The sequence below is a fragment of the Felis catus genome, chromosome A1, assembly GCF_018350175.1.
Source record: "Felis catus isolate Fca126 chromosome A1, F.catus_Fca126_mat1.0, whole genome shotgun sequence".
In the NCBI taxonomy this organism is placed as follows: domain Eukaryota; kingdom Metazoa; phylum Chordata; class Mammalia; order Carnivora; family Felidae; genus Felis; species Felis catus.
The window spans coordinates 150,870,071-151,357,657 of NC_058368.1; the positions used below are offsets into that span (position 1 = coordinate 150,870,071).

A 487,587-nucleotide genomic window follows, 5' to 3' on the forward strand; every position below is an offset into this window, starting at 1 on the left:
ATGGTGAAATAAAGTGGTCCAGTTTCATTCTTCTGCATGTAGCTGTCTAGTTTTCTCAACACCATTTGTTGAAGAGACTGCTTTTTTCTCATTGCATATTCTTGCCTCTTTTGTTGAAGATTAATTTATCTTATAATTGTGGTTTGTTTCCAGTTTTTCTTTTTCTTTTTTTTTATTTTTTTTTTAATGTTTATTTATTTTTGAGACAGAGAGAGACAGAGCATGAATGGGGGAGGGTCAGAGAGAGGGAGACACAGAATCTGAAACAGGTTCCAGGCTGTGAGCTTTCAGCACAGAGCCCAACTCGGGGCTCAAACTCACGGACTGCAAGATCATGACCTGAGCCAAAGTCGGCCGCTTAACCAGCTAGGCCACCCAGGCACCCCTGTTTCTGGTTTTTCTATCCTGTTTTATTGATCCATGTGTCTATTTTTGTGCCAGTACCATAATGTTTTGATTACTACAGCCTTGTAGTATAACTTGAAATCTCGAATTGTGATGCCTCCAACTTTATTTTTCTTTAAAAAAAAATTTTTTTAATGTTTTATTTATTTTGAGACAGAGAGAGACAGAGCGTGAGCAGGGGAGAGGCAGAGAGAGAGCGAGACACACAATCCGAAGCAGACTCCAGGCTCTGAGCTGTCAGCACAGAGCCCGATGTGGGGCTCAAACCCACAAACCACAAGATCATGACCTGAGCAGAAGTTGGACGCTTAACTGACTGAGCCACCCAGGCGCCCCAACTTTATTTTTCGTTATCAAGATTGTTTTGACTCTTCAGGGTTTTTGTCATTCCATACAAATTTTAGGATTTTTTTTTTTTTTTTTTAGTTCTAGGAAAAATGCTGCTGGTATTTTGATAGGAATTGCATTAAATCTGTAGGTTGCTTTGAGTAATACTACCATTTTAACAATATTTGTTAAATATTTTAACAATATTTGTTCTTCCAATCCATGGGCATGGAATATCTTTCTATGTGTTTGTGTCATCTTCAATTTCTTTCATCAAGGTGTTTTATTATTTTCTGTGCAATTGTAAATGGGATTGCTTTCTTAATTTCGTTTTTTTTGCATCATTATTAGTGAATAGAAATGCAACAGATTTCTGTACACTAATTTTGTATCCTGGACTTTATTAAATTCATTTATCAGTTCTAGTAGTTTTTGGTGAAATCTTTAGGGTTCTCAATATATCATATGTCATCTGAAAGTAGTGAAAGTTTTACTTCTTCCTTACTAACTTGGATGCCTTTTATTCCTTTTTTCATTCTGATTGCTGTGGCTAGGACTGCCAGTACTATGTTGAATAAAAGTGGTGAGAGAGGACACTCTTGTCTTGTTCCTGATCTTAGGGGGAAAGCTCTGTTTTTCACCATTGAGTATGATATTAGCTGTGGCTTTTTCATATACGGCCTTTATTATGTTGAAGTATGTTCCCTTTAAACCCACTTTGTTGAGGGTTTTTATCATGAATGGATGTTGTATTTTGTCAAATAATTTTTCTACATCTATAGAAATGATCACATGCCTTTCTCTTATTGATGTGATGTATTACATTCATTGATTTCCAAATATTGAGACATACTTGCATCCCAAGAATAAATCCCACTTGACCATGGTAAATGATTTTTTAAATTTTATTTGAGAGAGAGAGAGCAAACATGAGCAGGAGAGAGGGGAAGAGGGAGGAAGGGAGAGAATCTTAAGCAGGCTCCACACTCAGCATGAAGCCCAAAGGAGGTCTGATCCCATAACCCTGGGACCATGACCTGAAATGAAATCATGAGTCAGATGCTTAACTGACTGAGTCATCCAGGTATTCCTAATCGTGGCGAATAATTTTTTTAAATGTATTGTTGGGTTTGGTTTGCTAGTATTTTGTTGAGGATTTTTGTATCTATGTTCATCAGAGATATTGTTCTGTAGTTCTCTTTTTTTCTTTATCTGGTTTTGATATCAGGGTAATGCAGGCCTTATAGAATGAATTTCCAAATTTTTCTTCCTTTTCTATTTTTTGGAATAGTTTGAGAATAGGTACTAACTTATCTTTAAATTTTTGGTAGAATTCACCCGTGAAGCATCTGAGCCTGGACTTTGGTTTGTTGGGAGTTTGGGGATTATTAATCCAATTTCATTGGTGGTCATTGGTCTGTTCAAATTTTTCTATTTCTTCCTGATTCAAATTTGGGAGGTTGTATGTTTTTAGGAATTTATCCATTTCTTCTAGATTGTCCAATTTTCTGGCATATAATTTTCAAAATATTCTCTTATAATCCTTTGTGTTTCTGTAGTGTCAGTTGTTATTTCTCTTTCTGGTTTTGTTTGAGTCCTCTCTCTCTCTTTTTTTTTTTTTTTTTTTTTTTTGAGTCTGTCTAAAGGTTTATCAATTTTGTTGATCTTTTCAAATAACCAACTCCTCGTTTCATTAATCTGTTCTATTGGTTTTTTAGGGGTGTTAAATTCTCCTATTATTTATTACTATTGATTACTTCCTTTATGTTTGTTATTTATTAACTGCTTTAAGTATTTGGATGCTCCCATCATGGCTGCATAAATATTTACAATTGTTATTGTTGGATTGTTCCCTTTATGACTATATAGTGTCCTTCTTTGTCTCTTGCTACAGTCTTTGTTTTAAAGTCTATTTTGGGGGCGCCTGGGTGGCTCAGTGGTTAAGCGTCCGACTTCGGCTCAGGTCATGATCTCGCGGCCCATGAGTTCGAGCCCGCGTCAGGGTCTGTGCTGACAGCTCAGAGCCTGGAGCCTGTTTCAGATTCTGTGTCTTCCTCTCTCTCTGGCCCTCCCCCATTCATGCTCTGTCTCTCTGTCTCAAAAATAAATAAACGTTAAAAAATTTGTAAAAAAAAAAGTCTATTTTGTCCAATATAAGTTTTGCTACTCTGGCTTTTTTTTTCACATCCATTTGCATGATAAATGCTTCTCCACTCCTTCACTTTCAATCTGCATATGTCTTTAGGTGTGAAATAAGTCTCTTGTAGGCAGCATATAGATGGGTCTTGTTTTCTATCCATTCTATCACCCTATGTCTTTTGATTGGAGAGTTTGGTCCATTTACCTTCAAAGTAATCATTGATAGGTATGCATTTATTGTCATTTTGTTACTTGTTTTATGGTTGTTTTTGTAGTTTTCCTCCATTCCTTTCTTCTTTTGCTCTCTTCTCTCAAGATTAGTTGACTTTCTTTAGTTACATACATGGATTTCTTTCTCTTTAATTTTGCATATGTATTACTGGTTTTTGATTTCTGGTGACTATTCAGTTTGCATATAACATCTTCTGCATATAGCAGTCTATATTAAGTTGATGGTTGCTTAAGATTGAACCCATTCTTTATTCCTCTCCTCTCCATGTTTTAGGAATATGGTACCATACTTTATATCCTTTTATTTTGTGAATCTGATTTTTACAGATGTACTTGTTTTTACCGATTTTGTGCTTCCTACTTTCCTTACTCTTGCTTATGGTCTTTCCTTTCCACTCAAAGAATCCCCTTTAACTTTTCTTGTAAGGCTGATTTAGTGGTCATGAATTCCTTTAACTTATGTTTGTCTGGAAACTCATTATCCGTCCTTCTATTCTGAATGATAGCCTTGTTGGATAGAGTATTGGCTGCAGATTTTTTCCTTTCAGCATTTTGAATATATCATGCCACTCTCCTCTGGCCTGCGAAGTTTCTGCTAAAAAATCTGCTGATTCCCTTGTATGTAATTTCTTTCTTTTCTCTTGCTGTTGTAAAATTCCTCTCATCACTTTTTCCCATCTTAATTACTGTGTTTTAGTGTGGGCCTCTTTGGGTTGATTTTGTAGGAGGATCTCTGTGCTTCCTGATCTGGATTTGTGATTCTTTCCCCAGATTAGGGAAGATTTTAGCTAGTATTTCTTCAAATAAGTTTTCTGGCCCCCTTTCTCTCTCCTTTTCTTCTGAGATCCCTCTAATGAGAATATTATGCTTCATGGTGGCATTGAGTTCCCTAAGTCTATTCTCATTTTGCATAATTATTTTTTCACTCATCTGCTCAGCCTGATTACTCTCCATTACTCTGTCCTCTAGCTCACTGATTCATTCTTCTGTTTCATCTTATCTACTATTTATTCCATCTAGTGTATTTTTAATTTCACGTATTGTGTTCTTCATCTCTGATTGGTTCTCTTTTATCTCATTGTTAAGGGTCTCACTGATGTCTTTCACCCTTTTCTCAAGTCCAGTAAATATCTTTATAATCATTACTTTAAATTCTCTATCAGGCATATTATGTATCTCCATTTCACTTAGATCTCTTGCTGCAATTTTGTTCTTTTCTTTCTTTTGGGACATATTCCTCTGCTTCCTCATTTTGTCTAACTCTCTGTGTCTGTCTGTGTGTGTTAGGAAAGACAGATATATCTGCACTTGAAAGTAATGTCCTTATGAAGAAGAGGCCCTGTAGTGTCCTGCTGTGCAGTGTCTCCTGTTCATCAGAATCTGGCACTTGGTGTCTCCAATGTGTGATATATGCACCCTGCTCTTGTGGCTGAGCCACTTTTTTTCCTTTAGACCAGTCATTTGCAATGGCTCTTTGCTTGTGGTGGGCAATATTTGGTTCCAGTGGTGTCAGTGGGCCAATCTGGGCCACGTTGGGCTTGAGTTGAATCAGAACAGGCATTTGCCAGAATGCAGTAGCACCAAACCGCAGTGTACTTTTCCTGTGTTATCCCCTGAGAAGTTTTCACTGGTGGGCAGGACCTGCTGTCAGACTAGTGTCTGCTTCCAGCCCACTGCTGGGGCCTCCATCTGACTGGTGTGTAGTTATCTTTCCTTCTTTGGGGGCAGGAATCACTTTGAAGTGGTGCTGGTCACTATAGCAGCTGCTTGCACACTGCCAGGCCTGTGACACTGCCCTGTATGTACTCTAGCCAAAGGTGTATTGGAGATAGTGGATCTACAAAGCCCAGCATGGGGGCAGTAGGGTGGGGCAGCAGTGCTAGCTAGCTTTGAGTACAGCTGGTCCTCTGCAGGAGGGGTTCTGCAGCCCCCTGGACTGAGGCAGGCTGTTGGGAGGGGTGGATTGGTGGAAGCACAGTGTGAAAAGGCAGGGCAGCAGTGCTAGGAAGTTAGGTATTGGGTCCCGTAGGTGCCCATATGTTTGCCCTAGGGAGTGTGGGAGGGAAATGGCACCTGCCAGTCCCTTTGTTCCTGGAGGTCTCCAGCAACTTCTGTCCCCCTCCAGGACTTGCTCTGAGATTAGTAAATAACCCTCCCTCCTGTATGCTCCAGCTGGCTTTCAAAGTCTGATTCTGTGCTGTATCTCTGATGGGCTATTTGTTGTACTGTCTCTTTAAGTATGGGGATTCAGTTTTCTCTTGCCCTTGTGGTTCTTCCAGAGCCTAGCCTGCCAATTGTTTTTTTTTTTTTTTTTTTTTTTTTTTAATTCCAGGTTTTAAGTACTGCTGGTTGTTAAGAATCTGTGAAATTCAGGCCCTCTGGTTTTCAAAACCATTCCTCTTCCTTCTTCTAAAAATTAATTCCATCATATTCAATGCCCATTGTTAAACCTTTTAACTTAACTTTTAACTCTAAAAAAGGTACTTATTTAATCTACTTAATTATATTTTTAAGTTGTATTGCAACTTTTAAGCTATCCTATTCTAAATTTCTTTTATGTGCTTATAAACTAGTTCTTAGGCAAATGAAATATTTTTTGCATGTCTTATATCTCAGTTTGTGTCCTTGTATGTTTTATAAATGGATAGAATTTTTTGTGTGCATTCATTCACCTATCTACCATATACACCTTACCTCAGGCCCAATTTCCTTGACTTGAGGCTGTTAACTATAAACAACAGCTCCAGTCCAACAACTGGGTCACTAGAGAGCTAGGGAATGAGAAGGGGGTGTCATTTATTCCCATCTCATTCTCAATATAATGCCTTGCTTACCTGATGGACAGCTTATTAGAAACAGTAATACCTCCAAAGTTTTATTTTGTCTTTAGAGATAATAAATTGTGCTTTTACTTAACTTGTAAAATTTTCATGACTAATGGGTATGCTTTTCTATCTGCCTGTAATATTTTGAGTCATTAGTTAAAAGTTATATAAACAAACTATTATGGTATGAAAAAGTTTGGACGTATAGAGGTGAGGTCTATTTAGAATACTAAAGATCAACCTTTTCTTTTCCTTTAGTCTATCTCCATCTTCATGAGGAGATAGTAATTCTGATAGCCCTCCAATCCACATACCCCCACCACCAGCAAAGGACCTGTGTACTGGAGGGCAATCACAGCACTTGGGAAAAATTTTGCTCAACTATTTACTAATTCTACCATTACCTGGAGCAAATTGCCTAACACTTTTTTTTTTTAACTTTGACAAGTGTTATTTTATTATTTAATTTCTATTTTAGTTAGTTAATATACAGTGCAATTTTGGTTTCAGGAATAGAATTCACTGATTCATCACTCACATACAACACCCAGTGATCATCACAAGTGCCTTCCTTAATACCCATCTAGCCCCTCTCCCACCCACCTCCCTCCATCAAACCTCAGTTTGTTCTTTGTTGTTAAGAGTCTCGCGTGGTTTGCTTCTCTTCCTTTTCTTTTTCTACCTCTTGCCATATGTTCATCTGTTTTGTTTCTTAAATTCCACATATGAGTGAAATCATATGGTATTTGTCTATCTCTGACTGAGTCATTTCACTTAGCATAATACATTCTAGCTTGTTGCAAAATGGCAAGGTTTCATTACTGTTGATGGCTGAGTAATAGTCCATTGTGTGTGTGTGTGTGTGTGTGTGTGTGTGTGTGTGTATACCACATCTTTATCCATTCATCAGTTGATGGACATTGGGCTCTCTCCATATTTGGCTATTGTTTGACAATGCTGCTATAAATATTGGGCACCATGTACCCCTTCAAATTTGTATTTTTGTATCCTTTGGGAAAATACCTAATACTGCAATTGCTGGATTGGAAGGAAGTTCTATTTGCAATTTTTTGAGGAACCTCCATACTGTTTTCCAGAGTGGCTGGACAAGTTTGCATTCCCAAACAGATGCAAGAGGGTTCCCCTTTCTCTGCATCCTCATCAACACCTGTTGTTTCTTGTGTTGATTTTAGCCATTCTGACAGTTGTGAGGTGGTATCTCATCATGGTTTTAATTTGTATTTCCCTGATGATGAGTGATTTTGAGCATCTTTTCACGTGTCTGTTTGCCATCTAGATATCTTCTTTGGAAAAATGTCTATTCATGTCTTCTGCCCATTTCTTAACTAGGTTGCTTTTTTGGGGAGTGGTACTCAGTTTGGTAAGTTCTTTATAGATTTTGGCTACTCTTTATTAGATTTGTCATTTGCAAATATCTTCTCCCTTTCCATAGGCTGCCTTTTAGTTTTGTTGATTGTTTCTTTCACTATGCAGAAGCTTTTTATCTTGATGAAGTCCCAATAGTTCATGTTTGCTTTTTTTCCCTTGTCTTCAGCTATGTGTCTGGTAAGAAGTTGCTGTGGCCACAGTCAAAGAGGTTGCTGCCTGTGTTCTCTTCTAGGATTTTGATGGCTTCCTGTCTCAGCCCTCAACAAGTGCAAAAAGACTGAGATCATACCATGCATTTTTTTTTTATCACAACACTACAAAACTTGAAGTTAACCACAAGAAAAATTTGGACAGCCTTCAAATACGTGGAAGTTAAAGAACATCTTACTAAAGAATGAATGGGTTAATCAGGAAATTAAAGAAAAAATTTTTAAAAATACATGGAAGCAATGAAAATGAAAACATGACAGTCCAAACCCTTTGGGCTGCAGCAAAGGCAGTCCTAAGAGGAAACATATATTGCAATTCAGGTCTATCTCAAGAAGCAAGAAAGTTTCCAAATATGCAAACTGCCTAACTTTTAACCTCAGCTTCTTCATGTGATAAATGATTTCTCTCTTAGTGTTATTTTGAAGGTTAAATAAGATAATAACCATAGAGAGCCTTAATGCTATGTTTCCATACAAACTGATCTGAAATCTCATATTAAAGGCAGTGTAACAAGTTACCATCAAGATCTTTTAAAATAATAATCAGAAGTTAAATTCAATGCTTAAAACAACCAGAACAAAACACCTAGTGTGTGTTTAGAATCTATACTCACATGTCTACTACTTAATTTCCATTAAGTTGAACTTTTTCCCACCCTTTTTGCTTCTTTTCCTCCAAATCCTAGAAAAAGTGTTTACAAATTGTCACTACCTATTGCTGGGTAATGAAATAAAGGTAGTGGGTTCTAACTAGCATTTTTAAATGAAATAAATACAACAGGACAGACGTGAAACAGGCAAAACACATCACATTTCTTAGGAAGACCTGTGTAAATTTCAGTAAATGGGTCATGACATAAAATGTATTTCTTAATACATATGTATTATATTAAGAAATACATGTTATGTATGTATATGTAAGTATATATGTATATTTGTATGTATATATGTATATATTTGTATGTATATGTGTATATATATATATATATATGTATATGTATACCTATATATATGTTATCTTAGAAAGAGAGAGAGAGAGAATCTTAAGCAAGTTCCATGCTCAGCACAGAGCCCAATGTGGGGCTCAATCCCATGACCCTGGGATTGTGACCTGAGCTGAAATCAAGAGTCAGATGCTTAACCAACTGAGCCACACAGGCTCCCTGCTTACTGTATGTTTTTCAAAAGTCTGTAAAATACTACTCTACAACAAGCCCAAATGAAATCTGAACACATTTCCTACTATCAAATACATCTCACTTTATTTCATCACGTCTTTAATTGAGAATAAAATATAAAACGTTTTAGTCATCTAGCAAGCTAAGTTTTTTGTTAGTAACTCTTCAATATCATTATTCTTTAGAATTTTTCTTGCACAACTGGTATCTCAAGTAAAGCAAGTGTACGTGATATAGCAGAAGTTGTCTGCAGTACACTTCAAGTTACTGCTGCTTACAGAAAGTTCAGTGGTGCTACACAGACAGTGCCATGGCACTGAGCAAATGGTGGATCCAGTTAGATTTACACTCCTCAAAGGAGGGACTGCTCTCATTTAGGTGGCTTTAAAATATCTACATCCCACCAGAGGAGAGAAAACAACTGTCACAAAGACCAGAGGAACAGAGACTCTGTGTGTAGCAAAGGGAGTCCTGAGGCAATAAAACCTTTCTGGTGGTGCCTGCCCATCTGGGACAGGGCACCAACCCAGGGGCCACACATTGGGCCAGCAGAGCAACAATGCCCTGAAAGACATGTAACTAGAGACAGATCACAGAATCATTATATAACCTTTATAGATCATTTACATTATCGTTCACAATCAATCATACATTCTCCTTCTAGGATTTAGTCATTTTCAAGGAATCAAAAATGCCATTTTTGTAATGAATCTCCCTGTACACGGGGAATGGCTCATCCTACATGGATTAAAGCAGAATTCTGACACCCAATGTGGACTGAGATTAGCAACTCCCTTTCAAATCCTGTCTCAATGAGGCTAATGCCCATGTGGCTGTGCTACCCATTGAGCACACATACAAAGGTGCCACCAGACAAGAAGCCTTTCTGGCTCATCATTGCACCACACGATGCCATGAAGGAAGTCACAGGCTATAACAAATTTCATACCCTATTACTTGCATTTTCTGCACAAGGATTTCACTCGGTGACATCACTAGATACCAGTGAACTTGAAATTTGTGTGACATTTTTGCAGGTGTTGCTTTTCACCAAAAACGTTATTTTACATAGTTTTGCCACAGTGCAGTGCTTTAGGTCTAGAACTAAACCTCAGGAAATCTAATGAGGTTGAAAAGAAAAGTGAAAGTGAACGGCCACTGCTCTAACAAAGGCTCGTCTTCCCTCAGGCTGTAAAGAGTCAGTAACTGAGTTCAGTAACTGAAAATTAAATTAGAGGAAAATGCCACCTCTGCAGCTACTGCTACCTTTAGCATTAACAGTAATATAGAATGGGGCGGGAGTGGGGGTTCTGCTGAATAGAGTCATCAGGAAACTTTCAGAGCCTCAAAATGGTATGGAAATCTGCTCTTACACCATGTTACAGGCTTCCATTGGATTATGTTTTGCTGTCTCTCTATCCTCCTTTTCCCTCATACCCATATCCTTGTGATCTATTTCCTCTTCTCTTCTTTCTGATCATTTTTTGCTGTTACTCAGTCTTAATTTCCACCTTCCCCTCTCCCCTACTTCCTCATTTATTTTCTCAACAATTTGGTTGTTTTCCCTCCCCTCCCATATTTACGTCTAAACAAGAATAATTTAACCAACAAGGTTCTTGTGATTTGCCCTGTTCAGAATCTGAGAGAAAACAGCTAAGGAATCTTCAGTGCTGGGAAGGCATAAGGCTTTTGACTTTATCTGGTAATATCAAATGAACAGGAACCACTTTCTCGGGATGGTATTATCAGGTTAAGTGATAAGGGTAAGCAGGAAGAACTCATGAGCTGTGGCCCATATTTTTTTAAAAGGCAACGGCAGGGGTAAAGAAAGGAAAACAAATTAGGCCTTATCAGGATCCTTCCCATTCTTCAAATAAACATCTCTAAAAAACAATCAAGCAAGGTTGTCAATTTGGCCAAAAATCAGCGATACTTTAGTGTAATAAGATCGCACAGCCACTCCTTTACTTCCAAACAAATTACTAAAGAACCTAACTATATTATATAGCAATAGAGAAATAAAGGCTATTTTATCATAATTTGATTATGCTACAAAGCACTGTGCATAGCAATTCATGGATCTAATTTTAGTTGTAATAATCTCTTGCCCTGTTATGTAAATGGGAAAAGACTTTCTACAGGCTTCAGATGGAGATAAGCTTCGGATCGAAAGCATGCAAAAGCCATGGTTCAATTACTCTAAAGTGATCTGCATCATATGTTACAGTACATCTTTCTGCCTTTGCACAAAAGCTAGTATCTGCTGCAAATTAACCACCCTTTTCTAAATGCCTACAGATGCCCTCTGAGAGTTTACAGATTCAAATTAAACCCAAGTCCCACAACTACAAAATAATAGGGGGCATTTAAAATTTTCTCAAAATACTTCCTCCTTTCGTGACTTCCCCCCATTTTTACCCTTACTTTTCAAGAAAAGACATGTTCAACTTTACAGCAAGTACACCTCAGGTCTCACTTCCAGTTCTGTGGGCCCATCCAGTCTGCAAAAAGATTAATCCCCAGAACTGTTCCATTCCACTTACATCTCTGCCGGCCATAGAGATTCAAGTTCTGGCCCCTGAGCAAACCTGACTCTAACTCAACTTTGCACCCTGGAATGCAAGAATCTTAAAAGAAAGAGGGAGAACACTGCACCCATCCTTATTCCTCAGGGCTCTTCATCTGCTCTTTAAAATGCAATTTATGGGGCGCCTGGGTGGCACAGTTGGTTAAGCGTCCAACTTCAGCCAGGTCACGATCTCGCGGTCCGTGAGTTCGAGCCCCGTGTCGGGCTCTGGGCTGATGGCTCAGAGCCTGGAGCCTGTTTCCGATTCTGTGTCTCCCTCTCTCTCTGCCCCTCCCCCATTCATGCTCTGTCTCTCTCTGTCCCAAAAATAAATAAAAACATTGAAAAAAAAATTTTTTTAAATGCAATTTATAATAATCCAAAATTTAGCTACCCTCAGGAGAGTCAGGGTCTTAGAGACAGCTGGAACCTCCCATGAAACTAGCAGGTTTCTCCCTTCACTGGCCCTTTTCTTTCCTCTCCCTGTGGTGTCACTTTATTGGCTCTTACTGCAGACTTTCTTGCACACTATGGAAGACATGGTGTGGACCACTATCAACCCTTCTCTCACGGCTTTACCACGTGGGAAGGCATGGCGATGCAGGCATAATATCCTGAGGGAGGACCCTCCTCTTCCTGCTCAAGTCAGATGCTCTCTTCCCATGGGTCCTCCCTCAACCATGGTGGGGAAAGTTGTTTTGCAATTAGTGGTCCTCACTAAGACTGATCCAAGTGGGATTACAACGTTATTTCCACTCTGCATGAACAGTGGCTTTCTCGGTTTTCATAAAGCCTGAAAGAGAAGAAAAACAATGAAGAGTTAAATATCAGTGTTTGATGCCTATTCAGTTATAAACTTACTGTTATTTCCAAAATTATCACTTTGTTCCAGTATTCCATACCTTTTGTTGTTACAGGGGAAAAAAATATTTGTGTCTGTATAAATATATGTATATATACATAACCTTTTCAATAGTGACTTTCATTGTTCAAGAGATTAAATATTTCTAGAGAGTGGCCAGCCTGGGACATAATGCCTACTGTTGATTAAATTGGAACTGTTATATCTAAGCAATACATGAGAGAATACAGAATACCTATTGCATAGGTTTTGTATTATTTTTTGAATTTGTAGATCTGTTACTTCTTTAAGATCTCTCTGCACCCAGATTTCCCTACCCATTTCACTCCCACCTCAAAATGTGTAATAATGGACAATACCAAACCTTTGCTAAATTCTCTGTATTTTTTCTTTCATTTCTTGATATATTAGAATTAATCACAAAATTGAAATCTAAAACATGGAATATGTGGAGATGCTTGGTAAACTGTAAGGTAACATGCAAAAATAAGGTAAAAATATGGTACTGTACCAACCCAGAGAAAGCAGAGAAACAAAAGCAGCATATGTTTTTATATACATTTTATATTTGGTATAATTATAAATATATAAATGCATACATATATACATATTTGTACAGATACATGTGTGTGTGTGTGTGTGTGTGTGTGTACTTATTACAGGGAATTCCAGACTAAGCAATCTCTGCAAGGTTGTCTCTACATCAAATGCTAGAGCCCAAAGTACACAGGCAGGCAGGAATGAAGATTACAAAGAGGCTCAAACCCAACAGGTATAGACTAAAACATCTATTCTTGCTGCCTCTGACCTTGGTGACAAGGGTATTGTGCAGAATCAGGGGCCTTAACCATGGAGCTAAACATATGCTGACTCAGAAGTCAGAGAAACTGAAGGAAGATCACAGGAAAGGGAAGGCATTTGTAGGCCAGCTGCTGCTTCATTCCAACCAAGTAAATGTGTAACCATCTTACAGGTTTCCTTCCTATCTGCTACCTGGAGCCTCTGCACGTCAAGGATGGCGTAGCCCCTCTTTAAACTTGCACCAGATTAGGGGCGCCTGGGTGGCGCAGTCGGTTAAGCGTCCGACTTCAGCCAGGTCACAATCTCGCGGTCCGTGAGTTCGAGCCCCGCGTCAGGCTCTGGGCTGATGGCTCAGAGCCTGGAGCCTGTTTCTGATTCTGTGTCTCCCTCTCTCTCTGCCCCTCCCCTGTTCATGCTCTGCCTCTCTCTGTCCCAAAAATAAATAAACGTTGAAAAAAAATTAAAAAAATAAATAAACTTGCACCAGATTAAGTCAGTACCACCCAGGGTATTCTCCCTTTTGATTAACTCAAAATCAACTGACTTGGGGCTTTAATTACATCTGGAAACTCCTTCAACACACACCAAAATTAGTATTTGGCAGAATACCTGCAAGAAGATGTGTACATGCTACAAAATGGCTGCTGCCTTTCTTGCGCTCTCCAAGTCATGTGAAACAATCTTCCTCGAAGCCCTCATGAACCAGAAGCAAACTCAAAAGGGGAATTCTGAGAAGGGAGTTCAACCAAGACGACACATCACATAGCCATTCCATGATCAATAAAAATAATCTCTATTCTAGAAGACAAATATAAGCAGCCTACTATACAAAGGCCAAAGATGACACAGGAAGTCATTCTCTGTTCTTGATTTTCCCTCCTGCCCACCACTGGACCCAACCTCATGCACCCATTCTTCCTGATAAGCGGCACATTTCCGTGGTTACTTGGTCCCAGGTGGAATGAGTACACAGGGAGAGGCCTTGCTCTTCCTCTCCCTGCTCCCAGCCTAGCCTGACCACTACCTCATTAGAAATGCAGTCCCCCAGTTATGACCTAGTTGTGAACATAAAATATCACCACGTCACTACATTTTGCTTTCATTTTAGACAAGGTATGCTTTTTATTCCTCCTTTAGAAGTCAGCCTACATTCTTGCAGCACCTTTCTCACCTTAGGTATGGCTTTGAGGAACAGGTTAAATGTGTATTTTTAAACACATTCTCTTCCAGCGTTTCTTTCTTCACTCTTCTGAACCGTTAGGAGTATACAGGTCACAGCACAGTAAGGATGGCGCTATTTGAGTAGTTTGTTTTCAGTGCAGTCACAAAATAAATTCCTTAACTAGACTTTTGAGTATATCTTGGTAATTCATGGTTACTAGTGGAAGAAACTTTTGACACTCTAGGTTCCTTGGATCTTGACTAAAATGAAGTTTGATTTATTGTCCATTATCTCTCTAGTACTGAAGGTCATTCTCACAAACTATAGCTTCAAGCCTTTGTCAAATAGCTCCCAAACCTGTACCTGAGGAGACAACAGAGGCTTCATTCAGTACCTCCACATCGTCAACCCTCTTGCCAGACCCACTGTTATGCTGCTTCTCCTTTCCGTAATAAACTCCCATTCTGTCCACAGTGGCAAAGCCTCTGCCATACAGCCTTGTCCCAATATCCCGCGTCTCCCTCCTGCTGCTCCAATTCCCTGCTTGGTTCTCTGCTTTAATCCTGGCACCTCCAAAACTAGTAGTTGGATGCATTCCTCACACTAGGTCTCCCAAGGGTTGTCCACAACCTCTGAGTGCCAGTAGCTGTGAATGGGTGTCCACTACTTATGGCTGGATCTCCTGGAAGAAGCCTTCATTCTGATGGATCAGCCTTCATCAGGCTGATGGCCTGAATCCCTTTGCTTTGCCACAAGGAGTCATCAAATAGCCCTTGTCCTCTCCCTTCCCCAATACCCTATTCCAGTCACCTGCTGACATATACATTTCTTGCCTCCTTATGGGTCAGCCTCATACTGACTGCCCCTAACTGGCCCAAATGCCTCTGAATAACTACTGCCAGCACTTCTCTTGTGAGTTTAGCCTAAGGCCATTTAGGTTCTCACTCCTACACCCTACCAGGCAGGTCCATTTTATCACGGATCAAACCATTGTGGTTGGTAATTATGAACGTGTGATTTTTTTTTTCACAGAGATGCAAAAGTCATGCAAAAGCCAAAGTATATCAAGAACAAATTTCACAAATCATAATGTTTTTGTGTTGACAAAATAATTAGACACAGAGTTCAAGAAAGCCTCAATAAAGAAATTATTGGTGTTGGTTAGAATAAAGTTTACAGTTAGTACAGAAAGGCCTTTCTTTCTTTCTTTCTTTCTTTCTTTCTTTCTTTCTTTCTTTCTTTCTCTCTCTCTCTCTCTCTCTCTTTCTTTCTTTCTTTCTTTCTTTCTTTCTCTTTCTTTCTTTCTTTCTTTCTTTCTTTCTTTCTTTCTTTCTTTCTTTCTCATTAAGAAACACACAGTTTTGAGCCAGGAAGTGTGCTAAACATAGGGGATACAAGATGAATTTGTGCATCTATAATATACATGGTATTTATATATCTATAATATACTGGTCCTTTGAGTTTTTACATTGTAGAGATTGAGACAAATGAAAAATAATTATAGCTCACAATGAGAGCCTACAGAAATGAAAGTGCTTGACTTTGTCCAGAAATGTTGAAGACACTTTTTTTATAAGACAGATTTTTTTTTAATTTTTAAATGTTTACTTATTTATTTTTGAGGGAGAGAGAGAGAGAGAGAAGGAGAGAGTACAAGCTGGGGAAGGGCAGAGAGGGAGAGAGGGGGGGAGAGAATCCCATGCAGGCTCTGCGCTGTCAGTATAGGGCCCAATGTGGGGCTCAGACTCACAAATTGAATCTTGAGACCATGACCTGAGCCGAAATCAGGTCAGATACTTAACCAACTTAGTCACCCAGGTGCCCCAGGAAAGGCATTTAAAGGAAATGAAGTTGAGTTGACTCTTTGAAGAACGATTAGGATGAATTCTGCAGACAGATAAGGAAAGAAAAGGGCTTTCCAGGTAAATGGAATAGAATGGTGGAGACATAAATGTGATACATTTAGGGAACTGCAGGGAATTCTATGTTGCTGGCATCTAGGACTGGTCTTATCCCCAAGATTTTTTATGGCTGAGGCTATAGAGCCCGCATCACAGCTCAACTTTACCCTCTACCCAATCCTAATTCCTTTCTTTTCCTTCCATAGAAATTGATATGAAGCAGAATCTGCATCCCAGAATCCAATCTGTAGCAGAGGATGAGTCAAGTGTATAGAAGCAATTAAACTTAGAGGTCAATTAGACATGGAGCTGAGGGAAATGAAGGAATCTCAGAGAACAAGAGTTCAAGTTGGTGCTAGGTGGAATACGGTAAAGCCAACTCACGTGGATTACATCCAAATATGATAAGCAATGGGTTCTGCTCAAAGATCTTTTGAGACAGTTCTGTAAAAATTATTCATTATACATTTGGCTAGCAGGGCATATGTGAGAACAGGGCTAGAGAGAAAAACAGTAGTGTACATAAAACACAAGTAGTAGCTATAGGTGCAGATGATGAGAAGAATATGTAGAATAAGGTAAGAAAATGAAGGGAGACAGATTTCTAAACAAGTCTTAAATTTCAGCTGTGATCTCAATTCCCAAGTAACTATGTAATGATGGCTGTTCACCTTTTTCTTGATGATAGTCTTTTCTTATTTGATGTGACCATCTTTACTAGAATGTAAATTCGTTAAAGAAAGGAACTGATTTTGTTCATCTTGTTAGCCCAAAATAGCTTAAATGAAATGGGGGCTAATATTGAATGGATATGGTACAAATATCAAAATGGAGCAAGACCCAACTGGAAGTTGGAGTCTTCAATGCTCTCTGGGCTGAAGTTGGGGTGCTTTGAAGAGTTCCAGGCCTGCGCAACAGCCATTTCACTGCTTAACCTGTTTTAGCATTTCTTTTATCAAAATATCAGGTAACGGTAGAATTTTGTGTCAAATTTCTGCTTAATGTCCAATGACTGCCTTTATTTTGTGCTGACTCTTTAGAAAGTCTTCTTTTCATTTTGTATGTGTCTTCCAGTTCAAAGTCATCAGCATACAGTAATCCCAAATGACTCTCTCAACAACTTTTAAGGATTCTCACAGTCAGAAGAACCTCTCAGAGGATCAGAAGCACAGCTAATACCAGCTTACAGATTCCTTATTACATCCTTACACATGAATAAAACAAGCTAGACCTATTATATAGCTGTTTTCTCTCCATTAGTGACTGGGAACTGATCTAAAAAAAAAAAATACATAAGCCCAACACTCTACCTTATGTAACATCCGCCTGGCAGCTGAATTAGTCAAGTTATAGCAACTATACCACACTCTTGCCTAAAACACCCTTGTAATTTCCAGGACTACACACTAGGCAAAATTAGAATGTAGTCATTCCACAGTATCCCTGACAAGTACTGGGCCAGAGCAATTCAATGTCTAGACTAGTTGTTTCAGTCAGGAGATTAACTGGCTTATCTCAACCCCAAGGGCAACCTTTGGCTCACATCCAGGAAGTCGGCAGTTTTCAGGTTAGCCCCTGACTGATCAAGCCATCAGCTGCTTGCCTAATCCCAGCATCATAGAACTACAGAACGAGACTTTTTTTCCACACAATTTGGGGTCTGAGCTGGTTATTTCTTTAAGGTTTAGTATGTCATCTTAAGAATTTTTTCCCCAACTAAATACTGTCTGGGAATTTCGTAAAAATGGTGTGCTCTCTGGTGATACCAAAATAATTCTTTACTTAGAAAGAAAATTAGACACATGTAAGGTTAAAATGTTATAATTAATATAAATGTTAATAATATTAACAATACTATTGTGCTAGTACTAATTTTATATTAAAATAATTGATATAAATATTAATAGACAATAATTTATATATAATATCTTCTGGAAATTACCTTAGGAACACTGCTTACAAAAAAATTAATGGATTCTAAAAAAACAAAATACACTCCTATATCTTTATTATTGGCAGTGATTATTAAAATACTGTGATTATTAAAAATACTGAGCCCTCTCAGTTTGGGGGACCAGTATGAGGCAGTGGGATGAGGGTGAAAAGTAGAGTTTAAATTCAGACTCACTTGCGGGCTCCTGAGTGGCTCAATTGGTTAAGCATATGACTCTTGATTTCTGCTCAGGTCAGGATCTCATGGTTTGTGAGATGGAGCCCCACTTTGGGTTCTGCACCGATAGCCAGAGTCTGCTTGAGATTCTCTCTCTGCTCCTCTCCCCGGTTCCTAAGCTGCTCGCTCGCTCTCTCTCTCTCTCTCTCTCTCTCTCTCTCTCAATAAACAAACAAACAAATTTAAAAAAATTCAGACTCAGTTGAACTTGAGCAAACCACTGATCCATCCTCTTCTGGGCTTTAGTTTTCTCCTTAAGAAAGGTGATAGAGTCAATGGGGGTTGTCCCAGAGATGAGCCCTGAGCTCCTGCCCTCCAGTTTTAAAACATTCTATTGTCTTAGGGGAGTGGGAGCAGAACACCGCCTAGGGCAGAGGGAGCTAAAGAGTGTGTCAGAGAAAATGTGAGTAAAGGAAGACTAAGATGGACACACTTGATAATGTTATTGTTGTGGGTGTTAAAAATCAAAATTTCCAGAAAAAAATTAAAATTCTTTCTTTTACTTCTTTACTCTTATTTCCATTGTGCCAAACATCTGCATGTTTGTAAACATCAAGAGACTCTTTTTAAACATGCATTTAACTTGAGTGTTTGTGTTCTCTAAACAAGCTATTAAATCAAAAGATCAGTGCTGAATAAAACTGTTACTATGATTATTAATTACAGTTAATATGTTTGACCCCTTACTGTTTATGAGGTATTGTGCTAACAGCTTATTTACTTTGTTTAATACATTAGTTCATTAAAGTTAACTGTGTGATAGATATTATTTATATCCCTATTTTGTAGGAAGAAAAAAGAATCTGGAATTTAGAGAGTCTAAACAGCTTACCTAAAATCACTAAGTAGCAAATGTGAAATTGTATCCCAAGTCTGTCCAGCTCCAAAATATAGGATTTTAACCATGGTATTTAACATTACTGATATTCAATATTACTAAATTCAAAAATTTATGAAATTATATACAATGGTTCTTTTTTAAAACAGAATGAAACCTATAAAACACTCATCAAATTATAATGCTACTTTATGGGACCTTTATTGAGACTAGGTAAGGGGCTTTATGGACTCAAAAACTGGAAACTGACTACAGCAATTAGTTGTACAGAATAAAAGCCAGGCTTGAAAGTCCTTCTTTGCATTGAATTTCAAATGTTCCACTTTGAATGAAACAGATGTTGAACTTTAGATTAGTTCAATCTGCATTAGATTTATCCTGTGCACACAGTAAGATAGTACTAACATGGGCACTTACGCTACTTTCTCTTTAGGGACACCTTTCCCCAGACCAGCTTCATCTGCAATTTAAAAGAGGTCTTTTCAAAGAAACAGAGGATTTTACTTAAAAGCACGAGAATTAGTCTAGTGGGTCTGAACCATGGTCCATCCAATACTCTGTCTCTTCTAGGAGCATAAAGGAGCATGTCATGTGATAGTGGTCTTCTATCATGTGAAACTCAAAAGGTTAGGGATACACCCGGAGACTTCTTGATATTTTTCTGATATCCATGAATTTAGATTAACCTTTCTTGAAGCCTATATTTTAGGTTTTCATGCTATAAAATTTCCATGTACATACTACTTTTGAGTAAACTAACATAGGAAACATCTTGGATCTGTGGATTGCAGATTCTCTAACATGAGTTCAACTGACTCACATTGTCCAGTGAAGTCTTGTCAAATCTACCCCAGGTTCTTCATAGATTCAGGTGTTTACTGAACTCCTATTCTCTGTTAAAAGGGAAGTTAGCAAGTGGTAGGCATTAAAGACAGATGAACACCAAACTGAGACTTTCTTCTTGACATAAGAAGGATAAAGTAGGAATGTAAAAAGGATTAGCTTTGGAAGTCAGCAGCTAATGGAAGTATTTCATGTAGGGTGCAGTGCCCCTCCAAATGACTGAACATAGTGTGGAGGAGTACATCAACAGGATGGTGTGCCCCTAAATTCCCAAAGAAATCGATCTATATATCCAAGTACGTTAAATCATGTATGCTAATTGGAAAATACAAATTACAATTCTGTTTGTTCTCTGAGCATAAAATAGAGACATTCATATAGAAGTAGAAAATGAGAACACACTGCTATGTCCAAAACCTTGGACACTTGCTCAAAATGTTTTAGTCAAACTACAATCAGGAAACAATGTACATAGGTTTTACCTTTATCAGATTCAAGCTTTAAGAATTTCTACCTGTTTCTCACATGTTTGGATTTAGTGTACAATCTATATTCACTCTATATCCTTTATGATTTCATGAGCTTCAGCCATCTAACCCCTTAGCCTTTGCCTCTCCAGTCTATAAAAACACTATTTTAGTCTCTCCTCAATTCTTTGTTCTTTTCATTATAAAAAGTAACCTAAATAGGAAATCGGATCATTTAAAATTTTTCATGTTGAATAAATTTTCTTAGTAGGTTCTAACTAATGTTGAGAATATGAAGAAGTCCTGATTGAACTGAGTTCCTTCCTCTCAACCTACAAATCAGTAAGAGCTATTGCATTGGTTCCTCCCAAATAAATCAACTGAGTTTTTAAAATTCCTTCTAGAACTTTCTGCGATTTTCCTCCTTGAGAAAGAGCGAGTGAGAGAGAGAGAGAGAGAGAGAGAGAGAGAGAGAGAGAGAATGCATATGTGAGCAGGAGCAGGGCAGAGAGAGAGAGGGAGAGAATCTCAAGCAGGCTCTCTGCCCAGTGCAGAGCCTGATGTGGGGCTCACTCTCATGACTGAGATCATGACCTGAGCTGAAATCAAGAAGAGTCAGAGTCTCAACCAACTGAGCCACCCAGGCACCCCAGAACTTTCTGTTTTAGACCCTATCTCACCTCTATGCTTACCATCTGGGGCTTGAAGCAAATACCAAAAGCAGTCCAATGGATAATAAAGTTTCCAAAAATGCATGATGATATTGTGGTGGAGGCTGTGAATTTTCACTTGTGTAGGCACACAGCTCTAGGGGTCATTTTTGGATGGATATCTCAATGCTTGAGCAAGAATATTCCCAGACTATTCTCCAGAATGCAACATCACCTTCCCAACTATATCCACCTAACTTTTCTGCATTCCTCTTCTATAAACCTCCTCAAATACACCATTTTCCATTAAGATTTAATTATTTTAAGTATATATTCTTCTTTTGCTAGTCCAGTTATATAATATAACCCACTATAAAATTATAAATATAGTATTTAAATGTGTTCAGTTATTTATAATAAATTTGTTATATTTTGTTCATGTTAACCTTTTAATTGTTAATTTCTTGATGTGGCAGAGACTGGCTGACTGTTCCTTAAATACATATCACGTTCTTTTTGGGCAGGCAGTCGGACTCCATTCCTGATCTCACCTTGCAGTTAGATGCGACCATGTAGATGGAGTTCTGGCCAGGGAAATATAAATGCCCTTCCAGATAAGACCCATGGAAACCTTTCAAGTACCTTCTTCTCTGTTTTTCCATTATGTCATATTTATACAAATGAGCATGACATCCTCAGAAGTCATGACTTGAAGATGGAAGAGCCCAAGAGATGAAACGAAACCAGGTCCCTGAGTTACCTAGCCTATCAACAGGAAAACCTATTTTTTATTTACATACATTAGAAATAAATGTCTATTATGTATGAACAATTATACATTTAGAGTACATTATATATTTTATATGCATTATAGGTTGTCTTTTGGCATGATTAAAGTTTTGTTCAGCTTCTAAGTAAGTTTTTTAATTTTTTTTAAATTTAGTTTTGAGAGAGAGAGAAAAAGCATGAGTGGGGGAGGGGCAGAGAGGGAAGGAGACAGAATATGAAGCAGGCTCCAAGCTCTAAGCTTTCAGCATAGAGCCCATTGTGGGGCTTGAACCCATGAGCTGTGAGATCATGACCTGAGCCAAAGTTGGATGCTTAACTGACTGAGTCACCCAGGTGCCCCCGGTTTCTGAGTAAATATTTCATTAAAATAAGTATTATGATAAAATAATATAATTAGCATTTATTATGATCTCCTGGCAGTCATTGGCAATGGCCTACCAGTGATTCTGCTAGGCACGTCACAAAGCCTAGCATGTTTAATTCCCACAGTACCCTTTTAATTAGACATAACCAGTGTGTTCTCCAGGATTAGCAAACCAAGGATCAACAGAGCTAAGTTACCCCAAGTTACCAAATGGCAGAGCTGAGATCCCCACATGTCTATCTGGCTCTCAGCCTGTATTCTTCCCAGTACGGCATGATCTTTTTCCCCAAGTTCTTTTCTTCCTTCTTTACTTAAGGCCCCAAATTATGCCATATCCTTAAAGTGAAAAGATGCTATCAAACATCACTTGAGTCATAATAAAAAAGAGAAAAAGCAAATTAATAAAATATTTTTAAATGTATTTTTATATCTGTGCTTGATTTTCCACTGTTCAGCACAACAATTTGAGGAAAACCACAATAACCAATTCCAGGATGGGAGTCCTCAGAATGATAGTAATTCACTGACATGTCTATTAAAAAATTATTGACAATCCAAAAAATATATAACACTATCCTAGAAAAGAATAAAAGATGGATTAGAGCACTGATTGTTAACACAACATCTACCATGAAATTGCTAAAAATAAATAAAAATAACTGCTAAGGTAACACTTCTATTTTTAGGACATATTGGAGCATCACAAAACCTCTTCTGGTCTCCACAAGGATTCTCTTGAGTTTCTCTTTAAAGGGTAGCATTTCTGCTGGGTAGCAAAAATCAGTTTGAAGTGTGATTTTTAACTTTTGTTACAGCTTTGTTGCAACGAGTAGTCAAAACAATTATTTTTAGTGATCTGGAATAATAATTTCGCTTGTAGAAGGAATCTAACTCTGTTTTGATTTGAAAGTCTTTCCACTCCCTCTCTCAATTCTCCAGGAGTGCATATGTACCTACTTTACCCACCCAGAGCTCTTTGTGGCTTAGGAAACAATGCTAAAATCCCAACTCCTTTTTTTTCAAGGATTAGTTTTTGAAGAACAGTCTTCCTGTAACTACTTGTCTTTTTTCCCCCTCAATTCTCACTAATAGAAATAATCACAGCAGAAAGGGCCCAAATTTTCTACTGTATGCCACTTGCCTTCTCTTACTCATAATAAACATTCTGTTGGGGCATCTAAAATCTTGCAACTCTTATCTTGAAAATTACATGAAAATGAAAAATCTTAATCAGCAGCAGCAAGTAGGGGTTGCTAAAAGTACTGAAATATAAGTACTAAGATATTTGGCCACTGCAGACCACCTTGCAGATAACACAGTATTTCTTGGCCAGGGGTTATCTATATTTTAGGATGGCATTCCCTATTTTGTAAGAAACTGATAAATCTTAAAGGTGTCCTCTTAAAGTTTTAAAGAGGATATAGTCAATCTTTTTGGCACTTCTTTTACAAATTGCATAATGGTTTAAAAAGTAATTCTACACCTACAAATGGGTATTCTTTAAGAAATGAAAAACCCACTCTCATTTACAAATGTTATCCTCCTTAAATACATGGACAAAATATGCAGTTTTCCTAGTTAATTTATTGAAGGTGGTTCTGCAAAAATAGTAATATTCATTGCCCAATCAGGATAGTTTCATTACTCTTTCAGAAAAGTAAAATATCTTACCAAAGTTACTGGGCATGAAAAATCTTACAAAGGGTTAGTGGGTATTAAGTTGATCTGGACAACATCATCACTACACGTGAAATTCTTTCTAGATGTTCATGTCTCTTAAACTCACCTCTCAGTATTGCCACTGTATTTCTGACTCCTTCTTTGTGGGTGTGTGACAAGAAAGCTTGTCTAAATTTATTCTGATAGTTATGGCTGTTTCTTTGGGGAGCACCTATAATACAAAAGAATGAGAGTCCAAGAATAGAAAACTCTACACTCCAGACGGTAGTGTTGTGGTTTGCCTCCACAACATTGATTCCCCTTTCCTTCTACATCCACTTATTTGGATATTCTCTCCTCCCCTCCTCTGGTTCCACATCGCCTACAAGGGGCTTGAATGCTCTGATCCTGTGACTGGAGCCTATGGCCCGGGTGCAGTCAAGGATTTCCCTAACCACAATGCTGATTCAGTAATGGACATCTGAATTAAGCCAGTCCTGTCAGAGCAAAGGCTAAGAGTTCTGAAAGAAAATAGGGTACAGACTGGTTATGAATACAGCTGAAGAGGTAAAAGCCAAGGAAAGAGAAATAGGATCTTAATGAGATCTTTTGATCCTTATATCCAGTTGTACATGCAGCCAGAGTACTTCTGGAATTTTGTGTCATGTGACTCAGGCTGTATGTGACTAAGGCAGGTTTTCCATCCCATCACATGCTACTTAAATGATCTTAACTGACTTCCTTCCATAGCCTTTATTTCCTTAGTATTTTTAAGTGACAGCAGAGGAAAAATCTAGATGGCCTCCCTCTATCCAGTGCAAATGAGCAGAACAACAACAATAATAAATTTAGTAGATTTTCCACAATAGCTAAGATGACTTCTGCCCCTCCTTCATGCTAGCAATTATGTGGTTGGTAGCTTACCATTGGTTAAAGCCGCTTTCCACCAAAGCATGCTGGGTAGGGGACATGGAGAACATTCTCAAGACATTAGTCATTCAGGTTGACAATTAATATGGTTTAAAATGTAGTGTTACTGATTCCATGTGTGCTGAAAATGTTAGTACTTCCACCTTCAAACTACTACTTTTAATTTGGGTATAAGACATTAAAACAAAAATAAAAACAAATACAACAAAAAATGTGACACAGACAAAAGAGATAATCACTCAGTTTATGTATAAAAATGTGGTTAAATTCAGTGTGATATACTATTTGTAAAAAAAATTGAAAGTATGTCATTTTTTTCAAATTTTTGATTAAAAGTTATTTTCCTCTTTGAAAATGAAAATTGGTTTTATGTTCCTCTACTTGTCAAAGCCATTTAAGTAGATCAGGTTAGAGGTCCTAATTACAAGTTGTTGGCAGCCTGTGTTTATTCTGAGATACAGTCTGACAGGTATACTGTTTGTTTGTTTTAATTTAAAGATAATTTACTACCCATAAAAGGTAAAAGATTAATGGTCCTAGAAATTGAAATCAGTTCCCTATTCACCAACTAGAGAGAGTCTAATCTAAGGAAGTCTATGTTTCCAAGCCAATTTGTGTCACAGGTGAAAATGTATTTTATATCCACAATAATTCAATCTTTGAGCTTTTCTCTTGATATTGCCCACAAGGGTGCTAATTGCATTGGTGACTTTTGTCATACACACATTAAGAATTATTCTGAGTTCTCAACATCATTTTGTATAATATGACAGCGGACAGATAGCAATGACTTTTCATCAATACTGCCAATACTACCATTTTTAAATCAGAACACTCTATCACCCATTAGCAATTCCATAATCACCATTTCTTCTATCTTCCAACACAAAACTATCATTGTTTTACATTTGACTCTAAAGAAGCATTTCACCTATGCATGGATTGGTGCCTTCAATTGAGTCTTCCCATATAGAGATATTTATATAGACACTGTTGAGCAATTTAGAAAAGTCTCCAAATTGCATTGGTACTATTATTGCATTGGTACTACAGACTTCAAATGCCAAAATATTTTAATGGTTTTACATATATAACCTCCATAAGTAATCATTGCTGTGAGACATTCAATGTTTTAACTGAAAAAACAAAACTATAAAAGGTAAGAAGGCAGACACCTCAATAAGAAACAAATGTGCAAAGAACATGAACAGGTAATTCACAAAAGAAGACATACAAAGGTTTTATAAGCATATGAACAAGTAGTTAATATCATTAATAATAAATGGAATACTTTACCATTTAGTGTTAGGAAAATAACAGTGACAAATCATTTTTCACCTATCAGATTACCAAAGATTGAAAAAAGCAATGATACCTGGCACTAGCACTAATATAGTACAGATTAAAATGTAGAATGGCAAGGGGTGCCTGGGTGGCTCAGTTGGTTGAGCGTCTGACTTTGGCTCAGGTCATGATCTCGCAGTTTGTGAGTTCAAGCCCTGCGTCAGGCTCTGTCAGCACAGAGCCTGGAGCCTGCTTCTGATTCTGTGTCTCCCTCTCTCTCTGCCCCTCCCCTGCTCATGCTCTATCTCTCTCTGTGTCAAAAATAAGTAAACATTAATTTTTTTAATGTAGAATGTCAAAATCATTCTGTAGGAAAATTTGACAGTCTTTATGAAAATTACTTTTTTAAGTATTTTTCATTTTTAGGAATTTATTCAAAGAAAACAATTAAAAATGGCACAAAAATGTGCACCTAGGTGGCTCAGTCAGTTCAGCATCTGACTCCTGATTTTGGCTCAAGTCATGATCTCATGGTCATAAGATCAAGCTCCACATTGGGCTCCATGTTGAGTGTGGAAACTGCTTTGGATTCTCTCTCTCTGCCCTTCCCCCCTACCACCCAAAATAAACAATTTTTTAAATGCAAAGATATGTGAACAAAAATGTTCATGACTACTTTAAGCCATATGCCACAAAGGAACCTGCACTCTGTGTGTGTGTGTGTGTTTTCTCACCTTTGCATCTTCAGTGCCAATATAGTGTCTGGCATACCAGAGGGATTCAGTATTTATTTAATTAACCTAATTAATGATTTACATTGTCAAGAAATCTTACTCCATCTAAATATTCAGCATTAAGACATTGGGCAAAATAAATTATGATACAGTTTTACTATTGAATATTATACACCTTTAGAAAATAATGTTGGTCAATTTTCATTGACATGGGATGACTAAATTATCAACTTAAAAAATAATATGGTTTAATTTTATAAAAATACATTTTAAAATATTTCTATATACATAGAACATATTCTACACTATAATATTGAGAGTGATATGCATGACATATGAGATTCAACTCTTTTTTAATTAATTCACCTGTATTTTCAAAACTTTCTACAAAGACTATTATTAAAATCCTAGAGGAAGCTAGACATATTTTTATAAGATCGTGAGGGGAAATTTTTCTAAGAATAACAACAAAAGCAGAAACCTTAAGGAAAAAGATTAAAGTTATGTAACAATTGAAAGTCTTCTGTTTTATACCATAAACTATTATTTTAGTTTTGAGACTATTTGGAAAAGGAAGAGTCTTTAAAAAATAGGTCAACCATGGGGCGCCTGGGTGGCGCAGTCGGTTAAGCGTCTGACTTCAGCCAGGTCACGATCTCACGGTCCGTGAGTTCGAGCCCCGCGTCGGGCTCTGGGCTGATGGCTCAGAGCCTGGAGCCTGTTTCTGATTCTGTGTCTCCCTCTCTCTCTGCCCCTCCCCCGTTCATGCTCTGTCTCTCTCTGTCCCAAAAAATAAATAAAAACGTTGAAAAAAAAATTAAAAAAAAAATAGGTCAACCATATTTCAATAATAAATATTAAAAAGGGGGGACAGTCTCTGTCTTTTAGAGATACATACTTAAATAATTGCAGATTAAATGATATAATGTTCTTCAACATAATCAGGAGTTGGGAAGAGGTAAAAAGAGGAACTGAGTGTAGGGAGGTAAAACAAGATTAGGCATGTATTGATAATTGTGGAAGCTGGGGGATGCACAAATAGATTTATATATATGTTATCTCTACTTTTTGGGTAATGTTTTCAAGTTGACATCACATGGAAATTTTAATACAATAAACAAAATCGATAGAAAAACCATGAACTCTGAAAATACTTACAAAATTAATAAAAAGAAATTAAATGACTTCTTAGTATATAATGAACTCATAGAAAAACTTAAAATATTAAATTGGCAAGTACATGAACAACTAACCAAAGGAAAAGAAGAAATGACAATGACCAGTAAACACAGGAAAATAATTGTGTGCTTATGCAATAAAATATTAGATATATCTAACAACCAAAGACATTTTATTTAAAATGGGGTAAAATTTCTTGACTGATAATGTTGTTTTAAAATGACAAAAATCTATTTCCGACTTGACTAATGTGGCAATTTGAAATATTGTTGATGAGTGTAAGTTGTCACAAACTTTCTGGTAATACTTAAAATCTTAACATTTTGCTTATCCTTAGCCCAGCAATTTTATTGCTAGAAATATAAACTAAGAAAATAATCATAGATGTGCAGAGAAAAATTATCCAGGGAAATATGTCAAACTGATATTTATAATAATAAAAGAGACATAAATAATCTAATGTATAAAAGTAGGGGCATTATATCACTATGGTGGACTTATCAGCAGACTTTTCTTCATCCTTTCCTTCATTCATTTATTCATTTCTTTTCAAAAATATTTAACCAAATGTCAGACACTGGTTAGGCACTGGGAGTACAATAATGAATAAAGACACATTTCATGCTTCACATGATAGAAAAAAGCTGGGGGTGGGGAGTCATGGCCACTTGTGGTGGTAATCAAGGAAGCCTCACTCAGGAGGAGATGAAAAGGGGAGAAAGAAGAATAAGAAGAAATCAACCATGCAATGATTCAAGGAAAGATGATTCTGATCATTCAAATAATTCCATAAGGAATATATAAAACATAGGAAGATGTTCATGTTAAATTAATGGGAATAAGCAAGTTTCAAAATCACATGTAATATAGTGATAGGATCTATAAACATGTACATCACATATAATTGAAAGGTTAGATACCGCAGTATCAATGGCCATTTTTAAGTGGAAAAAATTTGAGTGAGTTTTCTTTTCTTTTTATCACTGATTTACAAATTTTCTATAATAAGAAAATACCATTTCCTATAATGTGTACTGCTTTTGTAATGAGAACACAATAACTGAAAAGAGAGTAATTAAGAATCTTTGCATTTATGAAATTATGGTTTTAAACACAGATACTCCACAGTTGAAGGTGTGCCAAGTATTGAAGCCACGGGATGTATGTTATACACCTTTCCTTAAATACTGAATATACTAGAATATCTGGAGAAATGATACAGTGATTCAGATAACTGACTATGTAAATTGCCAGGGAGCTCACACTAAGATAGACACATTACTTGGGTGGTATCTATTAAAAATATTGGACAAGACTCATTTATTGAGCACACATTATATTGCCAAGGCACTTTGCTTACTAGAGATCAACAGAAAGTACAAGCAGGGCTTCTATGTTCATTAAATTTATATTCCAATATTTATCATCAAAGGATGATATAGTTATTAAATTTTTAGTCAATTTTATTAACATTCACTCAGCAAATATTTATGGAGTGCCTACTATGTCAGATAACGTTCTAGGTAATGGGGATACAGCAGTGAACAAATACTCCATATTTACTACAAGTTAGACAAGTCCGAAATAAGGGGAAAAATAACTTAAACATAATTAATAGAACTAGTATCTACCTGAATTTTAAAACATGAACTGTTCATAAAGGTGCAATATGTAAGAAGATGATTTCCACATGTGTCTCTATATATTAAACCTTAGCTAAACATAAGTGAAAGTATTTCCATCTTACTGGTTTCCAAAATAATAGTGTTGACTAGCATAGGATAAGAGGATAGTAATGTTCTTTTTCACAAAAAAGACACCGGAAACACATTCAAGTTGAAATGTTAAAAGAAAACAAAAATCAACTGCTGCATGTTTTTCTTATTGTGATTCCCTGGGTAAGCCTCATTCTCCTGAGGGCTGCCAGAGAATACAACTAATAAAGCTAAGTGACTTGCAGAATGTTGAAAATGCTAGATGGTGATTGACTAGAGGAGCCATGATGTATAATTTATCCAAGTGGCAAGCAGCTTGAGTAAGCTCTAATGTAATTTTGAGCTTAATTATTTGGAAAAAAAGGTAAATGGTACATGAATGAAATCCATAAACGATACAAACCTGGGAGTTATAAATGCCAATGAGAAGAGGAAATAGTGCAGAGGTGTAGGGAAGTACATGTATTAGGAGGCAACAGCCCAGAGAAGCTCCATGTGGAAATAGGCAGGAGACATGGAAGACTAATGTTGTCTACTAGGCCTGTCAACTGGAAAACTATTTGTAAAGGTTTGCAGACCACATACTCACTCTTACACATGTTACTACACTGTGTATAGTTTAAGGGCCAAGGTTTGTAATCTTCTGATATGGTTCCTTTTTAGAGTGTAGAGATGATTGGATTTCAATAGTGCAACAGAAAACACATATTACAGTACAACCCGGGAACAGAGGTAAATGGGGAGTCAATTAAACAGGATTGGAGAGGGGCATCTGGGTGGTTCAGTCAGATGTCCAACTCTTGATTTTGGCTCTGGTCATGATCTCATGGTGGTGGGATTGAGCTCTGTGTGGGGCTCCATGCTCAGCATAGAGCCTTCTTGGGATTCTCTCTCTCTCTCTCTCTCTCTCTCTCTCTCTCTCTGCCCCTCCCCTGCTCTCTCATTCTCTCTCTCTCTCTCTCAAAATAAGTAAAATAAATAAAATAAACATTATTTAAAAAGGGGGGTTGGAGAGCAATACAATGAGAATCATATTTTACATTTTAAAAATGCAAATATGGTGATTATCACATGTGTTTATCTCTGATCATGGCACAAACCGGCCATATCTCCATCACCCTCCTAAAGTCTCACATAGCAACAGTTCTCTCAAATACTTCATTGTCTTTTAGTTTAAGTCTCCCACAAAGAGGTTTTTGTTCTTAAATTACAAGTCATATTTTACTAGCATGTCAATTTAAGTGCTTTCTCTCCATCATATGTCACCCTGTGTAGGTCTGGATTTATTTCTGAGGCCACCGATTTCCCAGTAGGCAGGATAAGAACATCTCACAAGCTGATGGATACTTCTTCTATCATGGCTTACCACAGGGGTGGTTTGAGGAATAAGAGTAAAATTTTCTGTATTAAAAATTGTTTTCTAAAATCATGATATAAAAACCTTGATGTTTATTAATGTGCGTATTATATTTTAAAGGGATTTTCAAAAAAATGAAACATAAAAAATGGATTAGCACCAAACTACCTGGTATTTTTCCTAGTGTTACAACCTCCTAAGACAGGCCTTTGGGATCTTGATGGTCAAATCTCTCTCTCATCGGCACAATCCTTCCCATACAGAAACTTCAGGCTTACCTCTGTCATGCTTCTGGAACTAGTAAAGGTGAGAATTCCCATTACCTCATTGGCCATTATTTCCCTCTTTCCTCTCTTGGAGAAGTCAGGAAGTCACATTTTTGTCCCTCAAGGGTGCGCAGAAGCTGGAAAAGAAAAAATTCACACTACTGTGATAAATACTTTCTTGAGGGATGTCTGGGTGGCTCAGTTGGTTAAGTGTCTGACTCTTGATTTTGACTCAGGTCATGATCTCGTGGTTTGTGAGATCAAGACCCATGTTTGGCTCTGTGCTAACAGCATGGAGTCTGCTTGGGATTCTCTCTCTCCTCTCTGCCCCTCCCCAACTCACGCTCTCTCTCTCTCCTTCTCTCTCTCTCAAAATAAGTGAACTTAAAAAAAATACTTTCTTGAAAACTTATTACCTGCTTCTTTTCCTTCCCAGTAACTCATACTCATCCTCTCTCATTTGGCATTGGCCTCACCTACAAATACAGTTTTCAGACCTGTTCCTACTCAGAGAAACCTGCTGAAACTGATGTCTATCCAAAGACTTGGAAGTTTAACCAGGTTTGTGGTGATAAATTTTTAACAATCTGTTCTGGAGTGGGATGAGCCAGGGTGAGGGAGGCCTGACTTACAACATTTGCCATTTCTGTAGTGTCAGAACTCCCACTCTGGCTGGAATTGAAAAGAGGTGATACCATTTGGCCCACGCAAACCAGTACAGGCAGGCTCCAGCACACCACTGGAACTCTCAGCTTATGAGAGCCAAACCAAAGACATTTCCAATATATATTTCTAGTATATAAATTTTGAATGCAAAAACACTGTAAATTGTTTTCTAGACCTAACACAGGTTAATGCTATTAGCTACTATTTATATCAAATCCATCACCTCTCAACGTGACTGCATTAAGCAGCACCCCTGTTTACCCATTAGCTGTATTACAATTGTCCCATTGCTAAGATTATTTCAAATTAAAGCAGACAAAGTGTTTGAAAAATATACATTCAGGAATAACCCTGAGTTGAAGGAAATAGATAAATTGTGGGAGGAAATTGCCTGATTAGCAAATAAGAGTTCCCAGGTTGTATTTCCTGATGTGTAATATTAGTAGGATAATTGCGCACAATAAATTTTTCTTTGAGACAAAATGAAGTAATTCAAAATCATTAAAATTTTGAAATTTATAACTTATCATTTATAGCTCAAATTCGTCCTCCTCCATGAGGACCTTCTACCACATCCTGACACAAAAAGGCTTTACTTCACCACCCAGGTGATATATGCTTAGAGGTCATGGCAAGCCAGGTATCTTTTGGATCCTCAACAAAATTCAACATTCAGTAGTCTGTTGATTGACTGATTTTAACTAAATTTGAAGGGTTTTGACTGAAACAAGTAGTTCTCTTAATTCACAGATGAGGTTTCTTTATTTTTTTTTCTAAACTAAAAGCTAGGACATATATGATGACAATTCTTTCTGATCTGAAAATTTCTTTATATGGAAAGTTTAAAAAATGTATAAAGCACAAATTACATTTAGTCATTTGTTAACACAAAATAGTCTTTCCTGAAAAGAATGGAAGTTATACTATTAATATGGAAAATATAGGGTAGGTAGGATTCTAGTCATTTACTGCTGTGTAACAAATTGTCACAAAACTTAATGTAAAGCAACAACACTCCTGGGGCCCCTGGCTGGCTCAATCAGTAGAGCACGTGACTCTTGACCTCTGGGTCTTGAGTTCAAGCCTCATGTTGGGCTCAGACTTTACTTAAAGTCAACAACAAAAAGCAACAACACTCCTTTATTAACTCTCAGCATTCAGGTGGATGGTTCTGGTTTGGGATCTCTCTTCTCCAAGTGCAAGCACATGATGGCCGCAGCTGAGATAGCTTGACCAAGGGATGCTGGCTGAGCAGCTCTTCATCTGTTCCTAGTCTCAGGTCCTCTCCATGTGGTCTCCCCAGCAGAGGGCACTCGGGGTAGCCATATTTCCCACATGGTGGATCAGCAAGTCTTAAGTTGAGCATCTTGAAGTAAACTGGAAGAAGCTGCATGGACTTTCCTTACCTAATTTCAGAGACCACACAACCTTCAATCTGCCATATTTTCTTAGTTAAAGCAGTCTTAATCAAAGGGAGAGGGGAACAGACTCTCCCTCTATTGTTATTTTTTTTTTCTTAAAGAATAATGGATGTGCAATAAACTGAAGTGAACTTTTTGATGTTTTGATAAATGTATAAACCCATAAAACAATCACCACCACCAAGGTAATGAACTTACCCATCACTCTTGCAAGCTTTCTCATACTCCTCGGCAATACCCCCTCCCTCATTTCCCCCCCAGTCGCAGGCACTACTAATGTGTTTTCTATCACTGTTGATTCGTTTGCATCTTCTGGATTTTTATATAAATTAAGTCCTACAAGATGTGCTCTTTATATGGCATATTTCCCTCAGTATAAGTACTTTGACATTTATCCATGTTGTTATACATATCAATAGTTCACAACAATGTTGTGCATAACAATAGTTATTCCCTCCTGTGAATATTCCACAATTTATTTATCCATTCATATGTTATAGATATTTGGGTTGTTTCCAATTTGGGGTTTAACAAACAAAGCTGCTATGAACATTTGTATACAAGTTTTGGTATAGATGTACATTTTCATTACTCTGGGATAAATGCCCAGGTGTGTGGTTGTTGGGTCATATGCTAACAGCATGGTTAGCTTTTTAAAAACTACTACTGTACCATTTTAAATTCCCACCAGCGGTGTATGAATAATCTAGTTTCTCCATATCTAGCATTTGATGCTATCACTATTTTCATTATTTTAGTCATTCTGATCAATGTACTCATTGTAGTTTTAATTTGTATTTCCCTAATGGATATTAAACATCTTTTCATGTGCCTATTTGCCATCTCTGTATCTTCTTCAGCAGAATGTCTACTTATATCTTTTGCACATTTTCTAATTGATTTTTTTTTTACTGTTGAGTTTTAAGAGTTCTTTAGATAGCATATACAAGTCAGTTGTCAGATTTAAATTAGCCTTAAAATAAATGAAATAAAATATTCATGAAATAGACATTTCTAGTGCTTTTCATTTCCATGTAGACTTATTTTCTTTCTTCCTTAAGGCATTTCTTTACCATATCTTGTAGTGTGGGGTCTGCAGGTCATTTTGTATGTCTGAAACAACTTTATCTTTTAAAGCTATTTTTGCTGGGTATAGAATTTTAGGTTACCAGACTTCTCCATTCCTTTGTTACTTTGTTCCTTCACTTCTCTTTCTTTCTTCCTCTTTCTTTCTTCTCTTTCTTTCTCTTTCCCTTTTTTCTCTTTCTCTCCCTTTCTTTCTCCCTTCCTCTCTCTCTCTCCCTTCCTTCCTTCAAACTGCAAAGATGCTGCTTCACTGTTTTCTGTTGGATTGCTTCCAAAGAGAAATCTACTGTCATCCTCTATATAATATACTTTTCCTCTATATAATATACTTTTCTTCACTGACTGTTCTAAGAATTTTTATTTACCACTGGTTTTGAGCAATTTGATTATGATGTGCCTTAGTGTGGTGAGGGACATGCCCATCTCTAACTCAAACATTGGCAAAGGAGAATAGAATTATAATGAAAAATTTAGACCGACCATGATTCATTTCATGGATATGTGCTCACTCTCTCTATGCCCTTTTTTCCATGATAACTGGAAAAGAAACCAGAGTTTTATTAGTGAATAAAAGAAAGAAAAACTTGGAAAAGCAGAGTAGAGGCTTAAGCTTGATTATATCAAAGAACAGGATAGAAATCAATTAAGAGATCTTATATTTCTAAATGTACACATCATGTAATAAGAAATAATCACCCTGGGAATGACATATTTGTTTAACTGGCTTGAGATTAGAGAGTCAGGAGTATATGTACATAAAGTAAATATCTTAGGCATCCAGGAAGAATTAGGGCTGGGTAGGAAAGAAGTAAGCTCTGCGTGTGTAATGACAGTGGGCCTTAGTTTACATATTTTGTATAAAGAGATTTTTCTACTGTCAGAAAAGCACTTGATGACATTCTAAAGGAAGGTGAGCAACGCAACGGGCAGCATTACAATCTCAAATCAAAGTTTTAAAGAGGCACCCTGACTTTCATTCAGTTCCTCAAATGGTGCCAGTACACAAGATGAACACAGTGTTGGGTCCATCCTCTGTGTGTCCCTAGCAATTCATCAGAGAACTTCAGGGATGAAGAAGCAACCTATATGAGAGTCCCACAGGTCACTGCATTTAAGAATTCTGTCTTAGCCAGCAAAAAGCAAAATCCTTCATGAAGGTGGGAGTTTCACAGCCAGACTCAACACCATAATCTAACAAAACTGATGGTTTTTATCAAAGTCTTAGTTATACTTCTTCATAATAGTAAGATAATGAGAAAATAAAGACATAAGAGTACGTCAGAAAACATCATTCATGTACTCCACTCATTTCATTTCTGAAAGAATTATCTAAAAGGGGAAAAAAGTGCACCCATAAAGATTGGATAGGCCCAAATTTGGCTACGAACGACAGTTTCACTAAAGGACAGTGCTCCTGTAAAAAAGAACTTAGAACAGAGTCATAATTCTTCTATTCATGTCCTTCTGATATTTGACTATGGGTTGTGACTTGATGGCAAGTGAGAAATTTTAGGTTCTTACTTAAGTTATTCTGAAACTAGCATATCAGGAATCCACCAATTCCATGTACTTCCAGTAATAAACAACATTTGTGAACCTCTTCGGTGGCTCAGTGAGTAGAGACTTCTCTGCTCACAGAAGATGTTACACATCTCTCTGTTAACTCTGAAATCCAAATACAAAATCCAGACTTCATGAATATTACCATATGGTTTTGTAACACTCCCTGAGCCACTTTGGTTCTATAACCAAAAGACTAGAATACACTTTCCTGTATGAGATTTTTTGCATGAAAAATGCAACATAGATATATGATGCCACTTTCACATTACTTTTTTTTATAAGCACTAGAGTGAAAATGATGAACAGAATCCCTCCTATCAATCTGACATAGTCTTCATTTAACCATTTGAAGACACCAAAGCAAGAGAAAGGTCATAATCAAAAACATGGCATAGTATTTTTATCTGACCAGCGAACTGTGTTGCTCTGGTTCACACTGAGAACCGTGACCCAGCTGAAGAAGAGTGTCACACTTAAAATCTGGTTTGCAATGTGTCTTTCATTTCAGCAAATGACCTCCTTTCTGCTACGTATCAAAGAAGCTGTAAAGGGTCAGCTGACCTCTTAAAAGTGGGCGAGACAAAAGTCAGTGCTGCCACATGGGCAGCAGGGTTTCCAAGTCAGATCCTTTCCCCTAAACTGCAATGCGGTAAATCAGTCTACAGCACCTGGGTAGGGGACAACCTGGCCTTTCGGTTTGTGTGTCATTTGGGACAGTTTTAATAACAAAAAGGTAGGGGTTTTGCAAACCGCTCAAATCAAATGGAGAGTGAAAGAGAGCACTACTAATAGTTATATAAAAACAACAGACATAACTGAGGCGTATCCTGAACAAACAGGGGCATATAGTCACCCTGTTCCCTATAAAATGAGGGCAGAATTTTAAGAACCGTAAGTAAAATGCAAAGTATAACTACAAAGACTCTGTACGCGGTGGTCATTGCATTGTCACAGACACACAGATGAGTATGCATGTGGGAATCCCCTTCTACGACAGCACTGGTTGATGTCATTTTTGTCGTTTTCACAGGAGGCACAAAGTGTAGATGGGAGAGAACGCTTCTACAAATAGCAAAGGGGCTTCTGCAAATAATTATAATGCGAGATTACTCTGGGATAAAATGATACTTGAGGACAGAGCAGGTTAGGAGGTTTTCATTTGCTGCCTTCCTCTGGTCACTTGTCCGTTTTCTGATGGTTCCCAACACAGGGGGAAAAAAGGATCTGTCCAGAGCTAGAGAGTCTGTCCTTGTTCCAACTGCGAGTCTCTCGTGGGAATGAGAGGTCCTGAGACTCCCCCAACCAAACAGGGCATCCCTGGGGGGCTTCCATCCAGAGTTATTTCAGTGAGCTCAGACTTTTTATAACTAAAACCTTTTCCAAGGATGAAGTAATCCAGGAGTTAATTCTTGTCTTAAACCCTTTAAATGTAAAACACAAATGAATACTAATTGAGAAATGTATTTAGCAAATATTTGGGGAAGAAAAAACAAACTGTTTTTTATTGGTGTTATTGGTGTTGTTGTTATTGTTGTTGTTGTTGTTGAAATGTTTCCCACTCCTCAAAAAAAAAAAAGAGGGGCGCGGGTATGGGGGCAGAACAGAAAAAAGGAGAAAAGTGGCTTCGGCTCAGTGAAACACTAAAAAATGCACATGAATCAATTATGAAAAAGAGAAGGTCCCTTTGAATGAGGAAAAGCTGATTGGAATTAAGATAGGCTTTGTTCCTATCTGCAAGGTACAAGGAGGGGACTTTTCAGCGGAACAGAAAAGGGGGATTTGGGACTGTTTGGCTGCTTAATGCCATAGTGCTTCAGAGCCCATGTGAAAATTTGCTGCTGGCTATTAATCATCATTGTGCCCCTGCAAAGAAGCTGTTACAATGATGACTATATGTCATTATATTCCCACTGTAAGTAACGAATCAGAGAGCTGGGAAAGTTGGATAAGAGCGGCTGGCAAACTTTTAAGCGGTCGAATCTATTTAAATAAATTTACATCACATTTGCTACTTTCTCTGGTATGGGAATCATACTTTAAAATGAAACAATATGCGGTGTTCATGGGGCCTGGTCTTTTATTCCCCTGTCTCTGAGCCTACTTTCCAGGTCAGCCTTTGCCAGCGCTGACAGCACGCTTTTCTCATAGCCTCTCCTTCTCATAGCCTTTGGTTGCTTTCAAGTTCAATTTAGCACAATAAAGTTGTTATGCATGACAGTTTGGAGAGCAGAATAGGTGGTGTCTGAGCCCGCTGTGTCGCTACAAAGTGGGTCCATTCTCTGTGGGCCGGCTCAGTTACTGGAGCCTTACTGGTGGGATACAGCCATGGACTTCCAGACGTTCCCATCCTGACGAAAACAATTAGCTTCAAACTGCACGAAGCCGTGGGGTCAGCCTGTCTTTGACTGAGACTGCGCCATTTAATATGCTGCAGTGGATTTCAAATTTATGTTGATTTATCCTGTTGTGCTCCTCTTTTATGCGCTTTATTTACAGATGTGTAAAGAACAGGGAAAGTTGGAGTCCCACATGCTTCAAGAGTTTTATTAGAAATCGAAACCATTGTTTTATGTTTATTTTATAAAGAAATAGAGTTGAAACGTGTCAGGCTTAATTCCATTAGGCTGAACTGCCCAGAACAGAGCCCTGGGGTTTGGAAGACAGGATCTGAAAGGAAGTGTCTCCTTGGCTAAGCATCATCAACAAGCCAAACAACAAACAACGCTCAACCACCACCATTGTCAGGATAGTTTTCTATTGTGGGAGATTACCCCTCCAAAATCCCTCTCTGACCTAAAAGTGACACATCTCTTCATGGAAGCAAAATGTAATTTTTCAACCATTACAGGCCACCATGTGTATTTGCGTATGTGCATATGGATGTATCAGACCAATTAGTGTTTAGTATTCATTGACGTCCACCCAAGTGCTTACCGTCCTTAGAAATATGATACAACGTTCTGCTGTCAGAAGACAAATATTACTTGATTTTGACACTGTAGACTTGTCCTCATGCAGAGAATATAACCTCTCCTCCTATTCCTCTGAAGAGAATCCTGTAAAAGCAAATTTAGGTGTATTCTGAATTTTACCAGCAGACTGGTCTAGGCCAGATGTCTTCAGTCTCTGAGCTCTCCTAGTAAAATAAATCACAGTTGTCTTGATTACTGATCTCCCTAATTATAGGGTACAACCACCAAATAAGCCTCCTTCTAGATTAGAAATTAACTGAAAGCATATCTTAAAAGCATATTTCACTTTCTTAAAAGAGTTTATTATTTTTCTGTAAGCTATTTGTAAGACTTATATTTTTTTTCACCAAAATGGGTGAAATACTGACAGCAACCATGCCACATAATATTTGCTTTAACTATGTACTAGTAGAGAAGAGTAAAAATAAAAATTACACAGGGGGAGAGTTTCCCAAAAATAATTTTGGTTTTTAATAGATAATTTAATATAATTTCAAAATGTTCTTGACCAAGGTACATCATGAAAAGTAAAAATACACATCTAGTTTTAGCAAAGTTTGAAAATGAAAGTCAGTTGTCCTGCTCACCACTCGCCTTCTGCTATTATTTGGTGTCATTTTTAGTAAGGTCCAATTTAGGATAGTTTTTGGAAATAGACCTGGACAGACAAAAAAAAAAGGCATTATGAGGGAAAGTAAAAGTGTCTATGACAAAAGCACTATATCCTTTATAATTTTCAAGTGGAATAATTTCTTTGTCATTTAAATGAGTGAATACTCAAAAAATGGAAAAAGATATTTTACAGATAACTTTGCATTTAAATAGTCTTATTTTTCTAGAAGAAATATGTTGTAAGCATATTAAAAATTCCTCCATACAAGAGTGGTGAGAATAGAGAATGGTTAGATGTTAGGTAGGATATGCCTGGAAGTTTACACACACACACACACACACACACACACACACACACACACACACACGAACAAAATATGCAGAAGTGTACTGTCGTACAGACTATAAACTTAACCTACATGTCTGCACCTAAAATCTGAAAATATAGGGTAACTTACTATAAAGTTTATTTCCTCATCTCAAAAGAAATTTCCTCGAAAAAAAGTGTTAAATTAACAAAAATAAATGAAAGTTTTGGAAGGGAGCTTGAATGATTATAAGATAATTTTATATAATATTTACAGAGACCCAGAATTTTGGACTGACAGATTTCTCTTCATATTCTTTACCTGAGGAAAAAAAATCCAGTAGAAATGTTGTAAATAAGCTGACCATTGTCATTTATTAGTGAAGTTGCTTCTATTAAGCTGATATGGAAGGCATCTGATAGAGAAGATGATCGATCTTCAATGTTCTCTAGGAGCACAGGAAAGACACGAAAAGAAGGTCAAAATGAAAAGCTCATTGTAGGGAATCAATCTGGAAAAAATAAAGTGAGGCATTATAAAGGAGAAGGAGAATGGCAATATTCACCATAAATGGCATCAGTAATATCTGCCAGATTTTACCAAAGTTCTTTGGCTGAAGTAAGTATTTATGCAGTTTAAGCTTCAGGAGAATATAGTCTTGAGTTTAAATCGCAGCGTTACTACTTGCTTTGTAGCCTCAGGTAAGTTTTAAAGAATCTTGGAACTTCTCTCTTCATATTCATAACATAAAATAATAATAATCCCCACATATAAAGGGTTGTTGTACAGACTAAACAACATAGGTTAAGTGCCCAGTATAACATCTGTAATGTAGTAGATATCCTATAAATATTGCTTCCCTTTATCGCTTCAATTTTTTTATATAGCTCTTGTAATTCTCATCCTCCCATTGCCCTACTATCAATAATAAGTCAAAATTCCTGACGTGAAATCTTACAGAAATAGAGACAGTGTTTGTAACCAATATTAACGTAATGGATTCCTGATGGTTTGGACCTGAGACATATCACTCATTTTTATCTAGTGTGTATTTAGCCTTTGCTTATCCTAGTTTGATCACTGAATAATTAATAAAGACCTGAAGAAAGTTGCTCAATACCATGGCAATGGTACTTTCCCTTATATGGACATGGGTTTGAAGAGACAACTTTCTGATAACTACAAGATAATCTCCACAAGAAGTCTCCCAGGACCTTAGACAGAAATCTGAGATGCCAAAAGGAAAAAGACCCATAGTATTCTAAGAAAGAATTCTGCTTGTGATTACTCCTGCTGCCCCAAAATAATATGCTTTGTCCAAATAATGCTTTGGTCATCATGAAAAAAATGAGTGACTTCATTGACCTAACATTCATTTACTTATAAAACAAATTCTCAGAGGCAGAGAGTCATGCTTCCTAAGTAACAAACTTCATTCTGGTGAAAAATCATGGAATTTGGATGAGTTTGACAGTGAGGGGAGGGACACGGGGAGAACGAGGATCTTTTCTCATTGCTTGAACTTTGCTTCACCAACATAACACTTGAAAGTATTTGGAAAAACTTAAGGCAAAACTTTTGGAAGAAGATGTTCCACTTCTACTTGTTATACATGGTAGGTTTTCCAGGTACTAGCAATGATCTTAACCAAGGCGTTGGCCACAATTGTTTTTCCTAGTATACTGCCGCCTCATTGAATCCTTACTTTAATACCAGCCTTATTTGAGACACTGCAGCGTGTTTTGTAGAATTAAATAGGCATATGGAATTAATATTAATTGAATCGCAAAAATGGACTCAATTTTATGTTGGAGATGCCATATATGATGGAAGCATGATAAACATTTTTTACTAAACGTAGCACATAGACATATTGATCTTTTTTTTCCAAAGTCTATTATTTTTAATGTCAGTTGATCGCGCTCCTTAATGAAATGGTTTCTGCATATTTAAAATATGCAAACATGAACTAGCGTGCTAAGTTGACTTTTAAACACATCTTTCTTTACAAACAGTGGTAGAACACCAAGAAAAGATTAGCTACATTATATTTCTGCCTAGATCCTTGTCTTTTAACTATTAAATTGAATAGATTTTCTTATATCTCCTTATCACTGAGGTGATTTTTTTAAGACCAGTGAATACTGAATTAAACATATATGTGCTAAAAAGGCTGAACATACAACCTTTAAACAATTTTTTTGTCTTTATGGGCAAGCTGTTAATAAAGAGACATATGTGCTGTTTTATATATCCACATGCTTTACTACCATTTTTTAGATAAGCACCATAACTTAAGTTGTCTTCCACACAAAGTTCTGGCAAGCTTCAATAGATTCATTAGTGGGTTTTTCTTTACAACCAACGAAGCTCAAAGAGCTCCTAACAATGGAGCTAATCACTGCCTCTTCCCTGACCCAAGCTTAGGTTTTCCCTCCTTTCACTCCAGACTCTTATTTCATTTCTGAGCAATTGGATTTCCGTGGCACTCCCAGAACAAATAAATATCTCCCTTTCCCCCTGCTTACATCTTTTGTGTATATTTTTTCTATACGACTGCCCGTATTTAAACTAGTGTGGTAATGGCAGGGTTGTTCAGGTAATCTTTCATTGGACATAAATGGTGTAGCATTAAAATGCAGATAATGTTACTTCAATTAGAGAATGCTGTGCAAAACTTGAAAAAGACGTAGCTAAATGTTTGGACTAAACAAGTAAGTCTATGTTGTTAAGAGTGGGGCTGGGCAAGTTGCATTTTCAATAGATCCCTTAATGAATAAATGTTAGACTGTATCAACAGTCCTGAACAGGCTTGTGGTTTGTGTGTGCATGAAGTGTAATGGTATCAATTGACTGGCTCTTTGTGGTTGCTATAAAGTACTCTTGAATGTGTCAATGGAGAGAAGGCCTGCAGACAATGAAGCCATGACAGCTGAATGTCAGCAGCGACCTTGAACCTAAACTGGTTTCACCATTCCAGTGACTCTAGCTACAGTGAAGACATGCACTGGAGCCGGACCTTCGGCATTGCCTGTCATTTTCTGTGTTCAGATTCCCAGCACTTAAGTGACAATTTCACCACATTGCTAGACCTTGCTAATATGCATCAGTGAACGTTCACTTATTAGTGATGGGGCTAACGATATGTTCAGCATTTTAATCAGACCTGCCTTGGCATTTAAAAATACAAAAAACAAAGCAAAACAAAGCATCGTTCTAGACTAAATGTTTCATATAAGCAAACTCATCCAGAGAAGATACTCAAAACATGTCTTTTCTGCAGCAACAGATCCTTTGATATCGATCTTGCATTACACAGCATTACCGCACATACATTACTACACTCTTTATTGCTGCAAATAGCACATGATTAGTTAATTAAAATATGGCATCAAGGAATAATTAATATTTGTAATGCAGTGTTTCTTTAATGAAAAACAAGAGAATTCTTCTAAAGGTCACATTTACAGATTAAATGTGTCTTTAACATAAATGGAATGTTATTAAGCTAGGCTCAATATTCAGGAGAGAACTACAAAGCCTTTTGTGGCAAAACACTATTAATGAATTCAAGAAACTGAATCCCTTTGCTAATGCTGGAGTTGAGCAAGGTTAGAAGCCCAACCACAACTGAATGTTCCTAATATGTTCACTGTCCTCTGTAGTGAAGAACTGAGGGCAGGGAAGGCAGGCAACTGGGCTGGGAAAAGGAAAGGCTGGAGGAAATAGAGGAAGAAAAGGAAGAGAGATAAGGGTGGAGAGGGAGAGAGAGATAGAAAAGAGAGAAGATTCTGATTGGTGAGAAACATATAACGATGTGTATGCAGCAGACAACAGCAATATCGAAAACTGGCATGAGTGTATTGTGGGAAGGAGAGCCAATACAACTGCTGGTGTTATTAATATTATAGCACTATAAGCTGATTACAATTTATTCTATATAAAATGGGACATTTGCTAAAAAATAAAGAATGTAAAGAAAAGTATTAACTGTATAATTATGAACATAAGTAAATGCAAACTTGTTATTAGAATGTCCTTGTGGATTGATATGAGTGAGGTATGACACTTCATTTTACTAGGACATCTCGGAGTCCTAATCATCAGTAAAAACTGTCGTGTGATACATTCTTTTTCAAAGTAAAGAAAAGTGAGGCACAACTATCCTCTTGTTTCTCTGTGGCTATCCTAAGTTCTTATATACTGTAAATACTGAACTACCTGATTAAATTTGTCCTTACAAGTCCTTTGCAATATATGGCGGGGGGGGGGGGGGGGGGGGAGCCTCTGTAGGCTACATTTGTCTTTTACTTGAAAAAGCCAAATGTTGACAAAAATTTTTCAGTAAGTACTAACAAGAGAAGGTCACACATGTTTCAAAATACAATTTTTAAAAATCTTTAAAATAAACATGCTGCTATGAAAAATGCTTATTATCCAAAAAACATGGGCATAAAGTTTATTATTTATTTATTTATTTATTTATTTATTTATTATTTATTTAGTAGGATGATTATTTTACATCTATTTTATCAGATCATTGTTGTATTGTATTGCAGAAACAAAGGTAAATACATCATCTTGATTTCACACTTCAGTTAAAATATGTATCGTGTGAAAAATGATATTATAAAGATTATTAAGCTACAAAAAATAACCTATAAACACTTTTACAACAGATATTCAAGTTATAATCTAAAATCATCATCAATTGTCCCAGGATAAAAAAATGTGCAAAATTTAGCATAAAGATAGTTCTTTTTGGCCTTAAAGTCAAAGTGCAATGAAGAAAATAAATAATGAAATAGAAACATTTTCTTGCATTAACTTTTACGTGTGTATTTCCTAGAAAGAAAGATAATTCCCTTTCTAATCTTTATAGATGTGTTTGCAAAGTTGAACATTCAACCTACACTTTCGTACATTAGAATTAGCACTTGTAAGTGGGCTGATGTTATTAGCTGGGAGCTTTACAATATTATCTGCATCATATATTTATTCTTAAAGTGATTCTGCATCTTTATAATTTTCCCAAATAGAAGTTTTATACCAGAAAGAAGATATTAGCATCACCTAGTCTTATTTTGATTTATTGAGATTTATATGAATTATAATCACTAGGAATATATCATTGAGAAAGAGGTCTGAGAGGCTGCGTGAGGGGCAAGTGCTTGTTCATTTCCCCTCTGACATCTAAGAGGTGGAATCAGAAATGGCCCAGGTTTCTTGATTCTACCACAATGCTGTCCCTACCACACAAGTGTCTATTCCCATTTTGTTGGAGGGTAACCTGTTTGTTCCTCTCCAGAAACAAGAGACCATGGGTTCTGTTCAGTCCGCTTCCTCGTGTGTACTTTTATTAGCCAATAGACTAGTTAAGAAAATTCTTTCTATATACTGTATATTTTGTAGCTGTTTACCCTTCTAATATTGATATAACTGATATTTTGAAAAACAGATGAAGAGGAAACATCCTGTTAAAATAAAACCTAACCAGCACGCCCCCCCCCCCAAAAAAAAATCAAACAGCCTCTTTGCTCTGCTCTGTGAAGAGCTCTCAAGAAGACGAGCTCCAAATCTTGAAACAGTTGACGGTTGGAATGAACACCTATTTTTGCTGTTACAGTTATTTTAAAGTAGGATAATTCTCAAATGAGAATTAATCCCCCATGCATATATAGGTTATGGAATTTAAGTTTAAATACAAAAGTAGTCAGAAATGAAATTCAGGTTAACAGGTCAACACAACGCCTACGGAGGCACTCGTTTTTTTGGCCTACATACACAGCAATCTTGACGAAACCCAAATGTATGTGGTGATGTCTGAAAATGTACCCTTCATGGGATGGGTAAAGGACGTATTTAGTAAACATCTGACTATGTTACTTAAGACAATATTCTACATAAATGCTTGCACTATGAAGAAATGATGGATTATTCCATGAATAAATATGTGACTATGCCAGAATTTGTGGTGGAAAATGTTGTATAAGAAACATGCATTCATATGGATTTATTTTTGTACTTTAAGGTACACTTCATAAAGGTATATGCTAAGTAGGTTTTTATTCAACATATGTAAACATAAAGAAGGATCATTTTAGAATGTCCTTCATTCTCTTAAAGTCCCTTGAACTTTTTATTCTCAAAAGAAAAAAAAAAGGACAGTGGTAGGGGTGAACTTGAATTACTTATTTTCAAATTTCAGTGGTGTGCATATTTAAAATTCACCTTTACTTGTGTATTTATTCAGCAAATGTTTCTTTAGTCTATTATATGTCAGGTTCCATGTTAAAAAGAAAAAAAACCACTGTATTTCTGTGCCAACTTTCATTCTTTTTGTTTGTTTTTAAGCACTTAGTTTTTCAACTTTTGCAAGCTACAAGAAAGATGCAAAAATTTCACAAGGTTTGGTTAAATGTGGACTTTGACTTGAGAACCAGGCAATAGCCCCACACTGGGTCTGGCCACTCTTCCCGCGCGCCCCCCCCCCCCCCCCCCATCGATGAAGGGGCTCTTCAACCCCTCCTTGCCCCTCTCAGGATAAAACAACTGTTCTTAAAGCAGAACTACTCAGCTCTGAATTTATTCTGGACTCTACACATTCAAATTTGAAAGTAACCACTATTCTGGAGCATCTCTTATGTTTCAGATATAGTACTGGTTATTTTGTCAGATATTTTATGTATATTTATGTAATTTTTAGAGTCACTACGTAAGGAAGAAATTGCTGAGGCTCAGTAAGACAATGCAATTGGCTCCAAATGAGTACAAGCAGCAGTTCGAACCCAGATCTCACTCCCAGACCGGCACTCTTACAAATTCCTATGTGCCAAAATGACCATCTGATTCACACAAGGCAAGCAGCATCTGTAATTGAGTGGAAATATTAGTTGAACTAGAATTTGGATGAATAGATTTTTTTAAGCCCCTAGATACAGATGCTTATGAGCAAAAAAGTAAGCAAAGAGGCACTTATCTAGTACATACAAGCATGAACTCAGGTTACACAAACTCTAACTACATACCAGCCCACCCCCACCCCTCTGTCAGCCTCCCTTGAAACACCATGCTCTTCTTCTCTGCAACACAGGTGGGGACCAAAAGGGATTCTTAGTGGGATAATGACTTTAATTTGGGGTTGCTGCTAGAGCCAGTTATGATTCCATTCCTATACATGCCATCTTTCACTCTAGGTGGTCCCACACTGCTAGAAGTCAAGGAGTGAGTGAGAGCAGTGTAGCAAGTTCATTCTTGTTAGAGACCTGATCAAGGTTGACATCTTTCAAAAGAAGTTTAGCCAGCGCCCAAATATTCAATATTCCTACAAATTTAATTTCTTTAGTTCCATTTGAATTGTTCTGTTCTTACCAAACAAAATTTTCCCACAAGAAAGAGAAAAGTTGATTCTTCGTATCAGAGCTCATGTTTCACGTAAAATCAACTTCTTGTAAAGGAAAGCTTAAGTAAATGAAAGGTGGCTACTTCCTGATCTTAATTATAGTACAATTTATTTTTGTTCACCTGTGTTATAAAGCTGTAAAGATTAACATTAAACTATACAAAAATATAAAACTCTTTACATGTTTTGTGATCCAACATGGAGCCAGATCACTGTCAATTAAATGTACGAAACAGCAATAATGCCCACACCCCGGTTTCCTCTCACCTAAACTCTACAACAAATGTCCAGCTTCAGACATTTTCAAACAGAAAAGTAACTTGCATTCATTTTTGTAAGACATTTAAAAATATGTAATGTGTACATGTGATGATTATAGTACCAAAAACAAACGTTTTTATCAAACTTCGCTTTTGGGGAACATGAATTATTTTACTCTTTTCTATCATGCTATTGTCTTAAAATAATCCAAATCAACACAAATATATTTTGTAATGTCATACTTAAGATGATACGATTTGCAGAGGTAAAGATTCTCCTGTACCTACCCTAGTTGCTTGTCCTGTTGATTCATAATTGATAGTATCAGCTAAAATTGGTTGGACAGTTTTAGAAACGAATGAAATAGTGTATTCACATTAATGCTGAAGTAATTATTAATAAAATCCTAAAAAGGAGTGCTATTGATCAGAAAGAAAAATGTAGTTTCATTTTACTTGTTATCACAGAAAGTTATATTCATACTATCATGTAACTAAACACATTTGGAGACATCATGCAAATCTACCTGTCATGCTGAATTACAAACTACTGAGGAAACCACTAATAACATTAACAAATAAAAACAGCATTATTCAGTATTTAACTGCTCTTTGTCTGAAAGCATATGAGAACTGCCACTTGTAAGTACCAAGTGCCATTTAAATGATTAATCAATGAATTTGTGGTAACAAATTCTCTGACTTTCTGTAATGAGGTCAGTTCCCTACAACGTGACCTCACATTTTAAGATGCAGTCACCTTAAAATGGTGACATCCGTGAGTTCAGAGTACCAGAAGTATATGGGCACTAGGAAATATGAGATACTTTTGGGTGCTTCAAGGTCCACTGCTATTTGGATGTTTGATACACCATAAACAAAATCATGTCATGCAAATATATTGACCACAAAACAGGAAAAATTCAGGGGAACTCAGCACATGACACGAATTTGGTGGTATCTCCAGACTAACAGAAAAAAGGGGATCCATTCCTACCATGCTGAAAATACTGGTTTTCTTTAGGACATATGAGGGGAAAAAAAATTCATACACATTAGGTCAACGTAAATTCAACAGTCCTCAAAAATTAAGGAACAGTTTGGCAGCAATATCTGAGATTTAGAGTCTTGGTTTATAGCACATGGTAAGCTTTATTCATGGAATACAAAATCTAATTTATAACATCTTTCTCTGTCATCATTATGTGAGTATAGGTGTAAATTTACCTTGGGCTGATTCAATTTACACAAAATGACTTGGACTTTGGACCATTTATATAGTATATTTTATTTTATTTTAAATGCCTTTCTCATAAAAAAAATAAGTTTTTTAGTAACTAGGCTGCATGGTTTGGATATTGTCTTTTCATATGTCTCCAGAAAGTTACCTCCTGAAAGAATACCTCACTGTCCATATTTCTGTTTTCCATCATCAGCAAGGCAAAGAAAATGAAGGGTCTCCTCACTGAATCTGCATCTCAGTATGTGAGAATTTATAAAAGTCAAGTATCTCAGTCCCAATGTAGATATGGTACATTCCTCTCCTCAGAGTCTACAACAAATTGCCTATCTTCTTTCAACACGCATCCAAAGTTTAACAGCCACAGATGCATTATGAACCTTTCTTGGCTAGGCCCTATATACAAGGTATAGACTAGAAAGTACATTATTCCAATTAAAGTGTTCTTGTTTCCTTTAGAATATCATCCAGCAGACACCTTAGCCATATTAAGTGGTTGACAGATAGCATAAACAAAAATAGGTTTTACATTGCAGCTGTACACAATACACCTTTGTACAGCTGACTGACTGCTTACAACAATAAAAAATAATTGTAGCATTCTGCTGTCAAACTTTCTGACTAGTTTATAGTGAACTTCAAAAATATGTTTCCTTTTTCTCAAATGCAATTAATTTGAAGATAAAAGTAATGTGGTGCCATGAAACATAAATGTTGCACCCCAAAGAGGAGACTGTTTGTTATCCAGTAACAATAGATAAAGTTCCACATCCCCATTTTTTCAAAGGAATTCAATGGTACCACTTAAGTATGCAAAGAAATGCTTCATGTGGCAAGAAGTACAATATGATTAATATAAAAAAATGAAAAGTATTTATTTACCAATTTTGACAGTTGTCATGGACATCACTGCTTCAAGTGGCATTTTTGACAAAACAATTTGCTGGCTGATAGTTACAGGGGAACTGAAAGATTTCTTTTTTCTCTGCGTATTTACAATATAAAAAAAATGCATCCTCAATGTAACTTTTCTGCTTAGGAGAAAAAAAGAATGAGTTCTATAAAACAACCCATCCAGTGCAGTTTCTATAAGAACAAATGAATGCAAGTGTTAACAAGGCCTAATCTTCCCTTTTGTATTTGTTTCTTCATTAAGCTCTAACTATGCTCTAGCTCTTGTACCCTGAAGATTTGATGTGAAGATGGTATGACAGGCTTGGCTTCTCCCGATGCAGCTGGCACTCCTGATGCCAAAAGCCAGAGCTTGTGGTAGTGGGATCAGGAGAGAGTCGTTCGAGCACAGTTTGCCTGTCAGTTTCCCATCCGCCTGGCAGTGCAGCCCTCCCTTCCCGAGTCCCCTTAATGAGAAGTGGAGGACAATACCAGTATTGTTGTTTCTACTCGCAATCTTGTGGAAAGAACAATCGCTGTTTACCCAAGCATTTGTATTACCCAAACTCTGTCGATAATTACTTCTAGAGTCCCTGATTAACTCTGCTCTCTGCCTCAGCACAAAAAGCTATTGAGATAGACACCAGACAACTTTTCTCTTAGAGCCTTTTAACAGTTTACTGAATATGATTCAGTCCTCATATTTAGCAGAAGAATTCTACCTACATGATTTGCACTCAGCTCACCAAGAGCTTTTGAATCACGTAAGAAACTCAGGTACTTCGGAAGGCTTGAAAATTCCCCGTCACCCTACCTTCTCACTCCCCACCTCAAAAAAAAGTTAAAAAGCACTCCGTCCTCCCAGTTGACATACTCTTGTACCTAGGAATCTATGACAAATATAAGCACATTTCAAGTAACAATGACAATTCTAGTCAGCTTATCGGTGTTAACTTTTTATGATGAAATATGTAGGAGAAAAATTTCTAGTTATTTAATTACTGTGCAATTTTATGATATGCTTTTGTTTTGTAAGACCTAACAAAATGGAACTGTTGCTATGTCTATTTCCATGATACTGGTAATAATTTTAATCTGTCACATCACTCCTACCCCCCTTCACGTCCCACCCCACATGCAGTCTGCTGTTAGCACTATGCAAAACAGCATCATGAATATGCGTAATTATGGAGATTCATGGTAATTTTTCAGGGTTATCCGATGTGACGTTTATAGGACAGCAGCATACATCAATTTAAACGAGAGTGACAAATATCTTATCCTTTATATTTCTATAGTATTTTTAATATTTTCCTGGCCCCTCTCTAGGGAGTAGTGTGAAATGGTAAGAACTTGAATAATAAAAATGTTAAACAATCAAATGCTTTACTAGAATGGTTTTTAAAGGCAAGTTTAAAAATGATTCTCTACCTGTTGAAGTTTAAAAAGTATAATATAATGAATTTTCTCTTATGCAACACTTTTTATCAAGCATCTTACACGTTTCCAAATGAACAAAAGCGTGGATATTTGCATGTACCATTTAAAGATGAGGTTGAATTGCTTAATTACTTTTAAACTATGACTGCTTGCCTGACAGAATTATTTGGCAAATAATGGTCCACCAACTTTATTAAGCACAGGCATTTGAAACAATAATCTAATTGTGGCATATTTGAATTTTATTCTAAGTCTGTTGCACCTCTTGGAGACTTGCATATTATCTTTATCTCAGTGACTAATTAGTACTAGCTTGACAATTTCATATTTACGATGATTACCAAGTAGGAATCCTTTTCCTTGTTCTTTATGTTTGTCATGAATACTGTACAATATTAATTACATTGAAGATATAAAGAGCCCCACAATTTGATTGAGAGACATCTTGAGTTTAAAGTGAGTAAGTGTGAATTGTATCAAGAATTTTAAATGGCGGGCAATTAATATCTATTTCTTATGCAGTCACTAAAAAAGACGAAATAACTGAGTGAGCTCAAATCATTATATCAGCCCAATTTTTAAGTGTATTAACAATGAAGTCATTAAAAATTGGCTTGATTGAAAACGACCCTCCCCATTCCAACCACCTGAATTCAGAATTCCTTTTTCTCAAACATATATTTTCAGGATTTCGGGTTGAGGGTCAAACTTTCACAATTAAATGTTCCTCAGTACTTTCCTGGTAACACACCATCGTGAATACTCTCCCTACAATTAGCAGGGCCTACTGTGGAAGTAGACTGCTAATAGAAATAATAATGAAGGATACCAGGGCATTAGTATGCCAGAGAAGGTTGAAGAAACCTAGTTTGCATGATGCATGTATAATTGTATGTTACATCTAAATATCACTGTATGTTGCTTTAGAAATAATTACTTAGGAAAATATACTTAACTCCTCCCTTTTTTTAAGATCCCAATTTGATTAACAAATAAGTTCAGTGGTACATTACGTCTGAAAGGTAGCAGTGTCTTACATGACTGTGTTCTGTATTTGCATGTTTTTTTAAAGTGGCCCTTTCTGAAGATACACAATTGCTGTGTCTATACACACATATAAAGCAAAGTGAAGAATTGATGCAATCACCCAGATAATTCAAGGGAAAACTACTTTTGTCTCAATTATCTATTGCAAGCAAAAGTGAGGGGGGTTGGCGTGAATTGCTCAAATAAGTGCCTGGATTCTCTTCACTTTGCACGTGTAGACACATTTTACAATATTTATGTTACCATTTGTAATTTACATATACATAAAGAAGAAATATTTCTTCATGAAAGATGACCAAAAATCTTTTCACAGCAATAACTTCTACTTTTTGGTTTTACCTAATTTTTGGTAAAGAGTCTGATTATTCTTGTGCATGTTATGTATGGTAATCGAATTAAGGCAAAACTAGATAGACTCATTTGTTCATTTATTAAATGCTTGGTTAATAACCTGATTTGTATACACGACACTGATAGCTCACTATAAAAAGTTCATTGATACAGTCTAAAACTTTAATAATATTTACTTATTTTGGGTATAATCATAAACTGATTTGAAGGTATCATTGTGATTCATAGGTACACTTCCAATAAAATGCAATGTTAAAACAAACAAAAATTTTCAAAGAATACATCCTATATCGCCCATGTTTAAGATTTGTTATGAATAAGTTAAGATCCATAAAGAAATCAAATACTGGAACATGTTTTCAAAAGTTCCACTGACACATTAAAAATTCAAATATGTCGCAGATTTTACAGTGTTTTCTCCACATGCACCGACAGAAACAATAATATATTTAATTGCTGACACTGGTATGATTTTACTTTACATTTACTAAGTGTATGAAAGTGTTTTTTCAATGCATTGGAGAAATCTGTTGTGTCTATTAATACATGAGGAATCCTAAATTTCTTCTGGGCCTGTTTAATCACTACACGTACTCTTCACTCTGGCCCACATACAAAATGCCTTCCAGAAAATGTAAGGCAACTCTGCCATGTTTCTTCATATTGGTACTGTGTCAAAATATGTTCTGTTCGAATACTAGAAATTAAACCTTAGTTTAGTTAAAATATTGCCAAAGTATTGGATTCTAAGTGTTTGTCTGGACAAACAATTAATACTTAAATGTTAAAAGACACTGGAATATTTTATGGATCTATTAAGCAATGAAAATGAACTATCTATGTTATAAATTTGGTAGATAGGGCTCATGTGTTGCATTCATTTATAATTTTCATGCTTTATATGAAACTATGTAATTGATGCTTACAGTATAACCAAAATTTTCGCTGTCTTCATAAAAACACATGGAGCAGATGTAAAATTAAGCATTTCAGAGTATTTTACTACTCCAATATTGTTTTAATTTGTTCTAAAAATCACGTCTGTCTCTAAATTTTATTTATGAAAAATCAACTTCCAGTATTAAATAGATATGTTTTATAAATACTGAGTTGGGCCCTGATAGATATTTTTCTTTAGATTTGCTAAAGAGGAAAATATAATAATTTGGTGGCAAGCATCTGTCTGGTAATCATATATGATAAATTCATAAGAAATACAGGAAAGATATTTATTTACTGTTACTGCTAAGCCAGTCTTTATTTATCTTAGAAGATTTTTCATCTATGAGTGGAAAACAAACTTTCCTTCAAGAGGTCTGTGAACCGAATAATAAATGTCAGGTCTAAATCCTGTATGAAAATCAGTCCGGTTTAATCCTGGATATTCTTCAGCATGCAAATGAAGACTAGAGGTTTCCCTGGGCCCGCTGTCATACAGACAGCCAATTTACAGACCCTGGCACAGTGTATGTGTTATGGGCTCGCTGGCTGCCCCTCCCCCCTAGCCTAAGACTTGGTCTCAGCTGCCTGCCTTTCACAGAAAACCACAAACCAAGGAAACATATCAGTAATAGCGCCCTGTAAATTAACTTGACATTTGATGCAGAAAAAACCCTAAAAGCTTACAAAAGACATTGAAAACAAAAGCCACTCAGGACCCACACTACATATATTGTGGATTTAAGAGATCTGGAAGGTGGTTATTCTATTGTAACCAACACATACAGCCTTCATCTTCTTTGTTAAGACAATTCAGTCATTCTTTGTTACAGGCATAGTATCCGTCAAACAAGAAAACAATATTTTCCACTAGAAAAAAAAAAACCCTAAAAGTCCAACTCGTATTATAATAATAATTCAACCAATGGGTTTCTTTTACATTGAAAAATAAAGCTATACATTCCTAATGTGGAAAAAAAAAGATGCTAAAAATCAGCCTTTATGTTTCCTTGGTAAATAAGATATGTTGACATTGCTGAGATGTAAATAATGTAAGACACGTTGGAAAATGGTGTGAATCTTGCTGAACATGAAGTATTCACAAATATGTTGTGTCTTAAAATTTTGCCATTCAAGAGATTTAATTTTTGTGTGTGTGCTTGGCAACCCCAGAATCCTTTTTATAGGGAAAAAAAAGGGGGGTTCAAAGAAGGACTATTGATAAAATATTAAATGATTCTTTGACATCAGCTGCCGTGTGGAGCTAGAGTGAGGCACACAGCATATTTAAGCCATTAGACATGCAGGAATGTTAACATTATTATGCGTTATTGTGTCTGGCTATGTTCACCCACACACACACTCTTCTTCTCAATCTCTCCCCCCCTCCATTTCTCACTCACTTTCCCTCCCTTCTTCCCTCCTCCCCACCTTTCTCAGTGTCTCTCCTTCCACTCCCTCCCTCTGCAGGACCTGCTACACTGCATCTTACAAATGTCTGGCCTTATAGTTTACAAGCACAGAACTGTACTGGTAAAAATGCATAATCTTAGCATCTGTGCTTCTTGATATTCATGGATTTATTTACAAGTCCCTGTGTTCTACTTTTTTTTGCCTGTTTCTATGGTTTATATTACTGTCATGCCTATATTCTTGTGGGAATTTCAAATAAGAATCAAGATATAACTGGCAAATATTCTGTAATGCAGTCTGCATTTCCATAATTTAGCTGTTTTTTAAAAGAGACAATTTAAAGAGGTTTATGGACTTAAGGATATATGAAGAGTATTCTGATTGGCTTTTTTTTTTACTTCAACTGCTTAAGGTTCAGTTTGTGTAAAATGGATGTAATAAAATAAATTTATGTACATATATGTGCTTGTGTATATGTAAATGCATTTAGAATGAAAAAGTTCATAAATCTCAGTCAAATTTACTGATTAAGTTCACTATATTCACATTTGGCAACATTAAGATATTCCACAAAAGGGTTCAAAGGTAAAAGGCTAGCATTTTATTTCTTCTTTAGAGTCTAACCTGCAAAAATGCTTAAATATTTACAAAGCAAGTATTTGGGTTCCCGTGTTTCTCCAGCCCTCAACACACATCTCCTCCCTTTCGTGGAGCTGGTTTAAGGGAAGCCTTTTAGTACACATCACCAGTGCCAAAGAATGTGGGTATTTTTCCTTTTTTAAGCTGTAAAGACACAAATTCTTTTGAATAATTAACACTAAAACCAGAAATTTAGCTTACTTTACAGTAATCTTCAATTCTTTTCCTACCTATCTCCACCCCAAAATACAATTCCACGTTCATATTATCAATGCATTTATTTTTAGGGATTAATATCCTCTAGTTTAATGTAATATTGAAATCTGAGAAGTCCATGTATATGCTTTGCTGTTTATAGCTCCAGTTTAATTACTGTGTGTTAAACTGCCTAGACAGCGAAATGAATTTATGAATATCTTCAAGACAGCCATAGTTTGGAACTGCACACGAGAGAAAATGGCATGGTGGGGGACACTGCATTAAATGATCTTTATGTCAGTATTCTCAAAAATTCACATTCTATGTAGGGAAATGTTAAATGTGAGAACATTATGATAAAGGCTTGTTATAGTCCTAAAGTATGGGATATGTAAAATGCAAAGATTTTCACATGTACAGTTATAACACATGCTAAGCAGCATAGATTATTAAGCAAGATTCATTCCTTTATTGGAGAGGGAGGGGAGTAATTTACAGACAAGAGCTAAGCAATTCTGTTTAACACAAGTCTGTCTAGTTGATTGTAAGGCATGTGTAGTATTTTTCCAAAGCCCGTCATCAGTAGTAAAGCAATTTACAGCTCAGGATATTTTTTAGAAGATACTCATTTTATTAAGAGTCAATAAGATAGGTTGTGCAGAAAGATATACATGTATTTGCAATGCATATTGTTGCTGTGTTCCTATTGTGTTCTGAGCTTCCATCATGGCTGGGAGATGGGAAGCTGGCATGTTAGTGTAGGAGGGTAAGACAGAAAGCCCCAAATAAACACTTACAGCATTTTCAAATGATCTCTAATTATAACCACGTTTCTTTTTCTTTTTTTTTTTTCTGAGGTGGGCGGGGGGAGTGGTAGAAAGAAGATGATTATGAGTGCAGATCATATCCATGCTATTAAATAATATTAATAATTCTTTTGGTCCAAGCGATGATGTTTTCATTCTGGACTTTCAAGCACCTCAGTCTACCCATTCAAAGCGATGACAGAAAAATGAATCTGAATGTGTAGGCATTAAACATTTAAATTCTCTACTCCCTGGTCATTATACCAACTGTCATATTTTATACCTTCCCCTCCCCCACTATGCTTTTGCTGATTTGACTTCATTTACATTGGCTCATTATGCATCTGGTCTTTGTTCTATTGAACAGAATACAGTACAGTGACAAAGCAAAACTTACACGTCGTCCGAAATATTTTTCTGATTTAAAAATAAGGTTTCACAACTTAAATTTACATTTAACTTGTTTAAATTGGAAGCAAGTCTTTTCTTATACAATAACTATAATCTATATGCAATTATTTTAAAAGTGGTTAAAATTACCTCAAAATGTCATTAGGAAATGACATTTAAGACCTTTTATAACAAATATTCTATTGCTACCTAGGCAATATTATCCTATTAGAAGTATTAAGTTGTTCTTTCCAACTCTCTGAATTTCTATGTAGGCCCAAGGAGCAAGCTTTTATCTATTTTACATGAAGTTCATTGTTTAGAGCTGTCCCTTATGGGTCTTATTTTAATGTATCAAACAACAAAGGTAATGTCAATCCTTTAAAAAAAAAAAAAGATTCCTGCTTTGCATTTCTTGCAATTAAAAGGTTTTCTGATTTACAAATCAAATTTTCATCAAATTAAAAGGAAGTCCTAGCTGACCGATCAACATGGAAAAATATGAAAGTTACATTGAACTTTAAATGTCTATCCCCATGACAGTGTATACTATCTTTTCATTTGTTACAACCAATGGAGACATGGGATTAATCTAATACAGCCTAATTAAACACCCATTGACACATGAGAGTCTTTAATGGTACTAGAGGCACAAATGCTACTTTGTATCACAGTTATATTTGCATTTATTTTAAGTTAGACAACAGATATTTTTGAATACAAAGACAATAGGAAAAAAATATGGGGGAGCAGGCTTTTGAAAATGGAAGCAATTTCATGTTTCCTGCAAAGATAATTTCTATATGCACAATTCAGGTTTCATTCCAGACACTCTGACCAATGTGCTTTTCTAATTTTTGTTATTTATCAAAATGTATAACCATGGATACAGTGGCTACATGTCTGGAGCACCATCTTGGAAGTAAGCATCATCATGTTTTCTTGGCTCTGTTAATAACCAATTATGTAACCTCTGGCCTCTCTCTTAATCTGCACATGCCTTGATTTTTTTCATCTATGAAAAGGGAATATTTGTCCTTTACCTACCTCTATTGGGCTATTGCCAAGTTTAATTAGAATAATATACTGTTCTTAAGAAGAAAGTATGTTATGAATAGACACTTTCAGTTTTCTCACTGATTAATTTTACCATACTGAGGGGAAACGCAGTGTTGTTTATTTGTCTATATTCAATCAATCTCTTATACATAAGTTTGGCACTTTGGGTTCTAGAGTTAATGAAAATAAAATGTAAAGATTGGATATTTTGGAGGTGGAAGCAATCACCCCCATCTTGGCAATTTATATTATATAACCTTGTTATCATCTGCAAGATATTTCTATGAGCATAAACGGTTTTAGAAGATGGCTTTTACAGAAATGGTCAACACATTAGTAATCAGAATGAGTGCAAGCAAGCCTCTAAAAAAAAACCTAGAAATTTGGCAAAAAATTCTTATTCCACTGGCACCTTAAGAGAAAGTAAATTAAAGTGTTTAAACTATAGTTGCTTTTACAATGCCTTTTCTTTTGAGTCCTAGAAATTTTAGATACTGGATAATATGAAACTCTGATGTAGAAATCTGTATGATTATATCATTTGAGTATTTATTAGGACTTATCAAGGAGCATTCCCAAACTCAATACCATTTCCAAAATATACACTGGACACAATTAACTTTATTTCCATTTCAAGGATTAAAATGGTGTGATTTAATTTCTTCACATTTCAATTGAATTATCTATTAAATGATGACACTGAGCTAGATTATCAAAAATACCCTTCCCAGATCCAAAGTTAATGTGGCCAGTATTTGGATAGATCATTCTTAGAATTTTAGGCACATAAGTGTCACACCCAAATCTAAATGAGACTTTGGCAGGTATTTGTTCATTTATTTGATGAATGTTTATTAAACACTGAACATATGCCAGGAATTCATTAAATTCTTAAAAGCTAGAAAAGGAGCAGGTTTGGAGGCAAAGATAAAAATTACCTTACTAAAGTCTAAGATCAGAGTCTATGAACATCTAATGACTTGACACAACAGAGTTAGGTGTGTTTTAAAAATATTAGTGGGTATGGTAGATAGTATTAGTGTTCACTAATATCCTGTGTCTGTCCCTGCAGGAGGGTTATACCTCCCTGCCTTCATGAAGTCAGGCTAGGATATGTGGATTGCTTTAGCTAATGACATATAAGCAGAAGTAATAGGTGTCATTTGCAGCAGGAAAATTTAAGAATCAGTCCTTATTTTGCCATGCTTTCTTTTCCCTTTGCCACGGTTACCAGCAATGTTGTAAAGAGTTTCTACTCCACTAAAATGGGTCCCAGAGTAAAGGCTACAATGACATCGAGCAAAAATGTCCAACTGATCCTAAATGGATATTAGAATGAGAAAGAAGAAAATAAACTTTTCTGTTAAGATACTAGGATTTGAAGATTGTATATTATCGACATATAACTAAGCCCAGTGGTTTGCAGAGTATAGTTTGGGGACCCCTTGGGACTCCAGAAGCTCTGGGGTAAAAATTATTTTCATAATGATATGAAGATGTTATCTCCCCTTTTGCTCGCATTTCCTTACAAGTGCAAAGCAGAGCCTTCCAAGGTTCTACACGTTGTGTGATGTTGCAACATATTTGATGCAGAAACTGGTATAAGAATCCAGTGCAGAAAGATTTGAAAAAATGTATAATGATGGCACTGTCCTTATTAATTTTTTTTGGAAAATTTAGTGATTTCACACAAAGATGTGCTTTATGTTAACCTGCTGTGGATTTATTATTGCTATTTAAAAACTATAACTCTTTTTAAATTTTCTTTAGTTTCTAATATGAAAAAAAAACAGTGTATACAGTCCACTTCAACAAATGCTCTTTGGGAGTCTTCAGTAATTTTTAAAAGTAAAGAGACCAGAGACCAAATGTTGAGACTTATCCTACCCTATTCTGACTATTCAGTAGGTTCTACCAGGAATAGCTTATTAGGACTAATTAAGTCCTGTCATTTGTGGAGTGATGTGGATAGACAAACTATAACTTTAAAAGTATGGGTAGACATAAAAATTCTAGAAGGGACAGTAATTTCTCTGACACTGACAGTAATAACATCTTTTTGATATGTCTCCTGAGACAAGGAAAACAAAAGCAAAAATAAACTATTGGGCCTACATCAAAGTAAAAAGCTTCTGCAGAGCAAAGAAACAACCAACAAAACTAAAGGACAACCTACTGAATGGGAGAAGATATTTGCAAACAACATATGTGATGAAGCGTTAGTATCCAAAGTACATAAAGAATTTATACATCTCAACATCCAAAAAACAACCCTATTTAAAGATGGGCATAAGACATGAATAGACATTTCTCCAAAGAAGTCATCCAGATGGCCAACAGACACATGAAATGATGCTCAATGTCACCCTCATCAAGGAAATGCAAATCAAAACTACAATGAGATATCATCTTACACCTGATAGCACAGCTAAAAACAACAACACAAGAAACAAGAAGTGATGGCAAAGATGTAGAGAAAAAGGAACCCTTGTGCACTATTGATGGGAATATAAACCAGTGCAGCCACTGTAGAAGACAGTATGGAGATTCCTTAAAAAATTAAAAATAGGGGTGTCTGGGTGGCTCAGTCAGTTAAGTATCCGACTTTGACTCAGGTCACGATTTCATGGTTCATGAGTTAGAACCCCGCATTGGGCTCTGTGTTGACAGCTCAGAGCCTGGACCCTGCTTCAGATCCTGTGCCTCCCTCTCTCTCTGCCCCTCCTCTGCTAGTTCTCTCTCTCTCTCTCTCTCTCTCTCTCTCTCTCTCTCTCTCTCTCTCTATCAAAAATAAACAAACATTAAAAAAATTAAAAATAGAACTACCCTATGATCCAGTAATCACACTACTGGGTATTCACCCAAAAAATACAAAAACACAAATGCATCCCTCTGTTTACTGCAGCATTATTTACAATAGCCAAGATATGGAAGTAACCCAAGTGTCTATCAATAGATGAATGGATGAAGAAGATGTGGTACATGCACATGCACACACACACACACACACACACACACACACTGGAATATCATGCGGCCATAAAAAATGAAATCTTGCCATTTTTAACAACATGGGTGGAGAATATGATGCTAGAGAATATGACGCTAAGTGAAATAGTAAGTCAGAGAAAGAAAAATACCATATTATTTCACTCATATGTGGCATTTAAGAAACAAAACAAATAAAGGTAAAAAAGAGATGGAGAGAGATAAACCAAGAAACAGACTCTTAACTATAGAGAACTGATGGTTACCAGAGGGGAGGTCAGTGGGGGAATGGGTGAAGTATGTGATGGGGATTAAAGAGTAGTACACTTATGATGTGCACCGAGCAATGAGTAGAATTGTTGAATCACTATATTGTATTCCTGAAACTAATATAACACTGCATGCTGACTGTATTGGAATTAAAATAAAAAACTTAATAAAATAAAGTATGGTTTCATTATTTAGTTGTTTAACAGAATCAAATGGAACTTTTTTCATGTTGTATTCCAAAAAGGACAGTTGCTGCCTTAATGTAACTACTATAATACTTAGTCTAGACACAATAAACTATTCGTTGGTAGGATCTGAGAGAGTAGATTTTCCTCTTTATTTAATTGTAGAAGAGAGCAAATGTAATTTCTTGCACTAAGTATGAAAACACATAAGATAAATTATAAATTACCCTACAAATGTACAATTTGTCCAATTTATAGGGCAAGGGTAACGGGAAAAGGAACAGAAGCAAGAGCAGTTGTGAGATGTGAAAGTTTCAAATCATGCTTTTGACAACCATTCAGACATATTGTGACTGACCACTACAGACAATACCCAAGCAGCAAACAATCTGAATTAAAAATATTGGGGCGCCTGGGTGGCCCAGTCGGTTAAGCGTCCGACTTCAGCCAGGTCACGATCTCGCGGTCCGTGAGTTCGAGCCCCGCGTCGGGCTCTGGGCTGATGGCTCAGAGCCTGGAGCCTGTTTCCGATTCTGTGTCTCCCTCTCTCTCTGCCCCTCCCCCGTTCATGCTCTGTCTCTCTCTGTCCCAAAAATAAATAAACGTTGAAAAAAAAAAATTTAAAAAAAAAAATAAATAAAAAATAAAAAAATATTTAGACCTGTCATCTCTCTTTCAGGCCAGCAGCTTCTATATCAATTTGCTGTCACTGGCATGTTGGTCCATAAATGTGTTTTCCTTTGTTTCAAGTATTGATGTGCATTCCTTCAAGCTCCTAAAGGGTCATAGGGATACCTTCTATGGAATTTGATTCCATCTCCACCCAGTGACCCTACCTAGTGCTCCAGGCAAGGGTAGGGTTCCATAAATCCAAGCAGGTTATAGAAAACAAAATCTCTACCTTCATAGCTATTGTCCAGCAATAAAATAAGTAGCCTGGGTAGGGGAGAAGTTTGAAAATGACTTTCTACCAAGTTAAATACACCTATCACTATAAAATCAATATCATATAAAATATTAAAGGGTTATTCAAGATTAAACAGATCAAATCTAGCACCCATGTCCCATTGAAGAAATATTCTTGCCGTCCACCCTAATTCTGAGATGGGCCATGCTGTGTTCTGACTGCAGTACAGGGACATCTTCATTTAAATATATTCCCTTTCCTTATATCATTGAGTTGTAGACATTCTTAAAGGAGTTTATCATCTTAAAACATAAAATATTTCCTCTATAATTTCACTGGATTTGCCCTACAATTCCAGTTAACCAATCTTAAAGTGTTACGAGTATGTCCGTGTATGTATAATATGTGTAGGATTGGGGCACCTGGGTGGCTCAGTAAGTCGGTTCAGTATTCACCTCCAGCTCAGTTCATGATCTCATGGTTTGGAAGTTTGAGCCCCACATCGGGCTCTCTGCTGTCAGCCTGGAGCCTGCTTCAAATACTCTCTCCTCCTCTCTCTCTATCTGCCCCTCTCCCTCTCAAAAATAAATAAACATAATATGTGTAGGACTTCCTAGCTTATGTACATTGACTACACTGTATACATTATCTGATCTGTCTTCTTGACAAACTTGTGAGATAATTATCCTTACCCCATTTTATAAATAAAAAAGGCCTCCACTAGATTAAGAGATTTGTCCAGGAATATATATCTAGTAAGTACTGTAAAGAGAATTAAAACCAAGGACCAATTCCAGAATTATACTGCTTTTTAACTGTTAAGATATGAACATAACTGGTAAGTTTATTTTTAACTGTCTAGTAAAAAAGAAAGTATTGTATCCCTCAAATGATTTCTAAATTGTGTTACACAAACTGTTTATCCACAGTTTTAGTGTAAATATAAATGAGAGTTTTTACAGGAAAAGGAAAAGTTTTTACATACATTCCTGAGAAAAATGACTTCTGCTGAAGATTAAAATGTTTATTTTTCATTTGATTCTTTATCACGTCCTTGGTTAAATTTCTCCTTTGAAAAAATAATTCTATTTATAAATTTGAACAAAGCATAAACATTAACTGAAATAGATTGCCTTGAAAATAACCCAGAGATAATTATGCTTCAAATTTTTAAAAAAGGAATGTTATGGTAACACTTATCTTAAGATTTCTAGTAGGTTGGCTAATGGTGATAGTTAACACAATAGCTAATCCATTTGTATTTTCAGTAGGTATTACCATAAAAATAATTAAAAGGCTACATTTGGAGATGCTCAGTCAGCTCTGTGGCTCAGTCAGTTAAGCATCTGACTCTTGATTTTGGCTCAGGTCACGATCTCATGGTTCATGAGATCGAGCCCCTCGTTGGGCCCCGCACTGACAGTGCAGAGCCTGCTTGGGATCCTCTTTCTTCCTCTCTCTGCCTCTTACCCACTCTCTTGCTCTCTCAAAATAAATATAAATAAACTTAAAACAAATAAAAGGCCTTACATTCAGATTTTCTGGTGAATTATGAAAAATAATTTTGTGTGTCATTAAAATTCTCTAAAAACTCGGCTTCAAATATAGAACATAAAGTAATTTAAAGTTAGACGCAAACAAAAAGCTCTATACTATGATTAAGAAAAGCAATAGATTAGAAAATCACTTTTTACTTTTTTTGTTTTTACAAAGACTTGCATTTTTTCATTAGCTACAAGAGTTTTATTTTTTTAATTTGTTTCAAGTTTTTATTTAAATTCCAACTAATTAACATAGAATGCAACACTAGTTTCAGGTGTAGAATTCAATGATTCTTCATTTACATATAATACCCACTGCTCATCACAACTGCCCTCCTTAATCACCTATTTAACCCATCCTCTAGCCCACTTTTTACTTTTTCCTAATGCAGTAATCATAAAAGCAGAAGTTCTCATCCTTCTTTACCTTCAGAGTTTGATATAAAGAAACTATGAATCCCCAAACTCTCTGGATGAGTAGGAGGCCATTTCAGAAGGCGTGAATGTATGCGAAGACTAGCAAAGCACGATAGATGGAAGCCGACTCTATACTGAACTGCTATTTACTCTTTCTTTCTCTCTGGAAGTGTGAAATTCTACCTCAGGTTACTACAGAAATGTCTAGTGATTGTTGGGGTGTTCTAACTCTTATCTGACAGGAACATGCAAACCAAAGAAATATACTGATCTAGATGTTATTTTCTTAATATTTCAAAATTCGTAGTGTAACACCTCCTCAACATGATTTCTTTCTTTCCTTCCAAAGAGGAATATTTTCCCTTGGTGCTTCCATCTGATTAGAATGGTTCCTCTCAGCCCTTTCCAAAGAGGATTCCCTTGGTTTTTAGCAACCTCGTAAACGATCCTCTTCTCACATCCTAAAAGATGCCTCTCTCTTTGAATGGGCTCTACAACCGCAACAACATGTATGTGAAACAATATGTATATGAGAACCACAGAGTAACCTATCAGACTCTTGATATTATAGATTTATCATTCCTGGTCCCCCGTTGCACTATAGACTCCATGAAGATGAGGATCTTGTCATATTCATCAGATGCTCAACATGTGTTGAATAAACAAATGAGAGCCAGTGACTCAGTGGTCTGTGTGGTGTAATCCACAATGACATCAGGTATAGATGCATATAGTGGGTGATGACACTAGTCCACAGGAGGATCAGCAAGCTCTTATATGAGTCTAGGAAATATCTGTTGTTCATAGGGTAAATGGTTTCCTTTGGTGTCATTATAAATCTCAGAATTCTCAAAGGCCTCTTCCTTTGCTTTGGTGAAATTTATGGGTCCATTATATACAGCACTTCTATCTGGAGGCAACACACTGCAGAAGTATAGACAGGGATTTTGCAGCCGGAATCCTTCAGTTCAAGTCTCAGTTTTGACACTTACTAGCCACACAATGTTGAGAATGTATCACTCACTTTCAAAATCTGCTGGGCTTGAAGGATATGCAAAGAACACAACACAATGCCAAACACAGTAGGTGCTCAATAATTGTTATTTATTTTTATTATCATAAAATTTCTCCGTGATCTCCAAGGCTAAGAACTTGGGCTTCTAACTTAAGATAAATACGTTAATTATTAACAATGGGAAAATGACTGAAGAAGAATTAATTTAGGTTTAGAATTCAATTTAGAAGAAATGTTTTGTGTTAAGGAAGAAATTGGAACTGTTGAAGGTTGTAGTGTAGACATCTATAATTGAGAGTAAGTGAAGATTTTAACACTATTTTTTATTAGGCAACTCTGTGCTGAGATTCCATCCCAGTAAAAACCAGCAGGAATCAGGCACATACGCTTTGGCACGTTGAAAAGAAATCACTTACCTTTAGTGCCTGAATAACCAGTATAACTTCAGAGTCTGTTTAATTTTGAAAGCATTAAATACTCCAAAACAAAGAATTATCTACCTCCAGCTTATACTCCGATTGTGAGAACTTTGTTTGCCTACATTTAAAAATAGACACAGAGTTTTCCTTAAACCATAGCTCACTTTTTCTCTTCAAGTTCAGTTATTATGGGTGGCAGAATCTTCAGTGTAAAGAGACTGCTGCTTGAGCAGCACTTTGTTGAAACAAATACTCTTTGCATATTTAAAGGATCAAATCCTAGAGCATATCTCTGCAAATCTATAAGAAATTTAAGTGAGTCTGCCATTCATAGCTATGCTGTGGTTGAAATTCAATGCCTATGAAGGTAGGCTATAGAGAAATGACCTTCCCAAAGTCTGTTAACTGCTCCTGTGGGGAAGGGAAAACTCTGAAAAAAATGGAACTGCCTCTAGGCTTAGTGTCAGGCAGTGTGGACAACCAGAAGTAGAAATTCTTCTGAAGTGGGAGTCAGAGGTTTGGAGGAAAAGGTCTCAGCCTTATCAGTGAAATGATGACCATGTCCAATGTGTACTTTTTAGCCCTTACCTAATTTGTCTTACTTGTCTTACCTCTTGCATATCTTATTACTGACCTCTTTCTTCAAATTCTCTCCTACTCTGTAACAATACTCAAAGTTTACCTCCTAGTTCTCCAGGCATTTCTTTTCAGGCATTTTAACGAATTGGTCTGTCCTAAGGAGGTCAACCTCAGACCTCTTCCCTATTCTCACATTACTCCAAGCAGGGTCAGGGAATCATCCACAACAAAACACTGTCTTCAGACTTGCTAAAATTCAGATTCTTAGGCATGCTTCCAAACTCCTGAATCAAAATCTCTCGATGTAGGAGAGAATAAATGGCATCCTAGGTGGCCACGATAAATTTCAAAATTCTCAAAGGCCTCATTGTATGTCCTCTGTGAAATTCAAGGGTATATTTTGTACAACACTTCTATCTGGAGGCAACACAGTGCAGGAGTAAGGGCAGGGGCTTTACAGCCAGAATGCTTAGGTTCAAGTCTCAGTACCCGCACTTATTAGCAATGTGACCTTGGGAATATAAATTCCACTCACTTTCCAAGATTATGAGGTTTAAGAGACAATATATGTAAAGAAGTGTATGTATGTAAAGGGCTTACTGCAATGCTGCACATAGTAAGTGCATTTTTGACAAGTTCCTTGTTGATTCTGATGCAGACCAAAGCTAGAGAACCACTAGGTGATATCACTCATTTCCAAGGTTTCAGATCCACTTTTAGGATGGTTAGTTGAAATTCTTCATTGGCTTCCCACTGTATAAGACCCTGTATCACCTCACTTTTTTTTTTTTTTTTTTGCCTTTACAGCCTCTTCTCTTACTTTCCTTCCTGCTTAAGAACTAGTCATACAAAATTTCCTATTGGTATTCTTTTGGCAGGGGGGCTCTCAGCTTTTCTACTGGCTCTATACTATTGCTAGATGCTTTTGCCAGACTCATCCAACTTGTCCTGTCTGGCCTGAATGTCAGATCCTTCTTGATCACCCAGTCCTGAGTTTGGTACTTTGCCTGTGAGTTATCATGCACTCTTAGTAATTTGTTTCTACCCTCTATAAGATATTTCTACTTTCATATCCTGGCATATACTAAGAAGGTGTTTACTACATGCAAAACCATGAATGAGTGAATGAATGAATGAATGATCCACAGATTATGCTTCCAGATCAGATCTCTTCCCTAGGCCTTCATATTACACTGGACGTGTAAAAAACTAAGTTCAATATCTTTCCCAGCAAAATGATTTGTCCCTACCACATAATTCTTCTTTTCAGTGAAACATATAAAACTTTGCCCAACTGCTAAAAGCAGCCAGGTGAGGATTATCTAAAACTGCTCTATCTCCCTTATTCCTATAACCAATTTGTTATATTGCACATTAGCCTGGCTCAAAAGATTTTTCCAAAATATGGTTATTGAGGTTTGATTTACGAGGGTATTTTGAGTGTACATGTTTACCTTCCCTCTTTATTAAAAAAACATTGAAGAAACAGTAAATGAGTACAAAAGGGAATAAATTGATAACAGTTCTAAGAACAGGAAGACCAGAGAGTTTGATGATTTTCTGTAAGATAGGAAGCAGGTGGAAGCTATCATATTAATAGACAGGTACAAAGAGTGGAAGTGGAGGTGAAATGGATGGGTAGATGGGGAAGCTGATGGCTTGAGGACTGTCTATAGGTGGTGTTACCAAACTTGGCTGATCATAAAATTACATGGAATTCTTATTAAACTTAGAGAATCTCGGGATCCTTCTCTGAGGACTCTGGTTCAGTGAGTCTGGCAATATGGCTCAGAATTCTGGCTTTTTGACTAAGGTCTGAGATTATTTTTGTAAAAAACAAGTTTAGGCAATATTGGAATATGGATAGCTTCTTGTTCAAGAGCCTCACTCCAACCCAGCTCCCCCACCCAGATCTATATGGCATATAGACTTAGCATTTATCCCCCAGGCCCAAAATCAGATAATTTCTAAAGAAATTTTAAAATTATCTGAGACATGTAGCAGAGACAGCACCCCAAAATAAGGTTGCCCTGATTCTGAAATTTGGAATTGCCAGATAATTAAAGTGAGTCCTGCCAGTCTACATGACCCAATAACATACAGAGAGCTCTTTGTTAGTCCTCTCATTAAGGGAAAAGCCTTATTTTAGACACAGATAGAGTTAGCCATATTAACTACCTAAACTTCCCTTCATACATATAGATGCACCAAACATTTGAGGGAAAAACAAAAGCATAAAAGAGAAAGATAAAAATTGAGCAAGTAGGACCTAACAACCTAACCTTTAAAAAAAAATGTGATAGATGCTGAGAGTAACCATACAGATTCCCCTTCAGTTAGATGCTGGCAGAATTGCCAGCAGAAAGCTTCCAGGGAATTGTACTGGCTGAAAAGAGCCACCTCACCCAAGACCATGACACCCAAGCCCATATCCAATGACTGATCAACATGGAGATACAAGGTCCTGGTCCCCTCACCTCAACTTGGAGAAATTCTGCAGGGTTATCGCAGCTTGAAAACTTCCTGGAATTTAGCTGAGAGCTCCACAGAAATTGCATTGCAGCTCAATCTCTCCCCCTGCCCAGTCGTGTTTCTTTCTTTTCCCTCCCCCAGGTAGATCCCAAGGACACTCCGTAATAAACTTTCTGCATGCTAATCTAAAACAAGACATGATTTAGTAAAGAGAAGTTGTTTTTTTTTTTTTGTTTTTAAATAGTAATTGGTATCCTCAGGCAGATTCAAGATAATAATGCATGCATAAAACAAAAAGATGCATCTAGGGAAAAGATGGTTTTCTACTCTCTTTCCATTCACCTTATCCAACATCCACTTATCCACTTTAGAAACTAAAAATATGATACTTAAAATAAAGAATTCAATAGAAAACTAAATGTTGAGAATACATCACAAAAAGGAGAAAAAACAGATGACAGATTTTAGAAAAACTTAAGAGATTTTCTAGAAAATTTATTATTCTAGGAAATTTAATATCAATATAACTAATTCTGAGAATGACTTTTTTCTGAAACAAAGGAGAAACAACAAAGGAAAAAGAATAAAATATCCAGAGTTAGATTAAATGTGGTCTTCAAATCAAAAGAACCACAATATGATAAACAGAATGTACTGTTTAAAAGGCTTACAACTGGACATACTTTATAAAATTTCTGACACGGGGGCGCCTGGGTGGCGCAGTCGGTTAAGCGTCCGACTTCAGCCAGGTCATGATCTCGCGGTCCATGAGTTCGAGCCCCGCGTCAGGCTCTGGGCTGATGGCTCAGAGCCTGGAGCCTGTTTCTGATTCTGTGTCTCCCTCTCTCTCTGCCCCTCCCCCGTTCATGCTCTGTCTCTCTCTGTCCCAAAAATAAATAAATGTTGGAAAAAAAAATTTTTTTTTAAAATAAATAAATAAAATTTCTGACACGAAGATTTTAAGATAGTTTCTTGAAACCCTCCAATATGAAAGAACAGAAGCTGAAAATGAGTAAGAAGGAAAGTGGAATCTCATCACTGATGCTAGAAGAAAATGACACAGTATCTTCAAAGTTTTGGGGTTAAATGATATTGAACCTGAAATTTTATACCCAGCCAAATAATGGAGGAGGAGGAGAAAAAAAATGTCTTTCTACACACAAGTACCCAGAAATTTTTCTGATACCTTTTCTAAGGAAAAATACTTGAAGATGTACTCCAATAACATTAAGAAAGAATGCAAAATGGGGAGAGCATTGAGACTGTAACACCAAAGTGCAAAGAGACAGTCATGCAGCAATTGCAAGAAGGCAGGAAGTTTACAGGACAATTTGGGTTCAAAGATAAGTGGATGCTGGATAAGGTGAACAGAAAGAAACAGTAGAAAACCAAAGGATTCAGTCTCTGTATAGCACCATTGTTCTTGGTGCACAACCAAGTAGTCAGCCCTTTTCTGTCTAGAATACCTAGGTAACATCGGAACCCAGTTCACAGCTTTCCTTGTCAAGAATCAAGGGTGAAACCTCTGTACCTCTTAACTACCTGCAGGGTATCTATTTGTAAGCTCTACAAATAATGCCCATGAAGCACTCTTCAGTAGGCTGTGATTAGAAAGTATCCCCTCCCAAAGACACCTTCTCCAACTGTCAATAAATGGGAGTGAAATGATGGGGGTGCGTCTCACCCTTTCTTTGGTAACCAGGTATCTATTCTGTTTGCCTCTCCACTGACACTATGGCAGGAAAAGTCCCTGTAATGGCTTCCAATTCTGCTGTAACAAATTGCCACGAACTCATAGGTTTAAAAATTTTATTCTCTTGTAGTTGTGGAGGTCAGAAGTCTAAAAAGAAGGTGTTGCCAGGAATGTTTTCTCTCTGGTGGCTTTAGAGGAGAATTCATTGTATCTTTTCAGCTTCTCTAGGTCACCCATATTTCTTAACACGATTCCTTCCTTACACCACCCCAACTTCTTGCTTCCATTGTCATGTCTCCTACCACTAATTCTGATCTTCCTGCTGCTCTCTTAAAAGACCCTTGTAATTGCATCAGGCTGACCCAGGTAATCCAGAGTAATCTCAAAATCATTAACTTAATTATATGTACAAAGTCCCTTTTACCACATAAAGTAACGTATGTTCACAGGTTGGATTCTAGGAACTGGTACATGAACATCTTTGGAGGGCCACTATTCACACTACTATAATCCCATTTGAATATCCTATTATTCATGTGTTGGTTTTATTTTTAAAATGTTTAATGTGGTTATTATGAATCTTTAACTGAATTTTATTGATTTCACTCTGTTAAATGGCTCAATCTACTAAATTATTCCTTTTTCTTACTACCAGTCTTGAATTTTTTTTTTTTTTTTTTGGCCTGGACTACACCAGTGATGAACTGTTTTGTTCTCTTGTCTTCTAGTCCATCTCCTTCCCGTTCTCATGGTTACTGGAGTTTACCAAAAGGCAATCTAATCTATACTCCCCAATGTAAAATAAAATGTATCCTCACAGCCTTCAGAAGAAATTGTAAACTTACACATTCCCCAAATATACTCTCACATGCAGCTACATAAACTTCACATACTTCTCTGAATGGGCCACATTCCATCCGTTCTCTTCCTGCACTTTTCTCTCAGCCTAGAGGACCCATGCCCTTCCTCTACCTACCTTACTTCTGTGTGTCCCTCAAGACTCAGTTCATATTTCATATCTTCTCTTATGCCTTACCTCACCACATTCTCATGCCCTTCACTTCTCTTTACAGACTCTTCAGAATGCTGAAAAATCTTCAATTGCAGCATTCATGACTCTGTATTATAAGTGTTGGTTTACTTGTCTGTCATTGTCAATTGCCTGTGAATTTCTTGAGGGCATTGACAATGTCATCTATTTCGATGTCTTGGCAGAGGGACTGGCACATATTTATCCCTCAAAAGAGCATTTTTTGGATGAATGAATAAACTAACATGCTTTGGCCTATTGCCTTTTTATATGTTTATCACTATCCACTCTTTAAAAAAACTATCAAGAGTTTTTCCCAGATATGTATGTAGACAAACTCGTGCACATGCATGCACATAATACACACAAATCAGCACTTCTCACTATCTGTTCTTACCACTGACTTGATAGACATCAATTAGCAAACTAACGTTTAACTCTGCATAAATAAGTACACGGTATACACATAAGTAAAAATAGACTGAAGCTTTACCAAGGAGCCAGTGTATAAAATCAAAGAAACTGGAGATGGGAAAAAGTTTTCCCAAGGTTTCTTCAAATTAACTTCTTTAAATTACAAGAAAGCTAACCTGATCATATCATGTCTCACGTTTGTACAGCATGTCCTAGTTTTCACAAGTTTTAAAATCATCCCTTCATTTGATCTTTCATGACTGGGTGAGACAAACAGGCTAGGTGTGTGCGGCCCCAATTTTTTTTTAATTTTTTTTATTTTTTATTTATTTTTGAGAGCAAGAGAGGCAGAGCATGAGCAGGGGAGGGGCAGAGAAAGAGGGAGACACAGAATCCAAAACAGGCTCTAGGCTCTGAGCTGTCGGCACAGAGCCTGACACAGGGCTTGAACTCACAGACTGAGAGATCATGACCTGAGCAGAAGTCACATGTTAAACTGACTGAGCCACCCAGGCACCCTGCCCCAATTTTGGAAATGTGGAAATATTAGAAGCCTACAGGGGGCTGAGTTCTTGAAAGGAATTCACAAAAATTAAATGGTATAGAATGTAAAGTAGAACACTGAAGTCATGGAGGAGTTTGTAAAAATACTGATGGCCGATTCTCACCCCAAACGAACTGCATTAGACTCTCGGGGAGAGGAAAGGATGTCCCTAGCATCTGTAGGTACTGAAAGTTCACTAGATGTTTCTAAAGTGTAGCCAGAATTGAAAATTACTGGATTAGAACTCAGGTGCTCTGACTTTCATTCAATGTTTTGTTTTGTTTACTACATAATGCCAAATAAAAATAGGTGGTCTATGTTATATCACACAACTGGTGTTGGTATTATTTTTGTTGTATTATCTTGGGGGGAGAGGGGATGAAGGTTTTTATTTGGTTTCACTGATCCAGTTAATATTTTCTGATGGTTTTTAAGGAGAGGGTAGGAGTGCCAACATTTAAATAGCATTCATAACCTAGTTTCTAAGCATGTATCTTTCCGGGACCTCAAGAATTAAGAACAAGGCCTACTATGGAAGAGAAGTGAGGTGGAAGGATGGGGGAGGCAGGCATGGTACCCGGCAACAAATGTGTTCCGTGTCCCTTATATAACACAACAGCATGGTTCCTTAAGAAATCCAATCCAAATGCTGCCACTCAAGTATCTGAGGAAAGTTCTAAAACCCACGTTTATTCTCCATTTTCCAATTTGCACAGGTACATACTGACAGTAGCTTAGTTGATCACTTAAAATATTAGATCCTAGAAACAGAATGATGAATGCATCCCATGTCACTGTCACATAGGTTGATTGGTAAGAAATGCACACCTCACAAGGACATTCTGAGGGATAAACAACCGTAACACAGCTCTTGGAAATATAAATAGCTCTCATAAAAAAATGTTACCATGCACATGCTTTCTGCCAAGGTAAACTGTAATTTACACTTTTACCCTAGGCATAATTGTTAGTTTATCTTTTTTTTCTGTTCACACTCATCTATTCCTCCCTTGGGCCTCAAAGCCACAAGAATTTTCACAAAAATAATCTTTAAAACATATATTTACCCTCTTACTGACCCCTTAAACTAGCTCTTTATTACTCCAGGGCATTTTAAATTGTTCTAAATTTGTTTTGGAGGCTCTGGGTGTATTCTCTTCTCTGTAGGTATTCATAACCCCCATTAACTTCCGTGTGAATCAGATATCCACATATCAAAATGCAACTGGGCCCTCTTATGTTTAAATCATGGTTAAAATCTATTTATATGGTTAAAATCTATTCATAATAAAATCAAAACTAAGAACGAAAATCTGGAGGAAAATGTATGAAAAAATGAGACCTTGTTGTGCTTAATTAAAGAAGTTCACACATATGGATAACTAAAATGGCATACCAGCCCCCGGCACTATTTCCAATATGTCCTTGGACTCAGGTTATTTACTGTAAAGTGTCCACATCATAAAATGAAATGTGTGTGGGTAACTGTCTCACAAACTCTGCTTGGCCCTGTGTGTCTGGGCTGTGTTGTAAATATAGAAGAGCAAAGGCACTGTTTTGACTAATATTAAGTCACCTGTGGGTAGAATTCCATCTTGCTCATTTATTGTCAGATTTTTAAATTATGTCATAAACACTTGCCAAATTTGCATATATACACGTATGGCCATGAAAATTGGGTAATGGAGTTCCAAACAGTCCAATTTTTTCTTATAAACCCAGATCTGTATAGTGCATACCCTCTCTATGAATATTACTAGGAGGCAAATACAAATTTTACATACATATTTTGGTGCTCCTTTGAAATGTTTGCTTTGAAATACAGATATATCATACATGCAAATAAATACACTAATTCATCCATGCATTTAATGATATGAAGTCAACTCTAAACCCCACAGCAGTAAGAAGTGCAATATTAAAATTCATTTCCATTTTACAAATAAACATTGTGCATTTCTCAGATAAAATGTGAGAAAATATGAACCTAGGTGAGTTTCAAACATAGTTGAAAATAAATGGATCTTTACTGAAATATATGGTCATTCTGAGGAGATCTGGTAACAAATTTCTTCAACTGCACTAAGGTAGTGTCTAGTCATTTTCTAAGTAAATAATACTTTATTAAGTAAAACACTTATGAAGGGAAAGCATCAAATGCAGCTTTCAGAAGCACCCAAGGAGCATCTAGGAAGTCAATAAATTGGAAGAGTACTTCTATCCTTTATATACAAAATTATAATGAAACTAGATTTGAAATAAGATTATGAAATTAACATACATGCATGATGACATACAGGTGTTTCCAAAAAATGATATTTTAAACACAATATGATTTTTTAACCCATAAGCCTATTTGAATGGTGCAGAAGTAGGCTATTTGAAAATCCTAAAAATCTTCACCTTTCTTCATTCCCTTGGATTCCCTGCCTCACAACCTCTTTTGGAGCAGATTCAACCCATTTCCAAAAATGAGCTGAACTACCCAGACTCAAGTCCAGAGCATGTAACTGAAATGACTACCCAATGTCAACCATTCTATAGAGATAGAAGATGACTCTTCCTAGCCCTTTTGGAATAACCGTAACAATTGAGGCCATTTATTCAGCTGCTACTACATCCCAAAAACTGTGCTAAATTCTTTATGAACAGACTTGCTAATTCTCAAAATGAGTACGAAAAATGGGTGTTTTACAGCTTTAAGAAAATGAAAACACAAGTAAGACATAATGTGTGAATGTTAGAGCAAGATTCATCTTCAGGGACCTTGGCCTCCAGTCTCAGAAGCTGCCTCCTTCTAGTTCCTACTGACTCCCTCAGTGGCTGAACCTTGTAAATCTCACAGAGTGGACACCTACATTTGGTTCCTGCCCCTGTTTAGGAAAATCTCACAAGATGAAGCCAAGTGAGCATAATTTTCTGAAAGTTTTTTTTTATTATTATTGTGAAAAGAACACTTAACATTGAGATCTACCCTCTTAACAAATTTTTAAATGTGTAATACAGTTATCGTTGACTAAAAGGTACAATGTTGTACAGCAAATCTCTAGAATTTATTCATTTGCTTAACTGAAGCTTTATGCCTGTTATTAGTAACTTCCCATCTCCCTCTCCCCCCAGTCCCTCGTAACCACCATTCCACTCCTTGATTATATGAATTTGACTCTTAGATATCTTCTGTAAGTGGAATCATGCAGCATTCATCTTTCTGAAAACTGGCTTCTTTCACTTAGCAAAATATCCTCAAGGTTCTTCCATTTTGTTGCAAATGGCAGCATTTCCTCCTTTTTTAGGGTAAAATACTACTCCACTGTATGTATATACCTCATTTTGTTTAGTCATTCATCTGATGGACATTTAGATTGATTACACACTACTGTGAAAAGTGCCAAAATAAATGTGGGAATGCTAGTATCTCTTTTAAGATCCCGATTTAAATTCTTTTGGATAAATACTCAGAAGTAGGATTGCTGGATAACTATCATATGGTAGTTCTACTTTTAATTTTTTGCGGAAACTTCATAATGTTTTCCATAGCACTTACACTATTTTGTATTCTCCACAACAGTGTGTAAGGGTTCCAATTTCTCCACATCCTCACAAACACATGTTTTTGGTTTTTGATAATAGTCATCCTGACATGTGTCAAGTGACATCTCATTATGGTTTGATTTATCTGTCCCTAATGATTAGTGATATTGAGCATTTTTTCATGTACCAGTTGGTCATTTGTATATCTCTTTGAAGAAATCTCTATTTAAGTCCATAGCCCAACCTTAATCAAATTGTTCTTTTGTTTGTTTGTTTTTGTTTTTGTTTTTGTTTTGCTATTGAGTTGTAGGAGTCCCTTATATATTTTGGAGATTAACCCCTTATCAGATATAGGGTGTACAGATAACTTCTCCCATTTCATAGGTTGCCTTTTTACACCAATGGTTGTTTCCTTTGTTGCTCAGAAGCTTTATAGTTTGATGTGGTTCCACTTGTCTATTTGTGCTTTCATGTGGAACCATAAAAGACCATAAAAGCCAAATCAATCTTAAAAAAGAATAATCTAGAGTCATCACACTTTCTGATTTCAAAATATATTACAAAGCTACAGTAATCAAAACAGTATGGCACTGTCATATAGACAGGCAAGTTGACCAATGGAACAGCAATAGACAGTCCTGAAATAAATCCACATATATAGAGTCAACTGTGATCTTCAACAAGGGTGCCTAGAACACATAATGGGGAAAGGACAGTCTCTTTGGCAAATGGTATTAAGAAAACCAGATACCCACATGCAAAAAAATAAAATTAGACCCTTTCTTTATACTAGACATAAAAATAAAATCAAAATAGATTAAAGACCTATATTTAGGATCTGAGAATGTAAAAATCCTAGATGAAAACATAGGGGAAAGCTTCAGGATATTGACCTTGGCAATGATTTCATGGATGGAATGCCAACAGCAAAAGTGACAAAAGCAAAAATAGACAAGTAGGACTACATCAAACATAATTTTTAAATTTAGCTCAAGCTAGAGAGCCAATTGAAAAAAATACCTAACCAGCAAGTGATGGAATAGGGCTAATCAGGTCTTCACATAGTGTAGCTGAAGCATCCATGACAAAGTAACAATCACCACCTCCATATGTGTTTCCCAGGGCTGCCGTAACCAATTATCACAAATTTGATGGTTTCAAACAACAGAAATTTATTTTCTCACAGTTATGGAGGCAGAGTCTGAAATCAAGGTGTCTGTAGGTCTGTGCTTCCTCCAGAGCCTCCAGAAGAGGATCTGTTCCTTGCCCTTTCCATGCTTCTGATGACTGTCAACATTCCTTGGCTTGTAGTTCTTCACTCCAATCTCTGCCTTTGTCTTCATGTGGCCCTCTCCTTCATGTTTTTTCTCTTTGGTCTCTTTCAAGGATATCTCACTGGATTTACAGCCCTCTGGAATAATCCAGGATGACCTCATCTCAACATTCTTAATTACATCTACAAAAGTCCTTTTTCAAATAAGGTTACATTCACAGGTTCCAAGGATTATGTCTTAGACATATCTTTATGGGGTCTATAGTTAAACTCACCACAATCCCTTTCTCAAAACACTTTCACAATTTCCGCTTGATTTTAGGATTAAGACAAAGTTTATAAATGGCCTAAACATTCCTGAGTGGTTTGGCCCATGACTAATCTTGTGTTTCTCTCTCCTTTGCTACTTGAACACCTGCAATGCTGACCTTCTTTCAGTTTCTCCAGTTCCTCTCACCTTGAATCAACGCAGATTTTTTTGTCTTCTCTCAACAGAAAGCTCCCTCACATTCCACTCTACTCAAACAGAACCTTTCTTTCATCTCTACCTCACACCCAGACAAAGCCTAATTGTTTTGTTATCCTGAGTACAGGGCTGCTTTCCATAGAAGAACCTACCTGTTTGTAATTACACTTTCATTAGTATGGTGATGTGATTAATGCCTGCCTCCTCCATTTGTCTGAACCTTCATAAGAGCAAAGATCATACCGATTTATTTAGTTTATGGTTTTTGTTTTTGTTTTTGTTTTTTCTCACTGACTGATGTGTTTCAGGGATGGGCCTAACACACACTAGAAAGACAACAAAAGTTTGTTGAATGAATTAATGAGAGAACAGATGAGTGGCTCAATGCATATGCTTAAATATAATCCTCCTCTGAACTTTTGGGGTCATCCTAGTCAAATGGATTAATTAGTACTGATGGAACACTGCTATAAATTTATATAAATAAACAATAGATTATAATTACAAGATTATAATAAACGAGATTAAAATAAACAAGATTATAATACACTGAACTGATATACCAACTAACATTAAGTGGAGAATTGAGTCATTAACTTGAGGGGAAAAAAAAAACAAACAACCACACTTGTATTGATCAAATTTATAAATAACTGTCCTGACTTTGTTTCTGAATGCAGACATGGGCTACTATGCAAGTCTATCACTAATTTGTCTCTATTGGGTCCCACTCTCTTGGAATCCACTATGAAAGAGCAAGCCATTTCCTCCATTGTACATAGAGTAAGAGACTTCAAATAAAATATAGTTCTCAGCTTTTGTGATCTGTGGGAACTTCATCCTAACAATAGTGTTAGCTGAGAGAAGTCGGGCTCATGTTAAATCCAAAGACATGCAATATCCATGCTATAGCAGGGGTACATTTTATTTTGTGATTTAAATAAAAACATTTCTAAAATCACGTATTCTATGATAACAAGATTCAAAAAGAGCCTAGGGTTATTGGAACACATGACATTCAAGCTTGAAAAGAATTTAGTTGGTTTAAAATTATTTGAAGATCATATGAAAGTAAGGAATTTCCTCCTAGCTTCAGTTTAATACCTACTATCACTATGGGGATACAAGTAGCTAACAAAAAATCTTTCTACTAGATGAGTCATATTCCTACATGGAAAGTTGCCTAAACTCTATGTGCACTGAATGAAAGACTATGACTAAAGCATATTTAGTTATTCATTAGTTCATGTATAACAAAAATCCCACAGAATTTTTAAAGTCACAATAAATTAAAGCTGCATGTATGACAGCCCCTCTTAAAATGAGGAAATAAATCTACTAGTATAATATATATAATTACTTTTGCATCCTGAAAATTATTAGAATGATTTATCTAGTCACTATGTGTATGCTACCAGTTATCCTATATACTTAATTCTGAATACTTTTAAACTGAAAATCATTTAAAATGCTAAAATCAAAGAAGTAATCAGAAAAAGTTATTTTCCTATTAAAAGTTCACTGCAAGTTCCAATTTCCTTAAAGACTTGAGGAAATTTTATAAACACAAACAAATACTCTACATGATGCATCATGTTCCACTGTATTTTCAGATCCTATGGATTTAAAGAATGTTACAGTGATTTTAATACAGATTTTTACATCAGATTCTTCATTTTATTGATCACTAAAATAACATTGTAAGAATTAATTTTGAAAGCTGAAATATTTTCAAATCTATGTCATATAATCAACAAGAAGGAGATGATCCAATAGTAGAGCATATTAACTATAAACCCCATGTTGTTTAAGTAATCCACTTGAAAATTTCAGTTCCTTTGCATTTTAATGTAAAGAATATTAATATTTCTATTAAAAATTCTATTTGTAATTGGAGGCCATGAGAAAAATCAGGAATGTAGGTCTTACCTCTGGTCCCATCGACTAAAATTCTCTATAAAATGTTGGTGTTTACCACGTTGATATCCCTAAACTCCCCCATTCTCTGATGCTCTGGGCTTTGGCGTCAGCCCTTCTGCTGGGCAGACACTATTAACAAGGCCACCTGGACATCCACCATCATCGTTTTCTTTCAACAATGTCACCATAGTCTTGCAGAAAAGATCTCTGGTCTAATTTCTACAACTATTTCCAACAATCATTTTGAGAATTTTCCTAGAAGATAAGTCAACGAGCTATCTTCTCTCTACAATGCAGAGTTTTAAATGGCTTAAGAAAAAGTTTACTATCACATAAATAGGCTCATTTGTTAAGCACTAAACAGTTTTACAAGGAAAGCTTCTTTTGGTCCTTACAGCACTCCCTCCAGTGCAGAATGATATGCATAGATTAAGGGACACCTATACTCCTGTACTTATAAAATGATGATGCATGGAATATTCTATTTTAGTACTGTTCCTTTCAAATGGGATTAGGAAAGTATTCTATTTAAACAATGTTCAGGCTAAATTCCAATATTCTTCTGTGCCCTCAGTGAATGAGGACACATATATACTTGCCTAGATTATGCAGTTGATTAAATAAGCAGACAACACACAAAAGGACTCTCTAAGGGGTATAACCACAAAATTATTATTTAACACAAAGAATAATTTTATTATCCCAGTCTAAACCATCCTAGCTTTTAAAAGAAATTGGAGAGGGAAAGATAAAATATATCTTGGTCTTCATACAGGCAAAACTGATTCTGATTGTTTAATTAAAACCATCAAAATTATTATGTAAAAAAGATGCAGCTTTTAAGAAAACAAATTAAAATTAAAGCAGCACTATGTGTAGCGGGATTAAACACGTGGACTCTGGGACCGGACTGCCTGCATCTAAATCCTGACTCTGCTATTTATAGCTGTGTGATCTTGGACATGTTAACTCAACCTCTCTGTGTTCAGTTTTCTCGTCTTACCTCATCCAAATGGGTTCTCTGGAGTATCCCATGTTCTCTGGCAGAAGGGTGAGAGGACTCCACAGCCTGCCCACAGTTGTTTGGGTCTTACTATCATATTAACTATAGACTACCTGAGGCCTACCTGGGTAGCTCATCAAAATCAGACAGTGCTTACCTATAGAAACTTCCTGACTCTGCCTCAGAGAATTTCTGAACTCAGTCCTTCAATCAACAATTCTCACCTAATATTGCATTAAGAAAACTTAGAAAATTATTAACTGCCTCTGAATATTGGCTTCACTTTGTCAGTGCATACCAAGAAAATATTTCTGCAACATAATTTTCATCTGCCCTTGCATTAATCTAGCCTTTATATCACATCCATTTCATAAGAAAATTAATTCATCACTGAAACCAAGCTTTTATACAATTTTGTTACTTTCCGAAAGCAGGACAACACAAAGACTAATAAAGCTGAATTAATACAATTAATTAATAAAATAAAATTAATTGATAAAAAAGCCTAACTCTGTCAAGCTGTATCATTAACTTTACTTTTCACCCAATGATTCCACCTACTTGAGAACCATGAGAAAGTCTCCAAGATATTAAAGATTATTAATAAGTACATATTTTTAAGTTAGTAACTTAAAGCACCAGGGGTACTCCACTATAAAAGATGCTAAAATAAAATCAAATTATTTCTCAATTACATTCTATTCCCAGATGTGTACACAGGAGAGACAAATTAAATATAAATATAAAAACACTAACAGTGACATAAACCATGAAAGGAATTTTCAGAATCTTTGTCTCCTAATCTGGCTCTTCTTCTTCCTTCCAACTTTTTTTTTAATATGAAATTTATTGTCAAATTGGTTTCCATACAACACCCAGTGCTCATCCCTACAGGTGCCCTCCTCAATACCCATCACCCACCCTCAGTTCTCAGTTTTTTACCTCCTTCCAACTTCTAACTATAAGCATAGCTCAAAGTTCACTGATTCAACTTTTATCTTTCTCAGAACTCACCAGTCACACAGCTTTAACTAATTCTTTTCTGCATAAGACACCAGAGTTTACCAATTCAACCCTCAGTTCATGTCTTTATTCCAGTAAACTTTCTGACTGCCTAATGGACATTTTCATCATTTCAAATTTAGCCTGGCTCATCCATGTAACTTCTCTTCTAATGAATTGTGCCACATTTTTTCTAATCATTTGAGCTCACATTCTCCATACGTAACTTCTCTTCGTTCCTCACACCCCACATATGTAGTCAGGCCCTCCTCTAAGTGTTTTGTTTGAATTGGTGGTCCCCAAGAACCAAGTGTTCATTAGCCACTCCGTATTCACTGCATCTCACGGTGACTTTGGCCAGTGGGACATTAGCAAGTAGAAAGCAAGAAAGTACTGAAGTACTTGCACACTTGGGCTTAGTACTCTTGAAATGCTTCTCTTGGAACCTTGAGCCACCAGGCAAAGAGATTCAGCTATTCTACTGGGGAGACCTTGTAGAGAGAGATGACCATTTGTTCTGGCTATTTAGATGGTGTGCCAGGTGCTCTAAACAAGTTAAGAAGCCATCCTTTACATTCTAACACCAGCAGATACCAGGTGAAGCAGAAGACATCTGAGGCTAATCCAGATGGTACAATTAAGACAAGTTCTTATTTTAAGCCGCTGTATTTTGGGGTACTTATTGTGCAGCAATCGATTACAGGAGATGTTTTTTATGAAGTCATCCACAAAAACACCAGTTCCATAGGGATCTCTATTCCCACTGAATGCTTATTGCACCTCCTGTGTACTGTTTCCTTGCTTCATCATCATACAATGTATCACCTTAAACTACAGGACTTTTTTGCGTTTTCTTCTCCAGCATGACTATAACTGTCTTACTTTCCAAATCTAGAACATCATGGACCCAATAATTATTTGCTGAAAGATGACAGGGAAGAGAGAAGGAAGGAGGGAGGAGAGAAGGGAGGGTGACTAAAGAAGAAAAGAGAGATGAGTCAAGTCAAACTGAACAAAACTGAACAGCAGGCCATAGGCAAAGGGTAGGGAGAAAATATATTGACATTTTTGCTCACTGAGCAAAGACAAAAGAAAAATTCTGCATAGATAACTATGACTATGAAATATAGGTCAAGGTAAATGCTTGGAACATTTTCTATTTTGCTTATAAAATGATGGGCAATAAAACAGAAATAACTGTCTTATAGAAACCTGGTTATTATGTGCTGACATTACTTCTTTTTCAGCACATGCTTTTATAAGTGAAGAGAATGCCATCAATGTAAGCACTATCAATATATTTCCACATATATTTCTCACACACACTGGATTAAAGGAGACTGAGTTTGTGTTGAAGAGAAGTTACCAACAAAGTCTCACGTTAGGGATGTGGTGAGTGATTATAATTGATGACAGTTTTAGCACTGTAGTAATGAGAACAAGGTAGATTTTTACCATTTCCCACTCCTATCTTTATCACTAAAATAGATCCAGGGTATGCCATTTTCTCTTCTTATTAGTCTTTGTCATAAGAATATGGCATCGGAATGTTAATGCCTAAAAGAACCCCAGGAAAACAAAGTTTTATAGCTTCAAGTCTCTGGTGTGTGGTAGGGTTGCTGTCTAAGAAAAAAAATTTCAAATACTTCAGAAATTTTAGTCAAAATTGTTGTAAGATTTTTTTTAATCTTTTTCAGAACAAGTTTTATTTATAAAAAGGATTAAATGATAAATATAGAAAGGTTGTAGCTCTCAGTAAACAGTCTTGAATCTCTTCTTTGTTTTGCAAGAAAGGTTCTTTAACAGTAACATGAGCCAGAGAAACCTCACTTACAATGCTATCATATGGCTCTGTTTTAAGCAAAAAAGGAAAAGTGGTTGGATCATATTTATGGCAGGTCTAAATTAGAATGCAAATAAATTTTGGTCAAGTCACCTTGTGTAGAAACCATCTTGGTTACTCAGATTAATTAAGTTGGAATAGAGTAGAAGATGGAAGTTCCTTCTGTTCCCATGGGGTTCCTTTGTTAATCTGCCAAATCCATGAAGTCTTTGCAATTTATCTACTGAAGCAACATTTAAAATATTTAGTGCCATTGAGGGGCCTCTTAGGACAATGCCAAGAACACTGATTTAGAGCCAGATTTGAGTCCAAGAAATTTTTCCACTCCCTCCCTCCTCTGTGGTTGTCGAAGGCCAGTTATCTTCTCTGAGCCTCAGTTTCCTTAACTACAAAGTGGGCATAATAATGGGTTACAGGGATGTGACTATTACAATAGATATTGTAAAAAAAAAAATGCTCTGTGAACTCTATTGTATTGATTCTCAAAGGGTGGTTTCTGGTCCAGCATCCTCTGGGAACTTACTGGAAATGACAATTCTTGGGCCTCATCCCAGATCTGCAGAACCAGCAATACTGAAGTGGGGGCCCAGCAACCTCTGTTTTCACAAGCCCCTCAGGTGATTCTGATGGGTGTTGACATCTAAGAAGCACTTCTCTGAAGCATTCCCACTTACTTCTTTAGGCAAGGGCCTAACTGACCTAACTAAGCGCATCATTTTCCTTACCTATAAATTGTGCCTACCTCATGGAATTAATGTGAAAATTTAACAAGTTAGTATGTGTAAAGTGTTGAGAACAGTGCCGGGCAAGGGACAAACATAAGAGTTAACCATTATCTTATAATCCAATCACTGCTCGAAGACTTGGAAATACTGAAGCAAACAGGGTAGACAGGGTTCCCGTTCTCACAGAAAAGATGGATGATATGAGTAAACAAATAAGCAATGTCATTTCACGAAGTGCTAAGAAGTGCTACAGATTTTCTAATAATAAAGACTGAATTGGGGAGGAGGGCTAAGGGAGGTTCCTTTAGTTAGGATGAGAAGGAAAGCCAGAGTCTTGACAGACATTTGAGCTGAGACCTGAATGAGGACAAAGAGCCACCCACATGGAAATCTGGTGAAAGAGCATCCAGGAGGCCACAGAAATGCAAAGTGAGGCATGAATGCAATGCCTTGTATAAGGAATGGAACAAAGGGTGGTATATGGAACAGTAATGGAGAAGAAAGTGGAGGGTGACATGGTCGAAAAGGTGGGCAATAGTGACCATACACGAGGCCTTTTTGGGCATTTCAAGAGTATGGGTTTCACTCTCAGTGTTATAGGAAATGTTTTGGGATATTTTAAGCAAGGAGTGATCTGATTTTTAAAGACAATTTTAGCTGCCCTGTTGAAAATGGACTATAGAGCAGGCATAAGTGGAAGCATCAAGACACGTTAAGAGGCTATTGCAGTAACATAGGCAAGAGCAGCTTGATGGGGGCTGGATTGAGTTGCAGTGGTAGAAGTGGAGAGAGCAGATGAGAACAGAGATACACTTTGGAGGAAGAGTCAACAGGATTTTCCAATGAGCTGAATTTGGCCAGGGGAGGAAAAGAACAAGCACGGATGAGTCTTATTACTAAGTCTTTTAGGCTTGACTTATAAGGACTCTTCAAATATCGAAAAATGTAGTCCTAAGACAAAGAAGAAGTACTGCAAAGAGCATTTTAGCTCAACTCTGCCACTAATTATCTGTGTGACCCTGAACATGTCTGGGTTCCTCAGCACTTCAGCTCACAGTCGTTGAGTCAGGATTTAAGGATATCTCTACTTCTGGGTAAGTAAAATTCACTCATACCATAAGTCAAATCCACTGGCTGCTTTCTAAGCTCTTGATCTCCATGTAGAATTTTATGGGTTGAACCCTAGACACTCTCTCTTCTCTTAAGTCTTCACAGACCATTCTCTTTGCTAATCTTGGATTGTGCCGTATCTTTCTCTAACCAGATTAATCTTTTCTCTTCCCAATCCCAGTATGTGATTTTATAGGATTCCCTCCACTCTCATCCTATATCCATAGCTTTAACCAGTCTTAGAGATTAATGACTCCTCTAGTCTATTGACCTGGGCCTATGCATCCATAGACATACTGGGTATTTATTTCCAGGAGTTTCACAGTCACCTCAACTCAATCATTTGCCTTCCTTCTGTCTTACCTACTTTGAGAATCATTCAGTCACTAAAATTATAATAGTAATAACAAAATGTTTAAAATAAAATCTCAGACTTCTGCTTTGAATCTTCTAGTCTTCCCCATGGTTAATATGTCACTGTCATTTCCTCTGAATTCTCATTGCTTATGCCTTAGTTCACAGTCATCATCGCTTACCTGGACTATTTCATCAGCCTTTTTACCTTCTCTGTCCAACAACCATACTGAAGTCACAGTAATATTTCTAAAATATACTTCATATGATTCCTTCATTCTCCTGCTTAAAATTCTTCAGTAGATTACACACCACTAGGTCAAACTCCTTAGGATGATATTCAGAGTCTTTCATGATCTGGCCCTGTCTTAATCCATTCAGTGGCTATAACAAAATGCCACACAGTAGGGAGCTTATAAACAACAGGCACTGCTCACAGTTCTGGGGGCTGGAAGTTAGAGATCAGGGGTCCAGCAGGATCAGGTGAGGGTCTCTTCCAGGTCGCAGATTTTTCTTTGTGTCCCCACATGGCAGAAGGGGTAGGGAACTCTTTGGGGGCTCTTTGATAAGGGCACTAATCCCAAACATGAGTGTTCTACCCTCATGAGCCAATTACTTCCCAAAACCCCCACCTCCTAATACCATGTCCTTGGGGATTAGGACTTCAATATATCAATTTGGGGACTTTTGATGGTTAATATTATGTGTTAATTTGACAGGGCTAACTAAGAGATGCGCAGGTAGCTAGTAGAACATTCTTTCTGGAAGTATCTTGGAGGGCATGTCTGAAAAAGATTACCATTTGAACCACTGAACTGAGTAAAGAAATGCATGTAGGTGAGCATAGTCAATCTGAAGGGCCCCAATAGAACAAAAAGGTGGAGAAAGGGCTAATTCACTTCCTCTGCTTGAGCTAAGACATCCATTTTCTGCCATTAGACATCGGTATTCTTGGTTCTCAGACTTTTGGACTCAGATTAGGACTTATACCACCAGATATCATATCTACTGGTGCCATGATCTTGGACTTCCCAGCCCCCAGAACTCTAAGAAATAAAACCCAGTCTGTGGTATCTTGGTATAGCAGTCTAAAGCACTAAGACATAAAATTGATACCAGGTATGGGGTGCTGCTGTAACAAATACCAAAATTGTGAAAGTGGTTTTGGAAATGGGTAACAGGTACAGGCTGGAAACGTTTTGCAGTGTATGCTAGAAAAAGCCTATATTGCTGTCAAGAGACTCCTGAAAAGCAAATCTGGTGAAGGGCTTAGAAGGAGAAGAGGACAGTTATAGAGAAGGCCTCAATCTCCTTAGAGAACATATAAATGGTCATAAACAGAATATTGGTAGAAATATGGATGGTAAAGGCTATTATGATGAGGTCTCAGATCGAAATGAGCTCCCCACAGTCTGGTGTCACATTCTTCAGCCCACAGGTGTGGCTTTAGTAAGCCCTGGTACAACATGTGTTATATCCAGCAATACAGAGGCCATGGCTACCTCCACCTAGATTTTAAAGAATGGAGCCACCAACTACCCAACTCTGGCAGAGGGCCATTGCTGGGGCAGGACTACCACAGAGTGCTCACTACACAGAGTGCTGGGCGATACCCAGCAGAGCCATGAGGACCTGCTACCTCCATTACCACAGACTGGTAAAACAACAGCATGTGATTCCAGCCTGGGAGAGCTGCATCATAGGCTGCACTCAGCAAAGCTGGTGGGACCACTCAGAGCCTTGTGGGCACAACTCTGATCCCAGTCTGTCTACAAGGCAGAGCACTGAGCCAAGGATTGCTTTCAAGCCCTGGGATTTAGTGTTGTTTGACCTATTAGGTTTAGGATTACCATGGATTTGTTACTCCTTTTTTTTTTTTCTCCCTTTTGGAATGGGAATGTATATCCAATCCCTATCCCACTACTGCATTTTGGAAATATGTAACATGTTTGATTTCACAGGTTCACAACTGCAGGGCACATATAGCCTTCCAAAAACCCTTGCCCCAGCCTGCAAAGTATTGCCCCCTGGCCAGTACTGTAACTGAGTCTTCAAAAGGCCATTCCACCGTTCTATCAGGCCAGCTGCTTCAGGATGGAGGCAACATAGTAGGACCAGTGAATTCCACCAATAAGGGCCCAATGCTGCATTTATTTTGCTATGAATTGAGTTCCTTGATCTGAAAAAGTAATGCTATGTAGAATATCATGATGTTAAAAATGTTAAAAAATAAAAAAGAGACTACTTATGAATGGAGAATGTCAGGGCCTTGATCCAAAAAATCCCAAAGATCTGCACTGTGATTCACCTATATAAGCCTGCCAAAGACTCCAAACAGCATCTCTGTCTGCCACTGACACTTCAAGCCCCATTGGATCTGTGGGATCATATGGCCCAAGTGGCAGAGCAGCTTGCACAGCAGCCTGGACCTGTCAGAGAGCCCTCTCTTGTTTGCGGCTCCACTTATAACCAGCAGCTTTTCAGGGAATTCAACAAATGGGCCAGTGTAACACACCCAGATGAGGAATATGTTGCCTCCAAAATTCAGAGACCCACTAGGTAATGTACTTCTTGGTTGTAGTAGGGGCCAGATATAACTTATCCTTCATCTTAGAAGGGATACCGCAACATACACCACTGCTGGAATCTGTATCACTCAGGGTCATCCAGAGAAAAAGAACCATAGGATATACAAAGAGAAAGAGGGGGGGGATAAGAGATTGATTATAGGAATTGGCTTATGTGTCTATGGAGGCCAAGATGTCCCATGATCTGCTGCCTACACCCTAGAGAACTAGGAAAGCTGATAGTATAAGTCAATCCAAGTCCAAAAGGCTAAGAATAAGGGTTGGTGGAGTAGGTTCTCAGCTAAGTCCAAAAGCAGAAGACAGGAGATTGATAACTCATCTCAGGTAGAGACACATTAATTGTTCTTCTTCACCCTTTTGTTCTATTTAGGCTCTCAATGGATTGGATGATACCCACCCACATTGGAGAGGGTCATCTACTTTGTTCAGTTCACCAGTTCAAACGCTAATCTCTTCTAGAAACACTTTCAGAGGCACACCCAGAAATAAGCTTTTACCAACTATCTAGGCATCCCTTAGCCCAGTCAAGGTGACACATAAAATTAACCATCACAGGACCTTTCTCACCTTTCTATCCTCCATATATGGAACTTCAGCAATACCAAACTATCTGCAGCTCTTGAAATAAACCATGCTATTTCTCATTGTCTCACTGTCTTTCTTAGTATATGCTGCCTAGAATTCCCTGTTCCCTTATCTGCCTGGGTCTCCCTTAATTGGCCTCAAATACCAGCTCAAAATTATGAGTCTGGAGGCCTCCCTAACATACATCTCTAGGCAAAGTAAAGTGACTACTAATGCCTCCCAACAGTGCTGTGGCTATACCTCTGCTCTTCTCAATGAATTGCCAATATAATTACATGTTATCTGTATCAGTCATGAGACTAGGGCAAGTAAGGGAAGGTGTTTTATCTCTGCATCTCCAACATCCAGAACATGATGGTCCTTAATATTCATTCATTCAATAAATATTTATTGAATGCCTTATCTCCTATAATTGAATAAAACAGACAAAGAGCTCTAACCCCACAGAGCTTACATTCTTGTGGGAGCATGGCGAGTGGAGAGGACAGAGACAATAAAAAATAAACATAGTAAATAAAGTATTTAATATCCGTATAGAAGGTGATAAGTGCTATGAAAGGTAAAGTGGAGTAAAGAAAAAGGAGTGCCCTGGGGTGGGGGTGGAGAATAGATTGCAGTATTGAATAGTAATAAGTAGTATTATTAAATAGTAACATGATTGAATAGTAATATTATTCATGATTAGCTAGGTTATGTGGTAGTAACAAACAACCCTCAAATCTCAGTAGCTTAAAACAATGAAGGTTTATTTCTGGCTCATGCAAAATATCCATTACAGGTTGGTGGGCATTCTGCCCATGCCATCCTCACTCAGAAATCCAGGCTAATAGAGACCCCATCATCTGAAAGGCTGACAGTTGCAGGGACACAGGGAAGACAGCATTGTATACAAGAGAATATACATAGGAGAATCTACACAGGCTTTTAAAAACATCCACCTAGAAGTGACACCTGTCACCTCTGCTCACATTTCTTTGGCCATAACAAATCATATGCTCCTGTCTAACTTCAAGGAAGAAAGAAAGTGTGATCTGCCTCGTTGAGAGGGGAATTGGATATTGATGAATGGTAGTAATGTCTATCAGAGTGTTCGGTTGCTAAGATGAGAGATGAGAGAGTTAAACAAGCAGAAATCTATGGGAAGAATGTTCCAGGCAGAAGCAGCTAGTGAGAAAGCCTCAATGTGTTGGGGCACCTGGATGGCTCAGTCGGTTGAGCATCGGACTTCAGCTCAGGTCATGATCTCACAGTTCGTGGGTTCAAGCCCCATGTCAGGCTCCATGTCTGTGCTGACAGCTTGGAGCTTGGATCCTGCTTCAGATTCTGTGCCTCCCTCTCTCTCTGCCCCAACCCACTCGCATTCTGTCTCTTTCTCTCTCAAAAACAAATAAACATTAAAAAAAAATTTTAATAAAAAAAAAAAAGAAAGCCCCAATGTGAAGCATATCTGGAGTGTTTTAGGAACAGCAAGGAGGCCAGTGTACCTGGAGAGCAGTGAGAGAGGGACAATACTAGGAGGTGAGATCAGAGATGTAGGGAGGGAGGGTAGAGACCAGATCACAGAGAGGGAGGCCAAGGTAACTACCAAGAGATGGGTCTGCCTGCTCTGAGACTAAACGACTACCAACCCGGGGTGTAACTTGAATTGATTTTATTTTTTTAATTTTTAAAAATGTTTTATTTATTTTTGAGAGAGTACAAGCAGGGGAGGGGCAGAAGGGAACAGAGGATCTGAAGTGCACTGACAGCAGCAAGCCCACTGTGGGGCTTGAACTCACAAACCGAGAGATTATGACCTGAGCTGAAGTTGAATGCCCAACTGACTGAGCTACCCAGCTATCCCTAACTTAAAATTGATTTTAAACTGAGCTCCCATCTCAGATCAGCATACCCTAGAAGAAACAAAGTTAATTTTACCATTTTAAGTGAGATGATAATCACACATGGAGAATGAGGTAAGAAAAACTGACAAAATATGTATGAAATTACTTCAAAAGTATAAAATACTATTATTTATTCATTATTTAAAATCAATTTATGGAGCACCTACTATGCATTAAGCAAATTGCTCAGGATAAAAGTGAAAAATAAAGTGATAGATAACTGCTGACCATTATTTAAGGGTCAGTGTCCAGAGTAAAATGATTTAACAAGGCAATGAGCTATAACACAGTAAAATTAAAGAATGAGAACATTGGAATAAGCAAATTTTCCCAGAACTCACCTAGGAGGTAGGAAATTTATGTACATATTTCTTTCTACTTCTTCACTTCCTTTTAATTTTTCCAAACCATACTCTTTATATACCTGCTTTTGAGGAGGGTAAAGCTATAATAAATATATTGGAAAACAATGCTCACAGCACTCACAGACTAGCCAGGGAGACATTTCTATAAAAAAAAAAAAAAACTGTTTCTTTCTCTTTTTTTTTTTTAAGGTTTATTTATTTTGAAAGAGAGAGCAAGAGAGACAGAACAATTGGGGGAGGGGCAGAGAGAGAGGGAGTGAGAGAATCCCAAGCAGGCTCTGCACTCCGCCCTGAGCCCAATAAGGGGCTTGATCTCACAATGTTGGTCATAGTGCCATCTCTAGGTAGAGGTATACTCTGCTGCTTCTTGTTTAATCTCCCGTGCCCTCACTGTCAGTCCTTCCCTGCCCCACAATCAGTCTGATCTCCCTGCCCTCCACACTCTACTTGTGAGCATGAATCTTCATAGGTGGAAACAGACAGAAAGATCCTCTTCAGATGTCTATTGCTAAAATGCTTAGCATGTCCCAAGAGCATCCCAACAAGACTAGATTACTGCACTACTTAATTGTTATCTTAAGTGACACACAGACACAAATAGAAGTACAAAATTATGCTACAGGTGATGCTTCTAATAAATTAAAAATAATCCTATAATTTATATCATTTGTTAGAATTCACAAAAATTTTTGTGTGCATTATGTATTTGAGCTTCATAAACATCTAGATCTAGTAGTCCTCTTTAAAGATGAGGAAACTGTGATTCACGTAACTGAAGAGACCTCCTAACCCACATGATCTACTAAGTCAAAACCCTTTTAAGGGGAGGATAAGGAAGAGGAGGGTTAGGTACGCATGGCCAGGGCAGCAATGAGGGAGGGACATAATAAAGATGAGGTTGCCAAGATACAAATATTACCACTTGACTCCAGACTTCCCCACTATCAAGTCGATGAAAAACATTTTCAAATTTAACTTACTTAGAGGATTGCTGCTTTCCTGCTAACTACCAATGTCTACTAAGAAGGAAGAAAACTATTGCAAGTAAATTAGAAATCAAATGCTGTTGATGACAAGCTCTAATAAAACAAATCATATCATGTGGTCATTCTCTTGACCAACCCTAATTTTTGCCTTTTTGTAGAAATTCACTTGGGATTTTCCCACATAAACAAACATAAAATGAAATTCCATTGTGTTTTACCAATGCATAGAGTATTCAAGTTGAATTTAAGAGGAATTAAGAATTAGGACTGTTTATCTGTATTGAAGACCATATTTCACTTAATAAATGTAAAAGTGTAGTGACCATGAGAACAAACAAAAAATGCCATAAGCACAAGCAAAAAAATGGCAGAGAGACAACAAAAGTACATTAGACCATTCATTTATCTACACATTAGTTTTTTTATTCTTTCAACAAACGTTTATTGAATATTTACCCAGGGTTAGGAACTGTGCTACAGAAAAAGATACATAAGTCATGGCTTCTGCCGCTGAAAAGCTACCACCTAGTAAGATTAACATCATTAAGTGACTAGAGAACACAGTAAAAGCTACAACTAAGTTACAAACCAAGTGCCAAGACTCTATAACAGAATGGATCCATTAACTACATCTGAGGAGTTTGAGGAAGACTTCTTGAAGGCAGGAACATTTTAGCTGTATCTGGAAGTCTGCAGACGTGACTATTTTAAGGAAATACGTTTGGTGAATGTGAGTAAATGGGTTTACATGCAAGGATAAGGGAAAGGTAAGGCAGATAATTGTCTTTCCTTCTAGAAGAAGAGTGTACCCTGGAAGAAGTTTGCCATATAATTCATGTTGAGATTGAGATTCAAAACCAGCGAGAAGAACAATAAGAAGGAAATAAAGGCAGTTGAATGGATTAGGGCAGAGAAATGTTCTAGATCAAGATTCATCATGGAGTGGATTTGATCTTGAGGAAGAAAGTCTCAACATCACACATCTACAAAAGTAAAAAAGAACAGGGCAATTACATGGAGCCATGGAATTGTGAAGCCCAAAGCCATTAATGTCTAAGAGTTGTTACAAATGTAAGCCAAAATGCATTTTCCCACAAGAAGCTAATGAGCTCCTGAGATTTTTTTAAGACAGCACCAAGCTTCTAGGAAGCTTCTCCCTAAAGAAGGCTCTTAAGTGGGGCGCCTGGGTGGCGCAGTCGGTTAAGCGTCCGACTTCAACCAGGTCACGATCTCGCGGTCCGTGAGTTCGAGCCCCGCGTCAGGCTCTGGGCTGATGGCTCAGAGCCTGGAAGCTTGCTTCCAATTCTGTGTCTCCCTCTCTCTCTGCCCCTCCCCCGTTCATGCTCTGTCTCTCTCTGTCCCAAAAATAAATAAATGTTGAAAAAAAAAATTTAAAAAAAAAAAAAAAAAAGAAGGCTCTTAAGGAGTCTAGAGGTGCTGGCAACAACACCAGTGAAATCTTCACTCTTCCACATTTGAGTCTCCCCCTTTTAATCCACTAATGCAGAGCCTTTGAAGAAAATCATTTCACAAAGGAAAACGAGGCCAGAGCTACGGGCGCTTTTTCTGCCCGCGATGTCTCAGATTCATTCTTAAGGAACTGAGAATTTAACCTTCCAAAATGTCAAAAGACCATCTTATGCCCCACCTCCCACCCCAGCTCCTGCAGCACAAATGCCCAGCACACCAGGGTTTGTGGGATACAATCCACACAGTCATCTTGGCTACAACAACTATAGGCTGGGAGGGAACCCGGGCACCAACAGGCGGGTCACGGCATCCACTGGCATTGTGATTCCAAAACCCCCAAAGCCACCAGATAAGCCACTGATGCCCTACATGAGGTACAGCAGAAAGGTCTGGGACCAAGTAAAATCTTCCAACCCCAACCTAAAGTTGTGGGAGACTGGCAAGATTATTGGTGGCATGTGGTGAGATCTCACTGATGAAGAAAAACAAGAATATTTAAATGAATACAAAGCAGAAAAGATACAGTACAATGGATCTATGAAGGCCTATTATAATCCCCCACATACCTTGCTTACATAAATGCAAAAAGTCGCACCAAAGCTGCTTTAGAGGAAGAAAGTCGACAGAGAGAGTCTTGCATGGAGAAAGGAGAACCTTGCATGAGCATTTGGCCTGCTGAAGATCCAGATGACTATGATGATGGCTTTTCAGTGGAGCATACAGCCACCGCCCGTTTCCAGAGAAACCACCACCTCATCAGTGAAATCCTTAGTGAGAGTGTGGTGCCAGACGTTCGGTCAGTTGTCACAACAACTAGAACGCAGGTCCTCAAACGACAGGTCCAGTCCTTAATGGTTCATCAGTGACAACTAGAAGCTGAACTTCTTTAAATAGAGGAGAGACACCAGGAAAAGAAGAGGAAATTCCTGGAAAGCACAGATTCATTTAACAATGAGTTTAAAACGTTGTGCAGTTTGAAAGTGGAAGTGGACATGGAAAAAATCGCCGCTGAAATTGTACAGGCAGACGAATAGGCTCACAAAAGGCAGGAGGAAAGAGAGAAAGAGGCAGCGGAGCAAGCTGAACTCAGTCAGAGCAGCATGGTTCCTGAGGAAGAGCTAGCTTCCAGTAAGGCCGAGGACAAGAAGGACAACAAAAGAGTCCCAATGGAGACAGAGGAGACACACCTTGAACAAGCAATGGAGAGCCAAGAGAATGGTGAATAAGGCACATCTACTCCTGAGGACGAGGAGAGTGGGCAAGAGGGGGTGGACAGTGGACAGGGGACAGTCCTGAGGAAGGGACCAGTGACAGCAACACTGGCTCAGGGAGCAACAGTGCAACCATGGAGGAAACACCAACAGACCCCACACTGGAAGACGAGAAGAAAGAATAAATGTTGCCTTGCTTTATGCGTTCTAAATACTTTTTTAAATGAAAAAATATATATTTTTTTGAGTTTAAAAAAAAAGAAAATCATTCCATTCTCTCATATAAAAACAGCTACCACTCTTCCAGTTATGGAATGAATAAGTTACAGGAATAAAAGGCACAGCATAAAGAATATAGTTAATGATATTGTAATTGCAATGTATCTGGACAGATGGTAGCTACACTTGTGATGAACATAGCATAATGTATAAACTGTCATATACCTGAAGCCAATGTTCTCATTGTTTCCATTGCTTCAATGTTTTCATAGAGTTGATATTGTATGTCAACTATACTCAGTTTTTAACATTTTAATAATAAAAATAATTAAAAGTTAAAACGGAACCACTAATTTTTTGCTGAAGTACATGACTGAAAAGAACATTACTTAATAAGACTCTAAATGTTCCAAGTTGATCTTACAAAATCCTAGAACCCCAGCATAGATGCTAGTATAATTGTCACAGATATAAAATGAATCTAGAATGCTACCATGAAGAAAAAGGAAGTTTCTTAATATTTGGTGAAAAGTGATAGAAGTTATTTTTAAATTTCTGAGATTTAAAAAATAGAACATTTCTTTCATGATTCTTTACAGTTATCCATCAATTTTCAGAACAATGATTTGGATTCCAAAAATGACCAATAAAATATGCTTTTGCAATATCATTAACTCATATTTTAACATAGTTATTAATTTTTTAATCCATTAGAGTAATTTACATATGTTTATATGTATTAGTTATACACATCGGTATTAGTTACTGACATAGCAACAATATTTAAGAATTTTCTAAAAATAATCACCTATTATCCTAATATATGTGGGGTTTTTTGCATATTTCCTTTTATAAGCAAAAAATAGAATTTTTGAATATTGTAATGATTTTACTGTTGGAAGTAATAAGATGGATACTGCAAAAGTCCTTGAAAAAGAAAGTTGGGTAACCAACGATATGAAATGAACCAAAAAAATACTAGGTAGTCTCAAAACTGAAGAACAAGGCTTGAATAATCAGATATAGCCAAGGGCCATGTTGGTGATTGTGCCATTATAAAGGATAGTTCTTTATAATGGTTATATTTTAATACTTTGGAAATGGATCAAAAGTAGAGGTCATAGTTGAAAGTTCAGAGGTGAAGTAACATGGAAAACATAATAATGAGCTTTACTTTAATCACTTAATACACAAGTTTAAGTCTGATTTCCTTTAAACAAAGGACTATTATCTGAAGAACACCAAAAGACCTTGTCAAAGGGAAGATTATTTGAAGTTTAAGTTCTAAACTCTTTTAAGGGCTTAAAGTATTGTAAGGAGACCCTTTAAAATATATCACCACTGTTGGGGACTCTGCAAAAGTGAAATGAGGAGAAACCTTATTTTTAATATCTTTGAAAAGGAGATTCTGTCTTTAGAAGAGTTCTCCAGAGTTCACAGGTTGGAAAACCGACCCATTATAACTAGTTTTGCATCTGGAAATTTTATAATCCTTAGGATGACATGATGAACTAGATGAACCCTTATGAGCACTTCCACACCTGCATGCCTGTGATGTCCTTTCCAAAATAAACCCTTGAAGTACCACAAAGATCAGTTTGAAGTATCTGAGAATAGCTGAAATCTATGCTGTCCTTTCACTATCTTTTGGGATATTCTTGGCTAAAATAAATTTCTACCATAGGTTTATAAGTGTGATGATAATACGTGTAACTGAATTCAGGGGCAGTTGAAAGATAAATATGTATTGATCAATCTATTATGTAAAATATATCTCAGGTAATTTCTTAATTTCCCAAAGATGTATAATGGCTAAAAGTTTATTTCCACGGGCATATTTTGAAAACATAGATGATCTAAAAACTTCTTTTTGGATCATTTAAGATCTCTTGCTTTCTTAAATAGAATATAGACATAGGTGGATGGGCAGTAGCCGTACTTTCTCAAAGAAGATATAATGGATGTTTACACAAACATTCCTAGAAAAATCAAACACTTCACACAAGGTTGAATGAAAAAGGAAGTGTTTTATTTTAACATGTGTAGTGTAATCGCACCGAAGAATTTTTACTTAACTTTATTACTGTCACTTTGTTCAGAGCAACTCCTAAGAGGTGCTTTAAGGATCTCCTACACCTACCTGTAGACAGATAAGGCCTTCAGTGTAGTAGTAGATGTATATTAGAATGGGAATCGGAATTGGAAGCTATAGCTAGATAAGTGGATTAAACACATTTTTCAGACACAAACATTTTTACAGAAGTATTTATGAGTGAAAAGATATGCTATCTGGGATTTGCTTTAAATCATACAATAAAAATGAATGTCATTAAACCCATTAACATTTAACTGATTCTATTATTCCTATCTTACCATTAACAACTGTATATTTTAAATTTTTTCTTGGCATCCTGGGTAAAAAAGATGACCTAGATTTGCATAAACTATAAATCTCACAATTTAAATGTAAATTCTAAATATTATAAAGACGTGTTTACCAGATCCTTTGGTACATTATCTAGATAAAAAAAAAATCTTCAGGGGCTCCCTTCTGCTTGCTAGAAAGGATGCTGCCTAATTCACAAATTGCTTAATAAAGCTGATTAGATTTTCAATAAATAAATAAATAAACAAAAAAATATAAAATAAAATATTCCAATGGGTGTTTTGGCAAAACTGATAGGAAGTTCATTTATTTCAAGTCCCTAAGATTACTAACTTTTACATAGCCACGCAGAGCGGATCTCAAGTCACAATACGAGCAAAAGACAGGTAACCATACTCATTGCCAAATTTCTGATCTTTCACCTCCCCAAATTGCTCCTACCAGTGCCCCCCATCTCAAACAAATGGCGACTCCCAACTTTACAGCAGTTCAATGCGAAAATCTTAGAGTCATCCTAGGCTCCTGTATTTTTCTCAGTTCTCTCAACTAATCCATTAGAAATGGGTCAGCGCTACTTACCTGGATCTTTTACCCAGATCTCTGACCACTTCTCACCACTTGAACTGCTACCAGTTTGCTTCAAGCCATGGTCACCTCCTTACCATATTGCAATAACTGGTCTGCCATCTCAGAGAATAGAGGATATTCTCAAAATAGCACTTACAGTGTTCTTTTCAAAGTATATGCCAAAAAAAGAAAAAAGTATATGCCAGACCACATCACTCCCTTGCTCAAAATCCTCCAAAGATTTCTTATCTCAATTGAAGTAAAAGCCAAAGACCTCAAATAACTTAATGACTCTCCATTTTTCCTCTGACATTATCTCCTACTAATCTTCCCTCCCTCATTTTACTCCAGCTGAACTGCCCTCCTCAAATACTTTAAGCATACTTTCACCTCAGGACCTTTGCAATTGCTGTTTCCTTTGCCTGAAACACTCTTCCTTCAGAGCTGCTATTTCCTCCAAGAACTACACAGCTTGCCTCCTCATATCCATTGATTTTCTTTAAATGTCATCTTCTCACTGAGGGCTTCCCCATGAGGGAGGGGATGCTACTTAACATAGCAATCCCAACTCAAAGCCCTGATCCCCTTCATTCCATAGCATCTGTTACCATCTGACATGCTATATGCTTAACTTCTTTGTTTATCATGTCTTTCACCACAACTAAAATAAGCTTACTGAGGGAAGATATTTATGTCTGTCTGGTTCACTGCTATGTGTTTGGCATCTAGAAAAACACCTAGCTTTAATACATATTTGTAAACGAATGAAAGAATGAATTCCCCCCAAAGCCAAGATTTTCAAAGTATTTAAAATTTTCTCATATGCAAGATTTATATATAAATTATTGACTTTTCCCTTCACAAACCACAGATCTCTTCTCTTTTCTTGAATATATCTTCAAATGATCTTTCCTCTCACATTCCCACTTTAAAAATTCACTGACCATGAAACTGCATTAAAATATCTACAAGTCACTGCATTTCTCAAGCAAGAGCCAAGTTGAAAATTCTAGTTTGGAAGAATAGTTTAAGCTGGATTCTGTGTTCTAAAAATCGATAAGGAAAGGGAAAAAATGTTGAACATTCAAAGTTCCGAGTATATCCATCAATTCCGAACACTTGTGGGGTAACTCAATTCTATTCCTATACACAGTTCAGACAAAACTGACTCTGTAAAAACACTTTTTACATTAAGAGGATACAAATAATTTTATAATTTTTTAACCCAAATCTGTATTTCCCTCAATTTTTGAGGCATGAGTTGCCACCTTGCAATGAACACATAGGTTTGTCCTGATGAAGATCAAACTTGATTTCAGTCTCCCTGAGGACAGGAAAGGTGGCACAAACATTTGCATTTTTTTATAGTTCACAGTCTCAAACACTGAATTTACACTAGATACATTTTTATCGGCTATCTAGTCTAGGCTTTACCACTAGCTGAGTGATCTTGAATAAGTCAACCAACATCTCTGGCCATGTTTTCTCCTCTTCAAATGAAAAACAAACAGGATTGAACTGACTGACCTCAAACTATATCCCACTCTGATTTTCTAAAATGCACAAATCTAAATACTACAGTTTTATTCATTACATCAGAGGTTATCAAACTTGTCATCCGTGCTTTGTTCAATCCTTCTGTTTTTAAAGTTACAGTTTATTTTTATCATAATTTATAAGTACTATTTAACTTACAGCCATTCTTCTCTGTTGACACAAAATGGTATTTGCATATAGTAATGAGCTGATGAATTTTGCTAGTCCTTAATCTGGTGTTCTGAGATTCAGTGGGGATGCTCTGGGAAACATCTGTTAAATATTTGCATGTCTTATACCTCACAGTCTCTGATGGCTAAAGTCCTAAGACGCTTTTTAGATTTATGGTATTAATGGGCATTGGTGACGATGCCGCTCAAGAACTCGTATTGTGGGGCACCTACATGGCTCGGTCAGTTAAATGTCTGATCTCTGCTCAGGACATGATCTCATGGTTCCAGAGTTCAAGCCCCATGTGGGGCTCTCTGCTGTCAGCACAGAGCCCGCTTGGGACACTCAGTCTCCCCCTCTGTCCCTCCTCCACATGCACACACACACTCTCTCTCAAAAATAAATAAATTTAAAAAAAGAATTTGGTTGTATCTGGGCGCCTAAGTGGCTCAGTAGCTTAATCATCCGACTCTTGATTTCAGGTTAGGTCATGATTTCATGGTGGAACCAAACCCCACATCAGGCTCCATGCTGGCAGTTAGGATCCCCCTTGGGTTTCTCTCTCTCCCTCTCTCTCCTCCCCAACTTGTGCACACGTATGCATGTGCTCTCTTTCAAAATAAATAAATAAACATTTAAAAATGTGTTGTTTATTTTGGGGAGGGAGAGAGAGAGAGAGCAATGCAAGACTTGATCCCGCGACCCTGGGATCATGACCTAAGGTGAAATCAAGAGTCGGACATTCAACCTACTGAGCCACCCGGATGCCCCAATAAATAAACCTTTTTGCAAAAAAGAAGAATTTGTGTTGTGTTGATAGAATAAACATGTCAGAAAGAAAAGGGAAAATTCTGAGTTCTGGATAATGCAAAATTTCTTTGTAATAGAATTTCACATTTATATTTGAAAAGCTGTATCTCCTATTTAGTGAATTCCAAAATTTTCAAATCATTAATGAAGTCACAATGTGAAGTATTCATTTGAGACTGCTGAAAATTTGCAGATTGTGAGAATGATGGGCTTGGTAACATGACAGATGATTCACACACACATTCCACACTCTCTTGACTCATTTCTAAAAACACTTTCTGGCTTCTAACTCCATGCCCCTGACAGTATTACTTAAAACTAATTTTTTAATCAATCTAAAACATACTTAATGCTACAATAATGACATCATGCATTTCTTACATTATCAGCAAACTAAGAAGATTTCAAAGAACTTGGGGTGAAAAAGTAGCCCATGGATAAATTAGACCTGAGGCTAACCACATGGAAAATCCAGACATATCCCACTGACATTTATCATGTAACAATAGCTAATACTTACTCAACACTTACCAAAGGCCAAGAAATGTTTTAAGAACAGTTTTAAATAATGAAGAATACTGTAATGTTAAAGAAAATAAAAATGTGCAAAATTTTAAACTTCATTTAAAGACTGAAAATGCACTAAAATGTTGCCTTTGCAGTTAAGTAATGGAATTCCAATTTTTTCCTTTTTTATCCTTTTCTGTATTTACTCATCTACAATCGACATTAGTTTTCCAGATTTATTGAGGTATAACAGAAAATAAAATTTGTCATGTATCATTTATAAACATAAAAATAAATATAGGGGTACCTAGGTGACTCAATCAATTAAGCATCTGACTTCAGCTCAGGTCATGATCTCACAGTTCGTGAGTTCAAGCCCTGCATCAGGCTCTCTGCTGTCAGCACAGAGCCCACTTCGGATCCTCTGTCCCTCTCTCTGTCTGCTCCTCCCCTACACATGTGCACTCTCTCTCAAAGTAAATAATAAAACACTTAAAAAAGAAGTGACTCATCTCCTCTACCAATGGGGTATTCTTTCCTTGCTTCTATTAGTACAGTTAGTATACACTGATTCCAACACAATTAAAATTACAAATAGTGACATAGATACATTCTAGTATCTTATTTGATTAAAAGTGATTAATGCCATGCAAAGACAGATGAATCTTAAATGCATATTGCTAAGTGAAAAAAGCCAGTCTGGAAAGGCTACACTGTATGATTTCATTTATATGACATTACAGAAAAGACAAAACTGTACAGATAATAAATAGACTAGTAGTTACCAGGGGTTTGGGGCTAGGGAGAAGGGTTGATCAGGTGAAGAACAGGAGATATTTTTTTAGGATGGTGATACTATCCATATGATACTGAAATGGAGAATACATGATATGCACTTGTTAAAAACCATAGAATTAAAGCCCAAAGAGTGAGAGCACCTGGGCGGCTCAGTGGGTTAAACATCCAACTCTTGATTTTGGCTCAGGTCATGAGTTCACAGTTTGTGAGTTCTAGCCCTGCATCGAGCCCCGAGTCAGGCTCCACACTGATAGTGTAGGGCTGCTTGGAATTTTCTCTCTTCTTCTCCCTCTCCCTCTCTTCCTCCCCCTCCCCCGTTGATGCTTGTGCCTCTTTCTCTCTCTCTCAAGAATAAAAAAAAATTGAAAAAAACTTTTATTTAAAAAAAATTTTAAATGTTTACTTATTTTTGAGAGAGACAGAGACAGAGAGAGAGAGAGAGAGACAGTGCAAGCCCAGGAGGGGCAGAGAGAGAGGGAGACACAGAGTCTGAAGCAGGCTCCAGGCTCTGAGCTGTCAGCACCACAGCCCAACAGGGGGCTCAAACTCACAAACTTTGAGGTCATGACCTGAACCAAAGTCAGACGCTTAATTGGCTGAGCCATGCAGGTGTCCCTAGATGATTTTTTTAAACTTGCATATAGTAATGTTCACTCTTTGTGCTTTAAAAGTTTGTTTTTTGTTTTTTTTTAGGAGTGCCTAAAAAACAACCTCACTGAAGAGAACAAGAGAATAAGGTGCTGACCTAAGTAATTTGGAAATGTGTAGAGTCTGTACATAAGTTCTGTGCTCTAGTTGATAAAGTTGTTGAAATCACTATATATCTATACTGGAATTAGAAAATTAAACAAATGAATGGCAGGCAAATGGTAGAAGCCAGGTTTCTCACTGTTGGGAGTGGGGAGATTGTGTACAGATAAGCAGAGAGAAGGCTACAATGATCCATGTGCTAATAGATTAACCTTAAGGACAACAGCATGAATTTCTGTTTAATATATATACAAATGGATATATAGAGAAATATTTATAGATATGTTTATACACGTTGGTTAGCATATACACATGTATTTTCTTGCTTTTTCAGCTGAGAGGTTCTAGCAGCAAAGATACACCAGAAATAACAAGCACACCTAGTGCCCAGAACTTAGTTTCCAATCAAAGGAACCAGAGTTCCTTGGAGAAATTGCTGACTCTAGAACTCAGGTAGAAAATGGACAAAATGAGCCTAAAGCATCTTGCAGTTCCAGAAAGTAAGAAAATGTTACTTACGCACACACAGAACACATGCATGCATGCACACACACTGATGGGAGAATGTCAAAGGGACACGGTAGCCAAATGAAAAACCTCCCAATGGGCAAAGTTGGAACAATTTGAACAATGAAATAAAGTACTATTGAATTCTAACTCCATGCAGATATAAATTATTGAATAAATAAGTCAACAGGGGATAAGAGACAAATCTCTCATGCAGAAAAAATTTAAATAATTTATGTAAATACTGTACCCTCAAAGAGATAGTGTATAATTCCCCACCCCTTATGTGTGTGGTACCCATACTGACTTTCTTGCAAGTGGGAAAGTATTAAAAGGGGAGGGAAATATTAACTTTATGGTTAATTTTAACCCCAGCCAGGTTGTCAAAATTAATGATGTCAATCGTGATTAAGTCATGTTGATAGTAGATCATCTTGATATGATGCAATGAAAAGTGTACTTTACCTTTGTGGCCCTCTTTCCTAATACCCAGAGCTACAGGCTAATCTTGAAAAAACATCAGACCAATCCCAACTGAGGAACATTCTACAAAATATCTGACTAGTACTTCTCAAAGCTGTTAAGGTTCTCAAAAACAAGGAAAATATGGAAAACTGTCATAGCCAAGAGAAGCGTAAGGAAACATAGTGACTAAATTTAATATGACATCCTGGATGGGGTCCTGGAACAAAAAAGGATATAGTATAAAAACTAAGGAAATCTGAATAAAATATGGACTTTAGTTAATAATAAGGTATCAATACTGGTTCATTAACTTTGGCAAATGCGCCATACTAATATAAGATGTCAATAAGAGAGGGAACTGTGTGCAGGGTATATGGGAAATTTCTGTACTATTTTCACAATTTTTCCATAAATCTATATTTACTCTAAAATTTAAAGTTTATGTTTTTAAAGGTAATTAGTAACTTCAGCCAAACATTCTTCCCCTAAGACAGGTAATATCGCGTAAGTGGAAAAGTCCTGAACTCAGAGTCAACAACAAAATATCATGTCAAGGGCACTGCTGGGCATAAAGAACGTTTAGCTATAGATCCTGTGCCACAAAGCAGCCATGTGGCTTTGTGACCTGGGTCAGTACCCCAATTTTAAAATGAGGAGTTCTAGGGGCACCTGGGTGGTACAGTCGGTTAAGCGTCCGACTTCAGCCAGGTCACGATCTCGCGGTCCGGGAGTTTGAGCCCCGCATCAGGCTCTGGGCTGATGGCTCGGAGCCTGGAGACTGTTTCCATTCTGTGTCTCCCTCTCTCTCTGCCCCTCCCCCGTTCAAGCTCTGTCTCTCTCTGTCCCAAAAATAAACGTTGAAAAAAAAATTTTTTTTAAAAATAAAATGAGGAGTTCTAGTAAATGATCTCTGAGATTTGTCCCTAAAATCCTAACATTTTAATCAGAACTAAATTCAAGGTCTGTACCACTATCAAACTCCATGACTTTGGGAAAAGTCTTGACCTCCCTTAATCTCAGTTATGTCATCTTTAAAATGGAGTGACTAAAATGCACTATCTTTAAGGTCCCTTCCAGCTCTAAAAATCTTTACCAACCATGTATCACTAATGTTTCATTCAACTTCAAGTTCACTTGGACAATCCAAGTAACCTCATAAAGCTACCAATTATTTCAGGCCATAAATTAGATTGAAAGCTTGATGAGGACAATGGCCAATTCTGTTTAACTCACGGTGGTATCCCTAGGGCCTAGAATATTGCTTCTTACTTAGTAGACACTGAATTAGCATTTGTGCTGTGAACAATAAATGTTTCGAAATGATCCTTGGACTAAAGAGGGAACAGACAACTACAACTCTCCAAACAAAGACATTCAGAAGGGAAGAGCCAAATGGCATGTCCACCACATCAAAGAGCCCCCATAAGAGCAACAATATCATGCCACTTAAAAATCCCAATCATCTTGAAAACTGGCTCTTTATAAAGCTGGGTTATTAATATGGTTATTAATTCCTTATCAGTTTCTTACAAAGATATAAAAATTGAGAGAGAAGACATTTGGAAGCAAAACGTAATCTGCAAAGCCTCAGCTTATTCATAAAGACTACCAGTTGTGTCTGCAAAAGTATACTAGAGAAACATAAAGTGAAAAAAGTACTATTTTCCATGGGAAAGGAAAGAAGCCAGATTTATTGCTTACTTGTGAATTTGAGGGCAAACAGGTTGATGGGAGAATTTGTACATGAAGTTTGAAGTAGTGAAAAGTAATGAAAATATTTATGTTTTACTGCAAATAATTCACTAAATCTATTTTAGGTTTTGGCCTCTAGCAGTAAGCTTAAAATGCAAGGCTTGGATCAACCACCTGTATCAAAATAGAAAGAGGTAGTTGAGAAAAATAAAGATTTCTGAACTTCACCCCTGACTTACTAAATCAGAATCTTAAAGGAAGAGGCCTGGCAATCTGAATTCTTAACAAGCTCCCCAGATGATTTTAATATAAAACATTGGAGAACCACTGCTATGATGAATTGTGATAACCCAGTTAGGGAAAAAAAATGCTTGTTTATATCAGACATAGAACTATCTCAGACAATCAGGATGTAATTCAACATCCTTGAAGATATAAAGAGCCAAACACCTTTTGTGATTTTATGAACATAGAAAAAAAAATTTTAAATAATAAGTTAATTTGAGGTTAATTTAAGTTCACAGTGATAACAGAGGACATTTTACTTAAAGTTCACCATGGAAATAAACCATGTTGGTAAAGGAAATGTATTTTTTTACTAAGATCTGACACATATGCCTAAAATATTTAGTTTTAGTTTCATTACTTTGAAATTAAACTGCAAATTGGACTTGAATTCATCCATTCTTTCATTGTGACTAAACAAATATTTATTCCTTTAATGGTTTGATTCTAATGGTTTAATTTCAAGGTCAGATTGAGAAAAAAGTATGATTGGAGTGATATGTCTGTGTGTGCATTATTAATGAGCATAACACTCAGGGGACATACCTAAAAAGGCAAACTGTTCTGAGAGAAAGTTCTAGTTACTTTTGGACTTTGTTTCACCTTATGTTTCTTTAAGCTTTAAGAATACAACATACGTTGGGGTGCCTAGATGGCTCAGTACATTAGTCGTCTGACTTCAGCTCAGGTCATGATCTTGCAGTCAGTGAATTCAAGCCCTACATCAGGCTCTGTGCTGACAGCTTGGAGCCTGGAGCCTGCTTCACATTCTGTGTCTCCCTCTCTGCTCTGCTCTTTCCCTGCTCGTGCTCTGTCTCTCTCTCTCTCTCTCAAAAATGAATAAACGTTAAAAAAATTTTTAAAAATAATATAACGTATGTTTAATTCATAAAAGCTTACTCTGTGATATCACTGAGTCTATTTATAACTGAAGTAGCTGAAGGACTCAACTTTACCTAAAGAGCACTAATTTTGGAGACCTATTTCTGGTTTTTACTGTTAAACCAATCCTCCACACAGTTTCTGTAAATAGGTAAGGATAAATATACCTGTTTTAACAACAAAAGACTATATAAATCATAAACCCCAAATTTCATAGGTTATCTACTCAATCTTCTGATGATTCACTAGAATACACATAATCTCCATGCCCATGCTTTTTCTCAGCATTGAACATACTCTCCTCATAATGGAGGACAGTGTGTGTGTGTGTGTGTGTGTGTGTGTGTGTGTGTGTGTATATATTTATAGATAATGAAATATATAAATCCATAACAGAGTTACTTAGTGAAAATTCTGTGTTAGTCTACCTCATGCTACCCTGAAAGAAAAGCTTCCTGATTCTTATCATCTCAGTAGAAGGCTTTCACTGAAAAGAAAGTGTGAGACAGGAACCATAGTCTGTCTTCACCTAAACATTGATCCAATCAACTTTGTAACTTTTTATCTTAGTTAGAAAACTGCAGAGAGATATATAACTGTTACCCACTTAGAAGAGAGACCAAAGTCTACCCTTTGACTGAAGTATAAGCTCCTTGAATTGTGGGGGACATATCTCATTTATGATTGAATTCAACAATACCTAACATAGTGCCATCTATGCAGCAGAGCTCAATAAATATTTTGATTTGAGAACATAAATCCACTTAATAAATCTTTATCTTTTCTATCTTCCTTGAAAACAATTTAAAAATAACCTTAAAATCTCATCTCTGTAAATGGGGTTCCCTTCATTTTAAACTGTTTAATTTTAATATTTATAGTTACTTTTGTTTAATGTATTTTCTTCACATGACACAAGAATGATATGTATTCATTGTTTAGAACATTCTTCAGTAAGCTATTTTATTTTATTTCATTTTTAAAGATTTTATTTTTAAGTAATTTCTACACCCAATGTGGGGTTTGAATCCACAGCCTTGAGATCAAGAATATAGCATACTCTACCAACTGAGCCAGCCACGTACCCCAGAAAATTTATTATAAATTAGTTGAGGAGCACCTGGGTAGCTCAGTCAGTGAAACAGTGTCCAACTCTTGATTTGGGCTCAGGTCATGACCTTGTCATTTGTGGGATCAAGCCCTGTGTCGGGTTCCTCACTGACAGCACAGAATCTGCTTGGTATTCTCTCACTCGTCCCTTCTCTCTCTCTCTCTCTCTCTCTCTCTCTCTCTCTCTCTCTCTCTCTCTCCCTCCCTCCCTCCCTCCCTTTCTGCCCCTCTCACCAGCTTGCATGTGCTCTGTCTCCAAATAAATACTTAAAAAAATAAAAATAAAATTAGTTGAAATTTGATTCTAATTGTTGAGTTTGAAATACACATTTGTATGTTTGATTAAATTCAACATTTCTGGGTTTAGGAAAATGAAGTAGAAGCTGGAATTTCTGAAAAAAAAAAAAAAGAATGATGACAAAGGGAAAGATTTTTTTCACCCAGTTCCTAGAGGTTAAAACATTGTATTGGAATTATTCCAATTCTAATAGTTCAGGAAAGATTCTGTGTGGTATCTCTTATATTGGGTAGTAGTAACACTACATAAAAATACTTCAGAGAGTAAAGATACTATAGTAGGTGCAAACAGAGTACACAAATGCGAACTATAGGGAGCAAACCTTTAGAATCAAGTTTATTTGCTCGTTGCAGAAATACTTCTATTTCTATAAAAAAAAATCTGAATGCAGGAGCAAGCAGACAACAACCTGAGGCATTGACTGATAATAAAGTTAATAAAAGTAAAAGTTTATTAGTTCTGAGTTTGATTAAATGATTTTAGAAATCGAATGCAATTTTTCTAAAAATTGTTGTTTTATATTAAAATCCTATTGTTTTCATTCTTCATTATATAAGTATACCATGTTCAAGTATGCTCACATACCTTCAGTGTTCATTGTAATGGTAATGTAAGCACAACCATTTTGTAGGACAATTTTGCTGAGTCTCTCAAGTTTCCTAATGCACTTTTTGTAACTTTTCATAAATAGTTTGTACACTTGCATGAATGATAAGTGTGCAAAGATGTTATTCATTGGAACATTGTTTCTAACACTGAAGATGTAGAAATAACATATATTCCCATCAGTACACATTTTGCTAAATGAATGATGGAGCAGTAAGCTATGGACACAGGTGTTCACTATTTTTTTATTCTCTATTCTTATCTGGATGTTGACTACTTTGTAATATATACCATCTTAAAAAGCAAAAATTAATAATACATTATGAGATACCTATTCTATAGACTTCTATGCCATTCTAAAAGAGTAGTATAAATCTATGTGTATTAACTTGAAAATACATTGGTAATAGGCTACTAAGTGGGTCACAGAACATGTAGAGTATGATTCACATATACAGACAACTAAGCAAAGCCTGTGGGTGGAGAAGGAGGGGTAGTTGTAGAAAAAGACCTTGAGGATACACACTGAGCTATTCCTGGTGACCCCCTGCGGTTTGGGATTGGAGGGGAGAAAGGGTAGCTTATCAGGATTTTGACTTTTTATAAATGTCTGTAATATTTTTTTCTTTATAATGGAAATATATTACTTTTGGTATTTTATAATAAAAAGGAGAAAAAATAAGGGGCTCTAGTACTGTATCAACCCACATTTGTTCTAAAACTGGTCAGTTTTAGAAATTCAGATGAAAATTTAGAATGATTACAGTCAGATACAGAAAACAAAATATATACCATTGCAAGGGATAGGATAAGTGGAAACAGTTTGAAGATGTGGGTTAAAAATTCTACATTACTACCTTATTCTGTTAAGCTTACAGCATAGATGTAGTAATTGTTAATATAAATTGAACACAATCTTTCAGGTGTTGTTAGTAAAACTAATAAATGACTAGTTAATAAGCACACATAGTTTATAATTTAGTTTGCTTAAATTTATTTTTTTAATGATTATTTATTTTGAGAAAGAGGAGAGCGAGTGTGTGTGCGACTGGGGGAGGGGCAGAGTGAGCGGGACAGAGAGAATCCTAAGCAGGCTCCATGCTGTCAGTATAGAGCCCCATTTGGGGCTCCATCTCACAAACCATGAGATCATGACCTGAGCCAAAATTAAGTCAGATGCTTAACTGACTGAGCCACCCAGGCACCTCTACTTTGCTGAAATTTAAACTTGATTTCAAACACAATGGACACTGGAGAAGAAAGGCTAGTTGTAATTAAGAAGATACTCAAGTGAAGTTTCAGACACAAGGATAACTTTTGAGCTTGGTTGATTTTTCACATATTTGACTGATAGGTAATAGTTTTAACCTGCATTTTACCTCTCAGGAACTTCCTTAGTGTCAGGATTATGTCTTATTCATACACCTACTTCTACCTAGCTCAGAGTGTGATACATAGAAGTGCTCAATACTTCATTAAATGGATTTTTCCCTGCAACTTTAAGTTGAATTTTATATCTCCTTCTCACATGAGTTCTTTTAAAGGGATATTTGATCCAAAATCTTATATTTTAAGTGAACACTGATCTTGACCTAAAAGTTTTAAATTCTGAATCCTGAAGTTACATCATTATAGCCAAATTATGAATTCGAGTAATCGAGGATAAAAGACTTCACCTCATACTAATGATGCTGCCACCTTGCACCCTATTCTCGGGCACACTCATCTTCTTCCTGTTGCCTGCACACACCAAGCTCATTACCACAGTGGGGCCATTTCACCTGTTTCCCTGGATTCCAGATCTCCACAAGGCTAGGCTCTTCATATCATTCAAGGCTAAACACAAACTTCACTGCCTCAGTAAAGATCAACCAATTAAAAGTAGCTCTCATCAGTCCCAGCCCAACTCTGCCTTTACCAGTTCTTCTTTGTACATCACCCTGTCTCACTATCTTCAAAGCACTACCCATTATCTGAAATTACCTTGTTCATTTACCTGTTTCATTTTGTACTGACTCTCTTGCCTTCTCCCTGATTAGATGTAAATTCTCTAAAAGCAAGAGACTTGCCTGTGTAGTTCTCTCTTGAATCCTCCGTGCCTAGAATAGTGATCTACTCTTAGAAGGCATTCAAAATTCCAAAATTTTGCTATTGGAAATTCAGAACTGAGGATGAATTATAGTAAATATGAAATAGCAAACACATATCTGCACTGAGCCCTTCCTAGTTTCCTTGCATTATTCCTGTTACAGTTGATGTTTGACATTTCCAAAGAATACACCTCAGTCCTCCTGGAATCGTTATGAATTTACAATCAGACCAGAGCATACAATTTTATCAGTTTCCTCATCTATAAGACTGGCATATTAATATGCACCGACTTCAGAAGGTTATAATAAAAATTAAATTAGAACCACAAATCCATGCTGATACATGGATTCAGGAGGCTTAGTTTTCTCACTCACTAGCAAACTACATGATTTAAATGTATACCACAAAAAGGCATCAACTATTATTTCAAACTACATACATTTGGGGGTGGCTAGTAGAGTCAAAACTGTGCTAGGCCCTAAGAAGCATAAGGCAAAATAAGTAGTAAGCTTTCTTTAACACCTGATCTCTTGAATACACATGTGGCTTAGTGAGCAGCATAGGGTTTAAGAAAAGCTGGGGACCTCCTCACTCAGGAAAACAGAAGTGGTTCATAAAGGATAAGACTGAAGGTACACCAAAATTACGTCAGTAATTCTACTTGCAACTGTGAAAGCACATTACCTACGTTATAGACTAAGTTTCTACCAACAGAAGAAACAGTGAATACTGAGCCAATTCAAGATGATTTACTACCTTTGAAAAAACTAATTTTCTGGATAATTCAAATAAAAGGATGATAAGACAAGATATTATTTTATTTACATTATGTAGGCAAATCTGTAACTTCATAGCTGAAAACTGTATAAATCAGAAAAACATTTTGATTTTGTCAATGTCAAATGTGCCATCAAACCCAATTGGCCATTGGGAATGGTATTTAGAGGAAAATGGCAGACCAAGTTAAAGAGGTGATTTGGTACCATATGCTCTGGACAAGATGAATGTCAAAATAGTGTATCCTGGTAGTGTCCAACAGAAAAAAATTAATGCCCATGCGCTGAAGACGCCACAGCCAAAATGGAATAGTCCATTTTAATTTTCAGAGGAATTTGGTGAACAAATGACTAGATATCCACCAAACCTTAGTACTAATGAAAAATACAGTGCATTCTGAGAAAATCAATATATAGTTTGCCTGAAGGTATCCCAAAGGAAACATTCAGTTATTGAGGTTTAAACTACGTTAGCCCCAGAATAATAAAATTCTTGAATTGCAGGCGTTTGCAAGAACAGCAAAGGGGTTAAAGACATTTTATATTTTATCAAAGCTCTAAAACTGCTGTGCAGAGTTTTTATGCATTTCATATTTTTTCCTTGCTGCTTCTTCATGCAAAAGCCTTCACCAATTCCTCAGAGCACTGCTTCACTGTTTAGACCTACTTAATTTGCTCTTCAAATAAAATATCCTCAGTCCCACTCCTACCTGGCCTCCACAGGTTCACACAGCCACTGAAGATTGGCTTGGGGGAAATGGGAGCATATCTTGAGGAACAGGTATGGTCACAACGTCTCAGCACTATAGATAGTTACCAAACTGTTGGGGTCGTTTGTTCATTTCTGTTTCATTTTTGGAAAAATAAGCACTTTTTTAGCCACACCATATGTGGTTTTAATTTTAATTACGAATTTCATTTTGTTAATGACATACACAAAATGGAGAATTCTCTATTTTTAAAAATGCAATGAAAATGTCAAGATACAAATAAAAAGGGCTATGACAGACTCTGCAGGAAAAGAAAACTGAACTATGGGTTGGAAAATCAGCAATTTGGAATCAATCATGAGGTTAATTCAGATAATAATCAATTTGGACCCTAGAAGTCCACATTTATTAGATAATTCCTCAGTATTTGTTAAATAATCATGAACTGAAGTCCTTCCTAGCAAAAAAAAAAAAAAACAAACAAACAAACGAGTATTTTGGAAATAAATCTGACAAGGGAGTTCAATACATGCAATATTTGCGTTCTTTTACCAAGTTGTAAAACTACCCAGGGTCAAAGGGATGATTGAAGACAAGCATTCATGAAAAAACTAATTTTTTAGGAGCAATACTAAATACACCACTGAAATATTTAAAAATAGTATCAGTTTAGCAAAATAATTTTTCTTCTAATCAAAAAAAGTATTTGAGCATACTAACATTTTTTTTTCTTCTCCTACAAGTACAATTATACTTGCTCTAGTACTAGCCATGAGAAAGACCTTTTAAAAAAGCATCTATAAAGTTAGCTTACCATCACCTTTTAGTAATCATTTACACAGTCTTAGGATCTACTGAGTCACAAACAGAAACAGAATTGTCACATTCGGAACCAATCACTAGGAAACAATTCATCACAATTTTTGTTGTCAGCGTAACTCTAAGCTACTTATTCCAATCTCCTATGTTTGAATTCTTTAAAATGTCCTAGTTAGAATGTATTACAAAAATTTCTTAAAATTTCCAAACAAACTTTTAGTTCATATTAAGAAAAAACAAACAAACAAACATATGGCACATTTAGTCATGGACTGTGACCACAGAGATAGAATGTTTTAACTCTAAACAGAAAGAATGCAACTATTCCAAGTATTGCTTGCACCATTTCCAATTAGACAGATGATGAGTTCTGAATGTCATTTCTTTGTGTTGGTCATTTAGCTTTGACCCAAAGAATTGAAAACACATCTAATGATCTGTTCATCAAACTTCACTCAAAATGAAATGCCTCTCCACCTTGGTCCCATCATTAAGACACAGTTGAAGTAAACTAACCTATCCCCCAAGATGTCCATTACTACAAACATCCTCAGAATTTACAAAAACTTTTTTTATATACCACAAATTCTCAGTAGAATGTCCTGCAGCTGAGTAGAAATAGTCAATCGCAGCAAGTGTTCTAAACCCAAGGAGTGGGAAATCATTTTCTATCCCCTGGTGGGTTTGATCAGTACATCACATTTAGATAATATAAAGAGTAAAGTACTAAGACATACATCCCTGATGTGAAACTTGTGCTGCTCTATAGAAACTATGACAGTAAAAAATAACACAAAGTTCCCGGTTTTTTAAATCATTACGATTCCTTTGAAAATCATACTTGATATTGAATCCATCCACTGACTTAGTTTATTAGTGAGTAAAATATAAAATATGCCCAATTCTTTGGCATTTTCAAAAGAACTTCACTAAATGCTAAAGAAAATAAAAAGGTAATTAATAAGAGACTATAATTACCATCATCAAAACACGCAAGTTTTAACAGACTACCCACTTTCTGAATGATTTCTTTATTGCACAAGAACTTGTAATTTTACGTAGTCATTTGGGCTATATTAATCTATTTTATCCCAGAAAAGTATATGACAAATTGAAGCTCATCATTATAAAATATCAGCACTTAAAATTATAAAAATGAAACCCCAAATAAACTTTATGACAGAAATTTGAACTTAAAAATATCTACTACTACTATATTTAAAAACATGGCATGAAATCTACAGTTTTTATAGAATATCTGAAAGTCAGTACCAAAGATATATAACTTTTCATGAGTATTTAATACATTCCACAGTATTAGATGAGATGCCATTTGGTTATAAAGTTGTTGCTTCCCATCAAATTAATGAATGAATATTACCTGGCATATATTTAAAGAGGAACTACTTGTAGCAGAGAGAAAGCAGGCTTTGAGAGTAAATACCTCAGTATTGGATGTCACACTTTCTGGCTGTATAATAACAGGTAAATTGTTTTATTCCTATGAGGTTGTGAGGATTAAACGAGATAATGAGTGCAAAACATGAGGTTCGGAGTTGGTTTTTAGTAATCAATAGTGCCTCTCATTTTTCTAATTCTCTTTCCTTAAGCTGTAATAGTTATTTGTTCCATTTTTTAGATATTCACAACCGACCAACATAGTTGGTGACATTGGTAGCTACCTAGTTTTTAGAACACTATCCTGAGTTCCTCAATGAACATCACAATCCATACATATACCTGGCCATATCTATCAAAGATAAACATTTTTCTTCAGAGCATGTATGGTTTATTCACCAGACAAATACAAAGATATGAAGACATACTTGCTAGTAGTTTTGGGAATTAATGCTTTGACTTCCCTCATCTTAATTTTTTCCAAACTGTTAACTGATTTTTAAAACACTATAAACAAAATTCAAGGAGAAAAACAATATTGTGATTTTAATAATTTATAGAAAATATCTTCCTATAATTTAATATTTTCAGGCTGTTATGAAAAAATAAGTAAAATGTATTGTAAAAACTCAGTAGTCTAAATTAAAATCATTTTAGAATTCAATGTTTGACTTCAAATTCAAATATAAATAATACTATTATAGAAATATAGGTAATGTTTTGAGTAAACCAATCTAAAAGAAGGTAACACTCAGATCCAAAAATACAGTGAACTCTAGGTCAGTCTTATTTATTTACTACAAAAGTCCTTGTCTAGAACACTGAATTCAGAATAACTCTGTAGATGAAGTTCTCAGTGCCTGCTTATTTAAAAAAAAATGATAGATTTCTTCTGATCTTTCAGAGCCCCAATCATTTTTGCCCCAGCTATATTTTTCTAGTCTTCAAAATACTCTGTGGAATATAAAATAAGGTTAAAGGCAGCATTCTGTCTTTGAGGGCTTCCTTGGGCAAAAGAAGAAATATAAAAATGTTAGTTTTATATATTATGGCCTGAAGAAAGCCTAACAGCCAAAACATCACCTTTAACATGGTTGCTTTTTCTGAGTAGTTTATCAACCAACCCCTCCTTTATTCTTTGGTCTAAAAATTGGTATGAGATTCTCTCTCAATATTTTAAATGTATTCTGGCTCTTTGGGCCTCATTAGAAAGTCACTGAATATTACTAACGTTTTTTTCCACTCATTTTATGACAGCAAGCAAATGCTTAGTCAAGTTGAAGAAACAGCACAATTGGCTATTTTATATATGTTTAAAATTTAAGAATTACTTTTAGGGTACGTGTATTTTCAAACCATTAGCTTAGAGAGTAGTCTTTCTCATTAAATAATAGGCTTGGTCATAACTATGTAGATACTCATTAATTCACAATATGCCCTAAACCTGGGATTGTTGTAAAAGAGAATGCACAGGCTGCAGGTAGATTCAAAGTACAAACTTTACGCTTTATGATCTCCACATTCTGCTTCCTACCAAGATCTTAAATAAAATCTGGGTCAAGATTCTAATGACAAGGAACTTCACACTCTCATGGGACTCCATGAGGAATTGTTAAGTCTTCACTTTTATTATTATTTTATCTATATAATGGCCTAAAAATAGTTGAAAAGAAAAATAAAATGAGTGATTACGTCACCATGAAAGTACAAAACATTTCATTTTGGACACGGCTTGCTTCACTGATTCCATTGTTTTGATTTTGGATTTATTTGTTGGTTGGTTGGTTGGTTGACTTCATCCAACCCAAATTATCCATCCATTCAGTCCAAATATCCAGAGGTATTTCTTATAGCTGTATTTTTATAAATGTTTATTTTTGAGAGAGAGAGAGAGAAAGAGAGAGCAAGGGAGGGGCAGAAAGAGAGGGAGACAGAGAATCCAAAGCATTCATAGCACAGAGCCTGATGCAGGGCTCAAACTCACCAATTGTGAGATGATGACTTGAGCCAAAGTTGGATGCTTAATCAACTGAGCCACCGAGGCATCCCTAGCTGTATTTTTTTTTAAAGTGTATTGAGAGACAGAGAGAGAGTGAGCAAGTATGAGCGGGAGGGTTGGGGGGGGGATGTGGGCAGAGAGAGAGAGAGGAAGAGAGAAATCCCCAGCAGGCTCCATGCTGTCAGCACAGAACCTGAGGTGGGGCTCAATCTCATGAACTGTGAGATCACGACCTGAGCTGAAATCAAGAGATGGACACTTAACCAACTGAACCCTACCCAGAGACATTTCTAAGAAAAACAAAGTGGGAGTCATTTATTTTCAATACTTAAGTACTGTATTAACACTTAACACCCACCCCAATCCAAACTCTTGGATGTACTCAGGCTCTAATGTTTAACTGTGGGAGTATTAACTGAGAAACACTCATTTTCTTCTAAAATATTTTATTACTAGGTATTGGTAACCAGAACTTTTAACTTATTTACAACAAAATTAATATAATTACCTACATGTCTGTCTTGAGGATTCCATTTGAACACTATTTATGCATCAGGCTGTAACAACCTAGATTAAAATGTTAACTAAAGTTCTTTAGAAATCCAGATGACAAGTGCTCGCTTTGGCACACATATACTAGAAATCCAGATGACAATTCAAGAGATAGCCAGGTTGTGTCAGAGTCCAGTCAGGAAACACAAACCACATTAGTTATAGGAAAAGAGAAAATCTCATATGAAGAACTGTTAACTATCAACACGTGGTCCTGATACTATTAGGTATCCATAGGCAAAAAAAAAAAAAAACAAAAACAAAACAAAAAAACCCCCCTTTGATTCTTGCTTTATACCATATATAAATATTAAAAGAAAAATGGATCATGGACCTAAATATAAAACTAAAAATTCTAGAAATAACACAAGAGAAAATGTTTGTGTCATTGGGTTAGGAAAAGATTTCTCAGATACAAAAACATGATCCATAGAAGAAAAAACTGATAAAGTGGACCTCCTTAAAGTTAGACTTTTACTCTCCAAAAGATACATTAAGATACTTTTACTCTCTAATGCAAATAAAAGCCACAAAGTAGGAGAAATATTTGTAAATTATATATTTGATAAAGGACTTGTATCCAGAGTACACAAGTCAAAAATCAAAACTCATTAACAATAAAAACCAACCATCTAATTAAACAAATGGGCAAAAGATCTAAATAATCACCTTTGCTGAAGAAGACAGATGAATGGCAAACAAGCACATGCTTAGCACATGCTTAGCACATGCTCATTATGTTGATTGTGATGATGGTTTCACCAACAGTTAGGAAAATGCAAATGGAGACCACAATGATAGTACTACATACCTATTACAATGTCTAAAGTTTAAAAGATTGGCCATATGAAGTGTTCTTGAGGATGGGGACCTAGAACTCTCATAAACACGTGGTGGAAATAAATAATGGTACAATTTTCTATTTTTTTTAAAGGTTTGCAAGTTTCTTAAGAAGTTAAACACACAACTACCATTGATCCAGGCATTCCACTCTTACACGTTTACCTAAGAGAAATTAAAGCATATGTCCATACAAGAATTGATTCAAATGTGTTCATAGTGGCTTTATTTTCATTATCAAAAGTGAAAAATAATCCAAATATCCATCAATAAGTGAATGAACAAATTGTGACATATCCATATACTGTAACACTACTTAGGAATAAAAAGGACTGATGTACTGATGCACTCAACATGGGTAAATCCTAGATGATCATGCTGAGTTGAAGAAGTCAACCCCTACCCACAAAAGAGTATATACTGTGTGATCAAGTTTATATAAAATTCAAAGTAACCTTTGTTATGTGAGGCTATGTGAGGGTGCAGACAGGAGGGAGAAGAGGGAGAAATTAGAATGGAATATAAGGATACAGGTATGTTCATTTTCTTGATTGTAATTACAGTGACACTACCCAACAGGGTTAGGAGACCATGTCTGAATTCAGGGGATTCTCTAAGCACTTCTTAGGACTTTCATGTTCAATAGTAAAAGTTAATTAAAAACTACAACAAAACAAACAAAGAGGACACAGACCCATCACAGATGAAAGTTTGGGGTCACTTTGACAGGTAATGAATGGACTTTTGACTAGCTAAGTTCCTGGGTGAGGAAAGGCAAAGGAAAGAGGGATTGGGTATTCGAAGAAAGAATTTATATATATAAAAGACCAGTTATAGAAATTAAGACACTACCAGTTCTACAAATTTCCTTCCTTTCTTTGTGCTTGTGCGCACACGTACCTACCTCCAAGGGATAATTGTACTCATCGGTAATTTGAAATTAATTACTCTGCCCTTTTGGTTCAGTGGAATGAGTAACCCAGAATATCCAGGTGAAATTCTAATTCAATGAACGATGTGGATCTCTAGGTGGAAATATTCCTTCCTTGGAGAACAAGAATGACTGATGCCCTTACAGGAAGAGATTAGGACAAAGATATATACAAAGGAAAGACCATGTGAAGACAGGGAGAAGACAGGTATTTACAAGCCAAAGAAAAAGACCTCAGAAGAAACCAAAGCTGCCCGTGCCTTGATCTTGAACTCTAGCCTCCAGAACTGAAAGGAAATACCTTTCTGGCATTTAAGCCATCCAATCTGTGGTATGTTAGGACAGTCCCAGTAAACTAGTACAATGTACTCCTACCTGTATCTCAAATCAAGCAAACTGACAAGCTGAAAGTCTGCCCACTGGGAGGACTACCCTTGTTGAATATCCCGGTAGATCAAAGCATACTAATTGCCACTATGTCTCTGGTACCCATTACAGTAAATGTGCCCAACTTGTTTTTGGAAATTAAGTGCTATTTCGTCTCCAAAAAACAGTCACCACAGAGCTATTTAAGAACGCCAATACTCCCCTCCCTAATGTATTCTCCAAGGCTTTGTAAAGTGATTATCTTCTGGGCTGTCTCAAGAGATGTAGTTAGGAATGTCTATACTGATATGCGTGGTAAATACACTCCAACATTCCTATTTCCATTAGCCTTTGGCTTTTACTATTCCAAGGAATTTCTGGCATCTCTTCCTCATTATATATAGGCCACCATTGAGTCTCACTTTCAGTAAACAAAAAGTAAACTGTTAGAGTCACTTCCAGCTACATGAGCTAATGCACTGAATTCAATATCTTTAGTAAGTGCACCCATATCCATAAATGTTACCCAATATTCTATTCCATCCTTTTTGGTCCAGACCCTCAGAATTTGTTCCCTCATGAACTCCCCAAATTTCTGCATGTACAAATTAGCAAAATGTGGCAATTTTCTTGGTATGTAAGCTACTTCTTCTTGGGTGAGACTTTGTATTTTAGAACACACTAAAACATGACCCTATTAATGAGTCTACAAAGAATGGTTCAGGTAAGTCTTTAGGAGAGGGGGCATCCTCTTTAAGGTAGTTGCCTTGGGTAAGGTTATTACGGGTAAGCATGGGAAGGCTAGTCTTACTGCAAGGAAGCGGCCTCCATTTGCAATGCATTCCTTCCAAGTTTCAGAGTCCCATATCTTCCAACTGCTCCAACTTTTACAATTTTGTGACACTGTGAATTCAACTTATGTTATAATTTTATAATCCTTACAATTAATTTTTTTTAATCTTCAGCAATATTGATATTCTTGCTACAAGAGACAAGAAATTATTTGAAGCTCTCTGGCTCTCTGACCATGCCTTAAACTAAGAATTAAAAACCTGTGCTTCTCAATTTTTTTATGTAAATGTTCCAGTTCATTCAGATGAATCCATCGCATACCAAAGTTCTTTTAGAATACAGCCATGATGATAAAATATGGTATGATAACCAGTGAAGTACTTCCCAAGGTACTTCTTTCCAAAGGTATTTTATCACAATCAACTAATAGTTGATAGTTTGCTTAACTGTGATGCCACCACATACCATGGATTACCAGCATTTCATATTCTAGTGGCACAGATCTCAGCATTTCATTTGAGTCCAAGGACATGCCACAAATCCCATCTTTGTAAAGTATCCAAGCAATCATTCTACTTTATTCAAACCTTATTTAGTATGTATCCAAGTTATTTTCTAATCCATAAAATGTAATTGGTACCAATAATTGTGTAGGAAAAGATGACCAATCACAAATTGCAAAAATATTTTGAAATATGAGGGACTCATGTGACTCACTGAAAAAGTATCTTCCTTACAGTGTAGTAAACCTATTATAGTGATTGAAAACATTTAGGTAATAAATCTAATGCTTACTCAGACCAAAAACTGTATGGTGCATCTCAAGGAATTTGTATATGGTGAAGCTACAGACCTACTCCGTTGTGATTTTAGATGTATTAAGGCACATCATAGACACTGAACTAAATTCCCTAGCAAAAAGGGAATGTTTTCATTTCAATTGTGATTTTGCATGAATTCTTTTGAATGCCCTAAATTTATAGGTATTTGTGAGAAAATAAAAGGGCCTATAATCTTTTCCCTAGCTATCACGTTATAGCAACTAGTTTTTATTTTTATTTTCCTTCACCATAATTCCTCATGGTAGGTGGGGAGATGAAAATGAATTATCTAGAACTAAATTTTCATTAAATATTAAGTTTTCAAGCATCAACACAGCAAAAACTAGTTCCAGAACTACATCTCTTGAGCACAAAGTAGGGTTTCAAGACAGATGACTGCCTTTCTTTAATTTAAACAATGTTCATAAAGAAGGCTAAACTCTAAACAACGTGTACAGCTTATCGCGTGACCTCTATATTACCTCTATATAGTGGGGAGGTTCAGTTGCCTAAGGGTTATTAACGTCACAGCATCAACAAAATGTTTCACAGAATATGACTTAACCATTTAAATGAGTAATGATAAGTTGAGTAGTGATATTGCTGCACAATATTTTGGTCTGACTCAATTCTACCATTATAGGGTATTGGTAGAGAATTACTGTTTTAGGCCGTCTGTATTGACTTTAGTCAAAATGTTGTTTTATTTCTTCGAAGACTTTTTTGAGAAATTACCAGTTGAGAAATCAAATGGCAACTGGAATCACTACATAAATTATAAGTTTCAGAGTGGATAAATTTGCTATCAGTCAATTTATCATATAAGATTTGAGAAACTTAAACAATGATGGCAATTAAAATTGAGATTTGATACTTCTCAGTTAAAATCAATCTACTGTTGGGGTGCCTAGGTGGCTCAGTCGGTTAACCATTTGACTTTTGGTTTCAGCTCAGGTTATGACGTCACAGTTCATGGGTTCGAGCCCCACCTCGGCCTCTGCACTGACAATGCTGAGCCTTCTTGGGATTCTCTCACTCCCCCTGCCTCTCTGCACCTCCCCTGCTCATTTGCTCTCTCTCTCTCAAAATAAATAAACGTTTTTAAAAACTAAAAAAATAAAATCAATATACTGTTATTAGTACTTTTTCCTCTTTGTTGATTTCACTGTTTACATAGTATTTCTAGGTGATTCTTCCATATATTCTCAAGTTAGGCAGAAATTCAATTAAATGAGTATTGTGTGAATTATAATCCTTTAATTCTTTCCTGTATTTAGAAGGGGCTTTTAGAGATTCCTGACAGAGTATTATTATTCAGTAGTTAAAACAACAATGTATTACACATTTAAATATTGTCACACATGAAACAGGGATAAATAACTAAAGTGACAATTTATGATATCCTTAAAACATGTTTATACCTCTGTATAGCACTGTTACAAAAAAAAAGAATACAATTCATTCTCATCCTTATAAAGAAGGGCTCCTCTAAGAAGTGTGTTTTTAAAAACTGAAAGCAACTATTGTTTATGGATAATTCATTTTAAAATTGGGATTATAAGAAGATACTCCAAAAGCCAAAAAATAAACTTCGTAACATTTTTAAACATTAGATATAAAAGGTCTGTGACATTACATGTAACAAAAAATTAACTTATGTCTCAAATATAACAACAGTAAAATTTCAGTTAGCAAATCTCTATATAACTTTTTAAACTGAAATGTGAACATATCCACCTGCAGTATGAGTCAACAAAACCCCTGTCACGAGGGTCCGACCAAATGCAATCATTGGCCCTGTCATCACTGCCCCACATAGAACAAGACTGACCATAAGATTTGTGCTTGATCTGCCTTGGTTCATGATCACTATCATGGGAGTAACAAATGAGGCTGGCCATACAAAAAGAATTTCATTTCATGAAATGATTTCAAAGATAAAAGGATCAACTGCTTCCCAAGCTTTCTCTTACTGACCACCTGACATTCCAGAATCAAAAACCTACCTAAGAGGTGACTATGAGAATTAAACAAGTTAACGTTTATGAAACACACAGAACAGTGAAAGAATGTTTGTTTAATAAAACAATTTTTATTCCTTTGATCTACACTGTGTTTTAAGAAATAAGACATTAAACCCTATCAGTCATTTTCATCTCAGGAATTCATTTCTTCAATCTTGTCCCCAGAGCAAAAATTAATAGGATGAAGTTGGAGAAGACATGAAAGAATTGGCCATCTTTCTTTAAGAAAGAATGAGGGTGTGGAAAGAGAAAACAACGTGAAGAGAAAAGGCTCAGAACAAAGACGATCTGTTACTAAAATATAAGGTACAAACGTCCCTTACTTTACAATGTTTTTCGCCCGGTATCAACTTGCCTTCCATGCAGTTTGGCAATATCAAACCACAGCAATACAGACTGCTCAATTCTTCTGTAGAGTGTGCAGAACAATTCATCTGTTATTTAAATTCAGAGGCTTAGAGGGGGAAAATGTTAGTATATATTTGATTCAAGCAATGCTTGAGTGACAAATGTGGGTTATGTTAATTTTGACTTTCTTCTGATCATCAAAGACACCTCTCCTCACACACTTAGATATAAAGCAAAGCAAAATTGTCACTTATTTAACACTACAGTTATTATGTTTATAGTTACAATATCATATATGATAAATATAATCCCAATGCATATTTTCTTTCCATGAAATTAAAGATAAAATCTCACACATACTCAGGCAACAAAAGCAAAACTAAGCAAGAGGGACTACATCAGACTACAAAGCATCTGTATTGGTAATGACCAATAAAATGAAAGGTAATGTACACAATGGGAGAAAATATTTGCAAACCATATATCTGATAAGGGGCTAATATCCAAACTATATAAGGAACTCATACAACTCAATAGCAAAAAAACTAATAACACAATTTTTAAAAAGACAAAGGTCCTAAACAGACATTTTCCCAAAGAACACATATATACGGCCAACAGGTACATGGAAAGGTACTCAAAATCACTAATCATCAAGGAAATGCAGAGAAAAACTACAAAAGCTATCACTTCACACCTTTTAGGATGGTTATTATCAAAAAGACAAGAGATAAGTTTGGGCACAAATGTGGAGAAAAGGGAATCCTTGCACACTGTTCCTGGGAATGTAAATTGGTACAGTCGCTATGGAAAACAGTATGGAGGATCCTCAAAAAATTAAAAATAGAACTACAAGGCACCTTGGTGGCTCAGTTGAGAGTCATACTTTGGCTCAGGTCACCATCTCATAGTTGTTGAGTTTGAGCCCCGCATGAGGCAATCTGCTCTCAGCACAGAGCCCACTTAGGATCCTCTGTCCTCCCTCTCTGCCCCTCCCCCACTCACGCACGTTTTCTTTCTCTCAAAAATAAATAAACATTAAAAAAAATAAAAATTGAACTACAATATGATCCCGCAATTCCACTTCTGTATACATCCAAAGGAAATAAAATCAGAATCTTGAAGAGATACATGCACTCTCAAGTTCACTGCAGCATTATTTACAAAAACCAAGGTATGAAATAACCTAAGTGTCTGTTGACAGATAAATGGATAAAGAAAATGTAATATACATATTCAATGGAGTATTCTTCAGCATAAAAAAAGAAGAAAAGCCTACCAATTATGCCAATATGGATAAATCTCGAGGGGATTATGCTAAATCAAATAAGCCAGATACAGAAAAGACAAATACTGTATGATTTTGTGGGATCTAAAAAAGTTGAATTCAATTGAGCCAAAGGGTAGAACAGTGATTGCCAGGGACTTGGGGTCTAGAAAACCAGGATGTGGGTCAAAGGATAGAAACTTTCAGGTTAAGATGAAGAAGTTCCTGGAATCTAATGCATGCCATGGTGAGTATAGTTAATAATACTATACTATATATTTGGAAGTTTGCTAAGAGAGTAGATCTTAATTAACTTCTTACCACAAAGATGCAAAAAAATGCAATCACTTCAGGGGCACCTGGGTGGCTCAGTTGGTTAAGCGTTTGACTCCGGCTCAGGTCATGATCTCACAGTCCGTGAGTTTGAGCCCCGCGTCGGGCTCTGTGCTGACAGCTCAGAGCCTGGAGCCTGTTTCCGATCCTGTGTCTCCCTCTCTCTGCCCCTCCCCTGTTCATGCTCTGTCTCTCTCTGTCTCAAAAATAAATAAACGTTAAAAAAAAGATGTAATCACTTCACAGTGTATATGTATATTAAACCTTCATGTTGTACACATTAGATATACACAATTTTTATTTGTTATATCTCAATAAAGCTGGAAATTTTTTCACACATAAAAATGGATAATTTTTGTTAATAAATACAGGTGCTAAAATAATCATATAGATTTAATTTCTAAATATGTAAAATTTATATAATTTATAAATTATACCTACATGATACCATAGCAACTGAACACAAAATGAAACATTCAATTCATTTGGTAGATATGAGGTTTTTCCCATCACATGGGCTGTTTCTTTCCCTTAAATTACCTGATAATTTATGAAATCAAAAGGCTAAGTTTTCACTAACATGAGGCTTTTCTTAACTCTTAAGATGGATAAATAAATCATTAAATTCTCTAACAAGTTTTTGTTTGTTTAAATATAAATATACCTTAACCCTCATTCTGCACCTGTTCATTCTTCCTTTTGTCCCTTCCTTTCTTTACCTGCTTTAAGTAACCTCCCAAGCCTCAGTTTCTGGCTCTGAAAAATGAGGCTAATATAAACTACAAAGTTTTCAGGAAGATTAAATAAGACAATGTATGTAAAGTACCCAGCACAGTGTCAAATACAATAAGGTTTCTTTTCTTCCCACCACTCTTTCCTTGTCAGTTCTAGAAGAGTCAGAATAATTGTAATGGATGAGAAAGAAATGTTTGCTTACATCCTTGGTTTGCTCCCCAATTTAGGCACTGGTTAACAATATATTTGATGTTCAAAGTTTTCTTTATAATATGCTATCGAGAAAACCAAAGACATTTATTTATTCACCTAACTACATAGTGCTGCATCTCCTTTCAACCAGGGAATGCTTTGTGCTAACACTGCTGTAAAATTTCCCTTTGGCAGCCACAGTGGCTCTAAGACGAATGATCTGAACTGAAGGGCCCGTTTTAGGACTACAGAGACAGAATATCTGAGTATAACTTAAACTCTGATTAAGTTATTAAGGGCAAACAGAATTCAGGAGATTTCGGCAGAACAGACACATCAACTACTAATCTGCTAAAGAAAGGAGTGACTGACTAGACATCAGGCCACTGCTGTTCCTGTTCTTGTGGTTGCAGGAGGCCATTGGACAGAGGTTAGGGATCAAGCAGCGTATTCTTCTGCTTCCAGGAGACCACCCCATCCTGAAGTCTTTAACGATTCATAAGGGTGTCAAAGTTGACAACAAAGTTACTGATGATGGTTTAAGCTAATGTCTAGAGATTAGCTAATTTGAAGTGAGTAGAGAATCACTAATTATCTTAGCATTTTGAAAGTTGGTCAAGTACATGAGGTTGTGAGGGAAAGAGTTTATAAATTAAACCATAATTGTGAACTCCCTGTGTTCACAACAGTCGGTGTTCATGAGTTCCCTTCAGGCATAAATAAATACCTTTTGGAGGGAGGCTGCCCATAACTTTCCTTTAAGCCTCTGAAATATAAATTTTAAAAAGAATAAACAATATGAACTCACTGAAGCCTAGCTTTCACCAAAGATAACCTCAACAAATGAGACCCTTAATGATTTATGTTTAAATCCAACCTTTGCATACACTTGACATTATATTTGAGAGAAAGTTGTGAAACAGTAGACATATATCTCCAAAGTCCAATATAACTATAATTTGAGGAACTTTCACATAAGCAAAGTAATGTCATTTTTAATTTTACAACAGTTTCCAAACCTCGAGAAACTGCTCATTATCTCTGGGTAGTGAAACTCAGGGAACTGGGAGCCTAGTTTTTACCATCGATCTCTGTGCAACTTTTAACTTTTTATTTATTTATTTTTAATTTTTTTTTCAACGTTCATTTATTTTTGGGACAGAGAGAGACAGAGCATGAACGGGGGAGGGGCAGAGAGAGAGGGAGACACAGAATCAGAAATAGGCTCCAGGCTCTGAGCCATCAGCCCAGAGCCCGACGCGGGGCTCGAACTCACGGACCGCGAGATCGTGACCTGGCTGAAGTCGGACGCTTAACCGACTGCGCCACCCAGGCGCCCCTATTTATTTTTTAATATATATTTTTGAAGTATAATTAACACAGTGGTATATTAGTTTCAGGAGTGATTCAACGATTCTTTCCATTACTCAGTGCTTTCTATAAATTTAGTCACCATCTGTCTCCAAACCACATTATTACATTATTGACTATATTCCCTATGCTCTACTTTTCCTCTCTGTGACTTATTTTATATAACTGAAAGTTTGTATCTCTTAATCCTCCTTTTCACCTATTTCCTCACCTTCCTCGCCTCTGGCAACCACCAATTCATTCTCTGCATTTAAGAGTCTGTTTTTTTCTTTGTTTATTCATTTGTCTTGTTTCTTTAGACTCCACATATAAGTGAAATCATGTGGTATTATTTATATTTCTCTGACTTATTTCACTTAGCATAATACCATCTAAATCCATCCTTGTTGTGGCAAATGGCAGGCTCTTGCCATTTTTATGGCTGAGTAATATTCCACTGTACATATACCATATCATCTTTATTCATCCATCTATTGATGGACTTTTGGGTTTTTTTCATATCTTAGCTATTGTAAACAATGCTTCAATAAACAAAGAGGTGTATGTATCATTTCGAATTAGAGTTTTTATTTTCTTTGGGTAAATACTCAGTAGTGGAATTGCTGCATCATACGATTTTTCTATTTTTAATCTTTTGAGGCAGAGGGCCTGCAATAGACATTTTTTCAAAGACACACAGATGGCCAACAGACACATAAAAACATGCTCAACATCACTAATCATCAGGGAAATGCAAATCAAAAATACAATGAGATGTCACCTTACACCTGTGAAAATGGCTAGAACTTTCATCTTTTTAAAAGCACGTATATGTGTGCCTATTTTCAAAAATTGATTAAAATTAATAAACAATAAACTAAAATCTGAATGTGAATTTCCAAAAGTACATTAAGGACACATAATTAGAAAACAATATGCCTCAAAACTATGATGTAGACAATTAAGAATGTCTTGAAAAGAAAAATTATACTTGATAACGTCAACAACTTAAAAACTTCGTAATACATTGAAATAGGAAAAGATCTTAATCTTTTCCTGGATCCCAAAAGAGATTATGTCAAAGTCTCTGTTGCTATTAAACCCAAATAGGTTCATTAATCTCATGTACACAGAGATAAGTATATGCACCTCTTTATAGGCTTCAGTGCAGTATTATGCTTTCATGTGCCACTTTGAACATCACTTGTTGCTCAAGCAAGCCTCAGCTGACTACCCAATCTAAAGTAAGCTTCCATTGCCCTGTTTTATTTATCATAGCACTTATGGCTATCTCATATTTTCTTTTATTTACTTGTTTATTGACTATCTCATCTCTTTAAAATGTAAATTCCAGGGGCACCTGGCTGGCTCAATTGGTAGAGCATGCGACCCTTGATCTCAAGAGTTTGAGCTTAAGTCCCTTGTTGGGCATAGAGGTTACTTTAAAAACTAAACTAAACTAATAAATAAAATGTAGCTTCCATAATCAGACATAAAATCAGTAGGAGCAAGAACAATACAAAGCATATAAGCTCTCAATAAATATTTGCTGAATGAAAGAATAAGCTAACATTTTTCTAAAACAAATGTCTATGAACTTGAACATATACTGGATTACTTGGTAATCTTTAATTAAATATTTATGAAGCATTCCTTAAATTCCAATTACTTCTAAAATTATTTGAACACTTTCCAACTAGTCTCTCCTCCCTTTCTCTACTTCAATGCAACATATTTTTTTTATTTTTAAATTATTTTAAGTTTATTCATTTATTTTTGAAGAGACACTGAGAGAACAAGCGGGGGAGGGGCAGAGAGGAAGAGAGAAATTCCCAAGCAGACTGCACCGCCAGCACAGAGCCTGCTGCGGGGCTCAAACTCACGAACCATGAAATGATAACCTGAGCTGAAATCAAGAGTAGGACGCTCATCCAACCGAGCCACCCAGGCACCCTTAAGATAACATATTTTTAAATGTGGCAAATTGCAGGCATCTGGGGGAGGATTCTACTTATTTCAATAATGGCACACACACTAAATAGTAAAATCTAAGTTGCCTTCAAACGGGTATTACTGAGCATGACTGTGTTTCCAGACATAAGCTATCCCATCCACGGGTGATACATGCTTATTTCTTCCACCCACGTCAGAAATCAGTGCCTTGGCTTGCTATTCTCTACTCTATATTCTGTCTTTGGCAAACTTGACATACTTTATGACTTTAATCCAAACACAAATCTCTACTGATGCCTTCCCAAATAGAAGCATACTCCTACATCTGCCTATATAGCCATCTAATATCACAAACTCAATACTTTCCTCCCTGTCTAACTTCCTTTTTCTAGCGACCAAAGCCACTAAAATCACTAAGACTTAAACTTTTTGAGTCAAAAAATTTATATGTTGCTCTATAAGAATGTCTCTAAATACATTCTTCTCTTCTCCATTCTCAGTTTCAGGTTTCATCACCTTCACAGATTACTGCAACAGTCTCCAAGTGGCTTCCCTATATCCATACTAGGCCCACTTGGGCCCGCATGAATATTGATGACAGTGAACCATTTTGTAAAAACCACTTTCTGGGCCCCTGGGTGGCTCAGTCAGTTGAGCTTTCCACTTCAGTCAGTTGAGCTTTCCACTTCGGCTCAGGTCATGATCTCGCAGTTTGTGAGTTTGAGCCCCGCGTCAGGCTCTGTGCTGACAGCTCGGAGCCTGGAGCCTGCTTCGGATTCTGTGTCTCCTCCTCTCTGCCTCTCCCCTGCTCATGCTCTGTCCCTCTCTCTCTCTCAATAATACATTAACATTACAAAAAAAAATTAAAAACCACTTTATTCGTTTTGTTTATCTGGCCAATTTTGCCTCATAAACACCTCTTTAATCTATTTGTCTCCCTCCAGTTCCACTACAACCACCCTAGTCTAAACCATCAACATCTTTTAACTCAACTATTACTTCAGCTTCATAACTAGTTTCCCTCACTTACCCTTGCCTTCCTCTCCAATCCATACTGTAGTCAGAATCATCTTTTAAAAATGTAAATCCAAACATGCCACTCTCTTGCTTAAAATCAATCAGTAGCTTTTCACCACACTTAGTTCAAAACCAAAACCCTACAAGGTCAGCATAATTTGGTCCTCCTACCTCTCTAACCTCATCTTAGACTGTTCTTATTTTCTGTGTATTTCTGTAGTCTAGTCACGCTGATCTTGAAGTTCTTCAAACATGGCAGTCTTCCTCCTATCGACCTTGTCATGTATTGTCTCTTCCGACTATCAAACTCTGTGTATATTTCTTCCCCTTTGCTCAGTCATCTCTACTACTTAATTCAATTCAAACAATACTTAAGGCAAGCTTCCCAAAACCACCCCCCGTTTCAGACTAGTGACACTCTCACGATACTCTATTACTCTGTTGTAGAACTAATTATAGCCGTAATTAAATAGTCAACTATATATTTTGTTATTTAAAGTCTAGCACTCCTGCTAGAATACAATTTCCTGATGTTGGGCAAAAATTGGATTTGGTTCACCACTGTTCTCCCAGTGCTTGACCAGTACTTTGCACATAGTAGATGTTCAATAAATATTTGTCGACCATATCAAAGAAGAAACCCAGAATAACTCCACAATTTTCATCATCATGTCTCTCTCTAATGGCCAAGTTTCGAGAATATAAATAATTTGGCCTTATCATACCTATCCACAAATATTAATCACCATTACTGAGTATAAAGATCTTCTCCTTTCTCACTCTCAAAAACATGCTTTGTTCATTGATGTGTTCACATCATCATAAATCATTTTGATTTTTTGGGCCAGAATCCTTTCCCTTCTATCTGTCTTAATTCTACAACTCTTTCAAATCTCAAATACAAAGCTGCAAATATTACTTTCTTTACTAATCTTCCCTTAGCTATTCACAATGATTTATCTTTACTGTATATTCCTACAATATTATTAATGGGTATCCCAGAATTCAACAGTCTTACATTATTCACTAATTTTTCATATTTATTAATCTAATCTTCAACCAGATGTTAGGTTTCTCAAAATTAGCATCATTTCTTACACTTTTCCTAAGTCCTCTTCCAAAGTTTTCCATCTCTACATCTCCCAACCCTACCCTCCCAAACATATAATTAGCCCTTAGCACTGTATACTCTGATAAAGTACTCAATAAATACTTTCTGGTTAATAGACTTTCTATTGGCCCAGAAATTCTTAATTGATTTCCTCACATTAGGGTCTACCTTTAGTATGGCCACTTACACAGTGGACACTTCTTTTCTAATTAAAAGTCAGAAGCATGAAAATGACCCAGACAAAATATATACTTTGAATTCTCTGCTTTGCTTTCTGATAAAGTCTGTTGACAACATCATTTTGGATGCAGATGTTGCCAGATTCCACAGTCAGTCACGATGTTCAAGACAAATGATTTGAGAAGTCTGTTATATCTCCCAAGGGATCATTTGGTTCCTTTTGCACTAACATGACATCTACTTTAGCTTCCAAAAATGCATTCAAAGACTAAAACAATACCTTAATAATGTGAAAAAGTTAATGGAGTTAATCAAAAGCCTAACCCAACTCCCAAACCAAGAACATTTTTTCTTGGCAGTGTGCCCATGGATCTTTCTCTTGCTTCAACAATGTTTGCACAGAACAGCCCCAGGGGTGCCCTTTACTCCGGCCTCCAGTCACCCTCCAACCTCTTTTCTAGCTCCAACTTTGGGATCCATCTTCTCAGCCATCCCCTGCCCCCGGGACCAACCAACACAATTTTTTAAGCTATGCTCCTTATTGCCAATCAACCACAAGCAGCTTCCAGACTTGACCCAATTATTCCAAGGAGGCGGAGGCTGCCGTCAACTGCCTGGTCAACATGCATGTGCAGGCCTCCTATACCTACCTTTCTCTGGGCTTCTATTTCGACCATGACGATGTGGCTCCGGAGGCTTCTCCGGAGTTGTCTGAGGAGTAGCGTGAAGGCCCAAGAGTCTCATAAAGACGTAAAGCCAGCGTGCTCGCCTCTGCTGCGGCACCCTCTTCCAGGTCGCGCAGAGGCTTTCCCAAGATGAGTGGGGTAAAACCCTGTATACCACGCAGGCCGAGGTGGTTCTGCAGAGGAACCTGAACCAGGTTCCTTGGGATCTTCGTGCCTGTGGTTCTGCCGGCACAGACGTCCTTCCCTGTGACTTCCTAAAGAACCACTTCCTAGGTCAGGAGAGGAACCTCGTCAAAAACTCGGCGTCCACCTGGCTAGCCCCCCAGACAGGCAGGCCCGCAGGCTGGGCCGGGCCAGTAGGTCTTCGAAAGCCTCGCTCTCAGCATGACTAGGAGCCTCGGGAGCCCAGCAGCCTTTGAGGAGCCCCTCCGGCAACCCGCAACCCGCTGATACCAGGGCTTCTCTGCCTGAGCCTCTCTCCCTAGGCAGCTATTTAACCACCCTGGAGCCCTTGCCACTAGGCAGCTTTTTAACCACCCAGGAATCTTTGCCCAAACTGCGGACCAAATGGAAACAATAAAGCTTTTTGCAGGGAGGGAGGAGGGGTGGGGGGAAGAACATGCTTTCTCAATGGTACATAAACAGAAAAGGGCTGTGCTTTTTCAATGACTCACTTTTCTAACTACCTGGTCTTATGAATATATCTACTTGTTGCTTAACAATTTATTCTTGGTTATTTTCTAAGAATGGTAGAACATTATTGGTAGGAACATTAGAGCCCAATAAACATTTCATTGATTTCATTGCATTTGTTATTGTGAACCCATATTGTGTGAAAACGTGAAAAGACAAATTTTCACTGATTATACCAAATGATATATTTCAATTTCTGCTCGAAATTATAATCAATGATTTAAATTCGCCATGTAACTGTTGGATTGCAGTTTTGACACTCAAGAGAGGTTAATTTTTAAATCCTAGGAGCACTGTTTAGTAACAAACTGTATCTTTATTCATAATTCCCTACTATTCTAAGGAAATGAATGGAGCTTTCAAAAATGGTCCTAACGTAGTCAAGAAGAAGGTCAGGCCCCAGGGAGACATTGAATCACATCTATTTCTTCTATCATTAAAACTATAAGCATTTCAGGCTATTTACAAACAGCATGTTTTTATGAATTAGGTATTTTAATCAAAGTAAAATAAAAATATTAAAATACCCTGTAAAATATTTGTTTGTAATATGTTTTCAGAAATTCTGTGTTCTAGGTTTCAGTTCCCATGTGTCCAGTTAACTTGGTCCTATTCTTTAAAATGCTTGGTATTTCCCATATCAAAGATAAGATCTCAAATATATGTGCAGTTCTCCTACAAATGTACTTTGAAATCTAGCTTGCAAGTTGCTTCCAGTCATCACTTACCCCAAAACCAAACAATGGTCTTACTCTATCCGGGAAGGATAATCTCATCATAGCTGGGCAGCTTCAACAGGGCTTCCATGTTGGGAGAACCAGTCTATCCAAATCAATTCCTTAGATCCATAAGGCAACAGCTATCTCAGAAAGATCAATGTTGTATTTAAATCTATTCATTCTTTTATCAGCAAACAATCATTGAGCATCTACTATGGGTCCAACACTATTCTAGGTGCTAGATCTTCAGCAATGAACAAGATAAGTAGGTTTTCTGCTTACAAACCTCAAGTTCTGAGTGCCTCAGCAGGAGGGAAGTAGTGTGAGTATAATAAACAAATAGAGAAGAATACTGGTTATGAGGAGGATAAAATAAACTTAAGTAAAAAAAAAATTTAAATTAAAGAAACATGCCATACAAAAGGCACATCAGGAACACACTTTTTGTACACAGTGAACTATGCACATATACTACATTATGTGAATAAACCACACAGGTATAGATTCATATCTACATATTTAATCCACACAATCTTTCTAAGACCAAACATCTCATGGTATTCACTGGTCCACAGTGAACAAAGGAAACAGTATCACATTTTCAAAATAATAGATTACTCATAAAATTAAAATTTTATATGCTTAATTAATAGTTTTTATTATAGATGCTTTATAAGCCAATTACTAAAGATAATTAACAAACAGAATCAGTAAAATGTTCTAAATGAGTTCTTCAAATATTTGTTCAATTTCACTTGGAATATATATATATATACATATATATGTATATGTATATATGTATATCTGCCCTGAATTTTATGCCAGTTCCAACTAAATTCCCTGTATAAATACATATAAAGTAAAATACTACAATGAATATAATTACTTATGATAAACAGCAAATTTTACATAACTGACCCATTCCGATTTTCTATATGGTTTGTGCACTTTCCTAAATCTATTTAGAATCACCTGTTTTTTGGCTAATTGTCTACTCACACAAATGTGGTAGGTAATATAAACTTCTAAAAAATAATTTTTACTGTTATATGAAATATCAGTTCACATTCCAAAAAAGAATGTTACATTTCAAAATGCACTACTAAAGTCCACTTTTATCGTTAATTAATCCATACACATTTGTATACATGGCTTCCTAAATACACCAGTGTATTCAAAAAAATACCCTCTCAAAGATATTTAAATTGGCAGAAATGCTTTTTAAGAAGGATACAATTAATTTGTAATCATGACAGATATGTGTAGACTAGAGAATTAATGAAAAGCAAAGCATCTTAAACTAACATGTTTTTAATGTTATCAATTTGATTTTTCAAAAAATACATGTCATTTATTTTCAAAATGAAATGATAGCAATACTTTCTACAACCTATCAATTGTATGTAGAATAAGATACTCATAACTTTCAAACACTGCTTTTACTAGCCATCACTTGTCATTAAATGTAACTGTATATTCGAGAGCTTTCTAATAATAGCCTTTAATTAAACCAAGGACTGTTAGAGGGTTTCCGTTGCCCTTTGAAGTTCTTAATTATTACTTGTATCCAGCCTTTTATGGTACACTTAAGGTTAAATTAAATAATTTAAATATACCTTGAAGAGAAATATGAAGACTTTTGCCTGTTTTAATTAAATCTCTGAATTTCAGGATTTGAAAATAATAACATATGTTTTGATTTTTTTCATGGCCGATGGTAAAATGCTCGCTATATTAAACAACAAAAAAAATGGTAGCTTTTTATGGGACTAATCGCTAAGCAGATGCATGTAAATGAGCTATTTTCTATGCATGGTTTCCAAAAGTGCTAATTAAATAGTTGGTATTCAAGGCTATGCTCGCTCATTGTTTAGTGACACACAAATCCAGCGATGTGTGCCAGCAGACATTTTAAGTTGAATGTTTTCTCCTCTACGGCCTTTGTCATGAAATGGTGGCACCATGATGAGAACACTAGTGTAAGCAAAACATTGAAATATGCTTTAATAATGTTTTAACCATGTAGTGACACTAGTCTAGTTTTCTAATGAATTTTTAATTTCTTTTTTCTTATAAGGGTGGTATGAGTTATCGCTGATGCATATTAAATCATATACATGAGTCATTTTCTCTAAATTTGCATAAAATGGCTAAATGCTAATGCACCAAATGGAGCTTACTATATGTGGTACAGCAAATATTCCCTTGAAGATTTTCTGCAATCAATCTCCTGTATTTCATTAGCAACCAGATAAGGTGTGGTCTGCAGAATAAAAAAGAAAAGTGTGTAGCTCATGAACTTATGAGGCTTCAGATGATTTCTACATGGTGATTAGAGTGGATTCTGCAATTAGAATTTATGTAAGTAAAACACACACGCCCGCGCGCGCGCACACACACACACACACACACACACACTCACACACGCTTCTTTAAAGGCACAGTACAAGAGTTCTGAATACAGCCTTGCAATGTTAAACAATGAAAAGGCATCATTTGATCATTGTGATTTTCTGTAGCTATAATTAAATGAAGGAATGCCATACTTTAAATGTAGTGTCATTTGACTGTATAACCCTTACTCAAATTTTGTAACTTAAGATTACAATTTCCCTACTATGATTATAAAAGAACCTTAAAAAATACCTATCGCTGACATTTTTTTTTTTTGCTAACTTTTCTCTTTTTCCTTGTCAAGTAATGGTAAGGAATTTTCTACACTGATGTTTAACATTTAAATATGATTTCCTCTGTCACCAACTGGCATTAAGATCACATGCCATAAAAATTACATCAGGGTGATAGAATTATTGGCCAAACTAGAGATGTTTCCTTGAGGAATAAACTTGTTTACTCTACTCACCAACCTTTTTCTCATCTGTCCATATTTTCACCATCTGGAATATTTTTTAACCTGATGGAGAAAAAAAAATTGGGGAAGGGGATGGCTATTTAAAAATAAATGTATGCTTTACCCTACAGTTATTTTGAATTAGTCTTGATAAATAATTAAGGAATGCATAATATATTATTTAGATGCCATGGTCTTAAGAATTTGAGTGGTATTTCAAGTACAATTATAGTCATTTATTTATCAGTAGAAAATTTACATAATCACACTTCAAAATCCAGTGGACTGGAGAGATATCAGAAAGACACCCATGAATGTGGTAATGACTCTGAGCATTAGATTAAGTTAATAATATATTGATGCACATGATATTCTAATATCTAGCACTGCAGTATTTGATCACTTAAAATGATAAAAGCATAAATATTTTTTTCTTTTTAAACTGCATTTTATATAGGAGGGCTCCTTATAGTATAAAAAGCAACTTGAAAAAGAAAAATTAAATTAGACAATCTCTGATAAAATGGAGCTAGTTAAGCTGAACTTAAATAAAGCCAAATTTCTATGTCTTTTGGCCAAGAAAATAATTATGTCTTAATAATAATTATTGGTTAACATAAATTTCTGTTCATTTTATTTTGAATTGACAATATAGACCTTAAGGCTGAAGTCCAGAAAAGTGACAGAAATTCAAGTCCTCTCTCTTGTCAGTGAACACAGCTCGCAAATGGAGGGATTACCTATCGTAAAGGTAACACACTTTCTGTTAGCTCAGTCATGCTATGGATTCTTCCTTAGCAGCTAGTCCATCTGAGACAAATTTGGCAGAAATATATGCAGTATTTGTACTATGCTGTTCGAATCACTAGAGTCCCATGTCATATCTGCAAACTCAGATTTTAGACTATAATTGAGCATGATTCTTGAGTGTGAAAGTCTAAGCTACTCAGCAATTTCTAACTTTATTTGGGGACAACTAAACTTATTACTTGTATTAATCTTGGTACCTACAAATTGTCATAGAGTTACTTTATAAAACAATGCAAATATAAATCCATCAGTTAATCCCCATTTCCTGGCTATCTAGATATTTTCACTACCAGAATAACTCAAGAGGCACATACTACAGACCCTAAAGATGAAGACCTATCAATTTTCTTCCTTTCTTTTCAAAGTCACTTCTCATGAGTTTGTCATGGTGATAACTTCATATTTAAAGCTACTAAACAGTTTTCAAACTATTCCAGACTGTTCAACACCCTCAACTTCAGATTCCTGTTAGACAATGCTAACTTAACTTTGTATATAGATCATATATTTCAAGGTTAATTCAATACATTACAATGATATCTACTGAGCAGCTACTATGTACAAACTAAACTATGTGCTTTTTAAAAGTAAGGCCTGAAATCCATTATTTGAGCTCCTCTCAGAGACTGTTAAATTCATACGACAATTTCAGGTAACTTCCTAATTCTCACTGATTTAAAAATAAGGACTAAATACACTTTTATTATTACTATACAAGAGATCTAGTCCTGACAGGACTAAGTGGATAGATCCTGAACTTCAATGATAGTAAATCTTATATTGTCGTCACAGAAGCATTACCTCCAAATAAATTATGGTAAGGTTTTTTTTCATTAGACCAGGGTTGATAAATGCATAAATTAATTATAATTGAGATATTTATCAGGGAAAATATTTCTTTATCATACTTGTTAGAAATCCTTCAACTCCAGTAAATTTCACTTATATTTATACACGCATGTGAATGGTTATATAGGTAGATTATATTTTTCCCCTAAAAGCACAAAGACAAAAATTTGAAATATATCCTGGGTAATATTCTGTAAATCATTTTTGTGGACTGATTCAGAAAAAGTGTTGTTGTTGATGATGATGATGATGATGATGATTTTGCACATTACTTTTCCCAAGTGGTTCATTTGCAAGTTTTCACCAATTATTACCGTGATTAGCATCTGTAGTTACTTCCAGTCTCCCACTAGCAGTTATATAAGACATAAACATTTTAACCTTGTCAAATTTGAATTCAAAACTAAAATAAATAAATAAATAATAAAAAATAAATCAACTTTAAGAGCCAGATTGCAGTTAAACAAGCTCCAGATAGCTTCCCAGGCAGGGCCAGTGACTATTAAAAGAAACTCTGAGAACACAAAATATCCCTCCCACAGCTACTTAGTGACAGAACCAAATGAATATTGTTAGGTGAGTGTTTTAATAACGCAGCATTTTTGAAGCATTTTCCCAAGATTATTTCTAATTGGCCCTGTCATAAAGTAGTCGAAAACTGCCTTAAAACAGTAATCAGTTTGAAACCAGTTGAGCAAGCCTATGACAGGAAGTTATTAATAATATGCTTCGAAATTTACCTGTGAAATACTGAGCTTGACTACTTTTGTAAGAGAACTGAAAGTAAACGGCCTTTGTAATGCAAATCGATCAGTAGCAAAACGCCACCGCCTTTGGAATCCCACATTCTCACCTGAGCTTGCTACAGACCTTGGTGCAACCCTTTGGTGAATGGAATCAAAACTGCTTAACATGTAGGTAAGTGTCCTTTAGTGTCACTAAAGCACACCCCGTGAGCTGTGGCACGTACTTGTACACCAGGAAGCCTGTGCTCTCGTCCGGGTGCTCGTGCTCACCTAGCAGCAGGACCGCCCGCCACCTCCCAGTACGAGTGACCATCACCTGAAGCGAGGACCGGAGTGGCTCCTCCCGTTTCGCTCTCCTTGTTTTCTTCTAAGACCCTCCTCTTTCCCTTCCTCACCCGAGGCCACAGAGCTGGACCTGCGCCTGGCGAGGTGGATTTAGCCCGGTTAGAGTTAAGATGGTATCATTAGCTGCGCACAGCGTGACTTCCCACTAATCCTCTCTGCAACTTACAACAAGTTTAAATGTCCATGCATGATGTTATTAACTGGCTTTAGTAAGTGCTTAAGACCCAGATCTCTTTTTAAAGTAATCTCTGAACAAGTTCTACTGTATCCACCCAACAGGGAGATTAATATTTCCTGCAAATCTGATATGGGGAAGATGCGCGCTGAGTCCCGAAAAGGCAATGGGATAGAAGTGGAAGTTGATCCAGGGAAGGGCCCAGAGCGGAGGAAGCTCACCAACCCTGGTTCCCAATTCAGAAAACTTCCTTCTCCAAGAGCTCCCCGGTATGTGTGGGGGAAGGTGGGTGCTCTTTCCGTTAGCTTTTCACCGAGATAAAAAATGAGGGGAGGAGTACATAATATCTTGATCAGTGATATTGATCATATCCAGGAAAGATGCCTGGGCATAACTAGAGAAACCGCCAGCAGTATAGAAAGCCCCTTAATCACAAGTTGCCTGCTAGCTTGAGGAAGGGACCCCGGGGATGGGGTAGCCGCAGCCAGATGCCTGCTTTCAAACGACGTCTTGGAGTGACTAAACCCCGACGCCACCCCCATCCACAAGCCCTAAGAGATTCCTAAGAAACCGCATTCCGGAGCTGGGGCAGAAACAGGTCCGAGGTCGCTGGTGAGGGGCCGGAGGGCAGGCAAATAAAAAAAAAAAAAAAACATAACAGCCCTAGCGGATGCAACTCAACATGCCAGACAGAGGAATGCTGCCGGGCCCCCTCTAAGGTTCTCAAACCTTGGAGGGAGGGCGCTGAAACTTGAGCTCGCGTGAACTTGGGAGGCCTCCCAGCCCGCTACCTGGGCCGCAGCACGCCCCCCGCCGCCCTGCCGCGCGCCAGCCAGGAGCGCGCGCCAGCGCCGGGAGCGCGCGCGCCGGCGCACCAGCTCCAGTAGCTCTGGCCGCTCTGGCAGCCCGTCTCCCGGGAAACACCAATCAGACGCCCGCTTCTGGAAAGGGCCGTAAGCAGCCGCAGCTGCAGGAGGACTCTGGCTGTTGGCGGTCACCGGGAGGCGTCGTGCTGCCCGGCGGCAAGCCGGCCGCCTTCGCTGCTGCCACTGCCTAGCCCAGCCAGTTCCGCAGCCAGTCACAGAGTCGGCTGTCTCCTCTGTGCACCGCCCACGCCAAGCACCTTGCAATGCGGCTGCTAAGCCTGGCTATTTTTAGATCTCAAGAATGCGTTAAGCCCGAGCTCAGCTAAACCCCAGTCAAAAACCACCAAACACAGTGATGTGCTTCTCTTTGAACAAATATGGCTCTGAACTCCATATTTCCCTGAATAAAGTCAATTATCTTCACTTTTTAAAGTCCTACCCCCTGTGGTCTGGCAGTTGGCTGCAAAGCGGAAAGCCACATGCTCCCATCTCAAAGATGGTCATCACCTTTCAAAGGAAGTGTACTAACTCTCGCGGCCCTGATTGAGGGCAAACATTCTTTAGCAGCAAATATAACTATATACTTTTCATTTCCATTCACCATCTTTAGAGTTAATTCCACAATAAAGTCAAACGATTCCCAAAAGGGGTGAAATGGGTTCTCCAAGTAGATGAGTAGATGAGAATGGAGGTTCCTGCTGATTTCTGTACTAGGTTTAACTTGTGCTAAGAAACCGATGAACACATAAACAGGGAAACAAAGCCATCCGTTAAAATCTGGAGACACTGAAGAACCAGCTTACATGCCCCATCACTGTAGGACCTGTATAACTGTCTCGAAGCACTAACGTTAAAACAATCGGCCCAGTATTATAGATGTCTTTTTACTCATTAACTCCTAAAGGACACCTTGTCTCTGTTCCCCATCTCACTACCTCTCCACCAGAGCATCCATCCAAATGCAGCAATATATAGTATATGTTTTACTTACCCTAAATTATTAAGGGAAAGCTAAATCATAGCAAGACAGAGTGGAAAAAGGGTATCAATATTCTTAAGCCACAAGGGTATTTCCAGAGGTACAGATCCATAGAGAAAACTGGGTATAGAGGTATACACTGTTTTCATACATATTCTAGCCACATAAGAAAATAAAACCTTTGGCTCTATCTCCTCATTTCTAAAAATTGAAAATTCTTAAAATGCCAAACTGCCTTGAACTATGTATATGTAATCTATAAATAGGAAGAACTTCTATGAACGTGAAATGTTCTTATCCTTATCTCTTATTCTAGTGGTTTCTTAATTTTCATCAAAGACTACACAACATCAAATTAGAATTCACATTTTTCCAAATAAGAAAATCATTTTAATTTAAAAATTAAACAGAATACTAGTAGAAATGTATTGTTTAAGAAGACTTAAAGGCCACTTTGAAAACATAATTCATTTTGAATGTAAATGTTTTTATCTCATTACTATGCACATTAATAGCAACTTCACTAGGGGGCTGATACTGGTGGACATATCCACTCACAGCTTGCAAGGATATTGCAGTTTTCCTGTAAAACTTTTTTACCTCCACCCAATTTCCACTTTTGTTGTTGTTTGGATTTTTCTGAATGACTGTGTTTTTATGTTATATCCTTTATAATTCTATTATTAAGTGACCTTTTATTGTTAATTTTCTAGTATAAAGTAGGGCAAGGAAAATCAGTTGGCTATATCCTTATATTTCCTTTTACAGGTGTCATTCTATTGGCCAATTTTTTTAAGTATTTCATGAAAAGATTCTAGATGTCAAAACCTGCAGTTAACGCTCCTGTTTAGAAATACACAAAATAATACCTTTGACGTTGGCAACTCAGATGTATTATTCAGCAAAACAGCAATTACTCATTGTTTTGCACTTACATGTTAAGAACTATGCGACACTTGGTGACACAATAACAAAATTGCAAAGTCAATTATATTTAAAAGAGACAACCTAATAAAACATACGCAACCAACTCCTTTTACTCTTTTTGAACTGTTTTGCTTCTTTTTCTGACTGTTTACAGTTAAATAGATTATGTGAATGTTAAATCTAAGTATAATAACTGATTCACACACATCATGAGAAAAGAAAAGTTAGAAAATGGGGAGGAGGTGTAACACAAAGGGAGGTGTATTCCTGAGGGTACCAGAATCCACCTAGGGAGGTGCCAGAGTGTTGTGTATTTTTGGAAATTTACATCTATGATGTTCTTTTGCAATGTCAATCATAGTGGCAAACTCTGAAAGAGCAGTGTCTGCCAAAACTTAAAGCAAAATTTAGGTTAGATTCACAGTAATAATTCTAAGCAGAGCTAAAGCCAACAAAACCTGAGTAAAGGCTCCTTATATCTAGGAAGGGAGGGTTTCAGGTGGGAGTAGTTGTTTGTTTTATTCTATTTTAATTGCACAAGAAGCAATTTTGTAACTTGAACTTCCCAGTAAGGAATTCCGCTTCTCAACCCAGCCTGCAGCCTGAATTGAAGTTCCCATCAGAAAATTAAAATGTTTGTCTGGATAAAATAACTTCTAAATGAACTCTCTATTTCTTTTCGTTTCTTTTTGTATTTTCTGCAATGTAGCCCCTCGCAATGATATTAGTTCTAGTGTGGGAAAATATTATAATTGAGATCTGGTAAGTTATTTGCAGACTTCAAGTTTTTCTTTACACTGTGCTGACATTTAGTACAGCCCTGGTGAGGAAAACAATACTACCATTCATAGCTCTAGACGTAGATTTCAATCGACTTAAGCGGGCACAATGAAACTTGGTCATTCACTGGTTACCCATATTGTGTTCTCAAATTTTCTCTCAGCAAAAGTATAATGACTCAGTATTGTATGGTTGCATAGACAAGGGCTCGGAACAAGAGACACTAGTTTTGTCTGACGGTGTGAGAAAGTCGTGAAGGGATCTTTTCTTCCAGATGGTGTTAAATTCAGCTGCCTTTTTAACATTGGCCTTGCACAGCAATCTGCTGCTCCCCTTTCACAAAGACTGAGCTTGGTTCCCACTAGTTAACATGCATACTCACGCAACCTGCAACTTCACTCCAACTGTTTTACAATGCAGTGGTATGCTAAATAAACTTGATCCGGTTTCTGCCAATGTTAAAACTAGCTTTCAAAGAACTACTTAACTGATATTTACACTTCCTTTGACTTATATGTACATGCCTTTGGAATATTTCAGATTTCAAAGAAATATCACCTTATTATAAGGTCATTGTAGAGATTACCTTGGACATCCTTCAGACCCATGCTCAGATACAGTACCTCTCTTCAACACACACAAATAAAACAAAATGTCAGAAATTTGATGTGCAATAGAAAAAAGAAAAATTGGGACATGTTGCATCAAGAATAGTGGAACAGCAAAAAATAAAATGAAAATAATAACATTGAAATGTATTTTTATTGATTGATAAGTCATGTAACATTAGTATGGTACAAAGCAAGTTTGATATGACAATGGCAAACACATAATTATAATATTGTTTATTTTCCTTAGATGTTATATTTAACACATTTACATAAAAGACCAAGATGTAAGCAAAAGCTTCAGTAATTTGACTCCATTGAGTGCTTTCAGTAAACAATAGGTTTCCCTAGCAAACATCTTATTGCCTTAATTGAACCTCCTTGAGAAAGAAAACCACACACTTTGTAATGTAAATGTTAATTGTAGTAGACAATGGTTCTAGGTAAATAGCACCCCTGGACATGAAGTAAATGAAAGGAATACAGGCACTTAACAATGAAAGGTTGTTTGCACAAACAGTGCTTCAAATGTAAATAAACAAGGGTCTTCTCAACGGTCACTACTGTAGTAAAACTTTGGCACGTGTTCAGCAGCCATAATGAGAATTTACGTTAATAAAGTCTCTCAGAGTTTCTAACTGAAACTAACAGTAGTTTTACACGCTTTTCCAGTCTGAAGTCTTATAAGGTGCTGAAGCTACAAAGAAAAATGTAATGCTTTTCAAGAAAAACTGTATATATTTGGGATTTGGGATTGTCAGTAATCTAGGCCACATGGAAGATAACAGGCCATGTTAGGCATTTTCTTATTGCAATGTTTGTATTTACGTTTAATGCCCATACAAATGTTTGCTTGTTGACACGTGGAACGATGTAAGAACTTTTATGAAAATATTACAGTGGGGACCTCCAAAGTCCCAAAGTTTCTGCTAAGTATAGTCATTTTTAGAGTAAATAAAAATGGCTGTTTAGAATGCATCTCACTGGAACTGTATCAAAACAACATTTTATCATATTATTGTAATTAACTTTCTATAGGCTGATGATTTTATAGTTTTACTTCCACTGTGTCTACTGGCATAATTAGGCCAAGTTCCTACATAGATCATGTCAAGGGGTAAACAGCCTGATGAAGCAATAATAATGTCTGTTATATAAAGTTGCATTTTTAAATATAATCCACCCCAAACAAGTCAAAAGGCAGTCACAAGGCCAAAAGTACAGACTGAGAATTTGACACGAAGGGCAGGCGGAAACTTTTTGGAACTGCTTTCTACTAGCTTTCCTTAAATATTGAAAATCTTAACTAAAGAAGAAACTTGAACTTAATTATGGCCAAATTAAACAGTGGTTACAGAATTAACAGAAACAGACAGCATGTATGCAGCAGCTACAGACCAGTTGGTGCTACCATTTGGGAGGCTGCAGATGGCTGTGGGTGGGAAATGCCTCTACTTTCTTAAGCGATGGAGATGAGTATGGTGTGTGCGCTTGATGTTTTTTTCATACCCCCACCCCCCAACAGGGCTGTCTGTCATAGGCTGCCGGCCCGCTTTACCACTTGCCCCCGAGCGTGGGAATCGGAGCGTCCTGCCGTTCACATCTCCTGCATTCCGTTTATCGGAATCAATTAGGCAAGACAGACCCTCAGATTCCCCACCCCCTTTCCATTTTTGTCAGGTCTATATACGTCCTAATTATTTCAGTTTGGGATGCCAGAGCTGTTTCCTGGATAGACCTGATCATCCTTAAACAAAAAGAGAGGAGGCGCACACGTGGGTTGTGGCGTAAATGTCACTTTCATTTCCAATGCTAGGCGCAGAGTAAGACAGAACATTTTTTTAACACTTTGACAAGAGGGGAGGCGATCTCGTCTCCATCATGTCTTTCTGCTTCAGTAGCTTCCTCAAGGAAACCCTCTTGGAACAGAGAAGCATCTGTCCTTGTATTTTGAATAGAAGAATAAAAAATCAGCCTTTGCTGTGTGTGTGTGTGTGTGTGTGTGTGTGTGTGTGTGTGTGTGTGTGTTTTGCATTTTCTCTGCTAGCTGTATGTCCTCAGTAGTTACAAATTATTAACCTTCCATTATAAACTTTTCTGAAAGTCTAATTTAATATAATTTGATATACAACCCCAGTACATGTAGTTTCCAAACACAGTCTTCAAATTTTTCAGGGGAGGGAGACCTCAGAAGTAAATAGCCTAAGTCTATGTATTATGAAATCATTCTTAAACTAGATACCAGACGTCTCTACAACAGCTTTCTAAGGGGCGGGGGGACCTCGTATAAACTTTGGCCTTAAAAACTATACATGCATCTTTACTGATTAGCACTATACAATTCTCCTCGGCAGCTGTAACAACACCTCTCAAAGTAGCTGGCACCTTTCTATTTTGGCATCTGTGTGTCACTTAATTTCTTCTAATCCCACCTCTAACATAAGGAAAAAGAACAAAAACAAAAACAAAAGCAAAGTTAGATTCAATAAGTATTCCTGACCTTTCTGGTTTTTACTGTCTCTTGGTTGTAGTCTTTCATTCTCACACGCTCCCCGGCGATCTTGAAGGAGTTTTTACTTTCGGTTATCTAGCTTTATGAAGACCAATACACTCATACAGCTAGATAACCAAAGATAACAACTCGCTTCCCTCACACGCCTCTGTCTTCCTCTGGCCAGATTCCAGATCCCGCTCTCTCTGGCAGTACCGAAGAGCAGTCCTCCAGGACACTTGCCGTGCACAAGATTCCTTCTTGTATGTGAATATGACCTGGTTTCTGTTTGTGTGTGCGGCTAAAACATCCAAACGAGATCTGTTGCTTTCAAAGTTTATTCCGAACTTTTTTTTTTCCTTTCAGCAAGTAATCTCCGGCAGCGTTAGCCAACAATTCATCTATTAATATCAGAAAATAAAACCAGCTATTAAGATGCAGCGGGCGGTTAGGAGTGTGCAGCAGCATCCGTCCCTCCACAGGCCTCTATTTGCATTGTAAATTGCTTCATTCTCACGCAAGACTCTTTAGCCTCCCTCTATAGAGATGTATAAAGCCAACGGCAATTTCCAGCGCAGGTTAAGGAGGAAGGAAAAAAAAATATCCCATTCTATAGAAGAGGTGACAGCTGATTCAGGGATCTGCTCCTGATCCTTTTGGGTTAGGCACCATGAGCTTTTTACCAAGCGGTGGCAGCTTGATTGCACATATCTTGTGTGTGTGTGTTTTAGGGGGAAGATCCTCGATTTCACAGGGCTTCTAGGCTGGGGAAGAGAAGATGCCGTCTTGCTGGTGTGCTGCTGCCCCCGGTCTGAAAGAAGGAGAAAAGGGCCATCATTGGAGGGGCTTTCACAGCCAAAACGTGGACCAGCCCGGCAAGGTCAAAGGTTCGAGACCGCGGGAGACCAAGGTAATGATGATGTCATGAGAAATCTCAAGTACATGGTTATTGATATGCATCAGTGATCAGCCAACTGCCCCACGCCTCCTGCCCGAGCAGCAGCAGCGGCAGCAGCAGCAGCGGCAGCATCGCTACAAGCCCTATTTTCTCAATCAACATCTCTTCCGCTAGCACTACCGACTGCTCCAGGAAAAGCAACCCGCGCGGCCTTTTACCTCTTCGGTGCTACTGTAGATCGCTCTAATATCCAAAGACTGGAAGAAATCTCTCTCTAAGGACAGATAAAAGCATTTCAGATCTGGGGAACGTCTTTGCCTGCGTTTCTCTTCTGGCAGATTGCATGGGCAGGCAGATGGAAGGCACTTTGCTATTGCTTAAAGCAGGGCCTTGCTTTCTGGGGCTGGGAATCAGATCTGTATTACGCAGTGAGTCGATGTGTGATTACATTGACAATTTGCTCTGGTGGTGTGTTTTTAATGGCTTCACAGCTCAGTCATGTTTTGTATCTATGTACCATGGCGATAGGGCAGCATATTTTGCTCTGTAAGTTCAAACGGAATGCTCTAAGCAGGCCGACTTCATCCTGTTTTGTTTGTTTGTTTGTTTGGTTTGTTTGTTTTAATGACTGTATAGGGTGTGTGCCTTAGAATCTGGCACAGGTAAGCACTGCAGCATTAGTTTCTACTGTTGTACACAACTCTGCTGTAATAAAAATGCTGAGCCTTTGTTTATAGTTTCAAACATCAATGTTCGTACAGAAGGACAAAATACACTAGTATTCCTTATTAAATTATGAAAAAAGTATTGTTACCTCATGAAAAAGACAAAACACCTGGGTGGTAAGAGCATAACTCCACCCCTCCTTCCCCTTCCCCACCCCCACCTTTCTTCTATCTAGAGGGGACTATTGTTTTATTAATTAATTAGCCTCCTTCCTCTCTTAGGACTTTTCAAAGTGTAAATATGGTCACCTAAAAAAGCTCTTTTCTTCTCCTCCTTCGTAATGGGTAATCTATGTTTAATGCATCTATAATATGTACAGCTCTAAGAGTCAGATGCCCCACAACAGAATATCTAAGGTGCAGCCCACATAAGGTGCATAGCCACCCTGGGTGAACTTTACTGATTGTTTTCCAAAATTAGGAGTCCTGTTTGGTGGTGTTACTGTTCTTTAAAATATATGCTACAAGCGAATGTTATAAACCTTCATATTCATTTCACACATCACTAGTTTATCACAATACTCTCATTTCTTTAGGTTGACTATTTTCCCCAATGACTAAGACACTTTCAGCATTAATATATACTCTTCCATTAATTCAGAAATTTATTCATGTTAAGACATGAGTGTGAATATGCTTACCAAATTACATACAGAGCACACATATATAAATCCAGAGAAAAGACTGACAAGTAAAGAAAACCAAAATTGCTAAGCCCCAATCTAGAGTTCAAACAATAATATTACACTAATTAAAGATACAATTTAGAAACATGGATGCCAATTTCCCTTAGATTTTTATTTACTTTTTTTTTTTGGTGAGCATTCATGTTCTTATTATCTAGAAAAGTCTAAGTTGGGGAAATAGTATATGTATCTTTCTTATCAGATCTTGGTACAAGAAGTATGATCAGAAATGGCTGCATTGGGTTACATATAAAATGTACATGCAAACCACAAAGTAATTCAGAGAAACACACTCCCATAGAGTTACTGCTCCTTCTTGAACTACGAGGTCACAACATAAACTAATGGATAGAATTGAACACATCACTGAGGCACATGCCACTTTGACATTATGTAAAACCATAATGAGCTTTGCTGCCTTGGAAGATTGAGAGTATTTTGGCTTTGCTTTCCAAGACCTCGAAGCAGAATCATTAGTGATTTGGCATGTACTACATAAAGCAAGCATATGATCAGATGAATTCAATTCTTTAAGTCAAAACCCTAAGGAATGCCAGATATTTTTAGAATATCTTTTTGCTTTACATATGTCTGGGTGGGGGGTGGTGAAAGTAGAGATGTGATACATGTATGTCTCTGTGTGTCAGTCCATATTTGTGTGAATTCACAAATTAGTGTGGCTACATTTCCACATTTAAAAATTAAATGCATTTTTGAACCCAGTAACTATCATGAAAGCCAAGACACTGACCATTTGAAGTGCTTCTACACTTAGAAGCTACAGAAAATACTGTCTTAAAATAGCATATTCTAAAGCAGTGCCACATAGTCATATCAGCTGACTCCAGGACTGGCCCCCATGCATGCCACATATACTGTAGATTCATTGTGAGAGCTCCAAAAAGTGAAAATGGCTAACATAATGATTATGGGCAGTGTGCTCATTAGCCATGTAGCCAATCAAATATTTTACCTCTCTATCCTCTTTCAAGGTATGGAGAAATAAAAGATATATAGCAAGGCTTAGTACTGAACACCTGATTATTTTGAATATTGCCAACGTCCATACCATGGTTTATCATATACAGTTCAAGGACTCTATTATTACTTGGGATTTGAAACAGTTGAAACAATTGTGCTGATTCCCAGAAATGCCTGCCATGCATTGTTATGAGCAACTATTAACACCTACATGTTTGTATTTCAGATATTTCTGTTTTTCAGAAAGCTATTCATCTGAGCTACAGAATACCCTTTTTGAAATCTGCATATTGAAGGATGTACTGAATTCAAATGGCTTGCTTGCTCATTCTCTAATAAATTCCCATTAATGGCCAGTAGATTAGGACATGATTGTCATGCTTGTTTTCTCATCTTTTTATAGGTCTCCAGATGGCTGAAACATGAATTGAAACATCCTGGTTTTCTTGGGAATAAACAATCTCTGCTTAAGTCAGAAGTGAAAAGTTATGATTTTCCACATATTTGGATCAGACTCATGCTATTCCATAAATGCAAATAATCAGGTTTGCTACTAATATTTACAATACCTCTCTGAATCCTATTCAGACTACTGCATGGTATATAAAAAATTGGCCTATTACTGAAATCCCTTTTTAACACTGAGTTTGTAGATTCTTATGTGTGTAAACCACAGTCCACTAATACAGTCAACACTACCATTTTCTACATAAAAGCCATTTAATTTACAGTGATTTGTATAGTTCAGGCAAGGTACTTGTCTGGCTTACTTTCTTAAAAAAGTGTCCTATTATGTCTTCTGTATCCCGAATTTCATTTTTTATAGGCAGTTGCAGGTTATGTTTGCATTATCCTTGATATATAGTATACAAAGGCTACATACAGGGGAAAAAACTGCACATATGGAAACTTAGATTTTTCTGGAACTGTACCTATTGCATGAACTGGGACATATGCAATACACTACAGACCTACCACCCAGCAAATGATATTCTATTTGGACTTTGTACGTCATTTTTATTTTACCAAATGTAAAAATTTAAATTACCTTTGGCTGGTTGTATTGTCTATTCATTTTATGCTTCTTTGTAGTCTCTTCTGAAAAACAGTCAAGAAAACAAATAATCACAGTTTTAATATATACATATATCTATACAATCATGTTTAGATTTGGCTTCATTTTAAAGTATCACAATTACCATGATCCCTTTAAATGCCAAGAGATTCCAAAAAATCTCAGTACAATGTATGCTGGGCTTCAGCACCCACAGGGTTAAATATGCTAATTTGCATTTAAATGGAGACATGCATGATAATGGGAATGCAAAATATGCAGAATCTGGAGGGGTTTAGGAAATTAATTTTTTTCTTTCTTCTTTTCTTTTATTTTTAGCTTGGAAGAAGAGGGACTCTTAAAAAACATTAGGGATTTGAACACTATAACCTGCCATACAAAAGACGAAGGAGAGTTCTTCCATGTAAGAATTTCAAGACTGGAACAAAGTCATATTTTCTAAATGTTTAAGGAACTAGATTTCCAGGCCTTTCAAACAATGGGAATCCCTAGATAAATATCTAATCCATTAGAAAGATGCAAATAGTTTACTGTAAGGCCACTGCACGGTGAGATGTGCATTCATATCTATGGCTCCTGATTGGCTATTTCCTTCAGTAAATCAATGAATAATGTAAAACCTGATTGCTGTAAAGTGGTGGATTTTTTTATTCCCTTCCCCCATTCCTCCATGACTCAATATATTAAAGAAGTCTTACTCTCTCGAAAATAGGTTGCGTTTCTTTTATGATTTTTTTAATGCTTATTGTTATTTTGGAGTAGTGGGGTGGGGCTACTGGTTTTGCAAAATGAAAGTACTCCACTGGTTCAATTATGCTGACTATGGGAGCTCCTTTCCCGAGACAGGGCCCTAATTACTTGTGGCAAGGTGGGGAAGAAGGGTGCTGGGAAGAGTTGGGCACCAGAAGAGGGAGGAAACTGGATCCGACCCTGCCATTCTGGGCCCAAGGCAGCCACGGCTCCAAAAGAGCCTCCGGCCATGGCCGTGACTTGACAGGGCCTCCGGTCTAACTTCTGATCAATACCACTGCTGCCCTGACCCCATAAGACAGTCCCCCATTCAAGCAGCGCCGATACATTTGCAAGAGAAAACGCCGCAGACACCTATGCAAATACAGTTCCCACCTCCCCGTGTTCCCTCAGACAATTCCAGGCCACCGAAGGAAGGTCTTGCCTTCCTCCGCGGGGTCTGGGCTCCAGGCAAACTGCAGGGACCGGGATCCGCTCAGATACCAGAAGCATCTGAAGCTGAAATGCTCCAAGTCCCAATAACTAACCATGGTGGCTGTTATCTTGATGAATCTGAACTTAGGATAACCCTGTAAAGCGGCCTCTCGGCTCCCAGAATTCAAAAGGCAAGAGAAAGAGAAAGTGGAAATCCATTAGGTCTAGTCAGCTAGTGTACATAAAGTTTACACCAGAATCCAGTCAGAGCCTCACTTCGTTGCCAGGTGATTGGAACTTTGAGGTGGTTAAAAGATTTATTCAACAAAATGCAAATCCTGAATCCAGGAACGCAAAATACGATTGTACTTAGCTCTAGGTTTATAAGAAAAAAGTCCCCCCACCAACAACACAAAATTACATACAAAATTCCTCTTTCCCATGTGAAATTTTCCTGGCGTCTCTCTGCAACTGGGGGTCAGACCGCTGGATAATTAACAGTTCTGGCTCAGACAACTCAAGAGATCAACAGGTTTAGCATCCGAGACTCACAATCAATTAGCTGAAGCAAAGCCCCGGACTGGCCCGCGGAGCGACCCGCAGCGGGGCTCTGCGGTCACCGGCTGGAGGACGAGGTGAGGAGCGCGGGCGCGGGGCTGCAGCGGGCTGTTGGCCCTGTGCCGCCGACCGAGTTGCCGCCTGCGGGCCGCGACGGTACTCACTTGCTCTCCTCCCTGCGCGAGGCAGTGTTGCCCCCCAAATCCAGCTGAGCAGGAATCGAGGCGCTGGCCAGAAGACAAGATCCAGAGTCAGTCACACACAGGGCGGCCGCAGTGCAAAAGCATGCTCCTTTCGGCGTCTCAAAAAAAGAAAAAAAAATTTTTTTCAGATCATTCCTCTCCTTAGCACATTTAAAACTGCCGCTCAATTCCACACGGTGATTCTTGCTTGATTGCGTCTAAAATAGTTTAAACGGATCTTCCCTTCTTGGGAGAGAGAGAAGGACGCAAAAGACGAAGGAAGAAAAAAGCCAACTTTTCCCCCCCACTCCAGGCACTTGCTCCCTGAGCCTCGGAGTGGAGAGTGAAGTGGTGTGTGCGAGGCTCGGCAAGTTTTTGGGGGGGCTGTCCAAGGTCTAGTCCAGCCCCCTCTGCCGAGGAGGACGTGCTCTGAAACTCAACCAATTTCCCCACTGCTTTTGTTACTGATGAACTGAAGCCCTATTGTTCATCCATTGCCACGGTCTTTTTCAGTCCCCACACTACGTTCTGCGTTGCCAGAGATAATGAATTTGCACCCAAACCTCTCATAGTCCCCTCCTGACAGACGGAACAAATTAGAAATGTCTCGTCTGAAGGAGGGCAATGGCTACATTTTCCTATTGTAGGATGCAAAGCACACATTTCTTTGGAAACTTCTTTTGCCTTTTCTATCTTTTATTTTCTCCTCCCCCCCCCCCCCCAGTTTCTATTTTCCTCTTGATTTCTTTAGACTTTCTCTCCCTCTCTCTTTTTAAAGAATAGGCCTGTCTTGTTTTTCCAATGCACCATTTTATGTAACTTGTGGATCTTTTCTACCTTCCTTCTTTCCTCTCCTTCTTTCTTTTTTTTAAGGACTCCCTTTGCAATTTTATTTACAAACTTGGAGAATGACCTTTTGACTTGCGGACTTTAAAAAAAAAAAAAAGAAAGGTCTTTTGGTTCAAGTCCCCTTTCCTCACTCCTCCTTCTCTTTTTGTTGTGGTCGTCAAATGTGTTTGGCTGAAGACAAGCAATACATTATAAGGATTTTTATTCTTTAAACTCCAGAGCTATTCAAAAGGTACCAGGGACGCGCCATAGGGGTTATCTATTTGAGGGGGAAGAAAAAGCGTGTGTGTGTGTGTGTGTGTGTGTGTGTGTGTGTGTGTGTTCCAGGAAAAGAGGCAAAGAGATGTGGGAGGGTGTGGGTGGGAGTGTGCAGGGAGAGAAGGGTGGGGGCAAAGTGGGCTTCCTGGAACACGAGCCGGGAGGCTGTCAGGGGTGTAGGCACGAGAGGGAGGGTGCAAGAATCCGTCTCGCCGAGGGCGGCTTGCACCCCTGGGCCTGCTTGCGCTCCCAGCCGGCCGCAGCCTGGGCGCGGGTGTCTGCGCGCGCGGGCACTTGGTCCGAGCCTGCGCGCGTGCGACCGGGGGCGGAACGGGGGCTATAAAAATTCAGGCGAGTGGCCCGTATGTAAATGCGGCGGGGGGGGGGGCAGAAAGGAGGTGGTAATGAGAGCCGCCGGCGCAAAGACCCGCCGGCTGCCCCCAGCTTTCCCGCCAAGTGCAGCCGGAGGACAGACAGCCATGCGTGTCCTTGGCGGGAGGGCCCCCGCCCGCCGCGCGCGCCCGCCCCCCGCGCACACGCATACACTCTCCTCGAAGGCGTGGGGCCCGGTAGCCACGAGCGTGTCAGGAAAACAAAGCTAAGGTTGCGAGGTGAAACGAAGAAACGGCAGCTGTGGCGGCCAAGGGCAGGACTGGGAAGCCGACACCGCGTCCTCCGGCGCCCCTTCCTCGCCAGCCAGCGGCTCTGCCCTCAGCCCGGGGCTCCACACGGCCCCGGCCCAGAGGAGGCCGAAGATCGTTTCTTAGCTGCCTAGGAATGGGGAGCGAGCAGAAGCGGGGGCGGATGTGCACTGGGAGGTGCCAGTGGCTCCCGCCCGGTGCGCAGGCACGCACACGCCGGCGCGCGGTGCTGGGTGAGGGGCGGGGGTGGGGAGTAGTGTGAAGGCCTCCCTGCCGGCTAGCCGAGAGTCGCTACCTCCTCGCCGAGGCTGCTGAGCTCCAAGATAAAAACACACCAGGCTGAATCCAGCGAGGCAGCGCCCCGGGCTGCGACCACGGAACGGCTTACACCTCAAAAGCCCTCCTCCCACACAATGTAATAGGAAAGGCCTGGCTGTTCAGAGAGAGAGCCTTCTCTGACCAGCACACCCTGCCTCCCCAAATGGGTGAAACTCGAACTCCAGCCCAGGATCTCTGGCTGAGATGGCCCCGCAGATAAATCCCAGAGGCGGTCTCGGAGAATCACCAATCTCTCTCTCATCTCGCTCGCAGCCCCTGCCTTGGTGCTCACCAGCCCAAGCACCCCTTTAAAACACACACACACACACACACACACACACACACGCACGCACGCACACTTCATCACATTACAACGCAGGCTAACAGCATGCCTGTTAATGAAGCTGACGCGCTTAATGAGTGCACAGGTAAATAGGTACCAAAAAGAGAAGCTCCCACCAGTCGGCTGGGCGATTTACCTCTCCCTACTGGAAACACGTGTAGCTTATCATGTTTTAGGAATGATTTGCTGTTGTCTGAGGTCGCCCCCTCTTCTTGTTGTGGAGAGAAGCCAAAAAAAAAAAAAAAACCCACAAAAAGAAACGAAAAAAACAAAAAAATATGTTCCATTGTCAGTCTTCTTTCTAATAAGCTACCTGAGCATTGGTCTTATAACATTTGGGGATCTGATCTGGTTTGTTATCTGTTGATTTTGGTTTGTTGTTTTTGAGTGTGCTGTTTTTCTGAGGGAAGCAAAAGAACGTGTATTTGGTGGGGTTGGAGGCACAAGACAAGAGCTTGTGTGTGCGGCCGGAAGGCTGGAGAGTCTGGAAGCCAGGCAGTGGCGAAAGAAGACGGAGTCTCGTCCTCCCGGGGTCGGGACGGGGCCCGTTGGCCTCCTCCGGCCTGGGCTTGGCTACTGCTGCTGCCGCCGCCCGCACTAGCGGGCTCCGCCGGCTGCCGCTCCGTGTTTTCCCCCATCCCGGCTTCACGTTCAAGGTTTAGCTGCGAGGTCACGTCCATTGACGTCAGCTCCCTGTCTCCCTCTACGTCCGGCTACATTTACATACATCAAGGAAATTAGGGCATTAAAAAAATATGCAAATCCTGCGCGGAGAGGAGCCGGTGCATTCCTGGCGCGATCGCCTTTTATTGAAGCTTTTAATTAAAGGGGCCAGTTGGCGAGCCCCTGAAACAACCGCCAAAACCCCCAAAAGAGAAAAATAAACGCTGTAGCCTTCGGGAACGGTTGTTTCGGCTCCTGTTCTGTGGGCGGCTGAGGACCGCCGGCTGCCGGGCTCGGAGAAGAACAGGTTAGAGGAGGCAGCTCCAGCCCATGCATAATCAGGGCTCCGCGGCGCCTCCATTCTTTCCTCCTCCTCCTCCTCCTCCTCTCCTCCTCCTCCTCCACCTCTCCTCCTCCTCCTCCTGCTCCCGCTCCTGTTGGTTCCAGCGTGTATTATTTTTAATACTGATGCATATGTAAAGATATATTTGCATTTTTTAAATCGCGAAAAGTTCAGATTGTATCGTTTTATTGATTCTCCCCTCCGTTCCTTTTTTTGCTATCTTACTATGTCTATCTGTCTTTCTTGTCCCTTTCTGTCTGTATTTTTTGGCGAGTGTCTGCTGCTGTCTCTTGGTAGATAATATGCACAGTTGCCTCTCTGCTTCTGTGTATTTAAGGCTCCAAATATGCACATCTGTCATGTATGTAATGCCAGCTGTATAACCTCCTGCTTTGGTCATAAAAGAAAAGACACATTTTTTTTTTTCTTTCCTGACATACCCCCTTGGTCGGCTGTAATGTCCATCGCTGAAGGCTCTAAGTTTGATTATCTAATTAACTTCATATTAGCAAAAACACAGTTCGGGCCAGTGTGTTTGGGATAATGTATGTAAAAAGGGAAGTGACTCCAAAGATTCTAAAGAATTTTTGTGCTGATTGCCTGAGAGTTGCGGCATTCGCTACCCTATAGCCTTATAGCATTTCTTACTGTAAAAAAAAAAAATTATTTTAAAATGTGTAGACACAGCAACGGACAGCCTTCTGCAAGGAAGACATTTTCAACCATGTTGTATGTTGTACCTTATCTGCTACACTCAAAATTTACTGAGTTTCATTTTTATCTCATATGACTGGAAACAGGCACATTATCTCGATTGAAAAGCATCCTTAATTCCTGATTTTGAAATGAAAACAAATGAACAAAACAACTGACTATATTAAGTCAGTTGATTTACCCTAAAATATACAGGCCTTGAGTTAGATTTCAAGCAATGGTAATCTCGTTCCTAGGGTCAGATTTTCCTTCCTGGCAACGTATCTATTCAGCACAATGGCTTTTGGAAATATATATGTATGAAGTCCACTTTTAAGATTCCCCCAAAGCTATCATTTTTAAAAGACTGAATCCATAATTGCATAGCCACCAAGAACAGCAAGTATGCACACATGCAGCTTATTCAATTAAACAAATCCAAGTACATGCACAGGTAATTAGTTTTCTTATGAATAACTTACCTGCACAGATACTCAGGGCAAGACTCAGCCCTCCCCAATGGCTTTCATGTATAAATATTCAGATGTATTTTCTCCCATTTTAAACCTACAGCTGTATGCCATCTTTCATGCTGGACTATCCAGCATCCATTTTTAGCACGCTTAATTCTTATGGCATTTCCAGCCTTACCTCTGGCTGTAGTTTTTCCAACCCTACACCAAAGTGCTCATATGATATGTCACCCAATAAAAAGTGGTCAGATGGCTACACGTAAAACATTAAAAAACGGAAACACACTCATCCTTTAGGTTTGCCCTTACCTTGCCATACATAGCAAGATTGCCTTTCCTAAAGTACGTTTTCAGCACATTTTATGAATAGTTGCAGAATTTCACAACTGGTTGCAGAATTGCCGGTTTCTGGGGGGCACCTGGCTGAGCGAAACAATTCGGCAGGTTAAATGTCTCTTCCAGTTTGGCTGCAGTTCAATCGTGCGTGGCGGTTTGTTCCTGCCTAGACTCTCTAACATACCTGCCTGCCTTTATGCAGGGAACAGGACAAATACACCGCCACGTTTCAGGGCGTAGAGTGGCGGTGCATATATTTAGATGGTACTAGCAAGGAATGTGTGCATGTACGGATGTCTGTGCATGCATGTGTGTACAGACGTGTGTGTGCGTGCGCGCGCGCGCTGTGTGACAAGGGACACATAGAGGTACACCTCTTATCTCTGATCTCTCAGTAATCTCCTTTTCTGTTTCTAATCTCCCTTATTGGCTCATGGTAGTAACCTGAAGCATCTGAACCGTCACCGTCACTGCCGTGCGCGCGCTGTGGCTTACCCCGGGGGCCGGTGGCTCGGTGGCTCGCTGGTTCAGTGGGTGTTGTGGCGGAGGGTGGGTAGCGCCGCTGCCGCCGCCGCCGCGGGTCCGGGTGCTCTGTCCCAGCCCGGCAGCCGAGCGCGCGGTGCCGGAGCCCCCTCCCACCCCGCCCTCACCCCCATCCTCCCCTCCTCTACCCTCTGCGCCTCCCCCCACTCCGCCCCGCATTACCATATGGAGGCCGAGTCCCTGCGAATCACAGCAGCAGCGGGCGGCATTTGAATAAGCCCCGCAACCTCGGGCAGACCCCAACTCCTCCACAAGCTGCGTGCCCTGCATCTAGGGCCACCACTCCGTCCGGTAACCTGGCAGCGGCCGACACCTCCCCAAAGTGTCCAGGCCTCCCACTTGCTACTTTTATATTAACTTGACTGATAGGATCAGGCGATAAATGGGGGGTGTGTGTGCGGGGGGGGGGGGCGGAAACCGAGAGAGATACACACAACATAGAAGAAAGGGAGCGGAATGGGGGGGTGGAGAAAAGAAGGGAAGGGAGAGGAAAGAGGAAAGGAGCTGTGGTGGTGAGGGTGGGGGGTGGGATGACAAGGACAGAAAGGAAGACAGAGGCAAAGGAAAGTGGGAGAAAACAGAAAAGAGAGCCCAAAGGGTTGGGTGAATAAAAGTAAAATGGGGAGGCAGTGGGGAAAAGATGGGAGGGGGGAAGATACCCAAGTATCTGATTTTGGACTTTCCAAGCTAAAAATATCACCTCACTGAACTTCAGAACCTCCAATTAGACACGTGTTTCTCCCCCCTCCCACATAACCAAATGATTAATTTGCCCTCTCAGTATCAGAAATAATTGTTTAGAATTGTATAACAGATATAGATTTAACATAAAGGAGTCAATTTTGTGAAACATAGCAAAAGGCATGACATTTAAAGATGATGTTGGCCACCTCTTGTTAAAAAATTAAGGCTTCCCTTGAATACTTAGACACCTGCCCAGCCTTGTCCTCCAAGATAGTGAGACCAAGGCCCAGAGTCAGGAAGAAGACGTGTTCCAAAATATTTTGGACTTTAAGTAAGAATTTTTCTTTCATCCTCTTTGATATTTGATTGATACATTTTTCCTCTTCACCAACTGATTGCGTTTATCAAAAAATATAGATCAAGTGTGGGATTTTAAATTTTTTTTACTGCAAAATGTTCCCACGTTTTAAAAGAAGATAGGGCTTTTAAACGTTAGTTTAAATACATAGCCAGTTCCATTTTGAATGCTAACTCAATAACTCGAAGTTCTGAATTTGGCGTTTTCAGTGCGGTTCCCCCTTACTATCTACAAATCAGAACAGTGATTTCCCTGTATAAAACAATCAGAATCATAAGAAAATCTCCAGTTACCTATAGGATGTACCCAGTGTAAATATCCCTTTCAGTATTCATAAGCCAAACCTTCTCCTTTTGAGACACACACAAAAAGAACGCTTCTGATTAATAATCTCTTACGCGGCACACCGAGGCCGAGGACGAAGGCAGGGAACCGCAGGACGCCAGAGAAGGGCGCAGAATTCTCAATACCTAGAATTTCAATACAGAGCCCAAAGACGTGCTAACTACTAGGTTTCCGAAGGGGAATAATATTTGGCAAGCGATGCTTTGGGAGAAGACAACCACATACAAATACTGACTCCTTCCTGGGCCGGGGGAGGGGGGCGGTCGCGATTACCCGGCATTTCTGCGTGCAGATGTGTGTACAAGATGGTATGTACATCGCGCATGTGGCCAGGCCCAGGTTTCTTTCTTTTTCTTCTTTTTTGAGGCAAGAAGTTGAAACCAATCCACTCTTTGTGTGGCTAGCTCCCACGAAGCTGGGATTTCAACCTCTTATTTTTAAAGCCACTGTAGAGCCCCGGTTGAATCTCCCGGCTCAGGAGTCTACCAAGATGCTCCCTATGCCCGGTCGCTGCCCACAGCACGTGAAGAGAAGAGAAAGGAGGGAGAATTGGTGGCTTCAAGCCGCTTCCGTCGGGGCCCCGCGTTGCTCTCCAACAACCCCCCACTCTCCTCTTTCTCTCCCCCAAGGCGCTCCCTTAGGCCGGCCAGTGTCGCTGCGGTCGTGACCAGGTGAGCGAGAGGAGAGTCCCAGGTGGGTAGCGGCCCTCTCTCGGGAGCTCTGGTAGGTCTGTGAACCTGCCTGGCGCGGCAGGCTGAGTGGCGCGGGGGGCCAGCGCGGGGCTCCTGGCTCGGGCCAGCAGGGGAACAGCGACACCTACTGGCTACGCGGGCACCGCGTCGTGGCCGTCGGGGCGGCCCTGGGCTGGGGGTGCTCGTCTGCGTGGGCTTGGGAGGCCACAGGAATCTGCGCCCAGGGCTCGTCCTGCCCCTCTAGGCCTCGCCTGCCCCCAGGAAGACAAAGCCTCAGCTTCTAGAGACTCCTCGGGGGGTTGTAGGATGAGACTGAACAATCACGCGGGCACACACGCTTCCCAGCCCGAGGTTCTTTCTTCTGAGTACCGAAGGGACCCGCAGTGCAGTTGGCCACCGTTTCCTAGTTTTATGAGAGATTCAGACTGAGGTTGGAACCCTGACCTCTTCGGGTTCATGACCCAGGCCTCTTCTCCACCACCTCCATTTCAGTGCTGACTAAAGATGATATCTTTGCAAATGAGGAACCTAGGAGAGTTCATTATCCTCCCCTAAGAGGAGAAATGTGCGAGTCAAGGACATAGGCTCACAGTCAGTGGCTGGCACGCAGACCAGCCTAGCCTTCATGCTCTCCAGCCCCGCGCACCTTAAGCGCGCTGTCACCGTTGCCGGGGATAGAGATTGGGTGGTTTTTCTTTAAGGATTATGATCTTCTTAATTACGCCGGAAGTAAAGGCAAATTTGGGGTGATGGCGATATTTCGAGACCTAAGGGCACATACAGATTCTAAAAATGTAAATGTAAATGCTTGTTGGCTTTGGTTGGGAAGGTTGGGAGAGGGTGCCACGGGATGGCGAGGCCTGAGGAAAACCTAGGAAGTAGGAGGCCAGAAAGAAACCAATTCACGTATTCCAGACTTACTTTCTCTTATCAGTCTTTTCTGTTCAAGCAGAAAAGCCATTTCCTGTGAAAAGGAGGGGGTCCCAGCAATGGGTGGAGGAAAGAGGGATCTTAGGCTCCTTTTCTCCCTCAGATACCTCCTATTTCCCGTGTTTGGTTCTGAGTCTCACCTGGGCCTAAGAAACCTGATTTCGTGTGATTCGGGTGTTAACTTGCTTGAGTATTAAGAAATATATTTCTTCTCCTGAAAGATTGGAGTATCTGAACTAATATGAATCCTTGAGATTTTTCTATTTAAAATAATACTCATTAAAATCCCAGAATTAAAAAAAAAAAACTTTTCATAGAAAGTTCGAGTTCATCTTGGAAATTATTTTACTTAGCTTTAGATACTGATTGAAACTAGTGTCTCAAGTGATTTGAGGGGTGCCTGGATGGTTCAGCAGGTAGAGCATGGGACTCTTGAATCTCAGGGTGGTGAGTTCAAGCCCCATATTGGGAACGGAGACTACTTTAATAAATAAATAAATAAGCAAGCAAGCAAAGTTGAATAAGGTGAAATTAAGAATAAATAAAGTGTTTTGAGGAAAGGGGGGAACGGACTCTTGTTAGGGCTAAATTTTTGTCTGCATTATCTACAATTGCAACGTTTTGCTAATTCTGTTTTGTTTAAATAAGGTTGGAATCTCTTAGTGCCCCTAGAGTCAAGAGTCTTAGAACAAATTCCTTCCTTTTTTTTATTAAAAAAGTCTAAAATGCTCTAGAAGCCTGCCCCTCAACTATTTGCAAGTATTTTCTTCTTCTTTTTAAAAATTATCCTGCAAGTCTCTCTGAATGTATTCTGATAATATGTGAATTCACATCTCAGAGCAGGCCCTTAGCAGTTTGTATGATGTATAATAAAACCTGTATTACTAATAATGAATAAAATAGAGCTATATCTTAATGGCATTTCTCTCAGTGAGTCCTGCACCCCACTGCATATCAAAGTCAACTTTCTCATTGTAAATGGAAACCTTCACCAAAAAAAGAAAATGATTACAGGAAAATTAAATTACATGGGCACACGACAAGCACCCATCAACCAAACCCAGTTCAGAGGTCTCTGTGTATTGAAAGCACTTTGGCAAATTCAGGGATTGAAATGTTTTCCTTTCTTGGGAAGCATTGGGTTTCTAGAATGTAGCTTCATTTGTGACTTGAAAATCTTAGCTAGAATAATTTTTCATTGTTGCTTGATATTCTTTGGTTTTATTGACATCTAAAAATTGTTAAAATTTATTATTAAAGAAAATAAAAGAAATAGAACTTATGTGTCAAAATGGTGGAATTTCTCTGTATACCTAATCACCCCCAAAGCATAATCATGTTAAACCCCAATTAAATTCGGAACAGAAAATTAGGCCAGCGAAATTGTTTCTTATTCCACAAGAAATGTGAATATATGCATACCATTATATTATATGTAATGTAATATACAGATATATACAGATATATATCCATGGGTTTTACAGTGATGTTTATGTGAACTAAAGGTGGAGATGAGGCTTCTCATTCTATTTAGGTCTTCCTTAATATATTTCTCTTTTAATTCCTCTTTCTTAGCAAGAAAATTAAGGAATGAAGACAGGCTAAGCTATCATTAGACTGTATCTGTGTTCCTTTGTCACACCTGCCCTCCTCAGGGCTCGCCTGGGAGGAGGTGTGTGTGTGTGTGTGTGTGTGTGTGTGTGTGTGTGTGTACTTCCTTCCCTGCTCGTTAAGGAGCATGAAGGAAGAAAGGGATGCAAGGATGAGAATATTGTTCAGAAAGGCACATCATTGCATGTGAAAAAGAGACAGTTACATTAGAAACCCCACTAAATCCCAGCTATTTGGTTATCTGGGGAGGGGAGGCTTGTGTGTGGTAGCTGGCAGGCTGATTGCAAAAAATTGTTTTGGGGAGAGGAGAGGCTCCCTGCCTTGGGAGTGGCCTCCCTTTTAGCTTCGGTGAAATCCACAGGGGCTCAATGACGTTTGGTTACAGGGAGTATACCTCCAAGGACACCTGTGTGCATCTGGTTGGAGACGTGTGTGTGTGTGTGTGTGTGTGTGTGTGTGTGTAAGGAAGAAGCAGGTGCTTCATCACAAATACCTTTGAAAATATATTGATCCTAAAATTCTGCCATGTCATCAATTGGTGTCAGGCACCAAGGTCACTAACATGTCCCAGGTTCACTCATGGACCGCGACATTATTGCTTTTGATGGTATGAATATGGCTTCTTTCATGTCTTTGGTTCTTTATGGTACTTCCTTAGAGTGGGGCGAGGCTCTAGCTTTCCCCTCCTCCCTTCTTCTTCCCCGCAAACAAAACCATTCTACCACTTGAGCCATCTGCCGCAGGTGTAATGGATGGCAGGGTGCCGACCTAACCACACTTCAGTCTCTTCTAGGTCGTCACCGCTCTGCACCAAACAAATGAGTCCTGTTTCGCCACTAGGGTGCCGAGGTGGATGGTGGATGCCGGCCCCCGCCCCTGGCAGCGTTCAGCGCTTAGAAACCAGAGCCAGCTGACAACATACGAAACACACAGGCACAGAGAAAACGCCGAGCCAACGCGCGCTCCCTCTGTCCCCTCCCTCTGCTCTCTGTACACAGGGAGGACACGTACACACTCTTTACACATTCAAAAGCCCTCGCGACTATGAATTCTTGGTTACTTATGATAGCCTTCCCGACTGCACATAGCCCCTGGTGTGTATATGTATGTGTGTGTGTGTGCGCGCGCGAGCGAGCGCGAATGTGCGTGTGTGTTTAAAACGCTTATTGGTAGGTAATCAGCAGCTGATCAGACATAGTAATCCAATAATATTTTTGAATACATACAATTTTTCGTTAAGGGTAATTTTTTTAAAGGAAAAAAAGAAAACTATCAATTCCTTGCGCAAATCTATGGTTCCCAATTTAGGTTCCAGGGAACCGCAGAGCTGCGCAGTCCCCTCCTTGCCAAACTTTCCCTTTCTGAGGTTTGAACGAGGCGCAGATTGTCACTTCATGACAGAGCAGGATCTCATTTGCACGCAAATGTGTAAAAGAAGGAGCTATGGGACCGCACAGCACAGAGTGGGAAATCGGGTAGCTGGAAACCTCCCGTGGTCGCCTGGAACCCTGGCAGGACGCACGGGGTGCCCCAGGGCAAGAAGCCGGCGTCCAACCTCCCAGGCGCGCACCGCATCCTCTTGGCTCCCGCCCTCGGACTGGAACCCTGCCCGCCGCCCCCACCCTCGCCCGCCTGCCCTCACCCCACCTCCATTTTCATCATTATTTGAGTAGCCCCAGGTAATTGTGCCCGTCTCTCGGGCCTGGGCTACGGGGGAAGGCTGGACCCTGCCTGGAATCGAACTCCGCTGTTCCCAGGGTACTTACCTCGAGCGAGGCCCTGGCAAATGGTGGCCCAGAAGCGTCAAGTTTCCTCTCCCAGCCGTTGTGCCAGATTCCCCTCCTGCCTGCCGCTCCTCTCGGCAGGCTGGTCTCTCCCTCCCTCTCTCTCTCCCTCTCTCTCTCTCTCTCTCTCTCTCTGTCACACACGAGGATTACTTGTGACTTTTAGAGGCAAAAGCTTGCTTATTCAGAAGAGAAAGGGAGGGGGGAGACGGAAGGGAGGCGGGAGGGAGGAGAGGGGGAGAGAGAAATAGGATGGAGGATGAAGAGGAGGTGGAGAATCAGAGGTAGTGAAGGCGTAGGTAGAGGAGGAGGAGGAGGAAGAGGAGGAGGTGGAGGGATGGGAGGGGTAGGGTGGAGTAACCGAAGATGGGCTGGGATGGGACGCGAGGGATAAATTGCTCCCCACCCAGCTGCAGTGCGACGCCCCCAGCGTCCCGGGGGAGCCGGTGCGTCAGATCGCGGCTGGCCGAGGCGGGGCAGTACAAAAGCGCCGCGGGACCCCCTTCGTAGGCTTCTACCCAAGCCGACTGAGCGCCGGAGGCCGCTCCACGCTTAAGCTCGGACCGCGGAGGGCTCTCCTTCGCCCGGACAGGGGTGGCTGTCTAGGGGCTCCAAGCTCCACGGAACTTTGATTTCATTCTCGGGCGCCTAGCCATCTTCGCCTGCGTCTCAGACAAGAAATGGAAGCCCGCGCAGTCCCCGCGCGTCCTCACCCTGATCTCCGGCGCCCACCTTAGCCATAGCCCCTGGTGCGGGCGACGCTCACACGGGCGGCTTCCCCACCGCCCAGGCTCAGCCTCAGTCCTGCGTCTCTGTTCACAACTGGGGCATCCCCCTCAGCTTATTTTTACGGAGGGGCGTGTGTGTGTGTGTGTGTGTGTGTGTGTGTGTGTGTGTGTGTGTTTAGCGCGCTCACACTCCAGGCTAGAAAGAAGGTGAAATCCTGGCACGAAAAAGTAGCTTCGGTCTCCTGCAGCTTGGAGACCACGACCAAGTCCGATCATATCCAGTATTTGAGATTCAGCAGCAAGGACCAAGGCGGGAGCTCACCGGATCATTTCAACCGAGTTTCTATGTAGCAAGGATTGGTTGTTGTTGTTATTATTAAACACGAAAATAGGCTTTAAAAATAAAAAAAAAAGTTGCATAGAAGGAAGGGGGACATTTTAGCAATTATCAGGATCCAAAAGTTGTTGAAATGGTTTTCTTGGATAAGAGCATCTATAATGGATAAAGGTGGAAGGCTCAGACTGGTACAAAACCGTTTTATTAGGTGACGGGATTAAAAAATAGGAGCATGCTTTTTCGGCACAGACGACCCATTAGTTCTGTTAAATGCATTAAGCCAGCCCAATGGAATGATTACATGGCAGCCTTTAATGTACAAATATGGGGATAGTACAGAGGTGCGCACAAGCGTTCCTAGAATTCTCTGGGTACACACACACACACACACACACTTAAAGAGAAAAGTTTAAACACCAGCAGCCCAAACTCACGAAAAAGTATATTTTCTCAAACTATTCCTCAGATAAGGTAATTATCCTCTGCCTTTCCTTGCTGACCTGTAGCTGCGACGTTACAGTTATAGAATAGCTACCGGGATCGACATAATTCTGCTTACATTTATCGTGGGTGGCACGTCATAAAATGCCAGAGGGGGAGGGGAAACCTTGAGGGGCGGGGAGAAGAGGGCTTTTATTAACAATTATATTCTGCCATAGCAGTTTAATTTAAATAACAGCAATGATGTCACGGTAACCATCCTCCTTCTCCCACTGCAGTGGATGGTTTGGTGAGCGACGCATTTGTATATTTAGTTAAGGGATTAGCATTGCCATAGACTTGTAGACCTATTCTGTGGCATAAAAAAGTCCCTGAATGTTAAACTGCTCAACATTTGGCATGTTTTAGAACCCATTTACCTGCCGGATATCATTCAAGAATAAGAATGGTAAAATATCGCTAGTGTGTGCCCACCCCAGTTTTGAAGGAAAATGGAACAAACGAAGTTGTTCTTTAAAAATTGTTCGTTGTAGGCAAATGAAATTACTTCCCCTCAGCAAAAGGAGCCGGTGTGCAGTCTGTTAATTACGGACCGTATTTTACCAATCCAAAGTGGAGTTGGAAAAATTCTTTTGGAGAGCCGTGATAGGAGAGAAAGTAGGAAGCACGCAGACCCCAGCCCAGCCTGCCCCACTGGGTCGCTACGCTACGAGCGCACACCGCGCTCATCAGCACCCCGGTCCTCGCGCACCCGCGCGGTTTGGAGCTTGTTTTCTGAGGGTGAGAGTGCAGTCTCCGTGGATCAGTAGCACATTTACAAGTGGGTAATTGTATAAGGGCAACGTTCAGGCTAGAGTACAATGGTATGATGGAGAAAGAAGTCATTTTTTCATTATTTAACAATTGCTTAATAATTAAACTGCTCTGCTTATTGAATACACTTTTACAGAACGTGCTTCTTTCTTTGAAATTATTAGCTGCTGTTTGCTTCTAATCCTGAGGCCTCAGGATTAGGGTCCCCAGAGGAAGGGGAGGGGGCTCAACAAGGTACAGCTCTGAAATACAGAACAATTAAGGTAAAAGAAACTAATGGATTATCTGATAGGTAGAAGATGACAAAAGAAATTTCGGTTATATTTAAAAAGGCTTAACATTGTGCAAAACTTTTCTTTGTATTTTAAACAGCCAACTTTATGAATTGCATTCCTCTTTTCCCCTACTTAATCGTCTATGATGACCTCAGAGATTTCATCTTCTTTACTAGCAAAATGCCCCGAAATGTCTGAATTCGACACCCAATAGCCACTGATGCCCCAACGATGTACAGCTTGCCCCTTTGGAAGGTTTGGGACCCTTTAGGAGGACTCGAGGAAAACCCCAAACGGAAACTGGTTCACTCGTGACTGCACTCATGAGTGTGCTCTATGTGTATCAGTCTTTTAAGCACCATGTGATTAGACCGGAAAGGTAACTTGAAAACACAACCTGCTTCTGGGCAAAATCATTTTGTCCTTTTGGCATGAAAGTATAGCTCTATCTCCAAGTTCCTCCCAGGAACAGACGGCTGCATGTCAGGGCTGGTCCCTTCCCAGATCACTACAGGATCTTCAGCTGGAAGATGAGATCCAGCAAACAGAATTCGTGAAGAAACTCCTGTGCATTTCAAAACAGGGTGGGGGGTGGGTGTGGGGGTGGGGTGCTGCTTCCTGATTCTTTTTGCTAAGAGCTCCTGTGATAACATCCATGGCTTCCACAGCACCAAGGAAGCAATAATTCACGACTAAACATTTTTGACCAGTGCATATCAATGGAGCTAGTTTAAACTTTGTTTTAATTTTTTCCTGCAGATATTACTCTTCTCCCTGCTTATCTTCACAAGATTAAAAAAATTATTTATTGGTAATCATTGGTGCTACAATTAACATAGGGGTACAGGACACTTCAGGGTCATGAAAATATCAGTGTTAAACGTTTGCCAGCTTTACCTCTGTATATGAGAGCTACTTTAGAGGGAGAGAGCTTTTTATTTGTGTAGTTTGCAACTCAAGTCTTTGTAAGTGTGAGTTTTCAATTGAACTCACCAGTCCAAATTAAGGAGTTGGGATACATGTCCAAATCTGTAAATAACCACTTGGACACCCAGCCCCTGGCCATTGTCTTACAGTTACTGTCATAACTCTCCCAGCCTTTGTTTTTTAGCCTTCACTTCACCTTTAATGATATGACATTGGTGACTGAACACGGAGACTTAAATTTAGCCTCTCAGTTGGTCATTTAAACATTATTTCCTATGTTATCATTCCAAATTAAACCCATTACCCGAAATTGAGCATTTGGCTCTTTAAAGCACAAACCCTTCCTTGGGTCTTTAATAGTTCGAACCAGCCCTTGACATTGAAATCCATGAAGACAACTATTTGGTGCCCACAAGTAAACTGAAGGTTTGGAGAGGGAGATGCTCCCCATTCCTAAATTTTCTTTCGTGTCTGTCCTATAAAATGGGGGCTGGCGGTTTATGAAATATACTTCTACAGCACACCAAAATTGGTAAAATATTTTTAAAATTCTAATTGGGCAAGAGTCTCGTAGTCTTGGCGTCTTATAAAGAGTCTCGAACTGGCTCTCTCTGGTTGACTTTTAGAGACCTGTGCCTGCCCGAGGTTGCTTTCAGGCGAAACTACCGAGATGAAGGCTGGGCTCCTTGTCACCTGCGAAGGTAGTTTACCTCGAATCTCCTGATTTTGCGTCCTATCTTACACTCAACCAGGCTCGCAGGGAGTTATGTAGGCTAATAAAAGGCAAAGAGTCATACGCTTTGGCCAGAAAACAGAGCGAGCCGGGGGTGGGGGGTGCCTCCTTCACGCCCCTCCCGCCTGGACTTCAGGCCACCCTTCGCTGAGGCTGCGGCCGCCGGACAACCTCAGGTGAGCGGCTCCGGGAGGGGAGCTTGGAGGCTGGTCACAGGGCTCCCAGGCCTGTCTCTGGCCCTTCTCCGGGAGTGCTTTGACCTGAGCCGCCATTCCGCTTGGTCTTTTCCTGCAAAAAAACACCTGCTGCCGAGGATCAAGTACACCTGACACCAGATGTAGTCAAAAGAAAAAGGAAAAGAAAAGAGAAAACCCTACCCTCCTTAATTCCGTTTGGTAAGAGCCCGGGCTGCCAAATCCATTACATAATGTCAGCTCAAGCTGACACCTGTGTGGGTGCTGAGCTGGATCGGGTTCTGGCGGCGGATCGGGCCTGGAACGTTGGCTTGGCAGCGCCCGGGCCAAAGGCCAAGGAGAAGAGGAACGAATTTCGGGCTGGGGGGCGGCGCCTCGGCCTGGGGAGGGAGGTGGGAACTGTATCCTGGAGGAGAGGTGTTAAGGGTGGCTTCTCAGTACCTCACAGACACACACACACACACACCACACACACACACACACACACAAAATCGAAGCCGCAGTTTCTAGGTTCCAGAGTTCTCTCCAGGGACATCTGTTGTCCCTCGCTGCTCCAGGCTAGAGTGAGCTACCTGAGGCGCCCCCTCAGACCTTTGTAAGGGCGGGATACTCACCTGCTGCGGGGCCTCCGAGAGCCCTCTCTACTGGCCTGCACCCGCCCCCTGGGTGCTATTGATGCTGACCTTGGAGGTAGCTACGGCGTGGCCTAATGGGAGGTCCCTTCCCACTGAAAGCGGACTACTGGCTTTATTAATCGGCCATCATTAAACCAACCCAAGAGAAGCCCTATCCACAATGAGGGCACGGCAGGTATCTTTTGCCTGTAACTGAGCAGTTTGGATAAACCGTGGCTAATGCACTGAATCTCGCTCTCCCAAAGACCTGAATGTCCAGATTTTTGGGGTCTGCACCAATGACTCCGTGCAAAAGGTCGGTCCCCAAACTGCTAGGATATCCACAGTCCTCCTTCCCAAGCCTCCTGTTTCCCCGCTAAAGCGAAAGACCTCCGACCGCGTAAACTCCTATCAAAACCAGTATTAATGTCCCCCAAATTTTTCTCCAAAAGAATTATGAGCTCCTCAGGTGACCCTTCCGCCCACCAGAACACCGTAGCAAAGGCACTTGTCGTGGCGGTTTACAAATATCATAAACTTGGACAGCGCTACTGGAATAAACCTGAGCTTCGTTTCATGCCGTTCTTAGGGATTTAGCTGAGGCCCTGAAGACATGACTCAGTCTCCTCAGTCCATAGTGGGAAATATTCTGGGGGCTTTAGTTGGGAAAGAAAGAAAGAAAGAAAAAAAAAAAAAGCTAGGTCTCAAGCTCTGTGTGTATCTTTAAAACAAAACAAAACAACAACAACCAAAAAAACCCCACGAACACTCAGCAAGAGACAGGGACCTTCCCTGGACATTTGCAGGCACCCGGTTCCTCGCAGGTTAAAATCACCAGGGTCGCTTTCCTAGTGTCCCTCTCAACCACCCCACCCCACCCCTTCCCCCAGACCGCGTCAATACGCATGAGAAACGGCGTCGTTTCCTTTTCTTTGCTCTACCAATTTCAAAGACATCTGGGCATTTTTATGTACTCCGCGCCCTAAATAAACATTCTTTTATATTCGTGTGCGCCTAGGACTGTGTGGACCTGGACCCCTTTCCCCCCGTGGCTACCGAGTTGGAAAAATCCGCCCGGAGGACCTGTATGCTAAAGGGGCCAGAACGCACGCTGCCCAGCCTCCGAAAGCTGGAGCGCAGAGCCTGCCCCGCCGAACCTGCGCTAGCAGAGAATGTTATCTTTACAGCAATTTAGCAAGCCCCACAGAACAAAAGTTAAAGCGTGATGGCACTATACCTTGCCCCGGGTTACTCAGGCGCCTGTCTCCCATTTTGGACATGCTGGAAGTGTTGGGTTTGGGGAGGTTTGCTTTGGCTGGGTTTGGGTTGCCTATATAAGCCCTGACGGAGTACTGTACCGAAGAACGCGCCTTGATGGACTCGGGTGTTAATTAACGCGCGGCTAATTTGAGCTTAAGGAGCGGGGGGCGGCCGGCGGCGCTGTGAGCTGCGAGGGGCCAGTGACCTCTAGTGGACACGAGGGGATATGCAGCTCCAGCGAGTCTGCAGTCGGGGCTCCTTAGCGGAGAAAACTTCTGCGTGCGCGGACGCCTGGCGTTTCCTCTGAACCCAGCGACAGGGAGGTACACGGGTCTCCAGTTTAAGGAGAAGAGAACCCACAGCAAGGGATGCCGATCCAGGGCTTTCCCCCTTCCGGTGCATCTGAACTCTAAACCTAACGTGTTTTTATTTCTAAACACAAGTCATTGTTCACAGTTCCTTTCAGCAAGGGAGGGAGATCCTGCGGAAGGGGTTTGAGAAGTGAGCTTCAAGAACTTTGGTTTCCGAACCTACAGGAAAGCAGAGCTTTCGAAGCTCAGGGGGCCTTTATCCAGTCGGGGAGAGGAATCAGAATGTGTTTCTGTAACCAAAGTTCCTCAGCACTCCCGTGACCTGTTTTTGCTATTAAAATTTTTTTTTAAAAAAGATGCTTATTTGGCTAACAAGAGGAAAGCAAAAGAGCAAATGATGTGTTGAACAGTCCAGATGCCTCTGAGTTCACACTCCTCAGGCAAATTAGAAGACAAACGCCACCAAAATACTAGTAACGGTAACACAAAAAAGCCTTTTCACATCTTAGAAGTAAAGAGAAAGGCGAGGAGAATGAAATGACCTGGTTTTGTCTCACCTCCATTTATTTAATCAGTTAGCTAAACTAGTGTAGAAGTTTCGGAGAAGATCGTTCCAGGACTGTACGAGTCAAAGGCAAAGCATGGACCGTAGTAATTTAGACCGAACGCTCATTTGGGGGGAATAAATATATTTCTGCATTTTAACTTTCCCCATGTGCACACCTCAGTAGAATGCAGGAGCTGGTGAGGCCTTGGTAAAATCCCACGACCCGCCACTTCGGAGCTCAGGGTTCCGCCCCCTGGCAGTGAGTGAGGGAACCTTGCGGACCCAGAGGACTGGCCTGGACCCTGCCTCCCAGGTCCTGCCCTCAGGGCATTTAAGGATTTCGTAGTCTTCCTCCCTCACAGGCACTATTCCCCCGAGGGCCGGCCGAAGCTCGAATGGTGAGCTGCTCGCCACAGGAACGTGGCGGGGACCCCGTCCCCGGGGTTGCTTCCAGCCGGTCGCGGGCCCTCCTCCCTTTGTGCCAGGCTGGTCTGCAGGTGCTCGAATCTGTCGTTAAGGGTTGGGGGGGGGGGTGCTGATATGGGGAAGCCGAGGCATTTTTCTCTCCTCACACCGTGAGCGCAACCGGCTCGGGGCTGGTTTCACACCGCCCGGGACTGGGGATCTGCGCCCGGAGAACAGTAGTCGGGTTGCGCCCGCACGTACCGTTAGAAGCGAAGCGCGACTGGGGCCTTATAGCTGGGGACAACAACCTCTGGGAGGGACAGAGGGGTCGGGGGAGCAGTCTCCTCTGGTGGCAGAATAAAGTTGGGACCTCAGGGGAAGGAAGAGCAGGACTGGGAGTTGGGCGGGGGAGGAGGGCAGTGTTATTTCGCCGAATTTCCCCCTCTCCCCTTTGCGCGTTCGGAAATGTCCTGGAAGTAAGGCGCAGAGGCCGGAAGGCTGAGGAAGGAGCAAGGCCTCGCCTCCCCCCCACCCCCACCCCACCTTCCACCCGGCCCTGGGTGGTGGCCGAGTTTCCGAGTGGACCCTGGGCATGGGGGGTTCAGCACCGCCGAGAGAGGGAGCTCCCATCCCCTCCTTTTCCGGCCAGAGATGTTGAGGGTCCCCTGTGAACTGGCCCCTGTGAATGGGGCCGTCCAGAGCCGGAAGGAAGCCACAGGGTGTGCGGTGGCTACCCTCAGGGCAAGACTGTCAGAATGCAGTGCGGGCGTGGGGTGGGCTGGCGTGGGGTGGACGGTACCCCATCAGGGTGTGGAATACGCGATGAGAATGAACCCATGGAGCGTTTAAAGTCCCAAATATAAAATATCAGTTGCAACAAAAATGCAATAATAAAATAATAGATTTTAATAGGTAAAAGCGAGTTGTAATAGTTTTTCAAGTGCTCTCATCAGTAAACTGACCAGGAAACAACAATTTTCAATTTTAAAACGCCCAGACGTGACCCGCATAGCAGCAGGGCATCTGGTGGTAGACATTTTCCTCGACCTCCCCTCACCTCACCGCAAGGCTTCCCTCTAACCAAGGGATAGAAAACCCCATCAACTTAGGAGTAAAAAACAGAACAGAACAAAACAAAAAAACTTGTAGCGCTTCAAGCATGGATAGACTCGCGTTCCTGCCCTCCTTGCTTAAGCTGCGTGCCCCCAGGAAATGGCACAAATCATTCTTGGCACCACTTGGGGCGACTGCACACCTGGGGCCCGAGGTGGGGGTCTATGCCTAGGTTAGAGTAGTTTCCAAACTGGAGTCTTGCCTGTTTGGGGCCCATGGGAACTTGACTTACCTTTGGCCACGTAGCACCTTTCTTTGCCCTGTTATCAAAGACACAATGAGCGCTCTCCTCCCTGTAAACTGGGACTTACCAAGGGCATACCTGAGCCCATCAGGCCCCCAGGGACCCGGTCTCAGGTCTTGTTGGCGGCGCTCACAGCAGCTTTCCTCAGCCAACTGCCAAGTGGGCAGCGATGAGACTAGCCCCACACTGATCCAGGAGAGTCAAAACAGCGAGCTTCCGGCGCTTGGCAGGCCCTGGAGCCCCAGGCCACTGTCCCAACTCTGGCACGTCTCCACCAGGGTAGCGGCGACAGACCTTGTTTCCCAAGTTAGAATAACCAGCAACCTGGTACTGCTATGAAAGAGGTCGCCCTCTTCTCATATGGTGCACGTTCAGGACCTTTCTTCCCCAGTAAGATTTAGAAAAGACTGGACTGGAAGAGTTGGCCCTTAGAACTTCTGAGAACTTGGCCAGCGAGTGGCCACCGTCTTCCTCCTCACCTCGCCCCCACACCCGACCCCGGCCCCTAGTGGGGGTGTAAAGACTCAAAGGCCGGGCAATCCCTTCCCACCCAATTCTCGGGCGTCCTCCGGCTGCCTCGCTGCGAGTCGGAGCGACGACCTTTCCCAAACAGCGCATTTGGAAAATTTGCAGAAATAAAAATAAATCTGGCGTTCGAGATGATTGGTGACGTGCGGGCCTGGAGTCGGTGTCGCAAGTTCAGGGCGTCCAAGGCCTAGTGAGTTCTGGGACCAGAGCGGGTGGGCGACCGGTGGCCCCCAGCCCGCAGCCGCGCGGGAGCTCTGCTCAAGGACCGTGCTGGGTCTTTCTCCCGCATCCCGGCTGTTACCTTCTTTTTTGGCTATAGGCTTTATGTGTGAAACAATTTAGAAAATAAATCTGAGCTATTGAAGCCATTCTACATATTTTTTAAGAACCTGAAGAGCGTCGCGCTCTTTTTTCTGCTGTATTTTTCCTATTTTTCCTTTTTCTCAAATTGCAAAATGTTAGCGCCTGGGCGAAGAGTAGGGAAGAGGGAGGGAGATCCGCCGGGAGAATGAGGTGTGGGACCCAAGGTGTGCAAGTGAATTTTTCACTACCTATTCTACCCTCAATGTCTCATTCCACCTTAAATGACGACCACCACGATGATGATAATAGAAGTCCATTTTGCTGGTCCTCCGCGCAGTTTAGGGAAATCGTGGGAATCCAACAGCTTGAACTTGGATTCCCGTCCTGAAACTTTTGAAGGAGGGAGGAAAGCAGTGCCTCTCGCTTTGCCTTCGGGAATGGCACCTTTGGAACCCCTGTGAGCCGCCTCAGAAAGTTCCAGAGAGCATTTCACCCCCGTCCTGGCGCAGCCACCCTTCCCTGACCCTCCGACTTCGTCCCGTTCCATTTCCTCTACGTGCGTTTTCCCAAGCCCGTCCCTGGAGCTGTTCAAGCAGGCGAACACCCGGAATGGAACGGTTCAAAGGCGGTTCAAAGACGCGCCCGGGGAGGGTGAGCCTTGGGCTGAGCCTCGGGGCATCTGAGGACCGTGGAGCCTGGGCGGGGAGCCGAGGACTCTCGCAGACCCCCTCGAGCGTTGAGAGAAGGGTGGGGTGGGTGTCCAGCAGAGGCGACGTCCGAAGGATCCTCCACCGCTGCCGTGAACGTGGCCGAGGGGTAATCTCCTCCTGGCCTCAGTTTCCCATCTGCTTTAGAAGAACTTAAAGGAGCCTTATTGTTTTTAAAGTGATTCCCCTTACCCTCGCTACGTCTTGGACCCTTGCACCGTCCAAAACATGGGAAATCTCTCCCTTTCTCTCTCTCTCTCTCTCTCTCTCTCTCTCTCTCTCTCTCTCTCTCTTCAGGGTTAATTTAAAAGACTCACAAAACTATACATAAAACAGAATTTACCTGCTCATATATTTCTTTGGATGGGGGGAAAAACGTGTTTTTTAACTTTATTTTTATTTCTGTTGATTTTTTAAAAAGCATATCTGGAAAGTATGTGGCTGATGAGCTAAGTAATGTACTTACCACTTATTTAATAATTTTAGAGCATTAGGAATTGAGCTCAATGCTTTATAGATTTTTCTCTCAGGAAGTCTCACAACAACCACATAAGGTAGTTTTGCTTCCCTCTCTTCGTCCCTTCCTTTCCTTCCAGTTTGAAAACCGCAGTGCAGAGACAGTTACATGACTTTCACACAGATGCAGAGCTCGCAAGTGGCAGAGGCAGTTTGGACACATCTATGGGACCCTAGACGGAAGGTCTTAGGTGAAGTCAGCAAGGTTTTCAGGGGAGCCACATCCCCCCCTCCCCGCTACTCTCTAGTACCCTCCAACCTGTGGTCCTTGGTTGCCCATTTAAAAGGAAAACCTGTGGTGAAAAAGCAGGACTAGAAGCTGTGGATGGCGAAGCTGGCTTGCCTTCTAGGAAAGAAAGCTTGTAACAGCCTTACATTCCCACTCCATTCACTCAGTGTTCTTCACAGGGGCAGAGTCAAACCTTGAGGGGTGTTAATTCTGGCGCTCTGGATCTCTTCTTGGTCATTCCCACAGACGTCTGCAAGAAACTCAAACATTTTGCCACTTTCCTTGGTGGGTTAGTTTTACAACTTGTGGTGAGAGTTGTAGAAGATGTGTTGGAATGATATAAAGAAGGAAAACAAATACCAGAATAAAGATTATGAAGGAGCTAGTCCCTCGATGTTTGAGGTGATAATGCCAACACATAGAGAAAATTAAATGATAGTTTAAAAAATTTCATGGTTTTTAAACAAGTTACTTTTAATTTTATTAGTTCTGATATGGAGAATCTTTGTATTCAAAAAAATTTTGGTATTTAATGTATCTGTATTTTTATGTACCTCATTTAAGAAAAATGAGATAAAATTATGAGATTATTCTCTATTCATTATGACATATGATAAAGTAAATTTTAAAAATTTTAAATAAATGTGTCAAAATATGCACGCAAAGTATTCCTCTTGGGGAGATTATGTGCTTATTTGAATAAAGTCACTTCCTACAATATATTTGGATTTGTTTTTTTTCCTCCTCCTTCTCTTTTTTCTTCTCCTCTCTTTTTCGTCCTTTTTTTCCTCTGCCTTCTTCTCTTCCCCTCTACTTCCTAACACCCATTTTGTCCTTGGAATCAACTTCTGAGACACACAAGAAAATGAGCTTCTTTATTTTTCCTTCCAATGGTATTTAAAAAAAAAAAGAAAGAAAAATTATCCCCTGATATGCCAGTTTAGGAACCATTTCTGACTGTTGCAGACACTCGGAACAACAAGTGCAATTCCAGAGAAGGTCTTCTGTGGTAGCTGTTTTTAAAGATGTTGCTTTACAGCTACAGTGGATATACTATTAGGGTAATGATAAATTAAAATAGATACCATAATATTAGAAATTAACACTTTTCAAGCTACCACTGTCATGTATTTAGAACTGCAACCATTTTAAAAATTAAAGATAAAGCACATCTCATGAGACACAGTCAGCAGTGGCCACAACTGTAGCACACACACACACACACACACGTACACACACACAAAGATGATGCAATTCGTCATAGGTCTAGGGAAAAAAATGTTCATTTGCTTTGTTGTCTCACATATTCTATTGCATCAAGGAAACGTTTATACTCTCACATAAAATAATACTCAAAAACCACTATCTAGGAGCATAAAATAACTTTCATGTGTTGAGCCTTTTCTGCCTTTCTCCTTCATCAACCAAATTTAGCTCTTTCTTCTAGTCTTTCAGGGTCCTACCTTTTCCCTTCCAAGGCAATGATTAGATCACATGGTAAAATGAACCCATGCTCATGTACTGATGATTATAAATGTGTGAATGTCCAAATCTCAGGCCACAGTCCCTTCATGTGCCCTAGTTCACATGTAAATTCTGATGAGTGTATTTGCAGGGGATGCACTCACTCTTCTTTTCTAACTTCAAGTCATGGCTGCATAATCACACCAAATAGGCTCAAGTTTTAAATTCTGGCCAGTCTTCATGCTTAAACTCATCAGTGCAATGATGAAGAAAGCCCAGGAAAGAACATACCTGTCTGGAACATAAGACTTTTGAGTAAAAAAAATGGCAAAGACAAAAATAGAATTTAGAAACTGGTTTAGAAGATCAGTTTCTAACTTTTAAGCATTAATTTTTAATGCAAATTTTATTTATTTATTTATTTATTTATTTATTTATTTATTTATTGTCAAGTTAGCTAACATACAGTGCAGTCTTGGCTTTGGGAGTAGATTCCCATGATTCATCACTTACATACAACACCCAGTGCTCATCCTAACAAGTGTCCTCCTCAATGCCCATCACCCACTTTCCTGTGTTTCCTCCCCTCTCTCACCAACCCTCAGTTTTTTCTCTGTATTTAAGAGTCTCTATGGTTTGCCTCCCTCCCTCTCTGTAACTATTTTTTCCCCTTCCTTTCCCTCATGGTCTTCTCTTAAGTTTCTCAAATTCCACATATGAATGAAGTCATGATATGTCTTTCTCTGACTGACTTACTTTACTTAGCATAATACCCTCCAGTTCCATCCATGTTGTTGCAAGTGGCAAGATTTCATTCTTTTTCATTGTGGAGTAATACTCCATTGTATATATGTATACCACATCTTCTTTATCCATTCATCATTCAATGGACATTTGGGCTCTTTCCATAATTTGGCTATTGTTGAAAGTGCTGCTATAAATATTGGGGATGCATGTGCCCCTGTGAATCAGCACTCCTATATCTTCTGGATAAATTCCCAGTAGTGCTATTGATGATCATAGGGTAGTTCTATTTTTAATAATTTGAGGAACCTTCACACCGTTTTCCAGAGTGGCTGCACCAGTTTGCATTCCCACCAACAGTGCAAGAGGGTTCCCCATTTTGCCACATCCTCACCAGCATCTGTAGTTTCCTGAGTTGTTCATTTTAGCCACTCTGACTGGTGTAAGGTGGTATCTCAGTGTGGTTTTGGTTTCTATTTCCCTGATGATGAGTGATGTTGAGCATCTTTTCATGTGTCTGTTGGCCATCTGGATGTCTTCTGCCCATTTCTTCACTGGATTATTCGTTTTTTGGGTGTTGAGTTTGCTAAGTTCTTTACAGATTTTGGATACTAACCCACACATTAAATTTTAAAGAGCATTCAATCACAATTTAATTGGACTTGGGTTAAAAAGAAGACTCCTCTCTTCCTATGTTAAAACCATACTCACCCTTCTGTCCCTAGAGACTTTGCCTTTGTTATTCTCCACACTGGATACTTCTCCCGGAAATTAACATGGCTCCAGCTTTCTGAATGCATTCTCAGGTAGCATTTCCAGGCAAACTCTACTACCCTACCAGTCTTTCTCTGCCTTCTTCTCTTTAAAAAAAAATCTTTTTAATGTTCATTTACTTTTGAGAGACACAGACACAGAATGCAAGTGGGATGGGGCAGAGAGAGGGAGACACGGAATCTGAAACAGGTTCCAGGTTCTGAGCTGTCAGCACAGAGCCTGATGCGGGGCTCAAACTCATGAGCTGTGAGATCATGACCTGAGCCGGAGTCGGACGCTTAACCACTGAGCCACCCAGGCACCCCTGCCTTATTCTCTTTTTAAAATAGAACCCATAGCATTCTGAACAAAAACATGTTCTATATTGGTTGACAACTTTTTTTGTCTGGTTCCCTTTACAAGGATATAAACTCCAAGAGGTCAGAGATTTTGCCCCCCTTACTCACCACATGACACATGGTAACTCAGTGAATATTAAGTAAATTATGAAATATATCTGTTTGTAATATAGATCATCTTTTGGACATCTCTATCATTATCCATCTTTCGCTATAATATCTACGCAAAAGTACCTGCTCTAATTTGCTAATTGAAAATATAAGGTATTTCCATATTGGGAACTAAAATGGTGTGGGGGAAGGCAGAACCTGGTTTAGAAATTAATGCAGAGGAGTAGGTGCTTGGAAAAAATACTTGCTATGTATGCCATGTCTCCGGAAGCAATTTTCTAGAGGCTAGCGATCATGTGTATAGACTATACAAAAATATCAGGAATATATTAACCATTAAATACTTGCATTCATTTATTCATTAATTCAGTAAACATCCATAGAATGGCTACTCTATGGCTGGTGCTCTGCATGTAAAGACAGTTGACATGGTTCCTTCCTGAGGTTAGAGCAACATGCTGCTGGTCACCATCCTTTTAGGCAAAACTGCCAAGTCAGGGAAAACTAACTGTATTGCATCTAATCCTTTCTTCATTTGCATTCACTTCCTTCCCCTTCTTAGGACACCCTTTGTATCAGGCTCTCCTTGTTCTTTAATCATTTGTAGAAAAATATCTGAAAAAGTTTCATACTAAACTGTAAAGGACCTACATTTCTGTCTCCTAGGGATATTTACATTGTATCCAATTACAAAGTAAACAAAATAGAACACCTCTTTAATTGTGGACTTTCTAAACCAGAACAGAGGGAAAATTGTTTAAATTTTTTAATGTCTATTTATTTTTGAGAGAGAGAGAGAGAGAGAGAGGAGCAGGGGAGGGACACAGAGAGAGGGAGACACAGAATCCAAAGCAGGTCCCAGGCTCTGAACTGTGAGCACAGAGCCCGATGCACGGCTTAAACTCATGAACTGTAAGATCATGACCTGAGCAGAAGTCAGACACCCAACTGAATGAGCCACCCAGGTGCCCCAAGAAAATTATTTTTAAAGTCAGTGTCTTCGAAATCACTCTACCTAGGATACTGCTTACTCTGCTTATTTGTAAACTTTGAGAACTTGACATTGAACAACAAAAGGATTTTTCTGCAAGATCTAACAGGTAAGACTGCATGGGTATTTCTATAACCAAGTAAAAGTTTCCGCAATGCTTTTAACACATGGAGGGAGGATATTTTTAGTGTATTTTCTTCTTTTTCTTCCCTTTTTCTCCTTTTCTTCCTCCCTTCCTCCTTTCTTCTCACCATTCTCTTCCTGATCCTTCTCCTCTTCCTTCTTTTTTTCCTTCTTCATCCTTGATCTCTCTCTTCCCTAGAAATTCAGAAAACACAGGAAGTGTTGTAAAAAAGTTGCTTCTGGGGCGCCTGGGTGGCTCAGTTGGTTGAGCATCCGACTTTGGCTCAGGTCACGATCTCGCGGTCCGTGAGTTCGAGCCCCGCGTCGGGCTCTGGGCTGATGGCTCAGAGCCTGGAGCCTACTTTAGATTCTGCGTCTCCCTCTCTCTCTGCCCTTCCCCCGTTCATGCTCTGTCTCTCTCTGTCTCAAAAATAAGTAAATGTTAAAATAAATAAATAAATAAATAAAAAAGTTGCTTCTGCAAAAACAACATCACCGCAAAAACATACGTATAAAAAGTGAAATGCTTTCTAAATATTTCTATACCTTGAGCAAAGATATTTTATGGAGAATTAATAGCTAATTTTTACTAAATTAATTTGTGTTCATGTAATTAAAAATTTCATATAGACCCTTCATTGAGGACAATAAGAGGTATGGAAACACCACCCAAATATATTTAAAATTATAACTTTGAGCCTTGTTTTAGCCCCTTCAGGCTGCTATAAGAAATTACCATAGACTATGTGGTTTATAAATAACAGAAATTTACTCCTCACAGTTCTGGAGGATGAGGAGCCCAAGATCAAGGCAGATTCAATGTCTTGTGAGAGCCCATTTTCTGGTTCATAGATTCTGGTCCTTTTGCTAGAAGGCAGAAGAGGCAAGGAATCTCTCTGGGGTCTCTCTCATATGAGCACTAACTTCATTCACGAGAGTTCTGCCTCATGAGCTCTTCACCTCCTGCAGGCTCCCTCCAAATTCCATTATGCTGAGGAATAGGTTTCAACATATGAATTCTGGGAGGATACAAACATTAGGACTGTAGCAGGCCTATTCCCCTTTTTCTTTAAATAATAGCCCTCTTCCTTTGAGGGTCATATCCTGATACCTCTCCTTTGGGAAGATTGTTGATAGTAACTTCTTTGTTCCATTAATGTCTCTTCAATCTTTAAATAGTATCTGTAACAACGCTCCTGATATATTTTATATTTTAGAACATGAGTTTGCAGAGAAACTGAATGAAACATCTTTCTGAGCACTGGGGTCAATATTCAGACAATGTCTTCCTCTAATTTGCCAAGCAGATTATCCCTTTGTATGTTTTCTTTCAAAGTCTTACATGCTATATACACAAAGCCTCTTAGGTGTCTGGAAACTTGGAGGTTATAAGCTCTTTGTTTTATTCAGACTTTGAAGATGAACAAGATGAACAAGCAGGCATAGGAGGGGGCTGGAGAGGGAGGGAGAGAAAGATGCTCAGGCCTCAGCCAGCCTGACCAGGCAGTCAGAGGCAATGAAGAAATTGCCTGTGAGGGATAGGTAAGTCTGGGGGTCTATTCAGTTGCCGCCCTCTCCCCTTAGCCTGACTAGGAAACTGGTTAGTAACAACAGCAGGGCCTGTCCTAAGCCTAGGAACTTGAATTATTCATTAGTCAAACGTAAATTACCATTTAGAGGCAGGTGACACACATGTTTTCTCGAACAATTATTATCACTAATCATCATTTTCCACAGTAATTTGTGTGCTCTCATTATTAGCCCTTGATTTCTATGTAAATCCCTTTCATAAAACTGACACAAGATGGAAGTTTTTTTATTGGCTCTCTTTACCTCTTGATATGTTTCTTGGCATTTTTGCACCCCTCATCTGGCACTTGATGGTTGGGTTTTCAGATTAGGCTGACTGTTGACATGCCCAAATAAAACATTCTTTCATTGAGCATATTGCATTTGTAGGGGAGGCCACCTTCTTTCACCTTCTGCCATATTGTACCCATATTTTTTTTATATAAATTGTCCAAACATTGACTCTCACATTTTCCCCTCTTTGATTTTCATTGTGCACCATATTTGACACTTTAACTACTTTTACTAGTTGTCCATGCCTTGTCACAAAGACCGAAACTGACACAGGCTTTGCCTAAACACTTGCCTTGAATCAGTACATTTGCCATACGGACTTCCCCTTCAAATCCTGTAAAACATCTTGGATATTTTCCTGTTTCTTTCTTTTATTACAATTATGTGGGTTCTGGGACTTAATGACTTGCAAAGAATTATCATTCTTTGTAACATTTATTTCAAATCTCCTAGATTCAATTTTTAAATGAACTGCAGAAAGAGTTCTTGAATTAGCTAATTCATGACAGCATTGTCCCTTGGCTGACTCATGAAGGAATGATGGAGGTTTATAATTCCACTGGCTGGTAAAGCTCCACCCTGATGTGATATAATAGCTGAAATTCTTACCTTTAGAATGAACCTCATTACACTGATAAGGGGAGGGGCAGGCACCTAGAAAGGGTTGGTGCATTAATTCTCAGCATTTACAGGTTAAGGGTGATACGCTCAGACTGCGTTATTCACGTTCTGGCTTCCCGATTTACCTACTGGGTGACTCTGGCAATTTACCGAACTACTCTGTGCCTCAATTTTTCCTACCTGTAGAAAACGTTTAACGATTGTGCCTACCTCACAAGACTGTTGTGAAGATTCACTGGGTTAACACACGTAAAGCACTTAGTTTCTGGCATACAATAAGCACTTGTATAGTGTCAGCTGTTATTATTTTGGTGGCATGAATTTGTTTCTTTGGACGTTAGAGGGAAATGGACACGCATGTGTTGGTTTTTATCCCCAGAAGTTGGGTAAGAATGGCCTGACGCACAGCATTTCCTAAGGCCTAGGTGAGAATCTCCAAAAGAAAGTGCTATGTGGCCTCAACCTCATGATATCCTCACTGCCAAGTGCTTTGTGCCCTGCCCTTGACAAGTGTTCAGGACAAATGTTTTGACTAAACTCTCCCATGAAGCACTGCCTATTAAAGACTCTGAAGAGAGGGAGGTTTGGTGAAGGGTTTAGTGACTTTTACTAAAAGACATTTTGTGGCCTTAACGGAGCTATGCTTTTCATTGGAACCAATGCTGTAATTCCACATTATATATGGACATCTCCAGTTGACGTCCTACCCTAAAAAAGTACTGTCTCCCACTTCTGGCTTTTACTTCAAGGCTGGTTACCTCTTGCCTGCCACATTGTTTTTTTTTAATATATTAAGCCTGTATTCCAGCTTCCTGTTGAGTCTCGTCCTTTTGGTCTGAAGACGTAATTGCAATGCTACTACACGGTCTTGATGGTGTCTTTACATAAAATACAATTTTATTCCTCAAGAGAGAGAGGTAGCTGCAAGATTAGTGATGCAGAGAAGGTAAAGTGAGGGTTTTAACATCAAGACCTATCCAAACAGTTATCTGTGTCACCACACAATGCGTGTGCGCACACACACAGACTTCAGAAATACCGGCAGAGACAAACACAGCATAACATTCCACATTGTTATGGAGCTTCCAGAAACACTAAGCCTAGGGACTCACTATTACATCATTGTACAATAGTGTCACAATATCCAGCCTGCCCCTCCTCCTTTTGACATTTCTTAAGAGGAAAGGGAGCTCCCGCTGCTCACCCAGGCACTGAAGGAGGGAAACATACATGAGATTTGCCCAGAGAGATTCACAAAGTGGGGTTAAAATAACTTCCCCACTTGGCACACTCATTATTTCTATGTAAAATAAACACAGCAGAAAAACATATCCTTCCAGGACTGCAGTGTTTCCCAGACCCCCTAAAATCATCACTGTCACAATTTAAAATTCAATTCTAGCATTCTGAACTGAAAAAAACAAAACATAACACTGGAAGCAACTAGTTAGAAGAGATATATAAATACAATTCCAAACATGAGAAATAATAATATAATCATTAATTTACAGCAGGTAAGTTTTCCTTAACTGATGCCTTTATTCTTGAAAAAAATGTTACTTATTTAATTGAAGCAAAAGAAAATAGCTTGTAGTATTTTTCACTAAAAAGCCTGCTTTTTTAAAAAAATATAATTTATTGTCAAATTGGCTAACATACAGTGTATAAAGTGTGCTCTTGGTTTTTGGAGTAGATTCCTGTGGTTCATTGTTTCCCTACAACACCCACTGCTCATCCCAACAAGTGCCCTTCTCAGTGCATATCACCCATTTTCCCCTCTCCCCACCCTCCCATCCACCCTCAGTTTGTTGTCTGTGTTTAAGAGCCTCTTATGGTTTGCCTCCCTCCTTCTCTGTTTGTAACTATTTTTTTCCCTTCCCTTCCCTTCCTCTATGGTCTTCTGTTAAGTTTCTCAAGACCTACATATGAGTGAAAACATATGATATCTGTCTTTCTCTGACTGACTTATTTCACTTAGCATAATACCTTCCAGTTCCATCCACGTTGTTGCAAATGGCATGATTTCATTCTTTCTCTTTGCCAAGTAGTATTGCATTGTGTATATAAACCACATCATCTTTATCCATTCATCAGTTGATGGACATTTGAGTTCTTTCCATCATTTGGCTATTGTTGAAAGCTCTGCTATAAACATTGGGGTACATGTGCCCCTTTGAATCAGCACTCCTGTATCCCTTGGATAAATTCCTAGCAGTGCTATTGGTGGGTCATAGATTAGATCTATTTTTAATTTTTTGAGGAACCTCCACACTGTTTTCCAGAGCTGCTGCACCAGTTTGCATTCCCACCAACAGTGCAAGAGGGTTCCTGTTTCTCCACGTCCTCCCAAGCATCTGTAGTTTCCTGAGTTGTTCATTTTAGCCACTCTGACTGGTGTAAGGTGGTATCTCAGTGTGCTTTTGACTTGTATTTCCTTGATGATAAGTTTTTTGTAGTTATCATGTTGCCTTTCTCATTTAGTTTTGTAGTACTATATATTTTAACTTTATCTAGAGATCCACTTTGATTATACTGCTTATGTTATAATCCACGTGTTACTACTCCTGTCACCAAACCACTTGGTTCAGCTGGCAGAGGATGGGAGTACACAAGCCAAGATATTTGGTTGGATTTCTGTCCATTAGGGACTGGTTGCCTTGGCTCTTTGCCACAGCAACAGATGATATTTTCAACTCTTAAGGACATTCTAGTTTCAAATTACTTTGAAAACAGGGCTTATACTTTAGAAAAATTATTTTATTATCCAAAGCACCTAAAATACCACTGGTCTGAACCCAGGATTTAATAACTGTTTGCTTAGTGAAGGGAAAAACAAAGAGAATATCACAGCCATCTTTCACTTGTGTCCTTTGGTCACAAATGACTGAAAAGACTATCCTTCCTTGCTCAGTCACCATCTTCCTCAATGAAGAAAAACACATTGTCAAAGTCTAAATGAATTTACATGCTTGGTTACTTGAGAACTTTGTACATGTTTTATCAAACTTGTCATTATATTGGTCCTATTTCCTGAATATATGTATTTTATAATGGAAAGATGAGAAATTCATCAGCTCACTATTCAAAATATGATCAACTGATCTTTGACAAAGCAGGAATGAATGTTCGATGGAAAAAGTCTCTTCAGCATATCGTGTTGGGAAAACTGGACAGCACCATGCAGAAGAATGAAACTGGACAGCTTTCTTACGTCATATACAAACCTAAATTCAAAATGGATGAAACACCTAAATGTGAGACAGGAAACCATCAAAATCCTAGAGGATAACACAGGCAGCAACCTATTCAACCTCGGTTGTAGCAACTTCTTACTAGATGTGTCACCAGAGGCAAGGAAAATGAAAGCAAACATGAACTATTGAGACTTAATCAAGATAAAAAGCTTCTGCACAGTGAAGGAAACAATCAATAAAACTAAAAGGAAACCTATGGAATGGGGAAGATATTTGCAAACGATATATATGATAATCCAAAATCTATAAAGTACTTTCAAACTCAACACCCAAAAAAACAAGTAACCCAGTTACGAAATGGGCAGAAGACATGAACAGACACTTTTCCAAGGAAGACCTCCAGATGGCTAACAGATTCATGAAAAGATGCTCAATATCACTTATCATCAGGGAAATGCAAATTAAAACCACAATGAGATACCACCTCACACCTGTCAGAATGGCTAAAATTAACAACACAAGACACTACAGGTGTTGGCAAGAATGCAGAGAAAGGGGACTCTTGTGCACTGTTCATAGGAATGCACACTGGTGCTGCCACCCTGGAAAACAGTATGGAGGTTCTTCAAAAAACTAAAAATAGAACTACCCTGTGATCCAGAAATTGCACTATTAGGTATTTACCCAAATGGTACAAAGATACAATTTCAAAAGGGTACAAGCACCCCAATGTTTATAGCAGCACTATCAACAATAGCCAAATAATAGAAAGAATCCAAATGTCCATTGATTGATGAATGGATAAAGAAGGTGTGGTATATATACACAATGGAATTTTATTCAACCATCAAAAGGAACAAAATCTTGCCATTTGCAATGATGTGGATGGAGCTAGAATGTATTTTGCTAAGTGAAATAAGTCAACCAGAGAAAGACAAATACCATATGATTTCACTCATATGTGTAATTTAAGAAACTGAACAGAGGAACATATGGGAAAGGTAGGAAAAAAAAAAAACAAAGAGAGGGAAACAAACCCCAAGAGACTCTTAATAATAGAGAACAAATTGAGGGCTGATGGAGAGAGGTGGGCTGGGAAATGGGCTAGATGGGTGATGGATACTAAGGAGGGCACTTGTTGTGATGAGCACTGGGTGTTGTGTATAAGTGATGAATCACTGAATTCTACTCCTGAAACGAATATTGCACTGCATGTTAACTAACTAAAATTTAAAGAAAGAGAAAAAGAAAAAAAATAAGGTAAAAAAAATTCCTTAAAATTCACTATTGCGGGATGTTGATCTGTGGGAAAAAATGCAAAAGAACATGATGACGTATAATTGTTTCTTCCTCTTATTCTTACTTCGTCTTCACATTTCTTTGGCATGATAGTGTGCAAAATTATAAGCTGTCTACATAGTACCTGGTTTTTCAATTTAAGATTATTGAAGATTCAAACTTGCTTTGATTAAGTTTCTTTTTAGCCAACTTAAAGAACTCTGACTTCTTTCTGCTTATAGATGTAACTTCTTGCTGGTATAGCAGACTTACATTATTAAATTAGCTAGAATTCTTTCAGATAAGTCAAGTCTCCAGAGGGGTTTAGGTAAAACAAGATACAATATACAGGAGACTCAGGGGAGCCTGGCTGGCTCAGTTGGTAGAGTGATGCAACTCTTCATCTTGGGGTAGTGAGTTCAAGTCCCACATTGGATGTAACGATTCCTTAAAGATAAAAATCTTAAAAAAAAAGCATACTGGATTTGTACATAAAATGCAATCCCTGGTGTCTAAATGATTTAGGTTACAAGTATAGTGGTAGTAAGGAGGAAATTGTTTCTGTGGAATTATGAGTGTGGAAGTATGAGTGGAGAAACTAGATGTCACAAAGACATAAAAATTATATAACCCTTAAATACCTCTGTATAATAAAGTTTATTTGGAAATTCTGCATAAATTAACTAGGAATGGGTCACTCTTAGCCACTCAAATAATGGATATGAGAAATTATACTAACAGTGCATTTATAAGAATACAAGATTACAGTGGTGCCTGGGTGGCTCAGTCAGTTGCGCGACCGACTTCGGCTCAGGTCATGATCTCACAGTTTGTGGGTTCGAGCCCCACGTCAGGCTCTGTGCTGACAGCTAGGAGCCTGGATCTTGCTTCGGATTTTGTGTGTGTCTCTCTCTCTCTCTCTCTGCCCCTTCCCCCCTTATGCTCTGTTTCTGTCTCAAAAATAAATAAACATTAAAAAAAAATTTTTTTAAAGAAAAAAAGAATACAAGATTATAAATATAATGGGAGAATGTGATGGTATTTCTCCTTAAAAATTAAAAAAAAATTAAGTTTTACTTATTTATTTATTTTTGAGAGACAGACACAGGAAACAAGGGAGGGGCAGAAAGAGAAGGACACAGAGAGAATTCCAAGCAGGTTCTGCACTGTCAGTACAGACCCAGATGCGGGTCTAGAACTCACAAACCATGAGATCATGACCTGAGCCAAAACCAACAGCCGGACTATTAACCGACTGAGCCACCCTGGCTCCCTTCTCCTTAAAAATTTTAATTTAATTTTACTTCTATGCATATAAAAATAAAACTGTTCTATTAGAAATCATTCATTTTGAGCATTAATTATGTTAGTGTACTCTTTATTTGAACTTAAGTCCTTATGTTTCAAAGAGTTTGTTAGAGGCAGAAAATATTATCATCTTTTTGTTATTTGTTTATTTATTTATTTAATTTTTTTTTAAAGGCAGCTATATGCCCAACATGGGGCTTGAACTCACAACCCCAACATCAAGAGTCTCCTGCTCTACCGACTGAGCCAGCCCAGTGCTCCTATCATCTTCTTAAAATTATTTTTTAGTTTTGAATATAAAATATTTCAAATGTACAAAAAATGCAAACAAAATAACAGATCCTTATAACCACCATCATATATGAAAGATCTTAATTTTTTGTTTAATTTCTCTTTTTTTAAGAAAAGAAAACAAAATTACAAATTAGCTGTCCCTCCATCTACTAATGCTTTTTCCTTGCCTTTCTTTCCAGAAGTAACCACTATCCAGCAGTTAGTGTATATTTCTTCTGTGCATCGTGAAAATCTTTTACTACATATTTATATTTCCAGAAATATGCTTTTTTCTCCAAAAATTATGTTTTTAAGATTTTTCCATGCTGATCCATGCAAACTATCCATCAGTAGAGGGAATTAAAAATTGCCATTTGTTCTTACAGGAAATGGTATTAGGAGTTAAAATGAATAAACTAGATCTGCATGTACAAACATATAAAGTATTCTTACCTAGTTTAAATAACTAAAAAGTTATGGAATAGTTTGTTACTCATATCACTTGTTCCCTAATTCAATAATTATTTCTCGAGAGGTGATTCTATGTCAAGTACCTGTTTAGCAGTTTAGGATGTCACAGTGAACAAAACAGATAAAGCCCCGATTTGGCTAGGTTGCCACGTGGAGGATGTACCAGTTAGGTCAGCCTGGGGTTGGTATTAGGGGAAAGAAAGTAGTATCGTACCCGGTAATGGTCAGGGTGGAATTCTAAATTGCCCAAATAGGTATCCTATAGCCTCTCAAATTGTTCTGGTCATTATCCAAGAGTCAGCCAGAACAAGATGAAAACTTTCTGTGAGCAGCTCGATCACACTGGCTGACTAACGTATAATGAAGTGAATGTGATGGAGTCAGAAATCTATTTGGGTTGGGGCACCTGGGTGGTGCAGTCGGTTAAGCATCCGAGTCTTGATCTTGGCTGAGGCCAAGGTCTCACCGTTTGTGAGTTCAAGCCCCACATCGGGCTCTGCACTGATGTTGCAGTGTCTACTTGGGATTCTGTCTCTATATCTTTCTGACCCTCCCAAACTTATGCTCTCTCTCTTTCTATCTCAAAATAAACTTAAAAAAATAAAAGTTTTTTTAGAAATCTTTTTGGGTTGACTTTTGAAAAGCCTTTACAAACCAAATGTTTGTGAATGGTTAGGTGCATGGACTAGCCATTGAATACTTGGACCCTTGGCCCCATTGCTGAGTGACCTTAATTTAAAAACTATGAATAATTAATTTAAGCTTTAATGTTTAGTTAATTACTCTTAGTGGCTGGTTCCAGATAAGGAAAACTTTCATTTACTGCGTCCAGTTGCTTTCTGGAACCTTTCATCTCAGTTGGAGGTATATTTATTTTTCACTAAGATGCTGTGTATATATATATATATATATATATATATATATATATATTATATAGTTCACTAAACTAATCAAGTAAATACTGAGTGCCTGATTGATGTGTATATATATACTCAAATACACATCCATGACATATATACATACACATATACATTTATATACTCACATTCATAATATGTGCACATATAATTGTGTATAAAAACGATATAAATGTGTATTTGTATTTACCCAGTTATATGTATAAGGATTTTTCAAATAGCACAACACCAACACTGGAGACTTTTTTAATCTATATGACAGTTTATAATAAGATGAAAGTTGGTGGTTTTGTATTTCTGTGGGATCCTTGCTTGCTCACCGTTTTCCACATGTGCACTTTTACAGTGCACTTTTTCCACATCCTCTTTTTCAGTATGAAGGAACACTGGGAAGTAATACAAGAATCATTCTTTGATGTTACCCAGGAAAAACAGAGCAGGAAGCCAGTGACCTTATAATTTAGGTCCAAATACCTACTTTGCAGAATGCAGATTTCTTATGCCTCTGCTTGCCCTCCAACAAGGACAGGCTGCCTGGGTGTGTGCAGCTCTGTGGTGGAGACAGACCGAGGAGGGTGAGCAAAGGCCTGGGTGGGGAATATTTGCTCTCATAGAGTTTATATTCTTAGAAAGATATTCACGGAGATCAAATCAAGGCCTGTTTTCTGTTATTTTATTGTATCATTCTGATTCATGTGCATGAACTATTTCTACATTATTTATGTGTGTGTATATGCAGGTGTGTTTCTGTGTGTGTAAATCCTGAATGTTAATCAGTTATACATATGAATTTGGTTAAATGCATAAAAACAAATAGCCCCTAATACTTTATGAAAAATATTTTATGTTTTCATGTTGTAGGATCTTTCTTTTTTTTTTTTTCAGATGTTACTTTAAGGAATCTCAACATCCACTGTGGGGCTTGAACTTACAACCGCAAGCTCAAGAGTATAGAATGTTCCACTGACCGAGCCAGTCACACACCCCAAAAATCTTTTTTTTTTATAATTAGGAGAAGAAGGCAATGTCCTCCCCTCTATAGCTCCAGAGTACTTAAGCAAATAAGCCTTGCACTTAATTTCACTAAGTGCACCTCCAAATGCACCTGGGCCTTTTATTTTCATTTGTGTTGTCCTTTATTTAACCCTCAAGGGCTGGGTAGGTAGGTGGATGATCAATTTTATGGAAAAGTGGTTTAATATTACTAGGTGCGTTGACTATCAGTTTTGGTTTCTACACATACTGCGGCTTCAAATAGTTTCCCTGGGGGAAAAACAAATGAAGTCTCTTTTTGGACAGTCTAGAGACAGAAGGTAAACATCCCAGCTTTCTTACTCTCTTTTCTGAGGTTTAACATTATATCTAGCAAGACTTGGTAAGAATGTGGTATAAAGACCCTGGACAGCAAAAGAGTCAAGTCCTTTAATAGTCTGGAATACATAATGCCTTCATCCTTGAAGTAGTCAATTTATTTGATGTGCACTGTTGTATTACATCATCAGTCACAGTGTAATCATATTAATTTTCCCCGACTCCTCTAGCATTTGTGATCATTTGGTCTTGACTGAACTGAAGCTTATCTCCCTTTATCTAGGAACATTGTGAATCTTTGTCAACAACTGTCACCGGGGCGGGGGTGGGGGGGGGTGGGGGGGTGTGCTGAAGGTACTTAAGAGAATAAACAATTTTGACCAGCTCATCTTGGTTTGAACTGAGGCTTGATGGAAGTGTGAGGGTTATCTGTAGTGAAGGAGGCCCCACTACACCTCAATAGGAGGCACTGTGGGGTGACTTCTCTTACTACTCTTTCCCACATCGTATTCTGAGTTAGAGATTTCTCTTCACATAGCATTTTTTTAAATGTTTATTTTTGAGAAAGAGAGCAGGGGAGGGGCGGAGAGAGAGGGACACACAGGATCCGAAGCGGGCTCTGCACTGACGAGAGAGGCCGATGCAGGGCTCACACTCACGAAATGTGGGATCATGACCTGAGCTGACGTTGGACGCTTAACCAACTGAGCCACCCAGGTGTCCCTCACATGAGGAGTTTTAAAAAATTGAGGTAAAATTTACAGAATAGAATGCACAATTTTTTTTTTTGCACAGATCTTAAATGTGCAAGGAGATGAATTTTGACAAAGTATTCCAATCAAGATATACAGCATTTCTATCACCCCAGTGATATTGTCTCTTCAGTCAATCTCTACCTCCACAGTCAACTGCTGTTCTGATTTCTCTTACTGTACATGAGTTCTTTCTGTTCTCATGGTGCAGTATAAATAGAATTATACAACATGCTCTCTTTTGTGCTCAATATAATCTTTGCACACATTTTAATGAGTGATGTTTTAATAATTATTACAATTAGCACCAACATTGATTGCATTCTGGTTTATCTAATAACTAGTCATGTAAAAATTTCTTAATGCAGACATTCAGTGCATTTTATCTCATATTTCTTGATTCTGTATTTCACAGTAACTTTCTTTTCTATTCCCAGATTTTACAAAACACGTTGTTAAAGGCAGAAGAAAACTGGGCTTTATCAAGGTAGGTGAACTTAAAAGGGCTGTTGTATATGTTCTCATGTGGTTGTCAGTATCTTTAAAGAGAATCCTGGAGAGGCTGCACCGTGTAGATGAAGTAAACCATTTTTCTGAATCCTTTCTTAATAACTGAACTCAAAGGACTCAAAGTTAGGACATTACTCATTGAGACTTCAGGGGGAGAGGTAGTAGAAAGTCTTACCCTTTGTTGTCAGTAGAACTCTGAAGTAGGGGATGTGTTTTTTGACTTGGCCAAATCGTTTATTTAACATGTTTTAATGGTAGAGTTTTATGCACGCAAGGAACATAAACCAAGATAGCAAAATGCAGAGAAAAAGAAGGTAGGGAATTGTGAAAAAGTTATATTATTTTGAGCCTTCTAAATCTTACTTGGAAATCGAGCTGATGAATTAGAAAATCACATAATATCCATGCTATTTCAGCTGGTTGGTATGGATGCAGAAGTTGGTTAGGATGACACGTTTTGTGTGTTCTAGTACTCTAGCTGAATTGTTTACATGTGGGGACAGTGTATACTGACAGTGAATGAGGCAGCTGTCAGTTCAATGGAAATCCAACCAAAGTCTTCTGATTTTTGCAGTCTTAAAATTAGGTGGCTGGATAGGATATACATATTCTGATTAGGCAGAGTAAGTTAAATATTATGGAACAAATTAAAATAGAGGTAGGTAATGACTTGGAAAATGGCAAAGAAATTGGAAATATTCTAAGAAAAGAATATTTGCGATTCAACCACAGGAGACTGTTTGCTTTAGTAAGGCTTTTTCCTGGCCAGTGTGGTCAATTGGAGAAGCGAAGTCCTAACTCTAAGGTTTCATTCTTGTCATCCAGCAGAAAGTGACAGCTGAAGAATCCTCAAGGCAATCTCACCAGTCCCGAGGTTTGCTCTATGTGCTAGCATTTCCCAAAGGCCTTTTTAGGAGAGATTTCTAAAAGTCTGTTCTATGTGGCATTTCTATTTGTTTGGAGGCCTTTTCTTCTCTGCTAAAACTTTTCTTCTTCTCAATAAGTAAGCAAATCCATATAGTTCAAGAATCAAAACAATATTAATAGGTATATTCTGTCAAGTCTTGCTTCCATCTTGTTGGCCCCTCTTCCAAACCCCTTGTTATTTTGGTACCTTTGTTGGTTTCTTTGTGTATGCTTCCAGTGTTTCTTTACACAAATGTTTTTGCTTCCCATATTTTTACCAGAAAGATAGCATACTATATACACTTTTTCATTATTGCTTTTTTATCTCACAATATATTTGGAAAATTTCCATATCAGGATGTAGAGGGTGTTGTGTTGTGTTGTGTTTTGTTTCTTTTATACTGTTGCATAGTATTTCATTGTGTCGATGCATCACAAGATTTTTATTTAAAAAACAAATTTTTTTTAATGTTTATTTAGGGGTGCCTGGGTGGCTCAGTCGGTTGGGCGTCTGACTTCGGCTCAGGTCACAATCTCGCGGTCCTTGGGTTCGAGCCCCGCGTCAGGCTCTGTGCTGACAGCTCAGGGCCTGGAGCCTGTTTCAGATTCTGTGTCTCCCTCTCTCTCTGACCTTCCCCCGTTCATGCTCTGTCACTTTCTGTCTCAAAAATGAATAAACGTTAAAAAATAATTTAAATGTTTATTTATTTTTGAGACGGAGAGAGACAGAGCATGAACGAGGGAGGAGCAGAGAGAGAGAGGGAGACACAGAATCCAAAGCAAGCTCCAGGCCCTGAGCTGTCAGCACAGAGCCCGAGGCGGGGCTCGAACTCACGGACCATGAGATTGTGACCTCAGCCAAAGTCGGATGCTTAACCGACTGAGCCACCCAGGCACCCCAAGATTTTTAAACATTCCTTTATGAATGGGCACCTTCTCAATGTTTTAATCATAAATACTACACATATAAACTTTTGCATACAAATAGGTTTGCCAATCTGAGAAGCACTCTTTTTTTATAAAGAGAAGCAAGTACATACCATATCAAATATTTATGCAATAAATGCTTGAGGATATGGTCTCTTACTGTAACTACTGCTTCTAGAAAAGTTTCTCTGTGTTGATATACTTAGCACCATTAGTGGGAAGCTTTAGGATGAATACTGCAAAGCACAGCTTTCTTTGTTTTTTTTTTTTGTTTTAAATGTTTATTTATTTTTGAGAGAGACAGAGAGAGAGAGCGAGCATGAGCAGGGGAGGGGCAGAGAGAGAGGGAGACACAGAATCTGAAGGAGGCTCCAGGCTCTGGGCTGTCAGCACAGAGCCCGATGTGGGGCTCCAACTCATGAGCAGTGAGATCATGACCTGAGCCGAAGTCAGATGCTTAACCAATTGAGCCACCCAGGTGCCCCAAGCGCAGCTTTCTTTGTAAGGAGAAAATGTGCTTTGGGCATCAGCAAAGCGGGAGCACACCACACTGTCTTTTGGGAAAGAATGTGATAATTGCTAAGAAATAAAAAAGCACATTGTAGTCATCATAGGAAAAATCAGAACTTTGTTGCCTTCTTTTACAATTATTTTAGAGAGCAGAGTCATGTTTATTTTGAGTAACTTGTGGGGGAGTAGAGATCTCATATTTTTAGTGGTTAGCAACTATACACATCTTAACTGGGCTTTGGAGCAACCCTGTGAGTTTAGTGATAGGTGACAAAATCGATACTTAGATAACTTGACAAATGCTTCTTTACTTGGGAGGGATAAAGTTGGGCTGATTCGCAACCAGGAGACTGGATGACCTCTGGAAAAACTGCATCCAGTGTCATTGAGCAGGTAGATAATGTAGGTCAAGCCCATTGCAGAAAGGAACTCGATGTATGTTAGCATCTTGCTTTCCCTCACACGCCAGCTTCAGCTTCTGTTTTCTCAGGTTCCCTGGGCCATTCCAACCTTCAGGGCATTGGTGCTGTTTTCATGGAGGGGAGGCGGGGCATGGGAACTCATATGGATCCCACATTTCTAATGGTAGAGTGTTGGGTAAAGTACTTTTTAAAGTACTTTCTGCTCAGTGTGGAATCGTCCCCCTGGTAGTTCATGTTTCCTTCCTTTCAGCCCAGCCCTTGCATGAGTTACCAGAGTCAAAGGGTGATTGTCGTCTCCATTTGGCCTACAGTAGAAATCGGCTGCTAGACATGAGAATTTCAGGACTAGAGATTCTTCTCTAATTCTGAGCTGGTCAAGACTGAGTGTGATGGAGCTGGCCCTCAAAAACCAGGAAATACTGCTCTAGGGCCAGAAACAGAACATTTCCCATGTGTTTTTCTAACTGTAACCTCTGCCTGGGAGAGGAGAGGTTAAGGGAATAGCTTTATTTTTGCTGATAGAGACATTTTCTCTCAGGAAATAAGAACAGTGGGCATCCAAGGGAGACAACAGTAGGGGAGCAAACTTGGCTTTCCTCTTTCATCTGAATCTTGTTTAGTAGTTGATCGGTAAGGGTAATGTACCGGAAAGATGCCGTAGGAATAGGCAAACAAAATGGAAGAAGGACTTAATTCACAAAATGAAAACTCAGACACTCTGCCTGAATAATTTTCCTTTACTAGATTCAAGAACTCTAATCAGACTCCCAAACATCACTGAAATGAAAGAACCACATAGGAATGGGGCCGAGGGGCACAAAATGTAATTGTCTGCCCTTTGGTTACGATGGTTCACGTCTGTGTTCTGCTCCCTTAGGTCTTTCCTGACCCATAAACATGCTCAGGGACTACCTGGTCTTTTAACCACCTTTCCCTTTATCCTTGACTCTGCTGGCCTCTCACACCAGCACTCTTCTTTTAATCACAAACATTGTGAAAGGTTTGTTCACACTTGCTGCCTGAAGTTTCACAACATCTGCTAGACAACCTCTTTCTGCCACACCCTTTTACTGAAATGATTCTCAGATAACACCCATAGAAAAAGTCCCTTCCTCCAATCTCCTCCTTTGTAACTTCAATAAAACATTTGACACTGTTGAATTTTTTTTTTTTTTTTTTTTTTTTTTTTTACCTTGGAACCTCTTACCTTGACAGCACACTTTGGATTTCCTTCTGTCTAAAAGCCCCTTGACTTCTTCACGGGTCCTTTCTTCTCTAGGTCTGCCCTCTTCAACACTGTCTTCTAAATCTACTTTTTCACTCACCCATGACCTTCCCCTTGACAAGTTTATTTCACGGTCATGGTGTTCACTATTATTACTTCTCTGTCAGGAACATCCAAAACTTTATCTTCAACATCAAATGGTATCCTGAGTTCAAGACTACATTTACAACATGCTCATACTCTACTTGGATAGAAGTCAAGCCCAACATGCTGAAAAGTGAATTAATTACCTTCCTCACACAGCAGTGACCTCTCCATTTCCTATCTAGACATTACTATGATCCTAATTATTTAAGCTCAAAACTGTAAATGCTAACAATTTCTATCATCACTCCTACCATTATTAATATAATCTTTTGCTGAATTTTGACAGCTCAAACTCCAGACTTCTTCACTTGCAATTATATAATCAGATCCCAACCAACTCTTCCAGTCTTATCTCTTATTGTTCCTCTGCTGTTGGTTTGAAACCTTGGGACCTTCCTGGGTGCAATCTGAAACTGGTTTCCATACACACAGGCAAGAAGAGACTGAAGAAAGAGGCAGATGACTCCAGACTGGTAGGTGGCAGGTTTAAGGAAGGAAATTTAAGTGTGAGTCTGGTCTTTGGTGGCTCCAAGACTAGTACATCTCCACACCAGCCTGCCAGATTCTTAAGTGTCTATATAGAGGCCTTAACTGGGTGCAGTCATATATACCATCCAGTGGGTCTCAACAACACACTGTTTTCTCCAGGCTGTAGGCTGTATCCTTGAAAATGGCTCCTACTGTGGGATTGGTTGAGGGACAGGGAGTGTACTCTAAGGACAGGGGTGAGGGTGAGAAGGCTCCAAATGCCCGGGTCCAACCTGCAGGTCAACGGGCAGTCATGTCCTCTTGATGACCTCCTCCAACACCTATACATGGCTATACTTTATTTAAACAGGATAGGCCACCATTCCTGTCCATTTTTCTCTTGTTTTCCCATCTCTGTGCCTGTATACCTATTTTCCTCCTTGTAGAATGCCCTCATCCAGAGCCATAATTTGTGGGACTCAGTGTGACAAGAAAATGTCCTTTTTTCAAAAGAGCAGCAAAAAGGTGCCCCTGAAGTCACTAAAATCAAAGCTTTGTACTTTTTTCTGTGTATCTCCTCTGTACACGCACCATCAAACTTCACTTACAAAACACAGGTTCAAAGATGAAATTATCAAGATGATGGGGGTGCCTGATTGTGTCCAACCCTTAATTTCAGCTCTGGTCATGATCTCACGGTTCGCGAGTTTGAGCCCCACGTTGGGCTCTGCACTGACAGCCTGGAGCCTGCTTGGAATTCCTCTCTCTTCCTCTCCCTCTGCCCCACCCCCCCACCCCCAAGTACATAAACATAAAAAAGAAATTATCAAGATGGTGACAGTAGAACATGAAACTAAGTGTAGTGTCATGTGTGACTGCAGAGTCACATGTCCACAAGTCAGTCCTGCCCTCATCCATCTGGGCCTTTCTCCCTCCTACCCACCCTCCAAAGACAAGTCCAAGCCTGTCTCTGCTCGGCAAATTAAGAAGTGTTCATGCTCTGCTCTGCTCCAAAGATGACTCAAGTGGTTCCTTCCTAGCACTTTGCAGAAGTCTCTGAGAGCGGTTTCTGCATGCCACTAATCTTTTAATCTCCCATTAGTTTGTAAGTTTCTTAAGAGCAACGGCTACATCTTCATTCATCCTAGAACGCACTACGTGAACTGCACATAATAAACGTTTGCCAACAACAAATAAAAAGAATAGACAGAAAAGCAGTGCTATCTTCAAGCCACATGTAATGTTTCCCCAAGCTGCATTCTTTTTCCAGCAGAGTGGGAATGACTGTCAGCGCAATAGTCCAAGTTCTCCAGGTGGCTGGCCAGTGCCTTCTTGTTTCCCTTTTCAGTTCCGACATTAGTCTTTATGTTGGTGTCTCTAAAGACATTCCCTTTAGTAATTATTATTGAATTTTGGTAATAGATAGATTTTTTAGTTTCTAAAAATGTATGAATTTACCAGTTTTTTCAAGTATTTAGATAAAAGCCTATGCTTTCCTGTTTTTGTTTTGTTTTGGGTAAAGAAACTATTTCGATGAAAAAAATAAATGAATCTGAAAATGCTTCCTACACATTTTAGTTTAAAAAATAATTTAACTTGTCGTGGCAGTGCTTCTCAGAATGACTTTTGGAAAATTCTGTGTTGAGGCAAGTTATTCAAGATCGTGATAAAGAAGTGGAACCCCTTGGTAAGAACCTTGAACTTCTCACACTGGCTGAGTACAAATATCACTCCAAGAAAGGTGATCCAGTTTACATCCTCCCCCCCCCTTTTTTTTAAGTATTTTGAGCCAAAAACTCAGAATGCTCACTTGCACTTGTGGGAGAAGCTGCTTTTTAAGAAACATGATTAAGTGGAATAAATTTAAACAGCAAAACGTTGATTAAAAAAACGCACCACGGACACTGCATCACTAAGAAAGCCAGTAACTTTACTGAATTGTCTGCAAAATACAAATTATACCTTATTTCCAGCAGGAGAAACTTTTGAAAATTCCCCACTTTTATTCACTACAGACAGCTGAATTAAGTCCCTTGAGATACACAGATGTGGTTTAACTTAGTTATAACATCTTGTCATCTAGTGGCGACAAAGTCCAGCTTATGCCGCTGTGAGCCTCTATTTGAATATTTGTTGCAAATGCTTGTATGCCCTCATTTACAAGCTATTTTAATTACTGTCATGTAATGGAAACAAGTCCCCAGGAAAAGAAAAAGAAGAAAAATGATACAGCAAACCATCTGAAGCAATCCAAGTCCTATGCCTACAGTGACCCAGGTCTACTTTGCTCCGCGAGAACACTTGGTACTGCGTTCACACCACAACAGAATCTGTCACTTAGCCGACCTCTCTGAATTCAACTGAGGTATGAATCAATTTGAGGTATGAATAGGGAAGGCAAAATGCAATACCCGATTATGAAAATAACCCAAATGGACAAATTGAATGTAGAAGATCTGTGGCTTGGATTGCTCCACATCTTTGGTTAAAAACATATTAAGAAAAGCCTTTAATTACATCTGTAGTCTGAAGTGTTCTAACAGACACCAGTATTCCATCAATCTTCAAAAGATCTGTAGTGGCAGGAAATTAACGCCATGTAAGTGACATCACAGCAGATGGCACAAATGGGAACAGATGAAGTATGCCATGCTTAGGCAACAGCCTTTATTGAGGGTTCAAGTGGCTGCTTCTTTAAAAAAAAAAAACTTTTTTTTAAAGAAAGAAAATACAAAACATTTACCCTCCGGAAAAACAAACAAAAGCTCATGATAAGGGGCAAAAAAAAAAAAAAATGCTATCTCTAAATTCAAAGATGGGTATGCAAGAAAAACAAACACATCAAAGTGTGAGAGGGCAGACATTCTTTTAAAAAGTGTATTGGAACTTTTTTGTTTTAGTCACCCTGAAAACGATCTGAGGATGACAGGTATCTTCATATTCATCATTATAAAATGCTAAATTCCACCTTTGGGAAAAAATAAGCCATTTTACTAAAAAACACAATTTTAAAAAAGGTTGAAATGAACAGCCTTCCACTCACCAATGCATACAATATACAGGTGGTGCAGCTTGCGTATCTTGCATGTGTTACCAGTACTGAAGCTTAATATTACCAAAAAATCTTTGAAAATAGGATTAGCTATAACAATATTTGTAGCTGTGTAAAACACTGTTTATGGTTCTTTTGCTCGCAATGAAGAATGTTGCCTAAAATGTTACCCTAGGATGGGGTATGTAAAATAACACTCCCTCAGGGCTCTGCCCTAGACTCCTGAATACAAAGGATTTACTGTGAAAAAAACCCAAAACCATACTAGCTTTGCAAATACAATAAATGGTAAATTACAGATAAGGTAGAAGGGTAAAGATAAACAGTGATTGTTTACAGAAAGTGACTCATCACAATAAAAATTGTGCTTCTTCTCATTAAGTCGTCTTAAAAAAATTCTCAGATTATCCCTTTGCTATCTTGCTACCACTTTATATGAATTCAGTAGTGGGAACAAGAGATGACTGGCATCCGTTTTCAAGTGATTCTGTTCTTTTCATGTTCTTATAAAACTATTGTCAGATCTGCTATAAATAGCCAAGGCTTCTGCTGGTACTTTAGCTTACTCTCTGTTCAGCATTATAAATTCACTTTTCCTTTGTTGCGGAGGCAAATTGCAGGTAAAAAATTAATATGGCTATTTTTTCGTATTTTCACATAATGACCCTTTCCCACCCACTGGTAAATCTCTGCTGATATTGGTAAAGTGTTTTGAAATGACAACAACATTTGTGACATGTTTGCATATTTTATACACATCAAGTTACAAGGATGGTTGTAAGGATGGGATCAAGTATATGGTGAGGAAAATGACTTTCTTAGTTTTTCCTCCCATGTGTCAACGTGTGTGTGTGCGTGTATGTGTGTGTGTGTGTCTGTTTTATGTTCAGGGATGATTTTCTGTTTTTCCTCTGCGTAAATGTTTTTCTTTCATGTTCCATGGATACCTGGAGTAGTGGGATATAGGAAAAGGTTGACAGATTTTTTTGTTTGTTTTCAGTATACAAAACATTAGTACAAGGCAGGCTGGCATCCTATATGGATACCACCAAAGGTGCACTGTGGTCTAATTGTGGATTTCAGATCAAGTTAAGAAAATACAGCCTAGTTAGTAAGGTCTCTTGGCTTTTGCCACCCAGCGGCAGCCTTTTATAGTGAGAAACACACAGCAACTATGCAAGTGAAAGAAAAGAATGGATAAGAAATGTCCTACACGTGCTATAGCAGTGTCGCTCTTCCTGTCTGGATCTTCGTGGCTGTGTATGTCAATGCACATGATTGGAGATGAATCGACAGATCTTCACATTCCAAGAGAAGGAAAATCATTCCTGGATTGAAATCTCTTTTAAACAATATATATCAACTTCTTTTTTTTTTTATGGCACTCACTTTTTAAAGGGTCTGAAAATTAATCCCTTATAGACGAATATCAGACAAGAGTCATCATTATTTCTTGTAAAATTTAAAAAAAGGGACATAGAGAGGTTCTTTAATGGGATTTCTCGAAATGGCTATTAAATCTCTTTATTGAAGAAAAAATAGATGACATACATGCTTTATGCAGAAGTGACATTTGGGGGTCCTGACACACCGGGATTGTTCAACAGTCCTATATTGCTGACAAGATTGTTGAGGGTCAGTTAAAATAATTAAAAATGGATGACAAAGCAACTATCCCTTTACCTGCTTCCTTCTTGTCTAGCACCCAGTCTTTCACATTTTTCTTCTGTGGGAATTTATAACTTATGCGTTGAGTAAACGCCATATCACTTGTTTCTAGGGCCATATTTGCAGGACATGTGCCCCAACATAGCTTCTCTATTCTGGGCATATTTCTAAAAAGTGTATCAAATTCTAGGCTGAAAACCAACCAGATAATTTAGGATACGGGCAAGTTAGGGTACGCACTTACTGAATTCCAAGATGCATGGTGAAATGGTGAGATCAGAAAGGGGCCCTGCATTTGATAATAATGCAAAAACAAAACAAAAAATAGCATGAAAGAAACTCATTAGTATATACAATGGATGTCAGTTGACCCAAAAGATTGCTAATGTATTAAAAACAATTTAGGGTGTTGCAACGTGATATGTTCTAATCCCACAGGTTATCCTTTTGACAGCTGACCTTGAACTTATAAAATGTATGCAGAGTAAAAGAAAACAGAAAGAAAATAGTTACTCAAATGTGCAACTGCACAAATATACCCCCCTCCCGCTATTAAGATAACAAAACTTCTGCTATTACCATAATATTATATATATTAGAAAGCTATACACAAGCATGTTAATTTCACAGATTTTTTAAAAGATTCTTAATATTTTATATAATTAGAAATACACATTTCAAAAACAAAACTTCTACAAAGAGAAAACAGTTATCTTGGTTAGCAAAGCATGGAGTTCCTCATGGCTTAGGGTAGTGCTTTCTATACAAAAAGTCCTTTTTGGTTTTTTACAGGACTGTTTAAAATATTAGCGAAGCTATCAAGGGGGAAAAAACACATTTTGGCTTAAGTAAACTACAAAAAGCCACAAATGCTTTGCAAACTCTGTCTTACCTTTTATATGAAAATAAGCAAAATGTAATGTACATATTTTTATATTTTTATTTAATAAGAGATGCAGACCCAGATTTATTTATTTATTTAATTAAATACGTTAGCCCTCAAACTCCACATTTTTTTTTTTTTTAAATAGGTATGGTCCTCGTTTAATGGTCGTTGATCCTTTTTAATGAGTGCCATACGCCAATGATATGCGTGCAGGTTTGTGAGCGCGTTCTCGGGATGTTAGGTGACCTGGTGTGTTCCTAACATTTACCAATGGCCACCCTTTGCCGGGTCTGTCCAAAACATCTATACATTTTTCTATATGTTGCATAACAGCTGCTCTCTCTTTCAGTAAAGATCTGCCGCTTTTGGCAAATGTTTCCTTTTGTCTATTTACATGTAAATAACGTTGAACCTGCAACATGACACTATCTATTGTAACATACATTTTGCAAAGGAGCACAACAGTGAAAAGAAGTTAGCCTTAAAATCTATTTTGTACAAGTGTTCTGTTGTACAACTCAAGTGCTAAGCTTATCTCAGCATTTCTGTTTATCTTTATACTGTATCACTGAGGCAATTTAAAAGTACTTTTACAAAACAGAGTACCTGACTTTTTTTTTCCACACACAGCACATATAATGCATATCGACCCCCCTTCCCCATTAAGGTATAGCACACACACACACTGCAAGAAAAAAAAAAAAAACTATTAAGTAATAATCTGATCATGTTGCCCATCCTTCCGAGAGTCGCATGCGCTTGACTGAGGGACTTTCCCTTTCGTCCGGCGAAGGTCTGGTGAGTCCAATGGGGGAGTGGAATTCATTCCGGTGATCCTCTCGGTCGCTCCCGTCGTACGAACTGCTACAGCTGCTCAAGCTGTCAACAGGAGATCTCCCCGCCTCGTGGCGCGTGTGTTGTGGGTATCTCGAAGGGGTGGTGGTACGGTCTCTAGGAGGAGAAACAGGTTCTGACTTGATGTTGAGGCTTTGAGTAGAAGGCAGGGAGAGATTTGAACTCTGAGATAAATGAGTGCTAGTGCAAGCTCTGTAGGAGGAAAGGAAACCCAGTTACAGATGGAGGAGGCCTGGAGCCCCCAGGAACTCACAATTACATAACACATCAGCTTCAAGACTCGCATAGACACCAGAGCATGCCCAGAGGGAGGAGAGCGTGCTCGAAGCACTTAGGGGCATTGCCTTCTCAGAGCCATTTAGGATGCACGGTAGTAATTACAGCATTTCACTGTTCTGGGCCTCATGAATCATACCTCTAGTCTCTGACAGGCTCCCTAAACATACAGGTGACTGGCTCAGAAAGGCTTAACATGACATGCTGGAAAAAGCATTTTCTGTGTCCATGGAATTTCTCCCTAGACTACTTCCAAAATATAAGCTATGATTTAAGATACAGTGTTTAGCCTTTGAATTAGACGCCTTTGATTTACTAATGTGTGTGTGCTGTAAAAAGCTAGTTATAGATATAAATGTTTCCCTCTGTGTAATAAGCACATGCACGTTAAGTTGTATAGTCTTCAGACAAAGTGAAGAAAGTTCAAATTTCAAATGAATAAATGCACAAAATGCTACATTTATAGCTGTAAATGATGTAAATGTAATTATAACTGTATCTGGTGAAAAGATTGGAAGAGGGGAGAGAAGGAGGGGAAGGAGGTTGAAAGTTATCTGCAGAACAGTTTATTGGCTTAAAAACACTGAGACTTCCTACCCTACTAAAACTGATCAACAGTATGACTTTCTCCATTGTTTGTCAGTTACACGGGATGAAACTGCTGTCTATTTTCCACAACTGCTTCAACTTTATTATTGAGAATCTCTCCCTGCTGGGGTGCTTAGTAGGGTATCACTCATATTTATAATTGGCATGAGTTGAGGAATCTGGATTTGTCTAAGGAAAGGTTGTTGTAAAGAAGGATCTAGTGTGATTTTATCGTGTTTATATGCCTTAATCCTCATTTATTCCAGGAGATCTTCCAAAATGTGGAAGAATTTAGATACTTGAAACTCTGGAGGGAAAAGCATTAAGCCCTTAGTGTAGATTAGCAATCACAATGACTTTGATCAGGATAAACCAGAAGAACATTGCCGACATCAATTTTAAGATGCTCATACTGTTCTCACATTCTGATTGCACGGACATTCATGGCTAGAGTCAGCATTACTTGCCCATGTTGTCAAGAGAGTGCAGATACCTTTTTTAGTGAGGAGGAGGAGCTGCAGGAAAGAATAATCTATCCAGATACGCCCATTCTAAACAAAGGAAAGCCAGGCTACCTACTCCTGTATGTGATTACGTTACTTTCAAATGGAGAGAATTAGAGGACATTAAAAAGTCATTATGAGAAGGCAGAAAATGGGTATATGTTTCAGAGGAAAAAGTGGAATAACTTGGGGCCGGCTTTTTGGGAGATGCGATTCAGGCTCAAAATGTATAGAGATATAAAATTAGTCAAAATGAGTTTATCTTTGAGTGATGTTTTATACAAAAGCACCACCTACTGGCAAAGAACTACTTTCCTTCTCTAATAGATGAGCTAATGTCGAGAATAACATAAAGGAGAATTATTTGTTTCCCTAGTAAGCCTTTCTTTCTCTGGCTTTTATGTGTTAGAATTAAAACAGTCTTAGCATTTACATGAAGTTAGCAACATTGAGTGTATATGATTTTCAATCGTCTGTTTATACTTGTCATTATTTATTTGTAGGTTATCTTTTACAGTCGATATTAGCATATTAATTTTCTAAGAGTTTTAATTAAATAATCTTCAAATCAAGAAGATATTAAAGTGGGGGTGACACCTGTATTTCAAAAGGATCTGTAATGGTGGACTATTTTATCTTGATTCAAAGTTACTTAGTGATTCATTTTGATGTCAGAGGAAATCATCTTTTGATTTCTGGAAGAAAGAATTTTCCTGGCTCTGGATAAGAAAGACTATTTCACTAAAATTTAATTAAATGCTTCTACTACGAGTCACACAACTCTTTAATAATGAATGTCAATTAGGAGTCTGAAAACAAAGCGGCATATCAACAAATGCTTTTGACTGCCCTCTGACATTTAGATAGCTTCTTCACAGGCAGAGAAACATGGACAATTAGAAAAAAAATTCGGTGAGTTGGACTAGTTAGTATAAGCAGTTAATCTGGAAAAACTAAGCAAAAAATAGTATAATCAAAATGCTGCTTCTTTAACACAGCTTTTGGAAGCTGCATTACCTACTTATTTACTGTATCTCCCATTGTGAACTGGCTCAGATGGGTTCTGCTGCAGGCCTTCCCCGTAAGAGATGTAATACTGATTGTTTATGCCTTCCGTAGACAAATAGGCTAGTCCCTAAGTTTACTTTTTGGTGGCACTTCATTTGACACTGAACGCATATATGAAGCATTTTGAGTAGTTCTGGGGACACTCAACCCACAGTAACGAAATGTACGTGATAACTTCGGTTCAGCATTAGTATACTGTGGTATAGGATTCCAAATAGCATGAAATGTAATTGGCTAGTGTCTGTTACCAAAGTATTATCTTGAAAAGAAAATGCATTAAAAAATCACTTAGTGGTACGCATGCTAGATTCAGATACAAGCATGTTGGTCTGCTTGTTCTTGAGAACAAAATCTTTATAGGCCCAGATAATTGTGAAATGCTCCATGTGTGTGGGTGAGAAAGAGGTGGGTGGGAGACAGAAGCCTGATGTGCAAGTTGCCCATATCGAATCCTGCTGCAAGTTTACATCTATTACAGATGCCTTCCAACTGGGAAAACACCTACCCTTCCCCACGATTGTTCAGAAGTGAAACAGAACCGGATAGTTTTGTTCAAATTTTGTACTGCCTCCGCCCAGAAATTAAACTATCGAACTATATTTAACCTAACCTTTTAAAAGTTGTCTGTAAACACCCACATCAACAACGATGATGTAAAGAAATGTTTCCAGAAAACACGTTGCTTCTTTTTATAGGTGATATGAGAAAAGTACTTAAAAATTTGAGGGTCATTTTCTCAAATCTCCATATTCAAATGACACTTAACCCTTGAGGGCCAAGTTCCTTCGGCCAATCATCTCTGCTTCCTACATCAAATCAATGTATGCCATTTATCTGCCTTGGTTAGATAAAATCAGATGCTAGACAGTGTTAGAAGTACAGCTTCGGAGTTAAAGGCATTTCCATCAACAAAACAGAAGAGTCCTTTTATACTCTTAATTTTGGGAAAGAATTGTGGTGACCATCTTGGGCTGCTGGGAATAGCCAAGCCACTCTGGAGGCTGTATCTACTTTGAACACTGTTATCTGTCCAAAGGAATGTGAACTCACCACATAAGAGCATGAGGCTACTTTAGCCTAAAAAGATACTTATTTTTTAAATTAATTAACACTGTAAGGAATTAAGGCACCCCATATAATTTATTAATATAAATATTACAACTTGGGAGTTTTTTTAGAACAGTTTAACATTTAATTGTGTAAACATGGGCTAGTCCATTTGAAGGGACCCATTTTTAAAAAGCTACCCTGTGTGTGTGTATGTGTTATGACAGAGAGAGACAGAGAGAGAGAGAGAGAGAGAGGGAGAAAGAGGAAGGAAGGAAGGAAGGAAGGAAGGAAAGAAGGAAGGAAGGAAAGAAGGAAGGAAAGAAGGAGGGCCAGCCAAGATTAGAAGGGCTGAAGGGGGTATTCTATCTGAGGGATAAGGGAAGTGATTAAATACAATAAAAACTCATAGACTAATTATGCACCATGATAACCGTTGCTGAAAGAAACCGGAACTAAACAAAATGCTTCATCCTTGGCTGTTGCCATTCGGTTCCTCTCTAGGCAAGTCCTCTCCTTTCTCATTTACTGAAGCCTTTATTAAGGGCAGCAGAGAATCAGACTCTTCACATGCAAAAAAAGGGACTTTTAAAATTATGGTATAGTTAAAATACATAAATGTGTTTTATATATAAAATGCAAATTTTCAGGTGTTACTAATAACAAAAGAAAGCCACATTCAAAGCAAATACTGTGGCTCTTGACATTGATAATTTCTAAGGAAATCCAGTCCTCTAATGGATGAATTTTGTGAAAAGTGAGAAGTAAACAACTACCCTGATTTTTGTCAAGAAGCACATACAGTGGACTCACTGCTTAGCCATAGCAGAGCAATGTCACTTGTATGTATTTTAAGATTGCCATGATGGTACGACGTACTTAGGGATAATCACCTTAAAAAGTTATTTCAATAAATGTCTACTTGCATAGTTAACATTTCTGAGAAAACTTAAAAAGTCCTAAAAAGAGAAACCCTTTAGCAATATTTAATTTAAAAGAGAAACCCTATATCAATATTTAATATATCTTCAAAGCTAACAATCTTTTAAGAAAGCACAGCAACAATGTCATGTGAATTTATTTTATGGTTTATATGAAAGTTTAGATTTTCAACAATAGTGATTAGTGGGCAGGATACAGACAGGCAGTGAATGGGGGAAGACTCCATTACTAGAGCACTAATCTATGTGAAATAGATTCCATAAGAAAGCTAGGAGGGCAGCAAGGGGTAAGAGATGCGGTTGTGATGTCAATCAGTGATTTTTATTGTAATCAGTGTTTTTAGACTCATTATCTCTTTAGAAACAGAAGTATAGAACTAACTAGATCTTCTAACCAAATGGCTCAGCAGAAAAGTAAAAGTGAGGTAGACACACAGAATGTTTCTAAAATACAAAGATTTATCTTTCAATATTTTATATCTTCCTAGTATTTTTCTTCTGAAGATGAACTGCACTTTTGGAGTTATTATGTCAACTGAAAGGCAGATCTTTGATTCATGTTTTAAACTTAAGAAAGCTATTTGTTTGACACAAAGTGTGAATTATGAAGTCAGTGCTTTTTAAAGGTTTGCACATTTCTACAGATAAATGACAGGAGTCATTTCTATGATAAAGACATTTCTCAAAGTTACCACAAGGGGGCAGAAATACACATATTCTGATTTCAGAAAACAACAGAAATTATTTTTATACCCAAATTTAGGTAATTAGTATATATATGTACACATACATATACATTTTTATTTGTACAATGTCTACAAATATACAACCATACTATGAATGCATTATTATAACTATATGAAATCTGTATATCAATAGAATAATAAATCCTGTGAGCACTAGGTTAATGTTAGCATGACTATATGGTTCACGTTAAGTGATAAGGATTCCCAAATATCTCAAAAATGTTAAGAACTTTTAAGTGCTTTCTTATGTCCCACATGAGCTACATGAAAAGTTAACTAAATGAAATTTTGTCATTGACCCAAGTGGAAACCAGTATAGCCTAAAACAATAGGGAAATAATTTACCTCATTATCACAGGGCTCCCTTCCTCTTAAAAAATAAGCCAAGTAATATTAAACCTGCTTGAAAGATACCGATCTGATCATTACTTTCCGATTTCGATAAAGTAGGATTGTACCTCCTTTAATGGGACCTTAGAGCACAGTATTTAGAGACTGCCATTTGTCACTTAAAAATGCCTTCTGAAAGTGTTTTATGAGAGAAATAATATTGCTTACCCCAGCTGACTGAGGGCGGATGGCGGCATGTTATGTAGGTGTTGCTGTTGCCAGCCAGTTACTGACCCAAGATGAAGGGCGCTGGCGGTGTTGAACCCAGACAGAGATGACAGGTCTGCACTACTCAGAGAGTACTCTAGATGAACAAATAAAATAAGGGAAAAGAATTAATTTGGAAATTATAAAATGGTAAATAAACATTTCCAATTAAAAATATTCTATTAGTGCTATTTAATGATCATTATAAATTCTCTCATTTTGGGGGGGAGAAGGAGATAGAGCATCAGGAGCAATTTTTATTTAAAAGAGATACATATCATATACTGAAAGATAAGTATTCCACGAGAGCTTTGAAGGACAACCGTCTGAAATTTTAATTTATTAGAAGTACAATCCGGCATTACAGCATACACATATTTGATGATCTAGAAATGTTGTTTTAAACAATTCTAAGGAAGTGAGCTTTCTATTACATCAAGAAATAATGGCTCGTTTTCCTTGAAATTGGTCTTTTATATTGAATTCAGGTTGGGTTAATAAAAACTTTCACTTAAGAAAGAAAAATATGGATATTTATTTTGTCTGAGCAAGAAATAGGTAACATATAGTCTCTGGACACCACAGGTACTACCTGAAGCTTCCTAACAGACTGAAAGGTAGTATCTTTTTTCATCTTGCTTTTTAATAAAAAGTATTTAATGTACTATTTGAACATGGCAAAGCTACTCACCGGTACCATATGTTGTTGAAATGGCTGATGGATATCCTCCCATCCCTTGTCCTGGTAAAGTAGGAGTTGCTACGGAAACCACTGGGGTAGCCAATGACTGAGCAGACTGGGAGTTATTTATCCTTTGATTCTTTTAAAGTAAATAAAGAGACATTATTGACAGAATTTTTTAAAAGTTAAAAATGTTAGATTTCAGTATTAGTTTTGCACATAACGAGATAACTTGGTACAAATCTCCTGAAATTAATCATTTAACATGTGTCTCTATGAACTCTGCCAACCCTATCATTTACAATCCTTCAAGAGACCAGTTGTTGCCATAGTAACCCATTACATCAGTATCTCCTAGGCAACTGAACTAGTAACAAGTACCATAAGCTTTATTATGAGTAAAAACAGACTATGTTGAAAACTGATGAAATATGTATACTGTACTTCCATTGTTTCAGTTTTTATTCAAATGCAAATTAAAAAAAAATTAAAATCAACCATGGTGGTTTTTATGTTCAGTTCTATATACAGCAGAGCAGATGGGCACATTTCATGCTATACTCTGACCAGCAGGTGGTGCTCTGACCACTTTTTTCAGATTCTTCTAAACTTCCCTCAGAACTACATGGCAAACCAGCTAACATGTGTATTTAACTACTTACAGCAAGAAGATTAAAGATTCACATACATTTAAAGATCATGAGACTTTAATTCTTAGAAAAATAAGTATCCTCGTGGTTTAAATAACTAAGGAAATTATTTTCGTTTGAATTTTACTATAAATCAGGTCCTAAAATAAACTGAAAACATGGTCTTCACTTACAAAGGTTGAGACAGAAAAATAAATACCCTGATATTCTTTTCACCTGTGTGTGGTACTTGAAATTAATGGCCCCGAAACAGAATTAATGTTGACATATTATGGTAACTTCCGGTATCTTCCCATTTTGCTAGAGCCACTCCACCTAAAAGTCACCTTGGGTTTCTCCTTACATGTATCATTTAAGGGAAGTTCTCTTTCTACTTACCAAAAGCAGGTCGACATCCTCAGACTGAGAGCATGGGGAAGGAGTTTTATTAATTAGTGTCTGTAAATATTTATAACTGGGCAAAACCTTTTCAAAAAAAGGCAAAGCATCTTCTGATAGACACAACAGTTTAAACAATTTTAAAACCCAGACTCTAAAGATAACTCCTTACAAAGACATTCTTTGTTTCACTTAATGAGCGGTTTGTCTCAAATGTGAAGACAATCTATCTAGTTTTCCGCACAGGTCAGTGTCTCAAACTTCATTATTTCAGTACCACGTTTTGAAAAAAAAAAAAAAAAAAGAAAGCTTGTATTTTGAGACTCCACTCATGGAGCGCTGGAGGCGGGGGTGGGGGGGACCTGCACCTGGCCACCAGTGAGAGGCTGTACTGACCACTCACAGGATTCCTGGGAGAACATCAGTTTTAAGGAACTTGGAATAAACCTGCTGATAGAGACAGCCTGCCCCGTATGGCCCACACTGCTTGGCTATGGCCCTGTGGGAGGTTTTATTTATTAGACTCGGTTCTTTCCGAAGGGAATGTTGCGTATTATGTGATTTTGGGGGGGGGGTTGATATTCAAAATTAATCTGCACTGTGCCATAATAAACTAATCAGCTTGCAGGACTGTTTTACCGTGAAGCCTGCCACAGAGCACAGAAAGGAAAAAAAGAGAAATGTGTTTGCAGAATGGTCTAAATTTGTCTACCGAATCTTGGTTTTAAATGTTCTCGCTCTTAAGCAAAGCTAATTTGGAGAACACTGATGTAAGTCTCTTTGTTGTTGAATTTGGCCCCACAATCATTATCTTCATCTTAGCCTGCAGACCCAGGAGAAAGAAAAATGATGGAGTCCGGGGATGTTGCTTGTATTTCTTATTTATTTATTTCTTATTTAATTTTTTCTTACAGTGTCAACTTTTTTTGTTGTTGTAAAATATAACCTTTGTTCTCATAATGCGTAGGATTTTAAAACAATTTGCTTTTGAGAGGTAGCTATTTGCATGAAGCACATATATAGAAATATGAATTGAGGCAGAGCACAGGCGCATGATGTATTAAGCATTATCACTGCAATATACCTAAGAAAAGAACGGCCAATTCACAGGAGAATGTTCATGTAGAAATTATGGAAAAGATTTTTGGTTGTCAGTACCTTGAGGACATAACTAGATCAACATTATAAAATCTGTTATGAAACTCCCTATTCTGTGAGTTTGATTCTACCATTGGTCAAATTGTATGCAACATAAGCAGAGTAATAAGCAATGATTTTTTTCTAATTATAAATTGGAGAGCTTAAAAGGAAATGGTTTCTTTGCCTCAGAACACCAGTTTTATAGTGAAGTTTATTGGATGTTGGTTTTTTTTTTTGTTTTTTTTTTTAACATGGAAAAGGGAAATGCGAACCAGTTACCAGAAATAATGGCTAAATACAAACAGGGCTCCAGCAATAGCATTGATATGTTAATTTTCTAGGAGCACTTAAGTAATTCAAAATGTTAGACAAATACAAAAACAGCAAAACATATACAAAACATTATCAACATTTATTTAAAATGTAGTGTCGCATTACCACTGATGGCATCGTATTCTTGCTGCCTGGTGGAATAAGAACTCGGAGATCTGGTTTACGGTTATTCATCCCTAAATTCATGGGGGGAGGAGATTTTGCTTGCATATTCTTGTTCAAGTTACCAGGTGAGACCAGCAGACCTGGTGAGTTTCGGGGATTGCCATATCCATTCCCTGTTAACACAAAACAATGAAAGCACTCAGGGAGAAATCTAGACTCAAGAATGTTTCTACAGGATACACTATATGAGATGAAAAATAAAAGTTTAACAGGGTATGACTTATAAAATAGTCTGTGGGATGACCAACTTAGCCTCCACGTGAAGGTAACCCAGTTAGTTTTTTTTTTTTTTTAACATTCTCTAAAGGAAGATTAAAAATGTTTTAACGAGAAGACAGCTAATCTATACCAACTTGCTCAGAAATCAGCATATACTTTTTTTCCATTAAAAAAATTTGGGAAGAAAGTCAGACCGTCTTCTTTCAGGGTCTAAGAAAAGCACAGAATCTGCCCTGCACTTTAATTGACTAGCTTGGCAAAGGCCTGGGCTGGCGTGACTCACTCTTTCAGTTCAGTGGTTTGGGTTTTATTTTGTGTGTCTGTGTGTCCTTAAGTGAAGAGAGGGCATACCAGTAAGACTATCATTTCGAGGACATGCAGGGACAGTAGGCTCTTCCACAGTTTGCTGTTGACTTCCCCTTTTCTTTGAGTGGTTTCTCCCTCTGGTCCTCTTATGTCGGGTTTGCTCTCCTCACAAGTTCCGTGTATGACCCTGACAGCTTGCTTTCCTGTTCACACAGAATTTCAAAATGCAGGTCTCCTACTTAGGAGCTGAAATGAAGGGTTGATGCCTCCAAAAGTACTGCTTCACCAAGGCACAGGGATAGTCATCTGATGTGAACACTGAAGGGGTTTTCTTAGATCTCTGATGCTCAACGCCCTACTAACAGAAACGGATATCTGAAGGATGCCATTTCTCATAATTCAAAATATACTGCTCCATGACAGGAAGAGCTACGGAAGGAGTTGAGGCAACATTAGCTGAGGCAGAATGTCATCTGTTGGCTTCATTCATGGCCTCTGATTGGGGAATAAGAGAAACCCACTACCCGACTCTACAATCCTTGCTGTAAAACTAGATGTTTGTTTTCTGAAGCACTTTAAAGGCGACAATCAAACCTCGCTGTTATGGTTGGTCATCATTATCATTATCCTAAAACACAAGTGTCTATTACTCCAGGATGAATGATACTGTGTGCTACTCCATGAGGAGGCAAGGACGTGGCCCCAGTCCTCAAAGGCCCTGCAATTCCTTTATGGTAATCCAATACGCACATGTGTGAGATGTACAAACCAAGACAAGGCAGCCTAGGGAGAGATGCCCACAGAGTAATCCAGATTAAGTGTTATTGAGTTCCCAGGAGGGAAGAGATTATCCAATAAAGATTCACCTAAGAGGCAGGAACTGATATGGGCCTTGAAAAAAGAGAAGGGACAGTAAGACACACTGGGCTTGTGACTGGGCTGTGGGAAAGGGCTGAGGTGGGAATTTACAGAGCACGAGTCGGGGGGCACTGTGAGCAATCTGGCTAGAAGGGAACTCCTAAAAAGAGAGGAGTGTCGAAGACCTTGGAGGGACGTGGAGATCTTGGATTCCAGCCCGACACACCTTGGTTGTAAATGGTGGCAATGCAGATCCGTGAAGGTCATAGAGCAGAAGTAGGACAAAGGCCTCTAAGTGGACAGAGAGATCTACTGGCCCTGGCGTACCCTGTAATTAGAAAGGCCTGGGAGTATGGGGCACTGATGGTGTGAACTAGAGGTGATGAGGGACTGGGAAGGCAAAGCACAGGCGTATTTCAGGAAATATTTAGGGAAACATTTTTTGAATTAGAATACATTTGAGGCATACTGTGTAGAGCACATTTGTTCTTCATATCCCATTCATTTACCTGTCTCATTTTATGCATGAATAAACAGGCTGAATATATAACAAAAAACTACAAGATTAAATCTGTCAATCGGATCATCCGTAAAATTCTCCAAGTTACTGGGGGGGGGGATTAAAAATAAATGAACCCCCCCCCCAAACACGTGTCAAGTACACAGAAGTTGCTTAGGAAATGTTGGTTGAATTTGAATATAAATTACTTTTATAATAAAACTTCATTGAAAGAAGCTAAATCCTCTATAGCCAGCCAAATATGTCAACAGCCAAAATTTTCTTTTCCAGTTAATTTGGATAGTTTTTGGTGGCAAAAGTTATCATATGAAACAACTACATTTACCTTATTTCACTAGGAGAGATACAAAGAACATGTTCACTTACAAAAATTCTTGACAAAATAGTTTATATTTAATGTGTCTTAATTGAATCATTCTTGCAAATATGTTAAGGCTCTAGTTTTAATTAAGATATTCTACTGGATAAAAAGAGACTGAGAGAACGAAGACAAAATGTGCACTACACTTTCCTGTCAGCTGAAGTTCAGTCTGATACACTCAATACATATGTCACTTATCTGTTAAGCCTGCGTGAGATCTGGTTTAAATAAACAATTAAATGGAAAATTAGGTGGGTAATTTCAAAAGAAGGGGGGAAAAAGTCAGTTAAGCAGTGCAATGAAGCTTGAATAGATCAGAAGAAACTAAAACCCTGGCTTGGTAGATGCCAATACTGGTTTGCATGGAGGAGTTATTTTGCTAAAAGGAAGTAAAACCGCTTTGTGAAATGTGTTGTCCTGTGATATGACAAACACTGGGCCAGTGTGTGAAAATGGAAATGCTTCACAGAGGCTCTGAGAAAAGGTTTCTTTTTTGAAAATTAAAAAAAAAATTTTTTTTTTCTACAGTAAACTCTGAGAAATTCCAACAAAGCCTACATCTTTCTGCCCACATTTTTAAACAATGACTTAGGGCAGCAGGAAAAAAAAAAGTAAACATATATTATAGTTTTTCATCCAATAAATGCCTCAAAAATGGATTTGAAAAGCATTCTATTTTTCTCTTGGAATATTTCCTGTTATTTGGAAATTATACCATTTTAGAAGATTAGTCACATATTTTAAGGTGTTTACATTTTGAATATAAAATATTTTGAACCACGATGACACTTCTTAAATCCATATTTTTAGAGCACAAAGTTATTTTTAAGAACAAATAAATTCTGCCTTTTACCGGTGAATTTCTGCTGTTTTTAGCATATTGTGCCAGCTAGCATTTTGGAGCCGTATAATAACCATTTCTGTTTCCAGCCACCAAGTTGTTATTCTTTTGGCATAATATAGATTCAGGAATGCAAGACTGTGGATCCTAAACCAGCGATATAGAAACCTATCATTTGAAAATCAATGATGAATACATGCGTGTGGTTTACTGCTAAGAAGAGCCTGCATTTAAACTGGCTTGGAAACCACGGGCCTCCTCGCTCAGAACGCTGTGGCCTGCGTTGAGGCTGTTGTCCTCCCTTAAGATAAATTCACCAAAGAGAACGGTCTCATTCAAAGTCGGGGGTCGGGGAGGTGGCAAATTACTCAAGTTAATTTCTCGGTAATGTTCTAATATTCAGATTCAACCTTTCCTCATGCCATGTTTTAAAATTACCTTCTGCCTGGACAATGATCAATTCAGATGTGACTGTATGCAGATGTCACATTCTCCTGACCACTTTAAAAGCACAAAAATTATAAAGCGTGAGTGAATGGATTTCCTGATTATAGATTATAAGAAAATGAAGAACAGACCAACTTTAGAGTCCGTTCGTTTTATAGTTTGATTTGATTAAAAATATTGTTTCACATAAAATGAAACAAGTTAAGCATTCACAATATAATTTGTATGAAGGATAACAGAATCTACCTCGATTGGTTACACGTTTCTAAACATGCATATTAAAACTAGTGTAAATATACAAAACTTGAAATGTGGTGTTAGGAGAAAAAATTTTTTTTCTCTCCAGTTAACTTGAAAACACTTGCTGCTTTTTTTTTTATTGACTCCTATTTTAAGAAGTTGTAAATTCAAAGAACATATTCCTGGCTTAAGATGTTGTGAGGAGGACATTTTGCCTTGTCTCACAGAGCTCAATTGAGTATGTAGCTCTCTTTGAGCCCAAAGTTCTAAAACTTTCTCTTACTTGGATGTTTAGAAATGAATCTTTTCTTTTTCCTCCCAGGACTTTCAGTTATAAATACAAGCATGAAAAACTAATAAGCACAAAACAGAAACTAGTCTTTATGGACCGAGGCTAATTTTTTTCATTGGCAAAATCTTTTTTTTCAGTCTCCCAAATTGTCATGTCTGACTAGCTTCATCTCCCAGCTCCCTACCCAATCAGATACCAAATCTTGTTAAATTTTCTTGAGAAACGCCTCTCTCCATCTCCACTGCCACCATCCTCGGTAAGGCTTTCATCACCATTTGACTAAGTCTTTGATCAGGGTCCCTGGTCTCCAGTTGAAAGGTTCTTCGCCAGGACTTAAGATGAGCTTCACACTGTAAGCTCCTCTAAATCTGTATGCCAACTTTTGTGCATATGTGTGATAATGAATCTGATGTACGGTCTCAAGATTTTCTCTGAAAATGTTTTTAAAGTGCTGCTTCTATCATGTTACTTTTTCCGTCCATACTTAACACTGTTGGGCCAGGGCCCTGCTTGACTCTCAGAACTACGCGTAGTTTGACCCCTTCTATCTCACCTAATTTCCACTGTCCACAGCCAAGCTCGCAGTCCTCTGGATATGCCTGAGTCTTTGCTCTAGCAGTGTTTGCTCTCCCATTGAATTCAAATTCATCTTAAATGAATTTGAACTCTTTCATGAGAGTTCAGACAGCCTTTCAGACAATGCAGCCCACCTTGAATGCATTCCCTTCTACACTACTGCAATTAGTAGTAGTGTAGTGTGAAATCTTCAGTGATACACACAGAAGACTAGTTCTTTAAGTGTTTCAGATGCCTGCAAAACATATACACAGACTACGCTGGAAAAATTAGGAATTATTCAGGAATGGCACTTAAAGTTAAGTTACTGAGGGAATGTGACAAGAGAACTGAAAATGTAATATGTAACTTGCTAACTTCAAATATCGAGGGTGTCTCCTCTATGCACTACTTGAGAACATTTCTTATTTGAGGTAATGATTGCACGCTGATGACCAAGGACACCATTGAGACAAACTGTTCATCAACCATGTAATATTGAAGTCAAGAAGTCATGCAAGTGCCCAACTACTAAATTTGTTTATAGAGAGTTAATTGAAAGCTGTGTCTTCACTTGTTGCACCTGTTAATCATTTCACAGGACATTACCTTAGCTAAACGCAAGTGGTAGACTCAAATAAAGTAGAAATTTTCCCTGATGAAAAAGGGAACTCTGAGGCCCTGCATCTTTTCTTCTATACTGATGAGTGCTTATGTTTACTGCCATAGGTTGTCTCTATAACTCTCAACAATAATTTACTCATACAGAGCTTTCCTCCAAAAGATGGACTGCATGATATCCTAGGAAAAAACGGTGGAAGGGTCATGAGTAAGAGTGAATAGAATTTTATTAGATGGTCCAGAGAGAGACTTTCTGGAGAGAGAGAATGCATAACAGATCTCCCAGTCACAACTGTATTGGAGAGAGATGAGCATTCCCATGAGGACACAATATTGGTGGTTTTAGAGAATGTAGCCTTCAGAAGCTGGAAAAGTAGGCTTGACTAACACAAACCTCTCAGATCATGTTAACTTTATACTTTATACTCTATACTTTCCACTTTAAACTTTATACTCTAGACTTTACACTAAACTTTTACTAAACTTTATACTATGGAGAAGTTAGTTTGTGAGTGGTAAATGACATCCTTAACTGTGTGACAGGGAAATAGTGTCCACGGAAGGGGTAGATTAGAGATTAGACTGCTATAGGGATGCTAGTTAGGATTCATCTGCCACAGAACACATGAGGAGTAAGGCAGCCAGGTTGGAAAGATCTGCAAGGCAGACAGGAGTCAAGGACAAAAGAGGATAAAGTAGATAAATCCAGGTTCTGGATTTAGAATTCCTTCAACCATACTGAGCCTTAGTTTTCTTAGCCCTAGGTAATGATTCCATTAGTGTGAGAGAAGCATAAAAGTAATCTGAATCAGAGACTCTCACACACTTGCCTGAGGCAGCCAGTGCCAATATGACCATGCAATAATATTAACAATATTAAATACTTTATAGAGTATTATTTACCAATAGTATCAACAACATCAAGCATACACATCGAGGACCCAGAATAGTACCAGGCACCTAGTAACTGCTATATGATTGTTTGTTATTCTACATGGATATAAAACACCTTTAATCCTTGCAATGACAACCCTCTCAGGTACTAATAGTATCCCTGTGTTACATAATGAGAACACATGACAACAGAGAGGTCCAGCAAGTTGCCCAATGTCAAACAGCTATTAACTGGTGGAGCCATGACTGAACCAGAAGTGTGTCCAGAGTCCATGCTCTGAAGCACAGCAGAGCTCTGTTCCCTGAGAATTGGTCACATTCTGGGATTTTGAAAACCTTTCTGTGTCAAATCTCACCCTATAATTACAGGAATACAAAGGAAGAGAGGAAACAAGTCAAGTCTGAGACCTGGGAGGTGAGACCTACAGGGTCTTCCTAAGCCAAAGGTGATGTGAGAACTTCAGGAACATGGTCAACTTGGCCGTCATAAATGGCATTGCTGGTTCAGAAAATGCTGAACTTATACAAAGAGGCACAGAATGGTGATGTTCCGAACCGCATTTCTGGTCTCCTGGATAAATAAATATTTACAAATAGGAAATATTGGGTTTAGCAACACTAAATGCCAGAACAACTGTTTAACTTTCAGTGTGCTATTTCAAGTGGATGATTAAATATGCTCTTAAAGGCAGATTTTGTAATATTTTAGTCAATAATCTCCCTGAAATGGAGGGTAGAGACATTTATGTACCTATTGTCAATTTAAGAGACCAGCTTCCATCAGAACCACTTAACACGATAGTGAAATGCTCAGTATTTTATAGTATCTGTTATTAGTTGTTACCTAGAAAATAATTTCTAATACATAGGTGTATCAAACTGACTTTGTTTAGTAATTTGTTAATGGTATCTTTGATTTTGTTTTTGTTTTTTTGTAATTTTGGGCAAACCGCCATAGAAAAGCATTAAGTTGAACCTCTGATATTTATTTTCTGCTTTTACTTCAGCAAAAGTTTTTGTTTATCAACCTGGATTTTTGTTTTTTGTTTGTTTGTTTGCATTAGAACAATTTAAAAACATTTACAGCATACAGTCTCTTTAAACTAAAGGTGCCACATAGATAATAATGCTCACTACAATCAATTAATTTTATATCTGAGTTTTTAAGGGTTTTAAGATGTTAGTTTCCAATATCAGGACATTGTTTTATATCTCAAACATACATCTTTCTACTGTATACAATTACCTTAAATTGTATACAGTAAACTTGCTCATACAACCCACTGCTCTACTGGAAGCTATACACTTAAAATAGTTTAGTAGAAAAATATTATGACCTTCTAGACTTCAGTCTTACACTCACTGTGCCCTGAATGCCTGAAACCCTGTTAAAAGTGCTAGAAACTATGTTATTCAGCTATTGTGAATCACAATCTTTTTTTTTTTTTTTTTTTTTTGAGGGAAAAGGAGATCTTTTTCATGGGATGGCTCTAAGGCAAAAGGCAACCACAAAACATTTGGAGGTCAGAAATCTGGGAATGATGAAAATTTCAATATGCCTCCTGTGGAATAGGGGCAAAGCAAATTTTCTGATTCTTATCCTGGTAAAGACTCCTGATTACAGATTTTTAAACATAAAATAAAGTTTCCACTCTATCTGAGGGTTTCTTAGGGAAATAATATAATAATGCATAATGTTAGACTATGAAGAAACTCCTGTAAAACCTCAGTGTCTTTTGTGGTGTATTCTTAGAAAAATACTCCAAGAATACACAAAAGCCAAGACTATTCTTGGCTGTACCAGTTAGAGGGCAGTAGACATTCTAAAAAGAGCTTGCCTCTTCTGCTTGACCATGTCACCCTGATGCTGAACCAGACCTTCACGGGTTTCATATCTACCCCACTTGTCCTTGATGTCTCTTGGATGTGTATTGTTTAGTATCTTTTGTGAAATTAACAGTCTATCAGCCAACTCGGTACTGAGCACTGAACATTTAGCACATACAATAGGCTCTGGATTGTGAGGCAGAAGTAAAGAAATTTTATTTCTCACTGAGTTGTTTTTCCAAAGATTGAGAGTCTGTTGTCACAAAGCAGGTCTGTTTTGGCGAACCACTCTCTCCTTTGTCCTAACAGTCATGTGGGTCAGACAATATCTTCTCAATTTTTGACAGATAAGGAAACTGAGGTTCAGGGAGCTTCTGTGACTTGTCGCTAAGTGGGACAGTTTTTATTTGAATCCAGAACACAAGCTGATTCTACTACATTATTACAAAACCCAGATGTTTCAGATTTAGAACGCATCCTTGTATTTCTCGGGATAAAAGCTCCATTTGCAAATAAGGAAGAATCTGACAACCTGATGTTTTCAATGCACAAAGGCACTCAAAATATCATTCTACTTTGACTACTGATTTATTGAAGGGATAGTTTTTAATTGCACCATAAAAATGATACTGAACCTTGCTATCTTAAAAAAATTGCACTTAACAATGAATGATAGATTTATGACTCACTTAATTGTTCACTTCTTGAGATTTTGGGGCTGTCTCTTTGCTAAAAATGAGGGGGTGTCTTCATTATTGACACAATCTCTCATTCTTTCAGTCATTTTTATAAACAAAAATATTGAGACAGTACAAATTAGAGAGAATGTGACAGAAGAGAAAGAATAATTACTTGTGGTTTTAACATTTACACAACTGCTACAAACACATCAGAAGATGATAATGTTCAAAGGGAAGTATGTTGCACTGCACTCTGATTCTGCCTTTGGTTTATTAATATATCTTATTTATTCCCACCCTTGAGGGTAGGGGCCGTGGCAGACATCTCTGCGAAGCCTACTGGTGCACTACTCACTTACTGAACATTTACTATTACTGCGAATACATTAAACTAACCTTTAGTTTTTGCTTAGGAAATCGAGAATATAGATAATTGTAATACTGACAGTGCTCACATTTATTAACAAGCACTTACTCTGGTGCGCAAACTGTGCTAGGTGCTGCCTTGCATCATTACCTCATTTGATTTTCACAACAATCCTATAAAATGGGAGTTCACAGACTTCCCAAGGGCAGTAACGTCATCCTAGGCATATCGTGTATTTTCATTGGTTATTTTATTTCTTGGAATATCTGCCTCAGGAATATTTCCCCCAATTACTGCTTGCACAAGAATTTCCTCCACCATCTTGTAGATTTCTCTGAGTTGCTTAAGGTTAAACTAACCCGGGTCCTTTTTCATGATTGTTATGAAAATTAATGTTATCATCTTTGAACATGGAAATTGACCACAGATTTAGATTTGCCATTATTACTACATTATAATAACCTATAATAGTATCACAGGTTGTTTTCTCCCTACACTACTAATACAGCATCATCAGTTCTTCATCATAATTGGAGGTTGTAAATGGAGGGCAAGGTCAAGAAATTGTGACAGGAGGGCACAGTGTTTAGTAAACAGTTAACGAGTAAAAAATTCAGTTAAAACAATTAAAATGGAACAATAATAAATAAACACAGTGAATAGTAAAGCATCCTGTGGACACATCCATAGGTAATCAATTGAAATTGTCTGTCCAGGTTTTGGTACAATACAGTTTCCTTTAAAGTGAACTAAAGGAACGTATTTGATTTACTCTTTTAAACGAGACTGTATCATGACTATAACACTCTTTGAATTGAGAGTGTAGTGAACACACTCGAATGTTAAACTTAAAATTTAAGTGACTGGCAAAAGTTTGTCTAAAAACAGCAAATTACATTCTTGGCCACAGCCTTGAAGCCCCAGAAAGTCCCTGGTAGGTAAAAAACTGATTTCCAAAAGAGGGGCTTTTTTAACCACATCCCTTCTTTAGCATCTCCCCTCCATGGATGCACAATTTCATATCACTAATGATTTTGAAAAGACTTTCCTTTCTGTAGTATCCCCAAATAAAATCTTACGATGATGCCAAAAACAAGGAGAAGAAAAACTAACAGTATGTGAGGAAAAAGAACTGTTAAAAGAAAAAAAAGACAAATGCTGAGTAAAGTAGTATTTTAGGGGGAAATATTAAACCGCTTGTGTTAATATTACAAATGACCAAAGTTTTATTATTAGTCACACTCTCAGGTTAAATCAATGGGATATTAGTGAAGAGACAAATTTTTACGTTGCTTTACTGAATATAATAGAAAGATGGGGATAAAAAATATACAAATTGTGAGGACAGAAATCATGATACCCTAAGGGCTCTAAAATCTGCTAAACATTCATCTAGGGAGCTATAATTTGAAATTTTGTTTTTCTCTGCAGAAATCAAACTCCTTAAGAATTAAGTTAAACTAGGGGTGCCTGGGTGGCTCAGTTGGTTAAGCGTCCAACATCGGCTCAGATCACGATCTCACAATTTGTGGGTGCCAGCCCCACATCGGGCTCTGTGCTGACAGCTTAGACTCTACAGCCTGCCTTGGATTCTGTGTCTCCCTCTCTTTGCCCCCTGCTCTCTCTCTCTCTCTCAATAATAGACAAACTTTAAAAAATTTAAAACAAGGAACTAAGTTAAACTAAAGGGGTTGAAAGCAGATTTTATGATATCCTAACCTTGCCTGTAACATTCATTTGTTGTCTCTTTGACTTGCCTCTCCCACTTCAACATTGGCCCCTAAGGAATGGTGTCAAGGTACAGTTTATAATTTTCCAGGTCCTGTATATGGAAAGTGGCTACTGATTTTCTTGGCGATGGCTAAGTATCACCTGATGTAGATTATCCAACTAGGGGACTAAGTTTTTTTTTTTTTTCAATAATTCTAGATAACCTTGGTTTGGATTAAAAATATCGTTGTTAGTTAATTTCACAGATAATAATAAAGCAATGTTGTTGGATCTTTATGTTTTGGGTGAACTCCCAAGGTAAAACTGCAAATGAATTTAGAATTTTTATTCAGAATAATTCAAACTAACAGAATAATACTTTCAAAACAAGAATCCAACTATTAATTTGGATTTTTTTCACATGCTGCTTAACAGCATTTAAAAAAAGTAATATAAAGTTGTATTTTATACTAACAAAAGTAGTTTTGTTTGAAAGCAATTAAATGGCATCCATCTCTCTTTCTTGAATATTACAGTCTGAATCTGTATATTGTTAGATTACAAAAATGTAAACTTGTTAAAGACAATTCTTTTAGACTGAATTTTTAACTACTTTACTGATATTTTAAATCACTGAGTAAGAATTGCAGAGAAGTCTTTTTGGCTGGTAAGAAAGTCAGCCAAGAAATTTTTGATAAGTATTCTCAAAAAACAAATACTTGCAAAACAATGGTACTGGTACAGGATAATTAAAACATTGTATGATTTTTTTCCTTTTCTGAGTTCTATTTTATAAGACGCTAAATTTTTCTTTTTCAATACTAAATGAATTACAAAGAAAGTCATGTAAGTGAAGTTCTATGATCATTTAATCATAAAACATTTGGTGTAAGAAGGCACTAAAGATATCTGTATCTTATCCCCAATATGTGTACTGAGTTCAAAGGTTCAAAGTCACAGCGTAAGATCGTGCTAGATGGAGTCTTTTCAAAGCCTGGAAGCCGGGGATCCTTATTCACTGCTCAGTGATTCATCCACAGCAGTACACTGTCACCATCGAGTCTCCATGTATTTAGCTGATATAAATTAAGCATTCCAGAAGTGACAACGCTTGACAACCAAATGCATAAAATAGTAAACAATTAACAATCAAAATAAGGAAACAGCTGTTAGTTTCTTTTTTATAAAATTATATCTAATTTACAATAAATGCCAATTAAAATTATTAACCAATATACATAAATCTCCTTTGCCTTATTGTCAAATAGCTATGTAAATTGTAAAATTCTAAATTTCCAAAGAGATTCCTAAAGGGTTCTCCTTTCTTTCTCTCTCTATCCCTCCCCTTCTCTCTTTCTCACTTTCTTTTGTCTCAATCATGAATCCTTGAGCATACTGGTACTTCCTACACAATAAAAAGCAACTATGTTATCAAAGTGAAAACAAAGGGTACTAATAGGATAGTGAATAATCCAACACAAGGCATTGTTGTGCGTGTACCACATCAGTCTGTACGTGCACAAGAGGCCCTGAGGCGGAGCCAACACACGATGTAGCTCACAGACTGAGTGGGAAAGATGCCATACTTTATCATCGAGTTGAGCTGAAAAAGAGAATGCTTACCTCTTATTTCTCCCAAATCTAATGATTATAAAACCTCAACCGAGCTCGATTTTAACAATCCTCAATAACCACTAAGATTAGCATGTTAAAGGTTTTAATACACAGAGATATGACAAAATACAATTTGAAAAGCAGCGTCTTCCGATTTTGGTTGTTGAGAGGAAAGGACTAAGTAGTGGATGAATAACTGAACTGAAACCTAGAAATGCCACTACTACTAATGTATTATATAATGACCTGCTGTATACTTCCCTTATACCAAGAGTGCAAACCTATCCTGTTACTTCTTAATTACCATTTGCCTTTATCTTTGAAATTGCTTCAATTTAAGTGATAAGAGGTTAATTTTTTTAAGAGGTGATTTTTAAAAAAAAAATTTTTTTTTCAACGTTTATTTATTTTTGGGACAGAGAGAGACAGAGCATGAATGGGGGATGAGCAGAGAGAGAGGGAGACACAGAATCGGAAACAGGCTCCAGGCTCTGAGCCATCAGCCCAGAGCCTGACGCGGGGCTCGAACTCACGGACCGCGAGATCGTGACCTGGCTGAAGTCGGACGCTTAACCGACTGCACCACCCAGGCGCCCCTAAGAGGTGATTTGTGATGGTCTGAGGTACCAACACACATTTCATTTATTGCAGCATATCATTTCTTTAGATTTCTAGAATGATAGAAAAGTGAGTAAAACTTTATTGGTCAATGTTGCTCATCCATTTAATCAAACAATTCACTATTCATTGTATAAGTATCAGAAGAATACATTATTTTTGTAAACTACAGATCAAGGGTCTATCTTTTCATATTTAAAATTAACATTATTTCTTTGAAGTATTCTTCCATTTTTTTGCATCAACATGATTACAATTTATAACCAGTAGATCATTTTTTCCTTTATTCAGCTAACAACCATTAATGGAGCATCTGCCATAGACTATGTCTTATGTGTTGTGTTGGGAATCCAAACTGAGTAAGAAAGACACAGTTTGCCCTTGAGGGCTGAGAATCCAGGGAAAGATGTGTGCCCAGGAGCACCTGGGTGGCTCAGTCTGTTAAGCGTCTGACTTTGGCTCAGGTCATGATCTTGCGGTTTGTGGGTTTGAGCCCCAGGTAAAGCTCTGTGCTGACAGCTCAGAGCTTGGAACCTGCTTCAGACTCTGTGTCTCCCTCTCTCTCTGTCCCTCCCCTACTCATGCTCTGTCTCTTTCTCTCAAAAATAAACATTAAAACAAAAAGAAGATGTATGCCCAGACATTGCAACTGCAATGCAATGAGGTAAGTGATGTGGTCACAGGCTGCCATGGAAGAAAAGAGATGCATAATTCCTTCCAGAAGAAAAAATTTCCTGAATGGCTGGACTGAATTCTGAGGGATGACAAGGAATGCTCAGGATCAAGAGGAAGTTGAGGGGAAGGAGCACAAGAATGCATACATGAAGGCAAGTGGCCTCCACGCTATTTGGAAAGCAGCTGCACAATGAAGTGGTTAAGAGTATGGACTCTGGAGACAGACTGCCTGGGTTCCATATTGGGCAATTATTTTGACCTCTCTGTGTCTCAGTGTCCCCATCTATAGAAAGGGTATAATATGCGTATCTGCGTTAAAGAGCCATAATGAGAAAAAATGAGTTACTTTTTATAAAGCACATAGTAAGAGCAATTTAAATGTCTGTTATTATTAGAGTGCAGGGTTCTTGCTGGCCGTGGCAAAATGAAAAGTTTAAGAATGGAGATGAGGGCTAGGCCAGAGATAAGAGGCCCATGGTTAATTCTGAAAGAGATGGGAAGCCATTGCTGGATTTTAGGCACATGAATGATGAGAAAGGCTAATCAGTCATGGGGAGACTGGAGTGGGGTACAATGTGAAGCAGAGAGACAAATTAGGGGCTCTGGAAACAGCCCTGGAATGTTGCTATGAACGTGAACCAAGGCATTGGGACAGGAATGGAGAGAAAAGAATAGACTTAGGAAATACCTTGGAGGCTGAGTTTGTAAGACTTGATTCACTGGATGATGGAATGAGAGAGAGGTATAGCTCGGGGATTGGATGGGAAAGATGTTATACTTTATCATCAAGCTGAGCTGAAAAAAGAGAATGCTTATCTTTTTGGTCTCTTGGTATTTATAAGCACACACTAAATGTTAAATTTACTTCTTTTTTGCATGGTATTTTCTCCTCTTTACAGGTTGAGATTATTTGATTTTGAATAAAAATTACAAAGACTGAAAAGTAATTATGTACACTTGGCTTCAGAGTTTTTTGCATGGTATTTTCTCCTCTTTACAGGTTGAGATGATTTGATTTTGAATAAAAATTACAAAGCCTGAAAAGTAATTATGTACACTTGGCTTCAGAGTTTCTAACTTTATCTGAGACCTTGAATTTCAATGACAATATTCAAAATTTGGAAGATACCTTTTGGTCATTTTGCTTTAGTTTTCTTTTCTGAAAATGCAGAGACATTCTGGCTGGCCTTGCTTCCCCTGGTGTTATGTGATTCTCTGACATCAGCACAGATATATTCAGCTTTGACACATGATACTGGCGGGTTTGAGAAAGAAGGGGAAGATGGTTGAGCCTGTAGCAGGACATGACAGCTAAGCTGAAGCCTACTAAATGGCATCTGCAACAGGTGTTTGTGGAACCAGAGCTACAAAGGGCTGCTTCCTCTATTTTTGAAAAGTGGGGAAATAACCTTTTCAGAAGTCTATAGTAACTGGGAAAGTTACATGCTCATGGCTATGAGATACACTCATCCAGATATAATGTTTATTATATCAGGATGGAGCAATCCTTCTTGTTTCCTTCTATTTTTGAAGCAGAAGATTCTTCTGTCTATGGCAGAGGTCCTGAAGTAGGAAGATAAATCTGCTAAGCTCGTAAGATTTTTTTAGTTCAATGACGCTATAGCCATACATGTGGCTAACTTTTACACGTTACAGGATTGAGTATCTTCTCTCTCCCTGGAGGGCCATTAAACTTAGTGGGCTGTCAGAGAATTGACAATGACAGCATAATTGAACAACCAAACACTTCTTATTTTCAATAGAGAATCCTAAAGCATTTTAGCTATTAAGTAGAAACAAGAGTCTATTTCCATTAAGGCGAAGTAACCCATCCCCCCCATATATTTTTTTACTACTTCTAATAACTTTAATCACCACTATTGGCTGTTCCTATAAAAGCATCGAGATACTGGATAAAATATCATAACATCTAAACCATTTTTTAAATTTATCTTTTTCTTGGTCTTTGTGACAGCCCCAATTCTTAGTCCCCAACATTCTCTCTAACCATAGTTTTGGCAGAGGCTTGAATCCAAGAAACACTGGTCTGGCTTTGATCTGGTTTTGTAATTTTGAGGCTACAAACCTCAAAGTATTTTTCAGGGGAAAAATGAGTACTTCATTTCACTGTTCAGCAAGATAGTATATGGAGTTTATTCATTAATTTGCCTCTACTTAATTTTTAAAAGATAGATAAAATAGGAGGCTAGTGCCATTGATTCTGTTAATTCACTGTGTAGTTCTAGTACTTTTTCTTCATTACTCACTGAATTAATGCAGAGCCAATATCAGAAGCGAGAAACATTACCCCCAAGTGGATATATTTATAAAAATGTTTTTGTATGCTGATTTTCTTTATCTTCTTTCTTAAAATTAGCAGGCTAGTAAATTTGACCCTGGCAAAATATTTTAATTAGGTTGTCCATGGATATTTCAATAAGCTTGGATGTTTTTGACATTTCAAACATAACCTTGTGTCATTCATGCCTGTCTTGTACTATTTTAAATGTACAGCATGTTACAGCTGCAGGAATTACCATGGTTACTTGTTATGCCAATAGTGAGCTGCAGTGAGCATTAAAAACTACTGTGCTGTCTTATCTCTGCACTGAAAATGACATCAATCTCAATAATCACAATAGTATGAATTAATATGGAACTGTGGAGAAGTGTGACTGGCCATAGTGGAAGAAGTTCTTAAGAGTATAATATATTTAAAGAGCTTTTTTTGGGGGTACACTGTATTCCTATTCTCTAGGAGCTCATTTTAATGCCAAAATTGGCTTTATTTTATTAACAATATTGTTGAATGGTTATAATCTCACTTTCTCCTTTTAAAAATGTATTCTCCTTTAGAAGTAAACGTACAGGAGTTTGGTATTTCTTTGGGTGGAGAGAGATTCACATTAAATGTGAAATGATTAACACAGAATTCAATTGGCAAGGCTTGCTGAAGGTACTTCTGCATCCAGAGATGGCATCCAGGATTAAACTGGTTTGATCAGAGCTTTCAATTCTGATTATGTTGACTAGCTGAAGTTTGATTAAGAAAAGTTCTGGTTAACAGTATTCTTCTAAGTTACTATCCATCCCCTCCTGCTTCATAAAAATGCTTTAGAAATTCTTGGGGCCATTTTTCCATGCATCTCACAGATCTCTCTACTTTGTTCAAAAGACTTACTTCCTGCAAATCACCCAGTAAAGGAACCCTGAACAATGACACTTGCTGTAATACAGAAGTCTACTCACCTGCACTGGTGCCCGCACCGGATGTGAGGTCTCCACCCATCAGACCACCTATGGATTAAAGGGGAAGATCAAAAGGAGAAAAGGCTAAAGGCCCACAAAACAACACACTTTACTTTTAGCAACCACAGTATTTTGGCTCTCCCAAGAGTCCTAAATTTGTAAAATAAGGTGGAAGGCTGACATTTGTTTTATTATGACATGCTGTGCTCAAACATTAAACCTACATTCAATCACTGACATTTTGCAGAATCTTTCTTTCTAACAAAGGTTACATTTTAAAAATCCAGTGTTTAAATGGTCTCTGAAATTTTATTTTTGGATGTTTTACTTAAAGTAAAAAAAAAAGAGTAAGGTTTACTATATATTTAAATAACCATATATTTGATATTTAATTCTTTGTAAATATATTTTCTATAATTAGTTTTGTAAAATGCTAATTGTCCAGAACTTTGGTCATTTCATGAACCTACCCACAGTGAATGACCTCATTTACTGCCTGAATTTTCCTTACTGACACCATAAAATAGGTTTCATTGGCTAAAAAGTTAGAAAGGTATGCTTATTCACTGCTAACTTAAAAAAGTACATTAACATTTGGCAGTGTTAAAATATAAGAGCTGGGAAGTTTCAGTAAGATATTGAAAATAATAATTACTGTTAGTTTTTAAGGAATAAGATTTAGCCCAAAGAACAGAGTATCAACTAGGTTATTTTCTAATGGATTCTAAGAGATACTCCATAATTATTTGTTGGTTCTTTTTTTGGAATTTGAAGAAAATGTTCATTATGTTTTAAGAAATGTTTATTATTTCCAAACAAATAATATTTTGGAAATAAAGTATGAAATTTCAAAAAAAAATGAGCATGAGTTTATCAAATAGGAAATTCAACTGCATTTGAGTATGACGTGAAAGGAATAACATACAGTTATTGAAAATTCTTATGAAAAACTTCAATCATAGTCAAAAGTAGAGAGAATGGCATAATGAAGTCATTTATACATATCTCTCAGACTCAAGATTTAGCAAGATTTTATTATTTGGCTATTTTGGTTATATTTTCTATATAAGGTTTCTGTACTAAGTAGTAATACATGTTTAGTTTTAATTATAAGGCAGATATGGAAGTTTTCTCAAGGAAAAAGTCTTCTGTGAATAAACTGCTTTTAATAGAGTTATGTGTGCCTGAGACATATTAAACTCCTCCTACAGAGTGCTTTTTAAAAAATAAAATGTAATGTATAATGGTTTGCTATGTATGATTTAGAAATACAATTCTTTTTGGTGCTTCTTTTGGAAATGTGAAGGAATTGTTTGGTTGTATTTAATATGCATCTAATTAGTTCCAACTGTGAAGCTGGCAAATCAGGAAGACCTTCTTCCCTTCAAGAAGGTTCTTTAAATCCAGTGGGGAAACAGACACATATTCAATATAGCACATCATAGTGTGTTTTGCTTGATCTGAGTATGAAGAATGGTTGAACTTTTTCTGAGCACTGATTTCTTTTCTCTGGAACACTGTGAATTGCACAACAGTAGGGATTTCTTAGAAGCATTGAGACGAATTTGTGGCAGGTGTATATGTTCTTACGATGGGCTCTTAATTTCATTTCTTTTTTTTTATTTCACACTTCTTAGAAGTTACGCTATTTTATCACATTTCTTTTCCATTTTAAATGCTTTGTGGTGTAAGTTTCTGTATAAGTAATAAAAATTGATCAAAATAATAAATAACTAAATGGCACAAATGTTATCAGAGGACAGGGGGAAGATTTCACAGAATGGGGTGATATCTGGCTAAGAGGAAAAGGGAAAATGGCATTTTAGGTGGGAGAAGAGCAGAAGCAAAAGACGGGAGACAGGATATTCTACTTTCTGTTTGAGAAAGCATGTGGTTAAAATATAGCCACATGAGAGGTTGGTGATAGATAGTCTGAACAGATAAACAGCAGATTATGAAAGATCTCACAAGACAGGCTAACGAGGTTAAAGACCTAAAATAGGGCTATTAAGCAATGAAGGAACATAACAAATGGAAAACTGAAAAAGTCAACATCTTGCCTAGAGTGGCTCCTTCTACTGATTTGCTAACATTGTGTCCTCATGAGGACCTACCTGTGTTACCTGCACTTGGAGGTCGATGTGTTACACCAGGAGACATACTATTTCTCTGCAGAGAAGGGTGGGCCAGTGGCAAAAGGTTGGGGTTTCCCAGTGAGCTGACGGGGTTGCTGTATACCAAACTGTTGTGGCTGGACACTGGGATGGAGACTGGCATCTCAAAGTTGGGAGGTGGAACAGCCTGTAGGAGCAGAAAAAAAAAATATGTGTAAAAGGAAAGAAGAGAAACAGAAGCCCTCAAGGACAGGCAGCCTTTACTTTTCCTAGAAAATTTTTAAATTCCAAGCTGCTTGGTGTCTAGAAGACCATTAAGAAGAGCTCTCAACATGTTCAGATCATAAATTGATTTCTTTAATGGGCTTAGAACTCTTTCTTTGCAACTATTAGAAAACGTTTCACTTTTGTTTAAAACAAAGCCCCATTTCATTAGACTCCATTGTCTTTGAATTCCATTCTATTAAGTAATAATTGTTCATTTGTGATGTCTGAATCTGGTGCCAGAAATGACTGCAAGATCAAAGGTACATGATTGTGATGACTTCACAGAGAAAAAGGAGGATTAAAATGCAAACCAGAGTCTTCAGTTTAATTGCTTATTGAAGCATATTTATGCAGAAGTTTAATGATATAAAATCATCTCCAGGCATGTGAATAGCACATATACTTTAATTATTATTTTTAAAAGTCTGTCTTTTGATAGTAACTCTAAAGATAATAGACATTTTAAGATCCAGAATTCAACAGAGCATGTATCATTCAATGATCCATATTTTAAAATGATAGTTCATAATGTATGTTACACTTCACATTTTGGGATATACTGACACTGACAAATGGAAAGACCTCTATGTCAAGTGAGAAAGTGAGCAAATATTTAGGGACCTGAGGTTGCGTGGATACCTAATTAGAGTAATCAGGTCCTAATTATTGATATTTTGGTATTATTTTAGCAATTTAAGCAAAATCTTGCTTATTTTTCTGCTTGTACTAGATAATCATACTTACAACTCCCTACCTCCTTTTTTCTAAAAGAAAAATTAACATTATAAATGAAAACACTGTTTGAATATATTGCCAGAGGACTCACGGTGTCAGAGCATACAGCATTCTTACTAAAAAATGGATTTATGTGCATGTTTATGTGTGTATCTAATATATATATTAGAGACAGGGTTTATATAGAACATTCCCTCAGTATTCTCAAATAAGCCACTGTGTCAGTTTAAAAGCACATGTGCATGTGACTGAAAGGTTTTTATTTTTATTTATTTTTTTACCTTTTTTTTCAGTAATCTTAAAATCAACTTTCTTTTACTGGTTCATTGGCTGGCCTGCATCATATGGCATACTCTGCAGAAGCTGTTTATCCTGATGGTGAATTCACTACTACTTTCTATTTATGCTGATGTTCTCTTATACTTTATTTGTCCTATTTTCTTTTTTTCCATGATCTGGACATGTCGATATTGACAGAAGCAAATGTTTCATAACTCTTTTACATGTCTTTGATTCCTCACTATTTTAGAGGAAAATAAAAATGTTCACATGCTTTACTAAAACAGTCATTCTTTATTAAGACACTAACTTAAAGAGAGTAACAAAAATACTTTTGGATAAACATTGTCATATAATGAAATATAAACATTTGATAACACATCAAAGAATGAATATATCCCCAAATTTCTAGAGCCTTTTAAACAACAAAAAGTATTGGTGTATGCTGTAAAATATATGTCTGACAATGAATGAAATACTGTATTCCTATAGTCAAAGGCCACATAGGAATTACTTAGAATACCTAAGGAAACAAAGATAAGTACTGTGCTAGGTCTTCTCCATTTGCCCCTCCAGAAGCACTCTCCACCCTCTTCACTGCTGTGGGCCCAGGAGGCCTACTCTCCAGCCTGCATCTGCCTGGCTCTTTTCGCCCTCTGGCTTCAGCTGGACCAGTGGAGGGACCAGCAGAAGTGCAGAGAATAGGAGAGCAATCATGGTGTTTTTCTACTGTAGCTCCCTCCCTGCTGAGCCATGGGTGGACTAGTGAAGGTCATGCCTCTTTTTGGGTCCCATCTTCATAGACTTAGGTGTTGCTCTGTGTGCTCTGGTTTCTTTTCTCTCCTCTTTCTCCTTCAGGCCTAGATGTGCTAACAGCTTCCAGGTTGTAAGCCCTAATATACTTCACTATTCCTTTGGGTTTCATGGAACGCTACCTATCAACAAATAATCCTTTTACTAAACTCCCTTCAATTACCACCGTTCCCACCAGAGCCATAATAGTGACTCTCTAGATCTAGAATAGTGGTACTCTTCAGGGGTGGACTATCTCCTTAGGGAGCACTTTGGAAATCTTTGAGACAATTTCTGGGTGTCACAATGATTGGGGGGTGTGGCTGGTATTTTCTGGGTAGGTAGGCAGATATGCTGTATACCCTATTATATGTGGGACAGTTCAACACAACATCTCTTACCCCATTCAACTTTCCAAAGCCCCTCTGCACATTCACGTGTGAAAAAAACCCATTTCCAATGATGTGAGTCAGAAGTAACTTTGTTCTACGAACACAAGGTATTTCTATACATTGAAACACAGATTTTATTATACTCTGAAATTTCCAGAAATGCAATTACTGTGTGCATTGAGGGAATATTTAACTTCGTTTTGTAAAGAACTTCATTAAGAATTGTTTACCATCTTGAAAACTCATGTCACCAATGGCAGTTCTGCTTTTATAATTTGGGTTGAAATACAGCAGTGTGTTCTCTCAGCTCATTCCATTAAAATGTTTTCCTCTGCCCCTTCACTGAAAATGCTCTTGTCATAGTCATTATTGACTTTCCAATGGTAAGTCCTCAGGCCTCAACTTGGGACACAGCTGGTCACTCCTTCTTGACAAACTTCCTTTCCTTTCAAGACCCTGAACTTTCCCTCCTACTGACCTCGATGGCTCTCCTTCTCCGTTTTTGTTGCTGGTTCTTTCTCTTCTCCCTGCTCTCTGAATTTAAGAGTAGCATGGTCCTTTATCTATCTGCAGTTCAGCTCTCTCTCCTGATTCAGCCTTGCATATCCAACAACCACCTCAATATTTCTACTTGTCTCATGTCTAGTCTAATAGACATCTCAAAACCAACTCCAACCTACCTCCACTCACACCTCTCTTCATCTCCAGCTGATGACAGCTCAATGCTTCCAAAGGCACAGAATAAAATCCTTGGAGTTACCCGTGAATCTTCACTTTCTCCCCATCACCTAGTTCATCTGGAAATCCTATTGGCTTAACTTCCCAACATACCCACTTTCCAACCACCTCTCATTCTAAAGTCTCCAGCATCATCCCCTGTTGCCTTGATCACTGCAGTTGCTTCCTTAAGAGTTGCCTGCTTCTATCCTTGCTCTCCTTTTTATTTTTGATCTAGCAATTGAATAGATCCCTTAAAGCACAAATAAGATCATAACACCCCTCTGTTTCAAACCCTGAGAAGCTCCCACCTTACTCGTAGTAAAGCCCAGCTTCTTCCAATGTTCTATAAGGTCCTATAAATTCCAGCTTTCGCTAGGCTTCATTATCTGGTTTCCTATTGTCCTCTTCCTCCCTCCTTCATTTTTGCCTCATGTACATGGCTAACTCCATCACCTCTTCAGTTTTCTGCTGAAAATCTGGCCTTCTCAAGGAAGCCCACCCTAACCACCTTATTTAATCATACAGCTTGCCCTACCAACCAACCATCTCTTGATCTCTTTCTCTTGCTTTTCTTTCCCTTGTAACATTACTTATGATGTTGGCCAAATAATGTCCCCTTTCATCAAGCTCTTAAAGCTCTTTTGCTGCAAGGTAATGCAGAGCCTAGTCTAATATTTGTTATATGAATTGACGATTTTTCATTAAAGGAGGGTTTTTAGGAAGACACTATACTAATATGAAAATACAAGCTTACAATTTACTGTGTATTATTACCAAGCAGGCACTGGACTATATAAGTCACACACATTATATGACCCAACACTTTCAACATCCCTTCACTGTAAGATATAATCCTTTCCTTTTTAAATCGATGAGATTAAGTGGCCCAAGATCATCTAACTAGTAAGTGACTGAGCCTATTGCTTTTTCAATTAAATCATTGTGTAACACAGTATAAGTTTTTGGAGAGAAATAAAATATTGCAGTCAGAAATGATACTGTGAAGTGAGTATGGGCTTCATGTTAACAGCTTATTTGTGTACCATGAAAATAATGAGCTAAAATGGGGTTCTTATGAAATGTGGGTGAGCATCCCTGTTGGAGTGAGCTCTGTGCTTAGGAAAAAATAAACCTTAAAGACTCCTCCTCTTCCATATTTACTCAGGTTTGGTATTTTATTTTAGTTTTATTTTTTAATTTTTATTTTAGAGAGAGAGTGAGCACGTGAGCAGGGGAGAGGGGCAGAGGGACAGAGAAAGAATCTTAAGCAGGCTCCACACCCAGTGCAGAGCCTAATGTGGGGCTTGATCCTGAGACCCTGGTATCACGACCTGAGCTGAAATCAAGAGTTAGACGTTCAACTGACTGAGCTACCCAGGCGCCCCACAGGTTTGGTATTTTAAAGCTATTTTTTAGTTACGAATGTTTTAATTTGTATTCACTATTAGTGTTTCTAAGTGTTTATCTATTGCTGGGTACTTAAGGATCTGCTATCAAACTACTCCCCTGAACATTCTACAGAGTGTTGACTGCATCTCTGTAGAGAGCAAAGCCCATTTCCCCTCACTACATGCACATCCAAAATAAAAAGGATTCTTAATAATTATTTAATAAATTCTGAACCACTCTAATAACCAGTTCAGTGAAAACCTCTTTACTCCTCACTTCTTCTGACCATCATCCCAAAGAATTACTCAGTTTCCAGCATTCTGAACTGTAAACAATTTCGATGATAAGTATAAAATTCTCTTGTGATTGGTTACACAGTGGTCAGTAGAGCTCTGATATCAAAGCATACTTCAAAAAATCACACTTCATAATAACATGCTAACACCTTTTGCATTAAACCTTTTGCTTTGTTTCTTTTACTTCTTTATCTGTATTAGGAACTGGTTACACAGTTTTAAAGTAGAATTATAAGCTTAAAAATGACCACACTAAGGAGACAATGCAGAGACTCAGAAAGAACAACTTACTTTCTATCAGAAATCTCAGTTGTAGTCTAGTTGTGTAATAAATTGCCATTGAACCAGGCAAGTCATTTAATCTCCCTTGACCTGATTTGAGACATGAAGTGTTTACAAACATAAAGAGATGAACCAGCTCTACATGTTTTAGGGAATGCAAAGGCAGAAATAATGTATAAATGTTTACAGGAATTTGTCATTACTTGTTTTCTTCCTGACTTTTCAAAATTAGGGAAATTAGAAGCATCTATTTAAAATATTTTTGTCTAAAAATTGAAAGCCAGAATATAGTTAAGAACTCCAAACTTACAAATATCTCAGGGCCAGGCTCCAAATTTTACAATACTTGAGACAGGAAGGAAGAGGGAATTTGGGGTGATTAAATAAAATGCTGTAGGCAGGACTGCTATGTACTTTGCAGGGCTCAGGGCAAAATGAAAATGACGGGCTCCTGTTAAAAAATTATGAAGAATTTCAAGATGGTGATGGCAAAGCCTCTGAGGGCAGGGCCCTGTGTAACTGCACAGGTCACATGCCCACAATGCCAGCCCTGCATAAGAGACACAGGCATGACAGCAAAAAAAGCTTTTAGTGTCTATCCCTGAGCAAACTGATCATGGTTGCTGAAGTGAGTCATCGTGGTCAGAAAGGTATCTGAACTCTTACCCAAAACCCACTATTTTCCCAAACTTACCACAAGGAAAAGTCCAATAAAAAGTCAAATAAAATATTTTTAATAAAATATTTTTAGTTAACAGGCCTTTTTTATTTAATGTGAATGGCTAAACTGAATCCCTTTACTGGGCCATGAATGACACTCCCTTACCTTTCGATCAACCATTCCCACGCTGCTGAGAACTGGGGGGAGAAAAACAAATCACACAACTCTGCTGACTAGTGACTACTAATTGCTGATATCCAAATCTCCGCAAGGCTGCCTGACGACTCTGGCCTGTACTTGCTCATTCCCTTCTCATTCTCGCTTTCTCGCAATGTCTACACCTTCATCGTTCTTGGTCCTCTTCTCAGCACTTAGTGCCCCACCTCACTATCTATAGACGTTAAATTCAGTACAAAACAGAGAAGTCACCAGGTGGTGGTACAGTCAGCTTCACTCTGCCCATCTACCCCCTTAACTAGGTCACAGGTCTACCTGTAACTCTGTGCTCTTCCTGTTCCGATCCCATCCTCCCCTTCCTGGAGTAGCTTTGCCATTTTACCTCCATCGCTGATACCTCTGATCTTTTCCTTCCCTGGAGCATTCCTCCTTTGCAGATAATCTCCAGGCCTTTAACTCTTTCCTTGCTCCTACTTACAGCAGTGTTTCCTGGTCTTCACAGTCTGCTATTTGAAGAAAACACATACTCCTTCCACTTCCTCCCTTCTTGTTCTCTCTCAACCAATCTTGCAACCACCCCTCCTTCCTTCAGCCCATTTCCTAATTCCTGGTTCCTCAAATGGAACTGTTCTTTTTTGCTGTGATGCCCAGCATGAACCGTGGCAAGCCCCGCGTGAGGAAATGCTGGTCAACAAGATTCCAAATCATCCATGGATTATTTCATGTAATTGAGGAATATGGGCATAAATTATATCGTAACAGGCGCTTGCAATATTAAATTTTCTATTTTAAAAGGGAAACTCTTCAAACCGGGTCTTTGAAATAGAAAAACAGTCTTGTAATGTTTTTAAAGAGGTGGAGACACTCCCTACATACAAAGGGCAGAGTGTCCTTGCCCTGCTGTAAATGTTTTAGCAGCTGTGGAAACTTTCAACAAAATTTACTTCCAGCAACTGAAAGCGATGTGCGAAAACTGCGCTTTTCATCGTGGAGGCTGAAGCACTTACTACAGAGAGGAAGACTCAGCAGCACAGCTAGGAGCTGTGTAGTCCTTCTCACAGCCCGACCTCTAAACTCTCATGTGGTTTTCATCCCCCACCACACACCACTGCACCTCTTAAGAAATCATGTATCCTGATTTTGAACTCTTTACAGGACGGGATGAAATACTGCAAGGGAGCTGAGGTATGCATCACACCTCTTACTCCTAAAGCATGGGAAAAAGGATCCAGTGTGCAAATATGGGCATTCTCCCAGAGCTTCGGGGGTTAAAGCCTCATACTCATTTAAGAACATGGCCAGGGAGAGTGATCCAGGGAGAGTGATCCGCTGGAATACACATACTACTGCTCTTTCCTAGCTGTGCAGGGGATTCCTCCTGTCGCAGACACCGACAATCTTATATTCACAAACCTTTGTGCCTAGCAGCTCTAAACAGTGTATTGTATAGCTGGAGAAACTCAGCCTGTAAGAACTAAAAATTGGCCCAAAGGAGGGGCACCTGGGTGGCTCAGTCAGTTGAGTGTCCGACTTTGGCTCAGGTCATGATCTCACGGTTCATGGGTTCGAGCTCCATGTCAGGCACGGAGCTGGCCGCTGGGAACCTGGAGCCTGCTTCAGATTCTAGGTCTCTCTCTCTCTCTCTCTCTCTCTCTCTCTGTCCCTCCCTCGCTTGTGCTCTCTCTCAAAAGTAAATAAGTAAACATTAAAAAAATTGGCTCAAGGGAACTGCTTCCTTCCTTCTTCTGGGCAAAATAAAATCTCAATGGGTATTTTATCACGTAAGAATTCTGGGTATAACAGGTATGCATGACTGCATCTGATGGGAAATACGTTATTTTTGAATAAAGTGCCCACTGTGGGTGTGTTGTATACAGTACTCGGTTTTATGAAATCTTTAAGAATTTAAGGCACTTAAGCTTTCTTTCATGATACAATGTATTAATAATGATTCAACAAAATCTCTTCCGCTGACATTATTTCACTTAACAAAAGAAGCAGACATACTGATGAAGACAGAAAGTTTAATATTCATACATTTTATAAATAACTTTTAAAGTGTTCCTTTTAATTCAACACAGGTTGGTTGTACACCTACTATGTGTAAGGCATTAATTTATCCTGTGAGTGTAGTTGTGGACTTAGCCTAGAGCTCTTGTCCCCAAATATCTGCACTTATAATTGCTGAGGCATATTTTCAACTGCCGAATCTTTCCCAACCCTCAAGTTTAGGGTATCTTGCTAACTTACAAAAAATGTTCTTTTTTTGAGAAAGGAATTAATTACCCACTGAAGAGCTTGTATAAAATGAGGGTTTCAGACACTAACATTGGTTATTCAGAAAGCATGTGAGCCTCTGAGTTTCATCACTTTTATGTCATAAAATTAACATCATTTGATTGATGACAGAATATAATAAAAGGTATGTACGTTTCCCCTCATTCTGTGGGCAAACAAAATAATACATGCAGAGTTATTTCTCTTAAATATCTGGCAAGGCATATGATTGATTGTTAGAAATTTTTTGACTTGGTTAAGACAAAATTTAGCCAAATGTTAAAGCATGGAAAATGTTGGTGTAGGCAAAGCGAATATTCTGATAAAGCTTTAAAATCACCCCAGCACACAAACATGTTGAAATCTTACCATTAGGTTTTCATGCAGTCTGTTTCCCTGCAGCGAGCATTAGCTTTAACCCTTCAGTGCTGTTGCTGAATCTCATGTTTAGGGAGAGGGGCTGAAGAAGCTTTATTTGGAACCAAGCTTTTCTTTGGGGGGCTGATGGCCGGTTTACATGAGAGAACTGTGGCTCCCATCGTGTATCCGGTCTCAGTACAAATATACGTATGTTCTGTAGTAAATCCTCAAGCTTGTTCAGAAGGACATTCCAGAGTTTTACTAGTGCACTGTGATTTGTGTGAGCTGTGTGTTTAAAAGATTGTATAAATTCAGGGCATGTTGCATAGATCTTTCTCTTCTTCCTGTAAATATTCTACCTCTGAATGAACTTCTGGATGGCAACTCTTTTAGATTACATAATTTCAGCATCCCTCGGGGTTTGCTTTCTAAATGCACTGCCCTGTGGGGTGAGATGGCTATTTTACTGGTTTGACTTTCCAATGCTTCTTACAGAAAGTCATCACTGAAAGGGTTAAGGTATGTTACTGCAGCGGTTATCAGCAGACCAGCCATCTACCTTTGGTACTTACAGGAATTTTATGACTCTTGATCATATTATCAAATTCTTCATTAATTTTTTTGTATTTTTCTTCAGTGCGTGGGGTGAGTGCATAAGAGGAGTCGGGATCGGGGCTTTCACAGCCTTTGTTCTCTTTCTTGTTCAAGGCCTGCCAGGTTCAGAGAAATATCAAGAGTAAAAAAAATGAAGGGTGTTCCGAGTACTTACACACAATCTTTGCCTGCTGATCATTAGATCAATATCTTCGTTAATTTTCCTGTACTTGTCCTCAGACTCAGGGCTGTGACCTACTGAATCGTCTGCATCGGGATCTGGGCTGTCACAGCCATTAAGGCCCTTCTTTCTCAACGTCTGAAATACATAATTTGGAAAGTTCAAACCTAGACAGAGGCTGTAAGAGACATTCAGGGGTGTTATAGAAGTTCAAGCTGTCCAGTATTTCGGGTTTTTATTACATACACTTTTTTACATTAAAGAAACCATAGAGAGAACCCATGAGTGATTTCAAAAGTGCACTCATTGCTAGTTACAGAAAAATAAAAGGGCAATATTCCGCTTACAACCAAATTCAGTCAATAAACAAAGATGGCATGAGGGCTGAAATTTCATGGTACAGAATTCATACATGCTTCAAACATCCAGTGAGAGACAATTACAGAAGAATACGAGTAAGGTGGCAAATTGCAACACTATCTTCCCACAGGAAAACTAGAAATTAGGGCATTACACAATGATTTCAGAATCTGTGATCACGACAAAAGCAGAAATGTCAGAAACAGAGCTCTAGTTCGGGTTTAGCATAATTGTTGGTACTCATGGTGTCCTGCCACCCCCTTAGGATATGCACTTGACAGCAAAATGCCGTAAGAGAACCCAGCTCATATTCTCACGAAGTACCCAGTGAGAATGTTCAGACGCTGTGATCGTAAGGAGAATTACCTCTGTGTAGTTTGTTTAGAGTTCTATACTTGTGAAAATATGTATTGAGAGTGGTAATGCTGAGAAGTTACCTGCCTAAACATAGGCTGAAAGAAAAGTCACAACACCTGAGCTTAGCTTACCATCAGCTGGATAAGGAAGCCAGAGAATGCTGAAAGTAGGTACCTAAGTCACCAACTATCAAACTAGCAAAAGTTCTTCCTGGTTCCAGCTGAGTAAGGTCACCCTGAGACTGTCTCCTGACACATGAAAGTGAAAAGTCGGTGCCTTATCCTGAACCTCCTGTCTCCTGAATGTAGGTCTGGTCTAGTCTCAGCTGTCACAGAAGGATAAATACGTATGTAACATGGAAAAAGTATGAGTCAGGAGTCCTGAGTTTTACTTTCCCTCTCTCTCTCCCTCTCCCTCTCCCTCTCTCTCTCTCTCTCTCTCTTTCCTTTTAACTGATGGTTGTCAAGTTAATTGTACATCATCTGATTTACAAAGAAAATGTTATGTTTTTAGAGATCATAAAACTTCTGATTAATCACACAGCATACCGTGTCAATTATTAATAGACTGGCAACATTTCTGAATTTTCCCGGTACTACCAAAATCGTTTTTAAAGAGTTGGGTACGTAAGTGTCTCTCATTAATGGAAAGTTCAGCGGAGCTCATCTTTATTAAAGACAGAATTCACATACAAATAAAGCAAAAGCTGTGACATCAAGCTAAGGAATTCAAAGCTGAGATAACACTCCATCTTTAATTCATGCAATTGGGGAAAATAAATAAAACAACATGAGTTATAAAGGGAGTGTCAGTCTTAACAATTTAAACTCCTTGGCTCTTATCAATGTGTAACAAATGTAACACTTAAAATTAGTTTTTTTCTGAGGCACTAAAGAGTTTCACTTAAAATCAAACTAAGAGAGCTACAATTTCTAATACATCTATGAGACACTGCAGCTCTGTAAATATTTATTAATGTTATTGTGGTATAATATAACAAATAAACATATGGTTACAGCTTATTATGTGGTATAATGTTTGAATATTAAAATGAGTATTTTGACACAAGATGATAATATATATATATACATTTATAATCTTTGGGAATTTATAATTGGTGGGGCCACCTGTCCCCCTACCACAGATCTATAGCCATCATTTTTATCCAGAATAAATACCTCTGGACAGTTCTTACAATAATATTACAAAGAATGTCACAATACATTACAATAATAGTTTTATTCACTAACTTAATTTCCTGTTTTAGGCTGTTTTGTTAGCATTATCTCAACCACAAGCATATTCTTCTGGGTGATAACTATTTGTTATATTATGATGTTTCTGCTTTGATCTCCATATATCCTTGAGCTTTTAAGAATAATTTTGCAGTGCCTTGCATCATACTCCACATATTTTTCATAAAAATTCACCTTTGTAGGGAAAGATGTCAGGTCAAGAAAATATTATCTGAGAATTTTCAAAATCTGCCTATATTTCTATAAGGCATAATAGGAATATTCTTATATAAACCTTCAGTTTAAAATCTTATCTTATAGAACATTAATTTATAGTCTTATCTAGACAGTAGATTCTTCAATGTGCACCCTAAAAAATTACCCAATAAATCTTATTGCAAGAATTATAGTTGTTTTGATGTGCAGATTTTTGACAACAGATCGCAAGGGCTAGGAGAGGCCTATCAACTGTCATTACTATCCATCTGGCACATACATGTGCGCTAAATATTCTTATGAAGCTTTTGAGGGGAGATACTGCATTCGGTTTATAAAAATTCAAACATCAATTACAGTTCATTGAAAGACCTCCACAAATGTTAACTCATTATCTCTCACAAGTGCTTCATGAAGAGTTTAGGGAAACCTCATGCCGGGTCTCAAACCAGCATGGCCAGGCATGACTGGCCTTTCAGCCTCCTGCCGTGAGCGACGTGGGGCCACCTTCCCCTGCCCAGCCTTTCCCACACTCGGAAAGTGAGGGATGTGGAATAGATGTCTCCCACTCATATGTGACTATAGCAGTAGAGTGAACGCTGAAATAAATTAGGCAGAAAAATTTAAAAATTAGGCTGTGGGAAAACTTTAAGAATGAGAATATTGCTAAAATATTGGTATTTCTTAGATGTCAAATTTTAGAGTGGGAATGCTTATTACTCAATAAAGCACTTTTGAGTTTTTTGGATTAAAAAATCATTTAGATCAAGAGCTCATTTTGTACCTAAAGAATTACATAAACTGTTAAGCAAACAAAGCTAGTGCCATGAAGTCACAAAGGAAACAACGGTGAGGGGGAAGGGTAACAGCGGCTCCTTTTCTCTTAATAAATTCTTTTTGCATCTAATTACATTATCTTTCATTGAATATCACCAGTATTTAAGTAATGAAATATCTCTAAGAGCGAAAGGTGTATTGCAGTCTTATTTCAAGTTAAATTGCATTATTTAAAAAGGGGGGCATTCTGAGATATAGAAATACAAAATCCAAGAGCAAATTAATACTGAGTTCCAAGTTCCCATAATCACATAACTAGAACACTGAAAAAATTGTTCAAAAATATTATCCTCAACTGAGAGCTTGTAGACCACATTTCTGCCAAGAACAGATGATTATGGTAGAATTACAAAGCTCTGAAAATGGATGCGATGGCACAAACTTAAATACTATCATGTGAATGTGGAACTATATGGGCAGTCTTATCTTTATTATATTAAAAATCTATAGCTGTTTGGGGATGGCAAAAGAATTACTGTTAGATTCAGCCAAGTCTGTCTTTATCACAGTAATAAACAGTCAGTATAAACTAAAGGGACTGCTAACTGGGTAAATAAGCATTATTCTTCAGGCCTTTTTTTTTTTTTTTTTTTTTTTTTTTTTTTTTTTTGGAAAAATCAAAATCTCTGCCTCTGGTCTTTGAAAGCTTCCCTGATCTTTTACAAATGTTATTGGTCAGGTAATGTAGGCACTTAAATCATCATCACCATCATCATCATTATTATTACAGGGGCTAGAAGTCTTGGCTGTATTTATTGTGTCTCTCAGCTGACTACGTTTTGAAAAGATTTATTCTGTATGTCAAGAGAAGGCAAGAGATCTACTGAAACCAGCTTCTCTGGCTACGTATCTAAAGAAAATCTTCCCTCAGAGAACTCTGTAAATCTTGAGTGAGTCTGTATACTGAATTCGACTTTCCATGTGAGAGTGACACTTTTGGGGTAGATCAATTGACTGCAGAGGCTTCTGGGATGTTTTCACAAGGCAGAGATTGTCATGCAGTGAGCTGAGAACAGCCGTTTCTTAGAGAAGTAATTAGATTGACAGAAGGTGACATACTCCAAACAATAAACGGGAAAAGGAGTCCAGACAGGTAATCCAAAAACCACGTGGAATCTCCCCTCCCAGACATGTGGACATATGGACCCTGCATTAGTACATTTGTTCATCAAGACAACTTGAAATACATATAAACTGATGATGATAGGTGACAGGTGCTTCAAAAATTCTAATGAAATAGATGTAGGGAACAGATTCCATTTCGTTACTGAAAGGAATATAAATGAAAAAGAATGCCACATGGAGCTCTCATTTCTCATCTTAGGCATTATGTTATCAAATCCCTTCTGTATACAATGGTTAAAACTGATTTCCCTTTTTACAATTGTTTCTTGTTAGTAATAAAGAAATAACTAAGTTATTGGTCTTTTTCAATTAAATGAAGCTATATATTTTATATTTTTGCTATCTACATAAAATTAAGTTTCTTTTAGAGCCACCATCACAGATTAAAGCTTCGAATCGTTCAACTTCTTTCCATGCCTGCAGTATTAGTCCTCAAGAATATATATCTTCATCATCTTCCTTTCTTTGTACCTACCCGCTCTACAGCAGCAATTTCAAATCCTTTTGCTAAAAGCCCCAAAATACTCATTAATTTTCTTAAAAGCCAAATAATCAACCTTTCTTGTACAGCTAGCATTACCCTTACTTCAGAGGGTTGATGTGTCAGGAATTATCTCTGCTAGTTGCATGAATGTCATGTTCACACAAAAGCCAAGAAAAAAAAAGGCATCAACTTAGAAAAGGTAGTTTCCTTTTCTTTCATTCTAAATCATTTTCGCGCTTGTCTTCATAGCTTTATGAAAATAAGCATCCGCTCTTAGCAAGCAGAATAATCTGTAGAAAGTACTAAATCGATATAGGAAAAGGAGGTGCAGCTGAAGTGGACACTGCCTGTAAGTGAAGTTTCTGAGGGTATTTTGTAAACACCCTCCCACAGCTGTGTGCTGCTCCCAAGTGCCTTGTTAGTCCCAGCAGCCCTGAGCCCCGTGGGGAGTGGCCATCAGGGCGATCTGTGCACAAGGACTTCCTTCACTTAAAATACCGTCAGCAATTAGTGAAAACCTATTACACACAGATACTGTTTGGTGCACTTATGTTTTAGAGAAGCAGGCAGCACAAATTTAAATTAAAAATCTTTGAACTGTCCTATAATATGTGCTGTGTGTGTGTGTGTGTGTGTGTGTGTGTGTGATTTCTAGCACAGATTACTTAGGGGAAAGATCAGGTAGAAAGAAATTTCTCCATAGGTTTTAATTACCAAAACTGTAAGCATTGTCTGCACTATCTTTCCTGTTCCGTAGTTCTTCTTTGTTCTTAATATAGAAATGAAAAGACACATTAAAATACTGCAAAGTTACTACAATCACTAGGTAGACTTTAATTAGACAAGCAAATCATATCTAGTACAGACTATAAAAAACTAAAATTTATCCCAACTTATTCATTAGTGGTGAAAATATTAATAAAAAATTGAAAATATAAACCTTAACAGTATATTTCCTCTAGGTAATTAATGCTCATTCTAACTAGATATTAACTCCTACTGAGGAAAGGCTGGGAAGCGCTGGAGATTTTCATTGCTTCGTTTTATTCCTTTCCTGAAAAGATAATCGTAACATTGGACTTGAAATTTTTTTCACTGAACAATTCTTCATCTTTAAATAATAGAAATAAAAGGGACCAATTAAAGATTTGAAGACTTTTAATGTACACAACATAAACACCCACCCATGCCTTTTAATAACCACAAATTGTTTCATAAAAACATCAGATGGTGATAGTTCCTAGAACTACTGGTACTCTAATACTGGACTAGATCACCAAGGATCCTCCTCATGTCTTCCAGGGGGAGAATTAATGGTGCCTAATCAATTGGTCTTTCACATCGCGTGCCCTTGCTCAAGCTGGGCTTCTGGAATGAGCCCACCACTATTGTTCTTTGGATTTGGACAGTCCTCCTTCAAGGCAGAGCTAACACATTAGCTCCTCTTTGTAGACTTCTCTGATCACCAGCGCTGAATTGATTTCTCCTTCATTCATGTACTCACTCATTGTATACATTTTCCTATCAGAGCCTTTATCGCATATTATTACTTATGTTTTGTCTCCCTTGCTAGCTCATGAAGCAATTAGCAAAGTGCCTTCCTTTCTTCACTTTTGGAGTTTCAATATAGAACAGAGACTGACACACTTGTAGATGCTTAAGAAATGCTTGTTGAATGAACAGAACACACATTTCCACTTTAATGTTAGTGTATGCAGATATTTCAAGACTGGACCAAAGCTGTCTGTCTGGCCGGAGGCAGAAATGGCAGTGGGATCCAGACCTCTTGATATATATTTACTAAGTGCTACTATGTGTCCGGTGTTACCTGAGGTCTTCTGGATACAAAGATGCATTCCTGAAGATATGATTAAGAATTTCTGTTTACATGGTTTTCTCTCCATAAGTGAACTCCTGGAGCTTAGGGATTGTTTACGAGTCATTTTGTATCACCAGGACTTAGCACAGGCCTGGCACATGGGAGAAGCTTAATAAATGTTTGCAGCATTAATGAGAGACTGAATGGATGGACGAACACAACAGGAAAGAATGCTCAGATACTAGAGGCAGAGGAGTCTCAGTGTGTATTTTTTCAATTGTCATTTCTTTTTCGCCATTTTATATTACTATTTCACATTATGTTAAAACTCCATTATTATTTTGCTCTTTTTAAGTAACTATTATAAATCGACTACTTTTTGAAATGTATCACTTTTGTAAATTTTTTTTTAATGTTTATTTACTTTTGAGAGAGAGAGACAGAGTGTGAGCAGCGGAGGAGCAGAGAGAGGGAGACACAGAATCTGAAGCGGCCTCCAGGCTCTGAGCTGTCAGCACAGAGCCGGACCTGGGGCTCAAACCCACAAACCGTGAGATCATGACCTGAGTTGCAGTCGGATGCTTAACCACCCACACGCCACCTGAAAAGTATCATTTTTAAGTGAGAAAACAATGCAGTATGAAGCTGATTATAACTCAGGAGATTTATATCATTAAACACTTAAAAATTAGAGTACTGGTCTGAATACGGAGTGTCACAAAGAACTAATGCATTCACGAAAGCTTTAAGGTAAAAAAGCCATAATCATATAATCTCAGCCCTTGAAACGAGTAGCAGAAGAGAGGCATGGAATTCAGCATGGAAGAAAAAAAGGGAGTGGTATTCTAGGCAGAATGTGTAAGGGTAGAAAAACAAAAACAGAAACCTTATAGTGAAGAGCATGGGGAAACTTTTGTGAATGTGAATCAGATCCTATAAATTTGAAATAAGCATGTTTTAAAATTCTTGGGCAAAGTTCATCTTTTTCCCCCATTTTTGGATGTTGGTCTACTGCTCCACTATTCTCCCGGGCTTTGACATTGGTCTTATTCTGGGCCAGCCTTAGCCTGGAGGATTCATGGAAAATCAGGGTGATTTTAGGGCCAATCAGATGATTCAGGCTGCCTCAGGATAGGTCAGTGGGTTGATGTTTTTGTTAGGAATTCTTCCACCACACCTCTTCTGGAACCTGGACAAGGCATGCATCATGAGGCTGGACGGGAAAAGGACTGAGATGGAGAAGTTTGGCACACTTAGCTATGAAATGCTCCCTGATATTCTGAATCCAAGAGAGACCTGAAGTAAAATACTAAGCAGGGAACATTTAATATATAATGATTGAAATGCATGCTAAAATATGCAGTTAATCTTAATAGTCTTTCTAAAAGCAAGCTAAAAAAATAAAAGATGGGATAAAAAAATAAAAGGCTGGCATATGAAGGATTAAATTGGAAGTGGGTTTGAAGAATGAATGATGTTACTGACTTCTTAAATAAGGAAGGAAAAGATAGGACAGAACTAACAAATTAAACAAAGGTTGGGAAAGAGAGGAGAGGAGTAAATTAACAAAGATTGGGAAGGAGGATTTTGAAAGTCTAAAATATAAATGTAACTTCACCTACTAACCTTTTTCAACTATGGCATTTTACTTGCAAATAGGTTACAGGGACAAAAAAGAAAGAATATTGGGAGCACTGATTCTTTAAAAATAACACATTGAAGCATCTTTTAAAAACCATTAATGACTTATTTTAACAAAAGAAGATATATATGTATACACATAAGTTAAATCATTATTTTTGCTTCCAAGCTCGCTCTTATCTAGCTGTAAATGCCTTTTTATTCAAGTTGGGTCAGTGCATGATTAGTCATGATGTGGGAGTAGCCCCCACTGCCTATATTTATCATCAGCTCAGGACTGCCATTTTCAGTCACCATACTTCCTCATTTCTACAGGATTCCCACGATCTCTTCTTCTCATTTATTTCCCCACTTATGTTGTTGAGTATAACCTATCCCTTCATCCATTCCCCTCCCATCTTTCTTTTCCTGGAAACCCTCACAACCTAGTTATCCAAGCTGGAAATCCAGAAGTCACCCTTGACTCCACCATCTCTTGACTCAACAATTACTATTTTTTCTGTTTGGTCTCCCATCCTCAGTCTGTCCTCTGATCCCACTTTCCAGTCAATCCTTCATCCTACTTTTGGCAGGGTCTCCTGACAATGCAAATGTAATCATAGCAGTGCTTTCCTTATAAACCATGGCGGCTCCCAATGGCCACAACCACTAGTTTTCACAGCAAGTCCTCCCCTTCTTCTCCAGCCTCATCCCTTCTCTTCTCCCTTAGCACTCTGGGTTTCATCAATGGGGAACTTCCTACCATTTCCCAAGTCAGGTAGGTCTTGTAATAACACTGTTTTGATATGTCATTCATTCCTGTCTAGAATATGTTTACTTCTGCTCTCTGATATACGAACCTTAGTCATCCTAGGCCACCTGTTACCTAATGCCATCACTTGCCCCGTGAAGCTCTGTCTAGGCACTTGGGGACCCCCTTCTCATGTTATCTACTGACATGTCTGCTTCACCACTACGTAGTCAGTTCTGTAAGAGTTGGGTATCTCTGGTTCCTGCTAGAGGGCTGGAGTAATACATGTGGGCTCAGTAAATGTTCTCGTAACTGTTTACCACATAAATGAACAAGCAAACAAGCTTGACAGTCATACTTTCTAACACTGTCAGACTTGCTGAAATGAGTTGGGTAGTCTCCTAAGATGGCAGGGTTATTTATTTGTTTTAATAACATTAAGTGAAAAATGCACAGAACACAAGTTCTGGTAAGTTAAAGCAAGTTCTAAAATCACTTCATGATTGTGGCAATAGAATATCCTTTTGGCAGTGGAAACAGTGGAGGTGACACAGAGACTATTTTATAGGGGGTGCAAATGGTCATGTTTGTGTGTGTGTGTGTGTGTTTACGATTGCTCAGAGTTCTGTGTAGGACGGGCTGTTCCTTTGCAGCTCCCGGTACTCTCAGTCACCACCAGGAAGACATAACATATTGAGAAAGTACTGCAAGAGGTGCTTTTGGGGATTGTCTTCTCTATTTCTAGGTTCTCCTTTAGGAGAAAGGGCATTACCTTTGATGTGATTTGAAGAATCTGTTAGTTGCGATCTGCAGTTTACCACTAGATTATGTGAAAAGCAGAGTGTACACAGAGCATTCAATAAGGGAACACAGAAGAAGATGTGAGGTTCACAACTGACTGACTTGTGTCATGACAGTTTCGATCACACCTGAGAATTGTACTTGAGATACCCAAATCCTCATTTCTGAGATAGCGAGGGACTCCCAGATGAAGGTTAAATTGCTTCTTTTCCTAACACCAATCTCCTACCCTAGGCCTCTGCCAGGCTGAAGAGAGTAAAGAGTTCCAGCGGGCTTGACTCTGGTCCACTTCTCTCTTGGGTTGGCCCTTGGACTGATGGGGGAAACTCCTGTTTGCCATTCACTCCTGCTGTTGTAGTTTCCAGGTCTTATATGCACCAATAATAGATTTCAGCCTGGGATATGACTGAAAATACTTCCCCAAGTTCTGTTCTATCCCTCTGTTTATTAAATGGCAGAGAGATTTTTAGGGACCAATTCTAGATTGTGAACACAGATTTTATTTATGGAATCTTCAACTCCTTCCCCATAGTACCAGACATTCAAACAATTTTTTTTTTCTAATTGATTTATCTCTCTCCTGATAAATCAGCCGGCTCACCAATGAGTGGCTATACGCCATTCTATATAGACACTTTCAGATGGAAAAGTTTTGATTTTGGTTATTTTAGAATGATTGGATAGTAATGACGGGAAAGGGCCTCTTAGCCTTTGCCTTCCCAGCTAGCACACCCTGTGAGTATGCCCTGAGAAAACTAGCCTACAAGCTAATTCTGAAGGATGAGCCATCCGAGAGAGTGACATCCACAACTGTGTTAGCACACACTGCTCAAGGCCCATACCGCTCTGCCGTGTGACCATGAGGGATCAGGGCCCCAGAGCATTGAAGGGATTGTGTGAGAACAATATGTACATCACAGCTACTGTGGCTGCCAGATGAAGGGAGAGCCTCGGTGCTTTAGAATAAATCTCCACGAGAGCAGAAACATTGTCTTTTTCCTTTTTATCTACAGCAACTTGAAAGCTGTGTCCCACCCATGGATGACACCCAACCAAAACTGCTGTTGCTAATAAAAGAGTAAAAGAGGGGCACCTGGGTGGCTCAGTTGGTTAAGTGTATAACTTCGGCTCGGGTCATGATCTCACAGCTTGTGAGTTCAAGCCTTGAGTTGGGCTCTGTGCTGACAGCTCAGAGCCTGGAGCCTGCTTTGGATTCTGTGTCTTCCTCTCCCTCTGCTCCCCGCACTCATGCTGTCTCTCTCTGTCTTGTCTTTCAAATATAAAGTAAAGCATAAAAAAAAACAAGGCTGCAGTGACAGAGATTCTTATTTAAGATGGAATCACAATGGAGGCTGAAAAGCCACAGACAGCAGCTGCTGGACTTGTGCTCAGAGTATAGGCAGTTTTTGCCTCCACCACCCACTCTCTTTAATGCCACTTCTCCCAGCCTCACACATAAAGTTAAATTATAAAAGGAAAGAATCCTGTGGACTACAGAGTTAAGAGAATTAATGTGTCGCTCTTTGGTGTTTCTCCAGAGCTTTGTAATTCACATTTCATAATGTTGCTCTCTGCATTCTTGTTTTTTGTCTCATTTTCTAGATTATAAGATCCCTGTAGACAAGAAGTATCTCTTGAGAGCTTTCTATCCTTAGCAACTAGGGCAGTATCTGATGGTAGAATGCTGCAACAATTCGGTTGACTCTTCTGGACAGCCAAGGAGAGCCTGATGACATATAATAAGGAGGCTCAGAAATATTAAGCCAAAGTTAGTGGGTATCCAAGCTTTACCTTTCCTTTAACATTGCACCTTTTCTCTCTTCTTTCAACATCAGTAATGTTTGCTAGGTCTGCCAAAGGCTAGCAGCCTTGGTTTCTAGCCTTATTACTTGTGTCTTTTGATGTAAAATCCCCTGGGGTTTTCATTTTATTGGTTGTACACTGGAAAACTTTTTTGTTAAAGATTTTTAAATTTTTTAAAATGTTTATTTTTGAGAGAGAGAGGGTGGGGGAGGCACAGAGAGAGAGGGGGACAGAGGATCCGAAGCAGGCTCTGCACTGACAGCAGACAGCCCAATGCAAGGCTCAAACTCACTAACCATGAGATCTTGACCTGAGCCAAAGTCAGACGCTTAACCAATTGAACCATCCAGGCGCCCTCCACTGGAAAACTTCCTGTTTAATAAAGAGTGTCCAAGATACAATGAATGAGATGGTCACTGGTCAGAGGCCAGTCTGATAGAAAATTGCTCAGCCATAAAAAAGAATGAGACTTTGCCATTTGCCACAACATGAATGGATAAAGAGGGTATAATGTTAAGTGAAATAAGCCAATCAAAGAAAGACAAACACCATATGATTTCACTCATTTGTGGAATTTGAGAAACAAAACAAAGAAAAAAAGAGACACAACAAAAAAACAGACTCTTAACTATACAGAACTGATGGTTTCCAGAGATAAGGTGGGTGGAGGGGTGGGTGGATAGATGAAGGGGATTGAGAATACACTTATGATGAGTACTGAGTAATGTATAGAATTGTTGAGTCAGCATACTATACACTTGAAACTAATATAAGACTGTTAACCATGTTAACTATGCTGGAGTTAAAAGGAATAAAAGGTCCTTTCTCATTAGCACAGGCAATACTGAATTGAATATAATCATTGAAAATAAATAGGACACAAACTATCTACAAAGGAGATTCTGAAAACACCTACTATGCAGTCCGTCTTGGCAAACTGAGATCCTGTCTCTTAGATGAAATACTTTCAAATAAAATGTAATTCATTAGAAATGTTTTGGAAAGGCTAGTATTATCAATGTCAAATGCTGATCAAAGCCTACGTAGGCTAAGCTACCTTATTATTTTATGTGTAGGTTTAAATTTTTCTAAATTTATGTTTCGAAATCAAATTAAATAATAATTAAAATCAAACTCATTTTAATTTATTTTCCTTATGCTGTGAATGTTATGCATATATGATGAATCCATGGTCCCTGAATCTTGAGGCAACTCCTTCACAAAATCACATTTCCCATGACTTCATACATTACACAGATAAGTAACATTCTTCGGTTTTTGCATTCACTCACTTTGGATTTCATACGATGCTACAAAACCTAGAGAGCACTGAGAAGTGAAAAACAGAGAGGTATGGAGAGTATATGTTAAAGAAAAGTTAGGACAAGAAGGAGAGAGAGAAAGAGAGGATAAGACGGTGGTAGATAGATAGATAGATGGATGGGGAGGGAGGAAGGGAATGAGAATGAGAGAGAAGTTGAGGGTCTTTTGAAGGGGAGAGGGAAAAATAATTCAGTGAGCACATCAACTGATCCCCCAGCAGGTAAGCTGGCCTCTCTTTGTGTCTGGATTCAGCACTTTATGATCTTACATAGAGCTTTCTCACGGGCCATCAGCAATCTTGCTCATCCTGATATCCAACTCTGGCAGCAGCTGGGCACCCATTGTCTAACTCAATGAGGCCAAGTGGTGGCTGCCAGTGCCACAGACTGCTCTATCCTCCATCCCCACACAGCCTTCTCTGGGGAGGCTCTGTGGCCTTGGCTTCCCGGTCCCCGTGGCGTTAGCTATCGGCTTTGGTAGTCACGAGGGCTTTAATAATTTCAGGCATTATCACTGAAAATGTACTGCAACCTGACTTCTAAGTTTGGTATTTCAATTTCCATACCTTATGAATTCCCAGTGATTTTGTTAGCTCAGTGGCAAACTTAGATTTTTCATTTGCACAATAATTTCTTCCATATTATTCATTAGGTAATTATAAAAACAACATTTCCTCTTCTATGGCATGAAAAGGAAATTAAACCAGTCTTCCCGCACTATCAAAATATTAATTTTCCCCTTAACTGAATCTGTTCCTCAGCAGTAACACCTCCCATTAATCGAGTATTTCCTATGTGCCAGGAACTGAGTCTGCAGCTTTGCATGGATTTTTTTTTAAAGCCCTCATAACTACTCTTCCCCATGACTGGCATTCTACAGATGAAGAAAAGGGGGTGCAAGGTGGTCGGTCCAAGCACTTGCGGAGGTTTACAAAGTTATAGTAAGTGGTAGAACCAAGTTAATAAACTACATAGGAGCTCCAGGGTTTACCCTGTCACAGCTGTTTCACTTTTCTCCCTCTGCAAGTCGTCCAATTATAAAGATTGCCTAAATCCAGCCAATGTTTTCTTTGAGTACTTACTCCCAGCTGAAATTGGTGAAATGTTTGACAAATCTTATTTTTTTCATGAAGGGATATATTTGCAATACAATTCACCTTCTGATGAATAATTTTATTTTTAAATGTTTATCTGTTTTTGAGAGACAGAGAGCACAAGCAGGGGAGGGGCAGAGAGAGGTAGAGAGAGACAGAGAGAGACAGAGAGAGAGAGAGAGAGAGAGAGAGAGATTGAGAGAGAATCTGAAACAGGCTCCAGGCTCTGAGCGGTCAGCACAGAGCCCAATGCGGGGCTCTAACTCACGAACTGCGAGGTCATGACCTGAGTTGAAGTTGGACGCTTAACCAACTGAGCCACCCAGGCGCCCCTCTGATGAATAATTTTATCTAAAATGTTTTTCCTATTGTGTTATTGTAATAGCCACTGAAGAGAGGGGAAGGCCTCTTCAATATTTAGTTGGTAGCTATGGAGTTAAAATGAGGTGTAGGTTGTTGAAAAGAAAGGCTGCTTAAGTTTTTCCATTCCTACGTTTTTAGGACTAGGAAGGAAGTCCTCTGCAATAACATTTTGTATATCTGGGTAAAATGAAGTGTATGTTTGTCACAATTATTAAAGTAATACTAGCAAGAATTTTAACTCTCTGCTAATAGAAAACGTTTGCTTTCTATTGTTCAGTGCCTATATTCTTCAGATTCACAAGCCAACTGCTCAGCTCTTCAGTTCGTTTTGGCCGAAAGGGACACCAATGCTGGTAACATTTTGCTGGGGTTGTGGGGGTAGGTGGGGGAAAAAGAGAAGAAGCATACACTTTGATGGAGAAACTATTGTTTCTTTTTGGCCGATACTGTGGGATCATGGAGAAATCATGCATGAACTATAAAATTTCCACTTTTAAAACATGGGTACTGAAGCTCTTCCCTTTCTTTTGTTTTCAAAATGAGATTGATAATACTGTATTACTTTACAGGCCAGAAGGGAGGAGAGGTGAAGGAAATGACTGCAAAAGTTCCCAAGGTTTTCAACAGCTACAAGGAAGACACAAAAGGATGGGAAACTTCTAAAGGGAAAATTTCCCGAGTCCCAAGGAACAGGGGAGAACTGTAGGAGAGCTTCAAGAACCACAAGACTTGGGTTTTTGCATCTTGTCAGAAAATCCGCACTGTTGGTAAAAACCAAGGGAAGGCCTGGCACAAACGTGACTCAGCAGAGAAATGCCACCCACAGTCACCGACGCGGCTTCCGCAGTGGCTGAGTTGCCCTGTTTTCTCTGGAGGCTTCCCCAGCCTGGTCAATACATGAATCTCTCAGATGGGAAACTGAAGTTTTTGAAAATGGAAATTAAACAAAGTTGTATAACATTTAAAAGAAGTTTACAGTTATGATACTTGGCTTTTTACATGGGTTTAAAGTCAATTTTCTGTTGAATAAATAATATGAACCACACATTAACCACCTAATAGTTTTAAAATGCCCCAAACAGCCATCACCATCATTCTGAATAGAATCCCACTTCTTTTTAAAGACCATGGTTAAAAGATGAGGGGAAACAGTACCATTAAAAGAGGAAGCAAAACATAGTTCAAAGTCTGTTTCCATGAGGTAATGCATACTGTTGACTAATGGCCAGAGGAATCCAATCTATATCGAGATGAAATATGAAGTTAAAGCAGGTGGCTGGGAGAAGTTAGAATCCCTCCACCGGCAACCCCCGCCTCCACCTTCTTGAATTATTTTATTGCTGAAGCCAAAGGGACAGAAAGCAATGAAAGTTTTGTTGATTGGACACAGGAACTTGTTCAGAGTGAGATGGAAGTTATATATCTGAGTTCATCTCTGGAAACTGCCAATCTCACATTAACTACATCTGTATGTGTACATATCTGTGTGTGTGTGTGTGTGTGTGTGTGTGTGTGTGTGTGTGTGCAGGCACGTGCACAGCATGAAGCTAATTTTGAAAAGATCTTCAGAATTATTTCTGGGTAGATATGTTTCTGCATAGCTATTTTTATCTTTTTTCTCCATAAGGAAGTATTTCAGTTTTGTAATTTAGACCCCAGAAAAGTCAGGTTGTTTTATTGCGGTATGTCTGCAAACTGAATCCTGGCTTCTAAAGGAAAAGAAATTTCTTCTCCTCATCATAATATAACACACAATTTCTATCATATAGTTTATTATGTTTTGTCTAATATGAATAAAATCTCTGATGTTTGCAGGAACTCAGTTGTGGAGAGCACTAAAATGTTTCCCTCCTAATGTTGATCAGCAAGTGCTTTGATCTCCATAGCCAGACATCGGGTGCAGAGTTCAGAACTATAAATTTGTTGCACTTACTATCAGTAAAAGTAGGGCTCTGATGGTCATCTTTTCTCAAACCACAGTTCACCTTTGATACATCTTCAGAGTGTAAAATAGGTGTGGTTCAGAACAGAGTCAAACAAATATCAGTGGTTCAGAAATGATATCCTTTCCCCAGTAGCAATATACATCGTGGGTATGTGACTGGAATATTTAAAACACCTGTTCACTTGGAACCAAGCCAAATGTATAATGCGTTAGTATGTGCTTGGCTCATTTCCAAGAGCATGTATCCTTACTGCCATCAAAATACTGAAGGGAGCTAGGGCAAAGATACAAGTTAGAAGCAATGTAAGATAGATATATTTTATTGTTAACAATATCATCATACTAGACACTTTTGGCTGGCTAGTATTTTAATAAAATCAATTATTTGTTTTTGATCAGAGAAGAACTGGCAGTGTAGGGACACTCTTATCTTCGCTTTGCTAATTACTTTCACTGCTTTAAAATCTTAATCAACTTCCCCCTCCCCCCTCCCTCTTTCTCCCAAGCCCTCCCTTTCATTGTCTAACTGGGCTCTTCCCTGGATACATAGTAGTTCAAAGGGAACACCAGGGAATAAATTATATCCTAACTATATACCAGAGTTCACCAGCAGAACTTGGGCAAGCTCCTCTGACAGGGTTCCACCTATTTTTATCAATTCTGTTTTGACTTTACTTAATAGAGTCCAAATTTTTACCTCTCTCTACCTTTTCTGTAGCTTTAAAATCTGTATAGTCAAAATTTTACCTCTAAAGAATTTCATAACCTCATTACGCAAGATACAGTTACACATATATGTAACAATTTATAAAATGTGACATTTTGTTTGAATGTGATGACAAAACAGGCCAAAGATTTCAATGTCCAAGGTGTGTATGTATGTATGTGTGTGAGAAAGAGTAAAAAATGAAAATTTTGCCTAAATTTACACCTGTAGGAAGGAGAAGCAGGGAAATAACATGTTTATGAGCACATGTGCCCAACATGTGCTAGTGGATATATACGTACGTGGTGTAAGTTACGTACGTGGTGTAAGTTAATTCTTACAAAAAGACCAAAAGTGAGATTTATTGTCACTATTTTACTGCTTAGAAAGCTGAGATTTTGTGGAGGTTTAGAAACTTGCCCCAAAGCACGGAGTTTATGAAGATTGTAGAAAGCAGGCTTGGCAGAGTCTAAAACTTGTCTGCCCCTTTTCTTATACCAGACTGTCTTACAGTGAAAAGCCCAGACTTTTAGATTATAAACCTGAAAGTGTGAGGGTAGAGATTTTATAATTTGAAGTACTGTATCCAGAATCCTGACCATTTATGTGGTCATTGAAAACACACAGACTTCATTAGGAACTTCTAAATTTATAGATTTGATTTCTTCTTCAATTTAATCTAGAGAATGTTATATAGTTTATTATATATACCTCCCGAGGTCTCCATAATTTCTTCCTTTAACACACTATATATGACAAATAGTCCTTAGCCAGAAAAATGCATGTGCATATTATCAGAGCAAAGTGAAATTGTATGCATATTTCTTTTTTTTTTTTTAACATTTTTAAGTTTATTTAGTGTGTGTGTGTGTGTGTGTGTGTGTGTGTGTGTGTGTGAGAGAGAGAGAGAGAGAGCGCGCGCGTGCGCGAGCGAGCAGGGGGAGGGGCAGAGAGACAGAAGGAGAGAGAGAGAAACCCAAGCAGGCTCCGCCTGTCACTGCAGAGCCCCATGTGGGGCTCCATCTCATGAACTGTGAAATCATGACCTGAGCTGAAGTCAAAAGTGGAGTGCTTAACTGACTGAGCCATCCAGATGCCCCTGTATGCAATATTCCAAAAACAACTTGTTTTTTAATATAATCCTAGATGTTTACAGAATGATATAAATAGTTTAAAAATATAATGAAAGGTTTTAGGCTTTTTAGCATGCACACATATACATGTTACTTATAAAAATTAAATATCCTGGCATTTCCACTTTTTACAACTAAATTGCTTCTATCTAGAGAGTTATATTTTCCACTAGAATTTTTCTCAAGAATTGACTGTCATTCGCTATTCTACTGCTTGAGGCCATGAAGTATCTTTCTCATACCTATTGTATTGCATCTAATTCTACACCAAACATTTAAGCACTTGATTTGTCTGTCTCCCTTCTCTCGATTTACTTTGCCATCTTTGTTAAAGCTCCTTCTGTATGTGAATATTCTATTCATATCATGCCCTTGCTCATTTCTTCTTGTCGATCTTTGCATAATTGGTCTTTTGAAAGATTTGCCCACATCCTGTTCATCAATTTATATCCATATTTCTGAACTTCATTTGTATGAAACTAAAAATGACTACTCAACATTCACCTCTCCTGAAAAACAAATATGTATTATTTTTTATATAAAGTTTATTTATTTATTTTTGAGAGAGAGGCAGAAAGACAAGGAGAGAGAGAATCCTAAGCAGGTTCTGCACTGTTCGCATGGAGCCCAATGTGGCACTTGAACTCACTAACTGTGAGATCATGGCCTGAGCCTGAATCAAGAGTTGGACTATGAACCAACTGAGTCACCCAGGCACCGCCCCTTGACTTTTTTTTTTTACTATTTTTTAAAGTTTATTTTGAGAAAGAGACAGAGACAGAGACAGAGAGACAGAGAGACAGCATGCACGTGAGCCTGGAAGGGACAGAGAGTGAGAGAGGGAGAGAGAGAATCCCAAGCAGGCTCCATCCTGTCAGCATAGAGCCCACCATTGGGCTCAACCTCACAAACAAACCATAAGATAATGACTTGAGCTGAAATCAAGAGTCAGGCACTTAACCGACTGAGCCACCCAGATGCCCCACTCCTGACTTTTTAAATTCTACCTCCTAGAGGTTATTATTTGATTACAAGTATCAGGGTATCATCATCATCATCATCATCATCATCACCAACAACCTTACTATGCACCAGACCCTGTTCCAAGCATTTTATAAATGTTCAATAATTTAATTCTTATGATAACTAGATACTAGGTGCTATTATTAACCCCGTTTACAAATGACGATGTAAGAAACAGACAGCCTAAGTAACTTGTCTGGAAACATACAACCAATAAGCAGGAGAGATGGGATAAAAACTCATGCAGTCTTGCTCCAGAATGATGTTCTAACTATGCTATGCTATCCCTCAAATATCTTACAGTACCTCTTATGTTGTTTTGTCCTTTTGATGCACGTGTATATTTTCTATCTTACCGAGACTGTTAACTTTTGTGATGTCGCTGATGGTATTTTTCAAAGTTCTATTTCTTCTAGCATCATTATAAAGTTCTGTACATCCTAGAAATCTAATAATTATTGCTAGAATAAAACTATCCATAGACAAAAGTGGAGGTAAATTTGTAAAATATACATATTGGCAGGTCATTTTTGAATTTGAAGGTAAAAATGGAATCAAAATCTTACATGCTTTAATTAAAAATTCACAAAATAAATCTAATGTTATTTGTTATTGCTAATGAAATGGCCATATTCATTTCTCTGTTATTGCATTTAATAGTTTTTAGCTGTCATTATAAGCATTTGATTTTATTTGAAAAAAAAATATACCTTCTCTTGTTTAAACCAACCTGCTTGCCTTATTTTAGCTTCTATTATAGATAAATAATACTGTAAACATTTCAAATCCCCAATGATTAGGAGGTAGTCAAATCAATATTAGCTACATAATACATAAAGGATGGATGCAAATTTTATAGAAAAGAAATTAATTATTAATTTATATCTGTTTACTGTAACAAAAATTCGTTGTCAGCTTTTTCTGAAGTTTAACAATGCTTGAGCCAAAATCAATGAATTGTATGAAAATATCCGTTTGATGTTAAAAATGCTGTTAAAACAATTATGTAATGTTTATGAATGCTATATAATCTGTTATATGTAGTGATCCATGCACTATTCTTTGTACAAGGTGGTCTAGCATAATAATTATTACATCTCATATCACTACTTTATCTAGCAATATTAAAATGATTTTTTAGCAATGAAAAATAGCAAATATTTTCCGTATTACAAAGGTTTTGCTGAAGAATCAGAAATGACTATATCAGAGGTAATTATTTCCAAAACTGAATTTATCCTGCATAGCACAAATGACTCAACAATGAAAATTTTGTTCAAAAAGTGTGCATGTAAAAGGCTTTGTCCCTGGAATGTAGCTCTAAGTGGTTCACTATCTAGGTTGAAAATGTCTATGCAGGATTGTATGTCCTATTTTTCCATGCCTGCAGTAAAGATACAATATGGGAATTCAGCTTGGTAATTACTAATACACCACACAGACACAATTACACCCTGTATGCTGCATGAAGGAATCACTTGTGGTCTGCATCTATTACAAAGAGCAGTAGGGGGCCACCATGCAAGACGACAAAATGCTTTACAAGACGGAAGGAGACCAGAAGAGTCGATGTACACAGATACAAGGACCTTGATTCTTCTAGCAATGATTTAAGGCTCTTTCCATCAATTATAGTCCTTTGTCTCAAGAGTCTTATCACCAGCATCATTACAGGAACTGAACATAACAATGCTCAGTCCCGTATAACCCCGTGAACTGCGCTGACATTTCCACACCCTGTTGCTATGTTTGACCTGATTATTCAGATTACTTAAGCAAAACAAAATTGAAAAAAAAAAAGGAGTTACTATTGTGAAACTGGTCTTTTTTTTGTGACTTACTCAAAATTCCATTTCTCTAAACTTCAAGCCATCCTACTCTTGAAATGTTATTTTTCAAAGTAGTTTCTACTCCAATTAAAAAATTAAAACAGAAAATCTGCCTGAGTGAAAATTATAATTGTGGGAAAGAGACTAAATACTGGCACATCAAGGGGATATACACTTAAGAGAATTTTGTATCTAATGGAGTTAAACTAAGTCAGCTGTTCTCTTTAGCTACAGTGAGTCACAGGAATAACTTTCTGCAAAACTTTAAAGTTCTGAGTTTAACTGCAAGCAGTACGTAGTTTTTATTGTAACAGTTTTCTCCTAATTATTACATGATGTACATTATTTTACAATACTTTCACTTAAGATGCTCTTTTAAAATATCTCTTACAATTATGAATTTTTAAGACCTTAGGAAAGTTAGTTAGCTATGGCAGTTTGTCAGGTCCTGTGAAACAAAGCCTTGTCTTTCAGAAAATGTTTACAACCTATGAGAAAAAAATGTATCCTGGGGCTAGAATGTTTATTGGCACCTAGAAGTCTGAAGAGAGAGTCAAGCCTGTGGTTTTTTGAGGGCACTTTATCATCGCCCGCATTCTCAAAGGTTTCTCTGAATGAATAGAACTGGATTACTCAGCCTTCTATTCCACGCCTATTCCTCTCCATTTTCCTTGGCACGACTGAGAGCCAGGCTATTTTTAGTTAGGCAGTGTTCTATTTTTAGACAACTACCAGTTAGAAGACATTTGTTAGGAAAAAATTTAAACACACACACACACACACACACACACACACACACACACACAAAGGGAGGAGGGAAAGAAGCTTCCCTTCACATATTGTAAAGCAGCCTTCAACCTGTAACTCCAGGCATTTCAGCTGCTTTCAATCTTGGAAAAATAAAGAAAAATTCAGAGTTCAGGGTTTTAAAAATAAACCTACCCTCTGGCAAACAGACCAAAATACAACAAGCTGTTACTATGTGAAACAGTGACTACAAAAACAAAGAACATTCTCCAATGATTAAACTGCAGAAAAGTTGTAGAACAATTAGGTTATAAGAATGTAACACAGGCATGTAACAATTTTCCAGCCTCTCAGCCAGTTGTATCATGTTTTAGAATTCAGAGAGATGAGGGGAAACCTCATTGTAAAGTTATACCAGGGAGGTGGGATGTAAACCTGAGGTTTCCATTCTTAGCACCAGAGAACCTTTTATCAAACTTAAAGGCAATTATATTCAGTGCATTTTTCTAACATTTGTATTTTCTAGACTTTCTCTAAAAATTATAACCACATGTTTACAGAGAAACCATATATTAAAAAATCCAGTGCCAACCAGAAACCAGAATCAAGGCTGCTACATAATATACATATACACATAAATGTGTGTGTATATGTGTGTGTGTGTATAATATATATATCTATGCATTTATATGTCTATACACCACTACCTTTATTAGTCTTGCTTTTATTTTAAATGGGAATAAATGACTTGCAGATTGGCTTAGCCTATCAACTTTTTTACTTATCATTCAAAGTCATGCTTTCATCTGTAACCACTATGAGATGTTTTCAGGTGCTCTCAGTTGCAATTATCTTCTTTTGCCTCAGATATCCCACTGTACTCTAAGTCTTATGGTTTGGACCATTGGGTAGGACTGCCACAGATGTGTCACCAATAACTAGCACAATGTTTGGCACATAGTCTTCATGTTCCTCAATATCTGCGGAATGAAATAAGTCCTGTGTATGTTTCATTTACATTGGACTATCAGCCCTGGAGAGTGGTGGACACATCATCATTGTCCCACTCATCTTGCACAAAGAGAATATTTCACAAATGCTTGGGGAAAAGAAAACTCAGTGGCTTTTTCAGATCTTAATTTATATAAAATACTATCATTATTTATATAAGAATAGTATACTTAATATACTTATTAATATAAAATATTATAGATTTATTTCCAAATTAAGAATTTGCTTCTTCTCTCTCTTTTGATTAAACAACTTTTATTACTTAAAATTTCCCCTTGATGTTGAAAATGAAAACATCTTATATGACTTAACAGTTTACAACAGACTCTGACATCTTTTATAGCCTGTAATCATCACAATAGCCTGTGAGGAAGGCTGGGTCAGGGTGGACAATATCTGACTCAGAGCAGGAACCTGAAGACAAGATGGTTAAATAACTTGCCCCAGGTTAGAGAGCTAGTGTGTGATGTTGCTATAACTAGAACTTAATTTCTCTCCAAATCTGTGGGGCTTTTGAACTTCTATTTCCTAAATGTAAAATTTTAAAGGTAAACGCTCATGATAATGCTTCAACAACATTCTTTGGGAAAATCACTCTGCAGCTTTGCTCCCCACCCCCTCCCCCCAATATTAATTCAGAACCACTAAATTTAAGGAGATCCCAGTCATGAACCCTGGATGAAGACAGAATTCTCACATTTCCAATGAGGAAAAATCAGAAATTGTGTGCACGTGTGCTCTTTCCTTCCTCGTGGGAACGTCCAGAATTGACCTACCTTGTTTCTGCTTCCCTATGACTCTTCTTTCCTATCCCTTCCTCCATTTTCTCTTCTTCCTTGGGGCAATTCAAGCCTTAGTGTTCCCTCTATCCTCTCCCTTCACTCCACCAAGTCACATTTATTTTAACAAATACTCTACTCCTGGGAGGAAACACTGACTGAGTGGCTCAGCTTTCCCGCTTTGGTTTCTGTGCCCTGACCCAGACCCTGACACTCTATGAGCATGGAGTAGATGCTTAGGAGCAAAAGGTGAAATGGCCGCCTGCATCCCCTCCAGTTGACAAGCCCTTTATTAGGTGTATCCATCAAACGTCCTGCTAGTTAGTTCATGAACAAGAGCACTGGATTCACCAGTTTCACTTCCTACATCAGTGCTGCCCAATAGAACTTTTCCAGGGTGATGGGTATTTCTCTACTGGTCCCACCAATACGGAATTCACGAGTCACATGTGGCTATCAAGTACTTGCTTGTGGCTAGTGAGACTAAGAGCTCGTTTCAATTTTATTTTATTTAACTTAAATTTAAATAGTCACGTAGAGCTAGTGGCTACCTTACTGATTAATGCACATCAATATCATTTCATTCTGAAATCTGCTTCTATTATCCAAAGAGAAATTACATGACAGAAGTGATTGAGTTTGTAATTGTTAGGCTATAGGCACTAAATATATCACTTATTTATAAATGTGTACAGTAACTTTGAAAGGAGTTTGGTGTTTGGAACCACTGAGAGTGCAGTTGATTTTTTACTAGTAGCTCATTTTCAGGGTAACTCTGACCTTAGTTTTTCGTCTCTGAAACAGTTTTCTCAAGGTCATAGAGATGGTATTTGTTTATGATTAAGGAGTCATTTGCATGTAATTTTGAAAAGTAAATTATTTAATTCAGAAATTCTAGAATAAGAGATACTACCATTATTTCATGTATTAGTTTATTTTGTAACCATGCTTTCTTAGATGTGAGGAAAAAACCCCAAATACCAGTTGTACAGTTTACTGTTTACAGTGTTTCTTATCTTAAAACAGTAGCTCTAAATAGTTATCGAGTTTATTTACTAAAACATAAAGATAAGAGACTTAATTGATATGAAGAGGCTTTGAGAATCTAATTAACCTCCCAGCTAGTCATTAACTTTATGACCTTTAGAAATAATTGACAGGAAATTTTTTTCCCCTTATTCAGAAACTTCCATTGGGTGGCTAAATTTCAGGGTAACAGAGAATACGCTAAATGCCGTTGAGACACGACTGGATAATATGCAAAGTAGCTATTAGTAAAATAAGATGTATTTCCAATAATATAATCTACCCACCCAATCTGTTGTACACATATGCAGCACTTGCCTAATTCCAGTCCTTTTAGTGGTCAAGTCTGGAGTCTTCTCCCAGAATGTCCTATGGATTATTTGACCAGGAAGATAAGGAGGAAAGCACAGAGCTTCCACTTCTCTGAGCACCTTGGCACACATGCCTACCCAATCACATCACACGTGCCTGCTGAGTCTGCTTTCAGGCTCAGAATCTTCCTCAACACGTGCTACAGGCAGCCACTGCCAACTGACAGGCACTCACAAGGGCAGAGACCAGGTCAGGAGATGCAGTGTTCACCACAGACAGGGTAGTGGTGCCTTACTCACCTTACTGAGTAGTCACAGGCCTTTTACATCATGCTTCTGGAAACCTAACACACTTGCTTTCAAGAGTTAGTTTTACCAAATATTACTTTTAAAAAATCTATTTTATGGTATGATTCTAGACCTCAGTAAAGCTATAAAGAATAAGTGTTTAAAAATATACTTCTGGGGTGCCTGGATGGCTCAGTTGGCTAAGCATTTGACACTTGACTTCAGCTCAGGTCATGATTTCACGGTCATGAGACCAAGCCCTACATCAGGCTCTGCACTGAGCTTGGAGCCTGCTTGGGATTCTCTCTCTCTCTCTCTCTCTCTCTCTCTCTCTCTCTCTCTTTTAAAAATGTACTTTCAAACTCCATGCTGGGGAAAACAGATGTTTGGAAAGGGAAGTCTGAGTCTTTGCTACTCAAAGTTCAGTCCACAAACTAGCAGCATCAGCAGCACCTGGGAACTGGTCGGAAACGTAGTCTTGGGCTCTGCCCTGTACCAGTGAGTCCCAATCAGCCTCTCAGCAAGAGCCCCAGTGACTCAGACTGGACTAGAATCTGAAACCTGGTTCAATTGCCCAAAGAGAATTCACAGGACAGAAATGATGAAGTTTGAGACCCACTGATCCCTCCTGTCACATCCTGGCCAAAGTACCAACAGGTTGCTTCTCTCTTCCCTAGGAAATCTACATATATTGGTTTTTTACTTTCCACCATTACTACAGGTAATATTTCTATGTGGTCTGCTATGCCTATTTGTTTCTTACACAGCAACAACTTTATTCATCTCAGGTTCACTTGAAAGATTCTCACCTTTATTATTATTAGAACATATCTGACTTCAACAAAGAAAACTTGACAAGGTTTAATTTTATTTATACTATAATGATAAGTTCTTTTAATTTATGTATCTATATACACATAAGCATATATGCATAAATACATGTGTGTATGTATATATATATATATATATGTAATATTTATTGAATGTCTACAATGTCCCATTTATTGAGATGGCAGTTGGAGTTAGAGCTGTAGATAAAACATCATTATGTCTTTCAGGGAAGGGAAACAGATTTATAATAACTTTTTAAAAATTCAGTGAGGTAAGTGAAATAATAAATATCATTTCATTAAAAGATTTATCATCTTTTATTTTACTCTAGGCAGGACTCTGGAATTGTTCCTAAAACTTCACTTTTGAATATTCCACAGTGCTATTCAGTAACCAGTCCTGAGGACGTAAAGATGTTCTACTCTTTGGTATCTAATTTGATACTTTAAAGCCAGATACTTTAAAGCCAAACAATACTACTTTTACTGAGGTGTTATCAATGGCTAACAAATGGTTCAAATATGCTGTCCAACACCAAGTTCCATATGCCGTGAAATCTGTAAATATCATTAAAAAGTGACTAAGTGACTATAATGATCCAGGCTAAATATTTTCCCCCTTTCCCTTTCATATACTGGGGAGAAAAAACAAAAAAATGAAGACACTGGTTTCTACCAGGTCAAGAACGATCATGCAAAATGATGATGATAAAGTGGTGGTAATTAATAATGACAAAACGGTTACATCAGTGAGAAAAAGGCTGTATTTTGAAACCTCTTGTCTTTTCTACTATTATTAAATAATTTTCTGTCGACTCTGTGTTAGTACTACTGCCTATAAGCCATTAGAGCTATGTAGTAACAGGTGAGAGGAAATTCCATTTTATTGCCTTGTGCATATAACTTTAGTGCTCTAACATGCACTTTATTTGCTCAACAATGATCTGTTCAATAAATGAGATGTGAAGCATCTTTTCATGTTTACAAAATACATGTAAATTAAGCAAGAGCATTATTTTTAAAAAAGAAACGAATCTTCAGCTTTGATATGTAAAAATCCACTGTGGTAGTTATGACAAATATGAATACATTTTTAGGCCCATTTCTTCTTTTAGACTTTGGGGAATAAATATAAGTGTGATTTATAGGGACTAGTAGAAGTCTTTTAAAGATACGTAAGCAAAAATGAACATTAAAATTAAGCAGAAATTTACTAAACCTTTTTTTCACAAAATCATTTTTCCCCCTTTTCCTTGGAAGCCTCAACACTGAAAGTTTAAATCTGTCTGGAATATACTAATTCTTTCTTCATTTTTCAGTATTATCTATTGAAAAGCAATTATATACTTGGTTTAACAGAGGACTGGGCAGAGTTACTGAGCTAATCACAGTAAGAACTATTTTAATTATATTTTATAGTAACCTAAGAAGAATTTTTAATGTATTTCAAGAATATTATTTTTCTGAGCTCCTTCATAAAGAAAAACCCTGCTTTTCTGAAGAAATGAAATTACTAATTATAAAGTTAAATACTGGCTCGTGTTGCTTCAAGTAATTTTAAAATAGTAACAAGAAAGATCTACCCCCTTTCCGTTCACAAGCTTTGCACTTAAAAAAAAAAAAAAAACAACAAAAAAAAAACCCAGCACACATTGCCTAGCTCTCTGTCAGTCTGGACAACTTGCAAGTGCTTTCTGACTAGGTAGTAAGTTTACTGATCGACTCTGTGGTTATTGGTTTAGGGGTAAAATATGTTTTTAGTTTTAGGCTGAATGTTTAGTTCTCAATTGTTGTCTCTCATAGTGAACATTTATGCTCTGGATTCTAAAATCCACGGTTCCACGGTTCTTTACTTTTGAAATGCACTCCTCAGATTTTATATTGAAAAACTAATCTTGGTGTGAATTTGAGAACACAGTTAGATTAAATGCCTCCTTTTCACATTTTAATTAGACCAGCACTGTTGCATGGAACTTTCCGTGATGATCACTGCATTTTACATCTTCCGTGTCCCATTCAGCAGTCACTAGTTGCATGTGGCTACTGAGCCCTTGAAATGTGGCTAGTGCCAATGGGGAAGCGAACTGGAGATCTCACCTAATTTTAATTCATTTAAATGTGAATAGTCATGGGGGGCCGAGGGGACTCGGTTAAGTGTCTGACTCCTAATTTCAGCTCAGGTCATGATCTCACGGTTCATGAGATTGAGCCCCATGTCAGGCTCTGTGCTGACAGCATGGAGCCTGCTTGGGATTCTCTCTCTCTTTATTCCTCTGCCCCTTCCCTGCTCATGTGTTCTCTCTCAAAAAAAAAAAAAAAAAAGTTAAAAAATGTGAATAGTCATATGTGGCCAATGGTTACTGTATTAACACAGATTTGGATTATTTTAGTTTCTTGATTGTGCTTTGAGAAAATTAACCAAATTTTAACGAACTGTTTCTTTGGAGCTATAAAAACATTTTTTTATACTTTAAGTGAGTAACATTATGCTGCATGATAATCACTGGTATACATCCTGTTATAATTGTTTCCCCCTGTTTATTTATTCTACAAATATATTCTGAGGGCCAAATATTCTGTAGGTAAACAACAGAGATAGGATAGTTCTGGTAAACAACATAAGCATAGTCCCTTCCCTCCAGGAGTTTAAAATCCAGTGTGCAACAGGTAATTGGATAACATGGTGCTTTGATGGAGAAAATACAATTCTAACTCTAATACAGAAAAAACACAAGGATGGCTTTCCAAAAGTATAAATTGGGACCTGACCTGAATGAAGGATAAATAAAGGCCAAGAAAAGGCCTAGTAAGGAGTGTTAAAGACAAAACAAATCAGGTTTGGAAAAGCTGAGGAATATAAACATGTTTTGGTGGCCCGAATACAGGATGGCAGCAGTGGGGGAGGGAAACAGCAAAGGGGATTGGCTGGAGAGGAACATATAAACAGGGGCCAGATCATGTATAGCCTTGTGAGCAATCTTAAAAACCAATAGTCCTTGAGGGCCTGGTTTATGTTTGTATCTCTGGGCATTCCAAAGCACATACAAAAATTCAACCAATCTTTATTCAGTGAATGCATGAAAAAATAAAAATACAACGAATGACCAAACAAATAAGAGAATGTGCTTTTATTCTTATGAAAAGTACCTATGATGTATATTAAGGAATATACTTGTTATGATGAGCACTGGGTGTTATATGTGAGTCACTAAATTCTACTCCTGAAACTAATACTACACTATACGTTAACTAACTGGAATTTTAATTAACTAATTAAATTCATTTATGTATTTATTGTATTTATTTTTTAACTAACTGGAATTTAAATAAAGACTTGAAACAAACAAAAAGAAGCCTATGGAAAGAGCCACATGCTACCTCATTGCAAAAAATTAAAAAAAATAATAAAAAGGAAAAAGTATGCCTGTATAATAGATACCTACAGGTATGCATAAAAATAACTTCACATACCTATATTTTATAATAAAAATTGGAACCTATTTAATTAGACATCATGAAAGCTCAGGTAAAATAAACATATTTTCATATTTTATATCTATTCCCGAATTTGATCATACAGTTTGTAAAAAAGTCCATTTCTACTATTGGCTGCATTTGTTTTTCAACAAAAATTACACTCACGAAGTTCTACCATACTATGTAAAGGTAGTTAGTTTATTGATAACCTCCAGGAGCACTGCGAAACAATAAAGTTTATAACCTATTAACATCTTTCCAGTCCTGATTCAGCCCTTAATTACTACTGCTAAAGGAAACATTTTTGTGGACAACTGTTCTTAGAAGTCTTTAAATCCAAACAAGATTCAGATAACAGAAAATAAAATTTTATGTAAACATTATCTCTAACTTTACTCTCTCTTTCTCTCTCTTACACACGCACACACACACGCGCGCGCGCACACACACACACACACACACTATCTTGCCCATTTGCACATCTAAAAAACAAACCAGTAATGCTCCACTGAGTCAGTTGTGAATCAAATGTTTCTTCTGCGGGAGTTAGGTCCACCTTTTTGATTTCCTAGGGAGCAGCAGAGGACGCCATGTTCCATTCCCCTTCCACACTTAGTCACTTGACTATTGTCCCAGACTGGATGAGCAGCTCAAGAGAATCACTGAATCACTGAAGGGTGACACATTCCCTCCTGGCCAGGTGCTAAGTGACACTCTCATATGGGTTTTGTGGTTAGAAAACATGTGTTGGATATGGAGGTAACCTGTCTGGGACTTCTGTCACTCCAAAGGCCACCTGAAATGGTCTGGTGATCACTGACTTGTTTGAATGAGTTTTGTTAAACTGTTTAGCTTATGTTTTCCTTTCAGTAGCTTGTATTACGTTAATGAGGTTATTATTCCCCTGCCCTCCAACTGTTCCTACACTGATTTTTCTATATGGTCTACATCCTTAACAAGAATGCCTGTCTTCTGCTATTTCAGAATCCCTTGTACAGTGCTGACTGTAAGCTGACATGGCTAAATTATTGCTAACAGAAAGACAGCCTGTAAGCATGTCCTGTGGGACTTGAATTCTTCAGGTCATCTTGAAGTGCTCAACACCACATCTTCTTCCAGGAATAGAGCCCAACATCAACTGGGAGGGGAGGAAAGCAGCTAAGAGAACCAGAAGTGGAGGAGCTAAGACAGTTGGAAGAGATGAAACGGACAGTTCTTTAATATCATCAGAATCCCTGTTGAATTTCAATGACCTCATAAGCTACTATTTTGAGTAAATGTCCAGTATACTTGTCACATAGTTAAATAAAACGCACTTTCTTCAAAGGAAGCACTTTTAATACAGTAACTGGTTTTGTTGTTTTAAACCAATGGATTAAAAATTTAACACATTTACTAAATCTGGCATATTTATATATTGTATCTAAACAGATATTCAAGCTGCATTATAATATAACAATTAAAAAAACCTATCTCAGTCTGTCTATTAAGTCTTTGTAAGTCTTTGTGCCATTGTAACTGTAGGGCTAATTATCAAGCAAAGACATGATAATTACACAGAGCTTTTTTGCTAAAAGAAGGAATCTTTTACAGCACCCACGCACTGCACAATTTCCTATGACCCTGTAACACTACTCTGGTATGGCCTCAAATTTATATTTTGGTCTAAATGCTGGGAATCATATTATTTCCCTCTCAGTGCCAATCTTTTTTTCTTGTGAGTAAACTGTTTTTGGAGGGTTAAGGGAGAGAGGTAATAGTCCAAATGGGAAATATAAAACTAATGACCCTTCATGAAACATATTATGCTCCTCATTAAACTTACTCAGTTAAATGTATTCCATTAAATTAAAATAAATAGGATTTAAAATTTTACCCAGAAGTAGTAAACTACTTTAACTCCCAACTTTGTGTTAGATTCATTCTTAGAATGGATTCCTCAAGTCCGTGATGTATCCCAGGTTCTTAACTTCCAACACAATTTATGTCTTAGTGCTGCAGAGGTTTTCAAACTTAGTGTGTATAAGAATTACTTGTGAAACCAGTTATAAATGCAGCTCTCCATCCAGATTCCTTCTTCTCTACCAAGTATTTCTTTTTTTTTTTTTATTATTTTTTTTCAACATTTTTATTTATCTTTGGGACAGAGAGAGACAGAGCATGAATGGGGGAGGGGCAGAGAGAGAGAGGGAGACACAGAATCGGAAACAGGCTCCAGGCTCCGAGCCATCAGCCCAGAGCCTGACGTGGGGCTCGAACTCACGGACCGCGAGATCGTGACCTGGCTGAAGTCGGATGCTTAACCGACTGCACCACCCAGGCGCCCCTCCACCAAGTATTTCAAGCATAGTGATTTCAATGAGCTGCACTTCCAAAAATATTCTATCTGGGGGTAATGTAAATTTTATCAAGCTTAGGGATCCCACTTTAATTCTTCTTCCATTATCTGTTATTACTAAACTGGAAAAGCCAAATAGGTGAAGAATGTGTGATTCAGGTAGTTGAGCAGGACTGACTTATATTCTCTTCATTCAAAGAATCAAGCCTTCCCTAGTTTTGGTCTAGGAGCCCCAGAATGCCTTTTCGAGAGATTCAGAGCTTTAATTTACTGATATTAAATGCAAGATAATGGAGCTGCTGCTTCACTCTCTTTTAAAAGTATTGCTTTCTTTTTTAAGTTTATTTATTTTTGAGGTGGGGGGGAGGAGTAGAGGGGGAGGGAGAGTGAGAATCCCAAGCAGGCTCTGTGCCGTCAGCATGGAGCCCAATATGGGGCTAGAGCTCCTGAACTGTGAGATCATGACCTGAGCCAAAATCAAGAGTCGAACGCTTAATGGACTGAGCCACCCATGTGCCCCTAAAAGTATTGCTTTTAAAAGAATTGTGCTACAAAGGACTTTGAAATTCAATGCCTTCATTTTTAAGATGAGAAAACTTTAGAGAAATAGCTAACTTGTCACATAGCAAGATTGTGCATGACAAGCATTCAAATGCAAGCCCTCTGACTTCCAACCCAGTGCACTTCTCATGGCCTTTAACGATCTCTGGCTCATGGGGCGCCTGGGTGGCTCAGTCAGTTAGGCATCTGACTTCTGCTCAGATCATGATTTTGCAGTTCACGAGTTCAAGTTCCGTGATAGGTTCTGTGCTGATAGCTCAGCCTGGAGCCTGCTTCAGAGTCCGTGTCTCCCTCTCTCTCTATTGTCCTAGACTCTCTCCCCTTCTCGTGCTGTGTCTATCTTTCTCAAAAATAAATAAACATTAAAAAAAAAAGTCTGGCTCAGATACCCATCTGTCCAAGAATATGAAAGTCTCGAGAATGTGAAGTTCTCAGTCACCATCAAATCATCCTGACTAATGCTCTCAGAAGATGAATTTTCTAGATTTTTAAACTCCTTTAAGAAAGCAAATTTTAAAAGTCAACAAAATTTTCAACTACTTTACTATATTTCTACTGCATTTCACAGCATGTTAAGGACTGGAGCAGTTTAGATCTAACGACAAATTCCAACTCAACTCTGTGTTACCCTGAAATGTCTGTTGTGATGGTTTTGGTAATGAGATGAGTCTTGAGTATAGAGTTGTTTTGTGTTTGGGACTTATGTTAAGTGTGTGTGAACACACATGCACACACACACAAAAGCACCTATGAGATTTGACAGTCAACTAGTTCTGTTCATATTAATGTTTGTTTATGTATTTTCACAGTTACATGTACACATGGATAAAATACTATCTGAAATAACAGTAGGTAAGTTTTATAAATAACCTTAAATTTCAGAATCAAGGCAAGCACACAATTAAAATCATGTCAATGAGAAACCAAAGTGACGTTCAGTAAAGCAAATGTGCAAGTATTTTAAACATATACCACATGAAGTCTACTTATTCACTTTTGCTTCTCTGAAATTATTTGCTTAACCTATTAGGCAAAACACTAAAAAAATTGATGAGCTCAACACTTTTAAAAAACTCCCAATAAAGGCAAAGAAACCAGAATCAGTTTCAGGAATTATAACAGGTAAAGAGAAGATGGAAGTGATAGGTTGATTAATTTGGTCAAGATTAGTGCAAGATTTTTTTATAATATAGAACGGTCCAAGTAATGGCAAGAATAACTTGTCCTCTGGCAAACTGATTCTGAATACATACTTTTGTAACACTTATTAATTTTCTCTTAATTCTGGAAAAGCAATCACAGTCTAAGAAACCATGGGGAGACAGGGGAGGAAAACAGACAGATGGGGACAGTCTTCATTATACGTCCTTTTTGGTTTAGTATTCAGTGCTTATGAAGGGTACTCTAAGGCGATTTAAACACTGTGTTTAAAGCAAGAAGTGTTTAAAACTGTATGGCAATGCTACTTATGCTAATGAATCAAAAACATAAACAACATTTTTGAGTTTTAATGTGATGCTTATTTACTTTTGGCACAATAAAACGTTTTAAATCTGACTTTGATAAAACACCATGCTAACATTTAGAAATTCATTTCATCAGATTTTTGATTCCCTGTACATGAACAATGCTACACTAAATCATATAATTGGGGGAAAACATTTCTAGCATAATAACTGTCTTTACTTTTGCAGTAAGAATGCATTAGGAAGAATGAATTAGAAAGAAGAGACAAAGTTAAAAATTGAAGTGTAAGGCTGGGGTGAGATCACTTTTTTCTTTTGACTATGTTGTAAAACTAGTCTATATCTGAAAGAAATGATCAAAAGTATTCTCAAGCCCTCTGTTGGCCACAGTTCCCAAGTCTGGGACAGGTCAATTTCTTTGTCCCCACACGGCCGTGGGCAATGATGACTTATGGAGGATGAGGTCAATACACTGACACTGGTGCCTGATTTCTAGAAGGGACCAGGTTTACATGGTCCCTATCACCTATCACCCTAACTTCCGTTTTGTGGGGATAGAAAGGGTGGGGTAATGTTGGGATGATAACCAAGGGGACATCTGTGGAGATACAAACAACTTAGGAAAAGGAGGGGTGTGCGCAAGAGGTTCAAGGACCACGCGGCTCCGCCATTATTATTGATTCGTCAACCACGCATGCGCTCTCACCTCCACGATGTCGGAGTTTGTCCGGCTCTCGTGCGGCTCGTTGTACTCCGTGTACTTGAGCAGCACCTTGTCCATGTCGGTGCTGGCATACTGGAACAGCTTGTTGGTGCTGTTGAAGATGATCAGCGCGATCTCACAGTCACAGAGCACGCTCAGCTCGTACGCCTTCTTCATCAACCCAAATTTCCTCTTTGTAAATGTCACCTGGAAAATAGAAAGCAGGCAGGGATTTTTTTTTTTTTTTTTTTTGGGAAAAGAAAACACATAGGTTTTTTCTGTTTGTTTCTTTTTTTTTTTTTTAACAGTCTTCTTTTCCTTTGTGAAACAAAGTGTGTCATTGTCAGAGCCCTTGGGCACTAACACATTTGGAAAGAAAGCAAATAAATCTAAAACTAATTTCTGCTTAGAATTTGAAAAGTGTGATTTCTAGCTTGTTGCTGAATGTGAAACTGTAAATGCCAGATTTAATGTAGGGGATTTTAATGAAAGTGACCAGAGAACTATTCATGTTTTTTGGAACAATTTAAGATTTAAGAAAATTAATTTCAGCATGGTTAACATCATTCCCAATTATAAGTCTGGAGCTTATTTTTGACCACTTAAAGACTGAACATAGCATTTTAGATGTGTGTTGAGAAAGTCTTTGTGTGTGTGTGTTCAAAAATTCTTAAAATTGTTTAGTTTCTTGCCATTTAATTGAAAACATTCGAAGGGATAGGACTATGCTTTCAGACAGTATTGTATTCTGTTTTCTAGAACTACAGCAGAAAGTTGGGAAGTATGTTAGCCATAATACTGTTAGGGGTCTGTTTTCAATCTTTTGTGTATCTTTCTTCCTCTCTCAGGCCAGAAACTGTATTGTTATCTTTGCCTTTTTCTTCTTTTAATCTAATCTATTACCAAGTCCCACAATTCCTTCCCTTGAAATGTTTCTCAGGTTCACACTTTCTTGTCTATTTCCCAGGCGGCTCTATCATTCCTGTCCTTATCGGTTTCCTGTCCTAGATGATCTCCCTGTCTGAAATCATTCCCTCCTCAATTCATCCCCAGTCTTCAAAACCCCACTCTTTACACTGCCTTTCTCTCCTGATGTGCCCTCTGCAACAGCTCCCTTTCTCTGACTTCGAATTATTTCCTACCTGGCAGGGCTACCAAACGTAAATAAAAATTTCAGTATTCCCAATTTCATTCCTCTCTTGATTACACTCCAGTCTGCCCACCAAAAACCATGGACATTCTTCACTGTAAGACTTTATATGGTCCAGCATTTCCCAGCAAGTCTTCTGTGGAATATCATTTCTACAAAATACCCCATAAGATACCCCATAAGACAAAACGTTTAGCGGCCCAATGCATTTGGGAAATGAAGCACACTGAAAGATTAAAGGCTGAAAATGTCTTTTAAACTATTTAATCTGCTGCCCAAACCTATTGCTGACAGAATGTTTGTTTCTCTGCTTATTTATTTATTTATTTATTTATTTATTTATTTATTTATTTACAGGGGCACTTATTATCATTTTTTAAGGCTAGGTTTTTGAGGCATATACTCCAGGAAATGCTGACTAAATCAACTTAGCTTATTTTTATTTATTTTTCTTGTATGCATTGATGTATGTATGCATTTATGTATGCTCCATGCTTAGTGTGGAGCCCAACATAGTGCTGGAACTCATGGCCCTGAGATCAAGGCCTGAGCTAAGATGGAGATTCAAACACTGAATTGACTCACCCAGGTGTACCTAATTCAGCTGATTTTTAAAGGGACTATTTAAGTTTTTTTCTTGCTTTCTAATCCAACCCATCTTGCAGAGGCCAGCTCAGTTCTATCTAATACCTATTTGTGCGTAATTCCCAAATTTAGATTCCCAATCCTCGCTTTTTTTTTTCCATCTGCAGACACCCAGTGGATCTCCTCCAGTCCTACGTCTATCTGAACGTCATAGTAATCTCTCAGACCTCCAAAGCTTAAGCCCATTATCTTCATCCTCGAATCGGCTCCCCGTTTTGGACTGGCCATCTCACAATAAACTCAATCACCCAAACTAGAGACCTCAGAGTGAACTTTGAATCCTGCTCCATCCCACACACCTAAATAAATGTGTTGACAGGAACTGTGGGTGAGCAGACAGAAAACCTGACCTCCTGGTCTCCTCAGTCCTCCACACTTTGTTAATACTAACTGTTTTACCTATTACCCTTTATATTTTCCTTAATAGCATTTATCACATTTTATAATTTGTTTATTTTTGTGTGTGATCATTTATTTAATGTCTGTCTCCTTCTCTACAGTGCATGTTCCACAAGGCCATATGCCATTTGTATTTGTTCACTGTTGAATGCCCAGTGCTTGGAACAGCAGACACATATGGGCTCATGGTAAAAATCTACAGTATAAAACTCAAACAAGGAAAACTCTATGTGAAGTTTTTAGAAATATCAAATTGATGGACGCTATCTAAAATTATGTGATAGCTTTTCCCATGAAATATTTTTGGCAACTCATAAGCAGAATTTAAAAAAATCTATACTTAATGATTATATTGTTTTTATCACATTTGCATTAAAGGCGGCATGGTAGAAAGGGAAGAACATGGGGCTTGGATTCAGAGGACCCGGATTTGAAGGTGGAACTTGCTATTTACTAGTCATGAGAAATTCTCTTAATTTCTTTCAGTTGAATTTTTCTCTGAGTTTGATTTTTCATCTGCAAAACGGAGAGAATGCCTACTCTTAAGAGTTGCTGTGAGGACTGTATAAAATAAACACATGTACAGTATTAAGCACAGTACTTAACACTGAAGCTCAAAAGAACTACTTCTCATTCCTCATTTGGTTGATTTACACAAGAAGAAGAAGAGCTTACGAAGTATGTCTATGTTGGTGACCAGAAGAGTCTACTGATTAAGGCTATTTGAAGATCTTATTATGCCTAATACAAAGATAAAGCTGAACTATGGAATCCATACGGATCTTTCTTTGGAAAATACGGTATTTATCAGCCCACATCAGCTAGTCAATTATCTACTCAGGTATGTTATTTACATTTCAACTTGGGAAAATTTTTCTTTGTAAAAATTGCCAATGTCTCACCTTTTGTTTTATGTTTATTGACTGTCTTTCTAAAGCGCTTCTAATAAAATATAGCCAGTGTTTTATTTCATATCTAGTTATACTACTTTAGATACTTTTATTCTAGTACATTCAGATGAGTCATGATTCATATTAATAATGAGGTAAATAAAGACTATTTCTTTGAGGGGCACCTGGGTAGCTCAGTTCATTAAGTGTTGGACTTTTGGTTTTGGCTCAGGTCATGATCTCACAGTTTGTGAGTTCGAGCCCTGTGTTGGGCTCTGCACGGACAGTGTGGAGTCTGCTTGGAATTCTCTCTCTCCCTCTTTCTCTGCCCCTCCCTCGCTCTGTCAGTCTCTCTCTCTCTCTCTCTCTCTCTCAAAAAAAAAAGGCTATATTTTTGGAATGGATAAAGAATCATAATAATTAATTACATAGACATACAAAATATCTTTTAACATTTATTTTAGATGAAATTCGGTTGTGCAAATGTACTTGCACATGGGTATTTTATTTAGTGAAACAGTGTACAGAGTAGGTTCAATGCAGACGGCACTGGCCCAAAATACTTTCATATATCTAAAACCACTTTTAATCAGACTTTCATAACCACAAACTGTAGGTGGAATGTCTCAATACAGTATGGTTTCTGTTGTACTCAAACCTCAGAATTTAGCACGTTACAACACTCGCCATCAAAGTACGTTTCAGCACAGAAATACCACTAAAGCTACTATTTGTGTTTACTTTGAGTTACTCCTCAACTTTTGTGTAAGCAAGTAGGCTAGTGGATAATGCATACTTATTTAATAATACCTGTCAAAAGAGTCAGTGCATATAGCTTCTTTTCATTAAAACTGCAAACTGAAATGGTGCTGACTGTATTAAAGCATTTAAGAAAATATCTTCAAAATCTACTCTTAATTGCTCTAAATTTAATTCTGTATTATGTTCATGCTCTTCATAGCATACTCAAAATGTATTTTATAATGCTTTTTCTCATTGTGCATAGTTAGATAAAACTGTTTTTTAAGCATTAAGCTTTCTAAAGAGACCTGGGATATTACTCTTCGTTTAAAATATGCCACTCAATGACAAAGATTGCAATTCAGAGCTTTTATACTTAAATATAATAATGTATTGTAATGATTACATTTTCATAACTTGACAATAATTTGTGACGGGGACAAGTCCATTTCTATTTAAATAACATATTTGTAACCTTAGGTGAGATGGAAAACTGTTTTTATAAGTGGTTAGGCAAAGAGATGCTCTTTTCCAGTGTTCTACATCAATCAAGGTGCACTGACAAGAGAATAAAGCCAGTAGTGTTTAGTGGACATTGTAACTTGGCATTTAGTTTTCAGAATTAAAGAGATTTAATATGTAATATATGCATGGAAAACAAAATTAGTCTGTAAGCAATGACCATTTTATGTTTTTTTCTTTACTTCTGGAAACAGCCGCAAATATGATGATGTTGTAGTAAGAGGTTTCAGTAACCTCGAGTTTTAAATCCTAGCATATGGGCAAGCATCACACATCTTACATTTACAATTACTTTAGAACTTACTAGGTATGAATCAGGAATTGAAATTAGAATTTGAAATTGAGAAAAGTCACATTCATTAAACATACAGATCCATACAACTCAGTTATAAAGAAATTTGGTAAATCTATTCACAGAAACAAAAATAATTCAAGCAATTTTGAATGAACATTTTCTATATGCCAGATGTGAAGTAATATTTATTGACTATTCTCCATGTCAGACATTTGTGCTAGATGCTGGGGCTTCTATTACATATATATCTTCCTGAAGAGTTCACGTCTCTTCCTCACGGCTGGAGAAAAATAGTCATTTACTTCATTAATGCTTAAAAGCGATTTTCTTTATTTGAAAAAAAAAATGCACTACTTAGCTAATAGCATTATCTTTTCAGTCATGTGTAATGATTTCACATTTTTATCTAGAGTTGGGTGAATTCAGTTTGTGTTTTCTGACCAACCTTTTCTCTAGACCAAACAAGAAAAATAACAGTAGATGTTAACCCAATCAGGTGAATATGAAATGAAGCCTACCATATTGGCTATTTCTTATCTTGTTCTTAGTGAAAGATGATTGTGGCATCATGCCCCTCCCCATTTCCATCTGGTTGCTGGCAGGCTCCCATCAAGCTGCAAGGTTTCAATTAGTGTAAATGCCAATTTCTTCTACGTAGCTTTCATTGTTACATTCAGATAGAACTCATTTTTCCCTCATGGTGGTCCTCTAGAACTTTTTACAAACCTTTACCATGAGACTTATTCTAATATTATAGAGTTTGTTGTTTAGGAGTCTGCCTCTCCTATTGGCTTTGAGTTCTCCAAAGATCCTGTCTTGGGCTTCATACAAACTAGGCAGTGGACACTCAAAGAACATTTGCTGAGCTGGTGGATTATGGAATGGAAATAGTCTATTTTAAAGTCTGAATGTTTGGTGTGTGGCCAAATTTGATGAAAAAGATGAGGTTCTAAAGAAATTGTGGCATGAAGTCAAAGACCCTCTCCCTTTTTTGTAGAAATAAGATAACTTTGTTTTATAGCTTTTGAGCTAAAATAGCTTTTGCAAAGATTAAGCTCATTTAGATTTTTAAAAAAGTATTTCAACAGGATCTGCTACAGGGGTTTTATTGTTTTGTTTGCTACCTTTCAAATTAACCACTTGAAGGTTTGAACACTTAAGGTTTTAGAGGAAGAAACCAACTTTCAATTACGTTGGTTTCTTATAAAGCTTGTTTTTATAAGATTTCAATAAAAATTTGCTCCCGAGAGAAAAATAATAAAGTCTAAACATGTCAATATAATTTTCTGCTAAAAGTAGATACCTTTTTTTACTTGACTTTTTGACAATTTAATCTCTCAAAAATAATAGATTTTGGATATATGTATTTGTTTTACTAAAAAGTTCACCTATTAGTGACAGAAATCTTGAGACAAAGACTTACACCACTTTGGAATCTTAGAGAAGCCAGAGAGTGTCTAGAGAGAAATACACGTGTACATATGCTCTAGATTTCAAGAAAAAATATATATCAAAAAGTTCAGAGAAAAATGGTCTTTATTCCTTTCCTAGATGATTCATCATGAAGGATGGAAAAGTGTGAAGATAAAAATTTAATTTTATAGTCACAAGATACAGAGATAAAGGGAGAGGATCTGCAAAATGCATTCTTTGAGCAAAAATTCACTGAACTTTCCAATGAGTTAAGATTTTCAAAAAACATGTATTTGGCAAAGAAAGTATTCAACGAAGTCCTCATCACGGTATTATAGAATTGATACTAGCTGGTAGTAATTTTTATCATTGGATTAGATGAAGATGTCGAAGGCATGCTTGTAAGATCTGCATATAAAAATAAATCTGGTAGAGTGTCTATCCATAGCCGCCTCTACAGACTAGAAAGCTGGTCACAAACAATACGATGAAAAAGTTAATTTTAAAGTCTTTGTTCATATTTTTTAAAAAAACAATTCTGGAAGCTCAGGTTGGAGGAAAATTAATGCGGTGGCTGATATGGGGGAAAGGATTTAAAGTTGTAGTGTTCCAGAGTGGGAATTAATTATTCTAATGATCTTTTTGTTAGTACTAATTAATCTTTGGCACTGTATGGAGTTCTGAGAATTACATTTTACCATGACACTGACAAAATCAGTGTCTATAGGATGGCAAATAGGTTGATGTAGGATGTAAGAATAATTTTGCATTAGAAATCATTAAGGGAATCTGGAATGTTCAATCCAGAGAAATAGAGTTAAAAGTGATTTGCTAAACACTTTCCAAGATCTGAAGATTTCTGGCCATGTAAAGAGGCAGATGAGTTATTCTGTTTTACTCTACATATTAGAAAGCATTGCTGAAAATCTTTTAAAGAGGCTCAAAATAGAACATCTAGGGAGGAGAACTATCAAAGAGTGGATCTAGTCTGACAAAGTAGGAAGCAGTTCATTCCTGAGAATGTTTAAGTAGAGCTGCATACCAAGGAAGGTACAGAAGGTATTCCTGAATTAAGCAGAAGCTGGACTAGAGACCTTTAAAATATTTATTTCAGATTTTAGATGTTCAGATTCTATGCCTAGATAGCACACGCTTCTAGGTCAAGGGGAAAATTTGACTGAATGGTAATATGGTTGAAAACAAGAATCTATTTCTGTAATTTCATTCTATAAAATGCCTGTGTTTTGGTTACCCAATTTCATCAATATATTATCATAATCACCTCTAATTTCCATATTCCAAGAAGTAAAACAGGGTCACTTTCTTTTTATAGTTAGATGAGAAACAAAGACTGTAAAGAATGTGAGTTACAATATTAAATTATGGACAGTGCTGAAAATGCACAGAAAAATAATTGTCCAGATTGATAAAATAGAAAATTCACACTATTAAGATATTTTTAAAGAAGTAGTATATATGCATCATTACTGGGGCAGTGTGGTATAGAAGCAAAAATATAGGAATTGAAAATCAAGTCGGAGCTCTGCCATTTATGAGCTGTGTGCTCTTGGGTAAATTGTTTAACTTATCTGAGTCCTGGTTTCTTCAACCACAAAGTGGAGGTTATAATGGACATCTTGCAGAGTCATGAGAGTTCACCGAGGGCCATAATAAAAGTGTAAGTGGCTTGTTGACTGTGAAACACTTTACAAGGCAGGTAGTATTTTTTCTCTGATGCATCAGGCTCAGTTAGTTCTTGTTACATATGGTAAAAGACTGCTGTCCTAGAACCTGCCAACTTGGGTTAACATTATTATGTCTAGGCTAGAGTTTCTCTCTCAACTAGACCTTGAACTTTCCGTGGAAGCTCAGAACTTCTCTTTTCCAATCTTATGTCCTGAAGTCCCAGAACAAAACTTGGCTAAATATTTGTTGAACGAATGAAAGGATAGATGCATGGAGCAATTACACCTTTTTTGCCACCCAAAATGAATGGCTAAAAATGAATTTCAGTGCATGCTCAAACTATGTTAATAGGACATAGGAAATTTGCCACCGAGAGGAAAATTTCACATAGTTCTTTTTCTTTTTTGCCATGTTAACTTATGGGGAAAATATGCTTTTGGTAAAACTGAAATTCAGGACAGAAATTGGAGTGGGCCAAATTTTGTGTATGGGTTTGTTGGTGAAATTATCATATTTCTTATGATTGTTTTTTTGGTAAGTGTTGACTTCATTTGGTGGCTTTTTTTCTAAGAAGTTAAAGACTTTATAATACGTTATCTCACCACATTTGACAGTATCTCTTTCAAGTTACCATACGGCACAGCTTACCATCCCCATTTCTCATATGATACTTTTGTAAATGAAGACATAAAGTGTCACAAAACTAGTCCTTGGATGAGCTAGAAATACAACCCTTTTCACACAAAATTCATCCTTCTTTCCTCTAGTTGTTTTTCCCTCTTCTAGCTGGCCATGCATTTCAGGGGCTGACGGGCGGCACAGTATGAATCCCATCAACTGTTCACTGAGCAGTGTACAGGCACATTAAGAATTGTCAGCAATTCTGATGAGTACAAGCAGAATAGTGCATGAACTATTAATTCATGTAAGGATAGCTTTCTAGGTTAAAGTAAAAAAAATAATAATACAGAAATTGAGAAGAAGTTGGCTTCTATGTTCTCACAATAAACCAAAGCTCCTTTTGTGTGGGTGCTTCAGCCACTTCTGCCCTCAGGACCTCCAGCCATTCCCACTAAAGCCAGTGAGAACCACATGCATGCACCAGTGGGCACACACTAGTTCTATATTTATGGATGTTTATTTAAATTTCACAAAATGAGAAATATTTTGGTTGGTAGCAAATACAGCTCTGTTTACAGCCAGAATAAAAAAGGTAGGACTCTGATTTACACACAGGCAATGTAAATATCAAGTTCTAAAAACAGAGGACAAGACCTGTATCATTTCCTACAGGGTAGGGATATTAGTGTGATTACTGTGTAATGGAAGGGGCATTTAATAATGAGTCTCCGAGCCACATGTGTGCCTGCTCCGTTCACCCTCCCAATCTGGGCTCTGTTCACGTGAAGTTACCTCAGGAGAACTTTCCTGCCATATAAACTGTGAAAGTCCTCGTATCTTACAGGAGTTCTGAAAAATTGAAAGAAAAGACCTTTGGAAACAGCAGCTACTCACATCTCTGAGAATAACTGAGTCCTGAAGCGACAATAACTTTATCTATGGGTCCCTGATACTTCTTTCCACCACCCAGAACACTGTCAGCTGAATCTTAATTGAACTGCTCAATGAGTGGAAAACTTTTTGTTCAGTTCTTTAATTCATAAAGTGACATTAGTTTCTTTGTTTTACAACGTATTTGGGACTAATATACCCAACTAATTCTACTTTCAAAGTTTTGAGGCTTTTATCTTTTTGTTGTTGTTGTTGTCCAACAAGAGTCACGAGAAATATAACCCGCATCCTATGAAAATATTTTAGATTTAGATCCATTCCGCCTTACTCCCAACATAGTTTCTCAGTCTCCTCCTGGTTAAGGAAATGGAGCGACTAATGAAGGACAAGATGGACAGTTCATAGATACAATGCGCTCTCTAATCCAGAGCCACGAAGTCTTCCTATGTGTTTAATGGGTTAGGGATGGAGTCAAGAGTCTGCAACGACAATCTCTAATTGAAAAAAAGGGAAATGCCCTCTTAAATGCTCTTTTTCTTCCCCTGGCTTGTTCTGACAGTAAGTAATGGTACAACTGTTCTACACTATTCCTCTTCAATTTTATTTTGTTTAATTCAGTCTGTCATTAGAAAGGCTTGCGAGCTTTAGGCTTGATGATTACTCTCGGTGGGAGGAAGTAATGCCACTGCAGACTCGTGTTAGACAAGCGCTCCTTTATACAATGACGGGGCCTGCCATCGTAAATGAAAGGCTCTTTAAAGAGCAGTGAGGGACTCTTTTAAGCAGACTGCTACCATGTGCTTGTAACCCTCCAGCACAACTTGCGAGGATGAGACAGCAATGTGTTCTGCTGCAAAGAGGACTATTGTCCTCGTTGGCCTCAAGCGCATTGAGCCGCGTTTCACTGCAGTGTAGCAGGATTTCCAAAGGGTTTGCAAGGAGTAGTTCCTAAAATTCTGAACAGAATAAAAGAATGAAAACAGGGGTTTGAGAGTGTGGAATTTAGAACTCTACCATCTCCTCACCCTAAGCCAACCCCCAAGCCCCAAAATAAAATTTAAAATTTTGTGCACTGCACTCTGTTTTGAGGAAAAATAATAAACAGTGGGTTAGATCACAGTTAAATAGTTGAATGTATATGAATAAACTTGAATGTTTATTCACAGACTCACAGGGTCTGGGTTTTAAAACTTGTGATAGCTAATTTCTGATACATCTGTCTCCAGGAGGAAAAGGAAGAAAGATGATCTACAATTATTAAAATTACCAGGATTTAAAAGATTTTGTTGTAGTCCATTTTTAAGCCTAAAAATGTTCTGGATTTTAAAGAGATGACTATAACACGGTATGTTTTTAATTTTTTATATGTGCTATTCAGGTCTCCTTGGTTCATTAAAAGGCTGATTTATGTTCTAAATTCAATCTGTAAATGCAGCCATAAAATAAATACCTCTATCTATTTCTCTATACCCCATATACGTACAAAATATTTGAATATGAGACAAATTAAATAAACCAGATTAATATTTTGGGGGCAAAAACATGTTTACTAGTTTAACAAAGCCAAAATGTACCTAAGGTAAAGGTCAAAGACTACTTCATTCCCTGCTGAGCAAATGCTCAGGAAGCACATTTGTCTACGTTTCCTGTCATAACAGGAAGAGTGTAACTTCTTCCTTTCCACGATGGCTTCAGTTTTACCTCCTAACTCCAATATTTTCTCCCTCAGGGCCTTCCAAATCAATCCTCACAAGACAGAAGGCAGGAGGCTGTCTCCGTTGTAGTTTCCAAACAGTTGCGTTTGTTGAAATGTTATTTAAATGTTAGTGATTTCTTAAGCTAAACTGTTCCAACTTAAAATTAAAAGTCAAATTTCCAAACATTTAGAGTGGATCTCTTATTCCTATTAGTGGTTCAACATATTTCAAAAGAAATGCAAATATATATTCCATATTATGCAATTTCATTTACTTCAAGTTAATTACGTTATTTTTCTTTTTAGACCAAAGTTATTATTCTGGGGGTGGGGAGGGAGAGTTGCCATATTGTCTTCAATAAGAGTATGTGGGGGATGTAAACTTTAAAAATACTTGCATCAAATTTTTGAAAGAGCTTATTTTAAACGAATAAATTATAATATTAGAGGAAGTCTAGACTGCGAAGGACAGAGCTTTTGAGAAAATTAGCAACACGTTCTTTAATCTACAGTTTGGAAGAAACCTCTGGGCTTATGTGGTCTATTTATAATGTTAATATTTTTAGGGTTGGTTTCTTAGTAATACAATGTCACACACTTTGGTTTGTGCATTTGCAAAACAAAAGGTGACTTATTGCAAACAGAATGGGGTGTGCATGCATTCACAGAGGTGGAAGGTGCCATTCAATGCCAACTCTCTACACAAACTGATGAAGATACAATGAACACAAACGTGGGAATTTCTCTAAATTATAGTTTTAAATGAAAATTGAATGAGATATACAAACTAGAACTGAAACAACAAGACGTCTTGAAGCCCACCAGTTTGTGCAGATTGTTACTGTATTCCTTGTGAAAATTTTGGCACCTCTTGGATTCCCCATCAAAGGAAACCTAATGAATGAATTTGATGGCAGTTGAGACAATACTTCTCTGGTAGTCAAGGAATAGAGTTAGTGGATATAAATATAAAATAGCTCACATGTATGGGATGTATAGTAAATGTGTGGCGCACTATTTCTGTTTCACCCATATACTGGGGAGACCGTTTGTGAACTGTTTTTAAATTGCTAGGAACAGAACAGAAATGAGTGGCCTGATGTCATAGCTGCTCAATGTACATCGGAACACTCTAGCTACCTCTTTGATTTGGAAACTCACAAAATATATTTTTTTTCCTTCTGGTTTCCTTTTTCAGTATCTTCAATCACCAGTAATTCCAGCTCTCTGAACAAAAACTTTTCCCCCTGGTGATTTTAAGATTAATGAAAGAATGATTTAACTTAAATGAGGGGGAACCTTTAAGTAGGAGCCCACAGGATGCATCAATATACCTATAATTCAATTCTGAAATGTTTTATGCCCTAATTCATTACTATGATACACTCTATTTATTGATACCAAGTTTAGGGAGGCAGTTTAGCTGTTAAGAAATGATACTGAGAGTAAAAAAGGCTTAATAATCACCAATATCAGTTATCTGTGAATTTATTTTAGATTTAAATCAACATTCTTGTGATTTTTTAAAACTTTAAAAAAATGCTTTTATTTATTTTTGAGAGAGAGAGAGAGAGAGACTGTGCGTGTGCTCATGCAAGGAGGGGGAGCGGCAGAGAGAGGGGGACAGATGATCTGAAGCAGGCTCTGCACTGATAACAGCAAGCCCCATGTGGGGCTCGAACTCACCAACTTGGAGATCATGACCTGAACCAAAGTTAGATGCTCAACCGACTGAGCCACCCAGGCATCCCTATTTAAACTTTTGATTCACTTGATTTAAAACAAGCTTCCAGATATTCATGGACTAACATGTATAACTCTTCGATAGCAATTTAAGTATAATTTCCTCTCAGATACTATATACTTGCTTGGTATGCATACAGGCAATGGACAAATCTGTAAGTTCTGTTCGTGCAGATGACAAAAGAAAAAGTATGACTGGAATAATCTGTTCAACTCATGGTTTAGAATTAATTACAAAGTTATCTTCCTGAAGCCATTTATTTGTCTTTCTAAATTATCAAGTTCCTCACATTTAAAGAGTAGGTTAGTAGGTTTTTACCCTCAGGTTTAGAACTGTAATTAGCCTTTTATTTACTGGCATTCTGGATATCACCTTGAAGGAACATTACAGTACAATTTTCACTGAAATTTTAGCTAAAATTCTAAGAACAGCCTAAAATAGTGGAAAGTAGCAGAATGTAAGGAATAATGCTTGTTTCTTTTGAGAGTCATTTGGTGAAATCAATAAATCTCTTTTATTCACTTTATTATTTTTTTTAAATTTTTTAAATCTTTATTTATTTTTGAGAGATAGAGAGTGAGCAGGGGAGGAGCAGAGAGAGAGGGAGACGCAGAATCTGAAGCAGGCTCCAGGCTCTGAGCTGTCAGCACCGAGCCCGATGTGGCTCGAACTCCTGAACCGTGAGATCATGACCTGAGCTGAAGCCGGACACTCAACCGACTGAGCCACCCAGGCGCCCCTCTTTTATTCACTTTAAAAAAGATTAGATTTCGTTTAAAAACATCCTTATGTAGAAACTGTTCACAGGTTGCATCTACACTGAACATATTTCTCCGAGTTCTTTTTTTCTGAGCTTATTTAAAATAATGTATAAGTTATATAAAGAAACTGACTGGGTGGCTCAGATGGTTAAGCATCGGACTCTTGATTTCAGCTCAGCTCATGATCTCACAGTTTGTGGGAGAGAGACCCTTGTCCGGCTGTGTGCTGACAGCCTGGTGCCTGCTTGGGATTCTCTCTAGCTCTCTCTCTGACCCTCCCCTGCTCACACTCTCTCTTTCTCTCTCTCTCAAAATAGGCAAATAAACATTAAAAACATATAAAAAAAAGAAACTGACATAGGGACCTAAGAAAAGAGAAAAAGTTAGAAAATTTAACAACTATGATCTCTGAATTCCTTTTAGTCATAAGGGGATTCTCTTGTTCTATTAAGAGGAGAATGTTGCTAATTGTCTTTAATTTGTGCTCCAGTTATTGCACTGATAATTACATGAAATTTTGTTTGCTGGCAAAAACTATTAGTGTGCCAGACCTGATGGAAGAGAACTTAAGACTTTTAAAAATCTTCTTCCCTTAGCTTACTACATTAGGTCCTGACTGTGTTATTTGGCAAATATTTTTCCCTTACAGTTATTCAAATATTTAAATGTCTTTTTATAACAAGTCACACAAATACATTTGGATTTACCTCTCCTATCATTTCAAAGTGGGGAAACTGAAAATTTAAAATACAAACATACAAGTATAAACAGGTTTAGGTTAAACAAGCTTATTTTTTGTATATCTTTCTTCTTGATACAACAGATATAACAGATTTCTAAGTATATTCTGCTTTTGTAAAAAGAGTGAGACAAGGGTAAAACTCACTTTAAAAATCTGTTGTTTTTTTTTTTCAGGAGCATATTTACTGGTACCATATGAAGTAGGGTAAGATTATTGCCTGATTACTGAAGGTACTTAGGGGGTAAAAATACGAAATGCAGAAGGAGACACTGAAATTGTAGTGTTAGAATAAAGTGGATGCTGGAAGTGATAAAAATGGTGACAAGTAGTTCAAAATAACTTGGTCAGTAACATATATTTGAAAATAAGTGCTGCAAGCATAGAACTTAGAAAACTACTCCTTCTCATCCTTGTCACAAGCCCTGCCCTGCAAATGTCTGTGATTTTCCTTCCAGCCCACAAGCCATCCTCTGCTATCAGCCACTCCTGCTCTGAAAGGATTCTCTCACCCCTTGTGAGATTCCAAAGGCTCCTTTTGTGCTCCTGCTCTGCTCTATTCCACTTTTCCTTCCAGCTCCCTTATAGCCTTTAAAAGGTAGAACCTTCTTGAAATGAGGTTCAGGTACCACTCTTTAGTGTTCTACACAGCTCAGGAGTTGTTTTAATGGCGGTCACATTAACTTACAAAAGCTAATGGTTTAAAAAGCATGAGTCTTAATAGGAACAGCTAATACGTGCATTCATTGGGCGCTTATTATATGTTAGATGCTTTAAATTTATGCCCTAATTTAATTATCTCAATGACTTGAGGTGGGTACTATTTTTTAAGCCTCCGTCTATTGATGAGGAAACTGATAAGGCTCAGAGGGGCTAGTATGTGGCAGAATTGGGATCACAGCTAGGTTCGTGTGTCTAAAACCCATGCTTTTCACCATTATGTTACACTGGATGCAGTATGATGTAATTGGGAAAAGCAAAGACATAAAACCATGCTCTTAGCCATTATATTATACAGGATGTAGCCTGGCATGGTTGAGAAAAGCATGCGTTGTTTTGTTTTTTTAATCTGAAAGGTGTGGGCTCCAAATTTTGGCCACCACTTAGTATTAACTCTCTGACTTGAAAGCTTTGCATGATCTGGGCCCTGTCTAGCATCTAATCTTTTCTCTCATCTCTCCAAAGTCATACATACCAGACTCAAGTTCCACAAGCTTTCCCTTGGCTCCTTAGCAAGCTCTTTCCGTTCTTAAGGAGCTTTGCAAATATTGTTCCATCTGGAATGTTGTCACCTGCCTAACTCTGACTCATGTTTTAGTTCTCATCTTTTAGCATTTCCTCAGAGAGGCCTTTCATCCAATCCCCAATCTAAATAAAGCACCTCTTGTTATACTTTGATAGCGCTTTGATAATTTCATTCACACCACATATTTATAACATTTTTATTATATATTTGCAAATCTCATGTCTGCTTCATCCTACTAAGCCAGGGATCCACAAACTCTGGCCCACAGGCCATATACAGCCCATCTCATTTTTGTCAATAAAGTTTTATTCATAGACACATTCATTCATTTACCCATTTGTCCAAGGTTGCTTTCACAACTAGGGCAGAGCTGAGTAGTTGAGATGAAGACTGTATGGCTCACAAGGCCAAAAATATTTGCTATCTGGCCCTTTACAGAAAAACTTTGCTGACCTCTGTGGCAGATGATAAGCTGTATGAGATTCGTCTGGTTTACCACTGAATTCTTAATGTTAAGCATATTGCAATCTAATAATATTTGTTGATTTAGTAAATAAGTGAATTATTCCCCTGTAAGTGGGGTTAATAAGAATTAAATGAAATAACACATACGTAATTCTTGGTACATGTTGCTACTTTTATTAAGTTATCTGGAAATTTCTATAAGACAAATTAACAATTCATGATTTTATTTATTTTTACATACTCGCTTAAGTAATGTATGTAGTTTAAGTAAGAAATTGAGAAATAAGTAGTTTTCATAAACTCAGAAACGCTGGACAAATTTTTAAAAATAAAATGAGCTGTTCATTTTTTTCCTCCTCTAAACTATTTTATGTATACAACTGGAGTTTCTGAGTGTTAGCAGTTCTCCTTACTTCCATCATGAAAGGTAGAGTAAGGGCAAAATTAAATTTAAACAGTTAGCTGCTGTTTTACAGCAGTGTTAGTTCTTAATGATATTCAACTTATACATCAGCTTTGTAATATTTCATTTCACACTTTTAAGTCTCTACTTCTTATTCTGTAAAAACACACCCTGTTCTCTGTATAGCCAAATAAACACCTGCAATGGCAGAGTGGGCTTTTACTACTTTTAAGAAAAGATGACAGTGAGCCATTGTGTGAGGTTCTATTATGGAGTCTGCAGTGGGGTAAGCTTCAAAAAGGGCAAAGCAGTTAACATTTTTCTTTTCCACATGTGAACACAAAGTTTAAAGGAAGCCCAGGCTGGGGGAGCCTCCGCACATGGGATGATTGGCTCCTGCAGATTTGCTAGTGGTGGTGATTATTAGAAGTGACCTACATCTTGTAAGCTTTCATGTCCACTCTCGTAGTAGGTGAGTGGCGCACATAACAAACATTTATAAATAAGATGGATGTCTGAGATTGTCAATAGCCACTAAAATAATCACTGAAATATGCATTAAAACGTGGCAGTTTTCACTTCTACCAATTCAAGAGTATGAGTGAAGGACCTGCTATACCTAAAGGTTGGAGAAGACTACACAGATCTGAAATTCTGTAGAATAAAACCAAGGAATTCATCTTCAGGATTAAAAAAGTCATCTAAATTGAAGTGAATTTAAACAATTTTTCTTCTCCCACAATTATCATGACTTCTAACATGGATGAGAGTAACAGTAACTATAGACACAGCATATATAAATTAAGATAAGATGTTCGATTATTAGCTCAAAAGTATGTGTTAAAATTCTTCCATCCTGTGTGAGTTTTATGTTCCTTTATAAAGCATAATGAAAGCTCATGAATTCAACCTGCAGAAATTTTCTCCTTTCTTTGTAGGCAAAAGGAAGATACTATGAATTTCATGAACCTAAAAATTACCTGGTATTATCAATGAAATTAGGTGCTAATTCCTATAATTTTTGACAGCACTCAAAATAGATTCTAGTACAAATAACTGGATCTAAACAGTCAATGGTACATAGTGTTCAATATTTCAGTCTTAATTTCAATTTTAAGCTGTAAGCCAACAAAAAAATACTGTGGTTTATACTGACAGAATTATTACTTTTTGGCTTGACCGATAGCAATAAACAATGTGTAGGAAAACAATGAAGAAATCCATCAAAAATCTTTACTTATCCTTTAAATCAACTTTCAGCCAAAAATAGTTCAAGTCATGTGTATGTACCTTAAATATAATAATTTAAGGGAGTATAAACTTGGAAATCTAAAGTTTCTTTATCTCTTAATGACATACTGGCTTTGATGGCATAAATAACAACTTGTATTCATTATCATTTACACATATAACAACTTAAGTGTCCATCAATGGATGAATGAATAAATAAGTTGTTACACACACATATACACACAATGGAACGTTATTCAGCCATAAAAAAGAGGAAATCCTACTATTTGCAACACCATGGAGGGATCTTGAGGGCATTATGCTAAGTGAAATAAGTCAGAAAGAGAAAGACAAAGACTGTGTGATCTCATTTATATGTAGAATCTAAAAAACAAACAAACTCACCCAAAGAGATCAGACTTGTGATTACCAGAGGTAGAGGGTTGGGGGAAGAAGAAATGGAGGAAGGTGGTCAAAAGGTACAAACTTCCAGTTACAGGATAAATAAGTACTACGGTTGTAACGTACAACACGATGACTACAGCTACCACTGTTGTGTGATACACAGAAAGGTTGCTAAGAGTAAGTCCTTTGTTTCCTTATTCTTTTCCTTTTATTATATCTATATGAGATGATGGATGTTAGCTGAACTGATTGTGGTAATCATTTCACAATACATGCAAATCAAACCAACACACTGGAAGCCTTAAAATTATAGAGTGATGTATGTCAATTACGTCTCAATAAAACTGGAAAAAAAAAACATAGGAAAAAACTTAAACCAGAAATCAGTTCTAGTCTCACTTGCAGTTCCAAGAAGACAGAAGGGGAGACAGACCAGAGTGTCTTTATTTGAAGGAAATTAGTCTGGTGAGGGCATCTCCAAAGGCTATCCTCTTAACTTTCCCCAGAATAAATGAGCAACAGGCAAAACATTCCTCTCTCCCATGGTCAAGGAATGAATGCCAGTTTTGCAAGTTCCATTATCCATTTGTAATGGTTGGGATCTGGCAGTACTACAATTTGTTAGTTAACATTAGAATGCATACAAACCACCCAACTATCCTTGTATCACCTAACCAAATGCATTCTCCCCAAGTGTGAAGGAACATAGTCAAATCACAAATATTCATGATATACAAGTCTTTGTCGAATAGAACATTTAGAGATATAAAATCTTTAGAACAAATTGATGGTATCATACAGTATTATCATTGGACTCGCAGAAAAAAATGGTAACATCATCTGCCTCTTTGTTTATAAAATTCGTGGTTTAAAGAAAATGGTATGAATTAATGAATAGTTTTTGCCTACATGTTTTAAGTTACTAATATTTCGTGAGGGTGTTTGTTGTTGTTGTCAGCACAATGCTAAATATTTTGGAGACAAAGTCTCTTTTAGTGTGAATACAAATAAAGCCATTTTTATAAGCCTATATCCTAAAACTTTAAGTGCATGGCCACAAAAGTCCTCGTTCCCATGAATATAGGAATATCTTTGTTTGATGATGCGTGCAGTGCAGCAATGTTATGCTTATTAACTCTTAATTATTAAGCTATTCATGTTATACAGGGATAGCTCCCGTTCAAAATTTATTGTGAAATAAAAAGTGAATAATCATGAACATGTAAGCTATTTGTCTAACAGATAAGGTGATTCTTCCCCCTTGACATATGATAGAATATTAGCATTTAAACTGGCCACATTTAATTCACTAAGACTTCTCTTAATGTATGCTCACAAGTTTGGAATGTTTTCAGGGTACCTTTAATATACCTGGGGGAAATGTAATAAATAGTCCATGTAAATAATGATACAAGAAAAAGTCTACCCACTCACCTGTCTGTTACGTTCATCCATAATCCTCGTAATCTGAATCTTTTTTCTCCCCATAGTCCCCGTTTTTCTTCTCTCTCTCGTCCCTGAAATTATGTATTTTTTCCTTCCTTTTCTTTCTCTTTCCTGTTTCCTCCAAACAAATCTCCTTCTTCAGCACTTGCACTGCTCAGTTCCCAAATTCCTGCATTCGTTCCTGCTGGACAAAAAAGAAAAATTAAATGCCACTTTAACTGAAAGCCAGTTTCATAAGAACTATCGTATTCTAATTTTTTAAAAAAGAAAACTATATGGAAGTAAGCCAATCAAATGAATGAAAATATGTACTCAAAGCACATGGTATATCCCATGCAGGAGCATATCAAATAGGAACAGTTTGTTTTTACAGTTAAAATAATCTCAGAAGTAATATAACAAGTCATTTAAATGACAAAAACTGTACTTTAAAGCCCAACACTTGAAATGTATCTTTTGCAACGAGTTTCTTAATATTTTTTAATGAAATTAGGTGACTATTTTCACCCTTCTATTATGAAAAATTACCTGAATCAGAGAGTTAATGAACCTCTATGTACCTGTGTATGCTAAGTAGGGCAGCTAATTCATTTCTGAAGGGAAAACAATCTCGTGTTTTGACAGCAGAGGTGATAACGTCCCTCGTTATGCAAATAGGATGGACTATTATGAAAGTGCTATTTGATATATGTAAATGTCAACTAATTTAAATCTAAATCCTTTAATCTTATTTTTAAAAAGTCACTGCTATGAGAACACTGTAAAAATAATATGGGATATTTAATCTTACATAATAAGCAGCTATCAGCACTGAGATCTCCTTTTCCTCTTGAACGCCCTTAAGCTATATATTGAACACAAGAATCAAAAAAGATAATCATTCACAGAAAAGAAATGGTGGGAAAAAATTAGAGTATTACTCCATTTATAATGATACTTTTTTTTATAACTACACTTTTTATAATAAGCCATCAGTTCTCAAAATTTAAATATGTTAAAAAGACATATCATATGTCTTGGGGAGTAAGATACAAAATTACAGAAGCCTGATACTCTATATATACTAGATATCTTTAGGTCATGAATTAAAATTAAAGAAAGGATCATCCATAATATAAAACAAACCCAGAGAACCCGAGTATTAAAAGTATGTATTTTACTTTGTTTTAAATTGTATCTGAAAATATTTGAAAGTAATGAAAATAAATTGCCGTGAAATGTGGAAGTTAACCAGAAAGCATTCCACAATGGATTCTTCATTTGCAAGCAACAGCTCCAATTATCCTATCCAGTCTTAAGTCAGAGAATGCAACTACTTTACACATGGCTCAGAATTTCCCTGTTTTAGTTGGTGTCTGACAAGGGACCTGAAAAATTCCCACATGTATTATGTAATGCTAAGCCAATGTCCTGGCTATTTAATAGATTATTTGGCTCCAATTCAAAGTTATCGGAACAGGAAAGCTGTTATACACTTGGTCTGATCATCAGCTGTCTTTTGATTTCTTTAATTTAATTTCTAAATTCTTTATCACCTTGAGTAAATTTCTTTAAATTAAAATTTTCTGTGGTTATCTAATTGCAGAAGCTATTATGATATAATTAGTTCTGGTGGATTAAGCGCTGCTTAAATACTAAGACCATCCATTCTCCTTTGCCCAATGCCTTTCTACGAAACTGCGGCTCAGTTGTGCCTCTGAGAATACTATATATGTTGAGTAACATCATGACCACACAGTGCTCATCAAAAACTCCAGTGGTAATTTTAAATGTTGGAAGTAGTTCAAAAGTTTTAAAGAGTTATATAAACAACACACATTTGACAAATACACATTAAAAAATTAGCTATAATAACACATTAAAATCACATTACAATAGAAAACATTCATGAAGCACAATTGCATTATATATTCGCTGTTGCCAAACACTGTCCATCTACCTATTTTTAGAAACAGTCTTAAATATCACTCAACTGGGCAACTTTCCTGTGTTTCCCATAGTCTTACCTTAGAAGCCAGCGGCACGTTAGATTGATATTTCCCTTGCATGTGCAAGACCCCAAAGAGACAAACAGGCTTCCTCTATCACAGAAAAGCCAACCCATGAATCCACAGCAAATGCATATGGGACAATTTCCTTTCTTTTCGTTTAGCTGAGGCCGGTGGCACTATCGGCTTACAGGACTATGCCTGCCTAAGCGCTTATTCACTTTAAGGTGGAAGGTCAGGGTGAACAGATTAGAGTGTGGTGACAAGGCGGGGAAGACGAGAACTTCTACAGATCCTGGTTTCAAAATACAAATAACCAAACAAGCAGAGAAACATCCCAGGAGAAAAGTCTCTTCAGAAAGGCAGAGGGAGCGCTCCTCCAGAGCCAAACTTAGAAGAGTTCCCACATATCACCACCCCATATTTCACAACTTTGAAACGAGAGACACTTTTGAAAAAGAGCAGGGCAGGGATTTTAATTAGTGAAAAAGGATGGGAAATATTTTGCCTGAGAAAATTTATATGCATATATCAAACATGTATATAAAATGGTCAGAACACCACTGGATATGTTTTCCCTTTTGAAATACGCAAGGTAAAGACAAACAAGCTTAAATTTCAGTAAAAATTAAGATATTTTCCTGCTTTCCATAAAAATGAGTATTTCTTGAAGTCTTGCCTGCTGAACATTTTTAAAATACGAAATCTGATATTATTATGTACACATGCAGACTACTACGCAGTGATGATGCGACGTTTTCATGAAGTAAAATATGTCACAAGATGTGGCTTAGAACATTTGATTACGGATCACCACGTTTCAGGGCTGCCAGTAAAAATTCAGAGTTAGGAAGGTCAACAATAGCTCAGGAGTTGTTTTCTTAGCATAACTATTTTTCTAAGCTGATTTTTATGCAAAAATTATTTTGCAAAGTCGGTTTCGAGTATTAATTTGTAGAAGGCCTAGAGAGGCTGAGAAAGAGATTATGTAAGTTTAGTAGCTTTTAAAACTGTTTTTGTATGTATACGACGAAGAGAATCGCTAAACTCCGTGTAGCAGAATTTCAAGTTATGCTGAGAACTTTCATTACATACAATCAACCATAAGCTTAAAATAATTCCAGCAGCCCTGCTGCTAACTTCTCTCCACATGAAAGAAGCATTCTTGGAAAATGACAGAGCCACAGAGAAACAATCAGTAATTAAAAAAAGAAGAAGAAAAAGAAACGCTCTACCACAGTTACACTCTATGGAGTTACAGTCTTCTGCATTTTTTTTTTCTTTTCGTCAACCTAAATATAAGAAAAATAAAATCAAGCTGCTTACTAAAAAGGGGAACTTCATTATGGCAGGCTTCTGTTCACTTTGAGTTTGGCATAAGCAGACAGATGAAGGCAGAGTGGTTTTGAGACCCAAGTAGAGAAGAATATCTTGTGGACAGATGCTAAAGATCCTTCTCCCACCCCAGCTCTCTCATTTACAAACAAGTTCCCTTGAGTGACACACACCGCCTCCCCCCTTCCCAGCCTCACTCTTTTTTGCGCTCTTCCTCCCTCTCTCCCTCCCTCCCACAAAATCCCTCCCCTTCACACAGAAGAATCTTGACAGAATGGCAGGAAACACGCACAGACTGGTCGGGGAAGGATATGATGTCAGCAACCACGAACAATAAAAGGTGTAAAGGTGCTTCCTTCCCTAAACTGTTCCAGAAGTGTAAAATGGGAACCAAAACTCTTCACTTCCTTCTCTGAGCAGAACTGTCTGAGTGTGCCGTGCTGCATGCCACACACAGAGAGGCCTTTGAGAGGTTCAGATAAGGGACAATGACAGAAACGCAGACATGGCGACACAATTTTGTATTTCTATTTTTAAAGCACCTAAGAAAAATCCATTTCAGGTCTAGTTTCGTCTTTTGTATGATTGCTTTAAGGAATAAGAACAAGAAAACGAATTCACTTTGGTCAAGGAGGAGATACATCACAATTACCATTTACTATGTCTCGCAGAAGTCATCTGACACAGCTAACGCAGCCGTATAATCTTAATTTACCCTTCGAGGCAAATGAAGAATTCTATACAGACAAAGAGCCAATTGGATAAATTATATTTTTGGTAAAAAATAGAATCACAAAAGCTGTCCAAAAAACAAACAAAAAAAATCAATGTTTGTTAGTAAAACACATTACTTCTTTGCAACCATAGTTTAAAAAAAGATATAGTGAGTGGGGGGAATAGATGACTATGTTATTGCAGTTCTCAAAGTTGTCCAAAAAATTCAGAGTAAGAACCAAAGAAACTAACATAAACTTTCAGTATATAATGAAACTATTTATTTTAATCTCATCGCTATTAGGTTCCTTCTAACATGGAAATGGCAGTCTACCATAAGGTTTCTGTAGGAAGAAAACCACATATCAAGTGGATCTGAGTCATCTTCAGATTTCAATCATCTTCCCACAACACTTTGATTTAGAAATTAAACACAACCTTCAGTTATGTGTTTTGATCGTAGAGTGAGACTGCCATGCCACATTAAAAGATGTGGGAAGAAATTAATTCTCTTCTGCTAAACTTATCTTTGCAAAGCATGTATTTTGCTACAATAAGCACAATGCAGTCACTTAAATAAAAACAACCTATGAAAAATGATCAAACATTAAAATATGTGATGTCAATCTGCAAAGAAAGAATTCTGGTTTTCTTTTACTCATATTAGCAAATAACTTCTTCGCTGTCTTACGTTTTCACTAATACTAGCATCTTCATACAGAGTTTTATAAAAACTAAAGGCTGAAAACCAAGCACAGTATGTCCAACAAAAAGTGATACTGTCATATAAACACAAACCGGATGCTTAGTACGAGATGAAAATGATCTTGAGCCCAGTTGCTGCAAGCCTGGTATTAGTAATTCAAATAAGTAAATGATTCATTATTATTTGAAGTGGAAAACTTTGCTTATTATGGTACATAGAGATACATTTAACTTTCTCCTTTATGACATATTTGAAAGACATATGAGGCATGTAACTATATTTTGGTTAAAATGAAAAAGTAGAACTTTTACTTTTTTTTTCTGCTTAAGAGGTATTTTGAACTTCGAAAGACATAACAATTATTGTTATTCTCATTGTTACTCAACTATGTTATATCCTAAGAGTTGGGGAATACTTCCTTGGTCCTGAAAGTCATTCCATGTCTCTTGAAGTAAATTTATGATGTTGTATTACTCTAGCTATGAATGCTAGCTGATTTCATTTTAAAGACACATAGTCAAAACTTACCTTCCTAAGGGTACTTAAAAAACCACTATTATTTACCTCTGGATACATACCATCATGCCAAAAACAAAGTTATCTTCTCAATTTATTTCAATTAGTGGCAATATGATGGAATTTAGAATTGTCACCAAGTCTCAGTAACATAGTGTCACATACAAATAATAATGTCATCTGTCAGTTCCTCATACATGCCACACTCCTTCCTACCACAGGGCCTTTGAATATGCAATCCCCCCTGCCTGGAATGCTCCACCTTCCCCTCTGTGCCCCCTTAACTTCTTCCTCTCCTTTCTGTCTTAGCTCTAATTTCACCTCCTCAGGAAGCACTCCATCCTTTCATGATCACAACAAATCCCCCATTAGGACTCACAGCACCGTGCCTTTCTTTGTAGCACTTGTCACAACTGAAATTGCCTGTCTTCTTCAACATCTGTGGGCCAACTCTGTTTTGTGTCTCTTTCGTAATCACATTATCTACCCCACTGCCAGGCACATCAGAGGAGCCGGTAACTCAGTTGATTAACGAATTTAAGATTAAATTAAGATTTAATATTTTCTTCAGTTGCTAGTTTTAATGACTATTCCTGAGAATATTGTCATATTTCTGCTTATACAGAAGCAAGTTGACAACCTCATTTAATCCTCTGTCATATTTATATAGCATCTCATATTTGGAGTAAGAGTAACTCACAACCCGAAGTCGAAGTGGAAAGAATTTTGGAGTCAGGAGGCTCAGGTCTGAACTTGAGCTTGTTGTTTGCTCTTGCCTACAACAAACTGGGAACAAACTCTTGACGTGCAGAATGGCTACGAGCACTAGGTGTGGTACTGTATGCAAAGTGGGTACACAGCAGCACTGCAGACATGACCTACTACTTGTAAGATTGCTTCAGTTTTGAGGCATAAAACAAAAGTCGTGTTATACAACGAGGCTACCAAGCGAATCATAGTCCTTACGTACACCGTGAAGACTTCACTTTCCAGAGCTAATGATGAGCAAGTTCTAACAGGTAATGCTTCATTTATTCCTTAACAATAATCATTATATGAAGAAAAAAATTTACAGTGTTATAAAAATTAAGAAGTTTCTCTTAAGTATCAGTCATGGAAGAGCTTCAGGCTGCAAAAGCAGAAATAACTAGGGAAATATATCAATTTTCCCAATGACCATGGCTGCTGAAAACTCTACATTAATGCTTCTAGTCCTACTTTAATATCTTTCCCCAAGGACAAAAGGAGATGAAATGTATGTCAGAAATATAATAAGGCTAAAAAGGAACTCGTTTTGAAAACCTCTGCAATTAATTTAATAAGTGGGCCTAACCTGCCGTTATCACTGACATAAATCATTTTATTTACACAGTTCTAGAATTTAGGAGACACTCATACCTTCAAACAACCGTGTTGCATTATAAACAATTTAATAAACACGAGGGAAGCATACCTTCCCCGTCATGGTTTTCCATGGTATATTCTGTCTTGAACATTTTTTTCACACTGCAGCTTAAACAGCCTTCTTCATTCCCCGTTCCAAAATAAACTCCAAATGGTCTAAATATGTCAAGAGCCTCATGCTGTTGAACCACATCACAGTTTTTTTTTTTTTTTTGCCTTTCCACATCATATTAAGTAATTAATTCAGGGTTCTATCATGTCTTTGTTTTCCTAATTTTTCCCAACAGTACAGCCACCACCTTGTCTTTCAAAAGCCACTTAGTGATGTGCCAGGGCTTACCACAAAGGTAACCCCTGCGTTGCGTCATCACAAAGCAACAGCTACTATTTGGCATCACAGATTACGTTCTGTTCCCCAGCTGTAACCTCTCAGTAAGAACACGCAGCTGGATTTTGTGTCGCTCTTACTGAACAAAGCAAGTAAAGCACCACACAATACCAGTATCGGTCAAACAAAATTGCCAGCCTTCAAAGCAAGCTAGGATTGAAGAGGGAGATGTTGTTATACGTTTTCGCGTTACTATAACAAAATCTGAGTTCCTGGGCATCTCATGATCCTTTCAGAAAAACATTTTATGTTCATTATTTTCTTAATCTTTTATCATATTTCATCATATGAAATTCATATTCATATGAATTCATTCATATGAATTTCATATCATATTTCATCACTAAAGTGGAAAAACTCTATAAATTTCTTTCTCAAAAGCCTATATGTACCAGACACCATGTTCAGCCTTACTGATACATTGGTGTGTGTGTCTGGGTGTGTGTGGGGAGAACATTTTCGTGCAAACCTGCAGCAAATGGAAAAGCTCCATTTCAGTCTTTCATAATGTGAAGATAAAACAGTAAGAGTACATTTTAAGACACCTGAGTAGTCTTAAATAATCACAATATTACTAAGAAACCACAATATTACTAAGTAATCACACCAAATAATCAAAGAATCACAATATCACCAAATAATCACAATAAATAATCACAATATTACTAAGAAAGTGATATAACTGGTTAAAAGACAGTCTAAGTAATTATTCTGTATTCAAATATTACGTTAAACAATTGAAAATTATGTCCTAAAAATAATTTGCTTCTGTTTTTATTTTCCTAATTTAGTTAATATTTAAAGATGACCTTGAAATAGAAAGAAATAACTACTGTCCTCCTGCCAATGTTTTTGTTATACATTAAGGAGAATAAGCTTGATAAATCACCCACTATTTACACTGAATGTCATTTACTTTTTGTCTTTGGTCGAACTTCAGGAATTTGTAAAGTTTACATAACAGCCTTTCATCTAATATGCATAATAGCCAAAATGCCATAATAATGTCTCTCAAAATATAGATATTTGATATTGCTGTTCTATGTGGCTCAACATGGAAACCAGTGATTCATCAATTTTTCTATTCTCTTCATCTCTTTTACAGCATCCTAATCAACCTAATTAAGGCTTTGTTCATCTGAAACCTCTGATGACAATTTGTTTAACTCTATCCCACTGTGGTCTTCTTATAAGGAGAATTAAATCTGATCTTCTGACAGCAATCATTAAATGATCCCAACTGGCCCCAATTAAGCCACATGGCTCACGGGCTTCCATACAGTCAAGTGCCAAGTTCTCTGCTCCATTCGCACATCATTCTTTACCTTGGTTTATTTTCTTAAAGCCAATTAAGTATGTGTCTTATCAAGTGGAACTAAATTTCCTTGTGTACATTAGCTTAAGATACAGTGCATCAATTGACTTTGCAGTCACACTGAAGTATCACACAGGGCTCCTAAAGCCATTCTCTCTAGCTATAGTGCTATTAATGAAAATAAAACAAAACAAAACAAAAAAAAACACAACACTTTAAATTTACTTACCCATGCTGAAAGTGATACATGTGCCTTCTCAAATAATACACATATTCAAACACTTGTGGCTAACATAAATCAACAACAACTTTCTATCTGGCTTATTTACAATGATGTTTTAATAGAGTAGTATCTGCATTTGGTAGAGCTTAACATCCTTTTTTTTAAAAGCATTTAAATTGTCTCTTTAAGAGCTGCTAAAAGAGTAGTTCCAAAGTAAGACTTCTGAAGTTAACCTTTCTTACCCTTAATTTCTGCTCTAATTTTTTTCACATATGCTCAATTGTAAGTTCTGTAATGATGTTCGCAGGCCTTCCTATGAATGCAGGTAGCCTCAGGATTTAGAGCTCATTGATTGTGTGCTACTCCAGGGAGATGGCTGATTAAAAACAGCCTCGTGAGGAGGAGTAGCTCCTATTCACATCTGGCTCATCTTGTTCTAAACGCTCATACCTGTATGGAAATTTGACCCCTAGCTCTGGCTTTGGAGCACCGCACTTTTCAGAGTCCTTTACCTTCGACGTCAGGGCAGAAACACAGTTAGATTAATCTCAGTATGACTGGTGTTTGACACAGTTTCTGAAGGCCTTAATCAATTATCCTGACTACTTTTCTGAGAATAAAAACAAATGTGCTGTATTTTTACATCTATTCTAATTATAGCTATCACTGATCATCTGTTGGTATCTGATGCAGGCTATCTGTCACAGTTCTCAGAGCAGATGGATTAGAACATATCTGTTCATCCTAATCATACATTAAAAACTGACATTAGGATAGAAAACTGAAATGGATGCTATGCATCTTATTGGACATTAACCTTGATGGAGCACAGCAATTCTTTTTATTCCTTGACCAACAGATGTAACTACAAAGAAAAAGGAAAATATAATAGAATCTTTAACATACTGACATTTGGAAACACCTAGAAAAATAGTTATGCGTGTTTTCTTTATGATAGCTAAATAGATAATCGTCTACTCAATAAAAGTTCTCCTCAGAAGAGGAAAATTCAAAATATTTACTACAAAATGCTGATGATTTAGAAAATACTAACAGCCTAACAGCTGATTGACCTTAAAAAATGTATAATAAATATACTAAAATTTTGGCAAAGCAAAACAAGATGCTCGGTGTTGCATTATGAAATATTTCTCACTGTATTATAGTAATCTCCAATAAGGTTTGATGTTAATTTTAGAGCACGCTTCTGCTAAAAAGGGCAAACCCTGCAACAGATTTAGTACAAAGAAGCTGAAAATATCCTGTGGAAAAAAAAAAATCTGTAGTGAAATCAGCCAGCCCAAATCCTGCCATTACTCAGCACTGCAGTGACGTGCGGATGTTTGTAGTGGTTTGAGGAGCCAGCAGGGGTGGAAACTCTACGTACTCGACTTCAACATGATTGCAATTGAACCTCATCAAAGTAAGAGCTCATAATTTGTCACAGAAAACAGCCAATTAACATATGTTAGAAAAAGGCTTCATAAAGATAATATATGATTAAAGACCCAGTGCAGCTGTTGAAAATCAAAACTATGCATTTAAAAAAGAAATCTCAGCCTGAGCTTCCGTACGGTTAAACTGATAATGGCTACTATGATTTTTTTTAAAGGAGAAAAATATAATTACAGTGCTTCTCATAAGTTTGGGGTTATGGCAAGGGAGAACTGGGTACTGTGGTATTATTTACTATGCCTTACTTAGTTCTATAAATAGTTGAAGCCCTTGCCAAAACTCTGTAGTTACTTTGTTATAGTGCTATTTTAAAACACAGACCTTCATTGTGAGCTAAATAGCCTTCAGGATGCACTTTGTAGTTATAGCATTCCTCTCAAAACTATATCCTCCCTTTATCTGTGCAGAACTCCAGGACAAGAGGACTCGACATGACAGTCCTGCTCGCTGTAGAACACACTGGGGCTATGTGACTCAAGGTTTCGACACTTGAGAACTTTTGTCAGGGTTGGTGGTCAGGAAAGACAACGCGTCAATGTGAGAAATGAGACTATGGTGCATGTGTGTAGTACAGATCCTCTAACATGACGTAGTGCAGGCCACCTGCCACAGCTTCGGAGCAGATGAACTATACGTAACTCAATGTACGGGGGGTACTCTCCTCGGAGATTTAAATGAAACTTTAGCGTGGACCAAGCGAGCAAATCAAATCTTGGCTAAATTGATATCATTGGAGACCGTGCACCAAAATCATGATGCTTGATATTACAGATATCAATGAAAAAGTTTGATCTTTAGTTACAGAGACATAAATATGTCAAGCATGATGCTAGGTCCTAGGGACACCACTGTGAACAGAACAAACAAGGTCCTGGTGTTGACGAAACTTACACTTTAAAGTTTGAAAGAGAGAGGCAATCAACAGGTACACCAGTATGATGATTTTAGATAGAGAAGTGCTGGAAAGAAAATACCACACTAGGACAGGCGAGGGGGTGACTAAACAGGAAAGAGCAGAGCTGGACAGTGCTCTCAGGGAAGATGATATTTGAGCAGATGACATCTGAGGACAGATCTAAAATACAGATGGAGGCAGGCAGTATTTGGAGGATGCCTACTCCAGCCTGAACACTCCATGAATACTCTGCCTGTCACTATTGCTACAAACTCGGCTAATCCATAGTTTCCCAAACCTCAGTTTCCTCATCTACAGAATAGGAATAATTATATATATATTCTATGATAAGGCTGTGAGGCTCCAATAAAAAACAGCACCACATTCATTTGTAAAAATTCAGTTAGATGCAACTCAATTTCATAAATTCATTGTGTCAACTTGTTTCCTTCACTTCAACATTGTATACTTTCATAAAAATTATAAACACTTTGAAGCACTGACAATATAGTATAATGCAAACGGTTTCTAAACTGATATGAACTGAATCCAAAGGTGCTTCTTCCCTTGAAATGTGGGTGTTTCATTAAATCAGTGTCCACTGACTGAACTAGTTCTTGGGCAAAGAAGTTCTTTTCACGGTGTTAAATATGCACAGCACCATGAGCTATCTGACAAATACAATGAAAAACTTCTGCAAGTGTGAAATACAGAATTATATTTTTAAAATCATGCCTCTTTTCTTCTAGAAATAAACAATCTTACAACATTACTGATGTACCTGAGTCACTAGGGTAGGTTGATTTATTTCCTCTCTCACAGGACCCAACTCCCAAGCAATCAGAACAGTTTTGATTAAGATCTCAGTGATATTTGAAAATCCCAGTGTCTCACCGAATGGGAAATGTTCACATATCTTTGGACATACCCATCTAATGAGAGTAAGCTATGTAGCCTCCAGCCAAACAGATTAATTTCCAACTTGGAATGAATAGACAAATTGAATCATCGAGTATTTTTTAAATTAAAGCATTTTAAGAAGAAAAAATAAAAAAAATAAGGATTACAAATTTTAATAAATAAAAATTGGAGTAAAAAGCAATAGACACATTTTAATCTTAAAATTTGTTAAACAGAAATGTCTAACGAAAAACTAGTATTTTAAGTAAAGAGAGAGTCAAAATTTTCTATGCAACAAAACTTTAAGAAATGACAAGTATACACTTTCAATTCTCCCTACCCGGCCACTTTCTCGGGGAGTAGTATAAATTTGATCCTTTATTGTACTAATTTCTTTTTATTTCCTATTTGGTGAACATACTTTACCAATTTTAAAATAGGGTAAGTTGTATAATTTACCATGAAGCCTAAATTTACACTAATCCATTTTCATTTATAATGGATCTAGTGCCCTGAAAAAGAATCGTAAGTTGGAATAGGTTTTCTTTTTTTTTCTTCTTGGAATCAAAAGAGTCTTCTTTCCTCTCCTTTGTGAATCATGTTATAGATATTTATTCTAATAAAAATCAGCATAGTGTTTGACTCTTCTGAATGCTAACCAGTATTTCACATTGCAAACTCCTCTCCCTCCCTGCCTATATTGTAAAGTGACCTTCGAAGGACGCTTGCCTCCCCCTCCAAAACCCCGTCATAATTGCATGCAAAGCAGGCATGTAAATCTGAGTCTCTTCTCTCTCTTTGTAGCGCTGCCTGCTCCATTTTTTCATTTCATCACCTTTCTTTATCTCTTCTTCCACATGTTGAGAACTGAGGGGATATGGAAAGTGAAACTGTCAAAGAGCTAGGAATAGAGGTGTTCTCAGATGAAGAGAATGTTTCCTCCATATACCCGGACAGAGCAAGTTTGTTTCAGAGCATACCCGCCATGGGCATAGGGTAAACTAAGTCGGTTCCTACGCTGAAGGCCTGGCAGGAGGCTCCTTATCTCAGCTTGTCTACACATTCTGTCCCAGGCTATTTTCAAGGATAGCCCAAGTCATCCTTGGCAGATACTAATACATGGAAAGTATTACAGTACTTCCCCTGTAAAAAAGACCATGCTATTACAGATCAGAAATTTACTGAAATGAAGTTTTTTTTTAATCCCCATTCTCTAAAAGATTTAAAAGAAAGCACCCACTGGTGGAAGCAAGCTCATGACTCTCATCAGAAACCCCAGAATGGATTCCAAAGATTAGTGGTTCCTAAGGATTATGACAAGCTATTCCTCAAAAAAAAAAAAAAAAAAGTCAGGAAATTAAAAAAAAAAATTAGGAAAGCAAATTCTTTGCTGCAGGACTTTTCATATTCTTCAGTATGCTAGATGCCAAAATCTGGAGTATTTCCAAATGTATCCAGAATATGTTTTGGGAAATGCTAGCTTTAAAGAAAGGAATAAGCTTTTTCTGACTACTGAATACATTGCACTGCTGAAATGCCCTAAACCAACACTTTGCTTAGTGCCTGGCTCAAGGAAAACATAATAGTATTGTTGAATAATTGATAAAACAAAGGAAAACTATACTTCACCTTTACAAAGAAGTATAAATATGATATCAAGTGCAGAAAATTGCTGTTCTTTTAAAGTAAAAATATTAATAAAATATTTAGCAATTAGTGCAACATAGTTCTAAAGCACCAAGAAGTTCTGGAGTGGAGTGAAAAGAAGGCTGTATTTGTAACCAGACTCTTGGTTGGGCTCTGCTACCCATGAGCTGCCAGTCAACTGCTTTTGAGTCTCATTGTCCTTAGATATATACATTGTTTTTTCCCCACACTTCTTGCTTTGAAAAGTTGGTGCACCTCAGCCTCAAGCAATATAAGCAGTTAAGACTAAGGTTACATTATGCACTTTGGACCACTAACCGTATTTAGAAATTTAATAAATAACAGCTATGAATTATAAAATACTATGACACTAAAAGCTTTACATATGTTAACTCCAATCTTCACAACAGCCTATGAGAAAGACTATTTCATCACTTCCAATTTACAGAAAAAAAGCTGCAGGACAGAGAGGTTAAGTTACTTGCCCAAGGTCACAAAGCTAGTGTTAGAATATATATAGTTATAAAGTATATAAATCTAGTCCCAGACTCTACTCGAACTGCATACTCTGCTAATTCTCCATGCAGCAAGGTACTATTCACGAGAGGGCTTTCAAGTTAAAATTCTATGCAGAACATTACGTTCAGAAGGTTTTAGTGAAATCTAAGAAGTATTTTTTTAAGTTTATTTTGAGAAAGAGCATATGCGAGCATGAGTGGGGGAGGGGCAGAGGGAGGGAGACAGAGACAGAGAGAGAGAGAGAGAGAGAGAGAGAGAGAGAGAGAGAGAGAGAGAGAGATTGAGGATGAATCCCAAGCAGGGTCCATGCTGTCAGCAGAGCCTGATGTGGGGCTCGATCCCATGAACCGTGAGATCATGACCAGAGCCAAAATCAAGGGTTGGATGCTTAACCAACTGAGCCACCCAGGCACCCTGTAATCTAAGAAGCACTTTTTAAAAGAGCATTCTTTAATTGATCTAACATTCTCTTATTCTTGATGGCAAAAAAGAACTCACTTCACTGTGCCACGTAGGGGAAGGGAATGAAACCTGAGTTAGATATTTGTTATTAGAGTACCAGGATTTACTGGCTCATCAGCATCCTTGGGTTTCCCCCTTCTTTTCTACAAACAAATTGGTTGCTCACAAGGGAAATCAGGTGAATGTCTATGAATCAGCATACATTCACCATGAACTCCTGGGAAAAATGTGAAAACAGGAGCCTTCCTGAGGATGGGTCAGGAGCATCAACTTCATTGATTATTAAATGAGAATTACAAAGAGTATTACAGTTTGTTTTGTTTTTGTTTTGTCTCTAGGTTTGAGACAGTCATCTTGCTCTTCTTCAAAGGACCTTGGGTAAGTTTGTAACCCAGATCTAATTAACTCTGGTTTTACCTTGATCATTACTCCCAACTCCCTTTCTGTTCCTCCTCTTGTTCTTCCTTCCCGTTGTGCTTCTCCTTCATCTCCTCAAATTATAGCCTCTCACAATATTCTTCTTTATGCAGTGGAGCTCCCACATCAGAATTTTATACATTTACCTACTTCTTTAGAACTCTTTGTGTTTGAGACTTCTGGCTATAACTATGCAATTCACACTCTTTAAATACATTATTTTAGAAGTAGTTTTATGTAGATCAGCTTTATAAGTCACACACCTAATAAAATTTACTATTAATTGTATAAAAACAGTTGACATAATTGGCAATATATTTATAATTGTTGAAGAAAAATAATACACTTTGGTGTATTACAGAAGTTCACATCAGTTTTTCCACAATGTATCATATAGCCTGGCTTTGTCACAGCCTACAGAGTATGAGGAAGTAATAGTTTGTATATTTTCAGTGTATCAGACTTTTCTCCTACTTTCATAGGGAGAGCACTGTGGTACAGAGGTACATGTATATTCATTTATGTATTCACATATGTTATTTTACCGGTTGATGAGCAAACTGGGCCAGAGCCATTCAAAAACTTCACAATCGACAATGACCCATTATTTCAAGCCTGAATTCAATTTAAGATGCTGAGCTGCTGATTAGGCAAAGTGAAAGCTCAACATGGCTGCTTCTATAGCCCATGCACTTAAAGACGGTAAACAGGAAATCTCTGAAATTTCTAATCCGTTAAGAAAGTGCCTGTTGGCAAATATTGCCTTTCACAGTGAAGAGATGTCTGGAATAAATTTTATATCAGGGTCACTCATGCTTGTAGGTGGGTCTGGTAATAAAAGAGTTCTGATAAGTGCAGAGGTGACATCACTTTTAGATGCTAGAAAAATGAACATTACCATCAAGTAACTAGTTAACATACCAAATCATTATTTGCCTACTCTTCTGAGAATTCTGAAATTAAAAATTATACAACAATGCTTCTCTTATATATTTTATGAATTGGAAAACAATGAATATAGCAATTTCTATTCATTTCCTTTTAAAAAGGTAGGATAAATACTTAATAAATGTTTCTCTAAACTTATTATGGAGAATTTCAGGATGGGATTAGAAATTTTAATTTCCTTAAACTGGATCTTTAGGAGATCCACTTTAAAATTTATCTAAATTTTGCCATGTTAGAGAAGTTCAAAATAATCAATTTTTTTGGTTGAAATAGGTATCTATATTTCCACTCAACCAAGGCAAGAGGAGACATGCCAGATATTAATGCTGGCAGAGGCCATGCAAGGTCACACCGTTTTCTCCTCCTTCAGATAATACCATCCCCAAATTATTTCACAAAGATTCCACCTCTCCTATTTTTAAGGCCTTCCGGAAAAGGAGCAACATAACCTTCCTCAGTAACCTATTTTGACATTTCACAACTCTCACTCAGGAAATTCTGACTTATAGCTAATCCCTCACAGAATACTTTATGCCCACTCCTCTTGTTCTACCCTCTGGACAGAGAACAACATTTGATGATCATGGCCTCATTTTATACACTTCCAGACTGTATACTGAATTATATCTGTTTTGTTATCCTTACTCCCTGCCCCCACCATATTCGCAGATCTTCATTTCAAGTCATATCTGTCTTTAACTCTGTAGTCTAAAAATATACATAGTACTCAAAACAGGCTCTTGTATATTCCTATCAAATACATATTTTTAATTATCCACACACTGCATAAAAGGTAAAGCCAAAGTTTATCTTTGCATTTATTTCAATTGTGCATTGTTTTCCCTAGCCAGATTTGTTTCTAGCCAACTCTTCCACATTTTGTATGTGAAGAGGTTATTTGTTTCTCCTTAGCTTCATGACTTCTGACCACTTCTTCAGTTTATCAAAGACATGCTGACTTCCGATCCTATCTTCCAAGGGTCAGACTTTACACTGTTTACATAGGACTTGTTAATGTGTAACTTTTTTTAATGTTTATTTGAGAGAGAGAGAGAGAGAGAGAGAGAGAGACAACACACACTTGTGGGGGAGGGGCAGAGACAGAGGGGGAGAGAGAGTCCCAAGCAGGCTCTGCAAAGTCAGAGCAGAGCCTGACAAGGGGCTCCATCTCAAGAACCTTGAGGTCATGACCTGAGCCAAAATCAAGAGTCGGATGCTTAATCGACTGAGGCACTCATGCGCCCTTAATGTTTTTAAATTTAGTGAATAAATTATTTCACTATTCCTTCAGCAACCATTCAAATATGTGTGGTTTAGAGGATATTTTTCCAATTTATGAATGAGAATGTCACACAGAACAAAATCAAAAGCCTTGGAAAGTTGAGATTATACCTAATTCGTCTCCTTCACACTCTATACTGCAGGTTAAAAGTCCTCATAGGACCCGTTTTTAATGATGCTGTGTTGGCTCATACTGATGCCAGGGTGTTAGAGAATGTATACAAAATGTACAACAAATCTCTGTGATTTTTCCTAATCTATTTTAAGTTTGCAAATAAGAGAGTTACTAACAGTGGCTTCCTTTGCTTTCTTTTAAAAATATCATCCCTGATAGTTACCTTATAGTCTTTATTTAAAACTTCTAAATAAAATAAATAAATAAAAAATTAGAAATTCTTAGGGGGCACCTGGCTGGCTGGGTCGGTTGAGAGTCTGACTCTTGATTTTGGCTCAGGTCATGATCTCATGATTCGTGAGATGGAGCCCCACATCCGGGTCTGCACTGAGAGCATGGAGCCTGCTTGGGATTCTCTCTCTCCCTCTCTTTCCCTGTGTCTCTCCCCTATTTGTGCTTTCTTTCTCTCAGAATAAGAAAAATAATGAAAAATTCTTAGGACTAGTATCTTGTAGCCCTGCAATTGCATTATAAGAATTCCTGCTACTAAAATTATCTTAGCTTTAGGTAGACCTGTCCAGGCATTCCATGATATTTTCTTTGTTCCTTAGTATCACTTGATTCCAGAGGTCATAGGTACGTATGTTACATTTCACGTGTATGTGACCACAAACACGAGCTCATTTTGCTGCAAAGAAACATTTCATTCATTCCTTCATTCAATAGGGTTTTTTTGTTGTTGTTTTGTGCGTGTGTATGTGTGTGTGTGTGTGTGTGTGTGTGTGTGTGATTTAGTTCTTACTGTGTTTTAGGAACAATTTTAAGGGATATACCAAAGAATAAAACAGATAAAAATTCATGCCTTTGTGGAACTTACAATATTCCTGGTATTATCTATATTTACTTTCACCTCCACGTGGAAAAATGGGCTACCCTTGATTTTATCCTTTGCTGTCATTGTTCTTATTGGTTAAACTGAATGAATTTGTAAATATCATACTTTGTGATTCTCCTTATCAAATTTTAAGCCTTTACTATTTCTTAGAACTTTCACTTCCATACTGTTTTTAATTTATTCTTTACTCATAATATTTTTATAATTTCCATTCCTCATATGGGCCTTTCTTCAGCCAACCAGATACTTTCTTTCCTCTTTAATGCTTGTGATACAAGATGAAGTGGTATTTGATCACTTGTGCAATCCCTCATTTAAAATTTTCTAAGAATACTTTAAAAGTATTTCCAAGTCCTTTGAAATATGCTCCATTAATAATCACCTTTTTATACTGAAGAATTCTTCAGATCTTTAATTCTTGCTTGTGACTAGATCCTAAGAGATTATGAATTTTTGGCCAATCACTAGGTTTGATACAGCATTAATTAATGAATAACATTGTCTTAGTGTTATTGAAAGACAAAAAATCCTAGTAAATCAAGAAAGCCAAGTCACTTTCCTGTTTCTTAACTATATGCCTGGGTAATCTGTGAGTGTAATATTTAGATATTTCTATTATACTAGGATGAAAGCAAGTGATCCATGATTCCCTATTGTATAATAAAAGATAACAGATTAGAAATAGAGTGCAATTACAAAAATAAACCACACGGAAAATATGAAGATACATGGTGAGGAAAATCCTTTCCTAAGAATTTATGAATATAGCATCAGGCATCAGAATTATAGTAAATAAAAAAGTGGGAGATATGGTGATGATTTATTTGTCACTATTTTAGTTTTCATTAAATATGTTGAAAAAAGTTCTCAGGAGGAGAAAATAGATAAAAAAAGAAAACAGCTCTGATATGCAGCTGGATATATGCCAATATGTCAGCTCCTAGGGAAATTTTACATGCATTTATGAGAACCTGAATAATAATAATATTTTCAAAGGTAATATATTGGATTAGGACGTCACTAGCTTCTGAAGAAAGGCAACTTTTCCTTTTCTAGGAGGCTTGAAATTAGGAATGGGTGTCATCCTACAGTGTAATGTTTGAACTGAGAAGGCACAAGACAATGCTCAGCCATCTACCCATAGAGACTTTCACCCCTCTCCTAACCCCGCCCTAGAAACTGGAAAGAGGTATGGTGCAGAGAGAGGCACACCATTGCAAGTGGCTAAGAGATACAACAGACAGGGTTATTTTAGAAGATTCTAATATATTGGGCAGTGGTGCCTGGTTTCCTTAATGTTTCCTCTATCTCATTTCTTTTTTGAATTCAGGACTTTGTAAAATGTCTCTTTATTGCTTTTTGTGTGTTTTTGTTAAGGTTTTTTTAAATCATGCCATGAAAAGCATTTCGTATTTGGGTCTGTTTGTTCCATTAGCCATTTGCCTTTCCTCAAAACTGTATTTGAAGCTTAAACACTGAAACATAGACATGTTCCATCACTTAAAATATTGTGTGTGTGTGTGTGTTATTTAAATTCTATTTGAAAAATCAATGGTGAACCACAAATTTTTGGAATTAGAATTAAGTTTTAAAAAAATCAAAGTTTAGAATTCTACTGAGACATTGTACAAAAACGATACCAACTGCTAGGTAGGCAATGCATGCTACATGATCACATTTAAATAATTTTAGTATTTGTGAAATTCAATTTTTGTATTTAATTCAGTTTTTTCTAAGACTCCGTTTCTACCAACTAAGCTGTATTAACTAGGTAATATATATATTTCTTCTATGTCTAATAACAGATTTTATGATCTATGATCTATTGAAACTAATATCTGTGATTTTCTTTAATCCAGAAAACTATCATATTGGAAGATTCTATTTCAGGTTGGAAACTTGGAGAAAAAAAGATTTGTATAATAAAATTTGGAATTTTGGTAAAGGAGTCTTAATTTATGTTTGATATTTTGTTTCTTTTTTTAAAATGTTTATTTATTTTGAAGAGAGAGAGAGAGAGAGAGAGAGAGAGAGAGAGAAAACGAGTGGGGGAGGGGCATCAAGAGAAAAAGAGAGAGAGAGAGAGAGAGAGAGAGAGAGAGAGACAGACATAGAATCCGAAGCAGGCTCCAGGCTCTGAGCTGTCAGCACAGAGCCCAACGTGGGACTCAAACCCACAAACTGCGAGATCATGACCTGAGCCTAAGTCGGACACTTACCAACTGAGCCACCTAGGTGCCCCTGCTATTTTATTTCTGTGAAACAATTTTTAATCATCCTAGCGAGGATGTTAACATTGAATGAACATGTCCCAGGAATATTATTTTTATTATTTCAATTGGATGTTATTCTTGGATAAGGTTGTAATCATGTGTCATATTACATTTCAGTTCAGGTAAAAAACCAAGGTAGAGAAAATATATGAAACTTGCCCAACTTTTTACTGCACATAAGTAGTAAAACTAGGTTTTGAGACAAGGAAGCCTGACTCCAGATTCCAGGTTCTCATTCCTCTGTTATACTGACACACGTGTTAGGAAGCCTTATAAAATTTAAGGAACTATTTTCACCATCTAATTTTTAAATTTTATGTTAAAGTCATAAATCACCTGAGAATAAATATATATAATTCAATGCATTAATGATCTGAGCTTTTACTAAAAACAAACCTCAAAATTTGATTCTTACTAGATTAGAGAAGAGTGTTTCATTTGGTTTCTTTTGGCTTTTCCACTTTGTTCTTAAAAATCGGGCTTAAGGGGCGCCTGGGTGGCTCAGTCGGTTAAGCGTCCGACTTCGGCTCAGATCACGATCTCACTGTCCATGAGTTCGAGCCCCGCATCGGGCTCTGTGCTGACTGTTCAGAGCCTGGAGCCTGTTTCAGATTCTGTGTCTCCCTCTCTCTCTGACCCTGCCCCATTCATGCTCTCTCTCTGTCTCAAAAATAAATAAACGTTAAAAAAAATTAAAAAAAATTGGGCTTAAGATATATTGTTATTTGTAGTTTGAATATAATACACCCCAAATACTAAGTTTTTCTCTGATTTAAATTATATTCCTTAATATGCTTCTATTTAAAGTTATTTCAAGGATAACTCAAATAGTGTTATAGGCTACTAGCAATAATTTATACTTATACTTTATAGCCAGAGATAAGATACCTCTAATTTTCTGTTTGGTGTAATGCATTTACTAGTGTAATCTATTTAATAACATAAACACAATAAGTGATTTTGATTATATAGATCAACTTGACAATAAATTGGACATAGGCACTGGTAAAGATTAAATTTATAGGTGAACTGATGAGAAATGCAGTATGCTGTAATTTACTGAACATGCCTTACCTCATAAATTTCTGTGTCCTTCTTATCAAATGATTCTTGAGGTTCTACGTATGAAAATAATTCACCTTCTACACCTAAAATGACCTATTAATTGGAAGCAGTTTTCTAATACTCTATATACTTGTGATACTCAAAATGTTAATAACCAGTGAATTTGCTTTAATTCCAGAAATTAACTAATTTGGACTGCTTGTAAAAGTTTAAACTAGAATGAACATCATAAATAATGAACACTGAATCGAAACTGCCATGTCCTCCAGTGTCAATGGCTCCTATAAATGCTGCCATCAACAGCTGGTTTAAAGTGCAAAAACCACCCCAGAAACAATTCAGCAAGGAACAGTTTTTAAAAATGGGTCCCCATTATGGAAAAAAAATGCCCTTCCTTTATAGTCATTGTCCATTTCCTGTATTGAAATATGACGTAGAAGGAAGTGTAAGAAATTAAGACCTTCTTAGAGGCTTTTTAGTAAGCCCAATCTCCATTATGTGAAACTTCTTTATTATAGGCATTTCAGTACAAATTACGACTAAATATGAGATTACAATAGCAGTAGAATGTTTTAATAAGATAACAACTTAACTATTTGTCATGATCTTCTCCATTCATTTACCTGAATCTTCTATGCACCACAGTTCCCTTATGTGAAAAACTCATCTGAAGTAGGGAATAAGCAATTATGTACTTGAATCTTCTACTACAAAATCTAACAAGTTATGGTAAAAACATATGTTTTATTTATATACTCTAAATAAATGCTAAATGGTAATAATAATAATTGTGGTGCTGAGAGTTTTTATGAAATATATAATAAAGAATTTTCTTCAACATTGAGTTTTCAACCTATTATCTTCTCTACATATACTTTCTGCTTTTTAGAACTTGGGTTATGAGCGGTATAATAAAATTTGACTACAGATTTATACCTATAATAAAAAATAAAACAGACTTCAACTCTTTATGAAAGTGCTACCAAATATATAGCAGTCCCCATGATGACAGAAAAATGGCAGCAACAATGCCTTGGAGTAAACTGTCATTTGAGAGTGCAAAGGTAAAAAGAAAATCATTAAGGGACCAATTAAAAAATATTTTTGTTAGGATATAAGAAAATTAAGTGGTAAAGGTCCAAAGAGAACTCTCTTTGTGCTTAACATAGTAGAAATATCATTCAAATAGTTTATCCCTGCTAAGAGATTACCTGTAAATGCTGCCAAGGTCACTGCCAAGTTGTATTAATGGCCATGTTCAGTATATGTCAGTCACATGAGTTAGAGCTGCCTTCTTCTTCTTTTTCTACTGCATAATGACCTACCTCTTAATGCACACTGACAAATTGAGGTGAGTGAATATGTTTTTCCAAAATATAGATGGAAGAGTTCCATTCCACCACTCTCCCATTTTAATTGTACCAAACATGTGGAATGTAAAGTCTGGCAGGAAAGAGGTTTTAAATATTCTATTCTGAAAATTGAACCATTTTTGAAAATGGCACTTTGAGTCTCTCAGGGAATTATTTGTGGCTGCATTGTGAATTTTCTTTCAAATGCACATTTGCTTACTTTGCTGTAAAAGCACAAAATATTTTTTAAATGTAGGAATGACATTTTTTTAATCTAGAAAATGTCATTGGAACACAGAGTTAGTAACAGAATGATTTAGTATTCAATAGTTAAGCTCTATTGCAGATTTGTAATTTTCATTTATCAATATTATTCATCATTTACAGAAGAAATGTGAGAGTGTAGGCATATTGGCTTCTGAATACATCTACTGACTAGAGTGTAGCAGACATATTTATGTACTTAGAGTAAAAATAGATTAACACATCTCCTTTACAGGGCTTATATTTAAATAGAATAAATCACATCCTCCAAAGAATAAATGATATTCTAGTATGTTATAATAAGACTTGCTCGTAAGAGACATCTCTATTAAAAATTTACCACTTTAGTCCTGGAATACCAATTTAGTCCTGGTCTTGAGATTAGCAATATATTAAAAATATCTGGGGAATTAGCAATTTCAATTCCCAATTTGATATTAGAACTTGGCGCTGATTTCCTTGTTTCACTTATATATTTTAATTCATCAAAACATTATTGAAATAATTGGGAAAGAAAGAAGACATGAAGAAGCACTTCACTGCTTACATCAGCTGACTTGAACAATATTTTATAACTATATTTAGAAAAAGATAAAAAGAGCTGAATACAGCTACAATTCTCCATGCCAACTTCCTCTATTACCACTTTTCTTTTTTTCATTTAGTAACTCATCTATAAAACAATGACGTTAAAAAAAAGAGAGAGAGAATAATTCCAGGACCTCTAGATAGAATTTTAATAGGCTGGTTAGATGCATAATTAGTTAGGAGACCAGATCGGACACCAATCTAGCTTTCACTAAAGATCATTATTTCTATTTTGTTTGTGTCATTTTTATTTTTGGTAGTGACTTGGATCATAAACGCATTACAAGGGAGTTTCTCAAATCTGAAGCTGAATACAAATATTATCTAAATTAGAAAAATTAGATTCAAATATATTGCATTTATAAGGTACATGAGTAAAAACGGCAATACACAAAATGCAAATAAATTCCATTCTGCAAACTTAACAATTATAACCAGTAATTTGGCACAGGGTGATGTAACTAAAATTCATATATAATACTTGAGCTGAGATTTATAATTGTATTATTAAAACTTTTATAAAGATGATGTAGAATAATTCGCTATTTAAAAAAAATTCCCCAAAGGCAAATAGCAGAAGGAGGTAGTGAAGAGAATCTGCATGATTTAAAAACCTAATAATGACTTGTATTTGCAAATCCAAAGCTATTGTGGCCAAAAACAGTTGAGTAGAAAATAACAAACCTACTTCCAGAAGTGTGACTGAATGGATACAACTTTCCAATGATGTAATATCTTTTACTTTGCAGAATACTGGGTAGCCTTATGTGGACGAAAACCATCTCCTTAAGATAAAAATTTACACACGTTTACCTCTTTCTACATAGTAATAATAACAGGCAATACTAAGTGCTTTACATTTATTATTTAATTCTTGTAATTATTTTAGTCACAATAGGGTAGATAAACTGAGACATATTTTAAAAACAAGCAGTGTCGGGGCGCCTGGGTGGCGCAGTCGGTTAAGCGTCCGACTTCAGCCAGGTCACGATCTTGAGCTCCGTGAGTTCGAGCCCCGTGTCAGGCTCTAGGCTGATGGCTCAGAGCCTGGAGCCTGTTTCCAATTCTGTGTCTCCCTCTCTCTCTGCCCCTCCCCCGTTCATGCTCTGTCTCTCTCTGTCCCAAAAATAAATAAACATTGAAAAAAAATCTTTAAAAACAAACAAACAAACAAGCAGTGTAACTCACTCCATGCTGTTTAGTTATTTGCCACTTGGGTAAACCCATTAAAAAAAAAAAAGCTATGAGTTCATCCCCCACGCTGATGGTTGGGGCAGATGAGAAAAAACAAAGTTCACATTTTGGTCAAAAACTGACATACTTGGGGATAAAAATTCTGTTTACGAATGTCACTGTTCTCTGTGCAAGAGCTGGGTAAGACCAGTCCTGTGTCAATGGACTGGTTATTTGGAATTCTAGGTGGACCACATGAGTGTATTTTGTTTCCTCAGATAGATAAAAAAATTCTTCAGTGTAGTAAAGTACAGTATTTCTTTAAAAAGAATGATGGTTCCAAGCACTTTAAATATATTTAGTTTACTTGTTTCATTTATTCTGAAAATAAAAGGCATTCATAAATTCACATGCTCCGCCTGCCCAAACCTTAAGATTCACATATCTAACAGCCAGCCCCACATGATTTTTGGTTATTCTACTGAATTCTATGGAAAACCTCTCATTTATTCTACAAGGATTGTGAGACTTGTTTGTTAAAAAAAAAAACGGTTATACACATATGATAAAATACACTAAAAACAAGTGTGATATTTGGCTAGTACAAAGCTGCCTAGGGCTTAATTTAAAAATGTACAATAGGAATTTGATCACATTTATCCATTTGATTTGTGTCTAAATGTTTAGCTTTATATCAATAGGATTAGTGGTTGACCACTATTAAGATTCCGTTTTCTCTGATGTTTCAGGGAGATGAATCTGCAAATTCCTTCAGGAAATTATCTATTGTTAATCAATATTTCAAAAGTCAGAGCATTCCAGAATTTGTTAAATCTGGTATTCCCTAGTTCTATTTTTAATTTACTATGAACCGGAAGTATTAAAATTCCACCATAAGAATTTTTTTTAATGCCAAGATACAATCACATAGTGAAGTCACCTTTAATGACTTTAGTTTGAGAGGAACATAGGTGATTACAAAATTTATTTCCTAGACTTTCTCCACAAAAGGCAAAAACCAAAACCCCTTCTTTTTAAAATTGTTTTTAATTTTAATGTTATTTATTTATTTTTGATACAGCACAATAAGGGGAGGGGCAGAGAGAGAGAGGGGGACAAAGGATCTGAAGCGGGCTCTGCGCTGACAGCCTGATGTGGGGCTTGCACTCTCGAACCTCAAGATCTGACCTGAGTTGAAAATGGACGCTCAAGCCACTGAGCCACCAACGTACCCCAACCAAAAACCTTTCGATGCAAAATTTCTTGATTGTGAAAGTTGAAAAAGGCTAATGATTGTTAATCCTCATTCTGTGTCAGCACTGTTCTATTTACTTGATATATATTAACTCATTTGATTCTCATAAAAACCTTATTGCAGCATTATTACATACATTTTACATATGGGAAATGTAGGCAAAGTGGACTTCTCTTACCCATGGTAAATGATGGCTTTACGATTGAAACCTACACAATCTGACTCCAATGTCTACTCTTCACGTCATAGTAAAGAATAACAGCATTTTAATAAAAAATGATTTATTATTTTAAGAACACAACTACTGAATGGTAACTGCCAAGGTAGGTGAGAAAAAGGAGGAATACAGAGTTGACACAGACCTTAGAAGGCCACTGAACTTTAGGAGAACCATGATGTCCAGGATGCCCTTCATCTTAACATGGAGCAGCAAATAAAACTTCTAGACCTCAAGTACTCACCCTGTCTTTGTTGATCTCTTTAACATACACTGATACACACACACACACACACACACACACACACACACACACACATGTGTATATATGTGTATGTATGTAACCAAATATCATTAAGAACTTACACATAATGAATTTTAAAATAATACATATATTTTTAAATGAAAAACTTAACTTTATTTCATTATTAGAATAATGCCAAGACTTTGTGCTCTGTCTTCCAGTAACATTCACACATTTTGATATTATTACCTGTCTTAACAAGTATTGGATATAAATTTAGTGAATACCGATCTGCTAAGATTTGGCTAACTTTTACTTCTACATGCTAACATTCTATAAACTAGCTATGCTAATTATTTCACATTCTGACTGGCCAGCTAGTTAACTTAAGTTGTAAAAATTCAATATTTAGCGGGATGCCTGGGTGGCTCAGTCGAGTAAGCATCTGACTTTGGCTTAGGTCATAATCTCACGGTTTGTAGGTCTGAGCCCCATTTCAGACTCTGTGCCTGGAGCCTGCATGAGACTCTGTGTCTTCCTCTCTCTCTGCCCCTCCCCTGCTCACACTCTGTCTCTGTCTCTCAAAATAAATAAATGGTAAAAAAAACTTAAAAAATTCAATATTTAGTAATGTATACTTCTCTCTATATATTAAAATAATTTATATATTTATAGTTATATAAATAGGCTATAATATTTATCCTAAGTTCTTGAAATTATAAAATCAATTTTCAGCATCTCAAAAAGATTGAAGCATTCTAATTATACTAAAAATGTACTGGGAATGATAATTACTTGAAGCTTTATAATGTAACTGATACAATCAGACTCAATCCATAAGTATTTCAGATACATAAAATACAAGCAAACTATCAAACTGTATATTTTAGGTTGAAACATCTCCATAATGACGAATAGAAATTTAAATGACTACAAGTGTATATGGAAGTGATTTATGCAGAATTGTCTACATTCTTTAGCACTACAGTGGCAAACAAAAGGTTTACTGGTACCTTCTTAGGTATGATAACACAATTAAAACAATTTTAGAACTATATACTAAAGTGTGTGTTCAATATTCTCTAGTGAAAGTCAAAATTTGTATTTAAAAAAAGTGCACCTCAGTGAAGGAAATAATCACCAATACTAAAAGGCAACCGAAGGAATGGGAGGAGATATTTGCAAACGACATATCTGATAAAGGGTTAGTATCTACAAACTATAAAGAACTTATCAAACTCAATACCCCAAAAAACAAATAATCCAGTGAAGAAATGGGCAAAAAACATGAATAGACACTTCTCCAAAGAAGACATCCAGATGGCCAACCGACACATGAAAAAATGCTCAACATCACTCATCATCAGGGAAATACAAATCAAAGCCACAATGAGATACGACCTCACACCTGTCAGAATGGCTCACATTAACAACTCAGGCAACAACAGATGTTGGTGAGGGTGCGAAGAAAGAGGATCTCTTTGGCGCTGCTGGTGAGAATGCAAACTGGGGCAGCCACTCTGGAAAACAGTATGGAGGGTCCTCAAAAAATTAAAAATAGAACTACCCTATGACCCCACAATTGCGCTACTAGGTATTTACCCAAGGGATACAGGTATGCTGTTTCAAATACCCCAATGTTTATAGCGGCACTATCAACAATAGCCAAAGTATGGAAAGAGCCCAGATGTCCATCAATGGATTAATGGATAAAGAAGATGTGGTATATACACACAATGGAGTATTACTTGGCAATCAAAAAGAATGAAATCTTGCCATTTGCAACTATGTGGATGGAACTAGAGGGTATTATGCTAGGTGAAATTAGTCAGAGAAAGACAAATATCATGACTTCACTCATATGAGGACTTTAAAACACAGAAGAGATGAACATAAGGGAAGGGTAGCAAAAATAATACAACAACAGGGAGGGACACAAAAACATAAGAGGCTTTTAAGTATAGAGAACAAACAGAAGGTTGCTGGAGGGATTGTGGGAGGGGGGATGGTTTAAATGGGTTAAGGGGCATTAAGGAATCTAATCCAAAAATCATAGTTGCACTATATGATAACTTAGATGTAAATTAAAAAAATAAATAAAAATTAAAAATTAAATAAATAATACATAAAATAAATTAAAATGTGCACTTTTTTACTATGTATTCTACTTTATTTATTTATGTTTTTATAATTTATTGTCAAGTTAGCTAACATATAGTGTATACAGTGTGTTCTTGGCTTCGAGGGTAGATTCCCATGATTCATCGTTTACCTACATTACTATGTATTCTAAATACGTATAATTGAAAAGTTAATTTTAAGGCTATTTTTATTTCTATTAATAAATATAGAAGTCTATATATCTAAAAATACCAATGGTAGAGATGAAATTTGAGTTGAAGAAGCACATGAAATATGAGAGAAGGTAGTCAGGATATATTCTGAAGTGAATTCAAATAGAAGAACATTCAAGGCAACATTTAATTTATTTAAGCACTGGCTTCTGGTTGTATTAACCATCCTTTGAAATAAGTGTGTTGTACAACAAGAAAACAATTTTAACAAGGATTTTTGTCATTAATTATTATATTTTCCAAGTGATAATTAAAATGTTACAGATGTGGCTCCTAAGAACGTAGTATTAAAAATGTAGCTCTAGCTGAGGTGGGTACCTAAGGGATAAGGAGGGTGAGGCTGGACCGGTGTACCCTTGAAAAAGAGTCAATTATCAAACAGCTGGGTACACTTGGTAGCCAGTATCTTCCACTAGCACCACTAACAAGAAATGTTCTGTTAGCTACATAATGCCTAGACATTCAATAAATTAAAAAGAGTAATAAATCACTATACTTAAAAGAATTTGGGTAATCAGAAACTGATGAAATGAAATTTGTGCAAAATAAAAAGGACTATCATTTTAGATAATATTGAAACAAATATACTATTGAGATTGGCTAGTGAATAGTAAAACATGATGATTAGACTATCATACTGTTTTTCTTATTTCTTAAAATTCTTATTTTCTTATTCATATACTGATACTAACTAGTGGAATAGATAAAAGATTTGAGTTAGCTTTTGTTAGATGTCTGCACAATGGATTTATAAAAGATATAAACCCTTTTAAATGTACTTTGTTCTTCATATATTTAAAGGAATAAGAGATCAACCTAGTCAGATGCTTAACACAAAACAAAAAAATTCAAGTTTCATGAATGGATTAAATAAAACTTAAACTCCAAACAGGGCCAATAAGATACACTATGTCTTTTAATGAATCCTAAATGTATCTTTCAACATTGTTTTATCAGTTACAACAGTATTATCTCATGACTTTCACTCATGACATAAAAAAGAACCACAAAATTCATAATTTTACATGGGGGGGACTGAGAAACAACCATAATATTATAAATTAAGAATGATACAAAATCATTCTTCACCTATTACTGGCAAATGAAATGAAATTTAATAAAGGCCACTGATAGCAGCTTTTTGTGGCTATTAGAACCATATTTTCTAATCAAGGACAAAAGTTTTAATCTATGTGACTTCCAAACTTGAGTTTTCCCACCTATAAAATGTGTGTAGCATACAATAAATAGATATTTTTACTATGGGATCACAGAATAGTGGGCAATAGCATCTTACAACAGGAACTGAATGTTTCCCCAAAGGAAAGATCTCAAATAAAGATCAACTTGCTTAGTCAGTCAGGTGGTATAGCAAATCTGGTGCAAAAAGTAATTTGTTAATTGAGAGATTATAAAATCCATTAGACAGTATTATCCTGAATACAAAAGTCAATAAAACCTAAACTCTGCCTTCCAAAGAACTTCAATTTTACCAAACTGGGAAAGATACTTTAAATATTAGCTTTAGCACAAGAGAGAAATTAATAAATACCATAACATAGGTATACATAAAGTCCTCCACAAGTCAGATTTGGCAAGGTAACTCCCAACATGAAAAGCCTCATGGTGGAAGCACTTAAGGAAGGGTTTTTACTTCTCAAAGTTAAGTCTTTTTCATTTGACAATTATTGCACTTAATTCACTTGTTCCAATTTAATTTGACAAATATTTATAGGATATATATTATGTGTAACAGATTCATTTACGCAAAATAGAAGACAATGATATTTGAAAGTGGTGCAATTCCCAAGCTCAAAAAGTTTATAATCCATTGTGGGTTAAGGTTAAGTTACAGTTGTACAGTATTTCCATTTTATGATGCCACTTCATAAACCTGTGAGAACCACGGTTACTGAAGACAAAAAGTTTGACATTCTTTCTATTTTGATAAGAAAAAAGGACCACAATGAACCATAATTGTCTTCAGCAGAGTCTTTAGGGTTTCACTTTTCTGTTTCTGGGAACACATTCTAATTTTAGTATTTATGTAAATGGAATGACCCATTCTAGAACAGTTTATGTGTGGTTTACTTTCTAAAATGGCTCTATGAATAGAAAGGGAGATGGGCAAGCAGGGGGAGCACCCTAGAAGGTGAAGAAACCCGAAGAATAGACAAAAATTTATAAAGAAGGACTTACATATTATTTTAATTTTTTAAATATTCATTTATTTTTGAGACAGAGAGAGACACAGCATGAGCGGGGGCGGGGGGGGGGGGGTGGTGGGGAGAGAGAGGGAGACACAGAATCCAAAGGAGCCTCCAAGCTCTGAACTATCAGCACAAAGCCTGAGGCAGGGCTCAAACTCACAAACCGTGAGATCATAACCTGAGCCAAAGTCGGATGCTTAACTGACTGAGCCACCCAGGCGCCCCTATTTTTAATTGCCATTATTAATATTTTGGGATTTGAAAGAGTCTTACTAAATGCTATATAGAATACTTGGAGAAACATTTAAAATTTCAAGTTTATTTCGTTAAATAATCTGACCACATTTTTGTCCTGAAAACAAATTACTTCAATTTTTAGAAGAGCATTATTAAAATTTTAAGGACAGTACTACATATAGAAATAAGATGACGCGTCTCTTTTTAATAATGTTGGATTTTTTTCCTTAGCTCTTCACAGACTCTTTTTCTTTTTTTTTTTTTTTATGTTTATTTACGAGAGAGAGAGAGCGCACATGTGTGCGTGCATGTGCGCAAGTTGGGGAGGGGCAGACAGAGAGGGAGACACAGAATCTGCAGGAGGCTCTGGGCTCTGAGCTGTCAGCACAGAGCCCGATGTGGGGCTTGAACTCATGAACCGTGAAGTGATAACCCGAGCTGAAGTCGGACACTTACCTAACTGAGCCACCCAGGCACCCCTCAGACTCTTTTTCTAATATAAAATATAACACTTAGTTGAGTTGATAAATAACATAAAAAGGCAGTGAATAAAATAATGCACTTCATGTTGTATGAATTTTCATTTCATTCCCTTCCTTCATATTTCCTGTAGTTGAATGTGTATACAAATTATGGTCCAAGTCTAGATAGTGCACAGAAAAATCCAAAGGAAGATTTTAAAAACAACGAAGTTAATTATTACCACCAAAACTCTTTCCATTAAATACTTGGGAGTATTGTTTTTATTTTATTTTTTTTATTTTATTTTTTTAATTTTTTTTTCAACGTTTTTTATTTATTTCTGGGACAGAGAGACACAGAGCATGAACGGGGGAGGGGCAGAGAGAGAGGGAGACACAGAATCGGAAACAGGCTCCAGGCTCCGAGCCATCAGCCCAGAGCCTGACGCGGGGCTCGAACTCACGGACCGCGAGATCGTGACCTGAGCTGAAGTCGGACGCTTAACCGACTGCGCCACCCAGGCGCCCCGGGAGTATTGTTTTTAGACTCATAAAACTATTTAGCAAAGTACTCTCTATAAACTCAATTTCCACAAACTTATGAATTTCCTAATCATGAACCATCTTGTGAATGTCTAATTCAAATGAACTTAATGCATACATTTCCACTTGCCTAGATACGCAAATCACCTCATGACCAAGGCTTAAAAGAGATTCTAAATTCAAGTTCCACCATTTTTTCCCCTCAATTCAAGTCAATTCATGTGTAGTGTCCACCTACAATATGTTGGAGGCACTCTCCTAGTCATACCAGGGGACCCTAAAACGAACAAGACTCCACAGAGATTATAATTCAGAAGGAAATGAGTAGCAGAATCCATTTGCTCATTCATTTAACAAATGTCTATTAACCATATGCTGGCAGAGTCTAGATTTTGGACATACGGGCACTAAAACTCAGCATCAGCCTGAGGCATTCCTGGAAGAGGCAGTCCAGTAAGAGTTTATCAGAGAACATTGCAGGCAGCATAGCACAGCAGATAAGGTATGGAGTCTGGAGCCCAACTGAGTGCCTGCATCCCAAGGCTTGTTTAGTCAAATCCTCCTCAGTCACTCTCATGTACGTGCACATCCTTGTTAATCCCCTTGTGTCCTCTTCTTTAGTTTCTTCAAAATTACCCTTCGGGATTTCTCTTTCTTATATGTCCCACATGTTAACTAACCATAACTAATAAATATTTAGAATGATGTTTACTATATACCTGCACTAAGGAACAGAAAAAGTTATTTTAAAAAGAAATTATAAACTAAGAATACTTGCAGTCTTAATGCAGTAATCTTGAAACGGCAATGAATATTCTAACCATTTAAGTACCATGTTGAAAGGTCTCTCCAGGAAGGTGGTGGTGGTAAATCTGCATTTTGAAGGAACACTGCATCGGATTCTGAGGTCTCTACATAGCCAACGACATTTTCTAGCCAACCTAGAAATTGTTTTCATTATTTCCACATAAATTCCTGCTTGTTAAAGAGTGCTTTGGCTAAGCATTACTGGTTAAGGACAACGTGAACAATATAATTTAGTTTTTGTACTACCTGTATGGATTCTTACTATTTTTACAGGGGTTTTTGTGGGCTCATGTGAGAAGCTAATAACCATTAAAAAACGTTTCCATGAAAAATAAATTCTGGGTTTCCCAATATGAAAGCAGAGTTTTGGGAAGCAAATTCTTCATAAGTTGGGGATGTGACTGTATTATTGGGTGCATAGTATGCTACAGTCTATACTCAAAAGGCACGGCATTAGCGACAAGACATGACATATTCGAGGTCTTACTTAAAGATCCAGCTCAAGTGTTTTCTCCTCTGTGAATTATTTCCAGAATCCTTATGCAGTAACAATTGAGTCTTTTATTTCCTGTGTTACCAGAAAATGTAAAACCAGCATACAAGAAAAACCAAGGACAACGTTGTTTAATGCATGAAAGTCCCTATATGAATGCAATATTCTATAGAAGAAAATGTTTGTTTTTTCACTCTCCTGAATAATATCCCAGTTAAGTTCAGAGAAGACAGAATATTACATATCCACTGCTTCTTCATCCTAAAAGATACCAGTAATTTGGAAACTAGGCTGATACAATTGCAAAGCTAGGCTGGAAGAGGAAAACTTTTTGCAGATAGATAATGACATAGATGTAAAGCTCATGGCTACAAAGGCCTCGGCTGGAAATGGTATTTAGGAAGAAGTCCAAAAATTTGAGGATTATTTTGGGTGGGAATAAATTTAGTCGGGTTCAACAAAAGATTATACTTCAGTTTTTTTGAGAACAGAACAAATGTGTGGGACACTATAACAGACACTAATACTCCCCTTACACAACTTGATCAAGTTTTCGAGTACATTCCACAATAAAGTTTTTTTTAACCTTACAGGTCTTATCATTTCATTAAATACTTTCTCCAAGAAGGAAAAAGTATAAATTTCCTTTATGTAATGGAAATAAGTTACATTTTACGGCCAATTCAACACTCAAATAATGAATAGAAACACCAATGTAACACTATGCTGTGAAAGTAGGAAAAAAGCAGCAGTTTCTTCTACATAATGGAAATATATTGCATTTTACAGTATATTCAACATTCTAATAATGATAAATACCAGTGAAATGAATGAAGTGCCTTCTGGTTTTCTTCCACATCCCTCAAGGCTGGAAAAAGAACAATCCTGACACTTCTAATGTGAACAGGTGAATAAATGAATGAAACTATTACTTTGTAGGGTTTTTTTTTCCCTTTCTTCTTTCAATGGTAAAGTAGTTCTTTGGCAACCTTCTCCTAATTACTGGGAAGTCATACCTGCTGGCCACTAGGCTGGATTGGTCCATTCCTTGTTTCCTTGAACATTCCCTCCAACCCCAGAATCATAAAGCAAAATAAATTGTGATTCGTTGTTTTTTAGGAAGTGCAAACTTTTTAATCTTAAAAAAAAATGCCATATTCCAGAGCACACCTTTCAGACACAACTTTAGGTCACGTGTGTATGCCAATGGCAGCCTGAATGGGGTGGTCAGACTCAGTCAACAGAGTTGGCTTGCTTAGCAGAGCCCTGCAGCCATGATCTGGAAGCATCAGCCCCACCACGTGCATGACATTAAGATGATCCACAGCAATCCTGAAAGACTACATGTTAAGTAGAGCTTCCAATTTGCTGTGGTTGGCATGACCTAATTTTGGCTTGAAAGGTACATTTTTTCCCCCTCTGGGTTTTACTGACTACACACTGGAGGAAAAAAAAATTATGTTCTTAAAGGTATTCTTGCTCTTTCCTTTCTTAAGGAAATTTAGGGAATTCAACAACTGCTGGCCTCTGGCTGATACACACACTAAAGTCTTTTTCCAGCTTCGCCTACATCTTGACCCCTCCTGCCAAATAGTTTAGACAGTCTATTTATAAAGTTGATCACTTCCCCTGTTACTTCATCTTCAGAAATGCCAATAATTTAAAAACTGGAATGATACAGCTGGTCTCAGAAACTGGGAAAGGGAAGATTCTACGGAAGAGATCATTTTCCTGCCGTAACTTAAGAAATCAATTTATTCTCTTCTCAATTTTATAGTTGAGGGAAATAATGCTAATGTTCCATATTTACTTTACCTTAGCATTTAATGATGATTTAAAGTTCTAAAGATTTTGAATGTTAACAGTAGTCCGTAATCCTGACTGCACATTCGAATCATTTTAAGTATTTTTTAAATACTGGTACCTGGGATCCCCATCCCAGACCAATGAAATCGTAATCATTGTAGCAGGTTACCCAGTATTTTTTTAAAAGTTGCTCTATGAAGTCAAATGTGAAGCCAGATCTGAAACCCACAGTGTAAAATTCTTTTAGAATTTACAGATATGTTGTGCATTACAGATATGTTGTGGTATTCTCTAATTGGAATGTACTATGTTCTTGAAGTTTACTAGTTTATCCATTTATGAGCTTCTCAGCTATATCACGGTATGAGAGAAAAACTCATCTGGATAACGTCACTGATTCTCAGCAGGTTTGTAACCTGCAATCATAGAACACTCTGCCCTTCTGAGATAAGAGCTCTCCTGCAAAACCAACGTTGGCGACTTTCAAAGGCTTAAAATCATTCCTTTTCACCTAGATGCTGCTGAGTCTTTCCAGGGTTTCCAATTGCATTTAAAAAAATTAGTCTTACCTTATGATATTTACTGACTTGTAAATCTCTAATAATACGCAAATTGAACTCAATGTTGTATGCTTAATTTACGCAAGGTGATAATTTTCTAACTGTATGTGTGATGTTAATGTATTATCTATTTGAGATCAAATTCAGTACATTTTATGACTTTCAAAAAGTCAAGTCCTTAGATCAAAGTTCTCATTTTGCATAACTAATTTAATTCTCTACTCCAGTCAATGGGAAATAATATAATCAAGCAGTGCAGCCCTGTCCCTCCTCGTTCCTCCCAATATGAAATTGGGCTTGTTTCATGAAGAATCTGGTTTGCGGAGGTAATGTGGTCTTAATAGCTGGAATGAGAAGTTTGTTTATAGATTTGGAATTTTATTCCATTATATAACCAAGACCACCATCCAACCTTCCTTACATAAAACTGCATGTGTCTCACTTTACAGTAAAGCTTCTTATGAAAATAACGCAACATTTTTCTATGTAACTTATGAAACCAGAATATTTATTTTCTCACCCTGTCTTCCCTTAGTTCTGTCTTCTGACATACACAGAGAAACTGGTGTGTGTGTATGTGTGCATGCATGTGTGTATGTGTGTGTGTGTGCGCGTGTGTGTGTGCGTGTGTTATGTCTCTTTGGCAATATAGAAAAACCAAGTCCAATTTCTTGGATTCTGTATTTCCTCCAAGGCCATGGTTTGCTGTGATTTACATACTTATTTCCCTTCTATTAGGATACTTTTAATAGAAGTGTTTTTAAAGTACATAAGATTTTTTTCTAAGGGTATGATATCCCTGAAGTACTTTTATTTACCTACTTTTGCTTTTTCAGAATAAGGGGAAATAAAGATAAATACCACCTGAAGTTTCTTTTTTTAAATTACTTTTTGTAGAATAGTTGATACAAGTTGAGTCTCCACTATATGAAGTATCCTTGTGGTGGTACCTCACCATTGGTGCTCTTCTCCCTCATTTGTAACTTGTTTTAACATCCCTTGTCAAAACAGTGAATTGCAGGGGAGGACATGGATCAGGCCATCCTTCCTTTCAGCTGTGTCTAGGAAATAGGGCATGAGTGGGAGTGGAGGAGGAGCAGGTCCTCCAAGTTACCTCGAGATCCGTGACAGCGAGGTTTTTCTGTCATGCCAGAGAATGGAAAGGGGATTAGCGAGGTTCTTCCTACGTCTGGTACCATCCTTGTAGCTTCATCATCTGCTTCCAATATCAACAGAACCTAAATTCCTGGACATCACCTGGGCAGCTTCTCCAAATGGAGAGGAAAAATTGAGAATCTTTCAGGCCATATAAAAGACCCATAAAGGTCTGTTACGCTTTGAGAGGGGAGATGAATCAAGAAAATTCCCTTTTCCAGGATATTGCCGGGATTTGACTCATCATTTAAGTCTCACCTTAGGTGTCCTCTCTTCTACTCAAGACTGGCCTGACCAGAGATCTCCCAATATTCCATTGAACATTCCATTACTTAAGCATCCACTTTACTTTCAACATACCGGCAGTGTAGTGTTTATCACATTACATTCATAATTGCAGCTTGGCATGTTCATCTCCCTCATCAGACTGAATTTCTCAGGGTCAGGGACTACATCTTTCGCTTTTGTATTCCTAATACCTAGCAAGCCACCTCCCATTAAACACTTGCTGAATGCACCGGTGGAAAAATAAATTTGTAGTTGATGTGCAACGGGAAATGTTGAGAAATAGCAGTAGACATTTTATAGACAGAGTTATATGCTTATTTGTTTCTTAAACTTTCAGAATGCATGGAGTTTTATGACTAAGCTCAAGATTCACATTTGTCTTCTTCTAAATAGTGGTTCTTACCCAGGCCTCACTTAAAATCACCCAAGGGCTTCTGGGTGGCGCAGACAGTTAAGTGTCCAACTCTCGGTTTCAGCTCAGGTCATGATCTTACGGTTCATTGGTTCGAGCCCGGAGTTGGGCTCTGAGCTGGCAGTGCAGTCAGATTCTCTCTCTCTCTCTCTTCTTCTCTGCCTGCCTCTCCCTCACTCACTCATTCTCTTTCTCTCTCAAAATAAATAAACTTAAAAAATAAAAAAATAATAAAAAATAAAATCACCCTGGCAGTTCTGAAAAACAGCAATGACCAAACAGCATCCCAACGTAATCCAAACCTGGAGGTGGGACCCAGGCATCAGTATTTACAAAAACATCTTCTCGGGGCGCCTGGGTGGCTCAGTCGGTTAGGTGCCCAACTTTGGCTCGGGTCATGATCTCATGGTTTGTGGGTTTGAGCCCCATGTTGAGCTCTGTGCTGACAGCCTGGACCATGGAGCCTGCTTCGGTTTCTGTGTCTTCCTCTCTCTCTGACCCTCCCCCACTCATGCTCTGTCTCTCTCTCTCTCTCTCTCTCTCTCTCTCTCTCTCTCTCTCAAAAATAAACATTAAAACCATTAAAAAAAAACATCTTCTCAAAAGCTCAGAGGATTGAGAACTACTGTTCTAAATTAACTGTACAAGGGACAACCAATGTTTTACACCATGACTCTGCCACTTTACTATACCCAAACTCTTCCAGTTTTTGAATGGATTCTGTTTGTAAGAAATTATTAGTTGATATTAGTCCTTGGTTGATCAAAAAAAAATTAAAGGCTTTTGAAATGCAATATTAGTTATATCACAATCTTCTTCCGGAAATATTGCTAACAACCTTATGTAATTATCTTTTATAGAATTAGCCAACAGCTATGACTTCCTCCTCAGTGTTTGGGTAATGCAGGCCTTTATAGCGACTACTTGTTTCCTGTATATTTAGAACTCAAATGGATACTAAATATAAATCTGGTGTTTCATGAAGTCTTAAGAGTGTGCTTTACAGTTAGAAGGTTCCAAAGAGGGAATTCAAACAACTGTAGTCAAAATAACATTAGGAAGTAGGCATAACTAGCCTCGGTGGTTTCATTAGTAAGGCAGGAATGAACACTGAGCGTTACCAGTGGCACTTAATATTGCATAAAGCACGCAAACCTCCCCTTATCAGCGGGCACCATAAAATGACATGAAGGCTATGTATCACTGTAACCAATTAATTCCAAATTACACACCTAATTCCCAAATCTTCAAGTCACATTGCTAATGACAGCATTTTAAATACAGAAAACACAGGTTATTTTGGTGTTTGTACTGGTTTATACTGTACTCCAAATAAGCATTTGATTCTCTTTAACAGTGAAATAAAGCAGTACCAAATGTAGTTACTAAAATGCACTCGAAATTTGGCAAGGAATCTATGCCTGTAAAACTATGGTAGCTATTCATTTTGAAGTCTAAAGCATATACGTTTGGTAATTCAGAAATGTGAATCTAGTTTGACCTCTGAACAGCCTCTGTGTCCTCACATCTAGTCAAGAGCATGGTAATGCTTTTATGAAAAAAAAATAAGAAAACTGTTTAAAAAAAGTTAGTACTGTTCTTCATAGTAAAAATTGTAAAAGTGATCCCTTTTCCTTTTTCAAAATGCCTTTTACTGAACACAAAAATATTGTCAAAACCTCAAAGCCATGCATTACATAAATAAGCTTGGTATAACATTTCTTAGTTTTCGAATATACTGCAAGTTGTTCTAGCTTGTCAGTATTTATTTTACATCTATCTCTGATTTTGTTTTTTGTTCTCTTTTTTAACTACAAAGAAGAAATTAAAAGATGTGCTTTAATTCACATTCTCCAAAATACCTATCTGCACTAATTAGCTGGATAACTCCTAAAATCCATTTAAAATCCATTTATAGACTCTGTCATACACCTCACATTCTTAAATTAAAACTATACAAATTACTATGGTTCCTGAAAGTAAAGATTAAAAATTAAAACAGCTTAAAAAGTGAGAAGCAAACTGGAGGTTGATAACGTGAAATTAGATATCCACATTACAATTGAAAACTATTATTGTAACTGGAAAAATAGATTTTCACAAACAGGAATAAGACAATGTTTGTCAAAAGAAGATCTATCAAATGGTTGATAAAGTACCTTTTTTTTTCTCTTCCAGGTTAACAATACAAAACTATACCACAGACCGATAATTAATTCACTTCTTTTTAAAAACAGTACTAACATGTCATATAACCATAGTTTATGAACATTTCATTCTAGGATTACTGAAACCTTTCCCCCAAGATGCAATGCAAAATTAGCTTTCCATAGTTGAGTCATTTTCTTTTTCTTATCTAACTGCTGAGATCATGTATGTGACATTTTGGCTTAGTAGGTAAAAGAGTGGACTCTGGAGGCTGACTATATGGGGGAGGTTCTAGCTCTGCCATTAACAAAGTGGTAACTTGAGGCAAGCTGCTTAGTTTTTCGTTTTTTTTTTTTTTTTTGCCTTAGTTTCTTCATCTATAAAACGAGGATAGTAACAGTGCCTATCTCATAAATGAGTTAATGTATCTAAAGCCTCAAACCCTTAGCACAGTGCCCAAATATACAATAAACTCTGAAAACATGTTAGCCGTGATCATTACTCCCTACAAATAGTTGTCATTAATATTACTTTCAAATTAATAATACAGCTTTTTACACATATCATAAAAGTTATTAGAATTATTAGTGATACCTTTAGTAGTGATGTGGCTAAAAGTGGAATTCCTAAGTCATAGTTGAAAGTATCAATTATATTTATAGAAGATCAGTCTTACTTCCAACCACCAAGCCAGCAGGAATTGAAAACCAACTGGTCAACATATGTTGATGCAGATGGAAAAAGGATACAACTGTCTTTAAATTCCCTAAAGAAAGCAGAGTGGAGAGCCTTCTGGTCACTGCAGTCCAACCTATCATTACCCGTGCAGTGAAACTCTTTGATGGGTTTCTTAGTCTATGAATAATACATATTTTGGGGACAACTTCACAAAAATAATCTGTCTTTGCTCCAAAAAGACCTATGACTAAGCAAATGCAAAGAAAGCATTACCTCCCAACCACAAAGGAGGGTCGCACCCATGTCAGAAATTGAGGCAACTGGTAAAATTAAGAAAAAAAAATTTTTGTTGAGATAAATTGGCCCCATAGTTCATGTCCTAGAGAACTAGGGAAATTTTAAGTTTCAAAACCATTTTTTCTCTTAATTTTAAAAAATAAAATTAGGGAAAAAATCAGGTTCTTTTGTTTTTGTTTTTTTTTTCTTTTTTAAGATTTTATTTTTAAGTAATCTCTACACCCAAGGTGGGGCTAGAACCCACAACCCTGAGAACAAGAGTCACATGCTCTATTGACTGAGCAGCCAGGCGCCCCCAGATTTCTTTGTAAGTCATCATTAAGTAAAAGAGCCTACCTTTTTAGAAGATCTGGTATTTTAAAGTATTTCACAAGGCAAACAGTATTTCCAAATAGTCTTTAAGTTCTGTGACTCTCACTAAGAGGAGCAAGTTTTTTTCATTCCTAATGAAATTCAGGATTATATTTACACTTTGAGCAATAAACAGAGGATTTTAAAGATTAGTCATTCAGGATGAGTAGAATTAAGTTTGCCCATGGAGTTTTGTTTCAAAAAAATCTTACATACAATCAAATTGTAGCAAAAGAAAAGATTCTGGTCGTTTTCTAATCACTGTGACTTTTTTCCTAATACCACTAGATAGTTATCAGCAAGGCCAAGTCTACCATTTTGTAATACGCAACAGCAATTCTTCCCCAGCCCCACTGCTGATGGCTCTGGGAAGAGAAGAGGCTCTGACATCCCATGGGAATTGACCAAACATTCTTTTAGTTCACCACCTGTGATTCTTGGGGTCAAGTAGCATTTTTATCCCAAGGGCAAATATTCAGAATTACCAAAACAAAACCATTCAAGTACCTAGACGAGGTAAAAAGTAAAGTTATCTGACACATAAAGTCATGGATAAATTAAAATGTTGGCAGGAACTGCAGAACTGTCCTTTATCACTCATCTTAAATATGTGTGCCCTGTTCACATTTCAAAAACATTACAAAATCAACTTATGATACATATGTATACATCGCTATATTTGAAATATAATGAACAAAGATTCTTCTTTCTTTAGGTTTATGAAAATTTTCTATAACAATCATTTAATACAACTCTAGAAAGACAATTTATTTAGCAATTAATCAAGAGGATGTGACAAGACAGCCAATGAGTTCCAAGTAAATTATTTTCTTGCTAAATGTGTAAAGTGTTTGCAAAAAAGTCTCTTAATTTATATTGCTTGAGTTGTCCATGTGACAATGTATCAGTTTCATACTCAGAAGATTTTCTGACAGAAAGTATGTCTTAAAATGTATTTCATAAATTTTCTTTATGCATGCAGAAATCTAAGAACTAGTTTTCCTATATAAATACATATGATTAATGCTTAATTTGTATAAGTGATCATTCATTAATACAGCTTCTGCATTTTGATCTGTAGCTCAAGTGAATTATAACTTTGATTAAAAAATGTTTAATTCTCCTGAACTTTGAGTTGCTTTTCATATCAAAAATTATTTAAAAAATCTAAAACTATCATTTAAGTTCATTTTTAAAATATTATTCTGGGAGATATTTAAATACCATGATCTGTATACAAAAAGTAAATGTGTCCATTATGTACCTGCATGTACATATATATGCAATATGTACTTACTACACATGTATACCTAAAATTTCAAATTCTGCTAACTTACTAAGTTCTTTATATCAGGAATGAATGCAGGTTTCCATTGCTCAGAATTGTTTTTATTTGCATAAAAGCAGAGAGATGGCTTTCTATGAAGACAATAAAAAATGAATTTTTATTTAGAATCATTAATAGGAATAGAGACGCCTTAATAAATAAAAATTAAGTTTGGAAATATTTACCTACCATGCTTTTAGAATGATGTGAACATCTACGAAACAAAAATGTCACATTATGTTGAGATACTACAGTTTAATGTGTCTCTGTACAGAATAAGAATTATTTGATAGTTTAACTCCTTTGGTATAATTTAATGATTTCAAAGACTTATGAAAACCAGGATTATCTATCGAGTCAAATAATTGTTATTTATGACCATACCCTAAATAATGTATCACAACATTTTTAAAATAAAGCTTGATTAGAGTAGGGAAGTAGGTTTGCTTTTAGTATAAGGTACGTATGTAATAATTTATGAAATAAATTTGGTAATTGGAAATTTGATTTTTTGTAAAAATATTTGTTTTATTTTACACATTCCAAAAAAATCTACCCTTTAATTTAAATACAATACATTCAGTTCATCATTAAAGATGTTTCTGAACTTTAGAAATTTTATTTTTAAGAAAAAGTAAATACGTGATCAAAATATGTTTGGAAGAAAGCTTTTAAGGTCTATGAGTATTATAAAAGTTTCTTAGAAATCTCTTAAAGGCTGAGTACAATAAAACTAGGGCAATGCATATATTCTCAGTTACTCTTAAAAAAAACCTGTAAAAGTGACTATAGTGGCATGTTCTGACACATTCTTTTCATAAACCGAACCCTGTTAGTGACAGCAGAACAGATTGTGTGCATCTGCTGGGAATGAGCCAGATGACAGTGGAAAAACGCACATGGATACCTTGGCACAGCAAATAAAAAACGGAGAAAAAAAGACCTGGAAGAGAAAGTGCTCAACTTTAATTGAAACATTCTTTCCAACATGATGAACTTCATCCAACCACCTCTTGTAGCTTGTCAATTTTACATAGAAGAATGTGTTTTGAAAGGGTCTTTTGTATGTTAGAGCTGTTTTGTCCTTTTTTAGCACTAAATATTGACTCAGGTTTTAGATTATTTCTTCAAATTATGGCAAATGTAATAAGCATTAGGGTAGAAAAAGAGGCCAAACCACTCTACCACAGTCTGGTACAAGAATGTTAAACTTCTAAAAACACTTTCAGGTTGAAGTCAAATTTTAAATATCTAGGTTAAGTTTTGAATTATGTGGGAATTACACTGCCAAGTGCTAGAGATGCCACAATTCAAATTTCTGCAAATGTGACTACTGTAAATGCTGCTGATACTCACTAGTGCTATAATATTTTATGCTGACCAACCACGGTATTGTTTAAACAGTCGGTTCAATGGCACTAGAGGTCCATCCATAAAAACAAATGTGCTTCTATAAATCATATCAGGAAGTTCTCTTGGATGCTCTGATTACAATGAAAATTTATTCTATACAGTATACAATGCACATTTTAAACTGGAGACGAAGTTAATAGATTAGTAGTCTGACTGAAGCAGCTGCAGTCAAAAAAAAAAAAATCTGGTGATTAACAGCCATTTTCCAGTAATCATAACCCTGGAAAGGGCTACTAAGCAGGGGGAGGGGGTTGCAGATGGGAATAATTCTCTAAGCCCATGTGCCTTAGAGGGCTCCATCATCTTCATGCAGACTTATTATTATTATTATTATTTTTAAATTAAAGCTTTTAGAGGCATCCTTGATTGCAGTGTTGGGAGCTGTCCATGCTGTTTTACCATAGGGAAGTCCACTCTGTAAGTATTCCTTGCACTGAGCCCTCTTTAGCCCTACATTATAACAGGGCTAGAAAAGAAAGCTGAAATGCAAGGTGCACACTAGAGGGGCATTATTCAAGAGCGTGAAAATAATTTCAAGTGGTTGCAACTCCACAGGCTCCCTAAGTGGGCAGGCCTCATCGACATTACCTGTCATCCAAAATATGAATTTCTTTCAGAAATTAAGTAAATACAAAAGCTAAACAAAAAGGTGGTAGACAGACTCTGAGACCAGAAACATTTCCATTTTCATCCACATCCAACTGAAATCTGTTTACTTGTGTTATCAAAAGGTGTAATCCTCAGGTAAAATTCTGCATTTCTCTACTACTTTATATTTCTTCTCACATGTAGAAAATTACCCAAATTATGAAAAGTTCATTTGTCCATCATCTCAAAGTTGACAAACTGTAATTAAAATAAATGATCCCTTAAATCTGGAACAAAAAAGCATGGTAGGAATATCATTTACTTAAAAATTTTTAACTATTCAGATAAAGAATGCATTTTGTTTTTACAAATAAAGACAATTCATTAATTTATTCAACAAATGTCTACAGAACACCTATCATAGGCAAGAGTCACTGTGAAGGAATAGAAAGATGAGTAAAATGACCCTCATAAATTAATTCTATCTCCACATGCAATCAAAAATGGTTAATAAAAAAGTAAAGAATACTAATGTATCCTCCAAAAGTGGATAATACTAATAATGCTAAGAAAAAAAAAAAGTTTAGAATTCTTGGTAAGAGCATCTTTTCAATTAAAACCACCTAACAAACACTTCCTCCAAACTGAACTTCTATCAAAACTAAGCCATTATCTATCTGGAATTCAGAACTTTCAATAAGTGACTTAAAACTCACAGATAAATTATTTTGTTTCTTTGGTCCCATTTCTGGTTCTAAAAATAATATGGTATTTATTGAACATAAATATCTGTGATCTGTGAAGGGTTCTGAATTTCTTGGAGAAAAAGTATATTGTTCTTAGCAGTCATTATTAGCATTGTCCTAACAAAGCATTGGAATGTGCTTTGCCCTGAAAGTGACCCAATTATAGTGGTATGAAAGTATTCTTGAAAAAAAAAAAAAGTTCAAAATAATGATCCCATTAAGCATTTCTAAGTGCTCATCATTGGTAGGAAAATAAAATGATTAAAATATAGTGTAGCGCTATGATAATTCACTAATTACTGATCGCTAACATTGTGCTTTTATATGTAACATCCTGTTTAATTCTTACAACTCTAAGAAGTGGGTGGTATTATTATCCCCATTTTACAGACGCTGCAAATGAGGATTTTTGGTGGTTAAATAACCTGCCTAAAGCCACTAACAAGTAAATGGGAGGCTGGATTTTTAACTCAGTTTGGTTTTTTCTCTTAACCATTACTCTCTATTGCTTAAGGACCCGTTTACCTAAGTGCTCAGATGTGTAAAATTAAACAAATGATATGAATATGGTACTGGGTCTTCAAACTTTTTAGGCTTGCAAATCAAGAGAATCGATATTCTCTTTCTCCTGCGTTCATCCTCACTCTCCCATGCTTTTTGTCTCTCACTCTCTCTGCTCTCCTCCATCTACCCCTCCCTTTACACACACACTCACATCTTAGGGTTTTGGCCCAACACATCACAAATATGAGGAAAGCCATAATTTGGTTCAACTAGTTTGATAACCGTACCACATCCTGAGACTTCACAATGCTGTGCGTTTTTGCTGTGGATACACCATCCATTGGCTCTAAGTCTGTCGGTGGCTCCTTACAAAGATACCATTCTGTGGCCTTCACTGTTTCAAGATCAGTGTCTAGAGCTCTTTCATGACACGGCATTGGGCTTGATGAACCACATCAATCTCTCAAGTGTAAGAAGACATTCTACGATCTCACATGTATAGTCAAATTCAGTTGAAAGTATACTTTATTACAATACCAAATGTTTTGAAGTAAGAAGGGAACTCAGGAGAGGATTCAAAAAAAAAAAAATTGAAGGAAAAAAGGGTGAAGTCAAGAATTCTTTAAGTTTTTCAGCTATGAATGAGAGAAGGAAAAAAAAGAATCACATAGAGCTCACACTAACTCAAGAAAGATTGAACAGTCCTAAAGGGGACACTGACCATTCATTTCAACCAAAGGGCTGTAGGAAAATAAACAATGGGACTGAGTACCTTGCCCAGCCCTTTGCAAATATATTAATGTCATAGATTTCTTTTTGGTTTATGTAAGGGGAGAAAAACTCAAATGTGAAAGAAAAGAAAAAAATAGTCAAAAATTTTTTTCCTTTACCTATAACCTATACAAGACCCTGAGTAGTCTTTTGATAAATACTAGAAATGATTAAATGGACACACTTAAAAAAAAATAGCCAGGTTGTTAGTCTTCACTTAGACTATCCTGATGGAATTAGGACTGGATTTATAACTTTTTAACATTTTAGCTGTTACAGAAGAAGGGTGAAAAGACCTACTTTCTGAACCATCGAACCTTTACTTAAAGGCCACCCAAAACTTAATGAGGCTCTTCAAATGTGAATAGAAATCAGATATCTTAACAAAGTACTTGGTAATTTATTGGTTGGCAGTTTAAAATTTTAAAAATTTTTGATCAGAAAATTACCTCCAAGAGATTCACGTTTTAATCAGGCATAGTTTTATTATTTAAAGAGCAAAATAATTCATTTTCTATTTAAAAAAATTTATTCAGTACACATATGAAACAACTGAAACTTTACAATGTGTCTAACAATATTTATCAAGTGGTGATGATTCAAATTATCCTATGGTCCGGGATAATTCTAAGGAGATAAAGAAGTCTCATACCATGTCCTAAATTGGACTGAAAGTGGATTTTTGAATAGAATACCTAATTCTGTAAGAAATAAATGCCAGAAAATTACTGACTCCTATGTACATTACTATATGCAAAAAAAAGTTTAACATCTTTTCCCCTTGCCAAGGGGCCTTGAAAGTGTGCCAGGTACAGGACCTTTGCTCATAACACCTTTGGCAAGAATAGGTCATTGTCATCATGCTCTTATGAGCTACTTTTTACATTTTAAGATAATTTCTTGCTACTTTTTAAGGAAACACTTGCAGCCACAGAAAGATAGTTTCTAGGTATTTAAAGATAATTAAAATGATCTCTTATCTATTTTACTTTAAAGAGAAATAAAATTAAACTACATTTAACTGTTGGTCTGACTTGGTAAATGTTATATAGTCAATTAATAATTCGTTAAGTGGCTTAATGACCAAACTAACATTTATGCACTATTTGTATACTGTTAAATTAATAATTTAGTTTAAAAATAAAGTTGGAAAAATTTTTTCTTACATGGTTACATTTTCTACTGAAGACTCCCACTTAATACATTTCTACAAGAGGAGGCTAGTTTTAGGGATGTGTTCTGGCAATAATTTGTGTACTTTACACAAATGAGAATTAGGCTACTAACTGAAAGGAGCCATGGCTGTTAGAAATGATTTTTTAATAAGATTTTTTAAAATCACATTGGTATTGGTTGAAAATGTATCCAGGATTAAAGACTGGTTTTAACGACTGTTTATTTTTACAAGGAGAAGTATGAGTTTTCAGACTGAAGTTTCAAATGCAGAGAATATTCATGCAGATATTTGGGGGTTGATTTATGTTGTATGGTAATAAGCACATTACTTACACTGTACTTTTCAAATGAAGGACATAAACCAAATCTGAAAACTAAAGCCCGTATTTTCTCTCTTTGTACTTTGTATTTTGACCTAGTAATCATTAAAAGCGTGAATGTTTATCAATAAAAATTACTGTAGTGCCATGTATTGTGGCAGAACATTGCTATTTCCCGAGATAAGTACAAAAAAAACCACTCAACATTAATTTGCATCACAAAATGACCTAACATATCTGGAATATAATGCACAGGCCTTACTGAAAAGAAACCATTATATTTTTCTCTGCAAAACAAAAAAATACTGATATCTGACTGGGCCTGCATGTGCTGCAAGAGGGGATTGGGGAAGAGGTCTCATTTTCTATCTTACACCTATTGTTTTGTGCATTCTAAACTGTTATATGGGAAGAAAAAGGAAACATACTGAATCCACTTTGCAGTTAATGTCTTAGTGATTTAAGAGGCAGAATTTTCAAGTTAAAGAGGGGAAACATTATGCTTTTCCTTTCCCAAAGCGATTGCCCAGGAAGAAGGCCCTCTGCTCCTTAGCCTACGCAAGGGGAAAAAAGGACATTACTTCGGGCTGAAATCACTCCGAGACAGAAGAGGGGAAGTTTATGATGTGGCACTGTGCACTGTATCTGGTCTGTAGCCAGGAAGTTTTCATTTTGTATCTCTGCTGCCAGTACCTGCCTGCATATTCAGAAATAAAAATACACCAGGGCTCTGCCTCAGAAACTGGGGATGTTACAAAGAATTAAAAGAGTTTATTTTTCTTTCCTTATCCTGAGTGTAATTACTGTTTTTAAAAAGAAAGAGCTGAAACTATAGTAACTGGAGGTTTTTTTTTTTCCTTTTTAAACTCCTCAAACTACCTTCCCACAAAGCCATTTAAGTTAAATGGTACATTTACAGACTCACCTACATGAAGGATATAACCTAAAACATTTGCTTAGACATACATTCTGTTCAGATATAAAGAATGTGGCAAAATAATTGAAAAATATAGGGCCATTATTTTCTTAAAATTTGTGTTCTTCTCCCTGTGTGTGTGTGTGTGTGTGTGTGTGTGTGTGTGTGTGTGAGTGTGTGTTCATTCATTAAAGAGATTTTTTACTGCAATTAGGTAGTCGGTCCTATAAAGGCTTCCTTGTGTGACCATGATTTCTAAAAATAAAATGCTCTGGTGAATATTTCTGCTAAATAATCACATCTTCAAAATTACTTTAAAGAAATCCCAATGCTTCATGTTACATTAAGCAATAATACCAGCCTTCCATAATAAACCTTGGTTGCACACCTTATGCATGGTCAACAATTAATTAGGAGGCTAAAAAGTCATGTTTACTCCATTAAATAGTAGACTAATTTTCCTGTTTGTCCCTACTTATTTACATTAGTAAGTCGACTTTCTAATTTTGCAGATAAATAAGCATATCTAAGCCCAAGCTGCCTATCTTTGGGGTTCGGAGAAAGATGCATTCTCTTGCTATCATTGTTAACTTGCTAAAAGAATCACAGATGTGTGGGAAAAAAAAGAGAGGTAGTTGTTAGCTGTTTTAAAAACCACTTCTTAGTGATAGAATGAGACCATATCCATCGCTTTTTAAATCCGGTATGCTAGAGATCCATAGTATCTGAGAACAATTTTTATGAATTCTTCATGTACATCTTATCTATGACAACAAGATACAAGAGGAAAACCAGACTACGCTCAGGATGTTTTTTGGAAAAAGCAGGTTCTCACCAGGGACTGCCTCCGAGATCAGTTTCTACAGCTTCTCTAAAAACAAGTTTAAGGTACTTCATTTAAATCATTACGAGAAGATTTGCACTGTCATTCTACATGAATCGCAACCACTTGCAGGATGAACAACATTGCTCCATTCATTTAAAATTTACCGCATTAAGAATTAATAAAGTTTCTATAACGTCTGCATTATTAAAGAGTAATGATTCCTGCAAAAATCTGCCTGTAATAGGTTTACTGTTTTTATTGCTTGTAATATCACCAATTTTCTTTACAATGTCCTCAAAAGATTCTCTTCATGTGTACTTTGAATTTTGTTTACATTGGCTATATTGTAAAAATAAATACAGAGATTTAACTTCAGTAATATAATGACAATGTGACATCGTACAAAAAATGCATTATGGTGATGACAAATGAATGTTATTGATATTATCATCTGAAACCAAAACATGAATTTATATAAAGGGTATATAATTTCCATGCTTAATAGTAACATGACTTCCCTTTTTGCAGTTAATGTTAAAATAATATCAAAGAAATAAGAGATAAGAGATATTATCTCTTATTTTTACAACAGTATTCTTTGTTGTAGAATTTTAATTATTTTTCTTACAGAGACAAAAACAACTAACATAAGAACTCTGATGTTAACTACTTGTTCTTGAGAGGGGTAGGTACTTCTAGCTCCCGTTATTTTTTTATGCCTCAATATATCTGTGCAATAGGTACTACTGAATTCTTGTTTTGAGCAAAATTGATTCTAGTACACTTTACAGAAGTTATTTAGTGTTAAAATTACAAAACTTTTATAGCCTTTTTTCAGCATTCAGTGTGAGAAAGGTTTATCAATAAGAACTGCTTTAAAAAAATCTGACAGTTTCTTTGCTCACTAACTATAGCAAACCATTAGAAATTATTTTCTTTCTCATGCTGTTATTCACTTACACACTGCATATTTGCTTCAATTCTCCAAGGGAAGAAGTCTGGCTCTTGTGGGAAAAGTCCACCCCTTTCTACATGTTTGCTTCCTTAAACGAAAGGAACACACCCCCTTACATTCTTTGAAATGTGTCCAACATGCACAGAATTGTAATAGCACTGTATTATTGACCAAATTAGAAAATCTTAAATGAGAGTCAAATATTGTTAAAATGCTATGTGTTTTGAATCATGAGAACTAATGACACATACATAGGTAACAGAAATGAACTATGTTCACTCTAGTATCTACATCTGGATGCTCAAAACACTTGTAAGTGTCAGGGGAAGAAATCTGCCAATGTTTTCGTGCACATGTATGTTGTATGACAACTCAGGAAGAGGCCCATAAATGTTACAGGTTTTTGAGTGTATCCTTTGAATTTTAGACCCATTTGGGGAATGCCCCCTCCCTTTCATAAATATTTTAAAGAAAAAATATTCAGAAACTAATGTATTCATCTTAGTGAGTACAATCAGAAAGCTGTTTGAAATCTCAGGAGTGTAAGAGTATCAAAAGTCTATACTCATCATAATGACAGAAAACTCACACCAAAGTTGGTATCCACTAACTTCGACCTCATTAAGACAATCTGCTGATCATGAGAAGTTATGTTCTAACAAGTCTTCCTTCTATTATGTAGAATACTACACTCCCCAGGCACGTTTTTTGGTTATTTTCTAATAAAGTGATATACTCCGTATTTGTGGAAAATCTGTGCATTTATCTTTACTTTTATTTTTTCTAAACACTCTTTTTCCTTATTCCATTGCACATAGAAATTTGCAAGTATAAAGACACAAGTAGGCAAAATTTTATATCTTTTCAAGTATTTCATGTTTAAATAAAATGGTCAGTCCCTTTGCAATCTGTTCACCAGGCATTCCCCGATAAACTCAGCTATCCAGTTTCCAGGCCTAGAAAATGGAAGCTTTGCTATTCTGCCTATGTTTTTCACTTGGAATAAGAGTGAATATAAACAGTGAATATATAAACTGGAACTGAAGATAATAAACTTATTAAAACTTAGTAAGATATTGTTATGGTCAAAGAAAAGCTGCAAGTGTGTGCCACAAATCCACTCAGATGAAACATCTCATTCAATAGAACTTCCTATCTTATAATAATGCACAGAAAATTAAACACATAAATATTAATTTTATGTATCACAGAAAATGTAGGCAATGAAAATGCAATGTTTACATTTATGGGTGACTCATTAGTGTTTTATTGTGTGAAACACTAGGAGGCATCAGTTGGGTAAAAAAGGACTTCAATTTTTAAAGAAGCAAGAAATTACTGTAGAGTGGATGTGTAAGAAGTTGGGGTTTTCAAAATGTTATTATGTAAACCAAAACTTTATTCTCTGAAATAAACTCTCAAAACATCATATTTTGTTGTAAAGAATAATCTCTATATAACATTCATGAAATACATGTAATTTGACCAATAAACACCTATCAAGATATATTTCAAATGTATTGATTCATAACTATGTAATTACACATTTTTATGAGGAATATATTTGGTAACAGAATAACATAGTGGCTATTGACTACTATGCATTTTCTGCTCAGTTATTCAATACCATGAGTGTATGTTTTATTTCTGGCAAATTCTGTTTTGTGCTCTCTACAACGCCTCTGAAAATGTCTACTGCAATTAAGTCTTATGATAACTGCTTCACATAAGCAGCCACAACTTGATGTCTGTTCATAAAGAAGTGACGGAACTTAAAATTTAAGCAATGAAGGTATATAAGTGAAGGATGTTTTCTCTTATTTCACCACTGGAAGCCTGTCATTTGAAAACTGAGTTTTCTATTGTTTGAATCGTTGTTCATAATGGTGAAGCAACAGGGTTGTGGTATACTTATCTAGCAATCATTGGAAATTGGAGTGTCTTGCTATTCCTCAACAATCAGCTTTTATCTTTGACCTATCAAAATAACAGTGAACTGCGTAATCCGCCTTTTGTAAGGTGCACAGATTCTGTTGTTGCTCCTGGTTTTGTGAATCGCCTCTGTAATCTGGTTTGATTTCCTAAAGATGACAGATCTCGGTGAACAGTCAGGCTTTACTGAGTGCAGGGCAGTCCACGCGCCCATGAGATTAAGGTACAGTGCTGAGGTCGGGGATCTTAATCACCTATCCTTCCACAGGCAGCACACAGAGTGAACATCAATGATTAAATATTTTCATTGTGCCCAGGCAATCACTATAGTCATAAAATGAATATGTGCATTTTTATAAATTTTAGATATTAATCTGCCTGGTGTGTTCTCTGAGGATGTGCTTTTGAAACAAGTAGAACTTTAGCAATAATCTCTTTAAAGTCCACTCTGTAACCCCTAATTACACATGAAATTCTCCCATGTTGTCCCTGAAGCCAGGGTTCTCTGTTTAATAACTATTTTTTTTGTTATTATGTAGCACAAGTGTTTCTGCACAGATATTTCCCTATTTTTGTCACTTTCTGAGATTTCATAGACTCAAAATATACCACACGTAGTGTTGGGAAATAAAACCACGAAACATACTACAATAAACAGAAGAAAGTTTTGAAATATAATGTTAACATATGCCAAGGAGTTATTTAGCTCAGCTTTTTATAATATAAATTGAATACAATAGGTCATTTATTACAAAGATATGGTTGTAGTGTTATTCAATTTATTGATTCGGTGTAAGACTGAGGGCCAGGGAAGAAATACACAGAAATCTGAAAAATATAAAACATGATGCTTTTTCAGGATTCAACTTTGAATCATTAGACAGTCTTTTTCACTATTGGAATAAACCATTTCCACCAAATTTAAAAAACTGAGTTTTATATATATATATATATATATATATATATATATATATAAAGAAGAAAAGAGGCAAGGTACAGTAGAATCCTTGTTATTTAAATTTCATGTATTTAATGTTATGTGTTCCTGGTCTGAAAAGTTAACATTATATGTGATTGCATACTTTTAAAGTATGAACAGCTCACAAAAGGTGGAAAATTGACTTTTTATTATAAGGTATTTATTTCTTATTTAAACCAAAGAAACAAATGAATATTTATTAAAAGTTAGGTCTTTAATATTGTCTTTGATGTGACACACAGCAATCAGAATGTAAATAGCATAATTAATGAGTGAAGGAAAATACTGTCTTTAGTAAGAAGTCTGGAAAATATGTCACATATATGCCAAAGCTTTGTGAACTACAGGAGCAAATAACAATAGATTTTTATAAAGTTTAGTAAAACTTAAAGATAACTGCCAACTATTGTCTCCTTAATGTGACTGGGGAACCATATTTTAAATATTGAGTTTAAAGTGTGCTTTGATGAAAACTTTCCGAATTGAGTTTGTAGTCTGCTATACAGCCAAATGTACTTTCCTACAAATAGATTGAGATTTTTGATTTAAAGATATTTTTCCTCTTGAGATAGTATATTAGGCATATCTCATTTTACCTGTCAATTTCTGAATCCCCTTGCTTTATAATACTTCTTTTAACTTAATAATTTTATGCATACACTGGGAGACAATAATATGGTTTATTAATTGCATTATATTTAATCGAAACTGATGGAAAAACAAAAATACTGCTTGTGTCTTATTGGTATATGCTGAACATTTTCAAAGACTAGCCCAAACTGGTATTATTTTAAAAATTAAATACGATGTTTTACTTTCAAATTGGAGAAATGGAGATTGTTAATCTATTTAAAGCTAAACTTAGTATGCAATACAGAGGTTAAGCGGGGTTCACAGGTGGTCACATTTCCATGTCCTTCCAAGTCTCTAGGGATTGGAGTTATTATACCCTACATAAACATCTTTACTCTGCAACCACAATTCCACTGCAAGGTGCCAGTGAAAAAGAGGCTGGTCACTTTTTTTTGACTGGTATAATGAGGTGGCTGGAGTTCCCTTTACAGCACTTAGAAAATATATGCAGTCACTAACCATTTCACAAGACAGTGACTATTAGAGTTAGTATCAGATTCACAATAGTAAAATGCACTTTATGTCAAAGCAATTCTCTACTGAGGACCAGTTAAAGAACTGGCAGAGAGCCTGATTCTACCTATTATACTGTCAGCATTTACATATAAAGGTATTTTATACAAAAGACACACATTCCTACAATGTGAAGAAAAGAGCTTTTTCCAAAACATGGTACCCACTGGACCTAGAATAGTCAGAAATGTTTCAGATGTAAATTTTCCTTTAAGAATTAATAGCCGTATTCTGGTAAGAAGATAACATTAGTATTAAATTTAAATCCTTGCATAGTATTTAATAATACAATAAACAATGTGTTATGGCTACATATATACTGCCTTTGTGCCAAACTTTATCACTGAGTTTGGTAACTTTCATCCAAAGTCCAGACAGAAGGCAATTAAAGTGACTTAACCTTGTTTCTTTTTTAAATAGCTATGCATTTGGCTTGACCTGAACAGCAATGCATATACTTGAAACCCCAATACAAATTATGAAATGTATAGACTACCATGGCCAGGGTATTACTTTTTGTCCACACCAACTGAGAAGCCCTCTATTAAGCCAGCACTTTGGCAAGAGAAGGAGATGCACAAAGGTATACTCTGACAGACAGCCATGCTTTAGCTGAAACTAATCCCAAGAATTAGTGGCTCAGAAGCATAACCCAAAGCAAATCAGAGTCTTTGGGGGGACTCACAGGAGCATCTTTCCACAGTAAACTAGCGGCTAAATCTTAAGGTATGTACTTCAAGGTCACAGAACATTCTGTGAAATATTAAAATCCACCAGGCTCCACACGCTCCACCATATCAAACATGCTAATGACGTGAACTAACTTCATGAAACTTTAAACACACTGGTGTGACAAGAACGAGTCAGGAGTGATTTCAATAACTGATGGCAAACGGATAAGACTATCTAAAAAGTTACTTTTAGCAACAGACAAGGAAATCACATAATCTAAAAAAGAGAATGCACAACAAGCCTCAACTTCAGCCTTCAAAGAGGAACAGACTCAGTGCCGTGGAATATACTGATGCAGATTTGAGAGACAATACCCAGGCTATTTCTATTTCCTCGAGAAATGTCAGGGGTACTTACATGAAGGAAGCCCCGATCAGATTAGTCCTTGGGATATTTTCCTTTCTTAAGAGAGAGAGAGAGAGAAAAAAAAAATAACAATAATCTTTACTTCGTCCAGCCTTGAAGTGTTTCTCCACCTGATTCAAACATGCAGCCACGGCGACCCACACAGAACCTTCAAAGTCAATCCAATAGCAGCCTGAAGATGTCTGGGTGTACGCGTGTGCTCAAGTGTCTGTGACTGCGAGCAGAGCGAGCAGAGAGCTGGAGACGAAGTGTGTGCGCGCGCGGGGGGAGCGCGCGCGGGGGAGGCGCGCGCGGGGTCGCGCATTCGCGCGTTCCGAGGCCGCTCGGAAGAGGAGGAGGAGGAGAAGGAGGTGGAGGAAGAGGAGGAGGAAAAGAAGGAGGAAGAGGAGGAGGAGGAGGAGGAAGAGGAGGAGGAGGAGAAAGTAGCTCTCAGCAGCCGGCCGGATTAAAAGTAACCAGACTCGTCCAGAAAACTGCGTCCAGGAAGGAAGTGACAGAAGACGAATGGGAAAAGGAGAGCCGCTCGCAGCCTTTGAAACATCGCGTAAAAAAGGCGGGGGGGGGGGGGGCGCAGAGGGGAGTGGTGGAAGGATATTGGGAGGGGAGACGGGGGTGGCAGGGAAAACGGAGCAGACGGGCTTGGGGTTCTAAGCAGCACGTCCTAAGAAGTGCTTCTTGCTTCTTTTTTCCCCTTTATTTTGTCCTTGCCCTTGCCTTTGCCTCGCGCTGCCTTTTCCTCTCCGTCTCTCTCTCTCCCTCACAATCCCAAACCGTTGACTCTCTCCTCGCGAGCTAGAGAAATCATCAGTTTCACTCTCTCAAAAGGGGGGCGGGACTAGACCTCGGAGCATTTTAATAAAACAAACATACAGCAGTTCCCTCCTCACCCCTCCAGTCTCAACTAGATTGATAAATTACTCCACTACACTACTTTAATTATGTATATGGTATGCAGAATAAATCACTGAACATCAGTACCTCAATCAAGCACTTTTAAATGATAATTGCATCTTGGTGAATCAATCTTTCCATTCCTGACATTTTGCTAATTTTAGTTTTACGGTGGGGTAATGGCACATGCCATACGCAAACCTAATGACAATTCTTTATTGCACGAAATGAAGACAACATCGCGAGCGGCGGCTCCCCGCTCTCCCCACGCTGCCGCTGAGAACGCTCGGAGAACCCTCTCCGGCTGCCGCGCGCTCGCTCCCCGGGGACTCTGCGAGCCAGCCAGCAGGAAAGTCCTTCTAAAGTCGGAATCTTTCCTCTGACCAATAGGAGCGCGACCCTAATAGTTGCTCTCGTGACTTTTCCCCTGTTTGGAGACGTGTTAACCACTTCTTTCTTCCACCGGTCCGAGCGCTCCTCTGTTACTCACGCGTAGAAGCCACCGTCCAGGATGTCTGCAGCACTCGATTCCAGCGCGCTTTTCCTGCACGCCCAGAATAGGCGGTTTTCGGCCCTGAAAGGCTGGAGGGCTAAAAAGCGTGCCGAAATACTTCTCATGTGTTAGTAATGTACAAAATAATAAAATAATTACCAGTATTTGAAATCTCGACTTCATCGCGGGGCCATGAACTTTCTAATCAGTTTGGAAATATTTACCGAGGCGGCAGCTTCCTCGGAGATTTCCCCCCTCCCAACGCCTACTTCTATCTCTTCCACACCTTACTGGATTTTATCCAGAGCATTAGCATGTAAACCAAACCAACTTCCCAAATGCATTAGGCTTCCCTATCCCGATAGCTGATGACTTCACTTATCCTGAAGAGTTTCAGCTGCACAGGAAGCAGAAATAGAGACTGATAAGGAAGATACTTATGTTAAGGTTGAAGCACAGTAAACACTTGACCTTACCAAAAAAAAAAAAAAAAAAGACAAAAAGGAAAAAAAAAGGTTAATATTCAAGATTTAGGAAAGGCTACTAGGGGTTGGGCACTTCCCTTCTAGCCAATTACACCACACCCCCAAAAATCAAAATACACCAACTAGTACACAAACCATAAAAATACAAGACTGCATGCCAGTAGAACTATATAGATCATATAAAATGTTTAAACCAAATTAAAATTTTTTAATGTGAAAGGAAGAAAAGAAATTGGGGAAATACAACATACAGAGGTAGACAATAGGAGTATACTGTAACTAATTAAAGATAATTCCTCACTTTAAAAAATTCCTTTTAGCACTATGTGTTTAACCCAATGACTAGTTGCATTTCCTGTTAAGTTCTGCACTATGCCTCTAGACTATTTTAATGCATGAGGACAGTGTGATTCAAAAAGCCTCCTGCTTCATTGTAGGGGCTATTTGATGTGAGTAGCTTTTCTCAGAAGAGCAGGCTCAACATTCAGGTGTCTGCCCCAAGGCTTCACTTGAAAGGAGAAGGCTGATTTTACAGGCAAGTACAACCAGATCTGAACAATCTTCAGGCTTCTGGCTCATCAGCATTGTGACTATCAGCACAGCTAAGATGAGTCTCTTGCTTTTATTATAGGAAAGCATGGCATACTGTTACAAAGCAAAAGCCATCTGAAATAGTATTATTTCTTGCAGATTAGTATCTACAGTATATTTATTTGCCTGTTTGTTTTTCATACTACTATCATGAATTCATTTTAATAATATGGCAGAGATAATCTATATCAGGTTTTTATTTAAGGTACAATTCTAAAAAAAGAATCCCAAAATTTAAAGGGCATAGTCATTTTGAATAATAAGATATGTCTATATATGGTGGTAAAAATGAAATTAATTTAATTTTTTCCAGATTCACAAATGTGTTGACAAAGCAAAACATTTGTAGGAACATCTAAGTGTGTTTTCATAAGGCCTGAAATTAATGCAATGAATTGCAACAGCCTATTTTACATGAGCAAATGGACATAGGTGATACATGACTTTCAACCATACTATTTTTGATGGATTATAGATTATTTGTATTTACCACAGTGCCCTTCAGATTTTGATGGTTTTCCTTCAAAAAGAAACTATTTTACCTTTTAACATCCTTAGAAATTATTTAATAATAAGCATTATAATAAACCCATCATTATCAATGGTAGTACAAGAATTGGAAAATATGTATAACCCCTCACTGTGGATAATTTGGAAATAATTTGGATCTGGAATGTATCACAGTTGGCCTTTTAAAATATAAGATATTCCCCTCAGCAGATTTAGCTTCTTAATTATGTGTGACCTAAGTTAATATTAGCATTAGTTTCCTTCCCATGAGCCTTTATAGTTGAAGCAGAACAGAAGAGGTTGTGCAGAAATATACAATGGAAAGTCACAGAGATTTAAAATTATTCATTGGTAATCCATAAAGTGGTTAATACAAAATGTGCTTTGCATTCTTCTTTAATACTCTGCGGATTTTTTGTTTGTTTTTTGTTTGTTTTTTACTAAAATCACCCTGATCTTTGCCACCTAATGGTACTTGGCTAGTATCATAGTGTTTTTTTTGGTGTAGGGAGGAGCTTGTGCTAGGTGTTAGGAGGCCCATACTCTCTGGTTCAAGATTTGTGCCTAACTAATGAGTGTGTCCTTTCTGGGCTTTAGTTTGCTTATTCATTAAGTGAGTTAAGTGAATTCTTCGATCTATTCCAGTTCTATGATTGGTAAGTAAAAAATTCTTATACCTTGTAAGTCAATTGGATGCTAGTGGCCTATCATGTTAAATAAAAGGTGACAAATAATTTAAGATAAAATGATGTCTGAGATTGATGTACTATTTAAATAAGGTTTTTTCCCCTAATCATCGGGTATTTCCTTCATGAAATCACTACTGTGTTTTATTATATATGTAAATATATAGTAACTCGTTCCCCCCAAAAAAGAATTGTTTAGCAATCTATTTCATTAAGTGCCACAGAAGTTCCAGAGAGCATAATCCTGAGGTCTTGAATCTGAGGAAAGCTAATTCCTAATTTCTGTTCAAGGTTGTGTACCATCTTACTCCACCCTCCTCTCTTTACTACTTCCCTACATTAAATCAGCAGTCTACCAAAACCCTGTTCACTGGGTATGCCTGCTTTTAAGCTTGGCCCACGCTGGGTGTAGCTCTTGAAGTGAGCTTTAAAAAATTATTTTAAAGTAAGCTGGGGCGGTTGCCACAGCAACCCACCCTAAGATGAAGAGAGGCTATAGATTAATCTACCCCTCAAGATTATTCAACTGTGTAGTATTTGTTCTTCAGCCAGAATGCTTTCAACACAAACATAATTGAACATAGAAGTTCAGAAAAATATAAAAAGTAGTAAGATACAAATTCCAATAGCATTAAAAATGTTATATCTTTTTATAGCTACAGTACAGATGACACACATAACTTCCCCTGAAATGGATTAATTGTAAAAAAGACTTGCAAAGGTAGGCCCTGAAAGGTGACATGTGAGCTTTAAACAAAATGACATGCTATTGCTTATAATGTAAAGCATACAATGGTCACATGACTCTTTATCACTTTTATAGGTGCCTACATTACAAATACCTAATGGCCAAGAGTCTGGCAATTTTACCTTTACGAATTAACTTGGTGGTAAATGATATAACAAATGTTAAGCACTCACCACATACACATACAGTCATTTGCCTTCCATTCTTTACTTCATCTCTTCATAGAAGTTACTTCACAGTTTGCAACTCTTCTTTGGCACCTTAAAATGTGTAAGTACAACAAGGTACATAATTAAAAAAAATCTTTTTTAAGAGTGTTGATATTAAAGTACATTCAAATAACTGTATTTCTAAAACTTCTAATCTGAAGTAACATTAGTGTTAATTCTGATTTTAAACCACATGAATGTATATTAAACACAAAATTATTAAAATTACCATTAATTGTGAAAATACTTATAGCCTTTAACATAAATAGTGCCAAATATCTAAATTTCAGAAATTCTTTAGGTACAGCTTTAGCCTATGCACAGTATACACCATATGGACTGCTTGTGATTGAGAATCTGCAATATGCAAAGGATTTGTTATTCCAAGCCAAGGTTTAATCATATCCTTTATCTCATATCTAAAGAGCCTATATTTATCTTTATTTTTGTACCTTTAATTTTGTATCTGATTAAGAATTACAAAGGAGAAACTCAAATCCATCATATCCCAAGCTAACCAAATTTGTCAAGTTGGGATAATGAAGTTGCAGCTGAAGTTGCTGAAAGGGCTTATTGTATATGTCGCCTAAAGGCCAATTTTAAATACTTTGGGAATAGTGGTGTGGATTCAGTCGCCTTTATGAATTCTATTACCAATAATACCTTTTCCTTCCCAGCAGTTTGACTATACTGAGCGCAGACAAATACTCCTGTGTTCTAGTCTCTGCTTGAAACTAGCTTTCTATGACTTAGAGCGCACAAATGAACTTCTCCTTGGCTTCAGAGTGGGTCTACTCCTCCCAACCTTGAGACATATCAGACCACGATGGTCGATATTCATTTACCCATTTGTATTAGTAAGAAGACTTTTCATAGTGAAAACTCATTAAGATTTATAAAGCCTCTATATTTGGGTTGACATCCCTAACATTTATTTTTATTTTTAAATTGCATCAGTGAAGGAAAAATGAATTTTGGCTACTTTTATTTTAGGGGTGTTAGCCGAGTTTAGTCTTTTAAGACTCAGGCCCACAGTGAGTTAATTTAAATTTAGTGACTGGTAGTGAGTATCTGGTGACCTGCCGAATACCCTTTCTCCCAGCTCTGCTTGGTTTTACAGTCTGCTAAGTGGGAATCATAATACACATCTCCCAGGGCCTTTTCGTCTTACAGAAATGCAATCTTCAAGGAATAATGTCCGAAAGATATGCTAAGGCTTTTAACAATGCCACTACAAATTATGATACATTTCTTCCTTTTTCTAGAACAGTATGCCCAAATAAGGCTAGATCAGTCATTTCCTTGCAAATGTGTGGCAGATTAAAAAGTATCCATATGCATGGTTAAATTTAATGGACTTTACCTTCACTTACAAAATCGTTAAATGTTCATCGGAACATTGATTCTATCCCATCTCTCGAAATATCACAGAAACCTTCAAAGAATGGATTGTCACACTTCCCCCTTTATTTTTTCTAGATACTTCGGGGTGTGTGTGTGTGTGTGTGTGTGTGTGTGTGCCCTTTAATTTTTAAAGATTTTTATCCAGGATCGGGGTGGGGGTGGGGGTTAAAAATCTCGTCTTCGTTTTGGTGCCCCCTTCTTTGTCTGGGAAGCAGAGGGCTGGAATTCAGTTCGGACGGCCCCTTAAAGACCCAGACAGAGGACGCCTCTGGTTTCAGCAGCTCACTCCGCTGAGTTATTGATTGCAGGCAGCAACAATCCCTCCGGGTGATTTGTGTGGAAAGTGAATCCGCGCTGGCTGGGCGTTCACAGGGGCGCAACAGCCGCAACGCCATCCAATTATTGCCGGTCGTCCCCTCCAACACCGCTCTCCACCTATATACTCCTTTCTCTGCCCATCGCCGCTTCCCCCCACCCACTTTTCTCTGGAGCGGACCGACCTACCTACTCCAGCTCAGCCCGTCTCCGCTTCCCCCCACCCACTTTCCTCCGAGCGGACAGAGCCGAGGGGGCGGGGGCTCCCTCCCGGGAGTGTTTCTAGAGCTCCGAGGCAGCTAGTAGGGGGTGAGTGCGCCACGTGCGTGCGCCACGGGCGAGGAGGAGGCGGGCTCCGGGCCCTCCGGGGGCCTGTGGGCCTGGGTGCGCGGAGCGGGGGCGGGCTGTCTCGGCGGGGAGCGTGCCGGCTTGTGTCTTGAGGGGGATGTCACGGCTCGGGGGAAGGCGGCTGCTGGTTTGGCGGCGAGGCCGCGTGGTGGGCTGTGGAGAATGGGAGGAGGGCGCCACGGTGGTGGGTGGGCCCTAGAAACGCTCGGTGGCGGTGTTGGGGAGTTGCCGCGCTCATCTGGTTTGGGGATCGTGGGGCTATTTCCCCCAGGTTGGAGAAAGACGACCCCGGAGAGCTGGGGCTGAGTCCCGAGCCTGGCGCCCAGGAAACCCACCTACGCACGGTGCACAAAGCGGTGGCACGCGGTCGGCGTCCGGCGGCCCTGGCCGCCCCGCGTGCTCTGAGTGGTGTGCGCGCCTGGGGGAGAGGGAGCGCGGCAGGCGCGGGTCCGGCCGCCGCCCCTGGCCCGGCCGCCGCCCCTGGCCCGCCAGTCAGCCCGGTTTTTCACCTGACGGACCAATAGGAAAGGACGCGGTCTCAGAGCTGGATTTTATAGCCCAATCTCTCAGGGTCTACACGATTATTTAAAAAAAAAAAAAAAAAACTAACGGCCAACTGCTGGCTCTGGTAGTTCAGCTGCCTCGTTGGTCTGTGCGCGTCTTGGCTAGGGAAAGGCCGCAAGCTACACGACAAATGGGAGTCTAGGGAGAAAAGACACGAAACCCCCTAAACTTCCTTTCCGTTGCCGTCCCCTTTATTTGTTAGCACGTGAGAGCAGTGCCGGGGACTCTTGCAGAAATGCCATCACGAAATGCAGATGTCTCGGCTGTCCTTTGATCTGCCTGTGGAGCTGTATCAAGGGCAGCAAGAGTGGTGGAAAGATCAATGCTCCAAAGGCATTGTCAAGTACTCGGCTGAATAAATCAAAGGTGTGAAGTGTTTATATTGTCATGCTCTTGAAGCTGTAAGCTGCTACCAATATGGTAGCCGCTAGCCGCCTATGGCTCTTTAAGCTTATTAGAATTACATAAAATTTAAAATTCAGTCCCTCAGTTATACTGGCCACATTTTAAGTGCTCGGTAGCCACAGGCAGCTAGCGGCTACCTTATTTGACTGCGAGATGTTGAACATTGCCATCATTGCATAAAGTTCTATTGGAATGTGCTGCTCTAGAGTTTTAAATGAATGCTGGTTAAAAAAAAAAAGAAAGAAAGAATCTGCTTTATGATACCAGCCAAATTTTAGGACACTCTTGGCATTTGCATTTCCTGGCACCAGTGTGGAAAGTTTTAAAGTCAGAATTTCCGTATCTTCTTGCTGAAAGAGGTCTAGGGAACATTTAACACAAGCACCTAATTTTTCACAGGGAAAACAAGTGGGGCCCGGAGAAGTTAAGAGATGCACCCCCAAACGATGCCATAAATTTAGAAAAAAGATAAGGTCACCAGAGCGGGTCTATCTAGTACACTTTGCGCCAGACGAGGGCACCTTGCCTGGGGTTGGCTAAGGCAAATGAACCCTACAGAAAAGGGGCCTGATGGAAGATTTTCCACAGCAGTACCCTTTTAGAAGAGAAAATACTTCTAAGCACGCCTCTAGGAAGAAATTCTAGTAAGAATAAAGTGTGTGAGGGAATAGCACTGTCACCCAAACTAAAAATATATTCTTGGTAGCGTCATAGTTTCATATGACGTCTTCTAAAAGAGACTAGTTGGATTAACGTTCTTATTTATACTTAAAAAATTCTGAGGAAATGGAATTATCCTTTTAAACTATGAGCTAAAAAGCACTCTTAAGGTGGGGGGGGGGGGAGGGGGGGGAAAGTGTCAGGTGAGGGTTGTTACCAAAGCATAGCTTCCTCAAATTCGATGAAGATACTATCAGGTACAAGTTATGGAACCTACCTTTGCTTCAGTTTCCCCATCTATAAAATGTGGAACATACTCTTAAACTTCGTTTTGAGGATTCAATGAGCCACCCAACATACAGCACAAGACTGGAAATTGGCAAACTGTACTAAAAGCCATTCTTACTCTCCTGTGAAGAATTTCAACTTCTACACCATCAAGTTCAGGATGAGAACTTCGTCAGTTTTATTTTTAAGAGGTAGAGATCTCTTCAGTCCTAAAATTCCCTGACCAAGGGGGTATACGTTCTTATTTCCCTTTCATAGGCATGGTGTCTCTAGTATACTCCAGACTTTCATTGTCTTATTATTATTATTATTTTTTTTGTCTTAAGGGATGCTTCTTTATACTTGTTAGCTGCTTGGTTGTTGAAAAGGCACTAGAAACTCCAAGTCCATCCTCTTTCACCCTGGTTGACCTTTGGAATGCTGTTGTCAGCCAAGAAGACATTGATATCTTCAGTCTCCTGCTAGCTTGAATTCTTTAGGGCAGAGCCTGCTCAGATTATCTCCTGATGTCATTCCAAATGTCTGATGGCCATCTATGGCAACGGGGCTGGGCCGAGGCCTTCCGGGAAGGGGGGGCCCATGGAATGCCTAATGGAGCATTCTGTTCAAGAGAGACCTAGAGGTTGTTCTCTCTTGGATGCATGGTCAACATTACAGCTATGTCTAGAGGCCTGTTTGCTGCTTCTGGCAAAACGGACGCCATAGACATTTTGCATTTTTGGTTTTAAATAAAATCCCACTTGGGATGTGTATGATTTCTTTTGATTTCAATTGGTGTAAATATGTATTAAAGAAGAAAAAAGGACTCAGAAAGTGTTAACAGTTAACAATTTATATCTGGTATTTCCTATTCCTGCTAACTCTTCTTATTAAGAACACCAAAATAAGACAAAGAAATCTCGAAAGGAGAGAATAAAGCCACCTCACTGCAAAATGTACCTTGTTTTATTTATCTCTCTAGGTAATTTTTTTGAAAGATGGTATTTTACTTAGTTGAGAGCTTTTAAAGTTACTTCTTAAATATTTTTTTTTACCTAAAATTTTAATCTAAGGAAAATAATACAATTTTTTTCAAGAAGACAAGATCATGCATAGATTAAATGCTTCCCAATCATACTAGCTTTGAAAATAAGGAGATACGTAAGTATATCTATATTCTAATTTACTAGGAAAAAAGAGAATTAATTATCGTTATAAATGAAGTCTCTCTAAATTATTTTGGACTATGATGAAAATTAAAAGTAAAATGCAATAGAACTTTTAAATTTAAGTCAGGGCTTAACACTAGTTTGTTTTACCAGTATATTCTACTTCACTGTGACAAAGACCCAAACCAAAGAGGTCTGATTTCCTATAGATACTTTTTTTTTTTTTTACTAAATCTATAGTTAACTATTTCAATGTGAATAATATTCATATTTGTAATACAATGCTATTTGTAGTATATGTGCAAAAATAATACTATCTTATTAGAATGACAGTTGAAAGAAATCAATTTAAAGTGCCTAAGATTTAATGGCCATTCGCTATTTGTTCGTCTTGTATTAACTGCTTTAATTGATTTAATTGTATTAATGGTTTTATAAACTTTTTTCTTTTTATCCAAACAACAACCTCTCAGATAGACACTACAGTTTTCTCCATTTTACATATTTTAACAACTTAAGTTTAAGGAGGTGATATTACTTGCCCAGGGTCTAATAGGTCATAAGTGCCAGACAAAGGACATGAACCTAGGTTAGTTTGTTTCCACTAGATGCCCTTAGCCATGATGCCGTACTGCTTCCTTAGACTTATAACCTTTGCTCATTTATGGGGATGATGATATCAGGGGGTGATATAATCGATTTTTTTTCCCACCAGAAAATATTTCACAAATACATGTCATAACGTGTGTCATTCTCTTTAAGGTAGACAGCTTAGGAGGTTGTTTGCTTATTTCAGTAATGATGTCTTTAGCATCAGTCGCTATAGAAATCTCTCTAGGGGTTTGCTATGCAGCCTTAACAGTTTGCTTGTTGGCAAATCATTATCATTAATGATGAATTTGTTGGTGAAACTAAATCCAAACCAAAAGTGGTGAACAAGGTGGCTTCATGGAAACTATGATGTGATTATAAAGCAGATTATTTGTTATCTGGCACAGAAATTGACACTAATTGTAGATACAAAAGGGGATTTACAATGGTATTTCTGATGTGAACGTGTAGCCTGTAAGGAGACATTTTGGCAAGTAGCACTATTAAATCAGATACATTTTTAAAAAGTTAGTTACACTAATTCGAAGTTACACGTTATGTATGAACATCCTGGGAAACACCTTTTCAAGGAATGTTCAACAGGCAGAGAAGGGTAAATTGAGACCCTGGATTAGAATCCAGGCTCAGGCACTTAATAACCATTTGACTCGATTTTCTAAGTGCCCTTGTTATTAAATAGGGAAAGTGGCAGGATCTACACAGGATGATAATTTTGCCGAGAGGAGGTATAGTCCTACCTAGTGCCTGGCATGTAGAAATTGCTCAATAAATGTTAGCTAATGTTATATTATTTCACTTTCAAGGACTGCTCCGTGTTCCTGAAAAACATTTCAATGTCTCATTTATCTAATGATATTTTAGAAGATGTTTCCTTTTCTGTCAGCTTTCATGCTTAAAGCATTTTTTATTTCAGTATATGTATTTTTATATTTGAAATAAATATACAACATTTAGGATAGTATGTTGATTAAACCAATATATTTTATACCAAGAAGCCTTACATTTTGGGATTGCCAATTTATATTAGCCTTGTTTGGTATTCTTTTCAGAGAAACATATGTGTGTGTACATGTTTGATTTTATCAGACTTTGCTCAGAATAAGGCTCCAAGGTTTTATTTTTTAGTTATGTCAGACATCTTCTAGACTGCTTATTGATGACATATTCTTACACTTAAATTTAAAGAGGCTTCCTGTAAATACACAGAAGTAGTAGCTTCTTATTAAATCTGAGTTTTTAAGTGTTTTTAGATCAATATTATGTGTGTGGTATAGGCAAAATTGTAAGGTTGCTGAAGTTTGTCTTTGTGTCACCAGCCTCCCTATACTCACCTTCAACTTGTCCTCTTTCACTCTGGCATACACCATTCACCCAGCAGCAATTTTTAAAATCAATAATAGCTCTTTATTGAGTGTCTCTGTCTCCTCACAGCCTTTCGCTGATGTGACCCACAAGATCCTTTGATTCCTCAGCAGCCTCTTTATGCTCCAGTCTTCTCCTGGACTATGTTCTATCCAAGAAGCCAGCCACTCCAACAGTTTACCTCATGACACACTCTCAGTGTGTTACTCCTTTCCGTGAACTTCTCTTCAAAAGTTTTCTGGAAGGAGTTCATTATCCAAAGGAGTATCCATGATTACACAAATTCCATACATTCCCTGCCCAGCTGGTCAGGAGATGCTCTAGAGAGGAGACTTTCCGAGTGTCTCAAGTCCCTCCCACTTTGCTGACGTGTAAGTGAGCCCTGGGGGTAAGTGGGAAGCCTGGCTCTTACTTGAAGAAAAATTTTATTTTTTTGAAGAGATTGTGATCGGAGGATGAATTCTCTATGAGCAAAGTATCATGATGCTCCTTGAAAATTTGTCTACTTATTTTTTTTAAGAAATATAATAACACTTTAGTACCTGTTGTTCCAGTCTCTTTTCCTATTCTCTCTTTGCACAGGAGGCACACAGTTGCTGCATGTCCCTTGTGCCATAGCTACCATGTTGTCACTTGGTCTCACCCTTTGTGCACTCCCTTCTGCCCCCAAAAGTCATCAGAGGTGTAATTAGTGACTATTTCTCCAAAAATGTCTTGAAAGGGATGTACGAACCCTGTGATGAGAATGTGTTTTGGTCCCTGGATGAAGGTTAGAATCTGGAAGGGGTGGAGAGAGGTTCAGGGTTGGAGGACAAAATACATTCTACTCTTTATCACTTCTATGAAATCACAGATAAAGCATCTTCCTATAGGCAGAGATGAATCATGTAAATTAAATATTTCCCAACTTTGTATGGCATTAAACCTGTAAATATGGAACATCCATATCAAATGTACTTTATATTGTATTCTGAAGAAATTCATAAATGAAAAAATTTGATTCTAAGTGAAAGATTTTGAGCACTATTTAAAGAAGGGTAAGTAGGAAACATTCTACAATCTTCTTTTTTTATTCCCTTTGACCCCTTTAGCAATAGTGAAATAGCTAATCAATAGATTTAATTCTGTCTTTTCCATGTTGTTCCCTTTTGTCCTTCATCTTTTCGGCTCCATCTTTTCATTTTCAGTTGTAAATTTTTTATTTTCAGTTATAAAGTCAGTATAGCCATAAACATACACACACACACACACACACTCACATAAACACACACCACTGGTTATTAACAATCAAAAATTTTTTTTTCATGCTTTGGAAAGTTACATTTTCTATTTCAGAATCATGGAATATTATTAATACTTTCCTATTTATTTGAATAACTTCAAAATAAAAAAAAACTTTTAACAAGGGAACTTATTTCTAAATAATTGATGATGTGTGCTACAGATAATATGGTCATAGAAGAGTTTTTATGATTTTTTTTGTTATTAATCACTATAATTACTCTGATTACAATAATGATTGACTCACAGTGAATAAAGTATGTGCTTGTGCTCTTTATCTATTTTTGAAGGATTTATGTTCATCCATCTACACATTCCACACATTCTCACCTCATCCTTGCGTACCTGTGAGATTCTAGTTTGGGTAGTGTATGGCCACGAAACAGTTTGCACACTGGAGAATAAAGCCTGTGGGTTCCCTTACATTATTGCTGGGCCTTAGCCTTCTAAACTCCCTGGGTCAGGGATGATCATCTGAGTTTTCTAAAACTTGAATGTATTTGCTTATATACTTCTCATAAAAAGACCTGTCTGTGCTATTTTTAAATGACTTTTCTGAAGAGTCAATTCAAGCCATTTTTCATATTTCAAGTCGTTTTATTTAGTGCCTGAAACTCAAGTAGAACTTGAGAATGATTTTTGGCTTATCTCTGGTGTTGGGTGAAATTTATCGTTTGCCAATCTACATAAAAATAATTAAACTATTTAAGTGCAAATGTAACTGACAGTAAATAAAAATGGACATAAAACTTCTGTGGCTGTATCCATATGCTTCCTTTGATCTCTCGGGACCTGAGATCACTAGGTGCTGGTTTTCTTGCTACCGAAGAGCAAGAGAACCAACCCTCTTGAAGAAGGCTCTAATGAGGACTGAACAATCTACCACAATTTTCTTGTTCTAGAGAACAACTTTTCAGAGGGCCTCAGATTTGCTCAGATTCCTAGGCTTCACCTCAGATCCCCTGAGCAAGAACCTCAGGAATCTGCATAGTAACTAGCTCCTCAGGTGTTTCTTACGTTTATTTTGTTTGCAGCCACTGCCTAAGGGTGAGGGTGATGATAAGATCTGCAAAGTCTTCTAATTCCATAACCTTCTCCATTATTTGTTCCCACACTCTCAACTAATCTTAAGTTTTATGGAACCTTTAAATTAGTGAACACCTTTCAAAATAGTAACAATGAGAGGTCAAAATTATAGGAATCTTTCTTTCTTTTGTCTCCCTTTGCTCATGTTGTAAACAATAAAAAAAGACATGCCATGTATATTCTGCCCATTGTGATTAGAAAACCCATTAAGCAACATGGGGACCTAATACTTTCAAATTTCTGTGCCTTTCTTCATCTTTACATATCTGAGGGGTAGTGTTTATCTTTTCTGGATGAATTGTGCTCTTAGATCCTGGTATCTTAGCAAAAATGGGTTCCAGATCCAGTGACCTCTACTGTTAGTGACACCTGAGCTGCGAGCCCATTCCTATTTCAATAAGCCTAGATTCCCTGCAACCACAATCACAATCCCTGTTCACAATCACGTGAGAAATGTGGCTTTTCACTAAAAAGATTTTCAACTAAAACAAATATTCCTTATGATCTTGATAAGTACCTTTGCCTGCCATGCAATCTTGTAGGGCCTTCACACCATTGCCATCCCAGGCAACATGGGGATCCCTATTCCCAGCCTTTTAACTTCTCTGCATAGCCAGCTGCTGCCATTAACCTCTCTTGGATCCAGATATTTTTAACACTCCAGGTTAGGGGTTCTCTGATGAGCCTGTTTCTTGTTCCAGCATTTTTCTGAGACGAACAAACATGTTCTCAAGCTGGCTTACAGCACCAAGTGTGGTGAATGAATATATATATGTGTGTATATATATATATATATATATATATATATATATATATATATATATATATAATTTTTCATTTTTTAAAATGTCCCATTTTATAAAACTAAAAACATTAAATGGCGATTAAGTTTGTTTGTGTCAACTCAGCCTTATAGATTGTACTGAAAACTTCAAAGCTATGTGGGGTACCTAAGTGGGCAAAAATATGGCTAGCTGATCAGCCATGTATTATAACGTGATTTTGTCTTCGCTACTCATCTCAGAAGCTAAACACTGGTGCTAGTTTTAATTATTTGGAATGCGGCCATGTGGTGGGCTTCTTCAGCAGTAGGGAGGGGGCAGGGCATACCAGTGGAGACAAAAACCCACGAATATTATGCAGAATCCTTTTGGGACTTCACATGAAGCAGTGGTAACACCTTTTTACTGGATAACTAGAACTGTTTTTGCAATGATTTACACATAGCCCAGCAAAGAGTCACATCCATTTGGTATCCTCCCTGAGATTACATGACTTGTTTCCAGTCACAAAATTACTGAGCAGTGAAATAGAGATTACAGCTCACAGCTGCCTACTTCTGCTCTGGTGTTCTTTGGACAGTACTCTTCAGCTCTAACAAGAAAACACTTAAGATCTTTCAAAGGCAAACGAGAAACAAGTCGTTCACGTTCACTAACACCCCTTTGAGATGTAGGGAGATGACTGGATTTATTTAAAAGTCTTATGATTTTGCATATTTTGCTTTGACACCCCTGCCTTTCACAATTGTTAGAAATGGACATCATGTACTGATTATTTTGCTTTGCATGCTGTTGTTGCATATTGTTAAATGATTTGCTGATTAATAACTAACGTTGATTTGTACTAAATGTAATGGAATAAGCAAATACATTTGTAAAATTAGATATATTGTATAATTTAGTTGCTAATTGGTATCATAGAGCTGTTGGAGGTTATTTTAGACCAATCCCTTGCAGGGAAATCCTGTCCACGATTTCCTCCCATATCCTGTAGCAATGTTTTAAGACCCCCTCCCCCGTTTAAAAAAATTCATTTGCTTGTCCGGGCTTTAAAGCAAACACTTCTCACAGGCAGATACAGCTCCAAAGCTCTGGGTTAAAATAAATCCTTTTAAATTCAGAACATGGTAGTTATCTCCTAAATGATTTCTTTTCTAGAGGGTCAGAAAAGAATAAAGTATTTAGTGTGAATATATTTTCATGACCTTGATCGAATCCGTATGATGGGCAGCATTGCCAACACAATATATTATAGCAATATAAGATATTAATATAATAATTATTTGAATAAATATCAGATACTTATATTAATACAGGATTATTGAGTCATAGAATTTCTGAGCTGTTTGGAAACACTTGCTGATGAGCCCTCTGGGGTCTAGAAGGTTTTGTAATTAACACACATACACCACACACACACATACACACACACACACACACACACGTGTGCTAGTTCATTGTTGAGTCACTTATATGAACTGTTTAATATGTTCTGTACTTAGGTAATGTGCGTATGCTTATGCTTTGGTACATTTTGTATTTTTAATTATTTTCTAATATTTCAAAAAATTTTCAACCTGAACTTCTGATTTCTGTGTTCATTTTCTAAACATATACATTGTCATTGATTATTTTTTATTTCTGCTGTTTCATATACACCATAAATATTTTCAGTTTGGAAATCAGTTTAAATAGCAAAGAGAATCTAAAAAAGAATTTGTACTATAGATATTTTAATGTGTTTATGTTCTTTTTTTAAAAGCAACATTTTAATATGCTCTGATAAAACTGTATTTCTCTAATAAGGTATTAAGTCTGGTGGCTGAAAATAGTTCCCCAAAGGAATGTCACTCACATTAATTTTCCATGTGCTCTCTTTTACTTATAGTTTCATTGTCCGCATGTTTAAAGTCTAATAGAAAAAAAAAATCTCTGGATATGAAGTTGGGAGATAGATCCAAGTCTACATCTACGTCCTCATGTTGGTGACCTTGGGTAAATTTTATTTTTGTGCTTCCATTTCATTTTTTTAAAAACGAGTAGTTGAAAGCATCAAAGACTCTTTCCCACAATTCAAACACTCCATGAGCTCAAAAGATTTGATTGAAAGAAATGTGTGGGCATCATTACCTGACTGCCCAGTATTTTCATGGTCACACACTTGTTCCGTATATCTGAAGTCCCTTTAAGGAAGTTAACTCTTTGTAGGTGTGAGATAGGGTCATCAAGAGAAGTGGGGTAAATAGAAAAGGAAGGGGAAATAAATTAATGACAAAGACAGAATGATAGGTGGTGGAAATGATTCCCTTTTTACTTCTTTATATCTATGGTCTAGTTATTCCTGTTTGAAAACCTTACTGGCACCAGGTATTATCAACAGGGATGAGTAATATGTAATTTTTATCTTTACTGGGCTACATTTGGCCCACAGACAGTTGACAGCTGTCAGTCAGGTGGCTGGTCAATGAGGAGATACATGTAAAGCTGCCAAAGTATTTTTGTTTCTTTAAATACTTATAAGTAAACCGTTTTAGTTGGAAGCTTCATTGTCCTGAAATTAAGTAGATTGATATTCACAATATAATTTGTTGAAGTTAGTTGCTGGGAAAATCAAAATTTTCCCTGCGAATATATGGGTAAACAAAATGTTTTTCAAATGTCTTTCTGAAACAGGAGAATAATTAATTTTTCTCTACTATAAATAGAAAAGGCCATCCTTAAGATTTGAAGATATATTGCAAATAAGGCTTAAAATTAAAAAAAAATTTTTTTAATTAAACTTTTAGTACACATATGAGTCAATGCAGCTTTCAGTCATAATTTCTGACTAAGATTTATTAAAAGAAACCATTTCCTTACATTGAGAGGGTTGGTATAGGTACTTTTGTGACACAAGAATTGAGGGTTTACCAGAAAGGACGAACGTGTACCTGCATGTTGATCTAGGAATTAAAGCTTCTTTTCATAATTACAGGAAAAAAAACCATGGAAGTTTAGATTACGCTCACAGTTCAGGGCATGGTTAAAATGACAAGTTTTGGTTATTTAGAAATATTTGGGCTATACCTAATATTGTTTCTAATAGGTTCAGTCACACTTAAATAATTCACAAGAGTCATAAAAAAGAGATTGGAAGAAGATTTTGTATGGCTTATATTTAGTGTTCATGACAAACAGTATATTAATTATAGTCAATATAGTAATGCACATGAACACTTAACGAATGTAATTCTAAAGTTGACTTAAGAGTGTATATTCAGTGTTGCAGTAGTTGTCTCTAAAAGCAAATGCTCTGATTCTTTAGGAATATAGAGTTTAACAGACTAGATAAATAACAGAAATATCAAGTGCACGCAGTACATACTCATTTTTTAAGAGACTAATGAAGTTATCTAAAAAGTGCAGTGACTGGAGTTACTTAGGTGCCAGAATCAATATAATGAAGATGATAGAATATCACGCAAAAATAGCAGTTTGACACCACACTATATTCCTTTCTAAAAAATAAAATATACTTTATTTATGAACCATATTCTGCATATAATAATTTACAATGAAAATCAGACTTGGGTTTTACTTTTTAAATTACGTTTTAAAAATATTAGATTTTTTTGGGTAGGAGGATCATTTCCGGTAATTTTTTAAACCGCAAATAGTTAATAATTTTAAAACGGCAACGAAGTCAGTCTAAAAGAGTATGATACTTATAAATTTGTGGCTAATCCATATCATCATTGATTTGAAAATTGTTTTAGATGAAGTGGTCATTAAAAAAAGTCAGATCTTATTATCTTCCTACTAGAGAACTATGTATTAAGCATGTAGATTGAAAATTATTATGAGATCATCAGAATAAAACAATTGCCTCATAATATTAGTAATTTATACTGGTAGGAGCCTTTCTCTTCTTAAGCACCAATTCTACCCCCCACAGCCCAGAAAATTGATTTTATGGCTGATAATTTATAGCATTCTTGATCAGTGTATGCTGTGTGTCGTTTACATTCATTAGCCCATGTTGCTTGTGAATATGGAATTTGGTTGTTAAAATGGTTTCATATGTTTACTATGTATAGAGTTTAGCTTTGAGCTCCTTACTTGCTTAAATAAATGTTTTCAATTTGTATAATACAACAATTTGTAGAGAAATGCTGTGAATCATAGTTAAAAGAATGAGTCCTTGAAATAGAATCATTTTTTAAAAATATATCCTGACATGTGGTCTTATTTTTCCATGTTTTGTATTAATTAAAATCCTATTCTGAAAAAAATATTTTTGCCTAAACTTTTGAATTCACAAAATAAAAATACCAAATATATAAATGTACTAATTTTGGAAATCAGTGACGTAAAAACATGCTTTAGTAATGTCTTCGATGTTTATTCCAAAGATTTTTCTCCAAAGAAACTCTTTGTAAAGTAATGAGAAAATGTTGCCACTTTTAATTATTAAATATTCTATTCAATACATGTTTTTAAATTGTATTATAAATAAAATTCATTTCATATTCTCTTTAATCATATTCCTATCACATGCACCCATAAAAAATAGTAGCGCATGAAACATTTGAAAAGAGCATGTACCATTTCACATTTTTATTTGTTTTATTGAAAAATAACATTTTATTCGGAATAGATTATGACAGAATTAGATAAAAAAGAGATGAAATGTTATTTATGTGTTTGTTTTAATAGTCCAATAGCATACGTGTAATTACTTCTGCATCTTTCAAATATTGGAGATAGTAATGAAAGAGACCGACATTCAAAATATAAAGTATTTCCTATAAAACTTTTTTTGAATGTAAAAAATTGTCAAATGGTAACAGCTCTACTTTCTACACCAGGCAAACCCACTGTTGAGTTAGTTGGCTCTGATTCCAGTGGGTCTCATCAGCTTTCTGAATGTAGGTTCCTCAGCAGTGCCTCTTCCAAGATAACAAAATCAACTTTTAAAGATTAAAAAATATATTTTGGCAATTGAAACTCACCAGTGCCTTTCTGCTTCTCCAGGAAGTTGTACCCTTCAGCACCTGCTGAGGGCTTTGTTGTCCAAACTCTGACAGGTAAAAAAATTCCTGTAGAATAAAGCCAGACCAGCTGGCTTTGAAGAGAAACCCCCCAGTTTGGGCTGCGCTTGTCTCTTCTCCTTTTCTATGAAGACCCAGGCTTTCCCCCCTTGATCGTCAAGCCGTAAGATGCGTGATCCCTGTGCACAAGTGTCTGGCAGGCCGAGGTGCACCTGTTCCTGTCACTCTGGGGTAAATTTAGCTGTAAAGGTATCACTGACAACCAGACCTTTGTCAGTGTTGGCAAAAGAACACAGAATTGCTTCGCTCCCCTCCCCCTTCCAAGCCCCAATGCTGCTAGTTCAAATGGAAAATATCAAATTGGAAGTCTATCCAAAAATCATTCCTAAAAAATGAGATTGCTTTCATATGGTAAAAAAGTAAGTTTCCTCATTTCACGCAGACTTTAAAATTACATTTCCAAGAATAATCTTGGAACAAGACAAGTTTTTGTTCAATTAATTGTGGCTGGAAACTTTTTAATGGAAACATAGCACACACTTACTTCATTTCAGATTATTAAATTGTGTTAAGCCTTAAAGTTAGTTGCCATTCTTTGCTGTAGCTCATTTGTTCTTTTCAATCCAGAGAAATACTAGAACGTTAAAACTTATCACATAGGAGGGTTTAATCATCCTACCAAAATTAGACAGCATGTAGCTCTGAAAGACTGAATGTCAAATTGTGTGCTCGTAGCCCTTAAACTACTGAGAATCTAGGACCCCACTACTACATTTAAAATGACTGTTCATGTTTGTGGAAAACCGTGGACGTTTAGGAACTGGTAAAGCTAGAGGTCTCTTACTCTTTGATTAAGGTAAGGACATTTATCGTTTATGTAAACTTTTTAGATTAATTGCTGTACTGACAGTTTGAGAACAATTCCTTTTGAAGGAAAATGGAGAGGCAGGCAGTGTTCATTGCTATGTCCGGCATAAATACAGTAGTTAACATATATAAAGTAGCCCAAAGAGTATTGTGTTTAGCCAAAGCATTCTGAGCTTCTCTTTAATAATTATGATTTCTTAAGTGGTGTTAAAAAGAATTGTGCAAAGTACCTGTTCTACCATATTATTGCTGTTTACAAGGGCTGGGTGTGATGAGAAAAAGAAATCTGGGTCAAAATAAAAAATGCTTTGTAAAATAAACAAAGTTCCTATTTACTTACTATGTATAAACAGCCACTCACCAAGCCTCATTTCTCCGCAGGGCACCACTTTCAGATAAAAACATAGACCTGAATGGCATCATCCAGTATCCAAGGAAACCATGTAAGTACCTCTCTCACTGTGTACTTCTCTTATTCAGAGTTTAAAAGCTAGCTGAGTACTGAATAAGTGAGTGTTTTTATTTAATAATTATACGGGAGGTACTTTTTAGGAGCTTGCTAAAAAGAAACAGGTTCTTGATTGTTATGTGCGTCATAACAAAACCCTTATGTTTTTCATCATGTTTCATAAAATTATGTGTTTAGTCGCAATCTCTCCATCAATTCTCATTCTTAGGTACAAAACAGCTACTCAAAGTCATAATGAATTGAGAGTTTCAAACTTTTCCAAGACCCATTAGTGTCTGAGAAACAATGTTTCAGAGGCCTTGTGCCAGGAGTAGTGACCTAATTGTAATAAACACTTTTTAAATTTTACAAATTAAGAAAAAACTGATTGGAAAATAGTAGTTTATTGGTAAACATTTGTAACAGTTGATTCGGTTTTAGACTTCCTTAGGGATCGAGCAACTGAGCAAAAAGGTGAAGTTACAGATTTAAACAATGTAAGGAATCCTGACAACAAGTGTAATTTTTAAGATGTGAAAAATCTGTTTGCAGAAAGGGTTGGAAAGTTGGCATATTGTGTTCTTTATTTTTGTTTCCCCTAACTCATTAGTTTGTAGCTAATTTCTGTAGCTAATTTTAGCGTTCTAATTAATTTTCAGAACCATGGAATCTACTGAATCTACTGTAGAAATTGTTTCCAAACAACACACTATTCTGGACAAAGATCCACTTTATAAATATTTGGAATATTCTACTAAGTATTTCTTTACTTGGACTTTATTATTTTTTTTTTCTTATTTGCACTCTGTACTTTTAAAGTCAAATTATTTTCAATACTAAATAATTATTCATTTTCATTTACTTTTGTGAAAATACTTAAAACTCTATACTTATGTAATTATCGACTGCTTTTTTTTTTTTACCATCTGGATTAGCTATGTGGTTTATCTAGTCTTTTTTTTTTTTCTTTTCCATCTAGTCTTTTAAGTATAGACATACTACTTTTCATCAAGGTTTTCAGGAGTTGCATTTAAATGTTTCAAGTTTAGCTCTGTTGTTTGGAAGTTTTTCATACTATTTTCATGTATTTTTGTTCCTCTTGTATTTCTGTCTTTCCTTTGCAGCATGGTTCTTTACTAAGCGTAAATGGTGAAGATGATCTCACTCAGTTTCTCTGCTGAATTAGACAGACCCTTCCTATTCAATATCTACCTGCAGGAGCATTTCACTTTCCCACATGACAGTGTGGTATTAGCCTTTCTATGTACCTGTCTGCTTACATATGTTACGAAATGCATCTTTCTGAACTGACAGATGAGAAATTGTGTTAGACTAAGGAATTTGCTGGTACTTTGGAAGGGTGTAAGAGCCTCTTCTCCTGGTAGGAGGACCTGGCTAGGAAATGAGTTTTCTTACGCTAGATAACAAACTCTACAAGTGTGTAGTTTGAGGCATTAGGTACTGCCCTCTAAACAGGAATTCCTTGCCACAAAATAAAGGCTCGGCTATCGCTGGGTAAACTTGGAAGCAGAGCAGGGTTAGAATGGATCTTTATAAAGAAAGAAAATGTGAATCAGAAGGGAAGAACACTGGCTAATGCCATAATTCCCTATCTTGAGCAAGTGGAATCTTTTGAAATTCCATTCTCCTTATATAGCAAGAGTAGAAAAAAAAATCTATATTGCACTGCTTGTGGCACAATTTTAAGTATTTGCGTGAGAATATAGATTTTCGGAAAAACTGTTTAAATGTTACAGGTTTAATTCAGCCTCCTATACCAAAGGAGAAATGACTTGGTAGAAATAAATTGATACATGCACATCCTTTCCTCAGTAATGTTTTCTCCAACAAACTCTAACAATGAGTGAGTTCTCATTACTCATTAAGAACTTTTTGAGATGACGGACATTGCTCTATATCTGCACTGTCCAGTATGGTAACCAGTATGGTAACACAGTTTGAAATGTGGCTAGTACAATGGAAAAACTGAATTTTAAACATAATTTAAATTTAATTGATTTAAATTTACTTAGTGACTAGTGGTGACATAATGACTAGTGGCTGGTTACTATACTGGTATTTTGCTTTTATCAGAAATTAGAATAGAGTCCTATGAAGAATTTCTAATCTTTTGGTATCCTATCATACAATATATCACTTTTTATATTTACTTTAATATTTGAATTATCATTGCAGTGGAATTTCTTTATAACACTTTCTGAGAGATGAATGTTTTTAATACTGTTGATGGGAAGACATTATAACTTTGTTTTATAAGCCTGGGTAGCAACTTTTAAAATGGACATTATAAGCAAGACTGTGTCTAAAAAGAAGAACACTCTAATGAACATTCTAACAATGGTGGTAAGTATTTCCAAAAGTTCAGTTACAATTTCTGTAATACATCTTGCAGTACAAAATGTAACCAGTCTACAAAAATGCTCACTAGCCTTGTGTCCCCAAAGCTGATTGTGCTTTCAAAGCACACATCAGATTTTAAATCATATCTTAAAGCCATGCTCCCATGGCTTTTTCAGCATTTAGTAAAAGTGAACATTAGGATGCATCATGATATTTTAATAATATTACTAGTACAGTAACATTATAGACAGAATTATTAGCTAAAAATATACCAAGAATTTAAAGTTTACAGCGATTTAAAATAAAACATTTATTTTGTGTGTGAGAGAGAGAGTGTGTGCGCAAGTGAGGAAGGGGCAAAGAGACAGGGGGAACGAGGGTCTGAAGAGGGCTCTGCACTGAAGGCAGAGAGCCCGATGTGGGGCTCAGACTCACGAACCACAAGATCATGGCTTGAGCCAGAGTCAGACCTTCAACCAACTGAGCCACCAAGGTGCCCCAATGTTGATTTTTTTAAAAAGTCCGCACATCAGGGGAGCCTGGGTGGCTCGGTCGGTTAAGCGTCCGACTTCGGCTCAGGTCATGATCTCACGGTCCGTGAGTTCGAGCCCCACGTCGGGCTCTGTGCTGACAGCTCAGAGCCTGGAGCCTGTTTCAGATTCTGTGTCTCCCTCTCTCTCTGCCCCTCCCCTGTTCATGCTCTGTCTCTCTCTGTCTCAAAGATAAATAAACGTTAAAGAAAAAATTAAAAAAAAAAAGTCCGCACATCAATTCATTTCAAGAAATGTAGGATATAGGTTATTTGTGGGATATTGAACTAGAGACCATGAGGAATTTTTTTTAAATGGAAGATGTAGCATTCATCTTTTTAGGAACTCCATTTATTGGATTTGGGTATCTCCTTTTGGATGGTTAGGATTCAGATAAGAGGAGAGAGGAGACTTTTTTTGTCACAACCTTGCACAAGCTACTTACCGTGTCCCTCCCACTGCAAAACAACCAGATTCTAGAAAAATATACTTTCTAATGAATTATTTGAATGAGAAAAAAATTTTGGGCAGTTCCCTGATCTCAAAACCAAAAACCTAAACTGTGTGAATGAAAGGTGGAATTGCGACAATGAGCAAATGGGAAATGTGGGCATGGCAAGGCTGGACTGGATGAGCTGTGTTGTTAGGGGTGCTTCTGGGAGGATACCAGTCATATGCTCTGTTAGACTTCTCATAAGCCAGCCTTATTAAAACAACAGGAAGATGTAGCAACCACATCTATAGACCCAGTTTTTTGGTCTCCTTTGATGTCCTTGAGTGTCCTCAGTTAGGTAGTCAGCCACTTGCATTTTCTATTTTCAGAAAGAAGGTCTATCCTTGCTTAAAAGCCAGTGTTCTATGTGGAGAAAATATGGTCTTCAATTACGGGAATGCTGCAAATCACAGTCTTCAGTGTCCTCGTAAAATATCTTCTCTGATAACTTCATGCCTGAGAAATTGTTTTTATCATGACCTGTGACCTCTGATCCTGAATCACCACTTTAGCTTATTATGTATTTATTGATGTATTTCTAATTTACTTTTCTAAATTTTTATTATCAAAATTCCAAACATATGAAAAAGTAGAGAGAATATATAATAAACTTTCACACAACTACACCTGCCTTCAACAACTATTATCTCACAGACAGCTTTGTTTCAACATATTCCCATTTCCATCTCCTACCCCCACCCCAAATTATTTTGAAACCAATTCTAGACATGACATCATTTCATTCTTTAATATTTCATCAGATAGCTTTATAAGATTAAGACTTGTTTTTTAACTGAAAAAAAAATCACATCTATAAAACAAGCCACACCCAGAAGTCAATATTTCCTCAATCTTATCAAATACACACAATCAATATTCAGATTTTCCCAACTGTCTCATAAATTTTTGTAATGACTTTTTACTGTTTGAAATGGAATACAGATAAGATCCACACATTATAAATGGTTATTTATCTTCTGTTTTAATCTAGAGGTTTCCCCCCTGTCTATTTTTCCTCATTTGTTGAAGAAACTGGAGTATTTGTGTGGTAGACCTTTCCATAGTTTGTATTTGCTGATGCATTCCTGTGGAGTTGTTTAATAAGCTCCTCTGTTCCTTATCTTTTCTGCTATTTGGTACTTAAGACTAAGAACCTGACCAAATACATTTGGAGGAGGCTGGGCAAGAGCACTGGTTCTCTCTCTTTTTGTGATGTGCGATCTCTTTTTGCCTTGAGCTAAGGAATACCTAGCCTTGGGAAGTTTCCGCTCACATTTGCCCAAATCAGTACTCTGCTAAACTCTCAAGTGGGACTCTTCAGCTCTCAGGAAATCTTTCTTTACACAGCAGCTCTCTGCCAGGTGCTCCGTCCTGGGAACTGTGGCCGCCTATCCTCCCATATTTTCAGACCTGTGTTCTCAATTCAGGGAATTTTACCCTCCCTGTGCCTCTGCTGAGAAACCCTCAAGACTGTAAGCAGTGCCCTGAGAAGCTGGACATCCTTGGCTTCTCATTTCTTAGCGATCTCTTTGTTGCCTGCTGTCCATGTCTTAAAAACCATTTTTCATATTTTTTGCCATTGTTGTTGTTGTTGTTGTTTTAGGAAGGAGGGTAGACACAGCCCCTCTTAGTCCATTTTGGCTAGAATAGAAAGTCTCCTTAGTTGGTTCCAAAAAAAGTTCAGCTGTGGTTTATTAATCCAAACAACATCTTATTAAAATGAAACTCAATATTTAAAACAAACTGAAAAAGGTGTGTGTGTGTGTGTGTGTGTGTGTGTGTGTGTCCTTTGAAACACGGCTATAGATTTAAAACCATGAGTGCAACTTTCAAGACCTGTTTTTTTTATAATTTTTTACATTATTGATTGATTGGTTGATGTATAATTAACATACAGGGTTATATTAGTTTCAAGAGTATAATATAATAATTTAATAGTTCTATACATTATTCAGTGCTTATCACAGTAAGTGCACTCTTGATAACTTTTAGGTATTTCACCCAACCCTCCGCCCACCTCCCCTCTGGCAACCACTAGTTGGTTCTCTGTATTTGAGTCTGTTTTTTTGTTTGTTTCTTTTTTTCCTTTATTTGTTTTCTTTCTTAAATTTCACCTAGGAGTGAAATTGTATGGTATTTGTCTTTGTCTAACTTGTTTCACTTAGCATTATGCCCTCTATGTCCATCCAGGTGGTTGCAAATGCAAGATCTCGTTCTTTTTTTTTTTTTTTTGATGTTTATTTATTTTTGAGAGAGAAAGAGAGAGAGAGAGAGAGAGAGAGAGAGAGAGAGAGAGCGCTAGTGGGGGAGGGGAAGAGGGAGAGGGAGACACAGAATCTGAAGCAAGCTCCAGACTCTTAGCTGTCAGCATAAAGTCCGACGTGGGGCTCAAACCCATAAACTGTGAGATCATGACCTGAGCCAAAGTTGGATGCTTAACTGACTGAGTCACTCAGGTGCCCCAAGATCTCATTCTTTTTTCATGGCTGAATAATATTCTATTGTATGTCTATACCACATCTTCTTTATCCATTCATCTATCAATGGTCATGATTTTGGCTGCTTTCATAATTTGTCTATTGTAAATAATGTTATAATAAACATAAGGGTGCATATTATCTTTTCAAATTAGTGTTTTCATTTTCTTTGGCTAGATACCCAGTAATGGAATTACTATATCATATACTAATTCTATTTTTGATTTTTTGAGGAACCTCCACATTGTTTTCCACAGTGGCTGCACCAACTTGGGTTCCTACCAACAGTGCATGAGGGTTCCTTCTTCTCTAAATCCTCAAACAAACTTGTTACTTGTGTTTTTGATTTTAGCTCTTCTGACAGGTGTGAGGTGATACTTCATTGTGGGTTTATTTTGCATTTCTCTGATGATAAGTGATGCTGAGCATTTTTTCATGTGTCTGTTGGCCATTTGTATGTCTTCTTTGGAAGAATGCCTATGTAGGTCCTCTGCCCATTTTTAAATTGGATTATTTGTGTGTGTGTGTGTGTGTGTGTGTGTGTGTGTGTGTGTGTGTATGTTTGTGTGTGTTTTGTTTGGTTTGGTTTTGTTTTTTTTTTTGGTGTTGAGTTGTAGGAGTTCTTTGTATATTTTGAATATTAACCCCATATCGGATGTATCATTTGTAAATATATTCTCTTATTTAACAAGTTGCCTTGTCGTTTTGTTGATGGTTTCCTTCAGTGTGCAAAGCAACTTTCAGGACCTCTTGCTGACATTTTCCCGCCCAGCTAATATGTTTTTCCTCCAAGATGAGTCCTATTTTGCATTCTGGTATTTAGAAGCAATATTGGAGTTCATTCATCATTCTTTCCATGAACATTTTTGAGTACCTACTATGTACTGTATAAAGTATTGGAGATACAGTGATGAAGCAAACACTATTTGTCCCCTTAAAAGTCTTGCAATTTGTTTTCCCCCTGAAACTTGTACACAAATGCTCATAACAGCTCCATTTGTAATATCCCCAAACTGGAAATACCCAAATGTCCATCAGTGGTTAAACATACTGTGATATATCCATGGTACAGAATAAAGAATAATGAACTGTCGATGTGGGTAACAATGTGGCTGAATCTCAAGGAAATTTTGCTGAGTGAAAAAAAGTGTATCTTAAGAGGTTACATTATTGCTCATTTCCATTTATGTAACATTCATAAAGTAACATAATTATAGAGGTAGGGGACAGATTAGTGGTTGCCAGGGGTTGGAGGGCCGGAGAGGGAGTAGACATGGGCACAAAATGGTAGCACTAGGGAGTCTTGTGGTGATGGTATTAGTTAAGTGTCTTGATTGTGGTAGTGGTTGCTTAAAGATACCTATGTGATAAAGTTGCATACAGCTCCACACATGCACACACACACACACACACACACACACACAAACATGAAAATTGCGGGGCGCCTGGGTGGCGCAGTCGGTTAAGCGTCCAACTTCAGCCAGGTCACGATCTCGCGGTCCGTGAGTTCAAGCCCCGCATCAGGCTCTGGGCTGATGGCTCAGAGCCTGGAGCCTGTTTCCGATTCTGTGTCTCCCTCTCTCTCTGCCCCTCCCCCGTTCATGCTCTGTCTCTCTCTGTCCCAAAAATAAATAAACGTTGAAAAAAAAACCATGAAAATTGCATGTATAACAGTGGAAATATGAATAAACTGTATGTGTTGTACCAGTATTAGTTACTGGCTTTGATATTGTAATCATGCAAAATCTTAACAGTGGGGGGGGGGGGAGTGGGCACAGGGGCTGAGGAAAGGGTACAGAGATAGTATATTTCTTTCCACTTTCTTGTGTATTTTTAAGTATTTCAATATAACATTTTCTTCTTAAAAATCTTGCAATTTAATGGAGGATGCAAAGAAGTAAATAGCTAATTGCAATACACTGTAATAATACTCAGTTAAGGGGAGGTACTATAGAGTATATATATGGAGGAGTACCTTGTTCCCATTTCCAAGTCAAGAGACAATGTCTCTGCTACTCCCTTGTTTCTTAAAGGGCCCCATTCAGGTTCTGCCTCTGTTTGAGGGACATGTGTTAGCAGTAATGGACTTGTAGAATGCTTGCCATTGACCCTCCCTGACCCCCAGCACCCACAGTGATGTGCCCTACTCATTAAGGCCTCAGTAAAGTACCAACCATACAAGGCAAACATTTTATCAGAGTGAGCACAGATAAAATAACATGAATCTCATGTTCTCACAGCATGTTAAACTGTAAGTTCAAGGACTCATTTCCAAATTTAAATACCTATGATTCTAGATTATACACAGTTTTGGCTCTTCTCCAGCCCTGTCCTGCCGTCAGCACCATCAGCCAAACTATACTCTAACCAGGGAGAAATAGCCTTTGTATGTGAGGAACACATAGCTGCAGTGGACATTATGCATGCATTATCACTTGTTACTATAACTTACTTTAATTCAGTGACAGTTGTGTATTTTGAGTTTTCTTAAGTTATAAAAGTTTTTTTTCCCCTTGGAACTAAATAGAAGATATATTATTGCTAATATGTTGGGGGATTTGTTTTGACTTTCTTGGTATTTAGTAGGAACACTAAGAGAGAGACTTAATATGAATTTATGTTGTTGTCACATTGTAACAACTCAGTTGTCTTAGAATTTTTACCAGGCTGTGTCTGAGTTTCACAAAACCATGAATAGGTGGACTCACAACATTTAAGCTGGAAATATTTTGTTTTTCTTTGTTGTTGTTGCAGAAACTCACCCCTCCTCTCGGTGTCAGGAAGACCTCTTTGGGGTTGCCCTGGGACTAAGGAGTGGATCTGAGTCTGTATCTGTGTCTGTTATTGGAATATTCAGATAGGAATCTTAACCTATCTGAGTCTCCCTGGATTAGAATTTCAAGCTGTGTGTATAGGCAGCTGTGGTTTGCATCATTTACCTTTATCAACTTGGTAGCCAGTTTGAAATTACCTACATCTACTTTGTGAAATTCACACTCTGTTCTTTTGAACTCATTCTTCTTTTTAAAATAATGATGAAGTGGTAGTGTCTTGGTCCAGTTTTTAAAAACTTTGCGGAGCTAGAAATAATACATTTTATTTTATTTTATTTTTTTATTTTTTATTTATTTTTAATTTTTTTTAACGTGTATTTATTTTTGAGACAGAGAGAGACAGAGCATGAATGGGGGAGGGTCAGAGAGAGGGAGACACAGAATCTGAAACAGGCCTCAGGCTCTGAGCTGTCAGCACAGAGCCCGACGCGGGGCTCGAACTCATGGACTGCGAGATCATGACCTCAGCTGAAGTCGGCCGCTTAACCGACTGAGCCACCCAGGCGCCCCAAAATAATACATTTTAGATTGAACAGGTCATTTATTATTAATCAGATCCTAAGACTTTTCCGCATTGCTTTTGTTTTTGTTTGTTGTTGTTGTTGTTGTTGTTGTTGTTGTTAATTGTGTGTTTTAACATTTTGTTAATTTTGATTTTCTGAAATATAAACCTTTTTTGTGTGTGTTTTAAGTCGTTTAACAGTTTTAAGAAAACATACAAGTCTATGTCAGTAGTATAGTTGATTTAGAATATTTCTTTCTTGTCTTCTAATAATTTGTGACTGTGTGGTCCTGACTGTTGTATGACCATGATCTTTTCTATATCCTGTCTTATCTTTGTATATCTGGGAAAGTTATTACTTATTTCTTATTTTTATTCACTTATTTAAAATGAATTTATTATAAGGACTCTTAAGGTTATATAACATTCCACATATTCTGTACTTTTCCTACAGGCTTAAGATTATACCGTGTTAGTCTAAATCTATAACACTATTAAATAGTATTACAAGCATTTCTTGGAAAGGAATAGGGATTAACAGGAAGCAGTGGATTTTTCATAAATTTGGCAGGCTATTTGGGAAACGTTTTTTTTCTAGGTAGCTTAAATATCCTTGAAACATTAATTTTGGAATAAGAGTTGCATAGGAACCAGTATTATTCCTCCACTTTATAAGAGAGGCACCTCTGCCATCTCCCTTTCTTGCCCTGCATTTGCATGAACAAAGTTTCGCTGAATGGACTGGTGCTCCCACCTGCAGCCAAGCCCATCAGTCCCTGGACCAAATCCAACAACAATAGGAAGCATATGTAGAGCCTTTGACTTTTTCTTCCTCAGTGGGCACATCTGGTAGCCCAGCTACAACTGCTGGGCTCCATATTGCTGCTCATTCTCACCTTGAATCTGTGTGGTCCCCTAGATCTGAGAGGCCATGACTCTGGGCCTCGTCCAGGGACCTGGGTGGCCCATAGTCACAGAAATGTTACCCTTTTGTCTCTTCATGGGACTAGGTCTCTGCTGTCTCCTTGGATCCTTGAGTGCTGTCTCTATGTCCTCACTCTGTTTTGTGGTGTCTCACAGTATATGGTCAGCTCTGGTAATGACCACCACTGCCTGACTTCTAGGTATCCAGATAGTTGCTTCTTTCTGTCTAAGATGATACCGTATTACCTATAGCTGTGTATATGACTTCAGGACTCACTGTGCCCTTTGAATATTGTGCCTGCCTATCTCACTGAGCCTTGGGTGATAGCCATTGATGGGGTCAGCTCTGTTTTTATGATCTTAAATGTGAATACTGGCCCAGTATTGCTAAGTGTGCATTGTGCTTCATGCCTGTCACGGGGAGAAGGGTCACCAATGTAATGAGTCTCCCCACACTGGACAGTGGTGTCTCACTGGTCACACCATAGTAAGGAGTTCATTCACTTTCTTATTTGCTATTTAGCTCTTAGTTCCAAATAGCTTTTTTGGTAACTTACAATAAGACTGTTAAAGTAAGGGGCAGAACCAAGGTGAGTAATAAATAGGGAGTGGGGTAAAACCGAACCAGAAAACCAAGGCCCTCCCTAAGAAGCCTACAGTTGAAGTAATTGAATTTTAGGCCAAGTGTTCTGCCAATCAGAGAAAAATGGAGGTGGAAAGAAACTGATGCTACTTACTATTCGATCAGAGTGGCACAGAAGATTCAGTTCATCCAGAGAGATGCTCTTGTTTTCCTAACTGTGTATTTTGGGGAGGGATATATCGAGTGGCTTGTTATATCGCATTTTTCTATCAGAAAATTGTGTTAACATACCAGTGCATGTTGCTGAATGTTCTTTTCTGTCTAGCATGCAGTACTTCAAACAATTATTTTTCAAAATGACTTGAGTTCTGCCCAATTATTTTCTAGTATCCAGAGTAAAAAGTAAATAGATACATGTGAAAATAACACGTATTTCCACTCAGTTTATGCAAAAATATTATCTCGGTAGGTAATTGTTGTGAACATTTTTTTCTATATTGATGACATTCTTTTTTCTTTTTAAACTAAGTCTTTGCAGTCCAGTGTGCATTTTACACTTACAGCACAGCTCCATCTGGATCAGTCCGATTTCGAGGGCTCACTAGCATCATGTGGGAGGATGAGGTAGCAGTGGACAGGACGGCTCTGGTTTGTTGTGATATCCTTGTGATCCTTTCATTCTTGAGATATCACAGCTACAGGTATCACCAGGAACCTTGAAAGGCAGACTTTTCATTGTTCTTTGTCCGGAGTGTTCATTAATCCAGAAGTTATCATTTTGTGTCCCTGACACTAATTTGATGAGAAGAACAAAATAGATTTAGTCACTATCGAGAAAGTGAGCAACTTCTTCTGAAGACTTTTGGAAGCTGGCTTTCAATTCTCTCATCACTAGTACATACACTTATTTATGTTATCTTGGAAATTTTCTTGATCTCTTTTTATGCCAATTGCTTCTTTACACCTTCTGTGATTTCACCAGCTTTCTGTCCCACTGTTCCAATAGGAATTAGTTTGTAGTTTTTCAGAGGTAATCATGACTTTCTGCTTGGCATACAGTTACTGGTTAATTTCTTTATTATCTCCTTGTTGAAAACTGAGATTTGTTGGCTATTCTTCTTCCCTTTAGTGCCTTACATGGAGTAAAGTGTAGTCAGTAATGCTCACTGAAGGAACATATATATGTCTTCTCTTACTATGGTCTAGAAAGCAAGGGACATGCTATTGACTCCTTTGGTATCTTTGTAGTTACTAACATAGTGCAGGGTATGCAGTTGGTGCTTAATAAATTCTTGCTGACTGGAGTCATGACTTATAATTGGCCTTCCTAGTCTTGATTCAAATCTAGTTCTATCACACTATTACATTGCATTCTTGGAAAGAACACCACTGTTTTCATTTGAGGAAGAATTACAAACACACACATCCACTGGTCTTCTTTCTTTGCTCCTAACTGACTCTGAAAAAATGAAAGAATCAATGGAGAGAGTGCCACTACCTTTGGTTAAATACCAGCAAAGTATAATACAGTATATTTTTTGCCAGAAGAAATAATGTGACCGCTGTTGTAGGTCTTAAACATTATGATGAAGGAAGCTAGTTTGTGGATATTGGAATCATTCATTCTTTCATTCAATAAACACTTACTAAACACATATTATGATTAAAACAATGTGTTGCACACAGGGGATAAAAATGGTAAGTTTTGACCCTCAAACCGCTCACATTTTAGATAGAAATTCAGATCATGCCAGAGACCTCTTTAAAATATTTGTCAGTTTAGAGAAAGCTAGTACTAATGGGAAAAAGATTCAACATGCCTAATTTTCACTCTCTTTTTCCTTCAATGGTGTTGGTTGGTAAGTATTTTTAGAATAAATGTGTAGATAGTGGTTTGTTTTTAAAGAACTCACATTATTTGGCATTTATTACATTTTATTTGTTTCCTTGATTGATTAATTGCAGTTAAATTACCTTAGCATTCTAGAAGAGATTTTATAGATTTTGACATATGATTAAACAGCATAAAGCATAACTAATGTTGTTTTAGTGGCATGCTATGTATTAAAGCATAAAATTTAAACACATACTTCATCAGGAATTTTTGAAGTTACAGTGAATTTGAAAGATTCAGATATTGGAACTCCACTCCCACTGTTAGGGAGGGGTAGGAATTTTATAACTGAGATTATTATAGAAGAGTGTCCTGACATAACTGATTGACTTTAGTGATGTGCCTTGAAAGTTCAAATTCAAGGTGTGCACTTATTTCAGTCAGCTTATTCTGAATGTTTAAATAAGAAATACTATTTCTGGGTATTCTGAATAACTCGTTGTACATTTATTCCTAATAGTGAGCATTTGGACTAATGATGGATTACTAATGAGCATGTAAATGTACCACCTGATTACATTAATATATGATCTTCCATGACGAGGTCTGAAATGAACATTTCTAATATGTATTTCTTTTCCCCAAATGGCACTGTGGCGTATACTGAGCAGGACTGAGACAAGGGTGTTTTTCTTAAGAGCCACTGATTTAGTCAATTATCAAAAATCACATTATAATAAATGCTGTTCTAAGAATTTTGATTAACCTTTAAATAAATGTTACTTTGGAAAAAAAAATCTGCCAAATGTGTTAATGATAAATTGTGAAGTGGTAGTAATTGCAAGTATGGCTTTATGGATAATATAGTTAATTGATACCACCCTCTCAAACACATATAGCACATCAGCTGCTATGAGGCTGGGTGATAGTAATGGCGTCTACAGCATTTTTGATGCATTGAGGATGACATGAGTAAAATGGAAACTTAGAGTGCTCACCAGGGTCATTCTCTCATGAACATCTGATGCCCATGGTCAAGTAAATTTTTAATGACACATAGTCACTACACACCTTTCAGCCTTCTAGAGAGGTAAGTGTACATTGATCTGTCCTAATTAGCCTTGCAGAGTACTTCAGACATCCCTGCATGAACACTATTATTTAATAAAATGGGAGCTGTTTTTTTCACAAGCTCAGCACTTGCTCCTTAGATGGCTATATTGTTGTTGTTTTTTTAAACTCAAGTCTCATGTTCATTCTTGTCTTTGTCTGGCAATGTAGTATTAATGCAGCTGCATATAAAAGTAAGCAAAATTAAAGAATGGGTCTGATTATGAGGTTCATTGCTATTATAAGAAACCCATAGAGCATACATCTATTCCTTCTCTAATGTATAGGGTGCTGACTGCATAAAATTGCTTGGAAAGACATTAAGGATACACAGGCAATTCTGTTGAGGTGTGCAATGGGATGCTTTTATGTTTGGAAATAAAGGTGGCCCTGGAATATCTGATTTGCAAGATAAAAGGTAGCCAAACAGTTTTTAATTGCTCTAGATTGGAGCACTTATGTACAGACATCTACGTTTTTATTTTTTAAGAGTTTAGTTTTATCTGAGTTTGGGGTCTATAACACCTTGAGTTTGTTCATTGTTGGAGTAAATCAAGTATTGTTTATTTAGCTATAGGATTTAGAGGTAGGGGGATTTTACTATGGATGCTTCTGCTTGTGAAGGTACTCAGTTCCAAATGGGATACAGACCAGATGGTGTTAAATCTTATCCCAGGGAAGAAGTCTACAGCCAGAACTTCTTAGAAGCATGTGTGTCACTTGGTCACATGATTTACTGGTTCTTGGATTTATTTGTCTTAAGAAAATGAACAAGAAAAAAAAAAAGAAAAGGAACAAGAGTGGGTTCCTTTTGATCTGTAGGGCTGGCCATTGATGACAATGTCTGGAGTTGTCTTTGTGTTCATAGAAATCAGGCACCTCTTCCTGTTGTTGCATGGCCACAGAGCTGGCTCTCAGGCACCACAAATGCCTCCTTTACCTGCTTGCTCATAGCTGAAGTTGCATAATGAGAGATTAAAATATTTGGATTTTGCAAATATCTCTAGAAATGGGAACGCTTTGTTTAAATCAGATCCATACAACTCAGTGTGAGTGAGCTTACCAGTCCTTTGTGGATAGCAAGATTTGAAAGTGGGGTGGGTAGAGAAATATGAGGACACTGGGTAATTAGGGAGTAAAAGGAACTGCCTTGCGGGCATGAAGGGGACAGTAGGGGTGAGATGAAAGTCTCTGAGTGGAGAGGCTTGGAATAGCAGAGGACAAGATGTACTTTCCTTACAATATAGGAAAACCTCTAAAAATGGCAAGTTTTCTAAATATAGTTTTAAAACCAAATTTGTTTTCAATTTTATTTAGGTATGAAATTAATTATTTCATTATTAGATATTCTCCTTGAATTACCTAGTTCATTTATTCAAGAAGCATTTATTGAACAACTCCTATGGATTAAATAATGGATTGGATGCTAAGGGAAAAAGACATGATTCCCATCCTAATGTTTTATTAGTACTTCTGCTTTTGGCTGTAGGTAATGGAAAACCCAAATCCAATTGGCTTTAGTACTAAGGAAATTTGTTGGCTCTCACCACTGAAAGTCTAGGGGCAGAGTGGAATTCAGGACATTTTAGTCAAGTAGTTTTGACTTAGTTTTCCTTGCATTCTTTTTCCTTACTCTGTGGGTCAGCTTCATCAGTGGCTAGTAGCAAGATGGCTGTCAAGTGAAAGGGGCTATTTCAGAAGCTTTCTAGAAGAGCTAGAATAGCTTTCTCAGAAGCTTCAAAGAAACCTCTTCTTGGATTTTATTAGCCTAAGAGACCAAGATCATATAGGCAGTTAGAGGACTGGTGGGTGCAGATATGTTTGGGTTTAGTGAGAGCACTGAGGTGGGGTGTCCTGTCTAGACTGGTAGAGATGGAGGGTTGAGAGAAGGATTTCTTTCTTTTTTAAAAACATTTATCTATCTATCTATCTATCTATCTATCTATCTATCTATCTATCTATTTAGAGGGTGGGGGAGGGGAAGAGAGAGAGGGAGAGAGAGAATCCCAAGCAGGCTCACGTCAGCATAGAGTCTGATGCAGAGCTTGATCCCATAAACCATGAGATCGTGATCTAAGCTGAAACCACGAGTCAGCTGCTTAACCAACTAAGTCACTCAGGTGCCCCTCAGAGAAGGATTTCTTGAAGAGATGCTACCCAAACTAAATCCAAGAAGATGAGAAGAAATGAGGAGGTGGGAAAGACACGTAGGCAATGGAGGAAATGAATACAAAGACAGAAGCAAGAAGGTACATTGCACAAAATCAGCTACCTTTACTCATTCTTCAGGTCTCAACTTTACCTTATCTTCCCACTAGGTTTCACAGAGCCTTGCATGGCCTCACATTTCCCTGTGTTTATCCCATCTTAACATCGCCCCCTTCATTGCTATTCATTCAACTGCCTGCTCTTCTTCACTAGACTCTGTGGGCAGGGTCCATGGTCTCTATAACTGCCCCTCTGTTCCTGGTACCTAGCATGGTGCCTGGCACATCATAGACAGTTGGTAAATATTCATTACCATGAATGAGTGCATGAATGAGTGCATGATTCATGCATGAATGAGTGAATGATTTATTATTATTTTGTTAAATGACAGCATTTAGACATGTTCCTTCCTATATTGATCAAAGTGATAATGATTTTCAGGGACTTGACTAAACTTCTTATAAATAGTTATAATATTCAGGCAGTAGAACTGAGTCTTGAGGATTTCAAAGAGTTTTTTGACTTTCATATGATTAACTAGTTTGAATAGAATTTTCTTGAGCGTGGTTATGTGTTTTCATACACTATATAATCCCAAAGCAGGAAGAGACTTTATTTGTTGGATGGGTGAGTCTTTGTTTTTTGGAAGACTGAGTCTTTGCTCACTACATCCTTCAAAAGTTTAACATTATAAGCATAAAACTCCAACATAGGTGACTTTCTGGTGTTTCTTCTACTTTTATGATTTTTGAAATTTCTAATTAAATAATTTTTACATGATTTTTATTGACATTAGTCACAAATTACATTTCATTCGCTCTGTTATGTGTAATATACTAATCATAGTCCCTGAAAGTTGGGAAAAGATTTTGCTAGATTCAATTACAATGTGTTTTCCACTGAAGTTTTAAATTAAGCCTCATATTGAAATGAATTGATGAAAAGATGTTTCTGGATGGTTGTGTTCAGTACCTGTTGCTCATTATCATCAGTATTCAAATTTGCAAATATAAAACATACCAAATATTAAAATATGAAATGTTTAACTTGAAGAAAATGAATATAAGAACAGAAGAAAATATAACAATGTCTCATGATAAAATCTAGTCCAAAATTCTATCCATTATATAAGGATGTTTGTGGGACAGCATGGTTGTGTAGTGGGCCTCTAAAGATCTCTAAGGCAAATCTAAATGTCTTCCCAGAGTGTGTCATAAGTCCATTTTACATAGTCTTTGTGAACACCTTTTAAATTTATATACTCTTCCAAGTTTAAAATCTCTTTAATTTAATGTATTGCTTTTGATATCATCTAGACAGAATGGTTTTATTAAGTCCTAATTTTTAGGCTTATTTAGCTTTCTCCAAGTTATCAAATCTATTTTAAACATGCAAATCATTGTTTCATTAATTATGAATAATACTTATACATTTTAAACTCTACCTATTGTACATTCAGGACACTTCCCAATAAAATAATTTTTTGAGCAGTTTGTGGAACATCACACAGATGGTACCCTAAGATATCTGCTTCCTGAAAGAAATTTTGGGGCAATGTAGACATGATAGTAATAATTAAAAATTGCAAAAATGCTACTGTGCTACTGCCTTATTTAAAATTTAGTATCTATTGTCATTATCAAAGATTGCGCTTTCCTTTAGATAAAAAAATGTCATATTTCTGTAATAAGTTTTTATTGCCATTAAGGATCAACTTTAAAAAAAAAGTTTTTTGAACGTTTATTCATTTTTTTGAGAGAGAGAGAGCGCGCGCGCGCGCACGCGCGTGATTGGGGGAGGGGCAGAGAGAGAGGGAGACACAGAATCCGAAACAAGCTCCAGGTTCTGAGCTGTTAGCACAGAGCCCAATGCAGGGCTTGAACTCACAAACCGTGAGATCATGACCTAAGCCAAAGTTGGACGCTTAACTGACTGAGCCACCCAGGCGCCCAAGGATCAACTTTTAAAGATAAATTGTGCTCTTGCAGTCTTGTGTAAGAAATAGATCTTTATGACTTTTGTTTCCCATGTAATCATCTTGCATGATTGGTAGAAGGCATATTTCTCTAACTTAAGGGAACAAAGGGGATGTGTGACCTGAGCCATTACAAAGTATGGTTGTTTGAGACATCCCTGCTTTAGGAGCCTGGCAAGGAGAAGGAAATAACCTTTACTGAGAAGCTTTTTGGAGGTTCTGCTGTTCGAGTAGAAACACAGGACTGGAAGAAATCTTCAGGGGCGCCTGGGTGGCTCAGTCGGTTGAATGTCCGACTTCAGCTCATGAGTTCAAACCCCGTGTGGGGCTCTGTGCTGACAGCTCAGAGCCTGGAGCCTGCTTCAGATTGTGTCGCCCTTTCTCTTTGCTCCTCCCCTGCTCACACTGTGTCTCTCTCTCTCAAAAATAAACATTAAAAAAATAATAAAAGAAAAATCTTCAGAAGGTATCTGGTCCATGCTTGTCCTTCTCAGGGAAGGAGGCTTGGGCTTGGTGAGGTTAAGGGACTTGCTCCGAGTTGTGCATGATTAATGAGCCTGCGGAAGTGGTGGGGCTCTTACTTGCATCTCCTCCCCCCCACACTTAGGGGTGTGTTTCACACAGTGTGTCCTTCTCTTGGATTCTTTGGTCCTGAAGAAACTGAGCCAGATGTGAGAAGCCAAATGCTTTTGCATGATTTCATTAGAAAGACACTCTACTGGTTTTGCAGTTTTACCGAGTGGAGATTTACTGAGTTGAGAAAACTGAGGAGTTAAGTCTCTCAAACACCAAATTAAATCGACTCCTCATTTAAAAAAAACAAAACAAAACAAAACAAAACTTCCTTAGAAAACTTTCCCTAAGTTCACCAGAAGCCCAGGCTCCCCTGGGAAAGAAAGCAGGTCGAGGCTTTTCGGTGGGCTGTGCATTGTGCTGTTCTTCTCCGAGAGCTCAGGAGATTGGCATTGCTCTGCAGTCGTGTCACAGCCCGGAGTCATTTAATGCCTCCTCTTGTGAGGCCAGGATTCCACGCCCAAGTGCATTTAGTAGGTCAGTACAGTAATTTTAAATGTCTTTCTTTCAATCTTTTGCCATCTTCAATTATACCTTTCCACCCTACTATTTGTGTAATTTTCTTCTGTCTGAAGTCTCTTTACTGTTGTTCTCTATTGCACAGCATGACAAATTACCCATCAAACCATATCTTTTCAGCCCAGAAATGCGCAATAACACAGAGTCATGGCATTATCGCATGTTGTGCACTTTATTTCCTCACAGTTCATTCAAGTGTGTCACTTTATTTTCCTGGCTTCCTTTTGTCATCATGGAGATTAACCATTTTATCCTTCCTAAACTTTAGAAACAATTAGAATTTCATTATAGTGGAAGGAAGCTGAGAGTGAATGCTTGCTCAGTACTATATGGAGTATACTTTTCATATTATCGGTGGTAAAATTAAAGTCATGAATCCTGAGTCCTTTTCGGAGGAGAGACTTTAGGGGTTATTATACAGCTGAGTAACCCTGGCTCTGGACAAGAGAATTATTTGAGCCTGTGGACACCAAACACATTAACGGTAAGAAACCATTTAGTGTGACATTGAATACCTGATTCTTCTGTTCTCCTGAGAATTACAGAATTCCCTGGGGCCCATGCATTCGGTACACAAAATCTTTCTTTTCCCTCTTAACTTTGGCTAAATACCAATAGTGTACAGTGTGCAATGAGATACAATAGACATTGCAAGTATGTGTTAGAAAATCAATTGGAATTGATGCTCTAATCAGCAGGGCTGCAGCTGGTATGTAGACACATCACTGGAAATGGTGATTAAGAGCGTATTCAAAAGCATTTAAAAAACCCCACAACATTTAGATCACTGTTCAGATAGATTTCTGTTTCACTGGGAGAGTAGATGAGTTGGGTAGCCAGTCATGCTTCTAGATTCTGCTAGATTAATTTATATGATGTTTTAACAATCAATATATTTTATATACTAAATGTATAATTTGTTTTCAATTACATATTTATAGGTTATAGGATGCTGGTTGTTGGTAAACAAAAAAATTCCAAGTTCTTTTGCTACCATCAGTTTACAGCCTGCCAGATACTAAATACAAGCTGCCCCAGAGAAAGGAAAGGGGTGTGGTTATAGTTTAGCTTTAGTCCGAAAATATATTTAGTAAGGAGATTCAGAGGGCAAGGGAAAGGGGGAGAGAGAGAGAGAGAGAGAGAGAGAGAGAGAGTGAAGGAGGGAGGGAGGGAGAGTGAGAGAAAGACACATAGAGACTGAGAGACAGAAAGAGAAAGAAGGAGGGAGGGAGAGAATGGTAAAAATGTGAAATAATCTGGAGGAGAAAAACCAGTAAGATTCATGGTATGGCAAAGGAGGTTCTCAGAATTTAAAGAAATGGAACAATAGCTGTCTTACCCAGGCATTTCCTCCCCATGAGCAAGTAATTAGCTAAACATGTTAGCTAAAAAAATTCTTCGGGGGAAACTTAAGGATGAAAAGAGGCTTGAACTAGAAAGGGTTGGTTGCTTTTATGAAATTATTCATTTTCTAATCTGGATCCACATTTTCCTGTGAACACCTTTAGGTTGTACTAAAAATATAGTGATTGAAAGTTCAACCATATACATAATTTTCAATTTTAAGTGTTTTTATAAATAGAGAATATGCTGGGTGTTTAAAATAAATCCAGGAACAGAGGTCCTGCCTTTTTATCTCTACATTGTCTTTGACATTCAGCAAAGCGCTAGTCTAGAAGTATCAAAGCCCAACTAGATGATGGAAGAAGGCACCAAAACTATGGAATGTGAGTGTCTTTCAGAAATAGGGTCTATCACAGAAAAGGCAAGCTATTGATATTATCTGGAGCTTGGGATTTCATGAAGGCAAACTGCTATTGAGAGAAAAAGGCTGGTACTTTAAGCATTTGACAGTAGTTTTTTAAACCATAGAACACATCAAGCCTTCCCATATATGATTTTAACTAGCAGCCAGTTAAAAAAAAAAGGGCAAGTGAGAGAATTCTAAGGAATGAAAGAGGAAATAGCAATAAAAATTAAAACTGTAGAGAACTTACTAGTTTTCAAACTACCTTTGAATGTATTTTTCCCTATGTTCGTCACAAACTGCCTGCAGATAAAATAGGACAGGAGATGTTAAAGTTTTTTCAATAGATGGAGGAAACAAGACTCAATAGAAAAGGGACTTAACGGAAGTCATATAAGCAAGTGGACAAAGCATTGCTGGAACTGAGGTCTCTAGACCTGTGCTGTACATTGTGGCAACCAGTAGCCAAGTGGGGCTGTTGAGCACTTGAAATGTGCTTAGTCCTATTTGAGATGTGCTATAAGTATAAAATACATATCAGATTCCAAAAACTTAATACAAAGACAAAGGAATATTTTATATTACCTTAGGGATATGTTGGGTTAAATAAAATATATTATCAAAATTAATGTTTCTACTTTTAATATGACTGCTAGAAATTTTAAGGTCACTTATATGGCTTGTGTTTATGGCTTGCATTGTATTTGTATTGTTACTTTAGGTGCCTTTTCTGGTATTCTTACAGAAAATAAAGGGAGAGAGAAAACAGAGAAAAACAGGAGAGAGAATTGGATATCCCACAGTTTGAAGGACTCATTCTTCAATGATAAAAGTGTCTTAATTTTATTTATCATTTTGGTTGAAATCAACTCAATAAAAAAAAAACATTGAATACCTACTATTTATAACAGTGATTGTACACATTAAGTTCAGCATATTTTAAGGAGAAGGTCAAAGCCTCATAACAGAGGGAGATAATATCTTTTCTAGAATTATCTAACCATATCCACATGAGAGCAATCATATAAAAGATTCTCTCGTTAGACTGTCAGGTCTGTTCTAAAGGAACCATAACTAGGGTAGATGTGAAAGAACTGAGATTTTTTTGGCTAGGTAAGTACACTGGTATCATACACCCAAGGGCATTTTGGCAGGTGCATGGGGGCGGGGCGGGGTGGGGGGGCGGACAGAGGGAGGGATACATGGTCTCCATAGAGCATGTCCAAGCAGATTCCATTCACGCAGAGGAGGACCTTGGCTGAGGAGAAATGAGTGAAGCACATTAAGGAATAGCTGTATGAAAACGCAGCTCAGAGTAGGAATAAAGGAAATGTTGAAAAACTAATGAACCATAAGATCTCTATAATAGTCTCTTAATAGGTACATTGTTGAGTAACACTGGTGTGTGCTAGATTAGTTATAACTTGTTATATCCGATTTCATGAGGCATATGGCAGTGCACACCTAGTTCTCGAGGAAAGGACTGAACCTACTGTTGTCACTTAGAACACACCCTAGTAATTACTGCTACAGATTCCAGTCTCAGAAAATATTAATATTTTTCCCATAACAGTTTTCGAAACCTGGAGTGCAACAAAGGAAAATAGAATGATGATTGCAATTTTCAAGGTTTGTGTGGAAGGGGGAAAATACACTTGTGTGATATCTTAAATGAAATTCCACTTTTAAAATTCTAGATATATTTGAAATCTGTCATTTTAAAATTAATAACTGTTTTCCTTTAACGCAGTCTGTGTAAAGAAACCCAATCCACTTCTGAACAGTTCCCTGCCTTCCCAGATACATGGAAATTCACTACTGTTGCTGACAAACAAAATGCCACAAGATTTGTCATACAAATCACATTATAAGAGGTTCCAAAAACTTGACAACGTTGACAGTTGTTTTCAGCAAATGGCTGCTTTACTCTGTACTGTCAATGTTGATGTCCTTGTGCACATGTAAAAGAGCAATGTGATTAAGGCAAGCTTGTCCACGCTATATCTGAGCCAAGTTTTCCGTCTCCGCGTGGCACTGAAAGATTGCTCAGCTGTTGCAGATAAGGCAGGAATAGCTAGCAGATTTCTGCCATTTAAAAAAAAAACATTCTCTGGGCATGCATTTCTGTAGGAATTTACCAACATCTGCTGCTGACCTAAAGTTTTCTATAGAAGTGGCATATTTAATTTATACAAGTAATTCACAATGGTATTGGTCAAGCCTGATTTCCTTAGGAAATAATGAGTTGCGTTCACCAAGAAGAGATGAGTTGAAGTCTAATATTTATATTCTCTAAATTGTCATTGGAGCTTCAGCCCTCATACTTTTTTGGCCCGTCTTACATTTATTTTCTGCATGTTCTCTAAATTATATTTCAGCAGAGAAACTTTTTAGAAGGAAGAATAAAGAGCTAAGAGGTTTTGGTGATTCCACAGAAGGCCTACACTTCACACTTATCTTTTTTTTATAGGCTCTCTGAAAATGTTTGATTTTTGGAAGCTAATTTATTCTGGGAGAATTTTGTAGTTGATTTTAGATGAAATTTTAGTGTGATTTAAATTTGTCCTATGTGCTATCCTCAAAAGAACATACAGGATTTAGGTATTTCCCATTGTCAAGGTAACTTGATAACCTCTCATTACTTTGATTTGGACATCATTTACTTAACCATTTTATTTGCTACTGCTCAATTCTGTAATTTGTTCTGTGCATGTTTATACTATTTTCATTTAGTTTCTTTTAAAATATGAATGCTTCTCAGGTAAAAATACAAGCCTTCAATTAGTCCTGGCAATTCAAACCTGTCTCGTAATGCATTTGTTATTTGATTCATCTATTCTTATTCTTGGTCACCTTCTTGTACAGCTGCATGCTTTAACTGTCTGACTTGTCTTTGAAAATCTTAAGCCACATTCTTTGGAACAGTTGCTTCATGTTGGTTGAAATTCTCTGTGGCACTTTTTTCCATTCACAGGAGCCAACAGCCACCATAGCAGACACATAGTTTCCAAGAACTTAGGCATGGTTCATGATTCCTGAATCTCAACAATTTCTTGCAGGAATCAGAATACCGTGTATAGTGTCTGAAACCTTTGTGCTATAAATCATAATAAACAAGTATACACTTATACAGTAAGGTTCAATTAGCATACATAATTTTTAAATGTTTTCCTTCTTGAAACTAGCAAAGGCACACAATTTGAAATCCCACTAATGAAATAAATTAATCCAATGGCCCAAGCAAGTAATTACCTAAATATATTAGCAAGAAATTCTTTTAGGAAAAATTAAGGATAAAAAGCGATTTGAACCAAAAAGGGTAGTGGCTTCTGAAACAACTCTTTATTTTCTAATACAGATCCACATTTTCCTGTGAATACTGTTATATTGTACTAAAAATATAGCAATTGAAAGTTCAAATTTTAAGTTCCAAATTACCGCCTTTCAGATCCAGTGAGGCATCTAAAAAATGGGTCAAGGTAACAATGCATAATTTGAAAAGTTAACAAAAAGTTGCTAATGGAAGTAATGTGAAAACCAATATAATTGCATAACCTGTCTTATTTCCATTGTCAATGAAGCTTATTAGGTAGCAGAAATCCTTGTGAAATATTTGCCAGAGCCAGCATCTTTATTTTCATGTAGCCGAGGGAAAAGAAAGGAGACATTTCCCATAGAGTGTTTAGATCCTCTGATTAAGCAACTGATTAAAAAAACATGAGTGCTTTATAAAAAAAGAGTTGGAGTAAATACAGAGAAGCAAAATATGTATCAATAGAGAAGAGCATGCAGGCAGGAAAAACATGGACTTGCTCTTTTTTTTCCTGCTGAGTTCCATTTTCACATATTTTAATTTTATATACTTCCATTAGAATTATATTGATAATGACTTTTTCTACATGAATAACAGCATTTGGAATGGAAATAAGTTAACAGTATCTTATTTACGAGTTTTTTTTTTTGAAGTTTTGGTCTCAGCCTCTTTAATTTTGAATTTATTTTTAATTCGAGAAGTGCATAATTTTTCAGGAACTCAGATCTTCTTGCTGCCAATATCTTCCCAAAGGCTTTGGTTCAATCCATTTATACTTATGTCACTTACAGACAAAAGCAAAGTGTGACAAAAAATACCATTATTTGTATGTACAGAGTGAAAAGAAATTCTTTTTTTCTCAGTAAATACTTGTAATCACATTCTTTAGTACACATTTTGAGCCACCTCCTGACACAGTAGCTGTCAGGAGAGAAGTGAAGATAAGTTATTCTTCACCGACTTCTGTGAGATATCAGAAATATATCATGTAAGTAACTCAAACAATTGCACTTCCCATTATCCTATCACTCCTCAAGGCCATAAAACTCCAATTTGCAAAGTGACTGGATTTTACTGGGGGATGAAGGAGGATGTGACTGTTTCTCATTTGCTTTTGAACTTTCTCATGATACTGAGAATTTCATGAGACAAAAGTGATGTTATCAATCATGTTATAAATACTTACATGAAAGTTTTATTATGTTTTTCTGGGTTTGTAAGATGAAATCCCTTTTACTGAATATTTCCAGTGTTCAGGGATATTTTCCTGGTAGGTTGGATTCTGTGTCTTTTGGGTATGCTGCAAAAGGTTAGCCAGGGTTTGAGAGTGAAATTCGGTTTAAAATAAATGGCTGCTTGCCCTAGGACTGGAGAGGCTTTCTGTCCAGGGCTTGAGTCTTCCACAAGAGGCCCAGGGCCACTCTGCCCTCACTGTATTTCTGGAGAGTGGGGATGTGCAAACACCTGTAAAGAGAGTGAGGGTAGAGTATAACGAAGTACATCGCAAAATTTTTAAATTGCACGTTTTGTTCTTTTGATGGATTATCAAATATGATTGAGAAGCTACCATGGCCTGCTGTCACCTACATGATAAAGTCTAAATTCCTCAGCGTGGCACAGAATGGTTCCATGCTTCACCTACTCTTGGTATCATCTACACTACTTCATAGCTACACTAAGCTATGAATTATTGAATTAATATTAACCATGTTTTGACCATAGCCGGAATGTCTTCTGACACAAAAGCATTTCAGTTTTATCCACCTTTGGGACGTGTATCCATTCTTTCAAGATAGGGTTCAAATGACATCTCTTTGGTCAGGAGGTCCTTCTGCTTTATCCCTGTTTTTGGCATTTATTCTATTCATGCTGTATCAGACTGTACAGTACTTGAACATATGTTTATCTCCCAAGCTAGACTATGAGCCTTTTGATGTAGGGGTAGCATATTTATTTTCATGGTCCTTGGGTCTTGCATAGTACCTGGCTGATGATAGGTGCCATATAAATATTTGTTAATGGAGATGTAGCTTTGTACAACATCTGCACCCCAGCCTCTCATCATTAGTGAGAGCTCACCTATCATCAGAATCTCTCATAACAGACGTGTTGGGAAAGCTATCTACAAACGAAAACACTCTCCATGCAAATCATTGACATTCAAGAGCCCTCACAAGGTTCATTTACCTTAAATAATGTGCTTATTTTCATGTGCAGTTCATTTTGTGGAGCCAGCATCATTGCTTTTAGCATAACACTTCATATAGGAGAACTAATTCTGATACATGACAACTCATAAAAAAATAGCAGAACCACCTGCCCACCATTTTTACTTAAAAGTATTCATTGCAGCTCAGAACTTGAGTTCATAGAGAAAATTAACTGTAAAGCCTAAAATACTAATAATTTATGTAACAACTGACCAGTATTTCAAACATTCAGACCATAGCAAGGAATTAAGAGATAATCAAAAGGGGATTTCAATTCAAAGCAAACAAGTCCACAATATCAATAATGGTAGAAAAGTGCTTAATGCTTCTCCCCACACAGTGCCTACTCATTTTACTGTTCTAACAAGCTTTTGTTTGTTCCACACCTTTAGGAGATTAGAAGGAACAAATTCCTCCAATTTGGAATTACAGGTTGTTTAGATTCAGGAAAATGAAAGAAATGAGAAATGCCAGCTGATAATCTGATTCTAGAATGTCAGAGAAAGTAATATTAAAAAAATAGAAGATTTAAGAAAAAGGTTTAATTGTTTGTGGAACATTTCAGTATAGTTCCATCTCATCTAGCTTCACCTTGAATTAAGGCTAATCTTGTTAGGGGTTCCTTGCTTCCTTCTCTACTCTCTCACACACCTATCCATTTCTCTCCTTCTCACAAAATCCTTTCCCTGTCTTTGTTCTGTTAAATACACACCATCCAACTTCCCAAAACCTTAGTGTGCGCCTTTAGAGGTGAGCACATATGAAGATTAAAGCATGGGGTCAATATATAAATAAAACATTTGGGTACTTCACTACCAAGCCACACACAGACACACAGACAGACAGACACCCGATCTAAAAACCTCTGCTTCTGGATCTCTGTAGCTCCCACTGGTTCCCCATGGAGGTCCCAGATGTGTCCAATCTTTACTTGACTTCTCAGTGGACCTGCTGCTTAGGTGCCTTCAACACCTGTCCTGCGACCAGTGGGTCTGCTGGTCTCAGGGCATGCCATTCCACTGCTGGCTCATTCTGGAAAACTTGACCATGGAAGATAACCATTAGCAACTCTGGATTCTGTAGCTGACTCACTGGAAATGTCCAGTGAAATATGGAGTGACAATGACTTTCGAAACACAGCGGAGCAGTAAAGATTGTCACAGAAACCTTGGAATTTTCACAGCAGTATTGTCTTTTAGGCCACAGTTACGATGGAGACAATCTCTCCTTGCCAAAGAATGACTCTCCGCTAAAATATGCCATATTGTGAGTTTCTTTGCTTGTCTTGGTGGCTGTCACAAACCTCCATAGACAGAATTCTTAAGCATGGATGTGTGGGTCTGTTCCGCTCTGCCGCCCAAATGAAGAGTATGCCTGGGGCTTTAATTTGTGTAGTGTTGCCGTGCTGACTATGAATTTTGAACGACTGTTGTTACCACCTTCCACTTAGTGATAATTTACCATTCTTGTTCTATTCCATGCTTGTGTTTTAGATCAAGTTCTTATGGTACAATTTAAGCGCTTTTATGTGCATTCCTGCTTGCTTAGATAAAATTACAACACATGGCTTAATTAGTAAGATGTGTACATTCATGAAGGAAGGCACACTTCCCACCGATTTCTTTCCCCATTCCCAGCAAATTGCATCATGAAAATGTTTTGGAAAAGGAACGGTGTCATTCTCTGAGTGGTATTGATTATTATTTAGTAGTTCTGTGAAGTGAACAATTTTTTTTTGAAGTGAACAATTTAATAATTGAGTGATTCTAACAAAACCCTACCATTCATCTTGGTGGCAAACATCATCTTTGTAATCCAGTAACTTCCACCATAAGGATTATCACCAGTATGTGACTAGATAGCCACCTGAGGATAAGTTTGAAACCCTTTATGAACTGAACATTATTCTCATTATTTGTCAACTGTTTGATATTCTCCTATCCACTTCTTGGGGTCCTGAGAGCTTGTGGCCTAAAATGCAAATAACCATTTTAGGATTAACCTGTTAAACAGATACAGTTAATGCCGTAATTAGAGTTGTTGGTCAGGTTGTTGGTCACTTTGGTGAAGATAAGTCTGAGGAAATAGGATACAGAAATGTCAGCTGGAAGAGACAACAAAGGTTGTCTTGAGAAAGGTTCTGAGAGTAATACCTGGAGGCTCTAAATCTGTCTATTATTTATTTTATCTAAGTTATAAAAAAATCATTACACACTAGTTACATACTTAATTTATTGAATCAGGCTGGAGCTATCTCTATTTTTTTTTTAAGGACGTGTATTCTCAGGGTATTTTATTTGAACTTACACATTCATTATTTTTTTTTAATTATGAAAATGTTATGGTTTCTCTAACTATTTAATTCCATGTAAATAGGTGATTTCATCACAGGTGACCTCTAATGTTCCTTTCAGCCCTAACTTCTTTGATTCTTTCCTTATACTTTTTCCTTAGGACATTTCTCAGGATGTTTGGATCTGTTCTCCTTTGGGTAGTGGTGCCGAGTTGGTGGCTTATCTATTTGAGGTTGTCAGTTTATGGACAGTCTTAATGGGCAGTCTTACCTGATCCTATCAAGATAACCGTTTAGTAAAGTTTTTTTTTTTTTGAGGGGGGCATAAGTTTGGAAGATCTCTTCATTATACTTGGCTCAGCATATGGCATTGTACACAGATTTTCTTGCCTTTCACTTTATTGTGTTTCTAAATTTTTATAGATAACAGGAAGCACCGACACCTTTAAGAGGGATTTATTATAGACTTGCTTATTTTTCTTGTTGTATTTCTTAAAACCTGTGTCAGAAAAATACAGTGCCTAGAACCAGGCAGACTGGAGATTTCTAATTTTAAAGTACCCTGTGAATATTCATAGATATATGTAATTTTTATGTAAGGGTAACTCAGAATTTCTCTAATGCCTATGCAACTTCTAATAAACATTTTAAAAACTGGAAATTCAGTATTTAAGGTGAAAAATTTTTGAAAAAAGTTTGAAAAATTTCCAGAAAGAAATGGATTGATTTCATAAAAGTTACTAATTTCATTGACATGAAGTAAAGTGTGTCATAAATAGTAAGAAGTTTGTTATGCCCTCTTGTTGATTTATTTTAAATTTTTTTTTCAACGTTTATTTATTTTTGGGACAGAGAGAGACAGAGCATGACGGCGGAGGGGCAGAGAGAGAGGGAGACACAGAATCGGAAACAGGCTCCAGGCTCCGAGCCATCAGCCCAGAGCCCGACGCGGGGCTTGAACTCACGGACCGCGAGATGGTGACCTGGTTGAAGTCGGACGCTTAACCGACTGCGCCACCCAGGCACCCCAACCCTCTTGTTGATTTAAATAAAAAGAATACAGGGGTGCCGGGGTGGCTCAGTCAGTCAGTTGAGCATCCCACTTCGGCTCAGGTCATGATCTCATGGTTCATGAGTTTGAGCCCCGCGTTGGGATCTGTGCTGACAGCTCAGAGCCTGGAGTCTGCTTCAGATTCTTGTCTCCCTCTCTCTCTGCCCCTCTCCCATTCGCGCGTGCTCTCTCTCTCTCTCTCTCTCTCTCTCTCTCTCTCAAAATTAAATAAAAACATTCAAAAAAGGATACAGTTTAAGAAACCAACCCATTAGATCTGAGTGTTTCTCATGTGTTTCTGCCTTCCTGTCAATTATAGAAATCATGAAGCTTGCATCTCTTAAAAATTTGATAATTGGAGTAGAATAGAAGAGAGAAAGAAGGTGTTATTAAATGGATATATTGTGTGTAAAATTACTGGTAGGGCTGGTGAATTCTGATGAATAAAATCCTCATAATGATTTCTCAACGAGCATTCACTAAACTATAAAATTGGCACAGTCAGCATGACTTCTTAAATATCAAATACTGTCAATAACGTAAGAAATTATGGATGTTTCATTTTTTAATCAGAAGTGTGCTCTGAATAAGTGCACAGAATCAGCGGTGATATTTTGCAGAATTAATAGTTATGTATGAAATAAAGTCATAAGAAATATCTACTGAGGCAAACATTGAACTCTTCACTGAAATTAAAGACGTTTTAGTACAAACTTTTTCCTTTGGGCCTACTGCTTTAACTCTGTGGTGAAAGCCAATAAGAAAATGCAGTTTTATACAAAAACATGAACTTGCAACAAAATTCCTTCAGACCGTGTCAGGTGCATAAAGTGAAGTAAAGCTTCATGCTTTCCAGTCATATGCCAATAGTGTACGTTCCCTAGAAGGAAGACAGGGAACAAGTTTTCAAAGAAGGGAGCTTTTGCCTGCAGTGGCTTAGATGACTCACTCTGTCACAGGGGATAATTTCACTGCGACCATTGAGATTTTTGTTATTTTCTCTCTGGGAGAAGGAATAGCTGGGTTTATTTTAAGTGCCGGGCAAAGGGATTGTTAGTGGGAATTCTGCACGAAACGACCCAAGATGTAAGCTGCACAGGATCATTCATATTCTTAAGATAAGTTACTTCAAAATATGAGTATAATTACCCTTGAAATGTTACTTTTGAGTGTTTTTTTTAACTCTTTTTTTTTTCTTAGCGGGTAAAGGAAGCACTTAAAATAATGACTGGGGTTGGTGGTATTTATAGGCCAGAATTGTCTGGAAGTCCTTTTTTTCATCTTCACATAAACAGATGACTGTATGTAAAATAATGATTATATACTCTCGGTATTTTGAAACTGACTTTCATGTTTGGAATGCTCCTGACATCACCTACAGAGATCAGTGCTGTGGTCCATGGAAGGCATAGAAAACTAAGCTTCGTCATGTGTTTCTGTCTTCCTGTCAATAAGCTCACCTCTGGCTAATGAATGCAGAGAGACAGGTCTGCACTGTGCCAGAGTTGTATGTAAACTGCTCAGGAGCATTTGGGGCCCCACTGGCACCTCTCAGAACATTCCTGTGTTTACAGCCCCCAGAATATCTTGGGCATAGCTTGCTTCTCTAGCTCTGACTTGTTGCTAAGAGTCAAGCCACTGTGTAAAAAAACGGTGCCTCATTTTCACAGGGGCTCCTCAGCAGAGCAAATGGCCATGGGTTCTCTTTTCCTATGACCACAGTGCTGTTTGGGTTTGCTCTCTAGAAAAACGCATTGATATATTTGCGGCTGGTGGGGGCACTGCTTTATTGCCCATTGTGGAATGCATACTAAATAAAAACCACTATGATTTGTAATAAGCAACCTTACATGCTCTTCAGGTTCCTCCGATGTTCAAACATGCATAACCAACCATCAATATAAGAAATTCACCTCTAAGCTGTTAGTGTATTATAGTCTGTGACTTTTCAACTCAGGGAATGATACTCATTTATCTGTCTGTCCCATTCAGAACAACTTCTCCTTTATTGCATTTAGAACAGTATAACTGAAAGGCAATAAGGAAAGGCAATATCATAGAGTGGTTCACATTACGCTGAATTTTATTGTAGTCTGACATTGTGAGTGAACCTTTGGAATCCTTGAAGGGAGCATAAAGGCAAAACCTGCTTCTAATGGACTGAAGAAAAATACTCTGACATAGTGATAAGTAAGGTGACTTCTAGAAATCAAGACTTGAAAACGTTTTTTTGAATGAGTGCTTATTTTTGTTGTCCGAATTCAGAGAATGATATTAAAACAGCTTGCCATTGGCCAGAACTACCAATTTTTCCCCCTTAAAGGCAGAGCTTCGTTTCTAAAGATGTAAGGTGATCCACAACTCCTCCAAACTCCAGGTTAAAACAAAACAAAACAAAAAAACCTTGTCTTGCATTTTCCTCCAATTCTTCTGATTGATTATATCAACAGTATTAGAATTTAGATGCTGTGAGAGTTTTCTCTTTAATCTGTTTATTTTCTTATTATAAAATGGACACTTCAGTGGCATTTATAATTATGAAGTTTATATTTTTTCATAGAAAGCAAAAAATTATTATCTCCATTATTCTCTGCTCTTAAAATACATGGAGTTGTATATTCTTTTGGCTTGAATTATTTTAGAGGGCTAGTGTAGATGTAGTTTTCAACTGCTATGGGAATTTTGATGACAACAGTAAAGAGTTCCCCAGAATCTTATAGTTCAAGTTAGAAATGAACACTCAATATGACAGATAAGTTAGACTGAGAAGTGCAAAATTTTACAGGATGTCAGGAAAAGAATCTCCCCTTTTGTTAATGCAAACACAAACTATTTTTTCCCCTCTTTCTTGCCTCTCTACCATGGTCTTGTCCCTGTCCTTCACTTTTCCCCAATTAACCTCTTCTGTTGTTGTGCCTGGCACATAGTAGGTGCAGAGTAAATATTTGTGTGTGTGAATGAATGAATGAAGGACGTTCAGGACACAAGAGCTTCTTGGTTCACTTGAGTCATTTGGCTCTTAACAGTGCTCAGTGTATAAACTGGATGTGTTGTTGACAACTTTCTTTGCTCTTTGTGTGCATAAGCTAAGAATAAACAGCAGTGAAGGGAAGGAGTGCTTCATTCATCGGAGGATTACACCATCATAAACTCACCAAAGTGTACCACACAGAGCCAGTGATCACAGAAGACAGGCAACCCAGGCCCCATCATTAAATATAGAAGTCTGTCTTCAGTGTTTTTATCCAAACAGACTCTCTGTATTTTGGAAATTTCCATCATACTTCCTTTTCGGTTGCTTCTCTTCTCAAGATACGAAGATTGAAGCTTGAAACTTGGTCAGGAAAGCTGGAAAAGCGATATATATATATACATTCTCTTGTCACCCTGCAGAGACCGTGGTGTTATTGCTTTCTGGCTGACTTTTATGCCCCTGACTAATTTCTGTATTCTGGCAGAGATTTTTTTTTTTTTTTTTTTTGGAGTCTATCTTCTATGAAAAGTGGTCTGTCTTAAGTGAAAGCACTTCATATAAGAGAACGTTCAGTTTGCAGTCAGGACAATAAGCCGACAGAAAACTCTGACATTCAAAGAGTTGAGTTCCAACAATGAAACGATTCCTCTTTCTCAAGACCAAATAAAAGCGGTAACATCTCAAGTCTGTATCTTTAATTGGATACCAACTATTTGAGGGAACTCAGATAGAATTGATAAAGTTATTCGTGTTTTGCCAGAAATGTTTCACATCAGAAGGCTCAGTATGTTTTTTTTTTTACTAGTGAATCATGTGTCTGTGTGTGTGTTGTGTATACGTAGAGTAAGAATGAGTGTTAAGTACTATCTTTGTGTTTGGTTATTTAAAGTGTGCAACATTTAATCATACTGTACTGAAAATGATTTTAATATTTTATAGTTTTTAAAGTTAATATTTAATACAATATTTTTATTAAAATACTTTAAAAATGTTTTTTAAATTTATTTTTATTTTGAGACAGAGAGAGACAGAGAGAGTACGATCAGGGGAGGGGCAGAGAGAGATCCTAAGCAGGCTACACGGTGTCAGCACAGAGCCCAATGCGGGGCTCAAACTCATTAACCACGAGATATGACCTGAGCCAAAACCAGGAGTTGGGCACTCAACCTATTGAACCAACCAGGGGCCCCTAATTTAAAATATTTTAAACATTAAAAAAATATTATTTTAGAAAGAGAGAGTGTGCACAAGCTGGGGAGGGGCAGAGGGAGAGACAGAGAGAGAGAGAGAGAGAGAGAGAGAGAGAGAGAGAGAGAGAGAGAATCTTCGGCAGGCTCCTTGCCCAGTGTGGAGCCTGAGGTGAGGCTCAATCCCACAACCCTGGGATCATGACCTGAGCTGAAATCAAGAGTTAGATGTTCAATCGACTAAGCCACCCAAGTGCCCCAACACTGAAAAAATATTTTTTAAATGTTTTATTAAGTTGTTTTAAATATTACCAAAAATTTACTAAAGTAAGAAAATACATGAGAATAATGGTGTAGCTGGGGCAAAGGCAGAAATGTGCTTCTGCTGCTGAAGTGCCAATATGAGAACCAGATTGTGTGGGTTCACCATACTCTGAACAATGTTCTCGTCCCTGAGTAATAGCCACTGTCCATTTGGCTTGTTTTAAAGGTGCTTATATTCCTTACTTCCCTGAAGGTGAGATGTCATAAGTACATTATGTGGAAGTTTTTTGTAAACTGTAGTGTTCAAATATGAAATGGGATTGGAGAAATTTAGGATATAAATTAGTCTCAAATGTAAAGTCTTATTAAGCAAAAAATTCATTTGGTGGTCAGCTCACATCTCTGTTGTATATGTACTCATTGACTTTTTGAGGTGGTCTAGAGGTAGTCAGAGCTTGTATATTATAACAACTCCTTATTTGCCTGACTATTGATATTTTGGTTGTGTTAGCTCTTTGTTTTGTTTTAACGTTTATTTATTTATTGAGAGAGAGATAGCGAAAGTGGGGGAGGGGCAGAGAGAGAGAAGGAGAGAATTTCAAGCAGGTTCTGCACTGTCAGCGCTGAACCCATGCGGGGCTCGAACTCACAAACTGTAAGATTATGACCTGAGCTGAAATCAAGAGTCGGACGCTTAATCAACTGGGCCACTCAGGCGCCACTGGCAACATTAGCTCTTGATAAAAAATGCAATTGCAAAACTTCTGGGGAATTTATGTAGTAGGTTTTTATCCAGAGTCATATTGATTATTATTTAACATAAATTATTAACAAATTTAGATCTCTTTTTCTATCTTAGAACAGATTGGAAGGAATAAAGTGAAATAATGTTAGACACAGGCACACTAGTAGAGAAGTCTTAACTGAGGACCTGGAACTGAAGGAGAAAGCAGCCAACTTCACAGGCAAACAGGACACACAGATAGGTAATACAATAGTGGAGATTCGCAATGATGGCGTGAGACAAAAAATTTAAATTTGCAATCTAAAACATTTTCTACAGAAGCAAGGGCCTTTAGAAAACACTTTAGAAACTAATAAAAGTGATAAAAAAGAAAAAAAGGGTCAAAATGACAGCATTTCATTAGTTTATATACTCAACAAATATATATTTGGAAAATGCATGTCTGGGGCCATCTCATTAATGAGTTGGTACTGTGTTTTGAATGGAAGGCAGTCTCCATCCATTCTCTCAAAAGGTGGTCTTGTTTCTCTTATAGTCTCTCTGGATTTAATTCTCAGAAATTTGACACAAATCAAAAACATTCTTTGGTAGATTGTAGTATCTTAAGGTACTTCTCAAAAGCACAAGAGTTGATGCTTGAGATATCTGGAAAAATGTACAATAAAATGTATGTTTCTTCAGCTCTTCCTTTTATGCTGATATAGTCACTCAAACACCGATGATGTAAAGTCTTCAGGTAAATCTATGCAGGTAAAATTCTACTAAGTTGATGCCACTACCTCTAAAGAGAGAGTTTGGGGACCCTCTGGACATGACCAAAAAAATCTCAGTTTTTTTGATATTCTATTAAAAAATTCAATCTGTAAATAATGTTTTATGGTAAATGCTTCATTTTATTCCATCCATGTAACAACTGCCCTCTGTAATGAAAGTACCTATTTGTTTAGTGCTTAAAGTCTAAGAAGGGAAATGGAATTGGTCTAAGGAGGCCCCCAGCTTTCATCGTGCTGTTGTTCGACCATGAAGGCATACTTAACTCTCTGCTGTCCTCACTCTGACACACTGATCATTTGCACTTGGGAAGTGTACCTTCAATACCAAGTTACTCTTAAAAACAAAATAACACCACTAACGTGCAGAGCCTGGAGACAACTAGGACACAGGTTCCCTCCTTTCCCTTTTGTTTCAGGTGTGGGGATGGATTGTCACTTGCAAGTTAGTTGTAAAGAGGCTCTTTTTTAAACCACTTCATTTTCTGCTCTTAGATTGGGAATTTGTTTTCTACGAAGGTCATTAGGATAACAAAACTCAACTGAATTATCAAACAAAAGTGTGGCTGATCCGCATAGAATACTGTAAGGAGAATCAACCCATGATCCTGAAAAATAATAGGCCACTGCATGTTCAGTTCTGCAGTTTTGTAATTTTAACGGGCTCTTCAGAGTTCCAGGTCTCCAATCTGACTGACTGCATGGAAATATGCCATCTAGATGCCTGCCTCCAACAAACTGATGTTACCCTGTGTTATGCAGCTTGGTGTTGGAGACTGAAGGCCAAAAAGCATGTTGACTTTTTATGGTAAAAAAGTGCATCAGGAGGGCAACTACATACTAGTTACCCTCCCAAGTTTGACCCCTGTCCTAGGTTTTTATTGCCTAAACTGGCACCAAAGGAACTCCTTGAAAATAACACATTCCTTGTCCATTCAGTGGTTAATGATGCTTAAAAAAATCAGTTTGTGACTGTGACCTAAATTATGCCAGAAGCTGTAAAACCATGGTTTCTTTAAATTCAGATATGACCCCATGCTTTAAAACCACTACACTGACCCTATAGTACTGTTTTTGGGTGTGCGTGTCCTCACACAAACACATACACACACACACACACACACACACACACACGGACACACACTCACACTCACACACACAAAACACTTGGCATTAAATGACTCGATAAAAGAAATGGTATTTTTCAGACTTCCATGTTAAAGAAAAGGCTCGTGAAAGAGATGTAAGTGAGCTTTAAGCCAAACATTTGTTTGGCTTTGCTGCAGCAGGCTGCAGGAATGTAAACTTTTTTTTTTTTTCAATGACTTCAGCTCTTAATTTGAAAGCTAGGATTTTTAGGAGTGAGCAAGAGACTATATTTGGCCAAAAAATTCTGCTGGCTTTACTTAGCCACTCTGCACATTCAAAACAATACTTCTTTATCAAAAAAACAATAGTCTGTTTTATTCACAGCACATGTAGAAGTTGGAACATCGACTGAATTCCACTTTCTTCTCTCGCAGTGTGTCTGTAACCAGCTAATGAGCTGCAACAGAGCCTGGCCTTCATTTTCAGCAAATTAAGTTCATCCCTCATAGGAATTGTGGTCTGGCTGTGGCACCGCTCCTAGGTATGGGTGGGATTTGTTTCTTCTACCAGTTGTAGGTTAGCCACATGGGTACGTGCTGTCGCACCACACAACAGAATTTTCTCTATAATAACCAGTCTAAGTAGCCTTTTACCCCACAAAAGTAGATCCCATTTAATTTACTTTGTGTTTATAGCACTCCCTCTCAAACCGCATCGTTGGCACAGACTGATATTTATACAACTTTTTATTTTAAACTATTTATTTAGAGTTGAGACTTCAGTAGCACTCCCTGTCCGATTCATTGAGATGCTTAAATTCAGGATGCTGAAAATGTAAATTGAGAAGAGTGATGTGTGTTCGTGGGACTCTTTTCTCCAGTGCATGGACACCCACACAACTCTCACTGAAGTCAAGGGAGGTTACATGTGTTGGTAAAATCTGTGATACAGATTGCTGGTAGGAAACCTTATGTTGGTGGGCGATTAAAAATAATTGCTCTTGCCTATTGTGTCTACATATTTCTTTGATGATATAGTTGATCACATCAGTTATGTAACATGCATCTAAAAATGTCTAGTTCAGAAGTACCAGTTTCATGGGGGATCTCTTTTCCTACGCAATGCTGTACTCCGTTACTCATTTATTCTAATGGAAGTCTCTAGTCAAATAGGTACTTGTCACAGAGGAAGAGGTAAATACAGCTCTTGATTTTTTAATCTGACCTCTGTTTGGGGGCCTTACCCAAGTTGTACATTTCTTAAAGTTGTACATACTTTTAGTTTTTGAACTTTAAAGTGAGGGAGGGGATGTCAATTTTGAATTCACATTTAACCACATAAAATAAAACAGCATATGGCCAGTTTTTCTGTCCACGGTGGACGTTTCATACTGTTAATGGCATTGGACCTTCATTTTCTGTGAGGTTCTGCATGTTGTTCTTAAGTCCTGTATTATTTTGTCATCTAAAAATACAAGTGAAGTCTTGTTCATATCTTTGATTCTCTTTTATTTTCTTCTTTTGGAATACCTATCTATTTTCAAGACCCAGCTCATATATGATTTCTTCCTTGAGACATGTCTCATCTTTTCAAAGAACAACATAGCTCCATTGCTGTGGCATAATCTTTGGAGATGTTACCCAGTGCTTTTGTCCTCCTAGTATTTCCTCTAACCCCTACCCTTCCTCTACATCCAGGAAGCTAGGGACAAAAAGTAAAACAAGTGACAGTAAAGGAGTCTACCGTTTTGTTTTTGTAACTCAAAATTAAGGATTTGCTTTAGAAAAGAGTTGAAAGAAGAAGGGGTCAGTTTCTGTTGTACTGTCCTCAGCCCAGGGTTAGGTAAGATTTCGCAGGTCCAGGAAAGGGAAGCAAGTTGAAAAGGGAGGAAGAGAGTTAAGGTGCTGGTGTGTCCCCAAGAAGAGGCACAGACAGTGCCTGAAGTGGTGAAGAAGCAGAGAAGCACCTGTGAGGAATGGACAGTAGCTGTGAGAGAGGGGACTGCTGAGGTCTTGCTCCAGGAATGGGGAAGATGGCCCAGGTCAGCACAGAAGAGATGGGGGCTTCCCCGAAGAGTCCAGTAGCAGAGATAATGCTGCGAGGACTGGATTCCTCACCTTCGTCCTCTCTCCAGACTTCCTGGCACTTTTTAAATCCCCTGGAAGTTGGAGGCAACCCCGGGGGGAGACGGAGCTAGAGGAGGCCTTATTTTTGCTGCTATGTGAACGGGGGCTTCAACTCAAATATAAATTGTTATGGGAAAAATAATGAAATGATACACTTTTTGCATCTCTGTGCTTGGTGGCTCCAGGTTTCTGTGTGTCAATGGATTATGCCTTCCTTGTTGTCATACTCCTCTGGCAGAGAGTGTGACACATAGTAGGCACACAAGAAACCGTTGGTAGCAGAATGAATCAGTATTGTAGAGCCAGACTTGCATGCCAACTGCTCCATATCTTTGATCTGGTTTCTCTGTTATGTCAGGGGGGGAAAAAAGTCCTGTCTTATTTTTGCCTGCTGCATGCCAGCTTGTCCTGTTTACTCCTGTGGTTTCCCAAATTCCCAAACAATGCGGCATTGCCTGAAATTACACTTCAGTGTTTTCTGGAGCATTTCTGCTGCCCACCCTACTTGCCATGACTCCACTTCAGTTCCTGGTATGCCAGCTGCTGTGATAGCTCAGTGTCACAAAACCTCTACATGCGTCCACCCCAGTGGAGTTCAGTGGGACCACATCAATGCTGGGGAACTGGCTGACTTCCAGAGCCACACTGTGGGTCATTCTGTCTCATGCTTTGGTGAGGTCTATTTTCTCCATGGCCTTTCAGTGGGGAGAGGGGCCTGGGATAGGGCAGAGCCCAGAAAATAGAAACAGAATGCCCAGCGTGGGTGGAAAACATCCTCTTTCCCTCTTGAGTAGAGAAGATCCATTCAGAGGATGTTCCACTTATACATTGCCTGCTAGTCTAATTTTTCCAAAATTTTGTTTGCTTGTTTCTGGCACCTGTAAACCAGATGGGATACCCACTGACATACTGAGTTGTGTAGGATGAGGGGGGCTGTTCTGTTTCCTCCTTCAGCCCTTGTAAAGTCATCCGCCATTGCCCTCATGCACTGTTTAGACCTCAGCATCCATGGCTTATAAGTCCTATCTGTGTGATCTAAAACGTTCTCAAGCACTTGTTTAAAAGTTTTTTTTAATGTTTATTTATTTCTGAGAAAGTGAGACAGAGACAGAGTGTGAGTGGGGGAGGAGCAGGAAGAGAGGGAGACACAGAATCTGAAGCAGGCTCTGGGCTCTGAGCTGTCAGCGCAGAGCCCAACGCAGGGCTCAAACCCATGAGCTGTGGGATCATGACCTGAGCCAGAGTTGAATGCTGAACCGACTGAGCCACCCAGCCGCCGCTTAGCACTTTTAAACTTTAATACATTCAGTGGCAATGTCACAGCGATGCCTTTTACATGTGCGTCTGAAATAATGTAAGTATAAACTGCCCTCCACTTCTACTTCTTTCTTATATCAATTCGTATAGTTTGGTTACATGTACCCAAGAAACCAACAGAAACTCGCTGAAAAAGAACGTAATGGCCTCTTAACTGGAAGGTGGTGTAGTAGGTGGCTCCATTTTGTGAAGAAGTTGATTTTTTTCTGTCTCCCCACTGCACCTTCCACAGCCTTCTTCATGGTCAGAAGGTGACTACCAGCAGCTGACAGAACCAGGGCCACCTGTTTTCCTGTTCATGTCTTGCAGAGACATGGGAGCTACTAAGGAAGCTCCTTTTCCAGAAGCCCTTAGCAAATATATCCTTAAATCGTATCTCCCCAGTTTTCAAACACATATGATACGCATGCAACACGTCCCTCTCCTTCTCCTTCATTTATCATCTCTCACATTTATTTGGTTAACATAGATAAAGACAGTGAGGACAATATAACATATCAACATGGCCCTGGATGAAACTGCAATGAAGAATATACTCTCAGTGACACAGGCTCCAGCTGCCTGCAATTAATCACTCTCACTTAATTAATCAATCAATTGAAGCTGATTGGGGTTGTGAAAAGAATGGAGTGATGCTGTGTTCAAGCTTCGGCTTTGCTGTTTACTAGATGTGAGATCCTAGGCAATTTTTCTCACCTTCTAGAAACCCAGTTTTCAAATGAAATTGCTTGTAAAAGCATGCTGATAATGTCTACGTTCTCCAAATAATAATAACTGTTATTATCATTCATTTATAAGTAAAATATGGAGACTGGTCTTCATCTTAAGAGATCTATATCGAAAGGTTGTGTAGTGTATCAGAGTCTTCATTCATTCAAAAATGAAAGTTTATGCACAATTTGAAGTAGGTGAGACACTGCTGGATGGTAGGAATATGGTATTTATAAATGAATATGAACGTTAATTTTATCTGTAGAGGAAAATAATATAAAATGATACAGACGTTTTAGTTGCCTCTTCCAGGGCGTCTCTAGAAAAGAAGAGAGGGCCTTGGAGAAAGGAATGACCAGCTCAGAGCTGAGTCCAGTTTGCAAACGAGGGAATTAAACAAGAGACAAGTATTAGAAGGTACAGGTGCCAAAGAGAAGAAGTGAGATCTGTATTGCAGGCCATGGCAGTGAAAATGAAGACAGTGGGTAAGTGTAAGAACTATTTTAGGGGTGCCTGGGTGGGTCACCTGGTGAAGCGTCTGACTCTTGATTTTGGCATAGGTCATGATCTCATGGCTCGTGAGATCAAACCCCATGTTGGGTTCTGCACTATCAGTGCAGAGCCTGCTTGGGATTCTCTCTCTCTCCCTCTGTCGTTCTGCCCCACCCCAGCTTGTGTGTGCATGCACGCTCTGTCTCTCTTTCAAAATAAATAAAAATTTTTAAAAATTAAAAAAACCCACAAAATAAAACAGCCTGGCCACCCCACTCCCAAAGGATCAGATGTCTTGCCAAAAACTTTTTTAAAAAAGTAACTATTTCATGTGAAGAACAAAGACTTGCCAATTTAGTGATTAAGGTTTTTGAAATGGTGGCAGTGGAAAATGGGATGTCAGTGATGCTGAAGGTTTGCACCTGGCTGATCTCAGAAAATGTATGAAGATGGAGTGGGGGAGGGAATGGAGGGAACGGTAGCAGACACTATGGTAACCAATTTAGGGAAAGCCCTTAACTTCACATAAATCATCTTACTTAATTCCCCCAAAGAATCGTGCCAGTTATTGCTATGCCTTTTTTTTTTCCAGATGACTAAACTAAAAATGAGCAAGGTTTTTTTTGTTTGTTTTTGTTTTTGTTTTTCCTTCACACTGGTAATTCTGACTAATACATACACAGAAGAACCAAAAAGGAAACCCAAGTGGTTATTTGGTCACTTTGATTAACATAGTTATTCTGTGCGGACAATTCAGGCCAAAAAGGACCACGCTACTTTGCTCACCAAATACCATGCAGTGACTGTGTTTGTGTGTAATAATGTGTGTTTGGAGAGGGAATTATTTGTACTACCGAAGCTTTCGTCTTTGTGTTGGGTTTATAACATTGACTTAACTCACACTTGGATGTGCCTGGAAAATGTAGTTCCAATATGTTGTCTATAACTACTTTGGTTCTCTTACAAATTTAAAGTTCCTGTGTCATTTAAAATTAGGTCTGCTCCAATCATTAAAATAATCCCTTTAGATAATGCTGCCCCTTTAGGAAACCATGCTTTGTCTCCCAAATTTCTCAACCTTCTGTCTACTTCCAGGTACCCTTTCTAATTGGTGATTGGGTGATTGTGGTGGACGGGTAAGACTTTCATAGTCTAGGAGTGGTGGGGAAGAGCTAGCTAGCATCTTTGGGTGCGGAGTTCTTTTGATCCTCTGGTTTCCAGGCTGATGTCCTTTGTCTGCTATCTTGCTGGCACTCAGCTGATGTGGCACCTTTTATCTTGGCTTGGTCAACTTGCTCTTACCTTGGCTTTCTCTGCTTCATTCCCCATATTGCTCCCTGGCAGAAAACCTCAGTTGACCTTCTACCATGGAGGCATTCTTGCTTGCTAGCTCTTAACTCAGCTGTCTTGTTAGTTCCCTATGGGGTTAGGGTGGGGTGCTGTGGGAATGCCTGGTTTCTATCCAGGCCACAGTGAAACAAAGTGGAGTCTAGGAAAGCCATTCCTCAAAGCTAATAGATGAACTCCCAGGAAGTGGATGTGGGGCAACCCCAGGGCGTGGGGGAGGTTGCATTCTAGTTGATATGGAATTTGAGGTTGCTCTTCCATTGGGTTTCCTGCACCTGACCACTAAGAAGAGTGAAAGCCAGAAAGGAAAGTTGGGAGGCAGTCTCAGATGGCTTTTCAAAGTCTACCACCCTCAGCCTCCAGAAACAGAAGGGGCTTTGCTTTGCTTCCCTCCCTCTTTGTCCTAAGCACACCTCCCTGAAAGCAGCTAGTTGTGCGGCGTAGAGAGTTCATAGGTGGAAGGTCTCTTCTCTTCATAATGAAAATTATAGATTGCATCCTCGAGGCTGGGTCCGTGAAGTGTTAAGTAGGAACTAAAACATTTTAGCAAATCAAGGTACTCCCTACAAAGGCTTGCTCACAAATGAAGTTCTTATCCTTTCCTGATCCAGGGCAATAAAGTTTCTGGCTGTACGTTGAAGGTGAGAAACTACAAAGACACATGACTTAGGGAATGTCATGAAATGCATCAGTTTCATATTTACAAAATACCATCCCTAATACAGTTTCATAGACACAACCAAAAGTCCAGAAATCTGTGTAGCCGAATGTGCAGTTTACACTGTCTAGCTTCTGGTAAAATTAACACCAGAATCACTTTCTGATCCAATTTGTCTAGCAGGTAGGAAAGGTGGAGAGCTGATTTTATTGTGAGCTAAAAGTGGATAAATACTAGTAGATTATATTTAGAATACAGCCTGTAAAAAAGAAAAAAGAAAAAAGAAATACAACCATTGTGACAAAAAAACAAAACAAAACAAAGCAAAACAAAAAACAGGCAAACACTTCTTTTATCAATAAATAACAAATTAACAAAAAGGTGATTTTTACAGTGTAATGTTCTTAAGCTGTTTTTAAACTGGCATTTTTAGAGATTGTTTTCTAAGTGTTTTGTCAGAAAAAAAAAGCTTTAGTAAATTTTATCTTACAATGCTACAGTTTAGAGTCTGTTTTATGTGATAGCAAAATAACCTCATTTATTTTATACTTTTTTTTCCCCCTTTAGATTTCACTATTTGTAGCAGGCCCCATCAAATAGAGGTGAAAATTAAATTATGGTAACATGAAAAGTGTACCTAGAAAATCATTCGAATTCTTTAATAAAAGCTCTACATTTGCTTTACTCAAAGGAATATTTCCTTCATGGTGCAAACTGATAATTAGAAGTATTGAATTAGATATTTGTACGAGAATAGTGGAAATTACCCATTATAGCACTGCATTATATCTCTTAGTTTTGGTATTCTATGCTAACTATGAGCCAAAATTTCCCCCCAATTCCAAACTCATCATAAAAGAAACACATATAATGGACCACATTTCCTAAAATAATCTCTGAAATTGTGGACACATTTATTCGTGTTAATGTGAGGTTTGCATTTTAATTTGGATGATGGTGTGTGGACTGCTTTTCTGAATAACTTCGTTTAAGGACAATGTGTAAGAACAGATAAAAGGCATTATAACATGAACCTTTCTCTTCTTTCCTTTGTGCACCGAACAGCGTAAGCTCAAAACCCTTTTCTTTATTGCACTTGTCAAACCTTAATGTTTAAAAGTTTTTCATCCAAATATACATATATAAAATTACATATAACGGGTGGGAGAATTATGACAGTACTTGTTATATCCTCCTCCTCCATAATTAGATGTATATCTATTACTCAGATAAAAGTGTGGATCGGTAACTGCCTTAGTCTTATTTCTTGAGAGATGCCAGCTCCTCTTTCTTTCTTATGAACTTAGCAGTATAGATGTAATATTCTCACCCATGTAATATTATAGGCTATTTTTCTGTTGTTTTTGGTGCCTTAATCCGAAAAATAAAAATTTAAAGGTGATTTAAAAAAATTTCTTCCTCTACATGTTGTAACTTAGGCAACACCTCTGGAATGCAATTTGCCTTGAGGAATTCAATACATTATTCTAATAGTGGGCAGAGGAAGAAGAAGGGTATTTACATATGATGCTTATAATTACTTTAATTTCAGTACTAGAATGTGTCATCATTTCTGGAAAATTTTATTTTTTATTTTTGGGAAAAGGGGATCTTGTTGCCTGTGCACACACAGTAATTACTGCTTCTAATGGAAGATGTGTCTTAAACCTGAGCTTTCTAGCAACCAGGCCAGGGCACTGGTGACATTCTTTGACTCTCTCCCTCACCCTATCCTGTGAGTTGGTATACAGCTTATTATCTGAAACTACAGGTATGTATCATTGTCAAAACCTTTTTCTTAAACACAGGAAAAATAATACATTCCTATACAGTTATGCCTTCACTTTGTAAAGTTTTATAATAAAAGCAGCACTAATGAAAATGTGAAAATGAAGATCTCTTTTTTTTCTTCAGTTTTACTGAGAGATAATTGACAGACATTGCTGTCTAAGTTTAAGGCATACCGAATGATGGTTTGATTTACATATATTGTGAAATGATTGCCACAATAGGTTCTGCTAACATCTGTTATTTCCTAGAGTTACAATAAAAAGAAAGGAAAGAACAAAAGGAAAAAATTTTCTTCATATGATAAGAACTCACAGGATTTACTCTTAAAAACTTTCAACTGTATATCATAAAGCAGTGTTAAGTATAGTCATCATGTTGTACATCACATCCTTAGTATTATTTATCTTATAACTGGAAGTTTATGCCTTTTGACCACCTTCCTCCAATTCCCCCTCTCCCCACCTTGCAATTCTGGTAACCACAAATCTGATGTCTTCTGCTATGAGTTTGGTGTTTTTTATTTTTGTATTTTAGATCCCACGTATAAGTGAAATCATATGGTATTTCTTTCTCTCTTATTTCACTTAGCATAGTGCCTTCAAGTTTCATCCATGTTGTCAAAAATGGTAGGATTTCCTCACTTTTATGGCTGAATAATATTCTATTCTATATATATACATATATATATTATTCTGTTGTATATTGTGAGGTATATATTATATATATCAAAATTTCTCTCTCCACTCTTTTGTTGATAGAAATGTAGGTTGTTTTTATGTCTTGGCTATTGTAAGTAATGCTTCTGTGAACATAGAGGTGCAGGTATCTTTTCAAGTTAGTGTTTTCATTTCCTTTGGGTATATTTCCAGAAGTAGAATCGCTGGATCATATGATAGTTCTATTATTCAGTTTTTGAAGATCTTCTGTGCAGTTTTTCATGGTGGCTGTACCATTTTACAAGCTCACCAGCATGCACAAGAGTTCTCTTTCCTCACATCAGTGCCAGTATTTCTTATCTCCTGTCTTTTTGATGATGGCCATTCTAATAGGCGTGAAGTGAGATCTCATTCTGGTTTTAATTTGCATTTCCCTAATTACTAGTTATGTTGAGCATCTTCTCATGTGTCCGTTGGCCTTTAGTGTATCTTCTTTGGAGAAATGTCTATTCAGGTCCATTGCCCTTTTTTTTTTTTAATTGGATTCTTTGGTTCTGTTGTTATTGAGTTGCATGAGTTCTTTATATATTTTGCATATTAACTCCTTATTACATACAGAGTTTGCAAATACTTTTCCTCATTCCACAAGTTGTCTAAAATCTCCTTTTTTTTTTAACACACCATCCTTTATGTGGCCTAAGAAGGAATTAGTTAACATGATTTTTAATTTATTTCAAGACCTATGGAAAGAAACTAGCTTTCTAGAATGTACATGGTTGAGGATTGTACAGAAATAAATATCTCCCCCTTGGAATTTAAATTGTATCTAGTAGTACTATTTTTATACCTCTTAGTAGGAAATGAAATACCTCTAAATTTAGTGCTTTGGAATTTTATTTCCACTAAAAATTTCTTCAGATATGTGAGCACCATAGTAACAGCTTTGCAAGCTGATTCTTCATTACAGTTCCCCGATAAGAGCTTCACTCAAGACAGTTCCTTTGGGATGGCTGAGACTAAAAATCAATTCTGATAACATTAGAACAAATTTAAAGATGGGGAAAAAAAAAACCAGTCAGAAAGCATGCATGCTGTGGATAAACAGTGCTTCCCTTAAAAAAAATTTTTTTTTGGTCAAAAGCTAAAAATGCATTTTTTTCAAAACTTCATTTCTTGTATTATTTTGTATCTAGGTAGGACTTTTTACCTCTTAGGAAAAAATAGCTCTTTTACCAGAGATGGGAAAAAGTCAGCCGAGTTTATTTATGGCATAGGTGTAGGTCTTTTGCATGCTTTACAATGACAAGGTTTTTACAAAACCTACCAGTAAGGAATAGGGGGTGTGAAAAAGTGAATGCAATGAGTCTATTTTAATAAAAAAGTAAATAATTCATTACTTTTGAGAAAATAATTGCATTTTAAAAACCATGTAGTACACTAGACTGAGCTCTGATCATCTTAGAAAGAAGTCTGTCAAAATAAATCAGGTTGATAACTGATTAGCAGAACGTGTAGTCTGTCATTTTTAAATATGTGACCAATTTCTTCACATAAATCTTACCTTTAAAATCTTCAAGGGGAAAATTTATTTTGGACACATTGGTCATGAATATCAGTTGACATTTATACCGTGCACAGAATTTATACTGTGGGTTAGGATGTCGGCCATAATTTTAGGCTGATAGTTTGTAAAGGGAAGATTCCATTTTGTACTGTTTATAAAACGTTACTCTGCATTTCCACGCTCCAAGACTAACAAAGTCTATCCAAGTAGAGTCAAGCGCTGCAGTTTAACTTATTGCATTCATTAAGCTAGGCTTAGATTGTCCTAATTACATGTTATCAACAATTAAGAAATGGATCACATGCCACAGACTGGCTCAAACATTCTGTGTTCTTGGCTGGACGCCAGTGGAGGTGCCAAGTTCCATTCTACCTTGTCATCAGCTGCATCTCTGCTTTTGCAGTACAAGCAGCAGCTGTGCTAGACAAAATAATCTAAATTCTCACATGTACTTTTCCTTTAGGAAATAGCTCACACTGAATTGCATTTCTGGTGACTGGTGCTACACCTGAGTGAGTTTGTGCTGAAAACATATTTTATGCAAATGTAATTTTTAACTGATACAGTATTTCGTGACTTGTGAATACATTTGTCCTATCAAAATAATGGTCTTACGTTTCATGCTGAAATTATTACCAAATGGATTCTGTGGGCAGCAAAGTACTCTTTGCTCATTCGGCAATGATTTTCCTATACCTCAAATTACATAATTTTATAGGTGCTCTGTTTCAAAGGAAAACAATCTTTATTGATCCAGGCAGTCAGAGTTAATCATGGATCTCTGATCTCAAAACTCCTGGCAAAATCCTTTTATTCAGAACACCCGTGTGCCAGACGCTCAACACTTCACAAATCCTTGTGGGATGATGGGTTTTTCAAACAGTCTGATTGTTCAATCTAGTGTGGCTTCTGAAAGTGGAGATTCAGCAAGGCTTTCCCCTGAGCAGAGGCAGGCCCAGCCAATTTTATGAAGAGCTAAATTTGACCCAGCTTTTGCTTCAAATTGTCATTCTTGTTCTTGGTAACGTAAAAATGGATTTCCTAAGTTGCTCTGTCCATGTGTTTGATAGAAGACCTTGGAGTAGCAGGTGTGTATCGATCGCAGCAGGGGCAGAGGGCAGTGGTGCCAGGATGCCATGCTAGGTAAATAAACCCTAACAGCCCAAGGTCATTTGCTCCTGGAGAAGATTCTGTAAAAGACACAATCTTGGAAAGCTGGTTTCCATAAGAAGAAACAACTTTAAAGTTCACCACAGAGCTTTCCTATGAGTTGACATGTGTTTTCAGGTTACCAAGAAAACTGGCTCTTAAAAGCTTTACTTCATCCTACATGAATCAAGGTAGAGGGATCATGCTAAGTCCTTAATTAGAAAGAGAAGATACCAAAGAAATTCAAAAGACCCAGGCAAGGTCTTTAATTCACATACAACTTGTGCTGTGCCATTTTGTGATAGCATCTGCGGAGACCAGTTCTTACTGGGCAATTTAACTTTTCAAATTTTACTTTACACTAGGAAATCCTTTACAAGTCACAGAAATATGCCACGAAGCTCTTTTGCCAAAACCACTTCCCGGAATAATAATTTCCTTTGATTTCAGAAAAGATTTTCCTCTCTTTTCCTTTAGTAGATAATCTATTTAGAGATTCAGGTGAGAGCTCTCAGGGGAGAATCTAATCTGTTTGATCTGGATAATATATTAGTCCTCTCTGCTCAGAAGCCAACCAAATAGTCTTATTATCTATTTGCATCCTCTCTCTCCCTCATCTCTCTGCTCTTGGTGTAATACGTGTACCAGGCCATAACATACGAAAGGTAAGTCTAAGTACTCAGTTTTTCCTGGCCATTGGCTAACAGAGTCTTGACCAGATAACACATTGGTAGTGGGTTTGCCTGTTTGAGTCACCATGGCCTCCTGGGCACCCAGAGCAGTGTCTGCTCCCATAGGTTCTTAGTGACTGTTTGCTGACTGAGACTCTCTTCTGGCCGCTTTCTTTATATATAACCTGCCATCTAGATACATCTTTTGCTCTGCTTGTGATTTTTCACTCTTTGGGGGAGTTCCTCTAAAGATATTCGGACTTTTTTTGAGTGGTTAAATTTCCCTTTCCTCTTCAGATTTACTTTCCTTCTGGTCTTTTGTTAGAAACAACTTTTTTCCCCCCTCATGTACTTCTTTATTGTCTATTACTTTTCTTACATCTTTTCTCTTTTGAAACAGACTCTCTGGCTTTCATTGTCAGATTTTTTTTTTCTCCTTTTATTCTCTTTCATGTTACCATTTAGGCAGAGGCCAAGTTACTGGGACAGCTGCTCTCTGTGACCTCCTCTAGACTTTGCTGACCACATCACCAACTGGCAGGGTGTGGCCCCTTAAGGTCTTCCAGGAGACTTGCTTCCAAATGGAAATAATGGAGTAACATTTTTGAGTTATAATTTATGATCTCCCTGAGAGAATTCCAGTCATCTTAAGCATTTTCAAGCACATGTATTATGTATATTACTTTAGTAAAATTCTGAATCTTAAAATTAAGTCTACTTCATATGGAAACTGAATGTAAATACATGATTCAGATAATGGTCATTGGTTAATAATAGCATGAGAAAGAAGCCCTTTCACCTGGAAGTATGCCCTTCTTCCAGGAAGCTATTCTTGGTAGAAGACTGTCTTGTCTTTCCTTTGAAAACTCAAAAGAATTTTTATTATATTCTTGTCTATTGTCTTATGACTTATACAGCTACTGAATTGAGTCAAATCCTGTTCTTTCACCAGCTTGCTCCTTCTCAGCCACATATACACACAAATATATACATATGCTTATATGTTGTAGTGGGAAAAAATTTTTTTGGCTTATTTTTATAATTTGGAAGAGATCTGTTTTTTCCTATCATAGGAGTAAGGGTTAGTTTGGTTTTGCTTCAAAATATGTAGGACTAGAACCAGAGTATAGTTGATCACTACCAAGAAACATTTCTGTCTCTTTTTCAAAATGTTTATTTATTTTGAGAGAGAGAGAGTGAGAAGGGAGGAACAGAAAGAGAGGGAGAGAGAGAATCCCAAGCAGGCTCCGAACTGTCAGCACAGAGCCCAAAGCAGGGGCTCCATCTGGAGACAGAGAAATCATGAGGTAAGCTGAAATCACGAGTCTGAAACTTAACCGACTGAGCCACCCAGGTGCTCCCTCCTCCCCACCCCCCTTTTTTTATTTGAGAGCCCAATGGTCGTTTTTGTCACTCCCATTCTTCTCCATTTCATCACAACCTTCTCTTCAGCTGCTGTGCAATAAAAAACATGTGTGAATACTTGCTGGTACTTCCGTGGGGGGAAGCCTAACTACTTAGGGGAGTACACAGGACAAAGGGAGGCCCTTTACACTCTGTAGCCTGCAGGACAAATCACTGAAATCCTCTTAGATATTAGAGGGGAATATCCTGAGCTATTCTGAAATCTCAAAAGGACTAACAAAGTTCATTCCATTTGTCATTGAAATGTGACAGTGATATAGAACAAAACCTTTCCGCAGTGGGGGCTGGCTGCACCGAATTCCTTTTGCAACAAGGAAATTAGGTCAGAAGAAATTTAGGTCAACACCTTACAGAAATGCCCCCATGCCTGAAAGGAGCCAGGAGAACTTAAAATGTTACAAACAGAAAGGTTATTGTTTTTATATTTAATTTGAAAAATGGTACCTTCCAAAGCTTAGTGTGATATAAACTCAGTTATGATTCAGCAAAGAAAATTACCTCTTGCATTACCAGCACTGCTCCTGATAAATCAAGGGGCAATCCTGAGGCACTTCTAACCAAGCCCAGCCCGGTCAACTCACTTTAATCATGCAGTTCAAGAAATATTTATCAAGCATTCATTATTGTCAGTGAACCTATTAGATAATTTAAAGGTTATAAAGATTAATAAGCACTCCTCCCACCAACTCCATTTTTGCCATTAATAAGCTTATAAGCTAAAGAGGAGAAGGTTAGGGGTGCATGAAAGTGCAATAAAAAACTGTAATTCATTGATTCACTCAACATACAGCAAAGGAGCTCCTGTGTGCCAAGAACTCTGAAAAGTGACATACAAGAGTTAAAGCAAACTGATTCTGGATGGATAGGGAAAGAGACTGGGTCAGTTTGGGGTGGGCAGAAAGGAATAATTTCTTGAGAAAAGGGCAGTTTAAGTGAACTTTCAGTGGTGTCATTTCAGCAGATGGTGATCTGCAAGAGTTTCCCGAATGGAAGCTGCACACGGGTGCGCTTGTACCTGGAGGAGGGAAATCATGTAGAAGCAGTGGCTGAGAACTTTAGGAAGGGAGAACATTCATGCAAAGACAAATTGGTGGAAATGAATATGTTGTATATAGCGGACAACACTGAGCATAGAAACCAGAAATTGAAGTAGTTAGAAAAGGTGAATTGGAATCCTATTTAGACATACCTTGAATGCCAGACTGGGGAGTGGCATGCATAGGGCGAACCATTGCATGCCCTGGATTCTGGTGACTTTGATGGCTCTTCTGACCAATTAGATGGCTGAATAAAGTCTAGCAATGTTAAACCATAAAGCCTGACCCATTGTCCTACAGTGTGTCTAAGATATAAGGTTACTTGAGCAGCATCTTATACTATAAATGTAGAATATATTTTTTCAAAAAGAAACAAGTGGAACTTTACTAAATCTACTTTTAAAAAGTATCTTAACTGGAGCCTAATTTGGTGTTTGGCCAGTTTAAACAAACAAAAAAAAATGAAAGAGAAATATACAAAATGAGCATATTTTTATTTTCATTGGTTATGTGACCACCTTCTCACTACATACATCAGTTAGCAAAGTCTGCTTTCAGCAGTGGAAATTTCATTATCACATCTAATTCTGGTTTGGTAGCACATTAAACTTTCAAACAGTTAATGACTCTGGTTTTCTTTCTGTGCAGCTTTACCTTTCATAAAAGTACCGGCAAGAGGAAAGAAATGACAGTAAGACTGAATTATGAACTTTAAAAAGTTGAGAACAAGTAACTACTTGTACTGTGAAAGCTGCTCTCTCTGCTCTTGATTAACTGTCTGCAATAGGTCAGTGGTGAGCGCTGTGTGCTGGGGCGATGATTGTTGTAGCAGACAGGCAGGTGGGGGGCCCAAAGGGAGGAGTTTCTTTTAGGCTTCTTTTTAATACAGGGATTATCCAAATTCTGCTTTAATAAAATGGCTTATATCCTAGACTTACTTCCAATATCATCTGTACATCATAATTAACTTCATGTGTGTGTTTGTGTTGGGAGGGAGAGGGAGAGATTGTATGTATGTGTGTATGTGAATATGTGTGTGTATGTAAATATACATATATATTTCACAATATGTAAGCTGTAGCTATATGCATAGTTTCACCTGTAATACATGCACGCACACGTGCACACATACACACACACACAGTGATTTAGACATTGATCTCCTATTGCATTTTCTCCATTGAAGTAAGTACTAATATCCCTCTGTTTTAGAGGAGTTTGAGGCTCGGAGCAGTTAACTAAGGTAACTTGCCTCAAGTAAAAACACTGGAAAGCAGTGGAATTCCATTTGGGGGCCTGACTGAATCCCCTAGTCCAGAACTTACTCCTCTCTTCTTTTCTCCCCTTGCTCCTTGCCTTCCTCTTATTCTTCCCTTTCTGGTATTTTATTTTTATTATTTATTTTATTTTATTTTATTTTATTTTATTTTATTTTATTTTATTTATTTTATTTATTTTTTGAGAGAGAGTGCTCACATGTACGTGCTAGTAGGAGGGAAGTGGGCAGAAGCAGAGGGAGAGAGAGAGAATCTTAAGTGGGCTCCATGCTCCCTCCACTCCAGTGGAGCCTGACACAGGGCCTAATCCCACCACCCTGGGATCATGATTTCAGCTGAAATCAAGATTTGGACGCTCAACTGACTGAACCACCCAGGCGCCCCTCTGGTCTTTTACTGAAGGATCAAATAGTTCACAAAGGAAATACAGTAAAGTAAGTAAAAATGACTTAAACCTGCTAAAAAAAGATATCACACAGCCAAAGTGAAAGACTGGGATAAAAAAGAAAACACGATGAGGCTAGATGTGAATTTAATAACAATGATGAGTGATTTCCTAGCAGCCAAGCTAATGAAAGAAACTAGAACAACATTTACTCAAAAGTGACGAAAACAATGTCACCATTTATACGGCTTGTTTTTTATGGTGGTTTTGATTATGGTATTCAGAATAAGTCTCTGATGATCAGGCTTCATTTCTCACTTTACCATTATAACCTCATGTATACGTTCATGCCTGTTGCCCACACAGACACTTTGGGGCAAAGAAACAAAATATTGAGGAATGGGTCCATACCTCTGACTGAGTGTTCATCCTTACTGAGGAGATAGGAAGGCACCTCTGAGAAATAACTGTCAAGTAAGGGGGTTGATCTGAGGCTTTGTGTTGAGAATCTTTCTGTCACAGGCATGCACAGGCATGTGGGTGTGAGTGTGCCTCTGTGTGTGCCTTTCAACATTCTGTTCTTTGTCTTTCTCTCTTTGCCTGCCATTAATTATTATTATTCTCACTGTAGTTCACAAAAAAGCCTTTCTACATACCTGCGGTTATTTCACAATTCTGTACCGTTATCATCTAGACTTTTCCACATTCTGGGAATGGAGTGTTTACATCAGGAACATTTGTAATCACAGATGAATGCCATTTTGTGCCTTGGTTGGATGACTCACAGAGATGAGTGTTTTCAAGAAGAACTTGCAGACTGAAGATCTGCTATAGGGAGTAGAAAACAAAGGTATGACCTTAGGCCTAACCCTGGCTCCAAGTGTTGTTAGACTTGCTTTTAGTTCGTAAAGGAAAACGTGGACTTCAGGTTAATGTTGTTTGAGTGCTTGCAATACTTTTTCAAGGGACTATGATAAAATAATTTTCTCTCTTGTCTGCCTTCATATATATACTCTATAGGGAATAATAATTACAGAAAAATTGCTCTTCCTCTTTATTAAATCCAATTTGATAAAAAAAAACTTGCTGTCTAGAAAAAAATACTAAAAATGAGTTTTACTGTCCTGATTTGTTTTTACAGAAATAGTGTCAATCCAATAGAACTGAAAGAGAGATCAAAATATTCTTAACATTCATTCTGAATCTAACATTCTCCAGTAAATCAGAGAATCAGGCTCCATAAAAACCACTAAGCAAACTAGGTCACAGATAACAAGGTAGCAATTAAAATGACTATATCAATTATTTGGTTATGTTATTTCTTAATATTTCACTCTGTAGGATATTTTATATAGGACCCCCATTTAATACTCTGTTTTAAAGAGAAAACTATTTTTTAACATAAAAAACTATTTATAGAATCATTTAAAACATGATAAATGAAAAAAGAGCATCATTAAAAAAGAGGTAGGGAAAATTACCAGCAAACTCTCATTTAGTAATCTCTTCAACTAAATTATAGTCAATGTGGTAAATAACAAATCTAAAATGTTATGTTGAGGAATATCATTTGGAACATTCTAGTTTCCCTTATCTCTGTTCTAGGAAATATGCTTCCTCCAAGAGATGGTTTCATGCTGCATTTTGCACCAGTGCTTTTTCCATTGTATCTTCCTTTCTTAAGCCTAGATTAACCTATTAATTTAAAAAGCCATATCTTTTATAATGTGTTTGGAAACCAAGCCTGAGGAACCAGAGACTTGCACAAGTGATTTTATTGAGTGTGTTCTGTTTATCTGACTGTCACTATTTGCTCCTTATAATTAAATCCTTATGTCCCCACAAAAGACAAAATCATGCACTGCGTATTGCAGTACATACAATAAAATGGGTCGTTTTTAACTTTTCCACTACTACCAAAGCTCTTGGTGGCCTTCTGGAGCCACTTCCCCTGAACTTATGGACATTTGTTTGGCTGTAGGATGGAAGTCAACAGGAGAGAGAGTTTCAAAAACATTAAAGAGCTGAATAAGGTTTCACTGATTCAGCATTTGTCCTCCTTGCACTAGCATTCACTGGCATTTTTTTTCTAAAAGGAAAATATTAGGGAAAGTATATTCTGCCAGATTCCTGGCTGCATGCTGGAGCATACAGATTTGGCCCTTGCCCTTGGGGAGTTCTCTTTCTTTTGGGAAAGAAGACACATGCCCAGATCACTATGATCTCAGGTAAGTGAGGTGATGGTGGTATGGACAGTGTGCAGCCAGCAGAGAGGAGAAGCTCCTCAGCTGGCCAGGAGCTGGGCATGTTGGGGGGTGAGAAAGTCAGGGACAGCTTCCTGGTTGTGAATCCGTGCCTGGGTCTCCGTTGCAGTTGGACAGATTAAAGGAGGGGAGGAGTTATGTGGGGGAAGGAAGGACATCCTCACTGGCAAAGGGAGGTCAAGATAAAAGGCAAAGTAGGAGAATTCTAAGCAAATAGTAGAAGGACTTTCTTCTACTACTTAATAGATTCTTTTATTTGCAGAAGAATCCAGTGGAGAGTGAAGAGTTAAGAAATACCCCTTTAACCCCTCTAGTCTTTTCCATTGAAAAAGAAAGGATGGCATATCATCAACATTTCTTCAGATTGTGATGTGAGCTATATGTATAAAAAGGAATATTAGTAAGCCATGAAAGAGGAAATCCTACCGTTTGTAATCTCTAACACGGATAGACCTTGAAGACATTATGCTCGGGGCGCCTGGGTGGCTCAGTTGGTTAAGCGGCCGACTTCGGCTCAGGTCATGATCTCACGGTCTGTGAGTTCGAGCCCCGAGTCGGGCTCTGTGCTGACAGCTCAGAGCCTGGAGCCTGTTTCGGATTCTGTGTCTCCCTCTCTCTCTGCCCCTCCCCCGTTCATGCTCTGTCTCTCTCTGTCTCAAAAATAAATAAACATTAAAAAAAATTAAGAAAAAAAGAAGACATTATGCTAAGAGAAATAAGTCAGACAGAGAAAGACAAAAACTGTATGATCTCGCTTATGTGTGGGATCTAAAAAACAAAATAAAAAACCCACCAAACTCATAGAAAAAGAAATCAGCTTTGTAGTTGTTACAGGTGGAGGGTGGGGGGGGGGGTGGGAATTGAAGGAAGGTGGTCAAAAGGTACAAACTTCCAGTTATGAGATATAAATAAGTACTAGGTGTGTAACGTACAACATAGAGACTTTAGCCAACACTGCTGTATGATACACAGCAAAGTGGTTGAGGGAGTAAATCCTAAAAGTTCTCATCACAAGGAGAATTTTATTCTTTTCTTTTTATTGTATCTATATGAGATGATGGATGTTAGCTGAACCTATTGTGGCAATCATTTCATGATATATGTGAATCAAGCCTTCGACTTATATGGTGATATATATCAATTATTTCTCAAAACTGGAAAAAAGATTAAACATAGAAAAAACTTCAAGGCTCTGATACTATGTGATTTATATATTTAATTAAGATAAGGGAACAAACTCTTACAGTGTTTACTATTAATGGATATTATCTTCAGGAAAACAATAAAACTGCATTTCTTTTTAGACACAATTTATAAATCAGAATATTGGACTATAGCATATGTTTTTCTCTTTGTGGAATCTGATTAAAATCAGTTTTACTGCATAGAGATTTATTTTCACAGGACTTTCCCACAAAGGCATTTTCCCACATATCAAGCAAATGTTGTGGCCATGTCACATTCAGAATTTGAGATTCTTTCAAAAGATTTTTTTAATGTTTATTTATTTTTGAGAGAGAGAGAGAGACACACACACACACATACAGTGTGAGCAGGGGGAGGGGCAGAGAGAGAGAGAGAGAGAGAGAGAGACCGACCACCGAATCTTAAGCAGGCTCCAGGCTCTGAGCTGTCAACACAGAGCCCAACGCAGGGCTTGAACTCACAAGCTACGAGATCATGACCTGAGCCAAAGTCAGATGGTCAACCAACTGAACCACCAGACACCCCTGAGATTCTTTTTAAAAATGAGAGTAGCGGGACACCTGGGTGGCCCAGTCAGTTAAGCGTCCGACTTTGCCTCAGGTCATGATCTTATTGCTTGTGAGTTTGAGCCCCGGGTAGGGCTCTGTGCTGACAGCTCGGAGCCTGGAGCCTGCTTCGGATTCTGTGTCTCATTCTCTCTCTGCCCCTCCTCCACTTGTGTTCTGTCTCTCTCTGCGTCTCAAAAGTAAGTAAATGTCAAAAAAAATTTTTTTAATGAGAGTAGAAGATTGAAACAAACAAATGATACATTTCTATTGAAAAAGCTTTACACATTTGGAATGCGGTTTTTATGCTACTTTTGAACTGTGGGAGAAATTGAAGAATATTTACCATGTATTTTTGTACCGAGGTGTATAATTGTGATATTTGTACCATGCGTAGATTGTGATTGGCAGTAGCCAAAGGTTCCAGGGCTAGTGTGTTATTAGTTCCATGTAGTCACCCATGCCTCGGGACTCTCTCTGCTCCACAGCTGTGACAGAGGATGTTTTATGCAAATATGACCATGTTAGGCAGAAAGAGTAGGGAAAGGAAAATGACAAGTGCATGTGCTAACATAGTCAGCCACACCCAGTAACTTCTGCTCCCATTTGATTGGCAGAACTTAGTCTTAGGACCTCCCACCTGCACAGAAGTCCGGTAAATATAGCTTTTAGCTGATCACCATTGCAACTCCCAACTAAACTGGTTTTGCTGGTAAGAAATAAGGAGTAAATGACTACTGTGTAGGTACCTAGTCATCTCAGCTGCAAGTCTCAAAAGATAAAAAAAAGTAATCTGGCTCAGAGTTTCAAAACAGAACCGTGAGACATCTAAGTGGGCACAAAGTATAGAAAATATCTAAGAGGAAAGTTAGGCTTATTGCCTAACTATACTACATTGTGACAGTGTCTTCCATATTTGTTGGCTGAATTCATTTGAGCTACCATGAGGTAGACAAAACCTGGAGCAGCAGTTAGGAGAAAGGGATTCCACTCTATTTATTACTTCTAGTAAATTTATCTTTCAGAGTTCCAGACCACATTCGCGCTCTTAAATTTTTTCTTAAAACACTATGGAACACTTAGTTCAAAAGATGTCACTTGTGAAGAGTTAAGAGCAGCACCACCTGGACTGAAGAACATGTGTGGTGGTAGATCGGAAATCCCACTTGGTTCTCCTCCCAAAGCCTCCCTGAGAAGAGATCGTTCCTGGATTTACTGTTCCATATGTCATTTGTAAGCAGGGACCAAACCCCAGTTGCCCTGAGGAGCCATGTAGTACCACTTGGAATACATCTAGGCTTTGCTCTAACTATACATAAAATGCACCATTCAAAACATTATCTTTTTTTTGTTGTCAGCAAATGAATCGCATTTCCCTGTTTCAGCTATTTGTTTCTATTGGTCTCTGTTTTGTAAACTTCTTAGTACATTCTTTTCAAGATGTGGAAATGGTATGAAACTCCTGGGAACTTCTCAGAAGTTTGCAATTTGGATTTTTGCATTATCCCTCAATTTGTTTGGCCTCCTACATGGATTTTTAGCTTTCTTCCCCCCCCCCCCATCTGCCCAATACTTAATTCACATTTACAACATCACACATAGCCCATGGGGGGAGTAGTAATGTTTTTGCTTTAAAGGTCACCATAACAGGAGGTCAGTGAAAAACCAAACATGGCTTTAAAAACATGAGAACAGAAAGACACCCACAAGACTGGGCATGTGGATCGAGTGCTAGATGGGTGGTCAACCCAACTCAGACAAGCCAGCAATAGTCCAACCACATAACAGACCAGGAAACTCCAAAGTTGCTAACTAAGAAGCTGGTTTTATGTTATTTAATTTTTTTCCCAAGAATTCTATTTCCAGTCACTACTACCGAGGGGTAGAAAATATGCTGATTTCTTGTGTTACTTCATACTGGCCTTTTATATAAGGTGATTTTATGAAGATATAAAATGCATTTACATTTTGGAGTTTTATGAACAGAAAACAATACTTAACATTTTCCTAGTATACCATTTTAAATCACCATAACTTTTCCTTAATTTTTGTGTAATACATGTTTAGAAATTAAAAGTAAACTTCTAATGAACTAGTGGTTAGTATATTTTCATTAATTTAATCTTTAATATTCTGAGTAGAATCTTAGACTTATAAAATCGTATCATTTTAAATTTGCCTGTTAAATCACAGTTTGATGGAGTATTTCCTTTTGGGGATGGAATCACAAGTTAGAGTTAATCATATTTAAAACTTTTCAAAATTAACTTGTAAATTGGAATTTATAAAGCGTCTGACTTGCTAAACTTTTTGCGCCCATTCACACAAGAAAATGTGACAGTTTGGCTTTTAATCATTAAATAAAAACCCCAACATGCTTGTTTAGTTACTAGACCCACTATATAGACTCTTTGGCATTCACATCAATTGATTTATTTCGGTCATTCACCCTTAAGATGGAGTTAGAGGCAGTACTTCATTCACATACAAAAAGTTAGAGTATGGGATAAAAAGAATGTCCATTACTTTGTTATTTTTTTTAAATCATAATAGAATATCTCTGGCTCAGATCTCTTTTCCTTATTTCCAGACACATATATAGAAACTCCTTGACATATGTGATGGAATTATTATTGGAGAAACATGAGTAATCCAAAAGTGCGTTTATCAAAAATAATTTTCCCATAAGAAATCATGGCAAAAGACCCATGATATAATTTTCAAAGCTGTGTAGCTGCCTATTAATTTTCTATATGTGGGTAGACTGACCCAAAACACCCGGGACCACATTCCTTCACCTCTGGGTATGCCCAGAAGAGAAGATTCATTTCTATCCCTTTTGCCCTTACCTTGTTGTGCCCTGTGGAGCGCTGGCCAATAAACATAGCCCCAGGGAAAGATTTCCATGACGTGGTTTTTAATTTTTAATTTTTATTTTTTGGTCTCTTACCAAACTTCCCAGGAAGCAAGACAACTAGAACATAGTTTTGCTGCTATAATTCAAGGCTAAATGAAAAGCGATTGAAATTCCAAAAGCATATTTTGCAGTGTGGATATTTCAAGCACAGCGCAAACTCCCATCAGCCAGGTATATTACTACAAAACTATACAATGGGAAGTCTACAGTTAGCAGCAGGCTTACAGTGCACTAGCTGGTTTACTGCTTGCAGTGAGGACATGCAGTTTAGACTGAAATTAGGGCTGGGTAGCAGGGTAAACTGTATAACTATAGAAACCAAGAAGTATGCTCTACTCGATTTTCTAGCAGCTGTCTCAGCTTGCCCCAAACTGGCCCCGGTATCTTCCCTCCCAAACAGGCTCATCTCTCGGGATTTCCTATCTCACCTGATCTTCTGTGATAATCTCTCAACTGCTTCTCCTGTGTCCTTTACACTTGGGCCAGAAGGACTTTTGTAAAACACTAACCTGATCCAGCCACTCATCTGGTAAAAATTTCCGAAATGACTTCTCATCATTTTCAGGGTAAAATTTAAACATGTTATAAGAGGCTGTTGATCATCAGGATCTGCCTGCTAGTCCAGTGTCATCCCTGTCTCCACCTTCATGCACACTCCAGGCCCCGACTACATCAAAAGCCTTACGTTTTCTTTTTTTTTCTTTTTTAATGTTTATTTTTGAGAGAAAGAGAGAGAGAGAGGCAGAGAGGGAGGGAGACATAGAATCCAAAGCAGTATCCAGGCTCCAAGCTATCAGCACAGAGCCTGATGCAGAGCTCTAACCCATGAACTGTAAGATCATGACCTAATCGAAGTCAGATGCTTAACCGACTGAACCCCCCCCCCCCCCAGGTGCCCCAAAAGCCTAAAGTTTTCTAAAAGCACCACCAGGCTCATGCTTTCAGGCTCTAGCATCTGTGGTTCCTATTGCTTGGAATTCCTTTCCCCTTTATTTGGCCTTGGCTTAACTCATAGTCATCCTTCAAAACTTATTTAAGTTTGACCTCTTCTAGGACGCGTTCTGGGAGTTGTCTCTGGCACACCCTCGCAGTTTCTCTAGCATTTTCCAACATAACCTACCTCAGGTATTTGTCCTTGTCTGTGAATTCACTGGTGCTCCCTGAAGATAATATATGTTTGTGTATTAATATTCATAATGTATAATTTGGTGCTCACTCTCAGTAGAAGCTCACTAAGATTTTGTGGAATGAGTGAATCATTAGAAACTATATGGTTAAGCTTCAGTCTCTCGGTTAGTTCGGAATGGGTTGTTCAGTAGTTTGTTTCTTGGGAGATGTAAAGCCAAGACCACAATCTATAGCCAGATGGACTATATTTTTTGTTGGATATGTGAACTGTGAAAACTAAGGAGAGTGCATATAAGCCAACTTAAATTGATCTCTGGGATAAGTAGATCCTAAGAAGATTCAATACTAACGATAGTTGTAGTAGCAGAAATGGGGACCCATTAATTGCAATGATGGATGTTAAAAACGAAGTTGTGATGTGGTGCTATGGAAAAATTAATTTAAATATTTTCCATTTGGTGTATTCAGGAATAATAAAAATTATAGAGAAAGTACAAAGTCTTTAGTCTTTGTTATTTTAAAAATAATAATCAAGTGAGAAAAGAAAGATACCAAGTAACTGGCTAGGGTGGTGTTTGGTTAATAATTCTTCCTGACATTTATACACTTATATAAATTGTGTGAATTTCCAATAAGTAGAAAGCAGTCATTGATATTGTTTATCTAATCTTTTTTATTACAGATTCTCTAAACATAAGTATGCCTTTAGGGAAAGAAAGGGGAGCATGGAAGCCATATGAAAAAAACAAATGGATTCTAAAGTATGAACAAAGTTTAAATGAACATCATGCCAGACTTCAGGGATTTCTTGTTTGATTTCTCAGTAGTATTAGCTAATTGTTTCTTCTAATACCCAAGTCCTTGTAGGATATGAACCCTCTGAACCTCCTAGGACTCCACAGTTTCTATCTCATAAGTCCTGAAGAAGTCGTGAGCTTGATTTACAAGGTGAGCCAGCCCACTCTTCTCCAATCTGCCTCATCTGTATTTTCTTCAGAATTAATTATTACGGCCTTTTTAGCCACTTTCCATTTGAGTCTCAAGAAATAGCCCTTAATCATGGTCAATCAATATCATCAAACAACTGAAACAAATTCAGATTGGTTCAGTTATTTCATTTGCTCATTGACGATAATTTCTAGATACCATACCAGGTGATCAATAGTTTAGAGGCGGAGATGAGCTTCTGCGTAAGTATTTGTTGACCAATAATGTATGTGTCATAGAAGTATGTCTAAGAAATGGAATTGATATGGGTAAGAATGTGATTAGTTTGGAAGAGAAAGAGGGTAGACAGGAAGGACCTCACAGAAGAAGTGGATGTCTTAGCAAGGTTTCAAAGAGTCAGTTGAAGTTTTGCCGGCAAATGAGGTGGGGAAGAAATTCTAGGAAGAAAGGACAGCATGGACAAAGGCTCAGAGATGTGAAACAATGTACTATAGTTTGAGGAACTGGAGTATAAGATTAACAAAAGGGGAGTTTTTAAAAAAGGAGAATGAGGGGCACCTGGGTAGCTCATTCAGTTAAGCAGCTGACTTCAGTTCAGGTCACGATCTCATGGTTAGTGGATTCAGGCCCAGCATCAGGCTCTCTACTCTCAGCACGGAGCCTGCTTCCTGCTATCCTATCTCTCCCTCTGTTTCTGCCCTTCCCCTTTTTGTGCTGTGTCTCTCAAAATAAGTAAATAAACATTAAAAAAAAAAGGAGAATGAAGTAGTTAGGAGGCAGATCATAAAGACTATCCCAGAATAAGTTACTTGAACCTAACATTGAAATTTACTAGAAACTAGTAGAGCATTCAGTGTGTGTGCTATAGTCCGATTAGATTTGTTTTAATCAATGTTGATGGGCATGAGGGCATGAGTCTAGAGGCAGAAAGGTTAGGTGGCGCTCTAATAGTCCAGATGTGCTCTGACAAAGGTCATTAGTAGCCCAGTGGCTGGTGTTTTTGTCTTTCTTCTTGGCTGTGAACTGCTCAGTAATAAGTATGTGGTGGTTTCCTTCATCTTTGTTTCTCCAGTGCTTACTACCGTACCTAACATGCAGTAAATTGTATGGCAGAAAAAAAAAATTCTAAAAGTGTTCTCATTATTCTATTGGACTATGAGAGTATCTTGCTGTATGAATACTTAAAATTCTTTATGGGAGTGCCTGGGTGACTCAGTCGGTTAAGAGTCTGACTTCAGCTCGGGTCATGTGGTTTGTGAGTTCTAGCCCCGCGTCGGGCTCTGTGCTGACAGTCCAGAGCCTGGAGCCTGCTTCAGATTCTGTGTCTCCCTCTCTCTGTCCTTCCCCTGATCACGGGGTCTGTCTCTCTCTCAAAAATAAATAAAACATTAAAAAAATTAAAAATAAAATAAAATTCTTTATGAAGATAAAATTTTTTTTGTATTAGAATTGCTATAGTGATTTCATTGTGAGTTGCAATCATGAAATTAAGAGGATATTTTCTGTATCTTTGACAAGTTACTCTAACATTGGCCTTTAAAATAACAATGATCCAATATTTCTCTCTGAGCCAAACATGCTCTTGCAGTTTCTTACCCTCAGTAGTGGCAAAAAATTGATATCAATTAATAGTGTTTTTCATTCCATTCCAGTTGTGGAAAATAGCAGGCACAACAAGTTTGAACAACTAAAGTATGTTGAGTTCAAATCTTCCTAGGACTCAGCTCTTTTTCCAACTGCTGGTTGAAATTTTAGGTGAGTTCCCTAGCTTTTTCATTCACTTTTGTGTAAAAAGAAGGACCCTAGTCACAGATAATCACAGTAACAGTCCCATTTTAGTAATTCAAGTGAACCTCTAATTTGATGTACTGTTAAAAGCCTTTTGGTCCTGCTGCAGATGAGATGTCCCCGCATCCCCCATCCAGCAGCCCTGGTGATTCGCCTTTCTTTTTTGGGGTGTCGAGGGGGGAGGAGAGGCATGGGGCAGGTGTGCTAGCATTCCGCGTTGGCTTGTGGGAGATGCTCAGAGGTTGTGAGTTCCTCAGAGGTTCTTCCATGAGAATTGTGCGATCTTCTGCTAGAATGCTTTAATGACTCCTCAACCTTGGCATCCATTAGGATTCCCCAGCTTCTCTCTGCTAAGGTTGTGTCATCCCTAAAAAAAAAAAAATCCTTTGAAAAGAATCCCTTAGCCAGCTCCCATCTAAGAGGCTGACATTTGGGCCCCAGAAACATGGACCTCTGCCCTGTTTTCAGGGTCTGAGTGCAGCCGTATCTCTTTGCTCTGCCACTAAGCAGGCAGCTCCACCTAGTCTTTCGCCTGACGTTTCTCAAGGGTGGAGCAGATCCTTGTTTTCTCTGTCCTCCAAACTTTAGGAATAAATGTCAACCTCTCTGAGAAGTGCTCTCAAATCCTATGTCATAGGTGAGGGAGATGGAAAATTGCTATAGCCTCCAACAGCTTTCTCCAGAGAAATTATTTTGCCCCATCTAGTTTCCTCAATTTTGACTCTTCGAGTCCCTTGAGGTGGATGTGAGTCACCAAGTGGCTGTGGTCCACCCCCTCTCAAGTCTTGTATTGGAAGTCTAGTGCCTCATTTTGGAATGTGGAAAAAATGCCACCTATTGTTTGATTATCACCAAAACTTTGATAGAAAGGATCTCTCCCTAACACCCTGTTGCACAGGCAATATGAGATATATGTAAACCATGCTCATTAACCAGAATACAAGCGATTCATTTACAGGAATTTAAATGCTTACACTTAGCACACAAAAAGCAAATGATATTGAGTATCATTTTAAAGATGTAAAATCACACAGAAACCAATCAATTAATTCAACAAAAATTGCCTAGTGTTTCCTAAATGCTGGTATTATCCTAGGTGCTGGATGTTCAAGAATTAAATATATGGTTCTTTTCCTCATCTAGTGAGAGAATCATATGCTGAAATATGTCCAAAAGTGATCATCATACAATTTAGCATCACAATAGAAAGATCTACAAAGACCTAAGGGAGATGGAGTGTCTAAATTGAAGAAAAGCTTCACAAGAGACATTTGAACTGGATCTTGAATGAAGATCGGGTTTCCCTTGGGAAAAAAGGAGGAAAGGGCATTCCATATATATGATGGTTGTGTAAGACAGGGAGAGTTCAGACGGTGTGGTGTGAGAACAATGAAGAAGGGGTGTAGCTGGGACATAGGCTGCTGTGGTTGTGAGATGAATTTGGAGATTGGAAAGACACTGTTTTATGATGAAGAGTTTCAATTCCTTCCTATAGATAATAGGAAATTTTGCTTTTCAAGTGTTTATTTAAAAATATTATACACAGGGGCACCTGGGTGGCTCAGTCGGTTAAGCATCTGACTTCGGCTCAGGTCACGATCTCATGGTCCGTGAGTTTGAGCCCCGCGTCGGGCTCTGGGCTGACTGCTCAGAGCCTGTTTCAGATTCTGTGTCTCCCTCTGTCTCTGACCCTCCCCGTTCATGATCTGTCTCTCTCTGTCTCAAAAATAAGAAAAGTTAAAAAAATTAAAAAAAAACTATATACATAGTACGTATAAATATATAGAGAGGTGATCCTGTTTTTCCCTTTTCCTTTTTCAGGTGGGTCCTCCCTCCTACTCGTATCTCTCTCCTCTCCATCTCCCTCCCCACTGTACCCACATCTTTCTCTCCCAACTTATGTTAACACTTCTTTTGTAACCTTTTTTCCCCCTCCATAGTTATATAATCATATTCAAGTATACAGTATGTGATAAATATATCCAGTTTCCACACAGAGTGTTTTGGGCCATTGTTTGCTTGACAAAAGAATACTTTGCACATTTTTCTACATCTTGCTTTTCTAACTCACCCATTCTTAAAGGAAATGTCTCCAAGCCCATAGAGACAGTGCACCATAGGTTTTGTTTTTATTTGGCAGTTTTTAATTAGGGGCTGACATGATCACAATTTTATATCAGAGATAAGATGTTAAGAGTGGACAACGAGTTTAAAAGTATGTAGAAACTGGAGGAGGGCAATAAATTGAGAGATTAAACAGATAGTAAATGATGGGGCCTACACCAGTGCAGTCAGCTTTGGCAAGGACATCGCTTTAGCACATACAAGCCTCAAAAAATGAATCACCATATAACATATTTCAATACAATGCCAATGGCCACCAGTATCTAATTCTAAAATTAAAAAAAATTAATGTTTATTTATTTTTGAGAGAGATAGAGACAGAGACAGAGCGTGAGCAGGGAAGGGAAAGACAGGGAGACACAGAATCCAAAGCAGGCTCCAGGCTGACCTGTCAGCACAGAGCCTGATGTGGGGCTCGAAGCCACAAACCGTGAGCTCATGACTGAGCTGAAGTCAGACACTTACGTGACTGAGCCACCCAGGCCCCCCTAATTCTAAAAATTTTTGACATTAGATCCTCCAAATATGCTGCTTAGAAAAGGATGGGTTCAGAATATTCACTACCAGCTTAGATGGAGTTTTTAAAAAGGTTCATTATTTTTCCACATATATCCATATTTCTCTACTTCCTCCCTTATTCTGCACACTTTTTCTACAAAATATTCCTGATCTCCAACTTGTTTTGAAAGTCAAATGGCTAAATTCGTTGTTAGTTTAGTTTAAAATTCATGCCTACATTGTCTTTGAATAACAACATTTTCCATCTTTCAGTAATATAAATTTTCCTTAGGTTGCTCAGCATCGGATGTGACCACACTATTTTTACCCTTATTGCAATTATTTCAATCATGTAACACATTCATAATGTCATTTAGTGGCCTTAACATATTATAATAAACATTTTCACAAGTTCTCTATATTTATAAACGTCTTATCAAGATCAAAACCAGATAAATGTTACATTGGAATATCCAATATGTAATTATCAGTCCTGTTAAACAATTTGGGTTATTCTGCAAATGTAAAACCCATTTATCATAACCATGATGAAGATAGCATGAACTACTCCAACCTTCTGATCCCAACTGTAGTTTGTAATATATTATTAATCATAAAGTATGTAGGTTTTAAAATTACTTCTAAAAATGTAAATATTTCAGAAAAATACATAGAATAATAGAATATGCATTTTCAAAACTGACAATTGTTAAAAATTTGTCATTTCTGTTCCCCATTAATTACCAGTGTCCATCTCATTTTATTCTTCCTGCCTCCACAGGAACTCTCTTTTATGAATTTGGTGTGCTTCTTTCTAGTTCATTTTTATCTTAGGTACATATATGTACCATAAATAATTTATGGCCTTTTTTTTTTTGGTTTTGAAATGTTCAACAATAGTCGTATGAGTACATTTATAATTTTTTACCTTCCTTTTTAACTCAGTATTATTTTTCAGAGCAATTCTCATGCATAATTAAATCTATTTTGGTAGTACAAGCAGTACCCCAAGGACTATGCATGTTCCTGTCTCCGTGGACATATATTTAATAGTTGTCTTTTACCAATGTTATGACCTGAATGTTTGTTTCCCCTTCCCCCTCTAAATCATATGTTGGAGGCCTAATCCCCAATGTGATGGTGTTAGGAGGTGGAGCTTTGGAGGTAATTGGGGTTGGATTAAGTCTTGAGGGTGGGGTCCCCATGCTGAGATGAGTGCCTAATTAGGAAGAGGATGAGATAAAGCAGCTCTTACTCTTTCCCAGAGAACAAAGAGGTCATGTGAGCACACAGCAAGATGGTGGCTTCCTTCAAGCCACAAAAGAGCCTTTCTGCAGAACTGAATCATGGTATCTCATTTTCTTCCCAGCTTTATTGAGATATAATTGACATGTAACATTGTATAAGTTTAAGATGTTTCTTGTTTTGATTTGATACACTTACATATTGGGAAGTGGCAGGAGCTAACACCTTCATCCCTTGACATAAAAATGGTATCTTGTTAGTGTTTAAATTTACATTTTCTAATTATGGATGATTTTACTTACTAATTGCTTATTTATTTAATGTGTATAGATTTATACATATGGATTTAAAATCCTAAATAGAAACATTGATCTGAAGTGATGCTATACGATGAAATGAAAATTGAAATTTACTAGAGAATGAATCCACAACATTGGCATACCATCATTTGTCCTAATAACATTTAGATTTCTCAGTTTGCTAGATGGTAAGTATTATGAAGTCAAACTTGTACAGTCAGGATTTAATACAGGAGTAATATTTCAGAGCTCAACTTGGGGAAGAGAACCTGTATTTAAGGCAGAGGACTATTTGGTTGTGAAATAGCAAAATCATAATCAGTTATAAAGACAATTGAGAAAAGGTAAAGGCCTAAGAAGGGATTCATTTCTTTTCTTCTTTTGAGCGATTTGTTTGAGTTTATATAAGTTCTTTTATAAGTTCTTATACCTTCCAAATTTGAATAACTCTTTGTGTGGTTAAAAAGGAGAATTGAAATGAGAATGAAAAGTACTGGTCTCAAGTGGTAGCTGAGCACATCTGATGAAGTCTTTGCTTTCCTACTTACCACACAACTGACGGAAACATGGACTAGAAAAAAAAATGACCATTTAAAAAATAGTGTACATTGTATGCAGAATGCCTTGTATGTAAAGAAATAGGGTATGGTTTGAAATGGCATTTAAATTGGCCTTTAAATCATAATTAATTTTCTTTTAAATGAAGCTTTAAGAGAAAAAAATTTTGCTCCCATGAAATAAAAAGAGCCTGGGGAGACTATAGGAAGTTCAGGGTGGTCCATATAAAATAATGATCACTATAATGCAAAATGGGATCCATTTTTCATGGAACCTGTACAAAATTTGTTGATTGTCAAAAAAGAGTACTTCTCCCATAATAGAAAACTACACCTTTGTAGGAGGGAGTGGTTTTTTTGTGTTGAGTGCATTTTAGAGAGTCATCATGAATGAGAAAGGAGGGAAGGAGGGAAGGAAGGAAGGAAGGAAGGAGTAATAAATTCTGGGATTTGGGGCAGTGGAATGACCTAGGTTCACATTCTGGCTTTATCATTAATATAATTAATTTTTTGAGTAAGTCATTTAAACGCCCTCAGTTTTGTTTCCTTCATATAAAAAGACGAGAAAACAATACATATCTTACAGAGTCCTATGAAAATGAAATGAGACTTTACAAATGAAATAACTTAACGCCTGCCTCACGTAATAGCTCAATCCTTTGTAAACTTCTCTGTTAAGGAGTTTAAAAATATTTTTTCCACACTTACACAATTAAAATGAAATATTTTTCACTGAGTATGCTAATTCGTGCAAATTCTGTGGCCATACCTAACTGACTCAAAACACTAGTAGTATACAATCAAGTCATTAATAAAAGTTTCTTGCAAAATATATTCTATTCTATATAGTTTGAATTGGGCAGTGTTTCTCCAGTGTGTTCCCCAGAAAGTTAGTCTGAAGTCACCTGTAATTTCATACTTTTGGCATATGCTACAGTCTGTCCTATTCCCCTTCTGAGAAGCCCTCCAGTTAAATAAGCTACTTTTATTTAAGCCTGTGCTTTTTCTACTTTATTTGGCCATGGAAGATCCTAGTATAACTTTTTCTGAGACAATGGTTTCTCCTTACCCTGTCTTTTCATAATTATGGGAGTGATTCAGCTGATTCAATATATATTTACTAAGCATCAACCATGTACCAGGAACTGTCCCAAGACTAGGTTATACAGCAACACACACCACAGATAATGTTTCTGCTCTCTTGGAGCTCATGTTCTAAAGGAGAGAAAAAGACAATTCACAAATAATATATGTTAGTTTGTGATGAATGCTGTGAAGGAAGGATAAGAATATATAGAGTTATGGGAGTAGGACATTATTTTATAGAGGATGGTCAATGAAACCTTCTCAGCTAGAGTCTCATTTGAGCACAGAACTTGAGGAAGTGATGGAGAAATCCATGTAGACCTTTTGAGGGAGCATCTTTTAGACAAAGAAAAATATAATTGCAGTGAGGTAGAGTGCTTGGAATATTTGAGGAATATCCAGGGGTCTAGTATTAACTGAATCAGAATTCATAGGAGAATGACGGAAGATAAAAATCAAGAGAATTTGTGAGGTGAGTCTGAGGAGATGATTTGGGTCTTATATGCTATGGTTAAGACTTTGGGTCTCATTCTGAGTGATTACAGAAGCTAATGGATAATTGTCAAAATTTTGACATGATTTAATTTATGTTTTGTAAAGATTGTTGAATACTGTATGGAGAATAGACTGAGAGTGCCATGGTTAGAAACACAGAGACTCATTCAGGATCCCATTGCAGTAGTATAGGTGACATATGATAGTGATTTCAACTACAGTGTTTGAAGAGTTAAGAAGTAGTTGGTTAAGAATGTATGTTGAAGGTAGGGCTTATGGGATTTACTGATGGATTGAATGTGGAGTTGGAGAGAAAGAGAGGAACCTTTGATCACACTAAATTTTGTGGCATAAACAACTGAAATCATGGAGGTGCCATTTACTGAAATGACGAACACTAGGGGAAGTGTAGCTTTGGGGCATGGATGAGGAATCAAGAATTTGCATTTGGGCATGCTAAATTTGAGACGTCTTTCAGGCAGTCAAGAGAACATATGTAGTAGGCATTGTATGCATATGGAGTTTAAGACAGAGAATAGTGATAGTGATTAATATTAGAGTCATTAACATACAGATAAAATGTATGGCCATGGCGCTGGTCGAGATTACCTAGATGATACGTGTCAGTAGAGGATGGAAGCAGAGTGTTGAACACAGCCCTGGGACATACCAATAATTCAAGTTTAGAAAGATAAGTATGTACCGGTCGGAGAAGAGGAGAATGAAAGGCAAATGGTATCCTAAGAATCAAGTAAAACAAGTGTTTCAAAATAGTATTGACCATTGGCTTTGACAGCATGGAGACCATTGATGACATTAACAAAAGCAATTATAGTTTTAGGCCTACGTGTCAAGAAATAATGGAAAGGAAAGAAGTGGATTCAGGAAGCAGAGGCAACTTTTTAAAAAAGATTCATGTGAAGGGAACAGACAAGTGAGGATGTAGCTGTCAAGGTCTTTTTTGTTTTTGTTTTTAAGTTGATAGCTATTGGGATGCCTGGCTGACTCAGTCGGTTGAGTGTTCAACTCTTGATTTCGGCTCAGGTCATGATCTCACTGTTCACGGGTTCGAGCCCCACGTCAGACTCTGTGTTGCTGATGCAGAGCCTGCTTGAGATTCTTTCACCCTCTCTCTCTCTGCCCCTTGTCTCCTCTCTCTTTCTCTCTCTCAAAAAAAAAAAGTTGATAGCTATTCATACATAACTATTTGTGGGTGGGAAGAATTTGGCAGGTAGTGCAATACACTACCTGATGCTGGGAAAAGAAGGGAAAATTGTACCTTAAACTAGTGAGAAACTCACTTTAAATAGGTGAGAAAGAATGATACAATGCAAAAATTGCTATGTATTAGATGGAATTAATATTCTCATTTAAGGTATGTATTTGATTGAGGGATGCATTCACTCATTTAATAAATATTTGGTACATGTCTATGTCTTAGGAACTTCTAGGAATTGGGAATGTAGTAGTGATAACAGTTACAAATATCTGCATGTTATTTCTAGTGACATGTGAGAGAGTAGGGAAAATGAATACATAAATCATGTAATATATAAATCATGTGTATTATATAAGGGACATTGATAAGTTCTAACTTAAAATACAGGGGCGCCTGGGTGGCGCAGTCGGTTAAGCGTCCGACTTCAGCCAGGTCACGATCTCGCGGTCCGGGAGTTCGAGCCCCGCGTCGGGCTCTGGGCTGATGGCTCAGAGCCTGGAGCCTGTTTCCGATTCTGTGTCTCCCTCTCTCTCTGCCCCTCCCCCGTTCATGCTCTGTCTCTCTCTGTCCCAAAAATAAATAAACGTTGAAAAAAAAATTTAAAAAAAAATACAGTTTGTGTAAATAAATTAATTTGCAGGCATATATTTTGTTATGACCATATTGTAATCTAATTTTTTGAAATGATCATATTATTTCAAAAGAAAAAATATTTCTGGTAAGCATGTGACAACCAAGAAAGTGCCCAGTCAATATTCAGTGCCTAGATGACTTGTACTTACAACTGGCCTTGTTTGTCCTAGATTTCCTAATATCACAGAACACTGCTGGAATCTCAGAGAGAAACGGAAGCCTTATAGTTTTTGAGTTCAGGGTTGAAATAAAAGAAGAATCTGTGAAAAGTAGGAACAGTTTAGGTGACCTGTGAACAGACTTTCAAAATAGCAAATATGAACTTTCAGCCTCACTAGCTGTTTGCAGTTTTGTTTTTCTTCACTTCTTAATATATAAAAAATTTGTTTGAATTAAAAATGAAAATAACATATGTGTACATTAGTGAGGTCGGAATACCCAGCAAAATCTAGGAAAGTTGAGAATCCTGCATATTGGAACAGAAATACCTTTAAGTCAGGGGCCAAAAATCTTGGAACTTGTACCCAACTCTGCTATTATCTATGTGTTTGGCATTTCACAAATTCTTAAATTGGCACAGATTCTCTTAAATTCATTGAGTATAAACTTTCCTATCTATGTAGGAAAATGTACCTGCCTTATTAACTGAAAAGGCTGTTAAGTTCTCTTAACCACAGAGATCAGTATGTTGAAAAATATATACATTGAAAAATATATGTGGAAACTGAGGTCAAGCAACTTGTCTAAGATCACATAGCACATACATTAAGACAGATGTTGAACCCAGGCTTCTCTGATTCTCTAAGCGGTTATCATGTTCTGCAGTATGCAACAAGCATGGGTACTCAAGTGAGATCAAGAGGCCATGACAAGGCTTAGAAACACCTTGCGTTCTCATGTTCGCTTTCTCATTCACTGTTGGTTGGTTTCAGAAGAGAGGTAAAAAACATCTCTTCAAACAATTTAACCATGTGGCCTATGGAAACTGTCTTGCTTTGAATTGCTTGATTCACCTGCTTTGTAGGCCACATATAACAGGGGACTAACGTCCAGTGGTTGATTACCAACTTCATGTAAGCTAACTGGAAAAAGTATGGTTTTTATACTCTTTTCCTGTTATGCAAATGTCTATGAGTTAGGCAGGGTATAAGTTAGGGCATCGTGGTGCACGTAAAGTTTGCAATATGCATTTACAAATTAACTTGCTGCCAAAGTCACTTATATTTGTAACACATCTCATGCTCTTCTGCTCAGCGGCAATGTTACAGATGAACTTGAGAGACAGAAGTAGTATTTTTATGCAAATATGCCATAAAATATCTTTGCTAAATAAGCAATTCCTTCTGTAGCAAGGTTTATTTGCAGTGATACAATTTAGAAGTGTCCCCGATGACAACCTTTTGAGCCATATTAGTTAAATGCTAGAACATCTACAGTGTTAAATCCACAGCAATATATTATAATGGGAAAAATGCCTGAGCAGCAGGGAGCCTTTAATACAGAACTCCATAGGCCACTTAAATAGTGTAATCTGGCTTTCAAGTGAAGCATTCTAAAGAATCTCTATGAACCTTGCTTTGGGGTTTCAGAGAATCGGAATGATATTGAGGACAAAGCTCTGTTCTGGATCTACCTGTCACTGAAACGCTCATGCTGCTCTTCTACAAAGCCAGGTGGGATCATTTTTCTAGGAAACATCAATTACTTCTGCTTTTGCTCAGAAATGGCACAGTTATTTTTAGATATATTTTCCACAAGTCTACAAAGTATTACAATTGCCATAACATATTGGGTAGTATCATAATGGTGTAAGGATCCCTGAGCAAAATATGCCTCCCCATGATATTGCCTAACTTATCTTTGAAAAATAGCAGGATTACATATTTTATAACTCCCTGTACAACTAGCGAGGTGTCAACGTGGATGGCAAATGAATGAGTTAGAGTTTTACAGATTTCCAATATATTTGAATTCACAGATATTTTTTCTCTGAGGGTCAGTTTGTGAAACTTATGGTTTGAAATAGCGTTACTTGAATAAAACGAACCAGGTTCTCCTAGGGGCTAATCAAATCCTAGATAGTAAATGAGCTACCTTTGGAGGTTGCATTAACACAGCAGTGGCTTAATAAATTATACTCTGCTGATTTGACTTCCACTGGTACTTAATTTATAACTGGAGATGATCCTGGTATATAGAGAATCTAGCTAATCATGAACTAGTTTCTTGTAGTGATGAAGTGCATATATCCAGCCAAGATGTTTGAAATAGAGTTTTGTAAAAAATATAAACAAATGGAGTCTTGTGAGGGTAAACTTCTTGACTGAAGAATTAATACCTAAATCATGACTTTTTTCTCTTTCTTGGAATCTCTTCAATTTATCTTCCATGATAATATCTATGATATACAGAAAATGAATTGTGTCATTATAGTCTCTTAAGGAAAAATTTCCCCAGTTGTTCCCTAAGCTGTCTTCAACCTACTGGGTACAATTTCAAACTAGATATTATACAATGGAAGTAAAGCACTTCAGTCTTTTATTTAAAAATTTTTTTTTCAACGTTTTTTATTTATTTTTGGGACAGAGAGAGACAGAGCATGAATGGGGGAGGGGCAGAGAGAGAGGGAGACACAGAATCGGAAACAGGCTCCAGGCTCTGAGCCATCAGCCCAGAGCCTGACGCGGGGCTCGAACTCATGGACCGCGAGATCGTGACCTGGCTAAAGTCGGACGCTTAACCGACTGCGCCACCCAGGCGCCCCTTCAGTCTTTTATTTAAATAAAAAGTTTGAAAGTTCATCTGTCCATCTATACATCCAGTCATCCATCAATCTGTTCCTCAATTTATTGTTTTATTCTTTGAATCAACAAAGAATTGTCACTTTAATATGTTTGTAGTTTCCGAGACTTTGAAAAAAATCAAACCAAAAGAGATATCGACCATTAAAAAAAACTACTAAATCTCATCTTAGCAGAGATATTTGCTAATAATAACTTGCCTCAGTCAGCTAGGCTTTGTCAGTTCTCTCTGCTGCGTGTCTAGCTAAGGTGGGCATTGGATTAAATTGTTCTATCCTAAAGATTGTTGTTGGCAAGCTCATGTAGGTAATCTACTTCCATATTGTGAATGGAATATACTCTATCTAACCTTTGGATAAACAGAAGATTTTGGTTTCCAATCCCGTCAGTGTTATAGCTGTTAAGGAGACATGTATCATCTCTTTCTGAAAACTGTAGAATTTATGTTCAGAATTCAGCGCCAACAAACAAGGTTGGAGTTCTCATGTCAAACTGAAAATATCACTTATACATTTTGGCAGGGAGATGGTGACATTTAAGTCACTTTTTATTAGTCTTTTTAGTAGGGCCTTCTAACCTTTATCCCTAACTCAATCTGACCCTTTTGGTGTCTCAATTTTTTTTTTTATTAAAAAAATTTTTTTTAACGTTTATTCATTTTTGACAGTCAGAGAGAGACAGAGCATGAACGGGGAAGGGGCAGAGAGAGAGGGAGGCACAGAATCCGAAGCAGGCTCCAGGCTCTGAGCTGTCAGCACAGAGTGCAACACGGGGCTTGAACTCACGAACTGCGAGATTATGACCTGGGCCGAAGTCGGCCGCCCAACCGATTGAGCCACCCAGGCACCCCAATGGTGTTTCCATTTTTAATAGGAAAAGCCACTGTAATAAATGCAAAAGTAATTCTAATTCTCCAAATTAAGTTGTGAAATGTATTTAATTAAGTGTATAGATGCAATTTACTAAATCAATTCAATTATTTTCTTCAGTTCACTGAGTGGGGGATATGAAAGTCTTTTTAGTTTTATTTCAGTGCAGAAGGATATCTGAGTCAAAGGTCTAATCCGAGATTCTAACGATTGTGCCAGGAGAAAGCAAATGTTGATTCCAATTGCTCTTTAATTTCAGGACACAGTTTTCCTTTCAGCTGATGTGAGACAGCTCCTGTTCACTAATGGGTCTGGCCTAGACCCTTCGAGAGATGTTTATTATCATTGTCTGGACTTAGGAAATGATTCAAGACACTTGATTTCAAAGCCCCATCAAGTTCTCGTGCTGCAGAGTAACATCTGATCATTTGATGTGTCACCTCAGCCAAAGGACAGACATGGCGGAAAAAAAAAATTTTTATCTTATCTACCCCCATGCAATATGTGAACTTTAACTTCAAGAGTACATTTTTTTCTCTATGCTCCCATTCTGAATTGTGTTCCTTCAATATGAAGGAGCCTTACAAAAGCTTTTAAATTCAGGTGATCTGAGGGGGAAATATTCCTTAATTTGCAAATTGGTTGAACAGATACTGAATGAGAATCATGAAAGTGTTTTGGATATGTTATATGTTTTTTATTAAGAGAAATTGTGCAGAGATGTACATGTTACAAGCCAGCTGGTGTAGTGTGGAATAGTGTGGCATTCTGTGTTCGGCATGGATCTTCATGTGTCAGTTTATGGCAAAACTCCAGGGTATCCACCAAAGATATTTAACAATTCACTGCTTCTGGAGGCCAAATAATTTTCCAGAGGATTAATACCTCAAACATCTAAAATTGGTGACTCGGGCTATTTAGAGATGCAGATCTTGTTTCTTTTAGCTGTTGATTTTCAAAGGCATGTTCTTTCTGGCTCTGGATAATTCTCCAATAACAAGGAAGACTAACATGTATGGAAGGCTTATGGAAGACTTACACATAATCTTTACAAAGTTGGACCATTTAGAAACATGATCATTTGCATTTTTTCTTTTTTGAAAGCTTAACCCTAAATTATTGTTCATCAGAGAAAAAGGCTTTGGGATTTATAATTTTTTTTCTTTTCCTTGAAAACTGAAACACACTCTTGTTTTTAGCATATAGCTTCTAAGGTAATGAGGAACACACCAGTACATTAAAGCAAATGTGTGTCAAATCCCCAGGGAAAACAGATGTCATGCGTGCAGTATTTCCTCCAGACATCTGAAATCCAACATTATTGTTCTTTCAATCTGCTTTCTAAGTAAATGAAACAATGGGGAGTATACATAAATCCTTCTATATTAGAATTTAAGAAATATTTCAACTGGAGAAGTTCAAAGTTTGCATTTGATAAATAAAGACATAAAGAGCTTAAAATTAGGGAACCCAGAATTGGAAATATGTATATTTCCACTGGTTTATTCCACAACTGTACATTTTCCACTGATTTTCATAATCTGTGATAATGTATAAACCTGAAACTCATCTCTAAGTAAAATCCATAATTTTCTGAACATTTTCAGCATTATGCTTAAATGTCAGAGATCATAAACTTAAGGTGATTTTCCCAATTTTAGGTAAGATTTATTAGTTGTTATAAATTAAAAAGACTTGGCAGTCAGCAATAAATTTGGACCTTTGTAAAATACATACTTAAAATCATTTATACTGCCTTAACAAAAGTGTGTGCATGTCTGTGGTGTGTGTGTGTGTGTGTGTGTGTGTGTGTGTGTATGTGTCTGTGGAGGTGTTGAGTGCTTTTCTGTGTGTATTGGGTAGAAAAAAATATATAAATGATCATATGAAGGTAGATTCACATCTCCTCTAGCCTCATTGACTTTAGACATTGAAAACCCTTAACATGTAGGTCCACCTCTGTGCAGTTTTGAGCTAAAGAGAACTAACACTGGAAGAGAAACATGAGCTACATCTTTGCCAGGGGGGGGACTTGGCACTAGCCTTCTTGTTCTGAGTCATTCTCATGCTTGGACTGGGCTGGCCGGGAGCAATCCACTGCCTACCAAACTGCAGCCAGATCTCCTGATCTAGTAGTGTCCTTTTCATGACTATGCTTACTTTTCCGGTGTCATTCAGGTCTATTTGCAGGAATAGGGTTTTGCCACAAACCCCAGGCCTCTTGGCCAAATGCTTACCTGCTGGATAACTCTTGCCATTTCTCTACAAGTCTCTCCTGCAAAACATAAACTATGGCATGCTTCCCAACTACATAGACTCCTGTACACGAACACTAGTTAGGATTACTTCTGAGATTGTGATGTTCTCTTAGGCAAAACATTTTGATTCCTTGAGAACTGAATCTGCAGCTGAATTAGTTTTCCTAGGCTTGGCTCAACACGATTCCAGTTTACTCCATTTTTCATGTTGGCCCACCATTGAGATCCCAGCATGCCAGGTTACACAGGTGTGACAAAGACCACATTAAATAAGAAAGTTTGCAAACATTTTGCTTCCAAAGCAAGATTATGGGTGGGGTTATATTGATCATTATTCTTTTCTGAAGCCATCATTCTGTATGTAGAGTTTAGCTGAGATGTACTATTCAGAAAACCATTTAATATTGAACGTATGATCTTCACTATTTGGGCACTGACAAGATCACATAATGGGCGAGGAACAGGTGTTTTTCCAGCAGCAGGAAAGAAAGCAAATTGTTAAGTATTTCATGATACCACATCTCTAATTAAAAACAGCAGAGATTTTTAACAAGTTTTTACTATTTTTCTCTCTCAAGGTAAGTCAGGTGTTCTCTAAAATGCCTAGGCTTGCGTGTCTTCTACATGTCTCTTATCTGGCCAAAGACCAATTAGATAACTAATTATTTTTCATTATTAACCTGATTACATTGTAGCAGAATCACTTATATTTTAAGGTGCTAATAATGCTTAGTACTTATAAATGATTCATTTTTGTTTTGGATATATATGAAAGAAGGAATCATTGAAATGCTACAAAGTTATTTCCTTTTTTAAAAAAATAAAATTATTTCCTTTTAATGTAAGTTGCTAGTAATCAGCACATTTATTTAAATGGAAACATATCTTTCATTGTAGACGTTTATGACATCTTATGTTATATGTAAAATTGAAATCCCAGCAAAAATAAAAAAAAGCATATCCTATGATGTTATACGTGAAAGTTACTTCCTGAAACCCATTTATATGGGTCTTTTACAAAAAAAAACACTAGAAAATCTAGTTTGAGGGATAATACTTATATTTGAAACTAACCACCTTTTTGAGGAGCTAAAGCTATAAAATTATCCTTCTAATTTAGGGTCATGTATTTGATACCTCTGATGAAGTCTGTTGGTCAATGCTCAATAAACTTGAGCCCTCAAATTTCCTATCCGATGAGCATTGAAAATAGGTAATTTAATAATTTTTTCTGCAGAAGTTTTCGTTATTTATCACTAATTCTGGAGAGTGGGAGTATGTGCTCTGTGAAAGCAATGTGCTCTTTTTAAGTGTGGACAAATTTGACTCAGGTAAAATATGAGCCTAGAAGAGCAATTCCCTATAATTTAAATGGTGACCTTTGCTTGAAAAGTCTCAAGACATGTAAGTTTTATGCTTCTTTTTATAAGAATTCAATATTGGAATTTTATTGTAACTTCGTGTGTGTTCCTGTCACTGACTGATGCTGGGGATCTGTCTTATTGCAGAGAGGTGCAATTTATGGAGTTTTCTCGTACACTGATAGTTTTGAATTCTTACTAATCATATATGAATTTCATCTTTCTTTAACTTATGTGTACACTCTGTTCCTCTCTATATAGTTATGTTGCCAGTGTAACATATAGAGAATGTAATGTGTGAGTTGGCATTATCATTGTGACAATTCTCTACAATGATGGTGCGAGTGATTTTTATATTCTAGAAGAATCAGATCAGAAGAGGCGAATTTATTTCATCAAAGCCATAGAATTCCATTCTCCTAAGTGTTCACCTCCTCCTTATTGCCCATCCACAGGCACCAGAAGTTGAATGGGCTTAAGCAAAGTGGAGAGGAAGGTGGGAAGAGTGCCCTCCCATTATCCAGTTCTTTTTTTCTTTGCTGTGAACTCTAGTTCTACTCAGTTTTCTATAGTTTTTTTTTATACAGAAACGATATTCTGTTTTATTTTACTTTTTGTTATTGTCAATGCTGCTTATCTTAATTCTTCTCTGAAGGATACACTAGACTTACAGAATGGAACACAATGGAACCTCCCTTAATTTTCTCTGAGGTTGCTGTGTTTGTACACTTGACTGAGGAATCCTTTCTAAGAGGCTTTTGTGTAGAGAGGGGGCTGGCATAAGGAGTGGGGAGAGCTAAAACAGAGTCAAACTCCCTGTTTTCTTTTTTTCTCTGTTGTTTTTCCACCTAGATTATCTTTCCTGCCTGGGTTATATCTGCAGAGCAGCCGACACTCATTCTTATAAATGTGTTTATGTTTGAGATTGGATGTAGTGGAGGATGGAAGGATATAAAATGAGAGAAGGTGAGTGAAAGGGGGAGATTTTTATATTTGGATTGTTAGAATGCTGTCATGCTAGCTTTTTTTACTTGGATTTACTGAATTTTCCAGTCAGAGAGTGTATCAAAGGAAGCAGTTTAGCAATTTAATCTACAGAACTATTTCTACTTTTTTTTCCCTCTCTTCCTCCTTCCTCCCTTTCTTTCTTTCTTTCTTTCTTTCTTTCTTTCTTTCTTTCTTTCTTTCTTCTTCCTTCCTTCCTTCCTTCCTTCCTTCCTTCCTTCCTTGTTTCCTTCCTTCTTCTTCCCTCTCTTTCTCTCTTTCTTTCTTTCCTCCAGATTGAGTAAAAAACCTTATAGCCTAGAACAAGAACATAAAGATACTTATGTTGAGGACTGGTGGTTCCTAGTCTCTTAACTCAGGCAGTATCTACATAAAGCCAGTGAATTAGCTATATAATTTGGTTGCTTTTCTTTGCTGTTTGTTATTTAAACAGTGCAGAAAGCGTCCTATGTAATTGTAGATCTTATATGTGAAAAACTTATAGACATTTCAAAAGAGACTCTTCCTGAAAGCATGTTGTCCTCTAAAATGAGACAAAAAGGTACCCTAATAACAAGTTGCAGAGCATATATTTTTTTCATATTTATTCAATTAAATTTGGGTGGGGGAAATCATTTAACAACAAAATTAGGCATAAAAATAAAGAGGATTGTAGACAGAACAGGTGTTTGGAATTTGATGGTGACTTCAAAAGCCAGAAATCTTGGAAATTTGATTTTTAATTTGTTCAACATATTATCCCTTTGATTTAATGTGTCAATGCTTTGCATTATTTTCACTAAATAGTTTAGCATGGTTTTATAGTATAATTTAATAAATACTTCTATTACAAGTTTTCATTCCCAAAGTCATCTTTCTCATTAGTATGGTTGTACACCTACTAATGTGTAGATGTGATCATCTACTCTTTAGGAAAGTTTTGTTTTCAGACTATTGGCTGCTTACCTAGGAACTATCCAGTCTTGTTGATATCCTAGCAAAACACACCCTGTTGGGTCTTATTGCTTAAATATTCCCACTTCTAAAATTACCACCACACCACTGGGGGTGAATGAATACACGATTACAATTTCAATTTGACAGCTTTAAAGGAAATGGCATAGGGATTTAATTAGACCCTCTCCATGTGCTTCATTGATTCTCAGATGGGTTTTCATTCTAGCATAAGCAGATGTGAATTCTAACATAGAAGTTAGATTTTCTTGCACCTTGCTTGGGTTATTCAAACCAATAAAACAGCCAACAGTTAGTTGCTTGAATATACAAAATCCAAAAGCAAAGTGGTTTGGGAATGCTGAGAGATAGCTGCATCCTTCGTTTTCTTACCCTTATGAAATAGATTGAAGTCATCAGGAAAATAATGATTTTTATGGCTCTTGATCTCATGCTATATGATGAAGAGGGAAATTAGGCTACAGTGAAATATTTTCATTCGGGGCAATAATGGAAATTTCCCAACATTATTAGAAGAGAAATATTATAGTTATTTCTTTTTCTGAGCTAAACAAAATGCCCAACTGAGACAGATATGAAAGCTATTGTTAAAATTAGTTACTGGAGATTCTAAGAGGGAAACAGTGTAATCTCTTCAAGATTTTTTTTTGAAACATATTTTTTCTTAAAATGAAGATAATATGCATGTTTATTTTAGAATTCTGGAAATCTGAGTGTTTCAACAGATACACTGTTCAATTTTCAATGTGGGTTTGGACATGAATTGTCAGTAGCAAGAAAATAATTGAAGTTGTCCACGGATGTCTGAAATGACACACCACCTCCAGCCACCTCATTGGCCACGCAGTTGAGAGCGCCATCATAGCCTCTGTGGTTGACCTTGAGAAATATAATTAGGTAACTGTCTAGTTTTCTGAAGTCATCAGGCAGTCCACACCAGAGCCTGCACAATGGCCTGCATCCTTCCAGCCTCCACTTTGTGTTTTATCTTCCTCACATGAGCCCCATTATCATTTTTCTGCCTTGCTGAAACCCTCCTCTGCATCAACTTTTCTCCCCCCTTTCCTCTAACCTCACCATGTTAGGGAATTCTGGGTCCTGTCAAACTCTAGGCTACTAACAACTGAGTATAATTTCTCATCTGTGATGCCCCTTGGAGTTTGTCCATCAGTTTTATTCCTGGAGGGAAACCTAGTGAGAAAGTGGTATCATTTGTTTTTCTGTAGGAAAAAGGAAGAGGAGAGAGAAAATTATCAGGCAGATGTATACCTACTAGCAAGTTAAACTTGTATGTATATGTCACATTTAGTTAAATATTTACAGGGCCAGGACAGAGAATTAGCCAGGCCTGATGACAAGTATCACCCACTTCCTGTGTTGCTTGAGAAATCTCTCATAGGGAAGCTGTGTTAGGTTAATTCCCCTATGCATCTGTCCATTTCTTGGGCATAATTTATGATGAAGCCATGTGGTGTCATGAAGAAAGAGTGGACAAGGAGTTAGGAAATTTGTATTCCAGTCCTGACCTTGCACTGACCAGCATGTGACATTATCTTCCTCCTCTGTAAATTTAGAGAATGACATGAAATTTATTGCACAAGACTTCCAATTCTTAAAATGATATATGATTCTAACTTATTAAAGACTTCCTTGACTGCTTAAATACTGTATTTTAATGCAAGAATTCCCAGGGCTAAATGGGTAAAGGGCACTAAGGAATCTACTCCTGAAATCATTGTTGCACTATATGCTAACTAATTTGGATGTGTATTTAAAAAAAAAAAAAAAGAACTCCCAGGTCTGCTACAAAAACCATATAGACATTGTTTATATTTGCAATGGCCAGAGGTATACAGAGAACAACTTGAATTACTGTGGTAGAATTGATCTCTACTTCTGCAAAACTCTTCTGACACTTGGGTTTAATTTTCAGGTTCTGGCAAAACTGCCCAGAAACAGTTTTCTGTCATGTTCAGGGAGGAAGAGAGTCTCTTTTCCCCTGAAAAAAAAAAAGTATTTTGTTGCAAAACAGAAGGACTGGGTTCTACCCATGGTTCTGCCACTAAGTAAGTAGGCAACCTTAGGCAAAGCAAATGACTCTCTTCTTTGGACTTCATTTTTCTTGTCTGTAAAATGAGCCAGATATTCTAGGTAACCTTTAAGACTCCTTGTATTGTCAGAATGCTCAATTACAGTCCCAGTTAGAATCACTTGATTGACTCATGAGTTAAGAAAAAGGTTTAGGTTGGAAGCCTCCCCTTAATGTGTCAAAACAGGTCAAATTACAACTTTTCAGTGAAAAAAATTTCTTTTGCTATCACCACTATTAACCACATGTAATCATTTATCTTTCACAAAAACAGTAATTGTCATATTGCAGATATGGTTTTAAGGTCTCTAATGTGCTTTGAATTACTTGGAACACCACTCCACCCCACCCCCCGACACACCACACACACAGTGTTCTTATAAATAACAAGTAAATTCTCTCCCCCACAAGGATACTAAATTTAGTCTGGAGAAGCATTCCACATGCTTTTAAACATAGAACTAGTGTCTAATAGCTAAGATCACTACCATGGTACAGAATTTTTCCTTCTCTCTTTTTCTTCATTTAAGTTTTATAATATCAGAGCAACTATTAGTCCTATCATAAAGTTTTACTCTTCTTATGTTTGACCCTGGATTTATTTGTTGGATAGGTAAGTAAGAACCACTGATCATTAAGGTTCACTATTGATTACTAAAGTTTGCAAAAAGGAAAAAAAAAAAGAAATATTACCATATGAAAAGTATACCTTGATTAAAAGTTACTTCCTGACTTTGGAAACCATAATTGTGAGAAACGGGTAGCTTGAGTCAAGGAAATAGAATCAGTTGCTCGTGTAAGGAGTGGGCATATTTGAAATATTATCCAGAACTCCCTGACTTTTCTGGGAAGCTCCTTCTAGTGGATCTTCCTTTTTGAACCTTGCCTGTCCCAGACACCAACATGCAGCACTGTATCATATGTAATGTCTTGGAATTTATATCCTGAGCTTCAGTGATGAGTCTTTCTGTTTAAATACATTGCCGTGATCCTACCTCTGAAAACTGCTGGTGGAAATATTGAAACAATCATTCAGTTTCCCATGTTGCAGATGCCTAGATCTTATTGCATTGTGCCAACAAGCTGCTTCTTTCCTACAAGAAGTGAAACCAGAGCTCTTAGGGCCAGGTCAAAAAATTATTGGCTGGCAAAAACCGAACTACGAAAAATCATGATGTTGCCAATTCACTGACAGAAACTTACTGGTCTACTATTGGGGAAAATTAGGTGATAATGTTGTGAGTATAAAATTAAACTTTGTAATGTACATCATCTTGATTAAAATGACCAGATAGAAAAATTAAATATATTTGTGCCATAAGGACCAGACTATAGATTTGAATTCGAGCTCTGGACAGTTTGGAAGTAATATTGTAAATCTGTAAAGTACAAGACTAGCTTAATCTTACACTTGGTGGGGATTGTTCGATTTGCTAACCAATAGCTTTATTTTTTATCATAGGTAAATTGTCTTATGATTTCAAGATACAAACTGGGGGAGTTTTGTTTTTCTGCTTTACTTAAATGATACAAAAATTACATTTACAACCTACCTAGATATATGAAAAATTTCTGTAATTTTTTTTTTCTGAATTTCAGATGTCAGTTTAACCTTCGTGGGCTTCTAAAATGGATTATCATCTAATAGGAACAGATTACATTTTTCACTGTGGGGGGAGAGGCATATTTCTGGGTAGTAGGTACACAACGTCTCCTGTTTCCTCACCCCTACTTTATTTTAAATATTCAGACATGGGCATGGGTACTCTCCTCACCCCTTTTTATAGTTTCTGCCCTCTAACTGCTCTTCCTTTCCTTTGGGCATCAAAGTTTCCCTTGCGGCTACAGCTATAAAACATTATTTTGACAGGGTCCCAGAGGTAAAGTCTGGTGCTCTCTAAGGCGATTCAGCTCAGCAGATATTCGCTGGATGATTATTATGGCTGGAGTGTTTTAGAGGATGACTTTCCTTTTTCCCATCCTCTTCAAATCCAACTGCCCTGGCCCTTCTTCTCCTAAGGACTCATTAGAAGCGCACAATTTATCTTTCAGAACTTATCTTACGTGATAATGACTTTATGCATTACCCCTGCCAGATAACTTCTGCCTTTAAATGGTGGTTGCCAATGCCTTTAAACTGAAGTCTTGAAGTCTTAGTCACCAGGATCAAGCCAAGGCCTGCTGAAGGTGCTCAGTGTTGCTCAGATTATACCATTGAAAAGTTTCCCTGTTCACTCAGAGGAATGAAGGGGTAGATAAAGAGCTAAAGTTAGTTTTGTTTTTATTTTTAAGTGTAATAAATAATAAAATAAGGAAGTGCTTTTAAAAGGGAGCGTTTTTTTTTGCTATTACTAATTTCACCTTCTCTCTTGTCTTTTGAAATTATTATTGTTATCAAATGACTGCAATAAACTTACCACAATTTTTTTAAAAATCACTCTTGGCACAATCAAAAATGCTCAGAAATGACTGCTTATCACATCAAACTTTTAAGTTATGATTACATTTGTGTAACCTCATCAGTCTTCTCAAGCTGCAAATAATAAACACCAGGAACATTTTTCTGTAAGTATTTATCAGCATGCTGTGTTGAAAATTAGATGGGGTAAAATATTGGCATTTGGTTGAATCGATCTAGTTAATTTATGTACTATAAAAAGTATAAGTCAATCCACTTATAGCCATTCAGTTGACACAACAAATTTTAAAATTGAGAATGAGAGTTTCATCAATGAGAATTGGGGAAGTACAAAATACTTATCTTTTAGACAAAGTTGTCATTTAACTCACTGAAGATTTGTCTGAAATGAGTTTGGAGAATTTTCTTCCATGCCTGAAGTGAGCTGGTTTGTTTTAACTGCTACTCTTTTTTTTTTTTTTTTTAAAGTTTATTTATTTATTTTGAGAGATAGAGTGTGAGTGCGTGCAGTGTAGGGGCAGAGAGACAGAGACAGAGGATCCCAAGCAGGCTCTGCGCTGACAGAGCAAGCCCAGTGCGAGGCTCCGGGCTTGAACTTCTAAACTGTGAGATCATGACCTAAGCCAAAGTCTGTTGCTTAACGCTCTGAGCTACCCAGGTGCCCCGAACTGCTATTCTTAAAAGGGAATAGCTAGATAGCTCAGTAGTTCTTTTCTAAATCATGAATTACTGTTTGTGATTTGTAAAGTCTAAAATAATACAACTACTCTTTAAAATACCAGTGCAGTGGGGTGCCTGGGTGGCTCAGTCGGTTAAGTGTCTGAGTTCGGCTCAGGTTATGATCTCACGGTTTGTGAGTTCAAGCCCCGTGTTGGGCTCTGTGCTGTCAGTTCAGAGCCTGGAGCCTGCTTCAGATTCTGTGTTTCCCTCTCTCTGTCTCCTCCTCTCACTCTGTCTCTCAAAAAATGAATAAACGTTAAAAAAATTTTTTTTAAGACCACTGCATTGCTCTTTGGTATTTAGACAGCAAATGAGACAATCAGAGCTGGTTTATGTGTATTTATTTTCAAAAACTATCTGGGGAAATCTTTGATTTTATTTATGAGGTTGTGTTTACCTATTTAAAAAAGTAAATCTGAACTCCTATACATGGATTTCTCCTCTAAACATAAATATCTCTTACAGCTTTCCCTTAAAAATAATATAAAATATTTTTATAGGTAAAGAAGCAAATAAGCTATAAAGAAACCCCAGAAAACTCCTCAAAGCATTTTCCTTTCATTGTGAGAACTGAGTTTACCTTACAATTGCCCAAGTAAATGCTTGAAGATTTTCCTAAATCAACATGGTTATGAGTTGTCTTACTGAGAATAATAGCATTTTTTATTACTCTTATTTTTTAAGTCCTTTTATATTTGTGGGAAATTTTAACTTCTTGGTAAAAGGTATTTTCATTGGAGTAAAAATGGGACTTTCAGATGTCTGTCATTTTCTAAAATGCTTTGAAGTTTGAATTCTCTATGTATATCAAGAGAGTAAGTCCCTCTGAATAGAATGTACTAATAATAAATTTAGGATTTCAAGAATCAACCTACATTACAGTTACAAAACTATACCTGTTATTGACATCACAGTTAGCTTTTGTGCAAATTTCATCTGTGACAAGTATTTATTATACTTATCAAACTGCAGGAAAAAGGCTCTGACACTGAAGTTTTTAAAATAGTGACAGGCACTGAATGTAGATGGCCTTGGACCAATAGATACTACGATAAGATAGTGCAAAGAGGTCAAAGCAGTTGTAGAAAATAAAAGGAAGTTGAAGTATTCATGGCTATTCGGCAGTTCATTTTTAAAAAGAGTGCTATAGTGGTGCCTGGGTAGCTCAGTCCATTAAACATCTGACTCTTGATTTCGGCTCAGGTCATGATCTCACACTCGTGAGCTCAAGCCCTGTGTCTGGCACTGTGCTGATAACACAGCCTCCTTGAGATTCTCTCTCTCTCCCTTTCTCTCTGCCCCTCCCCCACTCACACTCTCTCTATCTCAAAATAAATATATAAATTAAAAAAATAAATAAAAAGACTGCTGTACCTCCATGAGAAGCCTGAGGAAAGGCATTGTAGTAGACAGAATTCCAATATGGCTCCCTCGATCCCCCTTTCTGGTATATAATACCCGTCTTTGGAGTAGGAACAAGACTTATGAATATGAAGGGACATCACTCTGGTGAGTATGTTACATTATATGGCAGAAGGGATTTTGCAGATACAGTTAAGGCCTTTAATCATTTCACTTTGATTTAATCAAGGGGAAGATAATCCTCAGTGAACCTGACCTACTCAGGTGAGCTCTTAAAAGAGGTCAGAGAGATTTGAGGCGTTAGAAAGATTCTTCTGCTGGGCTTGAGGTAGTAAGCTTCTATGGCCGGGTGTAGAGAATCAGAGCTAAAAGTAGTCCTTAGTAAATGGCTTGCAAGAAAATAAGGCTATTGTTCATACAACTGCAAGAACATGATTTCAGCCATCAACCATGGAGTTTGGAAGAGGACTCTAGAGGCATACATGTGATTATAGGCCCTGCCGACTCCTTGATTTTAGCCAGATGACACCCTGAGCACAGGACCCAGTTGAATCATGTTTAAACTCAGAAAGAAAACCATGAGATAATAAATTTGTATTGTTTTAGGCTGATAAGTTTGTGTTATTCTTTTATGTAACAGTAGTTACGCTTCACTTAAAAATGTAACAGCTTTTTAAGCTTTACTTAAAAATGTAGAAGAGCTATCAGCGTGGCAACAATAAAGCCCACCCTAGAGAATCTCAGATGGGGTGCGTGCCTTCCACTTTCCAGTTTGCCACAGTCCCTGCACTCCCAATGTCCTGTCTGACCCTGAGATATGAGCATCGGTTGCAGTTCATCATTGCACTTGCCCTGTTGTTATTCTTAAAGAATGCTACAAATGTTATTCTTAAACATTTTTTTTCTGTACTCGTTTCTCTAACCAAAGTGGAAGATGAAAGATGGAACTCAGAGGGCTCCTTATTTCTCAAGTTCAATCTGCTTTCTTCATTTCTGATCTTGTTGACATTTGCTATTGTGACCCCTGGAGATTAAAGAAATAATTGATTGGGAGCACCTAGTATAACCTGGACCAGATGCTTAGCAAATGTTAGTTTCCTTCCATCCAGCCTTTCTTGTAGGTGTTTGAAACATTTGGACTCAGAATAAAGTGGTTATAACAGTCCCAGTGATTGTAAGTAGAGTGGTATAGCAAGATGTTGAATTCAAGCAGGAAAGACTAAGATTACATTTCTAGTAAAGCAGAGCATATAAAGAAGGAAGACAGTATGATAACCATGTAGGTGACCCCAATTTTCCCTTTCTATCTCTTCTAAAATCAATGGAATTTCTCCCCAGAGCCAGGAAAGGGAGAAAACCATCCCCTACTGCAGTGTTCGGTTTCAGTTGGCTATATATCCCTGGCCTCTGGGTGAGGTTAACTGTGCAAAGGAAAGTCACACTTTCAGAACAGTTAGATATTTTTTCTCACTAAACCACATTCAAGACACTAATTCCATTTCTTTACTGGCTGTAGATAGGTGAATTAGCAAGAAACCATTCCTGCATTGTCTTCTAGTCTTCAAATGAAGCCTAATTAAAGAAATATATAGTTTTTATTGAGCCGCAAGAAAAAGGGACATGGGGCACAATTAAGTTCGCATCAATAATTAAAGCCATAAAATTATTAATGTAGCAAATATTACACATTAATAAGAAATATATTTTGTCACCAACCGCTTCATAAAATCATTCATAATCTATAATCCAAAAGGAGAAATAGAGAAGGAATATACAAGAAATATTATGTTGTAGCCATAAGTTTATTGCTGCTGAAAGTAAGATGTTTGCCATATTCCAACATTACCATTTCAAACATAAAATTGTTCTAGATCAGTAAAAAAAAAAAAGGTGAGAAGAAAGGATGTAATTATGATAATAATGGCTTGTATGTAACATGAAGTTTTTTTAGGGAGATAAAAATATTTATCAATCTGCCCAGTATTTTCCTCTGCTAGAAGACTACATGTTCAATAGAGAGCAAGGAGGTGCCTTCTCCACCTTCACTCCATATCTCTTTGGCTGAGCTGAATTCATTCTGCTCTTGCCCTCTTTGGAGAGAGATTTGATTTCAAAGTGAACACTCTGATTCATGGATCACCTACTGAGAACATTTCTTAATCATTAGAAGTCCTGTGGAGAGTGTTGAGGAATGGGTATTCATCCCCTCTCCCACCCACCTGCCCATCCTGTACTTCTTTATCATAGTCCTATCACCTGCTTCTGCCATCAGCAGTCTACTTGCACATATCCTGTAGCCTTATACAGCATGGCCTTATACAACGGGCGTCTGGAGGGCTTAGTTGGTTAAGCGTCCGACTTCACCACTCCACATCAGGCTCTGTGCTGACTGCTCGGAGTCTGGAGCCTGCTTCGGATTCTGTGTCTCCCTCTCTCTCTCCCCCTCCCCTGCTCATGTGCACTTTCTCTTCCTCTGTGTCTCAAAAATGAATAAACGTTAAAAAAAAATAGGTACCAGTAACAAATATTTAAGGTAACAAATACTTAAGGAATAAATGAATGAGGTAGTAAGAGAGTTGTTTTGTCCCAATTAAGGTTAAGATTGCGTTTATTTGTTGCATGATTTAGAAGCATCTCAATCAGATTCTGTTAGTGCATCCAGTATTTAAAAGTTAGTAAATACCTGCCATGAGCAAGTTGTTGGGGTAAAATAAGGTGAAGGAGGTTAAGTTTTCTGTCTTTTAATCCAAGAGGGAAAAGGTAATATGTAAGTAGACTGTAGAAACTGTCAGAGAGAGGCACTAACAAAATAAAATAGGGGGTTCACAAGGGGAAAATGAATAGTTAACTTAAGAGTTAAGAAAGCTTCATGGAGAGAATGACGTTTAGAATGTGTGGTAATGAAGGGAAGAGGTTTTAAAGAGGTAAGATTATGGGTATCTTCGTGGTTAGATGTGCAAAGAAGGAGCATGAGCAAACAGAGGGAAACTCTACACCTGCTCAGGGATAGCATGTTTTCCAAGCAGGCTGAAACAATTTCCAAGAAAGACCTGGAAAATGAGGCTTCAAGGGGTGGGTTAGAGCTCTGTTGAGGTGGCCTTTGAGTGGTAGCCCTGGAAGGTTAATGATCAAACTCTGTGCATCATCACTCCCTATGGCATGTTCTGTGTTTTCACACTTGGCACTATGCCAGTTTAGTTTGTGTCCTTTTTTAAGGGAATTGCACTCCCAACAGCATCTAGCTCTCCTAGATTGGGTCCTCTGGCTCCAATTTCTTTTGTATCTTTCATGGTTCTTTGCTTATAAGAAATAATAACTACCAATTCATTATGGATTATTATTTTCTAATTTGATCCCTGAATAGTTTGGCTGATCTCAATTCCAAAGTATCAGTAAGTTCTATATATCGTCTTAATTTTCCCGAGAGCATTGTGGAATAAGTATGCTTATTTTACAATGGATCAAAACCAGGTGCAGAGATTAAGATAATTGTTCACTTTCTTCCAGTGAGACAGGAATCCACATATGCTTATTTCAAATCCTGGGCACTTCCCTTTGTACCACATTGTTGTAGCATCTAGAATATGGAAGATTTAACACTTTATAAGACCAGCCAGAAGGAAGGAAAAAAGATACATTTCTGGGGTCATAAAAGAGAAACTGAAGAGAAGCCCTCTTCCCACACAAATCCAAATTTCACTTGGATCCAAGTGTTCATTGTGACCCAGTTAATCTTTCTCATAGATTTTAATTTTGCCTGTATATTTTATATCTCATCTCTTCATTTTTTCTTCATTTTGTATATCTCATCTCTCAAGTCTTTTTTTTTTTTTCCAAATAATGTTGGGCCATCATAATATTAGCTATTATTTGCCAAGCACCTACTACTATATACAGAGAGCTATACTCACTGTATAGCTGCTTTACACATATTGTGTTTATTCTTCTTGGAATTCTGCAAGCCCATTTTATAGAGGTCTCACTGAACTAACTTTCCAATCTGGTCCTGCCTTCAGATTTTGAGATCTTCCCTCCTGTGTCCAAAGCTACTGGTTTCCAGCCGGGAACATTGCTTACTGAGTCCATTCTTCTGCTTCTTTCTGAACACACGATTCAGGTCAAGCGCTAATCCCATAGCCCTATGCAACTTCTCCAAGAGGAGTTTCATTTGTTGCCCATCCTCCAAGTCCCCATTGTGTGCCTGATTCTAGTCTAATTGCAGAGAAGCTATTGAGGGACACCAGTACAAACCATACTTTTTATCTTGTAGAGATATCTTTCATCTTATGGGGACATGCATACTTCAGTTAAATCAAATACAGAAACAATTACACGGAAATCAATGGAATATATATATGTATTATGAGTTCTAGAAGGTTAGAGGGAGAAAGAAGAAGAGGATAGAGTTGAGCCTTGAAAACTGGGTAAAATTTGGGTGAATAGAAAAAAAGAAATGAGCATTTGGTGGACATGTGAGCACCATGAGAAAAGGTGCTGGCCTGTGAATGTGTTTATTAAAACACTCTGACTCATCTTTGAATTCTTTCTTGGTTCTTCCTAATGACCTATCAAAAAACTATTTTTGAGCCACTCCACATGGTTATGGCGTGGAAAATTTTTGTGTGTAGCTCAGAGTAAGACTTGGTATAGCTTAAATGCAGTTTAATGTCAGAAATCAAGCAAAGGGCTGATAGGCCTAAAGGTACAAGCAATAGTTATGGGCAATCATGTAAAGACTTTCCGCCAGACAGTCATTCTAACCTAAAGTGCTAACCTCCATCTGGTTTGGACTACTAACTTAATGTGTGGGTGGAGGTGTGAAATTTGAAATCTTTTGAAGAGACTAGGGCAGTATTTAACCTCAAAAGAGTGTGATTTCTGTTGTAAAACTTGAAAAAAAAAAAAGATGTGGTTACACCACAAACATATACATCACCTCCAATCCGAATCTTGCTTGATCATATGACCGCAATTTTTTCTTTCTGCCCCTGATACAGATATCTTATGCTAAACCACCAGGGATAAATCTGCTCTGAACATGTTGAATTGCTTCAGAGATTTTCACTAATATCAGGTGGTTTTCTATAAAGCAGTGAAGCATCCAGTGACTCTGGATTCACCAATTCACCCCCAACCCCTTCTCTCAGCTGCTTGTGGATGGCACCTGGAAGTCCTTCATACTGACTCATCTTGTATTATTGACTTCAGCATCTAAAGCAATGCCAGCAGGGTTAGGTTTCCAAGTTATTGTGTATCCAGGGTTGAGAACCATTGATTTAGAATCTTCATATTTAAAAAGGTGAATGTAGTGGGTTTGAGTCATGATATAAATATCATAATGGAAAAGCTCATCAAGTTGAACCAATATCAACCTTTTTAGGGAGGATGAGAAATGTTCCCAGTGGGATTCCTATTCTATGCTAAAAGAAGAAGGCTTTCAGGAACTGGCCTAAAGACTACAAAAAGTTAGAAATTGAGTCTTCTGTGTCCAAATCCTGTGTCCTTTCTACCAGGTTATTCACTTTGATTTGGTATGATTTGCTCAAATATCAGAGCCTTGGAAGAGGTTTTCTTTGACTGTCCAATCCAAAATTGTCTTTCTCTAGCAAATTACCATGTTTTAAATTATTTGTACATAACAATACACTACCTGAAATCATAGCAAGTGGTTCCATGAGAGCAGGTACCTTCCCTGTCTTGTTCACTGTATATCCCCAAGCATCTACAACAGTGATTTGTATACTGAGTGAAAATATACTTGTTGTTGAATGAATGAATGAATCAGTGGGAATTTTGCATTCCTACAAATCTGTCAATTCCGTCATGTGGCTTATGTCTAGTTGGAGGTGGAGCAGGGACACTTTTAATAGGATAGGGGGGTTCTCAGAGCAGCAGCTGTATTTGAGGCAGAAAATCAATTTCTACCCTGGATGACATTTTCAAAAGAAGTGTATCTGGTAGCATGGAACCTTCTGTCTGACAGGGCTTATGTCAAAATACTAGGATGTCTAGATGAGTGGCCCACATTCTGTAGAAAGGGTGTGCCATTCAAAGATGCCCCGAACTGTACCTGCAATTTAGTCCTTGCTCTAAAGACTTTTTGCCCATACAAATAAGAGGGTGACTATGGCTTTGTGAGTATACTTCTGCTTAGCAAGAAAATTTGTGTGCAAATGTATATATTTGTGCACATTTTATAAGCTTGGTGAAAAAGAAATAGGGGATAGCGGATTTCCCAAGTTAGTTAGTATTTACAATATTTTTGGTAATAGGGTGGAGGATGCCTGTCTGGTATGTTCTCAAATATTTGAAACACAGCCATTGTTTAAGACTAAAATTCACAGTATGATGGAAACAATATCAGAAAAAATGTAGATAATTAATCACAACTTACGCAAAACATGTTAAGTAAATGAACCCAACCACTTGTCATGTACACACCATTGTACTAAGGAATGCTTTTCCTCATGATATTCATTACTGAGGAAAATTGTTACCAAAGTGGTTTAGCTTCTCCGTTCCCATGTTTGGAATTAAACATTTTTAATGGTTATCTACTTCCCACTGTCTGCCTAGGACAAGCCTTGTCTTGTCAGTAAAGTACTAAGCTTAAGACCAGAATTAAGATAGGGTTGTGAATTCAGAAAGATAAAGACAAGCTGGAGGCTGGTCTGAGGAGTCAGAGGTGGTGAGGGGTAGGAGGTGGGGGAGGGAGTGGGGAAGGAGAAGGCAGGGAATTTGGTTTTATGTGTAGGCAGAGCAAGGTGATGGCTTTCTTTGTGCCATTCAGCATCCTAGGGAGTATTTGTATTTCTTTCATTCCACTTTTCCTTCTCTCCCTCCTAATCCAAACACACACACACACACACACACACACACACACACACACACACAGATACACCTTCTTTAATAAGGAGACAAGTCTTTTATTTTATAACTAGAGAAGAGAATACTGCAGGTAGAAGACAATTACTGATTGATATTCTCATACTTTTGGAAATAACTGATAAAGGATTTTTTTCCTGAGCTGGAAAAAGAAGGGAGTTAATAAATTTGGGGCTTCTGCTATGTACCCAGTTCTGTCTTAGGAGAATTAAACATACTTTCAAAATTTCATTTAATATAAAATTTAGATGATCTTAGGTAGGCAATAGGAAACCCTCCTAAATGGGAGGCCAGCTTTTTTGCAGACAAAATGTGTCCACTTCAGAATTTTCCTTGGGGCTGGATTTTTTCAAAATGGGGAACACAGGATAAAAAAGTGCCTAGGTTTCCATCTCTGAATCCCAAGTGAGTGTATAGTTTAAAAACATTTTAAAAAGTAAAACTAAAACTGTTAAAAATAAGTTAAAGTAATAAGAGTATGTCATCAATAAGTTAATGACTATTGCAATTATAAATTAATAGTCGTGGCTTCTTTTGACCTGCCCCAGATGTCATGTCAATTGATTAAATGTTCTGAGACAATGAAATGGAGAAAGACAACTTTATTATAATGCTTCAGGCAGGGAATATTTTTATTTTGCTATTAAGAGCACATCCACATGTCAATGACCAATTCCATTTGGAGAAAAGACACTTTGAGGGATGTGTACAATTAGGAACAATTTCCAAGGTGAATCTTGGGTCTGAACTAACCACCTCTGTTATTTTTAGTTTATATTAGGAATCATAAAAGCATTCTTAGGCTTTATTTTGACTCAGGGCAAAAGAGTTGTTGGTTCCACGTCTCATAGGTGTCATGGGCTGGCATGGCCCTGCTGGGCTGGCATCCTCAGTAGACAGTGCTAGAAGTATGTTCTGCCTTGGGTCTCCACACTTCCACAGATGGGGAATAAATTGGAAAAGGTGTGAGGAAACTAGCATATTTCCAGCTGCATTCTCCTGCTAGCCATTCTGAATGTGCTGGGGATGCTGTCTTCTTGTGGGTGATTTGGCAGCCAGGGACCTGCCTTCTGGGACAGCTGTTTGAGCCTCATCTTCTCTGTGGTGATGGGGTGAATCTGAGAGGAAAAACAATCATTTTCCTAGAAAAATATCTTCCTTGAAAAAAATAATGGTACCTACTTCATAAACTCTAGATAGGAGATAAGAAACCGTGGATGAAGGAGAGGTATATTTGATACGGGGGAATAGTTGATGGTAAACCTGCTTGTAATTTGATCAGCTGGACAAAAACTGGTGGTTTGGCAGGCAGCACTAAATCCCAAATCACTAGAAAAAAATGGTCTGTTGAGTGGACCTGTAGGCATATAATCTGATATCTCATAGCCCGTTACATCAGGAATTGGTTACTTATGGGGACTAAACAACTCTGCAATGGCCCATGGCTCTGTCCCCCCAAGGAATAGGCAGCACTTTCGTTTTGTCCCCAGAGACCATGATTAATGTAATATGTAGCACATCTGTTTCAGGCCAAACTGTCATCTTTCCCTGACCTTCTCCTCTGAATTTCTGTTCTAGTCATTTCTTATTTTTATTATTTTCTTGATCACTATTTTATTATTATAACATGTCCCTTTTAAAATGTGGAAGATCCAAATAGAGCATAATGTTTAAGAATATTTATAATGCTGGTCATGAGCAAGAAGTAGAGAATCATGACTTTTGAATGTTCTACTTTTTAAAATATAGACTAGTTCACTGCTAATTTTAGTGACCAAATTTATTACTGGATCATACAACTAGAATGATTTATTTTCACTTTTGTTAACAGGCTTGGAAACCAAGAACATCACTCATTCACAAATACATTATGTCCCAGACACTGTTTTGACTCCAGAGTGGGAATATGGTGGTCCTTACTGTTCTAGAGCTCATGGTCAATGGGGGATATGAACGCTAATCAGTCAGTTGCAATGCAGTTGTATTTGTTTTTGTGACAAGAGGAAGAATAGGATGGTAAGAAGGTATATAGAAGGGATGCCCGTGGTCAGGGGAGCCTTTCTGAAGGAAGTGCTACCTAATTTGAGGACTTCAAGAACTCCTCTAGAGATCACTGGATAAAGAATATGAAGCTGATATGATGGTATGTACAGTCACCCAGTTCTGTCCCCACAATGTGTTGCCATATTTTGTTATAACTTTAAAATAGGAACAGAGGGGTGCCTGAGTAGCTCAGTTGGTTAAGTATCTGACGATTTCGGCTCAGGTCATGATCTCTCCACTCATGGATTGAGCCCGCGGCTGAAATCACAGAGCCTGCTCAGGATCCAATCTCTCTCTCCTTTCCCTGCTTGTGCTCTCTCTCTCTCTCTTCTCTGTCACTCCCAAAATAAGTAAATAAATATTAAAAAATAAAATAAACTGAAATAGGAACAGCAATAAGATACCAAGTGATAAGAGACAGTATGATCTCCTGGGTCTCACCTACCTTAAATTCTGCCCTTTAAAAAATTATGTTTGGATATTTGCTATTTCATCTTATTTATAATTTTGAGAAGTATTTATCATCCATAACTCATTACAGAAGTCCTTTTAAAATGTGGATAAATCAGTTTCTTTTCAACAAATACTTAGGATGGTTAATAAACAATTTGCTATTACTTTTATTTTTATTTGTGCTAGTATGAAGAATCCTTAGGAGATCTTTGAAAAATTATTTTCATCTAGAGATAACAATGTAGAAGAGTAAATTGTTTGGCAAGCTATTTGAAGCATATGGGCAGAGATACAAGTATTTACTGCATTTGTAAGTTTCATTATGACTCTATAAAATGCAGCATCATTTGTCAGTAAATCAAAGCTTATAAAAGTGGCAATTGTAAATGCAGTTGGTTGCAATATCAAGAGAATGGGGATTAGGAGTGTAACTGAAATTCCTTTTATGATAAATTATCTAGCTCCTGGCTACCGTGTATGAGCTCTATTAACTGCCTATAAATTGTTCATCATAAAATCTAGTTCATTCTTGTTAATTAGGCCAAAGCTTTTATGAAGATTTTTTTCTCCTCTCTCTGAAAGCCTAGGCTGACAGGAGAGTAGCTACACCAGAATACTGAGAAAGAAAGGGCCCTTCTGCTAAGCATGATGCTATGTTCCTTAAAAACTGATAATTAAAAAAGAAATTCCTGAATCAAAATGACTCTGGCTTTTTAAGAGAGAAAATGGAATCATTCTATTGTAGTCACAGAAGTTTAAAGACAGCCAAAATAATTGCATCTTCTAACTTCAAATTCTCTCAATCAATAACACGCAAGAAAGGAAGAGTGTATGTATTAAAAGGACTAGATATACCCATTAGCAATGATTAATACAGAGCCAAGTTCCAGAAAGACAAATAGACATATCAATTTTTTTCTGGCACATCATTCCACATCATTTTATTATGCATTTTTTCCCATGAAATTGAACTTTTATTCAAAATTATCTTTGAAGAAATCCATTTGTTGCTCACCTTCAATTTTTTTTTCTGTTGTGTTTTGCTTTTCGTGGCGCTCACATAAGTGATCAACTGGCAGTGAGTGTTATGTTTATATTATCTCATATTTTGCATTGCTAACTGGCTCCCTTGATACCATTTAAGGTGCATCCCTAATCAGCTCTCACGTTTCACACTTGCAATCTCTGGATTTTATGAAGAGTAGACACGCTGTGCCCCAGTTCTGGACGCCAAAGTGGTTGTGACTTCAGGAAGTCCCAATAGTCAGAGCCACAGGCTGAGTCAAGCTATGTGATTGCTCCCCTGAGATGTAGTTAGCAAGCCTCTCTGACAGAGGCCAGAGGCAAGGAACAGTCAAAGACTAGAAAAGTCGAGTCTGTTTGCACACACTCCTGTGCTTAACACCCATTACGGTGCAATTAAGAATGGTCAGAAGCACTATTATATTTGGAAACCCCAAATAACAGCACAAGTTAGGGGAAAGGGGGAAAATCAGTTCAAACCAAGGAAAAGTAGTATTTATATATTTAAAAAAGGAGGATTTTTGCTTAAGTTACTGGTTTCCCTTGTAAATGCTAACATTAGCTAACAGTTAAAGAAATTGTAGAACAATTAGGTGAAGTGTGTTTAATTTCCAAGATCTTATGGGCACATTGAGTTTGTCTCACTCCTTTGCAGTTCACAGGACCCTAACTTTGTATTTTATCCTGGTCCAGCTTCAGGGTAATGTTGGTGGCTCTGTAAGACTGTGCTGCAGATAAGAGCTCATTTAAGTTCATTCTAAATTAGATGTTTAGGAAGACAATGCAGTTCTTTGCACTGAGTAATAGTACCGGCTCTGCAGGGGGCTTTCTTGGATGGACTGTTGTTTGAATGAGTAACTTGAATATTAGGCTACTGTAATGCTCCAGGGGCCTTCCCGGTGAATGCCTTGGAGGGAATAAATTGCAACAGGCTCATTTTTTTTTTTAAATAATTGTAGAGATTGCTTAAGCTCACCTAACTCAGTTTTAATTGAAATATTTTTTTTTCCTTTTGAAAGACTAAAAAAAAAAGCCTTTAAACAAAGTATTCATTTTTACAAACTGTTTTAAAAACTCTTAACTAAAAACAAAAAACCATTCAGTTTTTATTATTATCACCATCATCGTTATTTTTATTATAATCAAAATATTGAATTATGATGCATGGATAGTGGTCTTCGTTTTCATTGGATAATTGGGGTTGTTTCTAAGCCTCTCTTTAAGCTGTGAGTGGGCACACAGAAGTTAATAAATACCCGGTTTGGGAAGAGAAAGCTTATGGACTGAGTGTTTGTGTCCCTTCTCCGCTCCCAAATTTATAATTTGTATGTTGAAGCCCTAGCCCTGATATGATGATATTTGGAGGTTGGGCCTTAAGGATATAATTTGGTCCATATGAGGTCATGAAGGTGGAACTCCCATGATGGGATTAATCTCCTTATAAGAAGAGGAGGAGACACCAGAACTTCCTTTCTTGGCCACATGCTGATATAGCCAGATAGCAGCCTTCTGAAAGCCAGGAAGATGGCCCTCACCAAGAGCCAAATCTGGGAGCACATTGTTGTTGGACATCCCATCCTCCAGAAATGTGATGAATAAATGTCTGTTGTTTAAGCCACCCAGTCTATTTTTGTTATTGTTGTTATAGTAGCCTGAGCTGAAATACACTTAAGACAAAATCTCTCAACCACAAGGAGCATAATGTAGCAATGATGGAAACATGTAAAGGAAAAGAGCCTGGGCAAACAGGGGAAGAAGAATTGGGGAGAAGGCACCAGTGTTTTGTTTTGTTTTTTAAACTATTTTAGTCCCCAGATAACCCTCACTGCTTAGGCTCTTTTAGGCTTGCTCTTCCCTCCCTTCCTTCCTTCCTTCCTTCCTTCCTTCCTTCCTTCCTTCCTTCCTTCCTTCCTTCCTCTTTCTCTTTCTTTCTTTCTTTCTTTCTTTCTTTCTTTCTTTCTTTCTTTCTTCCTTTCCTTTTTACTAGAACTAGCCAGGTGGCCTCACCTAAATGCAAGGAGACTGAGAAATGGACTCCCTGGCTCCATAACCACTCTGTAGCAGCAACTCTGCACTATAGACAGAGCACACATTTTGGTGGACAGCTGATGGTCTGTAGCACAACATTTTGTGTGTTACTTTAAGCTGAGAAAATGATTTTTACAGCTATATACTCTTTGCATTCTAAGGGCACTTTTAAGTTATGAGCCAAATATTTTTAATGCCTAAACATTCAGTCAGTTCAGTTGACCCGCCAGGTAATTGAGTGGAGGCAATCTACTTGGTTGTTTGACTGAATTTACAATTACTGGGCTGAATGGAATGTTTACTTTGGTATAAAAAGTTTGTGCAATAGTCTTATATAGATATAATCACATTGCTGCCAGTGTAAAATTTGTCTTTGTCACTATATTTATTTTTCTAGACACTGTCACCTTCTCTAATTTACTTTCCCGAATTCCTTGTAGAATGCTCCATTGTCCTAGGTTATTCAGAATGCTTCTTTCATAGCTTAGCTGAGAATATAGTGACCAGGTTTGTCTCAGCATTTTTTCAACACAAGCTAGTTTACATATTTTATTTTTGCTGTGAATACCAGATGAGGTCAATCCTACAGATTCTTGGTTTTTTTTTTTTTTTAATTTTTTTTTCAACGTTTTTTAAATTTATTTTTGGGACAGAGAGAGACAGAGCATGAACTGGGGAGGGGCAGAGAGAGAGGGAGACACAGAATTGGAAACAGGCTCCAGGCTCCGAGCCATCAGCCCAGAGCCTGACGCGGGGCTCGAACTCATGGACCGCGAGATCATGACCTGGCTGAAGTCGGACGCTTAACCGACTGTGCCACCCAGGCGCCCCTCTCTTGTTTAAAAAAATAAAAATCTCTTTTAAAACCGTGTTGATGGTCAGACTATTAAATATATTGAAAAGATGTCCTTAAAAACAAATTATATTTAAAAAGGTCTTTGTTACAGATTTTTTAAGGAAATTTTTAATTTTATCTCTATTTCTTAGGCTTTCAGTCTGTATTTTTCTAGCTTAGATTTTAGGGTGTTATCTCAGGCTTACATTAATGCCTAGCAATATGCTTTTATAAAGCCAGACTCAATTTGGCAAACATCTCTACAGTTAGAGAAATTTGGAGTTGAACATTTAACATTGATTATGTACTTATATTTAAAATTCAGGAATTCAATAAAATGATCCATTGACAAATATAATGAGTGCCTTTTCTGTAAAGGTTGCACAAAAAATGAGTGACTATCTCCAAGGAATTTACACTCTGGACCGAATCATAACATCTGGCACAGCAAAATTTCATAGAGAGGACAGGACATATGTAAAAAATGTTAACTAACAATCAGAGATAGCCCATAATAAGAGCCTAATGGGTAGAGTGGGAAATCAGCTGTGTAGGAGGTCAGGGGAGAGAGGGATCATCAAGGTCTGAAGCAACTAGGAAGGAAACGTAGATGGCATGAGTCTGTAGGACGGATCTAAACGGAAGATGTTTAGATAAGTTGAAAGGTAAGGAGGTGGGCATCTCAAAAAGGGATACATGCAAATGAAACTGCAGAAGCTAGAATCCATGTAATGTTTTATTAAGTGATAGTGAGTAGACTTTTCTACAGGAAACTTCAGCTTAGTGAATGAAAATAGTTTAAACGTTGGACAGATAGGTTGCTATCAAATTGTGGAGAGCTCTAAATGTCAATTTGATAAGTATGGCCTTTATTTTATATTCACCAGGGAACCACTGGAGATTTTGAGATGGTCTATTTATTGAGAGCAACTTGGATCCTAAATTTGTCACCAGCTCTGGATTTCTCTCCCAAGCCAGGATTGTGTGAAGTCATTACAATTTAAAGCATACTGTCGGTCGGTCATTCCCTGGACTCCAACTTCTGTTTCACCCCCAACATACAGAGTAGAGAAGAAATGAACGACTACAGGGAGATTGCTTTCTCCTACTTATCAAGACAGAGTGGTGTAGATTCACTTCTTTTGGGGGCATGTGTTCCAAGAAGAAGCAGATTTCCATTACAGACTTGAAACTGAGGTGTGTGAGGAGCACACAGATATCTTCCTTTGAACTTTGAAGGAGATCATTTGCTGTTAACATAAAAATAAGACTATTCACAAATCATTAGCTCTGAAGAAAGATGACATCAACATTGTGAGGTACTCCGCCTGTTGGACAAATACAAAAAGAATCAATTGTGGCATACCTCTTGACTAAAGAGCATCAGTGAATAACTGCCTGCAGGGCTTGTTATATTTCTGAGTTGTATGTATGGTTTACAGTTGCGGCCATGTGGTAATTGCACCAAGTTGACCATATTAATAGTGAGTTTATCTACACCATCTGCTGTTATATTGACATCTACGTTTTTCAACATAGCACCCTATTTTTGTTCGGTTATTTCTTCTTTTCCTTCTTCATTTCCAACCATCCCTACTGATATCTGCACCATTTCATGTTATCAAAAAAAGGAGGCTTTCAGTGGAGAAGTGATGGATGGCAGGGCTAAGTGACCAAAGAACTCAGTAGAAAAAAGTTGTAATTCATGGCCCCATACAACTGTAAAAAGGTGAGTCTTCGGGTAAGAAAGTATATGGAGTAAGCGTGAAAGAGACAGGAGGGTTTAAAAGAATCAAAGGAAATGGCTGACAGGATAGAGGAGAATGAGGACCATACATGTGTAGGATAACGGCAGAACAGTTCAGAGATTAAGATGGCATTAATGTGATCATCAGAAAGATACTTCAAAGTTTTGGCAACACACTCCAACAGCAGTAACTCCAAGGAGCCTTCTGAAATCAGGAGCCAACAGGTGAGGTTTCCTTTAACTTTATTCTTGAATTGCAGTCAAGATTAACTTGTATAAGCCCCATTTTCTGATGTTTTAGTTTGTTTCCAAAGCGCTGTTCCTTCCAGTTCATTTTTTCACTTATCCTCACAAGGTAGCTGTGATAGCTTCTGAGCAAATCTCCTGGCACCCAACTCTTAGCTAATTCCATTAGAAAACACCGACTTTGTGTGTGAAAGGTGAAAAAAAATTCTATTAAATCGTTGCTAGATTTTTAGAACTATAGCTAAAGTTCAGGAAAGGCTTGGGGTTCCAAAGAGTAGAAAGATAGAGAAAAGAGCAAACGTATATATTCAGTATAAGCCAACAGAATTAACCTGGGCATTATTTGAGCTTTTGTTCCCTGAAGCCATGGATCAATGGTGCAGAAATAGACACTCACCTCTGACAAAGAAAAAGCATGGATACTGGCATGGGAGGGCATGGTTCCTTTTCTTTCAGCCCCAGATCAAATTTAAACCTGTGATTTTGGAGCTTACTCATCAGAGGAGAAATATCATGAGCTATTTGCTCTCTCTGCTGTAACACAGCTCTGGCAAGCCTGGAAGTTGTGTTGAGATCGTCAAATCTATAGTCAAGGACCATCTTTGTGAATCATGAAACCATATGCCACTGGTTGTCTGAATTGGAGGAAAAAAACACCCCAAAACAAAAAAACCCAACTCTACACCAACGAAACTAGTGATGTGCTTAGACAGTGCCAAGGGCCATTTGACCATCTTACACCTTCTCAATCTATGCATTTAAAAAATTTGTTGCTACTGCCTGAACCATGTAAAATACCAGAACTCCTGTAGTGCTAACAAGGAATAAAGATCTTGCACCAGATGGTGCCTCTTGTCTCCATCTATCTCTAGCCCAAACAATCTGCCAGAGTTTTGAAGAAAAATACGATGTGATCATGTTGCAAAGTATATGAAGAAACAGTATGAAAAGTAATCTGGCTCAAGCATTGGAATCCAGAAAGAAGGAGATTATTATGACTGTGAGCCTATGGATGAGAGGGTATTGTTATCCCTGAATTTTAGTCCTTAAGACAAATGGTATACCTGGGCACAGCTGGAAGGTGAGTATCTCACCGAGATGTCTCTTAGCATCTCTGCAACATATTGACATCAGTGAATATAGTCAAAATTTCAGAAATTCATCTGGATATTTTTTATATATAACATAAAATGAACAGTTTGATGACTTTTATAAAATTGGGTATAAGGGATAGTACACAGAAGAACTTCATTTAACTTTTTTTTCCCTATATTTAGCCTTTCAAGGTCTGAATTTGGTCATCTTAGTGACAAGAACTTCGGTATAGTTTTTATGTCCCTTTTGCAAGATATTGTTACAATTTTCTTTCATAAGCTTGGATGGGATTTTTTTTGGTCATTTTTCTGCTTCTCTATAAGCCCTTTGTGGCCACCATGTTTTCAAGTATCCTGCACTTCCAAACTTTGATCAGGGTATTGGTGCCCCTTTGCCATAAAATCCTTGACAATTTTATCTAACACTTACAGGATCCTAACGTGCTTTATGATCAGGGGATATTTAGTGGGAGAGAAAGAATCTTTCAGGTATTTTCTAGATGCAACTCATCTGAATAGACGGTTTAGTTTTAGGTTTACTTTTTGTGCTTGGCCTGGAGTGATGTAAATGGTAAGCCTAGAAAATAAGGATGATATGATAGAATTTAGTTCATTGGTGCCGTCAGCATGTGGTCTGCACGCTGATTCTGATCAGCAAATGTGTGAAAGGTCTATGATGAGGCAAATACAGAAATTGAGAGTCAGCATTTAGAAACTTCTACAGCAATTTGACATAGCTGTGGCATCCAAGCATGTGATCACTTTTCCAGAAGTTCATTTTATTTTAGTTTACCTAAGTATCAGTCCATGATGGATTGGAGGAAATAAAAACCATGTTCAGTAACCATGTTCAGACAGTTTAAGAGGCCTCACTCTAGAGTCCATAACTGCATCATGTTATGTAAGATGGATTGAAATAAAGACAATGGATCCACGCCCAAAGAGGACGTTACAGCAATAATCTAGCTATGCGGTTACCATCCGTCAGGAGCTTTAATGATAACTGTGAAAGGAAAAGAACACAACAATCACTCTGGGAAGGAGTGGGATGTAGTTCTGAATTGAATGGGCTGTGCAATCAGGAGACATGTGCATCCCCAAGCCTGGTAAGCAGCATGGATGGCATTGCTACCAGTTCACATAAGAGAGCCTCAGTGGATAAAGAACCCTGCAAACACTAGGAATTCTGGCTTTTTAGTTTTCAGTTGGTGCTGGCAAAACATCTATTTAGAAATTTGCAATGAGCCATGAAAGACTGTGGATCTCAACTGAAGAGTTCAATATTAGAAATTTAGAACAGATGGGAAATTCTCCCTGATAGTTTTACAAAGAGAAAAGAAGTTCCCTCTTCACGTTTTCTACTATTTGAGATGATATGGTTTGCAGTTTTTCTTTTCCCTTTCAAGGTAGATGTAGTCCGTGGAAGCAGATGAAGGACATGTACATGCTCAGAACACTTCTCTTTTTGCAGGGTGTGTTGGCACATTGCGAGCACTTGAAAAACGCCGGAGCTGGGTTAGCCCATTGAAACAGTCACAAAGCCTACTTAATGATGATGTATCTAAATGATATTTTAAGTAAAGCTTTTGTTTGTTTGGTATTCCACATTTGAATTTCATCAAAGAAAGAAAATCAGAAATGAGTAGTGATTAACTCTTTCCAGGTTATCTCCATAAAACCTTTTTTTCCCTCCCTTTAACCTCTTAATAGAGTTGTGATAATGTTTTCAGTGCTAACAATAGTATCACTATGATTTCTGATTCCTCATTGTACTATTATTAGTGATTTTGTTAATTTCATTTTAAACATTTTGTCAGTCTATACGATTTTTATGGGCTGTGAAAATGATCCATAGGAACAATTGTTTTTATTGTTGCTTCTGTGGAAATTCTATTACAGAATTATGGCTGAGGGAAAGGGTGACACCTCATCTAATTCAACACACACACACACACACACACACACACACACAAACACACACCACGTTCCTACCAGATGATCTCTTTGACTCCTTGGTGCAGGGAGTAAAGGAAATATTGGGACTCAGGTAAACATTCATCTCTCTGGGTCTAGGAGACACTGGCATTCACCAAAAATACAGTGTGGATTGTTTGTTTTTAAGGTATATCTCATAGAAGTATTAGCTTCACAGTTGGAAAGAGGTCCTTTTTTAAAAAAAAATTTTTCTATTATCAAATACCTAACCCATTCCCATTTTAGCCCTGCTGCCAAGGGAGGACAATTCCACTTGTTACTGGTCTCTGAGGGCATGAGGAGCAGAATGATCTTTCTCCCTGGGCTTTGGGAAGTATGTTGCTTGCTGGGTGTGAACCTGGCCTTGAACAAATGGCAGAGTCCAAGACCATGTATGCCAAGTAATCTCCCTTAGCTCATTAACATGTACAAAACACGTAGGCAAAATGGTAATTCCTGTTTTATTTTTTCCCTTTCCTTTCTCGACCATCTTTCTAAAACTTCACATTGCCTCTCCTATTCATGTCTTTGTGTTCTTCCCTCTGTACGGGCATCATTTGATGGGCAAAGAGTGCCTGCTTACACACTGCACGTCATTTGGGCTGTCGTCGAGTGTGCAGGGTATTTCAATGTGATTGCATCTGTATTCATCTACTGACAGAAGTGGCAATGTTGCAGACAGGGATATTTGCTATCGAAACAAACAAAGCGTGTGGTGTTATAGATTTGTATGCAAAACCTTCACAACAAAACTAAGTAGCTATTTACTTTAAATATGCCAATTAACTGTTACTAATGTACAGTGCAATTCTAGGTTAAGGATGATTGATAGTAACACGCAGTGAAATGTTCTTAAACTACAGTCAGGAAATGTAAATGTACAAAATGGAAAGAACCAGCAGCTGACAGCACTAGTTACATGTTTCAAAACAACACTTTCAAATTGTTCCTTCATCCTTTCTCTATTCTGCATTTCTACAGCCTGGTAGCCAGCACTATACTAAGAAAGTTTCAGAAAAGAGAAAATGTTTTAGTACGAAGTAAACATCATGGGCTTAATCTCATTTGTTTCACTCAGGCAGAACTCTTAGGAACCACAGTGGGAGTTTTGCTTGACTGAAGAGAATAGTATTGTCTCTTCTAAATGTCTGACATTGAATCTGTTGCTATTACAAAACTAATTAAAAGGAGAGATGACTTCTCCTTTAGTTGCTACACCCTGTCTCCACCGACACTCTTCTTCATTTGCCCTAGACTAACACTATCCAAAAAAAATACAAAGAAAGCCACAAGTGCTAGCCACATATATATTTTTAAATTTTCTTGGAACTAAACTTAAGAAATAAAAAGAAACAGATGACATTAATTTTAATAACATTTTTATTGAGCCCAGTATTTCCAAACTGTTAGCATTTTAATACGTAGTCAATATAAAATATGAATAAGGTATTTTGAATTCTTTTCTCCATACCAGTTCTTTGAAATTTGGTGTGTATTTTGTGCATATAGCTTATGTCGATTTCAGAAGAACCACATCTTAAGGTTTTGGTAGCTTTCCGTGGCCAGACTCTACTATATGGGATAGAACAGTTCTGTATATTGCCATTTAAGGACCAGTCTAGTGTGAGTGATTAAAATGATTACTTTGGATGGTCAGGAAAAGCTGGATGTGCATCCTCTATCGACACAATGATACAATTGCCGTTCAATTCTGTCAGTCACTGTTAAAGCCTGTCATTTTGTTGGGGAAAGATGAGTTAAATTCATAAACTCAGTCAGCTGATTGATGATTTTACAAAGCTACCTGGCTTTTAAATGCTAACATATGTGTGCCAGGGATACATTATAAATATTCTCATACTAAAATCTCAAAAGAAAAATAGGGAATTACTTAAAAAGTAAAAGTATAATGTCAAGGGCCTTTTGATATGCTTTAAATGCCAGTTGAACATTTTCATGACGCATTTTATCACAACAATAAAAATTGGGTGTGTATTGTTAGAAAAACTATCAGTAAGTGAGGATACTGTCTAGTAAACCCTCTAAGAAGGAAAACTGGATCTACTCAACTCCAGTTAATTATTTATTAACACTAACTATAAACTAAAGAACATAGCGCAAACATGATTAAGCAGAAATTGAGCCTCAAACACGGGAGGAGATAATAAAAGAGGAGCTTTTGGGGGGGAGAACATTAGATTTTTCCAGAGTCAGACGAATTATATTAATTTACTGTTTTCTGTATGCAACACACTGGTCAAAGATGTGGAGGCAAATGACAACAACAATAACAACACAGTTATGTCATGCTTGTTCAAGGTTAGGGAAGACATTTATGTGAGGACAAACCTCCAAAACAAACCATAATAAATTAAGTGCTGTAATTAAGGTAATTATCAGAAGTACTGAGATACTCTTTAAGTATGTTGTCTTTGAAGAGTCATGGAGTATTGTGGAAAGGCACCCATTTCTGCCCTTCTGCTTTGCTCTGCACTCCCCACCTCCGCAGGCTGCGTTTCAGTTTCCCAGATTTCTGTGTCAGCTGACTCTCCAGTGGGTGAAGCCAGTGGGAAGCTCAGTGGGAGAGTAAAGGGCTGGAGGAAGGGACAAGTCAGGTTATTTCCCCTATTTCTCTGTGCCTCGGGGGATATCTCTGGAAATGTCTCAGGTAATGTCTTCTCTATAGCTGTAACTCCTGCTCTCCATTCCTGTCACAGTTGCGTCTTTCTCCAGGTGACCGTCACCCCTGGCCCTGGTATCACAGACTCCTCCCTTTTATTCTCTAGCCTAGAAGTCCTAGTGACTTCCTGCTATTTCTGATCTGCGGTTGCCTCACCACCCCCTGTTCAGTGAGCCTTTCGGTGTCTGTGTAACCAATTCCCTGTACTAAATCCACTCCCTTCCACTGTTTTAAATACTAAGACTCACCCTCCCCAGTTGAATTGTGACTAATATAGAATGAAAGATAGATTCTGGAAACAAAAATGAGCCAAGTGCCAAATGAATTATTAAGCAGATTGCGTATGTGCACCCAAAAGCAGGCAGTGATCACTAACAGCCAACATGAGTTCCTCAGCAGCAATCATGACCAATTCACTTCGCTTATTTAATTGGTGGTTACAGACGTACTGGCATTAGTACGTGAGCAGTGCCTTTGAAGTGATCTCTCATGATGTCCTTGTGGTTAAGAGACACATGTGCTGGATGATACAGATTTAGTCAGGTTTATAGGCTGTACTGGAAAATACCTAGAGGGAACCATGGCTGCTATTCAATATTTGAAGAGGGATTAGATTAAATCTTTGAAACACTAGAGGCTAGAGCCAGGATCAATGTTTGAAGTTCAGGGAATCTGATTTTGGCTCAGTAAATGGAAGTGCATTCTAAGAATTAGACTTCTTCAGAAATGGAATAGGTGCTCTATGAGGAAGATGATTTCTGTCCCTGTTTGTATCCAGACACATTTTACCAGATTTTTTTTAAAGAGATCCTTGCATTTCACTTGAAATATATTAGTCTGAAAGGCTCTTCCCACTGAAAGCTGGAGAACGTATGAATATGGTTATCCATGCTTGATACTAGCGTGACACCAGATGTAACTTTGTCATTGGATTAGATTTCAGAAGGAGCCCCAAAACTTTCACTGCCTCCAGGTGATCATGGTTAATGTTAATGATCATTGTCCTGCTGAAAACCAATTAATCAAATTTCCTGGTTTATAGAAGCACAAATGTACGGTTTTTTAGTTCAGGGATAAAAGGCTTTTGTCTCACTTTGAGAAAATCAACATATGAAGGAAGGGGCATAAAGCATGAGCAAACACTACGTAAACATTAATGGATGCATTTAGAATATAAAGATATGCATACAAGAAATTTTGAAGGTTTTCATGAGGAGTGACATCAGTCTCGTGTGGGTTAGTTGTCAGGACAAAACTTGACTTCATAAGAAAGTTTTTGCAGAAGATGAAAATTTTAGCAGGTATTTTTATCACCTGCTATGACAGAAAACATTTGAACTTCAGCTATAATCAATCAGTCAATCATTCAACAAGTTTTCATCAAGCACCTGCTATATGTCTAGCATCAGAGATAGCCAAGGGCAAAAATTTTAAGCAGGAGGAATTGTTTTCTTGTCTCTTTTACTCTGCCCTTGCCCACTGCCTGATGTCAAGAATTTGAAAGATTTTCAATGACCTGTAGGTGTCTGAGAAAATGTTTTACAATAAGACACAAGATATATCCTAAGTAACATTACTTGTAGAATAGGGGTATGAATGAGTGAATACATGAGTTCACCTCCATTAAGAGGATTTTATTCACTTGTTTCTGATGAACATGTTTTGAGTACCTTCTATAAACAAAGCCCCGAATGAATTACATATTGTTCCCACTTTCATAAATTTCCAGGATCGTGATGATAAATCCATGCATACAGAGCTAATTGTAATACAATATAAGTGCTGTGCTACAGGTATTAACACAATGCTATGGTAACACAGAGGAGGATATGATTAATTTATTAATTTTGCTGCAGTGGGGGTTGGGTGAGAGGCCAGAGCTGACATGGGAGAAGCTTCAACATAGAAGAGGCAACATATAAACTGAGACTAAAAGAAAAAAATACCTCTTTCTGCAGGAAAAGAATCCTGTAAGCAGTAAAAAGAGTTTAGGTGGAGGCTTAAAGGCATTTGCTTTTTAACAGCTATAGGTTTTCACTGGCGTTAACCAGGGGTCAAAGCACCTTTGTGGGAATTTAGGGAGGTATTATCTCAATTAGACTCTTCATGGAAAGCTTTATTCTTCAGTGTAGGGTCAGCATGGTCAATTCCTCTGCTATATACTAATATATCAACAGTGCCTAATAATTACTCGTAGTGGTCTGATAGATTCAGTGAGTAATGCACATGGAGTTTTTAGGTTTTGAGCAAAAATATTCAATTTAAGCCTTATGCATTAATTCTTCCTTTCAAAATCAACATCTGCTAGCCCCCTTTTTCAGCAAAGTGTTTACATAGTAGAAGTAAATTCATCTATGGCATGACACACAATAATATTAATGTACCACTAACAAGATTTTTTTCTTTAAAAACAAGTCTTTATGACTTCAGCTCTGGTCTGCTAGCACTCTGATCTTTTAGCACCTGCCATCACTTGTGGCAGCTCACAGAGCAAGGGCACCTCCCACATATCTAGATTTCCTGTTTTTCTTTTGGGCAGGAGCATTGAAAAGAACAACTTTCAGGCAAAAGAAACAAGGTCAAAAGACTGGATTTGCTAGTGGATTTGCTGTCCAAAATCTACTTGGAGGATCAAACTGCAGGAGCTATAGCCTGAAGAATTTCTGTAATAAACCGGAAACAATTACTAAAAGGAAACATGTCGAAAAATATTTCTTTCAGCTAGGAAGGTGTTTTAGTCAGAATTTTTCTAGGATTATGAAATTTGCAATTAATTTACAGCAAGTTTTAATTTAGTTCTTAATTTTACTGGCCAAAATCTTGTTCTACTTTGGATCTACTGTTTTTTTCATTCCAGAGTGAATGCCATTTTTAAGGGGCGGTTTAAAAACCAATAATTTAATCCACATTCTGCTAAAACTTTTAGTATAAGTGCTTTACTCAGAAGTATCTTTTTCTTTCTTAAAAAATCTGATTTTAATTGCCAAACTCATTTTTACAAATCAATTCAATGAAAAAAATTCTATGGTTTCCATTGTTTTTTTTTCTTTCTTAAACCCAAGGGAAAAAGTGGGTGAACAACAACAAAAAAAAAGCACTCCATGTAGAGTCTTCTTTAATGTCTCATTTTGGTGATGTATGAAATCAAAACCAAATTGTTTGAACCAGCCATAAGGCTTAGTTTGAATTATCCAGGGTGCTTGTGTTTTGCAGTCATTTCTTGTGATGATTTTATTTTGTTCCTTTGGTATGAACCACCATATTAACATATGCTAAATAAGGGACAATTTTTAAATATACATGTTTTGGTTACTAAATCTGCCTCTACTTTTGTCTGTGTCAAAAATTATGCCGGAGTTTCCAGTAAGAATGTTAAAGACAAGATAAGTAGAAAAAAACAACTAAAAGGGACCTAAATGAGATGAACAGGAGTTTATTTGGTAAAGACTATCTTTTATGATTCTGCTCTTTAGGGGAGAATGTAATATTTTCTCATTTGAATATTTTATGATGAAAAAGTGTTTAGACAACTTAAACCCAACAAAGAACCCGAGTCATTTATGTGCATATTAAGTGTGTATATTATAATGCAGTCAAATGGACTGGGTTCTAGAGCTAAGTGAAATCATCTTATATATGGTCACTACCAGTAAATGATCAGAAGAGACTGAATGATTCAAGATCTCTCACTGCAAAGTGTTTTTAAGAAGAGATTTCTTTCCAACATTCTGAGTATTACTTAACGCCTTTTTAGTTGTAATAACAGAGATCCACATCAACCTAGCTTAATTAAAACAGGAAAATTTATTGTAAGGAGACTTCACATAACGCAAGGGCAGGAAATGCAATAACTGGGGCTCATGATAGGCTGTAACTAGGAGTCCAGATAGTAGTTCTCACTCTTTCTCTCTCTTCTCAAGGCCTAGTTCTCTGGTTCTGGATGCTTCAGTCTTCTCTGTGCCTCGACTGCCCCAAAGCTCCCAAATTTACATGTCCTCTATTTAGCAAAGCAGACCTCAGAACAGATTTGCAGGAAAGAAAATCAATCAGATTGACTTTGGCTTAGGATAGGTGTTGACCCCTAGCTATATAGAAGATGGGGTCTCACATACAAATATAGTTGCCACGCTTTCATCTTCAAGGGAAGCAGGGGAATGTTGACTTCAGAGAAGAGGAGGTGTAATAAGAGGCCAAGCTTCCAAAGGTAACCCATTAAAAATATAATCAATTCAATTCACTTAAAGGTACGCACAGATATAGCCTATACTTTTTCTGTAACTATAATGTGCTCACTGAAACTTGACTGTGTAAGACAGTTTAAATGGCAACAATATATTTTAGGAAATTTAGTGCAGGGAACTAACATATATTGGGGAAAGACCAAAGATTTTAGGGAATGACAGATTTGGGTTCCATTTTTGCCCCATATTTCATAAGGGAGCTGAAGGTAATTATTCCACCTCCACAATCTCAGTTTGCATACCTATGAATTGGGGACAATGATACCTACATCACAGGGGTCCTGGTAATTAACAATTGTATATTGCAATGGCAAGAGCAGTGTATAATTTAAGGCAAAAGTCAATAAATGGAGCTGTCATTACTCTCTTTATGTTTAGTGATTTTCAGTCATAATCTCAGCACTTTAAAGTCGAATGAAGTACCTATATGTTGTTGGATCAAAAGAGGCTACTTTGAAGCAGCCCCTGAAAAATTTGAAAACAGAGAAATGAATGTTTTTTTCTTTTTTTTTAATTTTTTTTTTCAACATTTATTTATTTTTGGGACAGAGAGAGACAGAGCATGAACGGGGGAGGGGCAGAGAGAGAGGGAGACACAGAATCAGAAACAGGCTCCAGGCTCTGAGCCATCAGCCCAGAGCCTGACGCGGGACTCGAACTCACGGACCGCGAGATCGTGACCTGGCTGAAGTCGGACGCTTAACCGACTGCGCCACCCAGGCGCCCCATGAATGTTTTTTTCTTAAGATTAAACTATAAAAGCAACTCAAAATGAAACAGAGACATGTATGTAAAGTCAGTTTAAAGTAGTCTTTCCCAAATTGTTTGTATTACTCCTTCTGCAAAATGGCCCTATCTGCAGGATACCGAAAATGTTAATGTTTTTTCCTTAAATTACTTTATATCGATTGACCATTTAAAATTATTTAACCTCATCTTTGTAATACTATTATTGAAATTAGGATTTGACATATTTGTTATATATATAGTTTTTCAAATGGTCAATATCATAAATATATAACTATTCGTAGAAAAAAGTGTTCTTTTTACCATGTAAAACGAACTTGTTGGAAATCCTGACTTCACAAAACAAAATGACTCCAGAGCCTATAAAACAGACCAAAATCTGAATGAAGACCTTATCATATTTAAAGAAAGAAATATTTCACTTGACAACAGGGAGTTGATGAGCCTGAGGACAGAGCAGAAGTGAGACACCTCAGTTAATGTCAGCTGGTGGCCTCAGCACTCAGTGGGTGCGGGATGTGTTTCCAGGCCCAAGTGATCAGCAGATACTTTGACTGATATCAGGCTGTCAGAGAAAGCCCCTTAACTTCCATGTGCTTCCATTTATTCATTGGTAAAATAGGATTATAATAATCAAAGTATTGACATGAAAAACATTAAAATAACATCCTCAATAAAAGAGTTGTTTCTTTTTTTCATCAAAAAAAAAATCTCCTGACTCATACTCTGATCTATGTTTGGTAGTCAGCATGACGTACTAGGCTTCTTGAGCTATTTTTCTTCTGGAAAATTAAACAAATTAGCAAGGAGGCCTTACATGTCCACCTTATGAGCTTTGTTAGACAGCAAACAACAGTCTTAGTAACTTTAATCGACTCTGATAGTTGATTAACCTTCAAGTCCTAGGGAGGACCCTGCTCAATTGTAAATTCACCCAAGATAAATTCTATATTGATGTGGACTCCTGGGGGCTAATTGTTTTTCTGTAAGTATAAGGCTGCAAATGCTTCCAACTCTTGTGCTGTATAGTACATTAAACAACTATTTACTGAAATTCAGCTAGAAATAAGACGTTACCAATAAGGAAAATACAATAAAGAGATACCTGGATCTAACACTTTATCATCTAAGAGATTCACAAGTACATGTGTGAATGGATTTTTTTTAATATGTATGAGTACTTCTGCATATATTACTTCACAACAATTCTGTGTTACAGTTGAAGAAATGAGTTGCAGAAATTAAAATGACTGGCTGAAAGGCTAAAATGAATGTTTAATAGCAGAACTAAGATTAGAGTTCAAAGTCTGGGATTCTTGACACGGGTAGGTTTAAACCATAGGAACATCTCTAACAATACAGATGCTGGGTCTCTCCCATAGATATTCTGATTCAGCAATTCCAGGCATGGACTCAAGACTCTGCATTTTAGTAAAATTCCAGGTGATTCTGATACAGATCTTCTGCTTTAATAAGCACTGGATTGGATCATGCTATGTTTCCAAGTGACTTGAGCGCAATTTCAAACCAACACACCGAGGTGTTTAAAATGCTGAAGTACTGAAGCGTGCCGGGATTCAGGGGGTAAGGTTGCGGGCTGGGGAAGGGTTGAGATCCTTGTGCAGGCTGGTACAGGCTGGGCACACAGAGGAGACATTTAGGTTAACTGGGGTTACTTCAATGACTTGGACAATGTCTGCTGATTACTACTGTCAGCTCACACAAGAAATCCCAGGAACATTTGCCCTAGAATCCTTCTTATCCCCCCCCCCCCCTTTTTTTAAATAAAAACTGGACTCAAAATGTCTTAAATTAGGAAAGAATTCAGCATCAAATGTTTCTTTTTTGCCCTTATATGGATTTTTCTGAAAGCTCTGTCTAAAATACCATGTTCTTTCTATGTCGTATTTATTGTGAACAAAGGCAACAGGATTCTGCCCTTGGATGGCTTTCAGGGGAAGAGACAGAACAAAACAACAAAACACTTTATGTTTCTTTTCAACGGCACAGATTTTTATCATGTTAGGGTCAGGGTTGAGTTCAAAATGTTGCTCATTTGGGAGTGAAGAATTTCTGTTTCTCAGATGATATGAAAAATCATAGAGTCAACAAAGTAGAGGAAAACACAGCTACTTTGCAATGATTGTAAATTGAAAAACTGTACAGATTACATTA

The 487,587-nt window shown here is 37.6% G+C and overlaps 1 protein-coding gene, 6 long non-coding RNA genes and 1 pseudogene across 34 annotated transcripts; 4 read left to right on the forward strand and 4 right to left on the reverse strand.

Annotated features, from left to right (window-relative positions):
• Nucleotides 1-93,537: 93,537 nt before the first annotated feature.
• Nucleotides 93,538-95,111, forward strand: LOC105260806 (annotated as a pseudogene).
• Nucleotides 95,112-133,307: 38,196 nt separating this feature from the next.
• Nucleotides 133,308-137,253, reverse strand: LOC123379057. The gene is made up of 3 exons (XR_006583020.1): nt 136,533-137,253; nt 135,892-135,938; nt 133,308-135,287 (listed from the first exon to the last, which is right to left on the reverse strand). It is a non-coding gene; the product is annotated as an uncharacterized LOC123379057 (long non-coding RNA).
• Nucleotides 137,254-143,095: 5,842 nt separating this feature from the next.
• Nucleotides 143,096-170,013, reverse strand: LOC105260807. 5 transcript variants are annotated; one of them, XR_002160659.3, is made up of 4 exons: nt 169,884-170,013; nt 151,703-151,839; nt 149,790-149,839; nt 143,096-146,262 (listed from the first exon to the last, which is right to left on the reverse strand). It is a non-coding gene; the product is annotated as an uncharacterized LOC105260807 (long non-coding RNA). The 5 variants fall into 5 exon arrangements; XR_890592.4 differs by lacking the exon at nt 169,884-170,013 and adding an exon at nt 163,567-163,809; XR_002160665.3 differs by lacking the exon at nt 169,884-170,013 and adding an exon at nt 158,841-159,090.
• Nucleotides 146,246-150,525, forward strand: LOC109502218. The gene is made up of 3 exons (XR_002160679.2): nt 146,246-146,361; nt 149,145-149,286; nt 150,135-150,525. It is a non-coding gene; the product is annotated as an uncharacterized LOC109502218 (long non-coding RNA).
• Nucleotides 170,014-198,366: 28,353 nt separating the features above from the next.
• Nucleotides 198,367-370,234, reverse strand: MEF2C (myocyte enhancer factor 2C). 22 transcript variants are annotated; one of them, XM_019836497.3, is made up of 12 exons: nt 370,101-370,234; nt 354,819-354,905; nt 294,179-294,371; nt 274,806-275,009; nt 240,437-240,580; nt 231,041-231,227; nt 228,927-228,974; nt 211,973-212,145; nt 210,395-210,418; nt 209,376-209,505; nt 208,646-208,781; nt 198,367-203,110 (listed from the first exon to the last, which is right to left on the reverse strand). In XM_019836497.3, exons 3-12 carry the CDS (start codon nt 294,230-294,232, stop codon nt 202,789-202,791), a joined length of 1,422 nt encoding a protein of 473 aa, XP_019692056.1. In that variant the 5' UTR covers nt 294,233-294,371; nt 354,819-354,905; nt 370,101-370,234; the 3' UTR covers nt 198,367-202,788. The 22 variants fall into 22 exon arrangements, with proteins under 22 accessions (XP_019692056.1, XP_011282824.1, XP_011282843.1 ...); XM_011284522.4 differs by having other exon boundaries at nt 294,179-294,374; XM_011284541.3 differs by lacking the exons at nt 354,819-354,905; nt 370,101-370,234 and adding an exon at nt 350,324-350,458.
• Nucleotides 350,651-351,789, forward strand: LOC109502222. Its single transcript, XR_002160685.2, has 2 exons — nt 350,651-350,785; nt 351,366-351,789. It is a non-coding gene; the product is annotated as an uncharacterized LOC109502222 (long non-coding RNA).
• On the forward strand, nt 366,792-477,370 carry LOC102902054. 3 transcript variants are annotated; one of them, XR_006583055.1, is made up of 5 exons: nt 432,336-432,683; nt 433,369-433,447; nt 433,545-433,634; nt 451,720-451,833; nt 473,571-477,370. It is a non-coding gene; the product is annotated as an uncharacterized LOC102902054 (long non-coding RNA). The 3 variants fall into 3 exon arrangements; XR_006583054.1 differs by lacking the exons at nt 432,336-432,683; nt 433,369-433,447; nt 433,545-433,634 and adding exons at nt 366,792-367,104; nt 371,388-371,449; XR_002744357.2 differs by lacking the exons at nt 432,336-432,683; nt 433,369-433,447; nt 433,545-433,634 and adding exons at nt 370,296-370,995; nt 371,388-371,449.
• Nucleotides 382,700-398,664, reverse strand: LOC123379071. Its single transcript, XR_006583059.1, has 3 exons — nt 398,511-398,664; nt 396,624-396,901; nt 382,700-382,950 (listed from the first exon to the last, which is right to left on the reverse strand). It is a non-coding gene; the product is annotated as an uncharacterized LOC123379071 (long non-coding RNA).
• Nucleotides 477,371-487,587: the final 10,217 nt, after the last annotated feature.

Bases quoted from the DNA above. Each gene is read 5' to 3' on its own strand.
- MEF2C (XM_019836585.3), bottom strand. From the start codon at position 294,232: ATGGGGAGAAAAAAGATTCAGATTACGAGGATTATGGATGAACGTAAC. The intron at 240,581-274,805 runs GTGAGAGCGCAT...TATGTATTTCAG, and splicing joins CAAACTCCGACATCGTGGAG to ACGTTGAGAAAGAAGGGCCT. The intron at 208,782-209,375 runs GTGAGTAGCTTT...TTGTTCATCTAG, and splicing joins TTCAACAACATATGGTACCG to AGTACTCTCTGAGTAGTGCA.